This window comes from Mya arenaria, chromosome 14, assembly GCF_026914265.1.
Source record: "Mya arenaria isolate MELC-2E11 chromosome 14, ASM2691426v1".
NCBI classification, from domain to species: Eukaryota; Metazoa; Mollusca; class Bivalvia; order Myida; family Myidae; genus Mya; species Mya arenaria.
The window spans coordinates 60,445,551-61,013,622 of record NC_069135.1 but is presented as its reverse complement, the minus strand read 5'-3'; the positions used below and the strand labels follow the sequence as shown (position 1 = coordinate 61,013,622).

At 35.0% G+C, this 568,072-nt stretch overlaps 16 protein-coding genes, 2 long non-coding RNA genes and 1 other non-coding gene across 27 annotated transcripts; 15 read left to right on the top strand and 4 right to left on the bottom strand.

Moving 5' to 3' along the window:
- Nucleotides 1-12,902: 12,902 nt before the first annotated feature.
- On the top strand, nt 12,903-20,202 carry LOC128218391 (uncharacterized). The gene is made up of 3 exons (XM_052926051.1): nt 12,903-13,040; nt 13,800-14,728; nt 18,715-20,202. The coding sequence occupies exons 2-3, from the start codon at nt 13,801-13,803 to the stop codon at nt 19,572-19,574; spliced, it is 1,788 nt and encodes a 595-aa protein (XP_052782011.1). The 5' UTR covers nt 12,903-13,040; nt 13,800; the 3' UTR covers nt 19,575-20,202.
- A 21,087-nt stretch (nt 20,203-41,289) lies between these two features.
- Nucleotides 41,290-45,853, top strand: LOC128216344 (transcription intermediary factor 1-alpha-like). Its single transcript, XM_052922903.1, has 4 exons — nt 41,290-41,410; nt 44,112-44,179; nt 44,974-45,786; nt 45,848-45,853. Exons 3-4 carry the CDS (start codon nt 44,986-44,988, stop codon nt 45,851-45,853), a joined length of 807 nt encoding a protein of 268 aa, XP_052778863.1. The 5' UTR covers nt 41,290-41,410; nt 44,112-44,179; nt 44,974-44,985.
- Nucleotides 45,854-45,966: 113 nt separating this feature from the next.
- On the top strand, nt 45,967-49,238 carry LOC128216726 (uncharacterized). The gene is made up of 2 exons (XM_052923380.1): nt 45,967-46,042; nt 48,038-49,238. Exons 1-2 carry the CDS (start codon nt 46,000-46,002, stop codon nt 48,892-48,894), a joined length of 900 nt encoding a protein of 299 aa, XP_052779340.1. The 5' UTR covers nt 45,967-45,999; the 3' UTR covers nt 48,895-49,238.
- Nucleotides 49,239-68,736: 19,498 nt separating this feature from the next.
- Nucleotides 68,737-80,165, top strand: LOC128218501 (uncharacterized). Its single transcript, XM_052926174.1, has 5 exons — nt 68,737-68,856; nt 71,615-71,796; nt 76,405-77,392; nt 77,657-77,746; nt 78,691-80,165. Exons 3-5 carry the CDS (start codon nt 76,417-76,419, stop codon nt 79,512-79,514), a joined length of 1,890 nt encoding a protein of 629 aa, XP_052782134.1. The 5' UTR covers nt 68,737-68,856; nt 71,615-71,796; nt 76,405-76,416; the 3' UTR covers nt 79,515-80,165.
- Nucleotides 80,166-111,390: 31,225 nt separating this feature from the next.
- LOC128217700 (uncharacterized) lies at nt 111,391-123,532 on the top strand. The gene is made up of 4 exons (XM_052925023.1): nt 111,391-111,550; nt 114,757-115,768; nt 116,042-116,158; nt 122,387-123,532. The coding sequence occupies exons 2-4, from the start codon at nt 114,799-114,801 to the stop codon at nt 123,247-123,249; spliced, it is 1,950 nt and encodes a 649-aa protein (XP_052780983.1). The 5' UTR covers nt 111,391-111,550; nt 114,757-114,798; the 3' UTR covers nt 123,250-123,532.
- Nucleotides 123,533-139,022: 15,490 nt separating this feature from the next.
- LOC128217902 (proton myo-inositol cotransporter-like) lies at nt 139,023-231,647 on the bottom strand. Its single transcript, XM_052925358.1, has 9 exons — nt 231,200-231,647; nt 179,653-179,812; nt 176,902-177,113; nt 174,047-174,158; nt 144,958-145,121; nt 144,200-144,314; nt 140,342-140,586; nt 139,546-139,698; nt 139,023-139,249 (listed from the first exon to the last, which is right to left on the bottom strand). The coding sequence occupies exons 1-9, from the start codon at nt 231,645-231,647 to the stop codon at nt 139,023-139,025; spliced, it is 1,836 nt and encodes a 611-aa protein (XP_052781318.1).
- A 13,186-nt stretch (nt 231,648-244,833) lies between these two features.
- Nucleotides 244,834-344,647, top strand: LOC128217069 (membrane-associated guanylate kinase, WW and PDZ domain-containing protein 3-like). Of its 8 annotated transcripts, none has more exons than XM_052923917.1 (25): nt 244,834-245,488; nt 255,381-255,494; nt 259,010-259,129; nt 261,560-261,887; nt 263,014-263,087; nt 263,915-263,938; nt 301,759-301,816; nt 307,948-308,012; nt 309,627-309,731; nt 314,704-314,751; nt 319,550-319,741; nt 319,924-320,544; nt 322,323-322,357; nt 324,626-324,641; nt 325,262-325,300; nt 326,168-327,120; nt 327,729-327,924; nt 329,382-329,477; nt 330,258-330,329; nt 332,949-333,116; nt 333,430-333,458; nt 334,632-334,748; nt 335,891-336,046; nt 337,033-337,171; nt 337,805-344,647. In XM_052923917.1, the coding sequence occupies exons 1-25, from the start codon at nt 245,101-245,103 to the stop codon at nt 337,966-337,968; spliced, it is 4,317 nt and encodes a 1,438-aa protein (XP_052779877.1). In that variant the 5' UTR covers nt 244,834-245,100; the 3' UTR covers nt 337,969-344,647. The 8 variants fall into 8 exon arrangements, with proteins under 8 accessions (XP_052779877.1, XP_052779876.1, XP_052779878.1 ...); XM_052923916.1 differs by having other exon boundaries at nt 329,382-329,489; XM_052923918.1 differs by lacking the exon at nt 263,915-263,938 and having other exon boundaries at nt 329,382-329,489.
- Trnaq-cug (transfer RNA glutamine (anticodon CUG)) lies at nt 258,356-258,432 on the top strand. The gene has a single exon. It is a non-coding gene; the product is annotated as a tRNA-Gln (tRNA).
- A 3,427-nt stretch (nt 344,648-348,074) lies between the features above and the next one.
- Nucleotides 348,075-370,045, bottom strand: LOC128218164 (CXXC-type zinc finger protein 1-like). 2 transcript variants are annotated; one of them, XM_052925735.1, is made up of 17 exons: nt 369,946-370,045; nt 368,007-368,045; nt 367,141-367,280; nt 366,113-366,213; nt 365,313-365,455; nt 362,141-362,233; nt 361,370-361,438; nt 359,506-359,532; nt 357,189-357,283; nt 356,133-356,172; nt 355,529-355,609; nt 354,967-355,139; nt 354,263-354,473; nt 352,926-353,033; nt 352,242-352,385; nt 350,960-351,112; nt 348,075-350,124 (listed from the first exon to the last, which is right to left on the bottom strand). In XM_052925735.1, the coding sequence occupies exons 1-17, from the start codon at nt 369,949-369,951 to the stop codon at nt 349,981-349,983; spliced, it is 1,767 nt and encodes a 588-aa protein (XP_052781695.1). In that variant the 5' UTR covers nt 369,952-370,045; the 3' UTR covers nt 348,075-349,980. The 2 variants fall into 2 exon arrangements, with proteins under 2 accessions (XP_052781695.1, XP_052781697.1); XM_052925737.1 differs by lacking the exon at nt 359,506-359,532 and having other exon boundaries at nt 369,946-369,966.
- A 2,380-nt stretch (nt 370,046-372,425) lies between these two features.
- LOC128218572 (uncharacterized) lies at nt 372,426-385,470 on the top strand. The gene is made up of 9 exons (XM_052926266.1): nt 372,426-372,480; nt 372,685-372,790; nt 373,521-373,596; nt 375,107-375,173; nt 375,679-375,767; nt 379,259-379,344; nt 380,806-380,967; nt 382,047-382,135; nt 383,170-385,470. Exons 2-9 carry the CDS (start codon nt 372,702-372,704, stop codon nt 383,277-383,279), a joined length of 768 nt encoding a protein of 255 aa, XP_052782226.1. The 5' UTR covers nt 372,426-372,480; nt 372,685-372,701; the 3' UTR covers nt 383,280-385,470.
- Nucleotides 385,471-386,689: 1,219 nt separating this feature from the next.
- LOC128218571 (uncharacterized) lies at nt 386,690-389,119 on the top strand. Its single transcript, XM_052926264.1, has one exon. The coding sequence runs from the start codon at nt 387,305-387,307 to the stop codon at nt 388,922-388,924; it is 1,620 nt and encodes a 539-aa protein (XP_052782224.1). The 5' UTR covers nt 386,690-387,304; the 3' UTR covers nt 388,925-389,119.
- A 15,404-nt stretch (nt 389,120-404,523) lies between these two features.
- Nucleotides 404,524-406,128, top strand: LOC128216343 (uncharacterized). Its single transcript, XM_052922902.1, has one exon. The coding sequence runs from the start codon at nt 404,524-404,526 to the stop codon at nt 406,126-406,128; it is 1,605 nt and encodes a 534-aa protein (XP_052778862.1).
- A 2,519-nt stretch (nt 406,129-408,647) lies between these two features.
- Nucleotides 408,648-410,240, top strand: LOC128216342 (uncharacterized). The gene has a single exon (XM_052922901.1). It carries the CDS (start codon nt 408,648-408,650, stop codon nt 410,238-410,240), a length of 1,593 nt encoding a protein of 530 aa, XP_052778861.1.
- A 6,025-nt stretch (nt 410,241-416,265) lies between these two features.
- Nucleotides 416,266-418,475, bottom strand: LOC128216341 (uncharacterized). The gene is made up of 6 exons (XM_052922900.1): nt 418,273-418,475; nt 417,860-418,043; nt 417,416-417,691; nt 417,091-417,316; nt 416,754-416,959; nt 416,266-416,538 (listed from the first exon to the last, which is right to left on the bottom strand). Exons 1-6 carry the CDS (start codon nt 418,473-418,475, stop codon nt 416,266-416,268), a joined length of 1,368 nt encoding a protein of 455 aa, XP_052778860.1.
- Nucleotides 418,476-427,369: 8,894 nt separating this feature from the next.
- LOC128216924 (uncharacterized) lies at nt 427,370-429,391 on the top strand. Its single transcript, XM_052923637.1, has one exon. It carries the CDS (start codon nt 427,617-427,619, stop codon nt 429,213-429,215), a length of 1,599 nt encoding a protein of 532 aa, XP_052779597.1. The 5' UTR covers nt 427,370-427,616; the 3' UTR covers nt 429,216-429,391.
- Nucleotides 429,392-498,060: 68,669 nt separating this feature from the next.
- Nucleotides 498,061-500,381, top strand: LOC128218014 (uncharacterized). Its single transcript, XR_008258301.1, has 3 exons — nt 498,061-498,868; nt 499,211-499,615; nt 499,860-500,381. It is a non-coding gene; the product is annotated as an uncharacterized LOC128218014 (long non-coding RNA).
- LOC128218015 (uncharacterized) lies at nt 499,632-501,090 on the bottom strand. Its single transcript, XR_008258302.1, has 3 exons — nt 500,938-501,090; nt 500,586-500,738; nt 499,632-499,956 (listed from the first exon to the last, which is right to left on the bottom strand). It is a non-coding gene; the product is annotated as an uncharacterized LOC128218015 (long non-coding RNA).
- A 30,431-nt stretch (nt 501,091-531,521) lies between these two features.
- LOC128216510 (uncharacterized) lies at nt 531,522-534,001 on the top strand. The gene is made up of 4 exons (XM_052923093.1): nt 531,522-531,906; nt 532,353-532,583; nt 532,802-533,255; nt 533,507-534,001. Exons 1-4 carry the CDS (start codon nt 531,615-531,617, stop codon nt 533,508-533,510), a joined length of 981 nt encoding a protein of 326 aa, XP_052779053.1. The 5' UTR covers nt 531,522-531,614; the 3' UTR covers nt 533,511-534,001.
- A 9,311-nt stretch (nt 534,002-543,312) lies between these two features.
- On the top strand, nt 543,313-545,717 carry LOC128216402 (uncharacterized). Its single transcript, XM_052922961.1, has 4 exons — nt 543,313-543,682; nt 544,015-544,248; nt 544,429-544,882; nt 545,163-545,717. Exons 1-4 carry the CDS (start codon nt 543,391-543,393, stop codon nt 545,164-545,166), a joined length of 984 nt encoding a protein of 327 aa, XP_052778921.1. The 5' UTR covers nt 543,313-543,390; the 3' UTR covers nt 545,167-545,717.
- The last annotated feature ends 22,355 nt before the right edge of the window (nt 545,718-568,072 follow it).

The following is a 568,072-nucleotide window of genomic DNA, read 5'->3' as shown; positions in this document are numbered from 1 at the left end:
CACGTCCTAAGATCACGCATTATGCCACAATAATATGATACATTGTGTCTTTGTGTGTTTGTAGCCACGTACATGGACTAAAACATATTCATAGTCGTGTGTTTGTGGTCAGTTACTTAAAGCAATTTCATTTAAATGTCACATCCTATGATAATGAATCATGTCACAATAATATGACAAATTGTGTTTTTGTGTGTTTGTGGCCACGTACATGGACTAAAACATATTAATAGTCGTGTGTTTGTGGTCAGTTACTTAAAGCAATGCCATTTTAATGTCACGTCCTATGATAATGAATCATGTCACAATAATATGACAAATTGTGTTTTTGTGTGTTTGTGGCCAAGTACATGGACTAAAATTATTCATTTAACTGTCACATCATGTGATGATGAACAATGTCACAATAATATGATACATTGTTCCTATATGTCTGTTTATAATAACTTAAAACATTGTCCTTTCACTGCTACGTCCTTAATGGTAAATCATGTTACTATAATACGTTACATCGATTCCATGTGTCTGTGGTCAATAACAATAACTTAAATCATAGTCATTTTATTGTCACATCATAAGATCATGAATCATTTTAACATAATATGCTACACATTTTTGTCATGTTTCTGTAATCATTTACAATTTACATAGTCATTTTACTGAGACTCACAAGAAATGTTTGAATATCCCTTTTTGCCACTAGACTCAGACCGGCAATTCTGTGGAGCAGGGCGCAGGGGCGTCAAGCCAGGGTCAGAGTTCAAAGTCACAGGGTCGCAGTCGGAGAGATGGGGCAGATGACCGTGCGGGTTTCCTGATGCACCCGACCCGGGGAAGAATACCGACATATATATTATATGTGTGTAATGTTAACATGTATTTTGCTTCTCGATGCATCACTTAGGTTTCATTTTGATTAGGTTTTAAGCAAAGTTTCACCTATTCGCCCTGTCCCATACTAATCGAATTCTAGATTTAATGTACATTGCAAATGATATGAAGCCATTTGTAAAAAAACTGGCTTATTCTTTGTTTAGGATAAAGTATGCCAAACTTGGCAAAATATAACTTACAGTTGAAACTTTAAAGATTTAAACATTTAATTAACAGACCTGTATATTTCAGAAAAAGCATAATGTTCACATGTACTTTGACAAGGAGACGGATTTGTGGGTGCGTATGCCGATTGCTTGGGAGTTACACCATAACATGCTCAAGAGCCTCGTGGATCAAGTGAATGTATGGTTTGATTGTATAACCTTGTCTACGACATTGCTTGTATATAAATACAAAAAAATGTTAAATGTTAGCATGTCCTTTATCTTACATTTAATGTCTTTAGAATATTTTATATCTCTATTCAAAGTTGAACAACCAGTTAATAATGCCGCTTTAAGTACAAGCTATATCCGTCCGCTCATGTTCTGCCAGATTTTGGCTACACTTATTATTGTTTGGTACATGTAACTGTGGCTATGTATTGGTGTGTGCTCATTGGTACCAAGAGTCTGATGTGCATTCCCCGGATGAAAAATGTGTATATTGTGGAGGCTTATAACTGATTTGCTGAATTGTATGTATTCCAAGGAATCAATTCCGACATGGAGCGACCGTCACGACATCCTGTCTCTGCTACGGGCGTGTAACTACGACCCTGATGAGTGTATATCCATATACATTAATCTACAAAAGGACCGTGAGTACACATAGTGGCAACAAATGACATTAACTACTTTCTAAAATATCTTAAGTGTACACTCAAGAACGGTTTCAAGATATGAAACATAGATCATGCTCATGTCCATCTTTTTTTAAGATTCCAGAGCAAAGCATGTTTTCTCCCTGTAATTTGATAAAAAACGACTTATACATCAAGTTTGTCCTGAGCTTAAACTTATTTACAACTTAAACGTATAGTATGATTTACAATTCTATGATTTACTCTTTTTATTAGCGTATATTTCTCATATAAAGAGTTGATCAATATTTCAAAGAAACAGCATCTAGACCAAACATTTACTCGAATCAACATATTCTATGCGAGAATGCGCTTAAAAAAAGAGTAAAAAAGATAGATTTTGAATGTTTAACGCCCTCATATGGTAATGTGAGTTGTGATTGAGAAATGACTTTAGTATTGTCGTGATATTAGGAATAGTTCTTTCTCCACCAAAACGGTACATAATTTCGTTTTGTGGGTGTTTAATAACGTATTTTAGTTTGTTTAGCTGCAGTATGCAGATAAAATTGTGTTTAATATACCGTGAACCTTAAAACCACATTCCACCACCACGCCGACATTCTATTTTTAGTAGAAAGTATGGAAACTTTGATGTCATATTTCCCATTCTAGTTTGATGAACGAGAAATTATGACTACATTCCCGATTACGTTAAATGTACTTTAAGACCAGAGAACTTCTGCTTTTGCGGTTCATATCACCTGGAGTCGTGAGTTTCATGTGAAGACACCCGTACTGTTGTCCAAGAATTAATTCTTCTGTCGACTCTTGAACCCCCAATCCTATAGGTGAGAGATGGGCCGATGCTTCGACCTGTTTTTTTTCCAGAGTGGATGAAGGGCCCGAAGACAGCGGAGTAAGGGACGGCGGTGTAGGAGATGGAACACGGATGACTTGATTGGAAGAAAAAGTAAGTATAATTGTACACACCCTGTAGTTATAAAATGACTGTGGATATTTTTTTCAATATATATGCAAAAAGCTACAGAAACATGCCGAGGTGGATTTTGAATATTTTATTTTATGATGTTATGATGATTCTTCCTTTCAGCACTCCATCAGCAGTGCAAACCTGAGCGAGTTCTTGTTTGGCTGTCTTTAAAGTTACATCACAGTTACTAGTACTTTATTATATGAAGTTGCTGATATTTAATGAAGCATTTGCCTTTATAATTGAGCATGCATATGTTTACATTTGTTTCTTAACGGTTTCTCAATGAACGCTTTATCTTCAGCACAATTAAATAACTTGCCGCAAACTTCTAATCAATACAAAACATGTATAAAATAGTAACGATATTTGCTATGTCAGCAAAAAATGTCAGATATCGCAGTCATTTGATAACCTTCTTAATATAATCTTTTTTAAAATGAAATACAAAAGCGTAATAACATTTCCTGCTATTTTCAAACACGGCGTCGCTTATCTTTTTAAAAATAAAAATATTTAACATGGAGGCACTCTTACATGAATGAATGTAACTAACATAAGGACTTTTGAATAACATAATTCGCGTGTATAGTGCAAGATGGATGTACCTCAATATAGGAATAGAAGGCGTTACAACAGTCTTGTGCGCAGCCCTCGATTTATTATATTACCTGACTCGTATATTTAATTATATATGTACACTGATCGAACACTTATGAGAATAACTTTAATTATATATCAATCATAAATCCACACGCAATACAAATAAAAAACACGGTAGTTCGTTTTCCACTCCAGTGTTATACGGCCGACGCATTCAAATCTTGTGATGTCACGTCAAAAAAAGTATCGTTGCGCGATGTTAAAATGACGTCATAAAACAAAATAGTGCGTCGTTATAATGACATTTGTTAAGAATGATCTAACCAAAAATATATAATATAATAAAAGGGTTATTAGCACTGCGTTTTGATCCGAAACGTCATATTCGACTCTCGTGGATTTTTTATTGTGCCTCGTGAAATCCAAATCTGCATAAATCCACTCGAGTCGAATACAACCTCCTTGATCAAAACGCAGTACAAATAACCATATTAAAATCGGACAAGAAAAAACACTTAATTGTTTTTTTAGTTTACTATATCTTATGATCTACAGGTGATTTCTATTTTACTTCATTATGACCTTGTATGGGAGTAACCAATATCAGAACATTTGAAATACATCATTGTGTAATTAGTTTCTCTAAATTACTATATTCTATTATGCACATGTATGGAAATTACTAATACAAGCACATTTGAAATACATAATTGTGTAATAAGTTTCTCTAAATTACTACATTCTATTATGCACATGTATGGAAATTAATAATACAATCACATTTGAAATACATAATTGTGTAATAAGTTTCTTTTAATTACTACATTCTTTTATGCACATGTATGGAAATTAATAATACAATCACATTTGAAATAAATAATTGTGTAATAAGTTTCTCTTAATTACTACATTCTATTATGCACATGTATGGAAATTAATAATACAATCACATTTGAAATACATAATTGTGTAATAAGTTTCTTTTAATTACCACATTCTATTATGCACATGTATGGAAATTAATAATACAAGCACATTTGAAATACATAATTGTGTAATAAGTTTCTTTTAATTACTACATTCTATTATGCACATGTATGGAAATTACTAATGCAAGCACATTTGAAATACATAATTGTGTAATAAGTTTCTTTTAATTACTACATTATATTATGCACATGTATGGAAATTACTAATACAAGCACATTTGAAATACATAATTGTGTAATAAGTTTCTTTTAATTACTACATTCTATTATGCACATGTATGGAAATTAATAATACAATCACATTTGAAATACATAATTGTGTAATAAGTTTCTTTTAATTACTACATTCTATTATGCACATGTATGGAAATTAATAATACAAGCACATTTGAAATACATAATTGTGTAATAAGTTTCTTTTAATTACTACATTCTATTATGCACATGTATGGAAATTAATAATACAAGCACATTTGAAATACATAATTGTGTTTTAGTTTACTATATCCTATTTTGTTCATGTATGAAAGTTACTAATCCAAGCACATTAGAACTACATAATTGCGTTTTTAGTTTTCTATATTCTATTATGTTCATGTATGAAAGTTTCTAATACTAGCATATTTGAAACATATAATCGCGTTTTTAATTTTCTATATTCTATTATGTTCATGCATGGAAGTTTCTAATACAAGCACATTTAAAACATATAATTGCGTTTTTAGTTTTCTATATTGCATAATATACAAGTTTTATATACAAGCATATTTGAACTACATAATTGTGTTGTCAGTTTACTGATATTTTATGTTCAGCGATAGTACACATATGAAGTTGAAACCAATTTCAGAACATTTGAAATACATATGGATTGTAAGTGTACTATAGTTTATTATGCACAGTTGCTGTCCAGCTATGGACAATACATGTTTGTACCATTATTTGGACATTTGAAATACATATGGATTTTAAATGTTCCGTAGTTTGTTATGTATAGTTGCTGCTAAGTTATGAACCAAACATGCTTGTACCACAATTGTGACATTTGAAAAAATGGATTATAAGTCAAAAGTTTATTAAGTACAGTTGCTGCTCATATATGAACAATACATGTTTGTTCGATTATTGGGACATTTGAAATTCATATGGATTATAAGTTCAATTATTAGGTCATTTTTGCCGACAATTATTGGGACATTTGAAATACCTATGGATTTTAAGTGTTCTATAGTTGGTTATGTACAGTTGCTGCCAAGTTTTGAACAATACATGTTTGTACCGTAATTAGGACATTTGAAAAACATTTTTTTTATAATCAGATACATTGTAACGGTCGAAAAACCGTTGTGCTATCATGAATTCAAAAAGATCATTGAATTAAGAGTTAATTGGCACTATCATTAAAAGGCTACTCAAGTCATGGTACTTGCCGTGCCATGTAGTTGTAAATACATTTCGTATTCTTAACTGCAGTATCTGTTTTTCGTCATAGTATATTTGTCATTTGCAGTCAAGCTCAGTTTTGTAAGGTTGTCGTAAAATTTTTGCCTGAAAGGCAAGGTTTCAGCAATGTATTTTTCTTAATTATAATGCTTCCAAAATCTGTATTATTTCTGCCGACATACATGTAAAACTAACTTTGATAACATCACATGAACACTAGAGAGTCCACTTTAGGCTATAGTCAAATATTTGAAGGGGAAAGGGAACAACCGGTGCCGTTCCATACGTACTGTCTAAGCGCCCTTCAAATGCCAAATGTTTGGGAGGGGAACATCAAACGCTCTTCAATATATTTTGTTAAAGCGCCACGCGAATGCCAAGTCTAGTGAGAGGAGAGATGGGACATTCGGCACCATTCCATCCACATTGTCCAAGTCCTCCGAGGAGCGCCCCTCTTATAAACCGAAAACAATGCATCCAAATGGTCAGTAACAAATTCTCTTATGGCAATTAACAAATTGTGGCTAGGCGTAAATAAGCAGTGAAGGTCGGGAAACCGGAAACAAACTGTTTTGTTACGTCTTATTTGGTGTTTTACAAACTGTAGAACAAAGATTTTAAATATATGAAATACACAACACACGGCACGTGCAGTTGATTATATCAATTATGTTCATATAATTTAGTTAGTTCAGTTAAAACAATCAAAGAAGATTTATTATAAAGCTTCAAATATATATTTGTGATTATGGTCATGTTAAATATTTGATATATATGTACATGCACGTTCCATCAAGGTCACGAATAAATAGATAAAGCAATTGCTTTTACTATGACTGCTGTGACTGCTTTCTGAGCAGTAAGGCCCTCCTGCCCAGGAACAGGATCCCACTGCCTTATAGAACCAATTGGTCGGTGAAGCTGGTGGACACCCATAATAATAAGGTGATGTCTGAGGTTGAACTACAGTATCAGCCGGGGAACCTGTGTCTCCTGCCCGGAGACGGGGCAGCCGTCTTTCTGCCTAGAAATGGATGCATACAGTTTGTACAAAAAAGGGTAAAGTCTAACTACAAGATGTTTAACTAGTAGTGGGAAACAAGAATCATTATATTGCAGTGACCAGAGAGGACAAGACTCCGGTAAAATATTTCTTAGACGTTAACACCAGCACTAAAACCTAGCTGAGAATGTCACTAGAGGTGCTCCAAACCTACTAAGACCCGATACTGAACTACCCACGAGGTGTGGCAGCCATGGGGGACAACCAGCTACTCGTGTGTGGGTTGGACAGCGGCAGCATCCTGTTACTGGCAAGCTCAGAGGCAAGATAACCAAACTACTCGGACAGTTCACTATGGAAGATTATGTTTGACACCTGCGGTCCATCCAGAAGACAGAAAATCATCAAAGTTGCGAAACAGTTTTACTTGAGCTTAACTTGATTTCATTTTCATAATATTGTATATGCCTACGTTTGCAAGTGGCTTTATATGAGCTAATTCCGTTATAATTGTAATATGATTATATTTGTTATGTAAGTTTGAGATCAAAGGTTCTAAAATATTATTCAATATCAATGCCCTTACGGTTATGCATCACCGTTTCATGCTGTGTTAAAGTACAGTTACAAATTATATTTTAATCCTGAATAGGATATGTTTGTGATGCGATTTCCAAACTTTCACTATAGTAGGTATTTTGGCATTTCGAATTCAATACCGATAAGTTGTTGGAACACAGGTAAGTGACTCAGTTTTTGGTCAAAATGAAATGAGTTGATTTTAGGGTCTATACATTAAAATCAAATGCATGGTAAATGGTAAATATCAATGTTTCACTTAAGATGTTTGAAAGATGAAAAATAAAGTTTATATCCGAACAAGAAGTCAAATACTGGATTTATCACATGCTTACCCTTGTTTTCCGTGTAATATACCCATTACGAATATTTTTATCTTACACATGTGTAAGATAACCTATCAGACATTTCTATTGGCTAGACTACACGCAACCTAGATATCCCTCCGCATTGTTTGTAAACAAAATGGTTAAATGCCAACAAATACTTACCTCAATAATGAGCTGTAAGACACCCGGGAGACAAATGGCTAACGAATCATAGTGCCAGAAAGCATCTTGTACAAAAACTTTCTGATAACAATGTTCCGCCAACCAGATAATGAAGATCATTAGTCACAGAAATATCCAGTCAGTCAACAAATACAGCCACATTAGTGACAAACACCACAAGAACATTTCAAACATTTCCATCTTGTCCAACACAAGCAATATGCAATCAATGCCATTTGCTTGCCAGTTTAATCAGCTGTCGGTTACCGAAAACACAAATACGAATTCCGCAGCACAGACATCTCCTTACACATCCCATGGCGGCTAGAACATCATGTTCTCTGGAAACATTCTTGGTGGAACTTTTTCAACATCAACATTCATGCAGTACAGAGTAAGGCTTCGCCGTAATCATCTGCATGTTGTGAAACTCCATGTACACTAAGAAAACGCTCCAAAATCATCGTAGAAAGCGACAGCCAATAATTTTTAAATCCGTGCACACAGTAAAACCACAGGGGCAGTAAAACTTGACAGACCGATGTAGGTCACATAAACCGCGTAAATGCATGTACTCTGAGTGTGACGTCATCAAATTGTGTACTTATTGTTTTTGTTTGTTTTGTTAAAATCGTTCGTTATTCATGCTGTTGGATATTTTACTACACATTTTTATAGTTGTGACTTGTTAAGCGCTTTATCAGAATTAAAACTTGATAACTGCTAGTTACTTCTGTCATTTTAATTTGGAACTTTTTATATGGCGCATCGTTGACATTCTACTCTGAGTACTTTGGCTGTCAAACAATCGGTTCAGAAAGTGGAACTAAATTGGTAATAAAAACACCGTTTGAAGCCTGTGATAAAAAAGATCTGACACTCGTTGTCATTTAATACAAGAATTTTATTAAACTCGTCCATGAAAGTTGTTAGTAAGCTCGCCAGAGGCTCGCTTACTAACAAATTTCATAAACTCGTTTAATAAAATCTTGTATTAAATGACAACTCGTGTCAGATCCTATATATATTTTAACTGTAGACAATCTATCATATGTTTTTTAAACATTGCAAAAAACAATCATTCAGTTATACATTATTAATAAGTGATTGAATTATTAGATTGACATTCTATAAATAAAATATTGAATTCAATATAAGAAATTTAAATGTAATGTCTAAAGATTTAGTGTTAATAAATAGCTCAACTGAATTTTGATGTGAGAATAAAAGCCCTCCGGTCCAGAATACAACATTAAAACAGCGTTTACAATAATGATATCAGTGCAACCTTGTTTACTGGACTGCTTAGTGTTTTATATATTCCCTATTCCAGTCATGATTTGTGAAATGAAATATTCAGCCTGTTTAATAATGAATTTAGCATTGCAATTTTGAGATCAGTAGGTCAAAGGTCAAGGTCGCAGTACCATTTAGGTAAAAAAACGATATGTTGGCGTTAACGTAATGCTGAGAATGGTTTCCGCTCAAATACTAAAGATCGCTTGCACCCAGAATCTTGCATCTACTTGCAACCATGAAGATCATGTTATGGACTGGACATGAGCCGCCATCATCAGCAACACGTTCTCTTTTTATATAGTATACACGTATAAGGTTATATCTGGGTGACACCGCCAAAAGGAAAAGCCTCCGCTTCCAGGAGAGACCGGCTTGGGGAAGAAATGTATTAAACGGATGTAAAGACGGTAGAATTAAAAAAAATATATTAAAAAATGGCTAATGTACACACTGGTTCATATTGGTTTTACTAATGACAAATAAGACGGATAAAAGTGGCGAGGAGTGCGATTCATATATGTTCCTACATTACTTCGTAAAGCGTATGCAGATGTAGATCTAACAATTGCAATTGCATATTCGGGATGGATGCAGTCCCCGGCAAGAAGGCACCCCTGGCCAAGTTCAGCATGCCTTGGCAGAAGATTGAACGAACGTCCTTACCAATGCCATCTGTCCCGTAGGCAAAGAGTTCCTGTGTACACATAAACATGAAAACAACCAAAACCCACGGCCTCCAGGACTATCATATAATGTCTTCATCATTCCAATAAAAAAGCAACAACCAGAGTGTTCCAAAATCAGCAAATAAAGTACCTCCACAAGACAAGCATGAGAATTGTCAATACGAGCTAAAATGAGGCCGATAATTAAATACATCACTTTACATGATTAAACTACTATATGGTTGCTGTTTCAGCTATGTTAATCCATTTGAAAATAGCACGTAATGGTTTCCAGTTTACTGTATGTGTATTTAGCATGTGAAAGTCATGTGATTGGTACAGCTACATTTACCGTGTAGACAAACCCAGTAAATTTCGAATTGAAACAATGGGAAAGCAGGATTTGACGTTAGATGGGGCGTAAATTATGAACATTTCCGATTGCACCCTTCTCTCTGCACCGAAAAAGCTATGATTTAAAGTATTGGCTTGTGGTTGTGGAAGCTCCCACCGGATCAATTTTAACAATTTATATTCTGAAATGGTGCATTTTGGGTGTGTTTTTCACCTTTATCGAAATTAAAAGTAAAGTTAGAAGTGTTTTTTATCCCTGAACCCGCTCGCATAACGACACCTATGTCGGTAGTCGTACTTTTTGACAAATTTCCTTTTTTCTTACATTTGTATCATCTGGTAAAGGAAGCACATCAAAATAAACTTACCTTGACAAATTTTGTAATTTAATGAAAATGGAATTTAAAACATTGCCAATTTTGGAGAAATCCGCTGAAGCGAAAGTGCGTATAGAGTTATATAGGGATAATATGTTTAAACAGTTCTCACGACATAGTCTTTCAACAGATCAACTTACTTCCTACATATATGTTAGTATAATTCTTGCCCTTTAAGATGATGGTTTTGTATTAATTGTATGATTTGTACATTTTGGTCCTTTTTAAGGGTTTTGTTGGTCATTAAAAGTTACATTGAAATAAGAAGGAGCTAAAAATTGTTTTGCTATTTCAAGTTATTATTGACATCCGATCGCTTAGCTTCCAACGGATTATGATGCAGATTTGTTTCTCTTCCAGATGCACTTTTCGAAATAATGGATTTTTAAATATATTTTGGTCCTTTTTGAACATTTATGTAAAATTTGTAGAAAATCGATGCCCAAAAATTGTGTATTCAACTGTACGGTAATGGTTTTATGGCCAACCCTGCGGCGTATTCACAGCAGGATAGAAATAATCCATAGGAAACTGGGTATGACATGTGCAACGAAGTTTGTCATTTATAGCAATAAAATTATTCCATAACTATTTCGGATTTTTTTCTTTTATCATTATCATATTATTTAAATAATATATGACACGCGATTATTCATCTATATGTAGTAAAGAAATGCCATATTTTTTGTGTAAAAATAGAAAGTAATATATTTAGCAAAAACAAAAATTCCCACTTCTTACCGCAATCACTATTACTGACGGTTAAAACGTAACTCTTTTCTTATAAAATATTAATGTTTCAAGTTCCATTGGTAATTTTGGACATACATATGGGCCTTGAAACATAATAAATAAGGTTATTCAAAGATAATAATTTACATATCTACATCGAGTCAACATGTTCATAATAATTGCTTAAGTTCGTTATCGTAAACATTTTGGTCTATCATTTGCACTCAACCAATAATGTTTATAAATTAAGGATAAATATAATTATTTTGATTAGGCAAAAAATGTGTAACATGGATTTTTGTCAGCATATTTTTAGTAACGTGTACACTAGGTTTTCATAATGTGTCAAAATGCCATTAAATCATCGGCAACGTGTTGTTATGGAATAAAAGGGTATGCTTGTCTTATTGTCAATACAACTATAATGACATTTTAACTTGTATCGTTAAAGACTGGTACTTAATGATGGCAACTGCAGTTAAAATTTCATTTTAGCTGTTCCTTTCCGATATTTCACACCCAATTTTGTGTTACACTGTTAGAAAAATTACCAAACTGTAAAAATGAAGGTGTGGAAATGGCCCCAATTAAATGTCTCGATAAACGATCAATTGTAGACTTCAACAAAAAGTCTCGGAATAAAATATGTAAAAGAAGTAAGTTTATCAGAGATGATTTGATATTTCAGTACTTAATCAACGAACGTTTTCCCTATAGAACAACCCCACCTAATAATGGCTTAATCTAAAATCCTCAAAAACTGAAATTTTCTATCGCAACTTATAATAAAAGGACGGGTCAACTTTATGACCCTCATAAATTCTGTATTTCTTATCTGCCTTAATCTTACACTGCGTTCAATTGATAAATAAGTGCTAAACTAGCGTATCTTAACGCTACTATCGCACTGAGAGGAGAAATCGATAGAGACCGTCGTTACCCTGATAAGTTTCAAAGTTGGCAATGGTATAAAATGTATCACATGAAACATAATAATACCTAGACAAAATGTGTATTTATTAGCAAAGAACATATGTGTTATCGCAAAAGCGTGGCAGAGCCAAATGCTTACCGCAAATAATTATATTGATATCATTTAATTCGAATGAGATTAAAACAACAACAAAAACCCTTATTGTTTATATCGGTTTGCGCAGAGGTCGGTATTAGTTGGTATGCCTTCTAAATAGTATACTTCTCAATAGAATAAGCAAAAGGGAAATAAACAATTAAATGAATCAGAGGATTCATACTGGATAACGGATAGTGCTTAAACCTTAAAATATGCCTATAAAACCAGCGATCGTTATCCGATAACCATTACTTTAATAAGCAATAAATACCGGATAATGTGATACCGGTATTGATCATCAAATAAAATATACATAGTCCGGAATTCACAAAACTGGGTTTTCCCATGCCGGTACAAATAAAAGGTAAATTTCGAGCTATTGAAAATCATGTAACAGACCAATGACTATTGTTTGCGAAGTAATGTGTGTATATCATAACGGTATAATTTTGTTTGTACCGGAGGAAAAGCTATGGGAAACCAGGATAATTTTAAGTCCGGACTAAAACTATTGATCACGAAGCTCAGTATCAAAATAATCCGGATACCGGGTTTTAGCACTTCCCATGATAACCTCCCTTATTTCTTATCAAGAAAGTTGCTACTTTCGGTTTTGAAGTCACATGAAGTACGTTGACTCTCCTTCTCTCTCCAAACAGCGAATATTAAAATCATTGGCGACAACCAAATTTGTAATGAGTTGTGTACTTAAGATATTCGAGTAACTATCGGAACGAACTGGCTTTCAACAGTCAACAAAAGTAAGTTAAAAAACAGTATTTTTTCTGAGGGGCGGTGCCAGGATTTAGAGTAAGTGAGTGCACATTTGGGATAGCCACAACAATTGGCGTTCAGAAAAACTTTTATATCAGTGGGCGTTGTTATGTTTATATGTGGCCATCATAAATATCTAATAAAGCCTATTGGCATCTATTTATATGGACCTGATTTTGGGGTCAAAAATAAGAACGGGAAGCCCGGCTTCACCAGAAACGAATAAATAGGCTCACAACTGTTTGGGGTATTGGACTGTCCTAAAACATTTTGGCCACCTTCATTCTGAAATAGAAATATTGTAGATTTTGTTTTCAAAGCTGATCGCTTTGATGGTTTAGGTATTTTTTAAACTTAATCTCTACCTTCTTATTTTAACTATGTTTTTAAAAAAGTACTGTTTCTTTCACAACTTTTACTGACATTCTTGCAGCTTGACGCGCAAATGTCTAGGTTTCATTAGGGGGTTGACATTAATGAATGATGGATAGAAAGATAGATAGATGGACAGACGGACGGACGGACGGATGGATGGATGAAATCATTTTTGACCACTAAATGAAATCTAGTTTTACTTATATATAAACAATAAAGACTACCAGGTATACCTCGTTAAGAACTGGATTAGCCAAGTGTAAATTTGACAATGAAAATTTGTTTGTTTTTTATATTAAAGACCATTCCTCAATAAGAACTTTATTAGCAAAGAGTATATTTGACAACGGAAATATGTTTTTTTAACACAGGATGGATGCAGTTCCAGGGAGAATCGTACCTGAGGCTACAGGGTCTTCCCATGACCACACTTATTGTCAGCCATGTGCTGAAGATGGGAAGAAAATCCTTCCCGAAGCCTTCTGTCCCGTCTGCAAGGAGTTTGTGTGTTCCGCTTGCGCCCGAGTACACAGGAACATGAAGCTTACCAAAAGCCACGTCCTCCAGGACAAGAGCAGTATGCCTTCCTCATTGCATGCTGATAGTGAGGATGAGACGTTTACAGAGACATGTCAGTTCCATGCGAAAGAGTTTATAAAATATTACTGTACCAACCATGAAGCACTTCTGTGTGGTGAAAGCGTAGTTGATAATGAAGAACATCGGTCTTGTAAAGTAAAGAAAATTTCTCAATTGGCAAAACAATACAAAGAGGGTGCAGAATACAAAAATCTGAAAACAGGTATTGTGCAGATGGTCAGTGACATTGAGAACTATTTGTCGTCCATACAGGCGAACATGAAATTAGTTGACGAAGAAAGTCTTACCAATATCAATGAGCTTCGAAAGTTCAAGCATGAGATCAACCAGTTATTGGATAAGAGGGAGAACGAATTACTGGGAGAAATTGATCGGAAGAAACGGGAATCCGAGACGCTGCTTAATGAAATGAAAGCAAGCTGTCAAGACATTAAAACTGCCACGGAGAAGCTTAAGGCTGAGCTACAGGCTAAGGAGGTCAACAACAACCAGTTGTTCATATCTGGAACAAGGGCGATCAAGGAGTTAGTCGGTCTTCAGTCATCATTTGAGAATATCAGGAGAAGGGGTCAAGTTCAACACTCCAAATTCAGTAGGGACCCAGAAACAGAACAGCTGCTGTGCTCAAACGCAGCAATTGGCAGAGTTGACCAGGTGGCATCAGATTTGGCAGACCGGCAGACACAACCTCAGTGGCCAGGTGAGCAACACAAAGCAGTTATATCACAATGAGGTTTCACGTTTGATTTAAATGGTATATTTTTTATATGTAGACTTTATTGCTATCCATTTTCCAAGTTATTTGAGGTATTTATAAGCACCTCTTTAATTTCCTTTTAAAACAGACGTTATTCCACAATTAAAAAGCGTGTGAGCTTGAACGTGTGTGTGCGTACGTGTTTACGTGTGAGTGTGAGAGCATGCATATGTGCTAGCATGTGTGCGTGCGTTGCACTTGTGCGTGAACGTTTTGTGTGCCTGCGATTGTTCCGTGTGTTCGATTCAATATTGAATTGATAAGCTGCAGTGTTTAGTACACAGCGTATGTCTTGGTATAAATTTAAAATGGGTTGTGTTAAAACATAACATCGAATCACTTTATCTCACTTTTTCAGACTATTTTTAAGATCATATTAACATTTTTTAATGGTACAGCGTTGCCATCATAGGTGGCGGTATCTGTCAGAGATGATTTCATGTACAGTTGAACACTGTTAATCCAGAATCGTAGGGACCCGAAAAAAAGAAGAAAGACTATTATAGAAAAAATCGGGACCGAAGAATAATTTCGAAATAGCGATAATTTTGGATAAACGGTGTTCGGAATAGCGGTGTTCAACTGTATGTATATATCTATTTATTAAAAGGTCTCTGTATTATATTATTGCTAGCATAGGCGGCAGTTTCAGGAAGAGATTGTTAAATAAATATATTATTTCTGTAATTATAAACATATCAGCGCTTTTTGATATTTGTTTGTATCCCATTCTTATCATAAATGCATTTATTATATATAAATGCCTTAAAACCTCACTGTACACTTCTCTGACTGATACTGGCCCCTATGGTTACATCGTATACTTCTAATGTTGATTCCGCACCCTATGGTTACACTGTTTACTTTTCTGACAGTTACTGCCCCCCCCCCCCCAATGATGAAACTGTATTCTTCTCAGACTGATACAGCCCCATAGGACTTCAATGTTTATTTCTGTAGCTGATACTTCCCCCTGTGGTTACACTGTATACTTCTCTGGCTGACACTGCCCCCTATAGTTTATGGGTACACAGTATACCTTTATCACTGATGGGTACTTCCCCCTATGGTTAAACTGTTTGCGTCTCTTATTGATATTTCCCTTATGGTTACAACATATTCTTCTGAGTGATACTGCCCCTACATTTTATACCTTTCTGACTCATACTTCCATTCTGTGGTTACATGTATACTTCTCTGACTGATACTGCCCCTATTGTTACGTTATACTTCTTCTCTCCTCCGGCTGACACGCCCCCTTTAGTTACACTGTTTTCATCTCCGACTGATACCTTCTCCTGTGGTTACAACGTTTACTTCTCTGACTGATACTGACCCCCGTGATTACAATTATGATTCTCTGACTGATGCTATCACCTGTGGTTACACCGCATACTTCTCGGGCAGACTCTGCCCCCTTTAGTAGCACCGTATAAATCTCTGACTGATACTGCCCCCTATGGCTTTATATACTTCTCTGACTTAAACTATCTTTTGTGTCTACACCGTATTCTTCTCTGTCTGATACTATCACCTGTGGTTACACCATAATCTTCTCTGTCTGATACTATCACCTGTGGTTACACCGTAATCTTCTCTGACTGATACTATCTCCTGTCGTCTCACCGTTTACTTCTTTGACTGAAAGTATCTCCTGTGGTTACACCGTATACTTCTCTGACTTATACTGTCCATTGTGATTACACGTATACATCTCTGACTGATCTGCCCCCTATGGTTACACTATTTCCTTCTCTGACCAATTCAGTCCCCTATGGTTACACCTTATTCTATCTCCTGTGGTAACCCCGTGTATTTCTCTGACTGATACTATCTCCTGTGGTTACACGGTATACTTCTCTGACTGATACTATCTCCTGTGGTTACACGGTATACTTCTCTGACTGATACTATCTCCTGTGGTTACACGGTATACTTCTCTGACTGATACTATCCCCTGTGGTAAAACTGTGTACTTTTCTGACTGATACCTTCCCCTGTGTTTGCACCTTATACTTTTCTGACTTAAATGGTCTTCTAAGGCTATACCAAATACTTCCCTGACTGACACTGTCTTCTATGTTTACAATATATTCTTCTCTGACTGCTAATGTCCCTATGGTTACCATGCATACTTCTCTGACTGACACTGTCCCCTATGGTTACAAGGTAATCTTCTCTGGCTGATACTGCCCCTATGGTTACAAGGTATTCTTCTCTGACTGATACTGCCCCGTATTGTTACAAGGCATACTGAGTGGCTTATACTGCGTACTATAGTTGAAAAATATATTTCTCCGCTTGATGCTTTCTGCTACTCTAACACCATTTACCTCTCTGACTAAAACTGTCCCGTTTGGTCACACTGTATACTTCTCTGTGTGATACTATCCCATGTGGTCACACTGATTATTTTTCTGGTTGGTATTGACCCATTTGGTTTCACCATATATTTCTCTGAATGATACTGCCTCCTGTTTTTACACTAGATATTTCCCTGACTGATACTGCCACCTATGGTTACATGGTTTACTTTTCTGATATATACTTTCTCATGTGGTTACACCATATACTAATCTGACTGATACTGCCACCTATGGTTACACCGTATACTTCTCCGACTGATACTGCCACCTATGGTTACACCGTATACTTCTCTGATTGATACTGCCACATATGGTTCAATCATATACTTTTGTGTTTGCGTGTACGTGTGTGTGTGTGTGGGGGGGGTATGTTCGTTGTGAGCATGAGTGTGTATGTTTGTATGAATGTATGCCATGTGTGTTTGAGTGAGTGCACGTGTGCGTACGTGCATAAGTGTCTTTTGTGCCTGTGAGTGCGTGCACGAGTGTGAGTGTGTGCATTTCTTGTGTTGGTGTGTGCGTGCCCTAAAATTAACTTCTAGAAATTGTTACCATATTGTACTCAGAAATAAATCTGTGTGTTTGTATTGATTTGAACTTTATGTGAATATAGGAAAGGTGAACAAAATGGCATCATTTTCAAATCAGCCTTACTATTTTACAAAGCATGGACTTGTTTTTTACAAGAAATTAAAATTAATTGACAATTCAGAATTTCTACTCAGGGGAATCAATTGTGTGTTTTGCTCAACATCAAATAAATCATCTACTGTGTTTCGTTGTTGGCGCAGGTCTTGGTATAAATACAAAATGCGTTCGTTTCAAACAGATAATAAAATATTTTACATTATCACACTTTTTAAGATGGTACAAACATTTGTTAGATTTTCATCGTGGCCATCATGGTCGGCAGTATCGGTCTGTGATTATTTAATATATAATACTATTTACATTATAAGAATGTCTCTGTAATCCATCGTTGACGGGGCGGAAATAAGTAGGAAAGGGCGGGAAACCGTAACAAACGGTTTTGTTTTTTTATTGGGTGTTTCACAAACTATAAAACCAAATATATTTACCATATATTTTTCGGCAAAATAATAACCGTAATAGTCTTGTGATTTCATTCGAAAAGTGTGTTTTAATACAGATTCATGTTCAAAATAGAGGCTAAATCGGAATATGCTTTTAAGTATGATTTTTTTATATCAATTGAGCAACAGCATTTTTATCACCAAAACTAAGATATAAGTTTCGGACACAACGCGCGGCATGTGTAGTTTATTATATTAATAATGTACATACAATTTACTAAGTTCAGATTTGAAATCAATCCAAGAATATTTTTTATGAAGCTTCAAATATCTCTTTGTGTATATGCCCATGCTATATTTTTATATTGTTTCATACATGCACAATCCATCAAGGTCATGAACACATCTAAGGATACCTGCGTTTACTAAGAACATATCTTAGTCTGCTAAATGTTAAATACCAGTGAAGCGGACAAAAATAAATACAATTACAAGTTGTTGTTCATAATTTTTTTTTTCGATATTTCAGCCTTAAACCAGAGCCGTGCAGACCTAAGCCAGTCCCAGTTTAGCAAGCTGCCTGACATTCCAGTGAAGACGGCAGCAGACACCAGAAACTGCTTCCTGACCGGTGTGGCCTTTCTGTCCGGAGAGAGGCTCCTACTGGCTGACTGCCACAATTGCTCAGTAAAGCTTGCGGACACCACTACCAACAAGATGGTGTCCCAGGTGAAACTCCCAGGTGATCCGTGGGACCTTTGTCTCCTGCCCGGAGACAGGGCAGCCGTCACTCTGCCTGGTTTGAAGAAGATACAGTTCGTTTCTACTCAGGGAAATGTCACGCTACAGGATGTTGTTGAAGTAGATGGACTATGTTATGGAATAGATTTCTGTGATGACAACTTGATAGTGTCCTTCTTCGGCCCATGTAAGGTTGTGTTGATGGACATGAAAGGAAAGGTGAAGAAGAGTGTGGACAAAGACAGCAGTGGAAAACCTTTGTTTCAGTTACCCTGCTATCTGACAGTGACCAGGGAGAGCCAGACTCCTCCAGTCATATATGTCTCAGACTGGCCCACCCACACCATAACCAAGCTGAACATCTCACTAGAGGTGCTCCAGTCGTACCAAGATCCGATACTGGAATCACCACGTGGTCTGGCAGCTGTGGGAGACAACCAGCTGCTCGTGTGTGGGTGTGTCAGTAACAACATACTGCTACGAAACACGCTCACAGGCAAGATAACCAAACTGCTGGGGAAGGAAGAGGGGATAGAGAGTCCACACAGTGTGGCTTACTGTCCACTGAGGAAGATGATGTTTGTCACATTCAGTCTATCAAATAGACCTGAATTGGAAAATTTCGTGAAAGTATTCAACTTAGTATAAATCAAGTCTGCCAATTAATATGAGTGAAATCTATATCAGGTGTGAAGTAATTGTTATGTTTAAGAATAATTATAATGTATAATATTATACTGACAATACGCATATACAATGTTTATTTCACATATCGCGCGATTCAATTACTGTGAGAGTTTTTAGCGGAAACTTGACTTTTAAATTATGTTGAATTCTTACAGTTTTCATAAGTGACAAGTCGTGTAGTAATTCGTTATAAGACATGAATACACGAGTATGTGAATGTTTATTATTAGTTGAAATGTAAGTGGCTGATTGTGAATGAATTATACCAAAAAGTTGGTTTCTTACCACACGAGAGCGAATGTAGGTAAAATGTGTGAATCAAACATTGCTATTTTGTAATTGAATGTTCAAAAATATAGAGTTATATACAAAGTTTGTCTTTTGTCCATGCAGTTTGTATTTAGTACATATGATGTGTTTAATTGATATTTAACATGTCCGTATCCTATACATGTATATTGATTGAATAATTCTATAGACATTGACCTAAGTGTGTATTGTTTCTAAACATATTGATTTAACTAATTAAACGGACATTGACCAAAGTAAAAGTGCTTTCCGCACATATTAATTGAATGATTTAACAGACATTGACCAATGTGCAACTTGTTCCCTCATATATTTATTGAATAAATTATACAAACATTGGCGTACTAGTGTCATAAAAGGTTTTAAAGGGACTCGCTCATGTGTTTGGACGAACACATATTTCTCAAGTAATGCATCTGAACTGACTTACCGTATTACTTTTTGATATAAAAATTGCATTAAAAATACAATTATAACTACAGTCGAATCCCGTTTGCTCGAACTCGCTTGGCTAGAATTGCTTGTTAACTCGAACTGATGTAAAGGACCGTTTCATAATACTGAAGGAAAGCATTCCCGATTGTCTCGAAGTTTACGAGGCTCGAGGTATTTTCGACGGTCCCTGTGAGTTCGAGCCAACGGGGTTCGACTGTATAAAAAGAAAATCTAGTCTTATTTGGTAGCATTATTAATGTGAAAATCCCCCGCTGGCACAGCCCAAATATTTTTAGTAAATCGATAACTCGGCCGCCCGAACTCATTCGCAAGTTTCTGGATTTCCGAACTTTTCTTAAATTAATTGATAGCTTCGCGCGATTATATCAATCAACCAATCTCACAACAACCTTAGGCTGATTTGTAACGGGTGTGGAATTCGTTGATTTCAAAGACAATTTGTTTAGAATATATATCAACATTTGTTTAGGCGGTGCAGCTGTCATAGTTTTTACACTACTGATGATTGCAAACACTTTAATTCGTATGAAAAAATCTGAAAAAAGTGCATCTACAAACCAAGAACGAGTCCCTTTAACATTCAACTGCTGTTGTGTGTCCTGCGTATCATAACGGGCATTTGTCCGGCATCGAAGGCATCACATATGTCCAGTTGACGTTCAACATAAAATATATACATGTATATATATATATTTTTTTTAATTTGGCCAGAATGAGGTATTTTTCGCATTTTTGTGCTAAAATATCGTATACACGCGTCGTCGGTTAGTGCAAAAAAGGCTTTCTTACACCATACCATTTTTTTCACATGGAGTGATATAATTAGCGACACTCGATTGCCGTTTTTTATCATGAAGGTATGTAAATTGCTTTAAAGATGCTTAAATACAGATATATAACTATGACAAACCTAATTTTCCGTAAAATTGTGTGAATTATTCGGTTTGCGGAAGATAAGCTTTGTGTCATAAGATAATTATGCACATTTCTTTACGCCCACCTACTGGCATTTAGGTGAAAATAGCTTCTTTAATTGCCTGGCACTTATAATTACCTACATTTTGTTTACTATGTTCTAGCCTAAAATTTAGCCTTTCGAGTTATGTAATAAAATATATGGATTTTCGTGGTAAGTTATGTTTAATTTAGCAATCAATTGAACACAATGGGTTCAACAATGTATTTCTATCGTTGCTAACATCATCGTTGTTTTAATACACGTAGTCGTAATACTGGCGTTTAACCTGAGATATTTTGAGGAATTGAATGAATAAGAACGGTATGTAATAAGAACTAAATGTTGTATTAACGTTAAGCAAATGAAACGGAAAGACGTTTTTCTACATCAAAAGGAGTTATTGATGGATTTGCATGAATGATTGATAAATTTATCGGTTGCAGGAACAATGGAGATTGTGCATGTACTCGTACAGACGCAATGGTAAAAATATGATCGCGATGATCATCTTAAGATGAAAATGTTACATAACAGTTTTAAGATATGTTATATGCATGCGATTAAGAACCATTTTTCTTTCATGTTTTTCGATTAAATATTGAGTTTTATCAGTGAAATAACAATAGTTTGATATTTTCACTGAACATAAGGAGAGAAATATCAACTTTTAGAAAAACTTTTAAAACCCGTTGTAATAACTTCCCCTTGATTCAAACAATACACTTCACTTTGAAACAAATATGTTGGAAAGCAGTATTCAAAATTTTAAAAAAGGTCACAAAAGTTCAAATGAAAATATATTTGGAAATTCACAACTTACCGTTTATTAGAAAAATGGTTATCATGTTTTCAAACGTTTACGTGATCTTGAAACTGAATGTTCGACTATTTGCTTTTAAACAAAGCAAATTACAGACGAAATAAACTACTCGAACATAAATTGAATGTTATAACATCGTTCAAATGTTTTTTGACCTGTTTGTCGTTGTAATACGTATAACGAACTTCCCGGAAAATTCACACAACAATTTACAGACTAACTGATATTTTTGTTTTGTTTTAAATCTATCAACAAACGAGCGTTGTCTTCACTCTTACCTGGAGAACAACCTGTTTTCAAAACAAACAGACTGGTCTCTGACAGTGAGGTTACTTAATACCCATGTATTTTAAAAACACACTCTAAAACTGTAAAAAAATGTTTCCTATCAAATAATTATCCGCAATTGTTTTGCTTACACGTCCTTCAAATTGCATCTAATAAATGGCGGCGTAGTAATTTGGTCAAGATGAATTCATGCCCTATTTAATATGAAAAGGTTTCGTTATTTTTGGAAAAATATGCACCAATAATACTTCAGTGATTACTGTTCAGCAAATCTGTGCGCTAAAAAACGAGCGAATAATAATCCTTAAAAAAGAATATCAGAAAAACTGTTCTCAACAAACCTTAAATAGTTAATTGACAGCTACGTCATCGGTTATAATTTTGCGTGAGGTGCGTCACACGGCATTAATAACTTCAAAAAGGGGGTAAATAAAATAAATTACAATACTAATTAAACGAAAATAAGCATTTAAGAAACAGAACATTTGTTTATTTCAGTGTTAGATCGTGATCATAGAAAAACTATATTTTCAATTGTGGCTTTACTGAAATAAACAAATATCATCTATAACATTCCTGAAAGATAATGATGCTCCGAGCGGGGATCAAACACGGACCCTCTGATTAAGGGTTCGATACGCTTACCACTCGGCCTTCGCCACCGATTCAATATCTTAATGTTCAAGTGTCAACTGAAAATTAATCATATTTATTTTGAAGTTTTTATTGATTTTCGTTTTATCACATATCTGAATCCTTTAATTTGATTAAATATGCCAGTCAGTTTATTTTTAACAATAACGTCGACGTTCAACGGAACGTAAACATATTTACTTTAAAATTAATTGTTGTTTTAATTCTTAGAATTAATGATGCAAAATTTAGCTCGAAATCCCCTTTGTCTTTACATATCGAAAGTTTGAACATTTGGCTATTACATATAAAACAATAGTCATAGAGACCGCCGTCGTCTGAAACACTTATTTTGACGTTGAAGACAGCAAGGGTACGTTTAAAAAAACGAACAAAATAATTATAAAAAAAAATCGAGTATATCTCTATTGACCCTACTTTTGAAAATGAAGATATTTTTTCTTTGGCGCGGTTAAGGATGGAATTAAAGAAATTGTGGGTGCTATAAACGATAGCGGGATTTTGTAATTTAAATTTATATAATGTATTTAAAAGTTTAGCAGTTTTGAAAGCATATGAGTGTGAAGAAATACCCAGAGAGGTAGATGAAGTTCTGCGTTAATATGACATGAAATACCATCAGGGGTAAAATTAGTGCTGCGTTTATATGCCATGATACACCCTCCTGGACAAATTAAGTGCTGCGTTTATATGCCATGATACACCCTCCTGGACAAATCAAGTGCTGCGTTTATATCACATGAAATACTAACAGGGACAAATTAAGTGCTGCGTTTATATGCCATGATACACCCACAAGGACAAATTAAGAGCTACGTTTATATCACATGAAATACACACATGTGTAAATGAATTGCTGCGTTTTTATGTCATGATATACCCACAGGGGTATATGGAGTGATGTGTTTATATGACATTCACTATCCACATGGGTAGACGAAGTCTGCGTTTATATTACATGAAATACCCACTGAGACAAATGAAGTTTGCGTTTATATCAAATGATATACAGAAACAGACAAATTAAGTGCTGCGTTTATATAACATGAAATATTCACATGGGCAGATGAAGTGCTGCGTTCATATGACTTGAAAAACACACATGGGTAGATGAAGTGCTGCGTTTATATGACATGAAATACCTACAGGAACAAATGAAGTGCTGCGTTTATATAACATGAAATACCCACATGGGAAGATGAAGTACTGCGTATATATAACATGAAATACCCACAGGGATATATGAAATACTGCTTGTATATGACATGAAATACCCACATGGGTAGATAAAGTACTGCGTATATATGACATGAAATACCATCATAATTAGATGAAGTACTGCGTGTATATGACATGAAATACCCACATGGGTAGATTAAGTACTGCGTGTTTATGACATAAAATACCCACATGGGTAGATGAAGTACTGCGTATATATGACATGAAATACCTACACGGACAAATGAAGTGCTGCGTTATATGACATGAAATACCCACATGGGTAGATGAAGTACTGCGTATTTATGACATGAAATACCTACAGGGACAAATGAAGTACTGCGTATATATGACATGAAATACCTACAGGGACAAATGAAGTTCTGTGAGTATATGACATGAAATACCCAAAGGGACAAATTAAGTGCTGCTTTTATATGACATGAAATACCCACAGGGACAAATGCAGTGCTGCATTTATATGACATGAAATTCCCACAGGGTATATGAATTGCTTCGTTTATATGACATGAAATACTTATAGGGGCAAATGAAGTGCCGCGTTTATATAAAATGAAATAACCATATTGTTTAATCAACCTCGCCGCCGCACTCTATGCATTTTTAACTAAACATATGTATAATCAGACAAAAGTTCATTAGTTTACCCCAAAGTGGACAATTAGGTGATATTTTATCACGATATGAGTTAGAGAGTGTGTGTGTGTGTGCGTGCGTGCGTGCGTGCATGCGTGCGTGCATGCGTGCGTGCGTGTGTGCGTGATAGCGTGCGTGCGTGTGTGTGTGTGTGTGTATGTGCATGCGTGCGTGCGTGTGTGTGTGTATGTGCATGCGTGCGTGCGTGTGAGAGAAAAGTTAGAATTACAGTAATGTTCAAACTGTTTTAAAGCATTCGGAAATCAAGATTCAGTCGATTCAGTAAAGTTACACTAAACTGCAATCTGTGAATTTTTGTGTGTATAAACACCTCTAAACCTTCATTTTTAAAATGATTCTGAGTTACAAACGCTTGCCTTATCAGGGGAACCAAAACATATGCCAATGGCCTTTGATACATTGTAAATTAGTTCTCTTACTTAATGTGCGAATTATTGATGAACTGTTTGTCAAGAAAATAGACCACTGTATTTGTTGAAATTAAGAAACTTTACTAATATTCTATTATCCACTCTTAGCCATCATGAGTCATGGCTCTTAAAGTTTTCACATTTCTCCATCTTACTTGAGGAGTTTTTTATGTTTCAACCCAAATTTAAATACTTAGATATGGAGAATAATTGTTCGTTTCAGTATAAAATCATAATATGGCGTCGGAGCATCCCCAGCTTTTTTCTCACTTGCGGAGCTGAAAAGAATTCATTACATGGTAAAACATGCTGAAAAATCAAAATATTTGCCATATTTTGGATAAATACGTCAACGTCACACGTTCAATTCTACTCAGCGAAATATTTTATTTCATGCTGTAAAACAGGCAGATATTACATATAGGACTATAAACTTACGCGTGATAATGCTTTTAAAACATGGTAGAACGGGACGAATTAGAATAGAATAGAATATAATAGAATAGAATAAAATAAAATAAAATAAACACTTTAAGCTGACCCTATCTGTACCCTTCAGAAATGTTATGATAAACACATATAACTGACGTGGCTATGGTTACGTTTAATATTGGTATACTTGACATTTGAAATCAGAAAATAGATCATTGAGATTATGTTTCTTGTTATCATATAACCGACTTTAAATAAAGATGGAAATGCAAACTGCCAACTTTGTGTATGACATCGGTCGACGGGTGAATGTGCGAAACTGCCACCTGTGTGTTTGAACTCGGCTGTTTGGTGAAAATGCGAAACTGCCATCTCTGTGCATAACATCGGCCGTCGGATGTAAGTGCGAAACTGCCACCTGTGTGTATAAACTCGGCTGTATGGTGAAACTGCGAAACTACCAACTCTGTGTATAACCTCGACCGTCGGGTGAATGCTATCTATTTGCCATCTATCCTTTGGTATTTGATAAAAGTGCGAAACCTCCTGTAAATAACTTTGCCCTCGGGTGAAATTGTAAATGTGCCATCTGTGTGGTCACCCATCGAGTGATTATGCGAAACTATCTCATCTTTGTATGACTTCAGCCATTGATTGAAAGTGAGAAAATGCGATATGGTTTCTGACCTCGGCCATCGGATAAAACTTAGAAACTGATGCCTGTGTTAATGACGTCTGTCATTGCATGAAAACACAATACAATAACCTGTGTAAAAACTCAGCCGTCTGGTGAAAGTGCAAAACTGCTACCTGTGTGTATGACCTAGGCCATTTCATGAAAGTGCCAACTGTGTGAATGACCAGGTAAAAGTGAGAAACTGCCAACTCGGCCAACGGGTGAATATTCGAAATTACCACCTGTGTGTATGACCTCGGCCATCGGATGAAAGTGCGAAACTGCCACCTGTGTGTACGACCTCGGCCATCGTGTAAACGTGCAAAACAGCCACATGTGTGTATGTCCTCGGGCATCGGATAAATCTTCGAAAATGAAAGGTCTGTGTACGACCTCGGCCATCGGGTGAAAGTGCAAAACTGCCATCGAGTAGGCGTGCGCAACTGCGCGTATGACCTCGGCCAACAGGGGAATATTCAAACTGCCACCTGTGTGTATGACCTACTTCATCGGGTGTAGGTGCGAAACTGCCACCTGTGTGTATGACTTCGGCCTTCGAACGACTGTACGATACTGCCTCCTGTGTGTATAGCATCGGCCTTCGAACGACTGTACGATACTGCCACCTGTGTATGACATCGACCGTTGGATTAAAGTGCGAAACTGCCACCTGTGTGTATGACCTTGATGAAAGAACTTTTATTATTTATCAAAGGGAAGTAAAGCAAAATAACAACATTACTTAGCCTAAACGATTAGTTCCCATCCATCATAATCAGGAAGTTGTAAACAGGTAGATGTTAGTTTCGTATTCAAACGAATTGTCAATTCATAGCTGTGTTCTGTTTTTTCAGACACAAATTATTTGGTAGCCGGTCTACACCGAACTATATCTGTCGGAAAGCCTGCATTGGACAATACAGTAAACAGATTTCTACACATTGTTGGTAAGTTGATATATACTTATTTGTCTACCTATTTCTTGAAATACATTAACTCAATTGTATTTATCAGAATTATCAAAAATGGAGACTGGATTTCCCTATTAAATGAATTTTAAAGTTTATCTTTGTTAAACCTTGCTTTACAACAAAAGTATAGATACTATTCAATAAAGTAAATGAAGCGGACTATATATGGTCTGCCATACGGTCACCCAACAATAAAACCAATATTTGTTTACTCTTAGAAAAGGACATTTGACCTCGAGGATTGACCTACAAAAATCAAATCAATACAGATCGACCATTTAGTTATGAAGTCACAATAAATATATAAAAATATAAGCGATCTATTGGCGCTTTTTAAACTGAATAATTTGTGGCCACGTAGCTTGTAACTAAAAAAAGCTTTTATGTCATGCTTTTCAATAAAATATGGAGTTTGATCAGTGAAATAACAACTAAAGAGTGAACATATCATTTTAATAACTACTTTTAAATTCCATTGTAGTATTTATTGAAGTAACTTTCCCTTGGTCAATGCTAAATATGTGAACAAGAAAATGTTGCTAAACATTGAAATTCAGATAAGGTTGCATACGTTTTATTAAAGGTGTATTTGGAAATCAACAGAAAATAGTTATCCTGTTTTTCAAACGTTTTCTTGCACTTTGAAACTGAATGTTCGAACATTTGCTTTCATACAAAATAATTTAACAGACGAAAACAACTGCACGAACATAAATACGGAGTTATATATCAACATTTACATCTTTTTGAACTGTTTGCCATTGTTATACGTTATGCAAAGCTCCAGAAAAATTAACAGAACAATTACGAGATTAACTGATGATTTTTTTACCCCACCCACGCTTCAAAATTTGTGAACAACCTAGCGTCTTCATGCGAACCAGTCGTTTTATAATTGAATACCAATGTATCATGTAACTAAGAAACATGTTTTAATCCAATTAATTTCCACCATAAATAAATGGCGGCGTAGTATATATTCACGTCCTGTTGAATTTATAATCGCTTTCGTACATTAACTGTTATTATTTAAATCACATCATAATGCATTAATACAAGTTCATTGAAAGATGTTCATTAATTGGTTGCAATTGAAAAAGAGTTAATAATAAACTATAAAACGAAAGTATAGATATCTTTTTGTTGAAGAACCGAATATAGAAAATTGACAGCACATCATCAGCTTTAAATTTCGTGAGGGGCGAAGTATATCAATTAAAAAAATAGTTTTACATTTGTATCAACATACAGTGTGACCCTTCAAAGTTTAAGTCGTATTTTTTTTTAATTTACAACGTGTTCGCCTTTAAATGGGGAGGTAAAACAAAAAGAGAAAGGTCTACTTATTGTGGAATGAATACAATTAATTTCGTCATAATAGCTTCATGGTTCACATTGTAGCTATGCTATATGCCATACATATATAAGGTACTCAGGAAAATGGATGCAGTTCCCGGACGAAAGGCACAAATGGCATCTGGATCGGCGCCTGACCTCACCTACTGCCAGCCATGCGCGGGGGACGGCAAAAAAATCCTCCCAGAGGCCTTCTGTCCCGTCTGCAAGGAGTTCCTGTGTTCTAACTGTGCCCGAGTACACCGGAACCAGAAAATAACCAAAAGTCACGTTCTCCAGGACAAGGACAGTATGCCTTCCTCATTCCGCGAAGAGAATGAAGATGAAAAGTTTACAGAAACATGTCAGCGTCATGCTAAAGAGTTCATTAAATATTACTGTCCGCGACATGATATACTTTTGTGTGGAGACTGTTTAATTGAAAATGAAGAACATCGCTCTTGTAAGGTAGAGAAAATTTCGCAAGTGGCAAAACGATACAAGGAGGGTGCAGAATACAACAGCCTTAAAACAGGATTTGTCAAGACGGCAAGTGATATTGGCAAACTGTCAAACGACATACAGGCGATCATGAAATCAGTTGACGAAGAAAGCCTTACCAATATCAATGAGCTTCACAAATGTAGGACTGAAATTAACCAGTACCTAGATAAAAGGGAAAACGAACTCTTGGCAGAAATTGATCAGAAGATACGAACATCCAAAACACTGCTAGATGAACTGAAATCAAAATGCACAAACATGAAATCATCCATTGAAAAAATAAAGTCGGAGCTACAAGCACAGGATGACAACAGCAATCAGCTGTTAATAGTAGGAAAGCGAGCTATAAAAGAACTGGCGGGTCTCCAGGCAGCCATTCAAGAGGTGAGCAGGAGGAATGAAGTTCCCCGATACACGTTTCACATGGACACCGCAACTGAGCAGTTAATAGCTTCTGAAAAAGCAATAGGACGGTTGGAAGAGGTCGAATCAAGCTCGGCGTTAGGGCAGCATAAACGACAACAGCAAACGAAGCAAGAACAACGGCAACAGGAGACGACGCAACAACACCACAAACACATGAAAGCTGTATCCCAAAAAGGTTTGGGTACAACCAATGACTAATTTGACATTTCCTTAGTAATGCAGTTGATGAATCTGATTTCAAAAGCCTGTGCTTTACAATAACAGAATGAAGTACTTCGACAAATAATATTTTTCAAATAAATTTGAGATCCAAATAAACTTAAGGCATCTATTTTGAATAATATATACAATATGGTTTAGGTAAAAGGTTACGGTATATATTATTAATCTATAACAATCATAATTCCAGGCGAATTAACTTCGGCTGTAGGGCAGCAAGAACGACAGCAACAGAAGGAGCAGCAACCACGGCAACTCGAGACGATTCAGCAACAACAGAAACACATTCCAGGTGTATCACCAAAAGGTTTGTGTACAACCACAGATAAATTTGACATTGCCCTCTGTAATACAGTCTACTTTCAAAAGCCTTATGATGTCACCAAGCTAACCAGACACGTTGGCGCTGCGTTAAAAGCTATGTTGTATTAAAGGTACTAAACGAAAGCAAAATAATTAAGTACCACGACAAATAATATTGCGCAAATGAAATTAAGATCCAAGTAAACATATGGCATATATTTAAGAATGCTATACACCATATTATTTGGGTATTACAATACGGTATTTATAAGTATTCCACTTCTGTCAGTGAAACATGGCTGTATTCTACTCTGCTGACGTCACATCACAAAAAATGCATTCGGAACTCCTCCGCCATTTCATCGAAAACAACATCGGATGTATATGGACTGTTCACATACTCAGAGATTGGAATGTTCGCTGCAAGTAGATCGCGTAGTAATTTAATTTAGCAGTTAATGACTTAAGACTCATGGATATCTTTACTATGTTTGTAATAAAACACTTCACTGGCAATCAATTTAAACATAGATCAATAAATAAAACTCTAAAACACTAAATTTAATTGATGATTTAATTCAAAAATTTACGAACTGGTTCAACTGATATGAAAGCATATATTTGAAGTTGTTTTCGATAAAAATGGCCGTGGAGCTCCGAATGAAAAAATGTGACAATGTTGAAATGACGTCATTTAACATACATGTAATATTGCGTAATTAAAATTGCATTTATTATGAAAACATGTGTCTTTTAAGACATTTAGCCAGTAACATATTTAAAAAAGGCTAACTAATATTGCGTTTTGATCCGGAATATCGTATTCAGTGTGTGTATACCACGTGATCAATTACGTCATATATGCTACGTCGGAAGGCAACATTTGACTTAATATAAATACTTAAATCAAAGATAACTTGTCTTTTACTACACCATTTTAAATAAAACAAAGGAAGTCTATGCCGCTTTAAGAGCCCCGCCTTCATTTTGATTACCGAAGTTTGATAGGGTGATTAGTTTTATTCAGTTTCGACAAACCTAATTCCAAAATAATGTTTTGATTGCGCTCCGTCAGACGGCCGTATTGTGAAAAGTTGTTTTCGAAGTGTTTTAAGAAACTCAACTCTCAAACTCTGGTAAACGACAAAAGGCGGGGCTCCGTAAGCGGCGTAGACTGCGCTATGGTTCATTTAAAACGGTGAAGAAATAGTGAAGTTATCTTTGTTTAAAGTCTTTATTCGAAGCAAAATATTGCCTTCCGTCATAGCATTTATGACGCAATTTATGACGTGGTATGCACACACTGGTATTCGACTCTCGTGGGTTCTTGTAGATATAAATTTCAATTGCCATTAAAGCTGCACTCTCACAGATTGAACGTTTTGACAACTTTTTTTTTATTTTTTGTCTTGAAACGAGCCATTGTTTTGCGGAAATGCATGGAAACCAGTTATATAAGACTGCTGACAAAAGATTTGATCACATATTTTGATATCTTAGTTAAAAAAATATGTTTTATGCATTTTTCTTAAACCGTTAGTTACGGTTTAAGCCATAAACCATTAATTTTCGAACGGAAATATGAAAATCTGCGATCTGATCTTTTGTCAGCAATCTTTTACCATTGGTTTGCAGTTATTTACGCAAGAATTTGCTCTTTCCAATATATATGCAAAAAGCAACAGAAACATGCTCAGAAGCAAAAAGTTTAAATATAAAACCTGTTTAGTGGCAATGGGCAAACGCCAAAGACATAGAACACAAAATCACAAACAAGAAACATAGAACAGCACAAAAAAGACAAAAAAATAAATTAAAAAGTTGTAAAAACGGTATATCTGTGAGAGTGCTGCTTTAAAATGTTATCGATCATTTTTAAATATATATATATTAATGGTACTCTTATATATGTTATGTCTTTGGCTGACAAGTGTACTTTAAGATCCTTTTGAATACAATGTATTGAATGAAAACTCGTCTAATATACAAAAATGAATATCGCATACTTTTATATTTTATATAAAAATAAATAGGCAACTCAATACTAAACAGCATTTTGTATATCGTTGCGGTAAAATATATGGACTATCGGCAATAGGATTAATTTTATAAAAAGATCAATTATGATTACTTAGTTGATCTTTATTATTTTAATTATTAATTTTCAGTCCACTTCAAAGACGGTGCAGACCTTAGCCGGGCAAAGTTCATCAGTCAGCCTGACATTTCAGTGAAAACATTAGGTGAAACTCTTGACTGCTTCCTGACCAGTGTGACCCTCCTGACCGGGGAGAGGCTTCTACTGGCTGACTGCTGTAATCGCTCATTGAAGCTGGTGGACACCGAGAATAACAAGATGGTGTCTCAGGTGAAACTGCCAGGTCAGCCTTGGGATATGTGTCTCCTGCCCGGGGACAGGGCAGCCGCCACTCTGCCTTTGGAGAAGAAGATACAGTTCGTTTCTACTCAGAAAAAAGTCACGCTACAGAATGTAGTTAAAGTGGATGGAGAATGTCGTGGAATAGATTTCTGTGATGACAACTTGATAGTGTCTTTCACCTCCCCAGGTAAGGTTGTGTTGATGGACATGAAGGGAAAGGTGAAGAAGAGTGTGTACAAAGACAGCAGTGGAGTACCTTTGTTTCAGGATCCCTGGTATCTGACAGTGACCAGGGAGAGTCAGACTCCTCCGGTAATATATGTCACAGACATTGGCACCAACACCATAACCAAGCTGAACATCTCACTCGATGTCATCCAGACCTTCCAAGACCATACACTGAGATTACCACGAGGTCTGACAGCTGTGGGAGAAAACCAGCTGCTCGTGTGTGGGAGGCACAGTAACAACATTCTGCTACTAGACACGCTCACCGGCAAGATAACCAAACTGCTGGGGAAGGAAGAGGAGATAGAGAGTCCACACAGTGTGGCTTACTGTCCACAAAAGAAAATGATGTTTGTCACCTGCAGTTCTGATAACAAACCTGAATTGGAGAATTTCGTGAAAGTATTCAACTTGGTATAGGTTATTACCAATTAATATGAGTGAAAGCTATATCCGGTGTAAAGCAATTGATATGTTTAGGAACGATTCTGATGCACAGTATCATACTGAAAGCACGCTTAAACAATGCTAAATTGCACATATCGCGCAATTCAGTTCTTGTGACAGTATTTAACGGATAACAAGACGTTAAAATTATGTTGAATTCTAAATGTCGCGTATTAGAAATGAATAAACGAGTAAGAGAATGTGTATCATTAGTTGAAATGGTAGTAGCTGATTGTGTATAAATTATACTTACAAGTTGGCTTCTTACCACATATAAACGAAGTTTATGTAAAATGTGTGAATGTTTAATCAAACATTGTTTTTGTGTAATTGAATTATTAAGAATATAGAGTAATCGACACGATGTGTCATTTGTTCATGCCGTTTGTATTTATTAAATATGATGTTTATAATATGTTTATATTGAAATTAAACATACATGTACGTGTCCTTATACATGTATATTGAATGAATAACTCTATAGACATTGACCTAAGTGTGAATTGTTTCCATAAAGTGGACAGAACTATTTAAACAGACATTGACCATAGTTAAAATAGTTTCCTCCTATATTAGTTGAATGTTTAAACAGACATTGACCATAGTTAAAATAGTTTTCTCCTATATTAGTTGAATGATTAAACAGACATTGACCAATGTGCAATTTGTAACCTCCTATATATTTCGAATAAATTGTGTAAACATTGGTGTACTAGATGTAAATAATGTCATAAAAGTTTTTAAAGGGACTGGGGTTTTGTACCAAAACATATTTCCAAAGTAATACATCTGAACTGACATATCGTATTATCATTTTACTATATTTTACTTTATTTATTATGATACCTAAATAGCAGCAAAAATACAAGTATAGTACAGTCTAATCCCGTTGGTCCGAACTCGCTTGGTTCGAATTCCTTGTTATGTCTAACTGATGTAAAAAACCGATTTCATACTAAGGGAAAGCATTATAGCTTGGCTCGAATTTTCCGAGACTCGAGGTATTTTCGATGGTCCCTGGTAGTTCCAGCCGATGGGGTTCGACTGTATAAAAAAGTGGTCTTATTTGGCAGCTTTATTTATTCGAAAAATCCCGCTCGCACAGCCCAAATATAACTCGGTCACTCAAACTCATTCACAAGTTTCTGGAATTTCGAACATTTCTTAAATAAACTGAAAGTTTCGCGTGATAATATCAATCAACCAATCTAACAACAGCCTTCAGTTGATTTGTAACGGGTGTGGAAATCGTGCAATTCAAGACAATTTGTTTGGCATATATCAACAATTGTAAAAAGGGTGCAACTGGCATTTATTTCGTTTGAAACAAATGAAGAAAAAGTGCATTCTACAAACCATGAACGAGTCCCTTTGAAATAAAAATGCTGTTGTATGTCCTGCGTATCATAACGGGGATTTGTCCGGCATCAAAGGCATCACCTATGTCCAATTGACGTTCAACATAACTATATGCAAATTGACCAGAATTGACCAGAATGAAGTATTAGATATTTTTCCTCCGTTTTGCTAATATAACTTATATACGAGTCGTCGGTTAGTGCAAAACGACGCTATATAACACCATACCATTTTTCACATCGAGTGAAGCATCTGTTGCTTTATCCATTAATCAAGATGACAGTTTTGTCGAAACATTGCTTTGCGGCCAATCCCTGAGACTCACACACATACACGTGCACGCATGCGCATACACGCACATCTGCGAACCCGCATTAGCGCACACCGACATGAACGCACAATAACGTTCAGCGACACTAATTTGTTTTGTTCTATAATGTTATATAAGAGTATGTAGTTAACAAACTTTTCCGAAAAAAAAGGTAACTAATTGTCTAAAAAATAATGTTCTGGAAACGTTCGACATTTCAGGTTTAAAGCTGTACTCTCACAGATTGAACATTTTGACAATTATTTTATTTGTTTTGTCTTCGAACGAGCCGATTTTTTAGAAAATGCATAGAAAACACTTATATAAGACTGCTGACAAAATTAGTTGTCTGATTTTTATATTGAATTTTAAAAAGTGATGTTTTATTTTTTATTTTTCTTTAACCGATAATAACGATTTAAGCCATAAAACATCAATTTTCGAACGGAAATATGCAGATAGTGTTGCGATCTCTTATCATAGAAGTTCTTTGGGTTTACCTATAAGTTTATTATTATTTGTTTTATTGTTAAGTTTCCTCAAGTTAATGCATACTATGATAAGATTTAACTTCTGCGTTTTATCTTTATTTAGGATTGTTAGGATAAGAGTGAGGTTTGTGCACATAAACTGGTTTAACCCCCCAGTAAATTAACATTTTACTGACCGTTCCAAGGCGGATCCTTACAATTCTTGATAAACATTACAAGTTTTTTATATATAGTATGTATACACAATGCTGTTTGTGGAATTTTTGTGCTGTTCTTTCATGTTTCTTGTTTGTGATTTTATGTTCTATGTCTTAAGGGTTTACCCAGTGCCATTAAACCGGGTTTATGTTTAAACATTTTGCTACTGAGCCTATTTCTGTAGCTTTTCGTATAAATATTGCAGATATTTACGCTCTTTTCAAGACAAATTATGAAATAGTTGTAAAAACGGTAAATCTGTGAGAATTCAGCTGTAAACAGGACTTTCACAAACCATTATTCTTTGCAACAGTTAGATTGCATTCGGTATACTCTTAATGTTTGGGAGTGGGGGAGCGAGCGTTAGCGATAGAGCCATTCTCAATAATTTCACCTTATGTTACCGTATATTTTCTCAAAAAACGGAAACAGCGCCATTCTCGCAGGTGGCCGTTTACTCACATCCATTACATCGCTTACCGGAATCGCGATACAAGGAGAGCAAATAGTTTATTTCAAGACACTGATTGAGTCATCGAACGTGTTTACTGGTCTGTTTTTGGTTTCCGAGTGGTGTAACCACCCCGTCCTTAAAGCACATAATGCAACTCTTGACACAAGAGTGATTATATATATGGTTTTTCGGATAGTTTGTGGCTATGCAAAGTTATTTTTCCTGGATGTACAAGCTACACACTATCTGCAATCGTCCAAAATATATTAAACATAAACTTCAATGCTCACAGCGCGGACGCTGATGTTGCCGCCCTCGGAGCCCTGCTACAAACAGTCGACGCTCTACTGCAGATGCTTCAGGTTAAATCACAGAAGATGCTCATTATAACGTTACAAGATTAAAGAATGAAAGGAACTACCTGCGGGCTTATGATATGTTTAAAACTGTTAAGGTATTATCAAAGCCTGACGCCATTCAGGATAAAATTAAAAGAAATTATGGTGCCTTTTATGTTAGCGGGGTTTTCCAACTACCTTCATCGGAAAGGCATTATTCGCATAAATTATTGATGCAAGCCTACCACTTTATGCTGTATCAATTTTCAGTACATCGAGAAAAAAGTTCTTACTGATGTCGAAATTTTGTTGAGCAACGTATCCAACTACGTTCAGCAAAACTTTAACACACAAATCAAATGATGGTCAAAAGTCACAACAGCTAATTCCAAAAACAGCAAAGCAATGGTTGATCAACTTTTTGAAGATTTTACAATAAGAACACGCTATTAAACACAACCCATCTCGGTAGATGAATCACAATCACAATATATTTAAAATGCAGTTTGGGGAGATAAAAAGAGTAAACCTTAAAATGAAATTCTTATATGTCGTTAATAGGGAGAAAACATTACAAAATCTTATTTTTAGGAGCTAAGGGCAAATCACAACATGTTCACATTTATTGACAAAAATGACACCTTTACATATTTAAGCTCATAGCGAAAAGGGGCATCTAAAATGTGACATTCAGATACAAAAAAGACACATGCACATGTATAATTCATCATGAAAGAGAACATCTCAACATATTAAGACCAGCAAGACATCAACACATAGATATTTCATCATGCAAGGACATCTCAACATGTTCACACACAGGGACAAATGTCATCTTAACATGTTAATTTCGTGATGAAAGGTAACATCTCAACATATTCACATTCAGAGTCATAAAGACACTGAAACATCTTTATTCTTATAATTAATGGAAAATCTCAACATGTTTACTTTCAGGTAAAAATACCGCTTAACATGTTTATGCTCATTACAACATGTTCACATTCAGAGACCAGATACACCTACTCAAGTTTATTCTCAATGTGAAAGGAAACAGCGAAAACTACATATAAGCATGGTTATTCCATCCTGAGAGGGAACATCGCAACATGTTCACATTCAGACACCAAAAGACACCTATTCAAGTTTATTCTCATAGTGAACGGAAACAGTGAAAAATACACCTTACCATGTTTATTTTATACTGAGAAGGAACATCGCAACATATTTACATTCAGAGAAAAAAGACAATGTGTATTTCATCATGAAATGGAAAATCTCATCATGTTCACATTCAGGGACAAAACACCATGAAACATACTTGCTGTGTTTAATTGTCTAATTACATTTTGGAACAATGTTACCCAATCTTTATCAAAAGTCCGTAGAAACCAGTGATATTTTCCTGTATGGAAGTTTGAGAGATGATACCCCTGGTGTGGCTAAAACCCACGACCTTCTATGCGCGAGGAGGACTTCTTTACCATAGAACACCGTCATCCTGTTTTCATGTTTATTTGTGTTACTATAGCAAGTTAATTTTATCCGATAAGTATCATGTTACTATCAAGAACAGTTTTAATTTAAAGTCACTTGGACACATTATCAAAACAAGAAAATTCCGTTTCCCTCGACGTTAATATTTAAACCAAACTAGATATGAAACTTTAGAACGCTGTTTTTTGTGTAATATGTCGATCAAGCAATTGGTGAATCATCTGATAATAATAGACCATCAGGCCAACCCAGAAAACTATTATGCCTTACAATCTGTCATCCCAATGTATACATGACAAGTTATTGTCATCATTGATAGGCAGCAAAGATTTTACATCGAACTCGAAAATGTAAAATTTAATTCAACGAAAAAAAAAAGGTTTAGAATTATAGACGAGTTGGAATTCTGCTTACCGAATTCCTGTCAAATTACTACGAAATAATTTTGAATATTCTTTTTGTCACAATCTAAAGTTAAGTTCAAATATTTGGTATAATATGTTTAACTAAGTCCATGGGAAAAAGACTGGAACAACGAGATATGTGCATTACTCTCGTGTTTTAAGCCTTTAAATGCATTCGCCACCAATAACTTTAGAGCAGTTTTGCCGTTGCCCTTATAAATATAAACATTATGTCATGTCGAAAGTGTTTTGACATATCAAGGCAATAATGTGAAGTCGTTTATAAATCAACAGTCAACTACTGTGCAGGTTAGAGTTCTTTCTTCGTTTCTTATTCACGAAGACGTTACTTAAAAACGTTTAACAACTGAGTTAGTGTTTGCCACTCCCACATTGTATCCCTCAAATTATGCTGTGCGACTGTCATTCACTGCATCCCCACCAAAATATTGTGACTTGATTTAAATCAGCGTTGACACTGAAATTTTTTCTTTTCATATGCAAACAAAAGGCGTGACTATATGTACCTGTGCAGTTACAGCTCAATATTAAAGAGTCTTCAGCAATCAGTTTATTCTTCAAAAATGTAACTTTTGTTTAATTCTATTAAGTAGCCTAAAGGTACACTATGTATAAGGCATTATTGAAATCAGACCGCAAAATATTAAATTACGGAATATATTGCACTTGATATATTATTTTAAATATAGCATCTACATTTTAATGAAAAGAAAAAAAAGCTATACCTGAATCTTTCGACTTTGTCCACCCAGCGGAAAATGGTGTTGCTATTCTGAACGTATTCGATAAGGGGCAAGCACTCTTGTTCTTTCTTGGCCAAACTGAGGAGTCAGCGTAAACTTCTTGCTTTCTGCTATCGATGATTGAAACATCTTTAGCCTTTTCCTGTATTTTTTTTTCGTTTGTGACTTTCTTTAGATAATAATTTTCAGAATCACTTTAGTTATCGACATGTCTTCTGAGTTATTTTCAACAAATGTCAAAGAAGCACGCTCGGAAAAAGTCTCTGACGAGCGAAATTTTAACGTTACATCGTCATCATATGGTGGAATTATATCAACTGAAGATATATCAAGATTAATGTCTAAATTCAGCATCCAATTTGGAATATTAGCGGATGGTGCAGACTTGGCACGTGAGATTGTATCAATACTTTTTTCGGATAGTTTCAAAAGTTCCTAATAATATGACGTCACATTCTGCTCAGGGCAGGTCTCATGTCTACCGAAATCCTTCGTAGTAACAAATAAATATAGCATTTATTTTACAATTTAAAAAAGGATAACGTGACTATCAAGAAAATAATTTTGTTTAGAAGTCTTTAAACTTCAACCAAAGAATAACCTGTGTATTTCGTAAACGTCTCACGAACAATACAAATCAGCGAAAGATGGACATGTATTTACTAAAACAGGCAGTTCGTTAAATGTACAATTACACGCGGAATCTAAGTGACAAAACGGGGCAAAATGGACTAAAAGATAAAAATTATTTTAAAAAACTGTCGCTCTTGTATGTATTACCTCGGTCAACGGCTGAAAGTGCTAAACTGCCACCTGTTCAGGAGCGGATCCAGGATTCGACGTCAGAAGGGGTGTAACATAGGGGCGTAAATTGATTTGGTCAAAAGCGTTTCGAGTCAGAAATGGTGCCTTTTGGGGCGTATTATAATTTTCTCCTATACTGAAACTTGGACAACTTTAGGGGAATGGGTGGGTGCGCCCCCACCGTGATATTTGTATGACCTCGATTATCGGTTGAAAGTGCGAAACTGCCACCTGTTTTTGTGACCTCGCACATCGGGTGAGATCTAAACTGACACCTGTGTTTGCGACCTCGTACATCGGGTTTAATGCAAATCGTCACCTCTGTGTATGACCTCGTCCATCGGGTGAGATGCAAACTGCCACCTGTATTTGTGACCTTGTCCATCGGGTGAGATGCAAACTGCCACCTGTATTTGTGACCTCGTTCATCGGGTGAGATTCAAACTGCCACCTGTGTTTGGGACCTCGTACATCGGGTGAGATGCAAACTGCCACCTGTATTTGTGACGTCGTACATCGGGAATAATGCAAACTGCCACCTCTGTGTATGACCTCGTCCATCGGGTGAGATGTAAACTGTCACCTCTGTGTATGATCTCGTCCATCGGGTGAGAGGCAAACTGCCACCACTGTGTATGACCTCGTACATCGGGTGAGATGTAAACTGGCACCTCTGTGTATGACCTCGTCAATCGGGTGAGATGCAAACTGCCACATGTGTGTATGATCCGTCCAACAGGTGAGATGCAAAATGCCACCTGTGTGTATGACCTCAACCATCAGGTGAGATGCAAACTTTCACCTGTGTGTATGACCTCGTCCATCAGGTGAGATGCAAACTGCCACCTCTGTGTATGACCTCGTCAATCGGGTGAGATGCAAACTGTCACCTCTGTGTATGACCTCTTCTATCAGATGAGATGCAAACTGCCACCTCTGTGTATGACCTCGTCAATCGGGTGAGATGTAAACTGTCACCTCTGTGTATGACCTCGTCAATCGGGTGAAATGCAAACTGCCACCTATGTGTATGATCCGTCCATCAGGTGAGATGCAAAATGACACCTGTGTGTATAATCCGTCAATCAGGTGAGATGCAAAATGCTACCTGTGTGTATGACCTCGTCCATCAGGTGGGATGCAAACTTCCACCTGTGTGTATGACCTTGTCTATCGGGCGAGATGCAATCTGCCACCTTTCTGTATGACCTTGGTGAAAGTACTTTTATTATTTATCAAGGGGAAGTAAAGTAAAACAATAACATAACTTAGTTTAAACGGTTAGTTCCCTTTCATTACAGACAGGAAGTTATAAACAGGAATTTTTTAGTTTCGTTTCAAAAGGCTTGTCTGCACATGAAGTTTTGTTTTTCAGACAAAATTCATTTGATAGCACGCCCACACCGACAATAATCTGACGAAAAACGTGCATTGGAAATTGCTGTAAGCCTATTTCTTCATATTGTGTAAGTAGATACATTATAAACTGAACTATTTCTAAAATGATTTTGCCATAAGTTTACGATTCAAAACTATACGAAATTGACACAGGAATTTTCTATATAAATGAACTTCCCTATAAAAATATATTTTAAACCTGTGTGTTTAAGAAATTCAATATAGCTAATTCGTAATAAAGATTATTCGCAGTAAAGTGAATGAGGCGTAAAATATTAGGTCCAAAGTACCGTACATGCATCCTATAGACCAACAAATACATGTTTAGCCCAAACAAATGTTTGTTAAGGGTAAGATATCTCAGAAAACTAGGTAAAATAAGTAGTTTTTTAATTAAAAAAGGTGCACAAAATCGAGTAGAATTTAGTATAATTTAACACATGCAGAAGAGAAAGAATGTCACCACTGATATTGTACATATCAAATATGACTTAAGTTTTTAAAATGAATGTAATTGCGATGACTTTTAAATAGATCATTTTTCTCGCGTATATAAGCAAATCAGTTTAAGCTGTGACACGCGTTATCTTTTGTACATGTTCAATATGAGTTATCACGGAAGGTGAATGAAACCGTAATAACTGAATTCTCTTTATTTGCACTTTTCCTTTGTATAACCACAGAGTGTCGACAATAATTGAAATTTGTTATTCAAGATTGATTTATTGTTTGTAATTACTTTCCGTGAGGTGCCAATGGTAATATTAATAATACATCTGTTTGACAAATGATAAACCCACAAATCGGAATTGGGACGTGTACTAACTGACCCGGGTCAGAACATTTCTAAATATGTGCAGTACTCAAAACTGATAAGAAAACATAAGCCCCAATATCAACATCACCATATCTTTCCTTTCATAAATGATGCGATACACACACATTTCCTTCTTATCTTAAAACCACGTTTAATATTTGTTTAGGTGACATGTACGATAACATTTTAAACTCATTTAACTAATGTGTCTTGTTATCATATACCCGATTTAACTATAGAGTATTGTGTCCTGTATATTGTATCTTGTGCTTGTAATAAATAGTGAAGATATCAGAATTGTGTCATATCACCTGAGAAAGATAAATAACAAAAAGACCAGCATTTTAAACCATATACGGCAATGAATTATTTCTCATAGAGGTGCAGTTAAACTTATATCCAATATAGTATACGCATATATTTGATTTTGTGAAGATCGGTTTAAAAGGACGAGAGTGCACTCATGGTATAGGTATCTACTTTTCACCCAAGGAGATGTGGGTTCAAGCCCTACCAGGAAAACAATCTCGTTTTCTATCGAAATGGAAACGCTGCCGTACTTAACGGATTCGCGAGTGATTAATAGAAATTACAGTAAAACCCCTCTATTCAAACCACCCCAGGGACTGGATCAAGTATTCGTATAACTTAATAACGAGCTGCCCGTTTTTTGTGTTTTTTCAGGGGGGGATTGGGGTTACAAACATTGAATTATATAGAAAAACAAACAGCTCTAAAAAATTCGGGGAGGTCGCATTTTTCACAGGCATTTGAAATAATTCAAAATTGTCTATGATATATGTATATTTCAAAACTTCCATACGTTAAAATGAAATACACAAAAATCTAATACAGATTAGCATGACTTTAAATGTTTTAGCAAATCAATATACCCGTACTCCCAAGAGAACTACTCAAAACGGTCAAAAGCATGCGGTCACACGCACACCCTCTTATCACAAAAACGTACGTGCAAACACACTCCCTCTCCCCGAACACACGGTCGCATACACTCACTCCCACAACCCCATACACGTACGCGTACACGCACTCCCTCTCAACGAACACACGGTCGCGTACACACACTCCCACACCCCATACGCGTACGCGTACACGCACTCCTTCTCAACGAACACACGGTCGCGTACACACACTCCCTCACCCATATACGCGTACGCGTATACGCACTTCCTCTCCCCGACCTTACGGTCGCGTTCACACACTCCCACACCCTCATACGCGTAAGCGCACAAACAGTCCTTTTACCCTCAACGCGCCTACGCGCTCACGCACTCGCATGCACACACATACTCACACATGCACTCTCTCTACCCCGTACGCGCACTCCCTCTCCCCGAGAACACGGTCGCTTATACATGTACTCCCTCTCCCAACACACCTACCCGAACACACACTACCACTTCCCTACACGTCAACGCACACATACACTCCCTCTCCCCGAGAACACGGTCGCTTACACATTGACCCTCTCCCAACACACCTACCCGAACACACACTACCACTTCCCTACACGTCAACGCACACATACACTCCCTCTCTCCGAGAACACGGTCGCTTACACATTGACCCTCTCCTAACACACCTACCCTAACACACATTACCACTTACCCACACCTTAGGCACACACACTCTCCCTCTCCCCAACGCAGGTACGCGCACATGTACAAGACCCCCACGCACAGGTACGCGCACACACACACCCTCTTCCCCATGCACGTAAGCACACATGCACGCCATCACGACACACACACGTTCGCGCATTCGTACTACTCCTCCACCCACACACTAACGCGTACTCGCACTCCCTCTCCCCACAGAAACGTACGCGCATACACACTCCCTCTCCACTCACACATGAACGCGCATACGCACTCCCTCTCCCGACACTCTCGTTTGCGAGGGTCTATTTATGACCAAGTTGTATTTTTCAGACACAATTTATTTGGTAGCCGGTCTACACCGAACTAAATCTGTCGACAAACGTGCACTGGACAATACAGTAAGTAGATTTCTTCATATTGATTGTAAGGTAGATATATACTCTTAAATTTGTCTAGGTAGTTCTTGAAATAATTTATCTCAATTATATTCATCATAATTGTCCAAAATGGAGACTGGGATTCCATGTTAAATTTACCTTCAGTTTTATATTCATAAAACCATGATTAACAAGAAACATATACAAACTTTGTAATAAAGTAAATAGGGCGGACTATATATGGTTTACCGTCTCGTACCACCACCAAACAGTCCAACCATTATGTGTATATTGGCAGAAGTGGACCTTTGACCTCGACCTTTGATTTCAAAACTCTAATCTAAATTGATTGACTATTTGTGACCACGTAGCTATACATTCCCTTTTAAAAAGGCTTATATTGTTTTATCGGTAGAAAAATCTTATAGTTATTTTTTTGGTTTGATCATTGTATCAACATATACTGTGATCCCTTAAAGAGTAAATCGTATTGAAGATGTTTTTTACGTGTTCACCATTCAGTTAACAATATGATATAATTTCTCTTTTTCCTATAAAGTTGGATGGTTTCTTTAGGGTGCATTTATAGCGCTGCCTCGCGGTGCTCTTCCTTTCTGTGGAGTATAATTAACGTCTGGAAAGGGATATAAAAATGGCAACAAAACGAGGCGAGAGAGAGAAAGAGAGAGAGAGAGAGAGAGAGAGATAGAGAGAGAGAGAGCGAGATAGACAGAGAGAGAGAGAGAGACAGAGAGAAAGACAGAGAGAGTCCATAAGTCATATTGTAGCTATGCTATATTTCTTTCTTATTTAAGGCACTCAGAAGGATGGATGCAGTTCCAGGGCGAAAGGCGAGAATGGCATCTTGTTTGGCGCCTGGCCTCACCTACTGCCAGCCGTGCGTGGAGGACGGCAAGAAAATCCTCCCCGAGGCCTTCTGTCCCGTCTGCAAGGAGTTCCTGTGTTCTAACTGTGCCCGAGTACACCGGAATCAGAAAATAACCAAACGCCACGCCCTTCAGGACAAGGACCGTATGCCTTCCTCATTCCACGAACAGAGTGAAGAGGAAATGTTTACAGAAACATGTCAGCGTCATGCTAAAGAGTTTATCAAATATTACTGTCAGCGTCATTATGGACTTTTGTGTGGAGACTGTTTAATTGAGAATGAAGATCATCGCTCTTGTAAAGTAGAGAAAATTCAGCAAGTGGCAAAACGGTATAAGCAGGGTGCAGAATACAACAGCCTTAAAACAGGACTTGTCAACACGGCCAGTGACATTAGCAAAATTTCACACGACATACAAGCGATCATGAAATCAGTTGACGAAGAAAGCCTTACCAATATCAATGAGCTTCGCAAATTCATGAATAATATAAACCGGTACCTGCAAAAAAGGGAAAACGAACTCTTGGCAGAAATCGATCGGAAGAAACGGACATCCAAGACACTGCTAGATGAACTGAAATCAAAATGCACAAATATGAAATCATCCATTAAAAAACTAAAATCGGAGCTACAAGCACAGGACGACAACAGCAATCAGCTATTTATAGTAGGAAAGCGAGCTATAAAAGAGCTGGTAGGTCTCCAGGCAGCCCTGGAAGAGGTGAGCAGGAGGAGTGATGTTCCCCGATACATGTTTCACAGTGACCCCTCGACTGAGCAGTTAATAGCTTCTGAAAAAGCAATAGGAAGGTTGGAAGAGGACAATGAAACGTCGGTTTTTGGTCAGCAGCAAAAACAACAGCAGACGAAGCAGGAACAACTGCAACAGAAGACGACAGGGCAGCAAGAACGACAACAACAGAAGGAGAAGCAGCAACGGCAACTCGCGACGATGCAGCAAGAACAAAAACACATGCAAGGCGTATCACTAAAAGGTTTGTGTACAATCACACACAAAATTGACCTTGCCCTATGTAGTGCAGTCTATAAGTCTCTTTTCAAAAGCCTTTTGATGTCGCTCAAGCTTACCAGGCACATTGACGCTGCTTTAAAAGCTATGTTGTAAATTACTAAACAAAAGCAAAATAATTAAATACTGCGACAAATAATATTGCGCAAATCTGCTGACGTCACACAAATAAAAATGCATTCTTAACTCCTCGGCCAGAAAACAACCTCGGGTGTATATGGACTGTTTACATTCTCAGAAATTCGTATGTTTAAGTCCGCTGCAAGTAGATCGCGTAGTAATTTAATTTAGCAGTTAAACTTAATGACTTAAAGCTCTTCGGAAATTTAACTATGTTTGCAATAATACACTTTACTGGCAATCAATTAAAACTTAGATAAATAAATACAAGGTAAAACACTAAATTTAATTAATGATAAAAAAAAATAAAAAATACGAACTACTTCAACTGATGTACCGTCATACATCCGAGGTTGTTTTCGATAAAAATGGACGAGGAGCCCCGAATGAAACAAATGTGACAGTGTTGAAATAACATCATTAATCAAAATATTGCGTAATAAAAAATGCATTTATTATGAAAGCATGTGTCTTTTAAGACAAAAGAAAAAAACAAAAACTAATAATCAAAATTCATATGTATGCAATTTAATAGTCTACAGAACTCATTCCAAAAAGGATTTTTTCACTGCACAATCCCGAATTTAATGTTAATAGACCATTGTGCTTTTGTAAGAAGGTTTCGTTTAAATGATTTGTTGGATACATTGTTAAGATTAATAACTATTCCCCAACATAATAAAATGTTATAGATCTTTTTCAGTAAAATGATTAAATGGTGATCTTAGATATTCAATGTCTCCGACTGACCAGTGTGCTTTAAGATATTGTTGAATTACTATTTGGTACTACAACCAACTTTCTATGAATGAAAAGTATTATACATTTGTGAATGACATTATAACCGTGGATATATAGTAAATTATTAAGACTGGTACCTTCCATTATCACCGAAAAAAAATATTTGTGTCGGATCGATTCGGCCGAGATATCATTTCGGCCTACTTTTATTTATTAATGTTTGTTTAAATCGTGTGAATTGCGCTTTGAATTTTAAATTTAAATTGTTTAAATTTCGTTATTGCGACTTATATTCATTAGTAAAATCGTGTAAATTAAGCTTTGTACTTCCATTATATATCACTTAAATTTAAAATAATCAATTAATGTCGTATTAAGGCACTTATATTTGTTATCAAATGCATAATTTAAACTATTATTCACAATATGCCCATAAATTCTCAAATGCGTATTTACTACCACAGCGTGTATATAAATCGTTTTCACAGAAAGTAAATTTCTAAAATAACGAACTCGTATGACCGGCGACCAGTCAATGCAAAAAAGAGAGAATAATTTTTTTTAACTTGCTGTTTTAAACATTTGGCTTATTCGTTTTATATGACGTTTTGGAAGTTTTACACGCATCAAAACGGCTATTGACGACAAATTTAAAGTAAAGTTGAATAAGAGTTGATATCATTAACAAATCTTCTTTTTTCATAAATAAAATTTATCCGTATACACTTCCCCATTAACAATTGCAATCATTTATCCCTAATGAAAACTCGTTATGCAAAAATGATTTTCGCATACTTTTATATTTTTTGTAAAAAGAGACAACAATATATGAACTATCGACACTAGGATTAATTTAATAAAAAGATCAGATATGATAACAATGTTTATTATTATTATTATTATTATTATTATTATTATTATTATTATTATTATTATTATTATTATTATTATTATTACTCTTGCTATTACTATTATAATTATAATTATTATTATTTTTATAATAATAATTATTATTATTATTATATTATTATTCCTTTTTAAATGTGATGAAACAAAACATTTTTTTGTTTTTGTTATTTATGATGGCGTTCACTTTCAGTCCTCTTTAAAGACAGTGCTGACTTAAGCCGGGTTATGTTCAGCAGGCAACCTGATATTTCAGTGAAGTCATTAGATGATACCCGTGACTGCTGGCTGTCCAGTGTTGCCCACCTAACCGGGGACAGACTCCTACTGGTAGATCGCGCTAATTACTCATTGAAGCTGGTGGACAGTGAGAATAACAAGCTGGTATCCGAAGTGAACCTGCCAGGTCAGCCGTGGGACCTGTGTCTCCTGCCCGGGGACAGGGCTGCCGTCACTTTACCTCAGGTGGATAAGATACAGTTCGTATCTACTCAGGGAAATGTCACGCTACAGCGTGCTGTTAATGTAGCTAGATGCTGTTGTGGAATAGATGTCTGTGATGACAACTTGATAGTGTCCTTCGCCAACCCAGGTTATGTTGTGTTAATGGACATGAAGGGAAAGGTGAAGAAGAGTGTGGACAAAGACACCAGTGGAAAACCTTTGTTTGAGTATCCCGAGTATTTGACAGTGACCAGGGTGAGCCAGACTCCGGTCATATTTATCTCAGACTGGGGCACCAACACCATATCCAGGCTGAGCATCTCACTAGAGGTGGTCCAGACCTACCAAGACCCGATACTGGACTCACCACGTTGCCTGGCAGCCCTGGGGGACAACCAGCTGCTCGTGTGTGGGAGGGACAGTAACAACATCCTGTTACTGGACACGCTCACCGGCGAGATAACCCAACAGCTAGGGAAGAAAGAAGGGATAGAGATGCCATACAGTGTGGCTTACTGTTCACTGAGAAAGATGATGTTTGTCACCTGCAGTCAGTATGCCAGACCTGAATTGAAGAATTTCGTGAAAGTATTCAGCTTAGTATAGATCGAGTCTACCAATTGATATTAGTGAAATCTGTATCAGGTGTGAAGTATTTGTTATGTTTAAAAATAATTCTAATGTATAGTATCGTACTGAATATACGCTTATACAATGCTTAATATCACATATCGCGTAATTTAATTCATTCGAAATTATTGGACGGATAAATGACTTTAAATTATGTTGAATTTTTACAGTTTTCATAAGTGACAAGTCGGGTAGTAATTTGCTATTAGACATGAATATACGAGTATAAGTTGGCTTCTTACCACATATAAACGAAGTTTATGTAAAATGTGTGAATGTTTAAACATTGTTTTGTGTAAACGAATGATCAAGAATATAGAGTAATAGACACGGTGTGTCATTTTTTCATGCAGCTTGTATTTAGTAAATATGATGTTTATAATGTGTTTATATTGAAATTTAACTCACATGTACGTGTCCTTATACATGTATATTGAATGAATAATTCTAAAGACATTGACCTTAGTGTGAATTGTTTCCAAAAAATGGAATGAATTATTTAAACAGACATAAACCATAGTAAAAAAGTTCCCTCATATATTAATGATTCAACAGACATTGATCAATGTGCAACTTGTTTCCTCATATATCTATTGAATAAATTATACAAACAGCCTTTAGCTGATTTGTAAGGGGTATGGAAATCGTGGAATTCAAAGTCAATTTGTTTAGCATATATTACCATTTGTAAAAAAAAGGTGCAACTGGCATAGTTTAACACTCCTGATGATTTGACACACTTTATCTCGTATGAACAAAATGAGGAAATAATACATTCTCTAAACCATGGAAGAGTCCCTTTAAAATACAACTGTTGTTGTGTGTCCTGCATTACGGGTATTTGTTTGGCATCGAATGCATCACCCATGTCCAATTGACGTTCAACATTTTATTTCAAATTATTTGTAAATTGGCCATAATAAAGTTTCAGATGGGTTTTTTCCCGCTTTTTTGCTATAATAACTTATATACGCGTCGTCGGTTAGTGCAAAAAGGCGCTATCTAACAACATACCATTTTTCACATCTAGTGATACATTTGGCGCCACTTGAATATAGTTTTACATCATAAAGGTCTGGAAATTCCTTGAGAGATGCCTAAATTCAGTTATATAACTATATCAATACCAATTTTTAAATTATATGTTCAAGATAGCTTCGTTAAATGCCTGGCACTTCCTGTATTTTTGTGAACTATTTCCTAGCCTGATATTCAGCCTTTCGCTGAAATGTATGTGATAACATACATGGATATTTCGGTAAAGTTTTGTTTAATTTGGCAATTAATTTATAACAATGCTTTCAAAAATGTATTTTGAACGTTGCTGACGTCAACATTGTTTTATGTACGTAGTCGTTATGCTGGTGTTAAATTGTGATAATTTGTAGAATTGAATGCTAAGAGTACGGCATGTATTCCAGTTACAAAAACCATTATTCTATGTTATAGTTAGATGACCTTCAGATAAATCATAATGCTAAGGAATGGGCAGAGTGAGCGTTAGCGTCAGAGCCATTCTCAAAAACTTAGATTTCACTTCATGTTATCCAATTGATTTAGAATGTAACTCTATTAGCTAACGTAAATTCAACGTGCAATCAGAGTTTTTGTCGAAACCGTGCACTTGCTCAATATAACCGGAAACAGCATCATACGCGCAGGTGGCCGTATTCTGACATGCAACACATCGCCTACCGGAATTGCGACACATGAAGAGCATTCATTTTATTACAAGACACTTGTTGAGTGTGCAGACGTGTTTACTGGCCTGTATTCGTTTTCCGAGTGGTTAAGAATTTAACCACCCCGTCCTAACAGCACACGATGCAGCTTTTGACACAAGAGTAATAACAAATAAATGTCTGAGCTATAGTTTAAGCCATTCCTACATTTATGGTTTTGCGGATAGTTTATGACTATGCAAAGTAATCTTTCCTGGATGTACAAGCTACAAATTATCTGCAATCGACCAAAATATATTGAACATATACTAAAAAGCTCACAACGCGGACGCTGATCTTGCCGCATTCGCAGCCCTACAATAAACAGTCGACACTCTTCCGCAGAAGGTTCAGATAACGTTCTTCGTGACCCTCATTATAAAATAACAAGAATTAAAAATGAAACGAATCACCTGCGGAAATTTTATAAGCTTATAACTTTAAAGGTATAAATAAATTCCGAAGCTAAAATATAGGCCGGTACTGGACTGCATGGGCAGTTGCTCCAAGCAGCGTGCCACGTTTCCGGGTGCGATTGTCAGTTGTGCTAAACAGATTAGTAAAATTGGTTAAACCAATTGCACCTTCATAATTTATTTTACTGATTCGAATATTTACTTAAGCTTGTTCAACTCCTTCAGATGTTACGGAACGTAACGTCATTTACTTGAAAGTTACTTTGTTTTAGATGTGAGGTTTAATGACACAAAATTTAGCCCCGAAACCTCATTGTTTTTACATATCGAAAGTTTGAACATTTGGCTATATGATACAAATAGTCATAGAGAGCGCCGCTGTCTGAAGCACTGAACACATTTGACGTTGAACAAAAAATACGCAAAATGTGAGTTATTCTGATATTTTGAATTTGTATGTGTACAAATTTTAAAATTGAATTGCATTATAATTGTTTCAGTGCTTATCTTTTATCAATTAACATGGGTTTTTTTATATAAAATTTTAATATTTATTGACGCCATTCTGGATAAAATTAAAGTAATTATGGTGCCTTTCATGATAACGGGGTTTTCCACTAACCTTCATCGGAAAGATTTTTTTTTCAAATAAATGATTAAAGCAAGCCTACCACTTTATTCCAAAAATAGCACAACAATGGTTGATCAACTTTTTGAAGATTTTACAATAATCATACACTAACAAACACATTTCATTTCACTAGATCAATCACATTTACATTATTTATTTAAAATAAAGTTTGGGGGATAAAACTACCGTTAATTTATTTTAATAGAAATTCTGGTTAAGGTCTTGCATGTTAGCACACATAGGATAATATCTCAGCAACAACTTGATGTATTGCATTGAGACTTTATACAATGGTATTCAACCACCCAATCTAATTGAATAACCAAGTTAGATAACTGTATTTTGCAAATAATGGCCCTTTATTATTACACTTAAAAAATCTGGTTAAAATTTTGCATGTAACCACATTTATGTTAATATCTCAGCACATAGTGTATTGCATTGAAATCTAATCGAACAGTGATCCATGCATGTTTGGCCAAAACTTTTCAATCTTTACACTGAAAAGCGGCGGAATAGTAGAGCGCGCTGTTTCTGTGACAGCTATTGTTTATTTTTTTGTGTCAATACCTGTATTTTTATGCAATCGGTTATGAAATATAAAACTAATCATATTTTCTGAAAAAGGTATCTACAATAACCAAAGTTTTTTCTGTTATTCTCAAAAAATCAATTATGTACCATTTAATCTGCAGCATAATTACTTGAGATTTATATCTTTATTACGAAAAGACATAGAAGTATATGAAAAAATAAATAAGTGTGTTATTTATAGCAGTCAAACTTCCATTTTAAGGCAGTTTAATGTTTTCAGGTAGAATGAAGCACTGGTTAGAACAAGGGTAACAGTGGAGAGGTCTTTTGGAGTGCTGAAAAGACGATTCCCATGCTTGTCGTATGGTCTTCGTTTGGAACCAGAGATGGCATGCCAAGTGATCATAGCCTGTGTTTTTCTTCATAACTATGGCATTGAACATAGAGACATCATGGCAAACATGCACGATGCTACAGACATTGACCAGCCTCAGGCAGATGTTATCCCAGCAAACGAAAATGGACTTCGATATAGAGACATTGTGGCCCAACGTTATTTTTAAAAACCTGTATGGTTTTATATTGTTTGCAATAATGCAAACTGGTATTAAAACATCAAGCACCTTCAAAATTATTCTTACTAGTGATCTTATATTATTAGTCGAATTTTATATTTTATGCCCCCCTTCGAAGAAGAGGAGTATATTGCTTTGCACATGTTGGTCAGTCCGTCAATTACTTGAAGTATGGTCATCAAACTTGACATAAAGATATGGTCTGACCAGTAGATGACCCCTATTGATTTAGGGGGCCATTCGGTCAACGTCACAGTGGCAATAAATTTAAGGATTTTAAAGCTTGTCCGAGTGATTAATCAACAATGCCTAGACCTATGGCCATCACACTTGACATGGAGGCTGGGCCTGACCAGTACAAGATTTATATTGATTTGAGGGGTCATCATGACAAAGGTCATAATGTTTGACAAACATCTCTTGTTAAGTTAAAGCTTGTCTCTGTAGATATGGAAATGTTATTATTCTCACGCTGGTGCCAATAGCAACATTTTCTCATCTAATTCTTGATGTATTACATTGAAACTTTAAAGCTGCACTCCCACAGAATGAACAAGCCAATTTGGGGAAAAACAGTTATATAACACTGCTGACAGAGTTTGATTGAAGATTTTTATATTGAAGTTAAAAAAATAAATGTTTTATGCATTTGTCTTGAACCATTACTTAATTCTTGTCTCTGCCACATATGGAGTGAAAACTGTATTCATTATAAAACATGTGCAAAAATAAAATGATGTCATGAATATTTTACCTCCTGAGTATTGAACTCATGTAACATGGTGCAAGTCATAAATGTAGTTGTAATAGCCTTAAAAAAACTATTTTAGTCTGTGTAAAATTTGACCTATGATCAGAAGGTACAGGTGGATGGATGACACATTCTGTAGTCTTTCAATAAGTTTTAATATGTTAATTCTTTTATAGTTTAGGAAAAATTTAAATAGCCATTCTGAAATGAAATGGGACAAAAAAAACATGGTAACTCTTCATACTTTTTTAACTTCTATTTGAGATGGATTTTTATTTATTACTTATTCAAGGAATACAGAATGCATTACTTAATGGTATATGAGTAGAAATAAAAACAAAACAACATCTGTAAAAAGACTTATTTATATACATATCATATATGACAGTATTTAGTATCACAGAATAAGATATCACAAATTTGCATGAAAGTTGTTATATATGCAATTCCTCCCTCTGATATGAACGAAATTGTAAAGAAAGCTTTGAAGTAATATCAACAAAATGTAGAAACATATACATAGATCAGTTTATCATGGCCAACAATTGATATAATTTTTTAAACTGTTATAAACAATAAACAATTTCACAAAAGCGATTTGAACACAGCATGAATTTCTAGATGAGTTATTTTAAAGAACTGTCATCTGGCAGACTTTGGTAAATGAAGTCAGGTAATTTTTGAAGTAAATGTTAAGTATGAACAAGTGTAACAACTTGGTATGGCCTATTGCATCAAATAATTGCAAACTCAACAACTATTATGAAGTGTGCAAATGTACATTTAAAACTAGTAACAACAATAGAACAAGATCATAGGCAAAATGTATATACTTCATCAAATTTACATCAAAATGAGTAGGCTTCATGATGTATTACATACCCATAAATATTCTCTGTGACATTTTGATCCAATTATCTTATAGGAGTGACTCACATACTTGAAATTCACGAAAGGTATCTTTACATACTTCAGAGCGAGTAGCAATGGAAATTCTTTGTGCTTATCTAGTTCTTATTTCAAAATATATGTTAGGACGACTGACTTGTTTTTAGCAAGAAGTAAAACACAATTATACTTAGTAGATAACTAGATTATAGTATATTATTAACGTAAGTAGTTGATTTTAGGAATATCACTGTATGACACTGCAAGAAACTTAATTGAACCTTAATTAAAATTGCTCATGAATATAAAATCCCATTTAACATTCAAATTTAACAGAGCTCAGGAAAAAAGAGGATGCAATTAGAGGATGAAATTTTCTTTCCATTTTTTAAAAAGAAAGCATAGTTATTTAATAAGTATTCAAAACAAGTTACATATTTTGTAAATTATTAAAAACTTTGCAGTTTTAATAGTGGTCGAAATTAACACAAGTCCATAAGCCCTGCATTTGTAAAATAGTTTTTTTTGGCTTGCTCAAATTCATAAATTTATATAGCAGGGCTTGTTAAAAAATTTGATGCCAAACAAAAGTATAAGAATTCGTGCTTGTTCATCCGAAAGTCTAACTTCAATGACTGTTATAAGTATAGGTAAAGTATTACAACAGCACCAACAGACTAACATATCTTTCCAAATAACATGATTGTAACCATCTTATAAATAGAAGAAAGCACTTTTTTTAAATGATTGGTGAGTGCTAAAAGATTTAATTAGGACTGCTATTGTATCATAAGGTACAAATACCATTTTTTTTATTCTCATTCATTCAAATACAACTCTGTTTTCTTCATAATAACCATTGATTTTGACATTTAATTATCCTTTTTGTAATATTAAAGTAACACTCTTATTCAAAATCAGTACATACTTATATTTAACAAACAAATTCTTTGACTGAGAAACCATTAACTACTTACTTTATCATGCATTTATGGAAAATATTAAATAGTGATTACAACATTTTAACCATGTATTTGATAGCAGCTCATTTCTTTAAAAAATGAATAGTGAATGCTTAAAGATTTATTGTGATCTACTATAGTATCATAAGGTAAAAATAGTATGTTTTATGCTCATTTCTTTCAAATTAAACTTGGTATCCTTCTTTAGAACCAATGTTTGACATGTATTCATCCTTTTTGTAATATCTTAACATTTGACATATATTCATCCTTTTTGTAATATCTAAACAGTATCATTAATTGTGGTATATCTTTAAAACAATATTATTAAATATGGTAAATCTTATTTTGGAGAAAGAGTGCTTTAGTATTTTTATAATTTGGATGAATTTATACATCTGATTTATTTTAAATTATTGAAATTCCTTAAGTTGATGTTTGCGAAGATTTAGTGTAACAAGATGCAACTCCTCCTCCCTTCTGTTCTTCTCTCTCCAATAGTGCTCTTGGGCAGAAAATGCTGCTGTCACTGCTGTTAACCTCTTTTCTTCAAGCTGAAACAGCTGGTCCCCAGCATCACTTTTTCTCTTTCGTCTCGACATTTTACCTGATCCCGAACAACAAACATTTTACAAGTATACTGGAGGATATCTATTATTTAAATGAAGTCATTGCTAAAGTATGAGTTTAATAAACAGGGTTTTTTGGAAATTAGAATTATTTTTGTTGATACAAATGTTGTACAAGATTGTAATATTGAAGATGTCAAATTATCATTATTTAACATTAAAGATTAATGTAAAATGCAGACTTGTCCTATTTAACACCGGTTCTAAAGATTTTTTCATCAAGGATTCACAAGAAACAACATCTGCACTCAGAGAGAACAAATGGATGCATAGAAGGTAGTAGTGGAAGTAGTAGTCAGTGCATATTTAAAGAACATAATTATAAAGAATCATAAACATAAAAGTTACAACTAAGTTACAGTACTCACTTGATAACTCATTAGGCATAAAGGGTTTAGTTTCTAAGTTATACAAGTACTCGCACAAATTACTTTGTATGAAACAGTAGATAACACAACTTTTCTTATTAAAATTTTTGTACTACAATATAAAAAAACCCATACCTTTGGAGGGCACGAAACCAGATGTGCTCGGCACTTCGCAATCACCCACTGCATCCTCTAATGGGCATTTGCTTTGCAGATATCAGCTGCACTTGGATGATAGTCTATGATATTTCGAATGCTGAAAAATATTAATTTCCAAACTTTATTTCAAACATTGTAACATGGTTTATATATAAATATATATATATGATACCTAGTGCTTTAAGCATTTGCAACAGCAACATTTCAAAATCACTATTTGGATTAAGTTTGTACAAATGTCAACTAATCCATCTATGAAGCTTTCATCACTCACATATCTGTATCCATATTTTCGAGGAGCGAACTCCATCCACTTTCCTCAACCACTCCATGCTCATCTTAAGCAGCTGCTCCACCTGCTCATGGCAAAATAAAATTTAAAAAAAAATATATCAGGAAATTGAATAGTACCTAAAGTAGCTAGATTTTTTTTTAAATATAACATATTATCTTTGTGCTAACAGTTAAGCAAGACAAAAAATGTATTTTTTATACATTTAATTCATTGAACATCTTGGGCTAATAAGCTTACATTCAAACCCTCCTGGGACCCCATTTAGCTGCCGAGCATTGAATATTTCTAAATGGTTGGCCATTACTTCCTCTGACTGGCTTAGGCAAATCATTCCCCCACCACCAGTCTTTCGAGTTAAGTCGATCTTTCCTTTCACTGAAATCATTGTAAATAATTAATATTTAAATATTATCTCTATGTACTTATTTAATAGTTGAACTATTCTGATGTTTATAACTCAATATGTCATTAGTTGCTATTTTTCTTTTAAATATAGACATTTAAGCTACAAAACATTGGCATGGCTGAAAAGTTTACTGAAATCTTCTGAACATACTGAAATCTTCTGAATAATGTAAAGATATCATAATGTGAAGTTTTAAATCAAATTTAACATACATGTACTAGATTTCACTTTTAAAAAAGATATAATTAAGCTTACCAGCTGCCTTCGAGTTTTTGTACATTATCTTGACCTCTTCCAATGTCCTATATGGACAACAGACACCCGATCTGAAATAACAGAGATGTTAAATTTCTTTACTTATAGATTTTAGGATGTCAACAAAAAAAGAAGAGCACCACCTGTGGTTGGAGCCAAGTGTACATACTCAATCACAAGGAGGAAAAGCCTGGATATTATAACATGATTACTTCACCCCAGTTACATAATTTTATGTCCAATCATCAAAATCAGCTCAAATCAATCAATATTTATGTTTTTACCAAAACCATGGGTGAGCTCAGCATTGATAAGGTACAATGTAAATATGGTATAAGATGAACAAGTTCCGCAAGCTTTGATAATTAAATATCCAGTATAATGAAAGTGACCCAGAAAGAACGACTTTCAAATTCAAAAAACATTTACAACAAAAATTTTGGGAAAATGAACTGTTTTTCGAAAGGGAAGCTTATAAGGCAGTAAATTTCTCCAAAAACAACAACACTGGATCTTAAGAAGAAAATCGAAGGAAAACAAGTGTCTGCATTAAATGCGCTGTTGAAAACTTACGCATTCAATTGTTGTGTGATGGACTCCCACAACTCCTTCTTCTCCTTCCCCCCAAGCGAAGCACCTCTAAAGGATCCAAACAGCTTCTGCCCTTTGGATGAAATCAGTTCAAGAGCTGTGCTCTTTTCTTCCTCAGACCAATTGGTCGAGCGTTTTTTGGCAGCCATAATCGGTCTATGCAGACGGTCCAATGTTATGACATATACTACTGTTCATTCTCCTTTTGAAGAGTATTCATGCCTTTTAAGCGAATCAACGGAAAGATAATCTCGATCAACTAATCACAGCTTCGTGAAATCGGATTAAAACAAGTGGATCAGCTAAATCGTTTAACGAATTTAATCCCGTTTTTAATCCGATCAGTTAATCTTTTTCGAGAAATCGGCCCCTGGTGATAATCTATATAAATCGTACTCTGCTATACTCTATTATAAATCTATGTCTTAAGACATGTTTTTGGCATAATTGAAACGTTTCTGTGCCAAAGACACAACTAATGAAATTCTGATAATCTTAAACAACTCCTAATAAATCATATATATTTTAACAAACAATAGACTATATCATAACAAACTAATGCCAGAACAAATATCACATGAGATCAAGACAAATGGAACACATCACCATTAACAATCAAACAAATAAAACACATCAACATGACAGTCATACCAAGATAAAACTGGAAAATAAATTACCATGCTCACATTCAGGCACAGGGGAGATAATTATATAGCATAACACTCAGAAACAATGCAAACAATTCAACAACAGCCACTTTTTAGAAACAAAGTAAGCTATTTAACTTTAAAATGATCACATGCAGAGACAAAAGGGAGAGCTTTGTCTTCAATGATAACAATTCAACAATCGTCACATTCAGAAACAAAGGCAGCTAAATTACATGATCACATTCAGAGACAAGAGGAAGAAGTATACAGATATACACTCAGCAACAAAGAGAACAATTCAAAATGATCACAATCATAAACAGAACCAGCTATTCGACACGATCTCACTCAGAAATATAGCGTACATTTCCACATCATCACACTCGGAGACAAAGCGGAAAATTCAACATGGTCACAATTAGAGACATAGGGGACAATTTAACATTATCACACTAAGCAAAATAAATCGGCATCACACAAAGGGACAAATTGCAATTATCAAAATTAAAGACAAAGGGAATATTTAACAGTAACACAATCAGAGATAAAGGAGTAATAAAACACTGATCATATTTGGAGACAAACGGGAACATGCAGAGACAACGATGTCATTTTAAAATGATCACAATCAGAGACAAACAAAAGGCCAATTTTATATACAGTACTCAGCGTCAATTTAACATTATCACTCTCAGGGAAAGGGGGCCTTTTAACATTATCAACACCTCAAATCTGATATTTCGAACAAAGGGGACATCAAAACAAAGTGAGTTTTAGTGACAAAAGAGAAACCTTAACATGTTTTAGCTCATCGTTAAAGGGAGCATCTCATTCAGAGATAAAAGAGAAACCTTAACATGTTTTAGCTCATCGTTAAAGGGAGCTTCTCATTCAGAGATAAAAGAGACACCCCTACATGTGCATTTCATCGTGAAAAGGAACATCTCATCATTGTAACAATAGGAGACAAGGAACATTTTTCTTTTAATCAGAAATAAAACATTGTGGTACTTTACCTTTAATCAAATTTAGTATATTTGAACATTCTGGTTCTATGGGAAATATCCAATAAGAAAAGATACACTTATTAGCTCTCCATTATTATCCCATGGAAAAGTGGGAAAATATGTATAAGCTTTTATGGTAAAATATTAGGCAAACGTAGGAGTGCTGGCAACATAAAGTTAAACAAAAAAAATATTTTGCACATCAGTTTAAGATCATTTTACAAAATAAAATATTTCTTAAGAAATATTTGTTATAGCGTCTTTCTGTTCATCAAACCTGTGATTAACTAAGCCTTGAACGACAGTTTAGTTGTTGAAATGTTCATAGCCATCAGGCCAAGTGAAATAGTTGGGAAGGATCAAATTGACTATAGATATGCAACTCTTAATCTAAATAGGCAATCGGTAACAAGAGATCTCGAATAGAGAAAAAAAATCAGCATTTTTACAAAAAACCCCAGAAAAAATAGGATTTAACAAGAAGAAAATAACGTACATAAGTTTTTTACCATCTTCCTGTTTAATACTCTACATGATTTGCTGGTTTCTTTCCAACATGTCGTAAAAGACAAAACAATACAACAATATTAGGTTTTAACATATAGAAAAGGGAACACGGCTTTTTCAAAAAGTAGGAAAAAGACGTCTTAATCAACAGACATATTATAAACTGTACATGCACTATTTTCCTTCACTAGCCACACATTTCTGAAAATCATCATAAAGGCGTTACATCATTTGAAGCATCAAATAACATTTTTTGGCAATGCAACGATAATAAATTTCAATTAACAATAACATATTTATACATTTGATCATTTGATATTACAACAATCTCACTGCAAATTAATGACTTAAAATATCAACTTGAAGAACTACTTTAAAAATAAACAGTGTGTATTTAAAAAAGGCCGCATAAGTTTAAATAAATATATGCTTTGAAACAACAAGTAACCGTTTGAATTTCTTTTTACAGCTACGTCATTAGCAATTCTTTTGAGTGAGGGGCGTTCCATAAGTAGCGGCGTAGAAACACTCTTTTCAAAAAAGGGTATTTAGAATTTTTTTTATAATATCAATAAAGCTCTGGAATAAGCATTAAGAAACAGAAAATTGTCTTACACTGAAATAAATAAAAAAATCTCCTATATATTCGAATTTACTGGGTCATTTGTTTTCATATGAGATGACCACTCCTGTATATATTTACATACATACATATCCACATTCATAATGTCAACATTTAAAATATCGTAAACACATTTGGAATTTGTTTTTGTCTATTATCATACGAATAATAAAAACTAAATAAAAAACCTTTTCATTAAGATGACACCTTTCAATGGAAAATCCAATATTCTTTTTACAGATCGTATTAACGTTTTTATACATTTCTATATTTCCTTCAGCTCACTCTTGTGAGTCGAATTCTGTCTTCCAAGTGTCTCTTTTAAGTTCCTATACTCTAATATAAACCTATGTCTTAAGAGATGTTTTTGGCATAATTGAAACGTTTCTGTGCCAAAGACACAACTAATGAAATTCTGATAATCTTAAACAACTCCTAATAAATCATATATATTTTAACAAACAATAGACTATATCATAACAAACTAATGCCAGAACAAATATCACATGAGATCAAGACAAATGGAACACATCACCATTAACAATCAAACAAATAAAACACATCAACATGACAGTCATACCAAGATAAAACTGGAAAATAAATTACCATGCTCACATTCAGGCACAGGGGAGATAATTATATAGCATAACACTCAGAAACAATGCAAACAATTCAACAACAGCCACTTTTTAGAAACAAAGTAAGCTATTTAACTTTAAAATGATCACATGCAGAGACAAAAGGGAGAGCTTTGTCTTCAATGATAACAATTCAACAATCGTCACATTCAGAAACAAAGGCAGCTAAATTACATGATCACATTCAGAGACAAGAGGAAGAAGTATACAGATATACACTCAGCAACAAAGAGAACAATTCAAAATGATCACAATCATAAACAGAACCAGCTATTCGACACGATCTCACTAAGAAATAAAGCGTACATTTCCACATCATCACACTCGGAGACAAAGCGGAAAATTCAACATGGTCACAATTAGAGACATAGGGGACAATTTAACATTATCACACTAAGCAAAATAAATCGGTATCACACAAAGGGACAAATTGCAATTATCAAAATTAAAGACAAAGGGAATATTTAACAGTAACACAATCAGAGATAAAGGAGTAATAAAACACTGATCATATTTGGAGACAAACGGGAACATGCAAAGACAACGATGTCATTTTAAAATGATCACAATCAGAGACAAACAAAAGGCCAATTTTATATACAGTTCTCAGCGTCAATTTAACATTATCACTCTCAGGGAAAGGGGGCCTTTTAACATTATCAACACCTCAAATCTGATATTTCGAACAAAGGGGACATCAAAACAAAGTGAGTTTTAGTGACAAAAGAGAAACCTTAACATGTTTTAGCTCATCGTTAAAGGGAGCATCTCATTCAGAGATAAAAGAGAAACCTTAACATGTTTTAGCTCATCGTTAAAGGGAGCATCTCATTCAGAGATAAAAGAGACACCCCTACATGTGCATTTCATCGTGATGTTTGAACTCGTGACGTTCACCGCGCCACACTCTGGATGGACATGTCACTCTGAAGAGTCAAGTTCCGACTCTCGGCCGTCTCTATTGAGTCCCCGGATGTTTACATATTGTATTGTCTTGGTATTGTAGTCCGCGCCATTAACGGTGCCACACCAAGACTGGGCAAATAGTCCTTCGACCTCCTCAAGACTTTTTCCCTTGGTTTCCGGTAGCCAGATAAAGAGAACTAAGGCCCAAAACACTGTCAGGCCAGCAAAGTGCCTGAAATGATAAATTGTATAAAATTCAGCCCCTAAACTCTGCCCCGCTCGCACGCAGCATACATTTGCCTCAGAAATGTACATTTACGAGTATATCTTTATCTAACAATCAAAATCTAGGAACAATTCACATTGAGGATGTTTCTGTTAATGGTAATATTAGTCGGTGATATTTCCAGTGAGAGCTATAAAAGTGATATCTTTCTTACCAAAACATTGGAAGTTTTTCTGGGTTATTTGATCGTTACTGAATTTTATGAGTGTTTATGTTAGAGTCATGTGATATCATTGTTACCGAATCGCGTGAGGTTTTCTGTGAGAGTTATAAATAGGATGGAGACGAGTAGGTTAAAGATCCAGTTCGTGAATGTTGCCACTGACACAGCTGTATTACGACATCTGGGAGTGTAAATCTCAGAGTTGATAGTCCATGGCATTGGACCAATACCTGCATGTAAATCATAAAATATTACTGTTTTAAAAGTGTTAGAAGGCATACTTATACGGTTATCATAATCATCTGCAGACCTGGTGTACAGGTGTCAAAGTAGATACGGACAAACACATCATCTGTTTGTGATATGTGGTGAACAGTTCACAATATATTTTCAGACACACACATCATCAGCAGACTTTGTGTATAGTTGACAAGGTGTTTTCAGTCAGACATCATCTGCAAGCCTGGTGAATAGTGACAATATATTTCAGACACACACATCATCTGCATACCAGGTATTCATCTGACAATGTATATACAGACATACACACATCATCATCTGCAAACCTGGGGACCAGGTGAGAAGGTCTATACAGCCACACACAGTATCTGTATATTTTGTGTACACGTGGTAAGATATATTCAGCCACACATCATCTGCAGACCTTGTGCACCGGTAACAAAATTCATACCGACATTCAACATCTGCAGATCTGGATAGGGCGATTAGGTAAACACAAGCTTAGACAAATTATGACAAGGTACACAAAGACATGCATCATCTGCAGACCTGCAGCAAAAGAGACACTGAAGGTAAACACATACCTCAACCAAAAGTGACAACTGCAGACCTTGATTAAGTGTGACAATGTAAACTGTACACACCAAACATGATTCAACAGTGTTAAAGTACATAAAGTCAAGGTCAACATCTGTAAACCTGGGGCAAAGGGGGCGAGGTACAGAACTTTTAAAGGCCCCTACACGATACACAATCTCTGGTTATAAGTTATGTAGAGGGGGTGCTTGACCATTAGGATTGGATTCATTATAATATATATGAGGCTTTGGAAAGGGGAATGGGTGAGAGATGAGTGGGGGAGTTTTGGGCTGATCATAGTAATAAAAACTGCCACGTGTGGGTATAACATTCAAAATTGAAATGTTTTGTAATCTAGCTTTAAATGATTGACACAATCGTTTAACTAAGTGAATTGTTAGCAGTTACTCTTACCTAGTGTATTAAGAATTCAAGTCATATTCACAGTCCCTGTAAAGTTCATCAGTTGTTCAAGCGTTGATTTACACCCCACCCCCTCCCCGCTCCATCAACACAACTTGTTCAGGGATTGATATGACCCTCACTTCCTCGTACTAAACAGATGTTTTTATTATCATTTTCTCGTATGACCACACCCTACCTATGTCACAACTTGTTTATTGGTCAAAACTGATAATAAAACAGTGAAACATGAACATATTTCAGAACAGGCAATGCATAACTCCCACCTCATAGCCTACTAGTTCAAGCAATTTTATATTCAATTGTTAATAATGCTACTTTTCATATTTAACTCCTTTTTTTAATTTATTCTTATTTTATTTTTTATAATATTTAAACCTTGGCTCAAAATCCTTACCCTTAATGATCCATTATCAGTAAATATACACCCTTGAATACAGAATGATTATGTCGTTTGCTCCCAAATTAAATTAAAATAAGATCAGTGAATGTGATCATTACGCTCCCTCAATGATTTATGTTTCATAATTGTGTACATTTATGAAATGTATCATTAAAAAAGTTAATTTCAGAATATAGTGTACTCCCTTTTATACCATGATGTTAATTATTATATTATGGTTGAAGTTCATTTTCAAAGACTCTTTATGTGTAACTGTATAATATGTTCATTGCAATTCTCATTTTGTCATGCATGTATGACATGTGTTTACTGAATAAATTTGAAACTTAAAACTTGAAATTCAATGCAACCTTATCATGGAATGTACACACGCTAAATATACCATCATAAGTGCATGTTGGATGCTCTTAAACAACCATTATGTAATATAACAAAAAAGTGCTTTAAACGGTTGATAAGAGCGTATGGTTGAGTAAATTAGACTATTACACTAATACGCATATCTATTCAGTGTAACTGTTGTTATCATATAAACACTTGAACAATAACCGTCAAGGGGAAGTATGGTAAAACAAGAACATTATTTTGCTTACGGGGTAAGTTCTCTTTGACGTTAAGTTTCTAGTTTCGGTTGCAAAGATTTGTTTATTCATGTGACTGGTCTACTCCCCCTTTTTTGATAAAGATTTTGCTTTGCACAAAACAAATAAAACGGAGGAAATTAGTCTATTCGAAACAATCGATCGAAAGAAATGATATTCAACAATAAGAAGACCGTATAATATAACGCGTAAGTCTACCATACATTTATCATAAAATGATTAGTTTCACTTGCCACAATAGTGGGCGTTTTCGCAATATTTATTTTTTGTTTATAGATTTTGTAGTTTGGCATTGGCATATCCACATCCACAGCAATGGTTAAGGCGTTGAAATAACCCCCATGCACACAATTGATTCAGGCGTCGATATGACAACCCCATCCCCAACAATTGTTCGAGTATTGATATGACCCCATCTAAACCCGTTTTTCAGGCCTTTATATCATGCCCCTTCCGCACCAATTATTTACGCGTCGTCAATATATCAACCTATCTCAACAAATGATCCTCCCACCGACGCCAATCGTTCAGGCGTTGATATGACCCCCTCTTAACCAATTGTTCAGGCATTTAAATAACCAATTGTCCAGGCGTCGTCGGTATAATGAACTCACCCAATATATGCCCACAACAAAACCAATTCTTCAGGCGTTTATATCAACCCCATCCACATCAATAGTTCAGGTGTCGATATAACCACATACAGTAAAAAAATGACCCGCCCCTCCCCACCCACGCCTATAAAATACTTTATCACTGTACAATCCCTAAATATGATATCAGCAGTGGTTACACCATCCCCAAATACTATATTATCGATCACTGTTCGCCCCCTAAATGCTGCAATTTAAATGAATGTTTGTCGTGTATACGCAGCTTTATCGCATATGTAACATCCCTAAATGCTATATTAGTAGTGGTTACACCCCTAATACCTTATTATCTGTGACTATGCGCACCCTAAATGCCACACAATTAGAGAGTGTTTTTCCCTGTTATGTCTTATCACCAGTGAACGCCTACTTAACATTCCACTGTCAGTGACTATACGCACCCTAAATTCCACATAATAATTAAACGATCTTCCCTTAAATGTTGCATCACCAGTGAGTGTACGCCCGCTAAAGGTTACATTATCAGCGGTTGTACGCCCCCTAAATGCCACATAATAAGTAAATGATCGTCTCTTAAATATTGCATCACCAGTGAGTGTACGCCCGCTAAAGGTTACATTATCAGCGATTTTACGCCCCCTAAAGCTGCATCATTAGTGATGGTATGCCCCAATAAACACTACATAATCAGTAAATGTACGCCTATATTACGCTTGACTGTAAGTGATTTTAGCCCATAGCTGCTACATTATCAGTGAATGTATACCCAATAATCGCTATCTCAGTATTCACAGTTACTGTAGGCATTCTAAACGCTTATTCATACGTGATAGTGCGGCTCCTAAATGTTGCATCATAAGTGAATGTATGCTCCTTCAACGCTTAAATATCATCACTGATTGTTCTCCCTCTACATTTCAGTAACTGTACGTTTACTTAACGCGGCACCATAAATTATTGTAAGCCCCCCTATATGCTACAGAAACTTTGACTTTACGCCCCCTATCATCCCTGATTGTAAACTTTCTAAATGTTGCATCATTATTGATTTTACGCCACCTAAATGCTGCATATTCAATGATTGAACGCCACCTAAATTCTGCATTATTAATGATTGTACGCCACATCAATGCTGCATTATCAATGATTGAACGCCACCTCAATGCTGCATCATCAGTGATTGAGCGCCACCTAAATGCTGCATCATTAATGATTGTACGCCACCTAGATGTTGCAGCAATAATGATTGTATGCCACCTAAATGCTGCATCATTAATGATTGTACGTCACCTAGATACTGCAACAATAATGATTGTACGCCACCTAGATGCTGCATCATTAATGATTGTACGCCACCTAGATGCTGCATCATTAATGATTGTACGCCACCTAGATGCTGCATCATTAATGATTGTACGCCACCTAGATGCTGCATCATTAATGATTGTACGGGCATTGATAACCCTGATCCTCACAGGTAGTCCGGGCATTGATAACCCCGATCCTCACCAGTTTTTCGGCCCCAATCCTCACCAGCTGTTCAGGCATTGATAACCCCGATCCTCACCAGTTGCCTGGGCATTGATAACCCCGATCCTCAGCGGTTGTCCGGATATTGGTAACCCCCATCCTCACCAGTTTATCGGGCAAATTTGCAGATTTGAATTGTACAAGGCGCAAGACATAAAAGAGTCAAATACAACATTCCAAATCAAAACGCAGATTTTATAACACTTTATTATATATTTTACTTGATAAATCACTTTATACACATGCATGCTTTCATAATCACTGCCATTTAAATTACGCAAAAGCATGTGTTTGTCTATCTCGAAGCTGGCCGGAGATGACCGTGATGTTACGATTGGCTAATCAGGTGCGCTTTAACCAAATGGCATCAATGTTATGATGTTAATGTGAACAAATTTGCTGATACATTATTTAGTTTAGAGTTAATGTAAGCATTGTTCGAGTCGCAGAATCGGAAAATAGAGCCATCAAAAGACCACATGCGTGTCTGTTATGGAATGCTGCCCTAATAGGACATTTCCGGTAAACCTGATACTGTAGACGTATGATGTATCAATGAGGATCACTTATAATTTCTAAAATATTAGCTCAGAACTCCTTTACTAAAATTATCATTTGTAACGTAGCATAATAATATATGCTCTTATGCATTCGTCCACAGAATAAATAAAGTTGACACCGATTTCACCTAACAAAAGTAAAAAGTAAATTTAAGTCTACACGCATTCGTTTGCCCGAAGTCATAATGTGGCAAGAAAATATCTACATTGTTCTCACAGCTATGAATGTTTACATTTCAATGATACTCGGTGAATTATATATAATTCAGTGATATTCGTATTATTGCATCGTAGGGGGAATTCTAATGAATGTTTGTCCAGTCCTTGATCCTCGAATGACCTTGTGTCAATCTTGCTTCCCTCAGTAATCAGACTCCGACAGAGGTTTTTACCGTTCAACGCACGAAACATTACTGCACTGGTCAGCTTCTTTTTTTCAGATGTCCATATACAGCTGCCCTGTGCTTAATTAGTGAAACCGTATTATGAAAGTATGTGGGAAAATTGTACAAGGCCATCTATTAAGATTTCTCATTCACCTTCCTTATTGGGTTATTAACCTGTTGTAGAGTTGTTTTTGTTTTGTTTTGGGTTTGTTGTAGAGTTGCATCGTTCCATATCAGTTCATAAAGTACACAAGGCGGAGCTTTCAAAGTAGGCAGCACTGTCACGTGGGTGTGTTTTGTTTAACGGATTGATATGAATCAATTTACGTTTTACTAAATTGATTTGCAAACAATGAGAAGTAAGTGGTGCATATTTGTGTACATAATTGTTTGCACTACCTTTTGATACTGTCAGCAGTTTGAAACAATTATTAAGGGAAGATAAAGCTAAACAAAAACAATACTAAGCTTGAAAGGTAATCTCTACCCTAAAACAGGAAGTTACTAGTTTCGTTTCAAAAATATTTGTCCATTCATGTTTACGTTCTGTTAAATGACAGAAGTTTTGTTGAGCAGAAATATAAAGTTTACACCGAATAAAATCTGGCACTGGACAGTTATCAGATTGGCTCATAGTATTTGTAAGTATACTTTACATTTATATTCTAGTGAACGTTATGTTTAGATTAGTTTGAAATTGTATAATTCGATTTGAAATAGGAAATTTAATATCAGAATTGACTTCCGCATAAATTTTCGAAATCATTGCGCTTCATATTTATTATTTTTGCTTATAAGGCGATATAATGTCTGACATATCATAATAAAATCTTAATGAAAGTAATTGTTCGAAACTTGCGCTTAACGAAAATGATGGTTTTGCCATATAAAGCGATGCATTTTGATAACATTTTTTGGGAAAAAATATAAACCACTAAAATATTAGCAAATTAAGGGGAAGGGGCGTTCCGACAGCCCCACCCCGTATAATTGCCTATGTGCATCTAAGTCAATATCAGACACGCCCATATGCAGCAAATCATTTATATAATTATGTAGGAGGGGCGCACATCAAACGATACGCCCTAAAACCCCGCGTTTTAACATCTAATTCTGCTTGTTTATTTGTGGACATTATCAAAATGTATTGTTTAACCTCTATATATTTTATTATATACATTTATGAATGTTTTGATTTAGGTTTTAACATTTGCAAATTAGATTTTCAGTATCACATGAAATTTGAGTAAGTCTTTAAAAATACATACAATTATTTAGAACGGAACTTAATACAGCAGTATTCAACGATTGACAAGATTGGCAGCTCCTTCAATGTCTATACCCACCAATGTGATTTGAAGATTTGAATGGAGATATAAGAGAATAAATCAGTTTAGATGGAATGATTTGTTAAAACGCCAGGATTAAAAACGCATACATCTAAATTAAAGTCAGGGAAAAGAAAGACTAGATACTTAAGTTGAAATGTGTTATGGCAAGTGCATTGTGCATTTTTCATTTTAAATAGAACGTAAAATTAAGGTAGTTAGACCCTAATGGGCATTATTTCAAATTATGATCATTTTGATAATTTATATGTACTCGTATTTACTGAATTCAAAACCAAAATTTAAAAGATTTTGTTCGTCAAGTAACAATTCTATTTGAACTTTAATTATCCTACACCCATTTCAAAATGCTTGTTAAAACAGAGAGAGAGAGAGAGAGAGAGAGAGAGAGAGAGAGAGAGAGATTCTTTATTTCTTCCGATCTGAACAGACATGGAACATTATAATCAGAACAAATTGAAAGGAAATATACAGAACAAAACTTGACATTAATTTTATTGAACAAACGAAAATGTAAGATATGAAGAATGACTATATAAAATGCAAATGAATAATACCGTATGATGACTATGCATCTTTACATGTTCTTATATATAGTGAATGAAACATCGTTTTATTATATCATTTACCACTCCTCATTTTAAGACGTTTGACAGTTATTTATGTTAAACATAATTATATATAATCATGTCTTGTTCATGTTTTGAATTCATACCGTGTAAGTTAAAAGTAACCTAAACGATGAAGAGCGAAGTTCTAGATCATTACGCAAGATACAGTAAGAATCCTTTGTTCCACACCCTTTTCAACATTTTGGTATACTTTGGTATCATAGTAGCAAAAGTTTACTTCTTTTCCTAAATAAATCATTGTTGATCACATCATCAACAAATATAATCAAACTGTACTAAAAATAGCAATATGGTTTTACAATTTTAACATATTGTTTTACTGTCTCGATTAAAATATTATAGAGTTTGAATTTCCCAAATACCTATTTAAGCCAAGCCAGCAAATTTTGAAATATTCTAAGAATATATTAAATTATTATATATTACTTATATTAAATATTACAATATTTAATTACTGTTAAATGAAAATTCAAAATGATAATTTAAAACTAAAACAAATAATAAAAATAATATTCGTGCTTTTGGGTGGTTTCGAACCAATACCTTAAAACTCTCAGACGAATTGTAGTTATGTAATGAACAACTAAGGCTAATTCATTCAAATTGAAGAGTTTCAAATGAATGCTTTCATAAGGGGTGTGCTACCTTAACTATATCGTATTTAAAATAGTTGAAGCATGTGTATTTATATTTTTAAGAAGAACGTGTATAAAAAACATACTTTTAGGAGTCGATGTACGAGTTGTTTGAAATGCCGCTGTCACATGTGACCAATAACGATTCATATGACAGCATTCATTGGTAGTGCACATTAACCTTGGAGCACCACTCTTCTTGAGCACAGACTATATATGATTTCTGCGTCCAATACAACAATCGAAATAACAGAGACAAGCCTCCTAGCCTAAAAAATTATCCTAAACAAGATCCTGATAAAAAGCAAAAGCAAAAGGATCGAGGTCAAACAAGCATTAAGCAAGAGAGAAAACAAATGCTACAATACATGGAACATAACATACTAGGTAGAAATTATGTTTAAGAATGGATTAAAAAAGTTTAAGAAAGGGTGGTCGAGTACAAACAAATGCTACAAGCCAAGTAAGTTTTATAATAACATTAAATGTAACCAAGATCCTGATTGATTGACACAATTATCTAGGACATACAAACATCAAAACAGCCGATAGACAAAACAATGTAAGGCAACAAATAATAACAATCTTTTCAAAAAAATAGTTGTTAATATATATATATATATATATATATATATATATATATATATATATATATATATATATATATATATATATATATATATATATATATATATATATATATATATATATATTCAGGCTATAAGACATCTATGAAATATCTTCATAGGTAAATGTTATACATGGACAATATACTTATTTCAGCTTTCCGGGTAGTGTTCGCTTCTTACCAAGGCCTCTCGGGCTCGATCCGGCCTGTGCGTTTGTGAGTTTGGTTGGTTGTCACCAAGCCGGACAATTGGGTTTATCCGGGCGCTCAGGTTTCTTCTACAACACAAGACCACACTCTCGTACAGCATCGTTCCAGTGACATTGACTTACCACAGGTAATATCATTTTTTTGCAATCGTTGTGAAATGTTAAACAAATCAACTTCTGTTTTAATATATTCATAATCTATTGATCGTTACTCTATGTTTTCATAAATATTCACAAATACGGTGTCAGTGACCTTCAGCGTTAACCTACGAACCCCTAGTCATCTACTGATCAAGATCAACCTAAAGTAATCGCGCAAACAATGTGTCACAGTACAGTCAGTGTGTCCTAACATATGACACATTTGGCATACATAATGATTGACCGTAACCTTGATATTCGACCTACTGACAGTGACAACCAAATGGGTCAGCTAATGGTCAAATGCAACTGTACCACTTCGTTTGAAGCGAACCATGAGTTTTTTTGCAGAGGAATATTAGGAAAAAACACGCACTGTTTTTCATGCTGTTTTATAAAACAATAGTTTTGTCTTTATGTTAACTATTCATAGCAACTGAAGTTCTATGACCTTTGATAAAATCATTGTGTGTTTATCATTGACAAAATATTTCAGTCACTTATTATCCGTAACTTCACACGATCACACAAACAATACCTTACGTCTACTGTCAAAGGCAGCCCTATTGAAGTCATATGATTCTATTTACGGACACAATGTTAAACACGCTATATCTCGTGGCTAGCTTTTAATACAATATAGGGATATCAACTTACCATGGGCATAATAGTATAAGATTGCAAGCAAAAGAACTCAATCACTACTTAAAGCAATTAATTTAGTTTATATCATAGCATAGTTTTAGTTATCATATTTTTGTTATACATATGTTCTTTTGTAAAACTTGATGAATGTTTTAGTAATAAGGGTTTAAAGCACACAATATAGGTTGATGCAAAATATATAGAAATAAAATAGCATAATACTTAGGTACAGATAAAACAATAGCTTTATCAATGTTCTTTTGTTCAATTATTAGCTTCGTGGTCAAAAATAACCAAGTTAAAAATCACCGAGCGTTCGCGATTTTTTGTTATCTGTACCTGAATCATAAGCATTTTTAGTATTAAATTCAAATAAGTTAAACACGACATTGCGTTGAATTTAAAAACTAACATGTTTTTCATCAACCTGTAGTGTGTGCCTTTAAGAGCAAGAAATGTACTTGAGTACTCAGTTTTGTTTTGTATATTTAACGACCATACTAAGTACATGAAATTGGTTAAATAATATATAAAAAACTATGCTATAAGAAACTTTTAGTTCCTTTTCCCTAACATTATACTACGATTATAAATGATGAGCTTGGTTGAGAATATATACCAGAGAATTTTCGATAAGCTTGGATCGAAGAACGATCATGATATTAGTTCTTAAGTGTATTGAAAGCTTAGGTTGGGTGATTTGACATCTTCTGATCGTCTGGTTCCAAAATCATTACTGGTCACAAGCTCCTATAAGTGAACGGTCATGGTTATTGGTCAGCATACTATTAGCCATGATATCTTCTGACCGTTTGCTCCCCCAAATCAGCTGGTCACGGGCAGCTACAGCTGAATGTTCACGGTAACTAATTCGTCTTTCGTTGATTCGCTTTACAGTTATTGTGGTGACGATACTTAAAAAACTGTTGCCTCTAAACCGGGTTTATATTTGATTTTTTGACAACATGGCTCGTCTATGTAGCTTTTTTTGTAGAATGGACGCCCATTCTTACGTTCAACATAACGACCAACATTTGCATTGTGCTCTGTTTGATCCCTTCGTTGAAGTAGACACCAACAATTCACGTAAAAAACAACAACAAAAAAACAACATAAAATACCATATTTAAGCCTTTATTAAGTGACTTTCCCTCTCCCAAGCCCGTTTATATTACACAACTTATGTGTATTGATCTTAACTTTTATTTTTGTCTGCTGTCTATCAGATAACAGATCTGAGTGTCTTTTTTAATAGCCGAAAGCCGTACAAAACATATCATGGATCTTGGATGTTTTTTGGGAGTGAAGTGGGACTTTTTTTCCATCCTGTCGAAATGAAGTTGGAGGCTTTTTTTCACCCTGAAGGGGGAGGTTTTATCAAAAATGACATGGACGTTTTTTCCATGGTATATTTTGTCCTACATTCATTGATATGATTTAACCATAGTGAATCCAAATTTGGATATTACAATATTGACCATGTACCAAAAGGTTAGAAATATAGCAGTTATATCACTATTATATAACTCTTATTTGTTTATTTCACATGGGGAAAATAAAGATATACATTGGCTATGCATATTCTTTTATATATAATAATTGTATGCCCTTTTGAAAACTTTGTGTATTATAGCCCTGGTGTCGGATGCATCCTTTGTGTAAAGCCTTGGTTTCGGAAAACCCAGTGGTTATTGCCCTGGTTTCTGAGCATCCACTATTTAATGCCCTGGTATAAGAGCATACCCTGTGTATTGCTCTTGCTTCGGGGAAGCCCATGTTTATTGCCCTTGTGTCTAAGAATCCCCTGTGTATTGCCCTGACGTCTGAGCATCCCCTGTGTATTACCCTGACGTTTGAGCATCCCCTGTGTATTGCCCTGACGTCTGAGCACCCCCTGTGCATTGCCCTGACGTCTCAGCATCCTCTGTGTATTGCCATGACGTCGGATCATCTCCTATGTATTTACAAAGCGTCGGAGCAATTCCTGGGTATTGCTGAGGTGTCTGAGCATCCCCTGTGCATTGCCCTTATGTCTGAGCATCCCATGTGTATTTCCCTGACGTCTGAGCATCCCTTGTGTATTGCCCTGACGTCTGAGCATCCTCTGTGTATTGCCATGACGTCGGATCATCTCCTATGAATTTACATAGCGTCTGAGCAATTCCTGGGTATTGCCCAGGTGTCTGAGCATCCCTTGTTAATTGCCTTGATGTCTGAGCATCCCCTGTGTATTTCTATGATTTCCGAACATCTTCTGTGTATTGCCCTTACGTCTGAGCATCTCATGTGTATTGATCTAGCGTTTGAGCATCCCCTGTGTATTGCCCTGACGTCGAAGCAATCCCTGTGTATTGTCCAGGTGTCTGAGCAACCCCTGTGTATTTCCCTGACGTCTGAGTATCTCCTGTGTATTGCCCTTACGTTTGAGTATCTCCTGTGTATTGACCTAGCGTCGGAGCATCCCCTGTGTATTGCACATAAGTATGACCATCTCCTGTGTATTGCCCTGACGTCTGAGCATCCTCTGTGTATTGCCCTGACATCTGGGCATCTCCTGTGTATTTCCCTTACGTCGGAGCATCCCTTGTGTATTACCCAGGTGTCAGAGCTTCCCACGTGTATTGTCCTGACGTCTGAGCATCCCCTGTGTATTGGCCTGACGTCTGACCATCTCCTGTGTATTGCCCTGAAGTCTTACCATCTCCTGTGTATTGACCTAGCGTCGGAGCATCCCCTGTGTTTTGACCTAGCGTCGGAGCATCCCCTGTGTATTGCTAATGTATCAGGGTATTTCCCGTGTATTGCCCTGACGTCTCAGCATCCCTTGTGTATGAGCCTGACGTCTGAGCATCTATTGTGTATTGCCTTGACGTCTGAGCATATCCTGTGTACTGCTCTGACGTCTGAGCGTCCTCATTGTATTGCCCTGACATCTGGACATCTCCCGTGTATTGACCTAGCGTCTGAGCATCGCCTGTTTACTGTCAAAGTGTCTGAGCATCCCCTGTGTATTGCCCTGACTTCTGGGCATCACTTGATTATTGCCCTGACGTCTGGGCATCCCTTATGTATTGCCCTTATATCTGAGCATCACCTGTGTAATGCCCTGACATCTGAGCATCTCCTGTGTAGTGCCCTTGTGTCAGAGCATTCCTGGGGTATTGCCCTGACGTCTGAGCATCCCCTGTGCATAGACCTAGTATCGGATCATCTCCTGTGTATTTACCAAGCGTCGGAGCATCTCCTGTGTATTTTCCTGACATCTGAGATCATACACACAGGTGGCAGTTTGGATTTCACCCGATGGACGACGTCATACACGTCGGAGCATCCCCTTTTTAAAACGCTCTTCTGCCGGGATGTAAATAAACAAGCACACACGTGCAAGCTCGTGCGACCCCTCTCATTCACACACGGGGACACCCACACGCACTCCCTCTCCCCCCACGCATCCCCTTTCCCTCCCACACAAATTCACACACGCACCCCCCCCACACACACACGCACACATGCACACACACACACAAACGCGCGCGCGCACACACGCACGCACGCACGCACGCACACACACACACGCACACACGCACACACACACGCACACACACACACGAGAGAGAGAGAGAGAGAGAAATAGGGAGATAGAGAGAGAGAAATAGGGAGATAGAGAGGATGAGATGAGATGGAGGGATGGATGGTGAGATGAGATTGAGAGAAGAACAGAGATAGTGGATAAGACAGAGGGGAGAGGGATGGACATAGAAAGAGAGACGGAAGGTAAAAGATGAGAAAGGGTAATTGAGGGAGGGACAAAAAGAGACTGGAGGAACATTTGGGAGGGAGGGACAAAGAGGGAAGAATTTAATGTTGCTAAGAAATAAAAACAGTTTTTCCATCATTATAGATTCATGGTTCAAACTGCAGCTACGCCATATATTCCTTAAATATTTAAGGCACTCATAAGGATGGATGCTGTTCCCGGACGAAAGGCACAAATGGCATATGGATCGGTGACAGACATCACCTACTGCCAGCCATGCGCGGAGGACGGCAAGAAAATCCTCACTGAGGCCTTCTGTCCCGTCTGCAAGGAGTTCCTGTGTTCCACCTGCGCCCGAGTACACCGGAATCAGAAAATAACCAAAAGCCACGCCCTCCAAAACAAAAACATTATGCCTCCCTCATTTCGCGAAGAGAGTGAAGATGAAAAGTTTATAGAAACTTGTCAGCTTCATGCTAAAGAGTTTATCAAATATTACTGTCCAAGTCATGATGCACTTTTGTGTGGAGACTGTTTAGTTGAGAATGACGAACATCGCTCTTGCAAAGTAGAGAAAATCATGCAAGTGGCAAAACAATACCAGCAGGGTGCAGAATACAACCGCCTGAAAACAGGACTTGTTCAGACGGCCAGTAACATTGGCAAACTTTTACACGACATACAAGCGATCATGAAATCAGTTGACGAAGAAAGCCTAACCAATATCAATGAGCTTCGCAAATTCAGGAATGAAATTAACCAGTACCTGGATCAAAGGGAGAACGAACTGTTGGCAGAAATTGATCAGAAGAAACGAACATCCAAGAGACTGCTGAATGAACTGAAATTAAAATGCACAAACATGAACTCATCCATTGAGCAACTAAAGTCGGAGCTTCAAGCACAGGACGGCAATGGCAACCAGCTATTAATATTAGGAAAACGAGCTATAAAATGGCTTGCGCGTCTCCAGACAGCCCTGGAAGAGATGCGTAGGAAGAGTGAAGTTCCCCGATACAAGTTTCACCGGGACCCCGCAATTGAGCAGTTAATAGCTTCTAAAAAGACAATAGGACGGTTTCAAGAGGGCGAATCAACGTCGGCGTTAGATCAGCAACAACGACAACAGAGGACTTTGCCACAACAACTCCATCAACACTTTATAGCCTTATCATTTAAAGGTTTGCGTACAACTACTGACTAATTTGACATTTCCTAAGTGATGCAGTTTAAAAGGTTGATTTAAAAAACCTGTTGACGTCGCTCAAATTAACCAGGCACGTTAACGTTACGTTAAAAAATTTTTTTTGTAAATTCACCAAGTGCTTAACAAAAATAACAGAATGAAATACTTGGACAAACAATTGTCAGCAAATTTTTGAATGACATGAACTTTAATTGTTTTGGTCTAACAATACGGTATATATACTCAATCATACTTCCAGGTGTATCTGCTTCGGCGGTAGGGCAGCAAGAACGACAACTACTGAAGGAGCAGCTACCACGGCAACACGAAACGATGCAGCAACAACAAGGTTTGTGAACAACCGAAGACAAATTTGACTTTGCCATATGTAATGCAGTCGATAAATCTATTTTCAAAAGCCTTTTGACGTCGCTCAAGGTAACCAGTACTAATCAAAAGCAAAACAAAAAGATTATACGACAAATAATATTCAGCAAATAAAATTAAGATACAAATATACGCAAGGCATGACTTTTGGAAGGATAAATGTTATGTTGTTTGGGTACTATAATACGGTATTTATACTTATTGTATACCCATTATAATTCCAGGCGCTTTACTTCACATATCGTCAAATGCGGTTGTCGGTATTCAACTTATGTTAGTGCAAAACGACTGTTTTCTAATCCGCTTACAAAACATAAACAAATTTATCAATGTTGTAATGACGTCAGAACACAAAACATTGCGTATTCAAAATTGCATTTATTATGAAAACATGTGTATTAGCCACATATATATATTATAAAAGTGTAATTATTATAGCGTTTTGATCAGGAATTTCGTAATCGACTCTCGTGGATTTTTGCAGATATTGTTTTCAATCGCATAGTGGCTCGTAAAATCCCTATATGCTAACATCCGCTCCATTTTAATACAATATTCTAGACGAAAGCGCAGCACTTATTACCCTTTTATTTTCCTACGCAAGGACGTTTGCTTTGTACTACTTAATATTACCCCTAATCATTTTATACCAACACTGCAACAGCAATGATGATTCATAAAATATATAAACCGTTGCTATAGGTTTGATCCATTCGTATTTTTAAAAGTTAATACAAACAATTTAAATACTATATTTATAAAATTAAGTAGTCTAAAGATCTCATGCTAAAAAATCCCCGAATATTTTGTTTAAATGATATTATTATCATTATTCCTTTTCAAATGTGATGACAAAAACAACTTTTCTTTTTCTTTTTGTTATTTATGATTATGTGTACTTCAAAGGCAGTGCAGACCTAAGCCAGTTCAAGTTCAGCACACAGCCTGACATTTCAGTGAAGACAAAAGGTGATACCAGTGACTGCTTCCTGACCAGTGCGGCCCTCCTACCTGGGAACAGGGTTCTACTGGTAGATTGCGCTAACTACTCGTTGAAACTGGTGGATACCGAAAATAACCAGCTGGTATCCAAGGTGAAACTGACTGATGAGCCATGGGACCTGTGTCTCCTGCCCGGGGACAGGGCAGCCGTCACTCTGCGTGGGAAGAAGAAGATACAGTTCGTATCTACTCAGGGAAATGTCACACTACAGGATGTTGTTAAAATAGATGGACAATGTTTTGGAATAGATTTCTGTGATGGCAACTTGATAGTGTCCTTCCCATGGGGGATTGTGTTGATGGACATGAAGGGAAATGTGAAGAAGAGTGTGGGCACAGACAGCAGTGGAAAACCTTTGTTTATGTTTCCTGAGTATCTGACAGTGACTAGAAAGGGCCACACTCCTCCGGCCATCTATGTTTCAGACCCGGGCACCAACACCATAACCAAGCTGAGCATCTCACTAGAGGTGCTAGAGACGTACACCGATTCGATACTAAAATCACCACGTGGTCTGGCAGCCGTGGGGGACAACCAGCTGCTCGTGTGTTACAGTAACAACATCCTGTTACTGGACACGCTCACCGGCAAGATAACCCAACTGCTTGGGGAGGAAGAGGGGATACAGTGGCCAAATAATGTGGCTTACTGCCCAAAGCAAAAGATGATGTTTGTTGCATGTTGCTCTGGGTTCAATTACTCCGTGAAAGTCTTCAAAAATGTGTAACAATTGAAGTTATTTATTTCAAAATATTGTATAATTATGTCTTTGTGAAAAAGCATACGTTTTCAAATTTTACTTATTTAATAGAGTATTTTAATAACAAAATAATGTTTATACTGTTATATTGCTATGCCAACAAGAAGAATAGGATATTTGTCACACGCAGTTATCGCAACAGACCTGATTTTGAAATATGCGTGAAAGTATTCAACTTAGTACAGGTTATTATCAAGTTTTCCACTTGATATAAGTGTAATCTATATATCCTATGTGAACCAATTGTAATGCTTTAGAACTTTTGTAACGCAAATGTAATGTGTGAACTAATTGGAGTGTGTAAGAACAATTGCAATGCTCATTATTTCAAAATGTATTCTAAATAATTCCACGTTAAAAGGTTTGACTGAAAATTTGACGTTTAAATTATATTGAATTCTAACAATTTCTAAAAGTGACACGTCGTTTAATAACTTGTTATAAGAAAAGAATATATGTTTGTGTATTATTAGTTTAAATGTAACAAGCCGTTTTGTGTATGGATTATAACCACATGTTGGCTTCCCTCCGCACGAGAACGAAGTGTGCGTAACTGGTGATAATTATCTTAAATTAAATGAACTGTTTGAAAGTCATAAAGCTTAACTATTTTATATGTTATCGTGTAATAATTGTTAAATAATATAGTATAATATAAACTGTTTGTCATTTCTTTTATCAATTTGTATTTACTAAATGTGATGTATACTATTTAGAGGTTAATACACGGCGTAGCCGGGCCGTTGGGTGATCATTGGCACGAGTGACTCATAATGGCCCGAGACGTAGTCTAATACATATGTTTGTTTGTTTTATTTCGTAGGTTTAAAGTCATCTTTTTCAGGTTCACCTGAAATCCAGTTGTGCATTCTTTTTCCCTTCTAGCTTGACTGCGATGAGTAAACTCATTCTCAAATTAAATTTAGTTTTTGAGAGTAAGTAGTTTTTGAGATTAAGCCAAAAAGTCAAACAACAGTTTGTTGTCATTTCATGTTCTCATCAATTTCAATTGTTCACCTTGAAAATTCCACTACACGTATAATAGTATATCCGATTGTTTTGTACGAATCATTGGCATCTGTCTTTTCATGTCTTGAATGTCACAATTTATTTTTAGAAATCATGAACTCGTAGCAAGTACAACGACTGTTTGTACTTAAATTAACACTAACCTTTCTTATATACGTTGAAAGTATCACGTGATGGTATCAATCAAACAATATCGCTACAGTCTTTTGCTGATTTTAGCATATATTAACATTTGTTAAAGGGGTGCAGCTGTCTTAGTTTTAAACTCCTGATGAGTTGACACACTCATATTCGTATTTAAAATAAAATCCGAAAAAGTGCATTCAACCATGAACGAGTCCCATTAAAATAAAACTTGTTGTGTGGCCTGCGTATTACAACGGGCGTTTGTCCGGCATCGAAGGAATTACCTACATCCATTTTAGCTAAACTTGAATACGCAAATTAAATGATGGTCAAAATTCGCAATATTTTATCCTAAAACAGCACAACAATGGTTGATCAATTTTTTGAACATTTTAGAATAACCATACGCTATTTAACACAAGTATGTGGTGGCATATAAATGCCGTAAGATAACCTGATAGCGTTCGCGAATTGTTTCGTGTTAAAACCTTAATTTTTGCGATAATTTACCGGCTATCTAGTTAATATTCGCGATACTTTTTCGATAAGATACATATCTAAAAACAGGCTTGAACGCGCTCAAAACTGCCACCAATGTTGTCAACTGCAGACCTGGATTAAGGGTACACTTAGGCACACAAAACATGATTCAAATGTGTTAAGGTACATAAAGACAAGCTCAAAATCTGCAAACGTTGGGCAAAGGTGACAAGGTACAGAATGAGGCCGACCGTGGGCATCCAGGAAGATGGAGATGGGCAGTAGTCATAAGCCCAGGTCAGCTCCCCAGGGGTTGTCCGTTCCAATCGGTAGGCAGGAAGAGTTTTTGATTGTTGTGCCCTCATCATCCTTAAAACAGTAACCGCAACTGAGGTTCACCATACAGTCATTAAACGTTCTATAATAAACAATCATAAATAACTATCAGTTTGGCAATATAATACCCGCCAAATGGAATTGAATTGCATGTTCAGCCTTTTCATGCTATTAAATACGGACAACGCTCACCACAATTATCCATCACCTAGACGGTTCGCGGTGCTGAAATCCCGTCAATAGTTATAGTGTTGATGTTCTTTACTCTGGGTTCAACGTAGGTGGTGTGTAACCTGAATTATATCATACGGTATGGGTTTCTAATATATATGACGTTAGCAGGCTTAGCAGCTGCTCTCAAATCAATTGGCATCAGTGTTTATGTTGTTTATCTGAACAAATTGCATTACTAGTTTTTAGTATATAATTAAGGTACGAATTGTCGCTGAACCGGAAAAAGGCCACCAACAGACAGCCTCATGAAATATTCTGTAATAGGACATTAATTTCTGGTAAACATGGAACTGTACATATTTGCATTTCAATGAGGATCACATATAAAAAAATAAATAAGGTATAGCTCAGAACTTCGTTTAGAGAATTATCGTAATAATCTATGCTCGAACGTATCAGTCTACTTAATTAATAGGGATGAGACGATACAGTGAATATCGATACTGTATCGATATATGCTGTTGCCGATACGTATCGATACACAAGCCCGTCGTATCGATACGAATTGGTCGAATTTCCGTGACGAAACTGTTTTATACCGTTCCTTAATCGGTGCAATTTGTATTATTCGGTGTAAATTTTATCCTTTTGTAATACGCCGTCTCATTGGTTGATTGGTTAGGAGTAGCCAATAGTATGCGTTGTTAGGGAAGCGCTCGGCATAATCATCAGTATGGGGTCGGCCCAGTTGTCTATCCTAAATTATGATCGGACCTGCTTGAGGCCATCAGAATTATTAATGTCGTTCATCTTTGTCGTGATATTTTTTTTTTTACTTTTATGTTATAAAAGGAATGGCAATATTACTATATTATAGTATATTCCATACTTTTTTAGGAGTCTATCATGAACTATTTTAATGCAACGTTTATAAATACGTTGAAACTGTTGTCTATCACAGATTATTTAGCTTGACGAAATAGGCTATTGAGCAAACAGATTTTAGGCTTAAAAGTATCACGTTTATGAAACTGTTGTCCGCATCTCAATAATATGTACCTTTTAATACGAAGTTGTTAGTGTCTATCAAAGAAATATTTTAATTGATATTTATGTATGTCATACAAAAATAACCCTATCATATACCATTTCTTTTATGGACATTTGAAGGTACATATTAACAAAATCAATTGATATATTTTAATTTTTGCATCAAATATGTTCTTTGATAATATAAAGAAAAGTACATTGATCAAACAAGTGTAAGTGAGAAAGAAATAGAATTGGCTTCAATTGCCAATCAATAATTTCTGCTCACAGTCTGCAGTCTATCACAGATCAATGAGCAATTGCAATGACCAACAGTTAACACAAACGCTTCCGTGGGAGGGGGATGGCACACCCGGCACATGCCCCATCACTAAAGTCTTCAAAGTTTGCATTCTATCTCAAAGGAGTGGAAATTAATAAACTACACCTTTCAAATGCCATCATGTGCAGGCGATGTGAACTCATAAAAACAACAAATTCAAACAGCGCAACCTCCTTTAATTATGTCCTCTTGATGTTTCTTCATCCGTATCTAAACAACAGTTTCCACGTCTTCCAACAATTTCCAATACTGGTGAAAATGTATCCATCATCCGTGTGATATTTGTTGAAAACAAGAAAAGCATACATGCCATAAAACTGAGAAAAAAGTTATTTTCTCCAGTCTTGTAGCAGAACGCAATCCTTGAACATGTGCAAGATATGCCATGAAGTCAATATCACCACTACTTGAAGGCCACCGATGTGTTATGTTCACTTGTATGTCTTTCTGATGTCTTCACAAATTGCTAACGTCTAGCGGACCCTTGGGGGGAGGGGTACGCCCCTTAGGTATGTCCTCTCTTGGGGAGCGGAGTACACCCCTTAGGTATGCCCTTTCTTGGGAAGCGGAGTACGCCCCTTAGGTATGCCCTTTCTTGGGGAGCGGAGTACGCCCCTTAGGTATGCCCTCTCTAACGTCTATTCCTGAACTCTCCCCTGCTTTTAAGATAAACTTTCATAACCAGTATCACTTATTACCTTATTATTATAATAAAATTCATTAAACTTATCTTGAAGCCATATGATGGCAGATAAACAATGGTTAAAGTTAAATGAACAGTAATGTTCATTTCTATTTTTTTTATTGATAAGATTAATCCCAGTATGAAAGATTCATTTTATATTAGAAAATAAATAAAATATATATGTTTAGGAAAGACAATTAAGAAAACCATGTTTTATGATAGACAATATTTTTTTTATGTAAATGATAAATAAGAAAAAATATTCTTATTGTCTATCATGAAATATATATTTCTTATTGTCTATCATGAAAAATATTTCTTACTGTCTATCAAGAATTGTTTTTATTATTGCCTATCATGAAATATCTTTCTAACTGTCTGTCATAAATATTATCATATTTTATGATAGACAATAAGATTTTTTTTTTAATATTTCTTATTGTCTATCATGAAAAATATTTCTTACGGTCTATCATGAATTATTTTTATTATTGTCTATCTTGAAATATTTTCCTGTCTATCATAAATTTTAATACATATGTTTAAATTAGATATTTCTTATTGTCTATCATGAATTTTTTTCTTACTGTCTATCAGGAATTATTTTCATTATTATCTATCATGAAATATTTTTCTTACTGTCTATCATAAATTTTAATAAATATATTTTATGATAGACAATACGAAAACAAATTATACATAATTACAGTAAAGCAAAAACCATGATTGACTGAAAGAAACTTACTACTTGTGTTTTCATGTAATTATAGGACAAATAAGAAAAATATAAATAATTCTTATTGTCTATCATAAATTTAAAAAACAACAACATATTTTACGATAGATAATAAGAAAAAATCTGGATAAACAGCTAAAGTTCAACATTTCAAGAATAATATTTTACGATAGACAAGAGGAACTGCGTTGATCATGAATGATAGATAATATGACAAATAAGACCACTTTTTTATGCTTCAACTATAAATTTTTCATAATTTGTTTTCAAGATAGACACCAAAAATGTGTTTCTCCTTTGTTGACTTTCGTCTATAAACTCGAAGTTAGAGCAATATTAAAACCATTACCAAGATTTCCAAATCCTTTAGGCGAAGACCATGCAAAAAACGAGTTGTCGTTTCAATTTCATGTGTTCGAATCGCATCCAGTCCAGATCCTCCAATAAACTTTTTTGCATGGTCGCCGCCATGTTGTATCACCTAAAACGACCAATTTACGGTAGTCGAGCTACTTTACATTACTTTGCAGTATATTAATAATTGTGATGCCCAATAAGAGGTCGTATAATAATCTGAGATAGACAATAGCATCGACGTCAGTATGGCGGAAGAAGGAGATTTTGTAGAATTGAGCAAGCCGAAAAATAACTCATCCCGCATCCCTGCTGTCAGTGCGTCTGAACAGGCTCGAGTTGAGGTCGAGAAATATCGTTCAAGAAAGGCGGCTCCATTAAAATCTGTTCCACAGGTACAGGTCTAGTAGGATTTAAACAATATATTGTTATATGTACCAAAAGGATATTAATTCATTTCAGATGTATGCAGTTACTTAAATTTCAGGGAAATATAATGACTAAATTATTGCAATGTGTTGCTTTGTTAAATAAGTTTGAGTATAATTAATTAATTAATTAGCAAAGGCATTGTAGAGTTTAATCAGTTAACAATGTTTCTTTATGAATTGTTGCCAGGTGTTGCATATGTTTTCTACTTTGCAGGACTGGTGGAGAGAACATGATGAGGAATTTCCTCGTCTGAGTAGGCTAGCTAAAGAAGTTCTGCATATCCCAGCCACTTCAGTTCCCATTGAGAGAGTCTTCAGTGTTGCTTGGGATATAGTTACAGCAACACGAAACCGCTTAGCACCAGACTTGGTGGACACCCTTTTCTTTTTAAAATATAATATATGACTCTGTTCATTGGCTCCAGGAAGGATTCATTAAGGAGGAAATAAGTTCAAATAATTTTGTGAATGACATTCAAATTTCATATTGGCGAGAAGTATTATTTTGTTCACAAGTTAAAATAGTTCATATGTTCTAGTCATTGGTGTTCTAGTCACATAGTAGCCCAAAGAATGTATAAGTATGTATCTAATAAGTATGTAATAAGTAAAGTTAGATTATATAAAATAGAAAACATTTAAAAATGATAATGAACATATTACTGTAAAATTTTACTTTTAACATACTAGTCAATATATTTTTTTATATAAAATCATTACCATAATGTTAGAAAATATTTCTATAGTTATCATTAAAATTAACACATTGGTTGTTACAAATTAATTATATTAAATAATACAATTCTGGTTTCTTTTGTGTGTTTCTGTAATTGTGTTTACGTATCTGTATCGTATCGAAAATATCGTATCGACATGTAGTTGTATCGATACGTATCGTATCGCCTGATGACCGTATCGTCTCATCCCTATTAATTAATATAAGGTTGAAATCGGATTACATACTTAAGAGTAAAATGAATAAAAGTTTTAGGCATTTGTTTGTCCAGGGTTATCCTTTCACAAGTTAATATCTCCATTTGTAAATTTATATGTGTGAATATTTTATTGGATTTCCAACGCTACTCGGTGAATATAATACAATTAAAGATGCACTTTTACTCCAAAAAATGTACCACAATTAATACAATTGTTTTAATTTATTTAAACGGATTAGTAAATATGTAAAATCGCGGTACTTATGAAGAACACTGTGTTTAATTTGAAAGAAAGGTGCAGAAAACACGAAATTTCTACTTAATGAGATTAAAGTTGATCATTGTAATCCTTTTATCACTCACAAGTCATTTAATACTTGTGCGTTTTATCCTATTAAATACACAGTTATAATATTGTTATTTGTTAATAATATGTTCCATAAATGCTTTATTTCGTACAAAACAGAGATTTTTTTACCTTCGACGCACGATCCATTCCTGTATTTGCACGCTTCCGATTTTTGTTCCATATATAGAGGCCCTGTGCTTAATTAATGAAACCGTATAGCGAAAGTATGTAAGAAGCTTGTAAAACGGCCACATTTTCAGATTACTAAGAGTATTATGTATATATTTTGAAAACAACGCTTTTCTGCAATGTAAATGTTTTAAACATTGCGCAACAAACTTTGAATGTGGTCTTTAACACATATATAAATGTATATGCAAAACTTCGAAGGAAAAACAAAAAAAGAAGAAATCCAAAAAAGTTGAGATAAATGAGGATTCTGACATGACTGATATAAAATAAATAATGAAACAGTGGAAGCAAATAAACACTAAATTAAAACGATTAGAAAGCAAAATTGAAAAGGCTGTACTAAAGGGTGATGGGACAATAAGAAGCAGCATTAAGGATCTTATGACTGAAATGAAGGAATATCTTTTGAAGTCTGTCACCAACAGAATTGAGATTCTTGAAGGGAAATTGTTTGAAAAGGAAGACAGTAGTGAAAAGCTTGCACAAAAAGTTACGGCGCTTGAAGAACAGCTAGAAAAGAATAAAGATGAAACATTCAGAGTGAATAATCAGTTAGATTTCGAACGTGAGAAACACAGAAAATTTGAAAATGAAAGTGAACAATATAGTAGAATAAACAATATAATAATCAGAGGTTTACCAGACACGAATCCTAGGGATACAGCAGAAGAAACATTTACAAAAGTATGACAATATTTACAGGATAACGACATCATTGAGCTCAAGGCAAGTGATGTAGACATGGCACATAGACTGCCAAACAAGAAGTCACAAAACAGGGATGTGATTGTCAAACTAGTTTCAAGATTCAACAAAATGTGTATTATGCGAAACCGTAGAAATCTTCGGGGCACTGGGGTCTTTATAAACGATGACTTGACACAGCTGAACTTGCACGTGCTAATGTGTGTGCAAAAAGAAAATGATTGACGAAGTGAGTGAAGCATGGTTCAGTAGAGGAAAGATTTTCTACAAAAACTCAAATGACCAAGTTCATCTTGTCAAGTATGAAGACTATGACCATTGGATCGATTTACCTTGGCCTTTTCATAAATAAAGAACAATGTTAACCCCAACCTGTTTCTTCACCGGCGGAATTTTTTATTACAAGTATAAATTACACCTTCACCTGTATAGTAACACGATAACCTGATACAGTAAATATTTCATCCCTTTGTATGTTTTAAACTGTAGCAATATTGATTGTATTTTATACATTGACACTTTGATACTTTAAATGCTAAGGGATTTGTAATGATGAACAAAATCCTGATCTTTGTTACTGAATGTTTGTTTACTGTCAATGAAGAAGTACATGCATTATCATCGTCTGAAAGTTTTTTTAAGATTACGAATAGTGTTCTTTCTTTGTTACTATTGAAAAACCAATGTTTATTTACTGCCTTTGAGCAATCCACCCCTTAATACTTATAATAAATATACATATACTGTTTTTACTTCCAATGTTTTTTTTTTCCTTTTATTATAAAAGGATAACAGTGAATGATAAAAATTTATTTGTAAAAGTATGTTTCATTTTTACACACACTATCCATGTCCTTTTATGCTTGACACTTTCATGCTTTCAAACAGCAATTTCGGTCAAGCAAGGGTATATATGGATTAGATAAGCGCATTATTACACTGGGTGGAATTGCGCATTTAAAACAGTTTGGATAAAGAGTCATACAATATAACATTTATAATGACAAAAACAAAATCGTTTGTGCATGGTGGAATTGCGCTTTTAAAACAGTCTAGATAAAGAGTTATTAAATAATTATTTTTAATTTCAAAACAAAATCATTTGTGCATGGTTCATGTTAATTTGTTTTACAAACATATCATTTAGTTTGTCAACTGATATAGGCTTACTAAGTGTATTATTATATTGTATCTTAGTCATAATACACGTTTGTAAATTCTAGTTGGATTTGTATAATAAGTAGTTCTTACATGCTGAAAGTATTGTTAATGTTAATGGATACATTGTTCTACTACATTGTATTTATCTTTTGATATCGGCACGATGTTAGGGTTTTCAGTTATCTTTTCCTTCTTGCTTCATGTTGGAAAAAATATGTCAACTTATTGAACAAAAACAAATAATATAATGCCATTCCAAAATCATTTTCGCTTTAAGTTATAGTATATCTTTCTTAACCTAGACTAACTAGCCTTTCCACTAGTTTGTTTTACCTCAAGTCAAGTTGTTGTTTCAATGTACTAAATAGCTTTATCCCTTAAGTATTATATACTAAAATGAAACCGACTACGCACTCTTAGATTATATTGCATGACAGATCTGCATTGTTTTCTGTTGTTTTCTGCTGTTATTTTGTTTTAAACTTAGTCCGACTGCTTTGAATTACAAATCGTTTATACGCAATAGCAAATTTATCTAAAAACTTACAAAACCAATTACGTCAACAAGATCCATTTGTCCCCACTTCAAACATGTTATATGTCGTATCATATGTTATGCATACCACTCTCTTTCACTCTACTTCCCACTACTCTTTTTAACACAATGTGGATGTGTTTTGTTTTTTACACGAAATATTTCGTACTGTAATGACTATAATAATATGAACTTTTAATGTTAAGGGACTAGCAAAACGTAATGATGTCCTAAATTGGTTAATATCACAAAATTATTCAATATGCTTGTTACAAGAAATACATTACTCCAATGCCGACAATAAATACAAATGGGGGAAAATGTGGAACGCTGAACTTTTCTTAAGTGGAGATAGCACAAATAGCAAAGGGGTTGGTATTTTTTGAACTTCTAATTTATCCCATAGTTACATAGATTATAAAGAAATACTAACAGGTCGTTTACAAATGTTATCACTGAAGATAGGCAGCCTAGATATCGTTATAATAAATATATATGCGCTAAATACTGATGATACAGATTTTTTGCATCATGTAGAAAAACTGCTGGAAGAACATTCAGATAAAACAGTATTAATAGGTGGTGATTTTAATACAATTCTCGATTTTAAATATGATAAACAAAATGGTTGTCAGAACACACATATCAAATGTTCACATAAATTAAAACAAATAATGAACGCCTACGATTTAGAAGATATTTGGCGTGTCTAAAACTCCCACAAGGAAATGTTTACATGGCATTCAAATACAAAGCCACCAATATTCTGTAGATTAGACTATTTCTTGTCATCATCAGAGCTAACAAACATCACTTCAACTTGCGAAATAAAGCCTGGTTTTAAATCGGATCATTCAATTGTAACATTAGCCTTAAATGAAGTTCAAGATAACCGCGGATCAGGCTATTTCAAAATCAAAAATTCATTATTAACAGATGAAATTTATATAAGTAAAATTCGGCAATCAATTATTGAAATTGTAGAATGTAACGGAAATTCGAACCCTAATACACTCTGGGAGGTTATTAAAGGAAGAATCAGGGACGATTCTATAAAATATTCAGTCTTTAAAAGAAATAATGATTTAAAAGAAGAAAACAAAATATTGCAGAATATACGAGATATGGAAACCGACCTTCATAGTTCACAAACAAATGAAAATCTAGATAAATTAATCAAAGAAAAAGAAAAAATTAAACAAACTTAACGAAGAAAAGATAAAAGGGATATTAATTAGATCAAAAACCGAATGCATCGAAGGGTTTGAAAAAAACACACTAAATATTTTGCAAATTTAGATAAAAAACGATCACAACAAACAACAATCAACCAGCTAAACATTAATGGCAATATTGTATCAGATAATAATCTAGTTCTAGCTCATGCAAAATCATTTTATGTATCACTTTATAAGAAGGATTACTATATAGAATATCCAGAAAATACCTCCTTCTTTCAAAATGAGAATAACTGTCTTTCAAATGAAGATCATAGGCAGGAAGATCTTACTGAATATGAATGTTTTTACGCTTTAAACGCAATGAAAAATAACAAAAGTCCCGGGTCGGATGGTCTGACAGCGGAATTTTATAAAACTTTTTGGAACGAAATAAAAAAATACTTAATTAAGTCTTTAAATTATTCATTAGAAATTGGAAGTTTGACAGAATTGCAAAAACAAAGTATTATCACCCTTCTTCCGAAAAAAGATAAAGATATAACTCAAATAAACAATTGGAGACCAATTTCGCTTCTTAATATAGATTATAAAATAGCTTCAAAGTCAATTGCCAATAGAGTAAAACCATTCTTACACAAGATTATAAGTTGTGATCAGACAGGTTTTATCAAGGGGAGATATATTGGGGAAAATGTCAGAATTCTTCAAGAAGTAATTGATTTTTCAAATGAAAATAATAAAGAAGGTTTGATATTCTTTTCTGATTTTAATAAAGCCTTTGATAGCCTCGATCACAATTTCCTAACAAAATGCCTTAAAAAGTTCAATTTCGGCAACGATATAATAAAATGGGTTCAACTATTTTATTCAGATGCCAAAGGTTGTGTAACGAATAACGGTTTTTTATCCGAGTTCTTTAATATACGTAAAGGTGTGAGACAAGGATGCCCTCTTTCACCGTATTTATTCATTTGTTGCATCGAACTATTGTCTATTGAAATCAGTAAAAATGAGAATATCAAAGGTATAAAGGTGAACAATATTGGCCTAAAACAAACTCTATATGCGGACGATGCTAGTTTCATTTTAGATGGATCAAAAAAAAGAAGATTCTGCGACAGCAATTTCGAATGTAACATGAACACAGCGCAGGCACTAGGAATTATATTCAGTAACAATTCAAAAGTCATAAATGAATTGAATTTCAAAGATAAAATGCTGGAATTCGAAGCCTGTTTAGAAAAATGGAAAAAATGGAATCTTTCGCTTTTAGGAAAAATAACAGTTCTGAAAACGTTTGCAATTCCAAAGTTATTGTACCCATGAACAGTACTAGAAACACCCTCACATACATTTTTAAATGATATTAAACAAAAAATGTTTAAATATTTATGGGACAATAAACCTGATAAAGTTTAAAGAAATCAGATTATACAAAGTTATGAAAATGGAGGTTTAAAAATGCTTGACATATTAAAATTCGAATGTGCAATAAAATCAAGTTGGGTTAAACGAATGCTGTTTCAAAAAGATTCAAAATGGGTAAAAATATATGAAAATATGATGGCTAGATTTGGAAAAGATTTTATTTTCAAATGTAATCTAGACCCAAATTAAATTGATAGGCTTGAAATAAAATCGAAATTTCTTCGTGATATGATTAAATCATGGACAAGTGTAACATTTAGAAAAGAAGTAAACTTTATAGCGAAAGAAATTATTTGGAACAATAGTTACATTAGACAACAAAACGATGACACATTTTTTTCTATAAGAACTGGTACAGCAAACGTGTACACTACATTGAGCATCTGTATAACTTTCAACAAAAACAGTTTTACAATTATGATGATCTACACAGACTATACGATATTAACCAACATGATTACATGAAATATTACACGCTTTTGAAGTGTATTCCTCAAAATTGGAAATCGAAAGTAAAATTAGAGGAAATGAATTACAATGTACCTACGTTTTTTTAAATAAGGTGACTGATAATACTAAAATATGCAAGCTGGTATACCAGAAACTCATTTTAAACCAAAAATGTGAAAGAAGGAATAAGGGAGGTAGAACTAAGCGTAAATTGGAAAAATGTTTATACCCAATCATTCAAACATTGCATTGATACCAAATTAAGAGCATTTCAGTACAAATTTCTTCTTAGAATACTGCCTGATAATAGCAAACTTCATCGATACAATATTAGTTCTTGCAGTCTATGTGATTTTTGCTCAATGTATATAGATTCGAACAAACATATGTTTTGGGAATGCCATTCCACCCAAATATTCTGGAACAAAATAACACGCTTTCTTACAAGCATATTTGAGGTTGATATTTCGACAATAAATTACAGTGAGATCACTTTTTGTAACTTTAAGTCTTTAAATGGAAGTTATGAATATGCAATTAACTTCGTTATACTTCTTGCAAAATTCTTTATCTTTAAATCAAAGTATGAAGGAAGTACGCCTATCTTCGAGGCTTTTGTTCCATATTTTTCAAAGAGACTGCAATCTGAAAAGATAATAGCTATGGCCAAAAATAAATTGCATACGTTTCTTTGTAGATGGATCCTAGCTTTATTCTTGAATACCGCAAGTTTACGCCAATGTAAGACTGTAAATTGAATCCACATTGCTTTCTTGCCTTCTTCTATCTAACATTTCTTACTTTCTTAACTAACACCCAAAAAAACAGAAAAAAAAACAAATAGTTTCTTTATGATTGAATTTGGAACACGACTTTTGTATACTTTATGAATATATGTATGATGTACATGTATATTTGAGAAAATAAAATTGGAAAAACAAAAACTTCGCATAACCTTGAGAACTTTATCCTGGGCTAGTTTTAAAGAAATTATCCTTCTTCAAGTGACAAAATACTGTTTTATCAAACATTTTATATGTTATTTGAAAGTGTTTGAAAGAAGATATATATTTATAAGTAAAACACTAAAATAAGTAAGACTTGTCTAAAAAAGATCTCAAAATATACATGATATACGTGTATAAACCATATCATCAAATACATGCATTGGCCAAAATGTGAACAATTTGCCCGTTTACAGAATAACCATCTAGTGCAACCCCAGGTATATGTACTGCATGATCAGTGTTTACAGAATAAACATGACGTCTACGACATCACACGAGGGGTTTGACATTACCTTATTTTATATTGGAAAAAACTCTCAAGCTTGAATGATATTATTCTATTACAATTCCTTTTGGTGTATGCCTAAAATCTGTACGAATACAAATATTGCAATCTAAGATGACTTATTTGGAACTGCAACACGTTTATTGTTATTTTCCAAATACTACGGTTTGCAAGTGAACTAAATATTTCAAGGTTCTGAAGCACTAATACTCAATTCTAGTAACATGTGGGACTTCCTATTCAAGAGTTTGGTCATTACTTCATTAAAGTATTTATACATTTACACTTTACTTTGGGTTTACCTCTTCCTATATTTGCAGTAATTAGACAAATTCATATAATATGCAGATAATGTGCAAACACAGATTAACAAGCTCCCGTACGAGAAAGCCATTCATCATAAAAGTGATTGATCTTTATATAGACCAATGCATACTCTTTGAACCCTGATTATTTGGTTGATTATGTATTAACTTACGAATCTTTTTTCAAATCATTTTTTTCAATCATAAGGCAAAGTAGCCTAAGAAAAAGTTACTTAAGAGCGATCCATATAAGCTCTACGACACCGATTGAACATTCAGCCGGCACGTTACACGACAAACATAAGTAGTTTAGAACCAATACTTTAGCAGTTGAATAACAATGTACAATGAAAATGTATAATCAGGTACTGTAGTGACTTACTGACATTATAAGTATATGACTAGATAACTTAACATAGTACCACCTTAACATTCTGACATTAAATTTACTAACACTAACCAGAAAAATAATATTATTCTGTAGCGGTTACGTCTCTTTTTTTCTATAATCGATTTAAATTTCACTATCGATTGTCACCGACGTAGGCCTTTCCGATTAATTGTCGATAATAATCGACCATTGGCACAACAATATATAATGTATGAGTGTGTGTGGATGAGTGCGATGTGTTTGTGGATGTGTTTGTTTGAACGTTTGTTTTGTGAGTGCATGTACATGTGTGTGTGTGCGTGCGTGCGTTCGTGCGTGCGTGTGTGTGTGAATGTGTGTTTTGTGAGTCTATGTACGTGTATATGTGTGGTCATGTGCGATGTCATGTGTCTCTGAGTGAGTGTATGTACATGTGTGTGTTTGTGCATTTCGTTTGTTGGTGTGTATGTGTTCTAAAATTAACTTCTAGAAATTGTTACTATATTTAACTTAGAAATTGATATGTGTATGTATTGATTTGAACTATGTGAATATAGGAAATGAGAACAAAATTACATCATTTTCAAATCAGCCTTACTATTTTTTGCAAAGCATTGACTGGTTGTCTACACGAAATTATTTTTTATCTCATGTTTTAATGATAATTCAAAATTTCTACTCAGGGTATTCAAGTGTGTGTGTGTTTCAATATTAGTTTAATCATCTACAGTCTAAATGTTGTACAATATAACACTTTTAAAGATGGTTCAAACATTATTTAAAATAACATCGTTGCCATCATAGGCGGCAGTATTTGCCTTGATTGTTTGGTATATATCAGGCCTTTTTCAATATTACCCACGGGTCCGACTATCGGACCGACTCCCAAAACAAAACAAAGAATATTTTTTCCAATCTTCAGATATAAAATCCAAATTTAACATCAAAAGCAATAAGAAACAAGAGATGTTTGTCAAACATTATGCCCCCCCTGAGCGCCATGTTGTCAGGATTATATGAACAATTGAATGAAATATGCATGGACCGAAATGACAGCTGATTTGTTGCTGTTTTAAGATTATGACCATTAAAGTGTGAGGATCAAGTGTGTTATGACCGTCATGACCTTTGACTCTATGAACTCAAAATCCAGAGTCATCAGCTGGTCACCAGAAACCTAAATGTCAAGTTTGAGGGCCATGGGTGCAGGCATTGTCAAATTATCACAAAACAAGTTTTTTTCGTTCAAGGTCACTGTGACCTTGACCTTTGACTCGATGACCCCTTAAATCATAAGGGGTCATCTACAAGTCAGATGCAACTCCAAGTCAAGTTTGAAGGCCATGGGTTCAGGCATTGTTGAGTTATCACTCGGACAACCTTTTACCATTCAAGATCACTGTGACCTTGACCTTTGGCTCTATGAATCTACTGGTCAGGCTTAACAACCATGTCAAGTTTAATGATCATAGGTTCAGGCATTGTTGAGATATCAGTGGGGGAAGATTTGTTAACTTTTTGCGTTAAAGGTTACTGTGACATTGACCTTGGCCTGATGACCCCCAAAGTCGATAGGGGTCATCTACTGGGCAGGCCCAACCTTCATGTCAAGTTTGGTGACCATAGGTCCAAGAATTGTCGAGTTTGCTTTCAAGGTCACTGTGACCTTGACCTTTGACCCCTAAAATCAATAGGGGCCATCTACTGGTCAGGCCCAACCTCCATGTCAAGTTTGAGGGCCATGGGTGCAGGCATTGTTGAGTTATCTCTTGGACAACCTTTTATCATTCAAGGTCACTGTGACCTTGACCTTTGGCCCAATGACCCCTAAAATTAATCGGGACAATCTTCTGGCCGGGCTCAACCTACAAATCAAGTTTGAGGGCCATGGGTGCAGCCATTGTCAAGTTATCACTCGGATAACCTATTACCATTCCAGGTCACTGTGACCTTGACCTTTGGCCCAATGACCCCTTAAATCAATAGGGACCATCTTCTGGCCAGGCCCAACCTCCAAGTCAAGTTTGAGGGCCATGGGTGCAGGCATTTTCGAGTTATCACTCGGACAACCTGTTACCATTCCAGGTCACTGTGACCTTGACCTTTGGCCAGATGACCCCCAAAAACCATAGGGGTCATCTCCTGGTCAGGCCAATTCTCCAAGTCAAGTTTGAGGGCCATGGGTGCAGGCATTGTTGAGTTATCAATCGGACAACCTTTTACCATTCAAGGTGGCTGTGACCTTGACCTTTGGCCCAATGACCCCCAAAAACAATAGGGGTCATCTACTGGTCAGGCCCAACCTCCAAGTCAAGTTTGAGGGTCATGGGTGCAGGCATTGTCACGTTATCACTCGGACAACCTTTTACCATTCAAGGTCACTGTGACCTTGACCTTTGGTCTGATGACCCCCAATAACAATAGGGGTCATCTAATGGTCAGGCCCAACCTCCATGTCAAGTTTGAGGGCCATGGGTGCAGGCATTGTTGAGTTATCACTCGGACAAGCTTTAAAATTATTTTACCATTAAAGGTCACTGTGACCTTGACCTTTGAACCGATGACCCCCAAAATCAATAGGTTCATCTACTGGTCAGGCCCAACCTTCATGTGAAGTTTGATGACCATATGTCTAGGAATTGTTGAGTTATCACTCGGACAAGCTTTGGTCTACCGACGGACCGACCGACCGACCGACCGACCGACCGACCGACCGACATGCCTGTGCAAAGCAATATACCCCTCTTCTTCGAAGGGGGCATAATAAATAAATCTGTCTTTTTACCTGAATTGGTTCATTCATCGTCCTGATAATTATGTAATGTAAAGTTTAAAGATAATTTAAATCAGAAATCGTTGATTTTCATTATATTCAGTGATCAGTAAAACTGTATAGAATTTTATCCGCCATGATTTATTGCAATAGATATTAACACTTCAATGATTGGTAGTTCAGCCATTTCAGCCAAGGAAAAGAAACTAAAATTTCACAGGAGTCTGAAAAGCTTGTTCTCATACTTTGAAATTTCCCAAAATATATATGGTCTTTTTCCCAAAATGGGCAGGAAAAGCCCTCTACATTTACAATATTACAAAGTCTCTGTGTTCCGTAGCTGCTTTTATTGGTGAAAGAATCAGTCATAGATTGTTTGAAATATTTATATATTATTTAAAGGCAGCTGTGTTACATAGCTGTTTTCATTGGTGACAAAATCTGTCAGAGATTGTTTGATATATTTATATATTATATGAAGGCAGCTGTATTACACAGCTGTTTTCATTGGAGACAAAATCAGTCAGGGATTGTTTGATATATCTATATTTTTAGAAGCTCTTCGTGTTACATCATATCAATCATAGGCGGCAGTACTAGTCAGAGATTGTTTGAGATATATATCTATTATAAGAATAGATGTATCTGTTATATATATTCAGACAGTATCAGTCAGAGATTGTTTAATATATTTGTATGATTTGTGGTAAAATGGTCCCTGTATAAAATCATTGCTAGCATAGGCGGCAGTTTCAGTCAGGAGTTCTTTAATATTTTATATCTATTATTATGAACGTAAGCGCTTCTTTACTTTGTTTAAATTGTTTTTTCATAACAAGCTATTTTTATAGTACTCATTGTTTACTTCCCTGACTGATTCTGACACCTAAGGTTGCACCGAATACATCTCTGACTGAAACTGGCCCTTATGGTTACACCCTATACTTCTCTGACTGAAACTGCCCCCGATGGTTAGCCCGTATACTTCTTTGACTAAATCTTCCCCCAATCGTTCACCGTATAATCTGACTGAAACTGCCCCCTATGGTTACACCCTGTACTTTTCTGACTGAAACTGCCCAATAGCAAAACACAACTCAGCGAAAGAATAATGGAAGCAAAACTGTTAAATTGACACAGAAAATACAAACGGCGGAAAAAACGTCTTTGAAAATGGCCACTAATCACAATCAGGCACGCAAAATTGAAGTGGTGATTAATAGACCAAGCTCCGACCCTGGAACATGTTACCATGACCTGCCGCCTGTGTGTGATGAAACCGCACCTACAAGACGACACGACCAATTCAGAAGTCCTACACGAGACCACTCTCAATCACCAAATAAAAAGATTCTTTTAATGGGTGATTCAATTTTCAACAGAATAAATATGAAGGGTTTACATTCCTACGTACACAAACATTCTGTTTCAGGAGCCACTGTGAAAACATTACTTAGAGATATTGAATTATTCGATATTATGAACTTTGAATGCATTCTCATTTACATCGGAGGAAACGATATTTCTGGAAATGCGGATCACGATCTTCTAGAAGAACAGTATGATCAACTGATAGCCATGATTAAATCTCGAAATCCAAATATCAAAGTTATTCTTTCAAAGTTGGCACCGCGAGGGGATGTTGACGTTACAGCTGTCAACATGATCATCGAACGGTTAACATTACATCATGGAATCGAATATGTGGATAATTTTAGGTCGTTTTACGATAGAAACGGACAACTCATTATGCGTTTCTATAATTTCACTGACCATATTCATCCGTCAAATTCGGGGATCAAACGGATTCTGGGAACAATCAATGAAGTCATTCACATAGTTTATGACTTTACGAAATGTGTATATCCACCACGTGCGGCAAATAACTACCGTGGTAATCGAAATGTTAGGCGAACTGGCAGTACAAGAATGGACGATGATCGATGTTTAAATTGTTTTGAAAGCAACCACCAGACTCACGAATGTAGACACAAACAACCAATAACGTGCTGGTATTGCGGTCTGATTGGCCATAAATCTGACAAATGTTGGAATTAGGAATTCGGCAAAGAAGCCGTTTCCTGTGGCATAGAAAGTGCAAATTATTTCGCAACTCTGCAAAACATTTGTGACACATGCAATGGAACTAACTGTAACTGTGACTTATTTTCCCAGAGTAAAAGCTGTTTAAATGATAATATGAATACATGTATATATAATATAAACGATGACAATGACGTTCAAAACTCTAACGCTACAATCTTAAATATTTCGGAACACATGAATTTAACTAATTTAGGATTAAATAATAAAAAAGGTTTAACCATCGGTCATTTAAACGTAGCTGGACTGTCTTCTAAATTTGATGAATTACAATTAATGCTAACATCTAAGAAAAACAAAATAGATATAATGGGTATAAGTGAAACGAAATTCAATGAAAACCATAAAACTGAAACATTTCATATAGATGGATATCAAGTACCTCTTCGTCGCGACCGTTTATTCAATGGCGGTGGAGGTTTGGCAGTATATGTAAAACAAAACGTAAATTGCATACGACGATTAGATTTAGAAGGAGATGATATAGAAATAATTTGGTTAGAAATTATGCCAACAAAATGTAAATCTTTTTTAATTGGTTCACTTTACAGGCATCCAGAATCTAAAGTTGCATGGAAAGAAATATTTGACACTCATATAGAAAATGTTCAACTTGAAGAAAAAGAAATAATAATTTTAGGCGATATAAATCGAGATTTATTAAATTCCGAAATAAATGATGAATGGTCTAGCTATATTTTATCACTAGGATTAAAACAGTTAATTAAGCAGCCGGCGCGTGAATCTTCAACTTCAAAAACTTTAATAGACCACATTTATACTAATTGTGATCAAAATATATGTAATGTAAGCGTGCCCAAAATAGGAATTAGCGATCATTATCCGATCCTATGTACAAGAAAGTTAAATTATAAAGAAAAAATCAATTCACATAATTTTATAAAATACAGATCATTTAGGTCATTTTCAGAGGAGTCATTTTTATCAGATCTTATCAGAATCCCCTGGGGTAATCTAAACAACACTGATACTAATGAAGTACTTCACACTTGGGTATCTAATTTTTCAAGTGTTGTAGATAATCACGTCCCAATTAGAATTCACAGAGTTAAACACATAAAACAACCAGATTGGTTTACACCTGATATTTTAGATGAAATTAAAAAACGTGATAAATTTAAGGCTAAAAATGATATGGATAACTACAGAGTTTCAAGAAATAAAGTTTGTACATTGATAGATAATTCTAAAAAAGAATCTTATAAAAGAAAAATTGAGGAAGGAAAATCAGACCCTAAAACAGTTTGGAAAATATTTAAAGAACATGGTGCGTCTACAAAAAAGACAAACAACTGTAATTTAATAAAAAACATTCATAAAGATGGAATAGATATTACTGATAACCAAGATATTGCAAATACTTTTAATAACTTTTTTGTAAACGTAGCAGCTAACTTAAAAGAACCTATTCCAACTTCAATTTTTAATAAAGTAAATGATTTTGTAAAAACAAAAGTTCCTGATCATATATATTTTCACATTCCTCTGATTACGGAATCCCAAACGCGTAAAATGTTAAATAATTTAGATGTATCCAAAGCTACAGGACTTGACCAAATAGGGCCAACACTTTTAAAATTATCAGCCGATGTTATATCAAATAGTCTTACGTATGTTATAAATTGTAGTATAAAACAAGGTGTTTTCCCAGATGAATGGAAATGCGCCAAAGTTAATCCTTTATTTAAAAAAGGTTCATCAAATGATGTAAATAACTATAGGCCAATATCAATTTTACCTACTCTTTCAAAATTGATTGAAAAACATGTGCATGATTCATTTGTTAATTACCTTAATCATTATAAATTATTATGTAAATCCCAAAGTGGATTTAGAAAAAAACATAGCTGCGAAACCGCATTAGTATGTATGATAGATAAATGGTTAACAGCTTTAAATGATGGAGAATTTGTAGGCGTTGTTATGTTAGATTTTTCTAAAGCATTCGATTTATGTTCCCACGAAATACTATTAAAAAAATTACAAATTTACAAATGTGGAGATAATACTATTAAATGGTTCAAGTCTTATCTTACAAATAGAACTCAAGCGGTGAACTTAAACGGTGTTCTCTCTGAAAAGCAAATTACGACATGCGGGGTCCCGCAAGGGTCTATTCTAGGGCCTCTTTTATTTATTTTATTCATAAATGACTTGCCTATGTATGTACAGGATACTGTTTCAAACGTTGATATGTATGCAGATGATACTACAATATATGACACAAATAAATCTAAATTTGAAGTTGAAATGAATTTACAAGCTGCTTTGAATAACGTCAGTACATGGTGTCTAAACAATGGTATGGTATTAAATGCTTCAAAAACAAAAGTAATATTGATAACGACACCCCAGAAGCGGACAAAATTAGTTAATCAACCTCTAAATTTGAAATATAAAGACTTAAATCTGGAAATCACAACAGGTGATAAAATTATTGGCATATATATAAATGAAAACCTTAAATGGGATACGCATATAAAATTTATTAGGAAGAAAATATCAAGTAATTTGTGGCTATTATCAAGAATTAAAGTATTTATTCCTGTTAATTATAGAATAATGTTTTACAAAGCCTATGTCCAACCACATCTTGACTATTGTAGTATCATTTGGGGTAGTACAAAACAATCAAATATCCAGGTTTTAGTGCGATTACAACGAAGAGCATGTCGTATCATTCTAGGTGAACAATATACCACTTTAAGCGAGGCTTTGAATATAATTAATTCTCTTAATATTGAACAGAGGGTTTCACTTCATAAAGCCAAATTTATGTACAGGGTATCGCAAAATGCAGTCCCGTCATATATTCAAAATATGTTCAATTACAATGTCAGGCGTCCAAATCATTTACGTTCTTCAAATAAATCGGATTTTTTAATACCCAAACCAAATATAGAACTTTTTAAAGGGAGTATGTCGTACTCTGGGGTAAAAGTATGGAATAACATTCCAAATGAAATAAGACAGAGCGAAAGTATTAAAAGTTTTACAGTAAATTATACTAAGTGGATTAATTCGAATCAACAGTCATAAAGCTAAAATTGTAAATATGGCCATATGTAAGTCTGTAAGTTAAACCTCTGCCGCCATATGTATGTATTATGTTGTTGTGTAACATTGTTATCATGTTGATCATGTTTATGAATAATGCTAACTTTGAATTTGTTATGCTGATTGTTATATTGCTATATAATTATGTATTTGTATGTATGTAAATATTGCTTTAGAGGGCCCCAAGGAAGATTAGTTTACACTAATTGGGTTACCCTCTGTAAATAAAGACTTTCATTCATTCATTCATTCATTCATTCATTCATTCATTCATTTCATTCATTCATTCATTCAATATTGTTACACTGTATATTTATATGACTGAAATTGCCCCCTATGGTTACACCTTATACTTCTGTGACAGAAACGGACCCCTATGCTTACACTGTATACTTCTCTGACTGAAACTGCCTCCTTGGTTACACTGTATACTTATATGACTGAAACTGCCCCCCTAGGGTTACACCATGTAAATCTCTGACTGAAACTGACCCCTATGGTTAGGCTGTATACTTCTGTAACTAAAACTGCCTCCTATGGATACACTGTGAAGTTCTTTGACTGATTATGTTCCCTTATGATTACACTGTATACTTCTCTGACTGATAATGTTCCCTTATGATTACACTGTATACTTCTCTGACTGATTATGTTCCCTTATGATTACACTGTATACTTCTGAGACAAATAATGTCCCCATTTGGTTACTCTGTGTAGTTCTCTGACCGATTCTTCCCCCTATGATTACACAATATGCTATGACAGACACTCTTCCCTTTGGTTACACTGTATACTTCTATCACTGGTACTCTATCCTTTTCTTACACTGTATACTTTTCAAATAATATTTACCTATAGTTACACTGTATAACGTTGTTAGGATACCGAACCCTATGGTTACATCGTATACTTCTCTGAATGATTCTGCCATCTATTGTTACACTTTATAATTTTCTTAACGATACTGTTACCTATAGTGACACTTTATACTCTTAACTGATACTGCCCTCCTATGGTTTCAACATATCTTTTTGGTTACACTTTAAACTCTGAATGAAACTGCCCGAATGGTTATACCGCACAATTCTCATACTGATACAGACCACTATGATTACACTGTATACTTCTCTGACTGATTATGTCCCCTTGTGTTACATTAAAGAACTTTTTAAAAAAATACAGTCCAATATGTTTGCACTGTATACTTCTCTTAACTGATAGTGCCCCTTATGTTTTCAACATATCCTTCTGATAGTGTACCTTTTGATAACACTGTATACTTCTCTGAGTGAAACTGCCTCAAATGGTTATACCATACCTTTTTCTGACTGATACTGCCCCCTATGGTTACACATTATACTTCTCTGAATGCTATCGTACCCTATGGTTACACTGTATACTTATATAACTAATATTGTGCCCTATGGTTACACAGTATTATTCTCTAGCTAAAACTGCACCCTATAGTTATACTTATACTTTTCTAACTGATACTTTCCCTTATTGCTACTGTATACTTCTCTGACTTATACGGCACCCAGTGGTTACACAATATTCTCTGACTCATACTGCACCCTATGGTGTAATTCTCTGGCTTATACTTCCCCCTATGTTTACACCGTATATTTCACTGTAATCATTTTCAACTGATACTGTCACCAATGGTTACACCGTTTACATCTCTGGCTAATACTGCCTCATATGGTTACACCGTATACTTCTCTGGCTGATACTGCACCCTATGGTTACACCGTATACTTCTCTGGCTAATACTGCCCCTATGGTTTCACCGTATACTTCTCTGGATGATACTGCCCCCAATAGTTACACCATATACTTCTCTGGCTGATACGGCAACCTATGGTTACACCATATACTTCTCTGACTGATACCGCCCCCTATGGTTACACCGTATACTTCCCTGGCTGATACTGCTACCTATGTTTAGACAGTATACTTCCCTGACTGATACTGACCCCTATGATTACATCATATACATGTCTGATTAAAACTGCCCCCTTTGGTTACACTGTGTACATCTCTGACTAATATTGTCCCATATGATTACACCGTATAATTCCATGGCTGATACTACCCCCTATGGAGGCTGTTTCGTCATAATGATAGCTTTAAGTAAAACTTGTTTGTGATAAATTAACAAATAAGAGAGGGAGAAAATATTTGTATAGTCCATATGATCACTTTTTCTTTGCGCGTTTAGACAAAGCAGCTGATAATCATAACAAATTACGGGCGGAAATAAGCATGGAACGGCGGGAAACCGGAAACAGACTGTTTTGTTACAGCTTATTGAATGTTTCACAAACTATGACACAAATTTTGCAAAAAACTGTTACAGTCTTTTGATTTCGTTAAAATCTAAAAGTGTGTTTATATACATATTCGTATTCCAAATGGAGGATTAATCAAAACACACTTTGAAGTATGATTTTTGTGATATCATTTAAGTAAACAACATTTTATCACCAAAACTAAGTAAAGTTTCAAATACAGTCGAACCCCGATGGCTCAAATTCGTTTGGCTCGAATTCCTCGTTGGCTTTAACCCGATGTTAAGGACCTATTTCCTTTAACTGAAGGTAAATTTTCCCGATTGGTTCGAATTTTCCGAGGTCCGATGTATGTTTGCGGATCCCGGTGAGTTCGAGCCAACGGGGTTCGACTGTATATGGAATATGAACATATCTTAGTTTGCTAAATGAAGCAGACATTAATAAACACTATTGCAAGTATTTGTTCATTAACAGTTTTATTTCGATATTTCAGCCTTAAACCAGAGCCTAGCAGACCTAAGCCAGTCCCAGTTTAGCAAGCTGCCCGACTTCCCAGTAAAGGCATCAACTGACACGCGTGATTGCTTCCTGAACAGTGTGGCCATCCTGTCGAGGGAAAGGCTTCTCCTGTCTGACTGCTACAATTACTCAGTGAAGCTTGTGGACACCCAGACAAAAAAGGTGAAACTGCCAGGTGAGACGTGGGACCTGTGTCGTCTGCCAGGGGACAGGGCAGACGTCACTCTGCCTTCGGATAAGAAGATACAGTTCGTATCTACTCAGAGAAATGTCACAGTACAGGATGTTGTTCAAGTAGATGGTTGCTGTCATGGAATAGATTTCTGGGATGACAACTTGATATTGTCTTCATCCGTCCCATATAAGGTTGTGCTGATGGACATGAAGGGAAAGGTGAAAAAGTGTGTGGACAATGACAGCAGTGGAAAACCTTTGTTTAAGTATTCCTGGAATCTGACAGTGACCAAGGCGAGTCAGACTCCGGTCATATATGTCACAGACCTTGGCACCAACACCATAAACAAGCTGATCATCTCACTAGAGGTGCTCCAGACCTACCAAGACCCGATACTGAGATCACCATATGGTCTTGCCTTGCAGCCATGGGAGACAACAAGCTACCCGACAACCCAACTGCTGGGAAAGAAGGAGGATATAGAGAAGCCACACAGTGTGGGTTACTGTCCAGACCTGAAATGAAAATAAATCCTGAAAATCTTCCCAGTTTCTTAACAATTGCTTCTTTGAATATTTGGTGTTTGCTTTAATGACTATGTCACTTAAACTTGCATTATCACAGATTTACCGTTTTCACATGTTTTCCTAATATTCAAAATCAGTTAATTTTTTGCATTAATCCTTCAACTCAATCATATAAGATAACTCACAATAAAACTTATCACAATTGTTTGGTAAATTGCCAAATAGCTCATAAAAGCGTTAGTAATGCTTTTATGCATTGAACACTTTCGAACATAATTGTAAAATATATTTATTTTATGATCTTTTGTCAGCAGTCATTACTTTTCCGACATTGACACAAAAAGAGGATCATTTCACGACCAAAAAAATGTCAAAAAGACCTATCAGTGAGAGTGCAGCTTTAAAAGATGATTATGTATAAATTGTATTATAATGTAATATGCCTTTTTCGGACTAGGGACTAGACACCAGATGGTCCAAAATCGGCAACTACTGTATTTTATGAAAACATGCTGGAATTGTCAATTCGAGCTAGACGGAGGCTTATAAAACATCAGTTTACATGATTCGAACAATAAATGCACTAATCATGTTGCTGTCCCATCTGAGTTTCATGTTCAGATACAGTGGATATTCGTTTCCCAGTTTAAATCGTATTTTCTTTTGAGTCAAGAAAAATATATCCACGCTATTTTTACACTTACTGGGATTTGACATCCCAGGTAAATTTAGAAAATGCGCAAAAACTTCGAATTCAAAGATAATGTTTCGTAAGCGCTGTGATACATCAGTAAGTAAATTTTAATGCGCTGTACACAACGAAGGCAGTTTTATTTGTTCGGCATCTTTCTTTTTTACTTGCAAATGTATGGACTGATGTCTTGTCCCTTTAAAATAGCCGTAATATTGTTATCTTTAAAATGCCGACAAAACAGGTTTTATTAATCGCAGTTGCATTATCACCTTCTATGAAGAAATAAATACTCAATATATATAATTTTATTATAATATAATTCCTATAACTTTCCTTTTCTATATCTATCAGTGAAAATACAGCAGGCTATATCAGAAAATCCTTGCCACACTATTGTCATTTTCCAAACAAATATAAGCATAGTAGTATGTGTTGAGAGATTACTTTTTCAGACTGTTTATTGAAGATTTTTAAAATATAGACTTGTTAGATGAATAAAATATTGTACCTAATAGAAAAGAAAATAGAGTTATTCAACAGAAATCAATCCCCCCCTCGCCCTAGTCTGTTTCGATAACTCCAAATCTGATCATGGATATAAGTTTATGAGTGAAGAAAAATATATCTGCACTATTTTTAAACTTACTCAGATTTACATGGTAGACAACTCAAGTAAATTTCGATTTGGAAAAAAACGCAAAAACTGCGAAAGAAACATGTTTCGTAAGCGATCTGATACATCAGTGGTAAGAATCAATTCATTATACATAACGATGGAATTTTATGTGTTTGACAAAAAATCCTTGCATACGAATCATCTGGTGTCCCTTTAAGATAACTGTAATATTATTATTTTTACAATGCCAACAAAATATGTCTTATTAATCACAGTTGCTTTGTCACCTTCTTGGATAATGTGATCACTCAATATCAATGCATATATCATTTTATCATATGCCTATAACTTTTATTTGTCCATATGCAACAGTGAAAAGACAGCAAGCTGTATTGAAAAGTCCTTACCACGCTACTATAATTTTACAAACCCAAATAAGCATAGTAGCATGTGTTGAGAGCTCACTTTTGCACACTGGTGTTTATTCAAGGTTTTTAATATGTAAACTTGTCATTGAAAAACATATTTTTCATGAACATATAATATTTCCCAATAAAATTTATTTGAATGTATTTAATTGCTTATTTGTTTTTTTCTTTTCAAAAAAATGCACTTAATCATTAATTAGTCATTTCCGACGTTGACATTCCGGAAATGCCGGGTAATATCTAGATGCAGTTTCGACTGTTTACACTATTATAAAGCTGTGCGTTTAAACATGGGAATAATCAAAGTTGACACAGTATCAGTGAATTATTACGAAAGTACTCCTTTCTGACAACTTGTATCCCTTTTTGTTCGGTTTAAAAACATGCAAATGCAAGGTTTGTTCTTGTTGCTCATGTAAAGTCGTTCAATAGTGTTTATTCACGGTAAACTTCTTTTAAATTATGTGTTTTAATCCAATGAATGATACACATTAAGAACTTATCAAGCTGATCATAGTCTGAAATAATGCCTATTAGGGTCTTACTACCTTAATTGAAGACAAATGATGTTGATACTGATACAATAATGACAATAGATGATATAATCATACTTTTGAAGATAATAGACTTGTAAAACGTAAAATAGTTCATTGTGCTGTAAATTCATAATGTGTTGCTTTTCTTTATATGATGATGATGTTTTATGCTATAAATTGACCTAATGATGATTTTATAGTGTGTCATTAATTATTTTCTTGTATGTAAATTAGAATATAAATAAATGTAAATAAATCTCAATCAGATTTCCGTGTTTTGTCTTGTATTATAAATGAAAATATCTGCTTAATATCGTTTCGTAAAAATACCCTAATCGTATATCAAAATCCCCTTGAGTTCAGACCAAAATTCCCTGGGAAGCCTCTCATTAATATCGCATGTATGCTGATGGAACATTTGTCTCGAAATTTGTCCGAATGTCTGCAAATAACCGGCATGCAATTTTGAGAATGATATTGAGATTTGAAAGTGAACAACATTTCAGTTAAAGAAATTTCGACAGTAATATATTAAGATTTGAAAGTGAACAACATTTTCGTTATAATGTTCTAAGCAATCAGCCTTTTGTTGAAAATTCAGTAATTTTCGAAATGTACAAAGTTAAAAGTGTCAGGTATTCCACTTTATTTCCATGATCTTGTATGTATTGACAATCAAGTCATTTAATACAAAAACACAGAGGCAGTATTCATAAAACTTCTAAAGATAATTTATTTTCGCAGTCAAATTTAAGAAAAGAAGATGCGTTTTTAATATGTAAGTACATATTTTTGATAAATTGGTTGAAAATAAAGTCATTAAGATATTATAAAAATTTTTATATCAATTTACGTAAGAGGTACATAAGTTAAGAAAACGACTTGAGTTAAAAAAATGACTTGAGTTAAGAAAATGACTTTAGCTAAGAAAACGACTTGAGTTAAGAAAACAACTTGAGTTAAGAAAACGAATTGAGTTAAGAAAACGAATTGAGTTAAGAAAATGACTTGAGTTAAGAAAATGTATTGAGTTAAGAAAATGATTTGTGTTCAGAAAACGACTTGAGTTAAGAAAACGAATTGAGTGAAGAAAATGACTTGAGTTAAAAAAATGACTTGAGTTAAGAAAACGACTTGAGTTAAGAAAATGACTTGAGTTACGAAAATGACTTGAGTTAAGAAAGCAACTTTAGTTAAGAAAATGACTTGAGTTAAGAAAATGTATTGAGTTAAGAAAATTAATTGAGTTAAGAAAATGATTTCAGTGAAGAAAACGACTTGAGTTAAGAAAATGACTTGAGTTAAGAAAATGACTTGAGAAAAGAAAACGACTTGATTTAAGAAAACGACTTGAGTTAAGAAAATGACTTGAGTTAAGAAAACGACTTGAGTTAAGAAAATGACTTGAGTTAAGAAAAGGACTTGAGTTAAGAAAATGACTTGAGTTAAGAAAATGACTTGAGAAAAGAAAACGACTTGAGTTAAGAAAATGACTTGAGTTAAGAAAATGACTTGAGTTTAGAAAACGATTTGAGTTAAGAAAATTAAGAAAATGACTTGAGAAAAGAAAACGACTTGAGTTAAGAAAACGACTTGAGTTAAGAAAACGACTTGAGTTAAGAAAATGATTTGAGTGAAGAAAACGACTTGAGTTAAGAAAATGACTTGAGTTAAGAAAATGACTTGAGTTAAGAAATTGACTTGAGAGAAGAAAACGACTTCAGTTAAGAAAACGACTTGAGTTAAGAAATTGACTTGAGTTAAGAAAACGACTTGAGTTAAGAAAATAACTTGAGTTAAGAAAACGACTTGAGTTAAGAAAATGACTTGAGTTAAGAAAATGACTTGAGTTTAGAAAACGATTTGAGTTAAGAAAATTAAGAAAATGACTTGAGAAAAGAAAACGACTTGAGTTAAGAAAACGACTTGAGTTAAGAAAACGACTTGAGTTAAGAAAATGATTTGAGTGAAGAAAACGACTTGAGTTAAGAAAATGACTTGAGTTAAGAAAATGACTTGAGTTAAGAAAATGACTTGAATAAAGAAAACGACTTGAGTTAAGAAAATGACTTGAGTGAAGAAAACGACTTGAGTTAAGAAAACGACCTGAGTTAAGAAAATGACATGAGTTAAGAAAATGTATTGAGTTAAGAAAATGAATTGAGTTAAGAAAACGACTTGAGTTAAGAAAATGATTTGAGTTAAGAAAACGACTTGAGTTATGAAAATGACTTAAGTTAAGATAATGACTTGAGTTAAGAAAATGACTTAAGTTAAGAGAACGACTTGAGTATGGAAAATGACTTAAGATGTTTTATAAATACCGCATCAGTAACAAATAAATGCAAACCATTATTATACATATAAATCATATAACACGTATACTGTTGTGGTTTTTTTTAAAAGGAATCATTAACAGATTACAACAAAAATATTACGGTAACTAAATGTTCAATAGCGTGTTTTGGCAAACTAGAGAATTCTGTATTGCATTTTCATATCTGTTAACAAAAGAGCTTTTCTTTGAGCTCGTGGTGACGTTTTATCATGTTACAAGCGTTTAGCTTACATTTCATACATATTATGTTGTTCGATGTATGACCCTTTAAAATATAAATGAGTCAATTATAAAGTGTTAATTTTAATTGAATATTTTTCTTATATACATTTGTTCAAATCACGAATATCAAAATTATATTTTTATAACATCACTGTTGTGATACTGTTTAATGTATAGAACTGGCCCCAATTACTCGAAAAATCTTTAGCCTGATCAGCCTTAGTATCTTATTTCATTTAACCAAATTATTCAACATATACTTAAATTAAACAAAATAGATATAACAAATATTGTGATCGGCTTAAATATAATGAAGATATAATTCGATTTTACAAAACATAGTGTGCAATTCAAAATAATTCCTGGTAATAAGGACTATAAGATAGTTCGAGAACCTGGGTGGGCCCTGCATATCTGTTTCATAGAATAAAGATACAAGACATCAAATATGACCATGCCAAACTGATTCAATGTTTAGTTTTCCATTTTGAAAATCAAGGTGCAGGAACAAATCAACAAAGTGGCAAAAAAATCAGATCTCATATCTTAACAACAAATGACCCCGATAGCAGACTTCACTAAAAGTCATCATATACATTTGCAGGTTAATACAGTTAAACAAGTTAGCCCCTCCCAGTGTAAAATATATGTTTTGGCCTGATAGCAGATTTTACCAATGAAAGTCATCATAAACATATGCAGGTTTATACATTAAAACAAGTAAATCTTCAAGCAGGCTTTCTAAAAACCGACAAATCGAATAATCATTACTTCAATCGGCAATAAATAGCGGACCATGATATACCGGGATTTATCATCCGATCGTATTGATAACGCAGCCCGGTATCAACATAACTCGGGTACCGGATACCGGGTTTTAGCACCAACCATGATAACCTCCCTTATTTGTAATCAAGGAAGTTACAACTTTCGTTTTTGAAAACGCCAGAAATTCGCTGACTATCCAAACTGCAACTATTTAAATAATACAACCACGTGTGAAAGTAATGAGTTGTGTACTTAAGATATTCGAGTAACTATCGGAAAGGACTTCCTTTCAACAGTCACCAAAAGTAAGTTTTAAATATAATTTTTTCTGAGTCACGTACAATAATTGGCGTTCAGAAAGATTTTCATTTTATTCCGACATGTTTATATTTCCATGTTGCCACCAGTTTGCCGTAACAAAAAAGCTTACAAGGAATCCTGGCCTTTGTATAGACTAATAACTTAGAACAAATTAGAACGCGCGGCCCTGCTCCATCGAAAACGAACACACTAAGTCGGTGGAATTACCGAAAATCACGGAAATCCCGGAAAACCTGTATTTTTTTTAAAGTTTATACAAGAGAGTATTCGATGTTGTTTGTACGCCAGAGTTTAATACTGCATTGTGCTTTCGTGGTTGTATGTCGTGGTTGTGGGTGGTTGGAGAGGGGTGGGGAAGTCTGAGGAGGTTGGGGGCTTAAACTCGGAAACCCCTTTTATTCTCATAAGTACATAAAATAGAGTATTCGAGGTGGTTTGTACGCCGGGGTTAAATAATGCATTGTATTTTCGTGGGTTGTATGTCGTTGTTGTGGGTTGTTGGAGAGGGATGGGGAAGTCAGAGGATGGAGGGGGGGGGGGGGCTATGAAGAAGTACTACTTTTAGTTAGATGCTTCATTTAAAAATGTAAAGGTATTGGAGGATGGGGCTCAAACTTTACTCTGTGTGAGGTGAGTATGCTTTGTGTAAGGGGAGGGGCGGGGATAGTTGTGGCTGGGACTACTAATCTATACTATACTTTATATGCGAGTTATGGGGATTGTTGTGGGGAAGACGCCGGGGAAGAAGGTGGTAGTTTAGAGGTTCAAAAGCATAGCAAATAATCTTCCATATCGTATACATTATTGCGCGAAGGTGTGGGTGAGACTTGGGCTCGTTCTGTGGCTTTTGAGGGTATGTCATGTGTGAGGGTGGGTGTTTGGGCTACGGGGTGTGGGCTAGAAGGGTGGGTGACTAAAAAAGGCTCAAATCGCTACAGCTGATTTTCCTGAAAACACTTTTATTATACTTTAAATAATATTTTTCCATAAATCTACATACAATATGTATTATTATCTATTGTGACACATTGTTAAATGTGACTGTTGGTCATTTTTTCACCTGCATACAAATTAAGGACATTGTATAACATCGTTTCTTACATCACACAGTCAGGTCTTTACCTTCATAAATAGATATCCAAGGATAAATAACGACCAATTAAAGGGACATTTTTTCAAACCGTAAAGGCGCATTGTTCCGCGGACAATTACATGAAATAACCATACATCAGCTTCCGCATAATACCAAAAACACAACTTTAAAACACAACTAATACACTATACACAATAAAATAGTTCATTTATTTTGATCACGTTTTACAACAATAATACAATTAGTGTTAAATGCTTAAACGCACACGTACTCGGACACCCACTCCGTTTCCACACACACGTACGCACACATTCATTCCATTTCCACATATACTAGTAGGCGCACATGCACTCCATTTCCACACACACACAACGCACTCTATTTCCACACACACAATGCACTCTATTTCCACACACACGCACGCACGCACGCACGATCGCACGCACGATCGCGTGCACACACACACACACGTACTCGGACACGGATTCCGTTTCCACACACACGTAAGCACGCATGCATCCCATCTCCACACATACATGTAGGCGCACATGCACTCCATTTCCACAAACAAATACACAAACATACGCGCACAAGCACCCCATCTGCTCACACAAACACGTACACGGACATGCACTCCATCTCTACACACAAACATACGCACACATGCACTGCACTCCATCTCCACACACACACACACACAACGCACTCTGTGTCCACACATACACGTACGCGCGTACGCACTCCATCTCCGCGCACACGTACGCACACATGCACTCCATCTCCACACACACAACGCACTATTTTCCCAAACATACACGTATGCGCATACGCACTCCATCTCCGCGCACGTTCACACGTACCTCCTCTCCCACCCAACACACACGTACGAACACAAGCTATACCTGCCCCCCCGCCCGCCCACGCACGCACGCACGCACGCACGCACGCACACACACACACACACACCTACGCGCACCGGCACTCCGTCTCAATAAACACATAGAGCCTCTGTCATTAGGTCAATATCCGGAACTATCATCTGTGTTTATGACTGCAGCCATCGGGTAAATATGTAGAACTTTCAAGTTTATTGTTTAACAAAAAACATACAGATAATTGGTAATAAAGTGAATGAGGAGAACTATATATAGCCTACCGTATCGTACGACCACCCAACAATTCAACCAATATTTGTATATTCTTACAAAAGGACATTCGACCTCGACCTTTGACCTACCAAACTTAAATCAATACAGATCGACCATGCAGCTATGAAACCGTAAACGTAGGAAAACTATTAGCGATATATTAGCCCTTTTGGGAAATTGTGGCCACGTAGCTATAAACTAAAAATCCCTTTATAAAGGCTTAAACTGTTTTATTGGTACACAACTCTGAGGGGTTTTTTGGTAAGTCAAATAAGTTGAACATAATGAAGCATTACAATTGAAAATTGTTTTATATTTGAGAGAGAGAGAGAGATAGAGAGAGAAAGGGTGAGAGAGAGGGGGGGGGGGTGGAGAGAGAGAGATAGAATGGTGAGAGGGGCACAGATAGATAAATAGAGACAGAGAAGAAATAGGGTATGAGGGACGGAGAGGGGATGGGGATAGGGACACAGATAGAAATAGAGAAAGAGAGAGAGAAGGGGAGAAAGGGGGTTGGGTGGCGGTACAGAGAGGTTTTGAGAGAGGTGGATAGGAGAGGGAAAGAGAGAAAGGGAGAGAGAGGGGGAATAGGGAGAGGGACACAGAGAGATAAATAGAAAGAGAGAGACGGGATAGAGAGGGGGGGGGGCGTTTCAGAGAGAGAAACAGATGGAGAGAGAGATAGGATGAAAAGGGATGGGGAGCGAGACAGAAACAGATGAGAGAGAGAAAGGGGGGGAGAAGAGAGAAAGAGAGAGGAAGAGAGCGAGGGAGAGGGAGAAAAAAGAGGGAAGAGGGACGGAGAGGGGATGGAGAGAGAGAGAGAGAGAGAGAGAGAGAGAGAGAGAGAGAGAGAGAGAGATAAATAGAGAGATAAGTGAAAGTTATGGAATAAATTTATTTTCCGTATTAATAAACGTCATGGTTCGTATGTTAATAAAAATTTAAGGCACTCAGAAAAGTGGATGCAGTTCCCGGACGAAAGGCACAAATGGCATCTGGATCGGCTCCTGACGTCACCTACTGCCAGCCATGCGCGGAGGACGGCAAGGAAATACTCCCCGAGGCCTTCTGTCCCGTCTGTAAGGAATTCCTGTGTTCTAACTGTGCCCGAGTACATCGAAACCAGAAAATAACCAAAAGCCACGCCCTTCAGGACAAGGACAGTATGCCTTCCTCATTCCATGAAGAAAGTGAAGATGAAAAGTTTACAGAAACATGTCAGCTTCATGCTAAAGAGTTTATTAAATATTACTGTTCGCGTCATGATGCATTTTTGTGTGGAGACTGTTTGATTGAGAATAAAGAGCATCGCTCTTGTAAGGTAGAGAAAATTTCGCAAGTGGCAAAACAATACAAGCAGGGAGCAGAATACAACAACCTTAAAACAGGACTTGTCCAGATGTCCAGTGACATTGGCAAACTTTCACACAACATACAAGCGATCATGAAATCAGTAGAAGAAGAAAGCCTTACAAATATTAATGAGCTTCGCAAATTCAGGACTGAAATTAACCAGTACCTGGATAAGAGGAAAAACGAACTCTTGGCAGAAATTGATCAGAAGAAACGGACATCCAAGACACTGCTTGATGAACTGAAATCAAAATGCACAAACATGAAATCATCCATTGAGAAACTAAAGTCGGAGCTACAAGCACAGGACGACAACAGCAACCAGCTATTAATAGTAGGAAAACGAGCTATAAAAGAGCTGGCAGGTCTCCAGACAGCCCTGGAACAGGTGAGCAGGAGGAGTGAAGTTCCCAGATACAAGTTTCACAGGGACCCCGCAACTGAGCAGTTAATAGCTTCTGAAAAAGCAATAGGAGGGTTGGAAGAGGGCGAATCAACTTCGGCGTTAGTGCACCAGCAACGACAACAGCAGACGACGCAGGAACAATGGCAACAGGAGACGATGCAACAACATAAAAAACACATGAAAGCTGTATCACAAAAAGGTTTGCTTACAACCACTGACTAATTTGACATTTCCTAAGTAATGCAGTTAATTAGTCTGTTCAAAAGCCTGCCGACGTCGCTCAAGCTAACGTTAACAATTATTTCGTAAAGTACACCAAGTGCTTAACAAAAGTTAAAGAATAAAATACTTCGACAAATAATATTCCGCAAATAAAATTGAGATCCAAATAAACTTAAGGTATATATTTTTTATTGATATATACTTTATTGTTTAGGTATATATACTTAATTTATTTCCATCATAATTTCAGGCGAATCAACTTCGGCCTTAGGGCATCAAGAACGACAACAACAGAATGAGCAGCAGCCACGGCAACCCGTGACGATGCAGCAAAAACAAAAACACATGCAAGGTGTATCACAAAAAGGTTTGTGTACAACCACTGAAAAATTTGACATTTCCTTAAGTAATGCAGTTGATGATGCAGTTTTCAAAAGTCTGTAGACGTCGCTCAAGCTCACTAGGCACGTTGACGTTACGTTAAAAATATGTTAACGAGTGGTTAGAAAAGAAAAAAAAAATGAATACTTCGACAAATTCTCAACAACTCAACTCAACATTGTTTATTGCATTAAACATATATACATGTTCATAGCAATTACAACATGTGCAAAGACATGCATTAAGGCAAGAAATGGTTTTAACAGAAGAGCATAACAATATTAAGGATAAAAAAGGGAAACAACTAGTTTGCATTGTAGATAAACTTTGACAAGTTAATTAGAGTTTTCTCGAACTTTCGGATAATAAATTGACATGTTTTTGCTTTGTTGGCCACGTGCTATAATATATATTTATATATTTGGTTCTTAATTCTGAATATTTTGCGCATAGCAATTACAATGATATTCACTATCAATCATTCTTTGATAACAGTTGTTACATAATATTTGATGCCTTGGTATATTTTGGCGCTAGTTATTTCGTTCCTAGTTATTTCGTGCCATCCGATGTTTGGTCATTTCGTAACCTTTAGATATTATTTTCGTACCCAACCATTTTGGTCATTACGTACCATATTTATTTATTTATTAAGTTATGAAATACAATACTTAAGAGAAAATAGACTTATATATGAATCTTATATGACTTTGTTGTTTGAGTTCGATCCAAAATTAGTAAAAAAAAATCGTCGTATACGAATGAAAGTAACTCCAAGCCAAAATAACGCTAGAGATCTATTAATTTATACTTACATTCATCATGAAATTCCTATAAATAATTCTTTGATCTACACTTATTTCTTTCTACCATTTTGACGGTTAGTGACCATGTTGATGGACGATTCGGTACTAGAACTGATACTGATTAATGAAAAACATGTTATAATCAAAGAATATGGTAATTTTGTCAGTTTGAAACCAACCATGTTAATTGTAGCACTTGATTGCAATTCCAGTCAAAACTTGACTTGACTTGACTCCAGAAACGTATTACAATCATTGAAAGATTCCACACGTCTTGAGTAAAAGGAATTAACTGCACTTAAAGTATGTCTAAGAAGTATAATATTATATTACCTTTCCTAAAAACAGAATATATTCGCATATTTCTTAACCATGAGTATCCTAAATCTTGGGGAAAAGGCATAATCGCACCAATTTTAAGAAGGGTGATATAAACGACGCTTATAATGAAAGAGGAATCACTCTAATAAACATCATAGCCAAAATTTACTCACAAATACTCCTTAATAGATTAACAAATTAGTCCGTTGTGAATAAAAAGCTCACAAAAAATCAATTTGGTTTTCAGAAAGGGAAATCTATATCTGACTTTATTTTTAATCCCCCGCCACGGAGTGGGGAGGGGATTATAGGAATGCACTTCGTCCGTCTGTCAGTCTGTCTGTCTGTCCGTCCGTCCGTCCGTCCGTCTGTCCGTCTGTCCGTCCTTCTGGCTGTAACATTTCGTGTCCGGGCTATAACTTACTTGATGTATTGATGGATTACCATATTACTTGGTACAAATGTTGTCCTCATTGAGACGATGTGCAGTGACCTTGACCTTGGTTCATAACTCAAAGGTCAAGGTCACACGATACATTTAAAGGTCAGAGTACACATGCTTGTGTCCGCGCTATAACTTACTTATGCATTGATGGATTACCATATTACTTGGTACAAATGTTGTCCTGATTGAGACGATGTGCAGTGACCTTGTCCCGGGTCCATACCTCAAAGGTTTAGGTCACACCAGACATTTAAAGATCAGACTACTCAGGCTCGTGTCCGCGCTTACTTATGCATTGATGGATTACCATATTATATTACTTGGTACAAATGTTGTCCTCATTGAGACGATGTGCAGTGACCTAGACCTTTTTCCATACCTCAAAGGTCAAGGTCACACAAGACATTTAAAGGTCGGACTATTCATGCTCGTATCCGCGCTATAACTTACTTATGCAATGATGGATTACCATATTACTTGGTACTTGTTGTCCTCATTGAGACAATGTGTAGTGACCTTGACCCGGGTCCGTACCTCAAAGGTCAAGGTCACACGAGACATTTTAAGGTCAGACAGTACACATGCTCGTGTCCGCGCTATAACTTATTTATGCATTGATGGATTACCATATTACTCGGTACAAATGTTGTCCTCATTGAGACGATGTGCAATGACCTTGACCGGGGTCCATACCTCAAAGATCAAGGTCACAGAGACATTTAAAGGTCAAAGTACACATACTTGACCCGGGTCCATACCTCAATGCTCATGGTCACATCTGACATTTAAAGGTCATAGTACACATGCTTGTGTCCGGGCTTTTTAGCAGTGTAGACATGTCAATTCTTACTGGATTTATTGACCTAATACATTTCATGTACTTTTAGCAACAATAACTGAATTTGATCCAAGAACTCGAACCAATTGCAATTTGTGCCAGTAATCCATCATGAAGTTTCGGGTCCATATTATGACAATGCTTAATAGAGGATAAGATATAAATGTTAATTGAAAGTGTTAAACAAGTTGCACAGATTGATACTTAGCGCACTCTACCAAGCAGTATTATTATGTGCAACAAATTTAATATTTAAAAAAAAAATGGACACAAATTTGATAATATATTTATAACATGTGTTTTCTCTTCAAAAGCAGTAAAACAATGTTATGACGTCACCACAATATATATGTTTCACTTTATCGAAAATACTTAAGGCTTGCTATTTCATCGATGTTATAAATCAAGGACTAATTTTCCTTCCTATTTTTAGCCAAAATAACCTCGACATTGATTTTACCTACACTGCACACAATATGAAAATCTTTATCAAATATCCTTTTATAATTTGTTCAAATATCCAAGAATATTTAGGTTACCGATCAAACAACTTGTATTTCCTATATTCCTACTCTTGACCAGTGGTTGTGTACAATTTTGGTCGGATTCAAGGTACCAGTCAGGTTGCGAGAAAAACAAAATATACTAAAAAACAACAGCGGGGGATAAAGCCGTGCTTTGGACTGCCTTGTCATTTTACAATCGATTATCTCAAAAGTTCTAAGCGAAAAAAAACTATACTGTGTGTTTATGGATTATCAACATTTTTTTACCGCATTCACTACACATATCTATGGCACAAGTTGTTAAATGAAAATATAAATGGCCGCTTTGTCGATGCTCTTTAAGCGATGTGTAACTGTGTTAAGTCGTATGTTAGATATCAATCGTCATTATCTCCCTTTTTGAAAAATCTCTCGGGGTTAAACAGGGGGATCTTAGTTCTCCTCTTTTAGCGATGTTCTTTATAAATGACCTTATACGTAATGTAAATTCTAATCTGCCGGGGTGATATCTCTAGGTCATATTAAAATATTCCTATTATTTTATGTCGATGATATGGTACTTTTTGCAAAATCAGCTGAAACTCTAAGGTTAATGTTAAATGACGTTGAACATTTCTGCGACAGGTATCAAAAACTAAAGCAATGATCTTTGAAAATGGAAGGGCAACACATATAAACTTACAGATTTATGGTAACCCAATAGAAGAGGTATATTCCTTTAAATACTTGGGAATCAATTTGTTTAAAAATAGCAACTTCAATAAGTCTCAAACACTGATTGCTCAACATGCATGTTTTTCACTGTATAAATTATATCAAATATTTAATAATGCTGAACTTCCCGTTCATCAGAAAATTAAACTGTTTATTGTGTTAGTGGGCTCAGTTCTTAATTTCTGCTCGGAAATCTGGGGTATGAATCCAGCCACAGACATAGAAATTATTCATGTGAACTTTCTTCGCTTTATACTTGGAGTATACAAACTAAAACAAACTTAATTGCATTATACGGATAACTTGGAAGGGTACCAATGATCGTATATAGGAAAATAAATTTAATCAAATATTGGAAAAAAGTTATTGTTTCAAGAGATAATAGTTTAATCCAACATTCGTATAACGTATTACGAACAGACGATTTAAATAATAAAACATAAAAAATAAAAAAAAACTGGGCCACTCAAGTTAAAAATATTTTGAATAAACATGGTTTTTCTGATATTTGGCGACCTTAAGGTATTGATATTTACACACTTGAGGTAATCAAAAAGAGAATTATAGACGCATATTGCCAAAGCTGGTACGCAGATATCAATAATTCATCTAGATTAAGAACATACGCCTTATTCAAACATGCTTTTATCAGAGAAAAATATTTAGAAACAATCAATGAAAACAAATTTCGATATACTCTTGCACGATTTAGAACTTCTGCCCTTAGACTTGGAATCGAGACGGAAAGATATACTAACACACCCGTAAATGAAAATAGATATGTATATCATGTGATATGAATCTGGTAGAATATGAATTTCACTTTCTACTTGTGTGCCCAAGATAAAGGGAATAAAGAAACAAATTGTTAAGCCTTATTTTTTTCTATGGCCAACGTTAAATAAATTTGAATCCATGTTAAGTTGTAACACATGCATAACACATATAGATTAGCAAAATATATATACTTTGCTAACCAGCTAAGGCAGGTTTTACATAACTAGGCACGTATTTCCTTTTATACCTGAATTGCTGCTATTTAATGTAATTATACTAACAAATTTAGCTACATTTCTATTTTTATAACCAGACTCTAACAACTATAGGATGTTATATCATTCATGTTAAATTGCTCCAGAATATTGTATTTCTGTACTTTCTCCATTCATTATATTGTATGTTATATGCTATGAACATTGTATAATATTTTACGCAATACACTTACCGTATCGTATCATAAGATCATTTCGCTAATAGGTTAATTAATGGAACAATCATTTCAGTTTGCCAGACATAGTGAACAACGTAAAATCAATTCATCGCATATATTATCATAATACCACAATCATTTACCCTTGTCTATTTTTGTTATCATTATCTATTTGTTTTGGAGATTGAAATGACTAGGGTACGAACTGACTGTAAACCGTACACATATTTGTGAATCGACCACGTTCAATCAATGTTAATATGTCCTAAATTAAGACATAGCTGTTCTCAACTTGGAATGTTCGATCAAAATAAAAATAAGGCACATATTTTGAATTATATACTATACTGTGTGAGTATTACACTACGGTACTAATACTTACACAATACCATCATAATTCCAGGCGCCATATACATACCTTACAATACGATAGACCGTATTCCAATTCAGTGCCAAACGGGCGCATTCTACTCAGCTGGCGTCATATCATAATCGTATCATTGTACATTGTGACAAAGTTAAAATGACGTCATAACACAAAGTAATTAAATGACATTTATCATGACAACATGTGTCTTTTAAGTGGTTTAGCAAGTCATATATATATAATAAAAGGGTAGTTAATATTGCGTTTGATTCGGAATGTCGTTTTCGATTCGCGATGATTTTTGCAGATATTAATTTCAATCGCCTTGTGCCTCATTTATTTCAAATCTTCAAAAAATCGCTCACTTTTTTATTACAACCGCCTAGACCAAACGCAGCACTTATAGCCCTATTATTTTCGGATGCAAGGACGTTTGCTTTGTATTACTTTATATTTACCCAAATCATTTTATACCAACACTGCAACAGCAATGATGATTCAAATAATTATATAAACCGTTTCTAAAGGTTGGATCCATGAGTAGTTTCAAAAGTAAAAACAAATACATGAAAATAAATTCCTTTATATACAATTTAATGGTCTACAGACCTCATTCCAAAAACGATTTTACACTGCACAATCCCAAATTTAATGTGTATCGACCATTGCGCTTTTATACGAAGGTTTCGTTTAAATGAATATTGGAGGGCTATATCTTACCCAACATAATGAAATGTTATCGATCTTTTTCAGTAAAATGATTGATTTGTACCCTTATCTATATGGCTGACAAGTGTGCTTTAAATGATTATCGTATACCTTCATATTTTTTTATAAAAATAGAATGAAAACTACTATGTCATTTTGTATATCGTTGCGGTAAAGTATTCTTCTTCTTCTTCTTCTTTTTCTTTTTCTTCTTCTTCTTCTTCTTCTTCTTCTTGAATGTCATGATAAAACAAAACGTTTTTTTTATTATTGTTTTTTATGATGATGTTTACTTTCAGCCCACTTCAAAGGCAGTGCAGACCTAAGCCGGGCCAAGTTCAGCAGACAGCCTGACATTTCAATGAAGATATCAGGTGATGGCAGTGACTGCTTCCTGACCAGTGTGGCCCTCCTGGCCGGGGAGAGGCTCCTACTGGTAGATCGCTATAATTACTCATTGAAGCTGGTGGACACCAATAACAACAAGGTGGTGTCGCAGGTAAAACTGTCAAGTGAGCCGTGGGGCATGTGTCTCCTGCCCGGGGACAGGGCAGCCGTCACTCTGCCCATGGAGGGGAAGATTCAGCTCGTATCTGCTCAGGGAAATACCACACTACAGGATATTGTTAAAGTAGGTGGACAGTGTCATGGAATAGATTTTTGTGATGACAACTTGATAGTGTCCTTCACCTCCCCAGCTAAGGTTATGTTGATTGACATGAAGGGAAAGGTGAAGAAGAGTGTGGACAAAAACAGCAGTGGAAAACCTTTGTTTCAGCTTCCCTTGTATCTGACAGTGACCAGAGAGAGTCCAACTCCGGCCATATATGTATCAGACTCGGGCACCAACACCATAACCAAACTGAGCATCTCACTAGAGGTGTTCCAGTCCTACCAGGACCCGACACTGACATCACCACAGGGTCTGACACTTGTAGGAGACAACCAGCTGCTCATATGTGGGAGGTACAGTAACAACATCCTGTTACTGGACACGCTCACCGGCGAGATAACCCAACTGCTAGGGAGGGGGAAGGGGAAGGGGATTGAGCGTCCATACAGTGTGGCTTACTGTTCACTGAGGAAGATGTTGTTTGTCACCTGTAGTGCATTAAAAAAACTGGAATTGAAAAATTATGTGAAAGTATTCATCTTAGTATAGTTTATTATCAAGTCTTCCAATTAATATGAGTGAAATCTATATATCCTGTGTAAATGAATTGTAGTGTGTAAGAACAATTGTAATGCAATGTATCGTACCATACTGACAATATGCTTATAATTTCTATATGATTGAATGCACATAGTTTCACTTATATTTCTCAACTAAATCCATGTCGAAAGGTTTGACGGAAAACTTTGAAGTTGTGTGATAATTTGTGGATGAAATATACCCATAGGTTGTCTTCTTACCACACCAGACATTAAATAAATAATTTGTGTTTGGACTTCTTTAATTATCACCATACCACACAAGAACGAAGTATGCGTAAATGGGTAAATCTTTAATCAAATGAACTGTTTATAACGTTAAAACGTATTAAGCTTAACTGTTTTATGAGTTATTGTGTAATGATAGTGAAATAATATTGTATAATCTGAACTGTTTGTCATTTCTTTAAGCAATTTGTATTTTCTAAATGTGATGTATATTATGTGTTAACGTACGTATCCTCATATATTGATTGAATATTTGTATAGACATTGACCTAGGTGTAAATTGTTTTCCCAAATATGATTCAATAAATTACATAGACATCAACCAATATGCAAATTCTCTCCTCATATATTGATTGATTAAATTATACAAACAATTGGGTACTAGATGCCATACGACTGTGTTGTAATGTAATAATCGATTTAAACGGACTCACGCATATTATTGGACCAATTATGTTTCCAAGATAATAAACTGAAAATACGTATATAAGAAAAAGTTTACTTTTGATACCGAAATTAAGCAAAAACTACAATAAAAGTATATATCAAAAACATCTGGTCTTAGTCGGAAGTAAGCCCACGCTGGTTCCGCCAAGTCAATTTGAAAAAAATAACAATAGCTAAATTACTCGGCAACTGGTTCTCATACATAACTTTCTTGATATTTTAACATTTCTGAAATACATAGAGGATATTTGTTGAATTTAGTTTAAGATCGTATTTTATTTCACTTGTGGTCACAGAAAAATAATATTTCCACTCGCTACATTTTCACAAGTGGCGTAGCCACGAGTTGAAATATGATTTTTCTGTGATCATGAGTAAAATAAAATACGATCTTACACTGAATTCAACAAATTTGCTATGTATTTCATCCATTTATCGTGTTTTTTTTCAATATTACTCAATATATTTCCCCGCTGAATTAAATTGTGTTTGATGACCGTCCCTATCTGTGGTCTCTGCAAAGGGAAGGAACTGCGGCATAACCGCTCTGTCAAGGTTACCTCCTTTTCGCGCGAGTCCGTACACTAAAATCAAAGCACTGAAAGTGCTGAATGCGGCAATGCCTTGGTTATATCAATGGTTTGTTGACTAAAGGCGACAATAATATTGTCTTGAAACTAAAAACCTTGAAAACCCTTAGGTTCAAATGGCAACATCGAAATTTAAAAGTTGCAATAAAATGTAAATTTTGACTGAGTAAGACATTGAGCAAACCGGGTCGATATTCATATTTTATAACTGATCCAGCGGACACAACAGCGTTGAAAGCCATTCTTCAACGTTGAAATGTTGGCGAATAATGATTGATCTAGAAAGTGTTGTAGAAACTGAGATTTCAACGTTAAAACAACTGTAAAGTGTGCTATTAAAAGTTCCATAAACTTTAGTCTTAGACTTACATAAAGTATGAATTGTTCTTGCTTGCCTAGGAAGTAAGTGGTCGCCCATAAGTTCATCAATGATGTGGTATAATAATTGTATAATAAGGATTTAAGTGGATGCTCGATCATTTTCTGGTTGCTGAGGAATTCACTAGTTGCTATAGAAGTCATATGTTGCTGTAAATATTGATAGTTGCGAAGATTATCAGTTGTGCATTCATTAATGTTTGGTGAATGTAGCTGCAATGGAAGTAAGTGGTTGTTCAGAAAGTCATTAGTTTTTAAGTTAGTAAATAATTGCCAGGGAAGTCATCGCTTAGTAAGTAAATGATTTATAAGGAAGTGATTGGTTGCTAAGGATGCAATTGGTTACTAAGGAAGTCACTAGTTGCAAAGAAAAAAGTGGTTGCTCAGAAGGTATTTGGTTTCTAAAGGAACAATTGAATGCTTTTTAGGTGAGTGGTTGAGAGGGAAGTCAAACACTGCTTATGAAGTCACTGGTTGCTAAGAAAGACATTGGTTGATATGGTTGTAGTTAGTGTAACTAAGCAAAACATAGGGCTATATACCAATATTATCGTGTGGGCCTGGTTATTTTAGACACGGTATAATTTGGATCCCTTAGTGGTATAAAACTTCTCCAGTCATTTCCACACATAAGTCATTTCAAAGTTAAGTATATTACTGGTCATAAGATATTTTATGAAACCAGGTCAGCTTTGACTCCATGGGCGTTATTCCAACAAGTTTGGTAAGACCCACTACATGAGGCTGGACCGGGCTGGGGAATGAAGTTTAAGTAAAGTTGTTGTTTTTTTAAATAAAACTATAAAAGTATACGGAAAACCTTATACCACAGGTGCAGGGCCAGTTTGGACAGCAAGGATATTATTTGAACAAACTGACTAAAGCACCATTACATTATGCTTCATACTTTATTTCAAGGGTCTGCGCATGGTGGTTTCAGAGAAAAAAAATCGAAGTCTTTTACTTCATACATTATATATAAATCTTTGAACCCCCAGGGCAAGGCATGCTTTTGCCACAGGAACATAATTTGAACTATTTAAGTTAACAGCTATTACATGAGGCTACATACAAACTATCAAAAGACTTGTTTTACGGAAGATTTTCAAAATTTTCTATATATGATTATAAAGGAAACCAGGGACAGCTAGGGCAAGGCCACTTTTGACCACAGAGTCATTATTGTATTCTTATTGTGCAATTTGGTATTGAAAATGTAAAACACCATTGACACGCGAAAGGGGAAACACCGCCTCCCGCACCCACCCCCACCAATACTCGCGCTTAAAATGTTTTCTGCTGAAGGCCCTGATTTTAGTGAATGACCACTACATGAGGCTGCATTCATTGGTGGTCACCAAGCCGGACAAGTGAGTTTTCTACAGTTTTCTCCACAACACAAGAGCAAACCAGGGACAGGTTACAACGCCTCCCGCACCCATCCCCACCAATACTCCCGCCTGAAATGCCTTCTGCTGAAGGCCCTGATTTTAGTGAATGACCACTACATGAGGCTGCATTCATTGGTGGTCACCAAGCCGGACAAGTGAGTTTTCTACAGTTTTCTCCACAACACAAGAGCAAACCAGGGACAGGTTACAACGCCTCCCGCACCCATCCCCACCAATACTCCCGCCTGAAATGTCTTCTGCTGAAGGCTCTGATTTTAGTGAAGGATCACTACATGAGGCTGCATTTGTTGGTGTTCACCGAGCTGGACAAGTGAGATTTTGTCCAAAATAGACGTACAACTGTGAACGTAGTTGTGTTATTGGGGTTTGAACGTGTGTACAAGATGATATATATGATGCCCACAAATTGCTTGGTTATATGTTGTAAGAATCAATTTCAAGCTGATTATAAGTGTCAACTTCAATGTGAAGATATAAACCTTTGCAAAGAGTGGTTGTTAGGGGGTTGATTGTTAAAGAAAGAAGTGCAAAATGTATTGTTGACACAATCATGTCACAAATGGTGAATTTGGTCAGCACATTTTGAGAGTGAATGGACTTTATAGCTCATTCCTACACTTAATATTCCAGGTTTGTTTTTGCAATGATTCAAACCGGCCACTACTAAACAAATATGGTAATGTGCCAAATTTGATTTAGCCAGACAAAGACATTGTGTAGTTCACCCCTATATTAGGTTGTACTTTTATTACCACACTTATTCATCAGAATTTTATGCTAGGTGTGTTAATTGTTATATTGTAAATCATAATATTTTCTTACCGTAAATTTCTATTTAATGTGCATGCCCTAATAAAACGTGCTGGGGGTCTTTTTGAGGGTCTATTTGCCAATTATGTGACATGTACAATGATGACTATAACCCTAAACTAAAAAAAAAGATGAACAGTAAATTAATTATATATTGATGCCTTAAAACTTCACTGAACACTTCTCTTTTACTGATACTGCCCCCTTTGTTTACATCGTTTACTTCTAATGTTGATACCGCTCCCTACAGTTACACTGTATACTTTTCTGAATGATACTGCTCCCTATTGTAACACCGTTTACTGTTTGGACTTGCAGTGTCCCCAATGGTTACACTGTATTCTCCTCTTGTTGATACTGCCTCCTATGCTTAAACAGTACTCGTCTCTGACTGATAGTGCGCCCTAGGACTTCAATGTTCCATAAATCTAACACCGTAAACTTCCTTGGCTGACAATGTCCCCTACGGTTTCTGCGTTCACAGTATACTTTTTATGACTGATGGGTACTTCCCTCTATGGTTAAACTGTTTGCATCCCTGACTGATACTACACCCTATGGTCACACTGTATACTTTTCCGACTGAAACTGCTTCTTATGCATAACTTACACTAATTCTCTGACTGATTCTGACCCCAATGGTTTAACCATATATTTTTCTGGCTAATGTTACACCTTATATTTCTCTGTGTGATAGTTTCCCCTGAGGTTACACCGTATTCTTCTCTGCCTAGGTACTATCTCCTCTGGTTACACCATATACCTCTCTGACTGATACTAAATCTGTGTGGTTACACCGTATTGTTCTCTGATAAAAAACTTTACCAAGTGGTTTAAACGTATACTTCCCTTACTAATACTTACCCCCATGGTTACCCCGTTTTTTCTCTCACCGATAATGCCGCCTATGGTTACACCGTAGTCTTCTAGGACTGATACTGCCCCTGTGTTAACACTTTATACTTCTCTGGGTCATACTGCCCCCTATGGTCACACCGTATTCTTCTCTGACTGATACTGCCCCAAATGGTTACACTGTATTCTTCGCGGACTGGTACTGCCCCTCTGGTAACACTTCATACTTCACTGAGTGATACTACACCCTATGGTCACACCGTATACTTCCTCTGACTGATACTACCCTTATGGTCACACCGTATACTTCCTCCAACTGATACTGCCCCTATGGTCACACTGTATACTTCTCTGACTGATACTGCCCCCTATGGTTACACTGTAACTTCTCTGACTGATACTGCCCCATATGGTCACACTGTATACTTCCTCTGACTGATACTGCCCCTATGGTCACACTGTTTACTTCCTCTGACTGCTACTACACTCTATGGTTACACTGTAACCTCTCTGACTGATACTGCCCCCTATGGTCACACTGTATACTTCCTCTGACTGATACTGCCCCTATGGTCACACTGTATACTTCCGCTGACTGATACTACACCCTATGGTCACACTGTAGACTTCTCTGACTGATACTGCCCCTTATGGTTACACTGTAACTTCTCTGACTGATACTGCTTCCTAGGGTCACACCGTATATTACACCCTATGGTCACACTGTAGACTTCTCTGACTGATACTGCCCCTTATGGTTACACTGTAACTTCTCTGACTGATACTGCCCCCTATGGTTACACCGTATACTTCTCTGACTGATACTGCTCCCTGTGATTACAACGTACACTTCCTCTGACTGATACTGCCCCCTATGAATACACTGTAGACTTCTCTGACTGATACTGCATCCTATGGTTACACTGTATACTTCCGCTGACTGATACTACACCCTATGGTCACACTGTAGACTTCTATGGCTGATACTGCCCCATATGGTTACACTGTAACTTCTCTGACTGATACTGCTTCCTATGGTCACACTGTATACACTATCTGACTGATATTGCCCCCTATGGTTACACCGTGTACTTCACTGACTGACACTGTCCCATATTGTTACACTGTACACTCCCTGGCTCATACTGCCCCCTATGCTGGATGTTTCTTCATAAAAATAACTTTAGGACTTGTTTGTGATTAATATCCAAATAAGAGTGGCATAAAGTATTTTAGTGTCAGTGTGATCACTACTTGTGTGTTATGACAAAGCAGGTGATAATCATTAAAAATAACGGGCAAAAATAAGAAGGGCGGGAAACTGGAAACGAACTTGGTTTTTTTACATCTTATTGGGTGTTTCACAAACTATGACACCAAGATTTTGCAAAGTATTAATTTTACTATAACAACCTTTTGAATTCATTCAAAAGTGTGTCTATTTGGGATGGCAACAAGTACCCGAGTACTCGATCGAACGTCCAAGTACTCGAGTACCAAATCAATATTCGAGTACTTGGAAAAAATAAAAAATCTATAAAAAATCACGAAATACACGATTTACAGACGAAGTAACAGATCTGGTTAGTTACCAAGAGGACAATTTACGGTCCCTCCAATCCCCGCTGTGTACACAATTGACCCTAATAAATTAGTTGAGAGTTGCAAACTGTCAACAAAGGGTCCTAGCACTGATGTCATTTAGCGAAGTTTTGATAGCGGTATTTTCACCTACACAATTCTATTTTTTACCAATTAGAGACCTTTCACCAAATAATGGACGCTAACGTTACGAGCATTGATTTCTTAATGGGCGTATTTTAACTATTTTTGCAATGATTATCACAATTGATTGGTTGATAGTTTAATTCAAGAATTATGAATATTAATGAGGTAAACAGCAGTAGTACAGTACAAAGTATTTCGTTCATTATTTTTATGTATGGTGTTAATTTTCGTTCATTGTAATTCTGATTGAAGTTCATTATAAATCCCGACTATCTAAACGCTCGAATAAAATCCGGGTTTAACTTTCCAGCTATATTGTAGCTAATTTGCAGTACATACTTATATAATTATATAATCATTAAAGTGAAATAAAAAAGACAAAATTAAACGCATGAAACAGCATTTGTTTTCCTTTTATTTAATTGCCTGTTAGAGTACATAATGAAAGTCTTATCTAAAGATGAAAATGACCAATAATATTCATGTTTACACGATCTTGTCTTTCCCAAAAACGGATTCATTTTTTCCGAGTAATCGAGTACCCGAGTACTCAATCGAAAGATCGTCCGAGTACTCGAGTACCAATTTTACTACTCGTTGCCATCCCTAGTGTTTATATACATATTCGTATTCAAAATGGAGGATTAATCAAAACACACTTTTGAGTATGATTTTTCTAATATCATTTAAGTTAACAACACTTTTTTATCACCAAAACTCAGATAATATTATATGAAAACACAACACGCGGCATTTGTAGTTTATCATATTAATTATGTTTTAACAATTTACTTAGTTCATATTTGAAAACAATTCAAAACAATTTATTATTAGCTTTGTAAACATGCCCATGGTTTATTTCTTATATTGCTTCATACATGCACTTTCTGACAAGGTCATAGACACATCTATTGATAGATGCGTTTATTATGAACAGATCTAAGTTTGCTAAATGTTGAAGACAAGCGAAGCGGACAAAAATAAACTCGAGTGCAAGTTGTTGTTCATCAACAGTTTTATTTCGATATTTCAGCCTTAAACCAGAGCCGTGCAGACCTAAGCCAGTCCCTGTTTAACAAGCTGCCTGACATCCCAGTAAAGACATTAAATGACACCCGTGACTGCTTCCTGGCCGGTATGGCCCTCCTGCCAGGGGACAGGCTACTGCTGTCTGATTGCTACAATCACTCATTGAAGCTAGTTGACACCACGAATAACAAGCTGGTGTCTCAGGTGAAACTGCCAGGTAATCCGTGGGACCTGTGTCTCCTGCCCGGGGACAGGGCAGCCGTCACTCTGCATTGGGAGAAGAAGATACAGTTCGTTTCTACTCAGGAAAATGTCACGCTTCAGGATGTTGTTAAAGTGGATGGAGAATGTCGTGGAATAGATTTCTGTGATGACAACCTGATAGTGTCCTTCTGCCTCCCTGGCAAGGTTGTGTTGATGGACATGAAGGGAAAGGTGAACAAACGTGTGTACAATGACACCAGTGGAAAACCTTTGTTTCAGGCACCGTTGTATCTGACAGTGACCAGAAAGAACCAGACTCCTCCGGTCATATATGTCTCAGACAGGGACACCCACACCATAACCAAGCTGAGCTTCTCACTAGAGGTGCTCCAGTCCTACAAAGACCCGATACTTAATTTTCCACGTGGTATGGCAGTCGTGGGGGACAACCAGCTGCTCGTGTGTGACAGGGACAATAACAACATCCTGTTACTGGACACACTCACCGGCAAGATAACCCAACTGCTGGGGAAGGGGAAGCGGATAGAGCGTCCATACAGTGTGGCTTACTGTCCAAAAAAGAAAGTGATGTTTGTCACCTGCAGTTTTGATAACAAACCTGAATTGGAGAATTTCGTGAAAGTTTTCAACTTGGTTTAGGTAATTACCAATTAATCAATTAATATGAGTGATATCTATATCCGGTGTAAAGTAATTGATATGTTTAAGAACGATTCTGATGCACAGTATCATACTGAAAGCACGCTTAAACAATGCTAAATTGCACATATCGCGCAATTCAGTTCTTGTGAAAGTATTTAACGGATAACAAGACGTTTAAATTATGTTGAATTCTAAATGTTTGCACAAGTGACAAGTTGCGTATTAGAAATGAATATACGAGTATGAGAATGTGTATTATAAGTTGAAATGGTAGTAGCTGATTGTGTATGAATTATACTTATTTGTTGGCTTCTTACCATATATAAACGAAGTTTATGTAAAATGTGTGAATGTTTAACATTGTTTTTGTGTAATTGAATTAGTAAGAATATATAGTAATCGACACGATGTGTCATTTGTTCATGCCGTTTGTATTTAATAAATATGATGTTTATAATATGTTTATATTGAAATTAAACATACATGTACGTGTTCTTATACATGTATAAGACATTGACCTAAGTGTGAATTGTTTCCATAAAGTGGACTGAATTATTTAAACAGATATTGACCATAGTTAAAATAGTTTCCTCCTATATTAGTTGAATAATTAAACAGACATTGACCAATATATATGCAACTTCTTTCCTCCTATATTTCGAATAAATTGTACAAACACTGGTGTACTAGATGTAAATAATGTCACAAAAGGTTTTAAAGGGACTGGCTCATGGTTTAGGACCAAAACATATTTCCCAAGTAATGCATATGAACTGACTTATCATATTATTAATTTACTTTATGTTACCTAATTGCAGCAAAAAATACAATTAAAGTACAGTCGAATCCCGTTGGCTCGAACTCGCTTGGCTCGAACTCGCTTGGCTCGAAATGATGTTAAGGACCGATTTCATTATACTGAAGGAAAGCAATCTGGTCTAATTTGGCAGCATTATTAATGTGAAAACCCCCCGCTGGCACAGCCCAAATAGTTTTAGAAAATCGGCAATTCCGCCACTCGAAAGCTTCGCGTGACAATATCAATCAACCTTTCTCGCAACAGCCTTTAGCTGATTGTAATGGGTGTTGAAATCATGGAATTCAAAGACAATTTGTTAAGCTTATATCAACATTTGTTGAAGAGGTACAACTGTCATAGTTTTAACACTCTTGGTCGTTTGACAAACTCTAATTCGTCTGAAAAAAACAACAACGAAAAAAGTCCATTCTACAAACCATGAACAAGTCCTTTTAAATTCGATTTGTTGGTGTCCTGCGTATCATAACGGGCAATTGTCCGGCATTAAAGGCATCACCTATGTTCAATTGACGTTCAAAATAATATATATTTCAAATTCTTTGTAAATTGGCCATAATGAAGTGAGAGATAATTTGTCCTCATTTTTTCCTTGAATATTTGTCCTCTGTTAGTGCAAAAAGACGCTATCCTACACAATACTATTTCTTTTCATACCAAGTGATACATTTGGCGCCAATCTAATACCATTTTTCATCATCAAATTATGAAAATTGCTTTAAAGAATACCGTTATAGAACTATAAAATTACCAATTCTTAAAAAAAATGTGTAAATAATTTAGTTTCCGGAAGATATGCTGTGTGTCTTTGGATAATTGTGCACGTTTCTTTACGCCCATCGACTGGCATTGAGACTGACGTCAACATTGTTTTGCGTGTACGTAGTCGTAATGTTGGCGTTAAATTGTGATATTTTGAGGAATTGAATGCCAAGAGAACGGCATGTATTCTTGGAACAAAACCGAAATGTTGTAGTAACGTTAAGCAAATGCAACGGAAATATGATTTTTTTTAAATCAAACGGTGTCAAAAGTTGCATTAATGATTGATATATGCATCGGTTGAATGAACACTTGATGTACTCGTACATAAGTAATGCTAAAATTATGTTTGATTTCACCTTGCGATAATCACCTAAAGATGAAAACGTTTCATAGTAGTTTAAAGATATTTTATATACATGTGATTAAGAACCATTTATCATTCCTGAATGATAATGATGCTCCGAGCGGGGATGAAACACGGGACCCTCTGATCAAGAGTTCGATACGCTAACCACTCGCCATTGGCAACAGATTTAATACTTTAATGTTCTGGTGCTAACTGAAAACAAAACATATTCATTTTGAAGTTTTTATTGATTGTAGTTTCATCACATAACGGAATCTTTCCAATATTTTTCTGCCATTTTATAAATTGATGAATATGGCAATTTTGTAAAATCATTGTTTTTTCGGTCAATGCAAAATTTCGATGTTGCTCGAAAACACTGCCGGGTCATCCCCACAAACACGTGCACGCATGCACATATACGCACGTCTGCTAACTCGCTTTATCGCGCGCCGATATGCACGCACTATCACGTTCAGTCCCTCGACTTAAACTTATTTTGCTCTAAAACGTTATATAAGAGGAAGTAGTTAACGGACTATTCCGAGAAAATGGTGCAAGTTTTTGTTTGAAATGTAAGAAACTGTGGATATGGTTTTACATTTCAGGTTTATAACAAGACGATCTTATCACTAAGCATTCTTCTATGTTATAGTTAGTTGGCCTTCATTGGCCTTCAGTTAAATCATAATGATAAGAAATGGGCGGAGCGAGCGTTAGCAATAGAGCAATTGTCAATAATTTAGAATAAAATTTATGTTTTCCTACTGACTAAGAATGTAACTCGATTAGCTTACGCCAATTCAACGTGCAATCTGAGTATTTGTCGAAACCGTGCACTTGCTAAATAAAACCAGAAACAGCTTCATACTCGCAGGTGGCCAAATTCTGACATTCATCACCTCGCTTACCGGAAACGCGATACATAGAGAGCAAATGTTTTATTACCAAACACTGATTGAGTCTACGGACGTGTTTACTGGCCTGTCATCGAGTGCTTAAAGAAAATAAACCACCCCGTTCCCATTGCACAGAATGCATCATTTGACACAAGAGTAATGATAAATAATGTCTGCGCTGCAGTGTAAGCAATTCGCGCATTTATGGTTTTGCGGAAAGTATTTTAACGTAAAATGAATAGGGAATGCGAGAAAATACAATATGTATGTAACTACAAAGGTATTATCAAAAGCCGAATCAAAGGTATAGGCCGGTATTGTGCTGCATGGGAAATGGCTCCAAGTAGCGTTCCACCGATCTGTTTGCGATTGACTGTTAGAAGGCCTGAGACCACAGTTATTTTTACTATATGTTTCATATAAACACTTACCGTGCTTTTCACTCAAAAGCAGCCCCAAATGAACAAGTAACTGGCTGCTATATAATTCAAGACACTAAATTCAATAACTATAGAACGTAAGGTTGATTATTGCCGTGTCTCACAAAATTGAGTAGAAATATATGACCCTGAGACGGGAAAAGGCTACATACAACCAATTTACACAGTTCTGCATGCAAAGGGGTTTCCAATATTCACATTGGGAAACATCATTTTTGGCATACAGTGTCAACTCATAAGTAAAATCGGCAAAACCAATCGTAGCTTGATCATTTATTTTTCTTAGTCTACTTTAGCTTGTTCAACTGCTTCACATGTATAAAATATATGTTAAGATTTTCAGCAAATCGTAACACGATTTACAATCGCAATATTATTGTTTTATATATTTCAAAAAGCATGGGAACACAAATGTGTGTTTTATCGGTTATTATTTTTATTATTATTATGTTTTTTGTTGTTTTATACGTCCGTATATATACACGATTAAAGTGATTAAATAAACCAGTAAGTTCAGTATAAACATTAACGTCGACGTTCAACGGAACGTAAGGTCATTGACTTTGAAATTACATGTTGTTTTAGTTTTTGAGATATAATGACGCAAAATTTAGCCCGTAAATCCCCGTTGTTTTTACATTTCGAAAGTTTGAACATTTGGCTATATCATATACAAAATAGTTATAGAGAGCGACGCTGTTTGAAACACTGAATATTTATGCAAAAGGCTACAGAAACTAGCCCAGTAGCAAAAAGTTTAAACATAAACCCAGTTTAGTGGCACTGGGCAAACGCTAAAGACATGTGTGCAAATTCTTAAATAAAATTGTATTATCCTTGTTTCAAGTCGTATCTTTTATTTATTTACATGTACTTTTTTAATGAAATTTTAATACTTTTTGTCGCCATTCAGTATAAAATTAAAGAAGTTATGGTGCCTTTTATGATAGAGGGGTTTTCCACTAACCTTCATCGGAAAGGTATTTTTTTCACATAAATAATTAAAGCAAGCCTACCACTTTATGCTGATCAATTTTCAGTACATTAATAAAATATTTCATTTTTAACGGCAAAATTTTGTTTAGGAACGTACCCCATTAAGCTCAGCTCTATTTGAATACACAAATGATATGATCAAATTTCACAACATTTTATTCCAAAAATAGCACAACAATGGTTGATCAACTTTTTGAAGATTTGACAATAATCATACACTAACAAAAACAATTCATCTCATTAGATAAATCACATTTACATTTTTCATTTAAATTATAGTTTGGGAGGATACTTCAGTACATTTATTCTATTAAACATGGTGCTTACCAATATCAACCGTACTCTGCTATACTTTATTATAAACGTATGTCTTAAGACATGCTCAACATGTTTTTGGCATAATTGATACGTTTCTGTGCCAAAGAAACAACTAATGAAATTATTATAGTCTTGAACAACTCCTAATAAATCATATATATTTTAACACACAATAGACTATATCATAACAAACTAATGCCAGAACAAATATCAGATGAGATCAAGACAAATGGAACACATCACCATTAACAATCAGACAAATGGAACACATCAACATGACAGTCATACCAAGAGAAAATTGGAAAATAAATCACCATGATCACACTCAGGCACAAGGGAGAGAATTATATATTATTACACTCAGAAAAAAAATGGAAACAATTCAACAAGAGCCACTTTTAGAAACAAAGAAAGCTATTCAATTTTAACATTATCACATGAGGAGACAAGAGGGAGAACTCTATTTTCAATGGGAACAATTCAACAATCGTCACATTCAGAAACAAAGGCAGCTAAATTACATGATCACATTCAGAGACAAGAGGAAGAAGTATACAGACATACACTCAGCAACAACGAGACCAATTCAACATGATCACGATCAGAAACAGAACCAGCTATTCGACACGATCTCACTCAGAAATGTAGGGTACATTTCCACATCATCACACTCGGAGACAAAGCGGAAAATTCAACATGGTCACAATTAGAGACACGATGAACCTCAGAGACAAAGAGGACACATTAAAATTATCACATTCAGAGACAGAGGGACATTTGTTACGTTAGTACACTCAGAGTCATAAGGGTATCTTAAAACTGAACATATTTAGGTACAAAGGGAAACATTTAATATTATCACATTCAGAGACAAAGGTGTACTTCAACATTATCACATTCATCGACAAAGGAAAATTTTTACAGTAACACAATCAGAGACAAAGGAGCAATTAAACACTGAACATGTTTAGAGACAAAGGGGGACATGCAGAGACAAACAGGACATTTTAAAATGATCACAATCAGAGACAACCAAAAGGCCAATTTTTAACACCGTACTCAGAGTCAATTTAACTCATCACTCTCAGAGAGAGGGGACCTTTTAACATTAACAAACTTAGAGACAAAGGGCAAATTTCAATATAATAACATTGAAAAGAAAAACATTAAACATTTAGTAGTGAAAAATCCATTTCTAATCAAGAGAGAGAAAACACCTCAAATCTGAAATTTCCAACTAAGGGGACATCAAAACAAAAATGACAAAAGAGAAACCTTAATATGTTTAGCTCATCGTTGAAGGGAGCATCTCAACATGTTAGCATTCAAAGATAAAAGAGACACGCCTACTTGTGTATTTCATCGTGAAAGGGAATATCTCACCATTGTCACAATAAGAGACAAGGAACATTTTTTTCTTATAATCAGAAATAACACATTGGTATCACATCAAGAAAAAAAAATCATTTCAGGTGAATGCGGTACTTTACCTTTAGTTTTTTTTCAAATTTAGTATATTATAACATTCTGGTTCTATGGAACATATCCCATAAGATAAGATACACTTATTAGCTCTCCTTTATTATCCCATGGAAAAGTAGGAAAATATATATAAGCTTTAATGGCAAAATAGTAGGGAAACGTAGGAGTGCTGGCAACATAAAGTTAAACAAACAAACACTTCTGACCATCAGTTTAAGATCATTTTACAAAATGAAATCTTTCTTAACAATCTTTTGTAATGGCGTCTTCCTGTATCATAAAACCTGTGATTAATTAAGCCTTGAACGACATTTCAGTTGAAATGTTCATAGCCATCAGGCCAAATGAAATTGTTGGCAAGGATTAAATTGACTATAGATATGCAGCTCTTAATCTAAATAGGCAATCAGTAACCAGAGATCATGAATAGAGATAAAAAGGTCTACAAAATCAACATTTAAAAAAACTACTGGAAAAATAGCATTTAACAAGTAGAGAATGACTTATATATGTTGTTTACCATCTTTCAGTTCATAATATGAATTGTTTGCTGGTTTCTTTCCAACAAGTCGTTAAAGACAAAACAATACAGCAATATTAGGTTTTAACATATAGAAAAGGGAACAAGGCCTTTTCGAAAAGTAGGAAAAATAAGTCTTGAACAATAGACATATTATAAACTGTACATGTCATATTTTCCTTCAACAGCCACACATATCCAAAAATCATCATAAAGGCGTGACATCATTTGAAGCATAAAATAACATTTTTGGCAATGAAACAATAATAGATTTCAATTAACAATAACACATTTTTACATTTAATCATTTGATATTACAACAATCTCACTGCAAATTAAGGAGTTAAAATATCAACTTGAAGAACTACTATAAAAATAAACAGTGTGTATTTAAAAAAGGCAGCATGTTACACTGAAATCAATAAAAAAAATCTTCTATATATTCGAATTAACTGGGTCATTTATTTTCTTATTAGATGACCACTCCTGTATATCCACATTCAAAATGTCAACATTTAAAATATCGTACACACATTTTTGTTTTTTTTATCTAGTATCGTTTCAATAATAAAAACTAAATAAACACCTTTTCATTAAGATGAAACTTTTCAGTGGAAAATCCTAGTCTTTTTACAGATCGTTTTAACATATTTATACATTTCTATATTTCCTTCAGCTCACTCATGTGAGCCGAATTCTGGCTTCCAAGTGTCTTTTTTAAGTTCACGAATTCATACTGTATTATTTTGGTGTTTTAGCCCGTGACTTTCACCGCGCCACACTATGGATGGACATGTCACTCTGGCGAGTCAAGTTCCGACTCTCGGCCGTCTCTATTGAGTCCCCGTATGTGTACATATTGTATCGTCTTGGTATTGTAGTCCGCGCCATTAACAGTGCCGCACCAAGGCTGGGCAAATAGACCTTCGACCTCCTCAAGACTTTTCCCCTTGGTTTCCGGTAGCCAGATATAAAGAACTAAGGCCCCTAGTCCTGTCAGGCCAGCATACAGCAAAAAAGTGCCTGAAATGATAAATTGTATAAAATTCAGCCCTTCAACTCTGCCCGGCTCGTATACAGCATACATGAGCCTCAAAAAAAATACATTTACGTGTATATCTTTATCTTACAAACGAAATTTAGGAACACTTTACATGGAGGATATATTTGTTAATGATAATATTATTGTTACCAAATCGGTGATGTTTACAGTGAGAGCTATAAAAGTGATATCTTTTTTACCAAAGCATTGAACGTTTTTTGGGTTATTTGATCGTTACTAAATTGTATGAGAGTCATAAATGTGATATCATTGTTACCGAGTCGCGTTAGGTTTTCTGTGAGAGTTATAAATGTGATGGAGACGAGTAGGTTGAAGATCCAGTTTGTGAATGTTGCCACTGAGATAGCTGAACTACGACACCAGAGAGGGTAAATCTCAGAGTTGATAGTCCATGGCATTGGACCCATACCTGCATGTAAATCATAAAATATTACTGTTTTATAAGTGTTAAAAAACATACTTATACGGTCATCATCATCAGACCTGGTGTACAGGTGTCAAATTAGATAAGGAAAAACACATCATCTGCATATGTGGTGTACAGTTCAAAATATATTTTCAGACACACACATCATCTGCAGACCTGGTGAATGGTGACAAGGTATATTCAGACACACACATCATCTGCAGACCAGGTTTTCAGGTCACAAGGTATGTACAAACACAAAATCATCCGAAACCTTGTGACCAGGTGAGAAGGTTTATACAGCCACACACATCAACTGTATATTTTGTGTATAGGTAGCAAGACACATTCAGTCACACGTCATCTGCAGACCTGTACAGCGGTAATAAGATTGATACCGACAGGCAACATCTGCCGATATGGATATGGTGATTAGGTAAACACAAACTTATACAACATATGACAATTTACCAAAGACATCCTACATATGCAGACATAGAGCAATAGAGACACTGAAGGTAAACACATACTTAGATCAAAGGTGACAACTGCAGACCTGGATTAAGGATGACAATGTACACGTAGACACACAAAGTATGACTCAAATGTGTTTAGATATATAAAGACAAGCTCAACATCTGCAGACCTGGGGCAAAGGTGACGAGGTACAGAACGAGGCCGACCATAGGCATCCAGGAAAATGGGGATGGGCAGTAGTCATAAGCCCAGGTCAGCTTCCCCGGGAGTGTTTGTTGGCTACACTGTCCCATTCCAGAAACCCAGGGGTTGTCCGTTCCAGTTGGTAGGCAGGATGAGTTACTGATTGCTGTGTCCTCATTATCCACAAAACAGTAACCGCAACTGAGGTCCATCATACAGTCATTACACGTCCTGCAATAAATAATCTAAAATAACTTCAAGTACAGAAATAAAATATCTAACGGAATTCGGATATATTTGATTCTTTTGAAATACCTACAACGCTCGGCACAATTGCCATCACCTGATAATTTGCAGCGCTGAATGCCCGTGAATATCCAAAAAGCGATAATTATGTTTTATAGTGTTGATGCATACACGCCCCTGTGTGTTAATCAATAAAATTTGTCTTGTGCACGCATTGCTTCATTTTTCAATACACGACTTTTAATACAAATGCGAAATACTTTTCTCTGTTATCAATGTTGGTGTTGTGTAACCTTAATTATACCACAAGGTATGGGTTTCTATTAAACATGACCTTAGCTGGCTAAGCAGCAATCGAAACACCTCGCCCAGCAGAATTAGCAGAATTATCTATCTCGAAGCTTGCCAAAGATGGCCTAGTTGTTACGATTTGCAGAGCAGGTGCATTTGAGTCAAAACAAATGGCATCAATGTTATGTTGTGCATGTGAACATATTTGCTTAAACATTATTTAGTTTAGAGTTATTGTAAGCATTGTTCAAGTCGCAGAATCGGAAAATAGAGCCATGAAAAGACCCCATGCGTGTCTGTTATGAAAAGCTCCCCTAATAGGACATTTCCGGTAAACCGGAAACTGTACAGACTGAGGCATCAATGAGGATTACTTATTATTTCTAAAATATTAGCTCAGAACTTCTTTACTTTAATTGTCATTTGTAAAAATAACATGATAATATATGCTCTAATGAATTGTTCTACTGAATGAAAGTTGAACCGACTTTACCTAACAAAAGAGAAAAGTGGATTTAAGTCTACATGCATTTGTTTGCCCAGAGCCCATGTGGCTAGTAAATATCTGCATTGGTCTCACAGATATGAATGTTTACATAGGAGTGCCATTGCTACTTTATATATAATATATAATAAAGTGATATTCGTATAATTTCACCGTAGGAGGAAATTCTAATGAATGTTTGTCCAGTCCTTGATCCGTGAATGACCTTATGTCAATCTTGCTTCCCTCAGTAATCAGACTCTGACATAGGTTTTTCCGTTCAACGCCCGAAACATTACTCTACTTGTCAGCTTCTATTTGTCTAGATGTCCATATGCAGCTGCCCATGCTTAATTAATGAAACCGTATTGTGAAAGTATGTGGTAAGATTGCAAAACAGCCAATTATTCGGATTACTGCCTTTCACGTACCTTCTAAACAACTATTATTGACCTGTTGAAGAGTTACATGCTTTCATGCTAGTTCATATAATAATGTTTTATGGCTAATTAGAAAACATTTTTTTTTAAACTAGAATTGCAATGTTGTCTTTCTTAAACCTTTGCGCAATACATATTGAATGTGGTATTTTATACATATTAATGCAAAACTTTTGTTACGGAATTAGGATTCCTCGTGATTAGATAAGCATCGAAACCTGTTTGGAGTGCCCATCATAGCCAAAAGAAATATACATTGATAACATACATATATGATGCCAAAAAGCATGCCCTTTACCTAGAGAAGGGTAACAGAAATTTATATTATCTCTCATAAAATGACAAAAATACCGATCATTATATCTATGTTCTGGGCACATATCTGGAAAAATTCATGTTTTTTAACGAAACATTAAAATGAACTGTGAATATAAGATCTAAAAAAATGCGCACTATCTACGTTACCCAATTCAATTGAGTTCTGTCCAAGTTATATAAACAACATGATTAGTGTTTACAGAATACACATGCACATGCGAAACGACTTAGACATAACAAAAGGCTTTTACAATACCTCTTTCTATCTTGGAAAAAGCAGACAAGCTGAATTATTAAATCGAACGTACTTTTGCAATTCTAATTGGTGTATATGGAAATGCTGCATATTGACTGGTGAACATTTCAAGGTTTTGAAGAACTGATTAATCACGGCTTCTGCTTCACCCAAGACCATCCAGTGAATTTCGATTGTTCACTTTACACATCATAAAAACACACTCAGCCGCTATCAGCAATTTGACATAATCTTAAGATCATACAATGAAACCGGATTTTCAAACTCAGATTATTTAAAAAGAAAAAAAAAACGATGCCATAAATCGAGCTTTAGCAAAATTCTGAACAATTGGTACATTGTCATATTATCTTTAACTTTCTATATTGTTGATGTAAAAACATTTTTACTTTTCTTTAAATGCAACCTCATTTTATTCTCACTTAGATGATTTATGAACACAGGCACCAGGTCAAAATTTTCACCCGATAATTATGCATGGATCCACCCATGAATACCCAGAAACAATAAGTTCAGTGTAACTTCAACATATTTATTGTCCAAGCATATGTTTATGGGGAAACATCTAATCTTCTTTCTCATATCAGCGAAGGTGAAATGTGAAAGACAACTATTTTTCTTATTTATTAACAATGATACAAAGTTGTAAATGACAACATGGAGATCAGTTCCGATAGCAGACACAGAAAGTAAATTGAAAGGGAGAGGATAATTTATGAGAACGCTTCAGATGACAGAGAGTAAGACAGGGGCTCCAACGAATTTGTTTTTTTGCGGGATCTTAAATTAGGGGAAATGTTAGTTATGGCACAAAATGGCGGTTTGTTAAAGTATATTGGTGTTTTCGGATATTTTGACCTGGTTAGTTCGTTTATATTACTTTTATCGCAATATATGTACGTCTACCCGGAGGCCAGACGTGTAAGCTTCTCTCGGTTTTTATATTGTTTCTAGAGGCCTTAACACAAAGTCATTGAATTTTAAAGTTGAACGATTGCTTGTTTACAAAGTGAAAATAGAAAATTGCATGACTTGAAATTGTGTTTTAAGTCAAAGGGTGTCCAATTTAAAAAAAAAAGAAAATGGCAATTTCAGGGGAGATAACTCAACAAATTGTAGGTAAGTATAATTGTTATTTTGTAATGCACTTCCTTTCATTGCCATCTTTCAAAATAACAAGTTTAATTTTAATCCATGTAGTATTTTCTAAGATACGGCCCGGACAAGTTCCCATTTTTGAAAAATATTAAAAGGGAGATAACTTATAATGCAGGGCTGGATTATGGTTAATCTGCACTGCACCTTGAAGTTGCATTTCAATCCCTTAAATAATTCAAAGATATGACCCGGAAAAGCACCAATCATAAATTATAGTTAAGGGCTAGCTATTGATATTCACGATATGATTAAGCTTCTTGTGCACTGCACTTCTCTTATTGCCATCTATCTTTATACCAAGTTGTATTACAATTCCACCAGTACTTTCGAACTACATGCTCTCGCTTTGGGGAGCGTAACAATGGATTGTCAAGTCCTTCGTTGGTTTGGAATTATTATACTTCTCATTCATAATAAAATGGACTGACCAGTCCTTTGTTGGATATGAATTAGTGTATTTCTTAATTATTATACAATGGACTGACCAGTCCTTATTCGGTGTGGAATTATGATACTTTTCATGAATAATACAATGCACTAATCAGTCCTTAAATTCATGGATTTTCATATACATATTTTGTTTTTAATATTCAAAGCTCAATTAGGTTGTTTTACCAACAAATTTCATAAACAATCCTTCCAAAACTTTACCTATGTGAAGAACACGTGTAATTTGATGACAGTCTTTCGGGGGCTGGTATCTGCGGGGTGTTCAGAGAGGCAACGTGAAAACCCACCGCTAACAGCAATAAACTAACTATAGCACCTGCAATTTGACAAAAATAACATATCGCATTATAATATTATAATGTCATTTTAAGTTACATAACGTAAATAAAATCTAAGATTTACCTTGATTGTTTTCAATTGGCCAAGGTATTTTATAATGATTTGTTTGGGTTAGGTCAAATTTGCGAGGTTTGAAAAGTGTTGGTGTTACCAAAAAACAGGAGCAGCAATCTCCACTGTTTAGTTTAACCCTACAACATTGAACACTTAAGTTTGTATAAATATAAATTTGGGCGTGAAAAGCAGAAAGCATAAATATTTGTTCATTACCTTACATAGCTCTGTTGACATAAATCATATCATCTAAATTCCATTTCCAATGATTGAAGTAATAAATAGTGTTTACGTTTGGTATTATATGCCGTACAAAGTTCAGCGAATAAATCACTTGTTTGCCTTTATTTAGCCAGTTCATGTGCATTCTTCTTAATAATTCACGTTGAAAATAGTGATTACAGTAAATGGAAATATGCTGGTTGTTTTCGTTGCAGTTGTTGTTTTAATTGTCAGAGCTCTTCTAAATAATACAACGTGAATCTGCCCAGTGATCCCATATGCAGAGGAATTAGCATGCACACTTAAATACTGTTATATATATTAACATTAACTAAATCACAAACCAATGAGACTTGCTAGGGTCAGAGGTCTCCTCCCAATCTTTTCAACAAGGTATAAGCCAAGCAGTGTAAACACGAAGTTAACGGCGGCTGTAAGCGCCGAGAGCCATATAGCAGCCTCGTCGCTGCGTACCCCTGACATCTTGACTATCGTCGCGCTGTAATACCTGCAATGAGTATAAAATGAAATATGTTTTAATTCCAATTCTTGTTCAAGAAATATGTCAGTGTTGTTTTTTTTTCAACCATTTTTTAAAGGGGGCAAGGGCCCCCAGAATTCCCAAAATAGTGACAAGATTGTTGAATTGTGAAAATTGTGAATTTACGATGGTAAATTTCAAAAAAGGAAACAAAGTAAATGGACTTAAAGATACAGAATTTGAATTATTTTAAAAGACAATGAATGCATTTAAGCATAACTGTACTAGTTAACTTGTTAATTAAAAGTTTAGACATATGTTTTTATTGGATTGTGAATATTGCGTCTAATGTTTTGTGAACAAGTGTATTTTGGGGGATAATGAATTGGCCCAGTTTTGGCCAAAGTTTTAGACAAAAAGAAATCCTATAAGTTGAGTATGAATTTTAATATAAAAGTAGATTTTGAACTGGAAATAAAATAAATCAAAGCAAGGCCTCAAACAAATATAATAAGTCTGGTTCTTGTAACATGCGTGAAAAACTAGGGTTGGTATTTCGCTCATGTCGGTAAATCATTTTTAACAGTATACTGGCAGAAATAATTTAATACGTTATGCCTCTTTTTTGCCTTAGTTTTTCCCTTTTCCATTTCCTTTCCAAAATCTGACCTGATTCATCAAATGCACCGAGCGAATTTACAACTGAATTGGACCGACCAACTGTGCTGGATAAAAATAAACAGTATCTAATTGGACTAGATAAAATTAAAACAATGACTTATTCATGGTACAATAAAAAATGGGGGAGGGTACAAGGAAAAAAGGCAAACAAATTTGTAATGTTTTTACGTCTAAGCTCGTCTTAAATCGGAATTGGATAATGCGTCATTTTCTAAAATTTAGACTTTCAATGTTGCTTGAAGAAGAACACTTTAAAAAGCTCTAGATAGTTTATAACCAAATTATTTTTATTAATGTTAATTCATTTTCGTGTTTAACTCATTGAAATTTAAAATGATCAAAACAAGAAATGCATATAAATGCTTATTTTATTTAATAAGTGCCTGAATCATATGCTTTTATGTTATCATCGTATAAGTCAATGCGTTTAATATGATAATGCATTAAAAATGAAACAATTACTTTTGCATTAACTAAAAATAGTGGGCGTTTAAGATTTTGGCATTTTGGGAAGATAATAAAAGTTGGTTAAAGTGTACCGTTCTTTAATGTTTTTAGCAAATCCTATGGGTTTTTAAGTGTAGCGACAAATAGTGCACTAGATGAAAGTTAGTTTAAACATGACGTAGGCGATTTGATACCTCGTTACTTTCATATCAGCATAAAATTCTCATCCTCGATGGAAACAGTTCAGATTGGATTTCCCTCGCGTATAATTATGTCTGGTAAATAAATCCAAGCGCAAATGTTGAAGAACAGACCAGTACCATGAAATCCACTCAAGTCCAAAGACCTGTTTGCAGAATATCACCAATTAATATCTGTTTACAGCGACCAAGATGAAAGCCAAGCTTTCAGAAAACATAATCTCTTCACTTCTGTCACCTTGTCTCCTCCTTGAATCAATATAAGGACCTCTTAAAAGACCAGCTCTCCGTAACCTAGTGATAAAATAAACGCTTCTAATGAAGACCAATTATCCACCTGTTCCGTTTTCTAAGCACGTCTTGTCTTAAAGTAGTCTATAGAGATAAGGCAGAATGGTTGAAGAAAATGAGGACAGTATTTCCCTGGAAAAAGAGTCAGACTATCAGGGCCTTACCTTAATGGAGTCAAACAGTCAGGGGCACACCAGAATGAGGTCAGACAGCCTGATGTGTACCTTAATGGGGTTAAACTGTCAGGGGCATACTATAATTGGGGTCAGACAACCTTGAAGGGAAATCCAAACGTTGTGACAGAAACCTGATTTGTGCAACTGGAATGGTATTTATACATGCATCTTAAGGTAAATCATAACTTAAGTCGGGGAACTTCTTCCATGTAAAAAGCACAAGATAAAAATCAACTCCATTTATTCACTGCCACTAGCAACATGCGACATCATCAACCAATAGATGGTTTTGCTGGGTACAAAAGTTGTACCCCATACACGCCAAAACGTACTGGTTTACTGTCCATAACTATCAAGGATAAAACATAATAATTGACCTTAAATGTTCATGATATATGTCTAGGGTTATTGACTGTCCCATCATTTCCATAAATGCTCACATTTGCTTACTAAGAACATTTGGGAAATGGGCCAATAAACATCAAGTCAAATTCAATAATGCCGATTTGAACATCCGTTATTTCGTACGTCATTTCCCAGTGCAGGATTTAATTACACGCAATCACTCAAGGCAAACCGTATGGTCCAATGGTCCAATATCCTAGTATGCATGTTAACATGGCATTACCCAACCATAATGCCAATCCAATTCTTACAGTACATGCTTTGAATGCAAAATCCAACTATCTCTGTAAAATAACCGTATTCCAAGAAAGAATTTAGTCAGAATTATTGCATGTTTGACAACTAAACAACGAGGATCAACCTTATTTGCATCTATAGTAGAATGTTGCGTGCCAACTTCCAGGAAACTCAGTTTGGATTACTCTGTGTTTGGATTTTTCATAAGAAACTGCTCGTCATAAATGCTAAACTTTGCTTCTTAAGAACATCAATTCAAATTCAATTATGCTGCTTTGAACTCTAAACACCGCAATCTTTTCGTACGTCATTTCCCAATGCAAGGATTATTACATGCAATAACTCAAAGCAAACCGTATGGTCCAAAGACCCATATCATAGTATGCATGATAACATGGCATTACCCAACCAAGCTAATCAAATTCTTATCCGTACAATAACCGTACTCCATGAAAGAGTTTGGCCAGAACTATTGCCTGTTTTACAAAAAAAACGACGATCAATCTTATTTGCATTTATGGTAGAATGTTTCATGCCAATTTCCAGAAAAATCAGTTTTGATTTCTCTGTATTTGGTTTTTTCATGAGAAACTGCTCGTCGTGGTATTTGTCTGTTATCAATAAAACAATGGAAGCCTCAGAGACATGCCCATAGCATAAAATGCAACTGTTAAAAGACACAAGAGTCAAGCCAAAACCAACACCAAACAAGAGACACTTAATGCATTATACATATTTGCATTTTGAGATGCATATATACATTACAAGCCCGGTAGCATAACACTTAACCGAGATCCCGTTTAAAAGCACACAGAAAAGGTAAAGAACGGTGAAGACTTATTTACCGATTCTGTAGTGTGTTTTTTTGGTTATTTTTGAAGTATGTTCGAACTGTGTTATTTCACTTTCTTTCATGTTTTTCAATGAAATATTGAGTTTTATCAGTGAAATAACAACAGTGAAAATATCAACTTTCAATACTACTTTTAAAATCCAGTGTAATAACTTCCCATTGATCTAAACAGAACACTTTACTTTGAACAAGAAAATGTTGGCAAGAAATTTTACATACTTAGTTCAATTAAAGATATATTTGGAAATTAACAACTAACAGTTGATTAGAAAATGGTTATCCCGTTTTTCAAACGTTTTCTTGATCTTAAAGCTGAATGTTCGAACCTTTGCTTTCATACCAAACAAATTACAGACAAAAACAACTGTTCGAACATAAAAAAATGTCATATCATCGTTCAAATGTATTTTGAATTGTTTGTCGTTATAATACGTAATAAGAACTTCCCAGGAAAATTCACACACCAATTTACAGATCAACTGATATGGTTTAACCCCATCCACGCCTCAAATTTGTCAACAAACAAGCGTGGTCCTCATCAGTACATTGAAAACGACATGTCTTCATGCGAAACAGACGGATGGGTATAAAAGACTGGCCGGACCGGAGCAAATCTGGACCAACTGAAATCTCCAAACTGTTACGGAAGTCTCTGACAGTAAGATGACTTAATATCGATGTATCATGAAACAAACTCTAAAACTAAGAAAAGTGTTTTATATCCAAGTATTTTCCGCAATTGTTCTGCTAACATATTCGACCTTTCAATGTATCGTTCAAAAAATGGCGGCGTAGTAATTTTAGTTATGTATTCATGCACCGCTTAAAATATAAATGTTTTCGTTAAGTTTTGGAACAAAGATGCACTTATAGAAAATCAGTGATAATTGATCCTTAACATCTTTAAACTAAACAACGAGTGAATAATAAACCATAAAAAAGAATATCTCAGAATTTTTTCTCAACAAAGAGGAAATAGAAAATTGACTGCTACATCACCAGCTAAAATTTTGCGTGAGAGTCGTCTCACGGGTATCGGCGTGAAAAACACCCTTTGCAAAAAGGGTATTTAAGAAAATAAATTAAAATACTATAAACCTCGGAAAATAAGCATACAAGAAACAGAAAAAAATATTTATTTCAGTGTAAGTAATTCTTGGTCCCAATTCATAGGGATCATAAGGCCTTTGATTGTTAATATCAAAGCATAGCCTCTTCTTTTGTGTAAACAGGCATAGCCTCTTCTTTGGTGTAAACAGGCATAGCCTCTTATTTGTTTGTTAACACACATATACTTTTCTTTGGTGTAAACAGGCATGGCCTCTTTCTTGGTGGTAACAGGAATATCCTCTTTTCTGCTGTACACACACAAAGACTTTTTTTGGTTTAAACAGTCTTTTTATGGTAATAACATCCATGGCTTCTTTGGTGTAAACAAGGTCGCTGGGTTATTTGTCTATTTGTTTGTCATTGTTATTTGTTTCTTTATGTGTCTAATCACATAACAAACCTTTTGCTTTCACTTTCAGTCTACTGTTCGTAATCATACTTTTACTTTCTTAATCATACTTTCATTTTTATTATCACTTAGTTATTACACAGATAACCTTATCTTTAATCTCTTACATTTGATGGAGGGATCCGCGCACTCGTAAATAGAAATCTGAACCGTAGATACGTGTTTTGTTTTCATTTTAAAAAATATTCTTTGCATGGCTTTTATTCTGGTAAACTTCATTTATATTCCATTTTATGTTTAAAATATGTCATATAGTGTGTATTTATGTCCATAACTTACAAGGATAAAACATAAAAAGTGACCTTAAATGTAACATTTATCATAAAATAAACGGGGTTTATTTTTAAACGTTTGGCTACTGAGCTTGTTTCTGTATTTGTTCACATAAGTAATGATAAATTTCTAGCGATATTGACATCCCATCATTTCCATAAATGCTCAACTTTGCTTCCTAAGAACATCTGAGAAGTGGACAAATAAACATCTAGTCAAATTCAATTACGCCGCTTTGAACTCTAAATACAGCCGTTATTTTGTACGTCATTTCCCAGTGAAGGGATTAATTACACGCAATAACTCAAAGCAAACGGTATGGTCCAATGGTTCAATATCATAGTATGCATGATAACATGGCATTATCAAACCATAATGCCAATCAAATTCCTACAGTACATGTTTTGAAAGCAAAACCCAACTATCTCTGTAAAATAACCGTACTCCATTAAAGAGTTTGGGCAGGATTATTGCATGTTTGACAATAAAACAACGAGGATCAATCATATTTGCATTTATAGTAGAATGTTCAATGCAAATTTCCAGAAAAATCAGACTGGATTTCTTTGTGTTTGGATTTTTCATGAGAAATTGCTCGTCATTGTATTTATATGGTATCAATAAGACAATGGTAGCCTCAGAGACAAGCCAGTGGCATTCAATGTAAAACATATCCTGTTTAAAAGCAAAACGACCACGGGCCAAGCAAACATCAAACAAGAAACACATTATGCTATTATATAAGCCTTTTATCATAAAATGAAATCAAGATCCTGATTAAACACACAAGGTTTAAGCCAAACCAAACACCAAACAAGAGGCACAACTCACAATGAACAAGCATTTTAGCATAAAATGTAACGGAGATCCCGTTTTAAGACACACGGGTCAAGCCTAAACAAACACAAAACACGAGACACTTAATGCTACAATTAAAACGGAAACACATTAATTATGTTTTTTACGTCTAAGCATTGATAGAAGTGGATTATTGTTCATTCTTGTCTTAAATCAGATTGGGATAACGCGTCATTTTGCCTAAAACTTAGACTTTCAATTTTGCTCGAAAAAGAAAACTTTCAAACGCTCATTAATAGGTTGATGCCAAATTATTTTCATAACTGTTTATGCACTATCGTGTTTACTTATTTTTCTAAAAAGTGATACAAAAAAATGCATATGAATTATAAACGCTAATAAGTTTACCTAAAACATATGATTTTTTATTATCACCAAATAAGTCCAATGAGTTGAACATGCTAATGGTTAATATTAAAACAATTATTTTTGCATCAACCTAAATTGTTGACCTTTTAGAGCATACATTAAAGATAATAGAATCAGATAAAGCTTGTTTATTTAAGAATACATCAACTTATCCACAATAGGTACATCTCTCTTTTATATAACATAAAATAGGGAATATTATTCTCACATTTTGGCATATTGGGAAAAGTTGGTAAAATTGTACTGTTCTTAAATGTTTTAGCAAGTCTAATAGGGTTTTTAAGTGTAGCGACAAATAGTGCACTAGTTGACAATAAGTTTAAACATGACGCAGGCGATATGATACCTCGTAACTTTCATATCGGAATTAAATTCTCATCCTCGATGGGAAATGTTCTGATTGGATTTCCCTCACGTATAATTATGTCTAGTAAATAATTCGCAGTGCAAATGTTGTAGCGCCGACCAATACCATACAATCCAATGAAGTCCACAGACTTGTTTTCAGAATATCACCAATAAATCTGTGTTTACAGCGACCAAGATAAAAGCCAAGCTTTCAGAGGAAAACATAATCTCTTCACTTCTGTCATCTTGTCTCCTCCTTCAATCAATATAAAGGCTCTTATAGACCAGCTCTCCGTAACCTAGTGATAAAATAAACACTTCTAATGACGACCAACTGTCCACATGTTCAATTTTCAAAGTAGGTCTTGTCGTAAAATTATCCTCTGGGAAAAGGCTGATCTTCTTTTTATGGTCAAAGTAAAATGAGGACATTATTTTCCCTGAAAAAGCTCAGACTGTTAGAGGCTTACCTTAATGAGGTCAAACTGTCAAGGGCATACATGAGTGGGGACAGACAGTCAGGTGTGTACCTAAATGGGGTCGAACTGCCAGGGGCATACCGGAGGGGGTCAGACGGTCAGAGGCATACCTAAATGGGGTCGAACTGACATGGGCATACCAGAGTGGGTATGGGTCAGTCAGTCGCTTACCTACCGGTGAATGAGGTCAAACTGCCATTGGAATAGAAAAATCGGAAAGACAGTTTGGGGCTTACTTAAACGGAGTAAAACTACTAGGGGCATACTAGAATGGGGTCAGACAGTCAGAGGCCTACATAAATGGGGTAAAACTGTCAGGGGCATACTAAAATGGGGTCAGATGGTCTCGGGCATACTAAAATGCGGTCAGACAGTAAGGTGCGTACTTAAATGAGGTCAGACAGTTTGGGGGCATACCAGAATGAGGTCAAATTGTGAAGGGCATACCAGAGTGGGTCAGACAGTGAGGGGCTTACTTAAATGGGTTTAAACTGTCACTGACATACCAGAATGGGATCAGACAGTCAGGGGCCTTACTAAATGGGGTCAAACTGTCTGGGGCATACCAAATTTGAGTCAGGCAGTAGGGGGCATACCTAAATGGTGTCAGAATTTTACGGTCATAATGGGGTTAGACAGTCAGGGACGTACCTAAAAAGCGTCAGGGGCATACACTTATCTGGGATTGAAGTCAGGTGGTAAGAGATGTACCTGAACGGCGAAAAAGTGTTGCTTCATTTTAACAGTTAACATATTTGATTATTATTTTCACAAATATTGTTAAAAAGATATAACAACCTTAAAGGGAAATTCAAACATTGTGACCGAGACCTGATGGAATGGTTTTCATACTGCATCTTAAGTCATATCCTCACTTTAGTCGGAAAACGTCTTCCATGTAAAAAACACAAAAAATCAACTCCATTAATTCACCCCAGCAAGCAGCATGCGACAAGGCTGATGTTACAAAATCTTAAAAGCATCAACCAAACACGCCAAAAGGTACTGGATTGTCCATAACTTACAAGGATAAAACATAATAATTGACCTTAAATGTAACATGATACATGTCTACGGATATTGACTGTCCCATCATTTCCATTAATGCTAAACTTTGCTTCCTAAGAACATTTGGGAAATGGACCAATAAACATCTAGTCAAATTCAATTACGCCGCTTTGAACTCTAAATACAGCCGTTATTTTGTACGTCATTTCCCAGTGAAGGGATTAATTACACGCAATAACGCAAAGCAAACCGTATGGTCCAATGGTCCAATATCATAGTATGCATGACAATATAGCATTATGCATTATGCCAATCAAATTCTTACAGTACATGTTTTAAATGCAAAATCCAACTATTTCTGTAAAATAACCGTAGTCCCTGAAAGAGTTTGGCCAGAATTATTTCCTGTTTGACAACAAAACAACGAGGATCAATCTTATTTGCATTTATAGTAGAATGTTCCATGCCAATTTCCAGAAAAATCAGTTTGGAATACTCTGTATTCGGAGTTTCCATCAGAAACTCCTCGTCATAATATTTGTTTGATATCAATAAAACAATGGCAGCCTCAGAGACAAACCAGTGACATACAAATGTAAACAAAATCCTATTTAAAGGCAAAACGATCAAGGCCAAGCAAACACCAATTACGAGACACCTATTGCTATAATATAAGCCTGACAGCATAAAATAAAATCAAGATCCTGATAAAACACACAAGGGTCAATCCATAACAAACACCAAACAAGAGACATTTATTGCTACATCCAAACCAAATAGCATCAAATGTTACTAAGATACTGATTAAACACACAGTGGTAAAGCCTAAACAAATACCAAGTAAGTGACACTTATTGCTTTAATACAAGTCCCATAGCATAAAATGTAATCAATATCGTGTTTGAAGGCACAAAATAAAGGTAAACAAAGGTAAAATTACTTGTTTTCACATAACCGCCGCCTTATGTAGCACTGACAAATCTTCATTTTGGAAACATGTTTGTTAAAGTGTTTATGGAAACAAAGCGGCATAGACTGCGCTTGAAATGGTGAAGAAAAAGAAAGCTATATTTGTTTTAAGTCATAATTCCAAGCGGATTGTTGCTTCCCGAAGTTGCATATGTGAACGAAATTTGCTCGTTGTATATACACACACTGACTACGATAACTTATTTCAACTAGGTCCTATCTATACTAAATAAGATGTATAGGCCCATCCTGCTAGGTCCTAGCTAGACTAAATAAGATGTTAAGGCACATCCTACTTTCGCATAGCTAGATCAAATAAGATGTCAATGCCCATCCTGCTAGGTCCTAGCTAGACTAAATAAGATGGCAAAGCCCATCCTAATAGGACATAGCTACGAGACTGAATAAGATGTCAAGGCCTTTCCTGCTAGGGCATAGCTAGACTGAATTAAATGTCCAGCTAGAGCGTTACACTCGATAAAGTAAGTTGTTCAGACCAGTTAGTCACGATCAGGGCCCAGATCAAAGAAGGTATTTCTGGGAACTGGGAATAAATGGTACCCGGGTATGCTAAAAGGTACTTGTCCTGTGGGTACCAATCCATGTAATACAAGCGTAAAAAATCAGACCTGTTTTATCAAATAGACCAAGCAAATTTTCAATTTAATTGGGGGGTGGGCATGGAAATGGACACAAAACTATCATATTTTTACGTCTAAGAATTGACAGAAGTGGATTGTTGTTCAGTCTTGTCTTAAATAGTATTCACTTTGACATTTTGACAATTTTTTTGCATCAACCTAAATTGTGTGCCTTTAAGAACAGACATAAAAGATACTAGAATAAGATAAAGCTTGATTCTTTAAGAATACACCAACTTTGCCAAAACAGGTACATGACAACATCAGATAGGGAATATTATTCTCACATTTTGGCATGTTGGGAAGAAATAAGAAAAAAGAAAGTTGGTGAAAGTGTACCGTCCTTAAATGTTTTTAGCAAATCCTATGTTTCTTTTAAGTGTAGCGACAAATAGTGCACTAGATGACAGTTAGTTTAATCATGACGCAGGCGATTTGATACCTCGTAAATTTCATATTGGCATTAAATTCTCATCCACGATGGGAAATGTTCTAATTGGATTTCCCTCGCGTATAATTCTGTCTAGTAAATAAATCCCAGCGCAAATGTTCTAGCGCCGAAAAAACCCCATAAAATCCACTCAAGTCCAAAGACCTGTTTGCAAAGAATCACCGATAAATCTGTGTTTACAGCGACCAAGATAAAAGCCAAGCTTTCAGAGGAAAACATGCTCTCTTCACTTCTGTCATCTTGTCTCCTCCTTGAATCACTATAATTACCTCTTATAGACCAGCTTTCCATAACCCAGTGATAAAATAAGCACTTCTAATGACGACCAATTATCCACCTGTTTCGTTTTATTAGTAGGTCTTGTCGTAAAGAAGTCCTCAGACGAAAGTCAGATCTTCTTTTAATGGTCAAAGGAAACGAGGACATTATTTTCCCTGAAAAGGGTCAGACGATCGGGGCTTCCCAAAATGGGGTCAAACTGTCAGAGGCATACCAGAATGGGGTCAGACAGTCAAGGGCTTATATATATGGAGTCAAACTGTTAGTGGGAATAGCAGAATGAGAGAGGACGGTCAGGGGCATACCAGAATAAAGTTAAACTGTCAGGGGCATACCAGAGTTGGGTCAAACAGTGAGGGGCTTACCTTAATGGGATCAAAATGCAAGGGGCATACCAGATTTGGACAGACAGTCAGGGATAAGACTGTCAGTGGCAAACCAGAATGAGGTGAACCTGCCTGGGGCATATCAGCATTGGGCGAGACAGTGAGGGGCCTACCTTAATGGGGTCAAACTGTCATTGGCATACCATGGGATCAGCTAGAAGGAGGAGTATCTAAATGGCGTCAGAATTTTAGGGGCATACCAGAATGGGTCATACAGTTAGGGGCGTACCTACATGGCGTCAGAATGTCAGGGGCATACCAGAATGGGATCAGATATGCAGGTCAAACAAGAATGAAGTAAACTGTCAGGGGCATACCAGAGTTTGGCGAGACAGTGAGGGGACTACCTTAATTGGGTTAAACTGTCAAGGGCGTACAAGAACGTGGTAGCTAGTCAGGGGCGTATCTAAATTGCGTCAGAACGCCAAGGGCATACCAGAATGGGGTCAGACAGTTAGAAGCATACCTTCATGGCGTCAGAATGTCAGGGGCATACCAGAATGGGGTCAGACAGTTAGGGGCGTACCTAAATGGGATCAGAATGTCAGGAGATTACTACAATGGGTTTAAAAAGTCAGTGACATACAAAAATGGCGTCAAGATTTCATGGGCATACCAGAATGGGGTCAGGCAGTCAGGGGCGTACCTCAAACAGCGTCAAACTGTCAGACGCTTACAATCCTCTGAGAATGGGGTCAGATGGACAGGTGAAGCTAAATGGCGTCAAACTGTCGTTACATTATAACAGTTTTACATAATATATTATAATTTTTTCCGCAAAATATTCTTAGGAAAAATATAACAACCCTGAAGAGAAATACACAGATTGTAGAACAGACTTTAGTCCTGAGGTGTGAAACTGGGATGGATTTTATTCAAACCGTTTTAGCATCTTGAGTCATATCCTCACCTTAGTGCCTTTTTCGTCAAGGGCATTCGGAAGCACTCAACTTCAATGATGCAACTTAACTTCTGTTATACATTTTGATGAGATTATAATTAACGCCATGAATGAACTCTTCATTTGCTTGATGTGATAACTTTAATGACATATTCATCATTTTTGTAGAAAATGTCTGAGTCTATCATTTCAAATACTTGAAAACAAGCAAAAATGGTTGTAGAGAATTATAATTTATTAAAATATCTATTAAATTATTGTTTATAGTATAAAACTTTTATTGACAACCATGAATGGGGTCAGAGAGTCAGGGGCTTACAAAAATAAGGTCAAACTGTCAGGGGCCTACCTAAATGAGATCAAACTTTCAGGGGCGTACCAGAATGGGGTCAAAAAGTCGAGGTGTACCTATTTTAATTTTTAAAGTGATTACAACCGTGAGTGTAAATCTAAAGGTAGTTACACAGACTTAAGTCCTCGTGTGTGCAACTGGAATGCTATTCATACTGCATCTTAAGGCATATCCTCACTTCAGTTGGGGAACGTCTTCCATGTGAAATGCACATGACAAAAATAATCTCCATTTACTCACTACAACAAGCAGCATGCGACAACCCGCCAAAAGGTACTGGTCTACTATCCATAACTTACAATGATAAAACCTTAAATGTACATGATATATTTCTAGGGATATTAACGTACCCATCATTTTTTTCAGAAATGCTAAAGTTTGCTTCTTAAGAACTTAAGAACATCTGAGAAATGGATAATCAACATCCAGTCAAATTCTATTATGCTGCTTTGAACTATAAATACTGCCATCTTTTCGTACGTCATTTCACACTACAGGGATTATTTTCACGCAATCACTCAAACCAAACCGTATGGTCTTATGGCCCATATCATAGTATGCATGATAACATGGCATTACCCAACCAAGCTAATCAAATTCTTACAGTACATGTTATGAATGCAAAATCCAACATCTCCATAAAATAACCGTACTCCATGAAAGAGTTTGGCCAGAACTATTGCCTGTTTGACAAAAAACAACAACAATCAATCTTATTTGCATTTACAGTAGAATGTTGCATGCCAATATCCAGAAAAATCAGTTTTGATTTCTCTGTAGTTGGGTTTTTCATAAGAAACTGCTCGTCATAATATTTGTTCGTAAACAATAAAACGATGGAAGCCTCAGAGACATACCCATAGCATAAAATGCAACCAAGAACCTGTTTAAAGACACAAGGCTCAAGCAAACACCAACAAGAGACACCTAATGCTACATTATAAGCCCGGTAGCATAACACGTACCGAAATCCCATTTAAAAGCACACAAAAAGGTAAAGAAAGGTGAAAGGTCGTTTTTACAGATTCTATGTATTTTTGTTATTTTAGAAGTATGTTCAAATTGAGTTATTTCACATTCTTTCATGCATTTCGATGAAATATTGAGTTTTATCAGTGAAATTACAACAGTGAAATATCAAATTGATAATTTCACTGCAAAGTAAGGAGTGATATTATCAACTTTCAAAAAAAAGAAAATGAATTAAAATACTAAAAATCTCGGAAAATAAGCATACAAGAAACAAAAAAAAATGTTTATTTCAGTGTAAATAATTCTTGGTCCCAATTCATAAGGATCATAAGGCCTTTGATTGTTAATATCAAAGCATAGCCTCTTCTTTTGTGTCAACAGGCATGGCCTCTTATTTTGTATAAACAGGCATAACCTCTTCTTTGGTGTCAACATGCATAGCCTCTTCTTTGGTGTAATTAGGGATAGCATCGTATTTGTTTGTTAACACACATAGACTTTTCTTTGGTGTAAACAGGCACAGTCCCTTCTTTGGGGTAAACAGGAATGGCCTCTTCTTTGTTATTAACAGGAATACCATTTTTTGTTGTACACACACAAAAAAATTTCCCTGGGTTTAACAGGCATGACCTCTTCGTTAGGGTAAACAAAATTGCCTCTTCTTTGGTGTAAACTGGCAGAGTCTTTTTCCTATGATAAAATCCATGGCCTCTTTGGTGTAAACAAGTGTCGCTGGGTTATTTGTCTATTTGGTTTGTCATTGTTATTTGTTTCTTCATGTGTCTAATCACATAACTAACCTTTTGTTTTCACTTTCAGTCAGTTGTTCGTAATCATACTTTGACTTTCTTAATCATACTTTCATTTTCATTTTCACTTACTTATTACGTAGATAACCTTAACTTGAATCTCTTACATTTGCACGAGGAATCTGCGCACTCAATAATAGAAATCCGAACAGAAGCTACCTGTTTTGTTTTCTTCCAAAAACTTATTCTTTGCGTGGCTTTTATTTAGGAAAACTTCATTTATATTTCATTTTATGTTTATGTAATATGTCATATATTGTGTAACTATGTAACATTAATTGCCCTTTAATGTACAATTTATCATAACATAAACGGGGTTTATGTTTAAATACTTTTGGCTACTGAACTTGTTTCTGTATGTTTTCACATAAGTAATGATACATGTCTAGGGATATTGACTGTCCCATCATTTCCATAAATACTCAACTTTGCTTCCAAACAACAATAAATGGGAAATGGACACAAAAACATCTAGTCAAATTCAATTATGCCGCTTTGAACTCTAAATACAGCCGTTATTTGGTATGTAATTTCTCATTGAAGGGATTAATTACAGGCAATAATTGAAAGCAAACCCTATGGTCCAAAGGTCTAATATCATAGTATGCATGATAGCATGGCATTATCCAGCCATAATGCCAATCAAACTCCTACAGTACATGTTTTGAAAGCAAAAACCAACTATCTCTGTAAAATAACCGTACTCCAACAAATAATTTGGTCAGAATTATTGCCTGTTTGACAACAAAATAACGAGGATCAATCTTATTTGAATTTATAGTAAAATGTGGCATGCCAATTTCCAGAAAAATCTAACTGGATTACTCTGTGTTTGGATTTTTCATGAGAAATTGCTCGTCATAATATTTATTTGATATCAATAAAACAATGACAGCCTCATAGACAAGCCAGTGTAATTCAATGTTAAAAGATCCGGTTTAAAAGCAAACCCACAAAGGCCAAGCAAACACCAAACAAGAAACACATAATGCTAAAATATAATCCTTATAGCATAAAATGAAATCAAGATCCTGATTAAACACACATGGATCAAGCCAAACCAAACACCAAACAAGGGACACAACTGCTAAAGTAAAATCACCATAGCATAAAATGTAACGGAGGTCCCGTTTCAATACACAAGGGTCAAGCCAAACCAAACACCAAACAAGGGACACAACTGCTAAAGTAAAATCACCATAGCATAAAATGTAACGGAGGTCCCGTTTCAATACACAAGGGTCAAGCCAAACCAAACACCAAACAAGGGACACAACTGCTAAAGTAAAATCACTATAGCATAAAATGTAATGGAGATCCCGTTTCAATACACGAGGGACAAGCCAAACCAAACACCAAACAAGGGACACAACTGCTAAAGTAAAATCACTATAGCATAAAATGTAATGGAGATCCCGTTTCAATACACGAGGGTCAAGCCAAACCAAACACCAAACAAGGGACACAACTGCTAAAGTAAAATCACTATAGCATAAAATGTAATGGAGGTCCCGTTTCAATACACGAGGGTCAAGCCAAACCAAACACCAAACAAGGGACACAACTGCTAAAGTAAAATCACTATAGCATAAAATGTAATGGAGATCCCGTTTCAATACACGAGGGTCAAGCCAAACCAAACACCAAACAAGGGACACAACTGCTAAAGTAAAATCACTATAGCATAAAATGTAATGGAGATCCCGTTTCAATACACGAGGGTCAAGCCAAACCAAACACCAAACAAGGGACACAACTGCTAAAGTAAAATCACTATAGCATAAAATGTAATGGAGGTCCCGTTTCAATACACAAGGGTCAAGCCTAAACAAACACAAAACACGAAACACTTTATTCCAAAATGAAAACGGAAACACTTTAATTATGATTTTACGTCTAAGCATAGTGGATTATTGTTCATTCTTGTCTTAAATCAGTTGGGATAATGCGTCGTTTTGACTAAAACCTAGACTTTCATTTTTCCTTGAAGAAGAACACTTTCAAACGCGCATTAATAGGTTGATGCCAAATTATTTTCATAACTGTTTATGCACTATCGTGTTTAACTTATTTTACTTAAAAGTGATACAAAAAAATGCATATGAATTATAAACGCTAATAAGTTTACCTGAAACATATGATTTTTTGTTATCACCAAATAAGTCCAATGAGTTGAACATGCTAATGGTTAATATTAAAACAATTATTTTTGCATCAACCTAAATTGTTGACCTTTTAGAGCATACATTAAAGATAATAGAATCAGATAAAGCTTGTTTATTTAAGAATACATCAACTTATCCACAATAGGTACATCTCTCTTTTATAAAACATAAAGTAGGGAATAATATTCTCACATTTTGGCATATTGGGAAAAGTTGGTAAAATTGTACTGTTCTTAAATGTTTTAGCAAGTCTAATAGGGTTTTTAAATGTAGCGACAAATAGTGCACTAGTTGACAGTTAGTTGAAACATGACGTCATATCGGCATTAAATTCTCATCCTCGATGGAAAATGTTCTGATTGAATTTCCCTCACGTGTAATTATGTCTGGTAAATAATTCCCAGCGCAAATGTTGTAGCGCCGATCAGTACATAAAATCCACTGAAGTCCAAAGACCTGTTTGCAAAATCACCAATAAATCTGTGTTTACAGCGAGCAAGATAAAAGCCAAGATTTCATAATCTCTTCACTTTTGTCATCTTTTCTCCTCCTTGAATCAATATAAGGACCTCTTTTAAGACCAGCTCTCCGTAACCTAGTGATAAAATAAGCACTTCTTATGACGACCAATTATCCACCTGTTTCGTTTTCTGAGCAGGTCTTGTCGTAAATTAGTCCTCAGGGAGAAGGCTGATTATCTTTTAATGGTCGCGGGAAATGAGGACTTTATTTTATCTGAAAATAGGGTCATACGGTCAGGTGCTAACCTAAATGGGTCACACTGTCAGGGGCAAACCAGAATGGGATCAGACGGTCAGGGGCCTACCTTAATGAGATCAAGCTGTCTGGGGCATACCACAATAGGCTAATACGATCAGGGGTCTACTATATGTGGTCAAACTTCCTTGCGCATGCCAAAATGGGGTCATACGGTTAGTGCCCTCTATCAGATGCATACCAGAGTAGGGTCAGACAGACAGACGGACCTACCTAAATGGGTTTAAACTGATACGGAATACCAGAATGGTGTCAGACGGTCAGGTTCCTACCTAAATGGGTTCAAACTGTAAGGGCATACCATAATGGGGCCATAAGGTTAGGGATCAACTTAGTTTGGCCAAACAGTCAGGAACCTGCCTAAATGAGTTCAAACTGTCAGGTGTATACCGGAATGGGGTCATACGGTCAGGGCCCTACCCTTACTGGGGTCAAAATGTAAGGTGCACACCAGAATGGGGACAGACGGTCAGGGCCTTACCTTAATGAGATCAAACTGTCAAGGGCATACCAGAATGAGGTCAAACAGTCAGGAGCCTACCTTAATGAGTTCAAGCTGTCTGGGGCATTCCAGAATGGGGTCAGACGGTCCGGGCCCTACCTTAATGGTATTAAACGGTCAGGTGCATACCAGAATGGGGTCAGACAGTCAGAGGCATACTTAATTAGGTCAAACTGCCAGGTGCATACACGAATTGGATCATAGGTCATGGCCAAGATTATTTTGGCCAAACGTTCAGTGGCCTACCTAAATGGGGTAAAACTGTAAGGGCATACCAAAATATACTAAAACAGTCAGGGTCCTACCCAAATAAGGTCAGACAGTCAGGGGAATGGCAGAATGGATCAGACTACCAGGGGCTTACATTAAAAAGGGAAAACTATCAGGGGTGTATCTTAAAGGGGTCAAACTGTCAGGGGCATACTAGAATGGGTTCAGCGAGATAGGGGCTTTTCAAGAATAAGGTCAAACTGTCAGAGGTCTACCAAAATGAGGTCAATCTTTCACTGGTATACCAGAATGGGGTCAAACGTTCAGGGGTTTGCAAACATGAGGTCAACAAGTCAGTTAAAAGATATAACAACATTGAAGGTAATACTTAAGGTTGTTAAACAGACTTTAATCCTGATGTGTGCAACAGCAATGGCATTCATACAGCATCTCATCACATCCTTACTTCAGTGGGAAAAGTTATCCATGTAAAATGCGCATGAAAAAAACTCAATTTATTCACTGCAACAGGTGTATCTAAAAAGCATCAAACATTAGATTATTGCAGAGAACCGGGATTAAACATTGTACCTGATGCTGTCAATAACTTACAAGAGTTAAACATAATAATTGATCTTGTTGTTGAAATGTTTATAAAATATGTCTAGGGATATTGACAGTCCCATCATTTCCATAAATGCTTAACTTTGCTTCTTCAGAATTTCCTGGAAATGGACCAATAAACATCAAGTCAAATTCAATTATGGCGCACTGAACTCTAAATACAACCATTATTTGGTACGTCATTTTCCAGTGCAGGGAATAATTACTTGCAATCACTCAATGCAAACCGTATGGTCCAATATCATTGTATGCATGACAATATAGCATTAGCCAAACATAACGCAAATCAAATTCTCACAGTACATGTTTTGAATGCAAAATCCAACTCTCTGTTTAATAACCGTATTCCATAAGAGAGTTTGGCCAGAATTATTGCCTGTTTGACAACAATGAGGATCAATCTTATTTGCATTTGTAGTAGAATGTTGCATGCCAATTTTCAGAAAAAATCGGACTGAATTACTCTGTATTTGGATTTACTATGAGAATCTGCTCGTCATAATATTTGTTTGTTATCAATAAAACAATGGAAGCCTCAGAGACAAGCCCATAGCATAAACTGCAACCAAGAACCTGTTAAAAGGCACAATGATCAAGCCCAAACCAACACCAAACAAGAGACACGTAATGCTACATTACAAGCCCAGTAGCATACCACGTAACCGAGATCCCGTTTAAAGGCAGAGAGAAAGGAAAAGAAAGGTAAAAGGACTTGTTTACAGATTCAATGTTATGTTTTATTTTTATTTTTAAGTATGTTCAAATTGAGTTATTTCACTATCTTTCATGAACATACACCAAACAGCAACTTGCAGATACATGTATTTATTTGAGCATTTTATTTTGTAAATACAAGCCTAAAGTCATTCAATTTTTATGTGGTGTTACTAATGTGTTTTTACAAAATATAGCAACTTCTGTCATATGTTAAATAATTGTTTACATAAGAGCCCTTTAAAAAAAAAATATTGGCCCTAATTCATAAGGATCATACGCTTATGACTGTAAATATCCAGGCATAGCCTCTTCTTTGGTGTAAACAGGCATAGCCTCTTCTTTGTTGTAAACAAACATAGACTTTTAAGTAAGCAGGCATAGTCTCTTCTTTGGGGTCAACAGGCATGAGCTCTTCTTCGGTGTAAACAGGCATTGCCTCTTTTTAGGTTAAAACATGTATAGTCCATTTTTGTTGATAACATCCATGACTATATATGTGTTTTTCATTTTTATTGGTCATTTTATGTGTCTTATCTCATAACTAACATTTTGTTTCACTTTCAGTCTGCTGATGGTAATCATACTTTTACTTTTTTCACTTTCATTTTCACTTTCTTATAACGTGGATAACCTTAACTATAACCTCATACATTTGCACGAGGAATCCTCGCACTCGTTAATAAAAATCTGAACAGTACAGACGTGTTATGTTTTCTTCCAAAAACTTCAGCACGCCTGGGTGTGAACCCTTCTACCCTGAGTACCGCGACACAGACATAGCCTTTTTTTGTGTAAACAGACATAGTCTTGTTCAATCACTTCAAAAAGCAGAATTGGACATGAGGCTTGTGTAAAACTATCAAACATAACATGGCATTGCTGGGCACTGAGATTAAAATGGTACCCGGTCACGCTAAAAGGTACCTGCCCTGTAGATATCCATTCATGTGTTATAAGGCTATAAAAGGCATAATTTGTAATATGATATAAAAAAAATATTATGTCTAGGGATGTTAACTGACACATCAGTTCCATAAATGCTAAACTCAGCTTACGTGAAATGAAACAATAAACATCGAGTCAACTGACTTTGATCCCTTAATACAGCCGTCATTTTATACGTCATTTTGCTGAGCACAGATTAATTGCACGCAATCACTCAAAGCAAACTGCATGGTTCAATGGACTACAATTGGAGTATGCATGATGACATGACATAATTTGACAATAATGCCTAAAACATCTTACATTTAATGTTCTGCAACTAGTCGAATGCAAAATCTAAATACCATGTATCTCCCAAAAATAAGCATATGAGGTAAACTAGTTTAGCCTGATATATTGCCTGTTCTGCAATAAACAATGAAAATCAATCGTATTTGCATTTATTGTAGAATGCTGCATTCTAATTGTCAGACAAATCAGTATGGAAGGCTCTGTTGTTGGATTTTTCAGGGGAAACTGCTCATCATTATATTTGTTTGTTATCAATTGAACCATGGAAGCTTCAGAGACAAACCCCATAAAACAAAGTGCAACAAAGCACCGGTTTCAATACTTATGCGAAAAACTACAGAAACAAGCTCAGTAGCAAAAATTCTAAACATAAACCCACAAAAGGATCGATGTCAACAGGAGACACATAAATCTATGATACAAGCCCCATATAGAATGCAACAAAGAACAGGATCAAGACTAACAGGAGACACACAAAGCTGCAATCCAAGCCTCATAGAATAAAATGTAATCGAGAACCGCTTTAAAGTCACAAGAGTCAAGGCCAACAAGGCCAACAAGGGGCACATAATGCAGCAATACAAGCCCCCTATTATTGTATTGCATTTTATTGTATGGGGCTTGTCTCTTAATCTTCCATTGTTATATTGATAACAAACAAATATCATTTGCAGTTTCTCATGAAGAATAAAAACTGCTGGGCCTTTCAAACTGATTTTTCCTCTTATACTTATTTTGGGAGATTCATATTAGTTGGATTTTGCAAATACTGTCACGCATACTCCAATACCGTAACATATATGTAATTAATCTCTGCTCAGAAAAATGACGGCTGTATTAAGAGATCAAAGTCAAATGACTCGACTGAGTTTAGCTTCTATGGAGCTGATGTGACAATTTACATCCCTAGACATATAACATATTACTAGTAAGGCCATTTTTTAGCCTTGTAACACACTGATGGGTACCTATTGGCCAGGTACCATTTTAATATCGGTTACCAGCAATACCATGTTATGTTTGATATATCTACACAAACCTGGCCGCATGCTGCTTTTGGAAATGATTGAATAATGTGTGATTTTTGTGTAATTGTTTGCTTAGATACATTCCCGGAGTTAAGTTAGGAAATGACTAAAGAGTAAAGATACTTTATGAATGCCATCCAAGATGGCATATCGGACTTAAACCTTTTGTAGCTTCCTGCAGGGGTGTTATACCTGTCAAAAAATCTACTTTCCTTGTGAATATTTCTTTTACATATGTAAAACTATTATAAGGACTTTGACATCTAATGTTCAGTCTTGCTAGGCCCTAGCTTTAATGACCTTCACATCTTTCTTGATCTTGCTCCGCCCTTATCGAGACTGACTGGTCTTTATATCTGATTTGGTAAAGTTTAACACCCAAGCAGGATGGGCTTTGACACCTTATTCATTCTAGTTTTATCATAGCGGGACTGATCTTTACATTTATTTGATCTAGCTACAACCTAATAGGACGGGCCTTGACATCTAATTCAATCTTGCTAGGCCCTAGCTGGATGCTCATTGACATTTGATCTAGCTAGGTCCAAGCAACATGGGCCTTGACATCTTATTCAGTCTAGCCAGGCCTTTGCAGTATGCGCCTTGACATCTTATTCAGTCTAGCTATGCCCTTGCAGTACGCGCCTTGACATCTTATTCAGTATAGCTATGCCCTTGCAGTACGCGCCTTGACATCTTATTCAGAATAGCTATGCCCTTGCAGTACGCGCCTTGACATCTTATTCAGTATAGCTATGCCCTTGCAGTACGCGCCTTGACATCTTATTCAGTATAGCTATGCCCTTGCAGTACGCGCCTTGACATCTTATTCAGTATAGCTTTGCCCTTGCAGTACGCGCCTTGACATCTGATCGGTCTAGCTATTCCCTTGCAGTACGCGCCTTGACATCTGATCGGTCTAGCTATTCCCTTGCAGTACGCGCCTTGACATCTTATTCAGTATAGCTATGCCCTTGCAGTACGCGCCTTGACATCTTATTCAGTATAGCTTTGCCCTTGCAGTACGCGCCTTGACATCTGATCGGTCTAGCTATTCCCTTGCAGTACCCGCCTTGACATCTTATTCTATCTAGCTATGCCCTAACAGTACGCGCTTTGACATCTTATTTGATCCAGCTATTTCGTTTTTGCTATTGGTAAAAAGACAAATGATGAATATCTAAGATTATGCACAACTGACAATATGGTTTTACAATATAAAGGTACATTTGCCTCGCGTTAATTATACCAAAAGGAATTATTGTGATGCCATTATCCACTAAAAGGTAAATAAAATCTAAAAATAATTTGTAAATACACATATCAGTCTTTAAGCTGAAAGCAACTTGTTCACATTCCTTGTTCAGTGTTACATTATTAATAAATTATTTGAATTGCATTTTTTTTTTAAATGGCACTGCGAAATATGGATATAATTTCCAAACATCACCTTGGCCCAGTTGCAAACATATCTTAAATATTGTAAATCTTTAACTGCCCAAGAGTGCTCAGGTTCACCTGTAAAGTTATACGGGCTGAAACTATATGATAAAATTAATACCTTTATCTTTTATTGAAATGCAGTTTTCACCAAAGAATATACTATAACTGTTTAAACCAAAAAGGCTATGCCTGTTTACCCTGAGAAGAGTTTATCTATTTACACCAAAAAGAGACTATGTATGTTTACACCAAAAAGAGACTATGTCTGTTTACACCAAAACAAAAGAAGTTTGTCTCTGTTAACATCAAAAAGAGGCTTTGTCTGCCCATCCTGCTAAGGCCTAGCTAGACTGAATAAGATGTCAAGGCCTGTCCAGCTATGGCGTAGCCAGACTGAATAACATGTCAAGGCCCATCCTGCTAGGGGCTAGCAAGACTGAATAAGATGTCAAGGCCCATCCTGCTAGGGCCTAGCAAGACTGAATAAGATGTCAATGCCTGTCCAGCTATGGCGTAGCTAGATCAAATAATATGTCAAGGCCCATCCTGCTAGGGCTTAGCTAGACTGAATAATATGTCAAGGCCCATCCTTCTAGGGCGTAGCTAGATCAAATAATATGCCAAGGCCCATCCAGCTATGGCCTCGCTAGACTGAATTAGATGTCAAGGCCCATCCTGCTACGGCCTAGCTAGACTAGATTAGATGTCAAGGCCATTCCTGCTAGGTCCTAGCTAGATAAAAAAAAGATGTCAAACCCCATCTCGCTAGAGCATAGCTAGACTGAATAAGATGTCCAGACCCGTCCTGCAAGGTCCTAGCTAGACTGAATAAGATTTCAAAGCCTATCCTGCTAGGGCCTAGCTAGATCAAAAAGATGTCAAGGCCCATCTTGCTAGAGCATTGCTAGACTGAATAAGATGTCCAGGCCCGTCCTGCTAGGTCATAGCTAGACTGAATAAGGTGGCAAGGCCCATCCTGCTACTGCCTAGCTAGACTAAATAAGATGTCCAGGCCCGTCCTGCAAGGTCATAGCTAGACAGAATAAGATGTCAAGGCCCATCCTGGTACGGCCTAGCTAGACTAAATAAGATGTCCAGGCACGTCCTTCTAGGTCCTAGCTAGACTGAATAATATGTCAATGCCTATCCAGCTAGGGCTCAGCTAGATCAAATAAGATGTTAATACCCATCCAGCTAGGGCTCAGCTAGATCAAATAAGATGTACACGCCTATCCTGCTAGGGCCTAAGTGGATCAAATTAGATGTCAAGGCCAGTCCTGCAAGGTCCTAGCTAGACTGAATAAGGTGTCAAGGCCCATCCTGCTACGGCCTAGCTAGACTAAATTAGATGTCCAGGCCCGTCCTGCTAGGTCCTAGCTAGACTGAATAAGATGTCAAGGCCCATCCTGCTACGGCCTAGCTAGACTAACTAAGATATTAAGGACCATCCTGCTATGTCATGGCTAGATCAAAACAGATGTCAAGGCCCTTTTTGCTAGAGCCTATCTAGACTAAATAAGATGTCCAGGCCCGTCCTGCTATGTCCTAGCTAGACTGAATAAGATGTCAAGGACCGTCATGCTACGGCCTAGCTAGACTGTATTATATGTCAAGGCCCATCCTGCTACGGCCTAGCTAGACTGAATAAGATGTCCAGGCCCGTCCTGCTAGGTCCTAGCTAGACTGAATAAGATGTCAAGGCCCATCCTGCTACGGCCTAGCTAGACTAACTAAGATATTAAGGACCATCCTGCTAGGTCATGGCTAGATCAAAACAGATGTCAAGGCCCTTTTTGCTAGAGCCTAGCTAGACTAAATAAGATGTCCAGGCCCGTCCTGCTAGGTCGTAACTAGACTGAATAAGATGTCAAGGACCGTCCTGCTACGGCCTAGCTAGACTGTATTATATGTCAAGGCTAATCCTGCTAGGGCCAAGCTAGATCAAATAAGATGTCAATACCCATCCTGCTAGAGTCTAGCTAGATTAAATAAGATGGCAAGGCCCATCCTGCTAGGGCTTAGCTAGATCAAATAAGATGTCCAGGCCTATCCTGTTAGGGCGTAAGTGAACCAAATTAGATGTCAAGGCCCATCCTGCTAGGGCGTAGCTAGATCAAATTAGATGTCAAGGCCAGTCCTTCTACGGCCTAGCTAAATCAAATTAGATGTCAATACCCATCCTGCTAGAGCCTAATTAGATCAAATAAGATTTCAAGGCCCATCCTGCTAGGGCTTAGCTAGATCAAATAAGATGCCCAGACCTATCCTGCTAGGATGTAGCTAGATCAAATAAGATGCTAAGGCCCATCCTGCTAGGGCCTAGCTACACTGAATAAGCTAGATTATATAAGATGTAAAGGCGTAGCTAGACTGAAATAGGTGACCATACTTGTCATGCTAGTGGTATCCAAGGCATGCTCCTCTTGAAACATTTAAGACGTTTCATACCAAGTCATTGGAATATCTTGGATAGTTTTTGTGTCATGTCCAAGGCAAAAGCTTTTGCATGACAACACTGCCGCCCACAACAACACCATGGCTATAACAAATATTTCCTCACTTTTTTCTCTGAAAAAAACTGCGAAACTCAATAGAACATTGCCAGAAAATGATGATGAGTCCTTGACTGACTGAATGTCTGTGTATAGTCTCACAGTTGACTATTTGCATTGCCTTAGGTATCAATTGATACAACTACTACATTATTCTGCACATCTGTCATTTCTGGACGTCAAGGTGTTCTTATACATCCAATGTGTGTCTGTCCAAACTCGATCCCACACGTACTGCTGACTGCTCACATATTTTGTATCGAGGCAATAAACATGATAATAAATGGTGCTTTAATGGGTCTGTTACCATCTGCAGAATGAGTGTCTGACAACATGATCAAATATTTATCAATTATATCTTTTATTCCACCCACGCTCACTTTCAAAGTATTGACAGTCAGAATTACACGTTTTATTGACTCTACCTGCTGTTAAATCTATATTTACCAATGCATATATGTATGTCTCAAATCTTAGTGGCCGGCCCTACAATTGCGGCCATTCTGTTCCATACACATGGGCTTATCATGGTTGTGGTGCCTGAGCAGCCCCTATTTTATTTCTCTTTTACTATAACCTTATAAAAGTAACCATTACAGTGTATTCAAGTGAGATTGGGCAAATTGTAAAAAAAAATGTTAAAGTTAACAACATTGTTAACTTTGTTAATGACATCATTGTTAACAATTACCTGTGAAATATTGGATAATATGTGCTCATATATTTATTTGAAACAAGAACAGCTGGAACAGTGGTTTAAAATCTTGCTAGAAATACTGAAGATCGCAAGTATATCCATTTAACTTTCAATGCAGTATAGATATGAAGGGTTTACATTAAAAAATCTTACCACAGTCAGCATAATACCATATCCATATAATTAATGTTTGTTTCTTATTGTGTTTTTTTCAGTGACTTGCTCTTTTTATCTTGTTGGTAGTTATAAGATCATGGTTAAATTCCATTTATATTTAAGAAAACCATCATAATTATTTATCTATTGGTTATAATGGCTTTTTGTTTAACCAACGTTGCATAATAGTCTTACAATTTGTTTATCATATAACATCATATAAAGATTAATGATGTCACTTTTCCCACAGACGTAGGTACATTTCAGGAATCGGCATGGTTGTGAAATAATTGGACAAAGTTTGTGCAGAAAGAAGTAAATTTTCATGCCTCAACAGGTTCTTAAGAATTCCTGAAAAAAGGCAAATTTTAAATTGATTTCATTCTTTACATGGTCACATGTTGTCAAGTAACACGTGCATATGACACAAAATGAATGCTTATTTCCCCAGTACTGCAACCTTGACCTTAGTTTGAACTTTATTTATTTTACAATGATTTTGAAGAAAGTTATATCATTGTATGCCGAGTTGCTTTCATTGGCCGGATGTTATGTGAGAGTGTGGTTTTGTGTTTTTGGAAAAACCAGAATGTACGAAGAAAGACCGGCTTGTCTAACTTGGTAACCACCAACCAAACTCACATACGGCCAGGTCGGTAATCAAACCCGGAGGCGAGAGCACTCACTGAGCTTACCTTGACCTTGACCTTGACCTTGACCCAGCAAGGTTTCAACTGGGGTTTATTTCTGCAGCATGTTTTTAAACCTGTAACTAAATGTTCATAAAAATATTTTAATGAGACTCATCCTTATCTAGGGATCTTGACAATGCTTGATTTTAAACTGTTGTATTTTTGCAAGAGAGGTCCATCAAGAAAAAGCTAGAAAATTATTTTCAAACAGTTTTACTCATTGCAATAATTGTTTTTGATCTCATTAAAACCGTCCTAAGCTGTATTTACTTTGAGAGTGCATTATAAATAAAGGTTGACACCAAAAACTTTTTTTTTTAATTTTATTGCATAATAATGTTCTCAACTAATTTAATTTTATTACATAAATGCTCAAAGTACCAGACAGCATATTATTATGTGTGTACAGATAAAAATATTAGCAATATTTAAGCACAATTTTACCTGGGGACTTTGTGGCCATGTAGCTAAAAAAACATATAAAGAGCTAATATTTTTTAATTAGTACACACATTATGCCGTTTTTATTGTTTTGAAGTGAAATGAGTTAGAAAAGAGTGAGACTGAATAATGAGTCAAAAATAAAAAAAATGATATATTGTGCACATTATTTCTTTTTTTGCAAGATACCCATAAAAAAACTAAAAAATGATTTTCAAATGGTTTTACTCAAAGCGATTAATATTAGGCCATCATTTTAAAGCTCAAGTTTGTCAATAACTTTTTCTTATCTCAATGAACTGTTGGGCAAAGCATTATTAACTTTAAGCTGAAACTCTGACTTCAGCAAATAACGCTGAAATCCATATTGTTTAATGTATTACTAATACAAGATTAGAGGGAAATTGAGCGAAGAACAATTCCAATAAAGCGGAGCTATAATCAAAACAGAATCTGGCCTCCCTGTTTATCAGCCAGTATTGGAAAGGCCAAACCAGTATTGAATCTGGTGAAAAGGAAAAAATAATAACAAATTACAAGAACTAATCAATCAGGAAACTAGACAAACAAACTGTGTAGAAAACGTCTGATCATGATATTGACAAGAAAAAGAGCAATAATGCCATCGCCATAGGGTCAGAATTAGAGTAGCCATGATGTCATCGTTGCCAAGCAACTAACAACCCCATTCCAAGAATAAAGCAAATTAAATCTGTTTAATTGCTTCATTATTCGGATATTACTACTCTATTGTTGGTTAGAAAGCAGCATGCCTGTTGATTGGAGCAATTATGAGAATTAATTCTCTGGGATCATATTATTGAGTGCTTAATTAGAGCTCTGGCCCAGCGGATATTTGAAATATGGGTCTTGCTCGATCTTTGAACTCATTCATTTATATTTGTGATTGCATTTCGGAATTTCATATTCTTTTAAAGGCAATTGTAAGCTAATAATTTATCAAATTAAAATGATCTATCTAAGTTTAGTGGAGGTTTCAATGAAAATCTCATCTACACTTAAAACAAAAGAGGTCCAGAATGAACGCCAACCAGGGGCAGATCCAGAAATTGATGATAGAGGGGGTGTAACTTGGGGGTGCAACCTTTTGACATATGCCCCTTAATCAGAATCGAAAGTATATAAATTAGATACAGTCTTAAAAATTATGGTGAATGTGCACCCCCCCACACCTCTCTAAATCCGCTAGTGTCATTACTTCTCAAAAGTTTTCAGTCTTAAAATACTAAATTGGCATAACTCAGCATTTTTTCTTTCAATAAAAAATGGGCTCATGACTTATCATCTGTAAAGACAACACTGAAAAGAGAAATGAACAGACAAACAAACAACACCAACTATAGCCCTTAGATTAAGCCTTAAACTGAGTGGCCCCAATTTCTCAAAACTTTTTAAAGCTGCCCTCTCACAGATATACCATTTTACAACTTTTTTTTTTTTGCGTAAATAATCAAATGGTAGATTTTCATATTTCCGGTCGAAAATTGATGTTTTATTTTAACGGTTTAAGAAAAATGAGTAAAACATCAATTTTTGAACTTAAATATGAAAATCTGTGATCTAACTTTTTGTCAGCAGTCTTATATACAGTAACTGGTTTCCATGGATTTCCGCAAAAAATGCCTCGTCCAAGGCAAAAAATAAAAAGGTGGTCAAAACTTTCAATCTTTAAGAGTGCATCTGCTTAACAGGCTTAAGTAGCTAATTTTAATTGGCCAAAATACATACTTAAATATTTCGAGAAATTTGGGCCAGGGGGATGATATAATCACTGTGGCAATACTTACATGACTGTGTTTATTCCTGCCAACTGCTGTGTCATCTGCAGAAAACAACCAATCACCAGTGCGCGGCGTAACGACGGGAATTTGCACATCTGTAGCACCACAGGGATTTTCTCTACAAAGACAAAAAACAGTGCCTCCAAAATTATAGGTGAAATGAATATGTTCCTATTCTAAGAAAAATGTGTAACAAATACCCTGTACAAATTGTTATGATAGCCATCCCAGAATGTGATAAGGGCCCCCAAAAGCATATTTGTCAGGTGAGGAAATTTAAAGACTTGCTGGATATTACCAGATATAAACATAGGCCAAGGAGAAGAAAGTTCTCATCATGAACATTTTCTTTCATTTATTTCAATTTGTTCTGAAATATACATATTCTAAGTTCAAATTTTCAGTAAATTGAAATGTTTTGCGGGACCATAATTATTGAAATACATGTTTTTTTAGGAACTTAGCCCATCAGCTATATTTAAAAACCTCCCCCATATAGTAACACATTAGGGTGGTAGGGTGGTGTGTTTTAAAAACTATGTCAGCTGGTGTACTGTAAATAAAATGGTGGTTGAAATGATGTTTCTAAGGAAATAAGCTAAATAAGGCTGCGCTATTGATTGTTTTATATTATTGACATTATCAAACATTGTTAAGGTTATTATAATAAGTGTCCTTTAATTAAATCTCAACATCAAACAAATCAGGCCATAATATATTAAAAATATAAATATTTTGTTTTGTGATAACCTGTCCCACTTACAAAAAGTCCAGTTTTAATAATGTTTTTTAAGCCACTGGTGTTCATCGTTTAGTCATTTTTGCTTTTTTCATCTGGGTCAGGTTACACCAAACACACCATTGATTTATGCTGACCTAATACCCATCAAAAGAACATCTCCAATACCCTTCATGCACCCTCCTTCTCTCACATCCTTCATGCTCCCCACCACCTGCATGTCCCCTCCTCCCCCATTCCCAATATGCCCCTTCCTTCCGCAACCCCTGCATGCTCCCTCCTCCCCCACCCTCTGCATGCCTCCACTCCCACCCCCTACATGCCCCTTCCTTCCCCATCCCCTGCATGCTCCCTAGCTCCTCCTTCTTCATGCCTCCTTCTCCACCCCCTGAATTCTCCCTCCTCACCCCAATGCATGCCACCTCCACCCCCCCACCCCCCGCATGCCCCCATTTCCCCCAACCCCCTGCATGCCCCCTCCCCCACCCTCTGCATGTCTCCTTCCCAATCCCCTGTATTCCCCCTCCCCCCCCTAACTCCCTGCATGCCACCTCCCACAACCCCTGCATGCCCCTCCTCCCTCTCCCCCCTGGATGCCACCTCCAACATCCCCTGCATGCCATAACCTGCACCACCCCTGCATGCTTCCTCCCCCTACCTCTGAATGCCACCTCCACCATCCCCTGCATGCCCCAACCGTCTCCTTCCCCCCTGCATGCCACCTACCACATCCCCTGCATGACCCAACCTCAACCACCCCCTGGATGTTTCCTCTCCCATCCCTTTCATGCCACCTCCCACATCCCCTGCATACCACCTCCCACCACCCCTTCATGCTACCTCCCCCATCCCCAGCATGTCCCCACCTCCACCCCCCCCACCCTGTATGCCACCTCCCACATCCCCTGCATGCTCCCACCTCCACCACCCCCTGCATGGCACCTCCCACATCCCCTGCATGACCCCACCTCCACCACCCCATGCATGCCTACTTCCACATCCCCTGCATGCCCCCACCTCCACCACCCTCTGCATGCCACCTCCCACATCTCCTGCATGCCCCCACCTCGACCATCCGCTGCATGCCTACGCCACAATCACCTACATCCCCCCTCCTCCTCCCCCTACATGCCTGGCTACTTGAGGATGTACGTACCTATAAGGACGGAACGGCTGTTAAAACTCCAGAAAGCTTTTATGATTAATACCCCAACAATTAAGTTAATTCCTTCCGTAATTCTCTTAAAAGGGATCGTAAAAGCTTTCAGGGGTATTTTCAAAGACATGTAAGCCCTTTACCACAGACAATTACTGAGTAGTTAGGAAAAAATTACTTTTTAGTGCCAATGGTGACCTTTCAAGACCTAATTATGAGACAAACGAGTCTCAGCAGGTTTTGATAACAGACTTTGAGTTCTAGACATTTTGAGTAACATAAATAGAATCTGTTAGCCCAACATTCTGTGAAATATTTAAAGAAAATAATTTAAAAAAAACACAGGTGAATTATGGGAATTGATATTGAAAAAGTTACTTGTCATTTTTTGAATTGTATATTTCTAAAAAAATCCGTATGGAAATGAGACAGAATTGGTTGTGTACAATAAATTTCACGCAGTACATGAAAAAAATATTTTGAGGGTTCTGCAGTTAATACATATAAATAAAGGGTTTGTCAAGTTAAAGTGAATCAAACAAGTTTTTTTAATAGAAGTTTATGTCTGAACAGATACAATTTAGCGAACTTTTATCACCCTGCATTTTGATTATAAACAAAAGAGAAGCAGGCCATATAATCTTTATGTTGTGCACTGTAAAAAATTTCAGGCTGAGAGCTGACTCTATAAGTTTACAGGGAAATTTAAGCTGTGTTACATTCAAGCTTTGAGACACATTAAGAATCATTTAAGACCAAGTATCACAAATTGCTTAGGCAGATGACTCCAAGATTACAGAGAAATTTAAGCTGTGTTTTATTTAAGCTTCAAGTGACATTTTAAGCATCATTTAAGACCCAGTTTCACAGGAAACTACCCATGAAATAACAACCTGCAAATTTAAAATGGCACGCACATCAATAAGGATATATACAGTATAACAGGACAAGCAAGTTGTTACTCACTAGAAATCTGCTCATCCCTTTCTACTTCCACACACGCCATCTTGATACTCTCATATTCATCCTCGATATCAAGCTGCCCGCGCATTGACTGCAACACGCGTCTTGCCTTCTCCTCCTGCCGAGACATGATAAGCCAGCGCGGGCTCTCTGGCATGAAAAAGAACCCCAGGAACTGAAGAAATGCTGGAACCCCTGCTAAACCCAGCATATACCTGGAACAGAAATGAAGTTATACATCCACATTTTTGTATTTGAATGTTTAGGTTAATTGCAGGACATACCTAACCACTATTTTAATTTGGGAACACCTGCAAAGTACAGTGGAAACACCTGCTAATTAGTGGAAACACCTGCATATTAAGTTGGATCACCTGTTAATTACAGTGGGAACACCAGTCCTGCTAATAACTGTGGGAACATCTGCTTATTACAGTGGAAACACCTGCAAATTGCAGTGGGAATACCTGCTTATCGCAGCATATATTTATCGCAGGTATTTGGCGACTTCTTTAAATGTGGGAATAACTGCTTTTTACAGTTTATACCGGTACTTGAATACTTATTCAAATGTGGGAATACCTGTTTATCATAGCTTATACCTGTATTTGAACACTTATTCAAATGTAAGAATACCTGCTAATCACAGCATATTAAGGTACTTGACCACTTCTTTAAATGTGGGAACACCTGCTATATAATTGCAGCATGTGCGTAACCACTTTTTCAAATTGGAGAACACTTGCTAATTACAGTGGGAGTTCCTGCTAATTACAATGGTAGCAGCTGCTTTTTACAGCAGGAGCACCTGCTAATTACAGTAAGTACATGACAACCTACATGTATCTAAAAGTTTGATCCAAGTATGTATCTGACCACTTTTTTAAATGTGGTATCACCTGCTTTTTGCAGCATGAACCTCAGATCACGTTCAAATGTGGGAATACTTAATAATTTCAGCATGAACCTCAGCATGGCCACCTTTTGAGTACGCTTACTTTTGACACCTTGTACCCAACCACATTTCATCACCTGTTGGATCTCCTGCTTATTACATTGGGAAAATCTTCTAATTGCAGCATGTACTTGGTTATTTTTTCAAATGCGGGAACACCTGCAGCAGGCTGCTTATTGCAGCATGTACCTGATTATTTTTTTCACATGTGAGATCAGCTGCTCATCTTATTGGGAAAATCTGCTAATTGCAGCATGTATCTGACCATTTTTTTCAAATGCGGGAACACCTGCTCATCGCAGTGGGAAAATCTGCTAATTGCAGCATGTATCTGACCATTTTTTCAAATGCGGGAACACCTGCTAATCACATTGAAAAATCTGCTAATTGCAGTATGAACCTGACCATTTTTTTAAATGTGGGAACACCTGCTAATCACATTGGAAAAAATCTGTTAATTGCAGTATGACCCTGACAACTTTTTCAAATGCCGGAACACGTGCTTATCTCAACATGTACCTGACCACATTTTGAGGCAATAATGTATGTCAAATAAAAAAAATGATAGTTTGTTTCAGAGTTATAAGGGAAGTAGGGAAGACAATTCCGAGAACAATTTATCAATGTCCTAATGTTTTACATCATCATATCGAGAAACAAACAGAATGAATGTGAAAGGCGGACACATAGACAGAAACAATTGACAAGCTGAACAGGAAAGAAATGTCTTCTATCATGGCAAACAAACAGAATTATGAAAATCTATTGCTTCTCCGAACAGACTCAAGTAATGCTGTCTTCCCACATAATTGATAATGTCTCACCGTGACGTGATAGAAAGATGGAAGAAAATATTTTTGAGTATAGACATTAAAATCAGGTTCTGTAACATCCACATAATGACATTGCACTTTCACATAATTGACATCAACTGTCAGTTTTACATATCAGTTTCTGCCGACTCAGGAATTTTTGAAAGCTTTCTGTGAATTGAATGCATTTAGAGGCTGTATAAAAGAAATCCCTCCAGAATACAGCATCTAAGCCCAATTTAATTGCATTACCAATAAAATAAACTTCTGCGTATACCGACATTAAATGACATTTTCTTTATCAGACTTCTTAGCATCAATAGATTTAAGAGTTTTCTGTGTATGAAATGCAGAAAGGATATCAAAAAATGGGCATACTGGTAGCTCATCAATTATTAGTGTCAGCGTTATGGGCCTTGCGGTACATATGCACGAAGTCTTCGGCAACATGTGAATTAAGTTTCATTTGAATATATTGAATGCTTTTTAGCGAAGGTCCTGCTGACACTGACACCTAGGCTTTGCAATACCAGGAATACAAAATTTTTAAATTTGATGTAATAAAATCATGAAAAATAATGAATGGTTAATCATTCGGAACTCCTCGACCATTTTCACTCAAAACAAGCTCGAATGTATGCTGATACATCAGTAGAAAAAGTTAAAATTCTGAATTATATTATTAATTAAATGTAGTGTTTTGTATTAGTATATCTAAGTTTTAATTGATTGAAAGTGAAGTGTATAATTGCAGACATAGTTAAGTTCCCCAAGAGTTAAATCATTAAGTTTAACTGCTTAATTAAAATTACTACGTGATCTACTTTCAGCGTAGTTAAAGCATAGCGATTGTTTACATTATAAACCGTCCATATACATCCGAGGTTGTTTCAATAGAAAATGACCGAGGAGTTTCGAATAATGCTTAATACAAAACAGACTGTTAAATAGTTAGTTTTTTAATGTCTAATGATCTACAACACTTACCGCCATCCATTTTTCTGGTTCCCTCCAAAGATTCCAGCCACTACACTCGCAACAAATTGACCGCACGCAACCATGGCGATGTTTAATGACACAAGACGTCCCCGAATGTTGACGGGTGAACATTCCGCTAGGTACATGGGCACAGTTGTCGACATCATTCCTGGAATAAATAGTTAAGATATGACAAGATACAAAAGGATAAGATAAGATAAGATAACAAATATAAGAATTATAATCAAACACTGTAAAGCAATTGAAACTGTTGCAGACATCATTCATGGAAAAGTAAGATAAGATAAGATAAGATAAAAATGAGATAAGATAAAATCAGATAAGATAAGTTAAATAAAAGCTATAAGGATAATGATCAAACACTGTAATGCAACTGAAACTATTGTAGACATCATTCCTGGAAAAGTAAGTTAAGATATGATAAATTATGATATGATAAGATATCAAAAGATAAAATCCCAAAAGATAAGATAAGTTACATAACAGCTATACGATTAATTATCAAACACTGTTATGCAACTGAAACTGTTGTAGACATCATTCCTGGAAAAGTAAATTAAGATTAGGACAAGCTAAGTTAGATAACAGCTATAAGATTAATTATTAAAGTAAAATGCAATTGAAACAACCAGCTAGAAAACTACAGAGAGCGGCAGGGTGTAACACATTTCCATATCCCAAGCATACCGTACAAATCAATCTTGATTACCCCGAAATAGCAAGTGCTAACGGGACTCATGCGTGGTTTACACAATGCACCAATTAGGAAAAAGTACTGATGAAAAGTACAAAAAAAAAATTATTATGAGTATTAAAGCTAAGATACTGCCAGCTGGAATGTTTCAGCAAATGATGATATTTGCCCAAATATTGTCTTTGAAGACCACAATTTTCAAGTTAGTAGTAGGATTGTGATTGGTTGCTTGACATAAACACGTGATGTTATCAATGTGTTCTTTACAGTTTAAAATATCTATGTATAATTTAGAGCAATATCAACATTTATAATATTAGATTAAATAAAGAAATGGGAAGGAGTATTTACAAACATTTTTTTTATTTATCAAATATACATATAATATAATTATGTTTGGACTTAGTCAAAATGGTTGGTACAGATTGTGTCTTTATTGATTTTAATATACACTCATAATATTATGGATGCTTTCCACTGTAAGCCTTGAATTTTTTTGTTTTTGAAAGGTTGTTGTAAAAAAATAAAAATAATAATTATAATTTCAGGGGATATTGAACCCACACCAGAAGACAGGGGGACGAGTCTGAATTCAAGCGGGATTTCCCTCCACCAGGGTGATATGGCATGTATGAAATGTTGATCAGAAAGTCAAAATCAGAGCATGATAAAAATGGTCCTAGAAGTTGCTAAAATTCCAAACCCCCATGTCAACAGTTTTAACCTAATTCATTTAGGTTCTGGGGGAGGGGCGCAAGTCAAAAGGTAACACACCTAAGTTACACTCCCTCTAACATCAAATTCTGGATCTGCCCCTGAATTCCCCTCAAAATATTTCAGGAAAAAAATTGCTTCTCGATGTAATACAATAAAATCAAATGAATGTCAACCATAAGCATAATAAACCCAGAGCACACAAACACTGGCACTTTGTTCACTACTCCTTTCTAAATATTTCAAGACAAATATCACCTCCATAGGATGCAATGAAATGAATTGTCAATGAACAAATAAAATTGCAATATAACAAAACTGGTAATTATAGTGTTAACTGCTCCTTTTGAAATAAATATAATACTGGGAAAAAAAAACTATTAATCCCATTGAAATGAAAGTTGATCAGAGAGATACAATCTTACCTTAATATTGCCTTGTTATTTGTTCATTACAAAACTGGTATTTTGAGTGTTACTTAACTAAACTTGCAATTTGAGTGTTATACATAACTAAACTGTTTATTTGAGTGTTATATACATAACAAAAAAGCTATTTGACAGTTACTTAACAAACTGGTTATTTGAGTTTTACTAAACAAAACTGGTTATTTGAGTATTACTAAACAAAACTGGTTATTTGAGTATTACTTAACAAAACTGGTTATTTGAGTATTACTAAACAAAACTGGTTATTTGAGTATTACTTAACCAAACTGATTATTTGAGTATTACTTAACCAAACTGGTTATTTGAGTGTTACTTAACAAAACTGGTTATTGGGGTGTTACTAAACAAAACTGTTATTTGAGTATTACTTAACACAACTGGTAATTTAGTGTTACATAACAAAACTGGTTATTCAAATATTACATAACAAAACTGGATATTTAAGTGTTACATAACAAAACTGGATATTTAAGTGTTACATAACAAAACTGGATATTTAAGTGTTACTAAACAAAACTGGATATTTAAGTGTTACTAAACAAAACTGGATATTTAAGTGTTACTAAACAAAACTGGATATTTAAGTGTTACTAAACAAAACTGGATATTTAAGTGTAACTAAACAAAACTGGATATTTAAGTGTTACTAAACAAAACTGGATATTTAAGTGTCAATAACAAAACTGATATCTTCAGCATTACATATCAAAACCAGTAATTTGAGTGTTACATAACAGGAATGGTGATTACAGTGTTACGTAACAAAACTGGTTTGTTCAGTGTATCTTAACAAAAGTGGATATTTAGAGCCTAAAGAACATCAGTCAATAGATTGCTATTTTCTGGTAAACACTTCATTTGCCTCTGTTACAAATTTGGAGCTTATTTAAGACAAATTTGCACTGAATAATTCATTTCACGTTCCTTTATGCAGAAACGTCCAATTATGTTGTGGCTATTTCTGTCCAACAAAATAATCTGGAAATAAGTTGAAGACACACAAAAGTCATTAGTGTCTGGTTTTCATGACGTTCTAAAGAAATGACAATATCATTTTTTTCATAACTAGTTGGTGGTCTTCAGGGTATTTAAAATGACTGCTAATACAATATCAGAATTGTTGGTTGATTTTAACTACCAAATATGTAGACATGTGAACCTCTGGAAATGTTAGAGAGGACAATCTGGGTCTCCGAGCCTGTAGATTGGATTAGACTGGTTAAATATGGTTATGTTTACTTATACTGGTTAGAACAGAACATACATTTTCAGCCAATGTACGCTACTTGCAGATAGGCAATCATCAGTGCTAATCTTTTCATTAAGATTTTAATGAGTATGAGAATTTAATTAAGGTCCGCCCACTGCCAATCATGACAGATACACAATCACTGTGTCAGATTTTGCATTGATAATGTGTCAGCTAATGAGGTTGTATTCAAAATGAGTTAGATGACCTGAAGTTAAATCTTAATGATTAAGAAGAGATTGTTCGCTACGCTTGAACCTCCCGTTCTTAATCATTAAGATTTTACTTCATGTTAACTATTACATAAGAACTATATTAGCCGAATACATCCAAATTATTCCTTTTAAAATTACTTAAGTAGGAATGACCGGATATTTTTTCAATGGAAACCTGCTGTTAAATGTTAGGTGTTATTTATCCCCATGGCTTATAATAACATGGAACAGAATTTTGTGAAATAACTTGGCTTTGAATATGGAACCATGTGTAGATAATATCATGAAAAGAAAACATTTTTACTTCAAAATGAATATATATATATATGATCAGATTAACCATAAGAAATCATTCATAACAGATAGTACAATTATTTATTTTTTGACGTACATGTACCCTAATCTTTTGCACCATAGCATAATTTTTCTATTGCTTGCATACATTTTTTTCTGGATTTAGAATCCCAGTGTTTTGATTGGACTGTAGAATTAGTTGGCAAGACTGTTAATTTTTGTTTTTTCTTTGGTCCTGTTTTAATTCAGTTTTGCATCATGAAATTAATATTTATACACTATTAAATCATATTTCCTTAAACAAAACAATTACCTCCCATACCTATCCTATAGTTTTTCGTAGTGAAATAAAAAACAACATGTTTTTTTTTTCCTTTCATTTTTTTTTTCTGTTTGGGGGGTCTTTTACTAGCACTGTATTATATTTCTACATATTTCACAAATCAATGCCTGGGTGCTAATGAGAAATACTATCTGGAAACTATATCATATTATCATTTTATGAGACATCGTAATTGCATCAGCAAAGTCTTTTTTTCTACTTTCACACATCGTATTTGAGTGCTGCCAGGGAAGCCATGAAAGATGCATCTGCATCACAGCTGCCGCGGACAGCACCGGTGACGACAATAACACCACAGTCATGACAACTTTTTTGCTGTATTTCCTCGAGAAACAAACAAGCTAAAACACAATTCTCATATATTTAGCCTTTATATAAAAATGGGAGGGATTTTTTTCACAAATTAACAGATCCAAATGCAATCCATCTCAATGCAAGTCCAAACAGTCAATCACTGTTTGATAAATTGAAACAATTTAAATATATGAGCTGTACAATGTGACTACTTGCCTGCTTTTCTTGTTATTTAAAACTACAAAACATCGTTGGATGTTCTTCATTGGCATGACATCATGTTCTTGATAGCATGTTTTTGGTGATTAATGCCATGACAGCAGGTTTTATGCTCTTGCCTGTCATGACAGCATTTTATAAAAGCAGGTCTTTTGCTCTTGCCTGTCATGACAGCATGTTTTTAATAATTATTGTCATTACAGCACGTTTTATGCTCTTGCCTGTCATGACAGCGTGTTCTTGATAGCATGTTTTTGGTGATTAATGTCATGACAGCAGGTTTTATGCTCTTGCCTGTCATGACAGCATGATCTTGATAATAATTGTTATAAAAGCAGGTTTTTTGCTCTTGCCTGTCATGACAGCATGTTTTTAATAATTATTGTCATTACAGCACGTTTTATGCTCTTGCCTGTCATGACAGCGTGTTCTTGATGATTATTGCCATGACAGCAGGTTTTATGCTCTTGCCTGTCATGACAGCATGTTTTTGATAATTATTGTCATTACAGCAGGTTTTATGCTCTTGTCTGTCATGACAGCATGTTCTTGATGATTATTGCCATGACAGCAGGTTTTATGCTCTTGTCTGTCATGACAGCATGTTCTTGATGATAATTGCCATGACAGCAGGTTTAATGCTCTTGTCTGTCATGACAGCATGTTCTTGATGATTATTGCCATGACAGCAGGTTTTATGCTCTTGCCTGTCATGACAGCATGTTCTTGATAATTATTGCCATGACAGCATGTTCTTGGTGATTATTGCCATGACAGCAGGTTTTATGCTCTTGCCTGCCATGACAGCATGTTTTTGTTAATTATTGTCATTACAGCAGGTTTTATGCTCTTGCCTGTCATGACAGCATGTTTTTGTTAATTATTGTCATTACAGCAGCTTTTATGCTCTTGCCTGTCATGACAGCATGTTATTGATGATTTTTGCCATGACAGCAGGTTTTATGCTCTTGTCTGTCATGGCAGCAGGTTATATGCTTTTGCCTGTCATGAAAGCAGGTTTTATGCTCTTGTCTGTCATGACAGCATGTTCTTGATAATTATTGCCATGACATCAGATTTTATGCTCTTGCCTGTCATGACAGCAGGTTTTATGTTCTTGCCTGTCATGGCAGCAGGTTCTTGATAAATAATTTTCATGACAGCAAGTTTTATGTTCTTGCCTGTCATGACAGCAGGTTTTATGTTCTTGCCTGTCATGATATCATGTTTTATGTTCTTGAGCATCTTACAATCTTGTATGATGGTTTTGATTGTCATGACAGCAGGTTAAATGTGCTTAATTGGTATGGCAGCAGGTTTGTTGTTCATGCTCGTCATGACAGCATGTTTCATGTTCTTGATTGTCATTACAGCAGGTTTAATGTTCTTGATTGTCATGACATCAGGTTTAATGTTCTTGATTGTCATGACATGCAGCAGGTTTGATGCTCTTGATTGTCATAACAGCAGGTTTAATGTTCTTGACTGCCATGACAGCAGGTTTGTTGTTATTGATTGTCATGACAGCAGGTTTAATGTTCTTGATTTTCATAACAGCAGGTTTGTTGTTCTTGATGTTGTTGATAACAGCAGGTTTGTTGCCTCAGGGTTGATGTTCGTGATCGACATGGCAGCAGGTTTAATGTTCTTGATTGTCATGACAGTTGGTTTCATGCTCTTCATTGTCATTACAGCAGGTTTAATGTTCTTGATTGTCATGACATCAGGTTTAATGTTCTTGATTGTCATGACATGCAGCAGGTTTGATGCTCTTGATTGTCATAACAGCAGGTTTAATGTTCTTGACTGCCATGACAGCAGGTTTGTTGTTATTGATTGTAATGACAGCAGGTTTAATGTTCTTGATTTTCATAACAGCAGGTTTGTTGTTCTTGATGTTGTTGATAACAGCAGGTTTGTTGCCTCAGGGTTGATGTTCGTGATCGACATGGCAGCAGGTTTAATGTTCTTGATTGTCATGACAGTTGGTTTCATGCTCTTCATTGTCATGACAGCAGGTTTGATGTTCTTGATTGTCATGGCTGGAGGTCTAATTTTCTTGATTGTCATGACAGCAAGTTTCATGCTCTTGATTGTCATAACAGCAGGTTTAATGTTAATGATTGTCATGACAGCAGGTTTGATGCTCTTGATTGTCATGACAGCAGGTTTGATGTTCTTGATTGTCATGGCAGGAGGTTTAATTTATTTGATTGTCATGACAGCAAATTTCATGCCTTTGATTGTCATAACAGCAGGTGTAATGTTCTTGATTGTCATGACTTCAGATTTTTTGTTCTTGCTTGTCATGGCAGGTTTTTTGTTCTAGATTGTCATGACCTCAATGCATTTTTTAATTGTCATGACAGCTGATCTGATGTTTTTGATAGTAATGACAGCAGGTTTGATGTTTTTTATTGTCATGACAGCAGGTTTAATGTTCGTGATAGTCATGACAGCAGGTTTAATGTTCTTGACTGCCATGACAGCAGGTTTGATGTTCTTGATTGTCATGGCAGCAGATTTGTTGTTCTTGATTGTCATAACAAAAGGTTTGTTGTTCTTGATTGACATGACAGCGGGTTTGATGTTCTTGATTGTCATGGCAGCAGGTTTCATATTCTTGATTGTCATTACAGCAGGTTTCATGCTCTTGATTGTCATAACAGCAGTTTTGATGTTCTTGACTGTCATGACGTTCTTGATTGTCTTGGCAGGTTTGTTGTTTTTGATTGTCATGACAGCAGGTTTGATGTTCTTGACTGCCATGACAGCTTGTTTGATGTTTTTGAGTTCCATGACAGCTTGTTTGATGTTCTTGACTGCCATGACTGCAGGATTGATGTTCTTGACTGCCATGAGAGAAGGATTGATGTTTTTGATTGTCATGACAGCAGGTTTCATGTTCTTGACTGCCATGACAGCAGGTTTTATGTTCTTGATTATCATGACAGTAGGTTTAATGTTCTTGACTGCCATGACATCAGGTTTCATGTTCTTGACTGCCAAGACAGCAGGTTCCATGTTCTTGACTGTCATGACAGCCGGTTTCATGTTCTTGACTGCCATGATAGCACATTTCATGTTCTTGACTGCCATGATAGCAGGATTGATATTCTTGACTGCCATGATAGCAGGATTGATATTCTTGACTGTTATGACAGCAGGATTGATGTTCTTGACTGTCTAACAGCAGGTTTATTGTTCTTGATTGTCATGAGATCAGGTTTGTGTTTTGACTGCCATATCAGCAGGATTGATGTTTTTGATTGTCATGACAGCAGGTTTCATGTTCTTGACTGCGTTAATAGCACGTTTCATGTTCTTGACTGCCATTATAGCACCTTTCATGTTCTTGACTGCCATTATAGCACGTTTCATGTTCTTGACTGCCATTATAGCACGTTTCATGTTCTTGACTGCCATTATAGCACGTTTCATGTTCTTGACTGCCATTATAGCACGTTTCATGTTCTTGATTGCCATGATAGCACGTTTCATATTCTTGATTGCCATGATAGCACGTTTCATGTTCTTGACTGCCATGATAGCACGTTTGATGTTCTTGATTGCCATGATAGCACGTTTCATGTTCTTGACTGCCATGATAGCACGTTTCATGTTCTTGACTGCCATGATAGCACGTTTGATGTTCTTGACTGCCATGATAGCACATTTCATGTTCTTGACTGCCATGATAGCACGTTTGATGTTCTTGACTGCCATGACAGCTTGTTTGATGTTCTTGACTGCCGTGACAGCTTGTTTGATGTTCTTGACTGCCGTGACAGCTTGTTTGATGTTCTTGACTGCCATGATAGCAGGTTTCATGTTCTTGACTGCCATAACAGCAGGTTTCATGTTCTTGACTTCCATCACAACATGTTGCTAAATTTACAGCATGTATTTGTTTAATGTTTATACTACATGATCAACAAATGGTTGGTGTTGCTCCCTTGGAGCTAACTAGTTTAATTAGTTAAACATATAATATAATCTATACTTAAATATATCATCTTAGATCCATTTATCAACTACAGGTATATGTTGGCATGCCACTTATTTTTGTTAACCGAAAATCTGCTTGGGGTGACCGGCGAATCTAATTGTCTGATTGATTGATTGATTGATTGATTGATTGATTGATTGATTGATTGATAGTAACCAGAACATTAAGAACAGGTATATATAGTTAGGAGACCAGCTTTATATAGTTAGGATACCAGCTATATATAGATAGGAGACCAGCTATATATAGTTAGGAGACAAGCTATATAAAGCAAGAAAAATAGCTATATATAATCAGTAAAACAACTATACACAACTAGGAGACCATCTATATATAGTAAGGAGACTACCGGTAGCTACATATATTAAAGAGAACGGCTATATATAGTCAGAAGAACAAATATATATAGTTAAGAGAACAACTTTCAAGTAAAGAAACAGCTTTATAGTTAGGGGAACAACTATATAAATAGGAGGACAGCTATATAGTTGAAAAGCTATATGTAGTTAAAATAACAGGTATATATATTTAGGAGAACAGTTGTATATAGTTCGGAGAGCAACTCTTTACATTAGAAGAACAGCTCTATGTAGTTAGGAGAACATATACTTATAGAAAGTAGAACAGATATATTTTGTTAGTAGATCAGCTATATATAGCTAGTAGATCAGCTATAAATTTGAAGGAGAACAGTAGTATAGGCGGATAGCTATAAATAGTTAGGAGAGAACGTTCCTCTTATCAACAAACATATCTTACGATTTCTTTTTCAAACAAAGTTATCAATAGACCAAATATTTGTTCAAAAGAAATAGCAAAAAGGTTATTTGAATTTGAATTTTGAATGTAAATATTTCCATAAAATGTTTGATAAAATCATAATATCAAATGAAAATTGCTGATCTAACAAAATGTTTATATACTCCTTTGATAAGAGGACGCCCTCTATATCATTTCTTTCTCACATTCAAATCATTCTTTCATAGTGTTAAGCCCTTTGTGGCACAGCCAATTTTCCATCAGTCAAGGAATAATCGCTTTGACTTATTCACAGGAACGTTTGCTTCTAGAAAATGTCACTTGAGGATTGGTGGCAATTTTTCATACTTCCCAGAATTATGTTGCCATTGACAGATATCCTGTCCAACTCACGATAAGTCATACTGATTTAGAGCTCAGACAGAGAAAGAAAGACATACGTCTTTTTGAGATTTATTTTTTTATACTTTATTTGTTTAGCATAAAGAATAAAACAAATGTTGTTTAGCTACTTGTACTTGAAATAACGACAGCTATAGGGTTACAGCAGTGAGTATCTTAGTTATAACACTTCTTACATTGTATGATTTGCCGCATTTCATTTCCCAATTACAAAAAAAATGCATTTGACAAACCCTGTGCTTTGACCCCAAAAAGCTCTTAAACTTCCTTATAGCATTGCTTCATTACCAAAGATTAATTCTAAGAAGAAACCACCAATCCTCTTGATGGCTGCCAGTAAACACCCGCCCACACGCCCGTTCGCCCAATTTAACCAAAGACAAACCTGAATCTAAAACATGAGAGGCCTGTTAAATGAAGATATTAGTGTGCAGTCAAATAATCTCCTATGTCACATTTTCAAACAGTTGCTATTCATCAATGTAAATTAAAGTTTGGCTGGAACATAAATGACCTGTCCTAACAAAATAATCAATGTGTCATTTGTGTGGTTTTCAATGATCAAATTTTACTGTGATTCAAGATTTAGACTTTACCTCAGCGATGCTAATTCCCGGAAAAAGTTCGGATCAGCGGATCAGATTGTCTGATTGATTGATGGTTACCAAAACAACTAGGAGCCCACCTGTATATAGTTAGGAGAATGGCTATATATAGTTAGGAGAACAACAATATAGTTAGGAGGTCAGCTATATAGTTGAAAAACAAAATATAGTTAGAATAACAGATATATATATTTAGGAGAACATTTCTATATAGTTATGAGAGCAGCTCTATATAATTAGGAGAGGAGCTCTATGTAGTTAGGAGAACAGATACTTATAGGAAATAGATCAGCTACATATAGTTAGGAGAACAGCTATATATACGGTATCTAGGAGTATAGCTGTATATAGTAAGGAGAGTACATCCCTCGTATCAAAAAGCATATCTTACAATTTCTTTTTTTCGAATCGGAATTATCAATAGACCATATATTTTTTGGAAAAAAAAATCAAAACAAAAAAGAAGTAGGAAAAAGGATTTGAATTTGAAAGTAAAACTTACCATTCATTTTGTATAACATCATATGACCAAATTCTTAACCTTACACAATGTTTATATACGTCCTTTGATAATAGGACCCCGGAATATCATTTCATTCTCACATTCAAATCATTCTTTCATAGCTTTAACCCCTTTGTGGCACAGCCAATTTTCCATCAGTAAAGGAATAATCTCTTTGACTTATTCACAGGAACGTTTGCCTTTCTAGAAAATGTCACTTGCGGATTGGTGGCAATTTTTCATACATCCCAGAATTCTGTTGACATTTACAGATATCCTGTACAATCCGCAATAAGTTATACTGATTTGGAGCTCAGACAGAAAAGAAAGACGTCTTTTTGAGATTTAATTATTGAATAAACCATTTTTTGACCAAAGTTAAAGTCTTTGAATAGTTATATTTTATTTATTCTTTATACTTTATTTGTTTATCATAAAGAGTAAATAAATTAAGCCCACAATGGTAATATCAAGAAAAAATAGAAAACCCGTGCCTTAACCACTAGGCCACATGGACTTTTGCAACAGCAATGGATATTTTGACCTCATTTTTTACAATACATGCAGTGATAATATTTAATGTAAATCAACCAATCACACATCAACCAATTGTTGAAACCCATTAGTAACGCATTTGAAAATTGTAGTCTTCAAAGACAATATTTGAGCAAATATCAACATTTGCTGTATGGTGCCAGCAGTAAGTAACTTAGTTATAACACTTCTTATGATTTGCCACACTTCATTTCCCAATTTAGAAACAGTGCATTTTACAAACCATATGTGATCTCCCTGTAACCTTTTGGACCCCAAAAAGCAATCTTAAGGTTTGCATAAACTTCCTTATGACAAGCTTCATTACCAAAGATTAAATCTAAGAAGAAATCACCAATCCTCTTGATGCCTGCCAGTAAACACCCGCCCACACGCCCGTTCGCCCAATTTAACCAAAGACAAACCTGAATCTAAAAACCTGAGAGGACTGTTAAATAAAGATATTAGTGTGAAGTCAAATAATCTCCTATATCACATTTTCAATTAGTTGCTATTCATCAATTTAAATTAAATTTTGGCTGGAACATAATTGAAAACAACATCAGGGAAATTAACAAAATCAACAAGCTCCGGCATTGAAGTCCCTTCAGGGTTGAATATGTTTTAACTTTCCTTAAATGAAACATGCCTGTAGGATTTAAAGAATAAAATAAAATGTAAAAAACATTAATACATATTATTCCTTCTATATTAAAGACTTAGTGCAACAAAAAGCCCTCAAATCCCCGAAGCAATTAAAGATGTCAACAGTATTTTCTAAAATGATGTGTTTCGAGAAGCCACCTTATCCAGATTTAAAGCTTTAATTAATAAAGACACTTTGATAAGTCATCTTGGAGAAAAAATTGTCAACCCGTTTCCTACAATCTGCTATTAAAGACACCATACCCATCTCAACAAACCAGAGACATATAATTCATGTTTTTAAGATATGGAAAAAGCCTTTCCAATTTCATTCCCATCATACAACAGACATGGAGCGAAACAATTCCGGAAATTAGCATCGCTGAGGTAAAGTCTAAATCTTGAATCACAGGGAAATTGATCATTAAAAACCGCAAAACTGACACTTTGATTATGTTGTTAGGACAGGAAAGTATGTAATTTTAAACAGAATTAGGTCTGAACGGGGAAAAATTACATAGAATTCAAGTACACTTCTGACTTCTGATCCATGTTTGATTCGTTTGTAGTATTCTGTAAATTTTCATTCCCCCATTTTAACAGGAAAAAAAAACAGGAAGAAAGATATCACTTCATTTTTTTCTTGTTAGCTCTCTTATTGTCACATGTTCGTTATTTGGACATTCATTCATTTAAATAGATTTTAAGCCAGGAACAAAATTTAAAACAACATCAGGAAAATGTGCAAAACCAACACACTGCCGTCTGTGATGTCCCTATGGATTTGAAATTATTTAAATTACAACAAATATCTTTAATGAAACAGGCTGCAGAAATTCAAACAATGGGAATACATTTATACAGATTATTCTCTCTTTAAAAAAGAATTAATGCAACAGAAAGCTTTCAAATCCCTGATGTAATTTATGTAATTTATGGGCAGATACACTTAATGAATTACTTGGATTTTATTTAAACCGTGGATATAAAGGCAATATTTTGAAGAGCACTAGCCTTCTTGTTTTTGAAGATGAATACCTGAAACAAAATATTGGGTTGAATATAGCATCCTTTCATAACTAAACTTTCAGTGCTTTGATTTTTATGAAGAATTTGCTAATGCATGTTATATTTAAAACCTTTTTTGGCGAGCACGTGTTGACTGACTCCGAGTGTTTTGGCTGTGACTTAATTTTTTTCAAACATTTTACGTTTTCACATCATTTGGAAGGAGAGAACTTTATTTGTTCCCAGTTTTAGTACAATGATGCTTTTTATTATGAAACTCTATGATCACACAGTTTTAAACCTATTATTTTATTAGGCAGACTGTGTGTGATGTTTTTGGTTTCTAACGATGACTGCATCGTATCTTTGAAAAGTATTAGCATTAGGTGCTCTGAATTGTTTCACTCTGCCTGATGATAGAGTTGGGATCTCTAATCATAGAAGTACTTGGGGTTTACCTTTTCGTTTTTTATTATTATTATTTGTTTAATTGATAGGTTTCCTCAAGTTAATGCATACTTTGATAAGATTTACCCTTTGCGTTTTATCTTTATTAAGGATTGTTGGAATAAGAGTGAGGTTTGTGCACATAATCTGGTTTAAACCCACAGTAATTTACATTTTACTGACCGTTCCAAGTCGGTACTTAACAATTTTTGATAAACATACCAATTATTTTTTTTATATATGTATATAGTATTTATGCAATGTGCTGTTTGTAGAGTTTTGTGCTGTTCTATGTTTCTTGTTTGTGATTTTGTGTTCTATGTCTTTGGCGTTTGCCCATTGTCACTAAACCGGGTTTATGTTTAAACTTTTTGGCTACTGAGCATGTTTCTGTAGCTTTTTGCATAAATATTAAGATGTCAACAGTGTTTTCTAAAATGATCCGTTTTCGAAAAGCCAGCTTATCCAGATTTGAAGCTTTAATTAATACGGAGACTTTAATATGATCTTGGAGAGAAATGTGTAAACCCTTTTCCTAAAATCTGCTATGAAAGACACTATACCCATGCCAACAAACAAGAGACATATAATTCGTGCCCTTAATAAATGGAAAAAAAGGTATTTTCAAATTCATTCCCTTCCTGCAACAGACATTGAGCGATTTTTTTTCCGGAAATAAGCATCACTGAGGTTAACTCTGAAACTTGAATCAAAGGGATTTAATCATTGAAAACCGCACAACTTTGATAATGTTGTTAAGACAGAAAAGCATGTAATTTAAACAGAATTAGATCTGAAAATGGGCAAAAAATGCAAAGAATTCACGAACCCACAAATGAATCAAACATGGATCAAAAGTCCCTGTGTACTTAATTCTATGCAATGTTTCCCTTTTCAGAGCTAATTCTTTTAAAATTACATGCTTTCCTATCCTAACAACATATTGAAAGTGTCAGTTTTGCGGTTTTCGATGATCAATTTCCCTGTGAATCAAGATTCAGACTTTACATCAGCGATGCATATTTCCGGGAAAATGTCGCTCCATGTCTGGTGTATGATGGGAATTAAATTGGAAAGGCTTTTTCCATTTCTTAAGGTCATGACTTATAATTATGTCTCGAGTTTGTTGAGATGGGTATGGTGTCTTTAATAGCACACTGTAGAAAACGGGTCGACATATTTCTCTCCAAAATAATATCACAGTTTCCGTATTAATTAAAGCTTCAAATTTTGTTAAGATGGCTTCAAGAAACACATCGATTTAGAAAATACGTTAACACATTTAAGTGCATCAGGGATTTGAGGGCTTACCTTCCACCAATTATTTAATTTTAAAGAGAATACATGCAATCTGTTTAAATGTGTTTTTTTTTCATTTGTTACAGCCTGTTTCATTCAAGATATTTATTGTAATTCAAATCATTTCAAATCCATAGGGACATCACAGACGGCAGCACGTTGGTTTTGTTCATTTCATTGATGTTGTTTTCAATTTTGTTCCTGGCTTAAACTCGACTTACACTGATGAATGGCCAGATAATGAACATGTGACAATAAGAGAGCTACCAAGAAGATAATGAAGTGGTCTAGCTGATCCTGATTTTTGCAGTTAAAATGGTGGAATGAAAATTAACAGAATATTGCAAATGAATTAAACATGGATCAGAAGTCCATGTGTTCTTGAACTCTATGCAATGTTTCCCTTTTCAGAGCTATTTCTGTTAAAATTAAATGCTTTCGAGTCCGAACAACATATTGAAAGTGTCAGTTTTGCGGTTTTCAATGATCAATTTCCCTGTGATTCAAGATTCAGACTTTACCTCAGCGATGCATATTTCCGGGAAAATGTCGCTCCATGCCTGGTGTATGATGGGAATTAAATTGGAAAGGCTTTTTCCATTTCTTAAGGTCATGACTTATAATTATGTATCTATTTTGTTGAGATGGGTATGGTGTCTTTAATAGCAGACTGTAGGAAACGGGTTGACACATTTCTCTCCAAAATCATATTGAAGTTTCCGTATTAATTAAAGCTTCAAATTGTGATAAGCTGGCTTCTAGAAACACATCGATTTAGAAAATACGTTAACACATTTAAGTGAATCATGGATTTGAGGGCTTACCTTCCACCAATTATTTAATTTAAAGAGAGAATAATCTGTATTAATGTTTTATCTTTTTTATTTTTAACAGCCTGTTTCATTAAAGATATTTGTTGTAATTCAAATCATTCAAATCCATAGGGACATCACAGACGGCAGCGGGTTGGTTTTTGTTTATTTCCCTGATGTTGTTTTCAATTTTGTTCCTGGCTTAAATTCTATTTTCACTTATGAATGGCCAAATAACGAACATTTGACAATAAGATAGCTAACAAGAAAAGAATGAAGTGGTTTCCTTATGCCTGTTCTTTGCTGTTAAAATGGCGGAGTGAAATTTAACAGAATAATGCAAATGAATCAAACATGGATCAGAAGTCCCTGTGTACTTGATTTGTATGCATTTTTCCCATTCAAAGCTAATTCTGTTTATATTGCATCCTTTTCTGTCCTAACAACATGATCAAAGTGTCTGTTGTGCGGTTTTCAATGATCTATTTCCCTGTGATTCAAGATTTAGACTCAGTGATGCTAATTTCCCGAAAAATTTCGCTCCATGTCTATTGTATGACTGTTGTATGTTGTATTTTTCAAAACATATGAACATTTTAATACAGATAATTCTCTCTATAAAAAAGAATTAGTGGAACAGAAAGCCCTCAAATCCCTGAAGCAATCAAAGATGTCAACAGTATCTTCTAAAACGAAATGTTTCGAGAAGCTGATCCAGATTTGAAGCTTTAATTAATAGGGACACTTTGATAAGATCTTAGAAAGTAATTTGTTAACCCTTTTCCTACAATCTGCTATTACAGACACCATACCCATGTCAACAAAGTAAAGACATATAGTTCATGCCCTTAAAGCATGGGAAAAAAACGTTTCCAATTTCATTCCCATCATGCAACAGACGTGGAGCGGGGTTTTTTCCGCAAATTAGACTCACTGAGGTAAAGTCTGAATCTTGAATCACAGGGAAATTGATCATTGAAAACCGCACAACTGACACTTTAAGTTGTTTGGCCAGGAAAGCATGTAATTTTAACCACAATTCGCTCTGAATGGAGAAAAATACATAAAATACAAATACACAGGGTTTTTTTTCCCATGCTTGGTTCTTTTATAGTATTCTGTTAATTTTCATTCCCCCAATTTTAATAGAAAATATCAGGATATACAATACCTCTTCATTTTTTTTCTTGTTAGCTTTCTTACTGCCACATGCTACTTTGAAATAATCTTGATATTTTTCGGTGTATATAGAATTTTAGCCAGGAACAAAATTAAAAAAAAGAACATCAGGGAAATGAACAAAACTAAGGCACTGCCGTTTGTGATGTCCCGATGGATTTGAAATGATTTAAATTACACACATATTGATGAAACTGACTGCAGGAGTTCAGATCAAATGAAATGTCTATAATTTTTTCACCACGTTTATATCAAAGTGTCTTTATTATTTAAAGCTTTAAATCTGAATAAGCTGGCTTTTCAAAACACATAATTCTAGAAAATACTCTTGACATCTTTAATTGCATCAGGATATTTGAAAAAAAATGTCACTCCGAGTCTTTTGCATGAAAGGGGTGGAATTGGAAAGGCTTTTTTCCATTTCTTAAGGACATGACTTATATGTCTCTAGTTTGTTGACATGGGTATGGTGTCTTTAATAGCAGATTGTAGGAAAAGGGTTGACACATTTCTCTCCAAGATCATATCAAAGTGTCCTTATTAATTAGATCTTCAAATCTGGATAAGCTGGCTTCTCGAAACACATCATTTTAGAAAATACTGTTGACATCTTTAATTGCTTCAGGGATTTGAGGGCGTTCTGTCTGTTGCACTTATTCTTTAATTATGGAGAGAATAATCTTTATTAATGTTTTTTACATTTTCATTTTTTTTAATCCTACAGGCACATTTCATTTAAGGAAAGTTTAAAACATTTCAGCCCTGAAGGGACTTCAAAGCCGGAGCTTGTTGATTCTGTTAATTTCCCTGATGTTGTTTTCAATTATGTTCCAGCCAAAATTTTAATTTTCATTGATGAATAGCAACTGATTGAAAATGTGACATAGGATATTATTTGAATTCACACTAATATCTTCATTTAACAGGCCTCTCAGGTTTTTAGATTCAGGTTTGTCTTTGGTTAAATTGGGCGAACGGGCGTGTGGGCGGGTGTTTACTGGCAGGCATCAAGAGGATCGGTGACTTCTCCTTAGAATTAATCTTTGGTAATGAAGCTTGTTATAAGGAAGTTTATGCAAACCTTAAGATTGCTTTTGGGGTCCAAATTTAAAGGTTACAGGGAGATCACACATGCTTTGTAAAATGCACTGTTTCTTTATTGGGAAATAAAGTGTGGCAAATCATAAGAAATATTATAACTAAGATACTTACTGCTGGAACCCTACAGCAAATGCTGATATTTGCTCAAATATTGTCTTTGAAGACTACAATTTTCAACTGCGTTACTGTGTGTATCGAAAGGCCAGCTTATCCAGATTTGAAGCTTTAATTAATACGGACACTTTGATATGATCTTGGAGAGAAATTCGTAAACCGTTTTCCTTCAATCTGCTATTAAAGACTTCATACTCATGTCAACAAACTAGAGACATGTAATTCAAGCCCTTAATTCATGAAAAAAGGCCTTTCCAATTTCATTCCCATCATGCAACAAAAATGGTGCGAAATTTCCGGAAATAAGCATCGCTGTGGTAAAGTCTGAATCTTGAATCAAAGGGAAATGTATCATTGAAAACCGCACAACTGACACTTTGATTATGTTGCTTGGACAGGAAAGCATGTAATTTTAACAGAATAAACTCTGAAAGGGGGGGATGCATAGAATTCAAGTGCACAGGGACTTCTGATCCATGTTTGATTCATTTGCAATACTGTGTTAATTATCACCCCTCCATTTTAACAGCAAATATCAGGAAGAAGGAAACCACTTCATTTTTTTCTTGTTAGCCCTCTTATTGTCACATGTTCGTTATTTGGGTATTCATCAGTTTAGATAGAATTTAAGCCAGGAACAAAATTAAAAACAACATAAGGGAAATTGACATAGGAAAAAATACAGGAGGACGGATACCACTTCATTTCTTTCTTCTCATCATTCTAAAAAAGTCAGTCAAGTTGAAATTTTGGCCAAGAATTGCATCATTAAAATACCAGCAAATCTAAATTATATATTTCACACGTATAGAAGCAGAAAATAGCACAGTCAATTAAGAATAAGAAATACTTTCATATCTTTTTTTCAAAACAGTTATTTAAAAATTAACCTCTGACTAACTTGTTTACATTGGTTGTGATCTGTGGGGACGAATGTGAGAACCCCTTTAAGTTATGTGATTCTTAAGCCTGGTATATGATTTCTCACCTGGTATAATGTTTACCCTTTTTCTTACTATTTTTCATGTGCATGCATTGTTTCTTGTCCTAGTGGTTTATCTACAGTAAAATTTGGTATTCTTGATTTGTGACACCAATTCGAAGCATGTTAACGACAAAAAACAAAACAAATCTAATTTTTTTGGCTTCCGATTAACAAACTGTTCCTGAGATTTTGTTTGAAAAACGCAACAGAACTATTTGCAAACCAACTAAAAAAAGTCAAAAGACAAACTGAAAGTATTACACATTCTGGATAAGATTATGATAGATGACATTATATTGTTGATCAAGAGCTATCTGGTAATATTACACACTTTATCTATTATTTTCATTTTATGGAAATTCTTGCCCAACAAATGCATAATCAACAGAATAAATATTGGTCCATCTAGCTAACCATGCCGTCATTTATGCAAATTAAGATCCTGTTTTTCTCCAATTCACTGGAAATTTACTTTAGACAGTTGCAAATGTGAAAGTGTGCACAAAATTTCACGATAATGTCTCAAATGGTTTGTAAGTTATAGCCTGCATTTGATTACTGGATGATGACAATAATATCGCTGTAGTCATTAATCAAAACGGGAATGTGCTGAAAGACTATTTGCAGGCAAGTATGGGAAAATTATTCGAACAATGGGAATTGGTGAAAGGCACAGGAGGAAGGAATCAATGCCTGTATAAGTTTTAAAAGTGATGTGTGTGTGGCCGAGGGCTAAGAGCACTAGGGCCCACATTGGGCAAAAAAAACAGACATATCTATATTTATTTTATGATGTTATGTCAAAGTATAAGTCACCTATATCATCGTATTTCAGATCACACCCAAGGCCCGTTCAATCACATATAAAAGTTCTGTGATTTGATTAGATATCATATCTAATCAAATCACAGAACCTTTATATGTGATTTGGGCTGAAAATGTTACCTCTAGAGTGTTAACAAGGTTTTCCCATATTTGGGCTTTGTGACCTAGTTTTTATATTCGAACTTGAGCTAGAAATCATCGAAACAATATTTCTGACAAATTTCCATGATATTTGGGCTGAAAATGTTACCTGTAGAGTGTTAACAAGGTTTTTCCATATTTGGGCTCTGTGACCTAGTTTTTTTACCCCAGATGACCCATACTCGAACTTGAGTTAGAAATCATCGAAACAATCTTTCTGACAATTTCCCAGGATATTTGGGCTGAAAATGTTAACTCTAGATTGTTTACAAGTTTTTCAATATTTGAGCTCTGTGACATTGTTTTTTATCCCAGATGACCCATATTCAAACTTCAGATAGAAATGATCGAAACAACCTTTCTGACAAATTTACGGTTGTTAGGAGGCTAGCTATTTAATAGACTAAATATTTTTTCGAACGAAATTCAAAACAAAAAAGAAGTAGGAAAAAGGTTACTTAAATTTGAATTTTAAAGTAAAATTTCCATTAAATGTTTGATAAAATCATAATCTCTTTGACTTATTCACAGGAACGCTTGCCTTTCTAGAAAACGTGGCAATTTTTCATACATCCCAAAATTCTGTTGACATTGACAGATATCCTGTCCAACCCGTAACAAGTCATACTAATTTAGCGCTCAGACAGAAAAAGAAAGACGTACGTCTTTTTGAGATATAATTATTGAATAAACCATTTTTAACCAAATTTATGTCTTTGAATTGTTTTATCTATTATTTATACTTTATTTGCTTAGCATAAAGAATAAAACAAATGTTATTTAGCTACTTGTACTTGAATTAACGACAGGAGAACATCAACTAGGAGCCCACCTATATATAGTTAGGAGAATGGCTATATATAGTAAGGAGAACAACAATATAGTTAGGAGGTCAGCTATATAGTTGAAAAACAAAATATAGTTAGAATAACAGATATATATATTTAGGAGAACATTTCTATATAGTTATGAGAGCAGCTCTATATAGTTAGGAGAGGAGCTCTATGTAGTTAGAATAACAGATATATATATTTAAGAAACATTGCTATATAGTTAGGAGAGCAGCTCTATAAAATTAGGAGAGGAGCTCTATGCAGTTAGGAGAACAGACACTTATAGGAAATAGATCAGCTACATATAGTTAGGAGAACAGCTATATATACCGTATCTAGGAGTATAGCTATATATAGTTAGGAGAGTACGTCCCTCGAATCAAAAAGCATATCTTACAATTTCCTTTTTCGAATCGGAGTTATCAATAGACCATATATTTTTTGGAAAAAAATCAAAGCAAAAAAGAAGTAGGAAAAAGGTTGTTTGAATTTGAAAGTCAAACTTACCATTCATTTTTTTATAAAATCATATGACCAAATTCTTGACCTTACAAAATGTTTATATACGTCCTTTGATAATAGGACCCCCAGAATATCATTTCATTCTCACATTCAAATCATTCTTTCATAGCTTTAACCCCTTTGTGGCACAGTCAATTTTCCATCAGTAAAGGAATAATCTCTTTGACTTATTCACAGGAACGTTTGCCTTTCTAGAAAATGTCACTTGAGGATTGGTGGCAATTTTTCATACATCCAAGAATTTTGTTGACATTGACAGATATCCTGTACAATCCTCAATAAGTCATACTTATTTAGAGCTCAGAGAGAAAAGAAAGACGTCTTTTTGAGATTTAATTATTGAATAGACCATTTTTTAACCAAAATTAATGTCTTTGAACAGTTATATTTTATCTATTCTTTATACTTTATTTGTTTATCATAAAGAGTAAATAAATTAAGCCCACAACGGTAAAATCAAGAAAACCCCGTGCCTTAACCACTAGGCCACATGGACTTTTACAACAGTGATGGATATTTTGACCTCATTTTTTACAATACATGCAGTGATAATATTTAATGTAAATCAACCAATCACACATCAACCAATTGCTGAAACCCATTAATAACGCATTTGAAAATTGTAGTCTTCAAACACAATATTTGAGCAAATATCAACATTTGCTGTATGGTTACAGCAGTAAGTATCATAGTTATAACACTTCTTATGATTTGCCACACTTCATTTCCAAATTTAAAAAAATGCATTTGACAAACCCTGTGCTTTGACCCCAAAAAGCAATCTTAATACAGACTTCCTTATAGCATTGCTTTATTACCAAAGATTAAATCTAAGAAAATACCACCAATCCTCTGGATGGCTGCCAGTAAACACCCGCCCACACGACCGTTCGCCCAATTTAACCAAAGACAAACCTGAATCTAAAAACCTGAGAGGCCTGTTAAATGAAGATATTAGTGTGAAGTCAAATAATATCCTATGTCACATTTTCAATCAGTTGCTATTCATCAATGTAAATTAAATTTTGGCTGGAACATAATTAAAAACCACATCAGGGAAATTAACAAAATCAACAAGCTTCGGCTTGGAAGTCCTTCAGGTTTGAAATGTTTAAAACTTTCCTTAAATGAACGTGCCTGTAGGATTTAAAAAATAAATTAAAATGTAAAAACATTAGTACAGATTATTCTCTCTATAAAAGAAGAATTAGTGCAAGAGAAAGCCCGCAATCCCTGAAGCAATTAAGGATGCAAACAGTATTTTCTAAAATGATGTGCTTCGAGAAGCCAGATTGTTCCGATTGAAAGCTTTAATTAATACGAACACTTTGATATGATCTTGGAGAGAAATGTGCCAACATGTTTCCAACAATCTGATATTAAAGACACCATACCCATGTCAACCATCTAGAGACATATAATTCATGTCCTTAAGATACGAAAAAAGACTTTACAATTTCATTCCCATCATGCAACAGACATGGAGCGAATTGTTCCCGGAATATAGAATCAGTGAGGTCTGAATCTTGAATCACAGAGAAATTGGTCATTGAGAACCGCACAACTGACACTTTGATTATGTTGTTAGGACAGGAAAGCATGTAACTGAAACAGAATTAGCTCTAAAAAGGAAATAATTGCATAGAGTTCAAGTACACAGGGACTTCTGATCCATGTTTGATTCATTTGCAGTATTCTGTTAAATTTCATTCCCCCATTTTAATAGGAAAAAAAGGAAGAAGGGTACCACTTCAGTTTTATCTTGTTAGCTATCATATTGTCACATATTCTTTATTTGGGTGTTCATCAGTGTAAATAAAATTTAATCCAGGAACAAAATTGAAAACAACATCAGGGAAATGAACAAAACCAACGTGCTGCCGTATGTGATGTCCCTACAGATTTGAAATCATTTAAATTACAACAAATATCTTTAATGAAATGGGCTGCAGGATTTTTTCAATCAATAGGAATACATTAATACAGATTTATTTTTTTATAAAACACAATTAGTGGAACAGAAAGCTCTAGAATCCTTGAAGCAATTAAAGATGTCAACAGTATTTCCTAAAATGATGTTTTTCGAGAAACAGCTTATAAAGATTTGAAGCTTTAATTAATATGGACACTTTGATATGATATTGCAGATAAATGTATAACACTTTTCCTACAATATGCTATTAAAGACACCATAACAATAAAGAAACTAGAGACATATAGGTCATGCCCTAAAAAAAGGAAAAAAAAACCTTCTCAATTTCATTCCCATCATACAACAGATATGGAGGGACAATTGTTCTAGAATTAGCATCACTGAGGTAAAATCTGAATCTGAATCACATGGAAATGGATAATTTTAAACTGCACAACTGACACGTTTAGGACAGTGAAGCATGTAATTTAAACGGCATAGCTCTGAAAATGGAAAATGCATACAATTTAAGTACACACGGACTTCTGGTCCATGTTTGATTCATTTGCAGTATACTGTTAATTTTCATTCCCCCATTTTAACAGCAAATATCAGGAAGAAGGATACCACTTCATGACTTTCTTGTTAGCTATCATATTGTCACATGTTCATTAACTGGGTATTCGATCATCAGTGTAGATACATGTAGAATTTTAGCCAGGAAAAAAGTTGAGATCAAGGAACACCAGGGCAATGAACAAAACCAATTCACTGCCGTATGTGATGTCCCTATGGATTTGAAATGACTAAAATTAAAACAAATATTAATAAAATGGACTGCAGGATTTGTATTTTTTTCAAAAAATGTGAAAACATTAATACAGATTATTCTCTCTATGAAAAAATAATTAGTGGAACGCAGTAAACCCTCAAACTCCGGATGCAATAAATGATGTTAACAGTATTTTCTAATATGCCGTGCTTCGAGAAAGCACCTTATCCAGAGTTGAAGCTAATTAATACGGATACTTGGATATGATCTTTGAGAGAAATGTGTAAACCAGTTTCCTACAATCTGCTATTAAAGACACCATACCAATCTCAACAAACTAGAGACATATAATTTATGTCATTAAGAAATGGAAAAAAAGCTGTTCCAATTTCATTCTCATCATACAACAGACATGGAGCGAATGTTTTCCAGAAATAAGCATCACTGAGGTAAAGTCTGAATCGTGAATCACAGGGAAATGGATCATTGAAAACCGCACAACTAACACTTTGATTATGTTGGTAGGACAGGAAAGCATGTAATTTAAACAGAATTAGCTCTAAATGGGGAAAACATGCTTAGAATTCAAGTACACAGGGACTTCTGATCCATGTTTGATTCATTTGCAGTATTCTTTTAATTTTCATTGGTCAATTTTAACACAAAAAAATACAATGAATGATAACCCTTAATTTTATTTCTTGCAAGCTGTCTTATTGTCACATGTTCGTAATTTGGGTATATATCAGTGTAGATAGAATTTTAGTCAGGAAAAAAGTTGAAATCAGGGAATGTAAGGGAAATGAACCAAACCCAATGCGCTTATCCCTATGGATTTGAAATGATTTAAATTACAACAAATATTAATGAAACGCGCTGCAGATTTTTTTTCTTCAAAAAATGTGAAAATATTAATACAGATTATTCTCTCTATAAAAAAGAAATAATGGAACAGAAAGCCCTCAAATCCCTGACGGAATTAAAGATGTGAACAGTATTTTGTTAAGTTTTCTGTTTGGAAAAGCCAGCTTATCCAGATATGAAGCGTAAAATAATAAAGATACTTTGATCTGATCTTGGAGAAAAAAATTGTATACGTCTTTCATTTGATCTGCTATTAAAGACACCATACCCATGGAACAAACTAGAGACATACAAGTCATGTCCTTAAGAAATGGAAAAAAAGCCTTTCCACATTAATTCCCATCATGCAACAGACATGGAGCGAAAATGTTCCGGAAATTAGCATCTCTGATGTAAAGTCTGAAACTTGAATAACAGGAAAACAGATCATTGAAAACCGCACAATTGACACTTTGATTATGTTGTTAGGAAAGGAAAGCATGTAATCTTAACAGAATTAGCTCTAAAAGGGGGTATTATTGCATACAATTCAAGTGCACAGAGACTTCTGATCCATATTTGATTCATTTAAATGCAGTATTCTGGTAATTTTTATTCCCCCATTTTTATAGGAAAAAAGAAGGACGGATACCACTTAATCATTTTTTTGTTTTTGCTATTTGATTGTCACATGCTCCTTATTTGGATATTCATCAACATCAATGTAAATTGTGCAATCCTTAGCCAAAATATCAGCATTGCATCATTTTATAAAATTGCGTTAAAAGTTGAAATTTTGGCCAAGGATTGCATCATTAAAATACTAGCAAATCTAAATAATATAGTTCAAAAGTGTAGAAGCCGAGAATAGCATAGTTTACTTTCATATCTTTTTTGTCAGAATTGATAAATAAACCTTACTAACTTGTTTGTTTATATGGGATGTGACCCGTGGGGACCAATGTGAGAACAATGTGAAGTCATGTGATTCTGCAGCCTGGTATATGAGTTCTCACCCTTGTATAGTGTTGACCCTTTTTCTTACTATTTAATAGTCTATTTTACCTCTGGATTGTTATCTGTCCTAGTGGTAAACTACAATAAAATTTGGTATTCTTGATTTGTGACATCAATTCGAAGCATGCAAAATACAAAAAAACGAATCCAATTCGATTGGCTTCCGAATAACCAGCTGTTCCTGAGATTTGGTTTGAAAAACGCAACAAAACTATTTGCAAACCAACTAAAAAAGTCAAACGACATTCTGAACTAAGTAATACACATTCCGGATAAGACTATGATAGATGATATTATAATATTGATCAAGAGCTATCTGGTAATATTGCACACTTCGTCTATTATATTCATTTTATGGAAATTCTTGCCCAGTAAATGCATAATCAACAGAATAAATATTGGTCCATCTAGCTAACCATGCCGTCATTTATGCAAATTAAGATCCTGTTTCTCTCCAATTCACTGGGACTTTACTTTTGACAGTTGCAAATGTGAAAGTGTGCACAAAATTTCACACTAATGTCTCAAATGGTTTGTAAGTTATAGCCTGCATTTGATTACTGGATGATGACAACAATATCGCTGCAGTCATTAATCAAAAACGGGAATGTGCTGAAAGATTATTTGCAGGCAAGTATAGGAAAATTATTCGAACAATGGGAATTGGTGAAACACACAGGAGGATGAAATCAATGTATGTATAAGTTTTAAAAGTCGTGTGTGTGTGTGGTCGAGGGGTAAGAGCACAAGGGCCCACATTGGTCGAGGAAACAGACTTGCTATATCCATACATGCCATATCCCCCGGCGGGAGGGAAAATTCTCTGGAACTCTGACCTATCCCCTGTTCTTTTCGTTTGTAAAATAGCTCAAGGTTGACAGAGGAAAGCATCAATAATATTATGAGTGTGAAATTCCATGAATGACCATGATGACTAAGTGCAATAACTATTGTAATAAGAGTGTGGTTCTGTATTTATTCTTATTTCATAAATGTAGATATTGCGCTAAATTTTGCTGCTGGAAAACCCCTGGTGTAATATCAAAAAAACCTGGAATCAGACCAAAATCCCCTGGAATTCAGACCAAAATCCCCTGGAATTCAGACCAAAATCCCTTGGGAAGCCTCTCAGAAGTATGGCATATATGTATATTTATTTTATATCTTCTCGTGTTATTTTGTCAAAGTATAAGTCACTTATATCACTGTAAGCCCACAACCCAACCTTTCAATTGATTATAAAAGCTTTGATTAGATATCATAGTAATGTATAATACATCATTTCCTTTCCTTTTTAATTTAAATATGAACAAATACACTGCTAATGGCTACAGGGACCAAACAAAAAAGCTAATTTTGCTGTGTCTGTGTCTTTTGTCTTCTGTTTAAGACAAATAATTTCATATTATTTTACAAACAACTATGGCAAAAAATCATTTATAAATGCAGAGCTTATCAGATGGTCGTTTTCCCGCGGCATGGCCTAAAAAATACATTTTGACCCTAAGGTCATTTAGAGTGTCTTTTAATATGTAGTTTAAATACTTTAAAGCTTCATACAGAAGAAAACTTTAACACCAATCCCCAGTGATGAAAATAAAGTTCTTAAATAAAGCCTAACAAAAAAATAAACAAGAGATGTTTGTCAAACATTATGCCCCCCACCCTGAGTGCCATGTTGTCAGGTTTATTTGGACAATTGAATGACATATGCATGGTCCTCCAAGTTTTAGGGCCATTGGTGCAGCAGTGTCAAGTTATCGCACAGACAAGCTTTTTACGTTCAATGTCACTGTGACCGTGACCTTTGACCCGATTACCCCTCAAAATAAAAGGGCCATCTACATGGCCAGCCCAACCCCCTAGTCATATTTGATGATCATAGGTCCAGGCTTTGTTGAGATATCACTGGCAGAAGCTTTGTTATTTTTTTCGTGTTCAAGGTCACTGTGACCTTGACCTTTGGCCATATGAAACCCAAAATCAGGAGGGGTCATCTACTTGTCAGGCCCAACCTTCATGTCAAGTTTAATAACCATAGGTTCAGGAATTGTCAAGTTTGCCTTCAAGGTCACTGTGACCTTGACCTTTGTTCTGATGACCCCAAAAATAAATAGGGGTCATCAACTGGTCAGGCCCAACCTACAAGTCAAGTTTGAGGGCTATGGGTGCAGGCATTGTCAAATTATCACTTGGACAACCTTTTATCATTCAAGGTCAATGTGACCTTGACCTTTGGTCCGATGACCCCCCAAAATCAAAAGGGGTCATCTACTGGTCAGGCCAAACCTTCAAGTTATGTTTGGGGGCCATGGGTAAAGGCATTGTCGAGTTATCACTCAGACAACTTTTAATCATTCAAGGTCAATGTGACCTTGACCTTTGACCCCATGACCCCTAAAATCAATAGGGATCATCTACTGGTCGGGCCCAGCCCCCATGTCAAGTTTGATGACCATAAGTCAAGGCATTGTTGATTCATCACTCGGACAAGCTTTAAATTCCTTTTACCATTTGAGGTCACTGTGACCTTGGCCTGTGACCCGATGACCCCTAAAATCAATAGGGGTCATTTACGGGTCAGACCCTATCTTCATATCAAGTTTGATGACCATATGTCAAGGCATTGTTGAGTTATCACTCAGACAAGCTTTGGTCTACCGACGGAGGATCCGACCGACCGACCGACCGACCGACCTACCGACCGACATGTGCATAGCAATATACCCCTCTTCTTTGAAGGGGGCATAAAAATAAAAAGCCTACATACCCTACCTGTTTTTGACAAGGATGTAACCCTAACCAAACCATTTTTTGGGCCTAATCAAGGACAAACATGTGGTCGGTTAAAGCTGCACTCTCACAGATTGACAGTTTTGACATTTTTTGTCGTCTCAGAATCAGTTTATTATGGCTTCAATTCATTCATATAAGAACAGATCTCATTGTTTTTGGAAAACTGCGGAAAAAATCTTTTTTTTTCTAGTGTTAGTAACGCTTTTTAGACATAAAACATCAATTTTCCATTGAAAATATGAAAACGTGTGATCTGATCACTTGTCAGCAGTCTTATATCACTGGTTTCCAGACATTAACGCAAAAATTGGCTCATTCCGAGACAAAAAAAAGTTGTGAAAATGGTCATTCTATGAGAGTTCAGCTTTTATTAATGTTACAAAGAAAGTACATTTAGATTATTGGAAATTCTGTTCTGAGAATATGATAATATAATTGTGCTTTTCCCCATTTTATTGGTACATGTAGATTATTGATATTTATGTTTAATGTAAGTATTACATATAATGGTGGATAGCGGGGGAAATGGGCCGTGGATTTACCTTTCAGGTGGCCCCGCAGTGCCGAGTGAATGCAGTTGTTTTTGTTTTCGCTTCGAAAATAGCGAGGAATGGGCCTTACCTAGGTTTCCTGAGGTGCGGGAGCATTTGGCAGGGATTTTACCAGGAGCTTGTCCCCGCAGGATTAGGAATTTTCTCGGGATTGGCTGGACCGAAAGTCAAAGTCCCCGCTATTCCCCTGGGGGACAGCGTGCTTACAATTGACTGGTGCATTACAGGGCATGATTGAAAGCGTGGATTCATAATTTAATATTTGAAAAACCATAGTGCAATCTGGTGCATAATCTGGGCATTCGGAGGTGCTTGATTTAGTACTGGAAAATGGACAGTTTTAGGATTATGTAGTCAAGTACGCATACTGCAACTTTGACTGATTTTTATGTCAGAATCATGAGTGTGGATTCAGCCGCATACTCGCGTATACGCCACTACAGACTGTCAGTCTAAGGCGAACTAGAATGGATGATAGGAAAAAACAAACACGTAGACTGGATGAAAAAAGGGCAATTATTCAAAATGCCATAAAAAGTGTTATAAATCTATTATATATGTGTTATGTAGTTTCTTTTACAAGAGATCATATCTGGCTAGATAAAACCAACAAAAAGAGAATCCTACGCTTTTATGCAAATAAATGACAACATCTTATAAGAAAAACATATGCCTGAAAGACAGTACTGATGTTTATGTCATAAAATGATGAAATACTCCGTTGTTGTATGACAGACAAATCATTGTATTTGAGGCATTAGCCAACGCAGTAGATACAACAAGTTTGACATGCAGACAATCATCTTTTTCATAAAAGTAATAATATCAAAAATAAATCATAGAAAACAATTTAGGGTCCACCTAAATGGCCTTCAAAGAGTTTTTTGACGTTTTTTTTACTACGGCAGACTCAAAACATCAACATTACAGGGATACATAAGAAATGTCAAAATAATAAAAAAAAGTATCCGTGATCGCTCATTATTGTAGCTAGCAAGGGTATGAAAACGAACCCGGTAGAGCTATCAGTTATGCGATGGGACACAGGCAATCCGTAATTATTTCTGGAAATTATTGGGCTATAAGCTCTTGAGTGAATATCATTATTTACCTTTTTCTAGAGCCTACACTATTTTTACCCTTACTAATCTGATAAATAGAGCGATCTAAAAATAGTGCTAAAAATTAAATGCTGGGATACAACCATGGATACAGTAGGAAAAAAGCAGAGCAGGTAAAAACTCATACTTGTGCCGCAATATAACCAAACCTCTCTTTGGTTTTGACGTCATTCTGCTAAACATAAAGCGTTTCCTGCTAAGATGCAAAAACAAATCATCCCGAAAAAAAATGAATACTAAATGAGGGATATCCTATGTCAATCGGAACTCCTTGGCCATTTTTATCGAAAACTACCTCAGAATGTATGCAGGTACATCAGTAGAAGTAGTTTGTTAATTTTTTAATAATATCTTTAATTAAATGTAGAGTTTTAGCTTGTATTTATTGATCTTAGTCTAAATTGACTGCCAGTGAACTGTTTTATTGCAAACATAATTAAAATTTCCAAGAGCTTTGACATTACTGGTAAGTTTAACTGCTAAATTAAATTACTACGCGATCTACTTGCAGTGGACTTAAACATACTGGTTTCTGAGTATCATAAACCGTCCATATACATCCAAGGTTGTTTTCGATAAAAATGGCCATGCAAGGAGCTCCAAATGATCCTATGTAGTTTATAGACACCAGATCCTCCCTAGTCCATTCAATTGTAAGATAGATTTTCACTGCAAGATGAGTTCAAATAATACTTGTATATAAATGTTGATCATGGCAATCAAACAGAATGCATCTTTTTCTGATATAAAATGCCAAGAAAAATAAAACAAAGTATGAATAATGTTGTTTACACTTGTGTATTGTAGTTGTAATTTAATATTCGGCAAGATCGTTGATCATATCAAATCATTCGGAGCTCCTCGGCTATTTTTTTTCAAAAACAACTTCGGATGTATATGGACGGTTTACATACTTAAAAAGTGGTACGTTTAAGTCCGCTGCAAATAGATCGCGTAGTAATCTTAGGGTCGGTATGAAATGCATACAACAAAGAAATAGAGTAACGCATACAATATAGACAAAGAAGGGTTTTCACATTTGCATACAACATAGACAAAGAAGGATGTTGAGAAACGCATACAATATAGAATAAGAACAAAAATATTGACTTTAATTTTTTATTGTTTAAATCAATGAATTATAATGTTTATGACTTAAGTCAAGTGAAAAATAGTTTATTCACTTTATTTTTTAATTTTGTTTTTGAAATTAAGACATAATTTAGTGGGGGGTTTTCAAACTTTTTATTTTGTTTTAATAGGAAAAAGAACTTTATTTCAAATAATTAAAATTGGTTTAATAGCTTGAAGGAAACAAAATATTAGTTTTATGAAATCTTTGCTATTGGATGAAATAAAGAGCAATAAAATAGAACTTTGAAGATTGTATTCATTGTGCATATGCATTTAATATAAATACATCCATGAAACAGAAACATATCATGTCACACTGATTACAATACATAGCAGATACTTGTAAAATAAATAAATATAAATAATTTCTCATAAGTAAAATAAAGCACCACTTACATAATAATAGACATACATGTATTTTCAAGAATTATTGTACATAAAGCTATAAATTGCATCTGAAATGAACAACACAAGTGCATAAATATGATTATATAAGAATGATGTATTACAACAAATCAGGTGGAATATAAATGGATACACAGAATAAATATACATCCATCGTGTACTGTACTGAGTATTTTTTTACTTATTAATTATTGCATGAAAAACACAGAAATTCCACGGAGGTAGTTGAAATGTCTAAAGGTGCGTTAACACAGTCATGAATTCTGTTACACAGTGATCTTACTTCGGCGGCGATCTGATGTGGGGATTGGTAACTAATATCGTTTGCTCCAACGACAAGAACAACAACCTGTTTCAAATAATTTAATAACATTTCTCTTATTCTAATTTCAATAACTGAAATCAAAAGATAAAAAATGTCAAGAGACAGCATATGTCAATAAAGCTTAATGTGCTTTTAGAAATAATTTGATTACTAGAGTAAATGATTTTAACAATTTAGTCCAAAATAGTGATGCACAAAATGTTGACCATATTGTAAATAAGTTCACTGACATTGTACGTGAGGTAGCAGACCCTTTATTTGTTAAGCATATCATAAATTTTCCATGTTTCGAAAAATGTATTGTAACTGATTCGGCCAAATGGTTCGATCAAGAATGTAGAAATACTAAAAAGTTGTACAAAAATGCTCTACATATTTATAATAATTCACATAGAGATATAGATAGATTAGAACTGTGTAGATTGAAACGAGTGTATAAAACTACAGTGTCAAAGAAACGCAGAGCTTTTAAATTTAAACGCTGTAAAGAGTTTGAAAATTTGAAACGTAATAAACCTAAAGATTTTTGGAGATATTTCCATTCACAAAAGTCAAGTAATACGAATTTAAATGTACCCTTGGAAGATTTTAAAAATCATTTCGAGCAGATGTTTGCGGATATTACCCATGAAATAAATGAGGAGGCTGAAATTTTTAATAACAACCATGATTTCAATGATTTTAGTACTGTTTTCGGTGACCTAGATCACCAAATAACATACGATGAGGTTTGTAAAGCTATAAAATTGCTTAAGAAGAATAAATCACATGGAGAAGATAAATTGCTAAATGAGTATTTTATAGAAGCATGTGACATATTGGGAGGATATATTACAGAAATTTTTAATATTATTTTAAACTCTGGGAATTTTCCAGTCGCCTGGACTAAGGGTATAATCGTACCATTACATAAGAAAGGTGATAAATCGGATGTTAAAAATTATAGAGGTATAACATTGTTAAGCAATTTTGCAAAACTTTTTACATGTGTACTTAATCAGCGAATAACTAAATGGTGTGAAGAAAATAATGTAATTTCTGATGCACAGTTTGGTTTTAGAAGAGGCAGGTCTACAATCGATGCAGTGTTTATTCTTCAGTCAATTGTGCAAAAATACGTTAACTTAAATAAACGGTTGTATTGCTGTTTCATTGATATGAAACGTTGTTTTGATTCCATATATCTCAGTGCGCTATGGTTAAAGTTGTATAAATCCAATTTAGATGGTAAAATATTACGTATTATACGCAATATGTATCAGTCAGTAAAGTCCTGTGTAAAACACTGTAATAGCTATTCAGACTTTTTTAATATAGCAGTAGGCTTAAGGCAAGGAGAGATACTTTCCCCGATTATGTTTTCATTATTTGTGGAAGACTTAGAATTGTATTTACAAAATAGAAACGATTGTGGTTTAGCTTTACGTGATATTTCTTTGATTTTATTGTTATTTGCGGATGACATGGTTGTTCTTGGTGAAACCCCGGAAGACTTACAATTGTCGTTAAACCGTTTATATAGTTATTGTAATACCTGGGGCTTAGAGGTCAATATTGCTAAAACTAAAATTGTAATTTTTCGCAAAAGAGGTGGCACAAAACGTAATGAAAAATGGTTGTATGCAAACGAAGATGTTGACGTTGTAAATGATTTTAACTATCTAGGAGTAACTTTAAATTATACTGGCAATTTTAGCCTTAATACCCAAACATTATATGGTAAGGGTTTAAAAGCAGTAAACACATTGCTGTCAAATCTTAAAAAGTATGAATGTAAACCTAGGGTAGCTTTGCAATTATTTGATGCCTTTGTTTCATCTATAATTACATACGGGTGTGAAATTTGGGGATTTACGAAGTCTACACAGCTAGAAAAGATACATTTAAAATTTTGCAAAGCCGTACTAGGCGTCAGACAATCGTCTTCAAATGTTGCTGTTTACGGTGAATTGGGTAGATACCCATTGTATATAAATAGATATGTACGTATTGTAAAATACTGGTTCAAACTTAAGAAAAGTGACAATATAATTACTCAATCTGTCATAGAAGACGCAATGTTGAATATTAATAACAATCAGGATAATTGGTTCAATAAGGTTAAGAACCTTCTCACCAGATATGGCTTTTATGATGTATGGTGTAATGATACACAGCTAAACGAAAACCAGTTCATTTGTATTTTTAAACAGCGTCTGATAGACGAATATTTACAACAATGGCATGGAAGTGTTAATGAAAATGGTGTCTTAATAGTTTATAGAGTACTTAAAACTGCATTCGAGTTTGAATCCTATTTAGACAATATTGTGTCAAGAAATCTTAGAATTGCTATCACAAAAATACGTATATGTTCGCATAATTTAAGAGTTCATACTGGCAGATATGATAGATTAGAACGCCACTTACGTCTTTGTCAAGTATGTGACTCGAACGAAGTAGAAGACGAATTTCATTTTATATTTAAGTGTACACCTTATGTCCAATTAAGACAAACTTATATTAAAGGTTATTATAGAATAAGACCTAGTATGTTTAAACTTGTGCAACTTCTTAATACACAAAATACATCTGAAACATTTAGGTTAAGCAAATATATATCGGAAGCATTTAAGGTGCGTTCTACTTTATTAATGAATCAATAATTATAAGCCTTGATACACATTTTTATCTCAAGCAGTGGTATGCTTTGTTAACATTTGTAACCATTGGTTACTATTTATGTTGATATATACTATGTGAGTCTGTTTTATTGTTAGAAATTGATCAATTGTATCATTTGTTCCAACATATACTAGTATATAAAAAGCAAACTATTGGTTATTGTATTGTATACTATTATAGTTTGATTGATTCGTGTTTTCTATTCCAGTTCATCCTTAAAAATAGATTAATTATAATATTTATTTAATATTTCACACTACATTGTATAATTGTAATTGTAATTTATAAAATATGTATATGAAACACAAAAAACTGTATAGTTTACGTGTAATAAAAATTCTGTTCTGTTCTGTTCTGTAACGATTTCACAGCACCTGCTTACATTGATATTATTGGCTCAGAATTTTGGGTAGTTTATATTTTAAGAAGTCAATAAACGAAATCAACGGATTGTCACAAGATAGCATGGGTCATTAAAGATTAAGATCAATACACAGAAGCTGTTTACTTTACACAGATTGGTGGGGGTCGCTTATATAATACGATGAGCTGTATATGCTTAAGTTAAATAAGCATTCTGTTTTGTTCTGTTCTGTTCTGCTCTCACAATATTTATATCAAACTTATGATTGATTCATGAATATAACTTATGTTAAATGTCACATGCCATGTCTTTTGTTTCTATACATATTGTTGTGTAGATGAGCTTCTTAATAAAAATGATGTTCTGTTCTGTACCAGTTATTGGAGATTACTTAATATGTGTATTGACTGTCATAAGTGTGTCCAAAATGTCATAATCATAATGTAATTTTCATTTGTCACCTAAATTTATGGCATCCCTTTAATTATGTGTGAATAAAAGACAAACGATTGCATATCACCTGCTTTCATGGCTAATAGGAATATTGTGAGACAGAATTTTGAGGAGTTAATATAAAAATAATAAATTCATCTGGATAAATAATATTAAAAACTATTTCATTAGAAATTAAAAAAAAACAGCATGAAATGGACAAAAAACATTATATGTATTTATTATGTGCATAAGAGCGCGCATTTATAATATCTATTGCACATAGTGTATGAATAATCTGTATAATTTTAAAGAAGTCCATAAACGAAATTAAAGATATTTATGGTTTTAAATCATACTTGTTAACTTGTTTCAGAAAATTGTATATCTGTTATAACTCAACTCATTTTATTGTTAAGACAAATACAATTTAGTCCATATACATGAAACAATTGAAACATATAATATAGACAAGTAAACTGATATATCTATTTATCAACCATATTCACACCATAATTACAGTATACTTTAAAGACTTACCGAGAAGAATGGTGCAACATCAAATAAACATCCCTCCTGAAGAAACTGGCGAACGCGGTACCCGGGATACGAAAAAACACTATAACACGATTTATCCAAGCACTCTGATAAATATTTTGTCTGACTATGTCCTATCACTAAAGCCATTGTTAAAAATAAATAATAAGTTAAATTTATTCCAATCACAAATATTTCATTCAGTACAATACGCACATGCAATAACTAAATATTTAATCTTACAGATGTACCAAATTATATATACCTACCCTTTTTACTCATTTTTCCTTTATATTTTCAAAAGGACCATTTCATACATTTGGGATTGTTTGTACTAATTAACGCATTATATATGAAAAGATCAAACGTTTTCATTTTTGCATTAAAAATTAAACTTCATTAAAATTCATCAACGTATTATCAAATTAAACATCTGAGGTTTATCACTTTACAAAATATATTAACACTTATCTATATTTCTCAGTTTGCATAGTGCATATTAATTAAAATATCTTCAAATTATCTATATTTCTCAGTTTGCAATGATTGAAATAACTTATAAATCCTAATTTCAACTATTACAATACAAATCATCAGAACAGAACAGAACAGAACAGAAAATTTATTTTGACTTAAGCATATAAACAGCTCATCGTCACATTACACAACATACACAATACGCATACGCATACAAATAAATAATACATAGATGAATAAATGCATGAATTATTCAATTTCTCTATATATGGTGATAGAGAAAAAACAACAACAACAAAACAACAACAACAGCTTTCATCGCGCCTATAGATACCTGTGAGAGTGTTCACTCCCTACTCTCCATAGAGGAACGTTTAGGCAAATGTTAGGCAAGGGTAATTTAAAAGAATACAGTGGTTTGATCACTAAATAGTTATCAGCGCAAAGATAACAGTACAAATACAACTAATCTTAAGACCTTACAAAACACATGGGATAACATCCAGTACAAGGATATAAATATTTCTAGAAAAAGCATATATGTATTCAAACATAATCATTTCTTTCTTTGAAAGCTTTTAAACAATAAATAGCTAGTTTAACCAGAAGAGGTTTATTATCTGTTTGCAGTAAGGTAATAAATTTTTCCATACTAGGATGTCTTGAATAGTAATTTGGCAAATACCTTCTACGAATTTCAGCATATAGTGGACATCTTAAAACGAAATGGTACTCGTCTTCTATATCGTTAAGGTTGCAATAGGTACATTTTCTATCATGTCTTGCAATACCATTATGTCGGCCAACTTCAATATTTAACCTATGGGAAGATAGCCGTAATTGTGCAAGCACTTGTCTGTATTTGATATTGTCTAATAGAGAAATATAATTAGAAACTTGGTAATTACATTTAAAATTTTTATATATATCTAATGAACTACAGCTATCCATACCCACTCTCCATTCTGAGATATAAATATCTCGTAATCTATTTCTAAGCAGAGGTACAAATGCAGACATATTCACTGATTCGGGGAATAACCAAACATCATTAAAACCTGAGCGTTGTAATACATCTCGAACATTCGAGGCCCAATTTATGACAACAGGATTTAGTTCTACTTCACTCACTTCCTTTAAAATGATAGTTCTTAAAATACAATTCTTAGATTTGCATGTAAACAATTTAACAAAGTATTTAATGCATCGCATGTATCTTTCAATATACAATGGGAACCGACCCAGCTCGCTATATAGAGAAAGAGTATTTGTCGACCTTTTCACTTTGAGGATCCATTTACAAAACCTTTTTTGCACTCTTTCCAAACATTCATACTTACCAAATCCCCATACCTCCGATCCATAATTAAGTATAGACATAACATATGCATCAAACAGATTAAAAAGAATATGGACAGGGGCGAGTGTATCTTTTATAACCGCAAATAGACTATTCATAGACCTTATAGCTTTGCCAGCTAAAGTTTTAGCTGCTTGAGCAAATGAGCCACCAGATGAGAAAACAACACCAAGATAATTGAAGGAATTTACGATTTCTACAACAACACCTTTATATTTCCATTCAACATTTTGCGACAATCTACCGCCTTTTCTAAATACAACTATTTTAGTTTTTTCAATATTTACAGTGAGATTCCAGCGATCACAGTATGTTTGTAAGTTATCTAATGACGTCTGAAGGCCTTCTTTCGACTCTGACATTAACACAGCATCGTCTGCAAACAACAACATAAAGATATTTATTTCATCGAGAGAGATCCCGGCATAAGTTCCTTGTTGCATATGTAACTCTATATCATTTAAAAACAGAGAGAAACAAATCGGGGAAGTTATTTCCCCTTGAAATAATCCGACATTACTATCGAAGAAATCAGACAATGTCCCAACATGTTTAACACAAAGCTTCACTTCCTCGTACATTGAGCGTAAAAGGGCCAGTAATTTACCATCGACGCCGGATTTTATTAGTTTATACCATAGCCTGCTCCTACTTATACTGTCATACGCCTTTTTAAAGTCCACAAAACAACAATACAACTTCTTTTTAGAGTTTAACTGTCTTTGAATCAATGATTGTAATATAAATATGGGATCTACTGTACTACAATTGTTCTTAAAACCAAATTGTGCATCCGTGAGAACATCGTACTCCATCGCCCATTTCTTAATCCTCTCATTTAATATACCGGTGAACAACTTTGCAAAGCAACTGATCAGTGTAATCCCCCTGTAGTTGTTAGGGTCCGAAAGGTCTCCTTTCTTATATATGGGAATAATAGCCCCGTTAGCCCATGACTTGGGAAACGTGCCCTTGTTAAGGATAGTGTTAAAAAACAAATGCAATGGCTTAATCAAAACCGGAACACTGGTTTTAAAATATTCGTATAAAACATTATCTATGGAACATGCCTTATTATTACCAAGTCTACTAATCGCCTTTAAAATTTCTTCTTCACTGATTAATCTATCAAGACAATCAAACGTAGGTGAATTACCATTATTGTTCCTATCAAAATCTGCTAAAAACTCAGAGCTTAAATCATCATCATGGTCCTGAGCACCAGACATCAACCCTTCGAAATATACCTTAAAATCCTCATTTGGAATATCGTCACCCTTTTGACATGTAGCCTTTACCCTAAAAATCTTCCAAAACTCCCTAGGTGATTTTCTACGCATGTCATTCATTTTTTTACTACGCTCTGCGTGAAATGATAATTTGGACTTTCTACACTGGTATTTATAATCTTTTTTGGCCTGTAAAACTCTCTCTCTCCCTTCATTACCTGATGCCTTATTAAAATTTGTCAAGTATTCTTTATATACTAATAACTTTTGTTTGCAACTCTCATCATACCAATCTTTTTTATTCTTATCACCATCAATGAAATAAGTACGGGCGGGCCTCTTTGACCTCTTAGAAAAATATTTATCACCCTTACTGCAAATATAATTTGTAAAAATAGACGTCAATGTATCAATATTGCAGGTCCCATTGATTTCTACGTTTAAATCCCGCTCGAGGCAATGTATATCAGTTGACAAATCATCAACAAAAACAGTCTGGAAATTTGGATCCCATTTATAATAGGTATTTCTATATTCCGACTTTGTATGTATTAAAGTATTAATTTTCACTGCGAACTTCACGGGTGCATGATTTGAGAATACATTAAAATCGCCAACCTCAAAACTCGACAATGAATCAAAATTATCCAATGATGTAAGTAAATAATCCACTAAGCTCTGACCGTTATGTGTCATGCACGTGAACTTGCCGGGGTCATTGAACAGACGACCATTCACAATACGTATATTTGTAGCCTTACACAAATCAAGCATACAATCCCCAAAACGGTTGGAGGTAAAATCACGTGATTGCCGAGGCGTGGGAAAATCTATCTCATCTACGTCATCGCTGTCAAGGCTACGATCAAACTCAATGTAATCCCTTTTATGACCTACTCTACTATTTGTATCACCTGTAATAAAAAGTTTACCAAATTGACTGAAATATGTAATATCCTGCTCTAACTGCATAAATAAATCAATATCATAAATGGCATGTACCGGGCTTGCTTCCGGGCTTATATAAGTAGCACAAATGTAAATATTTGACTCGAGATTAAAAAACAACTTATCGAACTTTAGCCATACTATGCAATCAATAGTATTTCTAACAACAGATACCCCCTTTCTTATATTATTTTTGATATAAATGATGATACCACCACTCGGACGTTTTGCCCTGCGGTTTTGAAATCTCCTAAATGAATGAATTGGTTTACTATAATTTTTTAATTCAATATTTGATCTAGAATTTGTCCATGTTTCGCTTAAGCATATAACATCATACTTAGAAATAAAATCAACAAACTCTGGTGATGATCGTTTTTCAGCACTAAGACCTTCAATGTTCCATGACAAGAATTTGAGAACACTCTCACTGTCTCCCTAGTCACTCTCCTTATATAGTTGTTTGTCTATGAAGAGCTTGTCCACTCGGATGAACGCATCTTTACCTTGTTTCCGGGCATCAATCATGATCGGGATGAGCTTCCGGCGTTTCTCCATTACCTCCCGGGGATACTGTTCGGAGATCCCAAAGTTAGTTCCCTTTAATTGCTTGGCGGCCTGCCGAACACGCTCGCGATCGGGATACAGCACGAATTTTGCGACTAGTGGGCGAACCTTGCCGTCCTTGCGAGCACCCACCCTGTGTGCACGGTGCAGCCCAATTTCCGCAGCGTTAGGGATCTTGAGTTTTTCGTCAATAAATGACAGAACTTTACGTTCGCAATTTTCCTCAGCGTCCTCCGGAATGTTATAAAACATTAAATTGTCCCTCATACTGCGGCAACGTAGATCTTGGATTTCATCCTTGAATTCTTGTTTTTCCTTAGTCTGCTGGCTCTCGACCGACTTCATTTTCTGTATGAGAGAATCAAGTTCTTTTTGTTGTCGATCAATCTTCTCGATTGAGGAACTATCAAACTGGCGACTCTGTTCTATGTCTTTGACCTTTGACTCTATTTCGCTGATCCGTGACTCCATTGACTGAACTTTTACCGTAAGATTGTTAATCGATGATTGAATATAGTCAAGCTGCACCAGTTTCTTATCCATACTATCAAACCGATTCATAATCCGTGTAAACATGTCGTTGTTTACCTGTGCACCTGGAGAAGTCTGAACAGGTGTTATTGGGGTCATAGGCGTGCCCCCTTGAGCCCCTGGGGCCCAACATGTGTATTGTCCATTATTCATGTTCATTGCTTGGGTAAAAGGACCCGGTGAGAACTGGGGGTTGCTTCCATACATTTGATTGTTCATTGTACCAAAGTCAAAACACTGACCGCTACTATTATCCTTTTCCCGCCTCTTACTAGGCGTCCGGAGGTGATTTTCATTTGGCGATGATTTCGCCCTGTTCCTCTTTGCTTTTCGGTTTGGCATTTAAACATCGTTTACACCACTACATTTCCATTCATTTTAATCCAAAACAAACATAAAATCACGCATTTACACTTATAAATATCCAAATTTTCACTCTCTTCAAATTTTTTGCCACCATTCCTCGCGCATGCGCATTTATCAATCAATTCAGACAATTTTACAACTACCAAAAAATTGTTGAGTTTTTCATGTTATAATGTTATTCCTATTTTGTTATTGATGTTCCTTTGTTCCATGTATTAACTTTCCCCAATTGCTAAGTTTTCCTAAAAGAAATAATAAATTGTTTCATAATAAACCTAGCTATTAAACCAATGATTTGAAATAAGCTTCTTTTTCCTACTCAATCAAAATAAAAAGTTTGAAAAAAAACACTCAATTATGTCTTAATTTCAAAAGAAAAATGAATAAACTATTTTTCACTTGACTAAACTCATGACCATAAAAATTCATTGATTTAAACAATAAAAATACAAAGTCAATATTTTTGTTCTTATTCTATATTGTATGCGTTTCTCAACATCATTCTTTGTCTATGTTGTATGCAAATGTGAAAACCCTTCTTTGCCTATATTGTATGCGTTACTCTATTTCTTTGTTGTATGCATTTCATACTGCGCCGTAATCTTATTTAGTAGTTAAAATTTATGACTTAACTCTTGGGAATCGTAATTATGTTTGCAATAATACACTTCACTGGCAATCAATTTAAACTGAGAGCAATGAATACAACTCTTAAACACTACATTTAACTAATGCTTTTATTAAAAAAAATACGGACTACTTCAACAGATGTACCGGCATACATCCGAGGTTGTTTTTGAAAAAATGGCCGAGGAGTTCCGAATGCATATCAAATGTGCTTTATTTTCGATTAGGAAGCCTAGGAATCTTAAAACTTATCCGTCCACGCAGACTGTGTACCGTAGTTGTAATTTTGGTAAAATAAAATAAAAAAAATATTCGGCAAGATATTTGATCATATCAAATGTGTTTTATTTTCGATTAGGAATTAAGCTTAAAACTTACCCATTCCCGCAGACTGAAAAGATTTGGTATGGCTTTACTATAAAATGGATGCAAACAGTAGGAATGAAAGATCAATTTAAAAGCATTATCAATCAAGCCATTTCTAATAATTATCGATTATGTAATCTAATTGAAAATTAGTAAAAATGTTTCAATTTAACGAGCTGCATTTAAATCTTAGTGTATTTAAAAAAAATTTTTTTTATAAACTTCATGTTTTTAACTGAATACTAAATAAATTATGCTGTTCTATCAAGAAAAAAGAGCCTCAGTATATAAGAAACGATTCAAAATTGATTATCCGCAACATCAATCATAATCGATTGATTTTAAACATTACTCAATCATTGTTTTGTCACAAGCAAACAGTATTGAATTTCCACCAAGGCAGGTTGTTCTAGGGAAAATTTATGAAGAGAAATCAATCATGAAATTTGTTTGCATTGCTCATGTTGCAGAATCATGTCCGGATATTGAACAGTTTAGAAAATTTTATAAAACTGGAAAAGTTATGCACTTTTAACAAACCAGGAACTATATTTGTCATTTTTACACAAACTTTTAAGTAACTATTATTGGTCTTCCTTACCAATTATTCCTCTACCCAACAAAAAACCTGTGGTGTTTCAAGAAATGCAAACATCAGCATACATTTTGCTTAGACAAAGATTACAATGGTCCAAAACGAGACAGAAGCCATTAACCAATCATTCACAGAAGGACTTGGAAACTAATAAGAGATACTTAGAACTGATTAGTGAAGTTAATTCCATCAATACTCCATTAAGATAAAACAATGAAGAGGGCTTGAAGTGTGTTAAAGTGTTTGCTGAACTTCCTCTTGGAAAAGAAGAATTTTAAGTGTCTTGGCTTCAGTATGTTTCAACAAATGTTGACATCATAAATGTCATTTCCTTTTTGCTATAGATGGCTAAGAGTGGCCTGGTAGTAAATACATGGCCACTAGTGGACCCAGGGGGGTGTGTTTACTTTTTAATTCAATATAGGAGAAAAAAGTAATTTAATACGCATTTGAGACCAGAAATTGATAAAAAAAAATTGAGAGGGAGTACCCTTAGACCCCCCTGCCAACACTTTAAACCAAAGAAATTTCAGTTCTCAGGGAGGAGCGCATGTCAAAATGTTATGCCCCTAAGCTAAGCCCCCTCTTACGTCAAATCCTGGATCTGCCCGGATGGCCCTCAGCTCAAGCCCCACCTGGGGTTTCTTACTACCACCAGCATATTGCGAAGTGTGGCTTAAATCATATGGGGTGTAAAATCTAAGAAACTGACATCTGGCACAATATTTCCCCATGTGCTGATTCCTATGAAGATTCATGTTTGTAGATTCAATTCTCTTCAATATACTTGTGACCCAGGATTTTTCAGACCATTTTTTCGAACTTTGTAATGGAGAAATGTCAAACACATGTCAAACATTCGACATTACAGAAATATAAAAATGAAGCACCAAACCGAACATATTCGTGTCTGAATTTTGTTCTCGCAGATACATACATCTGACAATGAAATGGTCTTGTAATATATTTCTGTCATGAAAATAGTAAACTTATTATTGAATCTAAAAATGGAATTTTAAGGTTGAAGGAAATGTGTCACTGCTGGGACTGAAATACTATCTGATATGGCAAATATTTGAGGTACAAAATCTGACAAAAGCGAAATTGTTTTTTCAAGATAACAGAGTTTGACCTCACCAGAAAATCGAGATTACTGAGTTCGATATAACCAGAAAATCGAGATAACAGAGTTTGACATAACAGAAAATCGACATAACAGTTTTGCATAATCAGAAAATCGAGAAACAATAACAGTTCTACATAACAGCTTTCAACTGTACATCTATTTTTGAGAATAATGAATACATTAATAATTTTCTTTGAAGTTATATTAATATGCATGATCGATACATAGGAAAATTGTCTCCTAATGGAACATAGGACCGGCTGTATTTCTTTCTAATGTGATGGGAGAACAAAACCTGTCAAAATTAATTTGTTTCCAGGAATATTTTATGACCAATCTCCCACCAAACGACTTCTTATAGATTTATTGTCACAGAAAATTGTATATTAGGTCTACATATTTGGGTATCATACTAATGAAGCTCGCCGGATTAAATTTTCCCATAGACATTTAGTCCATTATCCTGGCACTACTTTTATTGTGGAGTAATATCTTGGCTCTGGAGTTCTCAGGCACAATGTCCAATAATTTCCGTGACATTTAGAATCACCTCATGGCCTTTGATGCCATCGGCCAACCTTAAATAATTTGATATACTTAGAAGCTCACTTATTTTATTAAGAATTTATGATAAATTAATGTAATTATTTGTTTTGTTTTTCCCTCCGCACACCCATTCTTCCTAGAAAAGATGATTTGATTTTCAGAATACTGATGTTTCACTGTGGTGATCAATCTGATATATGTCGGAGGAAAGACCCCAGGACGCAGAGGTTTGTGGCTAGACCGATGACAAATGGGCTGAATGGGACGGTGAACGGGAACCCCAGATAGATCAGTGTACCCAAGCAGCGGGTACCCAGCTCAGACACTTAAACCAGCCAGTCATGAGTGTAAATGCATGGGGACTCAGCACTTCCAATTTCAACGATAATCTGGTTAAAATTCATAATGCCAGTCACAAAATGTGTCTAAAATCAAGCTAGCGCCTTGATCTAGTTTTTGAATGCTATATTTTGTACTATTAAAACAGCTCATAAAGTTTTTATGCATAAGAATCTGCCTAAATAATTGACTCTAACCTTTTGCAGGCTGGGTCACTGTAGACAAAGACAAGCAAACTGCAATTTTATAGATCCACGAAGTCAAAAGTCATTCATTTTTCAAGTGTTAAAAAACGTTTTTCAGCAAACCAAGGCATTTTCGGTCTCATTTTAAAAGTAATTATTAACAAAAGAGCCCTTGATGATGTTTAATCATTGATAAAAACATTTGTTTCAATATCTGAATAAAATAAGGGAATAAGTCCCTTTCAGCTATCCAATGCTTGCAACTTGGTCCTTTGATGTGAGGTACGTTGAAATGTTTGTGTTGCCCCTTTTCCTGCAGCACCTTGTCCCTTTTCAGGAGCACCCTGCCCTTTTCCTACAGCCTACAGCACCCTGCCCCTTTTCCTGAAGCACCCTGTCCTTTTCCTGCAGCACCCTGTCATTTTCCTGCAGCACCCTGTTCTTTTCCTGCAGCACCCTGCCCTTTTCTGTAGCACCCTGTCTCTTTTCTGCAGCACCTTTCCCCTTTTCTGCAGGACCCTGTCTCTTTTCTGCAGCACCGTTCCCCTTTTCTGCAGCACCGGGCCTTTTCTCTAGCACCCTGCCCCTTTTTCTGCAGCACCCTGCCCCTTTTCCTGCAGCACCCTGTCCCTTTTCCTGCAGCACTCTGCCTCTTTTCCTGCAGCACCCTGGACCTTTTCTGCAGCACACTATCCCTTTTCTGCAGCACACTGTCCCTTTTCTGCAGCACCCTGCCCTTTTCTGCAGCACCCTGCCCTTTTCTGCAGCACACTGTCCCTTTTCTGCAGCACCCTGCCCTTTTCTGCAGCACCCTGCCCTTTTCTGCAGCACCCTGCCCTTTTCTGCAGCACACTGCCCTTTTCTGCAGCACACTGCCCCTTTTTCTGCAGCACCATGTCCCTTTTCTGCAGCACACTGTCCCTTTTCTGCAGCACCCTTTCCTTTTCTGCAGCACCCTGCCCTTTTCTGCAGCACCATGCCCTTTTCTGCAGCACCATGCCCTTTTCTGCAGCACCCTGCCCTTTTCTGCAGCACCATGCCCTTTTCTGCAGCACCATGCCCTTTTCTGCAGCACCATGCCGCTTTCCTGCAATAACCTTGTCTTTTACAGCAGCACCCTGCCCTTATTCAATCCTGGCCCAAATCATATACATGTAGTTAATGTTTTCATTTGTATCAAAACTATGTCACAAAAAAAGTAAGATTTTTTACAAATTCGTTGACCAGACAATTTTTAGGTAATATATCCAAGTTTGATTATCAGTTTCATCGCATAAAATATCTTAAATGAGACCAACCTGTCTTACTTAAATTGTTTTTATTTGTCAAGAACCTTTATTTCAAGGTTTGGCATTTACAGTTCTGAAGCCTAATTTCCATAAAACATGAAAAAAAATCTCGTTTTTATAATATATTACTAGAATTCTTGTTCCAGACCAGACTTAATTGCTTTAAAAAAAGACATTTTATAAGGTCTCTTCAAATAGCATTTAGAAGTTGTAAGTATTAATTTCATTTTACAGCTGAAGAGAAGAAAGAAACAGCTGGTGCTATAGATCAACAACTATGCATTGTCAAGGAAAAAAAATCAACATTAAATGTTAAAGACTTTTTTTTATATAAAATAAATTTAATACTGTATTATCTTTCTTCTGGAACCAAACGCCTCAATGGCCACAATTTCTTGAACTATCTTAAATGTAACAATATATATACTTATGTGAAAAACTACAGAAATAAGCTTAGTAGCAAAAAGTTTAAACATAAACCCGGTCTAATGGCACTGGGTAGATGCCAAAGACATAGAACACAAAAACAAAAAGTCACAAACAAAAAACATCGAAGAACAGCACAAAACTCCACAAACAGCACAGTGCATACATACTATATATAAAAACACTAGGTATGTTTATCAAAAATTGTTAGGTACCGCCTTGGAACGGTCAGTAAAATGTAAATTTACTGGGGGTTTAAACAAGTTTACGTGCACAAACCTCAATCTTTAGTTTAAGTAATTTCTTGAGGGTTAAAAGTTTAAGAAATTCTTTTCTGAAATATTATGAGCATTACAAGCTTAAGTATTTCATTTAACTAGTTAAAGTATTTTGTTTAGCCAAAATAAATATCCAAATATTTTGGGCATAAAAAAGTTTAAGTATTTTATTTAGCCCAATAACAAATTGAAATATTTTGAGCATAACAAGTTTAAGTACCAGTATTTCATTCAGTCAAATTACTTGCTTAAACTTGATTTTATAAACCAAAACATACTTATTCAGGATTAATTATCTTTAAAATATTTTTCTTTAAAAGTCTCAATGGAATTTGGCCACGATCACAAGCAGTCTCAAGTCCTGAAGTCCAGACTCAGACTCAAAACTTCCGTTATAGTGGTCCCTGTTGCCATGATAGCAAATAGTCTCAAGTCCAAGTCTCAAATATGAGTTAAGACTTGGACTCAAAACATTAGTGATGATAGGCCCTGTGGCCATAGTCCAGACTCAGACCAAAAATATTCATGAAAATGGACCCTGTGGCCATGATCACAAGCAGTCTCAAGTCAAAGTCCAGACTCAGACTCAAATAAGCACTTTATTAAATCACAAAGATCTTTGTTCTGGTTTTTTTACAAAAATAAACATAAATAATTGAACTAGAAAGAAAGATAAAATTAATAATTGTATTTTTGCCAATTGAGTCTGAACTCAGCCTAGAGTCTGAATAATGTTAGAGTGTGAACTCAGCCTAGAGTCTGAACTTGGACTAGAGTCAGAATCATGCTAGAATCTGAACTCAGACTAGAGTCTGAACTTGGACTAGAGTCTGAACTCAGACAAGAGTCTGAACTCAGACAAGAGCATAGAGTCTGAACTCAGCCTTGACTCTGAACTCTGCCTAGAGTCTGTACTTGGACTAGGGTCTGAACTAGGATTAGAACATGAACTCAGACTGTTTCATAGACCCATGGCATGTAGACATTTCAGGTCTATTTTCCACTTCAAATGTACCGTTCTGTTACAATGCTGAGAGTTTATTATTATTCCCTTCATATTTGTTGTTCTTAAGAGATTTGAAAAAAAAGACATATTTTCAGGAATCTCAGCATGTTTCATCAGAGTGTTCACAGTTCACAAGTGCAATACTTGGTGATGGAACAGGAGGAGATGGCACAGATCAATATTAAGTGACATGCGAGCCATTCAGATACATCAGTAGTCTAACATTGATGACTTCGCGATTTCTACAACATGATTACATCCATATCTGGCTACAGATCATCTATTGAATCACTATGGGTTTATCGCATTGGTCAATATTTAAGAGCTTTGCCTGTACAAATTCAATACAATTTCAATATTTTGCAATGTTTATGAAAATGATACGGTTTCTGTATAGCACCAATGCTGGTTTAAACCCTTTCCAGCAGAATATTACCAGAGTATGCCATTACATAAATATTTTCAGGCCTTTTTAAGATATCCTGACCACGAATCCCAATAGGAAAATCCTATAAAATCATGCAGAATTCCCAGTTTTGTCAAGTTTATCCTAGAATTTTTATTCCCAATACAATGACTTTAGCAATATTGTTCCCAAAATTTCTCTGTAAATTTATACAAGTCATGTTCCCAAAATACCTCTCTAAAATAAGCTCGCCCTAAATTCATGTAAGACTAAAAGTAGCTCACATTAGCTAGCTAACAGTGATTTGTTTTGTATCTCTGTTGATGTCAGCCCATACACAACAAGTAGGGAACCGAGTTGTAGATGTTAGCTAACTGTTTTGTTTTGTATCACTGTTGTAATGCAGCTGATACACAGCAAGTAGGGAACCAAGACCAGATGTTAGCTGACTGTTTTGTTTTGTATCCCTGTTTTATTGCAGCCCATACAGTCTGCAAGTAGGGAACCGAGTTGCAGATGTTAGCTAACTGTTTTGTTTTGTATCTCTGTTGTATTGCAGCCCGTACAAGGCAAGCAGGGAACCAAGACCAGATGTTAGCTAACTATTTTGTTTTGTATCCCTGTTGTATTGCAGTCCATACACTACAAGCATGGAACTAAGTCACAGATGTTAGCTAACTGTTTTGCATTGTATCCCTGTTGTATTGCAGCCCATACACAGCAAGCAGGGAACCATGTTAGCTAACTTTTTTGTATTGTATCCCTGTTTTATTGCAGTCCATACAGTCTGCAAGTAGGGAACCGAGTTGCAGATGTTAGCTAACTGTTTCGTTTTGTATCACTGTTGTAATGCAGCTGATACAGTCAGCAAGCAGGGAACCAAGCCGTATATATAGACGTTTGCTAACCGTTAAATTGTTTTGTATCCCTGTTTTATTGCAGCATGAAGGGAACCAAGTTGCAAACACCTTACCTGAACTCAGGTCTAATTGCCGTACTAAAATTTGTTATACATTAACCAAATATTATTTACCGGTATATCCCTATTTTACTATGAGCTGCTTCTTGGGATTGTTCGCCCTCATTTTCATCCTCAGTTGGAAAACCAAATTTGAAAAAAAAACAACTGTTGTACCCACAAAAAAACAACGTATTTTTTAAGTCAAAAACTCATTTTCAACAAAAAAATAATCTTCTTTGGGCTATAATGGAGTTCTGTATGTGTTGCAAAACAAATTATTTTTACAATGTACAACAGGTTTCTTAGTTTTAACACTTCTAATGATTTGCAACACTTTGTTTTATCATATTAAAAAAATAATTGCATTTTACAAAAAACATGAGCGAGACCTTTAATAAACAAGATCATGGAGTTATAGAAATATCTCTGAAAACAAAGAAATTCTGTAAATGAGGGAAAAAACTAAAGAATCTATTTACATCTCATGTTATCAAAGGGAAAACTTTCTCAGAGTTGTAAAAGATATTGATTGACAATCGCTCTGCGTAAGAATAATGCCAAGAAATCTAGGCAATGGGAAAAAGCTTTTAAAGAATAGGGTCATTTACTAATAACAAGATAGCAAACAAAGAAACTGCGTGTTGTTGATTTTTCTGTAAAGCTTTAAAAAATCAGTGTTAATGTTTCTATTAAATGAGCTAACAATTTTAAAAAAGGGGCAGTTTCTAAGGAATTCATCGAAGTCAAACAATTAATGCACAATGCAAACAAATATTAATTTTGAAGTTTTAATTCATTATCATGTTTAACTCATTTTACTTATATATGATAAAAAAAAATACTTAAAAAACAGATGAACCGAAAAATAATAAGGCCTAAAAAAAAAATATGTCCGTTTCGGGTAACCCAACCCTACCTATAAAAATGTGCCGACCCCAACTATTTTTTTTTCCGTTTCTGAGCCAAAAAAAATATTCGTTAGCGAATAGAGAGTTACGAAGGGCAGATAAATACAGATTATAATCAGAATTATTGCTTATATGATAAAACAAAGTCAGGCAATGACAGTAATGTAGGAAAGACTGCCATGTGCAAGAAAACACTCTGAACTTACGACAGATTTTGAAAAAAAAAAAAAAAAAAAAATTTCCCTACCTACCCTATCTAGAAATTTTGGGAAGGTTACCCTAAACAAACAATTTTTATTTTGGCCTATTATCACAACAAAAAATGTTTGGTTTGCAGGATAAACTAGGGTTGGTTAAACACCTTTTCATGTCTAACACAAAAGCTTTGAATAATGTTTTGTTTATTAATACAATACTCTTTATTTAATTTCTGTTTAACAATAAAAGTTTTTTGAAGAAGTTTATCAAAATTAAAGCCCACAATTTAACATATAAAAGTAGTAATTAATACCGTTGTTGCTTTTCTTAATAAATAGATAAATAAAATAAAGTTAATTATAAATGCATTTATCACTAACTGATTTAGGGGGGAGTGCATCCGGCACCCATCCCCCTCCCCTCAAATCGTCCACATAATTATACTTTTTATTTCAATTAAGGAGAAAAAAGTAAAAAAATGCCCCAAATGCACCATTTTGGACCAGAATTTTGATAAAAGTTTCTTGAGGGGTACCCCCTAGTGACTAGCGTACCCCCAAACCCCACTGCCAACACTTAAAATCAAATAACATTTCTGATGGAAGGGATGGATGCAATTCAATACTAACGCCACTACGTTACTACACCTTTAACGTCAATTCCTGGAACTGTCCCTGTTCATGAAATTAATTTCAGGGGGCAAAATGTAAAAATATACAACAAGGCTCTACCCACCAATAGCAGCGCCTGCAAGAAGTCTTCCGGACAGGAGCATGTACTTGTCTATGGAGATCGCCATCATTATCGCAGCACAAATAAATATAACACATCCTATAAGGATGACACCCCTCCGTCCCAGTCTTGTATTTAGAACTCCCGCGACCAGAGAAAAAACTGCCGCTGCAGCCAAAGTTACAGAAACTATGAGTTCTTGCCATATTGAAGATAATCCAAATTCATTCCTTAGTAATAACATAGCACCTGAGATGACGCTTGTATCGTACCCGAACATAAAACCGCCCAGGGATGAAAAAAACGTCAAAACATAAACAAAACATGGTGTGTCCACTTTTTCCTTAATACTGTCAATTTTCAAATCCAACTTCTCATCATCTAAATTATCATACAGTTTTTTTGGCCTCGCTCGACCATTTTTACCCTTAATCTGTTGTGTCCGATCCATGTCAACTTTGAAATGTCAACAAATCACGAGTAGTTCGCTTCACATGTTGCACGTTTACCCGCCAACTGTCAACTGAGAACTTCATTGATTTTCATGGAGAAGATAAAACCAAGGGCGGTCACTCAGTGAAACTGAGTTATATTTGTGTTCTATTTGCGCCCCTTGAATTGCAGGGGCGTAGCATCCCCTTGTACACTAAACCGCGAAAACATTTTTTTTACTTTTTTTACCCATTTACCTTTTTACCTTTAGCAATTGTATTGCATAAATGTCCGTCAATCCAAAATCAATGTGTCTTGAGGACATTATCAAAATATAAAATCAACATTATGGTCTGTTCTTGTAAATTTCACTGTTATGCTTTTCAAAGTCTTACTATTATTATTATTATTATTATTATTATTATTGTTGTTGTTGTTGTTGTTGTTGTTGTTGTTGTTGTTATATTAGTATTATTATTATTATTATTATTATTATTATTATTATTATTATTATTATTAGTGTTGTTGTTGTTGTTGTTGTTGTTGTTGTAGATGTTGTTGTTGTTGTTATTGATGATGTTGTTGTTCTTCTTCTTCTTACAGAAATAGTGCATCGTTTCCATCATTTAAATCCGCCACAATTGTCTGCGGTCATAAGTGGAAGAATTTAACAAGAATAATTATATTTCCTCGGCACCGCTTAGTCGTAAACCTTACGGTGCTTAATGCTCAGGTACACCCAAAAAGATCCGGGCAAAAACTATGCAAGAAATGCCCACGGCTTACGATATTGTTATTTAAACATAGCTTACACCAGAAACGATGTAAAGCCTCGAAATACTAGATGTGATATACTCCAAGAATCGCCAGCACCAGTATGTATGATGATATACTCCAACAATCGCCAGCACCAGTATACACAAATATATACTCCAACGATCGCCAGCACCAGTATGCAGGAAGATATACCCCAACAATCGCCAGCACCAGTATGTACGAATATATACGGCAACAATCGCCAGCACCAGTATGTGCGAATATATTCTCAAACTATCGCCAAAACCAGTATGCACGAGTATATACTCCAAAGATCGCCAGCACATGTATGTACGAAGATATACTCCAACGATCGCCACCACCAGTATGCACGATGATATACTCCAACGATCGCCACCACCAGTATGCACGATGATATACTCCAACGATCGCCAACCCCAGTATGCACGATGATATACTCCAACGATCACCAGCCCCAGTATGCACGATGATATACTCTAATTATCGCCAGCACCAGTATACACGATGATATACTCCAACGATCACCAGCCCCAGTATACACGATGATATACTCCAACGATCGCCAGCACCAGTATGCACGATGATATACTCCAACTATCGCCAGCACCAGTATACACGATGATATACTCCAACTATAGCCAGCACCAGTATACACGATGATATACTCCAACTATCGCCAGCACCAGTATACACGATGATATACTCTAACTATCACCAGCACCAGTATACACGATGATATACTCCAACTATCGCCAGCACCAGTATACACGATGATATACTCTAACTATCGCCAGCACCAGTATACACGATGATATACTCTAACTATCGCCAGCACCAGTATACACGATGATATACTCCAACTATCGCCAGCACCAGTATACACGATGATATACTCCAACTATCGCCAGCACCAGTATGCAGGGTGATATATACTCTAACTATCGCCAGCACCAGTATGCACGATGATGTACACCAACTATCGCCAGCACCAGTATGCACGATGATATACTCTAACTATCGCCAGCACCAGTATGCACGATGATATACTCCAACTATAGCCAGCACCAGTATGCACGATGATATACTCCAACTATAGCCAGCACCAGTATGCACGATGATATACACCAACTATAGCCAGCACCAGTATGCACGATGATATACTCTAACTATAGCCAGCACCAGTATGCACGATGATATACTCTAACTATCGCCAGCACCAGTATGCACGATGATATACACCAACTATAGCCAGCACCAGTATGCACGATGATATACACCAACTATAGCCAGCACAAGTATGCACGATGATATACTCCAACTATAGCCAGCACCAGTATGCACGATGATATACTCCAACTATAGCCAGCACCAGTATGCACGATGATATACACCAACTATAGCCAGCACCAGTATGCATGATGATATATACTCTAACTATAGCCAGCACCAGTATGCACGATGATATACACCAACTATAGCCAGCACCAGTATGCACGATGATATATACTCTAACTATAGCCAGCACCAGTATGCACGATGATATACACCAACTATAGCCAGCACCAGTATGCACGATGATATACTCTAACTATAGCCAGCACCAGTATGCACGATGATATATACTCCAACTATAGCCAGCACCAGTATGCACGATGATATACACCAACTATAGCCAGCACCAGTATGCACGATGATAAACACCAACTATAGCCAGCACCAGTATGCACGATGATATATACTCTAACTATAGCCAGCACCAGTATGCACGATGATATACACCAACTATAGCCAGCACTAGTATGCACGATGATATACTCTAACTATAGCCAGCACCAGTATGCACGATGATATACACTAACTATCGCCAGCACCAGTATGCACGATGATATACTCTAACTATCGCCAGCACCAGTATGCACGATGATATATACTCTAACTATAGCCAGCACCAGTATGCACGATGATATACTCTAACTATCGCCAGCACCAGTATGCACGATGATATACTCCAACTATAGCCAGCACCAGTATGCACGATGATATACTCTAACTATAGCCAGCACCAGTATGCACGATGATATACTCCAACTATAGCCAGCACCAGTATGCACGATGATATACTCCAACTATAGCCAGCACCAGTATGCACGATGATATACACCAACTATAGCCAGCACCAGTATGCATGATGATATATACTCTAACTATAGCCAGCACCAGTATGCACGATGATATATACTCTAACTATAGCCAGCACCAGTATGCACGATGATATACACCAACTATCGCCAGCACCAGTATGCACGATGATATACTCTAACTATCGCCAGCACCAGTATGCACGATGATATACTCTAACTATAGACAGCACCAGTATGCACGATGATATACTCCAACTATAGCCAGCACCAGTATGCACGATGATATACTCCAACTATAGCCAGCACCAGTATGCACGATGATATACTCCAACTATAGCCAGCACCAGTATGCACGATGATATACACCAACTATAGCCAGCACCAGTATGCACGATGATATACTCTAACTATAGCCAGCACCAGTATGCACGATGATATACTCTAACTATAGCCAGCACCAGTATGCACGATGATATACTCTAACTATAGCCAGCACCAGTATGCACGATGATATACTCTAACTATAGCCAGCACCAGTATGCACGATAATATACTCTAACTATAGCCAGCACCAGTATGCACGATGATATACTCCAACTATAGCCAGCACCAGTATGCACGATGATATACTCTAACTATAGCCAGCACCAGTATGCACGATGATATACTCTAACTATAGCCAGCACCAGTATGCACGATGATATACTCTAACTATAGCCAGCACCAGTATGCACGATGATATACTCTAACTATAGCCAGCACCAGTATGCACGATGATATATACTCCAACTATAGCCAGCACCAGTATGCACGATGATATACTCTAACTATAGCCAGCACCAGTATGCACGATGATATACTCTAACAATAGCCAGCACCAGTATGCACGATGATATACACCAACTATAGCCAGCACCAGTATGCACGATGATATACACCAACTATAGCCAGCACCAGTATGCCCGATGATATATACTCTAACTATAGCCAGCACCAGTATGCACGATGATATATACTCCAACTATAGCCAGCACCAGTATGCACGATGATATACACCAACTATAGCCAGCACCAGTATGCACGATGATATATACACCAACTAAAGCCAGCACCAGTATGCACGATGATATATACTCCAACTATAGCCAGCACCAGTATGCACGATGATATATACTCTAACTATAGCCAGCACCAGTATGCATGATGATATACTCTAACTATAGCCAGCACCAGTATGCACGATGATATACTCTAACTATAGCCAGCACCAGTATGCACGATGATATACTCCAACTATCGCCAGCACCAGTATGCACGATGATATACACCAACTATAGCCAGCACCAGTATGCACGATGATATACACCAACTATAGCCAGCACCAGTATGCACGATGATATACACCAACTATAGCCAGCACCAGTATGCACGATGATATACTCTAACTATAGCCAGCACCAGTATGCACGATGATATACACCAACTATAGCCAGCACCAGTATGCACGATGATATACACCAACTATAGCCAGCACCAGTATGCACGATGATATACTCTAACTATAGCCAGCACCAGTATGCATGATGATTTATACTCTAACTATAGCCAGCACCAGTATGCACGATGATATACTCTGACTATAGCCAGCACCAGTATGCACGATGATATACTCCAACTATAGCCAGCACCAGTATACACGATGATATACTCCAACTATAGCCAGCACCAGTATACACGATGATATATACACCAACTATAGCCAGCACCAGTATGCACGATGATATACTCCAACTATAGCCAGCACCAGTATGCACGATGATATATACTCTAACTATAGCAAGCACCAGTATACACGATGATATACTCCAACTATAGCCAGCACCAGTATGCACGATGATATATACTCTAACTATAGCCAGCACCAGTATGCACGATGATATATACTCCAACTATAGCCAGCACCAGTATGCACGATGATATACACCCACTATAGCCAGCACCAGTATGCACGATGATATACTCCAACTATAGCCAGCACCAGTATGCACGATGATATACACCAACTATAGCCAGCACCAGTATGCAAGATGATATACTCTAACTATAGCCAGCACCAGTATGCACGATGATATACTCTAACTATAGCCAGCACCAGTATGCACGATGATATACTCTAACTATAGCCAGCACCAGTATGCACGATGATATACTCCAACTATAGCCAGCACCAGTATGCACGATGATATACACCAACTATAGCCAGCACCAGTATGCACGATGATATACACCAACTATAGCCAGCACCAGTATGCACGATGATATACACCAACTATAGCCAGCACCAGTATGCACGATGATATACTCCAACTATAGCCAGCACCAGTATGCACGATGATATACACCAACTATAGCCAGCACCAGTATGCACGATGATATACTCCAACTATAGCCAGCACCAGTATGCACGATGATATACACCAACTATAGCCAGCACCAGTATGCACGATGATATACACCAACTATAGCCAGCACCAGTATGCACGATGATATACACCAACTATAGCCAGCACCAGTATGCCCGATGATATACACCAACTATAGCCAGCACCAGTATACACGATGATATACACCAACTATAGCCAGCACCAGTATGCACGATGATATACACCAACTATAGCCAGCACCAGTATGCACGATGATATACACCAACTATAGCCAGCACCAGTATACACGATGATATACTCCAACTATAGCCAGCACCAGTATGCACGATGATATATACTCCAACTATCGCCAGCACCAGTATGCACGATGATATATACTCCAACTATCGCCAGCACCGGTATGCACGATGATATACTCTAACTATCGCCAGCACCAGTATGCACGATGATATACTCCAACTATAGCCAGCACCAGTATGCACGATGATATATACTCTAACTATAGCCAGCACCAGTATGCACGATGATATACTCTAACTATCGCCAGCACCAGTATGCACGATGATATATACTCTAACTATAGCCAGCACCAGTATGCACGATGATATATACTCCAACTATCGCCAGCACCAGTATGCACGATGATATACTCTAACTATAGCCAGCACCAGTATGCACGATGATATACACCAACTATAGCCAGCACCAGTATGCACGATGATATATACTCTAACTATAGCCAGCACCAGTATGCACGATGATATATACTCTAACTATAGCCAGCACCAGTATGCACGATGATATATACTCCAACTATCGCCAGCACCAGTATGCACGATGACATATACTCTAACTATAGCCAGCACCAGTATGCACGATGATATACACCAACTATAGCCAGCACCAGTATGCACGATGATATATACTCTAACTATAGCCAGCACCAGTATGCACGATGATATATACTCTAACTATATCCAGCATCAGTATGCACGATGATATACTCCAACTATAGCCAGCACCAGTATGCACGATGATATACTCTAACTATAGCCAGCACCAGTATGCACGATGATATACTCCAACTATAGCCAGCACCAGTATACACGATGATATACACCCACTATAGCCAGCACCAGTATGTACGATGATATACACCAACTATAGCCAGCACCAGTATGCACGATGATATACACCAACTATAGCCAGCACCAGTATGCACGATGATATACACCAACTATAGCCAGCACCAGTATGCACGATGATATACACCAACTATAGCCAGCACCAGTATACACGATGATATACACCAACTATAGCCAGCACCAGTATGCACGATGATATACACCAACTATAGCCAGCACCAGTATGCACGATGATATACACCAACTATAGCCAGCACCAGTATACACGATGATATACTCCAACTACAGCCAGCACCAGTATGCACGATGATATACACCAACAATAGCCAGCACCAGTATGCACGATGATATACTCCAACTATAGCCAGCACCAGTATGCACGATGATATACACCAACTATAGCCAGCACCAGTATGCACGATGATATACACCAACTATAGCCAGCACCAGTATGCACGATGATATACACCAACAATAGCCAGCACCAGTATGCACGATGATATACACCAACTATAGCCAGCACCAGTATGCACGATGATATACACCAACTATAGCCAGCACCAGTATGCACGATGATATACTCCAACTATAGCCAGCACCAGTATGCACGATGATATACACCAACAATAGCCAGCACCAGTATGCACGATGATATACTCCAACTATAGCCAGCACCAGTATGCACGATGATATACTCCAACTATAGCCAGCACCAGTATGCACGATGATATACACCAACTATAGCCAGCACCAGTATGCACGATGATATACACCAACTATAGCCAGCACCAGTATGCACGATGATATACACCAACAATAGCCAGCACCAGTATGCACGATGATATACACCAACTATAGCCAGCACCAGTATGCACGATGATATACACCAACAATAGCCAGCACCAGTATGCACGATGATATACTCCAACTATAGCCAGCACCAGTATGCACGATGATATACACCAACTATAGCCAGCACCAGTAGGCAAGATGATATACAGCAACTATAGCCAGCACCAGTATGCAAGATGATATATACCAACTATAGCCAGCACCAGTATACACGATGATATACACCCACTATAGCCAGCACCAGTATGCACGATGATATACTCCAACTATAGCCAGCACCAGTATACACGATGATATACACCAACTATAGCCAGCACCAGTATGCACGATGATATACACCAACTATAGCCAGCACCAGTATGCACGATGATATACACCAACTATAGCCAGCACCAGTATACACGATGATATACTCCAACTATAGCCAGCACCAGTATGCACGATGATATACTCCAACTATCGCCAGCACCAGTATGCACGATGATATACTCCAACTATAGCCAGCACCAGTATGCACGATGATATACTCCAACTATAGCCAGCACCAGTATGCACGATGATATACACCAACTATAGCCAGCACCAGTATACACGATGATATACACCAACTATAGCCAGCACCAGTATGCACGATGATATACACCAGCTATAGCCAGCACCAGTATGCACGATGATATACACCAGCTATAGCCAGCACCAGTATACACGATGATATACACCAGCTATAGCCAGCACCAGTATACACGATGATATACACCAGCTATAGCCAGCACCAGTATACACGATGATATACACCAACTATAGCCAGCACCAGTATACACGATGATATACACCAGCTATAGCCAGCACCAGTATGCACGATGATATACACCAGCTATAGCCAGCACCAGTATGCACGATGATATACACCAGCTATAGCCAGCACCAGTATACACGATGATATACACCAACTATAGCCAGCACCAGTATACACGATGATATACTCCAACTATAGCCAGCACCAGTATACACGATGATATACACCAACTATAGCCAGCACCAGTATGCACGATGATATATACTCTAACTATCGCCAGCACCAGTATGCACGATGATATACTCCAACTATCGCCAGCACCAGTATGCACGATGATATACTCTAACTATAGCCAGCACCAGTATGCACGATGATATACACCAACTATAGCCAGCACCAGTATGCACGATGATATACACCAACTATAGCCAGCACCAGTATACACGATGATATACTCCAACTATAGCCAGCACCAGTATGCACGATGATATACACCAACTATAGCCAGCACCAGTATGCACGATGATATATACTCTAACTATCGCCAGCACCAGTATGCACGATGATATACACCAACTATCGCCAGCACCAGTATGCACGATGATATACTCCAACTATAGCCAGCACCAGTATGCACGATGATATACTCCAACTATCGCCAGCACCAGTATGCATGATGATATATACTCTAACTATAGCCAGCACCAGTATACACGATGATATATACTCTAACTATAGCCAGCACCAGTATGCACGATGATATACTCTAACTATAGCCAGCACCAGTATGCACGATGATATATACTCTAACTAAAGCCAGCACCAGTATGCATGATGATATACACCAACTATAGCCAGCACCAGTATACACGATGATAAACACCAACTATAGCCAGCACCAGTATGCACGATGATATACTCTAACTATCGCCAGCACCAGTATACACGATGATATACACCAACTATCGCCAGCACCAGTATGCACGATGATATACTCCAACTATAGCCAGCACCAGTATGCACGATGATATACTCCAACTATAGCCAGCACCAGTATGCACGATGATATACTCCAACTATCGCCAGCACCAGTATGCATGATGATATATACTCTAACTATCGCCAGCACCAGTATGCATGATGATATATACTCTAACTATCGCCAGCACCAGTATACACGATGATGTACACCAACTATCGCCAGCACCAGTATCCACGATGATGTACACCAACTATCGCCAGCACCAGTATACACGATGATGTACACCAACTATCGCCAGCACCAGTATTCACGATAATATACTCCAACACTCGCTATCACGATGTGATGCACTATGCAATATGTTTTGCGATAAATGCATTTTATCAAAAATGTGAACACGTTTGAGATAAGTCATGTGGATATATATATTTATATATACATACATTTCGATAAGTTTATATTTGTGGTTGAATTAGAGAAATAAACGAATATATCTGTAACTCCTATGCTAAAGCAGTCCAACCAACTTGAAGTTGTAATATGGTTTTGGAAATGTATCATTTTTAGGTGTTTATTATTATTATTATTATTATTATTATTATTATTATTATTATTATTATTATTATTATTATTATGTTTGTTTTTATTTTAATTTTTTATTTGTTTTAATTAACTTCATGATTTTGTAATACGGGCCCTGTTGTACTTCTAACATTCCTCTCAATACAGTACAGTTTATTTATTCAGACCATTGTATCTTGCTAATTGTAAAGTTAACAATCATGTAATTTTAATTTTTATTATCATAAATGATAACTTTTGTTAATAAATAACATTAAATTTGTTTTAGTTACTTTGAATTTCTTTTTTCGTATATGCTTCTGTTTTTATGATCATACCCCTTATAAACTGGAATTGTATAGATTTCCCTTATTCACCCAAAGCTTTAGTCAAACTTAACCCATAATTAGAACATTAAACCTAAAGTGTTTAATTGTAAGTATTGCAGCACCTGTTATTTATGACCCAAAGGCAAAGGATGGCACATAGTTATCAGATCGTCTGACCGTCCATCCGTCTGTCCGCAAAGTATTCGATCAAAATATGAAAAACACCGGCTCAGGGATATTAAACTTTCTATGTATGTAGGACATGGCCATGATATGGACTCTGTTGATTTTGAGGTCAGTGGGTCAAATGTCAAGGTCACGTTCAGTTGAAAATCGGTTTAGAACGCTTTGACTCAGGGACCTCAATCTTGGTAATATGATTGGTCATAAACCGCAGATGAGCCATATTATTTTGAGGTAAGTGGCTCAAAGGCAAATCGGTTTCCGATCAATATCTGAAGAATGCTATGACCCATGAACCTCAAACTTTGCAGACAGGTTGGCCTTGACCAGCAGATAAACCCAATAGCCTTTGAGGTCAGTGGGTCAAATTACAAGGTCATTGTGACCGTAAGCTGAAAATTCGCAGTTTCCTAACAACATTTGAACAACGCTTGGGTCTAGAGGTCCCTCAAACATGAGCAGTACTTACCCTAACTATTTGTACGTCAATTGGTCAAAGGTCAAGGTCGTGGTGATTTTGAGCTGAAAATCCGAGTTCGTACAATAACTGCTTGTATCCAGGTACATGTACCGCAAACTGTGTATGCTTCCTTTTATGCATGTTTCAAAAAACATTCGCGACGTCTTTGATACTTTGTATCAAAAATAGTCCTGTTAAAACCTTTTAGATCGATATGTTCTTTGTTGCTGTGAATTGTGTCATTAGGTCATGAAATTAAAAAAAAAAGTTTCTTGACTGCCGTTTATACTGAATTGTTGTCCTTCATTTGGTCAATATTAAGACATCATTTTCACATTTAGTACCTATAACAGCCTGTTCACAGCAACAGGAAGGTACCGATTGTATTTTTTTTTTATTATCGCACATTCCGTGCACGTCATGGTTTTAAGAGGCATGTATTTTAAAAATGCATTTTTTCTCTTTGAAAAGTAAAACATCCGATCATTTATTTATGTCCATGTATACGACTACTCGAATGAAGAAATGCAGGCGATTGTTCAGTTTCTGGGAATTAAATAAAAAACAACAACGTGTTGATATTTGTGACATAATTACAGATTTGAGATTATTGAAGTTACGACTAAAATCGGCCCCAAATTCTCGAAACTTCTTAAGCTTAACAGGCTTAAGTCGCTTAATTTCAATTAGCCAAAATACATACTGAAAATGGATTTTGATAAATGAAAAATGGTTTATTCTGATAGTCATACAAATTATTCCTACATAATTTCTAAAAATTCTTGAAGAAGTAAATATAACACCTTTTATAAAACAACAAAAATAGTGAGATTAGCTTAATCCTGTTATAAGGGACTTAAGAAGTTTCGAGAAATTGGGGCCTAAATTGCTTAAATCCGTTTTTGCGTAACTGGGCTTCAATCAAAGTATCGTAAGGGCATTAATTGCATACATTTAGCTAGTAAATTTACGGGTGTATCTCAAACGGAACGCCTTAAATTGACGATCGGAACGCCTTAAATTGACGATCTCAAAACTTGCCGGAGATGGCCGAGTTGTTACGAGTGAGGTGTGTCTGAGCACCGTCTTATAAGCAGCGTAACGTTTTTAATTTACAACGATTGAGAAACAAGTTATAACAACATTATCATGATTAATCACTCTCATTGCCACGATGTTACGCGAGAGTGTGGTATTGTGTTGTTGGGAAAACTTGAGTACCTGGGGAAAACACACTTGTCCAGCTTGGTGACCATAAACCAAACGCACGTGCGCCCAAGCAGGGAATCGAACCAGGGTCGCCTATGTGAGAAACGTCGGAGTGCGCTGACCACTGCACTAACCGGACAACCTGGATCTTATGTATCATATTGAAACGAGTCCATGTGAATCATTTGTGCAGTAGCATAGGACGGCCTGAATTAACAGAACTTAAAATAACAATTCTTAATTAGTAACTAATTCTCATTCACCAGAGTACGTGATGATGCTATGATTAAAATTTATCATCACAGTATCAAACCTAGCTCTGATAAATGAGAATGAATTAGAAGTTATGTATTGATTGCTATCATGGTGAAACTATACAAGTAATAAAATTTACGCATTTAAAATAGTTTCATTTTTATAAAAACATATACGAAATAATCAACAAAATATGACATCTATGGTCAGACCCAACAGTTGTCCAAGTGAATATGACTTCGGGCAGCTGTGGACCAGGGGAGCAAGACAAAGCAACCCTCGGACAAAATCTCCCATGTCATTTTTTACTATGTAGACAAAACCTAGCTCCCATTCCATTTCTGACTAGTTCTGGGATCCTACCTCTGCCTAGGTGGACAAAACATCCCAGATCATTTTTGACATGCTGGACAAAACATCCCAGATCAATTTTTGGCATGATGGTGGTCAAAACATCCCATCCTGTATATAACATCCAATAAATATTTGTCAGTATGGACACATATTTATCACCACAACAAAAGTGTTTTTACACAAAATATTAAATTAATTCTGAAAATGAGTGTTGCCTAACCTTTTATGGATCTTGGGTGTCAAAATGAACTAAGATGTGTTATCCAGCCTGTTAAAATGATGCAGAAGCAGGTTTTGACCATGGGCTGTTTTGTCCTACATTGGTAGACCACCAACACAACCATTGAACCCCACGGGAACGTGTATGTGGCCTATCTACGTCCCACCCATAGTCGAGTTTGATTAAGTGCAACCAAACTTGTATGATGTTTATTAGTTCCATGTGCCCAGGTGCCACCCCAAATCAAAAGAATGGATACGCCAATGTAATTCAACATTTAAGCTGTAAAGAGTAATACACTTTATATTCCAGTAGGAGTGAGACAGTATGGATTGACATAAATATGGAATTTAACTTTGAGTTCTGCAAATATAACGACAATTTTGAATGTTAATTGAATTTTGCGACAATGGACAGGTGCCCTAAGATTGCTTTACGGTTTAATGTCAGTGCGCATGCGTAGTAATGGAGTTTTCAGTAACAATTTTTGAAATAGGGCGGAAGAGTTTGCAAAGTTTACCAAACTTGAATTAAAAAAGCCCCAAATCGTGTGTGCAACCCTATCATAAAATAAACTTAAGTATCCCCTTGACCAATTTCGCAAAATGTTGATGCATTGTTGGCTATGCAAAACGTAAACAACGAAACCTATTGCATGGGTCACAAAGTTTTGACAGGTTTCAAGTTAATCATGGTTAGTGTTTACTCAGCTTAACTTACTATGTGACTATGTGATATTTAACATGCTGAAAAATAAGCACACCCCGCCTGTCCCTGCAGCGAAACCGCGCAGGGATCAGAGTGTGGGTCGGGAACGAGAACAAGAGAAAGAGCCTCAAATCGACCCAAACCATTGGAGTTACCGTGTTAACGAAACTCTTGTGTCTGCCTTGCCCGATGAAAGTTTACATGTGACCCTATTGGGTGGTGCAGATAATGGATATTTTATTTACCTTGATGAAATTGATCATGATAAAATTACATATCACAGTGGCAAGTTGGAACCAGGGAACATCATTCTTGAAGTGCAAGGGCAACGGATCGCGGGATACACTCTCCGAGATGCTATGATATGGCTGAAACAAGTCAGTCAGAATGGGGCTCCTGTGATGATAAAATCTGTCAAACCAGGTATTATGCTTCAATAAATTATTTCTTATACATGATGATTACATCAGTATCTGGAAGAAATATTGATTTATAAGTAAAGAATAAAATAAAATATAATACTTCACTAGGGCTCTGCTTCAATAGTCCTTAAAAATATCTGCTATTAGAAACTTTTGAAAATTTATGTTCTTGGCAAATGGGTAATAAATATCTAGTGTTCAAAAAGTACCCTTTTAAAACTCACATTATTTGGGTTAAGCAATTCACGAACTGTCCTTAATGGGCTTGATTGCTCTTTCACATGTACATTACAGACTAGATAAGTAAAACAACTGGTGTTGGATGAAGTAGTAAAATTGTCAAGCTTATACATTACTAATGAATTTTACAACTTGATGTGATGCAAAATGCTCTAACACGTCGATTTTCCAACTGTCATTTCTCATGTTATTATTGCTTCATCAGCATGTTTTCCCTGTCATTATTACTTCATTGACTGTCAAATTATAATATTCATATTCAGAGCAACTGGAAATTGAGTTTTGCTTCTTCATAATTATAATGACTTGTAATTATACAAAGTGATAGTGAGTTTGAATGTTACTTTATAACATACCGGAAATTATGAAGATGGTCATGGATAAAAATATAACAATGCGTGGTTTGTGAATTGTTTTTTTATTTTTTTATTCAAACATGTTCTACATTCTTTGCAATGGGATGTAAACAATTTTTCATTGTTTTTGTTTTCAAAAGAGGAATACACCATCTGTTATCATATGCCAAACAGCTGCATAAAGGCAATAGTATCTTGGACCAACAACAAATCCTACTCCCAGATAGTATATAGGTGGTGTTGAAAAAAAAAAAAATAGAACTGCAGTTTAGATTTCTAAGGAACAGGGTGCTTTAAAAGGTGAAAAGGGCACATTGTTTTTGGTTTAAGTTTGTAGTAGATTGGAGATATGATTTAATCATAAAATAGGTCTTTAAACATAAACATACAAACTATATTATTACCTAGACTACACAAGGTTAAAAGGTGCACATGTGCTGGTCTCCAAGAAAGAAGAGGGGTGCTACCAGTGATGTTTGGATGATCGATTATACTCAAAAATTGATTGGGTGGGCCAAAAATTGGAAACAATCGATTTTATTTGGTCATAATCGATCGTCAATTCAATTGGTGGGTTGTTTTTCTTCTTTCCTCTCATTATTAGCATACGGGTAATTTCGCCAATTTTTTCCTTTGAGTTTGTTTATTCATTCGGAAGTAATCAGTTGTTATCACTAACAATATGGCCAAATATGTTTTCGCATGTCAAAACCGTCTTTAGATGAAAGGCAGTAAATTGCACCAAAACCAAATTGCTGTAGAAAGGTGCTTTACCGTGTTCTTTTAGGTAACACCTTTCTGCCCTCATGGAGACCAACATCAGGGCAGCCATCATTTACCTTCGTAGAATTAAATGCTCCAAGACTGACCATTTTTTCCTTTGTTTTAATTACTTGTAATATGATTATAACAAAATACAAACTTAACTTATTTGGAAGTTAAAACCTTATATTGACTTCAAATTAACACAATTTCTTAGACCTTACATTTCTGTAAAAATCTTATCACTCCAGTCCAATAAATGTGCCCTGTTTTTCGTTAGGACAAAAATAAATAAATGTTTGTTTAGGGCAACCTTTCCAAAATTTCTAGGTAGGGTAGGTAGGGATTTTTTTTTTTTCAAAATCTGATGTAAGTTCAGAGTGTTTTCTTGCACATATGGCAGTCTTTCCTACATTACTGTCATTGCCTGACTTTGTTTTATCATATAAACAATAATTCTGAATAAAATCTGCATTTATCGGCCCTTCGTAACTCTTTTCGCTAACGAATATTCTTTTTGCTCAGAAACGGAAAAAAATAGTTAGGGACGGCGCATTTTTATAGGTAGGGTCGGGTTACCCGAAACAGACATATTTTTATTTTAGGCCTTAGCTCCCTTTAAAATCTAGCTGAAACCAAAATTAAATTAAATAACAGATTCATGAACTGTTCTTTATTCTGAATCAAGACCTGAAACACGAAACATGGATTATTTTAATTATTGGCTACAAAGTATCCTTACAAAATTAGTATGAATAACTTATAAGGTTGTGTGGACCCTAGAGGATTGGTTATTGTTCGGAAGTATAGATGCAATCAAACATCACAATTGTTATTCATAATGTCAATAAATGTGATTATTCACCAATATTAACTGCATGGGTTAAAGCTGCACTCTCACATATATACCGTTTTTACAACTTTTTTTATTCTTTTGTCTTGGAATGAGTAAATATTTGCGAACCAGTGGTAAAAAACTGCTGACAAAGGATCAGATCGCAGATTTTCATATTTCTGTTCGAAAATGAATGTTTTATGGATTAAACTGTTTCTAACAGTGTAAGAGAAATGCATAAAACATAAATTTTAGAACTTAAATGTAATAATCTGCGATCTGATTTTTTGTCAGACTGGTTTACATGCATTTTCGCAAAAATTGGCTCGTTCCAAGACAAAAAAAAAGTTGTCAAAATGTTCAATCTGTGAGAATGCAGCTTTATAGTAATTAGCGAGCAAAATTGTTTGTCTTTTTAAATTATACTGACTCATATGATGTCATAAATGCAAAACACATCAAAGGTCACCAAATTATTTTAACAAAATAAACAACACCATTTCCTTCTTTTTTACTGTTTAAAAAATGTAAATTTTATTGAATTTTAAAAAATGATTTTGTTTGGTTTTTGCATATACATGTAGTGAATTGTTCAAATGTAGGAATAACTAACAAGAGTGCAGCTTTAAATGCCAAACAGTCCTGGCCTATATTTTACACCTTTTGTCTTTCTGGACTTGATTTTATTTTAATTTCTATAAATATGTCAATTTCTATGACCAACTTGACTTCAATTTAAATGCATACTCATGTCAAGCTTAATTGAGTTGTATTTTAGATAGACTTGTTTAAATTCATCAAAGGTCACCATGGCCAGTTAATTTAAATAGAAAATTCAAACCGTGCTGACAAAAAATGATTTCAAAAAAGAAAAGAAATGTCTGCTTAGGCCTAAAAAATTTTTTATTATTTCTTGTTTCATGGACTTCTCAAATAATCACAACCCTATTGTATGCCAGCTTACATTTTTTTTACCATGTTTTTTTCTCCGCCTTTTTAGATAAAATGATGTAAAAGATGTCTTACTCAAAATGTTACAATACAATTTTGAAACATTTTAGTGCAAAAATTGATATTAAGACTTGAGTTTACTTAAATATTTCATTTTTATCCCTACTAACCTGCGTACTCTATGGATTCATAATTGTGCTAGTGGTGTTTGGTGGCATGCCCCCTCGGAAAATTTTGAAAACCATGGTGCATTCTGGGCATTTTGAGGTGCTTTATTCAGTATTGGAAAATGGACAGTTAAGGATGATGTAGTCAAGTATGCATACTGCAACTTTGACTGATATCTTTTGATTTTTTTGTCAGAATGATGTTGATTCAGCCACATACTTGCATATAGGCAGCTACGCGCCTGACAGTGGATTGGAAAACTTACATTAATTGTTGGGGCCTAAGTGAAACCTAAATGACTTCTTAATGAAACAGAATGACCTCCCCTGAATGTATGCAAGAGATATTTTGTTAATAAGGTCATTGCCAACCCTTCATTGGGGAATATTTCAATGCGTAAGCAGCTGTCAGTCACTGTCATTTAGTGTTGACAGGGTTGAAGGTCAAATATTTGGAATACCCTAGAGCTGAAAAGTCGGCTTTCTTGAGCAGTGCAGTCTCCCCCTTATGACCATGTGAAGTTCAACTCTTACCTGTTCAAATGTGTTATTTAATTGAATGTTCTCTTGAAAAGGCTGAAATCAAATCAGCTTTCAGATTTGTCTGGCTGATAGAGTTAATGAATGTGATTGCCTAAATTGGAAGTATTAGTTAAACTTTTGTTTTATTGGCTTTTGACATAATATAAACATGATAAAAATCTTCTTTTGTATTTGCCAGTTGATGCATTTTAAATACTACGGTAGTTGGCATGTTGCACAGTATTAAAGCTGGGTGCAGAGTTGCTTTGTAATGTAGTTAACTACAGGGCTTCCATTAAACCTGCACTCTCACAGATTGAACATTTTGACAACTTTTTTATTTTTTGTCTTGGAACGAGCCATATTTTGTAAAAACGCATGGAAACCAGTCATATAAGACTGCTGACAAAAAATCAGATCGCAGATTGTTTTATTTTAGTTCAAATTTGATGTTTTGTGCATTTTTTTTAAACCATTAGAAACGGTTTAAGCCATAAAACATTGATTTTCGAACAGAAATATGAAAATTTGCAATCTGATCTTTTGTCAGCAATCTTTTATCATTGGTTTGCAGATATATACGCAAAAATTATGTCTCCCCCTCTCTGGGGGAGACATATTGTTTTTGCCCTGTCCGGTAGTCCGTCAGTCCGTCCGTACGTCACACTTCGTTTCCGATCGATAACTGGAAAACCGCATGACCTATAGGATCACCAAACTTGGTAGGGAGGTTGGTCGTGAGGTGTAGAGGATCCCTATTGTTTTTGGGGTCACTAGGTCAAAGGTCAAGGTCGCGGCGACCCCCAATATAAAAAACATTTCTGCTCAAAATCTTGAGAACGGTTTGACCTAGGTTCACCAAACTTGGTAGGGAGGTTGGTCATGAGGTGTAGAAGATCCCTATTGTTTTTGGGGTCACTAGGTCAAAGGTCAAGGTCGCGGCGACCCCCAATGTAAAAAACATTTCCGCTCAATATCTTGAGAATGGTTTGACCTAGGTTCACCAAACTTGGTAGGGAGGTTGATCATGAGGTTTAGAAAACTCCTATATTTTGGGGGGTCACAAGGTCAAAGGTCAACGTCGCTGTGACCTCTAATGTAAAAAAATATTTCCGTGCAATATCAGGAGAATGCTTTGATCTAGGTTCACCAAACTTTGAAGTGAGGTTGGTCATGATGTCTAGATGATCCCAATTGTTTTGGGGGTAACAAGGTCAATAGTCAAGGTCGTGGTGACCTTCCATGTAAAAATCATTTGCCTGTAATATCTTTATGTCTCCCCCATTCATGGGGAGACATATTGTTTTTGCCCTGTCCGTCAGTCAGTCCATCAGTCTGTCAGTCAGTCAGTCAGTACGTCACACTTCGTTTCCGCCCAATAACTATAGAACTCTTAGACCCAGGAACTTCATACTTGGTATGCTAGTTGGTCATGACTAGTAGATGACCCCTATTGAATTTGGGGTCACTAGGTCAAAGATCAGGGTCAACGTGACCTTGAGGTGAAGAAACGGTTTCCACTCAATAACTAAAGATCCTTTGGGTCCAGGAACTTCATACTTGGTATGCTAGTTGTTCATGACTATTAGATGACTCCTATTGATTTTGAGATCAAAAGGTCAAAGGTCAAGGTTACCTTCAGGTAAAAAATGTTATGTTGGCAGTGACCTTAAGCTTAAAAATGGTTTCTGCTCAATAACTAAAGAAAGCTTGTACCCAGGAACTTCATAGTTGTTCATGACTAGTAGATGACTCCTATTGATTTTGAGATCAGTAGGTCAATGGTCAAGGTCACCGTGACCTTGAGGTGAAGAAACTGTTTCCGCTCAATAACTAGAGAACGCTTGCAACCAGGAATTTCATACTTGGTATGCTAGTTGATCATGACTAGAAGATGACCCATATTGATTTTGAGATCACTAGGTCAAAGGTCAAGGTTGCCATGACCTTGAAGTGAAGAAAAAGTTTCTGCTCAATAACTAAAGATCCTTTGGTTTCAGGAACTTCATACTTGGTAAGCTAGTTGTTCATGACTAGAAGATGACCCCTATTGATTTTCAGATCAAAAGGTCAAAGGTCAAGGTTACCTTCAGGTAAAAAATGATACGTTGGCGGTGACCTTAAGCTTAAAAATGGTTTCTGCTCAATAACTTAAGAATGCTTGTACCCAGGAACTTCATTCTTGGTACGCTAGTCGGTCATGACTAGTAGATGACCCCTATTGATTTTGAGATCAGTAGGTCAAAGGTCAAGGTTGCCATGACCTTGAGTTGAAGAAATGGTTACCGCTCAGTAACTAAAGAACACTTGCACCCAAGAACTTAATACTTGGTATGCAAGTTGGTTATGTAGATGATCCCTATTGATGTTGTGATCAGTAGGTAAAAGGTCATGGTCACGATGACTGTGAGCTGAAAAATGGTTTCCGATCAATAATTGAATAACGCTTGCGCCCAGGAACTTCATACAATGCAAACTTCGTTTACATTTTCCATGATTAATCAACAACACTTTCTTCTCTTCACTATTTAATATAATCGAATAAACCAAACTTCACTGTTGGTTTGTCTCCAGTCCAAAGTTACAAATTTCATGTCCATCATTTATTTTTTCTCAGCTACGACCACACAATAGGGGAGACAAGCGCTTTTTCAAAAAAGCAATCTCTAGTTTCCTCTTTCCAAGACAAAAATTAAAAAAGTTGTCAAAACGTTAATTCTGTGAGAGTGCAGCTTTAAATTGAGAATATGAACTTCTTTGCCATCAATTGTGGAAGTTTTCTCTGAAATTTGGAACTTTAAAGGGACTTAACACCAGATGGTCCCAAAATCGACACATACAGTATTTCCACAAAACCCCCTATAAATGTCGATATGAGCTATTTTCCATTTAAAACTTACATGGTTTGTCCATGTAAATCCTGGTTAATTAAAAATTTCGTTGGTATTTGTATCTGTACTCATTACATGATCTTCTCTTGCTAAATATATGCACTATAAACAGGGAAACCATTATGCGCTATTTTTAAACGGGTTAAACTCAGCTGAGACAATGACAAAATATACTTTGAATCAATTGTAAAATTGTCTGCCTCATACTAGCTGGTATTGACAATTATATGCTTGTTCTGTGGAAATAATGTATTTTCTGATTTTTGGACCATCTGGTGTCCAGTCCCTTTAAACCATATAACTTGTCATCAGAATACAAACCAGGTGCTCCTCATATATAGATACGCTGCATTGGTGGTAAACTTCACCTTTAACAGTAATGATGTAAATTTCCTAAAGAATATGTCATTGAAAAGTAAAATGCTCTTTTATGAACAATAATCCGTTTCGAATGAGCCATTTAAGTCACTTGTAGTGGAAGGAAAGATTACATGCAATCGTAAACATGTCATAAATTGATAGTGATTTGATTTATTGACTCCCGATATTGAAACAACTGTTCTCCAGGACTATGAGAATACAAATGCACATTTGTAGATATCTCTCTTAGTTTGTGATGATAATCTTTATGAGCTTGCATTTATCTTTCTGAAGTTTTGCTGAACAATTTTCTTGCTGGATGCATGTTTCTTGCTGGATGCATGTATATTGTGATATATATATTGATAAATGTTTGTCTGTGTTATGGTTTAATATTTTGATACATTCGGGATTTCTTTTGATCTTTAAAAATGCACTCTTGCTCCGAAATAAGATCGACCAGAATTAATACAATTGTTTTTATACCAAAAAGGACAAATAAATGTTGAAAACAATTGTTCTTATGAAGGATACCGAGTTTAATTTGAAAGAAAGGTGCAGAAAACTTGGTATTTCTAACTTATGAGATGATAATAGATCGCAATAAATCTTTTAGCACTCACCAATCATTTAACATTTTTGCTTTTTGAAAGCTATTAAAAACACGGTTACAATCTTGTTATAAATCGGTAGTTAAAAATATTTTCCATAAATGCATTATCTAAAAGTAAGTACTTAAGTAAAGGTTTATCACTCAAAATTTATACATGTTTGTTATACATGTGTAAGTATTGATTTAGAATAAGAGTGTCACCTTAAAAATGGAGAGAGAGAAAAAGAAGATTTAATTTTGGTTCAATTAAAATAATGTAACGATTTATATGTATAAAACATATTATTATTTTATATTTCTATCTTTAATCTTAAAATATTCAATTGTATTAGGTAAAAATCGTCAGAGCAGAAGAAACTTTTGAACTAAAATACACTGTTTTGCATCAAATAAAAATGCTGAAAATCCCTTTTCAATAGATTCTAACAAAACCTGTTTCTTAACTTCAAGAGCAAGTTTTGCTTCTTCTCTCTTGGCGTTGATCTATGTGCTTTGTTCACAGTTTACAGTACGCTGCTGGAATGATTACATTAACACATGTATAAGACATACACAATCATGATGCAGACATACTTTATGCATCGATTAATATCATTTAAACATTGATCAAGAATAATTTTTTTTTCAATTTTTACCCTTTCGTTGTCCATCAATAACTTTAGAACAGCTTGGTTTAGAGTCTACCGATTTGGTATGCACAAAGGTCATGGTCAGAAGATGACCCTCAACGCTTTTTGGGTGAAAAGGTCTTGGTAATGGTGACCTTTAACAAAATATTTAAAGGGGCTTTCATTTCCCATCAGTTACCTTTGTACAACTTGGGTGTAGAATCTTTGACTTGGTACACAAAGGTCATGGTCAGTAGATGACCCTCGATGCTTTTTGGGTAAAAAGGATCAAGGTAATGGTTACTTTTACCAGAAGAAATATAGCAGTTTTCTTTTCCCATCAATTACCTGTGTACAACTTGGTGCCGAGTCTTCGAACTTGGTATGTGCAAAAGTCATGGTCAGTAGATGACCCCTATTGGTTTTTTGGTGAATACAATGTAGGTCATAGGGATGGGCACTTATGCTCCAATTCTAAAACCTTTGAATGACTGGGTGTCATGCATTCAGACTAAGTATACACCAGGGCTTTTTTCTGCCCATTTTGGGAAAAAGACCCTAGACATTTTTGGAAATTTTGCATCGTGAGAATGCCGAAATTGGGAAAATTTACAGTTAAAAGAAAAAGCTGTCTAGTCTCCCGGAATTAGGAAATGATTTTTATGTTAGTTTATTTCCCTTTAAAAGATCCAAAATGGCTTGGGTGTAAATATCTATTGCAATAAATCAATCATGACAGATAATATTTCATACAGATATCTGAATGTGATGAAAATCAAGTTTCCGAGTTCAATTATCAAAAAAACTTTACATCACATAATTTATTAGGATGTTGAAAATGAACCAGTACATGTAAAAAGACTTTTTTAGAAAAAAAATATATGTTTTTGATTGGAATTTTTTTCACAAGATTGGGAAAAATATCTTATATTTTGCTTTGGGAATGGGTCTGATAGTCGAACCTGTGGGTACAATAGAAAAAGCCCTGACAGGTCATGGTTAGTAGATGAACCTAATGATTTTTTGGTCAATTTGTCAAAGGTCAAGGTCATGGTGACCTTTAGTAGTAATATGACAGACCTGTGCTTTTCTTCACAATCTATAACTTAAGATTTTCACATTTAAAATTGATTTTATTTTGCCTGACAGTGATATTTTCTGTTGCAATATAATGCCTTCTGAGGGCTGTTTCCCCTTGCAATTTTTTTTTTAGTGTTCATAATCTCCCTAAAAATTCATGATATTTTTTCAATAATTAAATACAGATTCTGTGAATGAATAAAAGAGCAATGTATTTAAAAAAAAAATCTTGATAAGACTAGCTCATAAACTGAATAATGTATACATGAATTTAAGTAAAAAAAACATATATTTGTTATTATCTTTGCTATTTTAGCATGCTTTTGTATTTTTCCCAAAGTTGAAAAAAAAAAAAAACGATTTGGAAGATATAGTCGGTGAAAATAATTCCAAAAAAATCACTGAATCTATTTCCATGGGACTTACCACATCAGTGTTTCATCAAACAGGCTGGACAGTAACTTTTAAACATGCAGTATTGAAATTTAACATTTTGTACATATTTCAGGTCAGCTACCTCGGGACCTCCGCCAGTACCTGGGCTCCCGATTTCCGAAGGGCTCCATCGACCATGATCTCCAGCAAACCATACGCGACAACCTCTACCTCAGAACTGTGCCGTGTAAGTGACCACTTGTCAAAATTTCATTGAAATATTCTAAATGCTTACATATAACTCTTTTGGCCTTGACAACCGAGCTGTGAAAAATCTAAATTTACAACCGTTTGGACATGGCCAAATATAATTGTATGGTTAGGATAAATCCAAATCAAAAACAGGTAGGGAAGATAGCGTAGATCTATAGGCTTTTTTTTTTTTTTTTGGACTTTAATTAAGAATGTAATTGTCATCATTTGGAAATGGCATTAAGTTATTTTCTGTATGAAGCTTAAATGGTTAAAAACTACATATATACACTTGAAAATTATTTTTTTTATATACAAACAGTAGAGTTGACGCCTATTTCGTAGGTAGGGTCTGGTTACCTGAGAACAATATGTATTTTTTAGGCCCAATCAATAAGGCTGGACTCTAACAGAATTACCATTTTGACAACTTTTTTTTTTTTTTTAATGAGCCAATTTCTGCGTAAATATCTGCAAACCAAGTTCTGACTGTTGACAAAAAATCAGATCACAGATTTTTATATTTCCATTTCAAAATTAATGTTATTATGTTAGCAGTCTTATATAAATGGTTTCCATACATTTTCGCATATATTGGCTTGTATCAAGTCATAAAGAAAAAAAAAGTTGTCAAAACATTTCAATAAGGCCTAAAAAAAATAAAAAACATTTGGTTCGGTTTACCCGACCCTACCTACAGAATAGCCGCCGACCCTACCGTTTTTATAGTCAGTTTGAAAAAAATATGAAAAACTAAAAAAAATAAAAAAAATGGTTTTTTTTAATTGCTTTTCAATATGAAGTTTAAACCTTAAATGCTTATATACAGAAGATTGCTTTAACACCATTTTCCAATGATGAAAATGATATTCTTATATAAAGCCTAATAAAAAAAAAAATAAAAAAAATAAAAAGCCTACCTACCCTACCTATTTTTGAAAAGCATGTAACCCTAACCAAACAATTTTTTTTTTAGGCCTAATGTAAGAGTGCAGCTTTCAGAGGTGCAGAGAACCAATCCAGTTCATGTACGAATTCCAGCCACATCACCCAGCATAAATTCTTGAAAGATCAATTTCTTTGATTTTCTTCTTCCTATTTTTAACATGACCCAGACAGGAAATCAATTCTAATAAAATTAAGTAATTAAAACAATCACTAATTGTGTAATAAAGATGAAAAAGTGCTTAATTATTGATGCGCTTTAAGAAAATAGACATGTGTTCTATTGAAGTTCCTATTTCCTATTGATTTGCTCTGAAGGTAGAGAGTAGAGAACACTTTGATGATGAACCAAATTGAACATGCTATACCAGCAGGCCCTAATTACCCCCCACCCCCACACACACACCACCACCACCCCACAACCACCACTAAAAAATAAAGTGATTATCATCAAGAACATTTCCTTTCAATTTTCAAAATTTGTTTGAGAAATTGGGGCCAGCATAATTATTAATTGAATCTCCTAAAGAAAAATGTATCTCTAATTAGTGGAACGAAGCAAATCATTTGTTCTGTTTAGCAAATCTTTTTCAATTCAGCCACAAATGTTAAATTTTGATTTTATACCTTTTTTGCTGAGATGTTTTGCTTGGATATAAAAATATTGCCATACATTGAATATGGTTATGCAATAAAAAAAAAATCTGATCAATTTGGGAAGCGGCTGTCGGGACCTCAGTGTTTTTTTGGTGCAATTAACTGCCTTCTAAAGGCTATTTTCCCTCGCGAATTTCTTGAAAAAGAAACAAAATCTTGACAAGACTATAACTCTTTCACAGCATAATGTATGCATACAAAAGTCAAAACATGTATGATTGCCATTATATTAGATATTTTGGCCTAATTTTGTATTTTTCACAAAGTCAACTTTTTTCCCCAATTTGCAGTGCACATGCGGTTAAAATAATTCGAAAAAAAATAAATGGGCCTTTCTGATACGGGAAAAAGGTGTCATTTTGACTAGAATTGGGAATTGAAATATATATTGCTTAAAAATGAACAAAAAAATAGACATGAAAAGTAAAATAATATGATTTTGTTTGTTTCTATAAGAATATAATTATATTTTTGCCACACAAAACAGTTTCACAGTCCAATTAAAAATAAAATAAAACAGAAAGCGGAAATTTTATTTTCACTTTTGTTGAAAAATGTATGTTTTAGCATTGGAAATCAGGCTATAAAAATATCTTAAATCTAATGGCCCCAAATTCGTCAGAAAAGCACATTTGGTTATATTTGATTAATTTCACCTTTGGCATTTTAAAAACTGGTATACACATGTAGAATTCAAGACAATATGGTTTTAAACTATGTTTTAACTATCCTGCAATTTCTAATCGTCATGTTGAGCTAGTATTCTTGAAAAGAAATATATTCAAGGGAGACAAATATTGCCAACTTTTTCTGGCAGTATTGAAGAGTAGCATTAATTTGTGTTTCAAGTTGTTTAAGAATATAATTTAGTTGACAAGGATACTTCAGATTTGGGAGCTATAATTATTATTTTCTCAAGACATTTTGATATCAAAATTAATAAAAGTTAGGGATGAAAAGATGAATGATATGTTAAAATGCATCGTCAGATAGAAAATGTGGTTAGATTAATTTTTATGATAAAAACATGACTGTGGCGTTTTTAATTATAATATTTTTTTTTCAGATTTTTGACACCTTGCCATGGGTGATTTTTTTGTCATCTAAATAAACAGTTAAGGAAAGGGCTTTTTGATATAAAAGCTATCTAGACCTGTGTATAGGGCCACCTGACCCTACCTGGAAAAAACTCTCAACCCCTAAATAGAAAGAAATCTGATTCTCTGAATTTTTTTTTTTTTTTTTTTTTTTTTTAGTCCGCCCGGTTAGCTCAATCGGTAGAGCGTTGGACTCTGAATCGGACAACCCGGGTTCGATTCCCGGGCGGACCAGGTCACTTCTGTTGTGATTGGTTATGAAATCCTTTCTACGGCCATTCGCACTGTACCACTGCCCCTGGCATGTACAGAAGTTGTCAGTTTCTTGCAGAGGTGAAGGCACCCAGTACTGGTTCTGCCCAGGATAGGTGTGCGGTGGTTGAACTGTCACTCTGGGACCCTTCAATGTGCTCACGCCGGGACCCGGAGTATAAACTACTAACACCACCACCTCTCTGATTTTTAGCTGTAATTGACCGTGAAATCCATATGTGTTGATTACACAGAATAACATGAAGTATTAAAATTCAGAATTTACCGAAATGTCAAGGTAAGCATTTGCGACTTGCTTTGCTTAAAAAAAGTAAAAAAACCAAAACATTTTGTTCCTACAGTGGTCGAAATTAACACAAGCCAGCAAGCCCTGCTCTGGCAAAATGTCTTCTCAGGCTGCTGACAAATTCTGAAATTTATAATTCCTTCTCTTTATTAATATCTAGCTTTTTTGCCTAACACTAAAATGAGTTTTTTTAAGAGCCTAACTTAAAAGAAGTAAAGTAAAAGATGCTGATTTATCTTGCATCTGTTTCAGGCACAACCCGGGAGCCTCGACCGGGCGAAGTCAATGGTGTGGACTATACCTTCCTCTCGCAAGAAGATTTTCAGCAACTAGAACATTCTGGCTGTCTCCTGGAAAGTGGCATCTTTGATGGTAAATTTATTCTATAGCTTGTGTGTGTTTGTTTTCAAAGAAAAAAGTTGAGGTATTGTCACAGCCTTAAACCATGGCTATAGCTTCAAAACTGTTCAATTATTAAAATGAAACTAGTAAACATGTTGTAAAAGACAGACAGGGCTTTTTCTGGCAATTTTGGGAAAAAGACCCCGGACATTTTGGGAAAATTTGCGTCGTGAAAATGCGGAAATTGGGAAATTTTTCAGTGAAAAGAAAAAAGCTGTCTAAGTCTCCTGTGAATAAGGAAATGATTTAATATTAGTTTATTTTCCCTTTAAAAGACCCACAATGGCTGAAATATCAATCCTTGGGGTGTAAATATCTATTGCAATAAATCATGACAGATAATATTTCATATCTCTAAATGTGATGAAAATCAATGATTTCTGAGTTCAATTACTAAAAATACTTCACATCACATAATTTATTAGGATGTTGAAAATGAACCAGTACAGGTAAAAAAAAATTCTAAAAAAAAAAAAAAATTTTTTTTGGATTGGGATTTTATTCTGAAGATTGGGAAAAATATCTTATATTTTGCTTTGGGAATGGGTCCGATAGTCGGACCCGTGGGTACTATAGAAAAAGCCCTGGAGACAGGACACATATATATATATATATATATATATATATATATATATATATATATATATATATATATAGAAAGGCTTTAAAGCTGCGCTCTCACAGATTGACTGTTCTAACAACTTTTTATGTCTCCCCCTCTCTGGGGGAGACATATTGTTTTTGCCCTGTCCGTCAGTCCGGTAGTCCGTCAGTCCGTACGTCACACTTCGTTTCCGATCGATAACTGGAAAACCGCATGACCTAGGATCACCAAACTTGGTAGGGAGGTTGGTCGTGAGGTGTAGAGGATCCCTATTGTTTTTGGGGTCACTAGGTCAAAGGTCAAGGTCGCGGCGACCCCCAATATAAAAAACATTTCTGCTCAAAATCTTGAGAACGGTTTGACCTAGGTTCACCAAACTTGGTAGGGAGGTTGGTCGTGAGGTGTAGAGGATCCCTATTGTTTTTGGGGTCACTAGGTCAAAGGTCAAGGTCGCGGCGACCCCCAATATAAAAAACATTTCTGCTCAAAATCTTGAGAACGGTTTGACCTAGGTTCACCAAACTTGGTAGGGAGGTTGGTCATGAGGTGTAGAAGATCCCTATTGTTTTTGGGGTCACTAGGTCAAAGGTCAAGGTCGCGGCGACCCCAATGTAAAAAACATTTCCGCTCAATATCTTGAGAATGGTTTGACCTAGGTTCACCAAACTTGGTAGGGAGGAAGTACAAATTTCATGTCCATCATTGATTATTTCTCACCTACGACCACACAATGGGGGAGACATGCGCTTTTTCAAAAAAGCAATCTCTAGTTTAGCTTGACTATTCGAAGAATAAGGAGGGCTATACTACTCGCCCCAGCGTCGGCGTTGGCGTCCGGTTCAAGTTTTAGGGCAAGTTGGGATTTTCACTTATAAGTCCAATACCCTTCATTCAATTGACTTAATACTTCACACAATTGTTCAGGGCCATCACATGATGAGGTTTGATAACTCCATATTTTCCTTTACACAAATTATGGCCCCTGATTGACTATGGAACTTATGTTAAAGTTTTAGGGCAGGTTGGGATATTTATTAATTACTTCTACACCCTTCATTCAATTGGCTTAATACTTCACATAATTATTCAGGACCATCACCCAATGAGGTTACATAACTCCATATTATCCTTAATACAAGTTATGGCCCCTGATTGACTTAGGTTAAAGTTTTAGGGCAAGTTTAAGTCAAAGGCAAGTTGGGATTTTAATAAAAAAACTTCGGATCACAGTTTTCATATTTACGTTCAATATTTAATGTTTTATGGCTAAAAGTTTTACCGGTAAGCTTTTACCGGTGCTAACGCTTTAAAAAAATTAGTTCTTCAGCATAAAACTTGCAGTAAATATGAAAACCTGCGATCTGAACTTTCGACAGCAGTCTTATATCACTGGTTTCCAGACATTTATGTAAAAATTGACTGATTCCAAGACAAAAAATAAAAAGAAGTTTTCATAACGATCTGTGAGAGTGCAGCTATAAAGCCTTTTTATACATATATGTGTACTGTCTCTGGCAACATGTTTACCAGTTTCATTTGTCAAAATGGTCGATCTCTGAGAGTGCCGCTTTAATAATAATGGAGTTATGATCCTTTTTTGACTGAAAATCAACCGCAGAGAAGAGCTTTTGTTTCCAATAGGTCGATTTATTTATACATTTGATATCAAAATTCATTTATTACAAGTGTATTGTAAAGTATCTCAAAATATTCGGTGTATCATTTATAGATCTATAGATAATATATAATCATTTATAGATAGATAATATATAATCAGTATGATATCTGACTTCCAGGAAACATGTACGGTACTCCCAAGCCGCCCAAGGATCCCCAGGGTCAGATTCCCCGGCGAACAAATTCTGTTGGCAACATGTTACCAGGGTATCAGGCGGCAGCTGCCTCAGGGCCATGGGAGGGCAGGAGGCGGCGGAACCACAGCAGCTCAGACCTTCCCACCACCCCGACCACCCCGAAATCCCCGGGCTCATTGAGGAAGTTTATACCGGAACCTCCACCCCGGGGCAAATCGCTGGAACGGTCTGACAGCTCAGAAAGTCTCGGCCCACTACCACAGAACTGGGAGATGGCTTTTACAGAGGAAGGACACCCATACTTCATAGAGTAACTTTATTTTATTTTTCCTTTCAAAGAGTAGCAACTAGAAAAGATAGGGAATACAACACTCTTCACATACAGTCATGAATAGATGAGTTTAAGGTGTTTACGAAATTGGGGGGGAAATAAATGCATTTAAGGGTGCGAAATGAGGCTGATATTCAGCTCTTAAATGACTAGAAGATGGCCCTGATGATTTTATGTAAATCTAAGACATACCAAAATAAACTTTTGATAATATGCTCAGATAGTTGAAAGCAGATAAAACACCAGGGAAGGATGGTCTTAAAGAACTGGTTAAGTTTCTTTATACTAACTATTAAATGTGCAGGGAAAAAATGAAATTTCAGGCCAATTTCTGCACTGGCAGTTATATACAGGGCTTTTTTTATAGTACTCACGGGTCTGACTGTCGGACCCATTCCCAAAGCAAAATATAAGATATTTTTCCCAATCTTCAGAAAAAAGTCTTTTTACATGTACTGGTTTATTTACAACATCTAAATAAATTATGTGATGTGAAGATTTAGGGATAATTGAACTCAAAAATCATTGATAATCATCACATTTAGAGATCAGTGTGAAATATTATCTGTCATGATTTATTGCAATATATAATTACACCCCAAGAATTGATATTTCAGCCATTTTGGGTCTTTTAAAAGGGAAAAGAAACTAATATATAATAATTTCCTCATTCGCAGGACACTGGACAGCTTGTTCTTTTAACTGTAAAATTTCCAAATTTCGGCATTTTCGCGACGCAAATTTTCCCAAAATGCCGAGGGTCTTTTTCCCAAAATGGGCAGAAAAAGCCCTGCAGTAGTTCCTAGTTTTTTTTTATTATGATCTATATTGCATAAACAATAACTTGAATCATATTATGGGGGAAAATCCTATACTCTTAATCTTAAAATTTTAGTACATATAATGTAACATAAACGTCAACAAACAGATGAAGCGATTCATATAATATTGATAAAGTTTTCATGTAAAATATAATAGATTTTAGAGTTTATTTCAGAATACAATAGGCAACATGTCCATGTGTACAGAATCAGTAACATATGTTAATGCAAATAACATAGTCATTATACCTATAAAACTGTTGTTGTTGTTGTTGCTATTACAGTCACAACACTGAACAGACCCACTGGCTTGATCCCAGGTTAGCTAACCGGCAGCCGGAAACCAGCAAGGAAACTGGTGAGTTGTCTCCCTTTAATTGTTCTTCCAGGATAGATTTACCTATAAATAGGAGTTAGAACTTTCTGAGGTGTTTGCTAAAGTCTTTTACATGGTTGTCCCCCTTGGTTTAGTTCAGAGAGGTTGATGGTATGAATTATGAAAATCTTTAATGATTTTGGCTGTGTTCTTAAACTGAATTTGCCTTGACTTGAATTTTTTTTCTTTCTAAGTGTAACTGATTATTATTTTTTTTTTTAAACAAGTTTTAGTGGATATGGCAGTTATATTTTATATAATTTGTTAAATCAGATCTTTTATAACATGGGAAAATAGTGTTAGTGTGGAAAAGTCTCCTAATTTGTAAAATAAATTCCAATTAACCTCAGAGAACTTTCCAGCCTTAATTTGAAAGAAAAAGTCCTTCCTTTTGATATTGTATGGATATAATTATTGATGCTTTTATTTAATTTGGGGATTGAAGGTTTATAAAAAAAAATGTTCAGGTTATATACCACCATATTTTTTAGGTAATGTTCAACCATTTCCTTAAATGATGAGTTTATACAAAATGGAAATTGAAAACATTTTATTATTTGTAAACATAGCTCACATTAAATCAGCACTTTGTTGTTCAGGTTATGTACCACCGATATTTTTTCTTAAGGTTATGTACCACTGATATTTTGTTTCTAAGGTTATGTACCACTGTTATTTTTGTAGTTCAGATTATTTATCATTATAATTTTGTTGTTCAGGTTATGTACCACTATAATTTTGTTGTTTAGGTTATGTACCACTACAACTGTGTTGTTCAGGTTATGTATCACTATAATTTTGTTGTTCAGGTTATGTTCCACCATTACCCATTGGTGAGTTTGCTCAAATCCCATGTATGAAATAGAATCCATCACATCTAATACATGTTTATTGTTCTAAAACCATTATTCTTATCATAAATATATAGTGTATCACAGATAATGTCTCATAAAAAATAACAGTATTTACGTTTTCCAGTAAACAAGCCATTTGTTTTATGAAGCGTACTGAAGTATGTCGAAGGCATAAAAAACAATGTCTGCATCGTTAATTTTGCATCGTGAAATATAATCTTTATTGCATGTTGATATGCATTTCCAGTGCAGTATTTGTACCAATATGCATTTTGTAAATGCTGCAAACATTTAGTTCTTTGCAATAATTCCAGCTTTGTTTTATCAGCAATATTTTCTCCGGCATTTTAGAACAGATGTGTACATACATCTTACAGATTTCAATTTATTCCAAGAAAACATTTTGTTTACAGTTTACAAGTTAAAATATGTGTTTTTACAGGGCTTTTACAGCGAATATTTAGAACAGACAAGGTCTTTTTTTTGGTTTTTGAGATTTAAATGCACTTAATGCTTCAAACTGGTTCAAATTTAACCCGGGAATGATTGAAGCTCATTCATTCAAATTAATCGAAGATTGTACTGACCTTCACCAGTTTCATTAGGTAGCCATAAGGACTACCAATTTAAAAAATCAAGTAGCACGACCTGGATTTTGGTAGCCCCATTTTGGAATGAAAAAAAACAAAAACTGAAAAGGTTGGGAATAAAGACAAATGTCTATCCTTAGATTAAAAATGTACTGTACTGTACATAAACTCATGTTACTGCCCTTCGTAATTTTAAGCAAGGGAAGCAACCACCGCAATGTGTTTCGTAACAATGCGGTAAGAAGTTTATAACTAGCTTTACTTCCGTTTAAGTGTAAACAAGTGTTTTTTTAATTAAACAAGTAACTCAGTGGACTCTTTAACTGAAAGAGGAATCAGTCTTACTGAATAATTGTAAGCCCTGTGCAATCGTTAAAGCCGAGGCTTGCAACAATCACATCAGCACAGACAGTGATTCACCATTATTAATTTTAGGAAACAAATGTTTATGATTAATGATAACATAATATATTTTCGATTGAAAAGTAGCCAAATTAAGGCCTCTGCGAAAGATAGTTAAAAAGCCTTGGTTTTAATTCTTGTAAGGGGAACACTCCCTTCTTCTCGCCAATTTTCATTCTACCTTTAGAAAAGCGGTTTTTAGTTGAGGTATTGTTATAGCCATGTTGTCATTGACAGCTTGGTATACATGGTGCCAGAAGCATGGTATGTACATGTTACCAGAGACAAAATGCCTATGTCAGGCCAGGCCCATTACTCTGGCTTTTATGATTGTGGAGTTATGTCCCTTGTTTGATTGAAAAATAACAGTAGACACACAACAGGGTTTGAATAATCAGTGTTAAAAAGCAAAAATAATGCATTTGTAAATGTTTATTTCTGTAGAAAATAAACTGAGTCCTTGGGAAATGAACACAGAGGGTAAGTGAAGTAGGTTACACATAACTAGTGGGTTACAGACTACTATATTATTTAGTGCTATGGAGGGGTCAAAGAGTGAAGATAATTATTGGGAAGTTAGCAAATAAAATGGGTTTGTTAAAGTTGGCGAATGAATCTTGGGTATGAAGTAATTGGATGTACACACTTTAATTTTTTTTATGTAAAATGACTCATCTTCTAAAATGGAATAATTTTATGTTATAATTGTAACAACATAGTCTATAAATTAGAAACAATGTCTTGTTAATTGACATGGTTGTATTATTGTAGTTATATGCTTATATAGATGACTAAAATATTATCTTTTTAGATTTGTTTTCAATTTGAGCTCTAGTTCTGAATAACTTCTGTTTTCTAAAATTTTGAAATATTTTGTACAACTAATTTAAAAAAAACTTTCAATTAATTTACTGTCCCTTTCATAGTTTTATTTAGTCACAAATTAATTTGTTAATATTAAAATAATACTACTAATTTAATAATTCTGAGTATTTCATATGTCTACATGCATTTCTTGACCTAATGTATATAGTGTTTTTATAGTTACTACCCAGAGAAGTCAATATTTTTATGTTTAACAGGTTTAGTACCAATATTCCATTGTTGCATGATTTTATATATGACTGAAAAGTCCTGTGCAAATAGACGCTATAATTAGATGTAAATTAGGGGCTGTAAAGTGACCTTGATCTTTGTCCAGAGTTATATCATTTTTATTGGTCTGATAATACTGGTCAGCTTTATGGTATATTATAGACTGTTGTGAAAATGTTAATTTAGTCTTTGGGATTAGCCCTTAGTGCAGCCAGTGGGCAGAGCTAGGCAGATATTTATATTCACACAAACAAACACTTAGACATTTTTCAGGAAAATTTATAACAATTCTGACTTCAGAAAATATGTTTATACAAATTTGATTTTTGTGAGAAGTATTTTTTCTGGGATGTATTTATTTTTGACGCTGTTCCTGCGAGGTAAGAATTTAAAAGAAAAAATCATTTATTTCAGATATTTAAGTTACCATAATTCACCTTAGAGTTCGAACACTCTATGAATTTGGACACTGTAACAGTGGATTTTATACACTGATAATTATTGTCAAAAATAATTTATTTTGCGTAACTTAGAAGTCTTACGAGAACTATTGTACATTTTAAGGGAATTTAAATATTTTTGGAAGAAATTTAAGCTATCACCTTAGCTTATTTACATTGAGACAATGGTTTGTTTAGAAATTAACATCATTTTAAAGAATCAGCTTATAATTGTATCCATGGAAAGGATTCAAGAAATGGAAAGTTAGTTGGAATGCAAATATACATTCAAATTTCCTGTTTCTAAGATTTTCTTGAAGGCTGCATACATATTTTGTGATTAAACCATAAGCTCCAACTTCATTTTCTTCTCAAAAAACGTTATCAGATAAAGCACATATACATGACATTGAAACACATGGAGTCTTTGACAAGGTACCACCCCTCGTTCATCGAGATAAGGTCGGCAGAGGTTTGGAAACAATAGCTCAGAAAAATGCTTACCGGCTTATCTTGTTAAAAGACATGAAAGAAGATTAAGCCAGGGTTTCCATTAAGAATTTGAAACTGGAAGAATGAACTTCCTAGACATTAATCAGTCATTGAAATTAGACTTTTGGATTAACAAGCCAAAATTCTTATACAATTGCTTGGCATCAAATTTTTTTAACAAGCCCTGCTATGCCCGGAAGACATTTCACCAGGGCAGGGCTTGTGGGCTTGTGCTAATGTCGACCACTGCATTAATATTGGAAGTTTTCCTCTGAAATATGGAAGTTTATGCCACTGGAAATCTTATAATTTTCCACTAGTGTCCAAGCAGCTACTTTTAATATTAAATAATTTGTAACTATAACTTGCAAACTTAATTCACAATATTGTGTTTTAAAAATTAATTTAACTTCAAGTCCTTTTGAAAATGTGGCCATAAAGTAGCGTTGACAGCAGGTTTTGATATTCTGAACTTCTATTAACCTTCTTCACTTTTGGAAGTTTTCTCCAATAGTTTTTGTACTTCCATGGACTCAGTTTTGGAAGATTTGGCACATTTTTAGTGTTTCAGTCATAATACTTCTAAACTTCCTTAAACGGAAGTCCTGTTAAGGAACCAACGTTGAAACTTTTGATAATGTGGTTTGAAGGTTTTTAAAAAAAAACAATAACAAGCTCATTTCAGGTGTCGAAAATGAAACACGCCCATGAACTGGAATTTGTTTGTAGGATAATGATGCCAAAATTGCCACAAAAATGTAGTTATATTTATAGTATGTTCAGAAATATGTTTGAATTTTTTTATTATTTCTGATTGCACTATCATCCTCTTAACTTTCCTGTTAGTTATTGATTAGGCCAGGATTAATAATTAATAATTGATTTGTTTTGGCATTTTATGACTGACCCACAAAAATACCTGCAACCTGAAATTGTTTTTAGTTTCCCTATAGGTGATGTTTTGTTTGTTTTTATTTTGGAATTAATTGAAATGGTGTTGCAGGAGAGGGAGTGAGGGCGTATAGGTGTTGGAGATTTACTGTACATGGTATCGGGGCTGTGAACACTAAATTTTGGATGTTATGAATTTGATGGAAAATGTTAGAAATTGGGTTTACAAGAAATAATATAAGGTTTACACTTCCAGATATATAAAGTAATTTGTATGTATTTATAATTCTGTATAAGTTTAAATGAACAACAAAAGAAATGTTTGATTTTCTTAAGGTTTAAAGTATATGAAGGCATATGGGTGCCCATGATGGTCTCCATGAGGGCGGGGGGGGAGGGGGGGGGGGTCAGCTACCAAAAATAATTCTACAGTATAGGGGTCCCTTATTTGCATGTAAATAACATGTTGGGAATGTACTGTAAAACACATGAATTCGTGAAAATATCTTGTTTTTTTAACTTTAATATAATTATCAAGACCTTTCCACGTGTGTGGCACATGGGTGGAAATTGATCCATGCTCTGGTAAATGAGGCTTCTATGTTGGACCAGATAATGCCGGGCGTACATTCACTTTTTCTCAGCCGACAACCGATCACCGATCACTGCTGTTGTCATTCTTCACATGTGTGTTCCTCAAAATATTTTGGGTTAACATGCTATATGTTGAAAAATATTAATTAACCAGTTCTTGTATGTAAGGCAACGAATCACAAATGGTTTGCTTGATATTTCCCGACGGACTCACAAACGCCTCCAACCACAGTGTATTTAGCTACTTGTGTTAGTGGGCACATTTTTTTTTTTTCGTTTTTCATTATGAAATAAAAGGGGTTTGTCCAAAAATAGGTAAATTGTGTTGTTAAGGTTAAATCTTGTATAAAAGCAGGTACTAGAAAGGTAGGCTTTTAAAAAAAATAGTTTATAATATTTATAATGCAGTTTATCAAAGAACATTTTTGTCATCATTGGAAAAAGGTGTTAAAGCAATCTTCAGTATAAAGCTTTAAAAGTTTAAAAACTACATATTAAAATACATGTTTTTTTAACCAACAGACCTTAAAAACAATAGCGCCTATTTCGAAGATAGGGTTGGTTAACCATGCAGAGTCACAAGTATTTTTTTAAGGCCTTAGGAAGTAAGAAAAAACAACAACAACAAAAACAACGACCTTTAACGTACCCATGGTTACCGTTTAATGTGGCAAGGGAAACCATAAACATAATATTCATAATTGTGGCCTATTTTACTTATTCATTTTGATATTGTGGAGGCCAAGGCCGACATTCCTTAGAAGTTCTGTCTGTCTTGGACTGCCGTGGGTTGCATTTTCAAGAGAAATAAAAAAGTAAATTCAGATTTATTTTTATTATTTTGATCTTTATATAAAATGTCTGGCCTCAATTTCTGGAAACTCATATAACAGGACTAAGCTAATCTCACTATTTTTGATTTTCAATAATTAATGTAATATTTACTTCTTTATGTCTATTTATATTTTTAGATAGGAATTATCTGGATGAAAATCAGATTAAACCAATTTTTATTTATCAAAATCATATCTAAGTATGTATTTTAGCTAGTTGAAATAAGCAACTTAAGCCTGTCCTTCTTAGAAGTTTCAAGAAATCGGGGCCAGGATTAGCTGTTCCTGAAATTTTATTGAAATACAAAATATAGTGACTTAATGTGCATTCATTTTTTCTACAGTGAGTTTGTTGTTTACCTTTGTAAGAAAAACATCCTGTTTTTTTCTCGGAATAATTGAAGTTTATGTTTGCAAATATGTATAAGTTTTCCTAGTAAACTTAGAATGCGATCTGAATCATGCATATTGGATTTCAAATATTACAAATCACGTGAAAGCATTACAAAGAAAGCCAGTGTTATAGATGTAATTATGATGAACGCTGCAGTTGTGTAAATACATTAACGCAACATTGCTAAAATCTGACTCATTTTCATATCATTTTATCATAAACATAATTCTAAGCATAATTTCAGGTTTAAAGTCTTGTTGAGCTCGCTCGATTTCAATTTTCATATTTTTGCGCTGGTATTCTTTTTTGATTTTTTTTCGTTGTTTACATTTTTGAACAGTTTGTTTTATTAAATTTTTAAATAATTTCATGTCCAAAATGCAGTCATCGAAATTGGACTTTTGCATGAAAAAGCCTGAATTCTTATCTTATTGCTTGGCATCAAAATTTGGAAAAAGCCCTGCTGTATAAAATTTAGAATACGAGCAAGCCCGGAAATCATTTTACCAGTGCAGGGCTTGCGGGCTTGTGCTAAGCAAATTTCGACCACTGAAAATGCATCGAAATAAATTCAATTACATGCAGTAATCAAGTCATTTTGAAATTGTTTTATTTACTTGACCTTGACCTTTCATTATCAAAGCAGCAGTGGGCGCTGTAGTTCCAAACAAGACCTGTTGTCTATTTTCATTTTTTGTGTGAACAATATTGTTGGAAAATGCTGAATAAACTATGCATTTGATAAATGAAAACAACTGGTATCAGTTGAGAGAATTATATTATTTACTGATGATATTTTACAGATAAATTACTTGGAGAAAAAAATCTGAAATCTTAATTAGGTATTTTCTTAAACAATGTAAACTACTGCAGATCAAAGGATAAAACATAATATCCTCGGGAAGTTTGTTTTCTTTGTGGAAGTTGGCAATATATCTCACTGCATGAAACTTGGCATAAAGTCTAAGGCATAAATCCACATAGAACCTTGGAATAAAAAAGATCAGAAGGAACAAGGTATAGTGGAAATGAGTTGGTATCATTCATATATCTATTGTTATTTACATGTTGACATTTTCACGATGATTGTTTTTGCGTTTTTATCATCAGTTTGGCTGCAATATTTGGCACAGATTCCAGTATGTACTGGAAAACGATTCTTATTCATGGTGGTTAGAGATTGCACTGTGATTTACAAAACTGATTAAATTTTTGTACTACATTTTGATGAAATTTGTGAAAAGTTAAAGATTCATTATAAAAAATATTTTTATATATGTTATTGTGTCACCTGTGCTGGTTGACATGATTCTTTAACTCGATTTTGATAAAATTTGTGAGTTATCAAAAGATTCATTTTGATTAGTATGAGTTTCATATCACCTGTAAAACATGGCTGACGTGGGTATTTCTCTGTTTGTCGTTGTCTCCATAATTGGTAACAACATCACATGTTTGTTTTCTATCCATAAGTTTTGAATGACACATTGTACAGTTAGTCACCAAACTTGGTATTCACATTGGTCTGGTCATTGGATGACCCACACTTATTTCCGGGTCAGTAGGTTAAAGTTCAAGGTCATTCTGACCTTTCACTAGAAAAATGATTGGCTCTCACGACAGGATGGGTGGACATATTTGATTCACTCAATACTAGTCCAATGTAAAAACAGTTACACATTTTGCAGTGAAATCGTCTAAATGGCTGACTTTTATTTTTGTCAATGTATTCAATGTGTTTCCATCAACATTTTGTGGAGCTAATTCAGTTTCTGTATTGTTAATTCTGTGGATTAGTCAGTATTTTATGGATATTTTTATAGAATTATTTCAGATTGTAAAACATAATGAAGTACTGTGTGTAGTGTGGGAAGGCGGTTTGGATAATTTTATAGAATTATTTCAGATTGTAATTGATGATGAAGTACTGTGTGTAGTGCAGGACTGAGGCTGAGATATTTTAATAACATAAGTTTTCATTGTTATTCATTTAAGGAAGTACTGTGTGAAACAGAGGAACAATATGTCGGCACATTTTTAATACAATTAAGACATTCCCTAAGGACTTTCTGTCTGTGTGATAAAAAGATGGTAACTGAGATAAGAAGCAGGCGATCATAATCATAACCTGGTGTCCTGCTGTCAGGATGCTGGGTCTGTTTTGCTGGTGCCTGTGACATTCATGTAAAAACTGACTGAAAATTACAGGGATAGATTAATTAATTTGATTTTGTGATTTCTTGGAATTTAATAATTAATGTCATGTGGTGGTATGTTGCTGAGTTTCAATAATGAAGCATCTATCGCTGTTGAGTATGTGTTGCTGCTGCTGGTGCTGCTGCTGCTGCTCCTGCAGCTTCTGCTTCTTCTGCTGCTGTCACCACTGCTAATGATGATAATGATGATGATGATGATGATGATGATGATGATGATGATGATGATGATGATGATGATGATGATGATGATGACGATGATGACGATGACAATGATGACGATGACAATGATGATGATAATTTGATTTTGTGATTTCTTGGAATTTAATAATTAATGTCATGTGGTGGTAAGTTGCTGAGTTTCAATAATGAAGAATCTATCACTGTTGAGTATGTGTTGCTGTTGCTGCTGCTGGTGCTGCTGCTGCTGCTGCTCCTGCAGCTTCTGCTTCTTCTGCTGCTGTCACCACTGCTAATGATGATAATGATGATGATGATGATAATGATGATGATGATGATGACGATGACAATGATGATGATAATGATGATGATGATGACAACAACAGCGACAACAGCAATAACGAGGAGGAGGCAAAAAGTGATTCTTTTTATGCCGCTGCTGATGGTGATGTTGATTATCATGAAATTGATGTTGATGTTGCTATTTTGCTGCTTATGATGATAGTATGGATTTTGTTGGTGATGATGCTGTTGGTTCTTCTTTTGTGTTGTTGATCATGATAATGTTGATAGCAGGTCTTCTAAAACTTTGGAACCTCAATCGGTCCGGACCCGGCGACGACCCCCCCCCCCCCCCCCCCCCCAAAAAAAAATCTCCCCCGGGTGAAATCAGAAATAGAGACAACTTACGTATATATATCAGTAGGGGGAAATGACCCTGTTAATTTAAGCTATGTACATGCTATGAAAAAACTAGATTTTTTTGCACTAAATGCTGACAGCCATTGATTCGGCTGAAATCGACTTAAAGCAAAATCTGAGCAAGCAAAATATATTCGCAAATATGTAATAAGCAGAGAATCATAGGAATTCCCCGTTTTCTTGCACCAATAGATCAGTTATAGATGAAAGTAAAACACATATCTCCCTGATGACGTGAAGGCCTGACACTGATTGATAACGAAAAATTACAAGTCAATATTTATATTTACCTCTGCGAGATGAGAGAGGGAAGGTTGTTGGGTGATTTGGAAAATGTAATTAATCAGGATGTTGTAACAGAGTTTGACTTACTGTGTGTAATTGTTAAGTGGGATATATATTTATTTGCCTTAACGTGATGATTTGAATTATGTGGATATTTTTTTTATACCAAAATTGTCCAACATTAAAATACTTATTAAGCAGTGCTGAATTTGTTTTAAGGGGCAGGATGTCGATTATTTTTATTGATTTTTTTTATTATTTTTATTTGATTTTTTTTTTTATTATTAATTTTTTCAAGAAAAAAGTATTTTGATCACAAGAATGTTGAATTGTGGTTTTGCTGTTACAAAAATGATTCAAAATCATGTGAATCATCTCCCATAGAGAGGTGCAGTTCAGTTAGATACAGTTTGGATTTGATGTATAATTCTTCGACACATGTGAACTGCATTGAAGTCATTGGAAGCCATCAAAATCTTATCTTCACCAGAAAATTGAAAATGTAGACAGTGAGAAATGATTGAAATAATTTGAAATGATAGCTACCTGGCATTTAGTGGGCATTCCGGCAGTGTTTATATGAGGTGTATTTGGGGAATTATATACGAATTGCGCATTGTATGAGAAAAGATAAAAACATGTCTGCGAAATAATCTCGTAGTAATTTTATTACGCATTTTATGGAGTTCAAATAAATACTGTTCTGTGGTTGTTATATATATAGAAACTTGTGAATCATACGTTAATTTTATTATTTATATATTGTGAGAAAAAGTTGGTTAAATGGATTTTAATATAGGTTATTGTTTATTTCAAGGTTTTCATGCAAATTAAATTTAAAGCTGCTGAATTCCCTCATATTGAACGTTTTGACATTTTTTATATTTTTTTTGTCTTGAAACGAGCCAATTTTTTGCGAAAAGCATGGAAACTAGTGATATAAGATTGCTGACAAAAAATCAGATGGCAGCTAAATTTCATAATTTTTATTACCGTTTGAAAATTGATGTTTTATGGTTAAAAGTGTTACAAACGCCTAAGAAAAATTATTTTTTTAGATTAAGCTTTTCATTTTTTTTTTAAATAAATAGAGGATATGTTTGTGTGTTTCAGTATATGATTGTAATAATTACTTCACTGAGTCACCACAAAAGATATATTTCACGATTGGCGGAGCAAGGAGTGAAAAATTAACTTTTTGTGTTTTCGATGTGAAATAATAATTATTACAATCGTACACTGAAACAAGCAATAATTATATTTTATTATATTATCGTACCATGAAACTTACAATTTTTCTTTTTATTATACGCCTGAAATTGGAGTTAAATCTTAGTTATTTAAATCTCATTTTTGAAAAATGTCAATTTGTATGCACACTTCAAATAAAATATATTGAATATGGTTCCAGACTTGTAATTTCAAAGTTGGCTTTCATAATGATATGTTGTTTTTCTTTCCTGCTGCAAGTTTAACCGTTATTCATAAAACTTTTATTTAAGGCCAAAAAAATAAAAATGTTGTGGATTCAGTGACATGCTGGAATATAACAGACTAGTCAGCTAGGTAGGCCGAGAAAACAATATTTTTTTAATGTGATTTTATTATTAACATATTTGTTTCAATTTTACTCATCCAAGCAACCATACAAAAAATAACAGGGTTGTTGCTCGAAAATAGGGTTGGGGCCTAGATTACAAATAGTCTCCAGGCGAAGTTCAGACCGAAGTTGCAAAACTGCAAATGTTCATTTCATTGTAACTTTGTTTCTAGTAATGTATCTAGTAATGTATTGATGATGAAATTTAATTAATTTTATGATGATTTGAAATTGTACATTTATTTTTGTTAATCAAACGGAATAAAGTATTTTTTTGTAATTTTTCTGAGTCTGAGTCTAGACATTGACTTAAGTATGTTTGTAATCACAGACCCTGAACCACAAAATTGATTTTGCAATGCCTTACTTTGCATTATGAAAACAGTAGACTGGAAAGACAGAAAAAATGCCCTTAGTATGTAAATTACAAATTTCTGCTCCCAGACAGATATATTTTACACAATGTGTGAGTCAGGATGGCTGCCGGATTTTATCATTGCAAAAGTTCCCGTTGAAAGACAAGCAGGGTCCTTGGGTTTTGAGGGAACAAAAAAAATCGCCTTGCGTTAACATGGCACATCTGGCTGGGAGAATATTGAGACGCTTTTTAACTTTCGTTAGAATTTTCTTATTGGTGCGTGCATATGAAGGTGCACTGTTTTCAGTGCATTTAATTATTGGGATTTATAATTATATTGTGAAAGTTAATTTTTATGGAAAAATTAATTACAGTGATGGTTGGGAGTACAATCTTGTGTGTTGAATACATTTATTAGACAATGCTGTGCTTGGGAGATGATTAAAATCGTTTGAACTAAATTTAAAAATGTAACTCTAAGAAATTTTATTTTTCTTAAACATTTTATTTAGTCAATGTGAGAGCTTCAGCAGGTTCCAATGCAAGTTTAAATATCAATAATTATGTGCTATGGTCATCGTATAAACAAAATCTAGTTTCTTTGCGAAAATATGGAATTTTGTCAGTTTTCATTAGTTCTTAATACAAGGGCGTTATTTTTCTAATCCAAGTGATGTAGTCATTGTCAGAACAGTTCCAATGCATATCCATTAATAAAAATTTATCTTGGTCATGGTTACTGATGTTTGTTGTAAAGATATGGAATTCGGTCAGTTTTTGTCAATTCTTATACAGATGGCATTCAGGGCAGTCAGGTGTATGTATGACATTTACAACTGATGCAGCTTTGACAGGCAAAAACTGAAATGACAGACTATTTTCTCTGAGGTCTGAAAGATGCCTTCATGTGACATTCTGTTGTTTTTCTCCTCTTTATGATGCAAATGTTGTGTACACTGGTTAAATTCTGTTGTGAGATGCAGGTTTAATTTTCGTAAACTTTCAATCTGAGTTTCTTTGGATTTTCAAGTTTGTAAGTTCTTTGTATTTATTTCCTTATTTCATTAACTCTACAAAGTCTTAGGATCGAGTCTTAGTTGTCAACAAATCATTTGTTTTCTGTCGTAAACAATAACACAATGCAAAAAATCCACAAATGACAAAAAACGATGTTTCTCAGATGTTTAAAAAATATACAAGGGCCAAAAAAATAATGTATGGTTAGGGTAACATCTTGTCTAAAAACAGGTCGAGTAGGTAGATTTTTATTATTATCATTATTATTATTATTTTATAAGTCTTTATGTTAAAATTGTATTGTCGTCATTTGGCATTGGCGTAATAGTAATCTTCTGTAATTAATAAGGCTGTATTATGCTTAAAGCCACATATAAAAACACACAATTTTTGCTTGTTTAGTTTTTATTATTAATGATAAGTTTTCTTTTTTATCCAACAGACTATAAAAACTGTAGGGGCGATGCCTATTTTGTAGCAAGGGTCGGGTAACCGCAACCAGAAGTTTTTGTTGTTTAGGCCTTGTAGGAAGTCTGCATAGACAAGTTTAGTAATAAACACCCTCTAGGTAACTTAGTGTTGTCAACAAATATTTTTTTTCTGACGTAAACAATCACACCAAAAATCCACAACTGACATAAAAAACGCAATTCAAGATGTTTCACAGATGTTAAAAAAAATGCTAGTTTTCAGTGACACATATTTTTTATTCAACAATATCAGCACTGTTCGTCAATAAAAAACAAACAGGTATGGGTTTTGGATAACACATTGCAAAAATTACAAAATTTGAGTTTGACAATGATTGATGACAGAATTGGGCTTGATTTTATCTCTCAGATATTTTTCTTCTGCTCAGGCAGACAACAATTGATTAATAGTTAGTTTGTTGTTGATGTTCTGACTGATAAATCAGTATAATGTAACCACTTCATGATTACCTCCCTTAGTAATTGTTCTGAGATTTTTCTACTGCTCATGCAGGCCACAATTGATTAAAAGTTAGTTTGTAGTCGATGTACAAACTGACTGTTAAGTCAGTATAATGTAACCACTTCATGATTACCTCCCTTATTAATTGTTCTTAGATTTTTCCACTGCTCATGCAGACAACAGTTGATTAGTAGTTAGTTTGATGTTGATGTACTGGCTGATATATCAGTATAATGTAACCACTTCACGATTACCTCCCTTAGTAATTGTTCTTAGATTTTTCTACTGCTCATACAGGCCACAGTTGATTAATAGTTTGTTTGGTGTTGCTGTACTGGCTGATATATCAGTATAATGTAACCACTTCACTATTGCCTCCCTTGGTAATTATTTTTCATTGCTGTCTGCTAGTGTTTTTTTGTTTTTTTCTTCCTTACACTTTCATTCTGTCATGATTTTTTTAAATAAAATTAGACCACCGAAACAATTGGGATGCAGGTATTTTGTGAGTTCAGAAAAGGCCTGAACAAATATTCAGTTATAGTGGCCTGGGTTCTTGGCAGTGATTATTATAATGATACTTACACTAAATGTGTCTTTGTGTAAATAATTTACAGAGAATGACATATGTTTGGGAAAATGATTTTTTCCTGTATTTATATTTTATTCAGATATTATAAACATTTAGACACGATTTTCTGAGATAAAAGCGTGGAATAAAATATCGTGTTTGCATTAGCGGGAGTCAAGAAAAACGAGCTCAGATATTGGAAGTAATTAAGTGGATAAGAAGTACATGCCGACTAGTTTTGGTTGAAGAAATTTGAACAATAGAAAACTGTGGTGTATTCTATTTTTTGTAAACTAGTAAAGTCTTCAAAATCCATTATAAAGGAAGTCAAAACTTATACTTTTTGCATAAATATATCATTTTATCACAAGGTTAATACAGCCATTCGGTATTTTCTATAATTCCCCCCCCCCAAAAAACAAAACAAAAACAACACAAACAACAACAACAACAACAACAAAAATAGATATATTTATTTTTATTATAAATAAAATAATATTTAATAAGTAAAATCAATGATGAAATTAAATCTTCATTTTTTTTGTGTGTCCAATGTGTCTTAATAGTATGATAAAAAAGAAATAATCTTACATTAATTAGGTGACAGCCAAAGACTCTCTTTATAACTTTCCTAAACTTGTTTCAGAAAGTTTTGTATTGAATGGCAACTACTGTAAATTCCAAAACATCTTTACATTTTAAATTCATTTGCTATCAAAAAAGCAGTGACCACTCAGGTTAAGTTGAAATTCAACAAAACTTTCAAAGAGGGAAGAAAACATATTGAACTTTAAAATATTCTGAGAGGATAATTGAAATTTAATTAGAGGTCAGACTTTACAGATTTTTGAAATCCTTTATGAATTTTACAATGGAGGCTCATCATTTCATGTCTGTGGGGCCCTGCAAAGAGTTTTGGGGACAATTAGCTAGAGCCAGGTGCCCCCACTTGAGCCAGGTGACTGCTTGGGGCTTAAGTGCTATAAGGGTGTAACTGTTGTTTGTTTTCTTGTAGAATTTACAGTGTTTTTCCTGTGAGGCTGAAGCTGGGTCCTCAGACAATGGGTGGATATGAAAAGTCTAATTTTAAAGGCATTTTTGGACCATTAAATGTTTGAATATTTATCATGTATTTTACTGTTGTCTGCTAAAATAATTCTTTGATGCTGGAAGGAGTTAGTTTTGGACTGAGGGTGTCTGGTTTTGCCCTGGTTATACATTTTACCAGCAAACAACAAAGGGAAATAATTCTTTTGGAGGTAGTTTTGGACAATACATTTTGTCAAATAAGCTATATATTGGAGATAAATTTCGGTTCCTGAACATTCAGTTGGAATTACTAAACTCCAGAAAAATCACTTTTGTGTTAGATTTAACAATTTGTTGGATATTGTGCAGGGTTTTAGCCAGGTTTTGAAAAGGACAGGGTTGCCTACAGAAAAGGGACAGGGTTGCCTACAGAAAAGGGACAGGGTTGCCTACAGGAAAGGGACAGGGTGCTGAGGGACAAAGCACACATTATCAGGCAGTGAATAATTAAAGCATTGTGAATTTCATAAAAAAAAATGTGCGTATATAAATTTGAAGTAATATTGGGTTTCAACTATTTAATTAATATGTAAAGTTTATTTAAATTCATATTCATATTTGAAGTTTTAATAAAAAACAAAAGAGATGTTTGATAATCTTAAGCATTTAATTCTTTGAAGGCAAGAGGGTGCACATTCTGGTCTCAATGAGGGCAGAAGGGTGCTTTCAACAATGGACAGGGTGGAACGCCCTCCCATAACCCTCAAGCTAAAACCTAAATTGTAATACAGAAACGAACCCAGTGGATATAATATTAGTTATTTATAGCACATTTATGGGAAAAAAAACAATATCAGATTGCGACATGTATTTATGTCTGAGTAATAAATTTCAGTTTCATTTGGCAGAAAGGTTCTAACAGATTGCAAATAATTGTTCTTGGGCTAACTGATAAGCCCTCGTGGAACTTTATCTCAGGTTTCAGAGCTTCTGTACCGAGGTCCAATTAGTTTTGACAGGACAAAAGCAGTTAAAGGTCGGAAATATATCAGTCAGAAAGTTATTGTACTTTGGATGGATATGTGGCTACTGATTGGTGCTGAACGGTGGAGATATATGAAATTATTTATTGTTTTGGAGTTAAATTTGTGTTTAGTGCGGTTAAGCATTTTTTTTTTGGCTCAGAGATATTTTCACATATCATGATTGTGTTGTTGCTTTCTTGCACAGAAAACAATATTTTTGATGTTGTTCGTGAATAATTATTCAAAGTTCTTTATAAAAAAAAATTGTTTTCATTCCTAATATTGGTATTGAATATTGGAAAGCTGATAATGGAATATTGTAATTGGTGGCCTGCTGTTATTGGACCCCTTTGTTCGTTTTTTTTTGGTTGGTGATTTTCGACTTTTTTGTGATGAAAATTGTCTGGTAGCTATTGTCATCGCTCCATACTAGTTAATCCAATTGGCGATATTGATTTCTTTATTTAGAGGTCAGAATATTAATAGACTTCCATCATTATATTATTCGGTAGTTACTTGGAAAAACTAAATTATTTGAAATACTACAGATTGAATCTTGATATTCCCCTGATCTGCAGAACTGACGAGTGGGAATGACTATTCAGTGACTTAAGATTTAAATGCCCATTTCTTACCATCATTATATCTTCTTCAGTAGTATTTGGAACTATTAAAAACCTAGGGATTGATATGTGGAATTTGTATATATAGAGATTTATCAGTGAAATGAAAACTATATTTTTGAAACAGTGAAATAACATTTTGATATTTTTCACTGTTTTGATATTATGATTAAGCCCGCTCTCATTTTTAAATCAAATGTATATCCTTTTTAAGCATATAATAAAAAAAGAAGAAAGTGTTTCAGTGTAAGATAGCAATATATTTTACCTCATGAACACCAAAAGTGAATATTTCACTTGTTAAATATAGCTTTTGGTGCTCACTCAGTGAAATATATTACGATCTTACACTGAAATAGACAATAATCCTCTATATCATTATTTTCTTCAGTAGTGGAACTTGGAACTATTTAAATCCTAGGGATTAAACTTAATTAAACTGCTCATATACAGAATTGACTATTTGAATTGACTAATATCCGGAAACAGCAAATTATATTTACTTGGAACTACTTAAAACCTAGGGATTGTGTATAATATATAAACTGCTGATTTGCAGGGATAGCTTGATATCCAAGAGACAAAAATTTAAATTGACTTGGAAATATTTATACCTGGGGATTGAGAATATAAACCTGCTGATATGCAGAATTGACTATCGTGGGATTGACTAACCAGAGACAATGATTATAATGCCAAGAGTTCTTACATCACCGGGTGTGAAGCACTAATATCAGGCAAATTGGTTGAGTTATTTTGTTGTAAATTATGCATAAGATTCAGGGAACAAGCAATAATTTCTCTTTGGATAGTATTGGACAAGGGTTTGACTCTGTTGGTAACATCAATCGGGCAATTAATGATAGTGTTTGCTCTCTCAGCGTGGAGTTAATTATGACAGTGCGAGGATCAAAATTGGATTTAGAGGAAACATGTTAAGTGGATGTGTAAAACACAACAGTGGTTAGGATGGTTCTGATCCAGGGTGGTGGAACTCTGCTTTCTCAGTGTAAAAACACCTTGTGGATGATTGTGGAAGCGGAGGAAGGCTCGTCAAAAAGCTCTTCCCCGTCACAGACTCCTGACCGGGAGTCGGATACGGGGGGATTCAGTGATTCCCAGGGCTCGGGAAATGTGAGCCCTACTGTTGCAGACATGGAGCGGGCTAAAGGTCACATGAAGTCTGCCATGGAGAATGAGGAAATTGAAAGTGAAGTGTGTCAGCATTGTTTACCATCAGGAACGGGGATTATAAGTTCAGAAATCGGAATTACTAAGCCTCTACCCCCTCCAAAACGGTCGGGAAGTGATATATTCATTTATGATGTCTTTGATAGTAATTTGGATAAAATAAAGGAGGGCAGTGATTCTGACAATGAAAGGGATGTGGAAAATATAACTGTGTTTGAGATAGGTGGAGAAGAAGGGTCAGCTTTTGTCCCTATTAAAGGGCCGCTAGATGATGTCGATCTCCTTCAAGGGGCGGACATTATTCCGCCGCCCATGGAGCCCCTGAGCCCCAGGAGCATGTGCAAAGCCCGTGGAAGTGAATCAAAGATTTGTAAATGTAAAATAGTCTTCAAGAAAGACAAAGGTAAGATATTGGCTGTGTTCTTCTTAGGCTAAAAATAAATGTATATATTTTCCACTACCCAGGGCCAAAACAAATAATTGCTTGGTTAGGGTTACATTCTTTTCAAAAACAGGCAGTGGTTGTGGGCTTGTTATTTTTTTTTATTTTTTTTTATTAATTATCATCACTTGAGAATGGTGTGGAAGTTATAAATCTTCTGAATAAAACTTTGAAATGTTTTTAACTATATTTTAAAATGCACATATAAAAATAAATAAAAAAGATATACATATATATAAAAAAAAATAAAAACCTATATATAAAAAAATAAAAACCTATATATGTATATCTTTTTATTTTTTTTATATTTTATATATATATATATATATATATATATATATATATATATATATATATATATATATATGTATATCTTTTTTATTTTTTTTATATTTTTTTTTTACTAACTGACTATAAAACGTATGGTCAGTGTCTTTTTCATAGTTATGGTCTGGTAACCTGAACCAAATGTATTTTCGAAGGCCCTATTTAAAACATTTGGTGAACGTTTTCATTGGAATCCTATCTCGGGTTAAAAAACAGCACTGTTGTTTATTTTGAGAGGCCATGTGGGACACGGGCCCTGTGGGTACTCAAACCCAGGGTCTCTTGGGTGAGAGATTGACATCTTATCAGCATTAAATGACTGGATTGTGCCTGTTTGTCAGTATAAAAAAGGTATATACTGTTTGTCAATATAAAAAAGGTATATACTGTTTGTCAATATAAAAAAGGTATATACTGTTTGTCAATATAAAAAAGGTATACTGTGAAATCATTAATGTTCGTGGGGCATTAATGTTCGTGGTTTTCGTGGGTTGGGTGATCCACGAATTCAAGATCCCACGAAATATAAACCATTTATTCACTTTTTCAATTGCCTTGTTATGTACATGTATACTCTAGTATATTCTTTACAGAGGTCGCAGTATAGTGTTAAAACCTGTCTCACTGTATTATAACTTACGATCATTATTCTGTTAATATATTATGACTGCCTTTAACAAATAATGAACCAAATCAATTCAATTAAATGTGTTTTATGCAGGAAATGACAGTTATAAGCACGTGTTTAAACGTGTGCTGTTAATGAAAATCTCCAAGTTTACAAGATGTGCGTGATGAGTGTTCATACTCGATTTTTTTTATTTAATAAAATAATTAATCGATTACTAGTATATTGAAGGTTACTAAGCACCGAACGTGACAATAAACGCACCTTTTCGGTGTTTTCACAGTTTGCAAAATTCTAAATTGGCATTCAATGGCTTCCCCTATCTGTATTTATGATCAGGGTACATCTTCTTTTATTACCTTTATTTCCAATTAAATCGATAAGTGACATGGGTATATGCACTAATTGGCATGTCGTACCTTATTAGCGAGTGTCATAAACCGAGTGACGTAGAAGACGGAAATCACGGGCCAGCGCGTGGATATTATGCAGACGATCTAGGACGATCGCATCTTCGATTTTTTTTTTTTCAAAAATGAAAATCCACGAATTCAAGTACCCACGAAATTGTTTTTTTTCGGCAAACCACGAAATTTCATGCCCACGAACATTAATGATTTCACAGTATATGGTAAAGATAAATATACAGAGAATACTATCAACTTAATGATAAATTATTAGGATCATGTACACATAAAACAATGCACATTTTGTTTTTTTATGTTTAGTGATGATAAGACTATCTATTCACTAGCAGAATTTAAAAAAATGGTTCTTTGGGAGGGCGTGCAAGCCCAAAGTCACACCATAAGGTATGCCCCCCTCTTATTTCATTCCTGTATCCACCCTTGTTTGTGATAAAACAATTTCTTCAATAACCATGTTTGAATTCCATAACTGAAGGTTTATTTCGATATTGTTAATACATCACTTCTAGTGATCGACTTGGAATGTGACAGTTATAGAGTTGTTTTACTGCTAGGGTATTTTCTTTTGGTTTAAAAAAGGCACGATACCCAATGGCAGGAAATAAAAATGACATTGCTGTGATGGTTAATAAATTATTTGGAAAAGAACACTAAAGAAACATTCGTAGCAACACTAACATTTTCTTACTCTCATGGGTTTGTTCTTGGTTTTTGTCCCCAATATAACCTCAATCGAGGAAGTTGACTTTTCGTTTTCAAACTTTTTCCGCCAGGGGTGAATAAGTGAAAATTGATTGACTCTGCTCTGGAAATGACCTCAAAAATGCTGATCAGTGACCACAAGAATGCTGATGAAAAGGCTGGGGAATGGAGTGGACAGATGTGTGCTAATTCTGCCACTTTTCTGCCATGCATTTTTGATGAGAGTTCCACACTTTTACTGACAATGTATTTGGGGTTTATTGTTTTCTCTGCACTTATCCTAAATTCCATTGCTTTGTTGTTGAACACCTCCAATATAATGTATTAGGAATGCAGGGATTGAAAATAAGGCCAAAAAATAAATTGATTTGGTTAGGGTTACATCCTTTTCAAAAACAGGTAGGGTAGGTAGGCTTTTTATTAACCAGGTTTTCACATAGTGAAACCTGGTTATTTGAATGACGAACATTGTTGTTCGGGCGGGTGGCCGGGCGGCTGGGCGGCCAGGCGCCATCAACTCACCTATGAAACTGAATAACTTAAGTTACCTGGGTTGACATATCTTAACCCAACTTGTTTTTTTTATTAGGCTTTTTGACAAAAAAAGATTGTTTTTGTCATTATTTGAGAATTAAAATAAAGTAATTTTCTTAATAAAGGTTTTAAAATACGAATATAAACACTTAAATTTTTATTTTTTTAATTTCTTTTACTGACTATAAAATCGGCAGGGATGGCACCTATTTGTAGATAGGGACGGGTAACCCGAACCAAATGTATTATTTTTTAGGCCTTATCTTTATACATCTCCAATATAATGCTTTTGGAACATAGGAGTCAGAAATCACCATTAAACATATCCCAATAAATTTATTTTGGAGTGCATGAGTCTGAAATCATTGTTAAATATCTCCAATATAATGCTTTTCGAATGCAGGAGTCAGTAATAATTGATAAGGGAATTGTGAATATTGCAGAATAAAGAAACAATTATTAAGTTTTATCTCAAAAAATTTCTTCAACAAAGAACTGTGAGTTATTGTTATGGTCTTAATCAGAGTTTCCAACTTTCAGGATAAATCAGAAACAGAAGAAAGCACCTTGAAATGACTGTGCTGAGACTAGTTTGGTGAATGATATTTCATTGAAATTTAAGTATTTTCAGAGATAGTGAGCCAATGACTGTGTAAGGGTTAGTAATTCCCATAAATATCACTCAGGCAAAACTGTATCTGGAGTTATTGCCCTTGATTTACCGATAAATTTAGACAGGCATTGACATAGCTTCTAGCTAAGCAACATTTGTAATGCTTTTGCATTTACTCTGAAAACCCAAATGATACTATATAATAATTAATCTTAGCTTTGGGTTGGTGAGAATATGGGTCCTGGCTGGAGTTATCGTCCTTAATCTACTGACAAAAATGGACCAGTATTTATGATATCATCTAAGAGACTGTGGAAAAATAAAGTACTGGCCAGAAGAAGTTAGGCAGGTGATTTCCTGATAAAAAGCATATCAGTATTTAAAATGTAATCCAAGAGTCTGTGGGAAAATAAAGTTCTCACTTGAGTTAGTCAAAACACTTCTGGAAAATGAAGATATAGCTAGAGTTATAGTCCTTGATTTGCTAAGAAAAACTATCAATTATAAAGCAAAGTTACTGTGGGGGGAAAAAAGTACTGGCCTTAATTCTGGTCCTTGATCTGCTAAGAAAAACAGACCAGCATTTATAATGTTAGCTTAGAGACTGTGGGGGAAAATAATGTCAAGGCTGGAGTTATGGGCCTTGATCTTCTGAGAAAAACAGACCAGCATTTATAATGTTAGCCAAGAGACTGTGGGAAAATAAAGTCCAGGCTGGAGTTATTGTACTTGATCTGCTAAGAAAAAAACAGACCGGCATTTATAATGTTAGCGTAGAGACTGTGAGGGAAAATAAAGTACTTGGTGGAGTTATGGTCCTTGATTTACTGAGAAAAACAGACCAGCATTATGATTATAGCCAAAAGACTTTGGGGGAAATATAGTACTTACTAGAGTTATGGTCCTTGATTTGCTAAGAAAAACAGACCAGCATTTATTATGTAAGCCAAGAGACTGTGGGGGAAATAAAGTCAAGGCTGGAGTTATGGCCCTTGATCTTTGTAGGAAAAACTGTCCAGTATTTATAATGCTAGCCAAGAGACTGTGGGAAAATAAAGTTCTTCTGTTTCTCATTAGTCTGTCTGCTGTCCAGTTATTTACATTTCACATTGTTCAGCATTACAAGAGATCAGAGATCGGTCTTAGAAACTGACTCCTTTTTCTCTTTAGTGGAAACATGACCTATAATGGGATTTCCAGGTTTTGATAAATCATGTCTGGTGTTTTCTCTGATACTGGTCAAGGGTTTGAAGAAATGGTCTTAATTTTAGACAGTAATTGTGAATAAACAGTGCGTCTCAATCATTAATGTTGCTAAATGAATGTAAAGGCCCACAACATAGGTTAATGTAAGCATATTTATTTATTTTTAATTTTAATGCATTATCATGTTTAAAGCTGCACTCTTTCAAATATACCATTCTTACAACTTTTTTATCTTGGAAATAGCAAATTTTTGCACAAACATCTTCAAACAAATGATATAAGATTGCTGACAAAAAATCAGATCGTAGTTTTTCAGATTTCCATTCGAAAATTAATGCTTTATGGCTTAAACCGTTACTAAAGGTTTAAGAAAAATGCATAAAACATCAATTTTTGAGCTTAAACCTGAGATCTGATATTTAGTCAGCAGTCCTATATAACTTGTTTCCATGGATTTTCGCAAAAATTGGCTCGTTCAAAGAGAAAAAAAAGTTGTCAAAAATGTTAATCTGTGAGAGTGCAGCTTTAACTCATTTGATTTTAATAATCGAAACCAAAAAAGGCATATGATTAAGGTACAGACAAAAAAATATTAACGATATTTAGGCGTTTTTTTAACTGGAGAATTTGTGGCCATATTGTAGCTATTAATAAAAATAAAACAACATTTCTAACGGTTATTATTTTTCATCTTTACCTAATTGATATGCAGTTTGGGGAAATAATCATTTAACAGTCAAATGTGTTTAACATGAAAATGCATTAAAATTGAAAAAATAATAATTGTTTGCAGCAGTTTATATTGTGCGCCTTTAAGGAAAACCATATGTTATTTTCGCTAATTTTAAGACTGTTTTCAAAGATTTTTATTTCATATTTATTTTTGCTTTAAGTAATGATGGCCATTAAAATAACACACTGCATAGTTAGCGCATTGATTGTTTTCGTGTTCTTGAAATTACCATAAAGTATTATAATTACATCAGAATGGCAGCATATCTTCTTAGAAATCCTTTAGTCTTGATTTTATCAAAGAGAAATTTTGGCAGTGTGTTACCAACTAGGTAAAATAACAGTTTTCCTGTATCTTCAAATTAATTGATACACATCTTCTGAACATGATGATGAATATAAACAAAACTTCAACTAGCTCCTGAAATTCTTGTGTTTCATTAGTTGTTTGATGTTTCGGAATTAGTAATAAAAGTGTGGCTAAATCGATAAAGGGAAGTTACTCCAGCAATGTATTTTGACTCCAGGTAACAGTTGTCTTTCTTTGCTAAAAATACTGTATTTATTAAGTTTCCCCTTTATGATTACAATCAAGCTCTACAGGAAGGGAAAGTAACTCTGCAGAGAGTTAAAATGTTGACAGCAATTATTTGATTTAAGCATTGTCATAATTTAAATAAAAAAAAGATCGCTATTTTAATCAAAATGACATTTTTCCCTAATCAGAAAGGTCACTGAGCCCCATTCCTGAAATTATTAACCTGGAAAATTGTTGAATTTCAGTGTAAGATCGAAAACAAGGGAAAGTGCTTGTGGTTAAATATTTACATTCACACTTGATTTTCTGTTAAAAAATAAGTTGTTCATTTTGCATGAACTTGTCGACCTTTGTCACATGACCTCTGTAGAGTTTTGTAAGGAAGACCTGGGTCATTAATTTATAAAACACGATTTGAAAATTGCAATTTTGCAAATTTTCGAAGAAACGATTGGGACATCATGAATTTTGCAAAATGCAGCTGAGAGTTCATATGAGAGAGCCCTCAAATAAGGCTTCTAGATGCCTAATTTGTGCTATAAGGTGTCTGAAGCAGTTCCCAAACACTATTTGAGTGGTCACCAAGCTGCTTCTAGGGCAGCCCTCAAATCCCTTCTACAGCGGCTACCAAGCTTCTGATGGAAATGGTTTTAGAGTCTCAGATACCAGGTCAAACACATCCCTGATATATGTTCATGGATATTCAGCAATTGTTTATTTCACTGGCAAAAACATATTAAGAAACATGTTGAAAGTCCAGAATTATCCAGGGGAGACACTTTTTCATGGTACATACATTATTTGGAGCAGACTGTTCGTTAATGAGAATTTATATGTCCAATGTACAGTTCTTTATTTAACAAATGAGGGAAAGTGTTGGGATAATTTGCCGAAGGATTGATGTTTAAACTGCAAGGGAAGGAATGAAATCAAAATTTTAGAGACTTGTGTGATGTTTTATTTAGATTGAATACCGTAAATGTCCTACTATTCGCATAGGCCCTGATCTACTCGAAGGACATCCTCAATTTTCTAATTCTGCGACTTGAACAATGCTTACCTTTACCCAAAACATTAAAAAAGATGCAAGTTAGACATTGAGGTCATTGTTTATAGCAGATTATGCTCAGCCTGTTCATGGCAAGCATATAAATCCATGCCCTTTTGTATAAATTAGGTTACACACAACCAACATTTATATCCGGGCAAAAGTGAACTATGCTGTAGTGGATACTGATTGGTCAATCTCTGCCTTTTGACTCTTTCTTCCATCTAGGTGATGGTTTATTGTGACAAGCGAAATTATAATTGATATTTTATGACTCCATATATTAGTGATATTAAATTGAGTTTAGTGGTATTGAAAATGTTTGCTTAGTGGGAAAAAAGGTTCTTATGTAGCTCGCAAAGTTCTCAAAAAGACACCCTCCTGGCATATCTGATATATCAACAGTAGGGTCGGCATCAATTTTGTAGGTAGGGTGGGGTAACCCAAACCAGAATTATTTTTTTTTAAAGAGCTAATCAAGAAGTGTTGTAACAGTTTCCATGCTCTTGGCACTGAGTTTGAAACTTTCCCTGTGAACCCAGCACTACCTCATTACTTAATGTAAACAGACTGACTTGTTGGAGCAGGGAAAGTCTTCCTAGCCAGGCTGAGATTGATGCCAGATAAACACACTGGCAGGCATTATTTATACCAGGCCAGGTAAATAACGCTTTGGTTCTCATTCCATGCCATTTTGATATTGCGCCCTTCACAAAACATGGGAGAAAGAATGTGTGGAATTCACTGTTTTGAATTTATATTGACATTATTAGCTCATCTGTTTTTTCGAAATAAAAGTTGGGAGTATTGTGATATCCTTTGTGGTGTTGTTGTTCCCTGTGGTGGTGGTGTTGTTCGCTGTGGTGGTTTTGGTGTGCAAAAACATGATCCTTGGCTTTAACTCAAAATCTGTTCAAGATAGTTAATAGAATCGTAGAACACATGTTGCCAGAGACAATACACACATAAACAGAAAGGCCTGTAACTCTAGCTTTAATAGTTGCCCAGTTAAGCCCCTTGTTTTTCTGGAATAAAACAGCAGGGGATTCACTGCTATAGTACTATATAGATAAAATCAAGATGAGTTATAGCTGCTTATCTGTTTCATCATCATTCAGAAAAGTCATGCAATCGACCAAGATCTCTATTGCTTGACCGTACTGGTAGTCTCAGAAATGTTGTGCCATAAGCCAAGATTTTCTTTGCTTGGCCTAACTGTTATTCTCAGAAAAATGTGCCATTAACCAAGAATTCAATTCTCAGAAAAATTGTGCCATAAACCAAGATTTACTTTGCTTGGCTTCAATGATGTTCTCTGCAAGAGATGTGTAATAAATCAAAATCTCCTTTGATTGGCCTTTCTATTATAATCAGATAAAAAGATTGCAGTTCAGGTATCAGAAATAAACTCATGTATCTTCTTTGTTTAGTAAGGTGTTGAATTGACATTGGAAATAGATAGTTTGTGGATTTTACTTACTGAGATACTGTAAGTACTGAAGACATGCATTTTTATTATCACCTGTTGGTATAAACTCCTATCATAATTGTGTTGTCTGTTTATTTGAATGGAAAATTTCTTGAGCAAAAAATAAGTATGACTGAATCTTGCTTGGACTGGAGGAGTAAAGGGGTGGGACTGACTGTGAGCATTGACATCAACGCTTGTTGTGAGCATTGGCATCAACGTTTGCTGTGAGTGTTTGCGTCAAGGCTTGCTGCGAGTGTTGGCATCAAGGCTTGCTGCAAGTTTTGGCATCAAGGCTTGCTGTGATTGTTGGTATCAACGCTTGCTGTGTCAGCGTTGGCATGGAGGCTTGCTGCAAGCGTTGGCATCAAGGCTTGCTCTGAGCGTTGGCATCATCGCTTGTTGTTCTCTAGTACAATAAGTGTGATTTCAGTGATAATGGTGGTAAATGACTCTCGGGTATTTATTCACTGAAATGTTAGAAATTTCCATTGTTTAATGGGATGAATTGTATTGTGAATCGTAACAATTAGTTCAGACAGTATCAGCTTATGTGGAGTAAGGGGGAAGAGGCATTTATTTGCATAAAGGCAGAGTCTCATTAGGACAATTACCATGGTAAATAGCGAATACTGATTACACACACCCATCTTAGTTTGAATGTTTAAGACAAAAGGAAGTTAATTGAATAAGTTAGTAAAGTAAGTTTCAAATATTTAACACATGTGTATGGATTCATCTCCTTGTTCAGTTTAGTAGGATAATTTTGTAAGTTTTATTTGTTAACATTTTGACTTGTTTGATGTATCTTAATTTCTGTTAATGATGTTGTTTTGTACAGTAATTTGGGTCAGATAGTGGTATAGGTGTCCACCTCTTAACTGACTAGGTTGTGGGTTCAGTCCCAATCAGGGTGAGATTGCAGGTCTTGTGATAATTAGGTGTCCATCTGTCAACCGACTAGGTTGTGGGTTTGATCCCCACCAGGACGTAACTTTCTCATTGACCCTTAAAATGGACACCAGTACTAGTTTCAACACTGGAAACAGATTCGAGTCATTGATTCTATAAGCTATCAGCTTTTTCACTCTCAATCCAGTGTCAGCTTTTTCTTAGGTGATGACACAGTTTCTGAAGGATGTTTGAGATGCACTTGTAGCATCTTCATGTTGGAATATCACTCATTCACTAGTAAACTAGTTTTTTCATTTTCATTTGGCATTAGCTCTACCTAAGCTAGTGCGAAGTTATTATCAAGTTTTGAGATGCATGTTTGAGAGCTGGCAAACGTGTTTCTGTGCCAGAGAATAAATAAACCTTCATGTTGGCATATCTCAAAAAGTATGCATACAATGTACCTTAGTAAACTTATTACAAAGCAATTTTCATATTCAATTGTCATCAGTTCTAGCCGTTGTAGCAACTCAGTTTCTGTCAAGGTTGCCATGCATGTTCGAGAGTGCCAGTGCCAATGAACCTTCATGTTGGCATGGCACACATCCACTTACATAAGTACTCTTTTTATATTTAGCAATTTTCATTTTCAGTTGGCGTCATAAGTGACACAGTTACTGTCAAGGTTAAGAGATGGCAAACTGGTTCCTATGCCAGACAAATAATAAACTGTCATGTTGACATGATTGTACATCCACTAGTATGACTTTTTATCCAGCAATTCTCATGTTCAGTTGGCATCATTAGTTACACAGTTATTGTCAAGGTTTGGAGTTGGATTTGTGCCTGTGCCAGAGAATTAATAAACCTTTATGTTGCCATCTCTCAGCATAGTATTCATATGTTAATAAACTCAATATTACAGTCGAACCCCTTTGACTTGAATTTGCTTTGCTTGATTTCCTCGTTGGCTCAAAATGTTAAGGACTGATTTTCTTCAACTGAAGGAAACATTTTGGCTTCGACTGAATTTCCTGAGGCTCAAGGTAATTTGCTGGTCCTTGGGAGTTCAAGTCAGAAGGGTTTGACTGTACAAAGCAATTTTCATATTGAATTGTCATCAGTTCTAGCTGAGGTAGTGACACAGTTATTGTCAAGGTTTGGAGTTGGTACACTTGTACCTGTGCCAGACAATTAATAAACCTTCATGTTGGCAAAATTATCACACCTACATTTAATGAGGAGCCAGGATTTGTGAAAGCAGGTTCAGCTGCCTCTTCTAGGAATCTTTATAATTAAGACTCCAAAGGTTGTTTACCTTCCAATCATTTGAAGGAGGAGAGTTTGTCACAAGAGTTTATAATCAAGTCCAAATTTTGAAATTTTTAATGCATTCCAGTAGTCATAAACATAGCTATTCTGCCATGATGCTGTTTTAAGGCATAATATGGAATTTTGATCTGGCATTATGTGTTTCTATTTGAAATGAGCACAAATCGATTTCATGGTTCAGACAACAAGTAAAAATCAGAAAATCATATATTTTTTATCTATGGTTGAGAAAATATCTAGGGTCAGGGAGGTTGGGGGGAGGTAGGGAGACTACCTGGTAGTGTCAGTTTGCCCTTAACACAGGTATTTGTTTTGGGGTGTTGACTGTAATCTCTCTGTTAAATGAGTACAGATTTGGCATTTCATGACGAAGTTCAATCATTTTATGATAACATAATACACTGATATTAAGTATTAGAAGGCTTGTTTGATAATACAAACCAACTTTATATTAAGTATCCTTGGGCATGTTCAAAGAAAGTGCTAATCATTTGGAGAGAAATCATATGAAAGTCATTGGCTTTGGGATTAAAGACAAGAACAGTTAATAAAACGTTGATAGTACATATGTTCTGATTTCTGAAGGTAATGGTTTCGGATCTGCCTCCTGTAAATGATACACCTTATCATTTCTGCATGTCTCACTGCCAGATACTGTGTGCTGATAAGCAATCTGGCTGCTTATAAGCCAGTTAGGCTTTGTTTATCACCTGACTCACCTGTATACAGTAGCCCACTGGGGAGTTGATGTTTAACTCTTTGTAAACAAAGGGTTTTCATTGCCTTTTTGCAGGTGATTATTAATAAACCTGCTGGGGGTGGTGGGGTGGGGGACACACCTGTCAAATGTACAACACTTGTCTGTCAGTCTGAAAATCATGGTCTGATTTGTTGGAACTTTCAGTGATAGTGTTGTTTTTTTCAGTCCAAGTACAATATCCCTGGATCCAGATACCTGAATACAGAGTGTTTTCTCTCTCACCTTTTTGTAAATGGCACTAGTCCAGTTAGAATTGTGAAGAAAAAAAAGAAAATGCCTAAAACTGTGAATTTACCATAGTTTATTTCAAATAAAAGCAAAGCCCACTTTAAGATCCTGGTTAGATTCAAGATTTTCAAGAGAATAAGATTTTAACATGTCCATACCAGTTGACTTGATTTGTTTTTAGGACTGAATTTTGTGTCCAATTGTTATAAAAAAAGGTATACTTTTTAGGCTTGTGTATGGGGGCTAATTGACAAAAACACATATTGCGAGAATATAAGAAAGAGTGATCTACAATGGTTGAAAATCCAAGACTATTTGTTATGTTTGTATGTACTGCGACCCATGCATGGCTCTGAATCTTGCAAATGTCTAAGCCACAATCTTTCACCAACCTCATTGCCTGTACAAAATAATTTCTGAGGTTGTGTGTCAAATTCCCTTTAAAAATGAAAGCTTTTATGTAAAGTATGCATATATAATTGTACCTCATAAATAGTGATAAAACTATACAGATTTTGTTTATGTGAGTAAGGCAATTTTACATGGTTTATAATAAAAAAACTTTTGTCTGTAGACGGCCATTAATTTGGTTCAGATTTTCCAAGAAGGAACGTTGCATGTCAGACTATGTTTTATTAACTCCAGTTACAAAAGCTCATTACCCAACAAAATTCTGTCTGAAATGAGGCATTATAACTCCGCCATGCAGGTGCATGAGGGTTATTTTTTGTGAAATTATTTTGTGTTGTGAAATTTGCTTCACATTTTTTTTTTACAATTTTGGACGGTATCCATGTTTGTTTTCTAGTGTCTAGAATTTCAAATCATCTTTCTGCAATTCACAGCTTTTATTAAAAAGTAAGTCATATATATATATTCATTGTTTCTCATGAGCCTTTTATCTGTTACATGATATTTTCTGGTGAAATTTATATATGATATACCAAATAGTGTTCATCATATAATTAAAATATCTTTCCCAGAACTCAAAGTGAACATTAGCGGTATCATACTGTGATTTCCTCCAGTTTCATTTAAGGTCATCCATCCATCATTTATTAAAAATATTTTACTTGTTTTATTTTAAAGATACAATTTGTTATGTTTTAATATATTTTTTCAACAAGATCTTCTTTTTTTTTTACAGACATGTTGTTTAAGAAACAAATTATAAATTATTAAAATTGCTATATAATGTTAGTAAAATTTTGTTTATTACCACCCTTTTATACATACCGTATTATATCATGTATAGGACGCTAGCATAGATAGGACGCAGGCAAAAAAATAGTTGAGAAAACGGGTAAAACCCCTTAATATATAAGATAGGACGCAGCGGAAAAATGTCAAAATCCGAGCCGAAAAATTGAGGTTGGTCAAGTATTTATAACAAATATATTGAAGTAAAAAACAAACAAAAAATTGTATATAAGGCATATTTTGATAACTGTCTTGTGTATTTCGATAATTATCGTCGTATTTTGGTAATTTAGCGTACACAACAATGATATATGTCTTGACATTTTGAGAACATTTACGCATATTATAAGACTTATACAAATGCCGTAATAGTCCCGACTGACAGTCAACCGTTGCAACCGTTGCAATAGTCTCGACATGCTTTCTGCATGACAGTCAACCGTTGCAACCGTTGCAATCGAAACAAAACTGTGTATTGTCAAAACTGATGATTGTTTTGATAAGGCTTGTCGCTGTGCGGATTAAAGCATGTCGGCATAATTAAGTGTCAGTAATTAGCCTTGCCAGCGGAAGGCAACATCGGGTAAAGTGCGAACAAACAACCATACGGTATTACCATCACAATAGTTTGTTCTATTGATGTTTTTCTAATGACAGACAGCGGGTGTTTTTCACACCTTCGCACATTTGAAAAGATTTGATAGTGACAATAATGCTACTTTGCGTTATGCACAGTCCTTTATCAATTTTTTAAAACAGTTACATACAAAATGTTTTGTAAAATATCGAAACATTAAAATCATAAACAACGATTAATTGATATTTACCTCCTTTCCCGATTTCCGTTACCGTTATAACTCAATCCAGTTAAAGTGCTGACTCACATCGAGTTTTTGTGAGTAGCGTCCCTTTTATAAAAAAGTAAACACTCGTGTTTTTTTCAATTTATTTCTCAATAAATCATTTTAAAGTAAACATTCAATATATTTCTGCGTGAGTTAACTTGCGTGATTTTACCTATATCAGTTGTTCTTTTCGGTGACGCAGTACAGATACTTACTATTACCGCGTTCTTCCCCGGTCCGATATTTTCGACCTGAAATGGACTTGGAAAAAAACAGATGAAATTCTAATAGCATAGAAAGAACGCAGTCAATTTTTAAGACGAGAATTGGGGGTAAAAAAGTGCGTCCTATGCATGATATAATACGGTAATGTTAGTAAAATTGTGTTTATGAACTCCCTTTTATACATAATGTTAGTAAAATTGTGTTTATGAACTCCCTTTTATACATAATGTTAGTAATTTTCTTTATTTTATTTTTACCTCCCTTTAATACAAAATGTTAGTAAAATTTGTTTCTTACCTCCCTTTAATATATAATGTTAGTAAAATTTTGTTTATTGCCTCCCTTTGGTATATATTGTTAGTAAAATTTTGCTTATTACCTCCCTTTAATACATAATGTTAGTGAACTTTTGTTTATTACCTCCCTTTAAGATATCATATGATAGTAGCATCATTATAGTGTTATTAAAAATGTAATCCATGCAAAAATTATATCATAAATCAATATAAATTAAACATAGAAGTAATTATGAGGTTATTATATAAAATGTATTAACACATATTTGCATCCTAAAGATCAATCGCGTATCTGTATGATAAAGAAAAAATAATTCGATGGTTTTACCTTTATGCACTAACACATCTCTGCATCCCAATGCTGGATGGCTTACCTTAAATGTATCAGGGTACATGTGGGTTTCATTTGTATGCCGATTGTCAAGGTCACTGTTAAAAAGAAGCATTCAGGTTTATTAGGATCAGAGATTGAAAAAATATATGTGAAATGTGAACAGAGTGCTGGTAACAAGGATAAAAGCTCCTCACAAGGTCAAATAAGAGCTCCGTTTTTAACAGATAAATGTGATTCAAAATGCTGTTTTGCTGAAAATGGTTAGTAATGCTATTAAGAATAATGAATGAATTTCTGGTAGAAATCATGAAATTGTGTTTTAACGAGTAATATCTGCCAGTTGCCTTTTGGTTTTTATTTAGAATTTAAGGTGAAATAAATCAATTGTAACAAAGTTAAAAAAAAATGATGCTAATGAAAATGTGTGAATAAATCTATTTAAGTAATCATTATTTTGGAATGAAAGAGTTACATTTAACAAGATTGACTCAAATAATATGAGTACTTTTTTTTACATAAATTGTGAGTTAGTTAAGCATAAATTCATAACGTAAAGGATCATTCAGTTATAACCCCTCTTATAATATGAGTAATTTTTCTGCATATGTCCATTAAAGTATAAGTTCATAATGAAAAAGTTACTTTTAATTTTCACAGTACTTTTTTCTTCATGAATCATTATGTATTGGAAGTTAGTGTGTGGTGCTTTTTCCCTGAAACAAAGAACTGCATATTTCATGCATGATGTGATAATTGCTGGGAACTTCTTGGTTTATTTTAACAGCAATTAAGAAGCTGTTAGTTCCAGTTAAGAGCTGGTAATTAATGGCAAAGACAGACTATCTGGCGTTGCCAAAGTTAGTTGGTAGATGGAAAGACATCTGCTGTCTTATCTTGGTTCTATTGACAAAACAAATATTCAGTTATGACATCTCCACTTTAAACTACTTTTTATGACAACTGTAGAACATTATATTTTGTTGCAAGACTTATTACTAGTGATAACACAACAATATCACCACCATAACAACAACTTCTGTTACCATGACAACCACAACCATCACCATTACAACTACCATCACCATTACGATTACCACCAATATCATAACAACCACTACTATCACCATAACAACCACTACTATCACCATTACAATCATCACCACTATCAAAATAACCTCAACAATCACCATGGCAACCCCACCATCATCATGACAACTGTCACCATAAAGACCACTACTATCACCATAACAACCACAACCATCACCATGATGATTACCACCAATATCATTACAACCACTACCATCACCATAACAATCACAACCATCACCATGACAACAACTACCATCACCAAGACAACCACTACCATCACCATGACAACATTACTATCACCATGACAACCACTACCATCACCATAACAACCACTACCATCACCATGACAACCACTACCATCACCATGACGACCACTTCCATCACAATAACAAACACAACCATCACCATAACAACCACTACCATCTTTATGACAACCACTACCATCACCATATCATCAACTACCATCGCCATGACAATTACCACCTATATCATAACAATCACTACTATCACCATTACAGCCAATAGAAGCACCATTACAATCACCACCAATATCATAAAACACCCAACTATCACTAGAACAACCAATACCATCACCATGATAACCACTACCATCACCATGACAACCACTACCATCACCATGACAACCACTGCCATAACAACCACTACCATCACCATGATAACCACTATCATCACCATGATAACCACTACCATCACCATGATAACCACTACCATCACCATGATAACCACTACCATCACCATGACAACCACAACCATCACCATGACAACCACTACCACTGCCATAACAACCACAACCATCACCATATCAACCACTACCACTGCCATAAGAACCACTACCACTGCAATAACAACCACTACCAGCACCATCAACCACTGCCACTGCCATAACAGCCAAAACCCTTACCATAACAACCACCATCAACACCAACAGTACCACCATTTCAACAACCACCACCAAAATAAAAACAACATCAAACATAACAACTGCCTCTATAACATAGCAACCACCTCCAATACCACATAGCAACCACCTCCAATACTGCCACCATAACAACCACTACCACTTAGTCTACCATTATCTGCCAACAACAACATAATTAACAATAAGATTCAATGACAGAACAATATACTAAGGTAACCATCTACTTCGATACAATCAACACTTCACAATAAAGCGCAGTATTTGCAGAGAAGCCATACAGTGGAAAAAAAGTACTTTAGCTGCTGTTGAGAAAAGTTCCCATGGAATGTCAACATGCTTGATAGAAGTCATAATGCATTAGATACCATGTGATGTCGGCATCATTTAATTCGGTATAGCGTAATCATTCTTCAGTACAGGAAAAACTAACTCTGTGGCCCAGTTTGACTGATGTGCTGGCAGATTTTCTTGCAAGCGGGATCTACTGTTTTCATATGATGTAAATAGTGATAATGTACATTGGCGGGAAATATGCTCACTTACTGTTGGAGATTCTGTAGGCTGGGCTTATCAGTTCTGATGTTTCTGGTTTTATTAAAAAAGACAGAACATGTGGTGTATTTGAATTCTTTACTTTTCGGTATGGAATATAATTTTGGACATTGGGCGGTGTGTTTGTTTGTGTTTTTGGAATACTTTGATATGTATGATTAGAATTTAAGAGTTTTTCAACAGGAAGAAATATGTGGGATTGATTCATTTTATTGAGAAGTGACAATTGCTTTGTGAAGTATGGAATTTTACATGTAGAAACCTGTAGATCATGAGTAACTGATGTACCCAAGTTAGAATGGGAAATAGTTGCGGTAAATCGAAGACAAGAAAAATAAAGATGGAAAGTTTGTATGGCTTGCCAGCTCAGTATAGGGATTTATATATTTGTTCTTTACAAGGTCTGTAATGTGAAGAACAGGGCTGCCATTATATAGCATCTTAAATCATTTCCTAACTTAAGTCACTTTTATAACTTAAGTATCTCATTGGTCAATTATGATATAAAAACTTAATATTTTCTGGAATACATATTTTTATTGACCTTATTGAAAAAAACAAAACATACTGTGATGTTAAAAACATATAAATGCATTACCAATATATTATTTGACTATGAAAAATTTAAGAAATCGACTGAAGTTGTGAAAAAAATTAAGATGCTTTATGAATGTGACTCAGTGGCCCTGAGTTTTACAAAAAAATACTTACAGTGTATCGGATGAGTGGCAGTGGGCGGACCTTAAACACCCATGAAATTTGAATTTCTTAATGATTAAGCCTAGTACTTAATGATTGCCTGTCCGCAATTTCATTGCTTGAAAAAATGTAGATTGTTTTCTAATGCATGTTTTGATATTCTTACATGATTTCAGGGTTCGAATTTAGACTCGCATACTCGCAAAATGCGAGCGACATTTGGAAATTTCGAGTGACTTTTATTCAAGCTCGCAAAATTCTACGAGTGGCTTTTTCTAGACCACAAAATGTTAAAAGGAAAGTAGAATAAACATGAACTTAATTCCGCTATGTAGTCGAGTGTAAACAGCCTATAAGTGGCATGTTTACACTACCGATATAAAGAAGACAGTACGGAGTCACGCTCTAGTAGGTTTTCAAAAATAGATCAAATACGGAAAAGGCCGAGTTTTATCTCGAATCTTTCCGGGATGCTCCGAGGCGTGCATAATACAAAGGAAATACGAATGACGTAATCACCTAGCTCAATCATTGGCTAAATTTAGCGCTTTTGCGCACTATATGTAAACCCCATCATCCTGTCAAAATGAATAGACTTCGTTGATCGATATATTTCATGGTCCAAAGTATCCACGCTACATTTACTGTTGCTTTTTTATTTTAAATTTATTATTTTATTGTTTTTAATACTTAATAAAATCTGTAGCGTGCTTGTCGAATGGGTATTAAATTACCCGATGGCGAGGGTAAATATACAAAGTGAACAATGTCAAATTATTGGACAGCTTTGTTATCAAAAAGCTGCCAGCATCAGACGAGTCTTTCCATACCCCCCAAATAGAATAAGCCATCAACAAGTTCTAGTAGTCGAGTCACTCAAGATTGATACTTTTTAATATTCATAATATGTCTTAGGTGTTAATTTCTACTTTAATTAGACAATATTATAAAGGAATAAAGCAAATAATAAAATTGCAAGTTGATTTGTCATTTTGCGAGTTGCCTCAAAATGCACTCGCAAAATTTTACGAGTGCTCCTCAAAGTTAGGGTCGAACCCTGGATTTGTCAAAGCTTTCATACTGTAATCTTCATTATTTTGACATTATTTAATGCCTGTTTAGGCCTATAATGTATTCATTAGACAATGAGTTCAAGGTAATCACATGAAATTCACAAAGTCCCTTCACTCTGATGTGAAATGTATTGTGGATGATGTCCCTTTAAGAAAACAAAGATATTGATGTGCATGGAGTTAGATATTGATGATGAATGAACATTATATGTATTTTCTTATTATTTCATAATGTATAGAATCTGTCTTTTTACAGAAACTTATATTTTTATATATTCTCAAATAACCAATGCTATTAGCATCTTTATTACATATATGTCTTGAATTAACCTAATGATTTGAGGATATGATTTTCGTAAAATGATTTAAATAACTTGATTATATTTTGTGTTAGAAGTGATGGTTAATTGACATAAGAAATATCAGAACTTAAAGCAGTTTTCTTATTGATGTACATTTTATGTATCATTTTATATTTATATTTCTCGATCTAAGAGATTTTTTGTCAATGCAATATTGACTATTATAACAAATTAAATTAATAATAATGAATACTAATAAAATAAATTTTATAATAATAAAGATATAGATGGATGCAAAAAACCCCTGTTGTATGCCCTTAAATAAATGTGGGCAGATACACCAGTCTTTTGGGCACCCCTCAAATTTTAAGCCTATTAGTTAAATGCCAAAATTTATAAATGCTGCTCATTTTTTTTCTAAAGTTTTGATTAAATTTTTTCCAACTCTTAGTGTTTTCTGTAAATTTCATCAAAACCACCATGCTGTTATCTTCTGCCCATCCCTGCAGAGGTTTTTGGGGACCGTTTCAAAAAAGATCTATATTGAGTTTTGCTGTAAATTTAAGTTATCTGAGTGCTATAGTTTCATTATTTTGCTACATATTTGAGTGAATGAAACTTAAGCAAAAATTGAAAATGAATACAAAGATGAGGAAATAAAAAAAATCAGATGAATTGCCATTTGTGATGTTTATACAGATTTAAGATGATTGAAGTTACAACTGTTGAAACGGCCCCTGGAGAGAGAGTCTGCTGCAGATCAGATGTTTCTGGGAGAGAGAGAGCAGAGCCCTTAATTAACTTCTCATAATTGGGAGCTGAATAATTTACCCTGTTGGTTTGCATTTTAATGACTTGTCCCCAGTTTTTCTCAAAGATTGTATCTGGGTTTTTTTTCCATTTCAGAGCTGCCGTTTGGCTGGGAAAAGGTTGAGGATCCACATTATGGAACATATTACATAGAGTAAGTAGTCTAAGGCCACACTTGAACACACTTAGCGTTTGTCGTCACATGATTGACTAATATTTTAACTCTTATTAAAAAGGTCAGTGTTCATTTGCCATAGCTTTTTAATTGTGTAATTGTCATCATGCAAAAACATAAGCTTCCCCATAACACTCTTGCGCACAGTGGTCAGAAATTGGCTCAGTTTGAGCATTATTTGATAAGCTCATAGAGAGCTGAATTTTCTACCTTCTGTACCCTGTGCGTAGGAGTGATAACTATAAAAACAATAATAACATGTTCAAGATTCCGGGTTCCTGCTGGCATCAACGCGGCATTGTCACCATTTGCAGCAAAATCGCAAAATTGGCTACTTTTTTCAAATTTGGCAACAATTTTTCAAATTTGGCTAATTTTACACTAACAAGAAATTTTTCATTATATCTTCTTAACATGGTGTAAGCCGTGCACTATGCTGCCTGCATGATAATTGATGCATTCTCTTCAGCTAATCAAGCGTGCTGCTGTTCAGTGAAAAAGCCCATAAATTGGACATGCAGTCACAGAATTTTATGGCTTAACAATGACATCCTTGAATGTTATCATCCTTTAGTATTCAAATGAAACTTAATTATTACACATGTGTTTAGTGGCAATGCACAAAATGAAGAGCAAGGGGCATAACTCTGGTTTCAATACATACTGAGTTATGCCCCCTTTTTAATGAATGATTAAACAAAAGACAAACGTCAGCATTCACTACATGATACTTGTGTTTGAAACCAGGCCCCAATTTCCGGAAACTTCTTAAGCTTAACAGCCTCTTAATTGGACGATATACATACTTAAATTTGATTTGATAAGTGGAAAATGGTTTGTTGTGATTTATAGTAAGTTTATTGCTATTTAAAGTTTAAAAACTCTTAAACGAGTAAATATTAAGCAAATTATAGAAAAAATGAAAATTGTGAACAAAGTTTAACACTGTTATAAGAAACATGAGAAGTTTCGAGAAATTTAGGCCAGGAATAGGCATTGTCTTGTGGTAACATGTTTTTATCTAGTGTAATGTTTGGCATTTCGTGACCTCAATAAATTAATAGTTTCTATGGCGTTTTTGCGACTGACTCACAGAAATATAAGTTGCCTTTCTTTTTCAAGCCAATCCCTAGGTAATATTTTTATCTTCAGATTTTCATTACAGTAATTTGCTTCTCTGGAAGTAAAAAAAAATAACCAAAATAAACCCCTCCCTAGCCACATCTTAAAATGTGGGTGGGGAAATAAATAAAAGGATTTATTCATTGTGGCATCAGTGATAGAAATAATTCCTGACCTATCAACCAACTGAAATTAGCACGGATAACAGCATTGCAAACCAATTCTTTTAAAGATGGCCTAATGTTTGGGAAATTGGAGTTCTCTTAGCCCATGAAGGTTGTTTATATAATATTGGGTTCTTAAAAAGTTCATGTATAACACATGTTTAACCATTAACATGAAAGATACGTTTGAAACCTGACATGTGACAATGTCATAAATGTGACTTGACTACTGTTTTTAAATGAACTTAGCAAAGGGTACTCGCAAAGTGTACTTACTAATCAGTTTATTACATTTTCAATATCATACAGTCAAATTGTACAGTTTGAACAATACCATTTCTGCACTTCAAAGATGTTCACTTGTAACGTTACCATGTCATCACTTCTCAGCATAGTTTAAAACTATGATTTGATGGATTGGTTAATGTAAAACCAATGCATACTGCCCCATTTTAAGCAGTAAATTCATGATGCTAAGTCAAAGTATTTGCCAAATAGCTGATGGCTGCCAATCAGAGTTCACTTTCATGTGGGAAGACAATCGACAGATGTTGCACTGAATTTGAATCAGGGCGGATTTAAAGTTAGGATCAACAAATGCATTAAAGACTTGAAATGCTAAGTACATTTGCAAACCAAAATAGGAGAATTTCTAACAGTGCAAAATTTGAAAATGAAATATTGGAGTACCAGAAACTGATGGTCTTAATTTAGGCTGAAAACGTCCTCTTGGTTGGTGGGCGCTTTTGGGTTCCTGGGAGCTAAAAGATGGGTCTAAAAGACTGCAAAAACTTTTTTTTGCATTCTCAGAGAAAAATTAGGTGTGTTTGGTAGGCAAGGGGGCGGAGGGGAGGTGGGGACTACACTTTTGCCTCATGATTGTTGCCTTTGTTTCCCAAAATAATGTTCCAGAACTCTACGGAAATGATTTATATTTTCCAGGTAGTGTGACTAATGGTATCTGTAATTTTCATGGAATATTGTGAACAGCAGGACATCGGGCAATAAACGTTTAGCACGGCAACAAACAAAAATACACACAAATAAACAATGGGCCTAGGAATTGTTCAGAATCTTCATTAACGCCATCTTTGTCAACTTTCCAACCGTTACTGCTCGGGAGTTTTATGGTCATACACTTCAGATTTCCTGTATTTCTAACAATATTTGCGATAAATGTTTCAGCAGAACTTGTTTATATTTGAATATTTGGGCACATCATCAAATAGTTCACGGTTAAAAAGTTAACAAAAATTAACAAAAATGTTGTTAATTATATTGTTAACTTTAGTAAATTTCAGACAATAATTGTGGTTTCTATGGCAACAAAATAGCAACTAGAATAGTAAAAATATTGCATTTTGACTAGATGCTGCAGTAACTCGAGAATTATGCAAGCTAGGGTGATAAAGATTATTCATATTTTTATTTTATTTTTATTCGGACAAGATTGTGATTGCCTTGGCATTGGTTGCTATGGCAATGAAAAGGGTAAAAATGCTACTTTTCTATTGGATCCTGCAATAATTCAAGTATTATGCAAGCAAGGTTAATGAAACTTGGTATGTGGATAGGTTGCCATTTGGAGATTATGCACATAAATTAATGTTTCACAATAATTGTGGTTGCTATGGCAATGAAATGGCAACAAAATAGTGAAAATAAATCACTTTTTGACTGGATGCTGCAATAACATGAGAAGTGTTCAAGCTAGGTTAATGAAACTTGGTATGTAGATAGATGACCTTAGGAGTATTAATCACATATTTTATTGTGGTTGCTATGGCAACAAATATGGTTAAAATACAACTGTTTCACTGGATCTTGGATAATTCAGGAATTATATGGAAGCTACATGTAGTCATAGGATTTTTTTGTAGTCAAGAGTCATTTAGAATTTAAGCAATTCATTTAATACTATGACCATGGCAGCATATCTGGTAAAGGAACATTGTATTGCTACAATACTCAGTGACTTTTTACTTTTCTTCGGCATTTTGAGGGCTCGATGTTACTAAGAAAAGACCTTCATTATATCAGCAAGTTACATCCTATTTGCATTTAACCGTCAAATTTTGTGTATGATTATATTTGTGCCTTTTGAAGTACATGCTCTAATAGTTGCACATGTTGTGTTTTTTTTTCTGAGCATATCACAGACTCTAGGACTTTCATATTGATTATCATAATTCAAAAAACATTAAAAAAAATACGTTTTAATCTATAAACCTTACCCAAGTGAACAACTTGAAGGTTACAGACCACCAGATTAAACTTGCAAATTTGGACATGATTTCGGGCAAAAGTGAGTCTTAGGGAGGGAGGAGAGTGTGGGTATTAGGGCAAATACGGTATGGAAGGAAAATTATGTAATTATCACTTCATTATTTCTGGGATAGACTGAAACAAATATTTTATTATTTTAATTGCAACACAGAATGTACGCTATCAGCTAGAGGAAGATATCATTTAATAAGATAAATAACACATTTCTAAGCACAAAAAGACAAGAGAAAATGCTTGTAATGGACTAATTTCACACCGAGAATGGTTCAGACTGTGTTTGCAATTATCATCACAACAGTTTTACATCAGAAATCTGTGAACAAGTCTATCTGGCTAATAAAATTGCTAAAAGGCCCTATTTTGGACAAATTAGGAGAATAAAACTGTGTAACAATATGATGGGAAATCTCTGTAAAGCAATTGGTTAAGGGGTTTTCCGGGATATTGACTTTTAGCTCGACAAACTAGCAATATTAGCAAGCAGAATTGCTCGTCACATGATAACACAACTTTTAGAGCAGAAATTGTTTTTCCTTTGTTGAAATTTTTACCGTCAACTTGAACGGAGAGGAATTTTGAGGATGTCTCTGCGACTTTGGTTTTACTGAGAATACAGATAGTTTTGAATACAATGGTGGGATTTTAGGTTTCAGAATAATTTTGTGAAAAAGTTGGTTTTCTTTTGTGGTGACGCGTGACGTAGCAAAATGTTTTGGAGTTTGAGAAAGACAGCCACGTAAGCTTAATATTTCATATTTGTCAAGAAATTGAAATGGTTTTTTTTTTTCAGTGTGGAATAATGTGGAAAATAAAATGCATGACATCTTACATAAGCTGCGATTTAATTAAAAAAATTATGAAATAAGGTTATAAGCCTTTTAAAGTGAGCTTATAATTCCTTTTTTACGTATTGTCATAAAAATTTGTATTAAATGACAACAAATGTAAATTCTTTTATGGCATTAAACTTTTGTGACGAAAATAAAGATTTTATTCATTTTTATTGTAAAGAAAATTGATGCTAAATGTCGTCCTGGCAAAATGAAGTCCATTTTAAGAAATCACATAGTGGCTGTATATCCACTCGAAAAATGGCCAAATGGTTTTTGTTTAGTAAGGGTTACAATTATGCCTGAATAGTTTCAAGTTCTTTCATTCATGTTTATCCTTAAACTATTAAATCTAGTGTAAGATGTTCGTATGCCAGATTTCCCTTGCTGTCTTTTTACACGAATATATTATCCTTTTCAAAAATAGGTTTATGTTTTAATAAGCTATATGAGAATGCTATTTTCACCATTGGATAATGGTGTTGAAGAAATATTCTATGTTATTTTAGTGTTCAAGGTTTAAAGTAAATATTAAAAAAAAAAAAAAAAATATTTATTTTTATCAACTGACTATAAAAACGGTAGAGTCAGCGCCTATTTTCATTGGTAGGGTCAGGTAACCCTAACCAATTTTTATTTTTTTTTAGACCTTAGCAACATCATATGACAAAATGTGATGTGTGTTAAAATTCAGAAATTCAGACTGTTTATTTTTATTATTAAATCAATTTTATTTAAAAAAATATTATGTTTAATACAGTGTGTCTTAACTGAGCTATTGATGTTGTTTGGTGGTCATATTACACAATGTGCTGTCAATTCATTTTATTATCCAATTATTTCTGAGTAACTACTTCAAACAGTTGATCCAACCACCAAAGGACTAAAATATAATTAGTGTTTAATACATTTTCAACGTTTTATGTTATTATTTACAACAGAATGAACAGAGATGATTAAGTTTGGGAACTTTCAAATTATATTCAGTTGTAAATTTTGTGTTTTTTATTGGCTTTTTGCATAAAATATAGCAGTACATTGAAATGGATATAAATGGCTTTGGAAACAGTTTTAGGAAAGGTCTTAGCCTTTTAACCTTGCTTTGGCTTAAAAAAGAATATTATTTGGTTTTGGGTGACCCAGGTCAGTTTTTATAGTCAGTAGGATTTTTTTTTAAATAAAATAAAATTAGGAGAATTTTCATGGAGAAGAAGTCCAGGTGTTGATTTCAACATTTAGTGCAGATTTTTAACCTTGGACATAAACTGCTCTATTATCCTATTTGAATGAAATTTGGTACATCAGTGTTTCCAGAGAGAAAATGTGTACATGGGAAGGAAGACCCATAACTCCGGCTTTAATAGTTGTTGAGAATTATGCCCCTTGAGTGGCTAAAATATTCTTTAATTTAGACAGTTGAACAGCAGCGTTACGCTCTGCTGAGCTCTTGTTATAAGATAGTTAGACATTGCTGTTTTGATGGACTTATAACTTGTATGTGTTTAGATTTCTTCAAATGGATGGTGGTGATTACACAAAGTTCTGGATTAAACTTGTGTGTGGATTGGAGACTCATGAAGCAAAAAAACACCCCAACAAATTCCCTTTTGACTATTTCAAAAGAAAGTCAACTTTCTAAAATCATAATCTTAACATGAACAAAAAAATATAGAGAGGCTATTAAATGTTTTTGTTTTTTTCATTTCAGTCACGTGAACAGGAAGACGCAGTACGAACATCCTGGGACGGCAATAAAGAAAAGTGCAACAGCGGGTATGGTGAAAAATACTGGTATTGAGAAATACCTATCTTATACTGTAATGAGTGGCCGGACTTATTAATGAATGAGTTATTAATTAATCTTGCCTACTTTCGAAGCAAAGCAGTGAAAGTCTTGTCTTGGTTTTGGTATCAAAATTTATATCGGCATCACATCTCAAAGATATACTGTTTTGACAACTTTTTTTTTTAATTGGAACGAGTCAATTTTTGTCTTTATGTCTGAAAACAAGTGATATAAGACTGCTGACTAATGATTTTATCGCAGTTGTTCATATTTAAGTTCCAAAATTTATGTGTTATGGCTAAAAGCTTTACTATCGCTTTTCTTTTTTTAACAAAAACAAGTTTTTACGGCAATTTTCCAAATAATTGAGATCTGTTCTAATTTGAGTTATCTTATTTTACTAAATTGATGCCAAAATCAGCTGATTTTGAGATGAAAATTAATATAAAAGTCAAAACTGTCAATCTTGAGAGTGCAGCTTTCTGCCTTCCGATCTTTATTTAAAAGGGGCCCTGATGCCGTCTCAATTTGTAAAATTCTTGCACTTTTTTTTGCTTGCATGATCTGCCATATTATTGCATCGTCTCGGAAAAGACATTGATTATTAAGCTGTAGGGGGGTTCTTAATTTAATAAGAATAGCAACTGTCCCTTGGGAAATTTTGAAAGAAATCAGGCCTTATGTTTTTAATACCACTGAGAGATTGAACATTGTAATTCAATTGTTGTTACATAATGCGTTTTTGGATACTTCAACAAAAAAAAAATTCTGCTGTATGAAGAGACAATATTCATGTTAACTTGCCTTTATTAGTGTTAACTTGATTAGTGTAATCATGCCTTTATTAGTGTAAACTTGATTAGTGTAATCATGCCTTTATTAGTGTAAACTTGATTATTGTAATCATGTCTTTATTAGTGTAAACTTAATTAGTGTAATTAGTGTAATCATGTCTTCATTATTGTAAACTAGATTAGTGTAATCATGCCTTTATTAGTGTTAACTTGATTAGTGTAATCATGCCTTTATTAGTGTTAACTTGATTAGTGTAATCATGTCTTTATTAGTGTAAACTTGATAAGTGTAATCATGTCTTTATTAGTGTTAACTTGATTAGTGTTATAATGCCTTTATTAGTGTAAACTTGCCATTATTAGAGTTAAATTGTCTGTATTAGAGTAAACTTGCTTTTTGTAGTGTAAATACGCCTTTACTGGAGTAAGCTTGCCTTTTTTAGTGAAATCATGCCTTAATTAGTGTAATCGTGCCTTTGTTTGTGAATTCATGCCTTAATTAGTGTAATCATGCCTTTGTTAGTGTAACCATGCCTTTGTTCGTGAAATCATGCCTTAATTAGTGTAATCATGCCTTTGTTAGTGAAATCATGCCTTAATTAGTGTAATCATGTCTTTGTTAGTGTAATCATGCCTTTGTTAGTTTAATCATAACTTTATTAGTGTAATCATGCAATTATTATCATAAATTGGCCTTTATTAGTGTAAACTTGCCTTGATAAGTAAAAATTCTCATGTTTGCCCAGAATACTCTTTACTAGCTCAATGTTGAAGCAAGTTATTTCTGATTGTTTTTGCCCATTTCAGATGAAATAAACAACAGTAATACCTTACCAAGACGAGGAAAGAACGGTGACGTGGCGCGGCGGTCAATCAGCGACGCTGACATGAACGGCAGAAACACTCCGCCAGGTATTTTTGACGCAGATTCCTCCATTTTACTTCCCGAAGACAGAAATAAACATGCCTTATGTTTATACAGGCATTTTTGCCGGTGCCTTCTGCTAGATGGAAGCATGGCTCATTTGCATAATTGCATAATTAATGTGATAATGGTGCAGGAACTGGTTTTGAATATGAGGATAAAATGATAAGAAAGTTAAATTATTCCCTAAAAAATTTAGTAATAAAACCATGCTTGAAAAAGTCAGTTATTATCTGTCTAAGAAAACTTGATTATTTTTTCACAAGAAATAAAAGAAAACAGTTCTCATCTGGTTTTTGAAGAAAGTTAGTTGAGGTGTTGTCATAGCCGTGATGTCATTGGCTTTGTTAGCATCATTGTGATGTCCACATGCAAAAACGTTTACCTTTGCCATAGCTTTGAAACTGTTCAAGATATTCAAACAGAAACTTGGTACACATGTTGTCAAAGAAAATAAACACATTTACAACAAGACCTGTCACTCCAGCTGTAATAATTATTGAGTTATCCCCTTGTTTGACTGAAAAAAATGAAACGACGAGCGTTTGTGTTTGGTCTGCAGCTTTCCTGTTCCATTTCATAGCAAATTTAGTGAAATATTGAACGATTGTTAAATCCTGATGTATTTTGAAACAGTAGCCAGGAAAGCTTTTAGTCCAGTGTTAAAATCTGGATGTTTTTCTCCAGAAAATGAAGACTGATTTGCCATTTACATAAAAAATAAATCAAAACTTTCAACTGGCCTGAATAGGGATTTTATTATCATATGATAACACGCAGTATTTCGTTCATTTACTGTTGTATATGTTCATGATGCTCAGAGGATATACTTTTCACAAATCAAAATTATAAGCCATTTTATTCACGATGTTTTGTGGGCTGTTTCAATAAAATATTTGAGTCATAACTTAAGTTCTTAATCTTAATTCTGTGTAAACATCACAAATGGCTATTTATCAGTTATTTATATATTTTCAACTAAAGTTCAATTCACACAAAAATGAAGCGAAATAATGAAACTTAGGTGATTTCAATTCATGACTAAGATTTTATTGGAAACGCTCCCCCTGGAGAAGAAATCGCCGATTTTTTTTTCAATTATAAAATTTGTCAGTACATAATATTTTTGGAGATGTAAATCCTATCTGAAAAAAAATGACAAGTCAGTCTGTCTGAGATTCTTATAATAACCAGTAGATTTAGTGATTATTACTCAGCACAAGAAAATTAGAATATGAGCACCTGTTTTCTTCGCTGCACTTGAAAATCTCTGTAGCCAGAACTGTTCTAACACTTGCCTCGAAATCATTTGAATTTTATCTTTCTTTAAAATCTTTAAAGATTGAGTGTTTAAATATTTGTTATATAACAACTATCTATCTCTTTGATTGAGATGTTTGATTTTATTAATCTACCCGATTTTTTCATGTCTGTTTAAGGATAAAAAATATTGTCATCGTTATTGTCATAGTCTTGGTGTCGTTGGCGTTGTTGTTGTTGGCGTTGTTGTTGTGGCGTTGTTGTCGTTGGCGTTATAATTGTTGGGCAAAAACTTAAAGCTAGTCCTTGTCTAAAAAACCTTTGAGCGTATAAAAATGTTACTTGGTAAACATGTTGCCCATGACAGTTTTGCACATATTTACAGCAAGCCCGATAACTTATGCTATAATATTTACACCTCAACTTCCATTCCTTTCGGCAATTGCTGTTATCACTGGATGAGCGGGCTGAATTTGCCGGATCAAAGTATGTGTGGAGTTCTTCGGACTCCACACGTTTTAACCACCCCAATTGCGATCATACCCTGATAAAGACATCAATCCCGCAATTAATTAATTAATTAATTGTTGTATTAGTATGCCTCCGTTTCAACTGAAAAATATACAAGCGTTTGTGTTCCCTCTCCCGTGCTCTTGTTCAGAATAAAAAACTAGGATAATATGCTTGTATAAGAGGTTTCTCATTACAAATGATTTATTAAACACAAAACTATAGTAATAAATATAATTTTTAAGAGGACAAAAGTTCACAATTTTTAAAGAAGCAGTCAGATGTTAAAAAAGGTTAGAAATGTTGAACTACTGCCCAGTTGATTATAATGAATTCCCATATGTTTTAACACGTTTCATCGAAACCTGAAGTAAATTAATTTCTTTTCACAAAGAAAGGAACCTGTAGTATCATTAGTTCTCTCAGGTTGGGGTTGAAAATACAAAGCCATGGTTTTCATTTTGCTTTAATTAAATAGCACTAGTCTCTCAATAACTCTCTAATGGTAGTGTGCTAATATAGTACTGCCTTTTGGAAGTAGATGCATTCTCAAAAGACATTTTTCTAGTATTTTTTTCTAGTGGAAACAAGTTTATATAGATGTAGAATTAATCATAGCTACCGATGGCTCTCCTTTTAATAAAGACCATGGTAATAAATGAAAATTATCTTAGCATCTTATTTGCAGCGTGAGTTGTTTCAACAAATTTATGAGATCAGTTACTCAAACAATTAAGTCCTTTTTACTGAAGCGACTAAGGGCATTTTACTGAAGTGACTAAGGTTCTTTTACTGAAGCGACTAAGGTCCTTTTACTGAAGCGACTAAGGTCATTTTACAGAAGCGACTAAGGTCCTTTTACTGAAGCAACTAAGGTCATTTTACTGAAGCGACTAAGGTCCTTATACTGTAGCAACTAAGGTCTTTACTCAAACAACAAAGGTCATTTTACTGAAGCGACTAAGGTTTTTACTCAAACAGCAAAGGTCATTTTACTGAAGCGACTAAGGTCTTTACTCAAACAACAAAGGTCATTTTACTGAAGCGACTAAGGTCTTTACTCAAACAACAAAGGTCCTTATACTGTAGCAACTAAGGTACTTTACTTAAATAACTAAGGTCATTTTACTAAAACGACTAAGGTACTTTACTTAAACAACTAAGATCCTTTTACTGTAGCGACTAAGGTACTTTAATCAAATAACTAAGGTCCTTTTACTGAAGAGTCTAAGGTCCTTTACTCAAACAGCTATGGTCCTTTACTGAAGCATCTAAGATCCTTTTTCTGAAACGTCTAAGGTACTTTTAAAGAAGATGGCCAAAAGGTGTCGTCATTCAATCATACAGGGTAAATTAGTGTAAAATATAATACATGATATGAATTGAAAAGTATTTGAATAGCTGTATAATTTGCACATTATAGGACAATCATGTTGTTTGCCAAGCATTGTAACATATTTGCATGAAAAGCCATGGTTATTTGTTCATTTCTATAGACCTCGCTTGAATGATATGTGTTTCGCTTTAATGTAATATTTCATTATATTAATAAGTGATTTGAAAAAAAGAATGCTGTTTCTAATCAATAATGTAACTATTTGTTTTCTTCTATTTCTGATAATGTGGAGTTTTAATTTCCAAACCAAATTTTAGTTTTGAATTCACCTGGAATTGTAGGAGTCGGCATCGTTTTAAGTGTTAGCGAAGTCATATAATATATAAATAGAAAATATCATGTTTTCTTTTGCAAATAAATGCTGAAATCTTTCAAATTTCCTGAACTTTTTTATTAAATGTTAATTTAATTCCATTGTCATTTTGCAATAATATTTGTAAATAAATCTGATGACAACTTTTTGTACAGTTAAAACGAATTGTACAACTGCTGCTGTTTTATATTACACTTCTAAATGGTGTCAATTCTTAGTATCGTCCCAAATTAGGGTGAAGTGCTTTTGACTTTTTTTTTATTCAGAAAACACTGGTTCTGAACTTATTAACTAACAGTCAGCCAGGGGCTGAATTCAATATCATTCTTATTCTTAACCTTAGACATGCCTCAGTGATCCATTCAGTCTATTGGTCAGTTATTTTTACAGTCCAATTAAATCACTCCTATCCTTAGATATGCCTCTTGTGATTACATTCAGTCTATGGGCCAGTTATTTTTACAGTCCAATCAAATCACTCATATCCTTAGATATGCCTCAGTGATTCCATTCAGTCTATTGGCCAGTTATTTTTACAGTCCAATCAAATCACTCATATCCTTAGATATGCCTCAGTGATTCCATTCAGTCTATTGGCTAGTTATTTTTACAGTCCAATCAAATCACTCATATCCTTAGATATGCCTCAGTGATTCCATTCAGTCTTTTGGCCGGTTATTTTTACAGTCCAGTCAAAACTCTTAAAGCTGAGTTAGATCTAAGATTGATATTGAATACAGCTCCAGGGGTCAAGCTAGACTAAATTGATAAGTTAGATAAAATAGTTTGGAAAAATTCAATTTTACTATATATTTTTATATATCGGCATGAAATAACTTGTTTGGGGGCTAAAATAATTGATGCATTTTGATAATTATCAAACTAAAAAATTGAAAATAAGTCCATTCATTGAAATAATAATTAGACTTAATAAGTCAATTCCTTAAATACTGCTTTGCATCAACACATTAAAAAAGCTCTTTATATAAATTTCAAAAATTTGAGCAAGCCCGGAAAGATTTTTACCAGTGCACTCGCGGGCTTGCGGGCTTGTGCTAAAGTACACCCTGTTACTTTTCCTAGTCTCTCTCTAGCTTGATCCCACGTGTTAAAGGCCAACATGTTCAACATTACTCTGTTGTAACTAACTATCCAAATGTTTTAAGAGAGTTACAACATTGTTACCTTGAGCGAATGGCGTCCATCCAGGGGTGTAGCTAGCGAAATTGACAAATCCTGCACAGTGCAGAACATTGGATAGTTGCAAAAGTTAATGAAAATTATGGACAAAAATGGGGGAGGGGTGGAGTTTGGGAATGTTAGGGCAAAAGGGGGCGAGTGTAAGAAAGTAGATAGTGCGTAGCATCAACATTAACATTGGCCTAGCTACGCCCCTTCCCTCTATGTAACGGTGTGTGGCATGCAGTGGTTTACGCTACGTTTGATTTCGCAGCACGTTCTTGTCTCTGCTGTTCTTCAGCCTACCGTCCCCGATCCAGAAAACAGAAGAATCCTGCGAGCAAAAGAGGTTTGTGTTTATGTTTCACTCAGGCCTGAAAAAAAGTTGTGTTTCTGGATTCCTGACTGACCATTTATTTTAACAGCTATGACTGTAACGTTATTTAATGTTATTTTTAAAAATAGAATGGTCATTTCAAGGGGTTATGGCAAAATGGGTGTAAACTCGTTCTGTTATTATATATCAAGATATGCCAGTCTTGTGTTGATTAACTGATTTGTTAAATTTCCGCAAATTATACTGATGACTTATTTTTTACGAAATTTGGAACAATAAGTTATTGGTATTTCTTTTGTTTAAAAATTTATTGACATTCAGACTTTCTGTATTCTGTGCGAAACCAGAAACACAACTTTTTTTAGACCACACATACCCACCATTATGTTATTTTGTTATGTTCCGTGTTAAATTGTGCACCCGGGTCATTGAAAACTGAAAATAAACTAAAAACTAAAATGAAATAGGGGCGATTGCATCTCTAAACTGCATTCTACAGGGGTTCTTATGATCAGCATTAAGCTTGAAATCCGGATTGAACGCTTTATAATCTTCAGACATTGTACAGTTGTAAAGATTTTGGGTACATGTTTGGACTTTTGCATCTAAAACAGTAAAAAGTACCTTGAAATGAATATAAATGACTTTGGAAACAAAAGGGGACTTAAAAGTCTGTTAACCCTGCCTTAAGCAACAAATCCCTCATACTTAAAAAGCCCCTCCCACCCCCCCACCACCCCCCACCCCCCCTTCTTTTGCTGGATTAACAATTATAAGCTGTTATAACCCCTGATTCTGGGAGGAATTATTGTAGGTTGAATAAATGATGTTGGGCCTATTGTTCAGAACATTTTTAAAGTTCACTACGTTGTTTACAGCATCATTGTTAACTTTAAAAGGTGAACTATCTATGATGTGTTCATATTATTGAATAAAACACATACAGCTGCAATAGAAGTCTCAAATCTTGTTAGAAATACAGCTGATCACATGTCCGTTAGAAATACAGCTGATCACATGTCCGTTAGAAATACAGCAGATCACATGTCCGTTAGAAATACAGCTGATCACATGTCCGTTAGAAATACAGCAGATCACATGTCCGTTAGAAATACAGCTGATCACATGTCCGTTAGAAATACAGCTGATCACATGTCCGTTAGAAATACAGCTGATCACATGTCCGTCCATTAAAGTTAACAACGAAGATGTGAATGACGTTGTTAACTTAAACAAAATTCTGAACATTCGGCCCAATGTGAAAGCGAAAAGAAAGGTTATACATAAATACAGATACATACATTTATTTTTTAATACAAAAATGTGAATTATAACTAATATCAGAATTTAAGCAGCAATATTTTGGTGTACCAAAGTTGAGATTAGCTTACTTAAACTTAGGGTGCACAATTACAGTTAGAAAACTGTCACATTTAAACAAAATTGGGGAAGAAATGTTTAATTTTCTTTCGTCACAAACTTAATGAAATTTAAACAGGGCATTAGTAGTCTGATTTGATAAAATATTTGATAATTATGAAGAAAGTGTTTATTTATTTAAGGGGAATGGGGTGGATGGGGGGGGATTGTTTATAAAAAACATTTTTGCACTCAGAAAATGTAATTTCACTGTCTAACCCAAGATGCACCGAAAATATTATTTACTCACTGATTTTTACCCTGTCATGACATTTTCTGATCAAATGTTTCGTAAATGTCATGGGAAAGTTTCAATACATTTTAGTGGTAAATCTAAATTTTCTTAATGCCATACTTTCATTATTTTGCTACATATTAAAGTAAATAGAACTCTAGCCAGCATTGTAAAAAAACAGGAATTGAAGGAATTAAAATAATTGATGCCATATTTGATATTTATTCATATATTTAAGATAATTAAAGATACCACTAAAATTCATTTGAAATGGGCCCCAGAATGTTTTTTTGTTTGTTTTATGTATTGTATGCTTGATGCTATATTAATGCCGTTGATTTTATTTCTGTTTGTTGTTTTGGCATGTTATTTGTGCATTTTGATTATTGTTTTTTTGTATTTTGGTGAAGGGAGATCACTTACCCAGTGACTTGGTAGATTTTGATGTTGTTAGCTTATATTTGTTAGCTCCCTTTGTGTATGAGATATTTCTGAGAACTTTAGGTCAGATATGAATTTCATACAATTTTTTAAGACTTTTAAACTACTAACTTCATTTATCACTTTATATTTATGCCTTAAGTCACTAAAAATGTTGATTGAAACTTCAATTCCCTTGCACCCGAATAAAAATGGCTTGATTTTTTTGTCAAGTTATATTAAGAAGACATTAGAAAAAGCCAAAAACCGCATGCAAAAATCAATGAAAATAAGATTGTTTTTGAAGAACACAACCTTTAAAAAAACTACATGAAAAACAGAAAAAAATGCTTATTTAATTATAGTTGTTTTAACACTTTTAATCAATAACTTTTAACTATGTGAACAAAATAAAATGCTTTGGCGAGGAGTCACAGTTTTGATTAAATGGCACTAACCAATCCCTGTTATATGTATTGCCCATGTGTAAATGTTTTGCAGGGATAAAATAAAGGAAATTAATTTTCCAAGATTATTAAAACATCATTGTTGTTATAAGAATATTTTAATATCAAGGTTACATCTGCACTACATAAATTATGCATCAGAAAATTTAATATTTCATCTTCTGCGGATAACTTTGTAATACTAGACAAATCTGCACAGTTGCCAAGTGCAATTCAAAGTACTGAGAAAATCCTCAGACAAACTTATTAAAGGCCAATAAAATAAAAATAATGTTGCGGTTACTGTTACCTAAGGACCATATTTTTAGGCCCCTAATTTTTTTTTGTTGGGGTTGGGGGGAGGGATTAATTTTTTTTATTTATATATGTTATTGGAAATATAAACTGTATGGCACTATTATTAATACAAAGTGATACAGTCTACTTATATGTTTTTTCTTCCTTGGAAACATTAATGTCAGAATGTTTACATAAAGGTGCACGCCCATGTTATTGTAAAACGCACTTTTTTGTATGACTAAATAAAAGTGTGGCAAATCATTAGCTAAGCGTTAAAGCTAAGAAATACAAAAAGTTGGAACCCCTCGGCAAATGCTGATATTTGCTCAAATATTTGTCTTTGAAGACCACAATTTTCATCAGTGTTAAAAAGGCTAATAATCACTTAATAACTGCTTTGTTGTTGCGCGATTGGTTTATTGACATTATCATGACTGTGATGTTATCAATGTACTGTAAAGGGGTCAAATTTTTATATCTAGCACTTTTGGATAAGTTCTGGTGGCCTTATGGTTAAGGCGTCGGTTTTCTCAAAAAAATTGACTTGATCGGTGTGGGTTCGCGCCCCACTAAAACCAAAATACTTTTTTATACCATATGGTAACTGTATTTTTTTCTGCAAATTCAATATCATAGAGTGAAGTAATGATAAAATTAGTGTTTTCAGATGCGTTACTGGGAACAATAATTTTTGGTCCAAAAACTTGAGCGAGTACCTTTAAACCATACAATGATATACATACATCATACATAATCAATTGTTTTCCCTACCTAAGTAACCTATTCTATTTTTGTCCACAAAAGCAGTAATCAGGACATTATTTTTGTTTGGCTTAAAAGTAAAAATGTTCTAATGTTCTAATGTAATACTACGACATTTTAATTATTACTGTCTGAAGTTTTTATTTCTATGAATTTTCTGTCCACATGGACTGTTAACTGTTAACTGAAAAAAATAAAAAGTAAAAGTGTCTTTGATATTTTGCACGTTCATGGTAAATGACTATAAATAGAAAGAGAAGTCCTTTGTGTTATTTTATTACAAATATTCTGAAAGAGCTCCTGTTTCGAAATGAAAGGAATAGTTTGAACATAATTTGTTCCAACTGACTTTAAGTTTGATTATAATGTGTTTTCAACGGGCAAGGAATAAAATTATGGTGTCATATCTATTAAGTTGTTAAACTGAAATTCTTAGTGGTTAAGTTATAGTTAGATGACATGAATTAAAATCTTAATGATTAAGAATGGTAAGTAAGCGTAGCAGACGAGCCCTTAATAGTAAAGATTTAATTCAGGTTATCTTACTGACTTAGAATACAATCACATTGGCCGACACAATGTCAACGCCAAATCTGACGCAGGGATTGTGTATCAGATGAGTTGCAGTGGGAGGACCTTTTTTTTCAGCCGCCCCTTAAATTTTATTGACTCAAATAAAAGCGTTTTACCTAGGTCTGTATTTGTGATCGGTCTAGTACTGTCCGGGAACTACGTTTATTCTTACCTACGGTGTTTGTGTATAACATTTTCAGGTAAAGAAAAGTAGCATTGTTATGATTGTGTTCATGGATTGTGTAGAAATATGTGTGTATGGTTCCTTATGCAATAAAAAGGACTGTATACACATATTCAACGGTGAAACAGTCATTTTAGAAAAAAAACAACGACAAAATATGTCACCCCCTGCCCCCATTAAAAAAATAATTTTGGATAAAAATCTAGCAATGAATTTATATTAGCCTTACTCTGGCTGCGATAATTTTGAGGAATGACCAATTTTATTGACTGAGAAAACAACCACTAACGGAGAGAAGTGTTCTTATACTCTGTGGGTGCTCTTGTTATATTTGTTAATCATTTTTTGATTTTATGATTTTCACAGAAATGGATGGACATACAGATGGGGACAAAGGAAGTATCGTAAAAAATATGATATGTTTATGCTGTGTATATAAGCTGTTTCACACATTTTGGTATCCTGTTTCAGCTCTTGCAAAAAGGGTATTCGTTAAAAACCCCAAGGACTTGAAAGGGGAGGTATTCACAACCCGACTTTTAAAGGGCGAGCGAGGTCTTGGTTTTACGATCATTGGGGGAGATAACCGTGATGAAGAGTTCTTGCAGATTAAAAATGTCGTCAGGAATGGGCCCGCATTCGTCGACGGGAAATTACAAACTGGTACTTACTCTTCTTATTATAGTTCTTAAAAGCTGCACTCTCACATATTTTGACAACTGTTTTTATTTTTTGTATTGGAATGAGCCAATTTTTGTGAAAAATGTCTGAAAACCAGTGATTTTAGACTGTTGACAAAAGAACAGATTGCAGTTTTCATATTTATTTTTTATTCCGCTTGATAGGTGATGTTCTGGTGCGGGTGAATGGGCATTTAGTTCTGGGGTGCACGCACCAGGACGTGATACAGGTCTTCCAGACGATTCAGCCGGGTGACCACGTGGATCTCGAGATATGTCGGGGCTACACTCTCCCCTTCGACCCTGATGACCCGAACACCGAGATTATCACCACCATCGCCGTCGGGCATAACGACACTCGCGGCTCAAACTCACCCGCTTCATACAGCTCGCGAGAAAATGTGGACCGTAACGATATGTCATCGCGGAGTTTGAAATCGTTACCAGAACTTGTAAAGTCGGCTAGTATACATCAAGTGACAGATTACCCTACCAGCAGACCAAGTGATACTTCTAATACTCCTGACTTGATAGGGCCAGCGGAAATATTAACTATGGATATCGTGCGAGGTGATTCTGGGTTTGGATTTACGATAGCAGATAGTACGTACGGACAGAAAGTAAAACAGATATTAGATCGGCAACGGTGTCAAATATTACAGGAAGGCGACTTTATTCAGCAAATAAATGGAATTAGTGTGGCGGACATGAGTCATAGTCAAGTTGTTCAGGTGTTGAAGGAATGTCCGATAGGGGAGGCAACTGAGATTGTCGTTCAAAGGGGAGGTAAGTTGAGTGGTTTGTTATTTCTCTCTTTCAACGTCATGAGATTTCTCACTTTACTAAACAAAATTTTGTGAATTTAATGAATTTATAGATTGTATTTAATTTTAGGGCAAATCATGAAAGGCGTTTGTTATGTTGTCCTTTTTGACATGCTGAAAGCATTGTTTGTTTTATTTCCATCAATAAAGTGAAGTTCCCATTCAATATGGAAGTTTATTTAAATATGGATGTTCATGAATGACTTTGTTAGCTATTATTTGTGAAACTTTGTTTACACAGTCAAATGATAAAAACAAATAACATTTTTCTGAATAATACTCTTTGTTGGAATTGGTTTGTTTGCCTGGCGTGAAGTCAGAACGTAACAATTGGTCAATATTTACTCTGTGGGAATCTTCATAACTATTTGTTTGTTCAATTGATGACGAAGTCAACAATAATTTACATTACATTGACTAGCAAAATGGCCCCATATAGTGTTAAAAACTCAAGATAAAAAAAAAAAAAAATGAAAAAGAAATTTATGAAAAATATGATAAAAAGTTCTTTACGAAATTTCTTGTTGCCCTTAGTTTCATCTTTCTGGGATGTTTTTTTTTCGGAGGAAACAAGTCAGAGTTTTGTGATAGCCTTAATTGGTGTTGTCATTGTCGTTGTAGTTTTTGCCTAGTCCATAACTTAAAAAACGTTCAAGATATACATACAAATGAAAAATGCAACCCTAAGGCATAAAACAAAAATTGTTTGGTTAGAGTTACATCCTTTTCAAAAAAGGGTAGGTAGGCTTTTTTTTTTCTTTTTTTTATTAGGTTTATAGAATAATGTCATTTTCATCAAAGCGGAATGGTGTTAAAGTTATCTTCTGAGTAAGCATTTAAGGTTTTAAACTACATATAGAAAAGCAATTGAACAAAAAAATTATATCATTTTTTTATAAATTTTTTTTAGTTTATTTTTTCTTTTCAAACTGACTATAAAAACGGTAGGGTCGGCACCTATTCCGTAGGTAGGGTCGGGTAACCCAAACCAAATGTATTTTTTTTATAGGCCTAACCAAAACGATTATTTTTTGTTGGCCCTGGGTATTTCATAAAGGGAAATGGGGCCGAAATAAAACACTGCTAAAGGGATACATTTGTTTGGTGATACTCAGGGAAAATATTAAAACTCAAATTTGGTCACAGCGGTCTGCAGAGAGCATGCAGGATATAGATCTATAATACATGTGTCTATTTATTTCTTCTAAAATTGTTACTAGAAATGGAGAGTTTTAGAGGTATAATGTTTCACATTCTGCATGTTTCACGAGACAAGATATGACTAGCTTTTATGTCTATATTTGCTTCAGGGATATTGCTGGGGAAAAAAATGCACACACGTGTTCGGATATTTTATGTTGAAGTTAGAATGTCTCGGAAATTTCTCTGGTATCTGATATAATTGTTATGTCAATTTAAAAGGCTTTTTCTTTAAAGTTAAAAAAATGGAAATTGTTGTCTGTCATATATCGAATATTTTTTTTTGTGCTGCTGAGGATTTCTTAAGTGGAGGACTAATAAAAAAGTGAAAATTTACAAAAATAATATATAAACACATTACTATTTGTGGTGAGTCAGGTTTAATATGAAATCGATTCTGTTCGAGTTCATTGTATTGAAGGAAACATTTGGATTTATAATTCACATAAATCATTATTTCCTCATGTTTTAATTTTTCATCTTTTGAGGATTATTTTCAGAGAAGTAACAAGCATTCAATTTTCATTTATTTGTTTGCAGGTATTCCGGCCAAGGGCAGACGACAAAATAAAATGGTGAGACATCATTATATTTGTCTTATATTTCCTGAGTAAATTGGTATTACAATTTTATTGTTAATGGTTCTTTAAGCAAAATTAATTGAAATTTCTCTCTCAAAAAACTGAAAATGAGTATCATTAAATGTCAACAGAAATTCAGTGTTTTTTCCCACTTTTATAGTAATGGTGGCGGGGCTCTTTAATAGGGGAAATAAAGGGTCTTTGGCAAAAAGGAAAAAAATGCTAACATTAGATTCATATAATGTTAAACTAACTGTTTTTCAAACCTTTTTTATGCCCCCTTTTGAAAAAAGTGGGGTATATTGTTTTGCACATGTCGGTCGGTCTGTCTGTCTGTCTGTCGGTCGGTCGGAATACCAAATGGTTTCCGATCAATAACTTGAGAACGCTTTGACCGAGGGACCTCATACTTGGTATGTGTATTGGTCATCACCAGCAGATGAACCCTATTGATTTTGAGGTCAGTGGGTCAAAGGTCAAGGTCAGTGTGACCTTTACATGAAAAACGGTTTCCGATCAATAACTTGAGAACGCTTTGACCCAGGAACCTCATACTTGGTATGTGTATTGGTCATCACCAGCAGATGAACCCTATTGATTTTGAGGTCAGTGGGTCAAAGGTCAAGGTCAGTGTGACCTTTACATGAAAAACGGTTTCCGATATACCAAATGGTTTCCGATCAATAACTTGAGAACGCTTTGACCGAGGGACCTCATACTTGGTATGTGTATTGGTCATCACCAGCAGATGAACCCTATTGATTTTGAGGTCAGTGGGTCAAAGGTCAAGGTCAGTGTGACCTTTACATGAAAAACGGTTTCCGATCAATAACTTGAGAACGCTTTGACCCAGGAACCTCATACTTGGTATGTGTATTGGTCATCACCAGCAGATGAACCCTATTGATTTTGAGGTCAGTGGGTCAAAGGTCAAGGTCAGTGTGACCTTTACATGAAAAACGGTTTCCGATCAATAACTTGAGAACGCTTTGACCCAGGAACCTCATACTTGGTAGGTGTATTGGTCATGACCAGCAGATGAACCCTATTGATTTTGAGGTCAGTGGGTCAAAGGTCAAGGTCAGTGTGACCTTAACATGAAAAACGGTTTCCGATCAATAACTTGAGAACGCTTTGACCCAGGGACCTCATACTAGGTAGGCTTATTGGTCATGACCAGCAGATGAACCCTATTGATTTTGAGGTCAGTGGGTCAAAGGTCAAGGTCAGTGTGACTGTAAGCTGAAAAAAGGTTTTCTGATTGTCCATATTTTATTTTCTTATATAGTAGACAGTAGAAATTTATATGTCACTAAATGCATGAGTTGAAGTATCAGTTTTCAGTGAACATCTAGTTTAATTATGCCCCCCTTCGAAGCAGAGGGGTTATATAATTGCTTTGCACATGTCGGTCGGTCTGTTGGAAGACCAAAGCTTGTCCGAGTGATAACTCAACAATTCCCGGACCTATGGTCATCAAACTTGACATGAAGATTAGGTATGACCAGTAGATGACCTGCCTCATATGCATCCAATGACAAATCAGCTGTCATTTCAGTCCATGCATATTTCATTCAATTGTCCAAATATTTCTGGCAACTTGGCGCTCAGGGGGCATAATGTTTGACAAACATCTCTTGTTTTTAACAATCCTATCCATATATTCATGAATGGCACTATATTGCTACATTTGCTAAATGTTAAGAGATCAATGCTCCTCCAAAAAAAGGGATTTTTTCACCTGGTTAGGGATAAAATGTATACTTTTTAAGGAGGGGAATTTGGCCGAAAAAAAGACTGAAATTCCACTGTTTAACTCACTGTATTTAAGAGGAATGTGCTTAGGATATTATGTATTTGTTATTGTTTATTTTTGGTCTTCTAAATCATTAAGATCCTTGATAAGCAATAAATAAAAAGTATCTTAGTGTTTAGCGTGGAATGTCTCTATATTATAGCCAACACACTTGCGCAAACTTCTTAATAATCAAGTGAATAAAAAAGATTACTGACAAAATAAACCTTGGCAGTATAGCTTTTAAATGATTAAATAAGGATTGATCAGGCAATCCTGTATGCAGAGATGGGAGCATAAACACTAAAACTGAATGTGTTCAGAAGATTTTAAATGATTTAATTTTATACTCAAGTGTACATTTGAGGAATGAAACTCAATGAACTATTGCTTTGCTACCAATAAACTTATGATTTGTGTAAAGTTTGAGCAAAATGAGTCAATGTTTCTTTTTCATCTATTTTCAGAATGACTCAGCACAGGGTAAGCTATTTGTATAGGGTTTAAGTAATGTTGGGCTGCTGAAAAGGATGAAAAAGTTGTATTGTATTGGGCTGTGATGAACTTGAACATTTTAATAGGTTGCGACTACAAAATATGTAAAGTTTGTATGTATTTAAAGTCATATAATAAGTATTAATTAAAACAAAAGAAATATTTTTTACAGTCATAAGCATTTAATTCTTCGAGGGCAGAATGGTGATTTAATGCTGATCTCCATCAGCAGAAAGGTGCTACCAAAAATGACATGGTGCAGCACTTCTCCATAACTCGATCTAAATTACTATATTTGTAAATCAATTAAGGCAATCAGTCTTAATATACATGTATAAGTTGTAGTTTAAAATCAAGGTCAGAATTGCCTAGTGGTACAGATGTCCACCCCTCACCTAAGAGGTTGGGAGTTCAATCCCCACATAGGGAGCTGTGACCTCATAGCCTCTCAAAATGGACACCGGTATTGTTTTTTGTCCAGGGAAGGGACTTGAGAGAGTACTGATTCTATAAGCTATCATCTTTCTTAACAATCAAACTAAATGAAGTAAGTATCAACTAATAGAAATGAAAAAAATGTGAACTTTTTTTTGCATTTATTGATACAGGTGGGGAGCATGGTGAAGGATATATGAACATGTCCAGAGGTGAGTCGGTCTTGTATATATTCAAACTCCGCGCAGTGTTACTTCCCTTGCAGTACAGTAATCACTGCCTTCACAAATATCACGTGATGATAGATAAAACGGCACGTGATTGCAAAAGACTTTTGCCATATCCGACTGGCAAACTCACGATTGTGTCTTCCTCTGCAAGAACATGCCGCCAACATTCGATTTGTTTTGGTTTTGCTTGCAATCCTGGTTCAAAACGTTCGATACATGTCTGAATAGCTAACAACACATCCATGTTGATATTGTAATTTGTAAATCCTACTTTCAATTTGAAAAAAGACCGAACATTTCCGAATGTTTTTTTTAATTGTTATTTTTTTATAAAACATATTATGCCTATCAACTGGCGTAAAGTAATTATTTAAGAAAGGATATAAGAATAAATATATATGATTAAAAAAAATGCCATTAAAAGTTTTCATCCAATTTTGGATGAAAATCTTGTGAAGGCAGTGATTACTGTACTGCAAGGGAAGTAACACTGCGCGGAGTTTGGTATATATTGTGCTCGCTGTAGGGATAAAATGATGGCCAGTGATCGAGTTATGTTGTAGAAAGATTGTTACGACCGAGGTTGCCTATAATCAATTGTATAATCTTTGAATCAAATATCCCGCTGTGGTTGCTTTAAAAATTGTAGAAACTGTAAAAAATAAATGGCCAATGGTCTGAATGGAGTCACTGAGGCTTGTCTAAGGACAAGAAAGATATTGAATACAGCCTTAGCTATGTAATCAATTTCTATATGATCACACATCTTAATCATGTAAGTATTTTCCAGGGGCTTTAAGAAAGAGTAAATTATTTGTAAAAATTGACGGAACTTATCTTCATTTATAGTTCGAGATGAGCTTGATGGAACAACGTTGCCCCCAGAGATTCCACGGAGACCTAGGACGCCTTCCAATGAACAGCCGAGACCGAAAACTCCATCCGATTCCCGTCCGAAAACTCCGACCAGACTTGCTTTGCAAGGAGGTAACAGCGCTCGCCCGAATGTAAATATGAACGCGCCAAATAGTGCTCACTTACCACGTAGAGATTTCGCAGATAACTCTCGTGATTTTAGTCATGGTAATGAAGATAGTTTTAATGCAAATTCACGACCCCCTGTTGGACCAAGAGCTGATCCCTTCGGAAACATGAGGGTGAAAAGTAGTAATAATATGCACAATATTGATAGAGACCCCTATGGGCGGACAGACAGTGCTCGACCTGGTCAGTTTAGGAGTCGAACGCCCGGGCCAGAAATGATGCAGCGGTCACAGTTTCAGGATTATAGGCCTGATCCAAGCAGACCTAAAACACCGACAGCATCAGATATGCGAAGTAAAACGCCGACTCCTGGTGGGTGGAATGCGACAGGTGGCAATGCAGACTATGCAAGAAACAGTGGGTGGGGTAATAACAGTGTTCCTTTTAGAAATTATGATGTGAATTCTCGGACTTGGGGATCTAGTATTCCAGAGAATAGTGCCACACCGAATATGCAACGAAGGGATATTCCAGACTTTAATCGTGCTAATTCAACCGTTTCGGTGGGCGCCGGTCGCCCTCCAAGACAAAGCACATCGTTTGAGTCAGAAGACCCGATGTCCAGCAATATGTCACGTGTGCCTCGACGTCAGCAGTTTCAGAACACATCGTTTCCTGCCCCACAATCACCTAAACCATTCTGTTACCCAGGAAACACTGAAGACAATCCGAAATATATGGAAATGAACGTGACGCTACAACGACAGGACAGTGGGTTTGGATTTAGAATAATTGGCGGAACTGAGGAAGCTTCACAGGTATAGATTACTTTGTTGTTAGCATATATAAAAAAAATTATATGTCGTGTGAAAAAATACTGCTTTCAAAAATTGAGATCTGTTTCGATTTAGTATTAACTTAATGTTTTTTTGATTGATTATTGATTTGTTAGGGATTCATTCTTAGATTGATATTATTATTATGTTTACCTTGTCAGGGGTACGACTTGTTTAAGGACTCCAGGATTTACCTTGATCAGATTGCTCTACGCTCCCTTCCCCTTATATTAATGTTTTCCTGATAGAAAAAGTGAATTGATGCCATCTAGTTTTAACTATATTGTTGTTAGAATTAACCCCCCAATTTGCGTCAAACCCTCAGAAGAGCTTCTCAAAAGCCAGTTTTGTCCGCCAAACCCCTCGATGAAATGGGTTCAGCTCTATAGCTGTCATGCCAATCACATCCCTGCTTGTCTTACCATTTAACAAAAGTGATAAAGAAGTTTAAAGTTTGTGTCATTAATAGTTTGTGTTTTGGAATTATGAAAATTCAGAAATGTGCTGCTCACCTTTCAGAATCTTCTTGTTACTTTTATTTTAGTGAAATGAATGGTGCCATTATAACTTTATTGCTGCCTTTTCCATAGGTTGCTGTGGGCCACATTGTGCCAGGAGGTGCAGCTGACATCGATGGTCGACTGCGGACGCACGATGAAATACTGTTCTGCGATGGTGTGTGCGTGATTAACGCCTCACATCACAAAGTGGTACAACTGATGGGTAACGCGAGCCAACGAGGGCAAGTGTCACTGGGCGTACGACGTAGAATCGCTCCATATTCAGGTAAAATCAGTGTAAAATTTCCGTATTAAATAGAGTCACATGGTTCTCAATTAAATCCGTAAATTGACAGAGTGGTCTAGTGGTTATAAGTTTTTTGCCTCTCTCCCAAGAGATTATGGGTTTGATCATAACCAGCAAGAAATTCTCATGGCCTTAAATGTGTACAAGAATGTGATCCGTCTGCAGATTTCTGCTGATCCAATGGCTCCAGAGATCCAAAAATAAAGAATAAATTTAAAAAAACTAATTGATTGAAAAAGTCAACTGATTGTGTTTGTTTTGAACTTCCTTTGTTGTCAGTTGTTGATATTCTTGTTTGCTTTCAATTTAAACCCAGGAAAGCCCTCAAAGGAGCTTCTAAAAAGCCAGTTCAGATTTCTGTGGCAGGGTTTTTTGCACACTTTAATCCCTAATGGAGGCCTAAAGTGAGCCCCTAAGCCCTCGCCGAAATGGTTTTAGCCGTTTAGCTGTCCATCAATCACATTCCTGTTGAAAAACAACACCAGTAACTAGGTTTATACTCATATCAGGTTCAACTGTCTTCACAATTGAGTTAAAATAAACCAAACTGAAAAATATTTGTCTAAAATGCAAATTTTAGGAAAACTACGAGTCAGCCCATTCTTTAACATGATTTGATTAAAAAAAATGACTCCAAAAGCAAAAAAGTTTGTTAACTCTTGTCAAAGTAAGCTGGTGGGCACACATGTAAAATGTCACCTGGAACTATTGACTGTGTTTAAAGTAAACAAGTCAGTTCTGGTACATATGTAAAATGTCACTTCAAGCTATTGACAATAATAAAAGTATACCAGCTGCATGTATGGGGAATCCCAGAATCCCAGAGTCATTAGAATCAAAGAGTTTGATTGGAGTGTAAAAATAACTGCTCTATGAACTGAATGGAATCACTGATGCATGTCCAAGGATAAGAATTATATCGAATATGGCCCCTGATGTGGTATTGACTCGATGATAATCAAGTATAAGTGATCACTATTTGAATTGTTAGTTGATGTAATATTAGATGGTAGTAGTAATGTTTTTTGACCTGGGAGGTTGTATTCCACTGTTTTGCAGACTGGCTTTCACGAGGCGCGAGCTTCTTGATTCCAATCACAGTTCTAATGACCCTTTTATTATAGTTATACACAACTGGTGCAAATGTCTAAGAAGACACAGTATAACATCATAAAAAAAATAAAAAATTAATGGCACAATATTTCTTCTGACATCATTTAACATGGCGCAGTGATACTTATAATGACGTGAAGTCATCAGACTGCAGAATACGACAGTATTTTCTTTATATGCGTGTATTTTCTCCCTTAGCGCCCTTTTTATGATTTATATCTCCATCATAATTTATTCTTTTTTTTTCTTTTTTTTTTATCATATTAATTAAATCAATATAAAGTTAAACCAAATTTTAATGTATTTTTGTAAACAATTTTCAGATAACTATCCGTATGATGTCATCGTAAATCGCCGAGAAAACGAGGGTTTTGGTTTTGTAATTATTTCTTCGGTGACGAAGGCGGGGTCTACGATAGGTGAGTTCATTGGTACGTGTCACCGCTTTTCTTCCTTATTTTATCCAATCACAGAAAGTGTAACATTCTTTTATCCAATCGTATCGATTGTATCATGTACTCCTTTCCAAATGATGCTAAAACAATGTGTAATATAATAAAAAATGTGCCAGTAAAATGGCTATAAATCATATTGTTTACAAAATGCGAAATTAAAGACATGTAGAAAAAAATAAATAAGAAATGCATTTCTTCAATGTTAATCTTTTGCTATTTATATAAATTTTGTGTCTTAAATCATTTTTTAATTATAAATGTGTTTAAATAATTCTTTATCATCTATGAAGTGGAATTAGTTTGGGAGCAATTTTCAGTTATAGCACCTTTTGGGATTTTATCTTATGCATGATTTATATTCAGACAATACTTGTTAAAATACGTTTTTATAATATTATGGTTGAAATCCATCCTAGTTGTCATGTTGCTCATATTTACATATTTCTAATTTAAAATCGAGATTGAAAACATAAGTTACTGCTATAATAAATAGCCGTAAATGACTAAAACATGATGGTTTCTGCAATTCATAACCGTTTTGCCAAAATTCCAGACTGTTGATAATTTTGATAAAGACATTCCACTTCCATGTTTTTGTTCACAACCCTAAATGAAATTTTAATGTTTCCTTTTTTATCAACCATACAAGACACCCAGGACGAATAATAAACATCTTAAAACCCCATTTTCGCACAATGATACAAAAACCTGATGAGCACGTTAAGCCATTTTCTGGGTTTTCAGAAAGGTATTCCAATTATGGTCGATTTGCTGCTGACGATATGTTCAATATTCGACATTTATATCCATGGATTGGTGAGAAATCGAGTTTTCCGATTAATCAATGTTTAATGTCACCATAGCAACCGAGAATCCCCATTGGCTGAAATTTGGCTTTTACATTAGCCTCCCTGTTGATGGGTTTTGTGACTGATTGATAGTTGTTCCTTTTTACTCCCTCGTGCCAAAAGGATTGAGTGCCACCTGCACGGACCCCTTGTTGGTCCCCGCTTATTTTGTGACCTTGAACTGTATGTGTGAGCTTTGGTAAATTGTAGTTCAAGGCTGTGTTTAAAAAACATCATAATTTCATTCAACAAAGCATGTTAATTAGTTATTTGTTCTAGTAAATACACAAAGCATGTAATTTTAGTTGGATTTATTCTCAAACAAATGATGAAAGGAGTGAGGGTTTCCAAATGATTCCCAGATTTCTCAGCATTTTTATTGCATCCAAGGCAAAAAGAATGGCCAGACGTTAGCAACTAGTAACAGATATGGTTAAATGAAATCTTAGGCGCTTAAACTGCTTCAAGTCATGATTTCAGATATGATCATGATTGTGACTCAATGTGACTCGTATAGGTTTTAAAGCTGCTGCCTTACAGATTGACCGTTTTGACAGCTTTTTTTTTTTAAGGAATGAGCCAATTTTTGCATAAATGTCTGGAAACCAGTGATATACGACTGCTGACAAAAGATCAGCTCACAATTTTTTAATATTTACGCTTGAAAATTGATGTTTTATGACAAAAAGCGTTACTAACACTTTAAGAAAAATAAGTATTTCGGCAACTTCCAAACAGTTAAGACCTGTTCCTTTGTGAGTAATCTTATTTGACTGAATCAAAACCACTGATGCTAAAATCAGCTGATTCTGAGACAAAAAATGAAAAAGTTATCCAATTGTATAATCTGTGAGAGTACAGCTTTAATAGACAACCATTCTTTGTTACACCTGAGACTGTTTTTACATCCAAGCAGCAAGTATTGCCGTTTCCATATTCTAGAAACATAAGTATGATTATGATGTAAAAAAACAACAACACATCTCCAAGTAAGCAGTTTTCCTTTTCTTGACAAGGCGACATGGTCGTAAATCTGAGGGAAGAGATATTACTGTTGCTTTTATGATAGTCATTCTTATTATCTTTATCGAATGGACTCTTGTTATTACTTCTATTTGATGCATGGAATTTCTGCGTGACGTACATGAAATTTATATGATGTTTATTAGAGAATGATCGTATTTCTTACTGCACAATTTCATGCCTCTTATTTTGCATGGAGACGTTTATTGTGTAGATTATTTGCGCAGCGGAGAAGGTGGTTCGATTGTGGTCTGTCGACATGTTTGTAAACTCCCCTACGTTGTCTTGTTGCTATGACATGAACTTGAATACAAACTGGTTTCATTATTTTTTATCCAGATGCATTGGTTTTCATATGTTCATAATTTCAAATCATACCATAGCCATTATGAAAAAGTTCATTGCCAAGGTAGCTGTTTTTACGAAAAGGAAATGCCCATATGCTAAATGTTCTTAAATGAACTGATGGTGGCTCTCATATTTTCAAGCCTCTTGTATGACTGGATTACCTTGCACTTCGTTTTTACAATCTTTCTTGTGGTCGTGTTTTTCCCTCGGATATTTGGACATCATTCTCTCATTATTTTCATCATTTTGATCTACATCAGCATCATCGTTGACATCATTGTTTTCATCATTGATGTCATCATCATCATCGTCATCATCATCATCATAGTAGTCGTCATCATCATCATCATCATCATCATCATCATTGTCGTTATTGTTGACATCATTATCCTTGTCATCATCGCCATCATCATCATCATCATCATCATCATCATCATCATCATCATCATCATCATCATCATCATCATCATCATCATCATCATCATCATTGTCATCATCATTGTCATCATCATCATCATCATCATCATCATCATCATCATCATCATCATCATCATTGTTGACCATCATCATCATCATAATCATCATCATCATCATCATCATCATCATCATCATCATCATTGTTTTCATCATCGTTTTTATTATCATTTCCATCATCTTCATTGTGGTCATCATCATCATTATCACTGGTGTCATCATCATCATCATCATCATCATCATCATCATCATCATCATCATCAATGTCAACTTGTTTCTATTTGCCTGTTAAACGCATGTTTGTACCATTGATTTCACTATTGACATATGCAGCACATTTTAGATATTCTCAGGAATAGATAGAAAATATATAGAAATATTCAAGACTAAATATTATCACACAACCATGCTGGTTAAAAAACATTATTGCGCTAAAAATATAAGATCATTAAAATTTCCACCATAAAACTTCGATAATTGACATGGATTTTGATGCTGTCCCGCTTAATGTGACTTAAAATAAACTTTTGTCCCATCGTTAAAATTCTGAACAAAATAAAAAATGATGAAATATTCATATGATATCTTACAATACCAGTGATGATTATGATTTTTTGAAAGGGTTTCCATATCAAATACACTGGAAAGTCCACCCACCTATTTATCTCCATTTTAAGTTTGGTAACTCCATCAAAAGTCCAATTACTCTAGTCAGCCTATAACATTCGCTCTTCCATGGCAGGTCGGATCTTAGAGAACAGCCCTGCAGAGCGATGTGGACAGCTGCGTGTCGGGGACCGAATTCTTGCAGTGAACGGGGTTGACATCTCGCACCTACATCATGAGGACATCGTCAACATCATCAAGGAGTCCGGGTACTCCGTCACACTCACTGTTGGCCCTCCAATAGGTGAGAAAGGTTTATTTTATCCTTTATTATACATTTGCTAAGAAATATCAAACCCTGCCAGTAAATGAGGTTGACATCAGGCATATACATCACTAGGACATCTTTAACATTATAACGTAACATTAACATTATAAAGGAGTCGGGATACTCCGTAGCTCTCACTGTTTTGCCACCGATAGGTGAGAATTGTTTAACATTGTTAAGCGCCCGCAAAGCCCATCGCCGAAATAATTTCAGCCCTTCAGCTTCTAGGTCAATCACATCTCTGCATTAAATAAACTTACAAGTTTAACATTATGTATTCTTATTTCAGATGAGTCATCAAACAATCCATCTCAGAGGGTAAGTTTTGCTGTTTTATTAGCTAGTCTATTTTTCGGGGAAATAAGGGATTGAGGTGTCATCCTTGTTGTCATCAAGGGTATGGAAAAATTGGACATAAGTCGAAAATCATTAAATATGTTGAAAACAAACTTGGTATATATGTTTCCATAAACAATACACACTTGTTTAGCATGGCCCATAAATCTTGTGTTCATCATTGATGGGGTATGCCCTCTTTTGGACTGCTAAACAGGGATGTGATTTTTTCGTGAAATTCCGCGGATCTAATGGCCCCAGGCCCCCCCCCCCCCCTCCCAAAAAAATAATAAAAATAGATAAAATCTTTATTTATTTTTAGCTGATTTAAAAAGATATTAGTGTGCTTTTGGTTGTTAGAGTTGATATCCCGGTTTGCTTCAAATTTAAAGTCAGAAGAACCCTCAAAAGAGCTTCAGAAAAGCTAGTTTTTCTTCTACGGCAGTGTGCTTTTGACCCCAAAAGTGCCCCAAGAACCCATGGCCGAAATGGTTTCAGCCCTCCAGCTGCCAGGTCAATCACATCCCTGTTAAAGAACATGCAATCATTGGAACTTCCTCTTGGTTTCGTTGTCATTCTATTGACATAGAACATTGGAAATATAAAGAGGACAGCTTATTGTTCTTTGGAAGTTGTAGCAAAAACATGCTCAATAGTTATATCCCAGAAAGTTATTCATTACATAAAACGTGAAGTTGCATGGCAATAGTTCTTCTTAAATGTAGTGCAGTTCTAGCCTTTTACAGTTTTAAACAAGAATTAAAAGGGGGAAAATAAAACAAGTACATTCAGAAGTTGAGATGCTTGTGATGGCTGTCTTTACTATAAAGTGTGGCCAGCACCCATGCATAGAAGAATTTTGTCAGTGATAGGGAATTTAGAATACAAGTGATATTACTTGTTCCATTAAAAAAATGTATTTTTGTGTCAGATGAAATTAAATTATAGAATCACATTCACAAATAGTATTGGTATATTACAGAAGAAATAACCTCTATCTTTGCTATTTTTTGTCAAATATTTGTCAACTTTTTTTCATCATGTTAAGGTCTGGGCTGGAGGAGAAATGCCCTGTTAGTCTATCCAAAGAACAAATATTTACAGAAATATTTCAACCCATATACAGTTTATGAGTTGTACTGTATATACCTACAGGGCTCCCAGAATTCTATGGTGAATGTGATGGCGACGCCGACACAGAACGACACCGACCCTCGGTACAAGTTTCCTCCGCCAAAAGACATCAACAGAATGAAAATGATCAACCAGCAGGTTTGTAAAACCCAGGGATAAAATTGAGCAAATTTTTGAATTTCGTGATTAAGCAAACAAAAATATTATGTATACTGTTTTTATCCTTTAAAACTGCACTCTCACAGATTGACCGTTTTGACAACTCTTTTTGTTGTTTTAGAATGAGCCAATTTTGCTAAATGTCTGGAAATCAGTGTTACAATTGGCTGTTGCCAAAAGATCAGATCTTAATTTTACATACTTATGCTAAAATATTATGTTTTATTGCTCAAAGTCTTAAAAACAAAAGATTTTCGGTAGTTTTTCAAACAATTGAGATCTGTTCAGTTGTGTTTTATCTTATATGACATTGATACCAAAATCAGCTGATTCTGAGACCAAAAACTAAAAAAAATGTAAAACCTGTCACTCTGTGAGAGTGCAGCTTTAAAAAAATCATTATACACCAACACAGTTGGTCTTTTTGTTGGCTATTTCTCTGTTTTTCGAACCCTTACTCGAAGCCATCCAATAAACCAGTGGAAAATATTTTAATTGAATATTCAGTGAGTTGCAAAATGCAATAAACCGCCTAATTTTTCCAGTAATGCTCTCAATTTCAAAGCAGAAATTTAACTACTCAAAAATATTGATTGGAAAAAGTGATGGTACGATATGTGCGTTAATAAAATTGCCAGTGACTAACATGGTCTGGTATATGTATTTTTTCAAAATTCAGAAATTATTAACTAAACTTAAAACATAAACAATTTCATGTTTAAAATGCTATTAACTGTTTGTGTGTAAATGAATTGTTTGGTAAACAAAGATATAAATACTGGCTAGGGTTTGTTGCCATGAAAAAAAAGTAGTTTTTAAAGGCACTATACACCAGATTGGCACCAAAAAAAGTTTTTTCTGTACCGAATCTCAAGACAATTATTTAATAAAATGTTTTACTCTTTGATATCATAATTTTAAAAACAATACCAAAATGTAAACAAACAAAAAAAAACGAGTTGGAAATCGGGTTCGAAGCGGTGTCGCAGTTCAGTTAACATATTGCCAGCTGCGACATTCCCACAGATTTTAGACCTTTGAAGTTGTGAATAAATCCCATATTGAAACATAGAGGCTCCATATCAATTTGTAATGGTCTTTTTAACTTTCCTCTCTTACAGGAGATACCAGAGGGCACGCTCTACATAGTCGACCTAAATCGAGGCAATCGGGGATTTGGTTTCTCCATCAGGGGAGGTCAGGAGTTCAACAGTATGCCGCTGTTTGTGTTGCGGATAGCAGAAGGAGGTGCTGCTGACGTCGACAAGAGATTAAGGGTCAGTGGGGGGAAATTGATTGCAAAATTTGATGCATTAATTGTGATTTTACAAAATAATTATTTGACATGTAGCCAAGCTGTCTTGATTTGAATATTGATAACAGTTTAACTATGAATAATAAAGGTAATCGTCCTGGTCCTGAACAGACAATTTATGGCATCACTGAATATTTGGCCAAAAGAATGTTTTTGTGAAAAATGAGTTATAGAAAGATTTTCGTAGTGTACTTGTGTAGTTTAATCTATATGAAGTTGTGAGGTTTTTGTTTTACAAAACAAATCTTTTGACTCTTGATAGGACAATAGTATTCATAACAGTTTAACATACCATATGACATGAAGCCTGGTATAAATATTCATAATGGTTGAACCAATGAAAATAGGGAAAATGAATATTCATTACTGTTTAACATGCCATATGACATGAAGCCTGGAATAAATATTCATAACGGTTGAACCAATGAAAATAGGAAAATGAATATTCATTACTGTTTAACCAATGAAAAATAAATATATTTATAACCATTAAATCAATGAAAAGATGAAATATGAATATTCATTACTGTTGATGGGTATAAATATTCATAACTGTTTAACCAATGAAAAGAGGGGATATGAATATTCATAACATATTGAACCAATGAAAAGATGGGATATGAATATTCATAACTGTTGAACCAATGAAAAGTTGGGATATGAATATTCATAATCGTTGATCCAATGAAAAAATGGAAAATGAATATTCAAAACCATTAAACCAAGGAAAAAATGGAATATAAATATTCAAAACCATTAAACCAAGGAAAAGACGGGATATGAATATTCAAAACCATTAAACCATGGAAAAGATGGGATATGAATATTCAAAACCACTAAACCAAGGAAAAGATGGCGTATGAATGTTAATAATTGTTGAACCAATGAAAAATATGGAATGTGCGGTGGACTGAAGAAGTTTCATCAAGCGTAATGTATTCTTCACAGGTTGGTGACCAGCTGCTCGAGATAAACGGCTACAACACGGAGACCATGACACACTCTGATGCCATCGACATCATACAGAATGGTGGGCCTTCATTACGGCTGCTTGCCCGACGGACAGGAAAGCCGCCGCCTGGCTTTGGTAAGATTTGTAAGCAAATGGATGTCTTTAGATTTAGATTGCATGGACTTACTCTGTTTTTGTTTTTTTTAATAATAGGCAGTATTATGAAGTATTATTAAGATGTGAAGATGGTTTGGTAATTATGATTCAAGGCTTGATTATTGAAAAGAATTAATAGTAATAGTATAGAAATGAAAATGACTTGATTATAAACATTATTTGTTCAATATGGCTTGGTTTAAAAGTCTCTGCAGGTTAGTAATAGATAGATGACATGAAGTAATATCTTGATGATTAAGGTTGGGTCGAATGAGCGTAGCGAAAAAGCCCTTCTTAGTTGTAAAGATGTTACTTCAGGTCATCTGACTGACTAAGAATATAACCTCTTTGCTGACACATTTTGGTGGAATTTCAAACACGCCGAAAGTTGAAATTCTTAATGATTAAGCCTAACTTAATGATTGACTATCCGCAATTTCATTGGTGGAAAAATAAGGTTTTATTCTAATTATAGACATACATATACATGTATATAATGATACCAATTTCTTTTCTAATGAAATTCACACGAAATTGCTAGTGATGTTGTCTACTGAGTGTAAGAGCTCCAGCAACTTTGCAAATGTATCATCTCTATGTTGTAAATTGTAGAGCCGTCCCCCACCCCTGGCGCACGCTACCCACAAGGGGGCCCGATGAGTAACGGCCCTATTGGTCAGAGTTCCCCGTACCTTGGGCGTCGAAACATCAACTTTGACAGGGACGACCCGGTCTACTACAACCAATCATCAAGCAGAACATACCTGAACAATTGAGGATTATTGTAAGGATTGTGAGAAAGGTATAAATAACAAGAAGTATCACTGGGCTTATCAGCTAGTACGGATGTTTGAAGGAATGATATTTGGATTTTCGATTGTTTGAAGTAGAAAATTCACAGTGAATGGTTTGTGAAGATCGAACCCATCCAGCTGAGCCACTGGTGCAGCTGAAAGATTGAAAAGTCACCTTGCATTTTGTGTGTACCAGCTGCTGTGGAAGTGACGTTGTATGGTATTTGAAGGATTCACACTGTTAAAAAGATCACCTAGAATGGGTCCTCAAGAACTGCGGAATGTTAGTGCTATAAGATCCAAGAACTGATGAAATTTCATGGTAGAATATCAAGATCCAGTTGTGGAAATTTCATGGTATTATATCAAGATCCAGCTGTGGAAATTTCATGGTAAAATATCAAGACGGTCAACACATTGAGAAAGATCACCTAGAATTGACCCTCAAGAGCTGTGGAAATTTGATGGTATAATATCAAGAGGGTTTGCACTGCAATAGATGGGTTATTCACAGAAAGGATGTTTTCAAGATCGTCCACTAATCTGGTGTACAACAGAGATGAAACGTGGAGAGGAATTCAATGTGCTTTCACTGTATGACCTTCGTGTCGTACCGTTATGTGATGAACTGGGTGTTGCTTGTTATAACCAGGGGGACTGTGCATGAGTAATACACCGTCACAATGTACAGGGTACAGAGAAGTTCTTAGACAAGCTTGGTTAATTAAAAAGAAAAAAAAACATTTTTGGAACTTAGGGGGTTCTATAGCATTGAAAAAAAAACTTGATTGATAGATATCAATTTCTTGCAATATTGGGTGTTTACCTTATGAATGTAATCAAATCATTTTCATATAAGCAGCAAGGTACATTTCCAACTGAACATGATTTTTTATCATGATGAATTTGATACTCATAAATCATTTTAATATCAGCTCCCTTTTTTTAAGATAACAAAATATATTTGTCAAGTCAAAAATGTGAAATAAAATATTTTTGTCCAGTAAAAAAGGTGAAATAAAATATATTTGTCAAGTCAAAAAAGTGAACTAAATATGTTTGTCATGTCGAAAGTGTGAAATAAAATATATATTTGTCAAGTCGGATATGTGAAATAAAAAGCGTAGATGCTTTTGCTGAAAAAATAAACACTGTTTGTGTGGTCACTGGTTGTAGATGACGGTTTACGGTGGAAAACTGCTTAATTGCTGTGCCATCGGTTAATTGTGATGATTTTATCAATGATATTACACTTTTATACTTTATCAAGTCATTCAACATAAGTAGAGATGTCCATGTCTTTTTTTTGTTTTATTTTATGTTGCATTATTATAACTATAGTTTAGTCAAATCACTAGTTTAGAGAGATAAGTTTAAATACTTTAAGAATTATTGATAGAGAGATCATTTTAAAGCTGCACTCTCACAGATATACCATTTTTACAACTTTTTTATTTTTTGTCTTGGAAAGAGCAAATTTTTGCATAAATATCTGCAAACTAATGATATAAGATTGCTGACAAAAAATCAGATTGTAAATTTTCATATTTCCGTTCGAGAATTAATGTTTTATGGCTTTAACCGTTACTAACGGTTTAAGAATAATGCACAAAACATCAATTTTTTAACTTAAATAAAAAAAATATGCGATCTGATTTTTGTCAGCAGTCTTATATAACTGGTTTCCATGGATTTTTTGCAAAAAATGGCTCACTCCAAGACAAAAAATAAAAAAGTTGTAAAAACGTTCAATCTGTGAGAGTGCAGCTTTAAGGATTGGAAAATATAGCACGTTTACATTTTTTCCGATAAAAAATAATGGTTGTAATCATGATTGTGATAATAAAGCCTAAAATTAATGTCAGTCATATATATAAGGATTTTCATGAAACTTTGGTAAAATGTTCACCTTATAGAGTCAAAACCCACAATCTGCTCCATATAACCGACTGTCTAGTTTTGATCTTAAGAGAGTTGTTGTTTTTATTTTACTTTCACAAGTTGAGTAGATATTCTAAATTTTAGTATACGGTTGTTTTTATTTTTTTAGCTTAATGGTACTTTGAAACACATACATAAATTTCAGTATTAGACCATAATTCATATTAATTGTGCATTACAAGTTCATCTTTTCTAACAAACAATGGAGTATGTTTGCGGTCCTGTAAAATATGCAAACTTAACATTGTGATAATGTGCAAAATTATTTTTAACACTTGAAACATTTTAGTTTGGAGAGATTGTGAAGAACCGTGTAAGTGTAGTTACACTTGTGTATGTGTAGTTACACTTGTGCATGTGTAGTTACACTTGTGTATGTGTAGTTACACTTGTGCATGTGTAGTTACACTTGTGCATGTGTATTTACGCTTGTGCATGCGTAGTTACACTTGTGCTTGTGTAGTTACACTTGTGTATGTGTAGTTACACTTGTGCAAGTAACACACATACACACACAAGTAGCAGTTGGCAACCTCTCTGTTGATAGTTACCGACATTGCTTTACATGAGCATATCTGTGTTACCTATTTGGCATGCCAGTAATATTTTGTTATAACTTATTCAACTGTTTTTTAACTGAATGATGTTTTCGGGGGAATTGAATGTTAAACTGTATTATCTGCTGGATGAATTATACTTAGTAATACAGTTTTATATTCAACCCATGAATTGTGACTGTCACCACATAATGAATTTCAGGTCAATAATTTATTGTCTGACTATAATTTTCTATTCGACCCTTGAGTTGTTTTACCACATGTAAATTTAAGAGTCAAGTCAATATTTTTGTGTCTGACTATGATTTTAGGTGTAGAGAATTAATGTGTATTACCTTGCTAAATGAATTTTTTTTTGCAGTTTTGAATTTATTTTTACAGCGAAATTATTGATGTCTTTTTTTAGAAATTATTTGAACTGTTATTCTCTGACAGTTGCATGCCTTTTAAAAGTTTTTTTTTATTTTACGATCAATAGTAATGTTGCCTGCAATGTTTGGGAGACATTTAGAGATAACTTTGTCCGGCGTCCACATCATGTTTCTTAAGTTTCGGATAATTAACTGTAGAAAAACTTGCGCAGAGTCTTCAAACTTGGTATAGAAAATTGCCATGATCAGTAGGTGACACTACTCACCTAAAAAGTGACCCTTATTGAATTAAGGGGCAAAGGTCAAGGTCACCTTCACTAAAAAGACTAAAATAGACACTCTGGACAGACGACACATCTTATGCGTGGAATTCTAGTAAATTTTATGCTTATAGTGTGTGCCTATAGAATATCCAAAACAACGCCACCACCCAAAGTGCTTTAACTGGATTTTTTTAAATTTAGCCAGATTTAACAATGGTTTGTGTATGATTACAAGTATAAATGCTATACAAGTATTATTAGTTTTCAGTATGAATAAGAAATTTGCTTTTAACATCTAAAAAATTAATGCTGGGCAAGTAGAGAGACATTTGCGCCAACACTATTCGTGCCTGGCGTAAAAAATAAATTGCTTGTAACATATGGTACTTACAATAAATGAAGCATAGAGATTTTGGCCCCAACGCTATTTGTACCTGGCTAATTCGATAAAATAACTATTTCTTGTTTACCATACTTTGATTCTTAAACTTCTTCCATTTTTTTTTAAATTTTAACCAGACATTTTCATAAAACTATAAAATCGGATATAATTATGTGTTTGTTTTCATACCAGGTATTTTTGCTAATAAGACAGATTTTCAAAATTCAATATGACCCATTTAACCTTGTTGCGATTTGTCGATTGAGTCTTCATTATTACCAAAAGTATTCTCATGATAAAAGTGGTTTTCATCCCTTGAAATATATCATTCTATGAAAATTATATCATAACAAATATCTATCAAGAGCCATCATCATCATTCATAAATTTACTGATTTAATTCATTTTGTTTTTTGGTTGTGTAATTTTGTTTTGGTTGTGTAATTTTGTCATGACGTCTTAGTTTGTTATAATGGTCATCTTAGGTTGATTAATTTGATTAAGTGTTGTGAAAATTATGCTTATTGGAACTGAAATTTGTCATACAATTTCAGAAACCAAGTAAAATTTCTTTCACATTTCTGCCAATATTCGGATTTTTAAATCTGAATAATGTTATTGTCCATTTTTTTTCTGTGGCAGCGTTATTATTGTGCAATTATTTTTTGGCCAACCAGAAAAAAAATTCTCATTTTTTAAGAAATATGTTTGATTTTAGAAAATGTTGATGCCATAATCAATGCATTCCAGCTGTTAGGCACATTTTCCGAGACATACGAAAATCACTGCTTGTATTCTTGATGAAATAGCTCCCAGGGGCAATGTTAACAGACAGTCCCAAGTCTGAGTTCAGACTTAAATGGTAAAACTGTAAATGTTCATATCATTGTATCTCTCTTTCTAGTTTAGTTTTGATGAAAGAATGAAATAAAGATGATTCTTTGTAATTAATAAAAGTGCTTTTTTCTGAGTCAGACTCTACCATTCAATCAGGGGTTAAATTTTAAAACAAATACTCAAGATAAAAAAGTAAAGAGGATTTCATAAAAAAAATGTATAGACTCAGACTAGAGACTGTTCATAATTATAAGCCCTGCACCCTGCACTATAAGAAAAACAAACCTCTACTACAGGGATGTGATTTGTCCGTGGAATCGCAGAATTCCGCGAGGCTAATGCCCCCCCCCCCCCCCCCCCCCAAGAAAAAAAAAATAAAAAAAATTAGATGATTAAGAGATACTTGTGTGCTTTTGGTTGTAAGAGTTAATATCCCAGTTTGCTTCAAATTTAAAGCCAGAAGAACTCCCCAAACAGCTTCTAAAAAGCCAGTTTTTCTTCCACAGCAGTGTGCTTTTGACCCCTAAAAGTGCCCCAAGAACCCATGGCCAAAACAGTTTCAGCCCTCCAGCTGCCAGGTCAATCACATCCCTTCTCTAGATTAAGAACAGAAAAAGTCATATTTGGTCTTGTTTTTATATGCCTTGTCTTTAATGTTGTCATTCTTAAGTTAATCCAAAGGATTTAAAATCATGCACTTATTTTTGTGATCAGCACTTAACATTCTCTTAATTTGTTAAAAAGCTACATGTATGTTGTTATTTTGCATGGTTACTGACGGTGGCTGAGAATTGTTGGTAAATTGTTTAATAGATTGATTTTCATGTTTGTAATATGTGATTCAAATTGTATTTAGACATGAATTTAGTTGAAGATAGAAGTTATGGTAATTATGCAAGTTATTTAAATTTCCTAAACGTTAATATACACAAATGTTAACAGGATTAAGCAATACAATTATTTCATGAACTTGATGAATGATTCTTGTATTAGAAATATTTTACATGTGTATTATATAAGCATTGTTAATTGAGGACATAGATGTATTTTCGTAAGTTTTGAAACTGAATGATGATATAATCTTGTGCCTGGTATTTCATCTGTAGTTATTTATTCTAGACTTCCATATTCATGAGTCGACTTGCATTGTCGATATTTGGTGTTTTTGCTATGTCGATATTTGGTTTTTTTGCTATGTCGATATTTGGTGTTTTTGCTATGTCGATATTTAGTGTTTACGCTCTGTCGATATTAAGTGTTTACACTCTGTCTATATTTAGTGTTTACGCTTTGTCGATATTTAGTGTTTACACTATATCGATATTTAGTGTTTAAGCGCTGTCGATATTTAGTGTTTACGCTTTGTCGATATTTAGTATTAACTTCTGTGGATATTTAGTGTTTAATTAAGCTTATGCCTCCCCGCCAATGGATAATCGGAAGGATTCATATTCAATCGAAGGTGTTTGAGGTAAACAACTGCCAAATTTCCTTTGTTTTATTAGGGATGTATAGAACTCAACACATGCTTCCTGGATAGTAGAGGCGATTGTGGTCACAATAAGTTATTTATTTTTTGTGTTACTCTACTATTAATTCGGCAGCCGAGCTGCGCCCGTATTAATTATGTTGAATTAATAGTTACAGCAATATATTAACTATAACAAATACTTAAAGACAAGTCACATTTTTGTGATTTGTTTATTGTAGCAATCTGTAACTCATTTAGAAACTCCCAAAATTAAATTGTCATTTTTCAAATGAAATTAATGAAAGCTGGGACATTTTATGCACAAATATTACATGTACTTGTATGGAAGTCATGTATATTTAAAAGGTTAAGACAATTATTTGTAAAATAGACTTATTAATTAATAATCATATGTAAATAGGCAACATATGTACGGTACATATATAACAAACATATGGTATATATTTCATATCATTATTTTTGGAAGTACTTTCATTCATGTATTCCACTCCCACATGTGTATTATATAACATAAAAATGGTTTTGTGTATTATTATAGTCTGTCTTTAGAATTGTTTTAACGAGTGTATAAATTAAATTCCTCAATTTCATTTGAATCTAACTAAGTTTATTTGCATGTGATGTGTGCTTATATTATTCAGTATCAGTTGGGCGAATAAAAGTTGTCTGTTTGATTTTAATCAAATTTCATTGCTTTGCGTGTGAAAAGCTTAGTTATTTTGAATGTTAAAAAGAGGAATTTTTCTCGTGTACATTATATACAAAGTGAAGATTTTGTACAGAAAATATATATATATTAAAAATGACAGAAATATGAAGATGAGTTTGTTTAATATGTCTTATGAGACTGCCTCTCACTCAAGATTAGGGAGTGATCTGTGAACACTGTTAGTAAGTATCTCATGCCCTCAAGTTGAGTAGCGCTCAAGTCAAGTAGCCCTCAAGTTGAGTAGCCCTCAAGTCGAGTAGCCCTCAAGTTGAGAGGCTGAAGTTGAGTAGCCCTCAAGTCAAGTAGCACTCAAGTCAAGTAGCCTCAAGTCGAGTAGCGCTCTAGTCAAGTAGCACTCGAGTCGAGTAGTGCTCTAGTCAAGTAGCCCTCAAGTCAAGTAGCGCTAAGGTCCTAGTCAAGTAGCCCTCAAGTTGAGAAGGACTCATGTGAAGAAGCCTCCAGTCGATTAGCCCTCAAGTCAAGAGCACTCGCAAACTTGCCTAGTGAACACTACTGGAGACTACGATAAATACCAAGGGATTAAGTAATTGGAAGAACACATTTTATAATTTATTATACAAAGTATTCACATTTTGGTTGAGAAAAGATTTCATAAATATATGCCAAATGCTTCATGATGTACAAGTGTGCATGTATATCGTTACTTGAGAAAAACATTGCAACCAAAACAAAATACACCAGGACAAACATTTTGCATTGGTTTTCAATGTTAATATTGTCTGAACCAAGGGACCTCCAAACACGAGTTGCAATTTTATTTGTTTGAACAAGATGAAGCACTGCTCTAATATTATAGATGATTTATCGTGGGCAGGCTCAATTTGTCAAGTATCCTCTCATGAGAATACAAATGTATTAATTTCAATAGTTTCATGTGTGTTGCTCACAATAGAGGCCGCAATTTGTTTAATGCAAATTTAATGTTAGGATAAATAAAAACAAAAACTGTTACTGTTCACTCCATTTGACAGCATTTCACGCCATTTGACAGCAGTAAGAGGTGTGTGATGTATCAAGGGCCTTGAATGTCCACAGCCACAACAGGCTATGACCGTGATATGGCAGGTGGGAAACGTTTTGAAGCATTGAAGTTAGTGAATATTTCCATAAAATTAAAATTTTCAACTAAGGCTCTTATTCAGTTTTTTTACCTTTTTAAGCATGATCAAAAAAAGATCAATAAAGCTTCAAGGTCCAATCAAAAATTTGTACAACACATATAATGGTTTGTTTTTCATTTTTTGACAAAGAAACAGTTTAATTTGAAATGGCATGATATTGACTTCAAACAAATGGTACAGGCCGGTATTCAAAAAACATCTCAAGTGTTTTAACATGAAAGTATGTATTTTGAATCAAATCGATGATAAATGAGCATTTCAGATATTATGAAGTAATTATATCATACTGTAACTGAGATACTTAAGAAAATGACTTCCGTTAGGAAATGACCCAAAGCTGCACTCTCACAGATTGAACGTTTTGACAACTTTTTAATTTTTTGTCTTGAAACAAGCCATTTTTTGCGAAAATCCATGGAAACCAGTTATAGAAGACTGCTGACAAAAAATTAGATCGCAGATTTTTATATTTAAGTTTAAAAATTGATGTTTTATAAATTTTTGGACGGAAATATGAAAACCTGCGATCTAATCTTTTGTCAGCAATCTTATATCATCGGTTTGCAGATATTTACGCAAAAATTTGCTCTTTCCAAGACAAATAATAAAAAAGTTGTAAAAATGGTAAATGGTGAGAGTGCAGCTTTAAGATGTCTTATGAATACCGCCTAAGAACTTTTGTCCTCTTATGGTTTGTATACAAACAATTCACAAACTGAAATAATTGCAAAAACAACTGGAACATCGTATATGTGTTACAAATTATGTATTATAATTTATTTTCATACATATATAATGGACGTTCTTTTATAAGTAAGAACAAATCACCAAAACTGATAAATACCCATAAAGACAATGGCAAGAACGTGCTCACCTGGTTTATCATTGCTATTAAATAGAAAGCCCAAACCGGCATTCTACTTACTGTATATCTAGATAGAAACTGTTTTTGACATTATTTTGTGTCTAAAAACAAAATGTTGATGCACATAGAAAACAGCATTGAGTTGCTTAACACTTCATTTTTGCACGATTTTAAAATACAACAAAATTCTATGCAACCGCATGTAAGCTGGAAGCATAGCCTCTACGAGGTATGTTCGGAAAGTTCCCGGACTGTACTAATAACTTTGTTATTTTTTAAGGTAGAGCTTTGAAACTTCGGTCAAGTTGAGACACATATATATTCATTTTGATAATTAGCGGACATTCGCCTAAGTAAATACATTCTAAAAATATTGTATCCATAGCAACATAATATTTGCTGTTGTGGAGCAAGCCTTATATATTCCTATAATGTTCACATTAAACGCATTTTGTAACGTTAAAAAACACGGAAAACATCATCTTGACGTCGAAGCACAACATGATGTCATTAGTAAAATACGCATGAGATCATTTGAGCAGACACCGCCTCACATAACAAAAACCATAACAGCTGTTTTTGAGTGGCACAGACGCTTTAAGGAGGGTGCGAGTCAATATCCGACGACAAGAGATGAGGGAGGAGCACGCCCCCTACAGCCCAGACCTTGCGCCACTTGATTTTGCGCTCATTCCCGGCCGTCAAAGCCCAGGTACGCGGAATCTGATTTGACGATCTCGAGAGCCTACGTTGTCACGTGCAGACAATAATGTCTTCATTTGATAAACAATGGTTTCAAACTGTTTACACATCATGGGTCAGGAGACATGAACGTTGCGTGCAAGCACATGGCCGCTATTTCGAGAAAGAGTAAACTGAATTGACGTTGACGTTATAAATTTTAACGTCGGGTTGCTCCGCCATATCGTTGGTACATGTTTTAAATTTATTGTAACTTTTTTACTGTTACATGTATGGAATCGAAATTTTAGAGTGATATGGAATAATAGATGTAGTAAATCCGTACTTAGTTTCATTAGAATACAATGAGCCTTTCAAAAGGAATGCGTTCAGTCCGGGAACTTTCCGAACATACCTCGTAGAAATAGATTCAGATTGTTGCTTAAGTACGGAATTCTCTGACAAAGCTTTACATCCTCCAACCCTCTCCTTCATAAATACGACTTTTAACCCCCCCCCCCCCCCATAATCTCACATGTCAGCTATATTTCTGTAAGGTTATACAACAATGGGGGTTAACTAGACGTTTGTATTTGTAATAAAACCCATGTCTCCCCCTATGGTTGTCTCATTCAGTCACACATGTACATTTGACATTGGGAAATAGAAAAAGAATATGTATGGAATAGTCATATAACCTTCGACATCTATATGTGGCCTTGACCTTGAATCAAGCTGGTCTCAATATGGTGATTATTCAAAAATACTTTAAGCACTAAAAGATATGGAGCATACATGATTTGTGACAAACAGATGGACAACTACTGGGGGGGGGGGGGGGGGGGGGAACTGTACTAAGTGTGGTTGATATGACCATATATCTCTGAAGGAAGGGTTACTAAGCAACCTGCTCTGAGCATTGTCAATAGCTTACAACAAACACTTTACACTCAGGTGAGCTAAAAAAGAAAAAAAATGCAAGGCATAGCAAGATAGGCTCCTCATTTGCGTCAACATGGTCAATGAACATGTCGAAAAAAAATACAAGAACAGGCCTCGCAGCCAAGAGTGACACAAACGATCTCATATAGCATGGACCTGTCGGGAAATTTGCATAAAAAATGCCGAAACAGGCACTGAAATGCAATTCAGGTGACCATTACACTATTTCAAAAAAAGAGGAAAAACCTTTTGCACTATCTCACAAAAAGGAGGAATTAACAAGACTCAAGAGAACCATTAGCAGATGTCAACGCTCACCTGTTTTTATTGTTTGCTTTCAGTTTCAGAAATATCACCCAGAATTTTGAAAGTTACTAGTTATATGCTAATTTTAATTGTAAGCATATGTACCAAGTTTCATGTCGCTATTTTCAGCATTTTCTTTTTCAGCTACAATTTTTATCAAGGTTAATTTTTTTGCATGGCACAGACATCAGGGCTATGACAATGTCAGAATGTGATTTCTACAAAAACACACACAAAATCAGACAAGCTGAAAATGATTAGAATCATCTTCACTTGTACAACAGTATATAAATTATGATTTATTAATCCTTCTGCGGTGATAAATAAGAAAACAATTCTTTAAAAGGTGCATACAACAGCACTTTAACAGAAAAAACAACACATCACATAACCACATAAACTGCAGTTAAGATTCATCAAGGCTTATCATGGTCTGTTTGTGGTGTTGTTTATACATTTGTTTCTCTTGCCTATAAACAGGATCAATGTTTTTTCCACTACTAGCCTTGTCACTGCAGTTTTCTTTGTATTATTTTTAATAATTTTAAACATTCATTTTTCCATCTCATGGGATCATTTTAAGTGGAAAACCTTGAAAGATTTCTTTCAAACGAGCTAAAAAGGTTATGACAGTCTTTCCATTTTTTTTTTTTTTATTTAAATTCATTTTTCATCTCATAGTTAAGATATATTAGAAGCCCATCAGAAGAAAATCTTTCCCTCCCCTACCCCAATGATAGTTGACAAATCATGATTTAGTGAAGTCCTCAAACCACATTGCAGCGATCAGGGCCTTTCTACCCTTTTTTGCTGTAGCCAATACCTGGCTACTTCCCAAAGGGCCAGAACCTGTTATTTTCCCCAAAACATTTTTTCTACTTGTTATATAATGTGAATCTCAGGATTCATTAAATCATGTTTCTGAGTGATATTTTGACTGCGTTATTGACATTTTAATTCATTTGTAAAGCTAATTGTCCTGGTGAATAGTCCCTGGCGACTCCCTCCCACCCTCAGTCAATACACATTTATAACTGTGAAACCAATGGAGAGACCTTAGACAAATCCACATAGACTTGGGTTCACTATGTTTTTTTGATAAACAAAGTAGATAATAATCGTCATATCAATATCAGGGGTGTGATTGACCTGGCAGCAGAAGGGCTGATGGATTGTAGGGGCTCTTTTAGCCCCCCAAGGAGGGTCAAATGGGTTGAGGCCCCCTGTAGCAGAAGCAAAATTGGCATGTTTTTTGTTTGGTCCCTGAAGCCTCTAGATCCACGGAAAACTCTAGTCAAATCACATCTATGAATTTACAGCACACTTGGACAACAAAAAGCACTTGGCATATGAGAGACTACCTGCCTCTGTAAATGAACGGCACACTTCAACCATAGTCATGTCACAAAGCACACCTAGGTCAATATCGGGCACACTTGGCAGAGCCACTCAGTCAATATCTGGCACACCCACAAGGTCAATATCGGGCACACTTGGCACAGCCGCTCAGTCAATATCTGGCACACTGATTGGATAAAGAGGATTATGGTCCACCGTCTGATGTAACATAAGGCCCAGTACGCCCATACGGTTGGAAAGGGCAAACCGGACATTTCGTTCCTGCTCGAATAGCTCATCTATTTTCATCCACTGAAAAATGGAAAGTAAAGAACAATGTTGAAATTTATGTTTGCAGACAATTCTGTACACTTAATTTGCTATTCAGAATTTACCAAAGTGAGTACGATTTTACATCATTCTTAAATACAGGTAATGGTTACTCAACTAAGTAAGATATGCATAATTTGGCATTGTAAATTTACAAGATAAGCCACGAAGATTTCTTTTTCAATCTTTGTTTCATACAATGATGCCAATATTGTGAATATAATGTTATTTTTACTACAGTGAAACCATCATGCTTATATTTTCACTGATTTTATATATTGTGGTTCCTAAATCCCATGTTAATTTATAAAAAATTTTTAATGAAATTCATTGTTTCAAATTCTTCACATTTTTTTCCAGCCCAACACAATGTGCCGTTTTCTCCCTCAGCACCCTGTCCCTCTTCTGCAGCACCATGTCATTTTTAAAACCTGGCTAAAACTTAATGTACATTATCTGTGATCTTTTCTGTGCTCACTCGGTGAAGAAATTAACCATCCATGATTTGACAAAGAACAATTTTCAAAGACAGAATAAAATGCCATATAATGATATTGATGTGTCTATTTATAGACCAGAAACAGCTTATCATATGACGTCATAAGATCTCATGCGGCATCAGGTTATTAACTAGTTATTTACGTTTAAGCTGTGAAATATGCATTCCATATTGACCACAAAATCATAATTAACCTTGTCTATCGCCTCAGTCAATACCTTTTTTTTTTGACAATATGAAAGCATATTTCGTATATTACACAATGCTCAATTGTTTATATACATATACCCACAACATAAACCATTCAGTTAAAGCTACCTGTCTAACTCGCTCCATATCGACCTGAGCACGGCGACATTTCTCCCAGCAATGGTGTTTGTTGCATCTTCTCTTTGCTGTGCGACAAATTTCCTCCGACTCCTCAAACACATCGGTGACTAGTGGACACCCACAAACTTCCTCTGCGCTTACCTGCGAGCAACAGGAGAAAGAGAGGTAACATTATACTAATATATTACTTAAGTGTGGCACTCAACACGTCTATGAGCAGTGGACACCCATGAACTTCCTCCTCACTCACCTGCGAATCATGAAGGTTAGTTTACATGTGTTTCCAGTCACATGGCCATTACATAGAGTAGAATATATTCTGGAACAGATATCTTTTGAAAGCACAAACTAAATTCATTTTAAAAATAGCAGTTTTAGTTTGACTATCAGCAATAAAAAGTACAACACAATTAATACCCCTCACTGGCTTAAGCAATATTCCATTCTCAAAAGTTATTTAGACATTTTCAATGATCATAAAGGCCCAGAAAATAAATAGCTAAACTGTGGAAGAAGTTAACGCAACAGCCACACAACACTTAATGCCAACAAGTTGTTAAAAGTAAATACATTCTGGAAGCAGGTTTATGATTAACCTGGCAGCTGATGGGCTAAACCATTTTGGCAAGGGGTTTGGGAGCCACTTTAAGCCTAAAATGGGACAAAGCACCCAGCTGCTGCAGCAAGAATGGCTTTTAAGAAGCTATTTTGTGGGCTCTTCTGGCTTCAAATTTGAAGATAACTGTAGAGCCAATTACAACAAATAAAGTAAGCAGAAGCAATCAGTTAACTATTTTTAATCAGTTAAATGTTTTGGTTTATTTTGGTCCCTGGAGCCACTGGATTTGCGAAAATCTGCAGACAAATCAAATCCATGTGGAAAGATGAAATCAAGTGGTTGTAGTGAATTAAAGCAGGGTTTTAGCTTGAGTGTTATTGGAGGATGCTGTTCTCTGTCCTTTTTGAAAGCACCCTTCTGTCCTCATGGAGACCAGTGTATGCACCTTCGTGTTTTTATAGAATTAAATGCTTAAAAGCTTAATTAAGATAATCAAATATTTCATTTGTTTTGATTAAAACTTGAAATATGATTATTAAATCAAACAAACTTCACAAATCGGTAGTTTTAAACCTAATTCTATTTCAAACAACACCCTGCTCCTTTTCTAAACAACCCTGTCCTTTTTAAAAGCTGGCTAAAACCCTATAAAGTAATTTAATTTGTTTCTGAAATGAAATAAAATGTACAATTTCTGAAACAACTATTTACCCTAGGTTCCTTGGTATGTTCTGGACAGAGGACCTTGAGGCGTTTACAGTAGGTCCGAGACTGGCTGTTGTAGAAGTCACAGAACATGGAGCTACCCTCGATACGCGTCTTGTATATTGAGCCAAATGAGGTCTGAGCCTCAAACTGCAATACAAACAGTAAAATATTCGATATCATTATTTCAAAAGCTAAATGAAAACTTTTCAATGGAAAATGTATTCATGTAGCTGCAATATTTATGTTTCATTTAATGACTTAAATTTTGTTAGTTTTTCCCCCCAAGAAAATTAGAGGGAGCCATACTATCTCTGGGGCCATATTCTAAAGCATCTTTTTTCATATCTTCCTTTCAGAATTTATAATAACAATTATTTTTAATACCCAATACTTTTTATCCCATTTAATGATATGTACTTACTTTTTTTAAAACATTTTCTTACTTATTTTCAAACTATACCAATGTAGTAAGTTTTCTTTTAATTCAACTGTGAAATAAGCCATATTTCCAATAAGTTAAACATTTAACATAAGCTTTGTGAAAGTTTTTGTACAATGCTGCCATGACTACAGGGATATGAAAATAGCTAAAAAAACAGACAAACTAACTATATAGTAGACTGTGTTCCAAAATTTGGCAAACAAAAGATTTACCATTATTCAAAAACACAATAGTCATATACACACCTTTGCAAAGCACTTCTCGAGATGTTTAAGAGCAGTCTTCTGGCTGATTTCGTGGCCACACGTTACACAGAACAGGTTATACTCCGTGTCATCCTCTGTTTCAGAAGCCTGAAATACCATACAAAACCATGTTTATGATTGGTTATGACCTGTAAGCTGTTTACTATACAGCGCTCAACAGTCAAATCCTTTGCAACAATAATTCAGCATAGAGCGCCACCTAGGTCATTATGTCTAGAATTTTGCTATTAGCTAATTTTGCTCATTATATTTTTTTGCTAAAAGCACTCAGGTTGTTGCATAGAAAATAATTAAGTTGAAGACTATGCTTTTTTATTGTTGAACTATTTCTATTTTAATTCAGGTCCTGCCTTAATACAAACAGGGGCAATGATTACAAACTCTCAAGTCTGAGTCTAGACTTAGACTGTCTGTGTGAGTCTAGACTTAGACTGTCTGTGTGAGTCTAGACTTATACTGTCTGTGTGAGTCTAGACTTAGACTGTCTGTGTGAGTCTAGACTTAGACTGTCTGTGTGAGTCTAGACTTAGACTGTCTGTGTGAGTCTAGACTTAGACTCAGAAAAACACTTAAACTTCATGACACAAAGTCATCTTTATTCCATTTGTTTTACAAAGTAAATGTGAAAAAAATTTGTACAGTTTGAATAGGTTAAAAATGATCAAACATTAATTAAAAAGTTACAATAATATGAAGATTTGCAGTTTTGTCAATTGAGTCTGAACTAAGAATTGAGACTGTTTGTTATCATGGACCAAGGGCTCTAACAGAACAATATACGGTAACTCTGTGCCTATGCAACTCATCCTAGGTCATGCTATTTTCTGGGTCATTACTTTTACAATACAGAATGTATGCTTCTTTGGAATCCTGTAAAAGTTTATTTAGGAAATATTTACATTTAATTTGATACATATTGGTCATATTTCACCATGTTTGCCTTTTAATACTTTTAAAACACAATTCCTAATACGATAATGTATTACTTATGATCCATAATACTTTGATGTATGTGTCTATGTCTAATTTCTGTTTCTATCAACGTATCTATAAACGATGTGCTGTCATTAAACAGTGTATGACGTTGGCGTTGCTTTTTTTTCTATGATTGATTTTTATCTACTAATGAAAGGCGTAACGCCAAACATTTATTTTTGGCGTTAATTCTATAAGCCATAGCATAGAGTAAAAAGTTTTAAAAAAACATAGCATGTTTGTGTGATTTTAATTATATACATTTTATTCAAGTAGTAAAATTAATATTCATATAAATTATAACGCTTATAATTTTTGACAAACCATTTTGATCAACAAACCTGTTCGTTATCCGATTCTGCCTTTACGTTTTTCGCATTCTCAACAAGGGCATCAAGCTCCTTATGTTTCATATCAAGCTCCATTAGTCTCTGTCGAGCCTCCATTTGTTCCCGTCGGATTTTATCGAGCGTGCGTCGATTTCGCTCCTCGGCTACACACGGGCTGCTCTGCCACTGTTGGATCTTGGGAGGCAGAAGTTCGTAGATTCGACTGGAATGAAAGATAAGCTTCAATTTAAAACTGTCCAACATTGGTATTCATATTCAAACCTGCTATTATATACATGTTTAAGTATCGTTTTACAATTAAAAGTAAGCCATCCTAGTTCAGAGCCCCGTTTCTTAATAAAGATTGTAAGGCCTTAGATAGTAAATTTCTATGCAACATCACTTTTGGTATAAACTGAATTTCAATGAAATATCATGTTAAGGAAAAAATAACAATTACAAGTATATATTTCAAAACTTGAATTCCGAAAAATTGGATGCATCAACTTTAGGGTCCTTTTACCTACTGACCTGGAAATCTATAGGGGTCATCTACTGATCATAATCCATGTACATAACAAGTTTTAAGACTCTTCAACAGGTCATTCAGAAATGTGACATGGCAGATAACAACACACACAGCGACCAACAAAGTAATCCCTGCGTCTGCCATGCTTGCCATGCAACACAAAACCAAACATCTCAAAGCCACTCACCTTTTTGCTAGTTTCATGCCGCATTCATCCGAGCAATACTTTGATCCCTGTCGTGTGTGGTTCATACAGCTCGGCCCGAGACATTGGTGTGGCATATCATCCTGGAGCTCTTCAACCTCATCAACTTCCTGTCGGTAACGGTGAGAGTGGTCTCCCTTATGCTGGTGACTCTTCTAAAATGGAGGAAAGCAAGTAAAATAGGAGAGTTGAATTATGGGAGATGACTCCCAAATTTTCTAATGAAAACAGTGAGAGTGGTCTCCCTTATGCTGGTGACTCTTCTTTAATGGAAGTAAAGTAGGACAGTCTCTGAAATGACATAACAATGTGACATTCAGTTTAGAGCACTTTTTCTATAATGCACTTAAATATAATTCTATAAGCCATAGCATAGAATAAAAAACACAAATTGTTTGTTTCAGTGTAAGATCGGAATACATTTACCTTGCGAACACCAAAAACAAAAGCATGTATTCACTCGTGGCTAAATCACTCTTGAAATATAACTTGTGGTGCAAGAAATATCTGAAACTGAAACAAAAATTCTCGTCTATTTAAATACCTGTTTTTTCTTGGTAGGTGATTTCTTGTCCTTGTATTTCTTTCTGGGTGTGTCATCTCTCCCTTCTTTCTTTTTACGCTTCTGTTTGGTAAAAGAAATAAGTGACATATTCAAGCAAAGAAAACATGGATACTTTAGTTTGTACCAAAAAAGTCCTTTTCTGTGAGCTTTATTCCTGGGGCCATGCTAAGTTCATTTGCAAACGATAGTATTAAAGTTCTGCAAAACATCTTGAATAATAGTAAGACACTGATCAGTGTGTGTATACGACGTGATAAATTACGTCATATATGCTACATTGCTTAAAATAAAGACTTAAATCAAAGATAACTTTTCTTTTACTACACCATTTTGAATGAAGCAAAGGACAGTCTATGTCACTTAAAGAGTCCCACCTTTTTTATTACCAAAGTTTGATAAGGTAATTAGTTCACTTCGACAAACCTGTTCCTAAGTAATGTTTCGACAGTGCTCCATCAGACAGCCATATTGTGAAAAGGTTTGTTGAAGTGTTTTAAGAAACTGAACTCTCAATCAAACTGTGGTAAAATACCGAAGGCGGGGCTCTGTAAGTGGCATAGACCATGTGAAAATGTACATGTACCTTGTCACTTTTTTCTATGGAGCTGGTATGTTCTTTTCTACTGAAATAAAGAAAGTACAAAACTAATTGGTACATTTCCTCTACATTAGAATAAAACATTAAAACAATCCTTGTCTGTGAGTTCCCGTGCAATTAAAATGTTGAAGATTGTAGTTATATCAGAGCTGTCATAGGACAGCATGCTCTACTACGCCACTTTGTCTTAGATATGAATACAATTATAATGTAATATGTGCCAGTCAAAGCAATAAAAAAAAGTCTAAATAAAAAGTAAACAAGAAACACCGCAATGTGACAAAACCAGGTTTTCAGATATGAATATAGTTGTTGAATAAGAATATAAAGAAAGTGTGAAATAATGAAAGAAGCATTATGTCTCTTTTCCCTAGTAAATGCAAATGGGTGTCTATTTTTACAGTCAATGGGAATAGCTCAATAATTATTAAAAAAAGGGCTATCAGCCTTACTATACGTGACTTTTTTGTGCATACTGTCTCTGAAAACATGTGTACCAAGTTTCAATTGAATACCTTGGAATATTTTTTGAATTATGAGTGAATCATATGATCACAAAGGGCAAGAACAACTACAAGAATACACAACTCTCTGTACAAAGTTGTCCCCCTTAGAAAATTGTTTTACAAAGCAGCATTTCAGGTAAAAGGGAAAGAACTACTACAATAATAAAAAAACTCTCTGTACTAAGTTGTTTCCCTTAAAAAAATGTTTTACAAGGCAGCATTTCAGGCAAAGGGAAAGAACTATTACATTAATAAGAAACTCTCTGTACTAAGTTCTCTCCCTTAAAAAATAGTTTTGCAATTCAAGGGCCATAATCCACTCATGCATCAGTGGATCCGGCTGGTGTAAGAAAGGGGCTGAGCTCTCATGGATATCTAACTACTGTATAACTTTAATTAAGATACAATCAAAACTGAAGGCTCTATCATGTTAACAAGCAATTGTTACAAACGCACAAGAAACAGACACCATACTGTAGCATAAGCTATTTTGGCCTTTTGCTAGTAGGGCTTAAAAACAATAAGTCTTCCTTACACAATAGGTTCGGGCCTATCTGGCGAGGAGAACTGGGCTGTATCAACGTGAGGGGAGGCCACGGAATCACTTCCTTCTTTGATTGTAATGAGGCCCTGTAAAATGTATCACACGTGAGAGCTTTTTAAATACAAGTGATGTACGAGAGTAGTTCGGGAAATTCGTGGAATTTTGACATTTATCTATCAAATGTTGTACAAAAATTTTGTTAATTGGTGCAAATAAAGTTCAATGCATTACACATTGATGGGAGAAAATTAGTATCTATTTCATCAAACACTTACAATGGATTTCTGGTATCGGTGACAACACACCTTAAAGTGCTTGACTCAGGTATGAACTACCGTATATCATTTGAATGTTTGCAAAAATTATAAAATCTAGCACTATAATTTGACACATTAAGTTGAACAAAGAATATATGACCCTATTGACGAACTTCCCAAAAACTCCCTCGTACAACTAGTACCATTTGTTTCACTGTTAGGTTATAATATGTTGACATTTACAAGTTAATTGATGTTAATTACATTTGACGATTAATAAGGATACAGTGCTCCAGCCAGGATTTGAATAGGGCAGGGTGGTCAGGTCAGAAAGGGCACTTTTAATGTGCATTGAATGAGCCATAATGGGGCACTTGCATTTGGGGCCAATGTTCAATTCTTATTGTGTATGTGTTGTAACTACTTTCAATACTAATAGTTCCTCATAAATACTTCAGCTGTTATTCTAACTTTAGTTTGAAAATTATGTATATTATTATTTTTATACTTATTTCTGAAAATTGGCACTATCAAACAAAAGGGCACAGCGGAGTGTAGTATAAAGGCAGCAGGGTGCTGGAAAAGGGCAGTGGGGCGCCCCACCCTGCTATTCGAGCCTAGCTGGACCACTGAGGAAAATTAGGACAATATTTCATGTGTTTGGGGTGCATCTGGGAACACATATAAAAGACAGTAATGATTTTTCAGTAACACTGTTTTGAAATATCATAATTTTAACTGCTTATAATCAGGGTGAGGATTCACATGACTTCAAAGGGGTTCTCACATGGGTCACCAAGGGTCACAACCAATGTAAACAAACAAGTAAGTGACGTTAATTTTTAAAAAACATTTTTATGATAGAAAAGCTTTAAAAATATTTCTTAGCCTATAAAAGACTATGCTATTTTCTGCTACTACACGTGTGAAATATTTGTTGTGACCCGTGATGACCCATATAAAATCCCTTTTGGAGTCACATGATTCCTCACCCTGAAAATGATACAGTAAATATTTCATCAATTTTACATTGTTACGCAGGACTCAGGCTAGAAGATTGATTTCCAAGCACAGACATATTTTTTCGGTCAATTGACCAGCGCTATCTTCCAACTCCAATTGAAAATGAGGCAAGCGCAAAAATGCCCCAATTTATACTTTCACACTGCAAATAAAAATGTGATGTTTCAAAAATGCAAAATGAAATGAAAACTTATTCGAAAAATGTAATAGTACAACATTATTCAAACTTTATAACAGTGTAATGTTTTTTTTTAACTATTTGGCGTCAGCTGTGGTTTGATTTAACAAGGGTGCAAGTGCGGTGTGGTTAAATGAACACAAAAAGAGTTTTTAATGACAAATTTCGTAAAAGTTTAAAGTCAAAGGTATGCAAGGTAAAGTATCAACCATTTTTTTTCCGGTATGGATGAAAAACATCCGACCCTCGGGCATACTGTGTGGCCAGTAACTAGACAAGTATGGTTACCAGTTTCCATGCATGCCTTTGGGTTGGGTATTCCCATCCCTACTGTTAACAAATGAAAAAAAGTTATAGTCCCTCCTCCTTTTTATCACCTTACAAAATTGTCCATCAAGAAGTTGTTTGGCCCCTTCAAAAGTTTTTTATTGTTCATAATGCCAGTCTGATGGTGACAAGAAATATAAAAGTTTATTGTGGCTTATAAATAGACAGTTTCCCAGTTATTAGGGTTACGAAGCAAAATATGACATACTGTATGAGTTCGGATTTTTAAATGCCTATTTATAATCAAGATCTAAATATAGAATATGGCTTCAAAAGCTGTACAACAGATGTTAATTCTTTAAAACATGAGCTGTTAACCTTTCATTTGATCTGATTAAACATAGTCTATTACAGAATCTTATTGATATTAACAAATTTGATATGTTTTCAGTTTGGTTCCCACTTTTTCTTCATATTGCGAATGAAAACAGGAACCAATGTTCTGACAGAATCAGTCTAGAAAATGGCTTCTTATGTTGAACAAGAAAAGTTAATTGTTTAAAACGTGAATTGTTAGACTTACTTTTGTTTTCATGCCAGCAACTGAAATCTACAGAACTTCAAAGGTGAATAATGAAATGAATGAGTGTTGGCGCTTATGAAGCGGAGATATAATAAACAGTCCAGGATAGAACATTCACTTAAGCTAAAATGAGCATTTGAAGGAAAATTATTACCAATTTGAAAGAAAAAATATAAAGGACATTTTATCATAATTGGCAACTTGGAAGGAAAAATATGAAGGACATTTTATCATTATTGGCAACTTGGAAGGAAAAATATGAAGGACATTTTATCATTATTTGCAACTTGGAAGGAAAAATATGAATGACATTTTATAATTATTGATAAATGGAAGGAAAAATATGAAGGACTTTTTATAATTATTACCAACTTGAAAATAAAATATGAAGGACATTTTATCATAGTTGGCAACTTAGAAGGAAAAATACAAGGACATTTCATAATTACAACCAACTTAAAATGAAAAAAATATGAAGGACATTTTTTATTATTGACAACATGAAAGAAAAAATATGAAGGACATTTTTATTATTTTTGGAAGGAATAATATGAAGGTTATTACATAATTATTGACAACTTGGAAAGGAAAAAATATGAAAGACATTTTATAATAATTAAGAACTTGGAAAGATAAATATGAAGACAATTATGATTCACATAGTGTCCATTTATATTGACAAGGATAAAGGAAACTGTCATATAATAAAAAGTTGAGGCATTAACTATGGTCTGATATCCACTTGCAGAAAGTCATGTATAAACATATTGACATTTTCGAGTGAATTGTAAGACAATAACCTCGTCAACAACCCTGTTTCTGGTATCCAAACACTGACCATGAAGGGTATTGTGCGGAAATAAAACATTTTATCATCTCAACCTTTCACACATTTCATAAAGACGGTACCTTTATTGACATTTTGTTGAAATTTAATAACTCATTCATTTTCCAGGACTTTTTAAGATTTCACAAAATTCAAGAAGTTTTTGAGGCAAGCAATCAATTTCATGGATTTTTCAAGGCCAGCCTTTAAATTTATATATTTAAAGCTGCACTCTCACAGATTGACATTTTTTACTTTTCTTTTAATTTTGTCCCATAATCAGGTGATTTTGACATCGATGCCTTCAATTCAGTCATTTAAAACAAATCACAGTAGAAATGATCAGGCCTAAAAAAATTGTTTGGTTAGGGTTACATCCTCTTCAAAAATAGGTAGGTAGGTAGGCTTTTCATTTTTTTTTTATTTTTTTTTACTAGGCTTTAAATAAGAATGTTATTTTCATCATTGGAGATCACTGTTAAAGTAATATTTTGTTTTTAAAGCATTCAAGGTTTTAAACTATATATTGAAAAGCACTTAAAAATGAAAAAAAAAGAAGAATTTTATTTTTATTTTTTTTATTTAGTTTTTATATTTTTTTTTATTTTATTTTTTTTTCTTTTCAAACTGACCATAAATACAGTAGGGTTGGCGCCTATTCCGTAGGTAGGGTCGGGTAACCTGAACCAAATGTATTATTTTTAGGCGTCAAAATTGTTTGTAAAAATGCCAAAAAGCTCATTTTTCTTAAAGCATTATTAACACTTTTAGCCATAAAACATCCATTTACAAACATTTACAAAACTGTGATCTGATCTTTTGTCAGATGTCTTTTATCACTGGTTTCCAGACCTTTACAAAATTTCATTATAAAAAAAATTAAATAAATGTCAAAACGGTCAATCTGTGAGAATGCAGCTTTAAGACTTGTGCGAACCCTGAATTAGTCACCAGTAACTATATCTACAAGCAATATCATACTGAAAATAGTCTGCATAATGATAAAGCCTTTACAAATCCTAGGATGATAATACTTACAAAGTTACTGCACTGTCTCAGCCGACACTTTTGTCTGATTCTGTTTGGTCCGCCAAACTTCTTCATGTCCTGAAAAAAAACATGTTTAAATATAATACTTTTTATATATTTAGGTATGATTAACCTCAGGGGTCATATTCAATATCATTATTATTTTTATCCTTAGACACGCTTCACTGCATTCACTCCATTGGCCAGTTATTTTTACAGTCCAATCAAAAGACTGGATTGGATTCCAATCAAATCAAAGGTGGTTGTTGACTCAGTCCCAGGATCATTCCTGAACATTAGAGTTGAGAGCTTTCAACTTCAGACAACTGTAAATTTAATAAGTTTGTTTGCTGTGGACATTTGTATTTAAAATTCTGACATTTCACTGGTTTTGCAATTTTCAACGCTTCTGTCATGTCATTTGGTGCTTCCATTGTCATGTTTTATATCACTGTGATTTTCGCTGGTGCTTGTTGTTCTATTTCATTTGACTGGCATCTCCGTTAGGGCTCTTATCGTCATATATCAAGTCACTGTTGTGTCCATATTGTGTTCCATCGTTGTATTTCATGTCACGATTGTGTCAATCTAGACTTCGGTCATCAAGTTTCATGTTTTTGTTGTGTTCTTCAGTGCTCCTGACACCGTATTTCCAAAGTGTTCACAATTTTACCTCCTATGACAGGCAGGACACTCCTTATAAAGACAGATATATTTCTACTAACAACCCATCAAGAGAGAAAAAAACGCATGCGTTTCAGTGTTCATTAGCGCACCCACCTTACAGAAGTCACATCTCCCACAATCCTCGTTTCTGTGACACGCCGGACACTCCCCACAGCGACGGGTATTCTTCTTCCCCTTGTCGTCTGTCTGAAAGTTTATAACAAAGGTAATTTTTATAATTAAAGGGCAATAACTCTCTAGTAACTACAGCAGGCCTGTCGGAGGTATTACAAAGGCTTCTAAAGTTATTAATGAGGCAAGACTTATTTGAGGTAATTTCTATAATTAAAGGGCAATAACTCCCCAGTGAATAGAGCATACCAGGCTGTTGTCAAACCTGTCCAGGGTATAATGCCCATGCACTCTCAAACCAAATTTAGTGATGACTGGACAAAGACTTCTGAAGTTATTGATCAGACAAGACTGATTTAGGTAATTTCTAAAATTAAAGGGCAATAACTCTGAAGTGACTAAAGCGACATGGCTGGTTATCAAGTTTGTTCGAAATATTATGCCCTTACACATACTGGTGATGATCCGACAAAGTCTTTAAAAGTTATTGATCGGAAAAGACTGCTTATATAGGTAATTTCTATAATAAAATGGCAATTGTTCTTGAGTGACTCAAGCAATATGGCTGGTTATCAAACTTGTCCCAGATATTATGCTTACACACATACTGCCCAGATTTGGTGATGATTTGACAAATGCTTCTTAAGTCATTGATCTGACAACACACTGGACAACTGCTGTTTGCCGCAGGTGAATCTATAATACCTCCCTTTCACTGAACAGGTGCATCAAAATATACAAAGGGTAATAATTCTAAAAATACTAATAAAGAGTTATGGTTCTTGGGCATTGCACTTCTCCTCAATTAGATCCACCTGCATACATAAAGTCTGAAGTCAATACCTAAATGAATTTTGGAGTTCTGCTCTGGACAACAAAGAAATATGGTACAGGGGGGAAATTCAGTAAAAATTGAAGGTAGCATTTAAGCTCTTACACACTGCACTTTCTCTCATTGTTATCTACCTATATAATATTCCAAGTTAATACCTTCAGTTTTTTTTAGGTACAGGTCGGACATGCAGCTTGCTTGTTAAGGAATATTTTAAAAGCAGAAGGGGGAGATAATTCAGCAATGACTGAAGCTAGGTTTATTCTTCTTGCACACTTGTACATATTGCCCTCTATCTATGTTTCAAGTTTCATTAATTCTCATCAGTAGCCTTCATGTTTTTCTCTGGACAAGTAAACCAAGTCTCAAATCACCACCGTCACAATTACACAAAGATCGTACAAACTCTGGTTTGTGTCACCTTAAACTAAAAATGTTGGGTAGTTTTGTTTTGTTAAAAATAATAATAATCATCAAAAAACTTGGGAGAATGCACAAACTCTGGTTAATGTAGTTTCCCCCTAATAACTGGCAGATTTATGTTATTTAATGTTCAACAAGTTTGCATAGACATCCCATATACTCTAAATATTGGGAAGTTTTGTTAGGTGATCAAAATCCTTGGATGAAACCTACAAACTTTGGTTCACATAGTTTTCCCTTATATTAAAATATTGAGTCGTTTTGTAATGTTATTATTAAAAACCTTCGATGAAATGTACAAACTTAGGTTTGCGTAATTATCCCATAAGTTTTGATCACTTCTCAAAGTTCATGGAAGAAAGGGATCAGATAGTTTTACAAAATACACAAAATATTGGGTAATTTTGTTATGTTATCTAATGTTCACAATAAAAACTAGGGATGCAAACGAATATACGATCAAACGTTTGGTATTCGAATGTCAAAATCGGTATTCGAATATTCGAAAAAATAATGCAAAAAAGAGAATAAAACACCTTTTGCCTACAAACGAACTTAAGTTTATAAAGTTTGTTTGTCTTGTTTTACAACGATTGACCCCTAATGCCAGAGGTGTGAATATAATGACAATACACTAAACACGCGTCATATGTCATTTAGGGATATATCGTCGGGCACTATAAAAAGTCCCCCTAATTTTACAATAACACGTTGTAATGTGTTGTCTGGGCTGGAAATTAAGTTGTGCAATATAGCTCAAATCGCCGTGATGATATGAATGCCATTTGCTACAATAATGTTGTGAAATATACGCTATGTGCTTTAAACGTTTTTCCATGATTCGTTACAATGTTCGTGCATTGAAATGTAAATGTAGAATATGGCGTTTTAGGATACATTCCCTATATTGTTATATTATACCTCACATCAATTTGTCCCTTCTTTGTATATATAAACTCGATCGGTCCGTATATCACTCTATTTTGAGAAAATCTAGTTTAATGACATCAGCAGTCCATATATTTTTGGCCGTCCGGACCTCGCCAAAAATGTAATATGGACTGCTTACGGCATACAATTGGTAAGTGCGGCTTGCTATTTTCACAACGGCGAAAACTTGTCGCAAGTATACATTATTAGCTTTGTTCAATAAAACACATTTAAATCGCTTTAAAAATATTGAATTGTAATGAAAAGTGTTCGGTATAATATAAGAAATATAACGCACCACTTCGGGCCATATGGCATTATAAGGACCGGTCAGTCAGCCCCCGAAGGTGAATGGACCTCGGCTAACGCCTCGGTCCATATACATCTTCGGTGGCTGACTGGCCGGTCCTTATAATGTCTTATGACCCTCAGTGGTGTGTTATATTTCTTAAGTACTGTAGATGAGTCAAATCCACATTTGTTTTTGTTTTATTATTTTACTAGTTCCCGAGTTGGTTTTGGTTTTCAATAGTTATATTTAGAGGTCAATCTCACTCCTCGTCCTGTGGAAAGGCCCTCCATTGGTGCAAAACGCTATTTGACTAGGAATCTAATTTCACATTGTTTAGAAATATAAAGGCTACAGAATTGAAATTATTTGATTTTGTTGTTTGTTTGTTCATAATGTATTGCTTTTTTTCTTCCTGAAAATGAAAAAAAATCAAATGCTCATTTGGGGAAAATCGGAATCCGTCCCGCGTACTTGCTACGACAAAGTAGGTTAAAATGCCCCGGCTATTACTTTAGCAAATAATTAGTAGTATTAATTACAGTTGTTAACTACATCTTCTAAAATATGTATTTTGGCAATCGAATATTCCAATATTTGATCGAAAGAATTACCGAATATTCGAATATCAGTTTTGCCATTCGTTTGCATCCCTAATAAAACCCTTTCTTGGAACGTACAAACTCTGGTTCACGTAGTTTCCCCTTATACTGAAGTGCCTCCATGTCCAGTTTCTCCGGTTTCAGCAGCTTCTCCATCTTCTTTTCCGTCTTTTCTTTCACCTTCTTGTGCTTGTACCTCGTCTTAAGGCTTGGATCTTTCGCTGAAATAGTTGCCAAAATTATCCACAATGCTCAGGCTTACATGGTTTGCAAAGCTTGCTGAAATATTATGCTGGGGTCTTTCACTAAAATGTAAAGCTCGGATCTTTCCCTGAAATAGTTTCCAAAATTATCCGGAATGCTAGGCTTTGTTTGCAAAATATGCTGAAATGTTAGGCTTGGGTCTTTCTTAAAAATGATAAGCTTGGATCATTAGCTGAAACAGTTTCCAAAATTATCCTGAATCATGGCTCAAATTGTTTGAAATTATCCGTAATGCTAGGCTTAAATTGTTTGCTAAGTTTGCTGAAATGTCAGGATGGGGTCTTTGACTGAACTGGTAAGCTCGGATGTTTCACTGAAATAGTTTTTAAGATTACCCGCAATGCTAGGCTCAAATTGTTTGCTGAATTGATAGGCTAGGGTCTTTCTTTAAAATAATAAGATGGGATCTTTCGCTGAAACAGTTTCCAAAATTATCCTGAATCATGGCTCAAATTGTTTGAAAAGTTTGCTGAATTATTTAGCTCCAGGTATTTCACTGAAATAGTTCCAAAATATTCCAAAATGTAAGGCTGAAATTGTTTGCCAAGTTTATCAGTTTTCGTGACAATCAAACATTATTAGTATAACCTAACCTAAATCATGTGACCCCATACCTCTACATCTTCCACAGTAGTACTGCTTGATGTCGTTGGCATCAGTCTCCGTGATGCCGATACAGTCGCCATGATACCATTCCTCACAGTTGTCACACGCTCTGGAAGAGAGGAAAAAAGATTTCCTGTTTATTTATTCATCACCGGCTATTCCTAGCCAATAACTAAAGAAAGAGTACTTAAGGCATTTCTCTATCTCCATCTCAACTCATTTTCCCACTAAACAGCATGGCATGATTTCAATTATAAATGTTTTTTTTCTATTTTTCAAAGTGCATTATCTTATTAAATATGTTGTGATTTTTGGTCAGTATTCTTAAAAAACTAAATCTTAATAAAATATGTACTTGACTTACTGAAATATAATAAATTGCTCTAATATACAAGTTACCCGGTATCAAAGATTTTTATAAACATTATCTATGAGAAAGTGTTGTTGTTGTTTTTTAAATAGTAAAAACATTTTAGATTTTTAATCAGTTTACCCTGGTAAAATGGTTTAAGGTAAAATGTATCAAAATTGAGAAATGCATTAAGTATTTTTTAAAGGATAAATGGGCTTTTTCTAGCAGGTTAATGGCCTATCTGAAGGGGTAAAAAATGCAACAAAAATCATAATTGATTATCAGAAATATATTATCGTAAATGTTCATGTCTGACTGACGATTATAAAAATCAAATGGATTTCTTTTATGAAAGTCATACTAGAATATTTTATGTTTATCTTGATGTCATTTTTCATATCAGTTCACTAAAATTTTGTACAAAAATAGGTTTGTTTCCTTCCACAGTAATAAATTTTGACACCAAACTAGGTGATTCTTTTATAATTAACATTTTATAAATGTATATTTTCATAAAAATGTACCATGACATTATGAAAATGTTCCATCTGTGGATTGACAGAAAAAAGATGTTATCTTGTTTTACATGACTGTATCTATTCTTATATCATGAAATGTGTTCCATCCATGGCACAGAATAAAATGAGATATGCTATCCTGTGTTTAACAAGTAACTATTCTTACATCATGAAACGTGTGCCATCGGTGGATCTACAGATGCAGTATCGTGTGTCAGGATCGTCCACATTTTCAATCGTCTTCACCAGCTGGTTAACTTTCGCTTTACGTTCAGGCAGCGAGAACTGGTCATTGATTGTCTTTTTCTGAAAATGTTTCATGAGCATGACAGCGGCCTGGTTGTTGGAACAATCGCTGAATACTTAACGATGAAATTTATCATTAAAAATGATGAATATATTTCGAGCCTCGTGAATATCGAGCCAAGCAGGAATCATTACAAAGAGTGAAACAAATTCAGTCCTTAACATTCATTTTGAGCAAATGAGTAAATCAAGCCAAGCAATATCAATCAAATGGGTTAAGACTGCATTATAACCTAACTTTTGCCCTTACAAAATATTTACAAAAATCAGCCTATCATAATTTTCTGAATTTGTTACCTATCATCCTTATAAACTAAAACGAATGATCTGAATGACACCAGCTGTTCATATATTCAGTGATTCAATTTCCTGCTTAATTCCAATACAATTGTTTAAATTACCAAAAAGGATGAATAAATTGTTATCAAAAACAAGGGATATTATGAAGGATACCATGTCTAATTCGAAAGAAATGTGCATAAAACATGGTCTTTCTACCTTATGAGACAATCATTGATCTCCACAAGTCTTTAAGGACCAACCAGTAATTTATACTGTGCATTTTCAGCTGTTAAATACATGGTTACAATCTTGTTATAAGTAATTGATGTATCCCTTAAATGCAAAATTTAGTAAGTTCATTATAGTTTAAAGGTTTATCATTCGAAATATATGTTTGTTATAATGATTTTAAATATGAGAATCACTTTAATTTGTAACACTCACCTTTGGCGGTTTAAAGAATTGTTCAAATGATCCCTGGAACTGCAACAGAAAATATACAATCATTTAATGAAAATTCATCAGAATATTGGCATCTATAGATAAGCAGAGAAAAGCAACAGTTACTTTTGTGTGAAATGATGTTAGTTTAAACAGTATTTATTTTAAATTCAAATATACAAGGTATTTAACAACAATACAAATAATAAGGATTGGAAAACAAGTTACTTAAAACTTATGTAAATTCCGTTCCTAAAATGATGTTTTTAATACACTAATTAAACATTTTCATTTTTGGCAATTTATATATACTTGATAAATTAAAAATATTTTAAGTAGTTTTGTTTGAAAGACTGTAGCATTGTTGCAATTATAACAGCCAACAAAAGAAAGTTTAAAACAAGTATTTGAGTACTCAGTTATGAACACTTTTTGTAAAAAACAATGCAAAAATCCCAACTCAAGAAAAACAAACAGGTTAAATGAACTTATACAGTTTACTTGAGTTTGACCCACTTTCCATTTTCCTCTGTAGATTTACTTAACAATAAATGTACAATCTGTCTGACTTCCACTGGAATTTTCGGCCCTATGGTTTTGACAGTCAACCGAAGAATTACGACTGCAGCATTCCCACAAGGGGCTACCTCCATGAAACTACACAGAAACTGGATAAGATTTCCCGCTGACATTATTTTTTTTTTAATAAAATTGTCAATCGATTCTGATTATCATGGCTACAGTAAATTACTTTTACTGTTTTTCCTCCGCCATTTCAGTTCATCTTACAGATCCACTTTCGAGAAAACTTGGTAATCTTAATAATGTTATGTTCCGCATGAAGCTTACAACAAGAATGCAGTTGTTTTTGCTTATGCATTTTTTAGAACATGCTTTTTGCTCATGTTGAATACATTTAATACACCCCAAAAAGACTATGATACTATTTAAAGATTTTCGGTAACACACAAAGTGTCTGGGATTAAACACACATTCAAAACGCTTGGTTGAAAGATTCTTGCCTGGCTTTCTGAGGAAAATGGACATACATCACTAGCTATTTTTAACTACCAATAATGAATACATTATTATATATATGCCATTTGATCACAGCCATGAAATTTAATTGAATCAATCATGTCAATATGTTGGCAGCGAATTTCAACTTTTTAATAATAATTATGCCTTGCACATATCTCAATTGAAACACTTCATCAGACGCAGAGTTCCACCTTGAGGTCATGAAATCAACAATATCAAACAGTTTCTCGACATTTCCATTCATATTACACTCCACATTATGCACCAGTTGATTGTAACCACAGCCCCCTAAGGTCTGGGAGTATACCGGGGGGAAATGGGCCTTGTTTCTGCCTTCCAGGTGGTCTCGTCATATTCACTATATCACAGATGGTAGGTTGAAATATTTGAATATTGGAATAGACAATTTGTTACAGGTAATTCTATGGACCGCCGTTTTAATCATGTACACTGTCTAGTTTGTCCCAGATTTACAGATATCGGGATAAACAATCGACACATGTAAGTGTTTTATAATATCTGAACATTTTTTTTTTCCATAATGACATTAATAAATATGTGTTTTATAGCAGGCATTAATATTCTCGTAGAAATGTGAGTTTATAACGGAGATAATTCAAAATTATGGCCGCGAGTTTTCAATGCGCAAGGACCGTTCACTACTTTTTGCTGGGATGTTGGACGTCATGAGTCTGCCATAGAACAAAAACGCAAAAGACTCATTGACGGACATTTAGGTGGACTAATCTCAATACTTGCAAAAGAAACTTGTAATTTATAGTCTCATAATAAATATTCAGATTCTTCTCAGTGCAAACAACAATTTACAAACATAACATGACAATGAGCAGAGTGTGTCTGAAGAGTTAATATGCAAAATTATTAAAAAATGGAAAAATACCGTCATTCTGCTGTATCAACTTCGCTTATTTTGTTCGGTGAAATAAAAAAGATCGTTTATTTTCATTATTTGGGAACATTAGATGCGGTAAACGTCATCAGTTTATGCGTACAGCGGATTTAGTAAAAGCCTTTACCGAATACTTAATTAAGAACGTTCATACTTGAAACGGTCGGGATCTTCAAACAAAATTCCCTTCATCTATCTATCTCTGTGTAATGCCAACTCCTTTTCCGAGTGTTACTGACATGAACAGTGCGCGCCGGCTTGTCAAATCTGTTAAACGATCGGTTTATCGAAACCGTTATTCTTGGTTGCTTTTTGATATTTTTTACAAGATACAAGCTACAAGATAAAATAATCTTTATTTAAAGTCGGGTATGTGTTAACAAGAAACATTAGCTCAATGAGCTATTTTCCGACATGAATAGCATACATACATAACATATCAAGAAAAATAACAATGAGCTTGTGACCTGGAAATAAAAGCATATATATGTTAGATAAACACACATTAGAGCAAGTATTTACAAAAGTCGTTCGTGGTCAGATTCATGCATACAAATTCTAATGGTAAAATTGGATTAGAGCATCGAAAACAGCGATAACATCAACAAGTTTTCCCGGATGTACGGCTTGTCCACACGCGCACGGTTCCACTAGTTGATATACCACTGTAAAATTGTTAGTTCTTTCAAAAATATAACTTAAAGGGTAATCATATACATATACATTGAAATAGCAAAATTGCAAGTAGCAACATATGTATACAAGGGAATAATAGCTTTGTACCTCGATGTGTAGTAAAAAAAACTCAATAATTAATGTAGCTTGATAGGAAAAATCTTTGGAAATTATTGCTTAGAGAAGATATTATATTTATCATTTATTTTGATATTACACTTATCACTGTAAAAGAATGTTAATTGAAAAAGAAAAGTCGTAACACCTAAACCAAATACTTGCCGAAAGAAAAACACAAGTAGTTGTATGTATTCGACAATTTTTTATATACATTTAAAACAATCATAAATAGATATAAGCCCATGTTATTTAATTTAAGTTGTTATTTCATTCAGAAAGTCCGCTGAAATCTTTTCTGGCGTTTGAATGCCATATTTTGTCCAATGAGTGTAAGCCATCCCAAGGAAAACAAAACCCCTTTTCCGTTCAAACAAAGCATAACAGATATTCAGTGAAACATCTTATAATTCTCATTTTCTTCCATTTTTAAAGCCAAAAAGTATTATTTGCACATTAAACATTTACAAGAGAGACCTGTCCAGGTGCGGATCAGCCTTCTAAATTCCGGGTAATTTTGGAGCACCTTATTTCCGTTGGGACTGGCCTCAAAGCGGAAAGAGTTTTCCCATATTTAGTTGTTTTTTACTGATGGAACATCTACACAGTTTTCGTATCTTAGATTAAAATTACATGTCTTAAAAGTTACAAGGTTTTGTAAATATTCTTGTGAGATACCATACAGACATTTGTAAGTTCCAATAGCAAAGTGTCTTACCCTGCTCAATTGTAATGTTGGCTATGAAGACTATTTTCGTAAGTTGCCGGTGTAATCATTCAAAACTTGGCAATTTTTAAAGCTTTGTATGGAATGATTTCCAATTTGTCTGTGTTGGTCTTGCTACAAAAATGCCAAAACGACAGGACAGTAGTTGAAATTAAATCTGATAAAAGATTTGAAGATAATAAGCTTAGTTTTGGTTGTCAGAAATTTACTTAGTCTTTGAAGAATATTCAGTTGCTTAGCCGCTTAGCTAAATAGTTTGACCGTAATGTTACAAGGTTATTTAAATGTCTTCAGCACTCACTTTTTTATAAAGCATAAAAGTGGGTTATGATTTAGCCACAGTCATAGGCGTTCTTGGATTTTTTTAAACTTATCTGACAATGTTTATGTTTTTCCAGACATTAGTTGACCAATGCTTAATCCTTAATAAACACTTTTGCGTCTATTGATAGAAACTAAACTTCAGTGTATTTTTTGGAAACGCTGCAGATCCAAGGCAGAAACAAAAATTCATATCTAACTAGTATACAATTAATCATTTGACATTTTGATGCCTGATGACTGCTTATTAGAAAGGTTTTGATTTATATGGAAGGAAAATGTTAAAATACACAGAAACAAATATCATAAAGAAGTTTTCTTTCTTTCTTCTTATTTTTCTTCTTCTTCTTCTTCTTCTTCTTCTTCTTCTTCTCCTTCTCCTTCTTCTTCTTCTTCTTCTTCTTCTTCTTCTTCTTCTTCTTCTTCACCTTCTTCTTCACCTTCTTTGGCTTCTTCTACCACGTGCATATATGGACTACTAAACTAAGTGTAACGCTTACAAAGAAACCGTGACGTTCCTTTTGACCAATTTCGTTTCTCAACGCGCCGATTTGACGATAACTTTAATACGCAATATTAAAATGTATCACCTCCCCTATTTATAAAGTTGACATTGATTTATAGCGGGAGTTTCAACAGAGGCAAGACGGTCATATTGTTGAGGATACATAGTTTTATTACTTATCGTAAGTTACGGTATTCTTTGATCTTTTTGTTTCATTCGCGTTCAACCTCTTACACATAATCAGTTTGTAGAATGTGGACGGTATTAGGAAGAAGAAAATGTTTATTACTGAGTCTGAGATTGAAAGACTGTCATGTACATGTACGTATTTGATTATCACACAGAAATAGGTTGAACATAAACATAAGAAGTTCTTTTTCCCCAGCTATACGTAGAAGCATCATGCCTTGTGAAGATGAGGAGAGTCTGAGTCAGCTGGAAGAACAAGAGCAGGAATTGATCAACGCAAACAGAGTGTTACAAAGCTGGAAGTATGTTTCCAGGGTAAAAGGGATGGGGCATGCAAATATTTTATAAAGATATTGTTTTTGTCTTGATAACCTTTGAAATTTACATGTATGTCACGGACAGTGAAGTATGTAAACAGGAAATTTGTTCTCTAATTTTGTAAAACCAGTGCCAAAAGATACACAAAACAATAAACTCTTGGCATGTTATGCTGTCTAACAGTACTGTAACGGCCGCACTTTTGGCGCCTAATGTCAGAGCTCAGGTAATTATGTGGCCTGTCCAGGGATCAAAACCTGGGACCCCCTGCTTGCCAGGGCAGGACTTTATCAACTAAGCTTAACTGCCTCAATAACTCACATACTCTCTGAACTCTGTAAATGAGTACCGTGACATGTAGTATTCATATTAAAGTATGAATCCAGGACATGGGATCATTTCAGAGTAAATGTACACTTAAGGTGTATATTCAAAATCCAACAAAACATGTACGTTTAGTAAGGGTAACAATGTTTAACATCAGTTCAAAATGTTATCATTGTCTCTGTTTAAGGCATAACCTTTCATGTTTGCTGTACATTGAGAAAATTATGCCAATAATAACAACCAAAACATGAAATTGGTAAACTTGTTAAAGTTGAAGCATATGTGTTGCAAATCTCAAAGCTCTGACTAAATATTGTTGAGTTCTGCCCCTTGATTGATTGCTGACTTGTTAAAAGCTAACAGTTAATCTTATTGTTGACATTTTAGGGATAAGAACATTCCACATGACAGCAGGAAAACAGATGAAGAGAAACGAGTTGAAATGGAAAACTTGAAACAGCAGGTACTTGTTTTACAAACAACAAGAGGCAGAAATGGGTATCTGGGTTCATCCTAGACAGGAATTTTAGGGAGAAGTGAGAGCTGGGGAGGGTGTTGGAAGGGGAAGTTCTGGTGTGACCTGAACCCTTCTCGATAACTTCAAGGTAATCGCAGCCAATTATAAGTTGTTTTGACATCAATGCACAGCGTTTTAATCGTTATTGTCATAAAGTATAAATCCTAATTGGCACTAATTGACCTTTACAAACAACGGCGAGTGTAAATATAAATCCCATACAATTTTATTACATTGATGACTTAGCACATGTACACAATAACAATGGTGCAAACACGTGCCTTGATTGACTAAAACAAGTGTTCTCAATGGAGCAAATTTACTAGGTTTATCACAATTATATACATGTATAGCTGTTTGTCAATCGCACTGACAGGAGGGAGGCGGAGTTGCTCTGTTTTGTCAAGCAGTAGTTCTGATTGATGTCGGGTGTATTTGAGTGCGATATCATTTTATCCCTGAAAATGTCGGCAAATTTGACTTCGCTTTGATCTTAGGAGATACACTGTACCTTAATTGCCTAAGTCGACTGGTAGGATGAGCCATGGGTATTGTTTTAAATTCTGGAGTAATCAGTTTTGGTCATTATATCAAGAATATAAATCATCAAAAACAACTGTAAACTACCGTAAAAATATCATTGACTTTAAGTAGGTGTAATAAGTCTCAAATCAAAGTCAAAAATCAGACACAGGAAAGTACTTTTATTAAATTAAAAAATCCTCTTTGTTCCATTCATGTTAAATAATTGAACAATTTAAAACAGTTATAAAATTGATCAAATTTTATCATTAATACTCAATTAGAAGGAAAGTGACAATGAACTAAAGATTTGCAGTTTTGCCACATAAGTCTGAACTCGGACTTGAGACTGTTTTCAATCATGGCGGCAGGGGTGCTGCGATGTCATTTAACCAATGGTTTACAAAGTTACAGTTATCAGCTTTTCTTTTACAAAACATTTCGATAACCTTTCCTTATCAATAGATATTTAGCGACAGTTTCTTATTCTGAATAACATTATGGATTTATCACATTCTTTTGTGTATCCATGGAATTAGCTCATATGCCATCCTGCTTTCATGCATTTTGACACAATATATAATGTTACTAAGGCTAAATTAAAACAATTATACATTTATTAAGACAGACTTAAGGAAGAAAGGTTGCACTTTATAATGGTTTGTGACCAGGCGCGTAGTTAGGGCCAATTTGGGATTACACAGATTGAAGATGGACAGCATGTTAACCCCTTCACTGCCTACAATGTACATTTGCATACAGTCAGCTACGCACCTGGATACACATAACTGTCTCAATATGTCATATTTTGTTCTCACTGAAAATTGAAAGTTTTAATCAGTAAAAAAAACTGTAAAACATTGATTAAACTGCTTAAAAATAATTGATTTCATATTATATTGAATTACTTTTAGATTTTTGTTTTTTATTTCAGATTGACATGCTACGAGAATTAGGACCATTTAAGTTTTTTGGTATATCAAAAGAGGTATTGTCCAAAGGTAATATATATACATTCCTGTAGTACATTGTATAGAGAAAACTTGGCATTCGTATTTTATAAACATCAAGGGCTATGACATCATTGTTTGTTTCAGTGCTGCATTCTGATTGGATAAGCATGAAAACACTTAACCAATGATATTTGATGTTATAAATATTAGCTATTCTTTTAAACAAAAAATTGTCAATAACCTTACTTAAACGAATTCATTCACACAATGATTTTTTTTATCTCATGGCTGTGTTGTTGTGTTTATTTTTTAAATATAAATGACAGTTAGAATACAGTAAAAATAAAAAATAAACAAGATTTTATACACATTCACATGATTTTTGATCAACATATGCCTAATGGTAGTGATTATTGTATAGCTAGGGGAAGTAACTGCTGTGTGGAGTTTGTCTGCACAGAGGTTTAACCAATGTTCATGAAATTTTGTACAACTTTCGAAGATTTTTTTTTTTTTTTTACAAATATATTCAAGCTTTAAAATGTATTTCTAGAGGAGGGCACCATATGCACAAGAAAGACAGTTGAGGGAAAGTGTAGAAATGTGGAGTTTCAACTAAAATACTGCATTACTGAATCTCTGGTATGTACCTTTAAAAATCTATTATGAGGCTTAACTTTTTTATAGGGTTTGTTTCACGTTACTCGGCCAACCATGTTTTTTTTACTGTTAACCAATTATTGTTTTCAATATGTTATCACGCCTCCAACATAAATGAAGCATCGCCATTAGTTCATGACTGGTCACATGGTGACCCCATCTATTTCCATATTGGGTCACCAAATTTATATCGTACCAAAATGGCGTCTATTTTCCGATTCCGATGAATGTTCCGATGACTGAATGAACTATTTAAACATTTTAACAGGTTGTCATGACAATGTGATACATACGTTATGGGATTAGTCGGTGACCTGATATTAGATATACGGGGCACTGTCAGGAAATCATATTCGGGTTCACGCTTTGCTTTTCATCCCTTTAACACTTTTCATAAGGATTTTAACTTGAGTATGAAAAGTGTGACAGTTGAGAGAAGTTTGAATCCAGATTTCTTTGAATTATAAAGAATTCATAAAATCTTGGAGTATTTGTTATTGGTCCCAGATAAAATATATGAGTTTAAATTGCTGCAACAGTTTGACTAATGGCACTGCCGAAACTGAGTCAAGTGAGAACCCAGTTTCATCAAGGTCAAATGCATATATATTATAAGTAATCATTTCTTTAATCAATCACATGCTCGTCTGTTTATAAAGAATAAAAGATGAAGACTTGTCATAGGATTACATCATTGTTCAAGGTTTTGCGAAAACATAAACCTTTGCCATTACTCACAATCTGTTTGAGATATTCGAATGAAACTTGGCACACATGTTGCTGGAGACAATACGCACATGTGAAGCAAGCCCCATTACCCTGGCCTTAATACTTGTTGAGTTATGCCCCTTTTTGACTGAAAAACAACAGAATAATGAGCTTTGCTATTACTCAAAATCTGCTTGAGATATTCGAATGGACCTTAGCACACATGTTGCTTGAGACTGGTGTCGACTGGGACAAGTGCATTCTGGGTCAGCGTCTACCTACATAATATCTTACACTGAACTTTAGTTGTGAAGTATAGCTGAGGAATGTGACAACAGGCTTTTCCTACCTGATCATCCCGTGGATGCACGATTTCTCAATACCATATTATCTGGACAATTGATATGAGAGAAAGGGACCCTTACTATACATTTTCAAAATATAAATTAGAAACCTTAACGTGATTTTACATGTCGATCAACTATATCTCATAATCAAACACAGATAGCATCATTCTCTAAAACAACTTAAAATAATTTGTATTTAGGATAATGGTGTACTGAACAAATTGTGTTACTTCTAAAGATATTGTTTCCCATTATAGTGTATATTTTTTAAACTAACATTATACAGGAAATAGAAATACAAATATATCAATCTTATTCGTTAAGTGTATAGAGAATGAAATTGCTTTGTTGTTGATATTTTGTTTAAAGTGCAGATTTTCATGTTCACTAGGCATTGTGTATCCTTTTTATACGCACCGCTCAAATGAACAGGCTTAATAGATAAACCTAACTAAATCAAAACTGTATTAAGTGTATTTGTTTTCATACAACATAATTTTAAGGCTAGATCAATCATATTCAAAACTTTTATAACAGGTAAACATGTAATGTGTGTAAGATGGGTTTAAAAACTTAAACAGAAATTTGTGCATGCGTGTATGTATATGTAAGTGTATGAAAATGTGTATATATTATACACAATGTTATGAATCACTGGTTACTAAAGTGTTTCATTACACTAATTTTTTTTATTTAGTTATGTGTCAAAATGTTTGATGAATGTCTTGTACAAATTTGCTAAGCTTATTTTTTTCACTTTTTGTATTTGAATTAGCAAATCATTATACATCGCCCTTTTATTTTAGATATAGCCATGACTCATATACCCCAAAATGCATTAACTTATACAAGTTCATCAGAATCATGAACGAAGTTCAATTGGTTTTTTTTTGCAAATGTCACATATTTTATACAATTCAGTACTTTCTTTGTTATGGCTAAGTTATGTCGTAGTTATTCTCAAGTTCGCTAAATGGAAACACAAATAGTATCACTAAATGTTCGGGGCTTAGGCAACACCGGTAAACGTAAACAAGTATTTGAGTGGTTAAAAAGTAAAAACTATGATATTATATTGCTGCAAGAAGTGCATTGCTCACAAAAAGTATTTTCAAAATGGAAGGAAGAATGGAATGGACCTTGCGGAAAGAGGTCCGGGGTATTTTAAATTAAACAACTCTCTCCTTCTGGACAGAGAATATCAGTCCAAGATAAAAGAATGTATCCAAGAAACGATAGATTTTAATAACGATGCAAACCCAAACACATTATGGGAAATAATAAAAGGTTCGATTAGAAATGAAACAATTAAATATGCTTCACATAAAAAACATTTACTAAAAACAGAGGAGGAAAAGTTAATAAATGAAATAGAATGTATTGAATCACAACTAAATAATAACATTCCTGACACTATTGATAACCTAACGCAAGCACTAGTACAAAAGAAACAATTCCTTGATGAAATCCGAACTAGACATATAAATGGAAGTATTTTAAGATCGAAAGCAATGCATATAGAAAATAATGGAAAAAATACCAAATATTTTGCAAGTCTTGAAAAAAAACACGCAGAGAAGAAAACTGTATACAAACTAAAAGTAAACAATGAAATGGATTAAAATAGAAGAGCAAATTGCTTTAAAAACGATAAGTACGAAGCCCACAATAAAAAGTGGGAAATACTGAAACTAACATAATCAGTAAAAGACACAAATAGCCATAACGATTCTTTTTTTTATTTTTTATTTTCGTAATGTATGTATTTGTTGAATTATTTAACAAATATTAAATCTCTATTGTAGTTTTTACTTGTATGCATATCTAAGTGTAGGGAACATCACTGTCGTGTGTGTGTGTGTGTGTGTGCGTGCGTGTGCGTGTGCGTGTGTGCGTGTGTCTGCGCGTGTGTATGTGTGTGCGTGTGTGTGTGTGTGTGTGTGTGTGAGCTTTACCATACTGATAGAAAATGCATAGAAGGTTATATTATATAAAGATGAAGATAATGTGTTATTACTACTCTATGTGAAAATAAATGAGAAAAAAAAGCTCTGGCACGAGGCCCATAACTCTGGCGTGAGGCCCATAACTCTGGCGCAAGGCCCATAACTCTGGCGCGAGGCCCATAACTCTGGCGCGAGGCCCATAACTCTGGCAGGAGGCCCATAACTCTGGCACGAGGCCGATGACTCTGGCGCGAGGCCCATGACTCTGGCGCGAGGCCCATAACTCTGGCACGAGGCCCATAACTCTGGCACGAGGCCCATAACTCTGGCTTTAATAAATGTTCAGTTATGCCCCTTTTTTACTGAAAAACAACAAAATAATGAGATTTGACGTTTGCTCAGCAGCGCACTTGTTTTACCCTTTTATAATGTCAAGGTCATCAGTAATCCTACTTAACCTCATTTTCTCAAGGTCAAGGACATGAACAAACAGATCGTGAAACTGTCAATAGCGGCCTCTGAGAACATCACAACAGAACTTCGTGGAACAATAGAGAGGTACTGGATTTATTCAAAAAAAATTACAGAAGAATGAAAAAATATTCAATTATAATAGTCGGGCATAGATGTTCAAGAATTGATGGCTTATTTCTTTCAATTTCAACTTTTCAATTTATCGCAGGTTCAAGAAGAATAGAAGACAACTTTAACAGTGTATTAATAAGATGTTTGAATATGATTATCGTTATGAGGTTGCCTCACAAATATTTTCAGTTACAGTAGTAAGTACCATATTTATTTTAATTTGTATCTCTGTGCATTTTGAATCTAAATGAAATAACATAGCATAACATAGCAACATAAAATAGTATTTAGTAGTAAAAGGCCTCTAGTCCAAATTACAATAAGACATGTTTTTAGGGTGAAGTGTGACGTTAATACATGTAATACAAAATAAACAAATTCTATAAAAATTATTCGTATGATGTCAATTGTATTTACATATATATTGTTCATACAGTATTAACCGGTATCACTTATTGAAGATATTTCAAATAATATGTATTTAGCAATGTTGTAAATGTGAATGTCTTTTGTGCAGCCATTATTCTGTAAAATAAAAAATGGTCAATCAATGAAGCTTGAAGGATTTCTTTGATATTTGTTAAATTACCATATTGCCACCACACTTTTCTGTTACATTTCAGACTTGCAGACACAGTTATTATCCAAGTTTTCTTACATTTCAGACTTTCAGACATGGGTGATATCCAAGTTTTCTTACACTTCGGACTTGCAGAAACGGTTGTTATCCAAGTTTTCTCATATTGTTGTATAACATTTCAGACTTGCACACACGTGTAATATCCAAGGTTTCCTACATTTCAGACTTGCAGACACAGGTGATATCCAAGGTTTCTTACATTTTAGACTTGCACACAAGGGTGATATCCAAGGTTTCCTACATTTCAGACTTGCAGAAACGGATGATATCCAAGATTTCCTACATTTCAGACTTGCACACACGGCTGATATCCAAAGTTTCCTACATTTAAGACTTGCACACACGGGTGATATTCGAGGTTTCCTACATTTCAGACTTGCAGACACGGATGATATCCAAGGTTTCCTACATTTCTAACTTGCAGACACAGTTGATATCCAAGGTTTCCTACATTTCAGACTTGCAGACACGGGTGATATCCGAGGTTTCCTACATTTCAGACTTGCAGACACGGGTGATATTCGAGGTTTCCTACATTTCAGACTTGCAGACACGGGTGATATTCAAGGTTTCTTACATTTCAGACTTGCAGACACAGGTGATATTCAAGGTTTCTTACATTTTAGACTTGCAGACACGGGTGATATTCGAGGTTTCCTACATTTCAGACTTGCAGACAGGGATGATATTCAAGGTTTCTTACATTTCAGTCTTGCAGACACGGTTGATATTCGAGGTTTCTTACATTTCAGACTTGCAGACACAGGTGATATTCGAGGTTTCCTATATTTCAGACTTGCAGACACGGGTGATATTCAAGGTTTCTTACAGCTGATTGATGGCTACACAAAGTGGACGGAAGCAAGAAGGAAGACATTTCACCATTTTGTAGAGGCCCATCCAGGCACTGTTTCACAAATCGATGGAAATACTCTTCATATTGCATCCAAAAAAGGGTTAGTACAATAAGTTGTTGTCTTGACAAGGCTTTTATAGCGAAAATTGGGAAATTTATTTTTGGGGGGATTTTAAAGCATAAATGCTTTAAGCGCATCTTCTAAAAATAATGGAAGATACACATACAATTAGAAACAAATATAAAAACAGACATTGTTTTCATATACAAATTGGGGGAAAATGTACATGTTTTCATGTGGAAACTAGCCTGAATTCAGCCAATACTTAAAAAGGTGATAAAGGCCGTGCCTGATTATAATTATTATAAGTACACAGTATAAGTATAAGCTTATATTTTACAATGAAGTATAAACTTTTCAATCAATCCTACTATTCCCAATTGCAAATAAAGAATTTAAAATACATAAGTCAATTTTCGAACATTGAATGGTTGTTTATACCATATCTTTTAACCAAATGGCTTTTAATTCAAAACTTCCCTACCACAATGGATAGTTGCCTACATGTCCCATATAAGAATCCTGGGTTTAATTCCTGGCCTAGGTGCATGTGAGTTTGGTGTGTGGTCTTAATCAGTTTAACGTTTTCCCAACATTACAGGACCCCACTCACGTAACATCGTGCAATTTAAAGTGATTAATATCATGCTTAATAGCTTTTTCACAATCATTGAAAAATGAATAGGTTGAAATTAAGCTCAACTAAGCTAAGAAATATACAGCAGGTGCTTGGACAAGCTTACCAGCAATGTAAACTTAATGCTTCCAGATTTATAAACAACTATAGCTAAAACTGTTTATGGTTTATAATATATTTTTTAATTTAGTTTTTGTATGATGTTTGTATAAATACTTTTTCCACTTTTTTAAGCTTCAACGGCAAAAAAACTGACAGACAGATGACGTTTAACATTGAAACAAATGACATTTTAAACACAGTGAGCAATTTATGTTTGGCTAAAAGGTGACACATAAACTTGTGCTTCAGGAAAAAAAATTGTCAAGGGAGGCAGTCATTCATTGTAACTATGATTTTATTATTTTCTAAGACCCTATTCCCATTATGTGCACAAAGAAGTCTACACTGTAGTTGATAATGGAGTTGTTTGATGTTTCAGTACGGTTGTACTGGGCTGGGGGGTAAAGATACAAGGACGAAGCACGGTCGTTCCCGAGATACATCTGTGCCTCGACATTCATGCACCAGGTGAGCTGTCTTAAGTCTGGACGTAAAAGCAATTAACTTATAAAAATCACTTCCCTGTTTTGAACCGGGGGGACATCTTGGCAATGCTCGTACAACATTATATAGTATGAAAGATCATAAATTTAAATTGGTACTTTAGCGAGTGTCAGAAATGGAATTAAAATTTAAATGTATAAATCTTAATATGCCTTGCGAAATATTTTCAGCCAATTTCTTTGTTTCAAAAGATATCACATTATGACCAAGAAGGAAGGATTCAAAAAAATATAGAAAGAAATGATTTTAGAATGTGGATAAAGAAGGTCACTTTGAATGGAAAAATAGAAAATTGTGAGTTTACAAATATGTAATGTCAAGTTCCTACAATGCTGAAGCTTGCCATTCACATTTTGATGATAGTTTGTTTTAAATAACCATTTGTAAGTCTAATCACTTTTTTCATTATGTTCTTGCATGGAAAACAAAGGTAATAATTTTTTATGTTAATAAACCATCACATTTTTCGCAGTAGCTTTTTTTCCTTTTTTCTTAGAAATAAGGTATTTAACTATCGCATCATCAGCAAAAAACCCATGTATGTCCCCATGTTTAAAATCATTTGTATGCTTATATTATCTTATGAACGTGAGTTTCTATTTATGTCATAAACACTTATGTGCCAATTTACAGCGCTAAATACATAATACGTCGCTATAATATAATCGGCCATTTTCAACGATTTCTCAATTAAGTAACATCACAATATTTGGACAATTATTACTCTAGTTAAATTTCGAAAATATTAAATGACTATTTCATGATGGCGACGTCGGTTATGGTACAGAAATAATCATTGTCTGTTTCAGTGGAAGATCACAATATCTTTCACCTTGTGCATACCAAAAGTTAATATTTCACTCATGAAATATAGCTATTGGTGCTCACTTGGTGAAATATAGTACAATTTTACACTGAATGTTCTTCCAATTCCTCTTTTTATACAGTTTATATTCTGTTACCATTACAGGGAAAACAAATCATATTGTACTTTTCAGTTTCAAAAGACAACAAGAATTTCATAGAGGATGCCGATGAGAAGTTCCAGCTGATGTTGAATGAACTTGGAATAGAGAAATCAATCAGATGTCTCGTAGAAGTCGCTTGAATAATCAAAAAACCATGGACATTCTATTCACTTTATGAACATTTTGCTGATTTATCACATGACTGCAGACATTTATTGACATTATTAACCTTTTGCTGATTTATCACATGACTGCAGACATTTATTGACATTATTAACATTTTGCTGATTTATCACATGACTGCAGACATTTATTGACATTATGAACATTTTGCTGATTTATCACATAACTGCAGACATTTATTGACATTATTAACATTTTGCTGATTTATCACATGACTGCAGACATTTATTGACATTATTAACATTTTGCTGATTTATCACATGACTGCAGACATTTATTGACATTATTAACATTTTGCTGATTTATCACATGACTGCAGACATTTATTGACATTATTAACATTTTGCTGATTTATCACATGACTGCAGACATTTATTGACATTATGAACATTTTGCTGATTTATCACATGACTGCAGACATGTATTGACATTATTAACATTTTGCTGATTTTTGTCATGTGACTGCGGACATTTTATTGACATTAGAATCCATACATGCCATATTCCTGAGAGGCTTCCCAGGGGATTTTGGTCTGAATTCCAGGGGATTTTGATATTACACCAGGGGATTTTTACGCGACGAAAATTTGCGCAATATCTGCATTTATAATATAAGAATAAATACAGAAATACACTCAAATTACAATAATTTTTGGACTTAGTCATCATGGTCCTTCATGGAATTTCACACTCATAAAAATATTGATGCTTTCCACTGTCAACCTTAAGCAAGTTTTGAAAAAAAAAAAAAAAAAAAAAATTTTAATTCCAGGGGATATGGATCCCCGGCGGGGAACCAGGGGATGGGAAGAAATTCCGGGGGATTTTTCCCCCCTCCGGGGGATATGGCATGTATGATAGAATAGAAACTTATTGCTTATTTTTTATCAGTATGCTGACATTCCTTTCAAAATGACTTCATTTTTCTGTCAATTTTTACTCTTTTTTTTTTCAAAAAGTGAAAGTTTAGACATTGTCAAACCATTGGTGTTATCATCATTGCTTTCGTAAAATGTTTCCTTGGGCATATTTTAATTAACACTCAAAGTATTGAAATAAAACTTTGTACACATGATACAGGAGACAATATGTACATGCACGACTGAAGACCAAGGCCCATAACTCTGGCATTGATTTTTAAATTATTTCCCTTCTTCAACTAACAATAAAAACAGGCGAGCGATGATACTTGCTCTGCGGCACTCTTGTGTTTCAGTATGATGATTGATATTTCAAGTTACCTCAAATTATGTTGAGTATCTACTGATTTCTTCACTCTCTTTTTTTCTAGTCATACGAGGTTAAAATTAATTGTTTTGGAAGCTCATTTAATCTTGTTTTGTTTAATACATTGCATGTAAATAAGAATTACACTCTGGGGGAGGGGTGGGTTGGTTCTGAAGGAGGGTTTTGAGGTAATACTTAAGGATAACATGATACAAGATACAAGATGCATGATCTTTATTTAAAGTCATGTATATACTAACAAAAAAGCAGTTCAATGAGCTATTTTTAGACATGACATATTAAACAGAAGCTAGATCGACTTTCAAGTACATTCAAAATAGAAAGACATGAAGTTCTGAGTGATATGGATAACTGATATGGATAATAACATACATTCCTGTTAAATTGAATTGTCGATTTTTTATACCTTTTTTGTTGCCATAGCGACATGGTACATATTCTGATTCTAACCTTATGATGATATTAAAGCTGCACTCTAACAGATTGACCGTTTTAACAACTTTTATTTTCTTGGAATGAGTTAAATTTTGCGTTAATGTTTAAAAACCACTGATACAAGACTGATGACAAAAGATCAATCTGCAGTTGTTCATATTTATGTTCACAAAAATGCTATGTTTATGGCTAAAAGCATTACTAACGCTTTAAGAAATACGAGTTTTTCGGCAGTTTTCCAAACAGTTGAGATGTGTTCTATTGTGAGTTTCTTATATGACTGAATTGAAGTCGTTGATACGAAAATCAGCTAATTCTGAGTAAAAAACTAATAAAAATGTCAAAACGGAGTATTTTCCATGGCCCAGAGTGTAATATAGGTTCATCCCGACCCGAGCATAGGGTGTTTTGCGGAAACGAGGTTTTGCGCGATGAACCTATCTTACACTAGCGGCTATGGTAGATGCTTTTTCTCCCACCTCAGTTAAACAAAATTAAGTAAAAATGTATTTTTCGCTGGAACTCTTTTGTGCGTAGTGACAATAAATGCGTATGGATATGTGATAATTCATGGTTGTCATGGATATGCGTGCAGTGATTCAGATTATGTTAAAAGTCAAATCGGTCTTTAAATAGTTCTGAGGAGACTGAAGCATTATTTCTTGAAAGGTGCGTAAAAACATTTTTATGATGACATTTGAAGCGAGAAATAATTAATAAGCATTCTAAATATTGCCACAATACAAGGTTTCTATGATGCTAGAGACGACAGTCTTCAACAAGGGAGGTAATTACAATGTGATGCCCATTAAAAAGTTTGCTATAATTATAATGTTATTGCTGGAAATGCAGTGAAATCTAAATTTAACATTTGTCGAGAGCAATTAACACTTTTGTAATGGGAGAAATACATTGAACTATTCGCACAAAACTAAGCAATCGAGCTAAAACTGAGATATATGTTTTATTATTTGTTTGGACATTAACCATTTGCAAACGGAAATGTTGGATTTGTATGTAAGACAATGATTGGATCATTTGGCCAAAGGATATCGCTAACTCCATATCGGGTCGTTTTCGTGGTCCAGTTCGATCGTGGTGATGGACCATCGTTTTGGAGCGTTTACGGAAATGCTAGGAAGCATTTCAGTTAGCGGGGAGCAGTGACAAGTTTTCAAGAATAGAAGAACTAATGTGAAAATTATTATTTAATAACTCACCGCTTTTACAGTAGGTTTATTTTACTCAAATAACTGCAGATTTGTTTATTAAGACGATACTATTGATCACAATATGGTTAGGCATTATAGTATGAACCCGAAAGGAAGAGTATTTTCACTTTGCATTAATTCAAGAAGTTTCCATCATCTAACATTACTACGAAACATGCAATCATTTGTAGTTCACATTCGGTATTGATTTATGGTCTTCTATCTGGGTCACTCGACCTTTGTACGATCTATCTAAATAGCGGAAGTTATCTTAATCATTTTTCAAGTTAAGCGTATCTTATTACCAGGCCTGTATGCTTTTATCAATGTTTAACTTTTATCAGCTATATTTATTTACGTAAAGCTAATCCTGCACAATGTACACCGTGTCACGAACGATGATTTTCAGAAAATGCGTTAAAATATATTATATCAGACTCGAGCGAAATATATAACTATACACGTACCTTTGTGTTTGAAATCCTAGGTCAGAGCATATGATTTTCTATGCTTGGTTCCGAATAAACTAGAAACATTGGTCTAAAATAAAATAACCTTGATTATGCGTGAGTTTCATTACATGCAAAGTAAATTGCCGACGATATTTACTCATGTATCGCGGCGGAAATAGTGTAAACACTTTTATATGAGCCCCTTCAATTGTTTTTGTTGTATGGTTAAGTATATACTCTGGCTTTGTTATGTAAACGCCTGTGGCTGCTGTTTGCGTGTTCATTGGCAATGGGACACAACAAGGAAGTAAAATATATCTCTGAATAAGCTCGATATGAGGTTTTAAAAATATAAAACCCATTTTCTGAAAATGATTCATGGTACGAACAGAATGTGCACATAGTGTTCTCTATGGATATCTATCAACATAGATGATTTAACCTGATACGGGAATATTAGTTGATTTAATTATTAATTCACAAAAGCAGATGTTTAATTAAATACACAAGCATTTCATGAATTCAACAGAGGACTTGTTCATAATAATTGGAATCTACAATAGGAATAGCAATGCAAGAGAGGAAATGACGTTTACATGATGGAACAGGCCATCGTTATATTTTAGGGTTTTGTGAATGAAGATCATGGCGACGGCGGGTAGCTCAGATGATAGTGTGTTAAGCACTGGTGGCGAATTACATTGTGAGCCATGCTTAAGTGATGGACGGACACGAACTGTTGAAGGTTTTTGCATGGAGTGTGATGAATATCTGTGTCAGTCATGTTTGGATACGCACAGGATACTACGTGTGACGAAAACACACCATGTTAAAAGAGGAGAAAGCCTACCAGGAACGAAGCCAAATAAACAAGCCCAATATTGCACTGAAAGCTATTGTAATTTCCATACTGACAAGAAAATAACATATTTCTGTCAATCACACCAGCAATTATGTTGTGACCAGTGTGTAATTTTGGGGCATAGAAGATGCACTGATGTAAAGTCCATCGATGATTATTCTCAAGAGTTAATGGATAGCAAAGACTTTAAAACAACTGTGGGGAAACTTAAAAGTTTACAATCCACATACACAGCGAAAATAAACGATATCAATAGGAAGCTTGAAGACGTTGATGTGTATTATCAAAACGCGATAGAAACGTTCAAATCTGAAGTGGACAAAATCAAGATGGCGGATATAGAGAAGTTAAAGGCTATTATTGCTTCGTACGAATGCATTCTTCGCCAACTGGCTGCATGGTTTGATAATATAGACACATGTACAAACAACAAACAGAACAAGGAGCTCGTCGTCTTGGTGTTTGGGACAAAAAGAGAAGTAGATGCGATCGAAGACAATGTTAAAAAGCTTTGCAAAGACGACAGTATTGTCAGATATGGCTTTGTACAAGATAACACATCACTGCCACGTTTAATCAAGGCACCCTTTCTCGTTAAGACTTTTAATGTCAAACATGAACGTGACGAAAACACATGTTATATCGCAGACATTGCAATGTTAAAAGAAAACCTTATCTTAGTCACAGACTACATCAATTCAAGTCTGAAGATATTCAATTCTGATACGAATACCATTGTTTCATACGTTAAATTGCAGTACCAGCCATGGCAAATGTCAGTTACAGAGAAAGGTGAAGTTTACGTGACACTTAATGATCAACCTAAATTACTCCACCTAGTGTCTCCCGCAACAGACCTCGCCACGTTCCAGGAGATAGACGTTGATGGAAAATGTTACGCCGTAGAATGTTTTAACAAAACCCTGAACGTTTTGTGTGCGTCTCCTGCCAAAGCTCTAGAAGTAGATGAAAATGGAAAACTAGTAAGAATAATCAGCAATGATTTATGTGAGGAAACAATAGAGAATGGAACTCAGTTTGTTTCCAATCCACGCTGGTCAACACAAGATCCAGAAACGGGCTCAATGTATGTTTCATGCAACGTGAAATCATCAATTACAGAAATAACAAGTGACGGCCAAGTAAAGCTATTTGTGAGGTCAGACCAGCTAGATTCTCCTCAGGGTCTATGTATGGACAATGATGGTTCTATCCTCGTTTGTAGATATCACCGCTACAACAATAACGTGTATAGGGTGAAGAGGAATGGAGATATACAGAGTGTTTTACCGCAATATCTAGGCTATATCCCTCACGCAGTTGCTCTTGATAAATCTACAAAGTGGTTGTATGTCGGAGGAGAGTCGAATGAACTCCGTGTGTTCCAAGTCTAAACTTTGAAATATACGTTAGTAGTGTACATGCACTTGTTATTTTTCAAATTACTTCAAATAACGCTATAGAAGAATTATATGGTAAATTACAATTAATATAACATTTATAGAATATATCACTTTATAAAGTAAACCTGACATTATATCTTAGGAATTTGTTTGGATATATGACTTTTGTCCATATTAAATAAATTGGTGAAGGATTATTGTTTTTCGATTTCATGGTTAGTTATTATTTTTTATTTTAGCTCCATTGTGACGATCGTGACCTTCATGTAGCCTATAGAATTTAGTTCGAGTCAATTGTCTTAGTAAAAGCCTGTTCTGGTGTCTGGTGAAAGCCCATGTGAACGTACTCCTAGTAACACACATTACCTCTTTGGTCAGAGTTGGGTACCTATACCACCAGACCACTCTCACCCTGGTGAGGATCGAGCCGACAATGACTTGGAAGAGAGGCTGGCACCCATCACATTAGACCACTTTCACCCTAGTAGGGATCTACCTACCTCTTGGGTTAGACACGGGTACACCACTTGACCACTCTAGCTTTTAACCAGCATATTACATTAATAACCTGGATATCATAGAGAAAACAATGACAAAATTTCATTAACATTTGAAATTGTGTACGTTGACCTTGTACTCGGGTATTGCACATAACTGATGATTTCTGATTTAGTTAAAAGAAGACGGCAGAGATAATAAAACACTTGTTGCAAGGGTGATCTTTAAGCAGTCTGCAGAATATACAACCAGCCGAGATTAGGGCAGAAAACTTGTATCTTTACCCCCTTTTGCTGTTTCGATATGAAATGTTTTACTTATCTCAATGTTTTTTTACGGAATACACACCCTTCTGACATGCAAAGCAAACAGTTTCCACAGCGTTTAAAGGTTAAATGCAAACACACTGGACAACACTCAAGAACCTACAAGGATACGAAACATAGGTGTTACCTGGGGACTTTTATATCATACTGCGTTTAATTATCGTCTTTATATGTTTTTCCCCGTTTGTCTGTAACTAACAATTCAAAGATGGGTATGCGGCTTAGCCCCGCCTTCATGTTTCAAGTTGGCAAACCACATACTTACAAAAGTTGGATTTAGCCCAAAAAAGTATTGGGTGAAATAGTGTACATGTATATTAAAAGTTGCCTTACACCTCAATGGCTGAATTGTTTTTGCGACTTTTAATAAAAAGAAAATACATATGAATTCATATGACAAAGTATGATGTCAATAATCGTAAGCGGTGAACGAATGACATTATATGTACGAATAACCAAGAATAGCGAGTATTGTAGCTGTTCCCATTACCCGGTAGGTGCTCGAAGGCAAAACCACTGCGTCACCGCCGTGTGTGCGTTGGGCTGGTTTATCATCTCCTAATTACAACAACGAGCGCACTGCAAATACATATGCAGAAAAAGACAGCACGAAAACCGTTTATTGGCTTTTTATAACAATATTTACTGCTGACTTTAGATTTAAAATGTTTGGTGGGGACTGGGAGTGCGGATGTAAATGTATGTATGTTTTTCTACAGACAACGCAAACGGATAAGGAAGAGCTATGACAGACTGGTATTTAGTTTAAGCCTTATATCTTTATATCTTTATACATTCAATCCTAGAACCGAAAGCAGTCTTTAAAATCAGTTTCACATCCGGCTGTCAGAATGTGTCAACAAGCGACAAAAGTCGTGTCAAAATTACCACTGTGATTACTGCGTCTAGGTGAACGATGATAAAAGGACTAAAACAAATTGGTTTATTTCGTGCAAATAAATGTCGTTATGGATATAATGTCATAACGAGTGTTATGATATTCGTTTTTAACCCGACATTAACCATATTGAAACCTCATTAAAAGTCAAGTGTTAAAACAATTGATTATATAGCAGATTTATCAGATGTAAAGTAAATAACCGCCAAAGCTGACTTCATTATGACGATAAAAAGTGGACCTATATAGGAATCATTATCATTGAAAGGTGATACATGCAATAAGGCATTGCACAGCAGTAAACAATTTTTATATCTTTGGGTAAGCAAGATGCGTTTGGTTTTTAGAAAATATGAAAACTATTTACTGAAAATGACTTCCATCTATACTAGGTCCTTCAAAATATATCGAATATAGACCGTAAGTGTTTTAAAAATAAACCCATAAAGTTCAGTGTGCATCTAAAGCTAACTGCTGACATTAATGAAGACAGAAAGAAAATGAGAGTGATCACCGACGGCTTACGTCAGTAAAACACAAAAAAGAGGAACAGTTTGGCACTCAACCACTCTAATCAACACAAGATCCAACTGGTTCAAGTATCATGTGTATGCAAAAACTAAAATATAGAAATAAAAAGTGATGGTAATGTTATGTTGCTCGTGGTGTCGTACAAGGTGAATTATCCATGGGTTCTTTGTATGGACACTGGCGTCTCAGTCCTCGTTTGTAGCCACAAAAAAGGTCGTGTTTAGGGTGAAAATGAATGGAGACATCCAGAGTGTTTTACCAAACCCTCTAGATTTCAGCTGAATTGCAAATGCTCTTGACAAACAAAGAAAGGATTTGTTTGCCGTTGCAATTCCCGATAAACTCTAATATCACTTGTTATGGTGCAAACGAGTTTGTCTCAGTGGTTTCAACTGTAGTACATGTACATTGTATAATCTGACAAGTTCATGTTTATTGTATAAAAGCTTATGGTGATCTGATAAGTTACTGTTTATTGTATTAAGGGTAATAGTAAACTGGGAATTGTATGTTTATTGCGTAAACGCTTATGGTAATCTGAAAAGTGCAGGTATATTGTATGAAACGCTTACGATAATGTTGAAACTGAATGTATATTGTATAACTGTTGGGTATAAACCTTTATGATGATCTAAGAAGTGTAAGCGAATTGTATGAACATTTATGATAAACTGAGGGCGCTTCCTTATGGTAAAAAAGCTCAAGATTATCTTGGTAGTGCATATATATTATATACACTCAGATTATTATATGATAAGTGCATTTGTGTTTTATAAAATAATATATTTTGTGTATGTTTGTTGCATCAACGCTAATCATAATCTGAGTAATGAATGTATTGATTAAGTGAGAAGTGCAAGTGTATTATTTGATCAGATTAGTGTATGTATTTTTTGAAGCTGTACAAGTGTCTAATTCATAATCGATTGTATCAATGAAACGGTGACACATGTCAAAAGGCATTACACAGCAGTAAAATAGTATGTCTTTAGATAAGCTCGATGTGTTTTTGAAAATATTATGTCGATGAAAATATGAACAAAAAAATCAGAACTGATTTTCATCTATACTAGATCCGTCAAAATAATTATAACGAATATAGACGGTAAATGTTTCGCCGTAGAATGTTTTAACAGAACCTTTAAAATTCAGTTTGCATCTCCTGCCAAAACTGTTGACATAAATGAACATGGAAAACAAGTAGGAGTTATCAACATCGACTTAGGTAAGGAAACCACAGAAAAAGAATAACAGTCTTATAATCACTAATCAAAACAATATCGAACAGTTTCAATGTATCATTTGAAAGAAAAAAAAGACACCTTAAATTATAGAAATAAAAAGTAACGGCTATGTTATGTTTCTCGTGGTGTCATACGTTGAATTATCCATGGTGTCTAGTTTTGGACACTGATGGTTCAGTCCTCATGTGTAGCTACATTAGCAAGGACGTGTTTACGGTCAAGCAGAATGGAGACATCTATGGTGTTTTATCACAACCACTGGACATTAACCATAGGGAGTTGTTTGTAGTTGGCATATCCGATAAACTCTGTGTTTTCCAAATCTAAATATCGCTATTCATAGCAACATAGAGTTTGTCTCAGAGGGCTGAAAATCCAACAATGTCGTTTCCAAGCAAACCTCATTAGAGTGTGTTTGTATTTGATAAATGGCTCGACAGTTGACATAATTCTATGTTGAATGATGTATAGATATCAATTAAATGTGATGTTTCTTCCAATTTCTTATTAAATAGAAGACAACGTTTTTGGTCGTTTTGTACATAATACAAGCTTGAAACTGATGTGAAAATATTAGAATAATGTGTTATGTATTATATTTCTGATTACTAGGCATGTTCCTGTTGTTTTCATTGTACTAATGTAAAGACAAATGTTTGAGAATGACCAACATTTTGAGTACATTATAAAATGCAACTTATCGTCTGTAAAGGCAGGTGACATAACACTCATATTTGTAATACCCAGCTGGACCCAAGGAGCTTCCAAAGAAAGTCAGAGGTAGATTCAGGAGTAGACGTTAGAGGTAGCGTAACTTAGGGGCACAACCAATTGACATTCGCCCCTCCGTTAGAACCGAATTTGAACTTTTTAAAAGGTTGACATGGTGGTTTGGGGGGTAAAATAGGATTTGGTTCGCGCCGGGTCCACTTCCCCTGGACCCGCTAGTGGAAATGGGTTGTATGTAATAGTGAATTTTTTGTTGGGTTACTTGACGAAAGTTCATTTAAAATCTCGGATCGAAAGCATAATGTTAAACAGTGAGAGACCCGTTGTACATTTCTATTAAAGTAAACGATATCTACTTACATATAAAAAGGAGCCCCATATTTTTGTTTCCATTTTGTGCGGACACTTTAATGCTAGTTAAGTTAAGGTTAACAGTCGCTCTTGTAAGCTAACGTTAGAAAAGTATTTTGTTTTGTAGCCCTGTTGCATCGTAGTGTATACAAGCAGGGTACCCAAATCGCAAAAGGTTAGGACAGTAACTGTTTTCTCCAACAATATACACGCATATTGCCATTATTTTTTATTTTGATAATAAATGACATGATTAGATTGCCAAAAATATTTTATTTAAGATTTTTGTTTGAAAAGTGATTAGCTGCAATGTCGGAGGAGATGCGGTACTTCAGTCGGAGGAGATTCAGTACGAAATAACAGATTTTCATCTGGACCCAAGATTCCAAAGACAAAACATTATTAAGCAAAAACTGTTTTAGAGAACAGCACAGTTTGTTTTTCCACAATTACTGAAGTCCTCCTTATCATATAAATTACGTTTAATTAAAATATTGAAAATGTTTTAACAAGCACATTCTACGAGATAATACGCTATTAAAAAGGTAGAATCGTACAGTATTTTAATCAAATCATGTGGTAAAATGAGTTGAGACTGTGTTTGAGATAAGATGTTTAACTTAAGTTTTTTTGTGATACAAGGGCGTGTTAAAACTAGCATAAGAAAAAAAATGTCACAGCAAGCTGATACCAATGATGGAACTTGCTGAATATGTACATTACTTATGTAGCATGCCAAGTATCAGAAATTATATCAATGTTTTAACATTGGACTAATTATATGGCGTTTTTCGTTTTTACAGATAGAGGGTTAGTTAATTTTATCCAGTATACGATCATGAAATCAATTGATTGTAATATGTTCAAATGTACACGATTACAATACGATCATGAAATCAATTGATTGTAATATGTTCAAATGTACACGATTACAATATATGTCAAAGAATGTGATTTACACCCTTATTCATAGTAATGTTCCTTAGTTTATCTGTAGAAGCTTATTTTCAGTAAGACTGTTTAACAGTGTCACATGTTGTGTTATACACGATAAATTAAACATAATTAAACATAAACAATTCAGAATTCTGAGAATATATATTAAAACATAGTCGTTAATTGCAAAACTTGTAAAGTCGCTAAGGCTTAGCTCGTGCGCAATATGTCTACAAATATATCCAGGGCACAAACAGGAAGAAATTACATAATACTGGATTATCTTAAAAATCATTCAGTAATTTTGTTCTCCCTATGTTTTGCTTTATTGGCTAGTTTGATGGTTTGTTTAAAGTCCCCAGAGCTGTATACACGTCAAAGCCTTATAACAATCTGAGTAATATATGTTTATTGTATAAAAGTTTATGATTATCTGATAAGTGGAGGTATATTGAATAAACGCATATGATAATCTTGGTATCGTATGTATATTTTATAAACGTTGTGTATAAACCTTTATGATATTCTGAGTAGTGCATGTATAGTGTATAAACCTTTATGAGAGACTAAGAGTGCAAAAAGCTCATTATAATATATATCATGAACGCCTATGAAAATATAATAAGTGATACATGTACATTGTAAACGCTTTTATGATGATCCCATTAGTTCATGTATATTTTATAAACGCTTAAGGTTGTATAATTCGTGCATGTATATTGTACACACGCTTTTAAAAATCTAAGTAGTGCATAGCTATTTTATTATTGCTGATGAGAATAGGAATGTGCATGTTATTTTCAATCAACGCTTATGATCATCAGAATAGTTTATGTATATTTTTTAAGCGCTTATTATAATCTAAATAGTGCATGCACATGCAGAAACGCTTATGATAATCTGAATAGTGCATGTATATGGTATGAACGCTTATGATATTTGATAAGTGCACTTATGTATAGTGAATAAACGTTTAAATAGGCCTTAAAATGTTTTAAAAAAGGAATTAAAATGACGGATAACCTCTACAACTACCTTTACTTGTGTATATCGCGGCGCGGCCAACCTATTTTTGGAAAATATTAATTCCATTTGCTAATAATTGATTGACATTAGGTAAATCAGTGAACCTATACAAGTCTTCATGATGTGTCAATGAAATATTGATTATAGGGCACAATACGGAAGTAAAAAGTGATATATCCAATTTCAGAAAATGTTAATTTCATTTTCTAAAAATCATTTTCGATTGGTAGGTTTATACACAAGGCTATACAACAGCAGAACATTGGCCTAGATCGGTTCGTGCACCTGCCTTTATCTTTGTAATATGTTATTCATATAAATCAAACGTGCTGTGAACGCTGGAGTTTCTGATAAAATGTATCTGTTTCAAATCTAAATTACGCTAACCATGGTACAATATAGTGATCTAAATTTGACAGTGTCATTTTTAAGCAAACCCACAATAGAGTGTTTTTAATTTGATGAACGGCTTGACAGTTGATATACTTATACATGTAGGCTTATATATTGGTTTTCATAAGTGGGGCTTGGTGTTACTTTTCAGACCTAGTAGGCAGCCGTTGATGTTGATATACATATATAGCTCTAAAAATAGTTGATCAAATATAAATACATGTACATGTTTAATGCATCCCTGTTATAATGACACATTTTGTAAAAAATGTGTAAAGTGTTATAAATTTATCATAAGATTTATTATGACATTTATATATGTGCGTGAAGTTAGCACCGCAGCACCGCAACACTGCAGCACCGCGATGATATCACCGCAACCACGGTGCTAGCACCGAATCACCGGAATTTTACCAAAGTATATTAATAAGTGTTATTTTAGTATAGCATAGGAGTTGCTCTAGGTCATGGCATAGGTCACTGAACAGCGAGCCTAGGTCATGGCATAGGTGAATTAGCTACGATTTTAGGCAGGTTGTGGGTTTATGATATTTTAGGCTATTACCCTAGGAATTTTCCATCAAAATTTCAATAATGTGTAGCGGTAATACCTTAAAAATGAGAAAGGGGACCACTGACACCTATACCACAGTGTAGCCTAGGCCTCAACCTAAGTCATGGCTTAGGTCAATTGGCTGCGATTTTATGCAGGCTGTGTTTTTTTTGTTATTTTAAGGCCAATACCCTAGGAATTTTCCATCAAAATTTCAAATATGTGTAGCGGTGATACCTTAAAAATGAGAAAGGGAACCACTGACACCTATACCACAGTGTAGTCTAGGCCTAAACTTAAGTTATGGCATAGGTCAATGGGCTGCGATTTTAGGCAGGCTCTTGGGTTTTGATACTTTTAGGTTAATACGCTAGGCATTTTCCATCAAAATTTCAATTATGTGTAGCGGTGATACTTTAAAAATAAGAAAGGGGATCACTGACACCTATACCACAGTGTAGCTTAGGCCTCAATCTAAGTCATGGCATAGGTCAATTGGCTGCGATTTTAGGCAGGCTGTGTTTTTTTTGTTATTTTAAGGCTAATACCCTAGGAATTTTCCATCAAAATTTCAAATATGTGTAGCGGTAACTTTAAAAATGAGAAAGGGAACCACTGACACCTATACCACAGTGTAGTCTAGGCCTCAACTTAAGTCATGGCATAGGTCAATGGGCTGCGATTTTAGGCAGGCTCTGGGGTTTTGATACTTTTAGGTTAATACGCTAGGCATTTTCCATCAAAATTTCAATTATGTGTAGCGGTGATACTTTAAAAATAAGAAAGGGGATCACTGACACCTATACCACAGTGTAGCTTAGGCCTCAACCTAATTCATGGCATAGGTCAATTGACTGGGAATTTAGGCAGGCTGTGGGTTTTTGATAAATTAAATTTACATCAATTTTTCAATATTTGTTGCGGTGATACCTTAAAAATGAGAAAGGGGACCACAGACACCTATTCCACAGTATAGCCTAGGCCTCAACTTAGGTCATGGCATAGGTCAATGGGCTGCGATTTTAGGCAGGCTGTGGGTTTTTGATACTTTTAGGCTTTTACTTAAATAAATTTACATCACATTTTCAATATTTGTTGCGGTGATACCTTAAAAATGAGAAACGGTACCACTGACACCTATACCACAGTTTAGCCTAGTCCTCAACCTAGGTTATGGCATAGGTCAATATCGCTTCGATTTTAGTCAGGTTCTGGGTGTTTGATACCTTTAGGCTTTAACTTTAATAAATTTACATCAAATTTTCAATATTTGTTGCGGTGATACCTTAAAAATGAGAAAGAAGACCACTGACACTTATACCAGTGTGTAGCCTAGGCATAAACCTTGGTCATGGCATAGGTCAATGGGCTGCGAATTTAGGCAGGGTCTCTGTTTTTGATATTTTTAGGTTTATACTAGGAATTTTCCATCAAAATTTCAATTATGTTTAGCGGTGATACCTTTAAACTGAGAAAGGGGACCACTCTCACTTATACCACAGTGTAGCATAGGCATAAACCTAGGTCATGGCTTAGGTCATTGGGCTGCGATTTTAGGCAGGTTCTCTGTTTTTAATACTTTAGGCTTATACTAGGAATTGAGCATCAAAATCTCAAATATGTGTAGCGGTGATACCTTAAATATGAGAAAGGGGATCATTGACACATATACCACAGTGTAGCCTAGGCCTCATCCTAAGTTATGGCATAGGTCAATGGGCTGTGGTTGTTAGGCAGGCTCTTTGTTTGTGATGCTTTTATGCTTATACCCAAATAATTTTACATCAAATTTTCAATATTTGTTGCGATGATACCTTAAAAATGAGGAAGGGGTCTGCTGACACCTACACCAAAGTGTAGCCTAGGAATTAACCTAAGTCATGGCATAGGTCAATGAGCTGCGATTTAGGCAGGGTCTCTGTTTTTGATACTTTTAGGCTTATACCCAAAGAATTTTACATTAAATTTTGAATATTTGTTGCGTTGATACCTTAAAAATGAGAAAGGGGATCAATGACATCTATACCGCAGAGTAGCCTATGCCTCAACCTAAGTCATGGCATAGGTCAATGGGCTGCGATTTTAGGCAAGCTCTGGGTGTTTGATACTTTAAGGCTAATACCCTAGGAATTTTCCATCAAAATTTCAATTATGTGTAGAGATGATACCTTGAAAATGAGGAAGGGGACCACTTACACCTATACCACAATGTAGCCTAAGCGTCAACCTAGGTCATGGCATACTAGGTCAATTGGCTGCGATTTTAGGCAAGGTCTCTGTTTTTGTTCATTTTTGGCTTATACCCAATGAATTTTACATCACATTTTCAATATGTGTTACGGTGATACCTCAAAACTGAGAAAGGGGACCACTCTCACTTATACCACAGTGTAGCCTAGGCATAAACCTAGGTCATGGCATAGGTCAATGGGCTGCGATTTTAGGCAGGGTCTCTGTTTTTGCTACTTTAAGGCTAATACCCTAGGAATTTTCCATCAAAATTTCAATTATATGTAGCGGTGATACCTTTAAAATGAGAAAGGGGACCACTTACACCTATGCCACAATGTAGCCTAGGCCTCACAGCCTGCCTAAAATCGCAGCCAATTGACCTATGACATGACCTAGGTTCGCTGTTCAGTGACCTATGCCATGACCAAGAGCAACTCCTATGCTATACTAAAATAACACTTATTAATATACTTTGGTAAAATTCCGGTGATTCGGTGCTAGCACCGTGGTTGCGGTGATATCACCGCGGTGCTGTGGTGTTGCGGTGCTGCGGTGCTAACTTCACGCACATCATTTATATTGTCATTACGTGTAGCGTGGAGTGTAAAATAAACGTTTTAGAGTGACAAACATCTGAAGTACACAGTCATCTGTAAACATTGCGAAACATATTGTTGTACCTGGATATTGTACCAATTCATTCAACATGGTTAGATCATGTCAAAATAAACAAGCTTAATGTGATTCAATTGAGAAGATCCATGACCGTTAAAGCTGTTTTGTAAATGCAATGACATGTTAACATGCATGTACAACTGAAGGGATCCAAAAGCCATTGTTATTAATATTTAATGTTGATGTCTGGCGATCTTTAGAAAGGGTATTATGACCGTTTGAAACAAATGAACGAAGATGCACTACAGATAAACTGATGGCTGTATGTATTTTAGTTCTTATTCCAACTGAAATCGGAAAACAGAGTATCCAATCGTTCAAGGTCAAACAGCGACCACTGGTGAGGATCAAACCGACAATCATTTGGATGAGTAGCTGGCACCCATACCATTAGACCTCTCTCACCCTAGTTTGGATCGACCCACCTTTTGGGTTGGACGTAGGCACATATCCTAATAACCACTTTCATCCTGAAAGGTTTTTGTGAACGGCCAGAATGTGATTCATAAGTGACGGGCGCTGTTTCACTTAATCAATAACCTGGAGATAATAAAGAAAAACATTTTTGACAAAATTTCATTGGTTTTATGTGAACTTTGACATATAAACAGGGTTACGCACATAACTGATTAGTTCTAAATAAAAAAAACAGATGTCAGAGAATGATAGCAAAGTTGTTTAAAATAATATTGATAAAATGAAATACGTGTTTATCCCGACATTACCCATATTGAAACTTCATTAAAAAGCCAAGCTTCAAAAATGTGTAGTATGACACAAGAACAAACTTTAACTAGATTGCACATTGCAAGCGTTCTATACATGTTAAGTAATTCTAATATCTTACCATTTTTATTAGACTAGGCCCAACTTTTGAAGGTACCAGCAATGCCTGGAACGTCAAGACATGAATAAATCGCAATCGAGCATATGATATTTTATTTTATGTTTTTATTTGCATTTTTGTTTCAAAATCAAGTTTAATTTATTTACTTTAAGGGGTCCACAAACCCGTCGCTTGTTTGTTTGAATGTGTATCACAAAACCTTTGATTTCCGTATATATATATGTGTGTGTGACTGAAAAAACCCTGATACAATCTGTCCACTTTTAAATACATTAGATTATATAACTTTACTCACGCTCCAGGAGCATGTAAATATTCAGGAACATGGTTCTCGTGTACTTCAAAGAACCATCTAAACAGCTACTTCTGTGAACTAGTTGTTGCCATTCCGAAGTCCATAAATTGTTGCATTATCCATGATATGAGCAGCTCGCCAATACAAAGAAGAAGTGATTGACTCACGAACTTCCCTCAATTCTACATATTATGATCGTCAAAAAATCCCACGAATATTTACTTTGTTAAAAATGGCCGCGTTACGTCTACAGGAAATGGCGATTAGTATATACTCTCATAAAATAAGTACCGTTTTTTTGTAGTTGTTCTTTTGTGATGTGACATTTAATAATTGTACTCGTATAAGCATTTTGTTAATTTTGCTAAAACACAAACTATTGCGTGCTTATTTTGCTCAATAAAGTGAATTCTGTAACTTCTGACTTCGTTTCGCTGTAGTAGCCTCCCTTGAATTCATTACACAAAACTACACAACACATTCGAATTCATACGCGCATTTGAAAAATAAAAAGTTATGATTAAATAGGCAGGTTTATAATAAATGGAATACCGATAAAAGACTTTTCTGGTGACCTGTACCACGTCTTGTTCAGTATGTAAACATATATCCGTCTCGACCTGCGGTCTCGACGGATACGTGTTAACACACAGAACTCGACGTGATACAGGTCACCAGAAAAGCGTCCTATCATAATATCCCCTATTTATTGATGTTCTTTAACAAAGGGTTAATACAGTTATGTGAAATACATATGCCAGTTGTGATTCATTTGGTTCCTTTCCCTTGTAGAATGTGGTTTAATCTCTTTAAATGTTTAAAAATAAACAAACGGAGCGACATGCTTGATTCTTATAAAATACAAATTATTGTGTGACAAGTTTATTCAATGCGAAGTAAATAAATGCCAAAGTAGACTTATTCATCACGATGATAATTAGTGTATTTACCTGTACAAGTGTCTAATATATAAACTCTTATATGAATAAATAGGCGATTCATGTTATAAGGCACTACACGTAAGTAAAATATTAGATCTCTAGATAAGCTCGATACGAGTTTTTAAAAATGCAAAATCCATTTTCAATTTGATCAATTCACACATTATCAGTTGTTTACAAAGGAAGATCGTTTAAGGTCGCAAACGGTATTGTGCACGCATTTTCATATATGGATATATCACCAGCGTTTATCTGACACGGAGTACAAGTTGATAGTTATTATTAATTCCCAAACATGAATGTTTCGCTCTGTACACGAGCATTTCAAAATATTTAAACAGAGGTATTTAGATAGACGACGTAACATGAAAGCGTATTGTTAAGGGCGTCGTAAAAGAATAGCATGGCGACGGCAGATAACCCAGATGATATTACTTCAACCACTGGAGGCGAAACCATTGGTGGTGACTTCAATTGTGAGCCATGCTTCAGTGATGGACGGACACGTACTGTTGAAGGTTTTTGCATGGAGTGCGATGAATATCTGTGCCAGTCATGTCTGGATATGCACAGGATACTACGGATGTCAAAAACCCACCATGTTAAAAGAGGAGAAGACATACCGAAAACAAATTCATCAAATCAAGTAGAGCAAGGATGTCATCTACACATTTACCAGAAAATATACTCTTTCTGTAAATCACACCAACAGTTATGTTGTGATCAATGTGTGATTCTGGCGCATAAATGCTGTACAGACGTGATTTCCATCGGCGATTATTCTGAAGATTTTGTGGATTGTCATTTTAAAACAGTAACAGTTAAAGAGAAAATTAAGCTCTTGCAATCCGTATATACTGCGAAAACGGAGGAAGCCAAAAGGAATCTTGATGAAATTGATTCATTTTATCACAAAGCTATGGATACATTCAAAGCTGAAGTTGACAAACTTAAGATAGGTGACCAAATTAATTAAAGGCTATTGTGTCTACATATGAAAATGTTCTGTCTCATCTGACTGTTTACAATCAAGCAATCGAAAGATTTACAAAAACCAAAGAGAGCAAGGCACTCTTCGTAGAGATGTTGAAAACAGAAGCTGAATTACGCACGATCGAGGGCAATGTTCTAAAGCTATGTACCGACGATAGTATTGTCAGATATGGCTTTACACCAGACAAAGCATCGCTGCTCCGTCTAGTCAATGCTCCATTCTTTATAAGGTCTTTTAACATCAAGGATAAGAAAAAAGGAAAGTAATTGCAACAAAAATACTTATGACGGAAATAGTTTACATTTAGTGTGCATTTGTATTTATTTTCATATCGCGGTTAACGCACGTTTTGAACCCGACGTAACTGATATACAAACTTTACTAAAATATTCAAGTTTTAAAACTTTGTATTATTTTGACCGAATATGCTACATGAACAAACTTGATTTAGATAGCATTAAAGCAAGCGTTCTTAACATGTTTGAAGACGATTTGTATAAAATGGTGTCTTTAGAGTGTTAAAAACGGTTTTTTAGTAACTTACAAGGCCCAACTTTTGAAGGTATCAGCAATGCCTGAAAAGTCACTCAATTGCGACTTATATCTTAATACATGTTTTATTTGAAATATTTGTTTGAAATCAAATGTAATTTATTTACTTTCGGGTTTCGCAAAGCCATTGGACTTTGGTTTGTTTATGTATCACAAGACCTTTGATTTCCACCTATTCGAAATAAAATAGCTTAGGAACCCTGTTAAATTCTTGTTCCGGTTGTAATTTATTTCTTTAATATTCATAAAAAAGGTTAAAAAATACATGAAAAAGAAGAAAATAACCATTTCTATGTTAAGCACCGAAATGCATACAAATTTAAAATGTTGATAAACTCGAAGGATAGAACTGTACTTTTAAAAAAGCGTTTTTTTTGGAAAATTATGTTGGCCAAATTTAATTAATTTCATTCTCCCTAACACATGCTAATAAATACCAAATTCATTAAAAAAACTTATCACCTTGTTTCATGATTGACTTAAGTATACCACTATGTTTAAACTGTAGTTGATTTGTTTTGATTACAAATGTCTATCCGTTTCATATAAAAATCACATGCATATACTGTGCCTTGATTATGAATAAACATAACTTCATTGGGTTCCCTCCCCTTGTAAAATTATTGAGTTTATTCTCTTCAAATGTTTAAAAACAAACAAATTGAGAGACATGCTTGATAATGATAAAATACTATTGATTATGTGACAAATTTATTCAATGTGAAGTAAATAACCTAAAGTTGAATTATTCATCAGGACGGAAAAGGTGTATCTGCCTGTACAAGTGTCTAATATATAAACGCTTATATCAATAAACCAGCGATTCTTGTGATAAGGCACTACACGGAAGTAAATTACCATATCGCTAGATAAGCTCGATGCGAGTTTTTAGAAAATATGAGATCCATTTTATGAAAATGATTTTCAATTGGATCATTGATCACACTATCAATATTCAAGAAGGAAATATCGACTTAGGTCGTTCGTGGTACAATGTGCACACATTTTAACTTTGGATATATATCCCCAAATGTGCATTAACGTGATACGGGAATACTGGTCATTTGCTTTATTTAATATAAAGTAAATAACCTAAAGATGACGTATTTATACTCACGGAAAAGGTGTATCTACCTGTACGCGTGGCTTGTATATAAACGCTTATATCAATAAAACGGGGATTTATGTAATAAGGCACTACACGGAAGTAAAATATCATAACTCTTGATAAGCTCGATGCGAGTTTTAGAAAATACAAACTCCATTTTCTGAAAATGATTTTCAATTGGATTAATACACACCATATCAATATTTAAGAAAGAAATATCGACTGAGGTCGTTCGTGGTACAATGTGCACACATTTTAATTATGGATATATATCCCTAAAAGTGCATTAACGTGATACGGGAATACTAGTCATTTGCTGAAAACAGGATGTTTGATTTTCTGCATTAGCATTTCACAACACAATGCAAACGAAAGCTTCATTAGAATAGCAATACGTGTTAAGTTGAATTATAAAACGGGTGAGCCGGTATAGAAAATAGGGATTGTGTGAAAAAGGCAAGATGGCGACGGCAGACGGCTCAAATGATATTTTATCAAAAAAAGACGGCCAGTTATATTGTGAACCATGTTTAAATGATGGACATAGACAGAATGTTGAAGGTTTTTGTCTGGAGTGTAATGAGTATATGTGTCAACCCTGCCTTGGTATGCACAGGAAACTACGTGTGTCGAAATCACATCATGTTAAAAGAGGAGAAGAAATGCCTACGGAGAAGCCAAACAAACAAGTACAATATCCCATTCAAATCGATTGTAATTTCCATAGTAACAATAAAATAACGTCTTTCTGCCAATCACATCAACAATTATGTTGTGACCAGTGTGTGATTCTGGGGCATAAAGTTTGCACTAACGTGAAACCCGTAGGCGATTATTTTCAAGAGTTTATTGATAGCAAGGACTTTAAAACATCTTTTGAGACTCTAAAGAGTTTACAATCCGCCTACAGCGGGAAAATGAACGAAGCCAAAATACATCTTGAGGAAATTGACTGGTATTACCACAACGCAATGGATAAGTTCAAAGCTGAACTTGATAAAATCAAGATAGCAGATATAGAAAAGTTACGGGCTATTGTTGCTTCATATGAATGTGTTCTTTTCCAGCTGGCTGCCTGGTTTGAAGACATAGACACATGTACGAAAAACAAACAGAGCAAGGAACTCGCCGTTCTGATGTTGAGAATTAAACGAGAAGCAGATGCGATTAAAGACAACGTACAAAGTTTATGTACCGACGAAAGTTTTGTCAGATATGCATTTGTTCCAGATAAAACTTCACTGCTTCGTCTAGTCAAAGCACCTTTTCTTGTTCAGACGATCTCTATCAAGCATAAAGATGACGCAAACGCATGTCTAATAGAAGACATTGCACTTTTAACACAAAGTCTGATCTTAATAACCGACTTCAAGAATTCAAGTCTGAAGATATTAAATACTGATACGGCTACTCTTGTTGCATACGTTAAATTGCAATCAAAACCATGGCAGATGTCAATTACAGATCAAGGTGAAGCTTGCGTGGCACTTAATGGCCAATCTAAAATACTCCACCTGACGTCTCCCGCAACAGACATTGCCACTTTCCGCGAAATTAACATAGATGGCAAATGTTGGGCCGTAGAATGTATCAACAAAACCCTGAAGGTATTATGTGTGTCTCCTGCCAAACTCCTTGAAATAGATAGAAATGGAAAACTAGTCGGAATTGTCAACAACGACTTAAGTAAGGAAACCACCGAGAATGGAGAACAGTTCGTCACTAATCCGCGTTGCTCAACACAAGATAAAGCAACTGGTTCACTGTACGTATCATGTGATAAAAAACATTCAATAACGGAAATAAAAAGTGATGCTAATGTCAAGTTGCTTGTTAAGTCAGACAAGCTCAATGGTCCTTATGGTCTGTGCATGGACTCTGATGGTTCCATCCTTGTATGTAGCTACAATGGCAAGGATGTGTTTAGAGTGAAGATGGATGGAGACATCCAAAGCGTTTTACTACAACCTCTAGACTTTAAACCTATTGCTGTGGCTCTAGATAAACGTACGAAGCAATTATTTGTCGCTGGAGATTGTGATGAGATTCATGTGTTTCAAATTTAACTTTCGGTTGACCATGGAACAAAAGGTACCGGTATCCGGGTGATCTGAATATGTCAGTGTCATTTTTAAACAAAACCCACAATAGTGCGTTTTTATTTTGATGAACGGCTTCACGATAGATGTTATGTAGGCTAATATATTCGTTTTCATGAGTGAGCTTGGTTATACTTCACAGAACTTTACCAACTAGAACACTGTCTTTGGGGTTGATGTACATATATAACTCTTAAAACAGTTGATCAAATATAAAACATGTACATGTTTAATTGCATTCCTGTAATAATGACACATTCAGTAGAAGAGTTGTTTATTTATCAAACGATTTATTGCAATATTTATTATCATTACATGTAGCGTGTGGTGTAAATTAAATATCTCAGAGTGACCTATATTTTAATATACTGTATCTGCAACCATTGCGTTGCACATTGAGGTATCCGGGTAGTGTACCGATTAATATAACATAGTTAGATCATGTAAAATAGGAAAGCTAAAAGTGATTGATTTAAGTAGTTCTTAATCCATGACTGTTAAAGCTGATTTGTAAATGCATTGACATGTACATGTATGTACAACTGAAGGGAGTCGATGTTCAAATAAGCTCCTCATTGCATTTAGACATGGACAACTAATATTTTATTTTGATGCCTGCTAACCCAATTTGATTGTGGTATCATTTAAAAGGGTATTTCTTATCGATTGCTAATATGACCGTGTGAAACAAATGACCGAACATACACTACATATGAAGTTATGACAATTTGTATGTTCGTTCTAAGTTTCCACTAAAACCGTAAGACAGTTTTTACAATCGTTCAAGGTCAAGGAGCGTGTTTGCAACATTTGTTTCGCTACAAAATTAACATATTGTCCTCCACACATTAAACCCTTTCAAATGATAACAACATTATTTTTATCATTTCATACATGTAATGTGAAATGCAAAACAATGTTTGAGCACATTTTACAATGGCAAAATGCCATCTGTAAATGCCGGTGTCGAAGAAAACATCTAATATGTAATGCTTATAGACTTATTATACGATTTCTTAAAATATGTATTTGTATTACTTCTTACATGTAGTGTGGAGTGGAGAATAAACATTTTGAGCGTGATTGTTAGTGCATTACTTGAATTAGACAAACTACCATCTGTAAAAGCAGGTGTAGTACGACTTGAATTTGAAATATCACGGCTGGGAATCGTTTGGCCGGATGCCATCATTTTTAACATTTTGACATTTTTGATGTTGTTACCAAACGTGTGTTTGCTTTGAGGTACGGGATTGAAAACATTTTATACAAATACAACTAGGCTAGGTAAATGCAAAAAAGAAAATGCATAAGAGTGTTTACTCATATGATTTAAACAAACAAAAAGAATGCATTTGATTTAGGTACAAAAAAACAAGTATTAGCGATGTTTTGGCGCAACTAACTGGATAATTTATGGCCACGTAGCTATTAATTAAAACGCCCATTTATAAAGGTACATTTATTTACATCAGTACCCAAAGATTAGGTTTTTTATCATCAAAGTTAACTATACACGTAGCTTTGTGTTTGAAATCCAAGGTCAGGACGGATGTTTTTCTATATGAAATTCCAATCATTTTGTATGCCTGAAGGTATTACAGCTTGTATTCCTTCTTATTTTCGAATATATTTAGGGGCATTACGAATATTAGGCGTAGTCCAGAACGAAACAGGTGCTTTGCATGTACAATTCAAATGTACTTCATATTAACAACTAGTATTTGTAACTTGCCATTTGTGGGTTTTATTTATTTACGCGTCACAAACGTTTTGTGTTTCGGAAAACGCTTCTACACTTATTGGATTTAAATACCACAAAAATGAGCGACATGCTTTGTTCCGAACAAACTAGAAATATTGGTGTAAAATAAAACAACATTGATTATGCGTGAGTTTTATAACATGCAAAGTAAATTGCCGACATTGTTTATTCATGTATCGCGGCGGAAATAGTGTAAATACTTATATATAAGCCACTTTGATTATTTTTGTTATATGGTTGAGTATATAATCTCGCTTTGTTATGTAAACGCTTGTCTCTGCTGTTTTCGTGTTCCTAGGCAATGAGTCACAACAAGGAAGTAATATGTATCTCTAAATAAGCTCGATACGAGGTTTTGAAAATATAAAACCCATTTTCTGAAAATGACTTTCAAATTGATTAATTTAATGTAATCAAGTGTTAAAAATGAAATATTGTTAGAGGATGTTTATCGTATGAACAGAATGTGCACATAGTGTTTTTTATGGATATCTATCACCAAAACTGTTCTACCTGATACGGAAATACCAGATCATTTAATTATCAATTCGCAAAAGCAGGTGTTTTATTGTATTAACGAGCATTTCATTATATTTAAACAGAGGACTTGTTCGTAATAACTTTAATCTAATGTAATGGGACTAGCAATGCAATAGTGGAAATGACGTTCACATGATGGAACAGGCCATCGTCTTATTTTAAGCCTTTGTGAACGAAGAAAATGGCGACGGTGGGTAGCTCAGATAGTGCGTTAAGCCCTGGTGGTGACTTACATTGTGAGCCATGCTTCAGTGATGGGCGGACACGAAATGTTGAAGGTTTTTGCGTTGAGTGCACTGAATATCTGTGTCAGTCATGTTTGGATGCGCACAGGATACTGCGCGTGTCGAAAACCCACCATATTAAAAGAGGAGCAGACATACCGAAAACAAATTCATCAAATCAAGTAGAGCAAGGATGTCATCTTCACATTCACCAGAAAATAAGCTCTTTCTGTAAATCACACCAACAGTTATGTTGTGATCAATGTGTGATTCTGGCGCATAAATGCTGTACAGACGTGATTTCCATCGGCGATTATTCTGAAGATTTTGTGGATTGTCATTTTAAAACAGTAACAGTTAAAGAGAAAATTAAGCTCTTGCAATCCGTATATACTGCGAAAACGGAGGAAGCCAAAAGGAATCTTGATGAACTTGATTCATTTTATCACAAAGCTATGGATACATTCAAAGCTGAAGTTGACAAACTCAAGATAGCTGACCAAAATAAATTAAAGGCTATTGTATCTACTTATGAAAGTGTTCTGTCTCATCTGACTGTTTACAATCAAGAAATCGAAAGATTTACAAAAACCAAAGAGAGCAAGGCACTCTTCGTAGAGATGTTGAAAACAGAAGCCGAATTACGCACGATCGAGGGCAATGTTCTAAAGCTATGTACCGACGATAGTATTGTCAGATATGGCTTTACACCAGACAAAGCATCGCTGCTCCGTCTAGTCAATGCTCCATTCCTTATAAGGTCTTTTAACATCAAGGATGAACGTGACGAAAACACCTGTCAAATCGCAGACATTGCAATTTTAAGAGAAAACTTTTTATTAATAACAGACAAAATAAATTCAAGTATGAAGATATTTAATTCTGAATCGGATACTCTTGTTTCCTACGTGAAACTGCGGTACCAACCATGGCAAATAACAGTTACAGAGCAAGGTGAAGCTTACGTTGCACTTGAAGGCCAATTTAAAGTACTTCACCTGACTTCACCCGGAACAGACCTTGCCACGTTCCGCGAACTTAGCATAGACGGCAAATGCTACGCCGTAGAATGTTTCAACAAGACCCTGAAGATACCATGTTTGTCCCCTGCCAAGCTTATTGAAGTAGATGGAGATGGAAAACTTGTCAGGGTTATTAATAACGATTTAAGCAAATTTACCACAAAATATGGAGAACAATTTGTTTCTAATCCATGTTGGTCAACAAAAGATCCTGTAACGGGTTCGATGTATGTGTCATGTAACCAGAAAAATTCGATTACAGAAATCAGACAAGACGATACGGTCAAACTATTTATGAAGTCAGACAAACTCAATGGTCCGTATGGTATGTGCATGGATACTGATGGCTCGATCATTGTTTGCAGCTTTAAAAGCAATGCCGTCTTTAGGGTGATGAAGAACGGAGACATCCAGAGTGTTTTCCCGAATCCTCTTGAATTTACCACCCGCGCGGTTGCGCTTGATAAACAGAAAAGGCTTTTGTATGTCGCTGGGAATTCTGATAAAATAAGTGTGTTTCAAATTTAGGTTACTATGGTAAAACAGTTTGTCTCTATGTGCTAACAAGCCCACTCTATCATTTCAAAGCAAACCCAAGAATATTACAATGAAAATTACAGGGACAAGCGCAGAAGTGGAAATTAAAAAAATAAAACCTTTTTAGCGGCACAAACGATTATGAAAGAGAGGACACAAACATATAAACACAGCAACTTGTCTTATTTGGGATGGATATTGAGAATACTTCAGACAAAATGCACCAGTATAATTAAATGTAAACTTAAGGTAATAAGGTGTGTCTTGTGTTTCTTTTCAGGAACTTACTACGCAGCAGATTCACAAACATAACGCTTGGAACAATTTAGTGATGTATGTGCTTATAATGACTTTTGTACATAGTTAATAAACTCCTAAATGGATTCATTAACGTTTTGTCAACTCAATCTTGTTGTGAAAAGCAGCATACGACATATAGGTGATGAACGCTATTTAACTGAAGTCGTTATTTACACTGAGCTCATGAAGACGATCATTTTTACAAAGTTTTATTTACATTAGCTAATTGTATAGGTTGACCATATAAAAGTGTTACGCCCACAGCTGATGCGTTCTGATTAAGAAGACAAGATGACACTGAATGATAAATAAAGTTGTAGATAATATTACTCTAAATTTAGCCATATTCTTTTTTATCTCCAAATTACCAATATTCAAAATCCATTCAAAAGTAAAGTTTGGCCAAGTTTATAAACATGCATTATTTTGACCTGATATAACTCATAATCAAACTGGACCTTGATATCATATAAGCGGACATTCGGAACACATTTGAAGACGGGTTGGTTGAAGTAACGGAAAAGAATGTGTTTTTTCCTAATCCAAATTCATCTCCAATTTTTAAGCTTTGAACACTGTCTGAAACGTTGAGACATTGGAGTAAATCAATCTCGAGTAACTTGCATATCATAATATTGGTTTTGTTTAAAATCTAAGTTTGAAGTCACTGGTAAAGTATTGAATATCAAAAAACTAGGCTGACATGCGTGTTTAATTTGTAGTCTAAAATAATAACGTGCCTTTGTTTCAAGAGTAATTTATTTACTTTCGGGGTTTCACAAAACCATTGTTAGTTTAAACATGTGTCACAAACCCTTTGTTTCGTCCTCATTGAGCTCATAAATATTTGTTCGAGACGTTTAACAAAATGCGTTTAAAACACAATTTCTGTTGTGACTCATTGGGTTTCTTCCCCTTGCACAATTATTGAATCTCTCCTCATACATTGTTTTGAAAACAAACACATTCATCGATAGACACGCTTGGTTCTGATAACACAAGTAGTTTTGGCGTAAAATGAAACTGTGCGAAGGGCATTGCAGCCGAAGTTGAATTAATAACCACGGCGGAAAAGCTATATTAGTGTCTCATATATAAACGCTTATATCACTGGCACGATGATAAGCTACTGCAATAAAGTATCATATCGTATCTCTAAATAAACTCGATACGAGTTTTAAAAAATATTTAATCCATTAAAAGCTTTTCCATCGAATCAATTTAAACCATATCAATTGTTTGCCTGTTACGAGATTGCTAATTGATATTGAGTATCATTTTCCAAAAATATGTTTGACTTTATGCGTGTGCATTTTAAAGTGTTTTTATTAACAAATAACTTGAATTTAATACTTTAATCTTCAATTAAACTTGCAATAAAAGTGTGAGATTGCCTTTCAAACGATTTAGCTGGCTAATATAAAGTTTAGATTGTGTAAAGGAACAGCATGGTGACGGGGGTGGCTCAGATGACATTTTGTCACTCAAAGACAGCAATTTGTATTATGAGCAATGCTTTAATAATTGACAGAGACGGATTGTTGAATGTTTTTGTCATGAGTTTTATGAGAGTATGTTTCAGCCTTGTCTTGATATACACAGGCAACTACGTGTTTTAATTTCATCATATTAAACAAGGAAAAGAAATACCAGAAAAGTAGTTCAACATCCCGTAGAAATCAACTGTCTTTTCCATACTTACAGCAAAATAACACATTATGAGCAATTATGTTGTGACAAGTGTGTGGTTCTGGGGCATTACATTTATATAAAACCCGAAAGAGTTTGTGGACAAAAAGGTCTTTAAACATGTTTTGAGACGCTTAAGAGTGTACAATCCGCCTACACCGGGACTATGAAAAAGAAAAAAATAAATCTTGAGGACATCGAATTGTATTTCGAAAACGCAATGGATACATTTAAAGCTACACTAGATGAAATCAAGATAGCAGATATAGAAATATTTAAGGATATCTTTGCTTTATATAAATGCGTACTTTGCCAGACGGCTGCTTGGTTTGAGGACATCCATATATGAACTAACAAAAAACAAAGACTTCACCGTCATTATATTGGAAAAAAAGGGAAGCAGATGCGCCCAAAGACTATGTTTAAAGTTTATGTTACGACAACAGTATTGTCATAATTAAGTTTAAAGGCATTGATTCTTTATCTTTTGTTAACTCTAGTGTGTTTTTTAAAATGTTTGATACAAAAATATCACCGATTATGCTATATGGTGCTGAACTTTGGGGCATGACTCCAATGAATGTTATTGAAAATGTTCACGTGTATGCTTGTAAAAGGTTTTTGAATATATCATTTAAAGCATGCAATGATGCGGTTTTGGGTGATCTAGGGCGCTTTCTTTTACATATTTATGCTTCTAAACGATTTCTAAAATATTGGTTTAAAATTTCCTCATGATAGATAAGTTAAGTTGTGTTATAATATGTTGAAATTGTATGACAGTTTAGGTTATGAAAACTGGGTTACTATTTTATGCATGAATTTGTATAATTGGTTATATTTGGGAAGACCAGTATGTTGAAAACGAATGTGTTTTTCTTAATGAGTATGTTACTAGAATAAGGGATCAGCATCTTCAAACATGGAATCATAAGTGTGCAGAAAACATAAGTGTAAATAAATATGTGAACTGTATTACTGTGAACAAGTTTCGAAGATGTATGGCTAATTTTAGATGCTCTTCGCACCACCTGGATATTGAAAAAAGCAGACATTCTGGAATTGCTAGAGATTTAAGATTTTGTTTATTTTGTAAAAATCTTGTAGAGGATGAATACCATTCTGTAATCAAATGCCCATTGTATAAGGACATACGAGAAGTTTATATACCTCCGAAATATTACACTTGTCCTAGTCTTCATAAGAGTTCATTTTGCTGATTGCATTTGAAAATGAAACAATTATTAAGAAATTGTCCATGTACTTGTTTTATGCTGATAAAGTAAGACAAACCTTTGTGAATAGCAACTAACATGTATTGATGTATATCGTGGTACTACTTCAATGCAAATTTGGTCATTTTGTCTGATATATCTCATATTTGCCTTATGTGTCAACACTCTCGTTGTTTATAATTGATTGTATGCATATTATATTTATATGGGCTGGAGGCCTTCATGCAATAAATGTTTGAAGGTTGAAATTCATATATGGCTTTAAATCATATAAAACATCACCGACTGCTCAAGGCTCCGTGTCATATTCAGAACATTGATATCAATCATGAATGAAACAGAAATACATCGTCGCTTACATTATATCAAGGTCAAATCGCAGATATTGTTTAGTAAAATAGATAATTATCTTACCAACATATGTCACCAATTCAACCTGAGGACATTCAATATTTAAACGCTTAGACTTATTCTAACGTGCAATTTGGCTCCCGTTCATAGCATATGTCAGTTACATACTCAGCTGTAACATACGTGCTTGTTATGGCCAACCTGAAATACTCAATCTGACGGCGCCAGCAACTGACCTCACTACGTTCAGGGAAATAGACATTGGCGGCAATGGTTACACCGGTATATGCTTAAAAACTAATCTTGAACGGTTAGTGTCTGTCTCCTAACTCCATCTTAGTAAGCGCCTGTAAGAATTCAAGTCTAAAATTAATTGATTCTGATTTTGATACTCTTGTTACCTTCGTTAAACTGCAGCGCAACCCCTGACAGATGTCTGTTAAAGAGAAAGGTCAGGTTTACGCGACTCTTAATGGTCATCCTAAAATACTCCACCTAAAGTCTCCTACCACAGACCTCGGTATGTTCCGCCGTAAAATGTTTCAACGAAACCCTGAAAGTTCAGTGTACGATTCCTGCCAAAAATATAGAAGTTGATGAAGATGGAAAACAAGTCAGATTGATCAACAACGACTTAAATAAGGAAACCACAGAAAATGGAGAACAGATTGTCACTTATCCGCGCTGCTCAACACAAGATCTAGACACTGGGTCGACGCACGTATCATGTTATAGTAAGCATTCAATAACAGAAATAAAAAGTGATGACAGTGTTAAGTTACTGGTGAAGTTAGTTAGACCAGCTGAACTATCCTCATGGTCTGTGCATGGAAACTAATGGTTCTATCCTCGTATGTAGCTATAAAAGCAAGGATGCGTTTAGGGTGAAGAGGAACAGAGACATCCAGAGCGTATTACCACAACTTCTGAACTTCTCCCCTCTGGCAGTTCCTCTTGATCAACAAAAAAAACAGTTGTTTGCCGCTGGAATTTCTGATGAAATGTATGTGTTGCAAATCTAAATTTGGCTTACCATGATACAATAGCCTTTGTTTCCGTGTGATCTAAATCTGACAGATCGTTTATAAGCAAAACTCACAAAAGTTTGATATAATTTGATGAACGGCTTGACATTTGATATAATCATATATTTGTTTTTATATGTGGGCTTGGTAATACTTTTCAGAACTTAACTATCTACCGGACAGCCTTGAGGTTGATGTACATACCTAAATAGCTCTTAAAACAGTTGATCAAATATAACAATACATGTACATGTTAAATGCATTCCTGTTACAATTAAACATTTAGTAAATAATGTTTAAAGTGTTGTTTATCTATCATACGATTATTTTAACATTAATTTGTACAATTACATGTAACATGGAGTGTAAAATAAATGTTTGAAATAGACCTACATCTTGAGTACACTTTCATCTGTAAACCCTGCAATGCACATTGTCATAACAAATTCATACAACATAGTTAGATCGTGTAAAAACAGACAATCTAAAAGTGATTTTTTGAGAAGGTCTTAATCAATGACCGTAAAAGCAACTTGAGGTATTCGATGTCATATATCGTTTATGTACTAACATATGTATGTACTCAATTATTCCGATGCCACTCAAAACAGAACACTGTACACGGCACACATATTCGAGCTTTACAAATAGAATTGTCATATAATTTAAAAGTCACAAACAAATTTATAACATCTTTTTAAAATCTTTGAATATTTTAGAATGCGATCAGTATTTTTGCTGGATGTAGCCAAGGAAATAATATACTAACACTTATAGAATGGACGGGTACCCGGGTACCAACTGTCCGGGTACAATCTGGTGCGTATTTGTTTTTGTTTAAGATGACTTTGTCACCATTATATGCTGTGTTGATTATGCGGCATGCAATCTATGTACAGGTACCAGAGGGTAATTGTCGACTGGTTACCCGGGTCCAAACGTTCTGTCCGTCCATGCCCTGCTAGCAATCTTAATAAAATGAACATATATTTACATTTAAGTAGCGTTAAGCAATATATAAATGCATGTTCTTAAAATTTTGTATAAGTTAAACAAGAGCTGTCACAAGAACGTGACGACTGTTCCTCCAAAGGCCTCATTGGACAGGTAGTCGTTTGTATTTTGGCCTGTATGGAAAGATAGCCTGGAGTATGTTATCTATTTTGAAGATGATCTACCCTACCTTCCCATGAAATTTTGAAATATTGATCTGTAATATTTTTAAAGAGCAACGTGTCCCTCACATCTCTGGCATAACCAGTCAGATACATCACTCAAACTTTCCGACACCCTTACCATTTCTTTCAAGTTCAAACACCTGTCGTGGAACCACGTGTTACATATATCACAGCCATACCAGAATACACCATTCCTTTCATCGTGAATGGTTCCTCTCTGGTCGCACACACCACACCTTTACTGTTCAGCTATTATTTTTAAAATATCCTCATTGTCCGTTTTCTTTGTTTTTCTGTCTTGTTGTCTCTGCCTCTTTCTTTCTTTCTCTTCTCGTCTAATATGTTTTGCCTCTTCCTCCCGTTTCCTTTTGTCCACGGCGTTTCTTTTCCTTTCTTCAGATTTCATTTTTCTCTCCATTGCCTCTTTCTCTTTTAGCAGTTTTTTCTCGGCCATGTCCTGTTTTCTTTTCTCTTTCTCCTCCAGGAGGCGTTTCTGTTCAAGTTCCCTTTCCTTCAATATCGAACGATTCATACCAGTGTTAATAATTTGTCTATTTATGTGCGTACATAGAACAATGATATATTCTAATTGTTCTTATATCATTTAATATATTTCTTCTAAACACTTCTGTAATTTAGTACAGGAACAATATATATAGTGCATGCCGTCATAATTGTAGATCACTTGTTAATCAAAAAGCGATGTTAAGTACAAAATAATTTTACCTGGAGCTCATTCAATATTTCCTCCCCTGTCAGTATGCGAGCTGACTTTACGGCCTTGCTTTTCCGCCGTTTCGCCTGCATCGGTGGCATTCTAGGGGGTACGAGGATGTGGCCTAACGATTCGGGTATAAACCCCTGCGCTACTAGTGGATTTACCCTGAAGGCTCCACAGGTTGGACACGTCTCCGCCGATGTCCCAGTTACACCTGGTAAATGAAGGACTTATACACCACTCTGTCTTTGAAACAATGTTTTTAACAAAGACAACTATATTCAATGTGAGTCACGCCAAAATTTACTATATATACGATTGGTAATAGTATTAGACATTAGTTACCTTCGGCGAAAAGTGGTTCTACTAATTGAGACCTGTCGATTGCCATTCTATTGACAGGGCACAAACCACTAAGTCTGAACGCTTCTCTGATTGAAGCAGGGCTGGCTTGGTCAATTGCATGGTGCAAAACTATTGGAAATTTGGCCTTGCCCAAAGTTACAGTACTGGCCGTGTGCCCAATATTCGTCGCCAGCTTTGAAAATCGAGCCTTCAATGGACCAATGACCTGGAACAGAAAATGAATCAATAGTTGAGCAACTATCCAGGTACTTTATTCCAGGTAAATGGATAATATGCTTGGTAATATAGAAGCAGATAAAAATACCTTTACATCCAGTGGCTGCAGTATGTGGGTCGTGTGGGCTGGCAGTCCTAACAACACCACATCATTTTCAATGGCGGCCTTGATCGTGTGCAAATGAACATGGGCATCATGGTTGTCCATGATCAACAGGACTGGTCGTACGCTCCCACAGTTTGCCAAGAATATTTTTATAAACCATTGATGGAAAAGGTCTGTGTTAATGAAACCTGACTCACTGACACCGAACAACCAAGAGTCAGGAATCCCATCCTGATAGTGTCGATGTGGATGTGACCCCTTTAAAGGATAACATGATAAATTATAAACCAGTGAATAAGTCATAATATATAAATATACATTTTGGTCGCGTATTATAGATACAAAATGACACATGATATAGTGTTGCATGAGGATTCATAACACTGTACATGTAACAACGTTCACAGATAATAAAGAAATTCGTACCGGAAATATAATCAAAGGAGATAACATGCGACCACTTGCAGACACACATAGATGCGCGGTGATATGCTGATTCACCATTGTTTGTTGTCTGTAGGTATGCGCAGCAGTTGGACCTATGACTTTCTGTCGGGAAGTTTCTAGACCAGTCCAGCCCGCCTCGTCGCAGTTGAATATCTGAAACAATCTAGTTTATATGTACCCTCATAATTTATATTTATAATACGTCGAGACGGGGGTTTAAAATTCACATTTATTGCAAACACTAGCAGAAGCATGACTTAAATATGTATAACAGCATAATTAATTTTGTCGTCCACTGTTATGTACCTGAATCAACAATGATGTCCCGTATGTAACACCTAGTAATGTCTCGTGTATGCGGTAGGCACTGGTTAGCCATTTAGATAATATACGTGACCAAAGCCCGCTCTTCGACATCAGTCAGCATTCTACTTTGACCGGTCTGCGTTCCTTTCTTCTTCTGACCAACGCCATCCCTTAGTGTAGATCTTGGAACACCGTACTGTGCGGCTGCCGCCCTTTGACTTAATACATTTCGACGCACGGCCGAAATAGCCTGAGCAAGTGCTTCGTGACTGTAGTTTTTGTAAGGCATTCTAAAAAAATGTTTAAATCAAACTTACATTTAGAAATTCAACCACTCCGCAAGTAAGCGATTATTCATCTTGGCTTCCGCACAAATTAGTTTAAAGCCCATTAGAACACATACAAAGAGGGACAATTCATGTACGTACAAAATATAATAATAAATTCAATTTGAGTTGTCTCCCTTGGACGAAAAAATCGGCGATAACTTCCCCGTTTTTACCGTCTTCTTTATTGTCCCGTTTTTAGGTTTCACCATTTTCTTGCAAATTGAACTTAAAATACAGTAACTTATGGTATTTGATTAATTTATCACCGTTTTTTAGCTTCATATTGACAATTCAATAATGTCGTCTGATAGCGCAATATGTAAGGAAAGGTTTAAAATCCTAACAGGGCCTCATGCAAATGAGCGCGCGCCTGATGACGTCATCCCCCGCGTGCTATTTAAAAGGTCAGAAGTATAACAATGTTTATTTGGGTAGAATTCCACAAACTACTTACATTGGAACGCAGAAAACAGCTGATATCTGTCAAAAAAGGTGCTGCAATGAAACGCCGGACTGGTTTGTTCAAAATATCTGTTTTTAATGGTTTTTACTGGGTGGGCGAAAAAGTGGTACGGGCGAATAATAGGTCGCTAACCAGTACCTTCGTGGGAATAAACAGAAGGGAGAGTCGCATAGCAAACACCAACGCTAGTCGAGGGTAATCGTCGATGAAGCAGGCGAAAACTCGAATTGAACTTGAACCCTTTAACCTACACATTTTAAAACAAGATATAGACCACCCGCCTATTAATACAACTTATAATATTAAGTGGATGATGAAGACTATCGAATTGTAACATACGATTTTAATGCAAACGTGTTGTCTCCCCTGTCACAAGCATATTCATAAAAAAAGGGAGTTGGTCAGTTTATTTTCACATGGTATGTATGTAGTTAAAGAGAAGTGCCGTGGCTGCCGAAAATAGTCTAGAGATATAACTCAACACGTATTAGAGGCAAAGTTAAATAAATGAGTTTCTGACAACACAACGCCGACTACACCAGCAACCTTTATGGTGGATACATATGGTCTGTGTAAGGGGTCTTCACATTGCACCAACTATACCCTATACTAAGACGGTCACATTTCTTGGTCCCTTTTCTCTAACAATCTTGATTTCGCCAAAGCTGCTGATCTTTAAGATTGGACCAACAAACATCATTCCCCCAGTTACAATTTACACGATTAAATTAAGCCTATTCTACTATTGGCAGTATTGCACCTTTTACCAAAATAATCAAAACTATATTCATTCCGATCTGTGAAATTGAGTTTTAATAAGATTTGTCAGCTTATTTGCATAAAAGGTGTAAACCCGTTGTGTTTAAATATGTTTTGAGAAATTCTAGTAAAGTGACAGAAGTAATTGATTGGTGTTCATTCTGTTATCGAGATCTGTGAAATATCTTTGTTCAATTCACAAACTAAGACCTATTATACATTTTATTTGAGTCAAATGTGTGTTGTCGAGATATGTCGAGATATTTACCTTCGCCTAAGTAACCAACACTTACCAATATATATTTCATATAAGGGTCTGTGTTATTTTTCCGTGAAGTTTCCGAAATACAGGGTCGAACTGTATTGATCAAATATGTGAACAAGTTTGTAACTAAAAAATCTCATTTTTAAATAAGTGTCTGATCAGTGTTAGTGTTTGTGCAGTTTCTGGGTCCACACAAAGCACATGGAGAAACCGTGTACAACCCTCCCAAAGCGTGTCTGCACTCATGTCACCGTACACTATATATCGGATACCTTAATGAATGTCACATAGGCGAAACACACATATATACATATATGTATAATGAGACATTAGTTATGATTATGTTGTATATACGACCTATGCGACTTATTGACCCATCGGGTCGGTGGCTACCTTTAAAAGATATGTTATTAATATATTTTGTTTGAATTGCCCAAGTCATGTCACAAAAAAAACTAAGCTAGTGCGTACTTCCATTTTTACTTGCGTACTGACTCATCTCCATATTTATACAAATTAATATATTTTATGGTTTTGCGTTTTGATAGGTACCCGCGTACAATTTTAGTACCAGGTACTCAATCCGCGCCCTGTCAGTTAAACTAGCTGGTCGATACCCGACTGACGAATCAGCGTCCAGATAAGGCGAGGCTTATCAGTTGCCGTTGCTATCCGCCGTGACCTCCGACAATTTTCATAAATCAACACTAGTGTAATTACGCTGTTTTCTATATATTTAACACAAATTATGTTTCTCATATCTGAGAGATAGTAAAGACAGTTAAGGAAATCCGAAAAACTGACATTTTCCCTTAATGCTGCTCAAATTATGCCAAGGGACATTTAAGAAGACTATTTAAACTCTCTAGATGTATTTATGTAACCGTACTTAATATACGTATATTTTCCGTTAATCTTAAATTAAGGAATATCATTATGAGTATAAATGTAAAATATTGACGATATCTTGCGATTAATTTTTTGAAACTTATATCCTGCTTGTGCGTTAAGTTTTAAATCAGATGCGTTTGCTTTGAACTAAAGGTCACAAAAGTATATACGTATAGATAAAACTAAATCATCTTTGTAAATGACGCAAATCAAAGTTAAAACCTGAGTTTTTATAATAACCCATGGGCATTTCTTACCTCTATGTTGCTTGATATAACAGTTTTGCATTAAATTAAATACGGATATTTATTCATTGAGAGAAGCATTAAGGTTGTTATATTTATAATAGTTATTCATAAAGAAAGGAAGAAAAACGTCGAATTCCATTGAGTTTTGACAATGGATCTTGTTGAAAGGAAATTTATACGTTTTGTTTCCCTAGATTTCAGCATGAAAGATGCACACTCACAGATATACCGTTTTTACAATATATTTGCGTGAATATTTGCAAACTAATGATAAAAGATTGTTGACAAAAGATCAGATTGCAGATTTTCATATTTGCGTTCAAAAATTAATGTTTTATGCCATAAAATGTTAAAACATCCATTTTAAATATAAAAATCTGCGATCTAATTTTTTGTAGGCAGTCTTTTACAGCTGGTTTCCATGGATTTTTGCGTGAATATTTGCAAACTAATGATAAAAGATTGTTGACAAAAGATCAGATTGCAGATTTTCATATTTGCGTTCAAAAATTAATGTTTTATGCCATAAAATGTTAAAACATCCATTTTAAATATAAAAATCTGCGATCTAATTTTTTGTAGGCAGTCTTTTATAGCTGGTTTCCATGGATATTTGCGTGAATATTTGCAAACTAATGATAAAAGATTGTTGACAAAAGATCAGATTGCAGATTTTCATATTTGCGTTCAAAAATTAATGTTTTATGCCATAAAATGTTAAAACATCCATTTTAAATATAAAAATCTGCGATCTATTTTTTTGTAGGCAGTCTTTTATAGCTGGTTTCCATGGATATTTGCGTGAATATTTGCAAACTAATGATAAAAGATTGTTGACAAAAGATCAGATTGCAGATTTTCATATTTGCGTTCAAAAATTAATGTTTTATGCCATAAAATGTTAAAACATCCATTTTAAATATAAAAATCTGCGATCTAATTTTTGTAGGCAGTCTTTTATAGCTGGTTTCCATGGATTTTTGCGTGAATATTTGCAAACTAATGATAAAAGATGGTTGACAAAAGATCAGATTGCAGATTTTCATATTTGCGTTCAAAAATTAATGTTTTATGCCATAAAATGTTAAAACATCCATTTTAAATATAAAAATCTGCGATCTAATTTTTTGTAGGCAGTCTTTTATAGCTGGTTTCCATGGATTTTCATAAAAATTGGCTCGTTCCAGGACAAAAAAAGTTCAATCTGTGAGAGTGCAGCTTTAAAATAGAGACTGTTATTCTACTGTCATAAAATTCCAATGTAATTTAGAAATTAATTATTTCAAAGTTTAGACATTATTTCTACTTGCATCATACATTGCATACAATTAATAATAATGAACTAATTTAATGTTATACTTGCTTTTACTGCTATGTTTTACCATGCTCTATGCATTTTTATCTGATTATCAAGTACAACTTAAGTATTATTATCGAATGCTTCTGGGTATTTGTCGGAGGGCCCTTACTAAGAGGTCACGTGACATTGTAGGCGTACCCTTATCGCTATCAGCGTGGTGTCAGTACCATCTCATGTTTAGTACTTTTGCAATGTTTTATGTCAGCTTTGTCGCCCGATGTCTGCTGAAGAAAATTTATAAAATGTTTACTCTGACTTGGTTATTATTAAATGTCGTGTTTATTCTGTGGCGTAAAATGAATATACCGGTACCCGCGGTTAATGGACGGGTTTCGAAATGAAGTGTCTGATTAGTGTTAGAGATTTTTGCAGTTTCTGGGCCCACACAAAGCACAAGAACAAACTGTGTACCACTCTCACCAAGAGGCGAGCAGTCCCTCTCCTGAGGTGAGGTACACTGTATCCCTACCCTCAACCAGGACCGGGGTCCCTCCCAGTGCCCAGTGTCATGTTTGTGCAATTGTCGATGTTCCGCCCATTCTGATTGGTCCTCGGAAACAAGGTTACAAATATCGCACAGTAGAGGTTGGACTACGATTGTGTGAACAATTAACTGAAGACTGTCAGACTACGCAAATGCACCCCCTCACAGGTCACAAGAGTAGTCTGCCTTGAGGTGCATTGCTTTGTGTTTCTGGAGCGAAGCTGGGGGATAAAAAAGTTCAAATAGACATGTACCCAGAATATCTTTTAATGAACAGTTGCTATCTTTATTTTCTCTGTTAAAATAAGTATACCTTGTTGAAAGATTTATAAAAAATAGACGTCCGAAGTAACTTATCAGCTTCATAACGCAGATATTAAATCTGACACAGGACGTCCAGACTTTTTTTAGAATGAAATATATACTTGTAAAGAATGGAGTCTTTCTATTGTGTACACTAACAACACCAATCAGGCTGTTGTGATATCAATTTGACATATTAAAACTATTTCAATTAATAATTTGTCTAAACTTCACTATGAGGGTCACTCAGAAACTTATGTTATATGGTTAGTATTAAGCATTAACCACACATGAAATTGCTTTGTTTTAATCCAACAAAATGTGCCCCCGTACGCAGAAACATTTCTAAATTCCTTCTACCAATTGTCTTAAAGCCTTAAACCGCCGGAATTGTCTAACCTTAGTTAATGTTTGAAGGGACTCATTTATGGTTTGTGAAATACACTTTTAACATTTGTTTTTAATAAGAAATTAGGTGTGTCAAATCATCAGGAGCGGTAAAACTAAAGTACTGACAGCTGGAACCCTTCAACAAATGTTATATAAGCGCAAATAGAGCTCCCAAATAAAGCCAGATTTTCCTTTCATACTTAAATTTTACCTTTTTTGCAATTTCGGTATCAAAGAGTAAACTGATTATAGTATTAGTGTTTTCAGATGCATTACCAGGAAAATTATTTTTGGCTGCAAACACTTGAGCCAGCCCCTTTAAGGCATCTGTAAATATCAATACCTTAATTCATTGAGCTTGTTATCATCCTAAACACTTGATAAATGTTTTTTGATTGAATTGCCTTTTGCAATTGTTTATGATTATCGGAGTCACGCATGTATATTTTATAAATGATTAAGATATTTTCCTCAGTGCATAAGTGATTTGTATACACGATTATGATATTCTGAGTAGTGCATGTATATTGCCTTACTCTTATGATTATCTGATAAGTGCATGTATACTGTGTGAACGTTAATGATAATCTGAGTAGTAAATGTATACTGTATAAGCGATTTTGATAATATATTTAGTACATGTGAATTGTTTATACTCATGTAGTAATCTGAATATTGTTTGCAAATTTAGTGCTTTATCATCACTGTAAAATACTGTTGAAATGTCTACGCCTTCACAGTTCTCGGGGCATCAAAAAGATAAAAGGAAAATATTATTCTTACGACTGAAAATTGTTTATTCATCTATACTTTGTATATTGACCTTACTTAATGCAGTCGTTTCGATGTATCATACATGATTTTTTTAAATCATACTATGAATGAAAAACGAAGGTTAAACGTTGATTATGGTGTCGGTCAATGAGTTTTCAGAAAATATGAAATACATTTGCTGAAAATTGCTTTACAATGGGTTATACAGTGTATCAACAGCATAGTATTTGTGCTGGCTGAATGAAATATTCAACACGGAAGTAAAATATCATATCTCAAGTTACAGAAAATTGATTGCAAGGGATGGTTTATACGGTCCGTGTATAAACCGTCTTTTCGTTTTTCGTTTTTTTAACAATTTAAAGTAAGCAAACCACGCAATAGAGAGTTTTAATTCAACTCGATGAACAGGTTGACATTTGACTAATGCACTGTCGCCCATAAACATTGCGATGTACATTACCGTACTAGAGCATTCTAGCAGTTGATATAACATAGTTGGATCGTTAACGGTTAACATGTAAAACATTCAAGATCAAGGTGATTCACTTGAGTCTGTTTTTATCCATCACCATAAAAGCTGTATGTAAATGCATGTTAATGTATGTACAATTGAAGGTATCCGATGTAAAAAATCAATAAGCTGTTAAAGGTTTATTCCTGGTGACCAATTCTTATTATGGTATCATGTAAAAGGGTTTTACTTACTGATAACTAATATCTCAAATGAAATACCGACGATACATTACAGATAAAGCAATGGTAGTTTGGATTTTTTCGACCAATGATTAAATCCAGCGTGTTTGCAATAAGTTTATGTGTGTACAACATAATTATATACTATACTATACTATACTATACTATACTATACTATACTATACTATACTATACTATACTATACTATACTATACTATACTATACTATACTATACTATACCTATGCTATGCTTTACTCTGCTCTGCTCTGCCCTGCCCTGCCCTGCCCTGCCCTGCCCTGCCCCACCCTACCCTACCCTACCCTACCCAATCCTACCCTACCCTACCCTACCCTACCCTACCCTACCCAATCCTACCCTACCCTACCCTACCCTACCCTACCCTACCCTACCCTACCCTACCCAACCCAACACTACCCTACCCTACCCCAAATCTACCCACCCCACCCCACCCCACCCAACCCCACCCCACCACACCCCACCCCACGCCACCTACCCCACCTATGCTATGCTATGCTATGCTATGCTATGCTATGCTATGCTAGGCTAGGCTATGCTATGCTATGCTATGCTATGCTATGCTATGCTATGCTATGCTATGCTATGCTATGCTATGCTATGCTTCCATGTTTATTATCATCAATATCAGCAGCTCGTCAATACAAAGAAGAAGGCGAATTCGCGTCATAGGTAGAAATAGCGATTGACTGACGAACTTCCCTCAATTCTGCATATGTATCATGATCGTCAAAAAATCCCACTAAAATTTACTTTGTTAAAAATGGCCGCGTTAAAGGAAATGACGATTAGTGTATACTCGTTAAATAAGTATCGTGTTTTTTTTCGTTTTTTTTTTGTGTTTTTTTTTGTGCTGTGACATTTAATACTTCTTTTCGTATTAGCAACTTGTTAATTTTGCTAAAACATACATATTTTGTTCTTATTTTTCTCAATAAAGTGAATTCTGTAACTTCTGACTTCGTTTCGCTGTAGTAACCACATTTGACAGATGGCGGTAAATTTAACCGCGATCTCGACCGATACGTGTTTACACACCAAACTCGTGATACAGGTCATCAGAAAAGCGTTTTATCATAGTATCCCCTATATATCGACCGTTGTATATGTATATCGACCGTTGTTCTTATATATCGACCGTTGATCATGTACATCGACCATTGTTCATGTTTATCGACTGCGGTTCTTGTACATCGACCTTTGTTCATGTACATCGACCGTTGTTCATTTTGTATCGACCGTTGTACATGTATATCGACCGTGGTTCATGTATATTGACCATGTATATCGACCGTTGTTCCTGTGTATCGACCGTTGTTCTTATATATCGACCATTGTATATGTATTTTGACCGTTGTTCATTTATATTGACCGTTGTTCATTTACATCGACCATTGTTGATGTATATCGACTGTTGTTCATGTGTATCGACCGTTGTACATGTATATCGACTGTTGTTTATGCATATCGAACGTTGTTTATGTACATCGAGTGTTGTTCATGTGTATCGACCGTTGTACATGTTTATCGACCGTTGTACATGTTTATCGACCGTTGTACATGTATATCGACCGTTGTACATGTATATCGACCGTTGTACATGTAAATCGACCGTTGTACATGTATATAGACCGTTGTTCATGTATATCGACCGTTGTTCATAAAGTTAATCATGCTGACGTATGTGTTGTATGTTAGTGTTGATTTGTGAATATCTATAAGGCCCAGGGTCATTTCTTGAGGTTTCAGTGTATTACTGTTATAATGATTACAGACCGTGCTGTCATGCCCATCCCCTTCAATCTTTATAAAACTCGATCAGATTTTGTAAAAATAGTAGTTCAATAATATAAAAGAAGACGGATAAACACAGAAGTCCATATTTTAAAGACCCGTCTAGAAACACATGGTCCTTTCAAACACTAAACGAGAGACACACAAGGTAACAAAACACCACCACACACGTGCAACAAAACATATTATGGATTCATGTTTACTTTATGCTATTATTTGTATAGAATATAAAATAAGTCTGCGTGTCACTGAATGTTTACTTCTATAAATATCCTCATTTAAATTTTTCCAAAAACTTAAATCCATTTTCTGAAAATGAAATTTATCTTGGGTAAACAGTTGGTTACAATGTGATATCTTTTTAAAACCTTCATTGTGCAAACTGTGTTACTCATTGATGTTTATCCCCATAACGCGTAACAAGATATGGCAATACATGTATACTGCTTGTAGTTGATATTAGTTATTATTTTCTCAGGTGATCGTTTACTTTATGTATGAGGAGTTGACAAATTTCGACAGGAAATTTTTACAATTCATTGGAATTTACAATGGTTTTTAGAAATAAAGTTTGTAAAATTAACGCTAAAAACAGTGCAAGGCAGCATAGTCGATTAGTGCTGACTGGAAAAACGAAATGGCGACGGCAGATGAAACTGATGATAGTTTGTCAAACACTAGCGGATATTTTCAGTGTGAGCCATGTTCATCCGATGGACAGAGACGAAGGGTTGAGGGATTTTGCATGGAGTGCAATGAATATCTGTGTCAGTTTTGTCTGGATACACACCGGAAACTAAGCATGTCGAAGACACATCACGTTAAAAGAGGGAAAGACATACCAGAAACAAAGCAAAATAAACAAACTCCGAATCCTGCTGAAACCAATTGTCATTTCCATACTGACAAGAAAATAACTTATTTCTGTAAATCACACCAGCAGCTCTGTTGTGACCAGTGTGTGATTTTGGGGCACAAGGTTTGTACTGATGTAAAGTCTATTAGCGATCATTCTCAAGAGTTAATAGAAAGCAAAGAATTTAAGACGGCTTTCGAGAAGCTTAAGATCATACAATCCGTATACACAACGAAAATCAAGGAAGTTAGAAAGAATCTTGAAGACGTTGATTTGTATTATCATAACTCGATGGAAACGTTCAAAGCTCAAGTTGACAAAATTAAGATGGCGGATATAAATAAGTTAAAGGCTATTGTCGCTTCGTACGAATGTATTCTTCGCCAGTTGGTTGCATGGTTTGATTATATCGACACCTATACAAACAACAAACAGAGCAAGGAACTCGCCGTGCTGGTGTTGGGGACAACACAATATGTAAATGCGATCGAAGATAATGTTCAAAAGCTTTGCAAAGACGACAGTATTGTCAGATATGGCTTTGTACCAGATACAACATCACTGCTTCGTCTAATCAAGGCACCATTTCTCGTTAAGACTTTCACTGTCAAACATGAACGTGACGAACAAACATGTTTTATTGCAGACATTGCACTGTTAAAGGAAAACCTCATCCTAGTCACAGACTACAACAATTCAAGTCTGAAGATATTTAATTCTGATTCAACAAATCTTGTTTCCTACGTTAAACTGCAGTACCAGCCCTGGCAAATGTCGGTAACAGAAAAAGGTGAGATCTACGTAACACTTAGTCAATCTAAAATCCTCCATCTAAATTCACCGGCAACAGACCTTACCACATTCCGTGAGATAGACGTAGACGGCCAATGTTATGCCGTAGAATGCTTGAACAAAACCCTGAAAGTTCAGTGTACGTCTCCTGCCAAGACTATAGAAGTAGATGGAGATGGCAAACAAGTCAGAGTTATCAACAACGACTTAAGTAAGGAGATCACAGAGCAAGGAGAACAGTTTGTTTCCAATCCACGCTGGTCAACACAAGATCCTGATACGGGCTCAATGTATGTTTCATGCAACGAAAAATCATCAATTGCAGAAATAACAATTGACGGCCAAGTAAAGCTATTTGTAAAGTCAGACCAGCTGAATTCTCCTCAGGGTCTGTGCATGGACAATGATGGTTCTATCCTCGTTTGTCGCTCCAGCAAGAACGTGTCTAGGGTGAATAGGAATGGAGATATACAGAGTGTTTTACCTCAATCTCTAAACTTTAAACCTCACGCAGTTGCTCTTGATAATTCTACAAAGAGGTTGTATGTCGGAGGTGAGTCGAATGAACTCCGTGTGTTCCAAGTCTAAACTTTGAAATCATTAAATGAATACATTAAATAAAGCTATAAAAGCATTATATTGTAACTTACATTGAATATAACATTGCATATAATATATCATTGTATAAAGTACACTTGACATTATATCTAAGGGATTTGTTTGGTTGACTTTTGTACTTATTAAATAACTCGGTGAAAGGATAATTTTGTTTTGCTATATCATGCTTAGTTTTATAATTTATTTAAGCTGCATTGTGATGAAAGCTGGTAGCCTATATAATTTAGTTCGAGTCACTATTCTTGGTAGAAACCTTTTCGTGTGTCCATTTTGAGAGGCTATGCAGAAGTGCTCCTAGAGGGGATCGAACTCATAACCTCTTTGGTCAGAGGCGAGAACCTATACCACTAGACCATTCTCTTCCTAGTGGGGATCAAACCCATAACCTCTATAGTCAGAGTCCGGTACCTATACTACTTGACCAATCTCACCCTGGTGAGGATCGAGTCGACAAACACTCCAATGAGAGGCTGTCACCCATATCACTAGACCACTCGCACCCTAGTTGGGATCGACCCACGTCTTGGGAGAGACGCGGATTCATTTACACTTAACCACTCCAACCATCAACCAGCATATGACATGATTAAATTCGATATTATAAAGAAAATCATTGTTGACCAAATATAATAAACATTAATAAATGTGTACGCTGACCCTATACGCGTGTTACGCACATTACTGATGCCTTCTGATTTAGTTAAAAGAAGACGACAGAGAATAATAACAAAGTTGTTTTAAATAATTTTGATCTTTTGAAATTCGTCTTTAACCCGACATTACCCATGATGAAACTTCATTAAACAGTCTCGGGTTTATACAATTGATTATGTGACAAGTATTATTACAGGTGCAGTAAAAAACCGCCAAAGTTGACTTATTCATCATGACGATAAAAAAGTGGACCTATGCAAGTGTCTTATATATGAACCTGAATCAATGAAACGGTGACACATGCAATAAGGCATTGCACAACAGTAATTTTAAGATACAGGCGATGCTTTTGACTTTAGAAAACATGACTTATTTACTGGAAATGATTTTCATCTATACTAGGTCTTTTACGATATATCGAATATAGACGGTGAATGTTTCGCCGTGGAATGTTTTAACAATATTTATGCAAAAAGCTACAGAAACAAGCTCAGTAGCAAACCGTTTAAACATAAACCCGGTTTAGTGGCGCTGGGCAAACGCCAAAGACATAGAACAGAAAATCACAAACAAGAAACATAGAACAACACAAAACTCTTCAAACAGCACAGTGCATACATACTATCCCTAACCCAGAACCCATAAAGTTCAGTTTGCATCTCATGCCAAACAGCTGACATAGATGAAGATGGAAAACAAAAGAGAGTGGTGAACGATGACGTACGTAAGGAAACCACAAAGAAAGAGGAACAGTTTGGCACTCAACCGCTCTAATCAACACTAAATCCGACTGGTTCAATGTTTGCATGTGTATGCACAAACTTAATTATAGAAATAAAAATTAATGATAATGTTGTATTACTCGTAAGGTCAAACAAGCTGAACACTAAAGGCTCAGTCTTCGTACGTAGTTTCAAGGACGTGTTAAGGGTGAAAAGTAACGGAGACATCAATGGTGTTTTACCACAACCACTGAACATTAACCTTCGGGACCGAGGGTATCGGAAGCAGTGTAGACTTGGCAAATTACTCGTGCATCGATATTTTTAAAACATAAGTTTTCTTGTCGATATTCGCGATGTATTATCGAATTATAGGTTTCACTTGATGCTATGATGGGGCTCTTCGTCGTGGAATCAACTTCGGGTAATTAAACACCTTCCAACCCCAACAAACGACTGAGACATGCAACAGGTTCCACAAGTACAATGGGTGTGGTAACGCCACTGCTTGGATCGTCGTTGAACTCTGCAGTGGAAAGCAGAGTTGTTAAATGCAATGACTATTGACGAACAGCCTTTGAATAAACAATTTATCGGAGAAAAAGGTGCTAAATAACAAAATCGAGCATGTGCGCTTGGATACTCATGTTAACAATGCCCACCTGGTTTTTGGTAGGTTAAAGATTATGGTAGCTAGATTATAGAAATATTGACAACGAGTGAAAGGTGAGGGAGAGAAACTTTACTTTCTCCAGGATCCCAGAAACAGTTGGTGAGTATCGAATGGATAAAAACATCATAAGTAAAAATGTTGGGCTTGAAAACGAACGCTTTTACAAAGTGGAATCCCGCAGGCTCGGCCGTATTTTCACGCCCTCGCCGAATGATAGACGTGACATATTTGTCTCCCTTTTCGTTGCGGCTCAGGTTAGCAAAGTAATGAGCCATGCATATCGCCTTGCCAGAACCAGATCCCAGCTTTGGCTCTGTACATGCGCCTCCGCTCAGCCCACGTTAAGGAACGAGTGAAGCTGGCTTACCCAGCAGCCATCTTTTTAGACGGAAACCCTGTGCAAAACCTATTTCCCAATTGGAATAACATTTTGTATGGCAACAGAAACTCTGACTTTGCTAGACGAAAGGAACGTTCCTTGCAATATCGTTCGAACGACCCGGAAGCACCTCAATCACCCACGTACGGCCCACTACCACGTTCCGTGCCGAGCGGAAACTCACACACTCAAGTAGGGATTGAAGAAATGGAGTGTTATATAATATGTAGGAAAATGGAGCTCGATCCGTTAAACAGGGTATCATGAAACGGATTCACCGCAAGCTGATATCCATGAACATCTGTTGCTTGCCAATTTTATAGTAATATATAGTGATTTCTAAAGTTCGACATTTGCGTAGTGTTTTTCTTCATTCCTTCGGTCAGAAGTATATTTTTCAATGGGCGGACTTAGGATTTAGCGTTAGGAGATCTATTTAGTAGCAAAACTAAAAAAGTACGCTCACTTCCTTAATGATGCGAACAACACATGGTTTTAATGAGTAAATTGGGGCTTGTAGTATACTTAAGAATCTAAAAAGCCGTTTAGTATGATTATGTTGCTTCAAGTCCATCATTTTTATTCTGTTTCTCAGATATTGACATTAACCCACACTTGAACAATTGTAGAGGGGAACGCCGCCGTCGAATCTTGGATTCGCCCTGTTCACAATAGTGCACCTAAGCATATCTGTTGAAAGTCAATATATAGGATGTTGTGAATCGGGAAACAAGCTGTATAACAACTGATATAAATTGCTTTTTACCGTTTGATATAATAACAAACACTTAATAACTTTTGATTTTGCCAACATCAATACCGTATAAATTACTGTTGCTGCCGGGTTGGCTGGTTTAATGAAATGTTTGATTGCAAGTCATTTAGGTCACCAATAATACAGGGAAGACAACATGTGTCTTCGGCTTTGCCTCGGATAACAAAAAATGGTGTTCGTCGTAGGGAAACGGCTATTTACGTCTGTAAGAGGACACTTTTATCGAAAACTCGTACTGTATCTATTAACTTATAAACGCTCATGATAATATGACTTCTTAATGTTTATTGAAAAACTCGTACTGTATCTATTGCTTGATAACAACGTAAAACACGGAAGAAAATATCATCCCTCTATTTTTAGATAATTATAAATTCATATATTGAAAATCGCTTTTGATTGAGTGGTTTATACGCAAGGATGTTAAACAGCATTATATTTGTGAAATCGATTCGTGTACATGTCTTTATCTATGTTATATTTTATATCAACCGCGGATGGCTCAGATGATACTTTGTCAAACAAAGGTGGTGGCCTGAATTGTGAACCATGCTTAAGTGATGGACGGACACGTACTGTTGAAGGTTTTTGCATGGAGTGCGATAAATATCTGTGTCAGTCATGTCTAGATACCCACAGGATACTTCGTGTGACGAAATCACATCATGTTAAAAGAGGAGAAGACATACCAAGAAAGAAGCCAAATAAACTAACTCAATATCCCGCTGAAAGCAATTGCCATGTACACACTGACAGTTAAATAACATCTTTCTGTCAATCACACCAGCTATTATGGTGTGACCAGTGTGTGATTTTGGGACATAAAATTTGCACTGATGTAAAGTTAATCGCCGATTATTCCAAAGAATTCGTGAACAGCGAGGACTATGAAATGGCTTTTGAGAAGCTTAAGAGTCTACAATTAGCATACACAGGAAAAGGAAGAGGCAAACATGAATCTTTAGGAAATTGACCTTTATTACCACAACACAATGGGGACGTTTAAAGCTAAACAAGACAAAATCAAGACATCATATGTAAGACGTGAAAGGCCATGGTCTCTACATATGAATGTGTACTTGGTCAGCTTGGTTCCTGGTTCGAAAGAATCTATACGTATAATAACAACAAACATATATCCCAAATTCAGCCTCTGTTAAGAAACATGAAAATGCCATGAAAATGCCATGCCTGATTATAATTAACCAAATGGCTTATAATTCAAAACCACCTACCTAGTAGGAAAACAAACAACCGTTTGAATGTGACCTTGAAGTTCATCCTATTTAAGAGATATACAGTGGTTGAACGGTAAGCATCCCGGGTTTAGGTCACTGCCTATGCGCATGTAAGTTTGGTGTTCGGTCTTAATCAGGACATCTGGGTTTCCTGCGGGTTTACCGTTTTCCCAACAATACAGGACCACACTCACGTAACATGGTGCAATTACATGGTGCAATTAAAAGTGATTAATATCATGTTTTTCCTTTTTCATAGTCATTGCGAAAGGAATACGTTGCAATTAAGCTCAACTAAACTAAGAAATATACATCAATTGCTAGGACAATCTTACCAGTAATGTTTAACTTTAAAGGAAAAGTTAATGCTTCCAGATGTATAAAAAACTGAAGCTTAAACTGTTCATGGTTTTATAATATATTTTTAATTAAAGATGCACTTTTACTCCCAGATAAGATTTACCATTAGTAATATTGTTTGTATATTCCAAAAAGGATGAATAAATTTTGAAAACAATAGTTCTTATGAAGGATACAGAGTTGAATTTGAAAGAAATGAGCATAAAACACGGTATTTCTACCTCATAAAACTATAGTAAACCACAGTAAATCTTTTAGCATTCACAAATCATTTATATTTTTCGCTTTCTGTTATTAAATACACGGTTACAATCTTGTTATCTGTAATTAATATCTTCCATAAATGCTTAATTTAGTAAGTAGTTAAAGGTTCATCACTCAAAATTTATGTTTGTAATACATGAGTACGTACTGGTTTTGAATAAGAGTGTCACTTTAAACTTAGTTTTTGTATGACGTTTATAAATGCTTTTTCCATTTTTTTATGCTTCAACTGCAGAAAAACTTACAGACAGATGACGTTTAACATTGAAACAAATGACATTTTAAACACAATGAGCAATTTATGTTTGGCTAAAATGTGACATAAATTTTTGCTTCAAGAAAAAAATGATTTTAATTCTTTCAAAGACCCTATTCCCATTATGTGCACAAAGAAGTTTACACTAGTTGATAATGAAGTTGTTTGATGTTTCAGTACGGTTGTTCTGGGCTGGGGGGGGGGGGGGGGTAAAGATACAAGGACGAAGCACAGTAGTTCCGAATATACATTTGTGCCTCGATAATCATGCTACAGGTCGGATGTCTTAAGTCTTTAAATTGCTACTTTAGCGAGTGTCAGAAATAAAATTGAATTTTTATATGTATAAATCTTAATAAAATATTTTCACCCAAACTCTTTGTTTCAAAAGATCATGTCATGACCAAGAACAAAGAATTAAAAAAGAAATGTTTATGTGAATAAGATGGTTCCTTTTAAGGAAATATAGAAAATTGTAAGCTTACAAATATTTAATGTCAAGTTATTAGGAAGCAGAAGCTTGACAAACTTTTATTGTACATTTTTAGATAGCCATGCATTAGTCTAAAAAAGGGGTATTCATTGGATGTTAATTTCTTGTTCATTTTGCATGGAAATTAAAGGTATTTTTTATGTTAATATACAATCACATTTTCCCCTGGAGCTTAGAAATAAGATATTTTACTATGACATCATCGGTCATAGTTATCCTCATGCATAGAATCAATTGTATGGACTTAATAGCTTAATAATTTGAGCTTCTATCTATATCATAAATACTTATGTGCCAATTTACAGCGCTAAATACATATTATGTCGCTATATAGCTCACTCTGTGAAATCTAACTCTGATTATTTTTTTATTCCTGTATTTATACAATTTATATCCTATTAAAATTGTGGGGAAAAACACAATCATATTGTATTTTTCAGTTTCAAACGACAACAAGAATTTCATAGAGGATGCCGATGAGAAGTTCCAGCTGATGTTAATGAACTTGGAATAGAGAAATCAATCAGATGTCTCGTAGAAGTCGCTTGATTAATCACAAGACCATGGACATTTTATTGACATTATAAACCTATTGCTGATTTTTTATCAGTATGTTGATAATCCTTTCAAAAGGACTTCATTTTTTCTGTCAAGTTCTTACTATTTTTAAAAGAGTGAAAGTTTAGACATTGTCAAACCATTGGTGTTAATACTTACCATCATTGCTTTGGTAAAATGTTACCTTGGTCATATTTAAATTAAAATTCAAGGTATTGACATGAAACTTAGTACACATGATACAGAATACAACATGCAGGACTAAAAACCACGGCCCATTACTCTGGCATTAATTATTGTCAAATTTTACCCCTTGTTCAACCCTTGTTTAACTAACAAAAAAAAGGCGAGCGGTGGTATTTGCTCTACAGGACTTTTGTGTCGTTATATGATGATGGATACTTCAAGTATCTTCAATTTTGGTTGAGTATTAACTAATTTCTTTTTTTATAGTCATAGATTGGAGGTTAAAATGAATTAAAATGGAAGCTCCTTTATTCTATTTTTTAATACAGTGCATGTATATAATAATTAAAATCTGGAGGTGTTTTTTTGAGGTTATTCTAAAGGGTTACATGATGCAAGATACCAGATACATAATCTTTATTTAAATAAGGGTTGATGATAACAAAATTCATTAGCTCAATGAGCTAATTTTCAGAAATGATATATTTAACAAATGCTAAGTTGATTTTCAAGTACATTCATACTAGAAAGACATAAAGTTCTGAGTGATATGGATAACACAATATAGTTTTGTTCAATTAAATTTTTATTTATACCAGTTTTGTTGCAATGGAAACATGGTACATATTCTGATTCTAACCTTATGATGATATTAAAGCTGCACTCTCACAGATTGACCGTTTTAACTTTTTTAAATTCTTTTCTTTGAATAAAATTTGCACTTATGTCTAAAAAGCACAGATATTAAATTATTGACAAAAGATCATCTCGCAGTTTTTTACAATAATTAAGTTTATGGCAAAAAGTGTTTAAGAAATATCAGTTTTTCGGTACTTTTCCAAAACAATGAAATGTGTGTTCTTTTTTGAGTTGTCTTATATGACTGAATTGAAGTCATTGATACAAAAATCAGCGGATTCTGAGTCTAAAACTAAATGAAATTTCAAAACTGTCAATCTGTGCAGCTTTATAACTAATTCTATGATATGCACATCTATAGTCCTATATAGACAACTGTTATTTGATTATAAAACACACATGTATTGTTATTGTCATTGATCTTATTGATTGTAAGTAATAAGTGGACATAATTATGAATGCAAACAAAATCAAAATAAAACAAAACAGTTATGAAGATCATGTTATATGTCTTCACTTCTGTAGAAATAGTTGTACGTAACCATGATCAGTGCTCGCCCTTGAGTTAGTTAACAAAGCGACGCCTTAACGGCCGAGTACCATAGCCTTGCATGTAATATTTTGCTTCCAAAGGAAATTTAATACTACATGAACTTGTTGATGTTTATATAACGAATAATCAGACATGGACTTGTTTTCAAAAAAAACCCATTTCATTGAAATAAATTTATACAGGTTTTATAAATATTTTGTAAAAAAGTGGCCACTTCGGCGATTTCATTTGGTTTTTGCCAACATTTGCGATTTCTATCTGCCTTCTAAATGCACAGGAAAAATATACTTTGAATGATGAGCGTATATACCTCCCCCTTTAAAAGGCTTTTAAATTTCTATTTTGCATCGTGTAAGAAGACAGTACAATATCATGTCATGACTAAAAGCATGTAGCATCTAGAGTACAATGTATGTACAGAGTTTTCCTTGTTGTTGACACATAGTGATAAAAATGACTTGGATGTCATAGCAAAACTTCAATAAAGGGTATTAGGTGCCTCTTCATGTTCATTATCTGTACACTTGATATGTGAGTGTGTTAACCGACTTATGATGTTTGTTCGCTTAATCTCAATCGCCTGAGCACAAAGTTCGTCTTCCTTTGTTCATGTATATCGACCGTTATCAGTTGCAGTTCTGCATCATGTGGCTTGAAAACACTAGCAGTCACACTTTGAACCCTATCTTTATGTTTCAAAAATGTACTTGGCCAAAAAGTCATATTATCTGTCTTGTTGAAAACAAACATTTTGGACAGTTATGTCAGGTTATAAAAACCCTTCTATCACTCTAGGACCAACTGATAAAGTTAGACATTTTGATACATGTGTGGTATGTCAGTGCCGCTTTGTTTGATTTATGTTAGGTCTTGCTCAATGTCTTTGAACAGGTTCTTTTCTTGAGGTTTTAGTTTATAAATAATAATGTACTAATAATTACATACCGTGCTGTCATGTCCCCCTTCTATCTTTATAAAATTAAGGTCATAGAAATAGAACAGGAACAAACACAATTTTAAGTCTATATTTTAAACAAAGACCCGTCTAGAGACACATGGTCCTTACAAACATTTAAAGTGGGGCACACAAGGTCACAAAACAAAAGCACACATGTCCAACAAAACATATTATGGATTAATGTTTTAATTTATGCTATTATTTGTATAGAATGTAAAAATAGATCAGCGTGTCACTGAATGTTAACTACTATACATAACCTCAATTTTTACAAAAATTAAAATCCATTTTCTGAAAATGAACTTCAATTGGGTCAACAGTTGTTTATTATGTGATATCTATTTAAGACCTTCATAGTACACATTGATATTTAGCGTAACAAGATATTGGAGTAAATACTGCTTGTATTTGATATCAGTTATAATTTCTTAGATGATCGTTTCGTTTATGGAAGCTTGTACAAAAACATTGCAGTTTATAATGGTAATAAGAATGAAAGTTAACGTTTACAGGAAGAAATAGAGCAAGTCAGGATTGTCGATTAGGGCTGAAAGGGAAAACAAAATGGTGACGGCGGGTGGCTCAAAAGATATTATGTCAAACACCAGCTGCGAATTTCATTGTGATCCATGTATATCCGATGGGCAGAAACGAGGTGTTGAGGGTTTTTGCATGGAGTGCAATGAATATCTCTGTCAGTTATGTCTGGATGCACACCGGAAACTACGCATCTCGAAAACACATCATGTGAAAAGAGGAGAAGAGATACCAAAAACAAAGCCAACTGGACAAGCTCAGTATCCCGCTGAAAACAATTGCCATCTACATACTAACAACACGATGACATATTTCTGTAAAACACACAAGCAATTATGTTGTGACCAGTGTGTGGTTCTGGGGCATAAAGTATGCACTAGTGTTAAGTCAATTGGCGATTTTTCCCAAGAGTTCGTGGACAGCAAAGACTATGAAACGGCTTTCGATAAGCTTGAGAGTTTACAATCAGCATACACTGCGAAAATGAAGGAGGCAAAAAGGAATCTTGAGCAGATTGACTTTTATTACCACAACGCAATGGGGACGTTTAAAGCTGAACTTGACAAAATAAAGATGGCAGACATAAGGACGTTACAGGCTGTGGTCTCTACATATGAGTGTGTTCTTAGTCAGCTTGGTTCCTGGTTTCGAAGTATCGACACGTATAAAAACAACAAACAAGATATGGAACTTGCAATCCTTGTGTTTGGGTCAAGAAGAGATGTAGATGCGATCGAAGACAATGTTCAAAAGCTATGTAACGAAGTCAATATTGTCAGATATGGCTTTGTACCAGATAAAACTTCACTGCTTCGTCTCGTCAAGGCATCATTTCTTGTTCAGACGATTACTGTAAAGGTTGAAAGTGACGAACACACATGTTTACTCGCAGACATCGCATTATTAAGAGTAAACCTAATCTTAGTAACGGACTACAACAATTCAAGTCTGAAATTATTCAATACTAGCACCTCTACTCTTGTTGCGAACGTCAACTTGCAGTACAGACCATGGCATATGTCAGTTACAGAGCACGGTGACGCATACGTGACACTTCACAGTCAACCTAAAATACTCCACCTGAAGTCACCCGCAACAGACCTCGCTAACTTCCGGGAGATAAACGTAGACGGTGATTGTTACGCCGTATAATGTTTCAACAAAACCCTGAAAGTTCAGTGTTTGAATCCTGCTAAAATTATTGAAGTAGATAAAGATGGAAAACAAATCAGGGTTATCAACAATGACTTAAGTAATGAAACCAACGAGAATGGAGAACAATTTGTCATCAATCCACACTGTTCAACACAAGATCCGGCAACTGGTTCGATGTACGTATCATGTGATAGCACACATTCAATAACAGAAATCAAAAGTGACGGCGATGTTAAGTTACTTGTGAAGTCAGACCTGCTGAATAGTCCAGAGGGCCTGTGCATGGATATTGATGGTTCCATCCTCGTATGTAGCTACAGTAGCAAGGATGTGTTTAGAGTGAAGACGAATGGAGACATCCAGAGTGTTTTGCCACACCCTCTTGACTTTCTACCTAAGGCAGTTGCTCTTGATATACGTACAAAGAGGTTGTTTGTCGCTGGAGTTTCAGATAAACTGAATGTGTTTCAAATCTAAATTTTGCTAATCATGATAAAATAAGGTTTGTCTCCGTGTGATCTTAATGTGATAGAGTCGTTTTTTAAGCAAAGCCCACAATAGTGTGTTTTCATATGATGAAAGGCTTAACAGATATACTAATTTGTAGGCTAATATATTTGTTTGCATAAGAGGGTTTGGTAATACTCTTCAGAACCTAACTACCTAGCAGAGAGCCTTTGAGGTTGATGTTCATATACAGCTCTTATTTCAGTTGATCAAATATGAAAAACACATGTACCTGTTTAATTTATCCCTGTTATGATGACACATTTAGAAAATATTGTGTAAATTTTAGGGATGCAAACAAATGGCAAACTTGATATTTGAATATTTGGTGATTCTTTCGATCGAATATTCGATTACCGAAATACATATTTTAAAAGATATAGTAAACCTCTATCATCATTCGCTTAAGTTATAGCCGGGGTATTTTTATCCCTTATTTTGTTGTAGCCAGTACGCGCGGTGGACCCTGATTTTCCTCAAATGTGTTTTAGAAATTCTCGATTTTCATTAAGAAATAAGCAATCTTTATAAGCAATCAAACAACAATATCGAATAATGTCAACTCCCCTGCTCTTATATTTGTTAACGATGTGAAATTAGATGGATTCCTAGTCAAATAGCGTTTTGCACAAATGGAGGGTCTTTCCGTAGGACGTTCAGCCTCGTTCTGAGATTGACCTCTAAATTGACCAAATAACTATGAAAAGTTCAAACAACTCGAGAACTAGTTAAATAATAAAACGGAAATATATGTGGATTTGACTCATCTATTGTACAACAATTGAGGAAATATATCCTAAAACCCGATACTATACATTTACATTTCAAAGCACGAACATTATATCGAAATATGGAAAACAGTTTAAAGCACACATATGTAACAACATTATTGTAGCATATGGCATCAATATCATCACGGCGATTTGAGCTATGTTGCTAAGCTTAATTTGCCGCCAAGACAACACATTGGTGTTAAAGCCGATTACTAGCCGATTTCTTGCCAGTAATTTTAAAAGTAGGGGGACTTCTTATAGTACCCAACAATAAGTCCCTGAATGACATATGACACGTGTTTAGTGTATTGTCATTACATTCACACCTCTGGCATTAGGGGTCAATCGTTGAAAAACAAGAAAAAAACAAACACCAACAGTGTTGCAGGCAAAATGATCATTATACTCTTTATTGAATTTTTATTTCGAATATTCGAATACCGATTTTGACATTCGAATACCAAACGTTTGATCGAATATTCGAATATTCGTTTGCATCCCTAGTAAATTTATGTTAATTTTTCATACGATTTATTGTGATTTATCGAGCAAGGATTTATTTTTAAAAGCCAAGCGATTATTGTCTCTAAATAACAGTGATATAAATAAGATTGCTTTTCTTACTGCACGACGTAATTTTGCTGCAGCTAAGAGAAAATCTAAAGGATTGTTTTATAGCCAGGAAAAATCAAAGTTGTCTAAAATGAGTACATCTTCTCCACGCAAATTTTGGAAATATATTAAAAAATTCAGAAGTACCTCAAGCAGCAATAATTCTGTAAATGCTGATGACTTTTTAAAACATTTTTCTAAAGTATCAAATTGTACTGAAGGGCAATTTAATAGGGATGATCACGATTACGTTAGAAACGATACTCTGAATATTGATCAACTCGACTGCGCTATTACCATTGAGGAGATTAGTAAAACTATAAAACTGATGTCCCGTTACAAATCATGTGACTACGATAATAATGTAGTGGACTTTTTCATAGATGCGAATGATTTTATTTCACCATATTTATGCACTATCTTTAATTATATATATGACAATTGTGTTTACCCTAAATCTTGGTCTAAGGGAGCTATTGTCCCAATATTCAAGAAGGGGGATAAATCGGATCCTGCTAATTACAGAGGTATTACATTAGTTAATGTTACTTCTAAAATATTTTCTTTAATTTTGAGGAATAGAATAAATAGTTGGTGCGAACTGAACAATAAGTTTAGTGATTGCCAGTTTGTTTTTCGTGATAAGCATTCTACAGCTGATGCCATTTTTCTTTTACACGCTATTATCCAAAATGTATTAAACAACAATTCAAAGCTTTGGTGTGTATTTATTGATTACCAGAGAACCTTTGATACGATAAATAGAGATGCGTTATGGATCAAGTTAATTCAAACAGGAATTAGCTGTAAAATGACCAACATGATCAACTGTATTTATAATAACGTACAGTCATGTGTTAAACTATGCTCTGCTGGCGAGTTGGAATTTTCCCAATTTTTCGACGTAACAGTCGGTCTGAAACAAGGAGAACCTCTTTCTCCTCTTTTATTTATATTGTTTATAAATGATATCTTGGAAAATTTAAATTTTCAAGCATTTACTACTAAGGATTTAGAACTTTTATCAATGTATATGATTTTATTCGCTGATGATATTGTATTATTTACCACAGATCCAGCAAGTTTACAAGCCCAGATGGATGCTATTTACCATTATTCTGTTAAATGGGGTTTAAAAATCAATGTAAATAAAACTAAAATTTGTGTTTTTGAAAAAAGGAAGCAAGCTAGAAATGTACAATTCTATATTAACAATGAATTGGTAAATATAGTAGATAACTTTACTTATTTAGGTGTTAACTTTCATTATACAGGCAATATGTCACATGCAGTAAAAATGCTAAATGATCAAGCTCTAAAGGCCTACCATAGTCTCTTGTCATTGTTTGACAAAGTTCATCTCGATGTTAAAACCAAATTGTCTTTGTTTGACGCTATGGTTGTTCCAATTTTACTGTACGGTTCAGAGGTATGGGGGGTATATAACTTTAAGGAAGTTGACAAGCTACACATTAGATTTCTTAAGTATATTTTAGGTGTAAAGCAACAAACCCTAACGCTGCTGTATATGGTGAGCTTGGCAGATTTCCTTTATCCATTTTATGCAAGGAACGATCTGTTAAATTTTGGTTAAAAGTAAAGAAAAATGTTAATTCACCAATACATATGGTATATAATGATTTGAATGCTAATATAAATAATTCTTCTTGGGCAAAGAGAATAAATTCCATTATTGATCATCTTGGTTTTATGGATATAAGACTAAACTTCGATGTAAACATCAATTATATTCCTTCACTTAAATGTAGAATTCGTGATCAGTTTATTCAAGAATGGGATGCTTCTATAAATAGTATGCCAAAACTTTCATTGTATTGTAAACTTAAAGAAAAAATTTCTTTTGAAAATTATCTTGTACAAATTAAAAATGATAGGCTAAGAAAATATATGACGTGTTTTAGATTATCAGCACATAATCTTGAAATTGAAACTGGTAGATATATTGGTACTGCCAGAGCTGACAGAAAATGTAAATGTTGTTCTTCAAATATGATAGAAGACGAGTATCATTTTATGTTATGTTGTACACTATACAATAGATTGAGACAAACTTACTTAGGCAACACCTCCTGGCCTTCTATAAATATGTTAAAATCTGTTTTACTAAACAAATCAACTAGTAAGTTACTTAATACTGTAAGATTTATCAAATTTGCAATGGAATTAAGAAAATCTACCCTGGAACCTTAACTGTTTCTAAAATTTACTGAAATAATTAAGTATAAATCAAGTAGTATTATTATGTTTTTGTTTTGTGTGTTTTTTTTGCTTTATGTTTTTGTGTCTTTTTTGTATTATGATCTGTACTGTACTACTGAATTTTTGTGTGTTTCTATTTGTGTATATTATCACCATGACTATGTGTTTAATGGCCATAGGCATTTGTTTGCCGATCTTTGCCAATAAAGTTTGAACTTTGAATTTGAATTGTTATATTTATTTGAGTCATTACATGTCGCGTGGAATGTAAAATAAATGTTTAAAAGAGACCAACATTTTGGGTACACTATCACCTGTAAACATAACGATGTACAATGTCGTACCTGGGTATTGTACCAATCAATATAGCAAAGTTTGATTATGTAAAAATAGACAAGATGAAAGTGATTCATTTCAGTAAGTCTTAATCTATGACTGTTAAAGCTGTCTTGTAAATGCAATTGCATTTACATGTATGCACAACTGAAAATATTCGTTGTACAAATTATCTTCTCATTGTGTTGAGCCATTGTTATGTACATTTAATTTTGACGCCGGATGACACTTATTTGTCATTTGAAGTGGTATTGAACTTGTGAAATAAATTACCGAAATACACTACAGTTGAAGAAGATTAGTATATTTGTGTGCATGTGTGCGTGTGTTTGATCATTTGTTGTTGTCAACATGATGCTCGCAATGATTCTAAATATTTTAAAAGTCAAATCGTTCTTTGAAAAGTTCTGAGGAGAGTGCATCATTACTTCTTGAATATAGCGTGGAAACATTTAAAGTGCCATTTAAAGCGAGAAATGATCTGTTTAGGTTATAAGTATTGCCACAAGAAAACGTTTCCACGGCGGAGGTTATCGCGTGATGACAGAAAAAAAGTAGTTGCAGACGGGTACATTTTATCTTTATCCGTCGCCAAATTAGGAATCCCAGCATGGCCAAATAGTTAGAACTCTCTATCTAGGGTGGGTGAAAAGGAGTTCATGCATGGCCAAATATTTTGATCTAATTGTCTCGGGTGGGAGAAATTTTGAGAATTTCGCTCCTGGCAAGTTTTAATTAAGTGTACAGTCTGTTTGAGATATGTACAATATTTCGTTTTAAATCACCAACCAAGACATATGCTAGCAGTATACATAAATTTGGGTCAAATCTGACTGTTCTCGAGTAAAAGTATCTCCTCCTAAATAACCAACAATATTATGCAAGCTTACCAATATATATTTTTCTTGCAAGTTTCATATTAGGGTCTGTTTTATTTCACCGCGTATTTTCCAAAATACTTAGTAAAACTGTATTAATCAAATGTTCGGACAATTTTGTAACAAATATCTCCAATCAGTGTCTGATCAATGTTAGAAATTTCTGTGTTACGTTCACTCAAAGCACATGAACAAAATGTGTCTTCGCACAGGTCACAAAATATTCTGCCTTGATGTGCATTGCTTTTTGTATCTGCCTTTTGTTTCTTTCTTAATAATACCGAAGACGTTTTCAGCGGTATCACTATTGGAGAGGCGATATTTTGAATTCGTCTGGCTAAGAGCGATTTAAGAAATGTTACTTTAATCCCGGAGAATATTCATGATCAATGTTTTTAACGCGAGTTTCAGGTCCAGCAAACAGGCGTCATTGGGCACAGTTAACACCAACGAATTGCGTAATCAGAAGCATCTTTTCAAAAGGTTTCATTATATTACTGCAAAAAGGATTACAGACCCGCCCTCAATCTTTATAAATCATAGGTCCTACGTAGAAACAATTGCCACTACCAAGCTGAATGTCGAAAGACCGCATACTTGGTACTTATTCGGTCAAATCTTGATTACGGCTCCATAATTTATAATCCTTATAAACACTTCTAAATCAACAAACAATAAAGTGTTCATCAACAAGCGGCACGATTCATTACCTTCCTGCTTGCATGCTTGCCCCTACCAACGTTCTTGATTATTGACCTGCTCACTCACTCACTCACTCACTCACTCACTCACTCACTCACTCACTCACTCACTCACTCACTCACTCACTCACTCACTCACTCACTCACTCACTCACTCACTCACTCACTCACTCACTCACTCACTCACTCACTCACTCACTCACTCACTCACTCACTCACTCACTCACTCACTCACTCACTCACTCACTCACTCACTCACTCACTCACTCACTCACTCACTCACTCACTTGCTTATGATTGGTATTTTTCTAGCACACCTTTAAGCACATTTTTTTGGTGAAAAAGTACATAAAAACGCATTTCAGTACATTTCACCAAAGACGAATGCGATGATGTTTACTGTAATCATGACGCGCAGTCATTTTTATTCACTGCATACGTCAAGAAGTTCCTTCAGTAACACGTCTTTTCAGGGTTATTAGACGCGTCTATAGGGGGATACATGTTTGCAATTTTCAATGGGGAAGTGTATACTGATAAATTTTAGTTATGAAAAAAGAAGAAGATTTGTTAATGATATCAACTCTTATTCAACTTAACTTAAAATTTGTCGTCAATAATCTTGTTGATGCTTGTAAAACTTCCAAAACGTCGTATAAAACGAATAAGCCTAATGTTTAAAACAGGAAATTAAAAAGTTATTCTGTGTTTTTGTATTGACTGGTCGCCGGTCATACGAGTTCGTTATTTTAGAAATTTACTTTCTGTGAAAACGATTTATATACATGCTATGGTAGTAAATAAGCATGTGAGAATTTACGGGCATATTGTGAATAATAGTTTAAATTATGCATTTGATAACAAATATAAGTGCCTTAACACGACATTAATTTACTATTTTAAATATAATTTAAATGAACGGAGATGGAAAACAAGTCAGAGTAATCAACAATGACTTATGTAAGGAAACTACAGAGAATGGAGTACAATTTGTTTCATCTCCAAAGTGGTCAACACAAGATCCAGCAACTGGTTCCATGTACGTATCATGCTGTAGCAAAAACTCAATAACAGAAATGACAAGTGACGGCAAAGCTGAGTTATTTGTGAAGTCAGACAAGCTGAATAGTCCATGGGGGCTATGTATGGACACTGATGGTTCTATCATCGTGTGTAACTACGGTACCAAGGACGTGTTTAGGGTGAAGAAAAATGGAGACATACAGAGCGTCTTACCACAACCTCTGCATTTTAACCCTGGGGTAGTTGCTCTTGATAAACGTACAAAGCGGTTGTTCGTCGCTGGAGTATCTGATGAAATTCATGTGTTTCAATTTTAAATTTTGCTAACCATAATATAATAGGATTTGTGTCCGGGTGATTTCAATCTGTCAGTGTCGTTTTAAAGCAATACTCGACAATAGTGTGTTTTAACTGGATGAACGGCTTGACAGTTGATATAATGATATATAGGATTATAAATGCGTTTCATACGTGGGCTTGGTATTACTTTTCAGAAATTTATTACCTACCAGACAACCATTGCGCTTGATTTACATATATAACTTTAAAACAGTTTATGAAATAAATAATGTTCATGTTTAGCGCATCCCTGTAATAATGACACATACAGAAAATAATGTGTAAAGTGTTGTTAATTTATCTAACGATTTATTGTAACATTTATTTATATCATTACATGTAGTGTGGCGTGTTAGATAAATGTTTGCGATTGACCTACATCTTGAGTATACTGTCATCTGTAAACATTGCGATGCACACTGTCGTACCTGGGTAGACAATCTTAAAGTGATTCAATTATGTAGATCATAATCCATGACCGTTAAAGCTGATATTTAAATGCAATATCATGTACATGTATGTACATGTGAACGGAGTCGATGTACAAATAAGCTCCTCATTGCATTGAGACATTGACAATTAATATTCAATTTTAATGCCTGCTGATCCAATTTGATTGTGGTATCATTTAAAAGGGTATTGCTTACCGATTGCTAATATGACCGTGTGAAACAAATGACCAAACACATACTATAGGTAAAGTTATTGCCGTATGTATTTTCGTATGTAGTTTAAACTAAAATCGAAAGACAGATTATCCAATTGTTCAAGGTCAAACATCGTGTTTACAATACTTGTATCGCTTCAAAATTAACATATTGTCCTCTACACATTAAACCCTTTCAAATGATACCAAACTTATTTGTATCATTTCATTTATGTAATGTGGAGTGTAAAACAATGTTTGATTACATTATAAAAAAGGCATAATACCATCTGTAAATGCTGGTGTCGAAGAAAACTTATTATTAAAATATCAATTCATTATCTAATATATAATGCTTTATAGACTTATTTTACGATCTCTTAGATATGTATTTGTATCACTTCTTCCATGTAGTGTGAAGTGTAAAATAAACATTTTGAGCTTGATTGTTAGTGCATTACATGTATTAGACAAACTACCACATGCAAAAGCAGGTGAAGTAAGACTTGAATTTGAAATATCACGGCTGGGATTGGATAGGCCGAATACCATCATTTTTAACATTTTGACAGTATTGATGTTGTTACCAAACGTGTGTTTGCTTTGAGGTACAGGATTAAAAACATTTTATACAAATACAACCAGGCTAGGTTAATGCAATTTGTATTAAAGAAGATGCATATTAGTGTTTAACTCATATGATTTAAACGACCAAAAATAAATGCATATGATTTAGGTACAACAAGTATTAGCAATGTTTTGGCGCAACTTTAATTTGGGAATTTGTGGGCACGTAGCTATTAATTAAAAAGCCCATTTATCAAGGCTAATATATTTTCATCTGAACTCAAATCAAATGCTTGTCTTTTATCATCAAAGTTAAATGAGTTAAACATGGTGATACATTCAAATTTAAATACTTGTTTTCCATTATTGGGCGCATTTAATACATACAATCTCACTTAAACATCTTAAAATTGCACTCTCAAAGATATACCGTTTTTACAATTTTTTTTTATTTTTTGCGTAAATATCTGCAAACTAATGATATAAGATTTGCTGACAAAAAATCAGATCGTAGATTTTCATATTTCCGTTCAAAAATTAAAGTTTTATGGCTTATACGGTTACTAACGGTTTAAGAAAAATGCATAAAACATCAAGTTTTGAACTGAAGTATAAAAATCTACGATCATATTTTTTTAGCAGTCTTATATGACTGGTTTCCATGGGTTTTCGCAAAACTTGGCTCGTTCAAAGACAAAAAATAAAAAGTGGTCAAAACGTTTTATCTGTGAGAGTGCAGCTTTAAGACTTACTTTAAGTCACATGAATAATGTATACACTATGATGATAATCTACTTGGTGCATGCATATTTGCATCGAACCCAAAACCTCTTACGTAAGAGTCGGGTACCTCAACCACTAGACCACTCTCACTCAAGCGAGGATCGAGCCGACAATCACTTGGATGAGAGTCTGACACCCATACCACTATACCACTCTTACCCTAGTTAAGATCGACCTAACTCTTTGGTGAGACGTGGGCATATATACCATAAACTACCCTCACCCTCAAGGTTTTTGTGAACGGCCCGAATATGACTCACAAGTAACGGACGCTGTTTCACTTAATTGATAACCTTGAGATAATAAAGAAAAACATTTTGACAAAATTTCATTGGATTTATGTGACGGTTGACTTATAAACAGGGTTACGCGCATAACTAATGAGTTTTAGTAAAAATAAAATGTCAGAAAATGATAGCAAAGTTGTTTAAAATAAAACTGATATAACGATATACTTTTGTAACCCGACATTACCCATATTGAAACTTTGGCGTTTACCCTGTGCCATTTGAGTTTGAACTTTCGGCTACTGAGCTTGTTTCTGAAGTGTTTCATATGTATATTAAACGAGATGTCACTTGGTTAAATGTTACGATGTTAAGCTTGGTAGGATTGTTACCCAGGACCTTATTAAAATCTAGTGTTTGGTCAATATGGGCATGTCGGGTCTAATACTTAGATAGCAAAAGGTGGTTTAAATATTTGTGCAAAAAGCTACAGAAACAAGCTCAGTAGCAAAAAGTTAAAACATAGACCCGGTTTAGTGGCACAGGGTAAACGCCAAAAACATAGAACATAAAATCACAAACAAGAAACTTTGAAGAACAGCACAAATCTCCACAAACAGCACAGTGCATACATACTATATATAAAAAATAGGTATGTTTATCAAGAATTGTTAGGTACTGCCTTGGAACGGTCAATAAAATTTAAATTTACTGGGGGTTTAAACCAGTTAATGTGCACAATCCTCATTCTTATCCCAACAATCCTTAATAAAGTTAAAATGCAAAACGTAAATCTTACCAAAGTATGCATTAACTTAGGAATCTTATCAATAAAACAAATAATAATAAACGTATAGGTTAACACCATGTACTTCTATGACTAGAGATCCCAACTATATCTGCAGACGGGGGGGGGGATACAATTCAGAGCACCTAATGCAAAAGCTTTTCAAAGATACGATGCAGTCATTGTTTGAAACTATAAACATCCCACACAGTCTGCTTTATAAAATAAAAGGTTTAAAACTGTGTGATCATAGAGGTTCAAAATAGAAAGCATCATTGTACTAAAACTGGGAACAAAAAAAGAAAACGTCTTTAAAAGCCCTAAATATTATAAGTTAAAATATTTATAAGTTACAATAAAATGGCCACTCAATTTGCCACACAAAATCAGCCAACTTAATCAAACTGTTTGCTATTTTAAATTAAACCGTGTTGATGTCTTTTGATGCTGGCAAAAATAACATTTATGTAACATATCTATGGTATTCGTGTGAGCGTAATTTTTAAGAGATTGTATTGCCAACGTGTTTGTAACTCTTGGTTACATCGTGTTTTTATTTCGGTAAGTGACAATGTATTTGTCAACAATGTTTGCATATCAATTTGAAGAGCCGATCATTGCCTTGTTTGATCTTTTCAACCTAGTAAATGTATTAATTGAGCTTTAACCGCATTATAAGTCCTTAATTCTTCCTTTTCCTTTCAATAACGTTTTCGTTCCGATAAAGAAGTAAGCATTAAGTCAGTAGACCGAAAGTGTGATCATTTAAAAACATGCTTTGTAATAATACTTGCAAGTCGACATATGTTAAAATTACTGTGTTTTCGCTGTCTTCGGTTAAATCTAAAACAAACGTGGGATTTCTTCACGCGATTGCACCACACTCAAAAACCACCGTTGTATACTGGGTACCATTTACAAACATTAAAAGTGCTGCCTGGTGCCATTATTGTTTGAATGTGCTGTCAAACAAAAATGAGCATCGTTTATATATATTTAGATATACATATATGTATGTTTATGTGTATGTAGACTATATTAACGCTTATGATAATCTGAGTATTGCATGTATATTGTATAAGCGCTGATGATATTCTGAGCATTCAGTGTCAATTGTTTACACGTTGATGATTATCTGAGTAGTGTATGTATATTATATAAAGCTTATTGTTACCTAATTAATGCATGTAAAATGTAAAAACGCTTACGATAATTTTAGTCATGTATATTGAAGACTATAAGCGATGATGATAACTATTAGTTTATGCTCATGTATGAACGCTTGTGAAGTGTATGTATATCATTTAAAAGCTTACTATTATCTGTCTGAGTAGTGTATGTATAGTGTATGCTTTATCACTAAATAGTGGACATGCATAACCCTTCACTTCACGGACGTATATCGTGGCGAGGTCACATAATTTTTAGAAAATTCGAACTCCATTCTGCATTTATTTAACAGTGTATCAACGTATACCAGTGCGGGCTAATGGCATATTGATAATAGAGGACAACACGGAAGTAAATACCATCTCTCCATTTACAGAAAATCCATTTACTGAAAATGTTTTTTCACCGAGTGGTTTATACACAAGGATATTTAGCAGCGATAAATTTGTCAAATCGGTTCGTGTAGATGCCTTTATCTATGTTATCTGTCATATAAACCATAACTGCTCTAAGCCTGGTAAAAGCTTGTATATATTATCGTTTTCAAATAACGTCTTTAACTTTATGCATGGACATTTCACCAAGGTTAAAATTAACAAATATTAAAATTTGGAATGGGATAACAATAAAACGTGTATATGGTGTGGAATACAAAGTAACAACAAGATACGGCGGGCCAGTTAAAGGCTGGGTGAACAAATAACATGGCAGCCGCGGATGGCTCAGATGATATTTTGTCAAACAAAGACGGCGACCTGAAGTGTGAACCATGCTTCAGTGATGCACGGACACGGGTTGTTGAAGGGTTTTGCATGGAATGCGATGAATATATGTGTCAATCATGTCTAGATACGCACAGGATACTACGTGTGTCGAAAACACATCATGTTAAATGGGGAGAAGACATACCAAGAAAGAAGCGAAAGAAACAAAATCAATATTCCGCTGAAAGCAATTGTCATGTTCACAATGACAGTAAAATAACATATTTCTGTAAATCACACCAGCAATTATGTTGTGACCAGTGTAAGATTCAGGGGCATAAACTTTTCACTGATGTTAAGGCCATCGGCGATTATTCCAAAGAATTCGTGGACAGCGGAGACTATAAAACGGCTTTTCAGTTGCTTAAGACTTTACAATCCGCAAACATGAATCTTGAGGAAGTTGACCTTTATTACCACAAGGCAATGGAGACGTTTAAAGCTGAACTTGATAAAATCAAGATATCAGATATAAGGACGTTAAAGGCTGTGGTCTCTACATATGATAGTGTTCTTGGCCAGCTTGGTTCCTGGTTCGAAAGTATCGACACGTATAAAAACAACAATCAGGACAATGAAATCGCCATCCTGCTGTTGAGGTGAAAAAAGATGTGGATACGATTAAAGATAACATTGAAAGGTTATGTACCGACGATGGTACTGTCAGATATGGCTTTGTGCCAGATGAAACATCATTGCTTCGTCTAGCCAAAGCACCTACTCTTGTTCAGACGATTACTATCAAGCATGACAGTGATAAAAACACATGTCAAATCACAGACATTACGTTGTTACGAGAACACCTGGTCTTTTTAACGGACAACACCAATTCAGACTAAAGATATTCGATACTGGCAATTCTACTCTTGATTCAAACGTTAAATTACAATACAATCCATGGCAGATGTCAGTTACAGAGCACGGTGAAGCATACAAGACGTTTTATGGCCAACCTAAAATACTCCACCTGAAGTCTCCCGCAACAGAAATCACCATGTTCCGGGAGTTAAACGTAGACGGGAAATGTTACGCCGTTGAATGCTTCAACAAAACCCTGAAAGTCCAGTGTTTGTCTCCTGCCAAAACCATTGAAGTAGATAAAGATGGAAAGCAAGTCAAAGTTATCAACAACGACTTAAGTAAGGAAACCACCGAGAATGGAGAACAGTATGTCACTAATCCGCTTTGGTCAACACAAGATACAGCAACTGGTTCGATGTGCGCATCATGTTGTAGCAAACATTCAATAACAGAAATCAAAAGTGACGGCGATGTTAAGTTACTTGTAAAGTCAGACAAGCTGAATAATCCATGTGGGCTATGTATGGACACTGATGGTTCTGTCCTCGTATTAAGCTACTATAGCAAGGGCGTATTTAGGGTGAAGAGGAACGGAGACATCCACAGTGTTTTACCATAACTACTGGACTTTAATCCTAGGGCAGTTGCTCTTGATAAAAGTGCAAAGAAGTTGTTTGTCGGTGGAGAATCTAATAAACTTTACGTGTTTCAAATCTGATGTTCGCTTACAATAATACAATAAGTCTTTCTCATAAAATGTATGTGTTTCAAGTCTAAATTTGGTTAATCATAATATAATAGGGTTTGTCTCCGTGTTCATCGGATAGAGTCGTTTTTAAGCAAAACCCACAATAGTGTGTTTCGTATGATGAACGGCTTAACCGGTATTCTATGATGTAGGCTTATATATTTGTTCGCATAAGTGGGCTTGATAATACTCTTCAGAACTTTACTACCTAGCAGAGAGCCTTTAAGGTCGATGTTTATATATAGCTCTTATTACAATTGATCAAATATGAGAAACGCATGTACATGTTTAATTTATCCCTGTTATGATGATACATTTAGAAAATATTGTGTAAATTTATGTTAATTTATCATACGATTTATTGTTATATTTATTTTAATCATTACATGTCGCGTGGAATGTAAAATAAATGTTTGAAAGTGACCAACATTTTGGGTACACTGTCATCTGTAAACGTTGCGATGTATAATGTCGTACCTGGGTATTGTACCGATCAATATAGCAAAGTTAGATCATGTAATAATAGACAAGGTAAAAGTGATTCATTTCAGTAGGTCTTAATCTATGACCGGTAAAGCTGTCTTGTAATTGCAATTGCATTTACATGTATGTACAACTGAAATTATTCGTTGTACAAAGTACCTTCTCATTGTGTTGAGCCATTGTAATTTACATATAACTTTGATGCCTGATGACCCTTATTTATCATTTGATGAGGTATTGACCGTGTGAAACAATGACCGAAATACACTTCAGTTAAAGTAGAATAGCATATGTGTGTGCGTGTGTGCTTGTGTGCGTGTATCATTTGTGGTTGTCAACATGATGCGCGTAGTGATTCTAAATATCTAAAAAGTCAAATCGTTCATTGAAAAGTTCTGAGGAGAGTGCATCATTACTTCTTGAATACAGCGTAGAAACGTTTAAAGTGCCATTTCAGGCGAAAAATGATCTGTTTTGGTTATAAATATTGCCACAAGAAAAGGTTTCCATGGCGGAGGTTATCGCGTGATGACAATAAAAAAGTAGTTGCAGACGGGTACATTTTTATCTTTATCGGTTGCTAAATTAGACATTTCAGCATGGTCAAATAGTTGGAACTTTCTATCTAGGGTCGGGGAAAAGGATTTCATGCATGGCCAAATATTTTGATCCGGTGGGAGAAATTTTGATAATTTCGCCCCTGGCAAGTTTTAAATAAGTGTCCAGTCTGTGTTCGAGATCTGTACAATATCTTGGTTTAAATCACCAACCAACACCTATGCTAGCAGTATGCATAAATTTAGGGTCAAATATGTCTGTTCTCGAGATCTCTGAAGTATCTTCGCCTAAATAACCAACCATATTATGCAAGCTTACCAATATATATTTTTTTCTGGCAAGTTTCACATTAGGGTCTGTTTTATTGCTCCGCGTAGTTTCCAAAATACTTAATCAAACTGTATTAACCAAATGTTTGGACAATTTTGCAACAAATATTTTCAATCAGTGTCTGATCAATGTTCGAAATTTCTGTAGTTTTTACGTCCACTCAAAGCACATGAACAAAATGTGTCTTCGCACTGATCACAAAAATAGTCCTTGATGTGCATTGCTTTTTGTCACTGCCTTTTGTTTTTCTCTTAATAATACCAAAGACGTTTCTAGCGGTATCACAATTGGAGAGGTGAGACTCTGAATTCGTCTGGCTAAGAGCGATTTAAGAAATCCTACTTCAATCCCGGAAAACATTCCTTATCAATGTTTTAGCGCGAGTGTCAGGTCCAGCAAACAGGCGTCATTCGGCACAGTTAACACCGACGAATAGCATAATCAGAAGCATCTTTTCTAAAGGTTTCAGTGTATTACTGCAAAAAGGATTACAGACCGTGCTATCATGCCCCGCCCTCAATCTTTATAAATCATAGATCCTTTGTAGAAACAATCGCCACTATCAAGCTGTTTGTCAAATCTTGATTACGGTTCCATCATTTATGATCCTTATAGACATTTCAAAATCAACAAACTATAAAGTGTTCATCGACAAGCTGCAAGATTCATTGCCTTTCGGCTTGGATGCCTGCCCCTACCAACATACTTAATAATTGACCTGCTAACTCACTCACTCACTCACTCACTCACTCACTCACTCACTCACTCACTCACTCACTCACTCACTCACTCACTCACTCACTCACTCACTCACTCACTCACTCACTCACTCACTCACTCACTCACTCACTCACTCACTCACTCACTCACTCACTCACTCACTCACTCACTCACTCACTCACTCACTCACTCACTCACTCACTCACTCACTCACTCACTCACTCACTCACTCACTCACTCACTCACTCACTCACTCACTCACTCACTCACTCACTCACTCACTCACTCACTCACTCACTCCTCACTCACTCCTCACTTACTCCTCACTTACTTGCTTATGATAGATACTTTTCTAGCACACCTTAAGGCACATCTTTTTGTGAATAAATACATAAAAAACACATTTTAGTACATTTCACCACAAATCGAGTGCCATGATGCTTACTGTCGTCATGAGTCCTTTTTATTCACTGCATACGTCAAGAAGTTCTCTCAGTATCACATCTTTTCAGGGCTATTTAGTTTTGTTTTGAAGATATATGTTTGTAAAGTTATTGTTTATGGAACTCATCTACTGAAATCTCATAATTATGGTTATATAAAGTGTTTAAAAGAATAAATAAAAAGTATTGCGACAAAGCGCGTGGCTCTTCTGGCATAAGGGGTGGGGTCCAGATGGAATTTTCTAGCACGGCTAAATTCACCCGAAATGCCTATCCGATGTGCTAAAAAGAGTGATCAGTTAGATAATGTATTTAGTAATAGTATTTTCAAGGTAAACATATGCCAAAACAAGTTAGTTTCTTTTTTTTACATTAACGTCACTTTCTTCTGTTGCAGGCTTTTTATTCTCAATAACAAACGCATTCTTCCATAAAGTGACCCCCCCCCCTGTATATTAGGTTCAAATTAAATACTTAAATAGAGCTGCCTCAGGCTGTTATCTTTATTATGTACTGTCTACGCATACGAACATACTCAACCCTTATGATAATCTGACTTGCACATGTTTAATGTATAAACGCGTATGATAATCTGACTAGCACATGTTTATTGTATAAACGCGTATGATTATCTGACTAGCACATGTTTATTGTATAAACGCGTATGATTATCTGAGGAGTGCATGTTTATTGTGTAAACGGTCATTAAAATCTGAGGAGTGCATGATTATTGTGCAAACGGTTATGATAATCTGAGGAGAGCATGTTTATTGTGTGAACGCTTATGATAATCTGAGTAGTGCATGGTTATTGTATAAACGCATATGATAATCTGAGGAGTGCATGTTTAGTGTGCAAACGGTTATGATAATCTGAGGAGTGCATGTTTATTGTGTGAACGCTTATGATAATCTGAGGAGTGCATGTTTATTGTATACATGCTGAAAATAATCTGAGGAGTGCATGTTTATTGTTGTGCTGAAATATGTCCGAATGTTGTTGTTTAAAAGCGTTTATAATGATATCAATAGAGTGTGTATATCGGATGCTATATCATTTGTAGTATGTGGAAATTGATTGAGTTGTTTTCATCAAATAAAAGATCGGTGTTAAATCGTTTGTGTACATATATATGCAAAGCTAATGAAATAAGAAATTGGCTTACAAATACTATCCTTTAATTACACTAGTATGTCTTAAAATGTTTTGTTTCTTTATTATTTGTATTTATTTACCAACCTTTTGTGTTATAATTAATTGTATGGATGAGAAACAATATGTTTAAATCCAAATAAATCATCTTTCTGTTCTATTCTGTTCTATATAAATCTTGCAATGTTCTTGACATCAGGGGAAAATTGTAAATAGGAAAAAAAGGAAAAGTAATTGCAACAAATATACTTATGACGGAACTAGTACGTTTAGTGTGCATTTGTATTTATTTTTGAATATCGTGTCGCGGTTAACGCACGTTTTGATCCCGACACAACTCATATTCAAACTTCATTAAAAAGTCAAGTTTTATAACTTTATATTATTTTGACAAAATATGATACATGAACCCACTTGATTTAGATATAGCATGAAAGCAAGCGTTCTTAACATGTTTGAAGACGATTTGTATGAAAAGGTGTTTGAGAGTGTTAAAATGTTTTTCTAGTATCTTACAATTTTGATCAGACTAGGCCCAACTTTTGATGGTATCAGCAACGTCGCTCAGTCCTTTTATATATTAATACTTAATATTTTTTGGTTTGTTTATGTATCACAAGACCTTTGATTTCCACTTATATTCGATATAAAACATCTTAAGAAGGAACCTTGTGAAATTATTGTTCCAGCTGTAATTCATTTCTTTAATATTCGTTAAAAAAGGTTAAAAAATACTTTTGAAATAAATGCTTGTTGTGATTCTGAAAATACTAACAGATTTTAATGAAAAAGAAGAGAAAAATAACCATTTTTATGTTATGCACCGAAATGTACACAAATTTAAAATGTTGATAAACTCGAAGGATAGAACTGTACTTGTAAAAATAGCACTTTTTTTGTAAAACTATGTGTGCCAAATTTATTTAACTTCAATCTCCCTAACACATGCTAATAAAAACCAAATTCTTTAAATTGAAATACTTTGTTTTATGAATCACTTATGTATACTATGTTAAAACTGTAGTTGATTTTTTGTTGTATACAAATGTTTATCCGTTTCATTTTCAAATCATATGCATATACTATGTCTTGATTTATAAATAAACTGAAACTTAACTTCATTGGGTTCCCTCCCCTTATTCTTTTCAAATGTTTAAAAACAAACACATTGAGAGCCAAGCTTGATTATGATATTAACATACTATCGATTATGTGAAGTTATTCAATTTGAAGCAAAAAACCTAATGTTGAATTATCAATAATGACGGAAAATGTGTATCTACCTGAACAAGTGTCATATATATATAAACGCTTATATCAGTAAAACGGAAATTAATGTGATAAGGCACTACACGGAAGTAAAATATCATATCACTAGATAAGCTCGATGCGAGTTTTCAGAAAATAGGCAATCCATTTTCTGAAAATGATTTCAATTTGATCATTGTATACCATATCGATATTTAAAAAGGAAATATCGACTAAGGTCGCTCGTGGTACAATATGCACACAGTTTTACCTATGGATCTATATCCCCCAAAATTCATTAACGTGATACGGGAACACTAGTCATTTGCTGAGAATAGGATGTTTGATTTCATGCATGGGCAGTTCACAATAGGATGAAAACGAACTCTTAATTAGAATACCTATAAGTGTTAATTTGACGTTCACATGATGAAATAGACCGACATAAGAGTTTAATGTTAGGTGCACATTAAGCATGGCCATTTCATAATAAACAGGAAACGCGTTCGTATTTATTGGATTCTAAAGAAGGAACAGCAATCGTTTAGAAAAATTGATTTATAAAACGGGTGAGCCGGTATAGAAAATAGCGATTGTGTGAAAAAAGGCAAGATGGCGACGGCGGATGGCTCAAATTATATTTTATCAAACAAAGACGGCCACTTATATTGTGAACCATGTTTATATGATGGACATAGACAAAATGTTGAAGGTTTTTGTCTGGAGTGTAATGAGTATATGTGCCAACCCTGTCTTGGTATGCACAGGAAACTACGTCTGTCGAAATTACATCATGTTAAAAGAGGAGAATAAATACCAAGCGAGAAGCCAAACAAACAAGTTCAATATCCCATTGAAATCAACTGCAGCTTTCATACTGACAGTCAAATAACATATTTCTGTCATTCACACCAGCAATGTTGTGATCAGTGTGTGATTCTGGGACATAAACTGTGCACCGATTTAAAGTCCATAGGCGATTATGCTGACGAGTTCCTGGACAGCAAATACTTTAAAACGTCTTTCGAGAAACTAAAAAGTATACAAGCTACATACACAGCGAAAAGGAAAGAAGTTAAAACGAATATTGAAGCAGTTGATTTGTATTACCACAAGGCTATTGAGACGTTTAAAGCTGAAGTTGACAAAATCAAGATAGCAGATATAGAGAAGCTAAAAGCTATTGTAGCTTCGTACGATTGTGTTCTTATTCAGAAAGCTGCCTGGTTGGAGAATATAGACTCATTTACGAACAACAAGCAGAAAAAAACAACTCGTTTATCTGGTGGTTGGAACTAATAGAGAAATATAAGTGATCAACGACAACATAAAAAGTTTATGTACCGACGACAGTATTGTCAGATATGCATTTGTTACAGATAAAACTTCACTGCTTCGTCTAAGCACCTTTTCCTGTTCAGACGATCTCTATCAAACATAAAGATGACACAAACGCATGTCAAATAGAAGACATTGCCCTTTGAACTCAAAACCTGAAGATATTTAATACTGATACGGCTTCTTTTGTTGCATACGGAAAATTGCAATCAAAACCATGGCAGATGTCAATTACAGATCAAGGTGAAGCTTACGTTGCACTTTATAGCCAATCTAAAATACTCCACCTGACGTCTCCCGCAACAGACATTGCTACGTTCCGCAATTAAGATTGATGGCAAATGTTACGCCGTAGAAACTTTCAACAAAACCCTGAAGGTAGTGTGTTTGTCTCCTGCCAAACTCATTGAAATAGATAGAAATGGATAGAAATGGGAAACTAGTCGGAGTTGTCAACAACGACTTAAGGAAGGAAACCACCGAGAATGGAGAACAGTTTGTCACTAATCCGCGCTGCTCAACACAAGATAAAGCAACTGGTTCGGTGTACGTATCATGTGATAGCGAACATTCAATAACGGAAATAAATATTGATGGTAATGTTAATTTACTTGTGAAGTCAGACAAGCTTGAATTGTCGTTATGGTCTGTGCTTGGACACTGATGGTTCCATCCTCGTATGTAGCTACTATGGCAAGGATGTGTTAGAGTGAAGATGGATGGAGACATCCAAAGCGTTTTACTACAACCTCTAGACTTCAATCCTATTGCTGTGGCTCTAGATAAACGTACAAAGCAGTTTTTGTCGCTGGAGGTTGTGATGAGATTCTTGTGTTTCAAATTTAAGCTTTGGTTGACCATGGAACAAAAGGTACCGGTATCCGGGTGATCTAAATCTGACAGTGTCATTTTTAAGCAAAACCAATAACAGTGCGGTTTTATTTTGATATACGGCTTGACGGTTGATATTTGTATATGTAGGCTAATACAATCGTTTTCATAAGTGAGCTTGGTAATTCTTCACGTAATCTATCAGACAGTCTTTTAGGTTGATGTACATAAATAACTCTTAAAACAGTTGATCAAATATAAAACATGTACATGTTGAATGCATCCCTGTAATAATGACACATTTAGTAGAAGTGTTGTTAATTTATCAAACAATTTATTGAAATTCTTATTATCATTACATGTAGCGTGGAGTATTAAATAAATATATGAGAGTGACCAATATTTTTAATATACTGTATCTGTAAACATTGCGTTGCACTTTGCGGTATCTGAGTAATGTGCCGATTTATATAACATAGTTAGATCATGTAAAATAGACTAGCAAAATGTGATTGATTTGAGTAGGTCTTAATCCATGACTATAAAAGCTATTTTTTATTACTGTACCTACACGACCAACACATATATTTACTCTGGGACCAATGATACGAAGCGAAACCGCGGTCTACCGAGCGGGATGCATACAGGGGCCGAGCACACGCCCGAAAACATCCAGCATCTTCCGGTATCACACCTTGGTCCTCATGGTCGAAGTGGACACGCGCTTAGTAATAATCAACACCCTCCTTTTGAAAACAACGGACAACCGAGCGGAAGCGAATACGGACCCGGAAACTACCAGCTTCTTCCGGTATCACACAACAGACTTCAGGGCGGAAACAGACAAGGATGTTTACCAGTTGCACCATACACGAGAAATATATAAAGAATATAGCTACATGTAAACAGCTGCACAATCAAAACGACCTCGATTACTATTTTACATAATGTCCCTTTGTTTATGGCGATATTTGATATCTTGTTTTTTAAAGCATTTGTTCATACGTAACATTTAGATCGTTTGTTATTCTAAAAACATGTTTTATGCTTCTTAAAATAAACAGAAGGTAATAGTGTGGTTATTTTAACAACAACAATCTGAATAAATCTTCCTGAATACTTCCTATTATCCGATAGCAAAATTTCAGCATTTCATCAATGGTCTGAAAACGTTTTAAAAATGAAAAACAAATGTAATCCATGCGTTAAAGACTTTCTCCTTACCGATTTATATCCCTAAACAATGGAATGAAGCTGTGGCTTGGTTTAAAAGAAAAAAAGTAAAGGAAAGTAAGCATCACCATAAAAATTATGACTGAATGAAAAATAACAAGGGGAATAAGGAAATAATCAAAACAAAATTGTTCCATTCATAAAATATTCCAAAACATTTCAATGAATTTGATGGAACTAATCCAAATTTGTCAGAAAGGCGAAACATGAAAAGGTATGGTGGTTTATATCTGTCATTTCGTGTTGGCCTTTTCGCGGCAAAACGTCGAAAATGCAAAAATGATGCGATGGTCGGTCGAAAATGCGCAGCATTATCATTATCAAACTGCCATTTGACGCATATTATCCCGAAACTTGGCACGATTTCCCCCCCCCCCACAATATGGCTGACTTTTGCCAGTTTTGCCCCGAAAATACAGAACACGATAGAAAGGTGGCATTAATTTTGTCTTACTAAACCAAACTTACGATAACTCAGCTATGATAATGGAAATCATTGAGATACAAGGAGATCCGGTGGAATACTCATTCACACTGACCAACATGCACGTCTTTTGATATTCTGACCATGTGACTATAAGTTCCGAATTGATGTTCACAAACTCAAGACAATGAATTTCCTGAGAAAAAAACGGACTGGAACTAGAAATAAACCTTGCAGTCACAATTTTTTTTTTTAAAAACTGGAATTTCAAAAATCTAAAATTTCTTCTACTTTATTTGTTGAGCTGCTTCAAATAGATGTATATTTATATATAATCAATGTGATTTTGTTTTACAGCAGTATTGTGAGTGCCATGTGGAAGCTGTGAAGAGTCGCCGCGCACAACATTACATGTTGTCATAATGACCAGTTTTACAGAGACTGAGAACGGTAGTCTGTAAGTAACATAATCTTGTGATGTTTTTTTGTGCTCTATGTCCTTGGCGTTTACCCTGTACCATTAAACGGGGTTTATGTTTAAACTATTGGCTACTGAGCTTGTTTCTGTAGTTTTTCACATACATATTTATACCTTAAATGAATAAGCACAGTTACTCCGGTGTAGCAAAAAAATACTGTATGCGGGTAAAGGTAACGGACGACATGAATATCCAGTGAAAACAAAATGTTTGGTTTTAAAATATGCATATTCATATGTCTAAAATTACTAAACTAAACGCAAAAATATTATTCTATCATATATTTTTTTTTTTAAAGTACAAATTTTGTTATATCCGGCACAGGTCACCACAATGCAGATAATACATTGAATAATTATCAGCACCCTAACCTTCATTGTTTCTGTATGTGGAACAAACGCAATACCTTTTTTCAAACTCTATCAAACACTATACAATAATATACTTGCTATTAATGTTTACTATGACAAAAGCACGAATGTAGCAACTCCTATATCTCTGGGTTTATTACATGTTTGTCTATTTACAAAATGATCGGGCGTTTGTATTCTCGTTTGGTGTTCTTATTGATTCATTTATAATGATTTACGGTAACCTTTTTAAGCTGGTGAGCGAATCTGGCAAAAGGTGTACAAGAGGACAGCTCCTGCTAAAAGTTTCCTTTACAATAATGACACGATACTTCGAAATAGACTCTCGGTTAAACTGATTATAATTACTCTCTTCAACTCCAAGATCGCATGTTATTCGATGTACTTTTTAATTAATTAAACAAATTGATAGAGTTTGCATTAATATTTAAATACATGTATAGCGAAATTCTGTGAATTGATTATTCAAACTTTATACATCATAGTTAATCGTATTGACCAAAGCATTCGAGCTCAATATTACTTAAAGCTATTATTAGTGACACTGAAATCATTCAAACTGAATACAACATATACGTAATTAACTAATGGCATGATAAGTGGGTGAACTTGTTAATCAAATACAACCCAGGAATTGATGTATTCAGTTATCTGATGATAATTGCAAATAAACATTAGTTTTCAATCTTAAACATATCTACACAGCCGGCCGGCAGTAATCTTTGTTTTTGTATCGTCGGTGTTTTCCAGTGATAAATTTCTTTTCCGGTCAGTCTTTGTAGAAGCAGTAGTCGATTTTCCCTTGTTCAGAAATTATTTTGTTGGTAAGTATACTTTTGATTTTTCCGCAATGGCTTGTGTTCAATGTTAATAGTCTCTTTAAAGAAGAATAATATGACGTCGCTCCACTCTAGCGTCGGAAGCGGATAACGTAACCACACAAACAACACCTGTCTTAACGGGGAGTCTGGGTCATAAACGGGTATAACGTGTATGTCAGAAGATCTAACTGGTGAACGATCATCATTTCGGATTTTTGCACATTCGGAAACGGCTATGTCCGTAATCAGTGTTAGAAAGGATAATGGATTGAGACGAATATTATCCACGGTCCGTTTACTCAAAAGCTCTTCCGCTCGGCAAGTTATTCAATTAAAGCCAAACAAACCACGACCAGTCACAAGACGTGGTTTAACGGGGACCTGGCCAAAACCGTTTAGCTCAATTTTATTATTTTGGAAAAACATGCTTATTGCGCTATTGGTCAATACATATCCGTTAAGAGTAGAATGGCTCTGATTAAGAGGAATGGGTCCTCCAAGGATAAATGTATTACTTTGTATTAACAACTACACTCACTTCTGTCAAATATATATAGTATTTTTCCATTGAGATCCACTACGACGCTTTCCATCACCTTTATCCAAACATGTTCCTAGCTAAAGGGATTTTTTGCAGTATTAAACATATGGCCCAAGTTTCATCCGGTGCGTCAGTCTTTATCGACACTAGTTTAGTGTAATCATAGTTACTTGCTCTTTTTTCTGTAAACAGTTTAAATTACGTACAATTTACACGTACAATGACATTCAAATCAATCAAAAAGAACAATTGGGTTGGGTTTATCGACACTATCGACTGATGTAAAATCATTTATCCAGGTATTTCTTGCCATGTATAACCTTCGCGCACGTGACATTTGGAGCGCAATTTTTTTTTCCTCGGCTGGTAAATGATGTTGCTTATTTCCATTTGTAACCTGGATCGGGATATTGCGATTCAACGGGAACCCGAAAGGTAGATTTTCGTTTTACGCACGAAAAGGCCTGTTTGTGATTATTACTCTCTTTAAGTAATTGGATCAAAATACCAATCTTCTTCCTCGTCGTTCCTTTCTGTATAACGTAGACGCTCCGCTTCCTGCCATCATTTTCTAAAGTTTAAAAAAACACACACACAAGAGGACGTTTCTTCCTGCCGTATCGTCATCCACCCTAATACGGAATGTTTTTTAGTTTCCCACTTACCTTTTCAATATGTTTGTTTTCACGATTTTTAAACATATTTATTGATACAACTCTATTATTTTGTGCTTATGTTTGGTGATTGGTTGATGGTTTAAGTTATAACAGATGGGATCTCTGAGGTCTTTCATTTTATACGGGTACGGTGCAGCGTGTGTCCCGTAGACTTGATCCAACTTGGACTGTCCCTGTGTGAACTGTGTGTACTCGTAAAACTCAAAGTCTTGAGGTTGTCGCTTTGTGCCCAACGTGGATCTGTTAAAGTCACCCATAACTATATAATTTTCACCGGGTATGCCCTCTTTGGCCGTCGCTTTCAACATATTTTTGACAAGTTTCGTATTGTACGGGCTTCGTTTTTTAGGACTGAGATAAGTCGGTGGGCTGTATATTACTAAGACAGAAAACTTTTCCTTAAGTTTGTACGTGAAGGTGACACATAGGGCCTCCATCGTAAATTCATCGTCTCCCGTATAGATAAATACCTGTTTAGAATCCGAACAGTTTTCTTTCTTTAACCACAATGCGCACCCACCTCGTCTTGATTGGTGCGCACCCACCTCTCCTTCTTGGTGCGCACCCACCTTTCTCACCTCCCTGTCGCAAAAAAAACCCTCAAAGGCATCTGAATACACTCTATCTATTCTTTTACTGCTAAAAAATGTTTCGCATATGGCAATCAGGTCTGTGCTAAATTGCTCTTCCTTAAAACCGTTAAACTTTCTGTCACTAAATATTGACGTCACATTATGAAACGTAATACTAGGATAACATCTCACAGGTGTGACCTCTCGTGGTTTTGTCTTTTCACCTTGGGTGTGTTTAACTTTCCGATTACCGTTTGGGGTGTGCCGTTTTTGTAATTTTGCCTGTTGACCGGTTGGAGAGGCATAAGGCATTATTCTGTCCCACTGTTAAATTCCTTTGTATTATGTTGATTACATCTGTAACCGGGTCCACAACCAGCACAATCACCAATACACGTTATATTTATTTATTATGTTCATATTAACTTAAGTTCATATGAAGTTTGTCTTTCTTTTTGGTTCTGAAATACACAAATGATTTCATCAAACACATACTATAAATAAATACGAAACCTAATATATTATATAAATTGTCTACATATTCAAAACATTAAAACACTAGCTTGTCTTTCAAAACACTAGATTAAAACAATACTTATATAGTTTAGTTATTCTTATTAACAAATACAGTAAATAGTGAAAAAATAACTCAGCAGAAATACTCACATGAATGTATAAACTCACAAACTCAACTGACTCCAGGTAACACACACTGCTTGTTCTCTGCTCACTGTGTTCAATATTAAAAATTAAAAATTAATAATGTTAGCTTTAGAGTAATTGACAGTTCTTCGTGAATATAGATTATCAAATTTAAGATTGTACAGTGTTTATTCTGCAAGTATTATTGCTAATTGAAAAAACAATCAGCGTTATATGTATTTAAAGGTATATAGATATATTCAGAGCGACAAATATAAAAGTGTTTGCACTAACTCAAAACGTTGGAACTACATTTTAAACGAAGAATCGTTTAAATGTACACTCGTACGGTTTAAATCTACACTCGTACGGTTTAAATGTACAGTCATACGGTTTAAATTAACAATCGTACGGTTTAAATATACAATGCTACGTTTTAAATGTACACTCGTACGGTTTAAATGTACACTCGTACGGTTTAAATGGGTTTAAATCTACACTCGTACGTTTTAAATGTACTATCGAAAGGTTTAAATGTACACTCGTATGGTTTAAATGTACACTCGTACGTTTTAAATTTACACTCGTTTAAACGCAGTATGAAGTGTCACATCCGGTGGATTTTTCATTTGTACCGCAAAAAATCAACAGCCTTAAGTAAATGGGTAAAAATCAATGCCTCTGAAATACAACCAGCCAAATATATTTGATATAATGAACTGCTTCAAAAAGTAAAAAGTGCACCAAATTGAAGACACGGTGTTAATTGCTTTTGCAAATAATACTAAAAAAACTCAAGACCATTAACTATAGGAACTCTATAAACCAAAGGCAACAACGAAAAGGGAGTTCATTAAACAAATCTGACATTGTGTTTATTAGCGGAAATGATGTCAGCCGTTAGAGGCAATTGCATCGAATTTATGAAAAATGTCAGCGCTGCTGCAGATGTTACGTTCGACTTCGTTTCAAATGAACGTATGTAGTGTAGTTCCTTAGGCAGAGGAACATTGACCCACAATCAATGATTAGGTAAAACAATAATAGATTGGCTAAAACGTTTCAACATCGATATTCACGTACTGAAAACGTTCACGAACAGTTTTGAGAGAAGGCAGTAAATTTGTGAACATAGAATTCTACCTAGTTAGAAGAGTACTCGTACGTTCCATAGATTAAACTCCGAGTATTACTGTACCTACACGACCAATACATATATTTACTCTGGAATCACTTGTACGAAGCAAAACCGCGGTCTACTGAGCGGGGATGCAAACGGGGCCGAGCAGACGCCCGAAAACATCCAGAATCTTTCGGTATCACACCTAGGTCCTCATGGTCGAAGCGGAAACGCGCTTAGTAATAACCAACACCCTCCTTTTGAAAACAACGACCAACCGAGCGGAAGCGAATACGGACCCGGGAACGTCCAGCATCTTCCGGTATCACACAACGGACTTCATAACGGAAACAGACACGGACGTTTACCGGTTGCACCATACACGAGAAATGAACACGAATGGCAAAACAGTGATTCTTGATATTATGGACATTATGTTTCACAGCAATAAAGTTCATAGTTAATTTCGATGTTTTGGTAACAAACTGAAAGAGTTATGTTCGTTGAAGAATAAAGCTTCATGTAAGCAGGTGGACAATCAAAACGGCTTGGATTACTATTTCACATAATGTCCCTTTGTTTATGGCGATATTTGGTATCGTGTTTTTTAATCAAGCAATTGTAGTAAAACAATTGTTCATACGTTATGTTTCGATCGTTTGTTATTCTAAAACACGTTTAATGCTTCAAAAGATAAACAGAGTGTTAATAGTGTGGTTATTTTAACAACAAAAAGCTAGTCTGAAAACGTTTTAAAACGAGCTTGATTTCAGGTTAAGATTACGAAAAATGTAATGCATGCGTTAAAGAATTTTTGAATACCTTGTTTATCTTTTCCTATTATTTCTCATTTATATATCAGGAATGCTTATAAAATATACTGCATTGCTTTGTTTTCTTCAAAACGTTTTTTAAGTATTGTTTGCATTTCATAATGAGAATACACGTAAAAAAATGTGTTTTAGAATTCCACTTTCGCCTGACCGATTTAAATCCCTCAACAATGGATTGAAGCTGTGTCTTGGTTTAAAAGAAAAAAAAGTGAAGGAAAGTAAGCATCGCCATAAAAATTATGACTGAATGGAAAACAACAAGGGAAATAAGGAAATAATCAAAACAAAATTGTTCCATTCATAAAATATTCCAAAACATTTCAATGAATTTGATGAAACTGATCCATATTTGTAAGAAAGGAGACACATGAAAAGGTATGGTGGCTTTTATCTGTCATTTCGTGTTCGCCTTTTCGCGGCGAAACGGAGAAAATGCAAAAATGATGCGAGAGGCGGGGCGAAAATGCGCAGCATTATCATTATCAAACTGTCATTTGACGCATATTGTCCCGGAACTTGGCACATTTCGTCACCGCAATGTGGCTGACTTTTGCCATTTTCGACCTTTTGCCTCGAAAATACAAAACACGAAACGGCATGGTTTGGCCAAATAGAAAGGTGACATAAATTCCGTCTTACGAAACCAAACTAAGGCTAAATCAGCTATGATAATGGAAATAAGTGAGATACAAGGAGATCCGGTGGAATACTCATTCACACTGACCATCATGCAAGTCTTTTGATATAAATTTTACGCATATAATCAAAGATAAAAAGTTATTGTTGTTGGATCTTTAAGCGACACAGACAACAAGCTACATGTTCTATTGCAGAAGAAATTTTAAGCCATTTTTTGAAATAAAACTTTCATAAGGAAGTAAATGCATTGCAAAAAAAAAATATGCAACTATCTTATCAATATAAATGTCTTATTCGGGGTTAAAACGTAAGGTTTTTTTTCAAAGCCATCGTCAATTTATGTGTAGTTGAACGCCTTGAAGTGAGAGAAGACTAGTTTTTAATCAATTTAGTATACGTTTTGTCCGTCAAATTCTAACCATGTGGCTATAAATTTCGAATTGGTGTTCACTTACTCAAGACATTGAAATTTCCTCAGAATAAAACGAACTGGAACTAGAAATAATCCTTTCAGTCACAATTTTATAAAAAAAAAAAACCTGGAATTTCAAAAATCTAAAATTTGTTCTACTTTAATTGTTGAGCTGCATCAAATAGATGTATATTTATATATATCAATGTGATTTTTTACAACGGTTTTGTGAGTGCCGTGTGGAAGCTGTAAAGAGTCGCCCCGCACTTGCATTTAAGGTTGTCATAATGTCCAGTTTTACAGAGACTGAAAACGGTAGTTACATAATCTTGTGAAGTTTTTTGTGTTCAATGTCTTTGGCGTTTACACTGTGCCATTAAACGGGGTTTATGTTTAAACTATTGGCTACTGAGCTTGTTTCTGTAGTTTTTCACATACACATTTGTACCTTAAATGAGTAAGCACAGTAACTCCGATGTAGCAAAAAGATACTGTATGCGGGTGAAGGTAACGGACGACATGAATGGATAACCGGAGAAAACAAAATGTTTGGTTTTAAAATATGCAAATTCATATGTCTAAAAGTAATAAACTAAACGCATTTTATTTATTATACCATAATTTAAAAAAAGTACAATTTGTTATATCCGACACCGGTCACCACAATACAGATAAAACATTGAATTATCAGCACCCTAACCTTCATTGTTTTTGTATGTGGAACAAACGCAATACCTTTTATTTAAACTCTATCAAACACTATACAATAATAAACTTGCTATTTATGTTTATTATGACAAAAGCACGAATGTAGCAACTCCTATATCTCTGGGTTTATTACATGTTTGTCTATTTACAAAATGATCGGGCGTTTGTATTCTCGTTAGGTGTTCTAATTGATTCATTTATCATGATTTACGGTAACCTTTTTAAGTAAGCATAAGTGAATCTGACAAAGGGTGTACAAGAGGACAGCTCTGGCCAAAACTTTCCATTGCAATAATGACACGATACTTCGACATTGACTCTCGGTTAAACTGATCATTAAACAAAGAATGCTTGATTCTGTCTTATTTTTGAAAGGCTATTATATTACTCTCTACAACTACAAGATCGAATAATATTCGATACACTTTTTAAATAATCAAACGTATTGATAAAGTAAGCAAATATATATTTATATATATAGATATATATATATATATATATTTAGACCAATCCAACCTTTGGGTAACTTTGATGCAACCTTTGGGAGACTCGTGTCGCCCATAGGATATATGTTGTGTCGCCCAAAAGTAATTGTGTTTTTTTCTATTAATTTTTTTTTTAAAATAATAAAACAATTTTGCAAACGATTTTGAACGCTTTAAAAAGGTTCAGTCATTAAGCACTAATCAGCAGGAATACCATTTTAGGAAAAATCATGAATTTCAAAAAAGTGTGTATATTTTGAAAACAACCTTTGGGATACATTTATATTTTTATTAATAATTTTCTTGTCATAGTTATATGTTTAAGATAAGAGTTCATAAATGTGAAAAACAAAACTGTTTTTAACAGAAAATTTAATTGTGTTCAACTTAAAAGATTTCAAAATTCCCTCAAAAAAATAGTTTCGAAATATGCGTAAATTCCGTGTTATTGTGTCGCCCAAAGGTTGATGTGAATGCAATACTTTACAAAATATAAGAAAGACCTGTACTTTTCGTTGCATTTGTTACTTTATTTAAAAGTTTATAGACACAAATGTCAAAAGTGCTTATCATAATAGTTTTATCTTAAAATGTTTTATTGAACAATTGCGCCACCCTAACTATCCAGGGTAGCGGCCCTGACGCAACTACGTGAGAACAACGAATGGCAATTCTAGGTTCATATGCTAACTCTCAGATAAAACTAATAAGCTCAGAGTGAACCATTACAAGCCAAATACAGCACATATATCTTAGTCATGGACCTATAGTAATTCATAACAGTTATTTGACATATTTTAGTATTGTGCCATCACAGATTTAAATGTTTTTCACTGCACATATCATTTTATCATGAAAACTTATAAGGTTGCCTACAAAATATATGGCCTTTTATACAAAAGCTGTATCTAAAATTTTTAATCGCTACTAATTGACCAGTCTGTATCTACAGAAACATAAATCAAAGGTAACAATTTCCTATATGGAATGCGTAAAGACTGCATGCTGCCCGTAACCATTCCAAAATGTTTGGTCTTACCGTACTAGTCATTAAATAACACTTTTTTTATTTCCGTTGTCAACAAATTTTGCGGAATTCATTAAAAAAACAAGTGGTTTAGGTTATTTATTTTTTGATCTTATACCTTTTTTATTATGTTACAGGCTCAGTTAATATATGTTTATTTCTTAATAAAAAGAACGGTTTAGCAAACGAAAAACTGTTCATCGCGTAATGATGCGTTAATACTATTACCAGGCAGTTGAGCGGCATTAACTTTATAGTGAATGATTAGTTGACTGACTGTTTTCATGAAATCATATATGTGTTTCATTTATCGGCGAAAAGAACTGCAAAAACTATATGTACGTCAATAGCTTTGAATTAGGACAAAACATTATTATGACTGACTGTTATAATGTAATTGTATGTGTGTTTCTATTAACGGTACAAAGAACTGCGAAATGGTATATTACTGAAAAATATATGTACGTAAATAGTTTTGAATCATATTTTGGTGACAATCGTATGAAAAGTAAACCCATACATATGTATGACAAACATACCTTTTGAGTGATAAACTTTTTATTCTTGCTTTATTATCCATTTATGGAAACTATTTATTGCTGATAATAGGATTCTAAACATGTATTTAGTAGCTTAGAACGCACTGAACATGAATGACTGGTGGGTCCGACAGTAATCAATTATTGTCTCATAATAAGGAAATTCTGTGTTTTACGCATCTTTCTTCCATATCTAACTCGGTATCCTTCATAACAACCATTATTTTTCTCAGTTTCGGTAAATGGTGGTACTTCTTATGTGGGAGTGAGAGTGCATCTTTAAATGAGATTCCCTGTCAGTTACTCTTCTACTAAATTTGTAACACATAAAATGTCGCAAAATAGTTCTCTACTGTTTAATGTCCAAAGAAAGTCCAAATTTAAGTATACTCAAATCTAATGTTTGTAAACATCCAACAGTTAACCGCTTGAACCCTGAACTGAGCGATGAAGAGACAGCACTAGTGTCCCGTCTGAGAATGTCCTGCCGTTGGAACTTAAACTGAGCAATTGCATAAAATAGTTTTGTTGTTAAAAACAGGTCAAATAAAATGTGATCCCAACAATCATAAGCAATTTTGCTGTACTGTGTTTATATGGTTACATCGTAAACGTGCTGTCTTTTAATGCCAGACCCTTTACCCATATCATGTAGTTTTTAGTCGCTGTAAAAAACTCATGGATATGTGTTCACCTTTATATTAGTGTAAGTAAGAGTGTACATTTTCCAGATTAGCATAAAAGTTGTGTCTTAGAAATATTTTTTTTTTGAATGTAGACAATACAACGCGTTATCTCATGACTTAAATGTCGAGTATATGACGATATATGTTTATGCAAGCCGTGTTTAAATTTATTTGGAATACACAGTGACTTAATTAATGTTAAAATTGAAATGTGACAAATACTTTAAACATCATGAAATGTCGATAAAATCTATAAAAAGAAAGCATTGGGTGTGACTGTTGGTCAAGGGTATTTTGTGCATTGTACACGAGAGTAACTCGAAAGTATGTGCTTCTGGTCATACTGATAAAGTGATATATTTTCACATTCAGATAAGTTAGAAACCGTTTACTTTTAACTCAAAATGGCCCCTAAACGGTGGCAATATTAAGTTATCAGAAGACCATATTTCCTTGATTGGATATAGTTCCACTCCGGACCAGGATTCGAAGCAGGGTTTCGTGCGAAACAACAATGCCGCTCAACCGCCTGGTAAATGACTCATTTTTATAAAAAAATATATAATAATTGCCCTTTTTAGCATTGTCGTCACTTTCAAATGTCGAAGCACAAACCTGGCACCCATATCGGAGAGCCAATGTCAAAGTTTGTAAACAGATACATTTTCAATACTTATCCTTTCGGCCAGCTCCTCAGTGTACGACCTTGCAATATATGCTGCAGCAGTCCTCAAATTCTTACACTTGTTTTAAATTTTTGCGAAACTGATCAAACCATCATTTGCTAAAATAATATCTTTAACCAGTTTTAAAAGAGTAATCAAAGTAATGGTAAACATACTTTTTCACTATGGTCCTTTTAACACTCGTTCGGCAAAACGTCAGAGACTTTCAGTTCTGGTATTTCAAGCTCATCATTGTGCAAAAACTACTAGCAAAGAAATTTCCATATGTCGTATTAAATAAGCAGGACTCGTGTACTTAACTATTTAGCCATTTAGTACCTTTTTAAAAGTCCAAATAATTCAAGTAAAAAGATGAATAACGATTTGTGTCCCCGTATTATAGCTATACACATACTCTGCTGTATAAGTCAATTAATTGATCATCTTAATACCTGCATTTGCATTCTTATATCAATACGCAACTTTCCACAATTACAACTGCACTCAGCAAACGTATTCTACAAGGTATTTTTTTCAATTAAACTAAACGTTCTCGAAAAAACACCATCATCTTTTAAAGATAGTATATGCTTGCTAATAATTTCCTTTGCCAACACATTTAGAGTTTAAAGTTGATTCTTAATGAGATCATGCAGTATAAGTCACTTGAAATGTGGACTACGCCAAACGTTACATATAAGGTAGGGAGTAATTCTCAAAATCATATTAAACCCTTATCTGGAGCTTTGGTTTCATGAACAATGCACTGCCACGGATAAGGCATGAAGGAAATTTTAGTAGAATCTACTCTACTCTTGAAACCTGACTTAATTTATTACCAGGGTATGTTAGATCAACTAAATGAATCCCAACAAAATGCATTGGACATTTTAATTAGGTTTATGTTAAAGCCTTCTTTTTACAACGCCAAATACCTATGGCTCGAAAACCCACTTACTATATATATATATATATATATATATATATATATGTTTGATGTACATACTTGTATCTTAATTATGCGCTCTACGTATATCTTTGGTGGAAAAAATGAACATATTGATATGAACACATTTATATCAGTTCTTTTTAAAAAATATATTGATCATGCTCAAAATATTGGACTGAAATTACTGAGACAAACTGAGAAATATTCACATACTTTCCGTTTGGCATTATATGACTATGATACAAATTGTAGCAGGTCGATAGCCTTTTAACGTTTTACGCCATTTAATTTGAGTGGTAAAAATGTATAATATGCATTTATTGAGGGTTAAAAGGTTGTTAGTAAGTGCTTACACAAGATTATGGTTTAATGCGACACACATTTTATAAACACAGGGATAAAATAAGAATCTCAATAAAAATTGTCAAGACATTTAAAACATAGAAAATATACTCATGAAATAACTACCCCCCCCCCCCCAAACAAAATGCTTGTAGGATAAAATGAATGATTCATTTAAACCATTATGAATTTATATTTAACGCCTAATTAGCATTTAATTACATCATGATATGATTCATATTTTCCGGGTTTTGACAACTTCGCAGAGGGAGTACCCCTGTCCGAAAACGATGACCCACATTCTATTCTAAACGACACTGTACATGCAGATATTATCATTCATCGGCCGAAGCAAAATCGAAACACATGTATATAGGATTCTGCTTTTTATATTACGTTCTGTAACTCGCAGATAATTAAATAATTGCTTATTTTACAATTTCAATCGCGTTATATTACGTTAAATGCAGTTTATTCGAACTATATTAACCGCATAACATAGATTGAGAACTCATTACAGCGTTATTTATAGCAAGCTTATTAATAAGCAGTAGCTTTTGCCCTGGAGGTATTTTCGATGCGAATGTAAATGTAAATTAGGCCGGTGACTACCGCAGTTTTAACCGCGCTGGGGTTGATACGACCAAATTAATTAATTCATTTGGCATTAATTCGCCAAAAGTTAAAAATGTTATGTCGAATTGCCGATCCGATTTCAGGAATACGATTATAAAAGTATGCAGTCCTAGCTGCCTACAGCCTTATTAAGAACATACGAACTACCAGAATGCACCTGATTGCACCATGGTAAACAATTTTTAGAAGTGGAGGTAAACACATTCACGAATAGAGGAAGAGCTACGCTCCTGACTATGGCTGTAAACCGAACACTAATTTATTCTTATTGGCATGCTGTTGAACGTGTGTGTGTGGTCTTAACTAGGATCAGGGCCTGTCCCAAAATGTCAGGCCCAAGTATTGGTGGTTGAGTGCGGGACGCGATGTTTACTCTTCCGAGGAGCCTCAATGTTGTTTTTTTTCAATGCCAATTGAACAACATGATAAAATATTAGCTTTGTTGTCATAAGTGACCATGCCCAAGCTGTCCCTGGTTTCCTTTTTACGAGTATTTTGAAATTTTCTCTCGATCACAGGACTTTTGATAATTTGTATGTAGCCTCATGTTATGGCTGTTAACTAAAAAAATCAAATGATATTCCTTTGGCCAAAGCATGCCTTGGCCTTCGTTTATAACGTCTAAAGTAAAAAACATTTTTTTTTCCTCTGAAACAGCAAGGCACAGACCCTTGAAATAAGATCTTAACCATTATGTAATGGTGCTCAACACAATTTGTTCAAATTAAGTTTTTGCTGTCCGGACTGGCCCAGTGTGGTACAAGGTTTTCAATATACTTTGTCTTACTTTACAAATCTTCTTTGCCCGAATTCAAGACATCTACTCTCACTCACACTCCAACCACATTCCTGTAAGAGAAACTCAAGTAACCAATTGATTGGAAAAAAGGAAGTGACACTCAAGTGATCTGGCCCCGATTTATCCAAACATTTTAAGTCCCTTATAACAGGATTAAGCTAATCTCATTATTGTTTGTTTTCAATTTATTGCATTATATTAACTTCTTTCAGAAATTTTATACTTTAAATAGAAATTATCTCTATGATAATCACAATACACCATTGTTCATTTATAAAAAAAATCAATTTATGTCAGTATTTAAGCTAAATTAAATAAGCTACTTAAGCCTGTTAAGCTTAAGAAGTCTCAATAAATTTGGGCCTGTTCATATCCACATGCCTCGCTTACACTCCACTTCATCAAGTGACCAATACGGTACAAATACATTATGTTTTAATGATCATATCGGATTATCTGCTTCACTATCATGGTGGTGTTTATAGTATACGATGTAAACATATGTGATTTGAGTACCTTTTTGTCAGTAATTGCGACAAACAAATGACAATTAAAATTATTATTCTTAAAATGAAACTTACCTTTTAAAACAGTTCGCTAATAAAAAATAAACATTTTGGATTGTAAATAACAGTTCTAAAATTCGTTAAAATGCATGTTTTCTGTTTCCTGTTGTTTTTAAAATATAACCGTTTTCAATTGTATCACGTGATTTGAACATATTCGTATATAATCGTAATGTAATTTAGTCTGCATGAAGTGGGCTTAGCGTTTGAAAATAAATTAAAAATGGAAGTTGAATGCACTTTATAAAAAAGCACATGGATATAAAAGGCGAATTCATCTACTTCTTAAGAAAAATAACAACTCGGACAGAAAGCAAATCAAGAAATGTAGGAAAACTAAGATCGTATAATGATGACAGAAACAATAGTAATAATATTAATAATAATAATAAAAATAATCCAAGATTATTATTATTATTATTATTATTATTATTATTATTATTATTATTATTATTATTATTATTATCATTATTATTATTATTGTTTCTGTCATCATTAGCCGATCCGATTATAACGTCGCTAGGCCGCTTACTTCACACAACTAAGCCGCTATTTTCACGTACATAATGCTGTTTTTTATTGCAGTCATCGATGAATTACAACCATCAAGTTTTCAAGGCGGTCAAGATCAGCATAAAACAAAACAAATATGTGAATGGTGCATCCTTCTGAAAATTGATGTCTTCACAGAAGTCACGTTTTTTAAGTACATGTACTCCAATGGACTGTCCCGGTCTATCGAATATTGTCTGGGAACGATCATGCCCCATAGTCGTTCCAAATTTATTAAATATTTCATCTTTACTGCTTGTCATGTACATTATGGGTGGTCTAGTCGTGCACTTACAAATGTCCCACACACAAAACACTTACGTGTTACTCATTTCTGAGCCGTTATTACAGAGGATTAACTCATTGTGTGTGGGCGAGATTGGTTAATCTGAATTCGGCCCTTTATTTCCGAGTCCAGTCTTAGACCAAAATTGTCAAAATTATGCACCTAGAAAAAAAGCTGACCAGGCACATTGGCTTGTATTCATGAAAATCTTATGACCAGTAATATTCTTCACTTTGAAATGACATATGTGTGGATTTGACTGAATAAGTTTTATAAATGGCACCCAAATATATCTCATATAAATTCACAAGGCCACTTGAACCGACCTCGGAGGATTAGATGTAAATACTAAATTCAAACTAAATTCATGATGCACGTACATTACGTATCTGCAATAAACTAAGTCGACAACACATAAGAATCAATTATTACTAATATCTTCTTTAAATCAACTTGAGTGTTTCGTTGCTTGTTCATATTTCCATTTAAGTTTTATAATTACTTAGCATCGCATGAAAGTGAGTATCTGAAGAATGTCTTAAAAATGCAGTCAACTAGTTAATCAAAGTATCTGAGGTACCCTCCATGTGTGAACGACATCAACCTTAAATAGGCTCTATTTTAATCAAGTGAAGATAACTGCTAAACATGTAAAAGATAATAACCGCAACAAGAAGCCAATAACTAGAATGGATAAGCCGAAATACAAAGTATAACCACGGTATTAGGAAGTAATATCACCGTAGCAGCTAATCAGAAAAAAATGCACTTAGACTGTTAAATGGTGAAATGCTAAATAACATTTAAAATATTAGATATCTCTGCTTAATTTGTTTACGCCCATGTCATTTTTCAGAAATAGCGATACGGGTAACGGTGTAAGTTCATGTTTTACATAATTAAACGAAAAGGTCTTTATATGCAAAGTTTAAGATTAAAACTACTAAATGAAGGTGATGTGACGCACAAAGACCAAGTTCTGGTACAAAGGGGACACTTAGGGCTACAATCTGATACAAGCCAAGCTATTATGCAAGTATGTGGACTCTGTGGGGGGGGAGCGGATTAAATAATACTCGGGTATAGTAATACTATAAGTCAGAAAGTAAGTAAGTAAGTTTGACATTGACATGTGCACAACACAAATGATATTCACAAAACAATAAGTCACCTTAATGTTAACATTTCTCAAGCATTGGTACATATATTAACTTATAAAAGTATGTAAGTCGCGGTCCTGTTTCTCTTAAGCAAATAGTGTGTACTATTTAAAATTAAAAGTACTCATAAAGATTTCCAGAATACCGAACAGTTAATGTGTTAATCTAACTTCCTTCAGTAAATGAGGATACTTGGTCGGTTATACAATGTTAAAACATATACATGTTTGATACAAAATTAAATGACACAAGACATACTAATACAAGTATAAATGCTATGCATACAGTGTACTTTTTCTTAGAGCATAAGCTTTCACATTATTTCAATAACTACCTCATTTTTTTAATTCACTAAAAACGCTGATTTTTCGATGTCAGTAAGATAAATGAAATGATCTTCAGAAAGCACAGGACCGATGCATGAAATTATTGTATTAGTATACAATGAGCACTTTAATACAGAATGACACTCATTTTCAACCTCTTGGGCTTCGCATAGTCTACAAAATCTTGCAGCCAAAGGTTCACCTAGATAGATACCGCCCAGTTTCTATTCTTAAAGGTAACATACCAGTACGTGTTTGGGCCAGCAAAGAACGTTCATTTTTAGTCAGGCCTATGTCCAAATAGCTTTCGTATTTAAAGTATCGCTTTAATACCGTATACGTTCTCAATTTCGACATAGATTAGACCCCTCTTGACAAAATGTTTATATATTGGTTTGTTATTGAAACTGTCTATATGCCCTATGTGTGTCACGATCTTCTGAAACTCGCTTTACCAATTACAAGTTCAACTGTTATAGTCCATTTAAAACACCTGGGTGCACAGTCCGTTTAGGTTCATGAGCACGAGCCTATTCCAGAGGCGCAACATGTTAATCCAACGTCTATTACGGGTTAGGATATAAGCCAGTGTTGCCAGTAAGCGCGGAAACAGGGGCGAATCTATGTACGCCAAGGGCATATCTTATCAACGGTTTTGGACATTGTGTGAGGATTGGAACTGCTTGAATCTCCATACTGAGGTCCAGTAATATACAGGTACAACACAAGAATTATACAACTTAATTCTCGTATGGCCTGAAACCAATGTCTTTTAGTTTATGCCCTTTGTGCCATTGCATGTGAAAATAAAATCGCCTTTGTCATGGAAAATTACTCCGAGGTATTTATATTTGTTAACAAATTCAAGTTCACTTTCGCCAATTCGAAATGAGTGTTGAATTCGCTGTGTGCGGCCTTTCCGGAAATTCATGTATTTCGACTTAGACGTATTGACAACGACACACCAACGTGTATAGTAACTGTTGAGGGCTTCAAGCATGTTTTGCTACTTTTCTTCGGTGTCATTAACACTATATCGTCAGCTTACATGAGGATACAAATTTGACTGTCCCCGATAGCGATGCCACATCTTCGGAAGTTGATTTCCTTAACGAGAAAGAGCACGAGAATAAGCCTAGGTGTCGTTAGCGTAGTACTGTAGGCCGAATATTTTCTTGGCCCAAATTCAAACAGCCTTGAGATTTAAATGAAACTTGGTACACATGCAAATTTCCAGAAACAATAGGCTCATGTCCAGCAAGATCATACATAATATTTCAAGACTTGAATGATTCAATACATGTACATCTGCTCCTATGTATTTTAATTTTCATAACTAAAATTGTTCATCATTGTAAATACAGTGCTCAAGTTTAAAGCTGCATTCTCAGACTGACCATTTTGACAAAAAAATGTCTGAAAACCAGTGATATAAGATTGCTGATGGAAGATCAGAAAACATTTTTACAGAATTATCTTGACCGTTTTGACAAAAAAATGTCTTTGTTTGAAAATGGATATATTTATGGTTAGAAGCGTTTCTAACGCTTTAAGAAAATGGAGTCTTTTGACAGTGTTTCAAACAACTGAGGTCTGTTATTTTGTGAATCATCTTATATGACTGACTGAATTGAAGGCAATGATATCAAAATCAGTTAATCTGTTAGATTGCAGTTTTAAAGGTGCATGTCCCTAAAGGTCAGTTGGCAGGAGATCTCATCAAATTTAATGAAGAATCATACATTCAATGATGCAATTCAACTTATTCATTTTGATGAGAATCAGCATTTAAAGAAGTTACCATAAACTCTGATTTTTTGCAGTGCTTTTTTATGACAAATTTATCATCTCTGTAGAAAATGTCTGACACTATCATACAAATTGTAGCAAAAGAAACAAAAAATGGTTGTACAGAATTAATGTTCATTTAAATATCTATAAAAAGAGTTGTTCATATAATAAAACATTATGATGCACATTGTAAATGTAAAACATAACTAAAGTACAAGGACATAAAAAAATATTTAATTTTATATATTTAATGATTTTTGAATAATAATATTTCTTATGATAACACTAATAATAATAAGTGTTGAATACTAAGCACTTAACATATTATACATGTATGAATATCAATAATAACAGTAAAAAAACAACAGTTCAACCAACAAAAGAGATCCAACAAGTACTAGCAATGGGAATCAAATCAATATGACCCAAGAGTGATTCAAATAACACTAGTTGTCTATCACACATTCTGTCCAACAAGCAGTCCAAACAACACTGGTGGTCCAACCAACACTTCCAGTCCAACCATTTATAATTGTTCAACCAACACGTATGGTCCATCCAATATAGCGGCCCAGTAAGCAATAGATGCCAAACCAACAATAGCATGTCAGGTACTAGCTGTCCATCACGTTGCTACCAATCTAGCAGCCCAACCAATTGTAGTGATGTTTTTCATTGAAAGTAATGATCTCAGTAGATAACATCAGCATATTTGAATCATATCTGTAAAGAAAGGAATGGAACATAAAAAGCATATTTTTATAAATAAAGTAAGTTACTCTCAGACTTATTTATGAATGGGTTTTAAGACAATCTGGAACCCGATTTAATTCCAGGCCTAGGGGTATGCGACTAGTCCGGTGGCCATCATAATATTTGAAAATAACAAATGATTCAGAAGACTACACAGGTGACAGCATGACATAATTACTCTAAGTAAAATGTTTATTACATAGTAATAAAATACACACAGCAGTATAAATATCATAATTTATATTGATGATGATTTATTTATGTTCATTCATAAGACTATTAGTTATACCTGGTAATGTACATACAGATTCCTCATTAGATTATGACTGTCAGATAGTAAAACAGACTAATGTATTATTTGTGTTAATTTTCAAAACAAATGTTTTAGAATAGATGAGAATTTGTTGTTTATAAAACTCCAATACGAATAGTAACTGCAGTCTTTTCTGAACCATCTACCCCACCCACCAGCACTAACTGTCCAAGTAAACAGTCAAGCGATTTATAGCTCATGACATTCAAATAATATCACAATAATGTAATATAAACTCATTAAAATGACAAATCTAATAATAATAAATAAATTATAACAAACCTGGAATGATAATTTGTCCGTATTTATCGCTGTTATTGTACTTCGTCATAACCCGGAAATAAACCGGAAGTCACCATGCCGCAAACGATTATGGTCTATTGGAAAGTCGAGAATTTCAGGTAGAAATTCCCCATCGGCTAGTAATAACCCATCGTTTTTGTTCCACTTCTCAACTTGACAGTAAGTCTAATTAGCACATTCAAACTCCGATATGGGCTTGCCGTAAGCCTTGGCCTACTTAAGACTACTGATGTTATCTTAAGCCACGCCGTGAACTTTGCTTGGTGTTCACGCTTTGTTTAAATGAAACGTTATAATTTCTTCGTTATGATAAAAAGAGCATAAAGGAAATGGCTTGAGTTCAAATATGGTGAAATCCTACATGTAGCTTATATTATACATTTTCTTTAGTTATATTAACACGTTTAAAATAGGAGGTCTAATAGGTCCGTGTATATACCGTCTTTTCGTTTTTCGTTTTTTACTAATGAAAGTAAAAATCGAAAAAGGAACATACATATCCTTTTTCGATTTTCTAATGATTGAAAAGAAAATCAAATTGATAGTTTTTTCCTTTTCCGTATTTTAATTTTAACCCAAACAGATTTCAGTCGGCATTTTGAATATAAATATGTGTTATTTTAAGATTGTTTCAATATATCATTGATATCTACTGGACATATACAAATACTTGTGTATTTCTAAGGCAAGTTTTTTATCAATGTCGTACGAGTACGTACATAATTAACCTTTTTATACAGTGGTGCTAATATTGTTAGGAGGGTTGCCGGGCAAATATTTGAATGGCTAATGCGTGGGAAGGGATCGACCCAATCATACGAGCAACGATGCCTTTGTACGCTACTGTCTCTGATATTGTCAGCAAAATTAGTAATATTTTTAGTGCATGATACATAAAGTACCTCCTAGCATTTTGAGATTTTCTGACATTCTTAAACTGCAGTAATTCATAGTTATTTGATGCTAGATGGTAGGAGTGACTCACTTGATAAATCTTAAGAAAAGAATACAGTTTAAGGTTAATTTCCACTAAATTGTTAACGGGTGATATGTCTCGAAAGCAGAAGACCATTCATTTGAAGTGAGTGTGCCTTATCACACTCAAACTGCTGTTTGTGAATACATGTATATTAAAATAAGAAAGGGTTGAATGTTATATAACCATGACTTAGAACATTATCATTTTGAGTTTGGTTGAATTTTGACAATATAAGTGCATTAACTCCGTACAGAAACTTCCTAATGACTTTTTGTTATCCTGGTACGGATATTGACATAACAATGCTCAGTTTTCAGAGCGAACAATGCATTTTGGCCAGGTGTTTACATAGACCCGTACCGTTTTGATAAACAGCCTATTCGCAACACATTGTATTACATTGTCAAGAGTGTGTGGAAATTATTGGATACGTGCAAAGATGCGCCCTAAAGTGCAACCATTCTAAGGTCTCTCCCTGCTAGTAATATGCTTTTCTAATTGCTGGACATTAATTAATCTGTATTTATTTAGTAATAGATGACCGCATTACGACCATGCCTTGATGTCTTATTATAGTTCCTGTACACATTCAAGTACCCTTGATTCCACCGGATGATCATGTGCTGATCAAGTTTTTATCTAACTTGTACAGTTTTATGTACACTTGATAAGATTGTTTGCATTTCTAATATCAACATGTGCGAACAAGCCTAGTAGCTAAATCTATAACATTGGCCTTCTTAAGCTAGAGACACAATGTTAAGGATGTACAGTTTCTAGTACAAGTGATCCAATGTTTACATTAAATAATCAGATATGTGTACGAGTCCAGGAGTCCCTGATGCGACGCAAAGTCCAAGACCTAACCAAGCACAAAACGAAACACAGACAACCGTAAAAAAATCATCATCATCATTGTCATCATCATCATCATCATCATCATCATCATCATCATCATCATCATCATCATCATCATCATCATCATCATCATCATCATCATCATCATCATCAACATAATCATCATCATCATCATCATCATCATCATCATCATCATCATCATCATCATCATCATCATCATCATCATCATCATCATCATCATCAGCAGCATCAGCATCATCAGCATCATCAGACCAATTTAAGTTCATATGGTTATTTTTAATTAGTTCTGTAATTATTTTTTTAGCTCATGTTGAATTGATTTTTATCTACGAAATTATTTAGTTTTATATTCGCTGCGGTAATTGTGCCATTTCAAAGAGAAGATGAAAGTCAAATCACATTTTTGGTTTTTATTAATTGTATGTACTGTTTGAATTGTTGTTGTACGCATGCATATGAGAAATTATTATAGTACAATTCTGTTAATCTTTAGTTTTATTCTCGAAAATAATAAATACTTTTATTTTGAGTAAATATGTTGAAAGGGAATTCGTGAAATATATTTTAGCGACTAGTTCACTTTGTTGTTTTATGAGTTTCATTAAAATCAACATTTAGGTAGAATGTGCACACAAAAGCAAATTATTACATTGATGATTTGGTTGAGTTTAAACGATTAATTTATCTGCTTCCATTGTAGACAAATTTAAAAAGAAGATTTGGTTATCAATTACGAACCATAATTGACACATTTTAATTCACAGTATCGTATATTGTGGAAAGATCGAAGTTGCAGAGAGCGGACAACTGCAAATTGAGACCCTTAAAATGAGGAATAAAGGCGATAATAGGGGAGGAATTTTTTTATGCCCCAATGTAACCATTTATATTGAATTTATTCATACTATTTTGGTTACAATCAGTCTGTCAGGATGGTGTGCATTTATATAAGTTTTATGAAGCAAAGTAATTTATGATACATCTGTTCATGAATTATGATCGAAAGCAGGTGGTTTAGGCTATTTCACTCTTAAGGAAAAGCAGGTTGACTATGCCAGCCTTTAAATTTACCTAAAGCTGAGAAATAATCAGGATAATCGGTTAATGCATTTGTCATTGTAACATAATGTGATGCATTTTCAGCGGAAGAGTGTTTAAATCAGATGAGGATAAATAAATGTAAGTGGCAACACCACAAGGCATTTGAAGGTGACAGTGACAATGGCAGGACTGTTCTGCAAGCATCACAACAATTACTACAATATACAATATCCCCCAACAGTTGCACCATCTCTACAGGTATACACCATTCTTAACCTTTGTTTACAAGCAAAGTTCAAGTATATAATCCCCCAGGAATATGCGAAGGGATGTAGGCAAATTTTATACAAACAACAGAAAAATAATTCACATTTAACAAAAACCCAATTAAAAATTAATAATAACAAATTCCTTGTAAATGCATTTTGTAAATACCCATATCCTGAAAAAACTTATCTCTACCTACGTATTGATAGTACATGCACTTATTTCAGAGGCTGTCCTGAAATTCCGTCGTTTCTCACGACACAGGTACAAGAGATATAAACCGCCTGGATGGGGAGTGGATCGGACAGAGATGGTGGAAGGGAAATGAGGAGGGAAATGAGGCAGGCACCGGGATGAAAAATACAAAACAGTATTATGTTAAAAACCCTTAATTTTTAATGCAGGAGCTTTAACTAAAGTATTGTTCAATGATATAACTCTTATTTCAAGTCGTATTTTGTTTGTTCATTTATAGAGTGACAGTCTGTGTGTATTATGACATGTCTATGAATTATAACAACATTTTGATAATACTGTTCAGGGGTATTATCCAAATTCCGTGATAACCCCTTCGTTTAAATATTAAAAGGACTAATAATAAAAAAATGTAATATCAAATGGCTTATTTTCTTATGTAGGAATTTGTCAATATATAATATGCCTGTAGGTTTACGGTATATTTTCTCTGCATTTTGTTTTATCTCTGAAGACAAACCAAGACCAAATCTTTTGTTTACCTATCATGTTCTGTTGTCATTGAGCATGACAATCCAGCTGAATGAGAATAGGGACGAAATATGATCTCGGCACCAAGCTGGTTAAATGTCGGCTATTAAAAATATGCCGACATCGGCCCGAGGTCGAACCGTGTTGCACATCCGACATCGGCCCGATGTAAATGCTAATGTCGGGCCGATGAAGTGTTCCATATCGGCCCGACATCGGGAATATATAAAATGTTTACTTTGTAGCTATTTCTAAACCTACGTCTGAGTCCATATCGATAGATGGCGTAGCAATAGTGTCAGTGTCCTTGGATCGTTACAGAAATGTTACGGCTGATTTTGCAACGTTAAACATTCCGGGACTGTACTGGTATTTTCAAGAACTGATTCAAATTGCAAAGTGTATACATTTTCTATTATCATCATCATTATCAAATCTCTGATGTTTGTGAATGCCGTATGAGTTAGTGATAAGAAGAAAGCAAAGTAAACACTCTCAAACGCGGTACGAAAGGGCAGTCATAATCTTGAATGTATCAAGAGGCAGGCGCGGATTCTTTTACGCTATGGCATGCAAATGGAAGTTTAAGTTCCGTAAGTATTAATCTCATTTATGGATCTATAACTTAGGTTTGGAATTCGGCGATGAACATTTTAAAAGGTAATTCCTGATCTAAAATCGTTATAAAATCATTTATTTATATAATAAGTTAACGGGAGGCTCAAAACAGCATGCACTACAAGGCCTGATGTAGTAGACCAGGCAAGCTGTTGCCTGATTAGGTGGCTTTTATATTTAAGGTCTTAGTCACGGCTTTGTCATAGAGTGAAGCTAAGGGCTCACTAATCGCAGAACCAATGGTCAAATTGACAGAGACAATCATTGAAAAGACAATGAAAGACAAATAATTAACTGATTTAGTAGAAAAATTCCCCGTCCCAGCCGACGTCCCAAATTTGAATCATCCAAAAGGAATCCTGAAATATCGAGGATTTGGAAGCCAAAACGCATTCTGTTTTCGATTTCAAAAGATATAGCAATTTTCACTTATACCTATGGTACCTATCGCGCAGGTCATTGATGGTTTGGTTGCTTGACAAGATTGCCAAGGAAAAACAAATTTGGATGCTCTTATGACAACATTAGTTGATATTGTGGAAAATGCAGATGCAAATGCATACAGGCGTGAATCTATCAAGAGCAACTTGAACGATGAAAATCAGGCAATATATATTCAAATACCAATCATGTCATTCAGATGTTATTCGCGGACAATAATACTGGCCAGTTAAAATCGATTACTGAGTTGCTCAAAATTTGAATAAATTTCCGTGTAGGGAAATATAGACATACACCCTACATGAAAGACCGTGCTTTCCATAAATCAGGTCCTTTTAGGACACCGCCCATAACCACCAGGATTCCCTCAGACACAGAGGGGAGGGCACATCATCAACGAGGATAGGCCACGGGAGAGTCCAATGTGAATCCCAAACAAAATACAAGACATTAACCTAAATCTGCGATGCAACCGACGTGAGTCACTCTTACATTGTTTTCATTCACTAACAAGGAGGCAGACTAAATCAGTTTGGTACAAAATGGAAAAAACTGACCACTGACAAGCTGTTAGACACTGTCCATGGCTGTACCATTTAATTTACTGAAATGCCAAATCAGACACATGTACGTGAATCCAAATTAAATTCAGAAGAGTCAGTAGTGCTGGATGGTAAAATAAAGAATAATATTTACTTAACGGAGTCATTTAGCCGCCAGAACATTGTGATCGAGAATTCATTTCGACAGTGTTTTAGACCCAAATATAATGGTACTTATAAAGTGATATTTAGTTTAAAATACCTTAATGAGAATGTCGAGTACAAACATTTTAAATTTGCTCTCGGCTTAAAACACCTTGTTGTTTCACGGCGTCAATATTGAATTTTAAAGCTGCAAATTACACGGTGAACGTATCTAAACAATTTTGGAAATACATACGATTACCATTATAAGGTAAGCTCTACCATTAAACTTTTCAGGCGGTTTAGCCTGTGCACCACGGAGGCCTACCAAACTTCTCAAGCATCTGTTTTCATGTTTACGTATGAAAAGTTTTCAGTCTGTTGTGTATTTTGATGACTTGAATCTACAAGCTACTACTTACGCCGAAATACGCAAGAATTGCTTGCAAAGATAGGCTTCATTATGAACCATGAGAAATATATACCGTTTATACCGAGACAGCAACTTGTCTTTTTTGGAATTAATTCTCCATTCAATGACTATGACCATTTCACTTTCAAAACAGAAAGTGCAAACTATAACGATAGCTTTACAAACATATTTTAGAAATTAACGCTGAATTACTTGGGTTAAAAGCCGAAAAACACATCAAAGTAAGAGTTGACAAGTCCACGGTAGTCGCATCATTTGGGTGGTACTCGCTCAAACCAATACATTGCTATGTAACGTGCACTTTAGTAATATGCTTGTCAGCATGATATAAGGCTAACTGCGGAGCATGTACCAGAAAAATTCAATTACCTTGCATATAAACTAGCAGAGTATTTCACGGCAATACAAGGATTTCACAACAGTTTATTTTTCAGACTGATATACCTTTTTGCTATTAGGCTGAATCACCAGAAAGGCTATTACTTTTCCTTTATATAGATCCAGGATCTGTATGTGTAGATGCATTTCATGTTGACTGGTCCAAATATGGACTTTATGCTTTCACTACTCACTTTTCAGTCTGATAGACTGAAAGCTATTATTTGCCCACGACAAGGCAGAAGGATTGCTAGCTGTCCGTTGCTGATGGAAATGTGTTTCGAGTCAATGTAGCGAATTCCAACACAAAAACTCCTTCTTATACTGGCATATACAAAAGACAAACAACACCCTTTATACCAGAAAACAAAAGGTGTAAGTACGCAGTGTGTCGAGGATTATTACCAAATTCAAGGTCTTTCAGACAATGCAATTGCTGTTGTTATAACGGAGGAATTCAGCAGAAAAGCAAAATAAAACGTTTATCAATAAGTTGAACATTTATTGCAGTGTAAATAATGTTTCAGTTTCCTAATATGTTGTTTCACATTTTATTAATTTCCTTAAAATTTAAACCTATAGTCATGCGCGTAGACTGTACGCAAATACACAAGTGCGTAATAATTTTTGTCATACCAACAAACAACAACCCGCATTTGAAATCAACACCGAATGAGGATAGGAGGTGAATGGGTTAAAATGCTCTTCGTCAATGAACTAATTTCGAACTGCGTAATCCCAAATCGGCCCTAGCTACGCATATGAGAGCGATTGACAAACAATGTGATTTAGTTATGCGAGTATGTTATTTCCTCCTCTCTTGTTTTACAAAACAGTTAATGCTCGGTGGGTAAGTTCTGGATTGATGAAAGGAGCATTTAGCGTGCCCCGGCCCTGCTTCGCTTTGTACACAAATGGGATGTCTCTGTGGTCATAAGATATCTCAAAAATCAGTAAACAACAGATAAGCTGATTTCTTTAAAACTCTGTATGCTAATGGCTCTTTTTTCTGGCGAAAGAGCCAAGGCCTTACAGCTGTTAAATATTAAAAACATACGGTGGATACGGTTCCAATAAATCAATCAAATAAGTAAAAAAGATCGGTCAATCATAGCCAGCCAATTATATCTAGAAAAGATGTGCATGATCTTCAAAATGTAAATTCAATAAGTTTTATAATAAGCAGTTTTTGACTGATAGCTGATGGACTCAAGTGCAACACCCATAAGGATCCCTACCGTGTCAAAATGTAACTAAAGCACTTTCGCGAAAATAGTAATAATTAATGACCGGTGTCCGCTCACGTAAAACTTTTAAAAAATGAACAGTGGTGATCCTTTGGAGAATCTCAGTGAAACTTCACCCTACAGGTTAATCTTATTTAAGGGTCTGCAGCGTTGCAAAAGTTGATTGAGGGACCAAAAGTTTAAGTGTTTTAAATAATCAACTTCTATCTAGTTTTGACGTTCAATTTTTAACAAAAATGACTTATATATCCGATGCAACATAAAAAGCTGTAATTAGGAGCTAATCATTTTTTTACAAAAGAATATTTTATCAGATTTCCAATCAAAAAGCATTTACGCTTTCCTGGAAATGTCTTAATACAAAGAGAAAATGTGTGTGATTAAAAATGATCGGAACAGCTCAGTCAACAATGTCGTGTGGCTATGTGTTGACTGCAGCTACTTTTAAAAAGATACTTGCATTTTTGTAATCCGGAAAAGAATATTATCCTCGAAATTTCATTATTATTCTGAATAACTTTCTTATTTGACAAGACGTCATCAAGATCTCTCAAGACATTGTTCAATTAGTAGTCTGGGGCATTTTGACATAAAAACGATGTACTTATGTTGAGAGACATTTTCGTAATAATGTGAATGCTTTTTAGTCCAAAATCTGTTAAAATCTTCTTTTGTAAAAAATGTTGAACTCGAGGCCTACCCGAAACATGTGACCAAGAATAAGAGTCTCACCCAAAAAAGATTGTTCCTCGAAACTTATTTAAAAGTGTATTTGTAAAACGTTTTAGTTTTTGACCTTCCCACCCACTTTTGCATCGCTACCGGCCCTTAATCTATCAACATAATTGTCTAACTCGATAGCTCGCTGGAGATAGCCGAATTCTTTTACGATTGATGTTACTCATTCATTTTTTTTAATGACACTCGCATCGCACAACTACTCAGTTGTGCATAGGCGCCAAAGAGCATGGAGTAATTCAAAAATCAGTTTGATCAAGTTTACTTTCGCAATACTATTTGTGCTAGTCAAATAGATATATCAAATAGCTGATATGCTATTTTAATAGTTTTAAGACTGTATTTAGCGACATTGGCCTATCTGAAATGTATGAATTGCATGATGGCACTTGCTTCACAGTCATATAATACACCAAAAAAAGAAGCAAGAAAACACCATACAAGGAAGTGGCAAGCAATAAACAAGCAGCGCTCAGACAAGGATGTGGCAAGCAATAAACAAGCAGCGCTGGGGAATGTGAAACAGGTCACTCAGAATTATATTATGATAGGGCTACCAAAAAAACTAAATATGCCAGTTGTGGCGAATATTGTGCGATTTTCGGCTTTCATTATTCAAGACAACACACAAAGTAAAGTGAAATGTGTCAAGCATGATCGTGACGGTGTCATAATTAATGCAAATGGTAAATTGAAAAAGGGTTAAACTTCTTAAGATAACAGATGTATGGATATCGTTGGTAAACTTAGGCAAGTGTTTGTTAAAGTCTTAAAGACTGGGAACACTTTCTATGTTAAGCATAGAATCTTGGGCGTACCCACAGGAATTTGATTCAGTGTTTAGTCTAAAATGATATATTATGGTCATTTTATAACCAAATACTGACAAACATAATACTTTCGAACAAAGCCTGGTCACTCATACTATCCTTTAAATGTAATACCAACTACTACGTCAAATACCTGTTGGCGTACCTAGACATATTCAGATATGCACGAGCGTTCAAATCTATTAAGCCTACCCTTAAATAGCAAATGCTTAAACTTCAATCAGGATTAAATATCATAGAGAAATGAGACATTTATACATGAAACCTTTAACAGTTTAATTTTACAGAAAATTCATTTTTTATTGGTGTTCAAATTACTTCAGCCTACTACGTAATGAATGGCCATGCGCTGATAATTTATTATCTTGCATGTTCAGATTAAAGTTCACATGATACGATTGAAAGATCAAGTGCTGATAAATAATTATTTAACAGGTTCAGTTTCTTGTTCACTTAATATGAATGTTTGTATATAATATAATGTTAGAACATGCCCAGTAGCCCAAACTGTAACGATGACCCATTTAAGAGACACAATGTTCAGCATGTTTATTTCCTATAAAATTTTGATCATTTTTTCCATCAGTTTTTAAAATGTGTGTACAAGGCTTATACGATGGGTCTCTTAATATCAGTATCATCATCATCAACATTGTCATCATCATAATCATCATCATCATCATCATCATCATCATCAGCAGCAGCAGCAGCAGCAGAAGCAGCATAATCATCATCATCATTATCATCATCATCACCATCATCATCACCTCCACCACCAACAACAACAACAACAAAAATGCCATAACAACTACCACAGTAGTGCATACAATTAGTAGAGGTAGCACAGATTTTAATAATTGTTGTCCAATTGTAACTGTAAATGAGATATAGCCCCATCCCGTCTTCTATATACGCCCTCTTTATTGGAAAGCTTATGGAAACGCCTGATGCATTGCTATTTCGAGCCCGGCAGCAGTATTACTACTGAATATGACATTGAATTTGGGTTGAGTGGGCAAACAAGTACTCGATTAAGAAAGATACCCTTGGTTAGTAGTTTGTGCAACAAGTGCCTCCCATCAAGAAGCTTTAATTTCATCCACCTTTTACTTAGATTTCTTCCCAAACTTAAGTGAGAGTATATAAGATTTGATTAAGTAACATTTGTTTGGATCCTGTAGTATTTCCTTTAATATTTGCAATACGTTTAAAATATTATAAATGGGTTTAAAAGTGGTTTTAGTAACTTTCACTTTGTATCGAGGATTTAGCCCATTTATTGTAACGCCATATTATGTAGCCAATATGACGGTGGTAACAACATTTATATATAAAACGTGTCGTTCTACGTAACTTGGTTAAGTAATCTATTGTTCATATATCGGTCTGCCTTCTGCGCATGCGCGGAGTTATAATGGTTGACAATTAAGACTGAGGTTGTCTATAAAGCTTACGTCATGAGCTAAATTTTAAACTAGATGTGTAAACAAAACAGCTATTAAATCATGTTGGTTCACAATTAAAAGTTTATTATTAAAAGTTTGTGGCAATATTAAAAACAAAATGTTATTTACTTTTTTTTTTAATATGCATTTTTATAATATAAACAGCCAAGCCAATCAAACGATTTCAGTTGATCATCATGAAGAAGAAAACTAACAAAGTTCATCCCAGTACAGTATGAAAATATACCTAGGTAATCATAATAATCTAAGTATCAACATTTTGTTTATTTTAAACGAAAAGAGCCATAAACGTTAATGGTTCAGTAATTTTCCATTTTCGGTACAAACTTCTATCATTTTTATTTGCTTTTTAACCTATTCTCAAAGCCTTGAGAATTTACCATCGCCCGACACTCGTTAATTCAGGCTCATGTAATAGCGGTTTAATTTCGCTCCGAAAAACATTGTGACTACGCAAACGATTTTGGGTTAAATGCGAACACCAAATAAGTTCATTTTGACATAATCTGGTGAAAGGATTCACGGCCTGCGGCCTCACTACGCTCGCTCCATTTTTTGTTGATTGCCAAAATTATGTCTTACATAGATGAAGCACTTTTGTTATATTGCTGTGTATTCAAAACAGTTTAAATGCGTTACCACAACGCGATCCTTATTTGTATGTTATCATACGCAGGAGACAAAAGAGTTAACAATTACAACAGTTACAACATACAATTCAGTATTAATGCGACATTGCATCCCATTTATTAATCACATGATCAGTATTTAAGTATAAGGAGAAGTAGAAGTAGAAGTATAATTATAAATACAAATATAAACATACCTGTAATTAGATGTACCGGATAAAGACTGGGGAGGACCCTCAACCGACATTACTATAAGTTTCCAAGTGAACTTTCATGTCAATATGGTATACGGAAATATCAATAACACTAAAAAGCACGCATTTAGTCTAGCATTTGCTGAAATGTTTCCGAACCATCACATCACGTTTTTAAGGACTTTGGCGAGGAGGAGCACTAGCTAAGTTGCCTCCTAAAGAGCAAATACTCTTTAAGTTTCTCCCTGCTTATCACAGGTTATTTTAATCGCTGAGAATGTTTGTATTTATTTAGTGATAATATTACACCATCATATGAGTATCATGTGCTATAACTTATTATCTTACATGTACAGATTCAAGTTCACCTGATACGATTGAATGATCATGTGCTTATAGGTTATTATCGTACAAGGTCAGTTTCTAGTAAACTTTATATGAATGTTTGCATATAATAAAATGTTAGAACAAGCCCAGTAGCCAAAACAGTAACGATGACCCTCTTACGAGACACAATGTTCAGCATTTATATCTTGTATTACACTTGTATCATTGTTTCAATCAATTTATTAAATGTCTGTACAAGCCCAATACGATAGACCTCTTAAGATCATCATTATCATCATCATCATCATCATCATCATCATCAGCAGCAGCAGCAGCAGCAGCAGAGCAGCAGCAGCAACAGCAGCAGCAACAGCAACATTTTTCAATGATATTATGCGCTTGTCAAAAACAAAAAAGGAAACATGAAGGCAAAACACAAATCGATAAAGGACCGTAATTTTCAATTAAGCTCAAATGGACTAATGTAACACAATTGTATGATGACCTCCAACCATCGTGTAAAATATACGGTCCACCGTATGAAGGGTATATCATCTATAACAGAAAAACAAAACTTGCCATAAAACTTTTACCAAACTTTCATATACGGTCAAGAGTGATAATTTGTAATGAGGATATTAAGGAGTTATAAATCATAATTGAGTGATGGCCTTGGACAACTATAAGAAGTTTGATATTCGTTGAATAAACGTTATTAGAGCTAACTTTGCCTTAAAACCTGAACCAAATGTTCGATCGAGGGCCTTAAATTGTATATAGGATAACATAGTGTTATTTAATATAATCGCTCGATGGCCATCAACCATTGTAAGAAGTATGAAGGAAATTGAATAAAGGGTATAGAAGTCATAAGTAAAGTCCCAACCTGCCCTAAATCTTTTTCCTGATAAAATTGCCCTTAAACTTTAATCTAATTTCCCAAGTCAATCAGATGTCGCCCACAAACAAAATGTTCCCGACTTCAACTTGCAAATTTGGATTGAATTGATTGATTGATTGATTGATTGATCGATCGATTTTTTTATTTTGTAAGTGAATTGCTTTGAACAACTTAATGAGTGTTAGGGTGTGAATGTGTGTGTACGTGCATGCAGCTGCACATTTTTTCCGTGGAGTATCAGACCTATTTCAGACATTCTGCCACGAATGTGACGGGGTAAAAGGCCATTTTATATTTCCCTCTGTTACTTTGGTGATGTTTGGTTAAATTGCCTCCGCCGTGTTACTATGCCACGCTTTTTGGCCTACATCATCAAGATGGCCCTTGGCATTTTCTTTTACATAATTCTACAAGAGTTCCTTCCTTCTGCATATGTTCCTGCATCAAGTTAAAGCTTTTTGCGGTATTAAACATTGTTATGATACTTCTTGTGACGTTTAGCTCTTCTTGAGGCTTCTGTCGAGTAAGAAGATACTCCGTGTTTGCACTGGGTGACACAGGCTTCCCAGTAATAGTTGTTAACGTCAGACTCATTTAACACGGCTGTAGGATTCTGTGAATATTCCAAGGCTCGTAAACACTGCCAGAAGTCCGGCAATTTATTTTTAGTTTTACATACTTAGGTACAGAGTTCACTTATACAAGCAATTTTAGTTTTAAATGAACAATATTCAACTGGAAAAGGACTGAAGGCGTAACATGTATTATTAAATACTGTATAAAGTTAAACTTTACACCCAACACATTATGTCAATTGTGTGATGCCTTTTTTAGCTCTTTCTATGTTACCCATCAGAATTGTTGAGTTTTAAAACATATTAGCAAATTGAGAGACTGCAAATCTTAATTTGAGCAATGCATTAATGGTGTATAAAATTGTTAATCATATCTTGACTATGAAATTTATTTGAATATTCTTTCAGATAATCTGAGGACATAATTATATAACTAAATTAATAATATCCGCCCACTCATTACAAATACATACTGGCAGATATGCACGTATTCGAATTTCCCACGAATAACGATATTGTCAATGCTTTGACAAAAGCGATTTAAAAGATAAATACAATTACTAATTTGCCCATGTTTTAATAAATATAGAGCAAGATATCGAAAGAGGTATATAGGGTTAGACCAAGTATGTTGATATTAATGGAACTGTTGAAGACAGAAAATAATACCGTGTTAAGGAACCTTAGTCTGTATTGTTAACGTGCATTTGAATATAGAAATACTATCTTAAACAATATTGTTCATTAATATTTATGCGAAAAGCTAAAGTAACAAGCTCAGTAGCAAAAATTTAAACATAAACCCGGTTTAATGGCACTGGTTAAACGCCAAAGACATAGAACATAAAAATCAAAAACAAGAAACATGGAAGAACAGCACAAAACTCCACAAACAGCACAGTGAAGACATACTTTATATAAAAAAAACTAGGTATGTTTATCAAGAATTGTTAGGTACCGCCTTGGAACGGTCTGTAAAATGTAAATTTACTGGGGGTTTAAACCAGTTTATGTGCACAAACCTCACAATCCAAACAATCCTTAATAAAGATAAAACGCAAAAGGTTAAATTTATCAAAGTATGCATTATCTTGAGGAAACTTAACAATAAAACAAATAATAATTAACTTATAGGTTAACCCTAAGTACTTCTATGATTAGAGATCCCAACTCTATCTGTAAAAGTGCGTAAATATGTATATTCTAAATGTATAAAGTGCGTAATGGGTGTAAACTATATGTATAATGTGCCTAATTAGGTGCGATCTAAATGTATAAATTGCGTAAATTGGTGTGGAGTAAATGTATAAAGTGCGTAATTGCTGTGATCTTAATGTATAAAGTGCATAAATAGGTGTGGTCTAAATGTATAAAGTGTGTTATGGATGTGAACTAAATGTATAGAGTTCGAAATGGGGGCAGGTTAAAACGCGTGATATGGGGATTAAACCTAATGTATTACCATAACATGCAAACTAAGTTATATATATATATATATATATATATATATATATATATATATATATATATATATATATATCTACTACAGATATTAAGGTGACCATATATATATTAATCTAGGCATTATGGGGACCGTTGGATTAAGGCGACAAAAATTGGTCTCCTTAATATTTTCAGTCCAGATTTAATGTATCAAATGTCAATAAAAATGTCCATTGACAGTAAGTTGATAAGCTTGAATGTTTATTTACGAGATCATTTCATTGTTTTAAATATTATTCTCTTTTAATATTAAAAAAAATATTCTTAAACTGTTGTGTTAGTATATTTGTGTATCCATAAAAATAGCTATTAAGGCGACCAGGGAAAAAATCATAATTTTGGTCAAAAATAGCTATATACTAAGCATTTTTTATTTGTTTTACTTTATTTAAAGCTTATTGTATATTATCCCGAAGTTTCATTCCATAAAAAACAGAAATGAGGAAATTCGATATTTCGTGTACCATCAGCATCCAAATTTTCAAGTATACAGAAATTTAACTTTCCGGAATATAACGGAAATTTTCGGGTACCTCCGTGGTACCATCTCCGTGCAATTATGCAGTATGGCGTTCATCGCTTACAGAAAGAGAATGGTAACTTGGTAAGTGTTTAAAATACATAATCAACGTTTTTTCGTTTATTTTTATGACTTTTGTACAGTTGTATAAATCGTCCACCCTTTGGATGAAAAGCAAATGATTTATCCGGATTTTGTTCATCCGAAACTAAATCACTAGTATCAACATCCGGTGTAATTTTTGCTTGTATTTTGGAGAAACTAGATTGATTTCTAGCAAACTTGGTTTACCACTACTGTACATCGTCGCTTATTATTATTTGGTATGTTCCAATCTAAAAAATGATTTGCTCCCATAACATCTCAGATTTTAATAAATAAAAGACGAAAGGATACAAATGCCTTACATTTTGTTTGTCAATGTCATGTCATTAGTCAGTCTCATCACCTTTGAATAGCAGAACAGAACGAACACTATCACCAATTCGTATTGTGGCTTTTTGCATGTGTCTTAAATTCTCATATTTGATAATAAATGCAACAATAAAATATTTCCCTTATTCTGCCACAGTTATGCACCAGTCAATTGTAACAATGGCGCCCAGGTCTTGTTTATACCGGGGATAGCAGGGGAAATGGGCCATGTTTTTACCTTCCAGGTGGACCGGCAGTGCTGAGTGAATGCGGTGTTATTGTTTTTGCGCTGATAACAGGGAATGGGCCTAACCTAGGATGTCCCCAGGGGCATTTGACGGGGATCTGGTCATTTCGTAACCTTACCATTTCGTAACTGCTGATCTTGGTTATTTCGTAACCATTCTGTTAGTCAATTCGTAACCGTCAAGTAATCAATTGACCTTTCGACAGCGGCTTCTAAGCCACGCCCCCTGATATCAAGGGAGCGAACTCTGTCTATGTCCGTCAAACAAACGAGGAAGTAATGGCGTCTCGCGTCGTTTCGCTTTCCGATATTCCTGACAAATTATCATAAATGTGACATTACAATGCGAAAAAAATAGAAGTCAAAGGAATTTGTAACTGGCTGCTACATCGGAAGGCTCGATATATCTTTAGAAAATGACGATATCTAACATTTACGGGGTGAAATCTATCCAAGTCAGAGAAAATCGGATAGCCGCCATGTTGTCAACATTGACATCGATACAAAGGAAAAGCGTGTGTGTGACGCATACTGTAAATGCAAACAAGGGTAAGTTTAACTTTTAATAACACCGGTCCTTCTTACAGTATTGTTGAAACAAAGATTAAATCATCGCACAATATGAGTAAATCATAAATGGCCCGAATGGGGAACCCGGAAGTGACATTAAATAACAGTTACTTGCCAGCTATACAGTATAACCTTGTATTCTATAGTATGAGCAGAAATGGTTTATTGGGGTTATGCATAAAAAGTTTCAGTTCTAAGCGATTGAACACTCCCCCTTATGAATAATAATGTAATAGTTGACAAGTGACAATCGTGGGTGATACCAATCTGTAACTTTTGCATTGCTCAAACATTCACATGCTTTGATTTTTGTTCTTACAGAAATTGTGGAACATGTTCACACACTCTGGCTGTAAAAGTAGACCTGGGAGGAAAAGTGCCCCCGGTGTGGGGCTCGAACTCACAACCACCAGAACACTAGCCCGGCGCTCTAACCAACTAAGCTGACTGGGCAGCTGGTTCTAACCCACACACACTACCCTCCCCCCATTTACCGGTTAAGGCTGGTGGAGGGTCTCCTGCTATTTACCGTTGACACCATTAAAGTATTCTGATTGATGGAGATAAGGAAGTCCCCTTATTATTGTCTTCAACAAGCCTACCGCCACAGGGGACCTAGCATAAGACCGGAAACCGCCCCCCCCCCCACACACACATGATATTTGCCAGTCCAGGCAATGTCAACCGCAAGAGAAAACCAGTGATGACAAGTTTTACAAATAAACGGTAGGACCTATTTTAAAGCTTTTTATAACATTTAGTTTTTACTTTGCTGTACAAAAGTAATGGACTATTTGTCCAGAGAAAAACAACAACCACAAAACATTAGCTAGTATCTTGTCAATATTTCATTATGATATACATGTAGAAAGCAAACATCAAAGGCAGTAGCATTTACAGCTAGTATTAAAATATTTAACAATACATGTAACTGATTTATTTTAATATTGGCATCTTTTATTTATTTCAGGAAAGTGTGGTCTTTTGAAGAGAGTTCTTGAAGTTGTTCAGCATGTTGTTTTGATGGATTCTTGGAAGGATGTACCTCTATGATGTTAGCTTCAGTTCTGGAGTATAACACCAGTTGTTGCATATTTAATATCAGATTTATTAAATACATTGTTGTTTTGCAAACATTACTTAAACTTTGATATTTCTTTGATGTTTATGTATGATATTGTAGGTGACTATCTCTTTATTGCAATGGCAAATATATTTTAAAATATATAGCATTAGCAGAAGTTATTTTTCACTGTTAAAGCTGCACTTTCACAGATTGATCACTTTGACAACTTACACAGGATTCGATTGCATTTATCATGTTTTGGCTCGGAGAAGTTTGCTTTGTGATTTATATATTAGGTCTTAATTTAAAGAATGCCAAAATAAGCCGATTCTGAGACAAAAAGTGTCAAACTAGAATTCTGTGAGAGTGCAACTTTAAGAATACTGTTAATCGAGTGTGCATGTGATCCGGACTCTGAACATTGGATGAACTATCATTAGATATTGTAGATTTACGTAAATGGCCCAAAATATAAGAACAACAATGAAAATACATGCATGTTTGACTTGTTCTTTATTCATAATAAGTCTAAGTCTTTACAGCACATGTTTGGCAGAATCAAGTTCTAATGAACATAATAATTGATTTAAATGTACAGTGAAATAAATTGTTTTATACAGAAAATAAAACCTTAACGATTCAGACCGATCTGTTCTCGTTTTGTTTTGGTGGCTCAAATATTTATCTGAGTTTTGGAGGAGGCCTAGCTGGTGTGAGCTGGTCAAATACAGTAGCTGCTTGAGGGTCAGTGTTTTCTTGATTGGATTTCCCGTCGACAAAGTGCTGATATGAAAATAAGAAATCTATGAAATGTGTCGGAATGACAGCTACAAAAGCCATTGTTTACATAGGAACCATACGAGTATATGAGATTCGGAAGCATGCGATGGTTCGGACAAAAATCGTGTTGTACGATATTTCCTGATTTACTTTGAAAGCAAAGCAGTTTATAAAAACTACATAACGGTATCAACAAAAATACCTCTATCTTGAATGAAATCAATCGTGTCCATGTTGAACCTGATATTAAATGGCCATTAATGCCGATTTGACAACACAAGCCAAAGCATAAATGTACGATGTTTATAGTTTAAAAATAGTAACACTTATTTAGGTCATGCACGGACAATTTCAGTATTAAATAAATTTTGAAATAAATATATATATATATATATATTCAATAGATAATATCTTTCAAAATGCTTTGGGTAGTAAATCGATTCTCAAAAAGTAAATATTGGAACGACAAAATGAATTACTACTACTACTACTACTGCTACTGCTACTGCTACTGCTACTGCTACTGCTACTGCTACTACTACTACTACTACTACTATTACTACTAATAATAATTATAGTACTTATAGTACTAATAGTACTAATAATAATTATAGTTTTAATAATAATAATAATGATGATAATAATAATGATAAAAATGTTAATGAATAATATTGTAAATGAATAATAATAATAATAATAATAATAATAATAATAATAATAATAATAATAATAATAATAATAATAATTATTATTATTATTATTATATAATAAAATTAATAGTAATTGTAATATTAGTAATAATAATAATAATGATAATACTACTACTAATAATAATAAGAATAATTATGATAATACTGATATAAAACAAACATTTGGAAAAGAACCACGAAGTAATTTTTTCTCGTAAAACACCGTTCGTGTTATGACAGGTAGTGATTAGTTAATATATAAAAGTCGTTAAGGTGAAGAACAGAATTTATTGACAATAGTTGCTTAATTGTTAACCATAAAATAAGATGTTTAAACCATATATATTTTCCAATAGTCTTTACACCGTAAAGCGACAGAACATTTTATTTTAAACTTCTTCACATAAATACACTTGGTTAACTCGGGGTTTTATCGAATTTGAAGAAAAGGGAACAACTCTCTTTGGTTTACTGAAACACCGGTTACTTCGTTATATTGAGTATAGAAAAACTATGCTGTAATTACATGCACATTTTAACAAACAAGTTTCTACGATTAATACATTTGCTGATTTATAACAGAAGCCATTAACGTATGGACATTATAGAGTGATCAAGACGACAAACCAAGAAGACACAGATTCAATATGATAAGTTTGTATATGGGCATTTATTTAATGCCGTAACAATAATATACATCATTTGTATCAACAAGGTAAATGTTGATGACTTATCTGGCGGCCAAAACCGCCACTAATATAAAAATAGTATAGAAATGTGCAAAATTGGCAGTAATGACACATTAATGAATACAAACATACAAACATTTAAAATAACACCCTTAATATACAAAAGTGGCTTTTAACACAATTCTTGTTAAATGTAAACAAAATATACAGAGATCAAATGGTTGATATAAAAGTTTAAATAATGATACAAGTTTGACTAGACAAAATGTATTGTATCGTTGGTGTGGAGGATTATGTGGAGGAGGTGGTTATTGATTTTTTAGCGTTTCACGCAAAGCTTGTTCGCTGAAGACAAAGGATAATGGCGATAGAGATTTCATTGGTTCGTTAACGTCACGTGGTATCCATCAAGCCAGGCAGAGTCTGGCAGTGAGACCTCGATGCACAAAAACGCTTGTCGGTACCACGAAACGATAAAATTGCCAAACCAATAATGAAATGGCCTAGCAAGCTACATAAATACTTTTATGTACCATAAATGTTATTTATGTATTATACCAGGCTTGGCTATTACTCTCATATCCCCAGCTAGTAAGTAATCAACAAACGACCAGGATAAGTTTGTATATGGGCATTTATTTAATGCCGTAACAATAATATACATCATTTGTATAAACAAGGTAAATGTTGATGACTTATCTGGCAGCCAAAACCGCCAAAAGAGAAACGCCGCCAGACAAAGGGATATGAGAGGTATTTGACTAGGTTGTAACATGTGTTTAAACAAGGTTAAGTATTATGCAAGCGGGTATAAGAGTCAGTTGACTAGGTTGTCACATGATATATATAACAGGTAGAGTATTATGCAAAGTGTAAGTTAACAACATAATAAATGTATGTACAACATGAATACTGCAATTATAGACTTGAAAGACAAGCTTTGAAGATACAACCAAGGAAAACAATGCATGCACTACATTATAATAATGACAATGCAATAAACAAACAAAAATACAATGACATTTCTGCTGGCTCTACCAGACAGAACAGCACATAAATCAAAAAAGTTACACTGTACATGTCACAGATCCTGGGTTGCTGGCTCAACCAGACAGACCCGAGCACACTGAAATACCGTCTTGGTAGACATGAGCTATTTCTGCTGGCTCAACCAGGCAGAACAGTACATGTCAGGCCTGGGGTTAACAATTATCCAGTTGGCTCAACCAATCTGAACGGGGGAGTACGGAATTCACCCTAATACGCACACCCGGGTATGGTCAATGAATGGATAAGGAGGTGGGACGGATGTACTTTTTATATGCAAACGATTTCCATTGTCCCAGTGCCTGAATGGAAGTGGAGGGTGTGTTAAAGGAGTATGCATGTGTTGCGCCCCCTATCCGAAATGAATGTGGAGTATACCTGGTGGAGTCAAGGCCACACTGCTCAACACACAATTTGAAACATTTCCGGAAATAACTGGTGGTAATCGGAGAGCCATTGGGCAATCTGTACACAGGCCCTGACAGAGGTTTGGAGTTTTTAAGGTATCGCAGCAACGCTTTAACTGGACAGAGTTGATGGAGATTTGATTGGCGTGTTAACGAAATCGAAGCTGAGTGACCTTGAGAGTGTTTGTAGTGTACCATTTTAATAGTTATCCCTTTGACTTTGTGACTGTTGTTTTGCAGAAATGTTAAATGCTGCCTTTGGATGACATTTGATGGCGCAGTCTGTGACAAGGCAATTTCCCCTAACCGAAATAGGCCAAAAATGCTGTCAAAAACATAGACTTTAACAGCAAATGCATGCTCCTGTCGGGGGAGATTTGAGCAATCGCCGAAACCAGTTGGTGAAGCAAAGGTATTGTGATGGGCAAACGCGCATCTGTATTGACTGTGCGACGGAACCCATGCAACATTTTCTTAATAAAGAAATGCTCTGCTGGATTTGGATAACCTTGCATTTTTTGGACATAAGTGATAGCCGAAACATACTGGGTAACGGTGGAGTACTTTAAACCCCTGAAATTGCAATCAGCCAAAAATTGCGCAAGTTGTGACGTAGAAGCAGGAAACAGCGGTTGGCCCGCATAGTAAGTGCCATGGAAGCGTGAATAGTTATTGATGGCATTCCGATAACTGAGTTTCGTGGACTTAGAAAGGGCATTTTCCAAAAGGGATAAAATGGCCGCATTCAAGGCAGAAGGAGGGAATCCTCCTGATGCAGAGTTGCCTCTGTGTTCATGTGTGGCGCTAATCTTTTGAACTTCACGATCTGTGAACGAGACAAAAGATCTGGTAAGATGTTTTTTGAGCCCTGTATATGCACTGCTTTCACAAGCACGTTATTGTTCATGCATGACAGAACTAAACGCCTTACCAATGACATAACGGAGGGGTCCTTGCCGGTTTGTGTATTAATAATGTGGACAACTGCATGGATGTCTGTGTGGAGCACAACACAGGAGTTTGTAATGAGTGGCCCCAAAGTAGAGAGTGCCATGACGATGGGAAACAACTCTTTGAAGGTGATTGTATGATGGGACAAATGTGGAGGCCATAAGCCATGGAGCCAATGTGTTTTGAAAATAGCTCCATAACCAATTGATCCTGCGGCGTCAGTATGGAAGTGCAAAGAGGTGTCTGTAATCCAACGGTCTTCAAGCATAATATTTTTCCCATTGAAATGTTCTATGAATAGAAGCCAAGCAGACAGGTCTTTCCGACTTTGTTTGTTCAAGGTGATATAGTGGGATGCCTTGGTAACCTTCACGGTCAAATCTATCAAGCGCCGGAGGAAACTTCTTCCCGGCCTGACTACTTGGCAACAAAAATTTAACAACCCTATGATGGACTGGAGGCCTTTCAGTGTTATTTTACGTTTTTTAACCACATTAGACAGTAGAGTCTGAGACCTTAATTTGTGGAGTTTTTCCTGTGGAAGACGGGCTTCCATTGACATGGAGTCGAGTTCTAACCCCATAAAAGTAACGACTGTGCGAGCTGATTCAGTTTTCTCAACTTTGATTGGTACCCCAATAGACGAGCACATGACTTTAAAGCGTTCGAGGTAGCTCTGGCAAAGGGGTGAACAATAAATATCTGCGAATACGCAGAGGATGTTTAAGTCTTAATATGTACTATATATATATCCCACACAAACACGGAAATAAACAAGATATCAGGTAAAATATTAACTGTATATCTGGCCATTAATATTTCCAATTAAGAATCGGAAAACCAGGTAAGTCACAAAGATACCGCCGGATTGTGTAATAACAGATAACCAGCTCTTATAACTGTAATCTTACAATATACCTTACTGGTATCCACAATGGGCAAGGTATGATCAAACAAACAACAATATGGGCAGATTGCGGGGAATTCCCCCTACATGAACAACTTAAATGAATTATGTTGCATCACCGTGCATTCTTTTCAGCCACAATAGCAGCACGAATATTGTTGTATAATTTTCTGTGCCCGTCATCAGCGAGATGAACACCATCCTCGGAGAAAGCGCTCCCCTTGGCCACGTCACTCCAAAAAACTTTTGGCCGCCAAAACCGGAGGAGGCTGGCTTTAGAACAGTGCCGGGAAACGATGATGTTGGACTTGTTCACACGGTGGTTGAACCACTCTAAATCCACAGGATAACGAGTTGGAATCAATGGGTCAGTTCTGTGGAGGGTCGCACAATAGATTATGTTGTTCACTTGACACTCAAAATGCCGAGCATGCACAAGAGCAATAATGTTAGTGGCGACGGCGTCAGGAGTGATCGAAGAGTGATAGAGATCGTTCGTTCCTACCAATAAAACGACAATGTCTGGTTTAAAATCACGAATATCTTGCAGTCTGCTAAACAAATCCGATACTGTAGCACCTGGGTATCCCGTGTAACGGATATGCGACGAATCTTGTAGATTGAAATTCAAACTGTACCCTTGATGTCTATGTATAAATCGTTTTAGGCGATAAACAAACGAATGTCCAAAAATTTGTATCTTCCTGTCCGCCATCTTTATTTCTCGGCCGAAAGATGAGTGCGTGATCAATACACGACGATCTCCGAGGATTTTGCACTTTTACATCAATTTTAACAATAAAGTTGTACGTACTCACACACAAATTTAATAGCATAGTCAAAATAATTGATCAGTATATCATTGCATGGTGAGAATGTTTCTCGGTTAGCTGACATTTCCGATTTTAAAAGATTGAAATTTAATTTTAAAAACAACATATTTTGGTATTGCTTGATGATTCAGAGTAGTTTGAAAACAGCTGCTAAAACTGAACTAAAACTCTCGCTCATTTTTGTTCGTTTGGGGTGTTAAAAGCTTTTTGTTCGCTAACAATGTAAAAAAGACGAATTCGTCAAAAACTGTTATTTATCATTTAATTGATTTTTTGAGGGTAAAATAATTATAACATTTTATACCAGTTTTGGATGATTTTCGGGTCGTTTGCGGTGATTTGGTGTCGTTTAACGGACCCGTTGTTTTACGATTGAGGAATCCCGGCTGCATTGAATTTAATTTAAGCTGAAAATCTTTTGCTACGGTTAACTGACGCATGGGCTACGTATTCTCAATGTTGACTCTTTATTTGATCTTTATTCATTTATTGATTAATTATTCGATATTTGCGTATAAATTTCTTTTTGTTCTATTTGAGATCTCAAAGACCCCATTTTTTTGCCCCGTAAAACGGACCATGGGGTCTAGGCCATCCCCATGAGCCCTTACAACATTCAAAAACAGTAATATTCCATACAGAGTGCATGCAAATTAATAATTTTAACAAAAATGTTTAGATATTTGGAATAGCAGTACCTGTATATTCTTGCATGGTTATCGACATTTATATAATGCTTGTATATGTTTAATATATCTGAGTTTAAAATATTTTAACCTTCGAATGCAAAAGTGTTAAAATCATAGCAGCAGATAAAATGCACTTAAAAAGAGCCCTTTTAATGATTGAGATAATTATAAAAAATTACATTGTACTCGGATGATTTTATTATTATTTATTCAAGTATTTTTTTATCCATAATAAGATATTATTTTGCCCTCGAAAGCAAAATAAGTCAAATAAAGCATCGGATGTTTATCAGCAATATATATAAATAATTAACAGCTTAAGCTTAATAGTATAGCTGGTAAATACCAATACAAGTTTATATATGACTATTGTCATCAAGGTGTCTGACTAAATGTCATATATTTTAAAAAAGAGCCAAAAGGAGACATCAAACAATAAAGTATTCTTTAACTAGTTCTACTGACCGGTTATTGTCAAACCATTTTAATTAATCTCGTATCATAGTAGATATCGTAATGTCCAGTAGCATTAGCTTAACATCTGTGTGTTTCTGTTAATAATTTATACAGTTTCTACTTTTCCACAAAAGCCACTTTGTTTCTAACAGTATAGTGTTTATTATTTTGCATTTTGTTGGAAAAATAAAGAGTCCAAACAGGGCGGTAGATAGTTGATTTTTTATTTCTATTTGTACTGTTTTTAAGGCTATATTTTTAACAATCGGAATCATTTCCTGCTAAAAGTTTTGCGCGTGCTTACATTAGCAGAACAGATGAGTAACATTTTCTTGTCCACTATTGCAGATTTTACATAGTCCGTCTAAATAATTCTGATTAAATGCGTATACATTTCTTCGATTGAGCTGTGGCTCACTTTTGTTATCTCGGTCTGAGTTTGACATATCATAACTCTCTATTATAATGTGGCCATAAATACCGTGTTTAACAAAAATAACGGGTGAGGGACTTAATAGTCCAAAGGTATAGATGTCCGCCTTTCACTCAACATGTTGTTGATTTATTCACCTCTAGGGATTTCTATTCAGAGAGCAATTCTATAAGCTATCAGGTTTCGTCACATCGAGCTGAAAGAAATTAGATTAAACAACATAAAAACGATTTGTTTTATTTGGTTCAGTTATATTTACTCCAATACTGAAAAAATCACCATGTTTTGTTTAGCAAACTAATAAAACAAATCCAATAAACAGTTAAATGCGAAAAATATTTACCTTTAACTTCATTTTTTTGCAAGATTTATCTAATGAAAATGATATATACAATACGATATTAGCCAAACATCGACTTCGTACTTCGCCCTCTCTGCATTGCAAATAACAAACACAGGAGTCACTGTCGCACAGGTCTTTCCTATTTCGAAAATCCTTGTACTAGGTCGAAACCCTAAACGTAACGAAAAGTCAACTTCTATAAAAAAACATATTACTCTTAATTGAGTATAACATGTATATCCCTATGTGCACATGTTTAGGTCTGCTATTTTGGGTAGCACAAGGACAATAGGAAAATGATTTTGGTTATTAGGTAAGATGCATTTGCGTTCAAACTCGAAAGTGCTGAATGATTATAATTTAGAGCCCGGATAATACACATTACCAACACAATGTTGACCATTCAGTGATAACTTGCATTTAAGAAATATGGTTTACAGGAAGCGAACAGAAGTCACTGTTGTTTTTTTCAGCATTTGTTCGTGAAAACTATCTCAAAACCCACGTTCAAGACAATGTTTATTAATGTATCAGTCACATTATCAAGCGATGGGGTATACGATGGGCAACCGATGCGTTTTTTGATTAAAATGGCGTGGTTGCCACCCGGAGACCCATATTAATCGGACTATGACTGAGGCCATCAGGCGAATCGGTGGGGATCATCGGGAGAAAATAAGTTGTAGTAAATATTCAGCGATGTCTCCATCGATGCCCCACATCGCTCCTCATCGGCAAACCATCATTAACACATCTTTCAAGGATCGACCGATGTATGGCCGAGCATCGTCCAGTGTCCGTTGAATCTGAGGTCATCGGGGGGTGAGTTGTGGGCAACAGACATCGGCCGATCATTGGTTGATGTTCGACCAAACATTGGCCAATAGTCGACCGATGTACGACCGATGTACGAACGATGTTCATCAATGTATGAGCGATGTAATATACATCGGCCGATTACCGCTCGAACATCGGTCTATAATTAGCGATGCATCGCTGGGCCTTCATAAGCGTGTCATATTTCGCATGTACAACATTCATTCAGTAGACTACAACACTGCCTAGACCAAAGAAATACAGCAAGGAACCACCAGAGAGGAGTGACAAGGGCAAGGGCAAGGCGAGTGGCAAGGGCAAGGCCAGTGACAAGGGCAAGGCGCCGAACAAGCCAACCCAAGCACCGACCGGGACCTCACCCCGCAAGAGACCGGGACAGGATCCAGAGAGCACAGACACTGACCACACCATCAAACATGAAGAAGATTTCGATGAAAACGCCTCGCAAGCCTCCACTACCTCGTCTATCACCGGCTCCAAGAAGAGACAGCGTGTGGGGATGCCACTAGAAGAAATATCCATGGACACCATGAAGAGGATAGCCAGTTGGTTCGAGGGCATGCCCATGTTCTATGACCTGGCCGACCCAAAGTACAAAAACACTCAACTACGAGACATGAAGCTGACGGAATTCGACAGGGAAATTGGCCTATCTGGTATTATCTCTTGTGTGACAATTGTGAATAATTGTAACAAAAAATGAATAAGTTTTTAATTACAAATGTTTCTTTTAAATGTCCCAATATTCTTTTTCCTTTCTGTGTTTCAGCTGTTTTGTTTCCATGAGGACCGACCACCACTAGCTGATGAAAGATACCAAGAAGAAAAGCGGATCTAGTGGCGGGTACAGGATGAACCCTCTCCAGAGTTTCAAGTTGGCAGCGTACACATTCCTAGACCCTTACCACAAGCCTCGGACACAGTCAGAGATATGCGGAAAGGTAAACATCTGCAAGTAGAATTTGTCGAGTTGTTATATTCTTATCCATTTGTATTATATTCTCCTTTTGCACTACAGTAATGTTTGTCTTAGTGCAATTCTTATCCATTCTTCTTATGCATTATTATCCGGTCTTACCATTACAGTATCTCTTGTACAACAATTGCGAATAAATGCAATTGTTATCCATTTTTACCTTATGCATTCTTACCTTATCCATTCTTGCACACAACTCAATATTGTGCTTGCTTATGTTTCAGGTCGGAGGCGATGATGGTGGTGACGAGTCGGGGTCGGGCGACAACATGTCAGTGGCAGATGAGCAGGGTCCCAACACAGTGGTGACGGCAGAGACGAAGAAGCCAACCGCGTCCAAATCGTCCAAGAAGGGGTTGTCGGAAGCCTTGGTGCACTACTTAGAGAAGAGTGCCAAGGAGACCAAGGAAGCTGAACAGAAGATAAATACATGACTATACACTTGCAACTGTGAGCATTGTCTTATACTTACATTACATTACAACATACAAACTTGTATATTTTTGTATTTACAATTAAATACTATGTTACATGCTCTGTTCACAGGTGCAGACTTGGCAGACCACAATTGCAGCACAGAAGGTGGAGCGGACGGCCTGGGCAGAGTGGCTGGTGTCGGTGCAGAGCGAGATACCCAAGGCGCGTTACCGGGACTACCAGACCGACTCGTTCAACCTGGCCATGCGATACATCATGGACGCCCTGCAGCCGCAGCCGCAGCCGCAGTTACAGTCACAGCCACAACAGCAACAACTCCAGGCCTTCCTGCCGGCGCCGCAGCCATATGCATGAGCAGGAGCAGCAGCAGCAACATTAGTATCCGCAGCAGCAGCCGCAGCAGCAGCAGTTTGCACAACTACAGGTATGTTTTTCTTTGCTTGTGGCATTGTATAGTACATCTCATAGCAGTTATTTTGCAACATAAACATTGTATGCTTAAAACGTATATTTTTCTTTTGCACTACATTAATGTTTATCTGTTACTATGTTTCAGACGTCCTATCCAGCCAGAGCCCAGTCTGCACCCGCACCACCTTTGTGTTGGGAGTTGGGAGTTATTTCAACTTTGTTTTTGCCATTCCCAGATGTCGCAAACTTAAGTACCCCTGCCCAATAATCTCGATAGAAGGCTTCATTTAGATATGATTTTGGTGTATTTTATTTGCAAATGTGTTTGAAGGTCATACTGGTGTTTTCTCACCCCCGTGTTAAATGGAAAAAAACCTCCTGGGGTTCCAAAACTCCAGGATATAAGTTAGATAAGCAAATAAATCAGTTTATATCAAAGAGAGCAAAATGTTTCAACACCGGAAGAAAAATAGCGGCGAAGACACTTGAATTATATGTAGTTAGTCACTTTAACGTGTATTTTTGTTACATAATTATCATGTAAAGTAAAAATTAAAACGGCACGCTTCGATCGTTAACAGGATGTACAAAACCGCCAACATTCCCAGGACGAGAACCGTATTATGGTACTTCCCACGAGATGTAACCAATGTATTTTAAATGCAATGTGAACACAGACTATGAGAGGACGAAGAGAATAGAGGTAAAACAAACTGTAAATAAGATTATAAATCATGCTTCTTTTATGTTCAAATAGATTGTCCGTAATGTCCCCAAATATGATCCTTTAAGTCTGGTCCGTAATGAATATGGAGTGTAATTTCCTGACATTAATAATTCATATTAATCAATACAAATCCATGGTAATTAAAAAAAGTATCATTTTGGTGACCGTCCTGTCATTTTTACATCTATCTGCGTTATGTCATGTCAATGACTGCAGCGTGCCGCTCATATTTTAATTTAAATCGGATGAATACTTGAGATTTTATTGTCATAGAGTGTCAGACTTTAATTGCTTTTCAAAATACATTGGTTACATCTCGTGGGAAGTACCATAATAAGCTTCCCGTCCTGGGAATGTTGGCGATTTTTGTTTAAACGTTTGGCTACTGTGCATATTTCTGTAGATTTTCATATAAATATTCTTCAAAAAGACAAGTTTTATAACTTTGTTTTATTTTGAGCAGATATGACCAATGGACAAACTCGATCTATTAAGCATGGAAGCAAGCGTTCAGAACATGTTTGAAGACGAATTGTATGAAAAGGTTGTTTTTTAGTGTGTTGATAAGGTTTTTCTAGAATCTAATCATTATGATCAGACCAGGCCAAAACAATGCCTGAAAGTTTGAGACATATGAAAAAATCGCAATCGAGCAAATTATATATGTTTACATATGTTTTATTTAAAATATTGGCTTAAAATCAAGTGTTTATTATTTTGGGGGTTTCACAAAACATTGTTAGTATATTTATCACACAAAACCTATGATATCCACATATTTTCAAAACAAAAATCCTAGAAACCCTGACAGAAAATTGCCCCGATTGCAATTTAGTTTATCGAAAATTGTTTGAAAGTTAACAAAAATATTTGAAATACATACGCCTGTTGTGATTCATTGGGTCATCCCTGTAGAATAATTAGGCTAATTATGCTAAATTGTGTTTAGAAAACAACAACAAGTTAAGTGACATGCTTGATTCTGATAAAATACAATGTATTGTATGACAGGTTTATTAAACGCAAGGTAAATGACTACGTGTACGCATGTCTTCTATATGAACGCTTTTAAGGCACTGCACGGAAGTAAAATATAAAATATCTAGATTACTTCGATCCGAAGTTTTTAAAATATGAAATCCATTTACTAAAAATGATTTTAAACTATAATAGATCATTACAAATATCAGATTATTACCATGCAATGTCGTTTAAGCTCATTCATAATAGGAACACATTGTGCAAACTTTGTTATATATGCATATATAGAACAAAACTTGTGTTAACATGATACGATTATTGATCAATTTCTCAAAATAAAATGTTTGACTTAATACATTAAAATATTTAAAAATAACTTGTACTTAAGTATTGGAAGCTACATTGTGACTAGCAAGGAACGTGTGACATTGACGTTCACAAGATTAAACAGGCCAAGATAAAAATTAAGGCTGTGTAAAGGAACATCATGGCGACGGTGGATGGCTCAGGTGTCAAAAAAGAGACGAGTACCTATATTGTGAACCGTGCTTAAATGATGGACAGAGACGGAATGTGAATATTTTTGCATGGAGTGCAATGAATTTATGTCTCTGTTATGTCCAGATGTGCACCGTAAACTACGTGTGTTGAAAACACACCACGTTAAACGAGGAGAAGAAATGACAAGGAAAAAAGCCACAAAACCAAGTTCAATATCCCGCTAAAAGCAACTGTATTTTACATTCTGACAGCAAAATAACATCTTTTTGTAAATCACACCAGCCGTTATGCTATGATCAGTGTGTGATTCTGGGGCGCAAAGTTGCTCTCAAGTTAAACACGTTCGCGAACCTTTTCACGAGTTTATGGATAGCAAGGACTTTTAATCATCTTTTGAGGCGCTTAAAAGTTTACAATCCGACTAGAAAATTAACGAAGCCAAAATAAATCTTGAGGATAGTGATTTGTATTTCCTGAATGCAATGGACACATTCAAAGCCTTGATAAAATCAATATTGCAGAAAAGGGAAAGACAAGGGCTATCGTCGCTTCATATGAATGTGTTATTTTCCAAATGACTACATGGTTTGAATACATAGGCACATGTACGAACAACAAAAAGAGCAAAGAACTCGCAGTCCTGATGTTGGGAATAGAAAAAATAATCTAACGCGATCAAAGACAATGTTCAAAGTTTATGTACCGACGACAGTATTGTCAGATATGCATTTACATCACTGCTTCGTCTACACAAGCCACCATGCATTGTCCAGACTATTACTATCAAGCTCAAAAGTGAGGCAAAGGCATGTCAAATCGCTGACATTGGACTGTTCAGAAAAAAACCTTTATCTTAGTAGCAAACAAAATAATGTTTGAAGACAGAACACTAAAACTTCCACTCTTGTTTCCTACGTGAATTTACAATCGATGCCATAGCAAATGTCAGTAATATTGGAAGGTTACGCTAACATAGCGCTGTACAAACCATCATAACTACTGCATTTGAAATCGCAAGCAACAGACCTCACCACGTTCTGGGAGAAAGACGTAGAGGGCAATGGTTATGCCGTAGAATGTTTCAACAAAACCCTGAACGTTCATTGAGTGTGTCCTGCATAACCTAGAAGTAGATGGAAAACAAGTCAGAGTTGTGAACAACGACTTAAGTAAGGAAACCACCGAGAATGGAAAACAGTTTGTCACTAATCCGCTCTGGTCAACACAAGATACAGCGACTGGTTCGATGTACGTTTCATGTAATAACAATCATTTCGTAACCGAAATAACAAGTGACGGCAATGATAAGTTACTTGTGAAGTCAGACAAGCTGATTTGTCCATGGGGTCTATGTACGGACATTGATGATTATATCGTCGTTTGTAGCTAAGGTACCAAGGACGTGTTTAGGGTGAAGACAAATGGAGACATCCAGAGCGTCTTACCACAACCTCTGCACTTTATTTCTGGGGCAGTTGCTCTAGATAAACGTCGAAGAGATTGTTCGTCGCGGGAGGTTCTGATAAAATGCATGTGTTTCAAATTTCGCTAACCATAATATAATAGGATTTGTGTCCGGGTGATTTCATCTGTCAGTGTCGTTTTAAAGCAAACCCCACAATAGTGTGTTTTAACTGGATGAACGGCTTGACAGTTGATATAATGATATATAGGATTATATATGCGTTCCATACGTGGGCTTGGTATTACTTTTCAGAAATTTACTTCCTAGCAGACAACCATTGCGGTTGATGTACATATATAACTTTAAAACAGTTTATGAAATAAAACAAGTACATGATCATGTTTAGCGCATCCCTGTAATAATTACATATATAGAAAATAATGTGTAAAGTGTTGTTAATTTATCATACGATTTATTGTAACATTTATTTATATCATATCATGTAGTGTGGTGTGTTAGATAAATGTTTGAGATTGACCTATATCTTGAGTTTACTGTCATCTGTTAACATTCCGATGCACACTGTCGTACCTGGGTATTGCACAAATTAAAATAACATAGCTAGATCATGTAAAAGTATACAATCTTAAAGTGATTCAGTTATGTAGATCATAATCCATGACCGTTAAAGCTGTCATTTAAATGCAATAGCATGTACATGTATGTACAAGTGAACGGAGTCGATGTACAAATAAGCTCCTCATTGCATTGAGACATGGACAATTAATATCCAATTTTAATGCCTGCTGACCCAATTTGATTGTGGTATCATTTAAAAGGGTATTGCTTACCGATTGCTAATATGACCGTGTGAAACAAATGACCGAACATACACTACAGCTAAAGTTGTGACAGTTTGTATTTTCGTTCTTAGTTTCCACTAAAATCGGAAGACAGTTTTTTCAATCGTTCAAGGTCAAGGAGCGTGTTTGCAACATTTGTTTCGCTACAAAATTACCATGTTGTCCTCTACATATTATACCCTTTCAAATGATACCAAAATTATTTGCATCCTTTCATACATGTAATGTGGAGTGTGAACAATGTTTGAGTACTTTATAAAAAAGGCAAAATGCCACCTGTAAATGCTGGTGTCGAAGTAAAACTTATGATTGAAATATCAATTCAGTATCTTATAATTATTTAATTTTTATAGACTTATTTTACGATCTCTTAATATATATATTTGTATCTCTTCTTACATGTTGTATGGAGTGGAAAATAAACATCTTGAGCGTACTTGTTACATGTTTTAGACAAATTGCCATCTGTAAATGCAGGTGAAGTAAAACTTAAATTTAAAATGTCACGGCTGGGAATCGATAGGCCGGAAACCATTATTTTTGACATTTTGACATTTTTAATGTTGTTGCAAAACGTTTGTTTGCTTTGAGGTACGGGATTGAAAACATTTTATACAAACACAACCAGTCTAGGTTAATGCAATTTGTATTAAAGAAAATGCATAGTAGTGTTTAACTCATATGATTTAAACGAACAAAACTAAATGCATATGATTTAGGTAAGGACAACAAGTATTAGCGATGTTTTGGCGCTACTTTAATTAGGGAATTTGTGACTACATAGCTATTAATTAAAAAAGCTCATTTATCAAGGCTTATTTTTTTTCCTCTGTACCAACATCATGTGCTTGCTTTTTATAGTCAAAGTTAAATGAGTTATACATGCTGATTCATTCAAATTTCAATAATTATTTTTCCAATATTGTGCGCATTTAAGACATACAATATCACTTGAACATCTAAAGACTTACTTTAAGTCACATGAATAATGTATACACTATGATGATAATCTACTTGGTGCATGCATATTTGGATCGAACCCATAACCTCTTTAGTAAGAGTAGGGTACCACAACCACTAGATCACTCTCACTCAAGCGAGGATCGAGCTTGGATGAGAGTCTGACACCCATACCACTATACCACTCTTACCCTATTTAGGATCGACCCACCTTTTGGTTGAGATGTGGGCACATATACCATAAACTACTCTCACCCTCAAGGTTTTTGTGAACGGCCAGAAAATGAATCACAAGTGACGGACGCTGTTTCACTTAATTGATAACCTGTAGATAATAAAGAAAACATTTTGACAAAATTTCATTGCCATTATAAAACAGTAACAGTTAGTGAGAAAATTAAACTGTTGCATTCGTCTATACTGCGAAAACGGAACAAGCCAAAATAAGTCTAAATGATGTTGATTTCTATTACCACAACGCTATGGATACATTTAAATCTGAAGTTGACAAAATCAAGATAACAGATATAGAGAAATTAAAGGCTATTGTGTCTACTTATGAAAATGTTCTGTCTCATCTGGCTGTTTACTATCAAGCTGTCGAAACATTTACCAAAACTAAAGAGAGCAAGGAACTATTCGTAGAGATGTTAAAAAACAGAAGCTGAAGTACGCTTAATCGAGGCCAATATTCTAAAGCTAACTAATGACGACAGTATAGTTAAGTATGGCTTTATGCCCGATGACGCATCGCTGCCTCGTCTAGCCAAGGCACCATCCCAAGTTAAAACGATTACGATCAGGCATGGCACATAAACTGGTTTAAACCCCCAGTAAATTTACATTTTACTGACCGTTCCAAGGCGGTACCTAACATTTCTTGATAAACATACCTATTTTTATATATATAGTATGTATGCACTGTGCTGTTTGTGGAGTGTTTTGCTGTTCTTCTATGTGTCTTGTCTGTGATTTTGTGTTCTATGTCTTTGGCGTTTGCCCAGTGCCACTCAACCGGGTTTATGTTTAAACTTTTTGCTACTGAGCTTATTTCTGTAGTCTTTGCATAAATATGGAAATGACAAAAACATGCCGTACTGCAGACATTGCATTGTTAAGAAATAACCTTATCTTGAAAGCGGACTACCCAAATTCAAAACTAAACTATTTGATACTGATTCGGCTTCTCTTATATCGAGTATGGAATTAAAATTATATCGAGTATGGAATTAAAATCCTGTCCATGGCAACTATCAGTTACAGAGCATGATGAAGTGTACGTGGCACTTTATGGCCAACCTAAAATACTCCACCAGAGATCGCCAGCAAGAGATCTCTACACGTTCCGGGAGAAAACCGTCGATGGCAAATGTTCCGCTGTAGAATTTTTCAACAAAACCATGAACGTTCAGTGTGTGTTTCCTGCCCAAACCATTGAAGTACATGGGGATGGAACCCAAGTCAGACTTATCAACAACGACTTAAGTAAGGAAACCGCAAATGGAAAACAGTTTGTAACAAACCCGCGCTGGTCAACGTAAGATTCTGATACTGGTTCAATGTTTGTATCATGTGATAACAAAAATTCAGTAACTGAAATAACAGGTGAATGCAAGGTTAAGCTGCTTGTAAAGTCAGACAAGCTGAATAGCCTTAGGGCCTATGCATGGACACTGATGATTCCATCCTCGTTTGTAGCTACAATAATAAGTGCGTTTAAAGGATGAAGAGGAATGGAGACATCCAGAATGTTTTACCACAACCTCTAGACTTGATAAGTCAACAAAAAGGTTGTATGTTGTAGGAAATTCTGATAAGCTGCATGTGTTCCAAGTTTAAAATGTGAAACTCTACGTGAGTTGTGAACATTTACTTTAAATAACACGTTTAAATAGCATGAGGATATTGTATTGTAATTTATATTGCATAAAGCATTATATTAAGTGCACTTTAAAAGGATATCTTTGTACGTGAAAGATTTGTAGGGATGTGTCCGTTTTTTTTAAAAACACAAAGGTCGGACCCTGATACACTGAATCCAAAATCATACCGACAGATCATTAATACAACAAATTTGTCAGAAGTTCTTTAACATTTGGTGAAAACGTTGACATCTATTAAGGGTTAAAACATGAGGGATGCATTCTGAAAAAGACGTTTGATATTGTTTAAGTTTATATCCAAAATATATAAAATACATTTTCTTCTTTATTTTTTAACCGGACTCAAACTCAAGCATTCAGACCAAGTTCGACGACGATTGATAAAAAATGTGGTCTATAGAGTGTTAATTTTTTTTGCTAGTACCTGACCTACTTGCTTGTTTGATCAGACCATAATTTTTTTTACATTACTTCTTATGTGTTTGAAATGCTAGGTCACGATAGATGGGTGATATTCACATAATTTTAGTACGCGTTTATCTGCTGCTTTTACTTGGTATGACTAATTCACATGAGCTACATATACAAAAAACGTTGCTTAAATGTTTTAACAACTAGAATTTGTACTTTGGTTCTGTTTTGAGTTTTAAACATGTAAGTTTGAAGTTTAAAAGAATACGTTTGAAATACAAATGCATGCTGTGTTTTATTGGAAGACATCCTCTTGTACAATTATTATTTTAAAAATATCAAATCGAGCTACAGTTTGGTTTCGAATTTACTAGATGTCCTGGTGTTCAAAAGGATAACATTGTCACAATTGTATAACTTACGAAGTATTTAGACGACACTATTTACTTATTCATCACGGCGGAAACAGTGCATAAAACTTTTCAAGTTTCTTATATATAAGCCCCTTGGATGTTTAAATAATTTGGTTAAGTTAATTATATGACTCCTTCTTAGCTCACATTAGCCGTAGGCTGAGAGTGAGCTATTAGGATCGATGAATGTGCGTCGTCCGTCGTCTGTCGTCTGTCGTCCGTCGGTCGTCCACACTTAACTCGGTCAGGATGTTTGTCCCAGTAATTACACGGACGAGTTCGAATATGGGTCATCTGGCATAAAAGACTAGGTCACATGACCCAAAAATAGGAAAAAAACTTGTTAACACTCTAGATGCTACTTTTTCAGTCCAAATATCCTGGAAATTTGTCAGAAAGGTTGTTTGATTGATTTCTATCTCAAGTTCGAATATGGGTCATCTGGGGTCAAAAACTTGGTCAAAGAGCCCAAATATTGAAAAACCTTGATAACTCTCTAGAGGTAACATTTTCAGCCCAAATATCCTGGATATTTGTCAGAAAAGTTACTTTGATGATTTCTAGCTCATGTTCGAATATGGGTCATCTGGGGTCGAAAACAAGGTCACAAAGCCCAAATATGGAAAAACCTTGTTAACACTCTAGAGGTAACATTTTCAGCCCAAATATCCTGGAAATATGTCACGACGGTTGTTTTGATAATGTTTTAAGTCAAGTTCGAATATGGGTCATCTGGGGTCAAACACTAGGTCACAGAGCCCAAATATGTAAAATTCTTGTTAACTCTCTAGAGGTTACATTTTCAGCCCAAATATTCTTGAATAAAAAGGTTGGTTTGATGATTTCTATGTCAGGTTTGATTATGGGTCATTTGGGGTCAAAAACTATTTAGAGACTGCATTTTCAGCCCAATATCAAAACTTCTAATAATACACTGCCGGGCTACTTGCAAGTCTTGGAAGGAGTTTACAGGTCTGCTTGTAGTAGACATCTATAAAGTTTTCATCAAATCCTGACCCTTGTGTCAAATTTATCCCTGCCCAACATTTTAGACCGTTTTACAGGTAAGCGATCTAGGACCATCGTGGCTCTCTTGTTTGTAAACGCATGTAAGTGCTGTCTGAGTGTTCATTGTTAGTGAGACACAACGCGATAGTAAAATATCATATCTCTAAAAAAGCTCAATACGATTTCCTGAAAATGATATTCAATTGGATCAATTCACACCATATGAGTTGTTTACAATGAGTTATCGTTTAAGATCGTTCGTGGTAAGAACTTGTTATGCACACAGTGTAATATATTGATGTACATTGGTATTACCATTTCTACGTTAACACGGGAGTACTAAGTGGTATCAATCATCAAGTCCAAAAACGTTCATGTTTAGCTGTATACATGAGCATTTCACAACAGAACAGGGCAACGCAATATTAAAGTGCTTTATGAAAGAACAAAATAGCACAGGGAATATTATTTCAACCACTTTCGGAGAGTTATACAGTGAGCCATGCGTAAATGATTGACAGACTTCAGATGATTAAGGTTTTTGCGTGTAATGAATATTTGTCAGTCATCTCTGAATGTAAACAGTAAAATGCTCATGTTGAAAACACATCATGTTACCAGATGAAGACGAAGCAGGAACAAAATAAAATAAACAAACTCCGAGTCCTGCAGAGAGCAATTGTCATATCCCTACTGGCAAGAAATTATCTTTATACTATTATTACACCAACATCTCTGTTGTGGCCACAATTTCTGCACCGATTTAAAGCCAGTCAGCTACCACTCTCAAAACAGTTTAGAGCAGAGATTTACACACGTCTTTTGAGAAGGTGGAGAGTACACAATCGCCATACATAAGCGTGAATAAAGGAAACCAAAATAATACATGAAGGCATTGAATGTATTATCTCACAATTCGATGTGAAGTAGGGAAAACTATGATAGCGGATAAAGATAAGTGTGAGGCTATTGTCTCTTCCCACGAATATGTTCGTCGCAAATTGGTGGGATGGTATGATAACACATATACAAACATCATAAAGAGCAAGGAGATTGCCGTACTGGTGTTGCGGATGATAGAGGATGTAAATGCGATCAAAGATAATGTTCAAAAGCTATGCAAATACGACAGTATTGTCAGATATGGCTTTGTACCAGATAAAACATTACTGCTTCGTCTATTGAAGGCACCTTTTCTCGTTAAGACTTTGAAAGTCAAACATGAACGTGACCAACACTCGTGTTAATAACAACGAGTCTTAAGATATTTAATTATGATATAACAACTCTGGTTTTCTATGTTAAACTGAGGTACCACCCCTGGCAAATGTCAGTTACTGAAAAAAGGAGACATCTACGTGACATTTTATGGTCAATCTTTAATCATCCTTCTTCAGTCGCCAGCAACAGACCTCATCACGTTCCGGGCGATAAATGTTGGTGGCAAGTGTTGCGCTGTAGAAAGTTAGAACAAAACTCTGAAAGTTCAGTGTGCGTTTCCTGCCAAAATTGTTGAAGTAGATAGAGATGGAAAATTAGTAAGGGTTATTAAAAGCGATTTAAGCAAAGAAACCACAGACAATGGAAAACAGTTTGTTTCCAATACACTCTGGTTAACAAAAGATCCAGCAACTGGATCAATGTACGTTTCTTGCCATAAACAAAATTCAATATCAGAAATAACCAGTGATGGCGAGGTCAAGCTATTTGTAAAGTCAAACAAGCTGAACAATCCATGGGGTCTATGCATGGACACTAATAGTTCCATTCTTGTTTGTAGCAACAACAGCAAGGACGTATTTAGGGTAAAGAGGAATGGAGACATCCAGAGGGTTTACCACAACCTCTAGACTTTAACCCTTGGGCAGTTGCTCTTGATAAACGCTCAAAGCGTTTATTTGTCGCTGGAGCATCTGATAAACTTTGTATGTTCCAAATCTGAATTTCTTAAAATACAGTTGATAGAATTTATATCGGGGAGTTGCTAGCCCGACAGTTTCTTTTCGTTTAAAACATTCTCCAATGATGGTGTGTTAAATTTCGATGAACGTCTTGATTGTTGTCATATAAATTTATGTATGCTAAAATATAAATCTTTATAAAATGTGTTTCTTGTTACTTTGCAGTATTGTATTACATGGAAGCCATCATATGAGGTCGATATACATACAGGGACGCTTGTTATTGTGATTCTATTTTAGGCATCTTCTTTATTAATATGTATAATTGAACAATTCAGTAAATAATGTGTACATTATTATTCATTTATTTGACAATATATCTTTGCTTAATTTGTATAATTGCGTACCTATAGTCTGCATTGTAATAGTTAACGTTTGATAGTGCCCCACATATTGATTATATGATAAAACAGTCAACTGTCTTCCTAAGTAAAGTTTCTATATATTCATAGCTTAGAATCACGGAGACGGGTACGATCATTTTCGTCAGTTGTTGTTACCTGTTTGATTTTAATTCTTGGATCATAAACTTGATTCTAAGTTTAATATACGTAAACGAGTGAAATCAAAGGTATAAAAGGGCGGGCTTGTACAGGTTTTTCGAACTGATCGTTTATATTACTGAGGTTTGTGCGCGTAAACTGGTTTAAACCGCAAGTAAATTTTCATTTTACTGACCGTTCCAAGGCGGTACCTAACAGTCCTTGATAAACATACCTAGTTTTTTTAAATACTATATATGCACTGTGCTCTTTGTGGAGTTTTGTGCTGTAGTTCCATGTTTCTTGTATGTGATTTGTTGTTTTTGTGTTCTATATCTTTGGCGTTTACCCTGTGCCATTAAACGGGGATTATGTTTATACTTTTGGCTACTGAGCTTGTTTCTGTAGTTTTTCACATAAGTATTTAAAATTGCGGACTTGTATAAGTTTAAAATACTGATCATTTATATTGTTACATTGCCTTAAAACGGCGGGCTTGTAAAGGTGTATCATGCTGATCATTCAGATTGTGACGTTGCCCTTAAAACGGCGGGCTTTTAAAGGTTTGTCATATTGATCATTCATATTGCCACGTTGCCTTAAAAAGGGCTGGTAAAGGTTTATCATACCGTCCATTCATATTGTCACGTTGCTTTAAAAGGATGGGCTCGAACAGATTTATTATACTGAACATTCATAAGGTATACTTACATTTAAACGGATCCATTGATACTTGGATCGAAATCATTTTTCTAACCGTTTATCAGATTAAGATACGTAAACGAGTGAAATTAAGTGAAATAGTAATAAAAACAAACACACTATCAGATAGTCGAAACTTATTTGCTTATTTAGTTAGTCCGTTAATCGATTTAGGTATTTTTTCTGTATTGTGGCCGAATTTTTGTACAGCAAAATCGTTATGCCATTTTAAATGATCGTATCTCATCAAATCCGAATCTATTTTTAAACCAAAAATCTGACCGAGATAGTTTCGATATATGATACAAAGGGTCAAAGGAGATGACACATGGTTAAATAGAACGAAGTTTGACTGTAACCTGGTACGTACACTTTATCAAAATAGAGGCCCAACAAAAATGTGGTCATGTCTTATACATACATAACGACAAGAAGGTAGTGATAAGTCTGAGTAATTTATATGTATTGTAAAAGTTCTTGCTATAATCTCATTAGTACATGTATATCGCATAAACCCTTTTAATAATCGAATTAGTGTATGTATATTGGTTTTGTGCCAGACTTGTGGTGCGCAAAATTTCTAAAGACACGCATATATATAATGCTGACACATCACGCTTGAAAGCATAAGACAAATTATTAAAGCTCAGCAATATAGCTGTGCATCAGTGATATTTTATATTTGTTCTGCGTTGCCTAGTGTTGAGGTAAAATACCTATTTTACTTGGACAGTATTGTCATTGTAATTATTAATTATATCAATCATTTTTACATATTTTACAATTGCTAGTTTTAATATCTTTTATCTGTTTTGAATGCCCTTTAAGGGGGTCTCAAACTTTTTTCAAGACACAATAGTTGATATATGCGATGAATGTTAATTCAGCACCATATTAAAAAAAAATAATTACATAGCACATGTTCAAATCCATTCAACTTTTTTCCTGATCATATAATTTATCGAGCAAACAAAAACTTGTTTCAGATACTTTAAATTCTCGCGACTTTGGTGATGTCTTTGTTATGCGTGTATAAAAGCAATTAATACAAATTCATTTTAATTGACATACACATATATAATTATCTGTAAACTAAAATGATTCACAAGCAAACACATTTGTCAAATTCAACATGCATTAAATTTAAAACTAAAACAGAAATTAACTGTCAGTTAACTGTCTTCTTAATTACAAGCGGCGTGCGACTGTCGCACACGATAAAATATTTATCACACTGAATATTCATATTGTCAGGTTGTTATAAAAGTGCGGTATCGTACAGGTGTATCATACTATCCATTCATATTGCAACGATGATTATAAAAGGGCGGGCTCGTACAGGTTTATCAAACTGACCATTCATATTTCAACGATGATTTTAAAAGGGCGGGCTCGTACAGGTGTATCATACTGACCATTCATATTGTAACGATGACTTTAAAAGGGCGGGCTCGTACAGGTGTATCATACTGACCATTCATATTGTAACGTTGATTTTAAAAGGGCGGGCTTGTACAGGTTTATTATACTGATCGTTCATATTGTCATATTGCCTTTAAAAGGGGCGGGCTCGTACAGATTTATTATACTGATGATTCATATTAATACGTTGCCTTAAAAGGGCGGGCTTGTACAGGTTTAACAAACTGGCCATTCATATTGTTACGTTGCCTTTAAAAGGGGCTGGCGTGTACAGGTTTATTATACTGACCATTCATATTGTCACCTTGCCTTTAAAAGGGACAAGCTCTTACAGGTTTATTATGCTGAACATTCATAAGGTCCATTTACATTTTACCGGATCCATTGATACTTGTTATGTGTGCACCAATTAAAACAAGCACCGCTAGGTAACTTTATCGTCTGAAACAAAAACAAGTACAGTTAGAAAACATTTTGATCGTTTGTCATATCATGTGTCACAAAAGTGTGATGGCTGACAAAAACAAAACATAAAACAACACAAATGATTAGATGATAGTCCTGGATTGGTCGAGTTACGGATAATAAACTGTTCCCGACCATGCCCAAGTGAATGAATATCAAAGTACTGTACCACTCACAAACAAAAGTATGAGCTGTGTATAAGAATTTTATCAACTACAGTATTATACGTTTTAACACCACAACAGCTCCAACGTCTAAACGCGGCTTTACCTCGTGATAAATGTAGAATTTATTAAACGGAACAATTTCATATTCGTTAATCGAATCGAAATATGCAACAATAATCGATTATTTGATCGGGAATAATCAAAAATGTATTTTCATGCATTGAATTTTTACTCAAATACAGTTTATTTTCATGTTAGTTCCAACAATTTTCCAGTCAATTATCTGTCAAAGTTAGCCTAACATATAAGATAAAAAGGCATTGTAAAAAGTTTTTCAATTTGAAGGACAAAAATTATATATAAGCGTCTAAATGTTAATACATCACTTTGATAATTATGCAATGACAACGTAAGCCCCTAAGTGGTTCATTTGACAATCTAAAAACCGCGAAGTCAAAACGGGAGGGACTAGTCATCTTTATACGAAGACAATTCATCTAATTCCACATTAATTCAAAAGCCGAAATATTAATGAGCTGCATTACACTCAAATGATTTCCCCATGACATTAATTAATTTAGATGAAAATGCAAACATAAAATTTCCATTCACTAAAAGCTGAATGAATGTTACATACATTTTGTTAGATTTAGAACAAGGCAAGAACGTGTCATTTACATACATTCTGATATGAACTGTTCTTGGACATATATTAAGTACATACAGGCTTATTTTAAGAAATGTCTGGCTGGTTAATTCCCAGGTTTGTACCCGCTGTCTATTTCCAAGGTGTCACAGCAGGGTGCCAAAAACTTGTGTTTGTTCATTGGCTAATAGATAATTGGGGATGTTTCCGAAAATGGGCTGTAACGCATATGCTTTGGCAGATCAGTGAATAAATAATGTAAATATCATTTGATCTGAGATCTGATCGATGATAACAGACACCAAAATGCCATCAAGTTTAGGACCAGTACCCATAACTGTACATATTCCCGTTTTTTGTGGGGATGGGGTGGCGGAAGCGGGATTGGGCGTGGACACTTAAAGAAAGCTTAATGTATCAATGTGGAAACTCCAGTGTAAAAGATATGTGTTAAATGTTTTAAGGCAGTAACCACAATGAAAAAGCTATGTTTTGAATGTTTCAATCTGGAAGCTCTAGTATTTACGCTATGTGTTAAGTGTAAGCGCTGTGTTTTAAGTGTAAGTGTTGTGTGTTAAGTGACTCAAGGCGGGAACGCCGGAATAAGCGCTTTGTATTGACTGTGCCAAGGCGGAAACCCCAGTGTAAATGCAGTGTGTTGAGTGTGCCAAGGCGGAAACCCCAGTGTAAATGCAGAGTGTTGAGTGTGCAAAGGCGGAAATCCCAGTGTAAATGCAGTGTGTTGAGTGTGCCAAGGCGGAAATCCCAGTGTTAATCCAATGTGTTGAGTGTGCCAAGGCGGAAATCCCAGTGTAAATGCAGTGTGTTGAGTGTGCAAAGGCGGAAACCCCAGTGTAAATGCAGTGTGTTGAGTGTGCCAAGGCGGAAATCCCAGTGTAAATGCAATGTGTTGAGTGTGCCAAGGCGGAAATCCCAGTGTAAATGCAGTGTGTTGAGTGTGCCAAGGCGGAAATCCCAGTGTACATGCAGTGTGTTGAGTGTGCCAAGGCGGAAATCCCAGTGTAAATGCAGTGTGTTGAGTGTGCCAAGGAGGAAACCCCAGTGTAAGCGTTGTGTGCTAAGTGTTTCAAAACAGAAACCCTTGTATAAACGTTTTGTGTTGTAAACGCTGTGTGTTAAGTGTTTCAAGGCGAAAAATTCAGTGTCAGCGAAGTGTGTTGCAAACGTCGTGTGTTGAGTGTTTCAAGACGTTAATCCCAGTGTAAACGCTACGTGTTGAAAGCTTCAAGTCGAAAACCATTGTGTTAGCATTGTGTGTTTAAACGCTGCGTGTTTAGTATAGTAATGCGCAAACACCAGTGAAAGCGGATTGTGATGTAAACGCTCCGTGTTGAGAGTTGTAAGGTGGAAACCACAGTCTAAGCGGCGTGTGTTGTAAACGCTGTGTGTTTAGTGTTTGAAGGCGCGAACACTAGTGTATTCCTTGTGTGTTGAGTGTTCAAAGGTGGATACCCCAGTGTAAACGGTGTGTGTTGAGTGTTTGAAGGCGCAAACCCCAGTCTAAACCTTTTTGAAAACGATGTGTGTTAATTGCATTAAGGTGGAAATATAATATAACATTGTGCAGTGTATGTCTGCTGTATTGTGTTTAACCGCCTATTTTGATGTATTTAAAAAAAATGTTGTTCTACATTTAAGCAAGACCTCATATCGTTTACCTACTGGCCTTGTTCATACCTTTTATATATTTTATTGCTATAGTATGGTGTCATAAAATAGAAAATCTAAAGCGCACGAGGAATTTTATAATACCAATAAAATTACATTTTAAAATATTTTTTACCCAATTATCATTTTTTCCCCGCATTTTGCAAGCAAAACGGAACAAATTCATGATATCACACATTATATTTTTAAATAATCACCTTGTTTGAATATTTCATATATCATTGGTAGGTATGCAATACAACTAAACAATATAACAATTACTACCACAGAAAGGGCGTCTATGCATACAGAAAATTAGCTCCACCTAGAATTATTCCCTGGAATGAATTAAATTCAACTGCATTATAGGAAATTCTATTTAAATAGAATGGAAGTCGGAACGCAAAGAAAAACAGGAAGAAATTTGTCACGACATAGGTTCGTTTTATTTGTTTTATCTTCACATAACAAACATTTAAATACTTATGAAGGCCACTTATCAGCGTCTTAAATCAGACGCGGTAAAGACCTCAATGAAAGTTTGATATATCTTCCTAACACCGGCAACTTTCACGTTATGTTTTACAAATTGTCAATACAATAACATTGACTTTAAGCTTGATGTTCAAACAAGTGAGGTATTTCTACACAAACCCTAAACATTTTTACAAGGAAATGACTTGCAAATTTGCGTTGCTACATGAACAGTAATACTACAATCAAATCGCATGTTCAACACCTAAGCCGCCTTCGCCATTTTACTTAAGAAGGGCAGGGAATGGTCTGTGGTTTCTCAAAATATCAAACCATGATTCAATATGATTCAATATTGTTTAGCTCCAAAAGTATTGGCCATAGTTTTTCATATGAAAATTACAGACGAAATTTTGCGAAATAACATTTCTTCGACTGTCGTTGTCTTTAACACAATGATGAACATGTGGTTATTTTATTTAGCAATTGCAAATTATATTTTGTAAAAAACATTTGCGCAATTTATCTATATTTTTACAGTCATTGTTACGATTATTAACCATATTTTATCAACATCCATTACTAACGAAAATCAAATATAGATAGTTTTTGTTTAATCTTTCAACAGCAAACATTTCTATACTTGCGAAGGCAACATTATCAGTTTCTTAGCTAAACGGCGGTGACCTCAATGAAAGTATGATAAACCATCCTAACACCGGAGACTTTCACTTTCCGTTGTATAAATTGTCACTACTATAACATTGACCTTAAGCATGATGTTCAAACAATTGAGGTCAAGTATTTCCTACACAAACCCTAAACATTTTTACAAGGAAATGACTTGCAAATCTGCGTTGCTGCAATAACCATTAGTTCACATGAGTTAGACACCTTAGTCGCCTTAGACATTTAACTTTAGAAGGCATGGAATGTTTTGTGGTTTCGCAAAATATCAAACCATGATTCAAATGGTTTTATCTCCAAAATATTCGCAAAAGTTTGTTGTATTGAAACCGTAAATGATTTAAGACATTTTTCGAAAGATCACTTCTCTGACTGTCGCGGTGTTTACCAATACGATTGACATGCGTGTAATTTTGTTGGCGAATAAAAGCAAAACTAGGTGTTTAATTAAAACCATTTGCGTATTTTATTGATATGTCTTACATTCACTGGTACGATAATCACCACATTGTATCACCTCACACTGCTGTCAAAATGATAATCTTCGTAATTTAATTATGCATTGTTTAACATAGAAATGATGTAACTGTACGTTTTTATACTCATGCCTCGATTCATGTGGAATGAATTACTAATGCTCCACATTGCCGTTTACGCCAGTTAATAGCTAGCTATTCAGAGGTTATCTTTATAGGATTGGAATTTCAACTTCGCCTTTGATTTCCGCTATTTGTTTCTCACGTGATACACAATTTCCTGGAAGGCCATACAAGGTCTAATGCTTATATCAAAACGATTCAACGTGATTTATTTTTATTCTTCCGTATGTGTACTGTTAGAAATACCTTTAAAAACAATTTAAGCTTAAAAAATAAATAGGTGTTTTTAATGTTTATGTATTTAAGCTTACATTTCCTAAATATCACATACAAATGCTATTAAATGATGTTTAAATATATACGATATATATATATAGTTAGAAACATTATACAAGACCTAGATGCCTGCTTTTGGCGAAATATATTATTCATACCCATTTAATATGAATCGTAAAAAGGTATCTGAACTCGTATAACAGAAAGTATCTAATACATACAATTGCACCACGAAAATAATGTATGATGATAATTAAGCGACCTTCCAAAAAACCACGTGTTTTTACAAATAAGCGTTAGATCCGGATCTAAAATCCAACTAGGACAGCCCTCATTTAATTATGACAATAGTGAGGTTGCTAATCAAAATGTGTACGTGTACATGGACGCGTAGCTACCCTTCATGTATGAGTTGCAATTGATTTTCACTTCAATATTGTATTTATAGGCTCATTGATTCGACCATATGACCTTTCAAAAACTGATTCTTAATATATTTCAAGAAACTTACGTTTGCGCTAACACTTTCTGGAATTTCACAAACAAAGTCCATTTATTGGTGTATCTTCAGTAGTAACCTGCTGACAAAACAAATCGCAAATTAATATTACATTAGTGTGATCGAAATGCTCCAAATAACATTCAAAATTGACGTTCATTCAAATAATAGTAGATAAGTTGATATCCTGCGAATGAAGAATCATGCGTTTATTTCTCAAAGGCCAAAAAAAGAGAGATGTACCGAAGGGTAAATATTTTCTTTATAATTTAGTTTGACAGTGTCTTAAACGTGAACTTATTGAACACCTCATTTAATTGAAAACAAATCTAGCCATCCTTCAAAAGAGTAAAGGATCTTAGATATTTTGAAAAAGAGAAAATAATCAACCTAAATTGACTACACACACAACAGAAAAAGACAATGAATGTACAATCAACAGTAAATGACTCTACAAACAACATAAAATGAGTCCAAAAAAGACAATGAATGTACAATCAACTGTAAATGACTCTACAAACAACATAAAATGAGTCCAAAAAACACAGAAAATGGCCCTACAAACAAAAGAAAAGGACCTTTCATACAACAGAAAATGACCCCACACACAACAAAAAAGGACTCAACAAACAACAAAAAACACTCTTCAAACAATATAAAATGATTTTGTAAACAACAGAAAAGGACTAGAATCAATAGATAAACAAATTATTTACAAAAAAGAAATTTATAAACAAAAGAAAAGGAATATATAAACAATAAAAAGGACTATACAAACAACAAAAAGTACTATATTGTCAGGAGCTAAACCATTAGCAGATAAATAATATATTAACAACAGAAAATATATACAAACATCGGAAAAGAACTATACAATAATATTCTTTCTACACAAACATCGGAAAAAGACTATACTAAAATATATTATTTCTACACAAATATCGGAGAAGGACAAAATACACATCAGAAAATCAGAATTGATTTTTCGAAAAGTCATACTTGGAACATTCGTATTACATTTTACGAAAGAAATGGGAGGTAAAAATTTGTGAAACATGAATTCGTCTTTTCAAAACAGTCGATATTATCTCCTTATCGTTTATTTGTTCGTCTTCAATTGTAAAACTGATATTTTTTCAACATAACGTTACAAATGACTTGAAACAAATAAATGACACATTTTACAATTAAGTCTTAATTGTCATTATAATATAATAAACATTGTTCAAACACTAAGTTAATTGACAGGGCCACGAAAATTAAATTCCTTTCAATTACAATTTCCTACTAAAGTCATGCGCCTACGTCAATAATTTAAGAGCGCGTGTTAACCGCGCCAGGAAGCCCCGCCTAAAGGTTGTCGAAAATGTCTATATAAAATCGCATCTTTAACATTCAAACCATTCTCTAACTGCGCATTGACAAGGATTTTAATCGAAAATGAGCTTACTCTTGCTAGGACTATATTAAACAAACATTGTGTGAGAAAACGTTGATAGAAAACATAATTTAATTGTTTATTTTATTTCATACACGACTTCCAACTATAACATTCAAACTTTATAACAAAACAATGATTGGGTACACAACAGCGTTGTTTGCTTTGATCGCCGCAACATTGGTCATTGCTGGCCACGACGAACTGGTGCAATGCACCCCGGGTATATTTCAGATCATCGGTAAGGCCGACTGTACGGGCTTCTTCATGTGCGTGTTTGGGAAAAAAGTCGAGATGCCGCCTTGTCCTCAAAGATCGGTGTTCAGCTCCAGCGCAAACGTTTGTGTTCCTAAAGGTTCAATGTATGATGACTGCAAGAAAACAACAGAAGGAAGCGGAGGTCACATGCCAGTGCTGCCTGACTTAGGTAAGTTCTAGTGTTGGTGTTTGTATTGTCTGATATTTTATCCTTTCCTAAGTATTTCTTCTCTAAAAGCATTCCAAAGTGTCCACTTGCTAAACATGTATATCAGTTGATATAGTATATAGTTTATATAATCTTTATAGATAGAAACACATAAAGCATTATTTAATCTGAACAGTGATTTTTATGTGGAAAAAACTTAATTCGTTAGTTTAAATAAATGAATACGCAAATGAAAACAGAAAATTCATTCTAATTATCATTTATTCTATACGGCTACATCGGTTGAAAACTACTCTAGGCAAACAATATATTGAAGAGTGTATCATGCATCTTCAAATATATTAATTATTTTATGAAAAACTGAAGAAACAAGCTCAGTAGCCGAAAGTTTTAACATAAACCCTGTTTTATGAGCCAATATCGTAGAAAAAAGTTTTACTTTCCAGGGCCTCTAAGTCCAGAGGAACGATGTAACATGTTCGGAGGCGTGTTCCCACACCCCACGGAATGTCAAGCCTTCTACAATTGCAGTGTTCGTTACACACATGGGATTCCCCGGTTCTTCGAGCAACACCTTGTTGAATGTCCCTACCCACAGTTGTTCAACACTGAGACCAAACAGTGTGACCATTTTGAAAATGTACAATGTGGAAGCAGGACAGAGTTCAAGGATGGATGTAAGTTGACCTATCAAACTTTGTTGAAATATAGAAATTCAATAGTCATAATGCATTGGTAATAACACTTTGAACACCAACATATATCATATATTGATGCAACTCTAAAATTTCGGCACCTAGTAGCTTCCAGAAGTTTAATCTGCACCCAATATCAGTATTCATATAATACACCCCAACTCCTGAAAAACAACAACTTGTATTTTGCTGTACTTCAGGCCAATACAGATCCAACCAGTGTCCCGTTGCCCACTGTAGACCCTGCCGTGTCGACCTTCCAAGCTGTGTAGGCAAACCTGACGGAATAAACGTCCATCCAGTAAAACTTTGGAGTCCATTCTACGCCGTATGCTACAAAGAACGCACGATCAAAGAGGAGCGATGCCAAGCTGACGAAAATGGCCGAACACAATTGTTCCATCCGGACAGGAACGAATGCGTTTCATTAGATATGATTCCTCGAGAACACGGGGGAATGATGCCCGAGTGCGGTACGAAAGTAGACGGGTTCTATCAGGATGAATTTGGGCGATGTGACCGATACGTTCGTTGTCAGGGAGGAAAATATATTGGCACGGTGAAATGTGCGGTTGGAGAGGTATTCGATGGCACAAAAGAAGGCTGCGTTCCGCAAGAGAAAGCATGCGGACACTGCGGAAGACTTGACCATTGGTGAGTGTTTTTTTATGTTTTGATTACGATTTATAGTCGTTGTAAAAATCTCAACACACGTCTTAACGTGTAAACACGATGCAATCCCATTGATTTAAGCTTTTAAGGTACGAATGTGAAGTGCTTCAAAGCTGCAATATGTCAATAAATATATTTCAATCCTGTTTTATTGTTCTTGCATTTGAAATACATATTAATGAAAACTGATCATAATTAAGTTGTAACAAATAAATCTATCTATATATTTTCAGCTGAGAAACTTCTTTCACACTTTCCGAAAAAGAATATGGATAAGACATGTTAAAGACAGCAAAGTGTTGCTCTGAGTTGATTTCGCTGTGTTTGCTCCACTTCCAACTTTAAACATTTCAAAACCAACCAACTACTTTTGTGGGGGGTTTTGTGTGCTATTAAGGTTTTACCAAACTCATGATGACTATTGATTAAGTTTCTGTACTTTATTGAATATTTATTTTATACATCTATGTACTTAACCTGTTCATTAAATTTACGTGTGTCGTTAGTTCTGTGACATATATATTACAAACGAGTGTTAAATGTCAGAAACATAGTGTCACTGTACATGCAGCCCCCTATATGCTGCAACTCTTTTAACATTATGTTTAACTAATTTATTAACAACCTTGATTGTTTATAAACTCATTAGTACCCAATTTGCATAACATAGCTGAATGATGTAACATAGTATATAACTTAAAACAAAAGAAAGCCCGATTCTGATGAAGTTGTTCTGGTAATGGTACGATTATGTTTTAATCTTGAATTATGATCATTAATTTGTAAGTAGATTTTCATTATTTTATTTATGAATTTTGCCTTGTGATGTGCCTTTGAAATCCTTACATTTTGTTTAATAAAATGTACAATATATGTAATTGTTATTATCTTTATATACATGAATTCCTCGCAAATCCATCTCGCTCTCCCTAATATAATAAATGGCAAGAACACAGTGCAATTATTTCTGTCCTTTAAAAAGTATCCTGTTATGATATAAAACGCAACTTGTATTTAGAAAATTGAATCCAATTAATCTTCGTGCAAATATACATTTAAACGCAGGCTTTTTTAGAATAACTAGAAATATCTTCGAAAATAAATGAAAGTGGATAAAAGTACTCCAAGAATACATTATACAGTAAAGATTTGAACACAATCAAGGGTAACAAACCTTTGAATTATATTTCTTCCGTCATTAAAACATTAATCTATCATAGTCGAAACTAGTCATTGATACAAAAGAATGAACAACAATCATGCAATATCCCCTTAACATGTTTTAATGTTTTGATAGGTGTCCAATATAGATGTTTGTTAGTTTGTTGTAAGAAAGTTATATATATGTACTAACTTACTAAGACACTCTGGTTGTCATGATGTTGAACGAAAGTGTGGTCTTGTGTTTTTTGAGAAACTAGAGTGCTCGGAGAAAACCGAATTGTCCGGCATGGTGACCACCAATGAAAATTACAAACACTTAAGCCTGGAATCAAACTATTATAGGCTTTGTGAGAAGTGAGTGCGCTAACCTGACAACAGTATCTTGTGTGGTGTTTGTTGTGCCTGGATTCTTAGAATATTTTCTTATTCCAGGCATGCTTCGGGATGTCATTAATGCTAAAAGAATTTTCAACGTAAATATTGGGTTCCATATTCATATATTCTGAAAGTAAAACAGATGTTTAAAGTGATACTCGTTTTTACAATCGAGACATAAAAATGCATAAGGAACCTAAACTTTTGAGCGATAAACCTTTAACTACTTACTAAACAATGCATTTATTGGAAAATTTTAATTACTGATAGCAACATTTTAATAGCTGAAATCGCACACATATCAAACGACTGGTTGGTCCTAAAATATATACAGTTATCAACAAACGTATCATAAGGCAGAACATTCCGTGTTTTCTGCGTCTTTCTATTCAATCAAACACGGTATCCTTAATAAGAACCATTTGTTCGATATTTATTGATCCTTTTCGGTAAATTAAAACAACAGTATTAATTGTGGTACTTCTTATTTGGGAATAAAAGTCCATCTTTTAACCTTTTTGATGTTTATCACCTTAAACATTATACTTTTGAAATATAGCATTGCAAAATATTTTAATACCTGTAAAAATAATCTCAAACTATTTTGATGATTATAAAAACAGACCAAAATCGAACAGGTGTTTATAAAGACTTACACGGCAGAACGTCGACTAAGCAGATGAAATTATATTAATAATGTGAAATGCATGTAGATGGTGAGTGCGAAAAAGGCATTTATTCTTTTATCCTTTTTTATTCTTATATATACGAGGTAACTGTACCATCTCGTTTTGTAAACAATATAAATATATGTTTACTTTTTTTTAAAAATTGATCGCATTTTCACTTCCGTTAACGGTGTATGAATGCAGTAGGGCATATTTTTATTACGATTAAAAATTAGCAGTATCTATTGCAACCCTGAGTATTACTTCATAAAGAAATGTAACCGACCACGTTTGTTTGTATAAAAAAGAGTTGAAATTTGTGTCGTCGTATAGCATTGGTTAAATGACGTCCCTCTTATCCAATCCGATCGCAATCTAAAATTAACAATGCCGTCATAATCCCAAGTGGGTTATACCATATGCACGTCAAGTTTATCTATACAAAAAATTAGGCGAACGTAAATATAACACGATAATTTTTGCAGTATTGGGAACAGTACGATAACAGAGGATGAACAATTTTAAGAAGAACTATCGTTTATATTGTATTTTATCACTCGGTGTCATTATGACTTACTTGTTAATGTTAATATGTTTAACTATTACGTTCGATCAAGGACATTTCGAGAAATAAGAAAAACATAACAGGTTCGTTAAAAGTGATTAATTACACATCAGTGTTTAAAGTTATTGAGAACGCGTAATTCACGAGATGCAAATTATGATTGAAAGTCATTTCCTGGTATCGTTTTTAGAGTTTTGTCGAAGATATTGACAGCGGTTAAAATCAAATGAATGGCAAACGTAGCGTAACTCTGTGCCGTTAACAGTTTTTGATGTTGATTATAACTATCTTCCATGGCCGAGAGTGTAAGATTCATTCCGACCCGAGCGTTGGGTGTTTTGCGGAAACGAGGTTTACCGAGTTTTCGCAAAATAGCTTGCGCGAGGGTTGGGATGAACCTATCTTACACGAGCGGCTATGGTAGATGCTTTTTCTCCCACCTCAGTTAAACAAAATTAACCAGAAATGTATTTTTTTGCTGGAACTCTTTTGTGCTTAGTGAAAATAATTGCGTATGGATATGCGATAGCACGTGGTTGTCATGGATATGCGCGGAGTGTTCCAGTTAATGTTAATCAAATCGGTCTTTTTAAATAGTTCTAAGGAGAATGAAGCATTATTTCTTGAATAGTGCGTGAAAACTGTTTTATGGTGACATTTGAATCGAGATATAATTAATACGCGTTCTAAATATTACCATAAGACAAGATTTCCTTGATGCTACTGACGACAGTCTTCAACAAGGGAGGTGATTACAATGTGGTGACCATTTAAAAGGAGTTCCATACGGGCATTTTATCTACGCTAAATTATTGGATCTACTTATCTGAGGTGGGAGAAAACCTATTTACCCTTTAAATTACGTTTTGACGAGTTGTATTTCCATAATTAACTACGTCTGACGTATATTACTTTTTTCTTTTCTTTTCCTTATAAGGCAAACAGTTTTGTATTGCGTTATTCCGATTGTGCTGAACAGCATTATAATGTATGATTCATATATAAGACATTGCCCCGTTTCAAGTTTGATTAAATATATATAAAGATGCCAAGTGAAAATGTCAACTTCTTTCAACGCAAGAAAACAAAAGCAAATCACGTTTTTTATTCTTAATAATATAATTAACTTGAAGAAATATATTCATGGGAACTAAAATATTTTTTCTACTCAATATATATGCAAAAAGCTACAGAAACATGCTCAGCAGCAAAAAGTTTAAACATAAACCCGGTTTAGTGGCAATGGGCAAACGCCAAAGACATAGAACACAAAATCACAAACAAGAAACATGAAACATAGAACTGCACAAGACTCTACAAACAGCACAGTGCAATTATATATATATATATATATATATATATATATATATATATATATATATATATATATATAATTGGTATGTTTATCAAGAATTGTTAGGTACCGCCTTGGTACGGTCAGTGAAATGTAAATTTACTGGGGGATTTAAACCAGTTTATGTGCACAAACCTTACTCTAATCCCAACAATTCTTAATAAAGATAAAACGCAAAAGGTAAATCTTATCAAAGTATGCATTAACTTGAGGAAACTTATCAATAAAACAAATAATAATAAAAAACGAAAAGGTAAACCCCAAGTACTTCAATGATTAGAGATCCCAACTCTATCTGCAGACGGAGGGAAACAATTCAGAGCACCTAATGCAAATACTTTTCAAGTAATCCATCGACGTTATAAATGAAGAGCGCATATTAACGACGCTAGGCCTGCTAGAAAGCCCCGCCAACCGTAGTGTCTGCAAACGTTTAAATACTCGCATCTTCCAACATTGAGAAGTATTTGATCAAGTCTAGGTGTACTATACTGAGGACTATACCATTTTAAAATACATTGTTTTAGTAATTATTAAACAATAAAACGGAAATTGAATTTTCAATTGATTTCATACACGACTGTGAAATAGAATACGTTAATTTTATAGCGCGACAATGATGTGATACATAGAAATGGGTTTTATGCTTTGTCCGCCGCAACTTTGGTCATTGCCGGACAAGACGAGATCGTGCAATGCATCCCGGTTATATATTTAAGATCATCAGAAAGGCCAACTTTACGAGCCTGTTTTCTGTATGTGTTTGGGAAACCCCTCGGGATGCCTTTTATGTTCCTAAAGGTTCCATGTAGAATGACTGCAAAAACAGAGAAAAGTCGGAGCCATATGCCTGTGCTCTCCGACCTAGGTAATATCTCGCGATGTTGTTTGTATCTTCGGACAAATTAACACTATTTCTTTTTATGTGTTTTCTAAAAAAAAATTGTCATCTAGGAATATAATGCCATGTATAAAGCTGGGATTAAAATAGTCAATTTTATGTCAATCAGTGTTTATTTATTCAGTAGAATAGTAGAATTTATTTGGTAACCAGTTTAGACAACAAACACATTTAATATAAACATGAAGTAAATATGAAGTATGAAAATTAAATCAAATCATTAAAATGAGGTAACCGTCCACGAAAGTGCGTTGGAGTCTTTGTAAATTCTTCAAAATATAATGTTTTTGCACGTCAGTCAGTTTGCTAAGAATCATGATCACTTTTCATGGACTCTAAGCCCAGAGAAACGATGTAACCGTTTGGAGGCATGTTCCCCTACCACACGGAATGTCAAGCCTTCTACAATTGCAATGTCTGTTAGACACCAGCGATTCTCTGGTTTTTCAAGCAACACCTTGATAAATGCCCCTGTCCTCAGCTTTTCAATTCCGAAACCAAACAGTGTGACTATTTCAAGAACATCAAATGTGGAAGCAGGTCAGAGGTTAAAACGGATGTAATAACTAGCTGGCTTATCAAACATCCTTTTAAATATGAAATTCTTTAGCCTGTATGCTATGATAATAACATATTTAAAACAAAAAAAAATGTGTAAGCGGGGCTTATTATTGAACTTATTGCTACTGAGCTTGTTTCTGTAGTTTTTTACATAAATATTTTTGAACACTTACTTTTTATATGCGTATCAGCAGAGTAGCAGTGTTGAGTGCTACACAAGGGTATGTTTATATATTATTTTATAATATCAACTTTAGGTACTATAACTTATACGACAGAAGCGCGATTTGTTCGATACGGTGTGTATAATAATTACTGTTGAATATGAAAAATTAGTTTGATATGCATATTTTTCGATTTCACATCAGTTTTGATTTCCTATCAAGCAAGAACCATTGGAACAATTGATACCAAGTCTCGCACCAATTATCAATTAATTTTGTTAAAAGTAAATATATAGAAAATGAATCATACCTTGTATGACAAGAATCGGCAGTCATTTTGTCAAACGAAACATAATTTTTTTCTGAATACATTAATATTGGTATTATCATTGCTGTTATTATTGGTGTTGTCGCTGCTAATGCTGCAGATGCCGCTGCTGTAACTTAGTGGTGGTTGGTGTTGGTGGTTTGTTGATGATGTTATTGTGAAAAGGTATCTTGTGCTTTTCATGTGCAAAATTGCACTTTTTATTGAAACTGCGGTCAAACACTTGAAACATGCAAATCAAGTTATCAATTTATAAAACATTGACAATGATTTGTGTGGGATTAATGTTGACTTTTGAAACAACTTAAAATATTATCGTCATGATACAACCGGTGTTTCCCTTACAAGACAAAACTTAAAACTGCGAATAACCACATATTTAATTATGATTAATGTAAAAGACATTACAGTGTTTTAAATTTAATTTTAAAAATGTATTAACACGTCGATTGAAAAATATTTGTATCCTTAAATGCATTGAAACGAAGATAGAACACGTACTTTTTGTTCTTATCAGTTATAATGAGCAATACTGAAGCAATAGATTAATAGGAGCGGTAGTAAAATCAAGCATTCTTCTCTTCATATCCTATACTAAAGTAATTAAGTAAGAGCGCATATTGACGATGCTAGGCATGCTAAAAATCCCCGCCTACCAGTGGTCCGCAAACGTCTATATTTTTGTACAATTAAAACTATTTATATATGTACAGCTGTGTAAACTACTTTCACACTTGCCGCAGTACATCTTATGAAAAATGGCGGCGTGACGAATCGCCAGTTTAGATCAATCTTAGTGTTGCCCTGAGCTGGTATCGCTGTTTCCACTCAACGACCAACTAAGTAATGCCTAAATTAACTGTATACATGTTTGTTGTTTATTTTGTAATGTTTGTTTGTGCGTTTTTTTTTATAAACCTTACGACGCCCAGTGAAAAAGTTTAATACTTTGTTGTACATTTATTTGTACTAAGCTGAACATTTCGTGTCTCTTTCCACGAATATATGGTTACGTTCATTAAATTTGCGTATGTGTCGTTAGCTCTCTGATAAAACTGATTACAAAACAGACAGGAGCTGTCACTGGAATGTGACAAATGCCACTTAAAGACTTCGTTGGACAGAAGGACATTAGTATTTAGGCATTTTGTAGAAAGCGTTTAGTATATAACATGTTCGGGTGACGACCTCCCAATGCAGTTATATAATAGTGATCGCTACAATTTTAAAGAGTAAGGTATGAAGACAAAAATGGTAAGTCACTGCTATGGAATTGTTGTTAACTCAAATATGTACTTTTATTTTAAATTCGTGGGCAATGTTGAACATAATTCAATATTTCAATGAAAACCTAGAATGGAAAAAATGGTATGAAAAAAGAAAGCTTGTATGTAAGAGAGAGTGAAGAATTTTTTTTAACTAGCACTTGATAACTTTTAGGTGAATGAAATAGGAGGATGGCTTTCTCGTGTTTACAGAATTTAACTCCTGGTAGCAATTTTAAAATAAAGGTCATCCTCTGGTGATGTTTAAGCTATCTACCAAGTATGAGGATTCTAGGCCCAAGTGCTCATCAGTCATTGACCGTAGCCTTTTACGCACTCAGATCAAGTTCGACAGGTTCATCTACTTGTCAACGTCAACCTACTAATATTTACGTGAAAAACTACAGAAACAAGCTCAGTAGCCAAACGTTTAAACATTAACCCTGTTTAATGGCACAGGGTCAATGCCAAGGACATAGAACATAAAAACAGAAAATCTCATACAAGAAACATGGAACAATAGCACAAAACTCCACAAACAGCACATTGCATACATACTATATATGAAAAACTAGGTATGTTTACTTGGCTTGTTAAGACCATCACCCGGATCAAATCGTAGTGACACTTTGTATGGTCCGAACAAACAGTTTACTTTGCCTGTTTAGTTTATCTCTCGTAATGTAACATGGCTACGATTTGAATGATTCGAAGTAGCAGTATCACAACGTACGTGTCGTAGTCACAATTTGTATGGTCCGAACTAACAGTTTAACTGTGCTGGTTAACTTAAGTACCTTTTACGTATCGTATCGTAAGGTCCTAAGTTGTAGGTCCTAAATATATTCATGGGAACTAAAATATTTTTTCTACTCAATATATATGCAAAAAGCTACAGAAACATGCTCAGCAGCAAAAAGTTTAAACATAAACCCGGTTTAGTTGCACTGGGCAAACGCCAAAGACATAGAACACAAAATCACAGAAAAGAAACATAGAAGAACAGCACAAAACTCCACAAACAGCACAGTTCATGCATACTGTATATATAAAAAATAGGTATGTTTATCAAGTTGATAATCCGGTTCGGTGTTATAGTGTTAATTTTTAACGTAAAAAATAACAGCTTTCTTTCCTAGTTTAGTTCATAATCCAGTTTGTATCCTAGTGACGATGTGTAAGGTCCAAAGTAATATTTTACTATACTGGTCTAGTTCATGCCGTGTAACTCTAGTACTGATAATTTGTAAGGTCTGAACTAACTGTTAACTATATCGGTCTACTTAATAGCGCGCTAAGTATCTTAGTGATTTCTTTCTCAAGTCTGAACTTACAGTTTATAAAACTGGTTTAAATCGTTACTCTGTACCTATCGTATCGAAAATTTGCCACGTCCAAACTCACAGTTTAAGGTGTTAACATTTTTATTTCTCTCATCTGCCGGTACGCATCGAAGTGATTATGGTAACTTCCGAACTTTCCGTTTTGATGTTCGTTTAGTATTTTTATCTCTTAGACTCGCCGGTACGTATCGCTGAGACAATTTAAAGGGTCAAACATGTTATTTCCAATAGAAATCTCGTTCTCGTTTACATTCCTTTTTAAACCATGCGGTGCATAGTTGTGCCAATACTAAAGCTATAACTTACACTTCATCATAGTATTTTTTTTTAATTTGCGTCCTTCTTACTTCTTAATAGGGCCGACCGAGCATTTTCTTTTCGTGTCCATGGTGAAATACCGCTATACTAGCCAGCGCGCATGCACAACCTTTTACTTAATCCATTTAATAAAACTATTTAATGACTAAATGGATATTTGACAATCTGCATAATGCTTAATGGTTAATGATAGTTTCAGTTTTGTCGGTGCTTTTCCAAATGAATAAATGTGACAATTTACTGTTTTAATGTGCGCCCCCCAGTGTACGGTGTTCTCCGTTCACAGTGCTTTATGTGTGTTACTGTATAATGTTTTATGTTCATCCCCGAGTGTACGTTGTTCCCGCCGCCAAAACGAACCTATTACCCAACATTGCTAATTATAAAGCATCATAAAGAAATGATACCTAACAAATTCAGCAGGGGAATTATGAAATATGATATCTTGAATATATTTGAAACAATACATAAGGTAGGTTGTTGTTTGTCAATCAGGAAAAAGAACGGTAACTCATTATTGTATATAACAGTTTTTACTACACTTTGCGGTATAAAGGTTGACATTATTAAAGCAGATTCAATTAGTATCAAATTATTACCAAACTCTCATTATGTAGAACAATACAAAACCATCTTATAACGTTCCGTATTTGATAACAGATATTAACGAGTCAAGTGGTTAAATTTAAATTTCATTATCCTTAAATGCACCGAACCAAATCCGAAACACGTCTTAATTAAAGTAATTCATTTAAACAAGCATTACTAAAACGTGAGCCATTAACATGAGTTAATGCATTTCGTTTTTCGTTAAAGTTTTGCAAATACGTCATAAAGCCAAGAGCAAATATTAAACCTGCTAGGCATGCTACAAAGACCCGCCTACATGCGGTTTACGAACAACTATATATACTCGAATCCTACAACTTTAAGCTATTCTCAAATCAATGATTTAAAAGTATTAAAGCAAAGCTAGGCTTACTATATCGAGGACTGTACTTTTGAAAAAGCATTAAATTACATGGTTTACAATATTAAAAGCATTTATATTTTCCGGTATAATTCATAGACTGTAATATACAAAACAAAACGCAAACTTTATAGCGAAACAATGATCGGATACATCACAGCGTTGTATGCTTTGGCCGCCGCAACTTTGGTCATTGCTGGTCAAGACGAATTTGTGAAATGCACGCCTGGTGAATATGAGATCATCGGAAAGGCCGACTGTACCGGCTACTACTTGTGTGTGTTTGGGAATCCCGTGGAGATGCCACCTTGTCCTCCTGGCTCTGTGTTCAGCTCCAGCTCCAACGTTTGTGTTCCTAAAGGTTCTATTTACGATGACTGCAAGAAAACAGCAGATGGAAGCGGCAGCCACATAACAGAATCGCCCGATCAAGGTGAGCTCTAACGATGTTTTTATTCTCTTGTATTTTCTTGTTTGCTGTTGATCCCTTAATAGAGAATTTAATTCAAACATGAGTCAAAAGAGTCGACCAGCAGCACGGAGATAGTAAGGAGCATTCTCAAAATTATGTACACATAACTCATTATTTGTTTAAAAATATTTTACTTCAATATAAATTAATTAATTCACACACGGAAAACACAAATCCATTGTAATATATATTCGCTTGGCTGTGGCTGCAGCCCACAGAAGGCATTAAAGGCATAAAATATATAGTATATTAAGGTTATAAATCAGTTGAGAACAATCATATTTGCTTTTTAGGGCATCTTAGTCCAGTGGAACGATGTAACAGGGACGGTAATGGCGTGTTCCACCACCCAACCGAATGCCAAGCCTTCTACAACTGTAGTGTTCGTTACACACCAGATATACCCCGATTCTTTGAACAACACCTTGTTGAATGCCCCTACCCTCAGCTGTTCAACACAGAGACCAAACAATGTGACCATTTTGAGAATGTCAAATGTGGAACCAGGACGGAATTCAAGGATGGCTGTAAGTTGGCATATGATTATGTATTCGTGGTTAGATATAAAAAAAATATTTAACATTCTAGTTCGAATACATCTCTATTTGGTATATCTTATTACTGGGACTATCTTTTTTTTAAATTACGAACTCATTTCATGGGCTTCATAATCAAAACAAACGATCAAATGATTCTGTCTTCCTTAGGTCAATACAAAAGCAATATGTGCGGCAGTTCCCATTGTATTCCTTGTAACGTCCGCCTACCAAGCTGTGAAGGTAAACGTGACGGAATAAACATCCACCCAGTTAAAATTTGGACCCCATTCTACGTCGTATGTTACAAGGAGCGCACAGTCAAGGAGGACCGATGCAAAGTTGACGAAAACGGCCGCACACAGCTGTTCCATCCAGAAAAGAACGAATGTGTTTCATTGGATATGATTCCTCGAGAACACGGAGGAATGATGCCTGAGTGCGGTACGAAAGTAGACGGGTTTTATCTGGACGATTTCGGACGATGTGATCGTTACGTTCATTGCCAGGGCAGGAAGTACATTGGCACGATCAAATGTGCTGTTGGGGAAGCGTTCGATGATACGAAAGGCGGATGCGTTCCGGAAGAAAAAGCGTGTGGACCCTGTGGGAAACTCGACCATTGGTAAATATGCTAAAATAGCTTTTCTCTTTAGTGGTACATACAACATTAAGTGTTTGATAACTATATAAATATACAAGCTAATTTTATTGTTAATTGGACAAGGCGATAACTGACATTAAGCAAAAGAGCAGATAAAACATCCATGTTCTTACTAATCTACAGTGGTTTGCAAATATAGTGTTTAAAACTATGCTCTTATTCTTATCAATTCTATCAAATGAATATAATTATAAATTATGCCTTAACGTTATGACAATTACACCCGTTTTACGTTTTTCAGCTAAACAAGTTGCTTGCATGATGGTGAAAACGATATAAAGAAGGACGAAGTCAGGAATCGCCAAGACCATCATTAGCTGTGATATTCATTAAGGACGTTATCACGTCACGTAAGGTCTCGTGATAACATTTGCTAAATTGAACGTGATATTATTAACAGATTGTACCAATGAGCCTTTAAAAAATCTGCCAAATTTTGAGCATTCATTTTGTTTTCATTTTTATGAGAAAACTATTGATTCAGCTATTGAGTCCCGACGTTTATGTATATTTCATCATGTAAAATGTTTGTTTTATAAGTTTGCCCGAATGTATCATTCATTGAATGTGTGCTTCTTTAACTCTGTGATATTAATATTAATTCGGATATAACCTTAAATAATACCTTATTTATCAATATATGCAGCATGGACAATGATTCAAGTAAAGTGAAAGGTTAGCTGTCATTTATCAGATGGTGTGAAAGCAGAACAGACTAAGAGATTTAAAACACTATATGTTTTGATACGATGCACAATAAAATTATGAAATATGAAACATAATTTAAAAATAGATTGTGTAAAATCGTTATATTATCAATGAGTTTTCCATGTGCAGTGAATTTGAAATCCATGTATTTTATTTTTAATAAAACAGCGAAACTCGTTTAATTTTATTATCTTTATTCGTGCCCTCATTTAATCCATCGCCATTATCACCCGCTGAGGTTTATTTACCGACCGGATTTGCTGTAATGCAAACGGACATACAAACTTTAAATTTACAACCTTGTTAATGAAACATAAATAATAGCATATCTTATATTACTTGTTATCATTTTACAACTCTGTCTCATCCTCCTACTCTCTCTCTTCAACATTTTCCAATTAAAACTTATATATTTTACTTTGGGCTTTGATCTATGGAAACACTCCATTCAGCACACATCAATGATTTGTCTCTTTTATTTAAATCTACTACATCAGTAAATTGAAGAAGAGTGATGAAAAATTGAGTAATGTGATCATTTCTTAGATTGATTAAGACTTTCATTGACATAAATGGTAGGCTCACTGCTCACGCCTCCATGAGTAACAGCTAACAGGAAATGTTTCACATGCATATACATGATTACTATTATTTAGGGTAATCGAGTGTGAAAAGCATTGCATAAAAGTTAGAACACGGAAGTTCACATTTTCATTCCTTTTATAGATTGCCATTCAATTTCATCTTTACAAAATAGTTAGTGCAGAAATAAAAAAAAAACACAAGTATTTGCTCTGGTTGGGACTTGCTTCAGGAACACATAAATTCATATATTATTAATATTATTATTATAAATATATTTCACAAGTTTTCACAAAACCATGTACGTAAAATAGTTCGCCTTTTGGCGAATGTTATTTAAAAAAAAATGAAGCTTCAACAACCTCCGTACAGGGTTACCGCCTCCAAGCAATTGGTGGTCGTTATATTGATAATAAGCGACGGGTTGAACAACTTTGACAGAGGTTAAAATATAGAATATTGCGGTGAAAATATTTCAAATTCGGCCATCCTTTTTTACAGTATAATTTTCAACCTCTTTCAAAACATGTTGACAGTCTGAACAACAAGAAATATTTTTGTGAATGAACTTCAGGAAATCAGGACATTAGTTTTAGCCATTCAATCCAGATTATTTAGAATCTTTGCGACTTATGTATTAACATATTTTTGATAAAGCAACCGTTTCTTACAAGATAGTTTTGTGTTTTTATTAATATATGTTGCTTCAAAGTGGGGATATGTACTGAAAACAACTATTTTATTTTTGAACAAACTTAAAGATTGCACCACCGTAAGATCATTTCCTTACAGGCTGATTTACCTCCAGCGGCTTATGGAGTATCATTTGAACGATCGGTGGCCATAAAATTGAATCCATTGCTTCGTTCAAATAATTTAACAATATTTATTTAGAACAAGTGTTATGATATATACTTGATCAAACTGCTAATAACCAGGATGTACATCGATGAAGCGAATTGAATATTTATATACACTTTAAACAAAAGTTTAAGCAACGTGATAATATTATCACGTTGTCTACGAAAACGAGTTCTGCAGAGGTCATGCATTGACTTCAACTTTATTCATGCAACGTTAAACCCAGAGTATAACAGTTTTGATATTTGGTGGATGGACAAAATATATCATTATGGGTATAGCGGAATGTAATGCTGTAATATCTTCCGACCAAGCCATTAAAAATACCTTCATGTAGCATGTAATTTTCAGTACCATTTTCTTTTATGAAACCTGTTCATTAGTTGATATTTAAAGTCCTGCTATATTTTTTGTAATGTAAAATATTATTTAATAGGATCATGATCAAATCCTTTCTGAACATTGAGTTTTTTTGTCTATTTGCAACTCATCAAACATCGTCTAACACGTCAACGAGATCATTTGCTGATTTCGACAAAATGTATACTACGTTACAATATGACGTCAAACAATTTAAAGCACTGCCCCAATTTTTCAAACATTAATTGATTTAAAGACAAGTGGGCTGGTCTCTGTATATGTTATTGTATCATTATCTAAAAAATAAAAGAGGTATAAAACAAGTTACCAACGTAGTATTTACCTTGTTTTTCATAAGTAGAATGATCGTAAATTTGTTTTCGCGGAAGCCGTTTTTAATGTCTATAATGGTTTTATTCAGGAAGTCATTACAGAACAGAACAGAACAGAACAGAATTTTATTTAGACTTATGCTCATGCATCTCGTCATACACAAAGTATACAAATAATTATTACATACAATTTAACAATACAGTGGTCAACAATCAAAATCTGGAACGATGTCAAAGCAATATGGAGAATGTTCATTTGAAAAAAACATTTAGAAAACATAATTACTATATTAAACAATATAAACAACATAAACTTTAAGTCACTGCAAAAATATTTTAATTATACACGGTCATTATTAAAAGAGTCCTTCTGTTATTAGCCTGCAATAAATATTTGCACAAATTCACAATAATTGTCTTATTTTGGTTGTTAATTAGTTCAATAAACTTGAACATATTTGGACGACAATAATAGTACCTTTTCAAAAATTGGTTGCGTATATCATTATAACAACTACACTTAATGACAAAGTGGAATTCATCCTCTAGTTCATGTAAGTCACACAATGTACAAAAACGTTCATTTCTTGGAGTTCTATTAGGACCATACCTTTTAGTTTCAATAAACAGATTATGAGATGACATCCGTAATCTAGTTAAGCATTTCCTATTAGTTTTGTTAAACAACATATTTAAATAATCGGCCATTCCAAATTCATTGTGCAGGTGGCTGAACACAGGAATTAGTTTAGAGCTTGTGTTGATATCTCCCCTCCACTTATGTAAAAACACGTCAATAAGACGTTGCTTAAAAAGACATATAAAGGTGTTTGGTTCGTATTTTTCGGGATGGAGCCACACATCTAAAAACCCATTTTCCTCAAGTACGTTCTTGATTTTGTTAGCCCAGGAATTATACCCATTAAGACACAGTTGAACTGATTCCCGATAAAGAGAATTAAGTATAATATTTTTTGAATCTTTGGCCTTAAACCAATATTTTATAATTTGAACATATCTATTAATATATAACGGGTATCGTCCTAACTCCCCATATACTGCTGCTGTACAACTACTTTGTTTAACCCCCAAAATAGACTTACAAAATTTGAGATGGATGCGTTCCACCTCTTTGGACTTAGATAAACCCCATACTGGGCAACCATATGAAAGGATGGAGCCAACAAAAGAATCAAACAGTTGTAATGAGATTTTCGGGGGAACATCGTACTTATTTATATTCTTTAATAATATATGCATGGCTTTTAGTGCCTTTCCGACTACAAATTGGTTATTTAGGACGAACGATCCCGTATAGTTTAAAACCACGCCGAGATAATTAAAATTGTCGACTATTTCAAGGGGTTCATTATTATAATACCAACGTTCGTTGTGTCGCACGGAACCTCTATTACGGAATACAACTACCTTAGTTTTATCGGTATTTACCTCCAATCCCCATATTTTGCAATATTCGCATAGACGATTCAAACTACTTTGTAAATCTTCCACGGAATTTCCTAAAATGACCATATCATCCGCAAACAGAAGTAGCATGATGCATATTTCATATATATCAATACCACAGTCACTACCCTGTTGCAAAAATAGCTCTAAATCTTCCAAAAATAGAGAAAAAAGTATTGGAGAATTATTTTGGCCTTGTCGTAGACCAATAGATATATCAAAGAAATCGGAAAATGAATTACAGTGTTTTACACACGACTTAACTACTGAATACATTGCCTTGAAAATTTTTAGTATTTTTCCGTCCAATCCCATACGGAAAAGTTTAACCCATAGCGCATTCCTATACACGGAATCAAAGGCCTTTTTCAGATCGATAAAGGCACACGGTAAGCGCAATTTTTTAAACAATGCTGATTCAATAAGATTATGTAAGACAAAAATGGCATCCTCTGTACTACTTCCCTTTCTAAATCCAAATTGGGCGTCGGACAAAATATTATTCGTATCAAACCAAGTTTCAACTCGTTTAGTGAGTACGCTTGTAAATATTTTCCCTAAATTACTAACCAGAGTTATGCCCCTATAATTATTAGTATCATTAATGTCCCCCTTTTTATGTATCGGAACGATGAATCCTGATGCCCATGATGCAGGGAAATAATCTCCATCTAGAACAGTGTTAAATAAATCGGTTAAATGTCCAACTAATATGTCTAAAGTTTCAATGAAAAATTCATTTATCATATTATCGCTAGGACACGCAGCCTTATTTCTTTTTAGACATTTGACAGCACTCCGAACCTCGTCGTGAGTTATAACAGCATTGAGAGATTCGTACGTAGGATCGTTGATATTAAAATCCGAATTGTTCGCAAAATCATCAATCTCATCTATTTGTGCCGACTTTATATCGTTAAATAAACCAGCGAAATAGTCTTTAAAATATCTATGTCGCAAGCGGGATTACTCGTCTTTGCCCTAAATTTACTCCAAAACTCCTTAGGTTGTTTATTGCGTAAATCATATAATTCTTGCGCCTTACGCGTAGTGTAAGCTCGCTTAGTTTTGCAAATAAGCGTTTTATATATCCGCTTTTTATCGCATAATATATTTCTATTAACATCCGATTTATTCACATTAAAATTCGTAAGGGCATCAACATATGCCATTTTAGCAAGATAGCAGTCGTGATTAAACCATTCGTTGTCGAATTTTTTCTCACCATTGCGATTTCCCGAGCATTGTTTACCAAAATACGGTTTCGCTGTGTTTAAAACGAGTGACGAAAATTCATCAATTAATCTATCTATTTCATAGGGCAGCGGATTACGTGATATATTGAAAATAGAATTTATGTTATTCAAATTCGCGATTAAATCCCTGCGAAAATAGTTTTTATTTTCATCACGCCATTTATATTGTTCATAACTTGAACCGCTAGAATGACTTCGCGACGGATTAATTTTATTGTGAATCAAAATATCGAATAAAAGCGGTGCATGGTCACTAAACTGATTAAAGTGACCCACACTGAAATTCCTGAGTAATTTATAATCAATATCCCTTGCTAAAAGGTAATCAATAGTACTGCATGTATTACGGCAGAAATATGTATACGCCCCATTGCTATTATCAATGCCTAATCTCCCATTCATTATGCGCATATTGGTAGCCTTACAAAAGTCAAGCAGACGAATGCCACGCCCATTGCATATTTTATCTTGTGAGGCCCGTCCACTACCTTCATCATTTAAATAATCATCAGGGTCTAAATCCCGTATAATATTATCATGTAAAATGTAATCTGGTCTATCCCCTGCTCTACAATTAAAGTCCCCGGCTATTAATATTTTACCTAAGGATTCAAAATAAAATATGTCATCCCTTAATACATCGAATAAATTTGTATCAATAATATTATTAATTGGTGAGTCATCAGACCAAAAATATAATCCACATAAATATATATCATTTTTAAGCTTAAAGAAATTCTTATCAATTTTCAACCAAATGATACTATCATAATGGTTGCGAACAACTGTTATACCGCCACAAATTTCATTTTTAACATAGACTACAATACCACCAGAGTTTCTTTTGGCATTTTTATGTTTGTATTTTCGAAAATAATTAAAACACTTATATCCATCAATGTTTATATTTGAAGAAGAATTAGTCCATGTTTCAGAAAGAATAACTATACCGTTTCCATCAATGATATTTAAAAAGTCTTCGTTTGATAATTTGTTTTCAGTGAGTCCATTGCAGTTCCACACAACTATTTTCAGTTCATTCTCCGACCATTCCTAGTTACTTTTACACGGCTTTCCGTCGATATATAAGGTGTCATATACCAGCCAGGCCCGTTTCCCAGCTTCCTTTGCAGCCTTCATTTTAGGGACTAGCGCTCTTCGTTTCGCGGTGATTTCCGGTGGAAATTGTTCGCTGACAAATAGTTTCGTTTTCTTGAGGTGATGCCCCTGTTTTCGAACCATTTCGCGATCTTTGAAGTCAGCAAACTTGCAGATGATGTTACGATGGCGGTTATCGCCCTCAGTACGTGTACCAGTGCGATGTGCCCTTTCAATTTTCATATTGTTAGCTATCTCCTTAGCTATTTTTAACTTTTCAGTCATGAACTTACGGACTTCAACCTCTGAATCAGCGGGTGTTTCTCTTGGTGACTCTTCTATTCCACCGAATATGAGATTATTTCTCATACTTTGTGACTTAAGGTATACCAATTCTTCATGCATTTTCATATTTTGTTGCTCTAATTGTTCAACATTTGATGCTATTTCAGCCTGACGAAAGTCAATCTGTTCAACCTTTTCATCAGTTTTTGCGAGCTTTTCGTCAAATCGATTATTTGCATCGTGCACTAAGGTCCATAATTTCTTGAGATCCTTATCAAAACTATTTGCTTTCTCTTCTAGTACAGTTAATGTTTCTAATCTGGCTTCTACGTTATTCATTTGGACTTGGAGTTTCTCTAATACATTCAGCACAGTTGCAATATCAGCATTAGCTACATCAGGTGTAACTTTACTCGCCATAGCTCCAGGTAAGTGTATAGGCTCAGAAGTATCAAAATTATCACAATCAGACTCATTAAATACTGAAGAATCGTCAAAAAGAACAGAGTTTGTCTGATTTAAAATTTCACTTACTAATGGTTGACCCTCTGTCTCATCGGCCGGGCCTCCAATTCTGTATGATTTACTAATGTTTACTATCTCCTCGTCCGTACTACTGCCCTTTTTACGTTTATTGGCCCTGTTTCTACTAGATTTTCCCATCACTCGCACGAACGTTCACCAATGCACATAATTCCACATAAATATCCATAAATTCTATCGAAACACACTCTAAATATCCAGAAAACTTGATAAAATTTGTCACCGAAAATTTAACACGTCCATCTTTGTCACGTGACCAATATATATTTTACATCAGTTATTAACTACTTGGTTTCAGTTAATCATAGTTTATTTTTCTCAGGCCACTCCATAATAATTTTCACTTACTTAACATGACCACAAACAATTTCCAATACATTTTAGATTTTATTTCATTTATTATACTCCTACCTCCACTAACGATTGAACGCTAGTTAGCGGATAGCTATAAGCCATACAGTCGCCTACCCACCAGTAAGCTAGTTATCTGATAGCTATATTGTCATCAAGTAAAATGTTCCTGCCTAGTGGCCCCATATAAGTTTGGTATCATTTGACATCGTATTGCTTGCTGAGTCATAACATGTAAAACAAATGACGAAAATTACTTTATACATACAAATTTTGGGTTAATGTAAGCTTACATCGGTCGAGGAAAAACCTATTTGGATCTTTAGCCAGACCTTAAAAGTTAATTTGTTGTTTCGTTTTCATACATATTTTATATTCCAGTACATAATATACGTATAACATAAATAATGCAGCAATTTTCAACATTTGCTGGTGAATCTGGGAGTCACCTCCATGCGATCTACAATTGATCGGTGTTAAAACTAAACCACATTTATATGTACATTTGATCTTAAACTGTGCATAAACGTTCTTCATTGGTAGCGGAAATAGCTTAAAAAAGTATGCCAATTAATTTAAAAAGAAAACATCCAGAAAAAAGAAAACTCATCATCACATTTGTAAATATATCTTCCACCTAGAAACACAAACGTTTAAATTTAAATTACACTTTGCGTTAACCATTTCTTTAATTACAAAATTGTGCACAAAATACATAAAATGTAGCCATTAGCATTTCAACATGTTTTTTTCTATAAGATTAACAAACTAGCTATTAAAATGTTTGCAAAGAACAGCTAGAAATGCGTCGCTTATGTGTCAAAACACAACATTCTAGTATTGGGAATAAAGAAAATAGAGCTATCACAGATGTGATATGTACCCCACAGATGCCGCTTGGACGCAGGAATTGTATTTTTGTCAGACCTATTGTAAGAGCGAGTGAAATGTCACTCAAATTGCTGATGTACAATTTCGTACGCATAAATTGCAGGTGTACAGTTTCAATTGTTGACCAACATTACATTGAGCTATCAAAGACGTGATTAATACCTTTAGGTGTCACTTGTACACTTGTTGAGCGAGTGAAATGTCACATTAAGTGAAGATGTACCATTTCCTATGCTGACAACATTACATTGAGCTTTTAAAGAAACGATAAATATCCACAAACGCCACTTGAACACTTGATAGAGCGAGTGACATGTAATATAAATCACAGACGAACGATTTCTTACGCTGATCAACATTGCTATGAAGTTGCATGAGACTGGGTGCAATTCTCATGCTTACCAACATTGATGAGTTTCAGGAGCATGGGTGCAAATCTACACGACACATATTTTTCATTGACGCGACGAAGTGACATGACGTGACGGACTTTCGCAATAAAAAATCAGTCTAAACAATGCCCTATCTCTTTAGTAATAAAAGCATATATGAAAAGTACCTATGACAATGAAGGGTGTGCACTATAACGCACCGTTTCTAAGAAATCATCAATTACTCATTCACTTATTAGAATGCAACAACGCCATTTGATCTGATAAAGGCTCACCTGGCTTCTTTGGTGCATTAGACTGAGTTGTGACAGGTTTCTTTGATGATCAAAATTTAATAAAAACGTATATTGTACTTACCATATGAACCACAGCGAGAGACAAATATGATTGATTGTTGGTTTCTTTATAAACAAAATTGGAGTCAGGCGATCGATTATGATTCCTGCAGTATTATATCATGCAACAAAACAATGCACGACTAATCAAACAAATTTGATACGAATTTTATCAATTGCTCGGCCTTCTATGTCTAACCACAAAAAGGGTTATACGCCAGATTGAAACGCTTAAGTCGATGCAAAAATAATGAATGTGAACATTATACAATGAAGTACTTTTTGTTTAATCTAATAGAAAAATATACGCGTTCCTACGATCTTGTAGTATCTAACTACTTAATTTAGAAAGCATATGAATGTACTATGAAAATTTGAAAAGTCTTTTAGACGAATAAGAATCAACCTATTCGATTGCATATTGCTTAACTGTGGTGCAAAATACCAACAACTTGTAAAACAACGATGTCACAAATGCAATAACATATGGACGTCAATATTGCAAATGAACTGTTGTTTATGGGTGGAATACATTCTTCATGATACATATGGTACAGAAGTGGCAGTGCCCAAATACGGTTTGGTCCTTGATGTTATGTCCAGTAGGTAGTGTGTTTTAATTATACACGGTTGGCGTTAGGCGTTTGAGTGAACAGATCGAAATTTATAAAATAATTTTATAAATAATATAATTGTAGTCATTTGAATATGGTCGATGGTTTGGGTCGGAATTTAGTGTTATTCAATATGATTGTTTTGAAAATGACTGTTAATTTGTGTAAGCAAAATTTATTTGCTTCCTAAAATGATGATATCATAAAATACGATTTCTGGAAGAACAGGTAGACTAGTGTTAACTCATTTTTTTCTTTTTATGATTTTTAAATGTCATCTATGATCAAAGTAATTGTACATTCTCATGTATGTATAAGTCAACGTCCGAGTGCTACTAGGAACTCAATTCAACAAATGGATTACAAGTGTTTTTGTTAATTAAGCGACATCGAGTCCTATTATTTTTGAAAAACAATAGTTTTTATATGCGATGAATGTTAATTCCACGCTATAATGTCAAAACAATCATTACATGGAACATGTTCAAAACAATTTAATTTTTCCTTAATCACATTATTCTTCGAACAAAGAAAATACTTGTCTCGGATACTTGAAATGCTGGCGACGTTGGCGACGTCTTTGTTATGGGAGTATAAAGGTAAAAACTACAAAGGAAACGTTTGTAAGCATTTCATGATCTAACCACATCGATATCATACAATACGTAATCAATCTAATTCACTTCATTTTAATTGACATATAATTATCTGTCAATTAAACTGATTCTCAGCAAAGACATTTGTCAAATTTAACATGCATTAAATTAAAAACTAAAACAGAAATAAACTGTCAGTAAACTGCCTTCTAAATTATAAGCAGCGTGCGACTGTCGCATACGATAAAATATTTATCGTACTGAATATTCATAATTGTCATGTTGCTATAAAAGTGCGGGCTTGTACAGGTTTATCATACTGGTCATTTATTTTGTAACATTGCTTTGAAAGGGCGGGCTTGTACAGGTTTAACATACTGGTCATTCATATTGTAACATTGCTTTGTAAGTGCGGGCTTGTACAGGTTAATCATACTGGTCATTCATATTGTAACATTGCTTTGAAAGGGCGGGCTTGTACAGTTTTAACATACTGGTCATTTATTTTGTAACATTGCTTTGAAAGGGCGGGCTTGTACAGGTTTAACATACTGGTCATTCATATTGTAACATTGCTTTGAAAGGGCGGGCTTGTACAGGTAACCGTTGTGTGTTAAGTGTTTTGAGGCAGAAATCCCAGTGCCAGCGATGTGGGTTGTAACCGTTGTGTGTTAAGTGTTTTGAGGCAGAAATCCCAGTGCCAGCGATGTGGGTTGTAACCGTTGTGTGTTAAGTGTTTTGAGTCGGAAACCCCAGTGTCAGCGATGTGGGTTGTAACCTTTGTGTGTTAAGTGTTTTGAGTCGGAAACCCCAGTGTCAGCGATGTGGGTTGTAACCTTTGTGTGTTAAGTGTTTTGAGTCGGAAACCCCAGTGTCAGCGATGTGGGTTGTAACCTTTGTGTGTTAAGTGTTTTGAGTCGGAAACCCCAGTGTCAGCGATGTGGGTTGTAACCGTTGTGTGTTAAGTGTTTTAAGTCGGAAACCCCAGTGCCAGCGATGTGGGTTGTAACCGTTGTGTGTTAAGTGTTTTGAGGCAGAAATCCCAGTGTCAGCGATGTGGGTTGTAACCTTTGTGTGTTAAGTGTTTTGAGTCGGAAACCCCAGTGCCAGCGATGTGGGTTGTAACCGTTGTGTGTTAAGTGTTTTGAGGCAGAAATCCCAGTGTCAGCGATGTGGGTTGTAACCTTTGTGTGTTAAGTGTTTTGAGTCGGAAACCCCAGTGTCAGCGATGTGGGTTGTAACCTTTATGTGTTAAGTGTTTTGAGTCGGAAACCCCAGTGTCAGCGATGTGGGTTGTAACCTTTATGTGTTAAGTGTTTTAGGCGGAAATCCCAGTGTCAGCGATGTGTGAAATAATCGTTGTGTGTTAAGTGTTTCAAGGCGGAAACCCAAGTCAAACCCCTTTGAAAACGCTGTGTGTTGATTGCTTTAAGGTGGAAATAGAATGTAACATTGTGCCGTGTATAGTGGTTGCTTGTCTTTAACCGCCTTCTTTGATGTATTTAAAATTAGTTTTCTTGTTCTGCATTGAATCAATATCACAAATCGTTAACCTACTGGTCATGCACATATTGTTGTTAATTTTGCAATTTTATGGTGTCATATGATGTGGTCGCTCTATGTTTGTGTCGGAAGGTAAGATAACATATAAAAAATATAACTCACGGAGGAATTTCATATTAAGAATGAAATTTCATTTCAAAATCTTTTTCACCCAATTATCATTTGTCCCTCATTTTGCAAATAAAACGGAACAACTTGTTGAAACGGAACATTATTAATTTCCACATGACAATTTTAAATAATGATCGTGTTTGAATATTTTATGAACCTTTGGTAGGTATGCAATTCAATTGAAACAATATTACAATTACGACCACAAAGAGGATACACTTGGTGTCTATGCATACTGTAAATTAGATCCATTTAAAATCCCTGAAATGAATTAAATTCAACTGTATTAAAGGATAATTTGATTTAATGGAATGGATGTCTAAACGCAAAAAGAAACAGGAAGAAATTTGTCACGACATAGGTTCGTTTTATTTGTTTTATCTTCACATAGCAAACATGTTTATACTAATGAAGGCCACTTATCAGCGTCCTAGCTCAGGCGCGGTAAAGACCTCAATGAAAGTACGATAAATCATCCTAACACCGGAAACTTTCACGTTATGTTTTACAAATTGTCAATACAATAGCATTGACCTTAGACTTGATGTTCAAACAATTGAGGTATTTCTACACAAACCCTAAATATTTTTTACAAGGAAATGACTTGCAAATTCGCGTTGCTACATGAACAGTATTACTAAAATCAAATCACATGAACTCAACACCTTAGGCACATTAGCAACTTTACTTATGAAGGGCAGGGAATGGTGTGTGGTTTCTCAAACCATGATTCAAAAATTTTTAGCTCCCAAAATAGTGGCAATAATTTTTCATATGAAAATTATAGACAATTTTGCGAAATAACATTTCTCCAAGTGGCGTTGTCTTTACCGTAATGATGAACATTTGGTCATTTTTGAGCAATTGCAAAATGTATTTTATAAAAACATTTGCGCAGTTTATCTATATTTTAAAGCCATTGTTACGATAACTAACAATATTTTATCAACATCCATTCCTAACGAAAGTCAAATGTAGGTATTTTTGTTTAATCTTCACATAGCAAACATTTTTAAACTTGTGAAGGCCACATTATCAGCATCTTAGCTCAGGCGCAGCGGGGACCTCAATGAAAGTATGATAAACCATCCTAACACCGGACTTTCTCTTCCTGTTGTCACTACATAACATTGACCTTAAGCTTGATGTTCAAACAATTGAGGTCAAGTATTTCCTACACAAACCCTGAACATTTTTATAAGGAAATGACTTGCAAATTTGCGTTGCTACATGAACAGTTTTATTACAATTAAATCACATGAGCTAAACACCTTAGCCGCCTTAGAAACTTAACATTTGAAGGCATGGAATGTTTTGTGGTTTCTCAAAATATCAAACCATGATTCAAATGGTTTAATCTGTCGTATTGGATCCGCGAGAGGATTTAAGACGTTTTTCGAAATAACACTTTTCTGGCTGTCGTTGTGTTTACTATGACGAATAAGTTAAACATGAATTTAATTTTGTTGGGAAATAAATTCAAAATAAGGTATTAAATTGAAACCGTTTGCGCATTTTATTGATATGTCTTACATTCACTGGTACGATAATTAACCATATTGTATCACCTCACACTGCTGTCAAAAATCATAATCTTCGTAATGTTATTATGCATTGTTTAACATAGAAATGATAAAACTTGACGTTTTTATACTCATGCCTCGATTATTATGAAATGTGTTGCTAGTGCTCCACATTGACGTTTACGACCGTTAATAGCTAGCTATTCAGAGGTTATCTTTATAGGATTGGAATTTCAACTTCGCCTTTGATATCCGCTATTTGTTTCTCACGTGATACACAGTTTCCTGTAAGGCCATGCAATGCTTATATCAAAACGATTCAACATGATTTCGTTTTATTCTAGCGTATGTCTACTGTTAGAAAAACCTTTAAAAATAAATTAAGCTTGAAAATTAAATAAGTGTTTTTAATGTTTATGTATTTAAGCTTATATTTCCTAAATATCACATACAAATGTTATCCAATGATATTTAAATATATACGATATATATATATAGTTAGATACATTATATAAGACCAAGATGCCTGCTTTCGGCGCAATACATTATTCATACCCATTTAATATGAATCGTAAAAAGGTAGATGGACTCGTATAACAGAAATTATCTAATACAGACAATTTCACCACGAAAATAATGTATGATGACGATTAAGCTACCTTCCAAAATACCACGTGTTTTAACAAATAAGCGTTAGATCCGAATATAAAATCCAACTAGGACAGTCCACATATAATTTTGACAATAGAGAGGATGCTAATCAAAAATGTGTACGACTACATAGACGGGTAGTTAAACGTTAATGTATGATTTGCAGTTGAGTTTCACTTCAATAGTGTATATAGTGGCTCATTGATGCGACCATATGACCTTTCAAAAACTTCTTCTTTATATATTTCAAGAAATTTACGTTTGCACTTATACTTTATAAAATTGCACAAACAAAGTCCAGTCATTGGTGTATCTTCAGTAGTAATCTGCTGACAAAAACATCGTGAACAAATATTACATTAGTTAGATTGAAATGCTCAAAATAACGTTCAAAATTGACGTTCTTTCAATTAATACTAAATAAGTTGATATCCGTAATAGAATCATGCGCTTATTTCTCAAACACCAAAAAAGAGAGATGTACCGAAGGGTAAATATTTGTTTATAATTTAGTTTGATAGTGTCTTAAACGTGAACTTATTGAAGGATCTTAGATATGTTGAAAACGAAGAAAATAACAACCTAAATTGACTACACAAACAACAGTAAAATACTTTAAATGTACAATCACCAGAAAAGGACTCTACAAACAACAGAAAATTAGTCCAAAAACAACAGAAAATGACCCTACAAACAACAGAAATGGACCTTACATACAACAGAAAATGACACCACAAACAACAGAAAATGACTCAACAAACAACAAAAAAGACTCTTCAAACAACATAAAATGACTTTGTAAAGACCAGAGAAGGAATTTACAATCAATAGATTTAGAAATTATAAACAAAAAAGGAATTTATATACAAAAGAAAAGGTATATATAAACAACAAAAAATACTATATAGTCAGGAGCTATACCATTAGCAGATAAATAATGTATAAACAACAGAAAAGGAATATACAAACATCGGAAAAGGACTATACAATAATATATTTTTCTACACAAACATAACGGAAGGACAAAATAAACATCAGAAAACGTCTTTCAAAGTATCAAAAAATGTCTATACAAACAAGAACAATACAGGAGTTCGCAGAAACACACTGACAATGAAAAATAGTGGCTTCATATGTATTAAATCAAAATAGATTCTTCGATTAGTCATACTTCGCAATTTCGTATTTCTTTTATTACGAAAGAAATGGGAGGTAAGAATTTGTGAAACAGGAAATCGTCTTTTTAAAACAGTCGATGTTATCTCCTTTTGTTTATTTGTTCGTCTTCAAGTGTAAAACTGATATTCTATAGAAAAACAATGACCTACATTGTGAAGGATTGGGTGATGCTCATCTATCTTCAAATCGTCTCTTTATAAGGCAAAAATTACAACTGTACAAAACAACAACGGCGTTAAAGTATCAAACATTGAGCAATTAATTTGATTGTTATTTAAAAGAGTAGTTTAATATTTCTTCCCTCTCAATGAGCATGTCAGCATTGCGTTCCGTTATCACACTTGAAATAAATAAATGACACATTTTTACAATTAAGTCTTAATTGTCATTCTTAAACAATAAACATTGTTTATTGTCTAAAGGTTGTCGAAAATTTCTATATATAGTCGCATCTTTAACATTCAAACCATTCTCTAACTGCGCATTGACAAGGATTTTAATCGAAAATAAGCTAACTCTTACTTGGAATATATTATCTAAACGAAGATTGTGTGAGAAATCATTGAAAGAAAACATATTGTTTTTCATTTTATTTCATACACGACTTCCAACTATAACATTCAAACCTTATAACGAAATAATGATTGGATACACAACAGCGTTGTTTGCTTTGCTCGCCGGAACTTTGGTCATTGCTGGCCACGAAGAACTCGTGCAATGCACCCCGGGTGTATTTCAGATCATCGGAAAGGCCGACTGTACGGGCTTCTTCATGTGCGTGTTTGGAAAAAAAGTCGAGATGCCGCCTTGTCCTCCTAGATCGGTGTTCAGCTCAAGCGCAAACGTTTGTGTTCCCAAAGGTTCAATGTATGATGACTGCAGGAAAACAACAGAAGGAAGCGGTGGCCACATGCCCTTGCTGCCTGACCTAGGTAAGTTCTAGCGTTTGTGTTTGTATTGGCTGACATTTTATGTTTTTTTTCCTACGTATTTGTTTTCAAAAAGCATGCCAAAGTGTACAATTGCTTAACATGTATATCAGTGTATATAGTTTATATAGTCTTTATCAATAGTAACACATAAAGCATTATTTATACTGAAGAGTGAATTTTATTCCGAAAATGCGGCTACCTCGGTTGAAAACTACTCTTGGCAAACAATGTATAGAAGAGTATATCATGCATCTTTAAAGATATTAATCATTATATGAAAAAATAAAGAAACAAGCTCAGTAGCCTAAAGTTTAACTATAAACCCTGTTTAATGAGTCAATTTGCTAACAATAATATTAATTTTCCAGGGCCTCTTAGCCCAGAGGAACGATGCATCATGTTTGGAGGCGTGTTCCCACACCCCACGGAATGTCAAGCCTTCTACAATTGCAGTGTACGTTACACACATGGGATTCCCCGGTTTTTCGAGCAACACCTTGTTGAATGTCCCTACCCCCAGCTGTTCAACACTGAGACCAAACAGTGTGACCATTTTGAGAATGTAAAATGTGGAAGCAGGGCGGAGATTAAGGACGGATGTATGTTGACCTATCAAACTTTGTTTGCAATATAAAAATTCAATAGCCATACCATTGTTAATAACACTTTGTACACCAACATATATATTGATGCAACTCTAAATTTTCGGCACCTAGTAGCTTCCAGAAGTTTTATCAGGCCAGCACCCAATATCATAATTAAACGGATGGAAAATAACTTGTAAATTGTTGTTCTTCAGGTCAGTACAGATCCAACCAGTGTCCCGTTGCCCGCTGTAGACCCTGCAGTGTCGACCTTCCAAGTTGTATAGGCAAACGTGACGGAATAAACGTTCATCCAGCCAAACTTTGGAGTCCATTCTACGCCGTATGCTACAAAGAACGCACGATCAAAGTGGAACCATGACAAGTGGACGAAAATGGGCGAACACAGTTATTCCATCCGGAAAAGAACGAATGCGTTTCATTGGATATGATTCCCCGAGAACACGGTGGAATGATGCCCGAGTGCGGTACAAAAGCTGACGGTTTATATCAGGATGAGGGTGGGCGATGTGACCGATACTTTCGTTGCCAGGGAGTAAAATACATTGGCACGGTGAAATGTGCGGTTGGAGAGGTGTTCGATGGCACAAAGGGCGGCTGCGTTCCGCAAGAGAAAGCATGCGGACCCTGCGGTAGACTTGACCATTGGTGAGTGTCCTTATATGTTTTGATAACGATTTATAGTCGTTATAAAAGTCTCAACGCACGTCTAAACACGATGCAATCCCATTTATTTAAGCATTTCATGTACGAATGTGAAGTGCTTCAAAGCTACAATATGTCAATCAATTCATTTCAACCCTGTTGTATTGTTCTTGCATTTGAAATACATTTAAATGCAAACTGATCATCGTTAAGTTCTAACAAATCAATCAATCTATATATTTTCAGCTGAGAAACTTCTTTCACACTTTCCGAAAAAGAATATGAACATGGGCGACGTGACGAATCCCCAAGATTGATAAGACATGTTTAAGACAGCAAAGTGTTGCTCTGAGTTGATCTCACTGTGTTCGCTCCACTACCAACTTTTCAGAACCAACCAACTACTTTTGTGCTGTTTTTGTGTGCTATTAAGGTTTTACCAAACTCATGATGTCTATTAATTAAGGTTCTGTACTTTATTGAATATTTATTGTATACATGTATGCACCTAGCCTGTTCATTAAATTTGCGTGTGTGTCGAATGTTATGTGACAAATATAATACAAATGAGTGTTAAATGTCAAAAACATAGTATCACTGTATATGCAGCCCACTACATGCTGCAAACTTTTTAATATTATGTTTAGCTAACTTATTAACCATCCTTGATTGCTTATAAACTCATAAGTACCCAATTTGCTTTACATGGCTGAATGATGTTACATTGTATATAACTTTAAACGAAAGAAAGCCCGACTTTGATGAAGTTGTTCGGGTAATGGTACGATTATGTTTTCATCTTGAATTATGATCATTCATTTGTACATAGATTTTTATTATTTTATTTATTTTGCCTTGTGTAGTGTTTGAAATCCACAAATTCAATTGAATAAAATGTAAAATATATGTGATTTTTATTATCTTTATTTTTATCCCACGCTAATCTATCAAGCTCAACCGTATAAATGGCTAGAACGCAACTTGCATTTTCCTGACCTGTGTTTCATGACCTGTAACACGAATTGGTCCAAATCAGAAAATTGAATCCTACTACTGTTCCTGCAAATGAACATTTAAAAGCAAGTCTATGTTTTTTGTTACAATATCAAGAACTATCTTCGGAAAAAAATGAAAGTGGATAAACGTACACACGGAATACATTATACAGTCTAGATTTGAACATAATCAAGGGTAACTAACCTTTGAATTATATATCTTCCGCCATTAAAACATTCATCTATCGAAGTCGAAACTAGTCATTGATACCAAAGAATGGACAACAAATCAAGCAATATCCCCTTAACATGTTTTAATGTTTTGATAGGTGTCCAATATAGATGTTTGTTATCTTGGTGTAAGAAATTGATATATATGTACTAAGACACTCTTGTTGTCATGGTGTTGAGAGAAAGTGTGGTCTTGTGTTTTGGAGACACAAGAGTGGTCGGAGAAAACCGATTTGTCCGGCATGGTGACCCCCAATGAAAATTACAAACACTAAAGCCTGAAATCAAACTCTTATAGGCTTTGAGAAGTGAGTGCGCTACCGGACAACAGTATCTTGTGGGATGTTTGATTTGCCTTATTCTTAGGATCTTCTCTTATTTCATTCTTCGGGATGTCTTTAATGCTACTAGAATTTTCAACGTAAATATTGGGTTCAATATTCATATATTCTGAAAGTAAAACAGATATTTAAAGTGATACTCGTTTTTACAATCGATACATAAAAATGCATAAGTAACCTAAATTTTGAGCGAAAAACCTTTAACTACTTACTAAACAATGCATTTATTGGAAAATATTAATTATTGATGACAACATTTTAACAGTGTATTTAATAGTTGAAATCGCACACATATTAAATGACTGGTTGGTACTAAAATATAAACAGTTATCAACAAACGTATCATAAGGCAGAACATTCCGTGTTTTCGGCGTCTTTCTAATCAATTAAACACGATATCCTTAAAGAGAACCATTTTTTCGATATTTATTGATCCTTTTCGGTAAATTAAAACAACAGTATTAATTGTGGTACCTCTTATTTGGGAATACAAGTCCATCTTTTAACATTTTTGATGTTTATCACCTAAAACATTATACTTTTGTAATATAGCATTGCAAAATAGTTTAATACCTGTAAAACTAATCTTAAACTATTTTAATGATTATAAAAACAGACCAAAATCGAACAGGTGTTCATAAAGACTTATACGGAAGAACGTCGACTAAGCAGATGAAATTATATTAATAATGTGAGATGCATGAAGATGGTGAGTGCGAAAAGGGCATTTATTCCTTTATTCTTTTTTATTCTTATATAGATGAGGTAACTGTACAATCTCGTTTGGTTAACAATATAAATATATCTGTACTTTTTCTAAAAATTGATCGCATTTTCACTTGCGTTTATGGTGTATGATGGCAGTAAGGAACATTCTTTTATTACGATTAGAAATTAACAGTATCTATTGCAACTGAGTATTGCTTCATAAAGAAATGTAACCGACCACATTTGTTTGTATAAAAATTATTTGAAATTTGTTAAGTCATATAACATTGGTTAAATGACGTCCCTCTTATCCAACCCAATCGCAATCTAAACTTAACAATGCCGTCATAATCCCATGTCGGTTATATCATATGCACGTCAAGTGTTATCTATACAAAAAAATAGGCGAATTTAAATATAACACGATAATGTTGCAGTATTTGAAACATTATGATAACAGAGGATGAACAATTTTAAGAACAACTATCGTTTATATTGTATTTTATCACTCGGCGTCAATATGACTTACTTGTTAATGGTAATATGTTAAACGATTACGTTCGATATTTCGGGAAATAAGAAAAGCATAACAGGTTCGTTAAAAGTGATTAATGTAATTGAGAACGCGTAATTCACGAGATGCAAACTATGTTTGAAAGTCATTTCCTTGTATCGTTTTAAGAGTTTTGTCGAAGATATTGACAGCAGTTAAAATCAAATGAATGGCAAACATAGCGTTACTCTGCACCGTTAACAGTGTGTGATGTTGATAACCCTTTTACCCTTTAAATTGTGTTGTGACAATTAGTATTTCCATAATAAACGACGTCTGATGTCTGTTACTTTTTCTTTTCTTTTCCTTAAAAGGCATACAGTTTTTATTGCGTTATTCCAATTGTGCTGAACCGCATTATAATGTATAATTCATGTATGGGACATTGCCCCGTTTCAAGTTTGATTAATACAGATATTAAGATGCCAAATGCAAACGACATGTTTTATTCTAAATTAATATAATTAACTTGAAGCAATATATTAATGTGAACGGTACTAAAATATATTTTTACTGGTGATGCATCGATGTTATGAATGAAAAGCGCATATTATATGGAAATGACGAGCTCGTGAAATGCACCCGGGTATACATAAGATCATCGAAAAGGCCGACTGTACGGGTTTTTCCCTGTGTGTGTTTGGGAAACACATATAGATGCCCCCTGGCTCTTTGTTCAGCTCCAGCGTCAACGTTTGTGTCCCTAAAGATTCAATGTATGATGACTGCATACAACCAACAGAGAGAAACCGCAACCATATGCCCTATGCTCCCCGACCTAGGTAATTTCTAGCGACGTCGTTGTTATCTTCGGAAAATTTGACGCTACTCCATTGTATGTGTTCTCTAAAAACTAAAGTCATATGTGTCATTTAGCAATATAAAGTCATGTATAAAACTAGGGTTAAAATAGACAATCATATTAGTGCTTATTTATTCCGATGGATGTATTTCATTTGCTTACCAGTTCAGCTAACTAATTTAGTATATACATGAATAATGGAAATTAAATCGAAGATGTTGTTAACGTTCATGAAAATGACATCTCGTTGACATCTCGTTGACATCTTGGAAAATAGTTTAAAATATAATGTTTTTTGCATGTCAGTCAGTTTGTCAAGATCACCTTTCAATGACTCTAAGCCCTGACGAACGATGTAACTGTTCGGAGGTGTTTCCCTACCCCACGAAATGTCAAGCCTTCTTCAATTGCAGTGTCCGTTACACACAGATTCCTCGTTTTTTTCCAGCCATACCTTGATGAATGTCCCTTTCCTAGGCTTTGATAACTCGAAGACCAAACCATGTGAACATTTTGAGAACGTAAAATGTGGAGGCAGGTCGGAGTTCAAGAACGGATGTAAGCTGGCGTATCAAACATACATTTAAATGTGAAAATCCATAGCCTTAATGCAATGGTTATAATATTTTGAACACAATCGCGTAAGAAATCCAAATTCAATGAGCATTCAACACATCCTAAGCCAACACCAATGCTTCAGAAAGTACCAGCACCCTCTCATATTTTGTTAACCTTCAGGTCAATACAGATCCAACCAGTGTCCCGTTGCACACTGAAGACCCTGCAGAGTCACCCTCCCAAGTTGAATAGGCGAACGTGACGGAATAAACGTTCACCCAGTAAAACTGTAGAGTTTACCCACGCCGTATGTTGTAAAGAACGCACGATCATGGTGGATCTATACCTAGCTGACAAAAATGACCGAACAAAGTTGTTCCTTCCGGAAAAGAACAAATGCGTTTTATTAAATATGATTCCTCGAGAACATGGTTGAATGATGTCCGAGTGAAAAAAAGACTGGTTTCCAAAAGAGAAAGCATGCGGACCCTGCGGAAGACTTGACCATTGGTGAGTCTCGTTATAAGTTTTGACTAGAATTAATAGTGATGATAAAAAATTTAAAATGCCAGCCTAAAAACACTGCAATCATTACGTCATTTTTAAATCATATTGTCTAGTGATAAGGAATTATACGTTTTTGTATATTTCAATTATACATTTATGCACCTAGCCAGTTCATTGATTCTTCGTGTTGCGTTAGCACTGTGATAAATAAAACGCAAATTAGTGTTCAATAACATTTTTTATATAACAACAATGTTTATGCAGCCCGGTCGGTGTTGCGAACCCTTCAACCATATATATCTTACTTATAAACCAAATTGGGTATAAACTAGTACCATAAGTTATCCGATTCGTATTAAATAGCTGATTGATGTTATTAAAGTTAAAATAGAAGAAAACAGCATTATTTGATGAAGTTGTAGATAATTGATGTGATTTGTAATGTATCTTTCATGTATTAATCATGAACTATGGTCATCTATATGTAAATAGCTATAGAATTTCATTATTAAATTTATGTCCAGTGTGTTTGAAATCCACACATTTTGTTCAATAAATTGAACAAAAAAAACCTAA

Coding starts and splice junctions, on each gene's coding strand:
- LOC128216402 (XM_052922961.1), top strand. CDS start 543,391: ATGATCGGATACATCACAGCGTTGTATGCTTTGGCCGCCGCAACTTTG. Junction 543,683..544,014: donor AACAGAATCGCCCGATCAAG/GTGAGCTCTAAC, acceptor TTTGCTTTTTAG/GGCATCTTAGTCCAGTGGAA. Junction 544,249..544,428: donor GACGGAATTCAAGGATGGCT/GTAAGTTGGCAT, acceptor TGTCTTCCTTAG/GTCAATACAAAAGCAATATG.
- LOC128216342 (XM_052922901.1), top strand. CDS start 408,648: ATGGCGACGGTGGGTAGCTCAGATAGTGCGTTAAGCCCTGGTGGTGAC.
- LOC128216726 (XM_052923380.1), top strand. CDS start 46,000: ATGCAGCAAGAACAAAAACACATGCAAGGCGTATCACTAAAAG. Junction 46,043..48,037: donor GCAAGGCGTATCACTAAAAG/GTTTGTGTACAA, acceptor GTTCACTTTCAG/TCCTCTTTAAAGACAGTGCT.
- LOC128218501 (XM_052926174.1), top strand. CDS start 76,417: ATGGATGCTGTTCCCGGACGAAAGGCACAAATGGCATATGGATCGGTG. Junction 77,393..77,656: donor TATAGCCTTATCATTTAAAG/GTTTGCGTACAA, acceptor TCATACTTCCAG/GTGTATCTGCTTCGGCGGTA. Junction 77,747..78,690: donor AACGATGCAGCAACAACAAG/GTTTGTGAACAA, acceptor TGTACTTCAAAG/GCAGTGCAGACCTAAGCCAG.
- LOC128216343 (XM_052922902.1), top strand. CDS start 404,524: ATGGCGACGGCAGACGGCTCAAATGATATTTTATCAAAAAAAGACGGC.
- LOC128217902 (XM_052925358.1), bottom strand. CDS start 231,647: ATGGATCGGACACAACAGATTAAGGGTAAAAATGGTCGAGCGAGGCCA. Junction 177,114..179,652: donor AACCAGAAAAATGGATGGCG/GTAAGTGTTGTA, acceptor TTTCTGTTCCAG/GTATATGCTGGGTTTAGCAG. Junction 145,122..174,046: donor GCAGGAATAAACACAGTCAT/GTAAGTATTGCC, acceptor TACTCATTGCAG/GTATTACAGCGCGACGATAG.
- LOC128218164 (XM_052925735.1), bottom strand. Junction 359,533..361,369: donor TGAGACAGTGCAGTAACTTT/GTAAGTATTATC, acceptor GAAGTTCTGTAG/ATTTCAGTTGCTGGCATGAA. Junction 357,284..359,505: donor TTGCTGGCATGAAAACAAAA/GTAAGTCTAACA, acceptor TACATTTTACAG/GGCCTCATTACAATCAAAGA.
- LOC128216341 (XM_052922900.1), bottom strand. CDS start 418,475: ATGCCTTACAAAAACTACAGTCACGAAGCACTTGCTCAGGCTATTTCG. Junction 417,317..417,415: donor TGCAGCCACTGGATGTAAAG/GTATTTTTATCT, acceptor TTTCTGTTCCAG/GTCATTGGTCCATTGAAGGC. Junction 416,960..417,090: donor AGAACCACTTTTCGCCGAAG/GTAACTAATGTC, acceptor TTCATTTACCAG/GTGTAACTGGGACATCGGCG.
- LOC128218572 (XM_052926266.1), top strand. CDS start 372,702: ATGCCTTGTGAAGATGAGGAGAGTCTGAGTCAGCTGGAAGAACAAGAG. Junction 375,174..375,678: donor AAAAGAGGTATTGTCCAAAG/GTAATATATATA, acceptor ATGTATTTCTAG/AGGAGGGCACCATATGCACA. Junction 375,768..379,258: donor ACTGCATTACTGAATCTCTG/GTATGTACCTTT, acceptor CATTTTCTCAAG/GTCAAGGACATGAACAAACA.
- LOC128218391 (XM_052926051.1), top strand. CDS start 13,801: ATGGATGCAGTTCCAGGGAGAATCGTACCTGAGGCTACAGGGTCTTCC. Junction 14,729..18,714: donor GACACAACCTCAGTGGCCAG/GTGAGCAACACA, acceptor TCGATATTTCAG/CCTTAAACCAGAGCCGTGCA.
- LOC128216510 (XM_052923093.1), top strand. CDS start 531,615: ATGATTGGGTACACAACAGCGTTGTTTGCTTTGATCGCCGCAACATTG. Junction 531,907..532,352: donor GCCAGTGCTGCCTGACTTAG/GTAAGTTCTAGT, acceptor TTTACTTTCCAG/GGCCTCTAAGTCCAGAGGAA. Junction 532,584..532,801: donor GACAGAGTTCAAGGATGGAT/GTAAGTTGACCT, acceptor GCTGTACTTCAG/GCCAATACAGATCCAACCAG.
- LOC128217069 (XM_052923916.1), top strand. CDS start 245,101: ATGCTGAAAAATAAGCACACCCCGCCTGTCCCTGCAGCGAAACCGCGC. Junction 255,495..259,009: donor CTACCTCAGAACTGTGCCGT/GTAAGTGACCAC, acceptor CATCTGTTTCAG/GCACAACCCGGGAGCCTCGA. Junction 259,130..261,559: donor GGAAAGTGGCATCTTTGATG/GTAAATTTATTC, acceptor TCTGACTTCCAG/GAAACATGTACGGTACTCCC.
- LOC128216924 (XM_052923637.1), top strand. CDS start 427,617: ATGGCGACGGCAGATGAAACTGATGATAGTTTGTCAAACACTAGCGGA.
- LOC128216344 (XM_052922903.1), top strand. CDS start 44,986: ATGGATGCAGTTCCAGGGCGAAAGGCGAGAATGGCATCTTGTTTGGCG.
- LOC128217700 (XM_052925023.1), top strand. CDS start 114,799: ATGGCATCTGGATCGGCTCCTGACGTCACCTACTGCCAGCCATGCGCG. Junction 115,769..116,041: donor GAAAGCTGTATCACAAAAAG/GTTTGCTTACAA, acceptor TCATAATTTCAG/GCGAATCAACTTCGGCCTTA. Junction 116,159..122,386: donor GCAAGGTGTATCACAAAAAG/GTTTGTGTACAA, acceptor GTTTACTTTCAG/CCCACTTCAAAGGCAGTGCA.
- LOC128218571 (XM_052926264.1), top strand. CDS start 387,305: ATGAAGATCATGGCGACGGCGGGTAGCTCAGATGATAGTGTGTTAAGC.